The sequence below is a fragment of the Crocodylus siamensis genome, chromosome 5 (genome assembly GCF_052110815.1).
Source record: "Crocodylus siamensis isolate JL-2025a chromosome 5, ASM5211081v1, whole genome shotgun sequence".
NCBI classification, from domain to species: domain Eukaryota; kingdom Metazoa; phylum Chordata; order Crocodylia; family Crocodylidae; genus Crocodylus; species Crocodylus siamensis.
The window spans coordinates 111,858,691-112,435,406 of NC_143399.1; the positions used below are offsets into that span (position 1 = coordinate 111,858,691).

Sequence of the window (576,716 nt, forward strand, 5' to 3'; positions counted from 1 at the left end):
AAGGCACATGATGTAGCCTCTCCTCTCAAAGGGGTTCCAGCACATCTCTTCCTAAAGGAGGTTTCCAAGAAATGCACTTAAATCACAAGTCTGAGGGGGGTTTTTTTACCCGCCTCCCCTTCCCCCTCCCCTTTACAGTACTTTCTGAACCAAAATCTGGATTTGGAGAGTCACTCCCCTGCTCCTGCAGTGCCACAGTTGTTCATTATTCATAGTCCGGGGCGTGTCCTAAGCAGGGGTCCTATATAGGCGAGACCTTCAGCCGCATGAGAGAACAGATGGGAGCCAAGAGTTACCGAGAGTAGAAGCAAATAGCAGGCAACAAAGAGAATAAAAAAGAGGGGAACTCGCTTTCTTCATTTATTATTATTTTTTTCTCTCTCTCCCTCTCCTCTTGTCCCCCAACCCTCTCTTCTCCTTTCTCCCCTCAGTCATTTTTGGATCCACTCTTTTCTTCTTAATATATTTTTTTTCTTCTTTGCTGAGGACTTCTTCCTTTTGAAATCTTGATTTTTTTTTAATCTTTTTTTTTTCATTCTCGTGTGGCAAAAAAAAAAAGCAACCAACCCCTGCGATCTCTATGCTAAATAGTGACAAGCCAAGGGAGTTGGAGGATCCTGAGGGAGGAAGATAAAAGGTTTTTTTGCTTGTTGTTTTTTGTTTTTAATTTTTTGGTGGCCGGCGGAGCTTCCGAAAGCCTTCATCTTCTGGGGAGGGGGAGCTGCGGCCCTCCCCGCTCGGCTCTCGCGTGCGTGTCCTGCGCCCTCGTGGTGCGTGGCTGTGCCTCAGCCCCGCTCTCCCGGGCTTTCCCCACCCCCTGCGTGCCCGCGGTTGTGCCGCGCCGGGGGGCGCGCGTGTGCGTGCGTGTGTGTGTGTGCGCGCAGCTCCGCGCCTCGCCTCGCTCCGGCCCCCCGTGCCGGTTGCCATGGTGCCGCGGCTCGACGTGCAGGGGGCAGTGGCGACGCTGGCGCTGCTGAGCCGGCTGGCGCTGGCGCTGGCGGGGCCGGTGGTGCGGTGCGAGCCGTGCGACGCGCGGGCGCTGGAGCAGTGCAAGCCGCTGGCGCCCGAGTGTGCGGAGCGGGTGCGGGAGCCGGGCTGCGGCTGCTGCCTGACGTGCGCGCTGCGGCCGGGCCAGGCGTGCGGCGTGTACAGCGAGCGCTGCGGCGCCGGCCTCAGCTGCCAGCCGCGCCGCGACGAGCCGCGGCCCCTGCAGGCGCTGCTGGAGGGCCGGGGGCTCTGCACCAACGCCACGGCGGCCGCCCGCCTCAGGACCTTCCTGCTGCCCGCGCCCCACGCCGCAGGTAAGCCGGGGGGCCGGACGGTGTGTCCCGGGCGGAGGTGGGGGGGTAGTGGGATCTCCTCCCTTAAGACCCCCTCAGCAAGTTGGGGAAAAGGCACGCCAGGGTCCTGGGGGAGGTGGGATCGCCTTGATTCGACCAGCACCGGCTCAGAGAGCTGGAAACAAGGCGGGCAAGGTTCTGTGGGGACATGGGATCCCCTTTGTTAGACCCACTCCACTAACCGGACAAAAAGGCACAGCAGGGTCTTTGGGGAGATGTGATCTCTTTTATTAGACCCACTCTGCTAGCCAGAAAAAAGGCACAGCAGGGTCTCTGGGGGGATGTGATTTCTTGTATTAGACCCACTCAGATAGCTGGAAGAAAGGCACGCCAGGCTCTTTGAGAAGATGTGATTTCTTGTATTAGACCCACTCAACTAGTTGGAAAAAAGTCGCACCAGGTTCTCTGGGAAGATGTGATCTCTGTTGTTAGACCCACTCAACTAGTTGGAAAAAAGGCACACCAGGTTCTTTGGGTAGATGTGATCTCTTGAATTTTACAACTTGATCATTTGGATCTGGACACCAAGATAGCTGGAAAGATTCTTCTTCTTTGCCAGCTTCCAGGTGTTTGTACCCAAAAACTGGCGAAGAAGAATTTTTCTAGCTATTCAAGTTGCTCTGATAGAAGGCATCACATCTACCCTAAGAACCTTGTCTGCTTTTTTTTTTTTCCAGCTATTTGAGTTAGTGTTGGTTTAATAAAAGAGATCACATCTACCCAATAAACCTGGGGGGGGGGTTGGTTGTAACTGTGTTGGTCTAAGGAAATAGGCAGGCAAGGTTTTTTGGGTAGAAGTGATCTCTTTTATTAGACCAACACCAACTCAAATACTTGGGAAAAAAAGGCAGGCAAGGTTTTTTGGGTAGATGGGATCTCTTTTATTAGACCAACTAAATAGTTGGGGGAAAGTTCTTTGCATGCTTTTGGTCACAAGCACCCTTCTTTGGGCAGTGAGAGACTGTTGCTGTTAGGGAGATCACATTTAGCCAAAGAAGATTGTCTGCCTTTTTTCCAGCTTTTTGAGTCAGTCTAATAAAAGAGATCACATCTACCCAAAGAACTTTGAGCCTACTCTTAACAGCAGCAGTCTCCCAATGCTTGAAGAAGGGTGGTTGTGCCCAAAAGCTTGCAAATAACTCTTTCCCCCAAAGAACCACAAAGGGACTTCAAGGGGCCATCTAGGCCAACCCCAAAGCATCCCCAGCTAGATCATCCCAGCCAGGGCTTGGACTAGTCTTAAAAAGCTCCAAAGATGGAGATTCCACCACCCCTCTGGGCGACCAGATCCAGTGTTTTGCTTCCCATGGCATGTAGGAGAAAATTAATAAATAACTGAATTAGAGGGGAGAGGGCTAATAATGGGGCAGCTGGCTTGGAAAGTCAGTGAGGTTGCCTTGGGTGTCCAGATCCAAGTGATCAAGTTGTAAAATTCCTAGAAAGAGGCGAAGGAAGGAACAGCCCCCAGTAGATACTGCGGATCTAGGATAATGGGAAATGTAAAAGCAGGGCATAAAAGAGGGGGTCATTGGTGCATCCTCCAACAAGAGATGGGGTCATTGGTATCCCCTGCCAAGAGAGGGATCAGCAGTTAGAACAAAGCATTTGGAGGCCAGAAGCTTGAGCAGAAACAAATACCATCTGCCCCTTTGTTGCACACACAGGAGGGGCAGAAGGCATCTCTGCCATCCCCCTTGTGTGGCTGGTGAGGGGCAGTGTTAACAGCATGCTGCTGTGAGCAGGCCCCTGTGGAATGTCCACAGCCAGGGAAATTTGAGAGGCACCTCCAGAGCGCGTGCTTCGCTCTGCCCAGATGGCACTGGCCAAATCGGTGTGGAGCGTGGAACAAATGCTTCCCAGGAAAGCCTGGGAAAAGGTTTTGGACGGCTGTTCTTTTGGAAGCAGCCTGGCCTTTTTCTGCTAGAATGTGTGCAGTCTTTCTTTTTTTTTTTTTTGGCTGGCCTCTCTTTCCCTGTGTGAGAGGAAGTGGCAGCCAGGGTGCCCTTTGCTGGCTGCTACAAAAGCACAAGATGCCTTCCTATAATTATTTCCGCACTGCTCCCAAGCTGTGACAGTTTGAATAAGGAAGCGCTCAAAAACTGCAGAGTCAAGTTAAAAACCTCAGTGAAACACATGGCCGCCTCCACCCTGGAACTCCATACTGTTAACCCTGCCTTAACATAACTCCAAAATGAGGGGAGTCTGCCTCCAACGGTGTGGGACTTGGCACAGTGTAATGATTGGTTGTAATTATTTTTATTTTCTAACTAACCAAGATGGGGAGGGCTGATGGAATTTCAACTGTTGAGTCCAAGTTGAAGTCAATTTCAACCTTAGCCTAAAGAGTTAAAATGTTAAAGCTGTATTTGTGTGCTCCATACTCAGCCCAAACTCCTGTTGAAGTCAGTGGGAATGCTGCCCATGTAAAATGCGCAAAGAAAGTCTCCTACTGTTCACATTCAAGGAATAAAGGCTGAGTGCTCATATTCAGGGAGTGAGAAATGAGTCGCATGAAGTGCCTGTCTCTTTAAGACTCTCCTAAAGTTTCAATCCTAAATCCAAATTTCAAGTCCAGACCCTAGCATCCAGAAAGCTCTTTAAGAATAGGATCAAATCTTTTCCCATGTGTAGAATTAGCTACAACACCATGTAAAATCCTTTGTGTTGTGTTTAAATTACAGGGAGTGCTAAAAGCTTTTATAGAGCTGCATATTTTACATTGTCATATTCAGGCCAAATTTACAAGGCCACTAATTTGCTCAAGCTAGATCTTTTTGGCTTTTAAACAGTTCATAACTTTTTGAGACCTTTCTACTACTTTTAAAAAAGAAAAATCTAGCTCTCCAATTGTAATGACTGTTTCATACTGGTTTTAGATGAATATATTACATGGCAACAGCTGTGCAGAACAAAGTGATGCAATGCAGCATGCCTTTACATTATAAAAACATGCAAGTAGTAACTGTGAATTTCAGTTGTCAGTATATATATACTGATTGCTATGACAGCTTATTAGAACTATGAAATGGCCTTTGTGATGTACTGGTTACGTAATGTACCTTTAAAAAATCTGTACATGCAGGGTAAATTCTAAAAACTTGCAAAGACTACAAAACGTATCAGACAGCCGTTTTACATTTAGGCAAGTCAGATCTGTTATGTTCCATTATGTTGTCTTTTACAAACTTCACTGAGAGAAAAATGAGAAAAAAACTGTTAAAAAAAACAAAACACAAAAATATGAAATACTGCTGAGATTCTGAATTGAACCCACACAGATCAGGAAATTCAGAATTCAGATCTAAGCTTCCTTAATCCGTTTGTACTGGGAGCTAGATTTTCCTGGTCAGTTGTGACCTTTGCTGGCAGTGGCTAGGCTAAAACCACTGGCAGGCACCAAGATTGTTACCTCTGATCTGACTTCCTGTGCCTATGTATTACAGGGACCGTAGTGCCATATGTGCTGAAATGCTTAATCTCAGTGGGTGTGTTAGGATGGGCTTTCTGTCTTTACAGTGAATTTGTTGGTTTTTGGGTTTTAGTCAACCCTCCAGCGCTATTTTAATACAGATTTTGTGGTTTAATTTTAGTATGTCATTGAATCAAGGAAGTTAAAAGTAATTTATGCTTTGCATATCAGTTATTGTGCACTCCAAGAGCAGTTTCCTTTCTTTCCATTTTTCTTAAGTTTACATAGCCATCTGCCAAAGTGCTACAGTGCAAAAGTTAATGTGAATTAGCTGATAGGGAGATGAGACTTTGAAAAAATATCATAGAGAAAATGCAGTTCCATGAGAAGAGTCCTGTAAGAGGTGGAAATTTGGTATAGACATATTCTTTAGACTTTACAAAAACATTGTACGTCTACAGTGTTTGGGGGCACTTTCTTCTCCATCTACTTTCCATATAAGTACTGAGGAAATAAAGAATTTTTAAACTCAAGCACATAGAAAAGCAAATAAATGTTTGTCCTTTGCCACCATAGCAGAATTGATGAAAGTGCTGTGTTCAGAATCGTGAAATAAATTTCATATCCAATCAGAAAACTTTTTTCAGTTAAGAGGGGAAAAAACTTGCTGAACTTTTCAGTTTCTGTGGCATGTGGGATACAGTTAAGAAATAACAGCTGAAAATAAAAAAGGGTAATAATGCCAATTAAAGCCAAAGTAGTGGTATTAAATTTATAAATACTGTTTTGTTAATTAGCTGACTAAGGAAGACAAGCTGAATATCATACAAGGTACTAGAAACCATAAGACCATGATAGGAATACATTTTCTTTAATAAATGTTAACTGGATCAGCTATAGGACAGAATTATTTTTTTGAATTTTTTGTATGTCTCACACCCTTCAAGTTGCTAACAGATTTTTGAATCCATTCCAGACTCTGGAAATGATTGAGTCATGGTGTACATCTGCCCCCTTCTGGTGGGAAAAATTCAAAATAAGGGAAGTTATTGGAAGTATATTTAATTTAGATATCTAATTTTAAAATGATTTGAAATCATATTCAGAATATGAAATTGTTTTCCAAAGAATTAACGAGACGGCAAAAATGTACAAATAATAGCAACCGTCAGTTAAAGTTTAAAATAATCAGTAGGTAGTAATAAAGACATTTCTGCACAGGTTGCACCAAATTATTTGTGAATATTTCATAGAATCATAAAAAAGTAGGCCTAAAAGGGGCCTCTGAGGTCTTCTAGTCCAAACCCTGCCTGAGACTGGATCATCCCTATCTTATGTGTATTTTAAAGAGAAAAAAACACCCTTTTTAATAATCTCTTGAGTTTCAAATTCTCAGCTGAATTTTTTTTTAATTTTTATCATTGTTGAATTTATTTTATTTGAAGGAAATTCCAGTGATTCAGAAGAAGACCAGAACGCCAGTAGCATAGAGAATCAAGCTATTCCCAACTCTCACAGAGTGTCAGATTCCAAATCTCATCAACACCACACCAAAATAGATGTCATCAGGAAAGAACAAGCCAAAAATACTCAGCGCTATAAAGTGGAATATGATTCACAAAGTACAGATACATTGAATTTCTCTTCCGAATCCAAACAAGAGACTGAATATGTAAGTATTTTTATAACCCAAAAAGATACCTGCATTGCATTACACCCCCTTCACCCCCCTCCCCCCCCCCTTTTTCATGGTACATTTGATGAGATGAATAGAAACCCTTATGATGGTGATTGTTGTAGCTTTTTAAGGAGTTCTGGCTCTTTGGCCAGTAAGTAGAACTATTGGAGTTGCAGATACAGAAAGCCAGTAGAGCATATAGGTTAGATTTTGAGAGTAGAGGGGGAGAGGTTTTTAATATGACTTTCAATAATGATTCTTGGAAAGTAAGGGTTGGATCATACTCCACCTGTTAAATGCCTGAGTGATTTTTATTCCATATCACTGCAGTTCCTGGAAATTCATTAATGCTTCTATTTTTGTAACATGCTATCATCTTATCTTTAGAACTTAGTCATGAAAAAGAAGTGAGGAAGAAGAAGATCTTACTCACCTTTAGCCTTAACAGTTTTCAGGTGGTTGAGTAGGGTGAGATAGGAATACACTTAGATGCCTAATTAAATAGTATCTGGCCATACAAGTCTTTCTTTTACCTGTCATGGGAACAAATTGCACTCAGTATGAACAGATGCAGTATAGTCCATTGATTATTTTTTATTACACACAGGCGAAAAAGGAAGTGTCATGCAAAAAAGCAAAAAGACTTTGCACTCAGTGCAATAACTTAAGTATGTGCTGTGTGGAAAATTATGGAAAGCATGGGACTGGGTCTTAGCTTTTGATGGATTTTTCTAGTGCACACAAAACAGTATCTAGATTTGTGGTGATTTCTCTGAGGCAGTGTAAATGCAGATAATGGCTGAGGAAGACACAACTTGCTACCCTTTCTTAATCCCTCTATACACTATTGGCTAGACTTGCAGGGGAACCTGGAGAGAAGGGATTTGAGCAGGGCATACTCTTAGACAACCTGGTTATGATCATGTCAGTGGCAACAGGCATACAAACTATTACTTGGCATACTTTGGCACTTCATCACAATATCCACGACTGATCTACACATAGCTTTCCATCTACAGAAAGAAGGATATAAACCTGGACAAGGTAGAGAGTTGTAAGTGGAGATAAGAAAAATCTGCAAGAGAGTTTGAATATGCAGAAAAATCAGTCTCTGAAGTCAAAGGAGCCAGATATTCCAATTAAAGCATGTTGCTTTCTTGGTTTTGGAATGTGCTAGTTAAAAAAAAAAGTTGGGGAATTGGGAGGGGAGGGTGGAGAGAGAAAGATCAATGTACAAAAAAAATAATAGACTCTTGATCCATGACTAATCCTCCTAGGACCTGTATAGATAATAACAGAAACATTTTTATAAGGACTACTCAACTGCGTATCTCTCTTCTTGCTTTCACACATAAGGATTTTTTAAGTGCCTTAGAAGCCCGTCTAATCATTGTCTAATGATGCCGATAGACAACTAATGTTGGGGTTTTCACAATGACTTAAGCACCTATACCCACTGATTTCAGTTCCCATTGAGTTTAGTATGGCCAGGATTTTTACATGTGTAATCCTTTCTAATATGAGAGGACTTATGGACTTAAGCAAGCTGCTTGCATGAGTAAAGATTGCACAGCCTTATTCTCACTGAGTAATGTTGGACCTTTAGTAAACAAATGTCTTTATAACTATGCATATGTTTACTCTTGATCTTTCTAACTCTTCAAGCCTATTAACAACTCTAAGTTTTTTGCTGTTTTTGTAAACCTAACAAAGAAACAAATCTTTGAAAGTGTAGGATTTGCAGTCAGTTTGTCTGAAGAGGCTTGTTTGTTTAAGGAATTGCCAATAAGAGCAATTTAAAGAACATGTTCAGAGTTGGGGAGATTGATACTGAGAACAAATATATGAAAACTGTAAAGAGGGTATTTGCCAAACAAAGTATTCAATTTTAAACTTATGCAAAACTGTTGAGACTATATGTATAGAGAACCTCATATGAAAGACACCTTATGTGTGCAAAGTATTAATGTTACTAAAAAATATGAGTATCATTGACTTGAACTAATTGAGAGTTGCACCAATGAGTCTTTGTGTTGATACAGCTACTTAAACATTTAAAACTATGTGTTCATGCAAGAATTCTTTCAGGTCCACATTTTAAAATTGAGCTGGTAGAATAAGTCGATAATATGCACATGCAGATGTGCAGTTTAAGCAAGAGTTGTAGGCAGTAATTCCTTAATGCTAATCCCATTGCTGATGTTAACTGCCTCTTTGCCCTCTGGTAAATCACTTATACTTTCTGCTCCAGTTCTCTCAGGTATAAAACTGAACTAATTATGCTTGCTGCCCTACCTCAAAGAGACTGTACTGAGGAGTAATTAATTAGTCTATGAGACAGGGTTTTTAAAAGTGGTTTTCTAAGTGCTTTTCATTGCTAAAAGTTGTCCAACATTTATCCTCGCAACGCTGTCACCTTTGTTTTATACATATATTAATGGAGTTGTTTGGTTGGGGAGTTTAATATTTACACATTTACTAATAATAAGATGATAAGAGACAAAGTTTGAGCAAGGGAATTTCTAAAAGTGTTCATTGTGACAGGGTCCCTGCCGTAGAGAAATGGAAGACACATTAAACCACCTTAAGATCCTGAATGTCTTGAGTCCAAGAGGATTCCATATTCCAAACTGTGACAAGAAGGGATTCTACAAGAAAAAGCAAGTAAGTAATATTCCATTTTCATGTGTATTTCAGCTCTGCTACATCTTTATCTATTAATACTAAGTTATTTTAAAAATTGGTAATAATGTTAATGTACATTAGAGAACATTGTGTTGAAATACTAATTTATGCCCAATTTTAGCACTTGGTTGTCTAGCACTGAACCATGTCAGGTGTGGATGGTGTTTTTATTTGCTGTCGTTCATGACAACAGATGACAACAGAATCTGAGAAACCTCATACCTAATTACATGTGGGTTGTCTACAGCCCTGGGTACTAGTGCCCTTCAGTTTAAAAAAAGCAAATCCTCTGTCATAACCCACAGAGCTAAATGTTGCAGTAACCATCTGACTGTAATAGATCAATGCTTTGAATTGTAAATAGCTGTTTGAAATTTCCTAGAAGAACTGGGTTAGGTCATATTACAAAAAGCAACTTGAGAAGCTATATATCTGTCCTTTATATGCTACAGAGATCACTTCCAAAATCCAGGTCATGTTATCACAAAAGTGATATGCTCAGTATTTACTCTGCAGTAATGCCAGTTCTCAAATGGATTTGGTTTTCCATTTCCATTTGCGTACAAGGTTGTGACCTTTCTTCACAAATGTATACCACATTCCAGCGATCCACATCTTTGTTTCCTCCAGATTAAACTGAAATGCTCTGCTTAGCGCTGCCCTTAAAGTGCACTCAGAAACTTTGGCAAGTACAGTATACATCAGGCCCCCTGCTTTGTTCTATTCTATGTACATAGAACATAATTCCAAGATTTAGATGATTGCATTGGCTCGGAGTGTGTTTCCTGGTGCAATTCAAGGTGAACCTTTTAGTCTACAGAGCCAGATAGCAGGCAGGGTCTTCAGGTTTTCTAAAAGGTAGACAGCATACTTAGCCTACTTAATTTGTCAATCTACTTGCCCCTCTTATTTGTGATTACACCAGAGCATCTCTCCCATAACATGCCTGTTATAATTAAAGCAGTAATAAGTTCCCATTCAGTGGGTGCATCTACACGTGCGTCCAACTGCACAGTTGTTACTGCACAGTTGTCATTTAGCAAATACAAAATGACTGTGCAATTATTGTCTTTACTGCAGAGTCCCAGCAATGCATGGCTTGTTTCTGACCCTATTGCACAGTAGCAACAAGCTGCTGCACTGTAGCTCGTTGCTACTGTGTAGTAGTGTTAGCATCACAGTTCATGTCCACCGATGCTGCATTGCTGTAGCAACGAGTTACATTGCCATACCTCATAGCTACAGCAACATAGCGTCTCGTGTAGACACACCCAGCATGTCTTAGCTCTTTTGTAATTTGGTTTTGTCTGCTGGGAGTAAAGAGGGTGAAGTGACCAGCTGCCCAAACTTGGGAACCAGTGGTCTGTGGATTTTGCTTTAAGACTGGAGCTCTCTAACGGATGGATCCTGAGTTTCATAAGCAGTATTTCCTTTTAGGTTGCATCCCAACACCTGGGTTAAGCAACTCCTGTGGATTGGCTGATGGGTGTTTACAATGGGGGCCTTTGGTTCCAGAATTCACTTCTACCATTTGCCTGACTGCATATTTTGTTTGATATTAAGACCGTGCTGCAAAGTTTATGCATTCACTTCACTTTTTCTGAGCTGGTGATTATTTTCCCAAGCAGGACAAATTTCTTTTATGGGTTGGAGTTCTGACTTAAGTTGAAACCAGTGTTTGTCCCAGGATATTTTACCTTGCTGTAAATTAGCTAGTGGTAATATGCAGATCTCTACCTGTATTTATACAAAAATGCTGATAATATCAGTGTGAGTTCCTTCATGGACTGAGCCCAGCACAGACCTTCTCGAGTAGGAACCAAGACTTTGTGTCTGTTCTTACACAAGTATTTCGTTTTCTTGAATATTTTAATAGAATATTAATAGCATTTCATAGAATTTTAATAGGATAGATATGAATTCCAAGTGGCATGTTCTTTCAGACCTACCATAGTTCTTGTGCTACTATAATTCATAAGGAAGACTGTAGATCAAGATTTAGCTCTAAACTTTAAGGTATGTTTTTGAGCTGCAATAATACTGCCACTGGGCATCTCTCCACTCAGGAAAATGATTTTAAAATAAATACACCTTTGTACTTGTCTAGTCTTCATTCATAGTGATTTATTTCATAGGTGAAGGTCTCAGGCAGGGGCAGCTGCTTCCTTCTTGAGTGTAAACTGTAGTGAATGTTCCACAAGAGGACTTCAAACTGTATCGTCTGGATTTAGGACGGGGTTCTTGTGCTACGCAACAACCCAACAGGTTGGCAGGGGATTGAGAGGTGCTTTCAGATATGCTCAAGTCTTGTGCCAAGGACTTATAATTTAATGGGAATTTTAAAAAGCACAGAACCTTGTAGGAATGGTTAGCAACCTGTATATTGGTGCATTTATTGAGGAAAGGTAAAGCCAGCATAAGCAAGTTTCCTACCTTAAATAAAGACCTAGTGATACCATCTAAATGGATCTATTATCAGATCTTGATACAGTTTCACTCCCAGACAGGTATTGAGGATGCAGTTTACTAGTCAAAAAATATAAAATATGAATTAATGTATCTTTCTAAAATGAATTGCTGGAATGGGGAAAAAAATCCATCAGTTTGAGTAATTAATAACTGCATGTACTTGCTGTTGTATGAATTGACTTAGCGTTTTACAGCTTAGAAACGCAGGAATCCTTGGGGTTGAAGTAGGCTTCTAATCTGCTATATATTTTGCATATTTTGTATATGAATAACAAAGCATTATTGTATTTATTTCCTGTTTTTTATTTGGATCTGTTGGTGATTTTTTAATAATTTGTTAACAGTATTTAACCAATCAATTGCCTGGACTTTATTTGACTGATCAAATATCTAAACCTAGGATGAACACAAAGGTCTGCCCATACAGAGCACTTGGCAAGATTATGGCTTTTGTGCCTACTTTTACTATCATAATAATACTCATCTTGCAGGTTATTATGATTATGAAGTGAATACATGATCTGAGACCCTAAGAAAATAAGGGTGCTCAGAAGTGCAAATTAAGTTTTGTAGACAGATATAATCCAATTAGTATAATGTATGTCTGTACTGTGTCAGGCAATACAGTGTAAACCAGCACAAAAAAAGTACTAAAAAAAGACACAGTGACACTATTAATAGGTAAAAGATCAGTTGAGAATGAATTTGATGAAGTAATACCATGATCATCTCCAGCAGTTATAGGATGTCTTTCATTTTAATACCACATTTTTCTTGAATACAAGATGACCCTGAATATAAGATAATCCTTGCCAATAATTAGGTTCCAGGTATAGAATCTAATTATTAGAGGTTTGCCTTGAATTTGTCCCCCTCCCACTGCTACGGCAGGGAAAATAAAGATATGGGCAACAGGTGGTCACCTTGTCTTCTGTCCCCCACCAACTTCTTTCTCCTGCACCCCCTCCCCACTAACTGTCAGACCTCGCTGTCCTTGAGCACATGGAAGTGAAGAATAGGTATAAAGACACTGAGTTTGAAATAAACAAGCCTGTTTATTTAATAAACAATTTGCCCTGCCACATGCCCCTAGTTACTGGGCAGACCCGGCACTAAAGTTAGTGACAGGTTGTATATACACATATGTTAACGCTCTTTAACTAAGCACGCCTACATTTGATACCTGCATTTTCAGCAGGGTGGATTTACTTTAAATCAAATTAATATAAATTATGATTTAAATCACTGGTCAGGAAGCCTCAATTTAATCATTGCTTTCTGCAAAAACTGTATTTTTGTCGTTTGATGTAACCTCACTCAAAACCTCACTCAAAATAATATACTATTGAGTTGCATTGTACATCTTGTGGGAGAGTTAGTCTGGTTCATCCTGCTTTCTTCAGAGCAGCTGCTGCAAAGTGGTAGTTAAGGAAGTCTTTTGCAATTTCAACAACGTTCTGTTCAAAATGTTTCTCTTTTGTTTCTATTGCCCCTCCATCCTTGCATTTATCTCAAGACTTCTTATTGCCCAGATCTACTCCACTCTATTCATTTAACTTATTGAAATTTTGCACTTTTAGAGAGAGGTAAGGACTTGACTCTGTGTACTCAGACTTGCAGAGAGACAATAGGGCTGATGAGTAGGTAATCAGGTCTGTTATCTCTTATCTCCATATACTGCTCTTAACACGGTTGTTATCTCTGGAGACACAAATCCACACTTTGATAAATGAAACTAAGCATCACAGAGATGCTTAATGTGATCTTATAGAGTGAGCATGGAGTCCCATTGGGTGGAGTGGTTTTCTTTAATCTTTACTAATATGTAGAGGAGCCTCTGGGAACCCCATAAAATTGGGTCCATAATATAATCCATGGTCTGTTGTGAGTTATTTATACAACTTTTCTAAAAAGGTTACGTGAACATATTGCCTCAAACAATGTATAATTAGAAATTATAATCCCTATTCCATGATGGTATCTTTGAGCATTAACATATCCTACAATTAAATTTAAAAAAACTGATTTAAATAAAAAAGAAATCCTTTTTTTTTCAATGTTTTTATTACCTTTACTAGGGAGAATCACTGGCTGCATTTGTACTTCAGTTTCTCCTATAATGTTGGAATCTTGAAAATCATATTTGTTAATGACATTATTTGGAAGATAAAGAGTTTTAAGGTGCTGAATAGTAAATGTTAGTATTAGTTTTGTTAGGGTTTAATTCAGAATTTATTAAAGCTAATGCTGGATTAAAAAATTCCTATTGATTTCATTTAGCTTTGGATAAACTTTGTTGAAGGGTGAATTCTATACTGGTTCCATTCTTAAAGATATGACTATAGAAAACTATCTGAATAGTTAGCTACAGATAATCAGTGAATCAGGAAAATTACTAAGGTAACTTCAGTGAAGACTCAATTTTTCAGTTGTGCTTTTTCCCTTAAAAAATCCCACCCATTTATTTATTTCAACCTGATCCTGCAGTCGGCTCAAAGAAGTACCATTTAAATTATCATTGCATGAACTACATAACTAAGAACTTGAGGCCCTGAAGAAAAAACATTGTATTATTACACATGTAATTATGTTACATGTCATTATATGTAATCTTCCTATCCAAAGCTGTAACAAAAATGGTACCTGTGTAGGTAGGTCCTCTGTGAACTTTCTGAACAGGGATAAATTTCACTGTCTGTGAATAAAAGACACCAGCGAAGAGTGTTCATCTGACCACTCATCTACGTTGGAAAATTAATTTCCTTGTCCCTTCTCAGGGTAAGGAATGAGGACATAGGCTATTTTCCCTTGTGCTGGAAGGTGTAGGGGAGCAAGGATTTTCACAACACATAGTACCATTATTCTCACTTAAGCATAGCTGTACTTAGTTGTAATCTAGGAAGAACCTGGTAAATTTGTGTCATGGCCTCTTTAAAATTGTGGCTGGTCTTCATTTAGCTCTGATGAACCTGTTTCTGCATCAAATGTTTGGTGAAACCCCCATCATGCGACATAGGTTGACTAAGGAATGCTTGATATGACATTCTGTGACTATGGGGGTAAAGTGCTCCATGTTTGAATAGATGGAAACCTCAACGGTTATAGTCCTTCCTTTTAGCTGGATTAAGTATAGAGACAGTTGGTGGAGCCCTGTTGGGGATGAGTGTTGTTAGCAGGAAGCAAGCAACAGCTACATTAACTGTACTCTGTGAGGAGGACTTGCTGTCTTGATCTGGCCTGGGGGCAGAATGAAGCAGGCACCCCTGTCCTGACTATTTTGGGGTGCTGAGAAGATTATGGTCACTGTGCATGATGCAATAAACACTACACTATCATTTCTTTTACTAAATAGAGGCAGTTGATAGTTAGCCATGATAGGGCCTTCTTACACCTTACACTGAGCCATACAATTGTTGATCAGTGTTAGTGCTAAATTGAGTTTTGATCTGTCAAAATTCAGGCCGGCAGAGACCTGAAGGACTGAATGGTAAGAATTCTCCTCCCATTCCAGGCTTCCCCCTGCCCCCCATTACTTGTGGCTGTCCATGCTGTATATGCCAAGGGAGCAGGCAGGGAAGGAGCCACTCTAGGCTACACCTTAGTGTAAATACCCCACCCACACCCCCTCCACTGCTGGCCCAGATTGGCCCACTGCTGCTTAGTGTAACACGAGCTGGGTAACATAGATCTGAGATAATCCTGTCCTGGAGAACTGTAAATTTGAGCTACATAACAAGTGCTTAAAACTAGGTTAAGGTAGCACCTTGGGGTGCCTACACACATGCTCCAACACATTCTGGTTAGAATGCATCAGAATGCATCAAAGCGATTAATCGAGCGTTCTAATCAGAATGCTCCAGTGTGCTGCAGTGTCTCATGTATTTACTGTCCTGTGTTTCAGAATGGCAGCCGGGGTGCCTTAACTAAAGCTCATCAAACGAACTAAAGTGCCCCCACTGCCATTTTGAAATGGGGGACCCTGAATACACAAGATGCTGCAGGGGTTTTAATTAAAGTGGCTCCCAAGAACTGTTCTAATTAAAATGCCCTCCCCTCCCCTCTTCTCCCCGCCCCCCCCCCCGAGCATGTATGTAGGCACCCTTAAAGACTACCTAGTTCAGAAAAGCATAAACTTTTGTAGGTGACAGTGTATTTGTCAGATTCTGTGATGATGGAAAAATTTCCCAGGGAAAGCTTTCCTTTCTCTTATGACCAGTTTGTAACAAGTTCTACTAGGCAGCATATTTCTCTAGACATTGTTTATATTATGGATCAATGTTTAGTCAACTTTGTTATTAGAAAAATTTACAGGTAAAGTTTCAATGTCAAACTTTACCTGTAAAGTTTTAATATACCTAACTATTATAGAGGATTATGTATCTGCTAATAAATTTCAGGGACAGTACTGACATTCCTTGGGCAAACAGTTCCAAGTTGAGGTGTTGTTCCTGGAAGTACAGTCTCTGTCAAACATGTCTTCCCTTTGTGTTCTAGAAGGAACCTGAGTTTCTTTGACAAAGAAAGGGTCGAAATAGAACCTTACTATTGTTCCACTGGTCCACTGAAGTTGGAATTAGTCAATAGTAGACAACCCTGCTGTATAATTTCTCTTGGAGGGATTAGTTTTACTGTGTGATAATTAGATCCCTAATAGTTGGCTGGTAGCAGAAGTAAAATTTCATTACAATTGTTAATACTACTAATAAGAATTCATTTACTTCTGACCAGTTTTGATACGGCCAGGTTATAGAACTGAAGCTATCAAAGGAATTAGAATGAATTGGAATCCCTGCTGTACCAGAGGGAAACATGAGCTAACCTGATATTGTATTTTATTTCAGTGCCGCCCTTCCAAAGGCCGAAAGAGGGGTTACTGCTGGTGCGTGGATAAGTATGGACAGCCACTCCCTGGATATGATGGTAAAGGAAAAGGAGATGTCCACTGCTATAACTTGGAAAGCAAATGAGTGTCAGAAGCCATCTCCTATGGAATCTGTGTGTACCAGTTTGACCCATCAGAGACCTTGGAGGGACTGGAGAAAAAGCGTGGACTGCATTGGACTTGGAGTTATGAGTTCTGCCTCCTACTGATATTGTGGGATTCATTGACTCGAGGGACTCCGCAGCTGCACCCTGTCACTGACACTCTTCCAGCTTTCTATAGAACATATAGGGAGCTCTGAATTCCCAAGTAAATCTGCACTATTGATCCCCAGATAGAAAAAGAAAAGGCACTTCAGAATGGATTCAGGGAGTCTCCACTGACTTTTTAAAGAATGGCCTGTGACCAATTTGATCCCGAAAGATACTGTTTTATTTTAAAGAATTTATAGATTGTAAGCCTGTAAAAACATTAAAAACCCAAGGATTTAAAGTTTAAGCTTTTTTTATACAGGTCTGACGGGAAACTTATCTTCACGGGTAAAATGTTTTATAAAAATCTCAAAGAACTTTTTAGAGAAGCGTGTTTCTAAAATAAAGACGTGGCTATTTTTTCTGTAAAATATATTATGGATATTCTGTTAGTCTGTATTTAATATAATTGTTTTTTTTAATAAACTTTATTTAAATGTAACATGAATACCAAATGTTACACAATAATTTTGGTGTATTCTACTGAACCTATGCAAGTTTAAAACAAAAAAAACCAACAAAAAAACAAGGGGATTATAAATAGAATCACATTTATATAAAAATTTACCTAATCTGGATGATTCAAAATTGTTTTGCTGAGTGAAGAATATGTTTCCTAAAGAGGCTAAGTTTCCCAGTGTTTTAATCTGTCTCTTTCTTTATTGATATATCTAGGCACACATCACTGTAATATTTAGGTGCAAGGTAGAAAATTAATACTTCCATTGAAACTGACCATAACAGAGTCCTCTGTACTCTCTAACACACTGCAGCTGCTGTAACACAGCTTCTTTTTCTTCCATCCCCCTTTAAAATTGTTAATACTAGCTTCATTTTTTGTCCACAAATATTTTTCCTTCTAATTATGAAACTATTTAAAACGTTTTTTAAAGCTTGTATCCATTTTATGTTGCCTTGCTGCAGTCAGTAAACTGAAGACCATATTCTACCTTCCTTCTGCCTGAGAAACTCCCATTAAAGTCAGTGCCAAAAATATGTGGGCATGAGGATGTGGAACTGAACTGTGAGACGTTGGGGACACGATTTTGCCATCACATGGTTGCAGCTTACTGACTTCAGTGGGCATTGCCTGCATCTGAGGGCTCAGTGGGAAGCATCCAATCCTGAAAATCTTTTTTCTCTTTTAATTTTAATTCTAGAGATGGTTCATTTTCAATCAGAGAGTCTTTCAGTTAAGGAGACATTTGGAGCTAGCTTGGGTCAGACTGCCCATTGCAATTCATGAGAGAGTCTGTGTAAAAAATCAGTGGGAGCATATGCCCCGTGGAGTTTAACATACTTTATGTCAGTGAGTGGTGCAACCTTAAACAATTTCAACCTCATTTCTTATTGGGTAAGTAGTTAAGAATTAAATGATGTCTGTAATCGCTGGCTTTGTGCTAGTGAAACAGCCTTGCACAGACCCTGTGTACTTTTTAAATTATTAATCTGGCCAAACAGAGCTTACTTTAACTTAAATCCTACCCTTCAAAAGATTAGGAAAAATGTTTGTGAGGTAATTTGTGTTCCAAAATATGTCGAATTTTGAATATTTGAGTTTCAGAAAGTTGTGTAAACTGAAGGAAATACTGCAATTGTTGCTTCTATAAAGTTTTACTGACAAATCACTAAAATGGCACTGGTTTTAGTTTTAACTAAGTCACTCTCAAATAGTGTCACATGAACAAGAAATTTGATCTATCAGTATGTGGGGACATAACCATAGCCATGGTGCTAAAGGCCAAATGAATGAGAGATGAGTCAGGCTTCATGATGTGGGGGGAACCCCTCATTCCTGAACTACTGAAAATGTGAGCTAGTATCTGCACAAAAAAGGTGGATGGATGTCTTCCATGCACATTCTACCTATATGCAAGAAATGTTAAGAGCCTGTGGCAGCATTTCTGGCTTGTTTTAAATCCTTGGAAGTTTATTTTTTCCTCCTTGACAGCTATGAGAACTATATATAGATAAATCCCATGGTTGACGAAGGTTTTGAATAACAAAATATCCTTTACTGTATATACTGGACCACTTTTTAAAAGAAAATTCTTTGACAACTTGACCAAAGCAAGCAGACCGGGAGTTCTATGAATTATTTAAAAATATGATTAATTAATTGACAAACTCTTGTGCTTGTGCATTGTTAATGAATCTAGTCTTCTGTTTGTAACACACAAAAAACCATAAAAGCAGCAAAATGATTCTTACATTTATGCAAGTCAGCTTCAATATTTTTTCCTGAGACTTGATTTTTTTAAAAGAAATCAAAACAAAAAATGTTTCCAAAAATAGCAAGTAAAATATTTCTCCTGTATTTTTAAACTTCACCCATGTTCAGAAGTTGTCTGCTGTATATTTTCAATGGATATGGTATAGTTACTCTAATATCAAACACTGCACTTGGTGTATACAACTTCCCCAGCAGGCAGCTGACTGGTATGAAATACAAACTAACCTCATTGCTATCATAAAAACAGTTATTAAGATGAAGATGAGCTATTTTTTTCATGTTACTATTTCTATTAAGACAAGGGTTCAATTCAACAAACAAGTTATATGGGTATTCAGTGTTTTTCTCATGGAAATGGTTGAAAGAAGTCAGACTGTATAATGAGTACCCAATTTAAACACAAAATATTTGTGGGTTATATTTGAGCAGGAGAATGTGGGAAAAATCAGGTAAATGTGCAAATGTATAGGTCATTCAGTATCAGTGCAGGGAAGGATCTTTCACAGGTAACCCAGATGAAAATATAACATTCGGAGAAGCTTCATTAACGCTATTTTTTCCCCACCAGTTTAGGTAATTTTATAGAGAAAGATAAAGTTTAATGTGCATCTGAATGTACAAAATATAAATGTTATTTTTAAAGATTAAAGAGACAATATATAGAAGGTATTGATGAGGTAAGTGTTTATTTTAACCAGAGTAATACATAGCTGCCTAGTAAGACCCCATAAATAACCAGAATGCAAGTTAAAGCTGCCTGCAGGCAGCTCTATTATCTTTCAAGCTATTTAAGAAAGTTTCCTTTTTTTAATAAACATGCTCTGCTATAGTTTTTTGAGCTTAGAATATCCTTTTCCACCTTTTTGGCACACATACCCTTCAGGGCATAATGTTAGCTATTTGTACGCTGGGGGACGGAGGCTTCAATGAATACCAAAACCACAGAATTAATTAGTTTTTAGTACAGTCTGAACTTTTTATGACTAAATTCCATAGAAGCATTAACACAGCATAATTCTTTACTGAACTGAGCCCTAAATTTAAGTAATGGTTTTACAAATCTGTAGGGAAATCATGTTTTGGTATCTCTAGTCACTCTTTAAAACTGGGTAACTATGGATAGCTCCACAGAGATTTTATGTATTAGCCACACAATTTATATTTAAAGTATGAAAAGTGCTGAGCAACTTTGCTGGATGCTAGAGTTTAATATTTAAAATGATATGTTTATATGGTTAACTATTTTGTAAGTGGGCCAGCTGTGCCTTTTAAAATTACAGATGTCTTTTAATTTCTATCAGCAGGATGTTTGCTTCCTATAAAAAAATGACCTTTATTTCTCTTTTTTTAATGAATTCTAAAGACTAAGGATAATCGAATATTCCAAAGGTGTGCTTTTTGTGGTCAGTGTCTGTAATAAGTCTGTTTTCAATTGTGTGAAGTTTATTATGTGTAGGGATATTAGGAGAGAAATGTTTCTGTATGTCCACTGGGGCTATGCATCTTCTTTCAACTGGAAGCCATTTAGTCTGTCAGCATGTGGTGTTTTACTGCCTATAGCTCCCCAGCATTGGATTTTTGCACTAAACAGTGGGTTGGTTGAGAGAGTATCAGCCTGTTTTGTACTAAAAACAAAAACAAAAAAATTTCTAGGGGCAGGACTAAGAAACAGAACTGTGTTGTTTGTTGGGAAAAGAATTTCATTTAAACCACTGCCTGCATTTTGTGCTGTGTAACTACTTCTAGTTGGAATTTTTAAAAGCCAGAGCCACACACTGCTATCCTGGGAAAAATTCCAGAGTAAGATTAAAAATATATATTAATAATACTGTTCAAACTGTGTTTTTACCCTATTCTTCACTAAGGGGTGAATGACTTATGGGCCACGTGGGTGTGGGCTGAAGCAATATAGGGCCCAATGAGTAGCAAAAAAAAAATAACAATAATGCTGCAGATCACAGCTTTATTTTTCCAAATATCCCCTTCTGCTATACTGCTTATGTAGCTCTCCCTTTACCCCAGGGACTTCAGAGCTGATCTGTGTTACTGCTAAGGTTGTTGCCCCAGCTGTATATTCGTCAGTAGGGCTGGAAGTTGTGGTTCCAAACAAAAGTAATGAGTGACTGAGCAGATTCCCACTTTGCGATCCACTTAGTAGACAAGGGTGCATCTACTGAGCACAGTTTCTCTCCAGCTTGACACATAACTTAGGAGTTTTGGCATTGCAAGAGGATGGGGGAGGGAGCAGTGATTGAGAGTCAAGGAAGCATGCGTTGCCAACAACCTGTAGCGTTGCAGAGATAGGTCTGCAATATGGAGGCTGGTGGCCCCAGGATTAAACATGTCTTATTACATAGACTAGTCAGGTCATAGTAAAACAGGAAAAACAAGAAAGACACTGACCTCTCAAATATCCTTTGTCTCCGTGGAGCTTCACCAGGACAGACAGTTGGTTTAAACCAATAAGACCTTTGCACAGCTGCAGTACCTGCAACCAAATGAAATAGCAGGCATCAGGGAAAGCAATACTACACTTTATGAAGGGTAGAGAGCCTTTGCTTATCTTATAAAGCAGGGTGTGGTTCTGCTAAACTGAGGTTTTTCAGGAGGAGGCTCATTCCCATGCTGCCAAGTGCAATGAGGAAGTCAGCATTTTCAGGAGAGCAAGTTGTTCTCTTTCCAGACCTCTGATGCCCCATGTTGTGGGGTGTTGCTGTATAGGTTATGGTGGCATTTACCAAACCTATTGCCATTTTTTTGTAAGCCAGTAGAAAGTCAAACACCTGAGAACAGAAACAAACTTCCATTGTCATGTATCCCCTCTTCCTTCTTTCTCATTCTAAAGATGTTGTAAATTATATTTGAAAATATAAGGCTTGTTTTACCCTAGGAACTTTCCTCATTGTAAAGATGGCAGCATAAAACTAATCATACATCAAAAACTTTGGTGTAAGTACAACTATGCAAATACAGTGCCTATGACAGGTCAGTTCATGTATTTCAAGAAAAAGATGTATGGCTTCTGGTAGGAAAAACTCCTGCTGTCCTATACTATATCTCCACTAGGGGGTTCTCCTGGCATAGTTATGTCCTGGCTCAGCCTCTAGTGTAGGCAAATCTGAAGTTATGAAAATACTATGACTTCAGTTAGCCACAACGGATTAAAAAGAATGTAAACCTTAGCTCTATACGTCATGTGTATGTCACCCCATTAGTGAGGTTTTCTCATGTTAGATATCAAATACAATGTAAAATTACTTAAAGAAACATGCAGTGTTGATCACTAAGAAATCAAAAAATACCAAAGTTAACGTCACCTGTTCTTTAATACTGCTCCCTTATGGTGAAATATGAATGGTGAAACCATCTTTAATGACCTCATCATATAATGCAGTGATCTGTTTCTCCCTGACCAGGTACCTTGCAAGTGAGTCTGCTTTCAGAGTAGCTGCCTGAAGGGAAATAGGAACAAAGTGCTTTGTTGGGGAAGAGGTAGTGTCTTCTGGGAGAAAGAGACAAGCAGGGAAGTAGGACTCTGGCTGCATTAAAGTTTGTTAAATCTCTTTTTTTTTATTTGTTTGGTTTTTTTTAACAGCAGTGTGCAGTGAATGAGGCAACTATGAAACTGGTTATCATCCTTACTGGGTGTATCAACACAAGACACTTTGCTGTAAAATAGACTTATTTACTGCGCAGTAAAGCATCACTGTCTATACGTGTGTGTCATATAGTGAACAGTAAATTAGTCTACTGTGCAGTTAGTTAGTACAGTATAACCTCATAAATCTGGCATGCTTGGGACCAAGCACCTGCCAGAAATTTGAAAATTCTGGATTTTTTATTTTTGAAGCCGGCAGAGCAGCGGTGTGGGGTGGTGGATGGCGGGGGCAGCTGCCGCATGCAAGCTTCCCCTTCCCCCCCTCCTTCCCCTCCCCTACTGCTCAAGGACACAGCCACCACTAGTTCTCAATGTGTCAGATTTTCAAGAATTCTGGATTTTTAATACCTGAATTTATGAAGTTATACTGTACTTGTAAATACAGGTACTAGATTAATTGTGCAGTAGTGCTCATGTAGAGGCTGACTGGGAGCAAACTTGATCCCAGTTTGCCACACTAGCAGGAGGTAACAAGATGGGGAGTTCTCTGTCCCCAGTCCTGGAGCTGCTTAGCTTCTAACTCCGCCAAGTCCTAACACCCTGCCCCCCTAGGACTGGGGAGCTCTGCTTTCCTGCTCAGTCAGGCTGGCCGCGACCTGTCCCACTCCTGGGGCCAATGAATGGGACAATGTGGGCCAATGAGCGCCGCTGCCAATGAGCTCTTGGCTGGGCAGGGAAGCCCCTTTGGGCACAGGGCTAGGGACAGCTGTGTCTCCCAATGTGCATGGGCGTGAGACAGCTCTGCTGGCTGCAGCTGCAGCTGCAGCTGTCTCCCAGCCCTATACGCATCAGGCTCCTGGTGGCAGCCAGCAGAGCTCTCCTGGCCCTGTGCCCATTTGGACCAGCCCTAGTACCCCCTGCCAGTCTCTGAGCTAGCACCATGGGGAAGCCTGGATCTCACCCTGGCTACTGCAGGGGAGCTGAGCAGGGCAGGAAGAGCCTTGTACCAAGGTGCTCTGGTTGGAAGCAGTTTTCTTCCCAAAAGGCTGCGCATGTAGACACATGCCCAGGGAAGGCTTACTGTGCAGTATTTTACTGCACAGTAAGCCTATTACCACATTAATAGCAAATGTAGACGCACCCACTATTGGGTAAAAAGACCCCTCTTTCTAGCTGCCATCTCTTCTAGCCCCAGAGAGTGCGAATAGGTTCTCAGTGGGTGAGTTTTCATATGCATTACTGCACTTTTCCTAATTCACATTAAATTTAGTACCGCCAATATGAAGTACTGAATAAATTCTCATTAGGCTGCCTAATATGCAATAGCGAAAGTGCACACTTTTTTAGTGTTGCTTAATGTGCAGTAGCTGATTTTACTGCACATTAGTGTATTTGCATGTTTTTAATGTGACGCTTTAATGTGCAGTTGAATAGGCTACTGTGCATTAAAGCACATGTGTAGACATGCCCAGTTACTGTGGTGTAAAGCCAGATACATCTAAATAGATTCTGTCCCAAAATAAGTCACAGATGCAGAAAACTTCAGGAATCACCTTGTATCCTTGCCTGATACATTTTTGTCATATAAATAAAAGGTTGGTTAGTCATTCTCCATGCAATCAGCCTTGGTAAATTATATAGGCAACCAAGAGACTTAAGACAAGGGGACCCAATTTCGTAGGTGCTAGTATGCTGTGTTGGTGCTATACTCTTGTTTGCTGCCATTCGACACTACTAATTTTGGGAGACACCAACTCTAAGAGTGGAGATAATAGTGGATTAGAGGTCCTCAAGCAATGAAAGCAGTTCTTAGGGCACAGAGAACAACTTTACCATTCACATCAGAAATGGGGCATTGCCAGAAAAGCGTAGAAGCTCTTGCATTCATGGGTATCTCTAGATGTCTTAGGGAGGAGCCCTCCACTATTTTTCTATGCTATTTTGTTGAGGTTCTTGTAACACACCCAGAGCTGTGGCATTTGACTGCCTTCCAAGGATGCAGTAAGCAACGTGAACAGCACCTGTCACGTGTGTTTCCTTCACTGTTTTGCTCCCTGGGGGAAAAAAATCCTATGTGGGTTTTTGTTTGTTTGTTTGCTTGCTTGGTTTTGATATGTTTGGAGCTTTTATTAGTGAGAGGTGAGGTCAAAGGAGTGTGCCTTGCTTTTGGAAAGGAAAATGCTGAGGTTTGAGGTGGTGCTTAGAACTTCAGCCCTGTACTTAGCCTATGACTCTGGTGGAAGTTGCTCCCTGCAAAAATGAACATTGCCTATGCAGTGAATACTTCCTGAGAAGTGATGGTGTTAATGCCATTGATTTGCGTGACCTTCATTTTGCTGCCTCTCACAACTCTGTTATGCTTAGTGACTACATAAGTGATGGGAAAAGCTAAGATGTTACCAGTGATGATGTTGTCCAGTGATGGAAACTGGACTGTTTTGGAGTTGAGACAAGCAGGGAGGCATTCAACTCTGTCACAGGCCCTTTGAGGCAATGGCAGGAGGCGGCATGGCTGAATTAAACTGGAAAGCCTACAAGGGGTAGGAAAACCTTCAGATGCAATAAACTTCTTGGATATCAGAAACAGCAGCATAGGGTCACATTTGTAAAGAAATTAAGGCACTTACCACTTACTGATTTCAATAGGAAGTACATACCTAACTCCTTTTAAAGATGTGACACTCAGCTCTCGTGGACATTTTAAAGATATAGTAAAAAAATATATATTTTAAAAGCTTTGATTCACTCTTCCTAGCAAACTGATAGAAAATAATGCATTTTGAGAAAAATATGTGAGAAGTCACACCAGAAATGTTATGTAGCTCACTGCCTTTAAGGATGCTTCTTTCACAGTGATGCTTATGTAGCACTTTTCATCTGTAGATTTCATAGCACTTTATAAGGAGCTTTCTTCTTGGCATTTGCCTTCTCACTAAATCAAATTTCCTCTGACTGGCTCTTCTCCTGATCCCATACATATTTCTTCTAGGCCAGCAGCACTAAAACTTTTGGGCCTGTGGGTCAGATGAGGGCTGCAAAGCTGGTCTGCAGGCCAGATTGGACCTCAAATGCTAGTATCAGGTCCCAGCATCCTCCATCACCTCTGCCCACCAGAATCAGGCTCCAGGGCTCTGCACTGCCTTTGCCCTGTCCCACATGCTGAGATCAGGCCAGATGACATGGTGGTGACACCACTGCTCTAGGCTTCCAGTGGACCATTTCAAGAGGAAGGCTGGGGAGGGGTGCATATAATGGCTGTGATAACCTGGTAGTTGGTGCTCTTTGCTAGGAAGTAGGATATGCAGGCTCAAATCATCGTTCATGAGAGGAGCTTAGAATATGGGTCTCCTGCTCCATGATCAAATGCCCAAACCACTGGGCTGAAGAATGGGAGGATTTTCCCTTCCTCCATCAAGTAGTTACATGCAGTTTTCTCCAGCCATACTTTAGAACAGCATTTCTCAACCCATGGGTCATGACCCAAAAGTGGGTTGCAAGAATGTATGAAAGGGTTCTGAACAGACTTTAAAAATGGCTCAACAAACTTTAAAAATGGAACAAAAAACTTTAGAAATGTTTTTTCCTTTAAAAAAGAAAAACATGGAAAACTGTGGCTTTGCAAGGGGCTGCTTGGGGCACCTTCTGCCCCACATGCCCACCTGCTGCCACACACACTGGGGGTCTGGGACCTGAGGGTGGGGAGGTGGGTAGTGGGTCAGGAGTGACGAGCACTGGGTCAGGACTGGCCATTGACTTTTACAAATGGGTCCTGGTACAAAAAAGGTTGAGAATCACTTTTTTAGAAGACTTGGATGTAATGATCCTATCTACCACAAAGCCTAATAAGAAGTTGTGCTATTCAAAAGGCAAGTGGAGCCAAAGACAGCTCTGTTCTGAAAGTGGCTCTTCTGCATATAAAGATGAAGTAGGATTTGGCTACTAGGGTTGGCAAGGTTCTGATGCATGTGACTAGGGCCAAAGAGGCGTTCTGCTTCATCTTTGTGGCTGTGTACATTCAAAGCAGAATAAGTACACAGCTCATGTGCCCTGGTGGTGCATCCTGTAGCCCAGGGAGGGGTTGGGGGCTTGCCCTGGCAGGATAAGAACGCTGTGTTCCTAGCTTTGCTCCCAAGGTGGTTCATGAGGTTTATCCAGTAGCACTTTCCTTAACGCCAAATGCATCATCTGTACTGACATATAGCTGGACACATGCCATTGTATACAATGGCACCATTCCAGGTTGCATTTTAGTTACAGGGGCAGGAGGTGGCCTACTGGAATTTCAGCAGTGCAAGCAGGAGAAGACTCTGGCCCATAGTGTATAGAGACACCTACATCCTAGTAGACCATGAAGCCTTACTGAGCCCACTCCACTCTCCTGGGTAAGCTGGGTAGATGGTAAGAGGTATCACAGAAGAAGTAAGATTCTAGGAATATTTGATAGAGTGCCCAAAAGCCTCCCCCCTGGCTCACCAAGAGCATTTGTGAATGCCTGATTACCAAAAAGGAGGCGTACACCCGGTGGAAGGGAGGGGCTATCACCAAAGAGAAGTATGCTTCCACCACTCAGGTTTGTAGAGGGGCTGTTAGAAAAGCTAAGGCAGATAACAAGCTAGGGCTAGCGTCAAAGAGCAAAGATAATAAAAAGTCCTTTTTTAAATATATTGGGAGAATGAAGAAGGCACCGGGTAATGTGAGGCCCCTGTAGGATATGCTGGGCAATCTGGTGGTTGCACCAGAGGAGAAAGCAGATCTCTTTAACAAATTCTTCGCCTCCATTTTCTTGTGCAGAGACCGGGACTTTCTGACCAAGATTTCAGACGGACTTGGGAGAAACACTGCCAGGCCTAAGGTTGGGTACGACCAGATTAGCGAGCTTCTGGAGAGGCTAGACGTGTTCAAATCAGCAGGTCCAGATGCTTTCCACCACAGGGCGTTGAGGGAATTGGCAGGGGTTAATGTGGGGCCCCTGGCATGGCTTTACGAGCACTCGTGGTGCTCGGGCCAGGTGCCAGATGACTGGAAGAAAGCCAACATGATCCCCCATCTTTAAAAAAGAGAAGAGGGAGGACCCAGGCAACTATAGGCCCATTAGTCTTACTTCAATCCTGGGGAAACTCTTTGAGAAGATTATCAAGGAGTACATCTGTGATGAGCAAGCAGCAAGGATGATACTCAAAGGCAACAAGCACGGTTTCATTAGGGGCAGGTCCTGTCAGACCAACCTTATTGCCTTCTAGGATCAGGTCATAAAAGCATTGGATGCAGGTGTTGTGGTAAGTGTAGTCTTCCTGGACTTCAGCAAGGCCTTTGACAATGTCTCCCACCCCATCCTCATTAAAAAACTAGGTGACTGTGGCATTCATATCTACACAGTCAGATGGATTGCAAGTTGGCTGAAGGGTTGTACTCAGAGGGTAGAGGTGGATTGGTCTTTTTCAACCTGGAGGGAAGTGGGCAGCGGAGTCCCCCAGGACTCGGTCCTTGGGCCCGCACTGTTCAATTTCTTTACTAGTGACTTGAATGACGGGGTGAAAAGCAGCCTTTTTAAATTTGCTGATGATACCAAGATTTGGGGTGAGGTGAGCACGCTAGTAGGGAAGGACACATTACAGCAGGACCTGGACAGGTTACAGGGGTGGGCTAACAAAAACAGGATGGGTTTCAATACTAACAAGTACAGGGTGCTGCACTTGGGCAGTAGGAACCAGCAGCACACTTATAAGCTGGGAAACTCCCTTCTTGAGAGCATGGTGGCAGAAGAGATCTTGGAGTCATTATTGACTCAAAGATGAACATGGGCTGACAATGCGAGGGCATGGTCAGTAGGGCTAACTGTACCTTGTCCTGCATCCACAGATGCACCACAAGCAGGGCCAAGTAGGTGATCCTCCCCCTCTATGCGGCACTGGTCAGGCCGCAGCTGGAGTACTGTGTCTAGCTCTGGGCGCTGCACTTCAAGAGAGATGTGGACAGCATGGAGAGGGGCCAGAGGAGGGCCACCCACATGATCCGGGGTCAGCAGGGCAGACCCTACAAAGAGAGGCTACGCGACCTGAACCTGTTCAGCCTTCACAAGAGAAGGCTGAGGGGAGATCTGGTGGCCATCTATAAACTCACTAGGGGGGACTTTAATGTGAAATGCACAAACAATATTGGAAGCAAAAGTTTGCTGGCCTCCTACACCAGAGCAGCATCTACTGTTCTTTGCTTGCTTTAAGGATTTAAGACACTGTCTGTTATGGCCTTAGGACTGTTTCTGTCAAGGTGTACCTGCCACAGGCAGGTGCTTTCTGACTTAGTGTTTAGGTTGCTACCCTGTGATGTGGGAGCTCATAATTTAAACACCTTAGAGAAGGGGTTGGCTAATTATGGCCTGTGGACCCAATCTGGCCCACAAAAAGATTAGAACCAGACTTTAATCCAGTCTGTATTTTACCAGCAGTTTACTGAATCCCTGTTTTCGTCTAGCTATGGGATAGGGCCTGCCTGTCTAATCCCCTGGTTACATCCTGCAGAGGCTGAGATCCTGGCTCTGGCTCCAGCTTTGCTCAGGCTCTGTGCATGGGGCTGCTCTCTCCACCTATGCTGCATTTTCTGAATTAGCCATTCGGAAAGATGTGGGGAGAGACAATTTAGAGGAGGCTGGGGGTGGGGGGAGGAGGGGCAGGCAAGGGATCAGCCCCTCTACACAAAGCTGATCTTAGGAATACGTCTCAGGAACAACAGTCTCAGCAGGGGGTGGGTGGCGGAGGTGGTGGGTGCAGTCTGGAAGTTACCAGCATACTACGAAGTGGCAACCAACCCTCCAACTCAATATAAGGAAGGGTTGGCTGCCACTCCGCAGCGTGTCAGTCACTTCTGGACTTCTGGTCCAGCAGCCAACCCTCCTGCAGACCGGCAGCCATCCCTTCGTAGCCAGGAACCAGGCCACAGCCTGGGGGTTGGGAAACTCTGGATTAAATGACCTTGTGAGGTTCCTTCCAGCTCCATTTTCCTATGATCCTATATTAGGTGACTTAAATCCCTAAAAACTGTATGATACTTCCTTCTGCATCTTTACCGTGAAACAGAATTCATTTCCCGCGGTACTCACTAAACCTTAATGAAAACACCATAACAGACTTTGGAATCCAGCAAATACTCCCAGTTAGCAACGCTTGGTTCTAGGCAATTGCAAGATCAAATGGGCAAAATATTGTATCTTAAGTCAGTATCAGTTTTGTAGTTCCCAGAAGCCTCCTCCCTTTCGCATGCTAAACCCAAGGCTTAGGCCAAGAAAACACAATTCTTTTTAAACTGAACTCCCTTCCCAGTGTACCCTAAGACAAGATATGCTTTCTTTGTTAGCATGTAGGTTAGCTCAGCCAGTCCCTATTCCCCTTTTCTTCTCCATTTCCTCAGCTCCCTTTACATTTTTTGTAGTGTTTAGAGTAGACTGAAGAGAGAGAAAGAGAAACTCCTGCTGCGTAGGTCAGGTAGTAGTGAATTTCTTGGGGAAAGCACTTCCTATTCATGCCAAGGCATACTTTTAGTACTCCCTTACTCCCTTATTCCCTGATATTCTAGGCATGAAGCATAGGTCTGTATCTCAGGTAGGTCTTTATACTGTCTTTTAGATACATATTGCTGCTCTAGAGTTTTTCTATGGATCCAGCTTGCCTATCCAGGAAGCTGTTTAATAATTTCCCTTATGGGCTACCACTTTGCCCAAGGCAAAAGCTTCCAGAATACAAAGAAGTAATAGAAAAAGAAAAGAGATGTGAAGGAAGGGGTGGGGGGGGGGGGGCGGTTGACGAAAACTCAGGAGAAAGCGATAAGGCAATAGTACTGTATAAAAAGATAGGGTTGTACTGAATACTGGAATTTTCCCAAATTATTTGTACAGTGAAGCAGATGCCGAAATATTCTTAGTTGCCAAGTTGCTTTTGTTATCAGGGTTGTGACCAAGATGGGGAGAAAAGAGCAAAAGACCCATTCTCTATTTTGATGCCTTCATGGGAATTCCTCTTAAGAACTTCCTGTGTTTCAGTTACCTGCTCCCTACTGGATGATTTTTCTTGCCTTTCCTACTCTCTGCTGAGCCTTGCTGCTCTCATCCCATTCCAGCAATTAAGGGTAAGAACCTGTGCACTCACTTTGCAAACTGATTGCTTCCTCCCTTCAAGTATACTGCCCAGTACCCATTTTACTCATCCTCTGAGAACAAAATGGCCCTATTCCTGCTCCCCTGGAAGGGTTAAACTTTGAGTACAATGTATGTTTGAAAGCAAGAGGCCAACAATGTCTATTGGAAATTATTTAATAGCTCATTTTAAATAACATGACAATGCCAACATGTGAAAAATTTACACCTGTTACAGTTTGTACAGTTTCGCCTGTTATGTTACAATGTATCCAGTGCATGTATGAGGAAAATATAAACTAATATTCTCCTGTTAGTTTTTCCCTATATGATCCTGATTTAGAATTTCTTTTTTAAGAAAAAAGAGTGACATTGAAACAGAGGTGCAAAAGTAACATGATATACAAATGAAACAGGTTTTAAATAAATTCCTAACCATATTCTCTCCCAGAAGCTTTTAAAATTCTGCTTTACATCTGCAAACTATAAATACACAATACAAAATGCAAATTTTACAAGCCACTTCTTCCTAATAGTTAGTGTTAAGCCAAGTGAAATTGAACAAGCAGCACTCTTCCAAAATAGAAAAATGCATGTCTTTAAGAACAATAATATTAAGTATTTACATATAAAGTTATGAAGTGTTTGAGGATGTGGATATATAAATTAATAACACACTGACAAAAATAAAGTTACTGTGAAATAAATAATTCAGCAGCATTTCATACTAAGGAATCTGCAGCGTACAAAGGCAGGTCATTATAATATTATTCATATACATGTCTACAGTGTATAGGACCCCTGCAGTCACATAGATCCATATATAACTTTAAACATCTTTGTAGTCTCATTGACTTGTGTGGCACTACCACTAGTGGGACTACTGATGTGCTTAAAGTGAGATATACATGCGCACTTCACTGAATCAGTCTAAAAGGCTGCAGGATCCTGCAAAAGACTTATATGAGTGAATGCAATGCTGGCATGTGCTTGGTCTTATTCTTGTGAACTGAGATACTGCTGACATTCAGGGTCACCCTTCAACTCAGGAGAGCCAGGAATTCTTTTCCCATTCCTTGGATAAACACACCAGCATCCAGCAGAATCGCCATCCAAAGAAGTTTCACACTACAAGAAAGGTCAGGAAAAGAGATTATGAAATTGACTCTGAGAAACTGTGCACACACATAAACTGTATATAGTACAGGTGCTTGGAAAGCATTAGCAAATATGAGCCATAAGAAAGCTGCAGTGATTTTTTTTTTTTGTACAACACAGTATTCTTTCCCATCTCATGACTCCAGTTGAGCCCCATTTAGCACAGTATTGTGACCTAGTAGGTGTTTAGAGCCTGTTCCAAAATTGTGCTCACCTATTTCCCAAAAGAAAGAAATATCTTTCTGAGGAGCGAGCATGAAAGGAAGCAGAATATGCAGGCAGAGATGAGAACCTGGAGTGGATGGGAACCTGGGCCCAATCCCCCAGCATCTAATGTAAATAAGGAGTTTTTAAAGTTGATTTCTGTTGGTACCCAACTAGATCTTATGGAAACAGTTTCTTCAAGAGTTGCACTGTGTTGGTACACAGACCAAGAGTGAGATTTAATAGCGTGGCTTGTTTGGGTAGAGGGAGGGGGCAGGGACAAGTGGGATCTCGAATACAAATGCATTAGGCTGGTTAATTAGTGATTTTGGACCTGGATTGGTAATTTCCTGAATAACTATTTTGGTAAGGTAATTCTTACACAGTGTATTTAGTTCTATTTTTCTTTTTAATAAGTGTGCTATTAATCATCTCATCTCAGGATAACTCCCAGCCCCACTGAAGCTGATTGGAGTTTTGCTGCTGACTTCATCTAGACCTTAATTTTAACCAGAATATATAGATGTTTTATCCTTCTGTAGCCATTCTCACACATCCACCATGCTTTGTAGCCTTATGCACTGACATGACATCATCTAAAGCAGTAGTTCTCAATGGGGATGCCACAGTATCTTTCTCTGCAGTCAGCATGGTGGATATGGTAAATGAATATTGGCTGGTAGCATGGAGATAGTGCTAATCTAGAAACATTCTTTGGGGAGACAATGTTCTACAACTAATCTGTGGATAAAAAGAGGTCTTCAGCTTCTGTTTCCATTAATCTAAGTATTTTATAGTTGAAGAGAAAAAGGTGGTTTGTTCCCAAGAAACCATTCATATTTTCACAGCCAATTCATCTGGCTCTGAAAACTCTTTGAGCATTGACAGGTGACTTGTTATATTGGAAAGCTGGCTGAGACTGACCACTAGCACAGCATGTGAGTAGAGAGTGAACATAAATATACCTGTTTGCTGTGATAAAATCCATTCTTGGTGCAGTTAGGCAAATAGAATTTGTATATCTCGCCTCCAGTTTTCTGCTGAGCTTTAGCTAATTTGTACAGTGCTCTGTAGAGTTCTTTCTGGCAAGGTCCCTGTAAGAATATTTACATAAATAATGTAAATGATGAACTTCAAAGAATCTATAAAAACCAACATAGTCAATTAAGAGAAGAAACTACATTGATAAAATTAGTAGATGGTTGAATTATGTGCAGTTTCCATTTCTTTCAGCTGGAGCCCAAACGACATACAAAATGCCAAGGCATGCGTTAGCCCTTTGTCTTTTGTTCTTAGAGTTATTTTCTGTCCTTAAAAGCATAGGGATTTATTTTCATAATTCTCTCACACTAGGATGTATCCCCTATTAAACAAGAATAGTAATATGGCAGCTAACCATATCACTGACTGGTATGCATCACGGCAGCCATATTGACTACATTAAGGTCCAGCTTCACATTTATATGTCAGTCAGGTCCCTGTGTTGTTCTGTGTGTATAGAATTGGTATTTTGCAAAACAATTTTCTAAATGCTTGTTTTGTGTCCACTGTATTCAGCTGGCCCCTGGCAAATCCAGTGAAATGAATCATTCTTTCGGATATGCACACAAAAGGTAATAGTATTTTTAATTTAAAATTAAGGTTGCTTAAAACTATTTTCTGGTATTTATTTTTAGAAATAAGTATAACTGAATCATTACATATGTCAAAAATTCTTAAAATGTACTGGACAACAGTGTAATAGCAATGGATCATTTTTTGTCAGGGATAACATTCTATTAAAACCCACAAAGTATAAAAATGAGGGTTACATGCTTTCTGTAACTCTTGTTATTAGAGAAGCAAGGCTGGAAGGGACCTTCAGAGGTCCCCTACATAAGACTATCATCAAACCTGACATAACACAGTCCTAACACCCTAACCAGGTACAGGTAAAGCAGGGGAACCATGGCAGCCAACATCCTGCTTCTATGAAATGGTGTTAATACATGCTTAAGAGATCCTGGGTAGAGGGCCATGCCACCCCCTGCAAAGGAAGGTAACCCCCTCCCCGCCCCCAAACAGGGTTTGTACCACTCCGATCTTGAAAATTTCTTACTGATCCCAAATATGGTGATCATATTCCTTACTGACCCCAAGTGAAAAGGCCAGACCCTCCAACCAGGAACCTCCAACTTTGGTCCCTGCAGAAGCATTGGCACTGTCTCATAATATTGTAGGTACTATGCCTGCTCCTAATCAGCTCTATATTGTACAATTGCTCCTGATGACTTATCCTAACTTCTGTTCTTTGGTGCCCCCAAGTGGTAATTTAAATTACTTACACACACGTACACATGCACCTTTTATTTAAAAAAAAACCCAAAACTCTGGATATAAACGTGATGATAGAATCTGATATGCATCATGGATGAAATTCAGCCCTGTGTAAAGGAATCTATGTGAGCCTTAAGTAATACACAGATGTCTTCCGGTCATTATCCATGAAGCTTCTGATCAGGACTTTTCTAAAAAAGTGGGGCTGTTATCCAGTGACACAAAATGAGGTAGAGTGAGTGCAGCATCTAGTTTCATGTAACAATTTCATTCTGAATTGTAAATCGATTGCAACTTGAAAGTCTTACAAGCAGACCTACCTGTTCCTTCCATTTCTTTAATTCAGTGATTCTCTTGGCTTTCATGTTTTCATAAGCACTGATGGCATTCCAAGGAATAGACTTGTCCTGCCCAATAGGAAACATCAGTTGATAGTTAAGCAGCTGATCTTGTGTCATTTCAGTCCCTTCGAGGGGTATATCTTCAGGTTCCATAGAATCTAAAAAAGAAGAACAATATCCTGTGATATAGTCTCTCCCTTCCTTAGGCATGTCCTGCATTAGTTTGATCAAACCAAAAAAAAAAAAAAAAAAGTTAAACTCCTGGGTGTGTAAATCCTGTGAGCCTAGTCTAATCAATCTCATGGGAGTTTCCTTGTGCATCACAGCAAATGAAAACCCTGTGATTTCTCAGCAGGACACATGTATTAGCTGCTCCCTGATCAGCTAATTACTCTATTACCATTTTGAAGTCAGAGCACAAACAAAAAGCCCCAACTAACTTAGTAAATAGTGTGAATTGGGGGATAAACTGGAAGACTGAAAACAAAACTATAACTGATTTGGAGCCTTCCTCAGCCAGTGCTGATGCATTTTGTTTTTTTTCTTGGAAAGAGTTGTTCTAAACATGGTCCCCTGACATATTTTAATTTGTTCCAGAGCCTGGCTAACACATGTCAATGGGTAATAATTCACACAAATAGGCAATAGAGTCAGCCAACCCAGGCAGCTTGTTGAAGAACAAACAAACAAGGGGCAGAACAAGCCCTCAGGTATGTAAAGCAAATGCCTAACTTTATATGTGTACAAGTTGAAATGAAATCAATAGATGATGTTAATAAATCCATAGGATTTTCATGTGGTTAAAGTTAGGCACATATTTAAAAGCCTTGTTGGATCAGGGCCTAAAATGATTTCCAAACAAGTTGAAAAAAATAGCAATAAGCATAATATTTAGGATAAACTGATGTGGTGGGAGGGATGCATATAAGCTTATGGACTTTTCTCCTGATAAACTCAAAAGGCTATATTTCAGTTGCCAAAGTTGCTGAAATTCACAGCAGTATTCAGACACGTTTTCACTAATAGCACTCAAGCCACTGTTGAGTAGTTCTGTCCTTAATGAAAAAAAAATTATAGATATTAACATTGAGCTCCACTATTGTGATGGTCAAGTTAAGTTCTTCAGGGATTTATGGCTCAGTCAATTTAATTTCCATGAAAGGAAATCTTGGCAAAGAAGTTGTCAGAAGAAAAAATGCGGAAGTCAGCTATAGAGCTTAGCAGATGTTAATGGTTTAGTGAGCTTACCTCTGCCCTCATCAAATACCTATCCATTGTTAATACACTAGTGCAAATACCCATTAGTCCATTTAGGCCAGTGGGTATCATTTATTGCCTTCAGTTAGCTTCCAGTCAGGGCCAGACCTTCAACACATTGGGACTACTTTATATACTCTCTATTTACTATGAACATTTAACAGCAAACCAAACAAAAGGACAATAGATTCCTCTCAGGCCAAGGAGCATGGAGGGAATTCTGGCTCTTTCACTCCATGTGCTTGGATTTCTTTCTTGTTTTGCCTCCCACCCTTGGTCTTTTGGAGCATTATAATGCGATGTGGATCAACAAAGGTGGACCAGAACAAGGAGAAATTTCCCAAGTCTCATGTTTTAACCCTTCCAAATTTGCCATACAATCTTACTCTTAAATTTCATACACAAGTCAGCCCTACCCCCTTTAGCATAATCACTAAGAGCTGGAATTTAGTTCTATATAAACCTGGCACCAGAAGTATAAAGCTTTCTGCTGACAAGAGCATACACTAGGGATATAGAGCATGTATATATACCTGTAGCCTCTGCCATCCGTATCCCTTCTGCATCACTGGTTGGCAGGCATGTTCCTTGCCCTTGGATGAGGGCATAGAGTGGTCTGGGTTCACCCGGAGGTACATGGCAGCTGAGCCCTCGGCCACAGCGTGCTGTGTACACTCCACAGTGCTCACCCATCTGGAGAGCGCAGGTCTGGCAGCAGCCACAACCTGGCTGGCGAGCCGTCTCTGGGCAGCTGGCAGGCACTGGCAGGCAAACAGCAAGCTTCTCTTCAGTGCAAGGGGCACAATGCATGGGTTGGAGGTTGACTCCAGAAGTGAGGTAAGTGCTGAGGAGCAGCAGAAGACATGGCAGCCAGCACCAGCAGATTGGAGACCTCACACTGGTCATTTTGGGGATGTGTGAAGACCACAAAGATGAAGCGCTCAGTCTGCAAAGACGCAGGAGGCAGTTTACAAACATCCAGCTAGCAGTGGGATCTCAGCCTTGGCCATTTATACACTGCTTGCTGGCCTATTAATCGTTAACCCTAAGTTAACTATTATCTGAACGGGAGGGTTGGAGGAGCATCTTTTCATTGGTAGTTCCTGTCCCTCGCCTTTCTCCCCCTCCCCTTTCACTCCCCCTTTATTTATTTTTTTCTTTCAAGATGCAAGAAAGAATGCCTTTATTTTTCCTGCTCTTTCCCAGACTGATAAAGACAGCTTTAAAAACTGGGGCAAGGGAGATCAGAGGGGAAATGGATACGACTCTCCTTTTGTTTGTCCCCTTTCCTTGCCATTCAATGAAAATTGAAATGTCAAAAAGAGAAGGGGGGACTCCCACCGAAAGAGGAGCAGCTGACTTAATATTTCCACAGCAACAAATACAACAAAGCCTTGTTTAATTTTCATCATGTGGTACCAGGTTATGAGGACACTGACATACCAAACGAGAGGCCCCCAAGGGTAATAAAGCTATCAAGATCCCATAACTATTGAACACATGCGTAGGAGCTCATGTCATTAACCTGTTGGGAAGGATTGTTTGGTCAAGGCTTGAGTTGATTTCTCATGGATGTGCTCAGTCTCTGCTGCTCTTTCTTTGATGCAAGTTAAAGAGCTGAGCCCTCTTGCTTGCTGTGGTGAGAAAACAATGCTTGTCAGGCAGAGTGGGAAGAAATACGTTGTCCTGAGTCTCTCTCAGGAATGTCACCTCTCCATCTCATTTCAGCGCTCATCTGAAAGCATTTATTTCTTTCTTTTTGTTTGCTGGGATTGTCACTAAGATAAAGGCAAAACAAATCAACCTTTACGGTACAGCATAGATAAATTTATCCTGGCATTTGCAGTATGTATGTCCTAAGCCTGAAATAGCAAATTCCACAGTAAAGAAGCCAACAGCTGCAGCGTGGTAAATGTTTTTGTTTTTAAATGGAATTCCTCTTTCTCTCTGCTATTGTAAACATTTTAGGATACCACAAAGGAGGATTGTAAAATGCACTGCACTCTGTATGACTTCGTATTTTGTTGATTGCTTTTTGTCTTTGTGATGCCCATGTTGTGTTGCAGTAATTAATGCACTCTTAATTGTGGTGATAAGGAGATAAATTACCTTATCAGTTATATTTGGTGATCTACCTTTTTGAAAGTGACTATTTTAGATGCCCAACTTAAGGCATTTTAATGAAGCCTGATTTTCAGAACGGAGTTGGCACCCACCCTCTGAAAAATCAGGCCCCTTTGTGGCGTCTCCAGTCGTATGACTGAAGGGACCAGAATTACTGGTTGTTTATGGAAACTGGAGCCAGAGTATCTTAATTGCCTTTAATATTGTTCTTCTAATGTAAATTTGGTCCAAAGTTGTGACACAGAGTTCCACTGGGAAAGTACAGCATGGCAGTCTTTTCCAGGGCTAATGATTGCTTTTTGCCATTGAGTTTGTAAAGTCTACTGTAAGCCACACAAAGAAAGAGGTCTAGCTCTTTCTATTCAGTAAACAGGGTGAGGCTTCACAACATGAAATCGGGAAGGTTTTGTACAAACACCAAATGAACTATATAAGAAAGCATGCACACATGTAATAGTTCTCTTAAACAAGACCAGTTTCTGGAAATGATAAAAATCCAGGGATCACCTATATTAGTGGTTTAATAGGTATGAAACTGAGCTTCACTTAGTCTGTCATCATCAGCTATCTCCTGCAAGTCATAACAAGACTATAGCAATTCATTAGTGATCTCAGTTGCTATCTAAAATTACTTGAAGAAAAAAAGGCGACATGGAGAAAAAGAAACTTTCAATGCCCTGTGCAGAAGCCTCTTTTGAAATGTTTTTGTTTGTCTGGCAAAATTAAGTGAATGCTTAAAAGAAGACAATTACAAAGCACGCATTAAGTTTCAAGTTGGAGTATTGCTAACCAGTAGATCTCAGTTTTGATTCGGATCTTAATTCCTCCAAAAATTCCATAGTCTTCAGATCTGTAGATTTTGTATGGTTTGGTTTGGTTCATTGTAAGGACATCTGATTCATAGTTTCATAATTTCTAGGATCTGAACAGGGACCTGAACAGATCATCAAGTCTGACCCCCTGCCCTGGGCAGGAATGAGTGCTGGGATCATAATACCCCAGCCATATATCAATCCAACCTCCTCTTGAAGACCCCTAAGGTAGGGGAGAGCACCACCTCCCTTGGGAGCCCATTCCAGAGCCTGGCAGCCCTAACCGTAAAGTAACGTCTCCTGATATCAAGCCTGAACCTGCTCTCAATCAATTTGTGGCCATTATTCCTTGTTATCCCAGGTGGTGCCTGGAGAACACAGCCTCACCTATTTTCCTCTGGTCCCCCCTGGCGAGTTTATAGATGGCCACCAGATCCCCTCTCAGGCTTCTCTTGTGGAGGCTGAATAGATTCAGTCCCTTTAGTCTATCTTTGTAGGGCCTGGCCTCAGAGCAGAGATTCTCAGGGATTTGAAGGTGTTTATATCTGAGATTTATTCAGTTTAGCACTAGTTCTGAACAAATACAACTGTTACTTATATAATACTTTAAGGTTTACTCTGTAAACCTTAAATAGGCCTGATTCTTCACTGCTTTCCAGCTTCTGTGGTCATTTAGACTTGTACTAGGTGAGTGAAAAGCTTTACTAAATCAGACATTGCATTGACTAAAGTGATAGCACAAGGCAAAAGACATTGGGAAATCAAGACCTATGCATTTATTACTATTTATATACATAACACACCTAGTTCAAAACAGAACAGGAAGACACCTTCAAACAATTAAGTGAAGCTCTTATATGTGACCTAAGGAAGCTTTAATTAATGAAGTGAAGTTTATGTGTGTTCTGTGTGATTGTCCTGTAATACTAGAACTCCCATGCCATCCCCAACCCTGACACTTGTGTTTAAAGAACACAACCAGTGATGATAAAAGTCATGAGATTGAAAATGGCCAATCATGTAAGGTTGTGTTTACTGAAGACTTTTGATGGTAATTGTTAGGTGTTCTGATCAGTGTCATCTTATCGGAGCCACTCATCCTAAAACAGTACTTGAATCAGACTCTTTGGGTACTTTGAATATAAGCAGTCATTCTCCAGTCCCTGTTATCTGCAGGCCTCATTAGGTATGTTAAAATAAGATTTTTTAAAAAAAAGATATAATAAAAGAGATGATATCACATACATTTCACATGAGCCTATTCAAAGTACATGGGAGTAAGCCAGTTATCAGCGGGGTGTCAATACGAGATACTAGAGGCACAGTAGGCTAATTCTACTGTACACTAGTGTGTCACGGCAAAAGTCTACTGTACTTTATCATCACCTAAAAGATGTGTGCTGTTGCTACTGTGCAGTAGTGCTGATTATGGCTCACTAAACTTAATGCCCTGTAATTACAGTGCATTAATGAATGTGCAGATGTGCCCAGTTTGCATCCTTTTAATTTATTCAACAGTAATTCAGATGTCCTGAAAAAAACAACCCATAATTCTAATTCTTCTGTATGTATGATATTAAGTCTTATGGCTGAACTGACTTATCCTACCTGGTGGTTGAAAAGAGAAAATAAGAAACACTTTTAGCCTTCTTTTGAAAAAAATGTTCCTGAATAGGTTATGCTTTTATTAAATGTAGTCATTACTTAGAATGATTTACAGAATAATTTCTATGGATAATGTGTGGTTTGCAAAGTATACATAAGCAGATTTTCCAAGCCCCTGCAATTATAACAATATTGGCTACTTTTAACTGAACATATAGGTCACTTGGTATTGTTTCTCTACTAAGATTGGATAAATGAAACACATAGGTTATAATGGCAAATATTCAGATTTTCAAGTTCAAAACTGGCTTGCCACAAATATTTTCTAGTCTTTGCTTAAAATGTGTTATTTCTATTTACATTCTAGGAAATAAATTTCTTTGCTTGCATATTTACAGTGACTGGGTAATATTTTTCAGAAGCACCTCAATGATTTAACAACACAACTCTCACAGGACCAGAGAGAGAGCTGTAGGTTTGCTCTCTCAGAGTAAGTGTATAGCCAAATGGTTATGCCAGTCATCTGGGATGTAGGACAGCTGGATTCCAATCTCTCATATGGATCTGGTAAAGTAGGGATAACAGTGAAAACAGTTTTTTCACTTTCTAGTTGCTTCCCCTAAACCCAAGATTATTGGGCAAATAGGAACCACCTTCTCCAATCTATACTTCCCTTTAATGCCTCATTACCATCATCTTTGATGATGTCATTACCATCATCTTTGATGATGATCAGTCTTGATTAGATATATTTAACATAAGAATTAACTAGGATCTGTAGACAGGAAGGGCCAGTTTAAAAATCTTGTTACGGTTTAGGCATGAACCAAGACTTCAAGATTTTTGACGGCATCAGGATTAAGTCTTTATCTCCATGGAAGAATAAATGGCCCAGAAAGGCTTTGGCAATAGAGGATGTTAAACCACACAAAGGCACTCATAAGATGGAGCAAAAGTGCCTTTGTAGGGAGTTCTTGTGGATTGTTTTCATTGTCCCGACTTCAAATTCACACCCTAATTAATTTAGATATAACTTGCCCATTTAGACAAGCTATGATAGCAGCGGCTCTCAACATTTAGACTTGTGGCACCACTCCACAAAATTTTATGAATCGTTGTTATACTGTCTGAGCTTCCCTACTTTATCAGATAAACTTAATGCAGGTAGGAGCATCCCTTGCTGCCGCATCCACTTTCCTGTCTGGTCCCATATGGGTCTCCTGCATTTACATCAATGTCCTGCATTTACCAATGTCACTTGAACCCAGTGTAGAATTATCCCAGGAAAAATCAAGGGTGAAACTACACTAGTGTAAATGTCATGTGTCCACAGTTTGTTTTAGGTTAACTACATGTAGAAGGTACACAGGCTGTTGCTAAGTTATCTCACCACTTAGGAGCAAAGCACAGCAATATCAGCCTCCTGCATGCAGCTACCCTCAGAGGTCTGTTCCAGGTCCAAGTATAATTTATATCTCTGTACAGTTGCACCAATGTAAGTCTGCCATTTGTCCAGTCCTTGGATTACCATGTCATTAACATTCTTTTTCTTTCTTGTAATTTAGAGGACACAACATTTGGAACAGGGACTGTCTCATATTTATGCTACAGAAAAAGGAGGAGCCAATCTTGGTTAAGACCTGTAAGTAATACCAGAGAGAATACAGTGGTTCTCAACCTTTTTAGACTCAGCGCACTTAGCTTTTCTGAATTGAGCCCAATTGAGAACCACTGCGTACGGTTGCAGCTTCCTAACTATATCAGAGAAGCTTAATGCAGGCAGGAGCACACACTCCTGCTACAGCCATATCCTGGTCCTGTCCCACATGTGCTTCCAGGAAATAGAAGTGTAGGATAGTTCTACCTGGTGGTGGTGGCAGCTTGGAGATATATCCATAAAACAGTAGTTCTCAACCAAGTGTGTCTCCAGGCTGTTACCACCAACTCTTGATGGTATTGACACCACATAGAACTGATAAAATGTATGCAGGCATGAGCACCTGCTTCTAGCACAGCCACTTTCCCAGTCTGGCTCCATACCTGTCTTGTGGAAACAGAGGTGTGTGGGAATTTCACCTGGCCATGGCACCCTTGAAAAGGTCTTGCAGCACCCTGGTTGAGACCCAATGCTTTAGATGATTTTATCTTTAGTTCCTCCATTAGCTTTAGTTCAGATGCTTTAGTTTAGATTAGCTTTAGTTTAGATGCTGTAGTTCCTCCCTTAGCAGGAACTAAGGTACTTTAGATACTTACTGCCCAAGGCTGCTGCTTAACAGAGGTTTGGAGCATCTTGGTGACGTTTAAATATTACCCTCACCTAACTGGCAATTATGCACTTATGTGATGCAATGTCCTGTTTGGAACAGTAGACCAACTAGATACTCTAGAGCAGTGGTTTCCAACCTTTTTTTGCTGCGACCCACTGCTGGGAGCAGAGTTTGGCAGCGGCCCAGGGGCGGGGGAGCTCCTGGCACATAGCACAACTTGTCCTTTGTGTGCGGTGCAACCGGCATTGCCCCTGCGACCTTCAGTTGGGTCGTGACCCGAGGTTGGGAACTACTGCAAAAATCACTTCACTGAGGATTTTCCATTAGAAGTTTCTTCTCAATACCTTCAGTTAGTACTTAATGCATGCTGCCTTGAAAAAATGAGATAATTACTCCCATTATATATCTCTGCCTTCTCAAATGAAATCATGTATGTTCTCATTCACCATATAAGGCTTGGATTTTTAAAGGAGGTTAAGGGAGTTGCTTGCTCAGCTTTGATTGCAGTTCAGTGGAATTTGAGCTCTTGGCTTCCTTTGAAAGTCCCAGCTGCTCTTCACCTGAAGGATAGCTTTTGTGAGCAAGTTTTATGGCCTAATTATTTCCTCTGAGCAGTTTTAAATGGGCTGCCTTGCAGTTTCACTAACTTATATTTCTCCTGTTCTTATTTTAGTACAAATCTGTTACTGGAGCACCCCGGATTTACCTTCTCTGACTAGATTATTATTTGATCTGCTTCTACAATGATTTTTTTCCTCCTCTTCATCACTTTCTATTCAAACTAAACAGTCACCAGTATTCTCAGTCTCATTTTTGTTGAGAAACTGACCCATGTCTTTGATGAAGTGTCCATATCTCTGGACACTTTCTAGTTCAGCCCTGTTATTTTTTTGAGACAGCAGGCATTTTTAAAGGATGGAAAAACACGCATTGTTTCTCTTACTCACTATGCTTGTTTTTTTATGGATCCTGTTCTTAGGCAACTTAATCTGATCAACCAGTAGGCAGCTACCTCAGAGATGACGATTCCAGTAGGTAACAAAGCACAGCTACAGAAGCAAGCCACATTTACATGCAGTGGTGCAACACCCAGGTCTGCAGAGGTTAATCCAACCTGTTATTGTATCAAAACTTACACAGAAGATAAGGCTAAATGTCACAGAAATATTTGTCTGACCTACCGTATAAGTAATCTGTGCGATCAAGCACAGAAATCACATAGAGTTACTGGATAAAAAAAAAAAATCGATATAATTAATGTGTAATGAAAGAAAGCAAAAGGCTAAGATTAGATTGCTGAGGTACTTTGCTAAAGATTAAAGTGGAGTGCCTCTCTTTACAAACAGCTATTTGACTGTGGTCAATAAAGTTTCACTCTCCCTGTGAGTGGTCCAAATAAACCATGTCATGGTTTACTGTCCCTTTACTGGAAAACACCAGGATTTCACTGACCTGAAGTCAGGGATTTCAGGTCAGATTTGTAGATAACTAGGGCTTGAAGGCTGCAGCTAGACACCAAGGAGGTTTATCAAATGCCCCTAAAGGCTTTTCTATATTGCCCCTGGGCCAAACTTGGGCATGCCTACTGGTGCATATGCCAAATCTTGAAAACAAGGCAATGTGACTGCTTTAGAGTAGCACTCTAAAGCCAGTCTTGGGGGTCCTCATGTGGGCATCTATTCCGGTTGCTGCTGGCAGCACCCATTCTCCCCACACAGCTCTCATGTACCAATCTGGGAACTCATTCGTGAAGCCACTCTGGGCTCGCCAAAGTACTCCCAAGGCCACTCCCGAGCATGCTAGAGACTAAAATCTCCAAAAGTGGCTGTAGAGGGCCACCTCATAGAACAGCATTTCTGGGGTTGCTCAGGAGTGGGTGCATGGAGCTACTTGGCAGCTGGCACCATCAGTTGCCAGCTGAGAAGTGGTGCAGGTATATTTGCATGGGGGTTTATTGGCATATGTTGAGAGATGCTCTAAAGCAACTGCAGAACCCCATTTCCTGGATCTGGAATGAGCAAGAGGGGAATAGGCACACCATACTTCTCTAGTGTTGCTCCTTGTCTCAGCATGGAAGTGTGTAAACACAGCCTAAAAGCCTCTCTTTCAGTGTGCATTAGACTCATATAGGCAGCTGCAAAAGCACCTACCTCTGTCTTTATTCACTTAAACACTGTCACTGGGTCCCCAGGTGATCTGTCAAAGATTGGCTTTGGCCAGCCAGCATGAGTTTGTCACCTTTACAAAAACTTTTGTTTTTAACCTAACTGGTCTTAAAGTAACTACGAATCATATTAGTGCACCATGGAAATGTCAAATTGTTGTATTTGGAGAAACAGGATGATTGGGTTTACCTACTTTTTACCATTCCTTCTTTTCTACATCTCTCCCCTGTAGCAGCTCTTCTCTATACTAAACTGTCCCAGATTCCTGTTACATAGGAGATGATCTGTGTTCATGTTCTTGCTCCAGCTCAGGCAGAATGAAGATGTGAAAAAAGATCTCCTACCTCCAGGTGAGAATTTTAATTTCTGCATTAGTGGGTTTATTGTTGGGGGGAGGGAGGGGGAGAGGGGAAGGAAGGGTGAGATAGTCACCAAATTTCCAGAACCCACATTCCAGCTCTCTTTTGTGTGGGGCATAATTTATAATCTTGTTTTAATAACTCCCACTGAATCAGGTCCCACATCTGGTCTGAGAAACCTGTTAGTTTTGAGGGATGAGTAAGTGGTGTTGGAATGCAGATAGGTTTGCTTCTGCACAGAGGTGGAAACTAAGGTATATAGTTGACATTACCAAGAAACGTAGTTGTTTAAATTTCAGGGAATTTAGTATCCTACAGGGTTACGTAGGAATTGAGAGCAACCTCTTGAAGATCTCAGTTCGCTTGTTTTGTTTTGCTTTTTTAAGCTTTTGATCATGTTTGCCAGTTTGACCTTGTAACTTGAGTCCCTTTTTAGAAAGGCAACTTCTGATACCAAATTATGGGGCAAAGTTAACACACAAGATGGTAGGGAACAGATCCAGGTGGATCTGGACATGTCTGAAAAATGGGCAGAATGAAATAGGATGCAGTTCAACAAAGACAAGTGCAAAGTGGTGCACTTGGGCAAAAAGAACCACCACCAACACACTTACAGGCTGGGAGATGACCTTCTCAGTAGAATAGCAGTGGAAAGGGATCTTGGAGTCATAGCTGACTCCAAAATGAACATGAGTTGTCAATGTGATGAAGTGATCAACACGGCTAACTGCACTTTATCATGTATTAGCAGATGCATGACAAACAGGTCCAGGGAGGTGATGTTTCTCTTCTATGCAACATTGGTCAGACCACAGTTGGAGTACTGCATCCAGTTTTGGGCACCAAACTTCAAGAAAGATGCAAAGAATCTTGAGGGGTTCAGAGGAGGGCCGCTCGTATGGTCAGAGGCCTGCAGGCAAGGCCCTACAAGGAGAGACTAAGGGATCTAGATCTCTTCAGTCTTTGCAAGAGAAGGCAGAGAAGTGATCTTAGGCTGCCTATAAATTCATCAGGGGAGGGCAGCAGAGAATCAGGGATGCTCCGTTTACTAGGGCACCCCCTGAAGTAACTAGGAACAATGGCTACAAATTGATGGAGAGCAGATTTAGGTTGGACATTAGAAAGAACTTTTTCACAGTAATGGTTGCCAGTATCTGGAATGGGCTTCCAAGGGAGGTGGTGCTCTTCCCTACCTTGGGGGTCTTCAAGAGGAGACTGAATAAGCACCTAGCTGGGAACATCTGACCCCAACACTCTTTCCTGCCTTGGGCAGGGGGTCAGACTCAATGACCCACTGGGGTCCCTTCTGACCCTAATATCTATGAATCTAAGAATCCAGGGCAAACTTTTCAAGTTTCACAATGTTGATGACATTTCAAAATTAAGAATAAAGAATGAAAAAAAATCTTAGTAAAGTAGATGATTTATAATACTTATTGGGAATTTGTCCAAGTGTGTATCTGTTAGTCTTCCTAGCTGAATATAATGGTCTGCAGTTCAGCACCACTAAAATTAGAAGTAACATACTACATTATTGGTAGTTTGGCACATATATTTCTCTATTGGATATGAAATCGGTATTTACTTTTAGAATGAATAAATTAGTGGTATTTAAGGTTTATTTCGAACCTATGTATGTATGGATGGATGGATGGATGAGCATATATATATGTGAAAAAGGGGGCTTTCATCAAATGGATAAGTTATACTAAATATTGCAAACTTACCTTAGCGTAAGGTTGTTTTAAAATATGTTTTTAACCTGACTGCCCCTTTAAAGTGATCCTTCTATAATTGTGGTGTAGATTTGCAACAAATTCCCAGCAGGAGCGTTCCCTTTGTTGCACTCCTGAAGTAAAAGTGAGTTTTGCCATTCCCTTCATTGGAAACTGGCTTAAATGTCACATGCCCAAACTAAAGGCTATCCGTGACATTTGTTTTGAAGTAGCCCCCTTCTATATATTCTGTGTGTTGTTTTGCGCTTCTCCATCCACCCTACTGCTTAGTCACCATCAGCAGGTAGATTGTGTAACAAATGTACTGAAAAACAATACTTGGGTCAAGGTCACCGTTTAACTTCTAAAGAAAAATACTGTGATCAAGGGGTCCCTTCGAGGGAAGGTTGTTCTGAACTTAGAAAACATATCCTGTGTCACGTTCAACATGCAGCACAATAGCATGACGCAAGAACCTGCTAAAACTCTTGTAATTGAATTGAAAGGACCTATTTAAAGTACGATTCAAGGATATGTGAGGCCAACACTCTCTTTCTCAGAGGTATTAAGGGAAACAGCCCCCATCTCATTCTTACGGAGACTTCTGAAAATCTGATGCCAACATTTTAATCCTGGGCACCTAAAGTTAGGCTCTTGAATACATAAATAAGTATCCAAATTAAGAAAGAGGTCAGCTTGTGAAAGATTCTGGGCTCTGGCAACTCCCTTTGCCTTCAGTAGGATTTGTGGGTGCTTAGCCATTCTTATGGGGGAAAAAACTTTTCACATACCGGCATGTTATTATAAGGCAAATAACCAAAACCTGAACTTTTTAAAAAACAGTATGCAAAGCTGGGCACAGACCAAAATAGCAATTCACCTTTCCTGCCACTAGATGATAGCAATTAAAACACTGAACTGATGCACTCCTAGTTCTTCACACAAGACTACTTTTTATCTGCATGGTGAGGAGGAGAAAACTCTGTTGCTAAAGAGGCAGCTATTTAACTGAAATATAAATGAAATCCTGTAACTAAAAGAAATGTGGAGTTATTTTTCATTGTGGAATATGCTCAGATTTATGGATATTAAGTAACAAATTAGTCCTTTTGGAGAAGTTTACCTTTATTTTAACTGTTCATTGAAATCACAACAAGAAACCGAAAAATTCCTCTTCTTAGTATTTCGGACAGGGTCAGTTATTGAATATACATTTGCAGAGTGCATCAGGGCTTTGTTGCTAGGTGGTACTGCCAAATAAAATATAAACAACAATAATATTGCTATGGTGGGCTTTGGCCACTCAGCTTCTCCAAACTTTCCTGAAATTCAGTTTATGTTGATCAGACTTTTGAGTGCAAGATGAACAAGGAATGATAATTAAGTCTGACTGCTTCTGCCTTAATGCACTGGCGACAGAATTGCTACAATCTTACTTGTTTCCATTTATCTCTTAACAATCTTATTTCAAATAATTAGAATATTTAAGGGGGAAAAAAGGCCATAGGTAAATCAAGTATCTGATCTTACCCTGAGCAGTAAATGAAAATGGTTTTTCAAGATCTTGAAACTAGTATGTAAATAAAATAGTTCTTTACTCAAGAGGGGGAAGGACAACATGATTCAAATTTAGCTTTCAATTACACTTGTGCATTCTGCTTTCCCCACTAAGGAAATTCCAGTAAACTTCAATTAGTCTCTATATGTTTCTGAAATTTGTTCGGGGAGGACAAGTGAGTCTGGGAGTGGAGACAGGGAATATGGGAAGGTACCCCTGGAAGCCAAGGTGGGAAGAGAGAAAGATAGTAGATGTGCAGTTTAGGCTGGGGAAGGAGAGACTGGGACTAGCTGGACAAGCTGGGTAAGCCTCATTGGTGAGCTTGGAAGTGCAAAACCAGAGTTTCCAGGAAAAGAAGTATGAATCTAAGATAAGATGCCTGAGGAATGGAAAAGTGTGATTAGCAAGGTATAATAGAAGCGGGACAAGAGATAGGACCAAGTCCTGTAGACAAATAATTATGACTATTAAAAGACTATATCATAATGCATATGCATAAGAAGTCGTAACAAAGCTGCACAGGCCTTGCCAATATGCACGCTGCTTAAGAAAAGGAGGTTTCCAACAACATAGCAGCTCTGTGACCCTAATTCCCAAATTACAGTGCCTTGCTGCTCACACCAAAGGAAATGATAGGACATCTGTTACCATGCCTATTGAGCCTGTGAGCCTGGAGTAGCTCTGATTCTCCATCAGGCCACATGCTCCTCACTGCAAAAGGAATCTTAAGTGGCCAGATAAACAGCTAGAGCAACATGTACAAATACACATACACACACCGGAAAGTTAATCAAATGAATATGCCTTGAATCATGATTGGAAGGTCATCATATTTTAGCTCTGTCAGACTGCCTGCAGGAGTGTATTTGAAGGGTCAGGGTGTTCCTTGGAGAGGAATTTGGTGTGGGCACTGCAGAGTTTTACCTCTGGGATGGACAGCAAAAGCATCCTAATTAGTCCCTGAAGACATGGGTAGGATATCAGATCACATTTCCATAGGTACAAGGGGGCTACAAGTTTTCTGGTTAGTGAATCTAACATGGTCCTGTAGTTAAAGGCTTTTGCCTATGACTCAGGGCATATATGCAAAGCACTGGCAGCCTGCCTCAGCTGAGATTGCCTTGGACACACATCGCCTATTAGGCCTGTGCAAAGTGGCTAGTATTTGCTTCAGATTCAGATTTGGCCGATTCAGGGGACAGTGATCTGAGTTGGTGATTTGAGTCATTGTCCCGAATCCATTCGGTCGAATCTGATTCGGAGATTTGGCTGCTGCCGAATCTCTGAATCACACAGGCCCATCCCCTGCTCACCCCCCCAGCCCTGGCAATGGCTGCCTCACCTGCTTCAGCTCCTGGCACTTTGAAAAAAAAAAGCCCCAACTCACCAGATGCTGCCAGGTGGGGGGGTGGGCAATCCCCACTGCTCCCCACATGGGGGGGGGGGCTCTTCCATGAGCCCCACAAAGCCCCAAGACCACTGTAGGAGCTAGTGAGTTGGGGGGGGGCTTTTTTTTTTTCTTAAAGGGCTGGTGCAGTCATAGAGGGGCTGGAGAAGCAGGGTGGGGGTCAGGGAGCTTGTGCAGAGCCCCCCCCATATATCATGCAGCAGTGGGGGGCAGCAGAGATTACCCCCCACACTGAGCAGCACCTGGTGAGTGGGGGCTTTTTTTTAAAGCACTGGGAGGGTGGGGTGGGTGACACAGCCATGGTGGGGAGGACTGGGGGGGAGGCAGGGATGGGGCCTGGCAGGGGTCCCTCCATGGTCTCCTCCTCCCTCTCCAGCCCCCCCACTTATCAGCTCCAAGTCCAGGTCCAGCTCCCTGCTGCAGCAGGCGGGGACTGCCCAGATCATTGAAGCTCTCTGAATCTTTTCTAAATCAATTCAGACCTTTTTATTGGTCCCCTTATTTGATTTCGATTTGGAGATTCAGTCACCAAATTGGGCCAAATCTCCTCTGAATCGAATCAGCACCTGAAGCTTTGCACAGCCTACTGCCTATATGCTTCAAACACAGAAACATGCTTGTGAAAGTGTTCCAGGGTGCTCCCTAGTGGCTGCCCTCAAGCTGCCGAAGAGCACTTTGGAGCATCTGCAGGAGCATATTTCTGGCTTTTGGAACGTGTGCACAGCGTAGAAACACAGCTTCCACAGTACAGACATACCTGTACAAGACTTGGGGGTTAAATCCTACCTCTATTACAGACTTTGCATGCATGAGCCTCTGGTTTTTCATTTTACATCTGATAACACTGCCCACCTTCCCCTATCTTGTGTGTTTTTAATATCATTCCTTTGAGTTAGGAGCTCTTACATTATGGCTAGTTATAGACATTGCATATAAACTAGTACATGGGATTGGAAACAAGTCTGAAGATGTAACAGAACAGAAGTTCAACACATATTGATCAGTTTTAAAATGATGAAACCTGGTCTAAAATAGACCTCAACAAATGTAGTATTAGAATTAATCGGTTTAGGTTGGAGCAGTATATCAAACTGCTGTCCCAGATCCTTCAGCAAATCACTTTAGTTCACTGTCTTCTGGCATTCCTGGCACCCCTTACAGAGTGATTTGCCAGCCTTGGCTTGTGCTTATCTGCTCAAGAAGAGCCCTGAGCTGGCCTTGCCCCACCCAGGCCCTGGGCTGTCACAGATGGGAGCCAGAAAAACCTGTCTCCTGCTGGCGTGGAGTGGAGTGGAACTTCCCTACTGCACGGACCCAGCCCTGAGTCAGCCACCCGGGGAAGACTTGTGTGGCAGGAGGCTCTGCCCCCTCCTCTCCCCCCCGCCACAGTTTCCAGCATGACGGACAGCTATATGTCCCCAGATCGCAAGCTAGGGGACCCATGCAGTGGGGGGCTCCATTCTTCCCCCCGCCTCAGCCACTATAGATAGCCAAAAGCTGGCAAGTGGTACAGCTGGAGAGAGGGGCCTCACTGGCTAATCAGAGGTAGTGGGCTGCTTGGCTGGGCTCAGAGCTTTCTGTCAGCCTGCTGGGAGTTGTGTGAAAGCACTCCTAGTTTGCTAGCCTCTGCAGGGATGTCCAGATAAGCATAGACATGCTTCCAGGTATTCCCTGCACTGCTACTTTGCAGTGTGGGGGGCTTTCTTGACCCCAGGATCTCCTGGGGTCAAAAAAAAACCATGCAAAAAAAAGTAGGGCATTGCACATGGCAATAGCATATGCTGCCCCAAACTGCAGCCTAGCTGGTGGAGGTACACTCCAGCTGCCGCCCAAGCTCCCTGCTGCAGGAACACCATGGCTGCAGCTTCTGGAGGGCCCCAGTACACCTAGTAAGGCTGCTGAGACCAGCACAATTTTTGGCCCTACCCTCCACTACCTCACCCAGGATAACCTGCTATGTCCATGTGGAATGGGCATTCCCCAGCAAAAGGGGAATGCCAAACACTGCTGTTTGTCCCCAGAGAAGTGCATGAAGGTCATGGGGATGCATCCAGCCAGTGCAGGCCACCTCCATGCTCCCTGCAGGCAGATGAGTTCTATTTGCTCCCAAAATTATCCAGGGCATTTAGAAAAAGCTGTGAACGTGCAAATCCACCTCAGGCTTTTTGAACCTCTATACCTAGCCTATGTGTCTGCCCATCAGGTAGCATAGTACGGCTACCATTTCAAATGGAGCCATTAGCCACTACCTTAATGTCTAATACTAAAGTATTTTAGATATGATAGCAAAGTGAGATTCCATCTTATGTATTAGTTATGGACTCATTATTAACAGGAAGCTGCTGAGATTGAAGCAGGCATTTTTAATAACTCTGCCTCCAAAGAATTTCTTTCCCTTGAATACAGTAGTTTAGTTCCAGAGAGAGTGAGAGAGGGAAAACATGGGCACGCTCGTAACTGCTTGGTGCAAATGGCAGCACAGTTAGATGCATTCATTCCACGGGGGTTGTGCAGTCACAAAATATCAAAGGGTAGAGTATGTTCATTTAGAGTCAGCTATTCAAAACAAGCTGTAATTAATTAGTAATCTCCAGGGGCTGTCCTCCCTTTTTTGTGCCTCGTGTTATTTCCTCATATCCCAAGAACAGCAAAAACATTCCAGATTGCATCAGCTATGATTACTCTATAGATGAAGAGATTCTTCTTTGACTAACAAGGATTATACTAGAAGCAGCCTAATAGACTATGCATGCTTTTTATGTTAGACTGACAGTTCTAGAAGGATTGAAGAAGTGACACTGACACAGTAAGGGGGGCGGGGGGGGCAGGAGGGAGCAATATGTCAGACTAGATGGCAGTATCTCCATTTATGAAAGATGTTTTGGTATTTGAAAATACCAAGCACACTGTTTCAATGCCATTCTTCCCTCCCCCCTCACACAATTACAATAGGCATGGCAACCATATGTATTTTAATACAACCATTTTTTTTCCAGTTGTACAGCATGTGACACTATTCACGCCACAGTGTATGAGATCAAACTTCTTCAATTGTCAGGTTATGTTTAGTTGCTTCTTCAATGTTTTTAAGTTGACGTAACTCCCAGGCGTTGCGTATTTCTTTCTGTTTTAAAGAGAAAATTGTTGTTATAAAAAGAGAATTCATTCTGAGGCTATCCACCACACACACAGCGTGGGATCATGCACAACAGAATTTATAAAAAAAGTCACAATTAACAAGCCAAACATGCTCAGCTTTTACTCAATGGTATGACTACACTAATGACACCAGAGTTACTAGCAGAGGAGTAACTGGACACACAGGCTAAGTACAGACAGTCCAAAAGCCCGAGGCTGAATCAGTTCAATCTTCACAAGTTAATCTAAAGTGCATAGACTGAACTGATAAGCAAGTGAACAGACATTCACTTTTGATTCTGAAAATGCATCCACAGGTTTGCAGAGGCCCAGGCCAGAAGTCGGGAGGCACTAGAGAACACCCCCATGCTCAGCTGGAGAAGACAGCTTGGGCCAAAACTAGCCTGCTCACTCCAAGAAGTGGGGCTGGTAGGGAAGGTGCAAAGCAATTTGGTATGCTGTAAATTAACTTCAATATGGAGGGAGATCTGGGAAAGAAATTCAACACACTGATTTAACCTGAATCAGTTAAGTCTGATACTACATCCATCCAGATTTATTTTAAATCTGTTGTGACCATTTTGAAAGGGGTTTGTATGCACTGAACTTGTGTGTTATAGATTTGAATTGTTTTAAATCACTTATACCAGTTTGAGAGTAATTTCTGTCCTTAGCCTGAAGCACCTTAGGCAGCAGCAGTGCATAAGCAGTGAGAATGGTCACACTGCTGGTAGCATGCTGACTTGGCTGCCATTTCTGAACCCCCGACACCCATGGTTGATGTGAAAAGATAGATGAAATCCCAGACATGGGGGACGTAATATAGAGAATGCCTGTCGTAGCTTCAGAAAAGTTCTCAGCCTTTTATTTGGCTACCATTTTGGCTTTTTATTAATACCTCTTGCAGCAATGAAAAGGTTATTTGTTAACTCAACTAATGCTTTTTTCCACCTCCAACTTCTACATTCTACGTCAGGGGGTCAGACTTGATGATCTGATCAGGTCCCTTCCAACCCTAGAAACTATGAAACTATGAATTTTACTCCCCATTAAAGAAGCTCTTTATTTTACTCCCCTTTAAGCAATTTCTTAATGAGCTTCGTTAATATGTGCCCTGTATCATGTGTTCATAACAACTAATGGGGATTTTTTTTAATTAAAGAGGTAAGTGCTTTTAACAGGAGAACATGGGTTCTGTTTAATGTGCTTCCCCCCCAACCCCGTAAAGCCAATCATTAATTTCATCCAGCACATAATTATTGGCCTATAGGTTATTCTGAGATGAGAAAAGGAATTGCATATTTTTTGCTGCAACTTACGTTATTAATCAAGGGACATCACATGTTTGTCTGTAGTTCTCTCTCAAAGCAGGTATGATGCTTAAGTATCATATAAGACAGTTACACCTCACGGAAGCAGACAGTACCACCTGACTATAAAGTACCACCTTACCATACCAGAGACAAGTGCCACGTATAACGGGAAGTAGCCATCACATTAAAAATCAAATGTATGAATCTGAGGCCCTTGGCAGTTCTGGGTGTGATGGAATCAATCCCTGATCCCAACAATTGTGCCTCCTGCCATGTTACATATGCATGACAGGAGGCACAATTGTGGGATCGGGTATCGGGTCCCACTGGCACCATATTGCTGGAACAATATCATGATTCTGGGTTTCCTTCTGCACCACCAAGTAGCAAAACAGTCAGCTATTGGCATTTTCACCCTTGGAAGCCCTTGACTCTGATGCAGTCCTGAGACTGGGAACCCCAGTTGGCTGACTGCCACTCCCAGCATTGGAGGCACATGGAAACCCTTGATTCCGATGCACCCCTGGGCTAGCAGCAGTCACCTGCTTGGCCTGACCATGTAACTTGGACCATCTATTTGAGGTACGATGGGAAACGGTCATAGTGTTATATATTTTGAACAATGAGTTGTGGCTTATTCCCTGTTTTATCATGCCATTAATAGCATGAATGTGTGTTTGGGTTACTAAAGACATGGCTAATTGGTTAATCATGTTTTAAGTGTAATATATGCCAGGGGCCTGTAAGTTGCTGTTTGCTTGGGTTTGTATAGTTCATGGTCATTTTTTGTGAATGGAGGTAGCAGGAAAATCTGCAGCAAAATCTTGGATAATTTAAAGCACCTTATGAATAGAGTTAAGAATTTCCTGAACTGCTAGGAACCTTTGGAAATCCATTTCCAAAGATCATATAAATGTAGAAGAAAAATTAAAAAGATACTATTACCACAAGTTCTCTTTCAAATTTCTTTTTTCTTCTTCTTCTTCGTGTTGGATCTTTTATTCCTGGTATTCCAGTAACCAGCTCTGTATGTGAACGTTTTGAAGTTACCCTCACTTTCTTTTTGGGCGGTTCAGCAGGGACTTCAGCTTCTTCCTTTACGGAAGTGGGAAGGATCGCCTCATAACTTGGCCCTTCATTTGATTCTTCTGAAGCCAATACTGTTGAAAGCCTTCTTCTAGGAAATATAATCCGAGAGCTGTGGCTCATCTCTTCCTTTGATTCCTCTGAGTCCAATACTGTGGAGAGCCTTCTTGGAAATATAACTTGAGAGATGCGTGTTTCAAGGTGCATTCGCTGTTCTTGGAATGGTTTTGCCATTGGAGACCCATAGATTTTCTTGCTTGTGTCCTGTTCTTTGAAAGATTCATTTGTTAGATCCAGAGATAACATACTTTGGGAGAACACCGAGTCCACTGGAGTACTATGTTTCACTGCTGTTTTGTTCATAGATCTTCTGACATTTAAAAAAGAATCTTCTTCCTCGGACATTTTCAAATTATGTTGTATGTCTTTAATCCAAAAGAAGAAATAGTTAGTCTTTCAAAAACAAATTCAGGCTTTTACTATATGCACAATTCTGATGGTACACTATTTAAGCAATGAGAAACCCCATTTCTCATGCTTATTCTCAGCCAGTGCAGTTTAAGATTCCAAAGCATTTTAAAAATTAAGTGTCAATAGTTTATGGTTGTACTTTGACAACTTTTATGTTATGAAAGGTTTCTCTTCCATGTAAATTAATTGTATAGGAGGTAACTGAAAAAAATGCAAGCAAAAGGATTAAGCATGAGAAGATGGCATACTTTATAAAGAAAGATATCAGTAGGCACTTTTCTGCCTTCACTCACACACACGCTCTACATGTGCGAGTTCCAGATAAATAAATAAATAAATAAATAAAATTCTTGGTGTAAGTTATCTTCATGATATCTGCAGTTTTCTTTGAAAGTATGGAGGCTAGCATAGTCTTATTCCTCTGAATTGACTATGGAAACTTATAAATCTTTTTGGGTCACAGTATTTGACAGTTCATAATTGCTGTATTTCAAAATCATTAGCATAGTGTAACCCAATTATAAAGCCTCCTTATGCAAGAGTCAAAGCGCACAAAAATTAGTAATATGAGAAATTTCCACTCCAGTCTATTGTAGGTGAGATCCTGAAGTTGCCAGATTTTTGGCAACCAAGCTCCCATCAATTTTAGCGCAACAAAACTGGACTACAGGCATAGCCAAACTATAGAAAAGTTTATCAAGAGATGGTATCAAGCTTTAAATAAATCTTACACTTATCTGACAGAATCTGACTTGAAAATACTGCAGAAGCACCAGAAGAAGAAGTACAAGGAAAGCAGTTATTTTCCTTACTTCTGCTGTTGGACTCTGATTGTACAAAAGGAGTTTGCTGTTGCCAAAACCATTTTCAAATTCAGGGCTTTAATAGGGCACAAAGTCTAGAAGACAACAAGAGGAACTTTGATTTCTTAAGAGAAGAAAAAAAACTGTTTAAATTTTAGGAAGAACTGCATCTTAAAGTTGAATGTCAGCAGGGTATAAACATCATTCTTCAGTGGTCTTATAAACATTTAGTAGTGCTCAATTTAGCAGCTTTTATTGTATTAAATACTGAACAGAAAAGGCATGAAGCAAATGTATGAACCACAAACAGAGTAGAGTTAACTACCTTAAATACCATAATCAGCCCTTCCACTGAGGTCATGGGATCTAATTCCCCACAGTTTCCAAGAGGTTGTTTGCACCTGTGCAAAAAATTATACCTGAGGTAAGCAGTTTTTAACCCATTTTGCATCTTTAGAAGACTCCAAATGAGAGAGAGGCAGGATCATCAACACTTTAAGGCACTTCAGTTATTCTAATATCTTATCTAATCAGTTTATATTTGAAATATACTTTGTGCATTGCACTACCCCAGAATCCAGTTTAGTCACTGTTTTTTTCCTCCATTTTGGACTGTAACTATGGTCAGAGATTTCCCCTGCTGCCATCTTTTAAGTAGATCCTAACCTTTTAAGATGTAGATTTCTAAAAAATATTCTTTTCATAGAAACTCACCATTACTGAACACACATTCTTTTAAGCTACAGGCACAGATGTTCTTAGCAGAAAACACAGTCACAATCATAAGTTAACACTTAACTTTGTAATAGGGAATTAGTTCTGCTTCTACAGTTAGATTTCTGGTTCTTTCCAGTGAAAGTGTTTGCATGTGGAATTTTTTTGCTATTGTAAGGGTTTAAAAAAAATCCAGGTTACTTTGTTTAGTAGGGTACTCCAAAACCGTACTGGAATAAGCCAAACCATACTGGAATTAGACTCTACTGAGAATGGTTTTGTAATTCTTTATGGCTTCTTGTGAAACAATCTTACCAGACCTCCTGGAGCTACCTGGTATTAACAGACTTCTTTATCACTACTTCCCTGATTCCCAGTTAGCTTGGCTTTCAGTGCCACCAAAGCTCTTATAACCCAGGTAATTTCCCAGGATTCTCTTTTGTAATGAGGTGAAGTAATTCATCCTCTAGTTCCTCCTAAACATATGTTTTACCATCCTTATAAAAGCTTTGATGTGGACTCAATTGCAAATTAAATAAAACAGGAAAACTAAAGTGATGCTCATCACAGGGAATGTAAGTTTGGCTCTGTGCAGTTTGTAGGTTAGTCTAGCTACATTTGTTGGGATAACCACCACTTTTGTCTCTCTGGCCTTTTGCACATCCATTCAAAAAAGCCCTGTATGGTACATAAGCTTCATGCTATGCTGAGGATCTAGCCCCAAGAATTTTACTGCTTTGCAAAAAAACAGAATTTTGTTCTCATGCTTGCCTTGATTTTTTTCTTAGCCTTTTGTTCTACCTCGCCCTTATAATAGGGATGCGGGTGGGGTAAAAAAGAAACAGCTGGCAGGCACTTTGCCATGAAAGTATCTTTAATTAATGCAGCTGGTCATAATATTACCCTGTTTACAATGAAAATGGCATGGTTGCTTGTGGAAACCCCTTGAAACAACTGCTCAAAAATATCAGTGTGGAGGTGAGAAAGGCACGAAGCTGTAATGATATCTTTTTTTTCATGTTGCACCCAAGTTCCTTTTCAAACTGAGTTCAAAACTGTATCACACAACACTGCTGAATTGCCTCACCGGTGAGGGTGGTAAGCAACTGATGTACAATACACTGCACAAGTGGGTGGGGGAAGAAGGGAAAGACATTTACAGAGACATTGCAGTACGGTCCTCCTTTAAAAAATTGTCATGTAATCTTCATGAATGACCCAGCAGGGCCTTATCCAAATAATCCATGCATAATAATAAAGGTGCATAGAACATATTTTCTCCATCACAGAAAAATGAAGAGCTGAGATGACTTTGCTGGGACTTGAACTTGCTGTTCTAAGGGAGTTGATGTATTTCAAACCTGATCTTAGGCTATTAAATTACCCACTCTAGCTGTATTAATAATTACACTTTAAATAGGGCACTAGAAACTACCAACTCAATATTTAGGACTAACAATCCATCAGTAAATGGGGCAAGATGCTTGGTTTAAGTTATATGCCCCAAAGGAACTGAAAGAGAGCTTGAGAAATTGAGGCACTTTACAATCACATGGATTGCACAAGTAAACATCCTGAAAATAAATAGTCTGTCTAGGATAAGCTATTTATTTCATATACTCCCAGTGGAGGTCCCTACAAGAACATTCAGAGAACTAAACAAAAACTATTTTGAGATGTTTGTGGCTGGGCAAAAGTCCCAGAGTAAAATCCTCAGTCTGTTATACACAGAGGAGGGTAGACCAGCCCTTGCCTCATTTTGAATATTAGTAGCTAGCCTTTCAAACTAGGAGTACTGTGGCTTGATAAAAGAATCAACTAGGTCAGTGGTACTGTACTTGCAGAGCTGCTTCCTTATATAGCGCAGAGCAGAAAGCAATGTCCTGACATAGTGCTGCAATGTTTGCATTGCTTTGCTCTGGCAACAGGACACAAATTCATAGCCTATTTCAGCCAGGCAAGGATGCAGACATCATTGCACAATGCTAATCAGTTGAGGCTGTGCTATTGCTCAGATCTGAGCAATTTTGAGTTTGCTCCATTCCTTCATCTGTCTTTAACTGCCTATTAAAACTTCTTATTCCTTTTAAGGCCTTGTGTCTAAAAGCAATGACTTTGCTCCCCTCCATATCATCCTGCTGTGTTGTTGCTGCTGCCTGGGCATCTGTCATGTACTTCCCCATCCCTCCAACCATAGTTCTCTGCATTTTTCTACATTGCCTCCCAGAGAACGACCTCATAGAGTGACCCCAAAGAATAGGAGAGGCAAGGAATTCTTAGAGTATTATCTTCTATTGGAACAACTGTGTAGTTGGGATAGAGTTAGAAAAGCTTTAGGAAACAAGATATTGTTCCTCAGGTCCTGCATTTGAAGGCTTGTCTGACTATCCCAACAACATAGGTGGTCCAATAAAAGATATCACCCTGAGAAAACCTTGGCTCTTGCATACTTTCTGGACCATGATGGCTCCAACATCACTTGTCCATCCCATAGAATGTCTCATTTATCCCCTCTCTGGATTCCAGTTCCTTCTCTAGGGCCCATCTCTTTTGCAATGCCTCCCAAGAACTGAATGAAGAATTGTCATTTCCCACAATATTTCCAGTTCACTTCTGTGCTATTTTGCAAGCAAATCTTACTGTTAATCTCCACTGTTTTTTTCTAGAGCAATTTGGCCGTGTGTGATGGAGACACTGAGATCCTTTAAGAAAAGAAATGCTGAAAGGGATGGTTTGGTAAACATCGATTAAGTGGACATGGCTGCTTCTGTATAAGGGAGAGTAGAGTGTGCATCTTCCTTTCCCCTTTCTGAGCTGGTTTCCCCACTGTAGTTGCTCCCAGTCTCTCCTTTTTCTTTCCAATGATAATGGAAAAGACAAGTTACAATAAAGGTGGAATTGCAGAAGAAAGCATTTCCATTTCTCAACCTACTATTCCATGGCCTCTCCCCTTTGTTTCTTATCCTGCATATGTAGACCAATGTATGTTCTTTTAAATTTCCATTATACTTTATTCCTCAACTCTTCTCAAAGGTACTTTCTCACACCCATTGACATGAAATCTTAAATCTCTTGCTCCTTTCTTTTTCTTCTTTCTGTTCCTTTGTTAGCTATTTTTATCCTCTTTTTTACCTTTTCTTTTCTCTTTATTTTTCTTCTTTCCTCATTTCTCCCCGCCCCCCCATAGAGTCCCTGTTGCACTGGTCTTTTCTATGTCTTTATCTAAATGCCCACCCTGAAAGAGTAGGTTCATCTTTGACCTGCAGATCCCTGCCCCAACCTGGACTCCACTTCATACAAGTGATAATGTCTCATCACTCAGGGAAGTGATGGGCAGGATCCCTTGGGAGGCCAGTCTGAGGGGAAAGGAGTCTAGGAGAGCTGGTTGTATTTTAAAGAAACCGTACTGAAGGCACAGGAATGAACAATCCCAGTGCACAGGGAAACTAACAAATATGGCAAAAGATCAGTTTGGTTTAGTAGGGAATTCTTCAGTGAGCTAAAACACAAAAAGAAGTGGAAACTTGGACAAACAACTAGGAATGAGTATAAGAGTATTGCTTTGGCATACAGGAATGAAATCAGGAAGGCCAAAGTGCAATTGGAGTTGCAGCGAGCAAGGGATGTGAAGGGTAACAAGAAGGGTTTCTATAAATATGTCAGCAAGAAGATGATCAGGGAAAGTGTGGGTGCTTTACTAAATGGGGGAGGTAACCTAGTGACAAACGATGCAGAAAATACTGAAGTACTCAATGCCTTTTTCATGTCAGTCTTCACAGGCAAGGTCAGCTCCCAGACTGCTGCACCTAGCAGCACAGCTTGAGGAGGAGGTGAGCAGCCAATAGTGGCAAAAGATCAGGTTAGGAAGTATTTAGAAAAGCTGGATGTGTGCAAGTCCATGGGGCTGGATGTGATATACCTGAGGGTGCTAAGGGAGTCGGCTGATGTGATTGCAGAACCACTGGCTATCATCTTAAAAATCTCATGGCAATCAGGAGAGGTCCTGAATGATTGGAAAAGGGAAAATAGTTAAGAAAGGGAAGAAGGAGGATGAAGAGAACTACAGACCGGTCAGCCTCATGTCAGTCCCTGGAAAAATCATGGAGCAGATCCTCAAGGAATCCATTCCAACCACTTGGAGGACAAGAAGGTGCTTAGGAAGAGTCAGCATGGATTCACCAAGGACAAGCATGACTTGGACCAACTTGATTGCTTTCTATGATGAGATGTTTGGCTCTGTGGATTCAGGAAGACCAGTGGACATGATATATTCTGATTTTAGCAAGGCCTTTGATATGGTCTGCCACAACATTCTCTCAAGCAAACTAAGGAAGTAGAGTTTGGATAAATGGACTGTAAAGATGATAGAAAACTGGCTGGATCATCAGACTCAGAGGGTGGTAGTCAATGGCTCGATGTCTAGTTGGCAGTTGGTGTCAAGTGGAGTGCCCCAGGGGTCAGTCCAGGGATCAGTTTTGTTCAATTTCTTCATCAACGACCTGGAAGATGGAATACAGTGCACCCTCAGCAAGTTTGCAGAGGACACAAAGCTACAGGGAATAGTAGGTACATCGGAGGGCAGGGCTAGGATTCAGAGAGACCAAAACAAATTGGATGATTGGACCAAAAGAAATCTCATGGGATTCAATAAGGACAAGTGCAAAGTTCTGCACTTAGGATGGAACAATCCCAAGCACCAGTACAGTCTGGGGGCTGACTGGATGAGCATCAGCTCTACAGAAAAGGACATGGGGTTTACAGTGAACAATAAGATGAATAGGAGCCAACAGGGTGCCCTTGTTATGAAGAAGGCCAGTGGCATAGTGGGCTGCATTTGTAGCAGCACTGTCAGCAGATTGAATGAAGGTGATTATTTCCTTTTATTCGGTACTGGTGAGGCCACAGCTGGAGTACTATGTCCAGTTTTGGGACCCCCACTACAGAAAGGCTGTGGACAAATTGGAGAGAATCCAGTGGAGGGCAATGGAAATGGTGACAGATAACAGAACGAGGAGAAATGGTCTCAAGTTGCAGCAAGGGAAGTTTAGGTTCCATATTAGGAACAACTTTCTCACTAGGAGGATAGTAAAGCACTGGAGCAGGTTACCCAGAAAGGTGGTGGAATCTCCATTTTTGGGGCTTTTTAAGACCAGGCTAGATGAAGTCTTGTCTGGGATGATATAGCCTGTTTGTGCAGAAGATTGTACTAGATGACTGCCTAAGGTCCCTGCCAATTCTAACTTTCTAAGATTTCTATGATTCTAACTACTAAGTCTTTAATACTGGTACAAAAAAGAAGAAAAAAAGATGTTTGTTTTATTTCTCTTCAAATTTCAAACCTTTCATTTTAGTTCAAATGCATGTGTTAACTCTGTTATGGGAGTTTGTGATAACTGAATTGCCTCACCAGGAGAGAGCAAAATTGGAATAATTTGGCAGCATACCAAGAAATGATCTGTGTTGTTACAGTGAAGACTTTCTCTGAATCTGTCCATCTATCTGTATCTTGAGCTCCCACTCCTTGTTGCAGTCTCCATTTCTACTTGTTAGTGCTTCACTTCCCCATTGGGACTGCTGATAAAGCTGCCAACAAGTGCATTTCTCTTTTAGTGGAGGGTAATTTCCAGGAGGGAGAGGCCAAAGCCAAAACACCAGTTGCTCTAATGGGGGAGGTAGTGCTGAGATAGACCACAGGTTTCATTCTAGACTTTATTTTGTGATGTGAAATTCAAATTTCTCTAATCTCCTAATAGAAATTATGGGTTCAGTGCAGAAATGACTGGGTGAGATATGTTAGTTTGAATTCTATAGACATCTGGCCTTTAGCCTAATCAAACTATAGTCTTCCGTGTTGCTCATGCTACCATTCCACTAGGCTTTAGAAGAAAAATGAAATAAGAAAAAGGAATAAGGAATTAAAATTACAGGTTAAAGTCAGAATGATTTATAGATTTACAAATCTATTTAATCTCTACCGAGAAAGTTTCTATGCTTTTAATAAAAAGGGATATGCCAGCTGAAGGACAATCTCCCTCCATTGTTAAAAATTATTAGCAATATCACTATGAAATTTTTACCATGACTAAAGTTTTCTAAAGAACATTTTAAAATGTGTAAGTGACTGAGGAGACAAAGTCTTTTTTTCCAGTTAGTTAAAACATATAAGTCAAATTCAAGGTGCTGGTTTTGGCACAAGGCTCTAAATGGTCTGGACCCTGCATACCTAAAGGGACTGGCTTTCCCCTTATGCCCCTGTCATCCCTAAGGTCCTCTTGCAAGTACCATCAATGCACCAAATCAACTTTTCAAAAGCATGTAGACATCATTCTCAGAGGGCTCTCCTCAGGTCTAGAATTATTCACCTGTTGAGGCCCTCCAGCGCCTGAGCTTGAATGGCTTCTGGAGAGTTGCGAGACCTTCTTCTATGGGCAGGTGTTTAGCAGGCAAGACTAGGCTGCAATATTGCTTGGTCTATTTTGAATTTTTACTTGGTTCTTAAGTTTTATTCTCTTGATGGTTCTCCTGTTTTATAAATGAGTCTGTTCTCTTGGAAAAGGCATCCTATAAATTAAATACATTAAAAATAAACAACCACATAGAATTTAGATGTCTTACTTTGGGGTGCATTCTCCTCTCCATGATGGATTCACAATCTTCAAAGCTCTAGTAAAGTAAAAAGGCCTTTATTCCAACTATATCTGGAAGGAGGTTTTGCCTAATAGCTCAATTGAACGTGCTCAGGATGTGAAAGACTCAGGTTGTTCAATCTCTGCTCTACCTTAGGGAATTTGAACTCCCAGAAGAATGTTGTAACTACAAAGCAATGGAGTAATCATGTGTGTGACTTTCATTCTCTCCTTTGCTGCCTTTTTAACCTGAATGGTAGGAGATGGTGATGAAGAAGGAGAGACTACAGGCCTTATACTTAATATAAAAGAGTGAATATAATGTCTAGAGATGAGGACATTAAACCCAGCTGTCCCACTTCCTGCCTAAATGCTTCAGCTACTGAACAGATAAATCATATATGGAGCTATACTGCCTCTTTTTCCTGCCTGTGTATGTTTTGTGTAGAGCCCAGACTATTACAAATGCCCTGAGATTGCCTGTAGCAAGTTCTTTTCTTCAGAAGGAGAAACATCTAGTTTTTATATACAGAGGGCACATCTACACATTCAATTAAATCACAGCAAAAAACTCTGGTACATATCGTACCAGAGCTTATTGCTCCTAGGTGTACTATTTGAACGTGCGTGCAGGACCACAGCACATTGAGCTGGGTAAGAGCAGCCCCAGCTGGGAGTCAGCCAGCCAGCCTGGGGTTGCTTCACCCAGGCTCCCTGTGCTGCAGAGGGGATGGCTGGGGCACAAAGGTGCCCCCCTCCAGTGGGGGACTAGCCAGCAGGCAGCTCCCAAACTGAAGCACCCTCATGTCCCAGCCCCCATACTGGAGCACCCTCATGCCCCAGCCAGACCAGTCAGCTTCTACATGTACGTTGCTGTGCACAAAAAAACTCTGCAGCAAGATATATTACTTGTATTTACAAGTACTGACCTGTTGCGGAGTTTCTTGGTTTCCTGTGGCCTACTAGGGCCGCAACTGTAACCACCAAGATGTTTATTGTGGAGCTAATTAGGCAAGTCTGCAGTAAATATCTTGTGTAGACACACCCAGATGGGACTTAGGTATAAGACTGGCACTGAGCGTCTCATCAACTGTCAAGACTGTCACTTCCAGGCAAGCATCTTGCCTCCTACAGCCCTACAGGAACTGAGTTGTTTAAATACTTTATGTGCCTGTGGGGTTAGGCAGAATCTGAGCAGGGGTTTGAACTAAATTAGTAGTTCCCTTGTTTAAGTCCCCTTGTGGATCTAGCCTGTAGCTAAATAGGACTCAAATAAGTGATAGCTGCACCCAGTCTAGATGTAGACAACTTACTTTAAGCTGTCTACATCTAGACTAGGAATGGACACATGCAACAGTTTGCTGCATCCAGGAGTGGCATGTACATGTGTTCATCAATTCTGGGAGTCATGTGGGGAAACTGAAGCAAGTAACACAAGGTAGGGGAAGGGGTGGGTGTGATTAGGGGGTAGTGGGTCTGCAAGGGGGTTGGTGGATCTGGGTGTGGGGGAGGGAGTTGGCAGAATTGGGACAGGAGATTTGGTGGGTCTGCAGAGGGGCATTTGCCCAGTCAGGGAATGGGGACCTAAAAATAGCAGTCGGGGTCAGGAGGATGGGATTAGCACAGGCCTGGACTGGATGGAGCAGTTGGGGTTTCCCAGATCTGGGGCTGTACTTTGAAAACATACCGGCATTCATAAGATCACATTAACTTGATTTCAATTTAAGTTAGTGCACTTCCTCAGGTAATCTAACTTAGATTGGATGTGCCTTTTTTACCCCATTTAACCGCTCCAAATACCTGCATGGATGGGCATTTAGATCAAGCTAACCCTGGTTAGATTGACCTAAAAGTAATGGCTGTACATACCGTTAGCTGCCTAAAAATGCAGACAGGTTCCTAATGGGATTTTTCAGAAGGGTGTAGACAATCATTTCCCTTTGATTCAAATAGAAATGAGGTGCCCAGGCAACTTTTGACCATCCTTGTAGGCAGAGGCATAACTCTTAATTTTGGTGCCAGGGACAACACTTCTTGAGGGAAGGAGGACGAGCGATCCTTTGCCATCTCTGGAGCATCTTGGGCCCCAAGGCCATTAAAGTCGAGGTGGAGAAGGCTCACATCACCCAGCTGTAGGTGTGGTGTGCCAGAACCGAGCTGGAGCAGCCTTATGCCACCTAGTCCTAGAAATTGTGCTAGGGCAGTTCTGCAATGCCAGGTTATAGAAGGGTCATTCTCTGTCTCAGGGATTCAAAGATCCCCACTGTCCCTGCTATGTCCCCATACCTGTACCCAGTTCCAACATCTGTGCAATGCAGAACAGTTCCTACACTGTGTCTTGATGTTTGAGCTTTATGGCTGGGTGGTGCAGGGCTGCTCCAGTTGAGCTTCCACAGCCAGGCAGCACCGGGCTGCTTTTGCTGTGTCCTGGCACTCACCTCCTACAGCTGGGAAACACAGATCTGTTCCAGCTTGGCTGCTATGGCCAGGGGGCATACTGCTTCAGATGAGAGAAAAGCTCTGGAGCTTTTCATAAGATCATGTTAACTTGATTTCAATCTAAGTTAGTGCACTTCCTCAGTTGATCTAAATTAGATTGGATGTGCCATTCTAGAGGGGGACATCATTCTGATGCCTTCTTGAAGTTGGCTCCTAGGGCTAGTGTCCGGCTTCTCCCCCACTTCCTCTGCCCCTCAGTTACACTACTGCCAGACATCTATCTGTATCATTAACATGCTTAGATACCTGTGGAAAATCTGAATCTTTGGTTCTTCAGAAAAATTCAGTCACAGCAGAATGTTTCAGGATGATGTTACTAATAATTAGCCACAGTATTTTTGACAGCGGTAGTGGGGGGTGGTATTCTTTCTGCTTCTGCGAGCATATCCCCTGTTCTCAACAGCTCTGCAACTTTCAGGGTGGAAATGAAATAGATAGATTTATGAATGCTTAGTAAACCCAAAAAGAAGGTTTTTCTGTAGCTACCTAAGCATAATTTCAGGGCAAAAACATCAAAGGCCTGAGCGGGCGTTGAGTACTGAACTTACGGCAGAACCCTTGAAATGGTCTTTTTTTCAGTGCTTTTAACTTTTGGCATCCTAATATTAAAGCTTTGACCTTGATCCTTCTTCCCCCCCAGCATCCCTAAATAGTCAGGAAGGTGACATCACCATCTTGCTAGCAAAACCTTTGCAGCCTTACCAAGGTACAGTGCTAATGTAAACAGAGCTGTAAAGTGGGATTATTCCTTTCACAAGCAATATTGGGAACAGCAGTTTAATACCCACCCATCTATAACAGGGGCCAATCTTCTCTTCAAGCGGTAATCACCTGTGGGAGAGGAGAATTGGGTTCAAAGTATTTCAATGCTAGGATCCACTGAAAAAAAGTTTAAAGGCCCTCAACATCATCACTATTTCTGATTCATTAACTCAGGTTAATAATGCATAAATTGCCATTTTTAGTATGTTCCAAGGAATGCCACTCAAAGAAAACTATCTATTTTATCCAGATGGTTGACTGATTAATATTTGACTTTAAAGAAGTCTAATTACCTCAATGGTAATAAACCGGGTACATTTTAATAGTGGTGGAGGTCATTAACCTTCATAAAATCAATATGCTGCCTGCCACTGTAGTGACGTCAAATGAATCCTTTGCATAAAAATCCAGCTCACTAGTACATTGCATGCTTATCCATTTCTGTCAAAGCAGAATGCCCCGGTGTGTTCTATCCTTATGTTATTTATTCACTACCTGGTCTCTTCTACTGTTTCTGTATGGCTCTACACCATAGAAGTCAATTTGAGTTAATATTCAACTGGAATCCTTCCTCGGTAACTTGCGTATTTTCTGATGTGACTGCTCCCTTTTACTTATCCTGGCAGTGTTGTTCAGGAGGACAGAATATTATTGCCAAAGTTCAGTAAACATACAGAGTAACTATAGAGTTTGGGGAAAAACAGTCAGTGATGCTTTCATGACCTTTGGCAATGGTATGAGCACAACTTGACCAAAGCCAAACAAATGTCTAAACTTCAAATCTCTGAGAGACTAGTAAGTGATGGATGTTCATTTTATTACAGCTAATAATAAACAAATATGTTTGTGCAGCACAGTAGAGTGGTCAGACAAGGCAAGATTCTGTGGTCTGTGCTATGCAGGAGGTCAGACTAAATAATTGTGATGGGTCCTCCTTGCTCTATTAAAATGACCCAGATCCTCAGCAGGTTTAAAATGCTGCAGGTCTAATGAAGTCACAGGTGTTATACTGACCTACAGACACGAGGACTTTGGTCTCTTAGTCCTAACAATGTGTAATATGACATATCAGTTGCTAGCAGTGTGTGCCCTCTTTTTATTGTGGTACATCCTCTGTCATCTTCAGATTATGTATAGCAAATATAAAGTAGACACCTGCATTATTCAGTCAACATTCACTCTTAAGGGTGTAGCTAAATATAATTTTAGGTCAAATACTAGCTTCAGAGTCCATAATGAGCTAATGAAGTGTTAATGCAAGCTCATGGTCTGATTGCCCTTGGGCCAGTCTATAGCAAATCTATGCATATGTGCACTGCAGCTAACAGCAGGAACAATCTGCACAGAACTGGATGTGTAGAATCAGGTCAGGATTCTTACACACCAAACAGCATGGGCTTCAGTTACTATTCCCCATCCTGAACTGTACCATCCATAGCTCAATGGACTTGATAGGGTGCCAGAATCACAGCGAGCAGATTCCAACACGTGTCTCTCTTTCCAGCTGTAGCTTTTTGTGTATGAACTGCTCAAACTGGAATAAGACCCATAAGCAGTCTTCCATTTCATTATGCTACAGAACATCATGTTCCACCACCAGCAGTAGTGAACTATGTGACCTACAGACTGAGGAAATGGCTGCAGAGCTCTGGATGAAACTGGAATATTTTGACATAGGCATAACCCCAATGACAGCCAACCAGTAATGTCTGGCCAACACACAGAATGTTCTCTCCATTTATTTAGTTATAAGCTTTATTTCATGACAACAATAAGACCTGGAGAATGCATTTCTATAGTGTTATTCCAGTCCTGGGTGGTTTGGCCTTCCCATAGTAGGACATCACCTGAGGTTATGAACCAACTGCAAGAAACTAGACACTACCACTACTGTCTAATTACTTAAGCAATATAAAATTTTAAAGTGTGTGATTATTCTACTAAAATGCTTCCACTGTTCAGTGAGGCATGAGAGGAAACAAGCTGCTTCCAAGTTTCAGGGTACTTGAGCAGAGTCATTAATCAAGAACATGGGCTAAAAGCATCTCAGTGAAGTTGTAAAAACAAAAGAAAGAAAACCCAATACTTTAAGCAGGTACATATTTTACTATAAAAGAAAAAGAATATCAAAACAATGTGAAAATAGTTCCAATTGTGAAATACAATGAGCTCAGTTGTCAACCTGTATAAATTATCATAGGTCCAATGACTTCAGTGAAACTACTTTGACTGATATCAACTTAGGACAAGCTCCAGTTTTCGAAGAAAAGAAAAATAATTAAAAATAGTTATTAAGCCTAATATTGCTCCTCTTAAGAGTAGCTTAATACTACTCCTCTTTCTTACATTAAAACCAGTTGGAGACAACTGGTTCAGAAAGCCATAAGCTTTTGTGGGCTGCATCCTAATTTGTCAGATGCTACAATTGGACTCTCTACAACTTCACTCATTGCATCCGAAGAAGTAGGCTCTTGCCTATGAAAGCTTATGCCTTTCTGAATCAGTTAGTCTTTAAGGCACAGCCCTACCTTGCCTTCTACCTGACTTCAGATTAACACACATTGCATTCACTATCATTGCAACAACTGTTCAATGCAAGTTGTGTTCCCTAACTTATAAGCTAGAAGGTACAGAACTATAGTCCAGCATTTTGAACAAAACAATCTAACACTTGTGTCCTGCCAGTTTTCCAGCACAAAGAATCTACTTCCAGGCTACTTAAGAAACATGGGGACAGAGAAATGGAAGGGACCTCCTGGATCAATGAGTCCAGTCCCTGCTAACTGCATGCTCCACATCCATGGGCAGATCTAGGATTTTGTAAAGGAGGGTGCAGAAGCAGCAACTTGCACTGTACTGTTGGCTGCAACTCCTTTCCCAGTTCCCCTTACCTCCACTGAGGTGGGCAGACCACACCACACTGTGGGAGCAGCAGGTAGGGACTTTTTTTTATAAGATAAGAACCTTCTTTTCCCCTCTGTGTTCAGCCCCATGGCCCCTCCCCTGTCCTCCCCTCAGCTACATGCCTCTTCCTCTGCCCATCACTGCTACTGTCCCCACTGTCCCAAGTACATGGTGAGCTCCAGAACCACTCTTCTTCTGCCCTAGCCAGGCTGCATTGGAAGCCATGCACTGCCAGGAACAGTAGCAGTGGTGGAGGAGATCCCCTCCCTGAGCAGGTAGGGAACACTCAGAGGGATTTGGCAGAGAGGAAGAATCTACCTGCCTGCTGCTACTGAGCTTGGCTGAACCGAGCTTTCAACACAGCCTAGCTAGAGGGAGGCAGGAGCGACTTGGGAACTCCCCCCACCTATACGGCAGCTGGAGACAGTAGGGACAGTGGCAGTGGTAGGGGCCAATGGAAGGTGAGATGAAGAGATGTGCCACTGAGCAGAGGGGAAGGGTGGGTTCAAAGACTTTAAAAAGACCCTGGTTGCTGCTCCTGTGGCGTGGTCTGAAGTGGCGGTGTAACCACATGGCTACATCCCTTCTGGATTTGCCCAGACCACATCATGTAATCGCTTTGATAAGCTGATTAAACTCCATTTTAAAAATATTTTGCCCCCGTTTTGGATATTGGGGGCTGTTCCAGAATTTCATACCTCTGATGGAGTTGTACTTTCCAGCTTAAATTTTCACACGGCTAGTTTATACACATATATTTTGGTGCCAATATCAGGACTTAACTTAAAATGTTCTTTTCCTTCCTAGTGCTTACGCCAATGTATTTATAGAGTAGGTATATTCCCGTTCAGTCTTTTCTTTTTTTGGCTAGGCTGAACAAGCCCAAGTCATAGGCTGAACAGGTCCACATATAACAGAAGCTTTCCATTCCACTGATCACTCTTGGTAATCCTTCTTTGTAGCTGTTCCAGTTTGCATCCTGGACATGGGTGATTGTAACTACATAGTAGTCTGTATAAGGTCTCATCAGGGACTTGTAAAATGGCACTGAGACTTTATTGTCTCTATATGATGTTCCCTCCACCAAACCCTAGGATCATGTTTACTCTTTTCATGGCCACTTCATCCTGGCTGTTCGCAGTCATCATGTGACAGACTAATAAATCCAGGTCTTTCTCTTTCTGCATCATGTCAGATAAACTCCCATCTTACATTCTCCAATCTACTCCAATCTACATTTTGTTAGTAATTTCTAAATGCATGGCCTTGCACTTGGTATTACTTAATTTCATCCTATGTCTATTACTCTAGTGCTCAAGATTACCAAGTTCTTCCTTCTAATCCTTTGTATTGGTAATGCTTCACAAATCTGTGCCATCAATTGATTGCATTAATACACGCATGCTTTTTGTTTGGTAATCTTCTCTGAAAATGCTAAACAGAAGACCTAATTGTGCCCAAAAAACCACAACCTCCTCTATATTCTTTTCCTGTTCACGAACACAAAATCTACTTGACTAAGGCAGCTTGCCTACTACCATAAGAAGAAAAGAGGGGAAAGACATTCTTTGCTGCCTGTGACTTGGATTGTTGTTCCAGCTGTTATGCATTTCTTTAACTGCAGAGCAAATATATTTCTGCTAAGCATGAACTAAGAATATGGACTTCAGTTGTTACTGAGGTGGTTTTTGTGCAACAACCTATTTTTTTAGGTTCCACTCTTGAGGTTCTCAGTCTGGTGAGTAGCTTTCTAGATTTTTCTGACTGGACTACTTGTATGAATAAGGGCTGCAGTGTCTGGTTACAAAATCCTAAAAATACAACAATAAAAACAAGGCTTTGCAAGATATTATACAGCACTCCTCCTGTTTCTTAGTCTCTGGTTAGATTTCTAAGATTGGGGAACTGGGAAATTAGTTACCTGTATTTTACCATGCTCCCAAAGGGTTTATTCAGATCTTGGAGCAGAGACTACATTCTTGCAAAGCTCTGTACTCACATCAGTACTACTTTTTTTGGGTCTGACCATCTACTGAACCCCATAACTGCTTGCATTGTAGACCTCTGAGAATTATTTGTATGTCAGAGGGCAGAAACTAGACCTCAGTTTGAATGAATGCGTTATGAATTTTCCTCTCAGCAGTGTAAATACCTTAGGCTTATCATCTCACTTTCTTCAAAGCTTCTCTTTAGGGAGCTATCAAAATCCCACTGAAGTGATGGAAACACTGAAATTGACTAGTTCATAACAACAATGATGATGATACGCTATTATTTTACTTTTCTGACACCATCGAATACTTTTTTGTATTGGTATTATAGCACCGAGCCTCATGTATACACTGAGACCTGATTTAACTGTCACTATCAGTATCTGATGTGGACACATTTATTTCACAATAAGAGTGCCTCATTTGAATATCACTTGATCTCTAGCAAATTGACAAACACAATCACTGCATAATAATAGATACAATTATTTAGGAACGTCCACATAGTCACACCAGCACAGAATTCCTATCTGATCTGTTAAACTAGTTCTAGTTAAACAGTGCTACTTTTTTCTGTAGACCAGTTCTCAGTTTTCATGTAGCATTCATTAAATTAATGAATGGTTGAATTAACTGAAACCTGGTGGGACCCTACTTATGATTGGGCAGTAGGCATTGAGGGTTACAGGTTGTACAGATGGGATAGAGTGGGGAAAAAAGGGAGGGGTGTTGCTCTCTATATTAAGGAACAATATACATCCTCTATACTCAAGATGGAATCAGAGGAGGGCCAAACTAAGGTGCTGTGGGTCAGGATACAAGAGGGTTGGAGGGAAAGGGACTTGGTAGTGGGGGTCTACTATAGACCGCCACACCAGGAGGATGAGCTAGACCTGGAATTCTCCAGACAGCTCTCAGAGGCCATATGGTCAAGAGATATGGTTGTCATGGGTGGCCTAAATGACCCTGACATCTGCTGGGAGGAGCAGTCATCCAAATCTAACAGCTCACGTAGGTTCTTAACCTGCATACAGGACCTCCACCTAACACAGGAGGTATACGATCCTACTAGGGAAATGCCTTCCTGGATTTGGTGTTAGCTACAGGGGATGACCTGGTGGGGAATCTGCAGGTACAAGGTAACCTGGGGGATAGTGACCATTGATTGATTGAATTCACTATCTGGCAAAGGGTGGGTAAACTAACCAGCAGGGCTGAAGTGCTAGACTTCAGAAAGGCTAACTTCAATGTGCTCAGGAGATTAGGTCATTAAAACTCAAGAGCATGGGCAAAATGGGGGTCTAGGAAGGGTTGTAGTTGCTCAAGGGAGCGATCCTATGGGCACAGAAGGAGACAATCCCATTGCACATAAAAGGGGACAAAGAGGCCAAGAAGCCCTCTTGGCTGAACAGGAAAGTCAAGGAAAGCCTAAGGGCAAAGAAAGAGGTATACAGGCTATGGAAACAGGGGGTAGCTACCAAGGAGGAGAATACCGCCCAGCTTGCACTTGGAGGGAATCAGTTAAGAAGACGAAAGCAGGATTAGAATTTGAGCTGGCAACAAAAATTAAGGAAAACAAAAAGTCCTCCTTCAGGTATATAGGGAGCAAAAGAAAGACACAGGATAGTATAGGAATCTCCCAGTTGGATCATAGACAGACACAGGAAGGATACCAGTCCACCAAATGTTAGCGAAGACTAAGTGAAGGGGCACTTGGAGAGGTTGGATGTGTTCAAGTCAGTGGGCCTGGATGAACTTCATCTAAGGGTGCTGAAGGAATTGGCCAGTGTCATAGTAGAGCTGCAGGTACTCATAGTGCTTCGGTCAGGTCCCAGAGGACTGGAAAAGGGCTAATCTCTTATTTTCCCTATTTTCAAGAAGGGGAGGAGGGATGAACCAGGAAACTATAGGTCAGTTAGCCTCATCTCTATTCTTGGGAAAATTGTGGAAAAAAACATTAAGGATCGTATTTGTAGGAGCCCAGCAGGGGAAATAATGCTGGAAGGAAATCAGCACAGGTTCACTGTAGGTAGATCCTGCCTGGCTAACCTTGTTTCTTTTATGACCAGGTCACAAAATGCTTAGAGGCAGAAGCTGAGGTAGATGTCATCTACCTAGACTTTAAGAAGGCCTTTGATATGGTATGGACAGATAAGGTTCTTTGGGTGAATCTAATATCTTTTTTTCGACCAACTCCTTTGATACCCCTTTGATATGGTATCACATTTTGTTCTCATAAATAAACCAATGGGCTGTGATGTAGATGATTACATGGTCAGGTGGGTGGCAAATTGGCTTAGGGGTTGCACCCAGAGAGGATGGGTAGATATTGACCTGGAAAGATGCAGGCAGTGCAGTCCTGCAAAGCTCGGACCTTGGACTGGTGCTATTCAATGTTTTCATCAGTGACTTGGACAAAGGCATAGAGAGCACTCTGTCCAAGTTCACAAATGAGACCAAATTATGGGGCAAAGTTAACACACAAGATGGTAGGGAATGGATCCAGGTGAATCTGGACATGTTGGAAAAAATGGGCAGAATGAAATAGCATGCAGTTCAACAAAGACAAGTGCAAAATGCTGCACCTGGGCAAAAAGAACCACCAACACATTTACAGGCTGAAGGATGACCTTCTCAGCAGCACAGCAGCAGAAAGGGATCTTGGAGTCATAGTTGACTCCAAGATGAAAATGAGTCGTCAATGTGACAGTGATCAACAAGGTTAACTGCATTTTATCATGCATTAGCAGATGCACGCCGAACAGGTCCAGGGATGTGATGCTTCCCTTCTATGCAGCACTGGTCAAGCCACAGTTGGAGTACTGTGTCCAGTTTTGGGCACTGCACTTGAAGAGGAATATGGAGAATATTGAGAAGGTTCAGAGGAGGGACACTCGTATGGTCAGAGGCCTGCAGGCAAGGCCCTGCGAGGAGAAACTGAGGGATCTAGATCTTTTCAGCCTTTGCAAGAGAAGCAGGGAATAGGAGATACTCTATTTACTAAGGTACCCCTTGGAGTAACTAGGAACAATGGCCACAGATTGATGGAGAGCAGATTTAGTTGGACATTAGAAAGAACTTCTTCACAGTAAAGATTGCCGGAATCTGGAATAAGCTTCCAAGGGTGGTGGTGCTCTCCTCCACCCTGGGGGTCTTCAAAGGGAGACTGGACAAGCATCTAACTGGGGTCATCTGGCCCCAGCCCTCTTTCCTGCCCAGGGCAGGGGGGTCAGACTTGAGGACCTACTGAGGTCCCTTCTGACCCTAACATCTATGAATCTATGAAAATAAAAACTTCCCATTGGGTGTGTTATATACATCTACTGCTGGCTAGGGAAAAGGAGGTAGCCTGCAGTCTAGTTGCTCCTGCACTTCTCTGTGGCCATATTTTACCAGTATTTGCACTTCTTTGCTTCTCTCTGCTTTTGCAGAGGGTATGGGTGCATACAGTCTAGTCAATGCAAAACTCACAATAGAAGTAGGACTCAGCCCATAGGGCTTTGTAGTCTAAGGCAGAGGTGTGGTCAATGTATCTGGCCCCATGGGCCAGATTAGTTGTACAGGTCTGATCCCCAGCCTGGATCAGGCCCATGGATCCCCACGCGCTTCCCCTGTCATCCCCTCTGCATGCCAGATCCAGCACATGTGACATCTGCTCTGGGGCTGTGCTACAAATAGCATCATCTCTGCCCAGGTGGCACAGTTATGGACTGGCCTAGGTGGGCACCACATACAGTGCAGATGCTGAACTGGCCAGAGTGGGTGCTGCACGCAAGTGGATCTTGCATGCGGTGCACCTGCCAGGCCCTCTGTCCAGGGCTGGTCTGGCACATGTTGCATGCGGTCAATTCGAGACCCAGGGGCAGTACTGGGGCCTGGATGACAGTGTTCATGGGCCAGATCTGGCCCTCAAGCATATCTTGACACCCTTGGTATAAGGCAATTGTGAATGTAAAATTGTAAGATTTCTAGAGTTCTTAGACTGTGAAAAGCAACCTTCTAGAACAATGTAGTGTGATGGAATTAATATCACTCAGGAAAACAACTGTTTATTCAAGCAAATTTTTCCTTTATTTTTTAATTAGGTTCCAGAAATTGTAGTAGTGCAAACACTCAGTATAAAAGTTGCAATAAGAAATTTACATTCACATTTAACATTTCAGTCCATTCACTTTGTAACATAAAAAATAGGACAAATATTCAATTGCTCTTCTCAATTTAACAATCCTGAAAAAGACTGGAAGATACTCTACAATATTCTATTTACATAAAAATAGACCCGTATTATTTATGCAAATCTATCATTAGAAGTTACCCATTGTTAAGTTATTGTATTTGTACTGTATGTATTTATATATAGTGTATGTGTGCGTGTGTGTAGATATATAAAATATTTCCTTTAAGCATCAGTGGGCTACAGTAGATTGAAAAAATGACATCTTCACCCACTAGTGTGTTCCTTAAAGCTATGAATATTGATATTGTTTACCTACATAGATGGTCCATAACAACACAGTAGGCCTCATCCTGTTCCCTTTGAAGTCAATGGTTAACTTTTTCTCCCCCACTTTGACATTAGTGGGAGAGGAACTGGTCCCATAATATAAAACCTGATCCAAAGCTGATTGGAGTCAATGCTTTCATCAACTTCAATGGGTTTTAGATCAGGCTTATGAAGATCTTCTATAAGGTCTTTATACCAACACAACTGAGGGAAATGTTAGTTTGCTTTGTACTGTATATGGTGATAAAGAACATATTTTAAATAACTTGTATTATGTAAACAAGTTGGGAAGAATATACAATTAATTGCAAGCTTCTTGTAGTGCAGGTTAAACAGCAGATAGAATTATTTCTACTGAATGCTTTTGTAAATTACTGAATGAATACCATGACTGCTTACCTAAATCTCCTCTTTAATAATGCATGCAGTGCTTGTAAGCCACATTGAAGCATGTGTTATCATATATATTTGAATATATAAAGCAGAATTACTTTATACTAGGCTCTTTCTCCTCTTAGAATTTCTCTTCTTATTGATAAGCTTAAATGTCTTTGGGACACCCTTAAGCATTTCATGGAGCTTCAATGGATAATAACGTCAACTATCATCTCATGAGAGGAAGATTTTGATTGTAGAAATAGACACATTCCATTTTCTGCTTTCTACCTGATTGGTACTGGACCTTTCATTAGTAGAAAGCAAAAACACAGGAGGCAGAGAGCAGACAGCGTACATTCTTTCTACCCTTCTCAAATTAGACCATCAAACCCTTTAGAATGTCTTACAGGCCATCCAGACCACTCATGAAAAATGGGGTCCTAGAAAACAAAACAAAATCTCTTGGGGGCAAGACAAGGAGTAACTAACATTAATGTGCCAGCTGTACACTGGTACAGTGATAAAATCCTGACCCCTAGGAAATCATCAGAACTTCAGTTGGACTTGAATTTCACCCCTTTTGCAGTTTCTCTGCAGCATAATTTATCCTTTAAACATGTCTAGAATATTTAAAACAATTTGGGAAGCATACAGCGGATTTATGCTTAAAATATTAAAATTTGTGCACTGCATCCCACAGAATATAACTATAGTTTATACTGCATACCTTATTTTCAATATTATGTTTAATTTAGATTGCATTTTTGCTTCACACCTCACCTTCAAAATCAGAGGCTCCATTCAAAATCCTGACCCAACTGAAGCCAGCAACAAAACTTCCAGTAGACTTGGTTGGGCCAGTATTTAAACTGGGGGCTTTAATTAAGTCACTGGAATTGAAATCAGTGTTAATGTTCTTTTTATATAAAAGGAAATTCCAAAATGACAATCTGTGCAAGCTAAACTACAGGCAAAAGTGAAATTCAACAAAGGTGCCTAGCAACAACATGTATCTAACTAATAGGAAATGTATTTGAGAGTCCCACAAATGTCTCTCTTCATAAAGGAACAATCTTTCCCTAAAGACTGGACCATAAGAGAAATCTTACCGTCCTTACTCATGTAAATATTCTCAATAACTTTAACAGGACTATTTGTGTGCATAAGTGAGGAGAATTTGGCTTTTTTCAGTCATTCAACAAATAGACTTGATTTTAAGAAACTGGAATGAATACGGCATGTAACGAAAATCAGTAATAATTTAAACTGAAAAGTTTAAAGGGCATCTTCACAGACTGTAGAATCAGGCAGAAGACCTGCAAGTCTACAGTACTTAAAAACGTGTTTTAAATACTATTCTATTATTTCAATTTAAATAATATACAATCTTTCTGAAAAATACAAATATGTACATTGTTGTAAATGCTTAATAATGAGACCCAATTCTAGTAAGAAGCAAAATTATTCTTCCTAATAGACATGTGGTGCAAAAGCAGCATTACTATATATTGGTTTGCTTAACAGCCCCAAATGCTGCTTCCAAAAGGAGTACACATGGGTACGCCTTCCATGTGTATGGGCACAGAATCTAATGGTGGATCAAAGGTGTAAATGCATCAACAGATATCTCCTGATTGCAGCACAGATTATCCTCCTACAAATATTGGCCCCAAATACTGGATTTTAGAAAGGCATGCCTATATGTTTAATGGGACAGTGACTTATTTTCAAAATTACATGTGATATTTCAGGTCACAATTACCTGAATTCCAGGTTCAATTTGGTCATTTGCACATCAATACCTTACGAAAAATACCTATTTGAAAGCATTCATTAACCTTTACGATCTAATGCAGGGATGGGCCATTATTTGGGCCCAAAGGTCACTTAGGAAATTTTGGTGAGCTGTTGTGGGCTGGGTTAACCTGACATTCTTCTATGACCGGTGCCAGGTCAATACCCCTCACCTCCAACAGCTCATCAAAACTAAGTGACTCTGCTCTGTGCTCAGCTGGGTGGATGGGATCAGGTTGCAGGCAGGTGGGGAAGGGCATCCAAGAGGGGGATGGGCTGGTGGGGCTGAGGCTGCAGTTTGGATTGTGGGGCCACGACAGTGCAGGGACAAGGCCCAAGGAGCTTCCCACACACCCCTGAGATCGTTACGAGTTCCAGTGGTGGGGCTGTACAGGGAGCGGATCACAGCTCTGCCCCAGCCCTCAGCTCTGCGCTGGCACTGCCCTGTGATCCTGGCCCTACCCACCTGTCCTCGTTCTGGACGTCATTCCTCACCCACTGGCACCCCTATTCAATCCACCTGGCTGCATGTCCTGCCCACGTGGGTCCCACTGCTGGCAGTGGGTGTGGGGCAGTTGGGTCGAGGTGCCCAGGCAGCGGGTTGGGGCTAGTGGCAGTGGCAGCCAGAAGGAGCTGCCACTGCTAGGAAGGGAGTCTGGCCATTGTTGCTGCCCCAGCCCTGCTGCATACCAGGGGATGGCATAACCAGCTACACATGCCACAGCCTGTGCAGCTGGGCCAGGTGGGACCAAAAGACCTGCTGCAAACTGAACAAAATCCCTTGGTGGACCAGATCTGGCCCACAAGCCATATTTTGCCCACTCCTGATTTAATGCAATCCTGTAATGATCCCAGTTAGCTAAATCACCTTAACTGTGACCCCATATGAAGGAAGGTTAAAGCTGGAAAGGTTCTGCTAAATTTCATTAAAAATTTAATCCCTATTATGGGTTTCTGTGTTGTTTCAAAACTTTATAGAAAGGTATTCTCCATTGAAATCTGTTTTTAATTTCTAAGGAAGTGTACTGGTTTTACCCCTCCCAGAGTTTTATAAGTCTTTCCCATTTGGACGGCTACACGTATGCTTGCCTGGCTGCACTGATGCACAGGAGATAACTCAACATTAACATGTTTAAACTACTACAATATCATCTTAGGAAGCATTTCCTCACAATTGACCTAACTACAGGAAGAGTGGGACAAGCTGCCTAAGAAACTTGTAGAATTTTATTCAGTGGAGGTTCACAAAAAACATTGGACTAGCATCTATCTGGGACATTTTAGAAATAACCAGTCCAGCATCCATTCAGGGAGATTGGACTAAATGACCTGCGAGACCCCGTTGGACTCTACAATTTTTTCATTTACATATGATTAATTCAAATTTGTATGCAGAAATGCCAGTGTGCACAGATGCAAATTAGGCAGTTGGTTTAGAATCACACTTATTTTTCCAAATCAAGCCTTATATAAATCAACTTTGCTATAAAAGTAAGAGCAAGAATACCATTGGGAGAAGGATTTTTATTGTGGCTATTTTGTTAAACACAAAGAATTTCTTTGTGATAACGCACACAGTTCACCTTAAATTGAACTACATTTAAATCCGAACATGTTGATGCATCACTTGATTCCACTTCAAAGTGATAGGAAGAAACCCCCCAAGCCACCCAAATTGTAAAGAGCCCATTAAAAGAGCTTAAAATGCCTTCAGTTTGTTAACTCCAATCTCTAGTTTTTTTGTTAACTGCTCCTAGCTTTGACACATCTACGATACAAGCAGCATGCCAGGCACTTAAGCAATAAGACACAATAGTGTGCAGCATTGCTGTAGTTAATGCACACCTTGGCATTGGCCTAGTCTACGATGACAGTTTTTAGCAGTTCTAACACCTACTGCCTAGCTATACTGGTGCTAGCAAGAGATAGGAGTTCAGTGTAGTCTGAGAACAGACATTTTACTTATGTGTTTTCTCAACCTGTTCTGCACAGCAAGGCCAGATTTTCAAAAGTTGCTCAGTTACCCTTTTTAGGCACCGAACTCAGTAACCAGATTTTAGGAACAGTTTAGCATGCTGGAAACTCTGTCCCCCTGTTTGGACTTCCTAAATGGGAGCTGTATACCATTTAAAAGATTGACCCACAAATCTAGTATTATTGCAGCTGTGCTGGTGCTGGACAAAGCTGGGGAGGAAAGTGACAAAAATGCTCCATACAGATGCCACCCTGGAGCCTGCTTCTCCATTCTCTCCTACTACTTTTATGCCAGTATGACTTGGCTTCATTGGAGCCATGGTGGGCTAAATCTGGAGTAACAGATCAGAGAAGCAGTCCCCTAAAGCATATGGTAAGGCACAAGAAAAGCCAAGAGCCTCCAGCCAGCATGTTGGCTCTGCACATGAGCCAGTGCTAATCTATCATCTAAAATGCTTTACTGTTATAAAACAGGCATTGAAAGAAGAAAATAGAGCATTCCAAAGTATTTTTTAAAAAATTCCTAAGACAATTCCAAAAAAGTCCGTTGAGAGATGTTATACATTACCATGAACTGTAAACAAGTTTAAAATTTAAGACCTGATTCAACCAAGCACTGGAATAATAACTTAACTTTAAGCACATGCTTTACTCCTATTGATGTGAAGTGTACGCTTGAGTAGGTTGCTGGCTTAGGTCGTTAGAACCTGACCCGGTGCCACTGAACCCACCGGGAGTATTGTCATTGGTTTCTAAAGGAGCAGGATCCAGCCTTACTGCTCTTCCCTCTGCTCATTACTGACTGCAGATTTTCATACCTTTCTCTAGTTTGGGCCACACTTGCTACGTGCTTTTGACTGTCCTGCTGTCTTGCTTCAAAGCACCCATTTGCTGTTCAACATTTCAAAAGGGAAATGCTGGCCAATAGGCAGATCCTGCATACATGTGCTCTTATTTCTTGGTTTTGTTTTTGAAAACAAAACAAAGCAAACAGAAACTAGGACCATGATGGGAGAATGTATGTCAGAAATAGTCCGAAAGCTGGGCAAGGAAGGGAACAAAAAAGGAGAGGAACCAGTGAGGAAAGAAACAGAAGAATGTCAGGCTGAAGGGTGGAGAGGTTGAGGCATAGTTCAAGTTGTCATCATAATAATTACATGACATTTGCAATTAAGCACCCACTGAATTTGAGATGAATATCATATTTCCATGATTAACTATCAAATTATGAGAAGCCAATATTACACTATAAAGATTTGAGATCAAAGGTACTTGAAGTATGAAGTAAGGATCAATGTCTTCATTTATGATGACAAGGTTACTTACAGAAAGAGTCATGTTAATTAATCATGCAGTCATGTGACCAGTTCAGTCAAATAATTTTAAAGTACTATTATTATACTAAATATAAATCTACAAAATATAAAAAGTCCATGTTAACCACAGAACAAGTCCTACACATGACATAGAGCACACATGCACTTTTCTCCAAAGCCACCAACCTCAGTGCTGTGCTGTGGTTAGTGATCTCACATTATATTATTGATTTATTATATAGCAGTTGTTTAAATAGTTCATCAAATACTACCTAGCTACAAGACAAGATAGTACAGCTTCAAAAATGATGCATGCTTGCTATTTTTGTTGTTAAATATAAAACCAGTATCTTTAGGATTCCATGTTTTCACAGGAGATTATGGAGAAATTATTCAAAGGCCGTTTTTCCTATGTAAGAGACCAAATTAAATTCCTCTGAAGCATACGCTCCAATCAACTGGAGAATTAAATTCTGCTCTATTCTACCAGTGTACTGATATCAGAATCTACCTTTGGTTTTGGTACACTGTAAATCAATGGGGGCTTTGTCATTAACTTCAATGGGAGCAGGACTGGTACTTTATAGAGGAGATTCAAGAGGGGGAAAAAAGAAAAAACGAAGAGCCAAGTTTATTTTTTATAACAATTCTATTCAGTACTTTGTGTGGAACTATAGTTCATTCTGGAACAACATGAGTCAAAATAAGGCCATAGAATTATTATTTTTTTATATATAGAGAGATGATATTTGAATTGTGTACTTTTCAGATACAATAACTTATTACCACATAAAAATACAATCTGGGTAACATCAATGGACCAAATTTGCCTCCTATACCTTCAGCAGTGTTGCACCTGCATACAGCAATGATGAATCAGACACCTGGTCTTTCTCCCTGATGCCTCTCATAATTCAAACGTGTCATCACACGGTACCCATTGAATGCCAGATGTTATACTGTTATAACCTAGTATATCCATTCACTTTTTATATTACAGTATGTGGAGTTTATTGCTTCTAAGGACCAAAAGGTACCGTATAAAGATAGCATAGATGTTGATAGCACATTTCATATATCGTATTATGGGCCTAGAAACACTGAGGTTGGCAGACCATGATAAGTAGATTATAGATTTGCTTCTTCTTTTGCTTTTTTATATTTTGCTTTTGCTTTGCTGAACGCACATGCAACTAGTGGATTAAACTGTGTGTCAAAAGTGATATGTCAAAAACGTTTAGGAAAACTTACTGTTTTGTTTTACTGAAGTCAGGCATGAGTGGCATGCAGTAGATTGCAAGGAAAAGCGAAAGGACATCCATTTCCAAAGGGTTTATAATCTTCATGCACATGTAAAACTTCTGTTACAAAAATCATTGACATTTGTTAAAAGTGTGCCTTTTTGCATTTTTATACAAGTGTACATGCAATAACCTGTCATAGCTAAAACTATTTACAAAATTTCATACAATACATATTTTAAAGTGAATAATACATGAAAGGCCAATGTTTTTAACACTGTACAAGATTAAAAATAAATAAGGCATTATAATACAGTTTTATCACAAATTAAAAAATGTTGCTTTTCACTGCAATACAAAACTCTAACTTGAAAGAACATTATGGCTAAATAGTCCTCCTGTTTAGACAGGAAATATACAGAATTTGGACTTGCTGATGACTGAATTAATGTTTTGTTTCAGCTACAAAGCAGATAATTAAATGAATGAAAATGATTCATTTTGAGTACTTGTTAATATACTCATATCAAGAGCACAGAAATGGCACAGGGCATATATTGTTTTCTGACAACAATGTTTCCCAAGTATTTTCTTTGCATTGTAACTACATTACAGGGGAAAATGGGGAAGACATTCAGGCCTGTAATCTTTTCTCAGTTACTGTGTTGTACAGAGAGAGCAACTTTAGCAATGGTATTGGAAATTAACACCAGTATTTAATTGGAAATTAAAACCAAAAGTAGAATCTGGAACCCATAGCCCCTCAAGCTCTTGTTGATTTCAATGGGGGCCATAAAGAACACATGCTTGCACCTAATGAGATGAAACTTTAGGCTCTCTCAAAAATCTCACTTGGAGAAAGCAGAGCTAACTAATATGCATGTGTTTCAGGTGACAGCGATGTAACGTCAATGCTCACAGATGAAAATATCTACAAAGAACCAATTCACTTTACCTGCTGGGTAAAATTGCTTTCTAATCAATGCAAGTGTAAAATGTTTGGAAATATCTAGCCAGTAGTTCAACTGAATGCCAGTTCATAATTTCAATGTTAGAATAAAAAATTGTTTAAAGATAAAGGTAGCATAGGAATATCTTGAATTAGGTCCCAAGAGAGAAGAAAGTCTGAAGACTTCTGATACTTATCTGCTTATATAAAGAATGAAAGACTTCAATTATTACTATTATCTTAAGAGAAAACGTGCAAACTGATGTGAAATATTGTGCTTGCTACCCACAGACATGAAAGCCATCTTGCCAAAAGTGGGACCTCTTTAGTGAAGGGCTCATTCTGGTTCAACTGCTTCAAGCTGACAGCTACACAAGAATAAAATTAAAACACAGGAGAGAATTCTGCCCACCATGTTCCTAGCTGAGCTTCCTTAGTAGGAGGAGATACAGACATACAAAGGGCAGAATCGACCCCCCTAGAAGTGGGGCTACAGCAAGATCACCCAGTGAAAAACCTCAGCGCTTTAATTGAAAACTAGTAAATGCATCAAATATATATTACTGCATGAGTAATAATGGACCTGACCCAAAGTCCATTAAAATCATTGTGAATCTTTGAAATTACTTCTAGTGGCTTTGGATTAAGCCAAACATTATCCACAGATGGCTGCCACAAAGAAATATAAAGAACAGTTTCTCAAGCTTGGCAAGTCTGCATTTGTTGATGTAACACAATTAGTACTGTAATTTTCCCTGGATAGTGGTTGCTAAAGTTTTACGGAAATAAAGGCGGGGAGAGGCAGAATATGCAAAGTAAAAAAAAAATGTACCTGGAGAAGGGTAAATAGGGAAATAATTGTTAATAAGAAGGAAGAGCAGAGAGGCAAAAACACAGTTTTCTTATACTGATAGTATGGTGAGTGGAACAGTACAGCCTGTTGTAACTGATGCAAAACATTTTCTACTGTAATCTCACTGTCACATGCTCATAGCTTTTAAACTGTTTGCTTTAGAGCTGAAATCTTCCATGTTTCTCCACTGTGCATTCTTAAACTATGCAGCTGTGGGGAAAGGACACACTTCCTCATTATATAACAAACAAACAGAAACCAGAACAGAAAAAGCACGCTGTGTTCTATGAATATGGCAAACACAACTGAATACTTGAAGCTTACATGGAAAGTGTCCTTGCTGAGGTCACATGCCTTTGATTATGGAGGAAAGCAGTAGCAATATATAACTGAAAGCTTTTAATCACGCTCACTGAGAGGTGGCTAAAATGTTGGTAAGAACATGCCCAGTAACATAACTTGGGGTGTGAGCAGGAATCCACCAGCTTTGGGTACCAGTTTAGAGAGGGCACCAGAATGGCAGCCCTCAGCCTGCACCATTGCAACTGCTGAGGCAATGACAACTGGAGCAGCCCCTGTTCAGAGAAGTAAGCACTCACTCTCCTATTCCCCCCCATGGTGCCAAAATGTCAAATGCCGTCCCTACAATTCCTACAATTTAAAAGAGCCTAAGAAATACTATATTTAAATTGTTCCTTGGTGCTCATTCTATGATTGCAGTTCTGAAGTGTTACTACTATTCTAAAACAGCATCAATGCAAAGATATAGTGTTTTACTTTGATATCAGTGAAATTATGCCTGGGCTTAGTTTAACTCATAACTTTTGAACGGCCTAAATTTTTAACTGATGGAATTGCACATAGATGATATTTTCCATTTTGCTTAAAAGTTTAGCTTAATATATGATGGTAACACATGATATAAAACGTACAGAATAAGTAGTGTAGCCACATTATCATGGCTTTTGGAGCTCCTCCCCTCCCTTCTCCAATATAAAAATTGGGAAATGCGAAGGTGTATTTTAAGAATATAATTGCAAAATTGCATGAAGTTAGTTTACTGCTATGTAGTTATATTACAACGTATTCTCTCTAGTTTTCATGACCTAGCTCTTTAGATGGGCACCCTCACCACAGCATTTGAGCACTGCACAAATATTACTGAACTTTTCCTAACACCACCCTTGTGAAACAGAGGACCGTTATTACAAACAGAGAAACACAGCAATTAAGTGCTTTGTGGAAGATTGCACAGGAAGTCCATGGCATAGCCAAGAACTAAATCACATTTCTTAAGTCCAACTCAGTGTCTTAATTACACAACTAATTTCCAATCTCCATAATAAAAAATGTAGCTGACACACTGACTATTGCTACAAAAATTAGTCAAGTGAAGTCAAGTGCATCACAAATTAGTGATGCACAATGGGCCCTTGTTTCAGCTACAAGGATTGGCTCCCATTCAATTAAATGTTCAGATTCTACTGTGATGAGGGTGGTATGAGAGGATAGATAAGTTGACTTTACTATCATAAAAGTCTGTAGTGGGAGAGTGATGGCACTGAAAACCCAATACTGTTCCCACTACCAGAACCCCTCAGTGGCTTCAGTGGGACAATAACTGAGTATAATGTCTGCATTACATAGCAGAAAAGGTGCAGATCTGTTCTTTAGCAAATTAAAAAACCCCTCCAAAAACCGTTAACACTTCCCCTAAGTTTTTGTCTCCATTCCAGAAAGCTTCATTGAGTGTTTAACTTTTGCTTCTCCCCGATGGTGTTGTGACAGCAATCCATGTACCATGTGTGGCTTGGGACCCTCACTAGTGTGATCTGTGGCTGCCTCATTTTTAATACAGAAGTGGATTTCACATGAGCTTGACTAAAACTGAAATATTGCACACTGAGGCAATCTCTGGGGGCTTTATCTCTATATTAAAACTAAGAGCAACTAAGGTGGGCTTTCTTTTCTGTAAATTAAAATCAACTCTTAAACTCCTTGTAAGTTATAAGAATGTTCCTCATCTCAGCAAAGTCTCATAATGTTTGCTTTCCAGAATCAGGTCTTGAAAAAAAAAATGTTGTTTTTCTCTAATCGTACAGTTAGGAAGAGTGAGGTTGGTGTAGGTATCAGAAAATAGTGGCATGCAATTAGAAGGGGAAAAAAGTATGTTGGCAAACATACAAATATAACAATACTAACAACAACATATTTGCAACTGATACAGGCCAGCCCTTTAAGAAATTCAAAAAGGCAGACCCAAATCCCTTGCACTGAGCAACACAATTTATGCTTTTAGTGAAAAAAATGGTAAGAACAGTGTTCCACTGTTCCTGTCTTCAATAAAATTGGCAGTGTGCATAAAGCAGGAAAGACTGTTTCTGTATTGCATAAGCATATTGCTGTGCTCACAGGATGGCACCTCTGGCTCACATAGGATCAAAGGTTCCATGCAGTATTTTAGTTACTTTTTTTTGTCTTTTAACAGAAAGAACACTTGTTAGTATCCTGTTATACTCCTAAGCTCTGATTTCTTCATACCATTGCACTGGAATTTTAAAACAACCCATTCAAAGCTACTGGAATATGCAAATAAACATTAAAAAATGCATCAGTTTTGCAGTCGGCTTAGTCCAGCTTTCAGTTACCAATTGTCTTACTGGTTCTTATCAACTTATTTCAAGCACTGCGAGTAAAGTTTCCATAATTCTTGCTATAGCCCCAGATAATTTTCAACTACCCAACTTCGTGTTCCTATAAGCAGCTTTACTACCTCACACCCAATAGCGCTAGCTATAATACTAGAGAAACCTTTTTGTTATGCCATTGCAGGTGGATGTGTAAATAAATACATATTTTATATATCTATCTATCTGTGGGGGTGTGTGTGTGTGTGTATATATATTTTATATATATATTATATATATATATATATAGTTGGTATATGTGCATATATAAATATATATGTATATATATGCACACACATACAGTGCCACTTTTACTTTTCGTAGTTATAGCATTCACCTTTAAAAATGCCAAGAAAATATTCCTTATATCCAGAAAATCAATATTTGACTTAACCTAACAGAGTTGCTAGCCCTTATTTGTTCCATTCCAAGAGTTCATTTATGCAGTTCCCAAGTTCTCTTTGGTTGGGTTGTAGTGATCCTTGGTTTATGCCATGGCCAACGACATTTGACTTCCCGGTGAAAATTCAGGCAACCGTTACTCATCGGAGTTTACTGCAGATGGCACAACCAAATTTCCTTGCTCTATGCCTCTTTCACAGCTGGCACAGAAGGAAGGTAATGTAGTGTTTGATTTGTGTGGGTGGCTGGCGCCTGAAGTGTTCCAACCCCAGGTTTTACAGTAAAGCTAGTCGCTGAAGACACCGAGGGACAACTGGTGCCAAGTTTGGTTTGAATGTTTGCTTTCCCATAGTGGTAGGTTTTCCGTTCTAAGTTTAATGACCGTGTTTGGGAATTGTCTCCATTGGCCTTTCCTTCAAGGAAATAGGTCAACATTTCACCTTTTCCTTTTACACTGACTTTTCCCCGGCATGCAAACTCATAACTACACCTCTTTAATATCCGCTGAACTTCCTCCGTCACCTGTTTAAAGAGAAACAGTGTTAGTTTTTGATGCTTTTATTCATTAGGTAGTCATAATATTACTATTGTTAAACAAAAAAAATATTTCTGACACTTTTACTACTTGTGATGAAAGATGCTTTAGGGAATGAATAACTTGTTTTCAGTTTCACTTGGAACTTATTTGGGGAATAATAATAATTAGTGATTTGGGGAATAATAATAATTAGTGATAGGCTTCAAGTAAGTATCAGATCTTGAGTCAAATAACTCCAATAGTTCCTGGGTGGTAATATTTGGAATAGAAATTTTTGTCTGTGGACACCAAATACAAAGCGTGGATAAAAGCTTCCAAAACTTCACTTGAGTCGCAAGAGCATTTTTGGAACAACAGTTTTCCAGACCAATGTCTTGCAGAATAATAACAACATATTTATAGTTTCCTTAGTCCAGAAAGATTGTACACAGCTATACAAGCAAAAGAAGATGTGACAGGATGCCAACTGTTGCAAATTCATACCCTGTACTTTCCTACTTAAGCAAAACTGTAATGAAGCCCAAAATAAAGAACTGTTTTTGGCAGCAGACTTGGACCCAAATCCATCCAACTGAATACACTACAGTAAGAACGTGAATGTGAAATCTGTCATTGTACTTGGACAAATGATCATTTGAGGATTTTGTCTCTTCACAGTAGTGCACCAGATAAAAGAAGAATCAGTACAAACCAGGCATCTGAATCATCTTGAGAACAGTATTATCTTCATGAAATCCTTAGAAGTAGCTTCTAAGCAGCCTTAGAAATGCAACCATAGGACTGCTAATAATTAGGAGAAATTTCAAGCTTAAACAAATGTTATTGGTATGTACTCACCTGAATTTTACCTTGTACTCCAGTACTATCCATTCTACTGGCAACATTTACAGTATTCCCCCAAATATCATACTGTGGTCTCCTGGCCCCAATGACTCCTGCCACTACAGGACCAACATTAATACCTAAAAAATAGAGGAAAATTTTTTTATTTTTCTGTTATTGCTTCAAAGGCTACACCTCATATGTATGATAAACAGTAACCCACTGGTTGCTGTAACTACCAAAACATTTTCCCCCAGACATAACACATAGCATTATCATCATCATCTTGCATTTGAACCCAAGACAAGATTTCTTAAAAGCTTTAAAAATGAAACCACATCTGTCCTGCCACACCTGAAATTCAGCATCAGTTTATAAAAAAAAAGGAAAGAAAAAAAAACCAGTTAAACCTATGGATTTCAATATTTTTGGTGAAATAAACCACCTCTGAGGTGAACTTAGTACAAGAGAGCAAAGTAACACTACTACAGTTCAGAGCAAGAGGTTAATGATCCTGATTGCTTCTTATGGACTCTTATTATTCTTATTAAGCTGTAGCCCTCCTCAGTGCGTGTTCATAAGACAGACACAGTCCCCAGGCTAGGAAACATCAGGAGCCCCTGGGATAACAGGCAACAGGTCAAATTAAAAATCTGGATACCAGCTTATGTAAATATTCTACAAGCAGAACACAAGCTCCATTAGAAGTGCTGGGGGTAGAGGACAGCATGCAGAACTGGCACCTACATTTCCCCTTTGGAAAAACAGTGACAGCTCCCACAGCTTTGGCTGGTTTTGTTAGGCTGGTGTGGAAGGAAGGAGAGGCTTTGCCTTCCTGAGGGTGTTCTACACAGCAGCTGGTGCTGACTCTCTCAGGCACTGTGCAAAGACCAGGGCTGTGGCTTCCCACAGTGAAGTTGGACAGATTAGGCGAGAGAATTCTTGTGCATGTCTAGCTTCAATGAGGTTCCAAGGACATTTTGCAGAAAAGCACTACACCAGGAAAGAAGGGGAAAAAAATCCAGCTGCAAAGAAGGGGGGTGAGGGTAGGGGTGGCCTAGACTGTAACATCTCCTTCTATCACAATTGATGACTCTCCTCTCCATTGCTAGAATCCTTTCATATGCTCCCACCCAGATTAAAAACTCACAACCATTGAGTTAGGACACAAAAGGAGTGAGGATGGGGGAAGCTAGTCATGTTAGAAGATTTTACAGAGATGAGAACAACAAGGGAGGTACCAGTGGGGAAGATCTGGAAGATGGTACCTGTAGCAAGAAGGGAAATGGCTCTTGGGGGGTGAGGATCACATCGCTATTCTTCACATGGAGAACTGCATGCAAGTGTGTTTGTGTGGTGTAAGAAAGGACTGAAGGAGGGGTAGGGGACTTGATTTGTTGGAGGAAGCAGCAGCTGCACAAACCAGGTGGAAAGATTAGCTAAAAGCAAGAATACATATCTTAACAACATAATAAATATTTTTAGACGTCTTTACAAACTATCTGTACGCTAGAGCTACATGGAAAGCTGTTATCCTGTCCTAGGAACGCTTTTGAGATTTCACATTTTTTTTCTCATCTGAAATGGGATGAAATTAATTTAAATATTCATTGAGTAGGATTTTGAACCCAGTGCTCTCAGAGTCTCAGGTGAATGCCCCAACTACCAAGCCAGAGTCAGTCCTTCTATTAATTTCACACAACTGAACAGCTCTAAGAGGAGAGCTCCCCGCCTCAGTATAGCCAGTAGACTACTTAGCAGAGTACTCATCTGAGGTGGGGAAGTACTGGTTTAAATTACTGGTCGATCTCCAGAAACTGACTTTTGGTCTTCCCCACCTCAATTTACTGTTTTAATCACTGAATTCTGTATTAACTGGATCATGCATTGCGTACATGTGTATGCTCATTCATGCTCTCTCTCTTGACCAGAAATTTCACCCTGAGCCAGAGAAATGTTTTACAACGAATACTTTGTTGAAACCGATAGGTCCCCACAAAACAGTTTTGGATCCGGATAAACCAGGACTTTCTCCTGAAATACTATTCTCACGGGAGATCCCTATCCAGCTTTAATAATGCACCTACAATTATGTTCAAAAATGCAAGAACGCACACAAGTGAAGAACAGCCAGCTCTGGTATAAAATGCACAGCAAGGTGAGCAGACACAGCTTGGCAGGAAATAAAGACTAACATCATAAGCAATTGAACCTGCAGGATTTTAGGTAAACATTGTGTAAGAAACCAAATGGAACTGGACAAGAGGACAGATGTCCTTAGTGATTAATACCTTCATTTTATTTTCTCCCACATTATATGTGAAACAGCTACTAAAATTAATTGCAGCAGTTCCAATGTGTCAATGGTAAAAAGGGTCTTCACTGAGACCCTTCATGCTCCCAGTTTTACTGAAGAGCAGAGAAGGGGAAATTCTTTACTTTTATGCCTATGTATTATCATGGAGAAAGTCAGCAAACAGCAGTGCTTTGCTTGTAAGCTAACTGTAGAAACAGACTTACCGACTCGTAGGACAAACTCGTTGTAAGACTGATAGTTGATTTCATCAAGAACATCAAACATCTCTATTGCAAAATCTGCCAGTGTACTCAGGTGGGAATAAATAGATTTTTTAGCCTAGATGCAAAAATAATGTTTTATATTAGATTTACATAGTACTCAGACGCTGATGAAACACTGCCATGAAAAACAAACAAAAAACCCAGAAGGCTTTGAACAGAATATAAATGCTTTTGCTAAATATGAAATTGAACTTTTAGCTGTGTTTGGAAGACAGGCACTGTCTTCTCAAGATCTGAACTTGTTTCTTTTTTGAAACCAAAAACCTTGTGGAAAAGTGTTTTGCCAACTAAAGGGCTATAGCTGTGTGGAAAGGATTATGATCCATCCCACTGCAAAACTGGATCTTCACATGAAAGATATCTGCAGTTACTGCACTCCTCTCTCCTCTGGTTTTTGGGTCTTTTCCAGCTTTATGGTTCTGAGGTCTGCTTATGTTCCCTCTAACAAAATTTCTGTTGAGTTTACTGGAGCCAGTTTGGCTTTATCCATTGCACAAAGGAGCTTCAACAGCTGGCAGGGAAGACTTGTGCTAGGTGAGCAGGGAGTTCACTCACTGTCCTCATGAGACATGATAGCACATGAGAAACATATTTTGGGGGCTGTCCAGAGAGTCCCATGAAGAATCTCTGTCAGACTGCCAGCCCTTTAACTGATTTTACTGTTGACCAAAGAATTTTGCAGAAATCAGGAAAAACTAAGTTTTTTTGTTGTTGTTTTTTTTAAATAAAGTTGACAAGGAGCATGAAGGTTACCCTTGGGCCATTTCCCATTTTAAGGAAGAGCTGCAGGCCAGGGCTAAGCATCTGTCAGACTGTTCCACAGCTGCATCCCTCTTGCTCTCATCCCTCTCCCTGTTCTCCTCCTCAGTGTTAGGTTGGTCCTTTTTCCTAACCCTCAACAAGAAAAGAAGGAGCTAGAAATACAGAAATAAGGAAACTGGCTGTCTACCAAGCTTCCAAGACCAGAGAAAGAGCAATGAAGGTCCCCTTGTTGGAGTCTTCTCTTTTATTAAGTTGTTTGCCTTTCACCTGTTTTTTCTCAGTTTCTGATATATGGTGTCATCATGTCAATTCTCTAGAACCATTTTCAGGATAAATGGCAACTACAGAATTTGTGCAGATTAGTGAGTACCTATTGTTGGTTTTCCAAATTCTCTTTGCACTGTATTAGCAATCTTCTAGCTTGCAAGAATAGATCCTAGCCCAGATGAATGAAAATCTGAGCAGTCACCCAATCCAGACGCCCAATTATGACACCAGGAATCTTTAACAAGTCTTTAACACACACACACACGTGCACACACACACACACACAGAGCAAAAGCTGTGTTATCTGGCATCCAGGGGGGATGTGGAATGCCTGTTAATCAAAACTGCTGGTTATCTGAGAGGCATCTATTCAGGTTGCTGCCCCTCCTGCTGTGTCCGGTACATCAGTGTGCTGGGAAGGGGGCCCCGCCCAGGCTGCTTTGCCCAGGGCCATGGGACGCGGAGAAATCAAAAGTGCCAACGTGGGACTTCCAGTTTCACTTTTGCCGTGTCAGTGAGCATGCTGGTTAATACAGCATCTGAGTTAGGAAAGTGCTGGATAGCACAGCTTTTACTGTACACGCATATCTATACACATACACACACACATACACGCACACACACAAGTCTGGACTTGTAGACTGCAAACCAGGAAAGCCAAGGCTGTGATGGAACTCCAGCTATCTACAAATATCAAGAAAAATTAAAAGTCCTTTTTTAGATATGTGGGGAGCTGGAGGAAGAGCAAGGGCAACATTGGACCGCTGCTAAATCAGATGGGACAACTGACAACTGATGCCCAGGAAAAATCAAACTTGCTAAATGGGTACTTTGCGTCAGTTTTCCATCAGTCCCATGGGACAGCCCTGCCCACTATGGGTCAGGGAGACCCAGGTGAGAGAGATTCCTTGCCCTCCATTGAAGCTGACCTCATGAAGGAACACCTTGACAGGCTGGATACCTTCAAGTCAGCCGGCCCTGATGGGCTACACCTAAGGGTACTCAGGGAGCTGGTGAGCATCATAGCTCAGCCCCTGGCAAGGATCTTTGAGAGCTCTTGGCACTCTGGTGAAGTGCCTGATGATTGGAAGAGAGCCAATGCCATGCCTATCTTCAAGAAAGGGAGGAAAGTAGATCTGGCAAACTACAGGCCCATCAGCCTGACCTCTATCTTGGGGAAAGTCTTGGAAAAGATTATCAAGGAGGCCATCCTTAACAGACTAGCTGAAGGCAATATCCTAAGGAATACCCAGCATGGGTTTGTTGCAGGTAGGTCTTGCTTGACCAATCTCATTTCCTTTTATGACCAGGCAACTTATCAGCTGGACAAAGGGGAAGAGATCGACGTCATATACCTCGACTTTAAAAAAGCCTTCTATCTGGTATCCCACGATCACCTCTTGGTTAAACTGGCTAACTGTGGCCTTGACATCACCATGATTCACTGGCTGGGGAACTGCCTCTGCGGTAGACCCAGAGGGTGGTGGTTGACAGAAGCCAATCGTCTTGGTGCGCTGTGACCAGTGGGGTCCCACAAGGCTCTGTCCTAGGGCCTATACTGCTTAACATCTACATCAATGATGTGGACATTGGTGTCAGAAGCGGACTGGCCAAGTTTGCTGACAGCACCGAACTATGGAGTAAAGTATCCACACCTAAGGACAGGAGGGTGATCCAGGTGGATCTGGACAGATTCATGAAATGGGCGGACGAGAACCTGATGGTGTTCAACACCGAAAAATGCAAGGTTCTCCACCTTGGGAGGAAAAACCTGCGCCATGCTTATAGGCTCGGTAGTGCTACGCTGGTTAGCACTACAGATGAAAGGTACTTGGGGATCATGGTTGACCACAAGATGAACATGAGCTTTCAGCGTGATGCCACGGCTAGTAAAGCAAACAAAATGCTGGTTTGCATCTATAGATGCTTCTCAAGCAAATCCCGGGACGTCATTCGCCCACTGTAGTTGGCCTTGGTGAGGCCGCAGCTGGAGTACTGTGTCCAGTTTTGGGCTCCACAATTTGAAAAGGATGTGGAGAAGTTTGAGAGGGTGCAGAGGAGAGCCACATGCATGATCAGAGGTCAGGAAAACAGACCTTATGGTGAGAGGCTGAGAGCAATGGGGCTATTCAGCCTGGAAAAGTGCAGGCTCAAGGGTGATCTGGTGGCCACCTATAAGTTTATCAGGGGTGTTCATCAGGATCCAGGGGAATGACTGTTCACCAGAGCCCCCCAAGGGATGACAAGATCGAATGGTCACAAACTCCACTGTGACCAGTTCAGGCTGGACATAAGGAAGAACTTCTTTACTGTCCGAGCCCCCAAGATTTGGAATAGACCGCCACCTGAGGCGGTTCAAGTGCCCAATTTGAATGCCTTCAAAACCCATTTGGATGCTTATCTTGCTGGGATCCTATGATCCCTGCTGACTTCCTGCCCCTGGGGTGGGGGGCTGGACTCAATGATCCTCCAGGGTCCCTTCCAGCCCAAATGTCTATGAAATCTATGAAATACACACACACACACACACACACACACACACACACAAAATCAATCTTGATCTCTGTGGGTCTGGGAGACAAAATGTTGCCCAAGTTTTGTGAATGACAAGCAATTATTCTGAAGATTAATTGTGTAGAAGGAGAAATGATCACAGGAGTGACTGTCACAGGACATCTCTTCAAAACCAGTGTAACATTTTTCCTACAATCAACTGCTACAACAAAGCCAGAGGTTCAAAATAATAGCAGGCAAATAAATAGGATGTAGGTAGCTAACTACCAGGTTTAGAGGTGTTTAAATAGTCTCATTTGAGGTGACCATGTCCACAATTTTTTACCCACAATCAATTTCAGGCACAAACAAAATGTCTAGCTGAACCAGATTTTCTGTTGTAACTATGATCTGGTTGGATAGCAGAAATGGAAAGAAGTATTATGTTCCTTTGATTCTCTCTTTGGTTCTGCTGTGGAATCAGCATAAGTGACAGCTACCTAGAGACTACACTAATTAACATCAGCTAATAATAATCCTCAAAAAACTGTAGGTTAACAGGACTGCCATATTCCTTCCACATCTCCAGTATTAGATGATGGAAATAAGAAGAGGAGTCATATAGAGTGCTGGACACCCAAAATCTCTGCCTTCTGAGGCTCAATAGCAGGATACATCCATCAGGGAAGGTTCAGGTAGTTACTATTCCCTTTTTAGAAAGGGACTAGAGAATAACTGAACTTCTAGCTGCCCAAAATGTTAGTCTTTAAGGTCTCTTGCTTCCCAGGCAGCTTGCTAAGACTCTTTACAAAATGGAACATTAATTAAAATCTTCCAGTAAGGAAACAATCAAAACAAGTCCCATAGTTTCAAAGAATGCCAAGGCCTTGCAAGGGAATTTATACAATATTTTTTAACATTTTGCTAATATAACACTGTAATGAATATTTTCAGTACCAGGCTAATTCAGATGACCCCTCAGTTAGCAAACATAAAATGCATGAGATAAACGCATTCACTTTTGGAACGTATGTTGCTAGAGTTACCCAATAACATACTTGTTTTCGGGATTCTAGTTCAAAGAGCATTTATACCAGACATACCAGTATGCCTCAACTTGTTTGCCCGAGATCACACTGATATAAAATTGAAGTGATCCTTTTTATTTTGCCCGTCTCAGGACCCAAAGTAGAGTCAACCATTTTAACAGAAGCACACCTTTTAAAAAGATATTCTGATGCACGGATTTTGCACTGATACTATTTTAACAAAAAATGTACAGATTGGGAAAGGCAAAAAGGCATGAATGACAGAAACTTACAATCACAGAGAACTGATTACATGGGATATATTCCAAATTGATCCTATTATTTGTTTTAGATGTAGCCTTGGGTTTTATATTTTTTATTTATTTACTTAACAAGGTTAATTGTCTCTAAAAAGTTCATGGGCCACATACTGGCCCTTTTTGCTTGCGCTGTACCCCTGCCACCTCCCTCCACCCCCACCCCCTACCCCCACCTCCCTTTGTAGTGTTATTTTGCAAATAAATTTTAGCTGACTCAGTTCGTGGGAGGATATTTACCAGCTGTGGGCAAAAATGAATGCACCATGCTTTCTGATTTATAAGCTGTACTCTAGCCCCATGCTCCCATGGTGCAATTTATTGTGATACTTTTCCTAGAGGATCCCCTTATCATAGGAGGTGATATAGAACACTTGGGGAGGCAAAGTCCCTGTCCTTCACATGCTTACAAAGCACTTTTAAACAAGACTCAAAAAACAGGAAAAGTGAAGGGAAGGAGGACTAGAGTATCAGCAATATATTTATGTGTTTATACAAGCTACCAATATACATGAAGGGATGATCAGAACTATGTCCGTAACCTGGTGACTCTGAAATCATTTTCACTTCATTTCCTATTTAAATGCAGTGATGTCTGGAAGGCCACGGTACAGTTAGGGCACAAGACTGGTAAGTTTTCATGGAAGCAGAATTGCGAAACAAAGCATTGTGCTTGTGCTTACTCCATGCCTGTGTGCTTTTTGCTTCTTTTGTTTTTTTTATTTTATTTTATTTACACTGACATTCTGATTTGGTAACATTTCCCACTTTATTTTTACTGGTGGAAATAAGTATACTACACACAGCAGTAAAGTATCAAATCCTAGGTCATTGCCTGGTGGGTAACTCCCAGACTATTATGCTAAACATACTTTAGTGCGCTGAGTTATGGTTTGGTGTTTAGATTTAAAAGAAAGGCAAATGGTTACAAAGAAATCAAATGATTGCTACATGCCTCTTTAATTTTGCACCATTTTAGATATTCCATTGGCGATTGAATTAGGATCGTTTGCACACAGAGTATAGCCCTTCAGTACTCATGAAAAACAACTCACCTTAGTTCCTGTAGTTGGTACAAGTCCTACAGCTGCCATATAAGTACTGCCAATTGTCTTGATCTTTTCTATGTCCTTATAACATTCTTTGTCCATAAGCTTTGTTTAAAACACAAAACTGTTAAACATTACATAATATTTTAGACAAGAAACCAGTTATCAGATAACATGTGCACACTACAGTTGATTGAACCGACTCATTCTTTATAAACCAGGATTCCTACAGTTCAAATCAGTGGCAATATTACCAGTGAGTTCCACAGGAGCAGCATCGGCCCCTAAATGATTGTTCAGTAGTTTTTGCAGGCATAAAGCTGCAGATTGGAACCTTGGAAAGTCCCAATAGGCATCTAATTTTCATTGAAAACATAAGTCACTTTATCAGCACATTCAAACTAAGCTGAATTTCCACAGTCATCTGTTGGAAGAAGCATGGTAGATCAGAGGAAAGAGTTTTGACCTTACCTCATCAAAATCAGCAATAATTTCATTTAAGAGGCGTAAACACTCTACTCCCATGTTATTGCCATCCAGCTCGATGTAGAAATCATTGAAATTTGGAATGGAAGCAAACATCACTCCCACTTGTGAATATGACTGATAATAAAGATCCTGCAATTTTTGAATGATATAATTTTTTAAAATTAGAGATTAGCATAAATAGATGGTATTCTTATGATCTCAATTTCAGTGCTGTATAACATGAAATCAGTCATCAAACAAAACAAGTCATCAAATAATTTTTTAAGCTACTAAAATCAATTTAAATCAAATCAACTGACATTACTATTTATTTCCAGTAGAATTACATTTTGCAGTGCTTAATAGACATTTAGTAGAAAATTAGAAAACCTAAATAATGTTAGAGCTCAAGCTTCCTATTATTAAAGAGAAATTCTATTATGTTTTGTCAGACTCTGTCCTTTAAGTAATGGATGGAACATGTTTTTACCCTTACGAGATGAACACTGCTTCATTCCTTTCTCTACCAGCAAGGAAGAAAGGAGCCCTAAATGCAGTAGAAAAATTGTCTTTTGACACTATGGTGTGAAATTATTATGGTGGGGCAGAGTCCAAATTCAAGGAAAGTGTAGGCAATACTTGAGAGATGGAAGTTTGAAACATGTGAAGAAAGAAAAAGGAAACACTGTGCAAGTTCGTTGCCCATTCTGTCCTCTAAAGGGGCACTGATGAAGCAATCATCTGAGGAAAGGAGGTGTTACTTAAGAAAGCTTATGCATTTGATTTAGTTAGTCTATATGGTGCAAACCTATCTAGCCTTCTGATTTCCCTAGATGTGTAACTGCAATCTTTGGCTGGTACAGTTTGGAGGCTATTTACACAGTCTAGGAGAATTCTGCCAGGTTTATTCTCCTGGTAGAAAAACTTACACAGGGACAGACATTTAAATGAGGAGGCCCTGAAAACTGGAGAGCTTGCAGTGCTGACACTGTGTAGCCAGGGTGGGAGACCCTGTGCATACTTCTCAGCTTGCTTTGCAGGCTCCCTTATGCTGCCTAAAAATAGATGGCAGCAGTGCATAGGGTAGCCCTAATTGACTGAGCAAGACTGCCCACTGTCAGCCTGTGTTTCCTTGAAGCACCATCATGTGAGGACAAGGAAGTGGGATTGTTTTGCTCCTAGCTGGAACAGCAAAGAATAGCAAGCAACACAGAGTCTCCGGGGATGCAGGAGTGGGGCAGATGCTGGAGGACTATGGCTTCTTCCAGGAAGTTTCTTCCAATAAGTTTGCTCTCCTAGGAGAAATTCTCTTGGGAGTGATTTAACCCTGGTGGTTCCCACAGTATTTCTCTTTTGAAGTAGCTATTTTTACTCTAGAAGAAAAAGCCTGGGAGAGAAGAGACTCTCCTAGGAGAAACTGGGTGCATCTACATGAGGCACTTACTGCGGTTGCCTAATTAGCACAGCAGTAAAGTATCACCATCTACACAAGCAGTGATAGTAGGCTGGAGTAAACTAATTAACTCTACCATAGGATAGTACTGCCCAACACAAGTACTATTCTATGGTGGAGTTATTTACTCTACTGCAGTGCATACACAGATGGTGACCAGGGCTGGCTTGGGCATGAGGGTGCTAAAATGCTGGGCTAGCTCTTCACTGTAGCACTCTCATGCCCCAGCCAGATCCTACACAGCACACTGAACCAGGCAGGAGCAGCTCCTGGCTGGCAGGCTGACCCCCTTGGACCTTCTGCCAGCCAGTACTGCACTGTGCCAGCTCAATATCTTGTGGCCCTGGAGAACCAGAGAAGGTAACTGGAAGTGCATGACCTATGTACTGTAATGGAAGTTTCAACATAGTGGTACCATTTTTTTAGTAGAAGTAGTTATCATGACTTATACCAGGCAGGGTCACAGAGAAATAATGCATATAATTATGTGTTTGTTTTTACCCTGGGGCTTACCATATTCCTTGGGTTAGACATAAGAAAATGTTGTGCAACATGTGCTGGCAACAGATTGAAGAGGATTCTTTTATTATCCAGCTTGACTCTTTCCATATCATCCCTCTCTTCTTCTGCCTAAGAGAGTTGAAAGAAAGAAAAGGCTTTTAAAAGCAATATTACAGAGAAGAGTAAGGCTGGAAGGAACTTCAAGAGATTATTCAGTAACTGGCCAGTAAGCTGGTTTCCCACATGCTGCTGGGGATGGGAGGAGCCTGGCCAGGTCTGCACCGGCCAGCAGACTGGTATAACGTGACAAGCCTATGGCTGGGGAGGGGTCAGGCTCCCTTGATCTGAGACCTGATGTAGGCTATGGCACAGAGACTCACTCTAGAACAACGTGCTAATAAACTTGTGTCTGTACCTGCCAGGAACCCAAGTAGCAGGTAGTTGATACCTGGTAAGCTCATGTGAGTAAAGACTGCTTATTGCTTTCTGTGTGGCCTTCAAAATGCTTTTATCCTATTAAAATATGCCATACTTTGTGAGAGTCATTGCCTATGTATGAGAAAGCAGAATTATAGCCACTGAACTAAATTCATTTTGATTTATTTGGTTGGCACTTTGGGCTGAGATTTTCAAAGCTGAGTCAAAAGGCCAACTTCCATTAAAATGAATGGGATTTAGAGGGCTTCAAATCTTTTACGACAACTTTGTAACATGCCTATCTACCCCTTTTTGCAAATCTCAGCCACAGTTTGGAAGCTCAGCCAAAGAACATAAGAACATAAAAAGTGCCATACTTGGTCAGTATCCTATCCCGAATAGTGGCAGAGGTGGATGCTATAGAGAGAGAGTTTTGAACTGGTTAGACCCATTTCATTGTCACTTCCTGCAACTTCACTGGTGTCAAAGGTCACATGACATCACTTCCTGCTGTGATACCACTTGCTGTGAGGTCTTTGAATATGGCTTGCCAGCCCACTGGGTGATAAAAAGTTCATGATCTAGCCCCATATTCAAAAAGGCTGGACACCCTTGATTTAGTTCAACCAGGAATCAAATGTACAACTTTGGTGTTATTACCACCAGGCTCTAAACAACTGAGCTAAACAGCCACTCATTTTATAATGAACCAAAAATTAAATTAATTAAAGTAGAGACAATTAAAGGAATGAAAGTAGGAAATGATGTGGTTCCAACAAGCTTGCTACATACAAAGCAAAATTCTAAAGTCCTTATTCAGATCAATTATGCTTTGTTGCAAAGGCTGTTAAAGTCTACCATTGACTTCAATTGACTTCTTCTTATGCTCTGACCTAGACATGTAAAGTCAGAGTAGCTCTACTAAAGGCAAGTAGGTCCAATGAAAGTTTGCCTGACAAGGACTGAATCAATACAGCAAGCAAGGGTAAGGTGAGTACTTAGTCCACAAATTCTTAAACACCTTTTTTAAAATTCAACGCATGAGGAAGGAAGTTTCTAAAGCAGCGGTTCCCAACCTCAGGTCACGGGGGCAATTCTAATGGTGCTGTGCACAAAGGCTAAGCTGTGCCATGTGCCAAGAGCTCCCCCGCCCCTGAGCTACCGTCGCCACACTCTGCTCCCAGCAGTGGGTTGTGACACAAAAAGGCTGGGAACCACTGTCCTAAAGGTATGTCTATATTTCTGTCTGGTACAGATACTGGAGATACCATTTAAATGATCTGGTAATGAGCTGGCCATGGCAACATGGAGTCAGCAAAGACTAATTAATTCTGTTGTAAAGTTCCAAACTACCAGAATCCAAGTTGGTTCAGGCCCTCTTTGCAGTTATTTCTTTGACACACCTAAGACACATCTGAATCTTGAAGGATTTCTATATTGATACATTACATCTTTTAAATGACTTTAAGCATCTCCATGTTTGCCATATACACAAATGAAATTGCCTAAATGGATTGGGTTGTACACACAGAAAAAAAGACTGTAGAGGGAAAGCAGGGAACTATAGGCCACTGACTCTAACTTCTGTTCCTGGAAAACTGGAAGAGATGATGACGATAATAATAATGATAATAATTCAGCACATGGATAAACATGATTTGCTGGGGAAATCATGCCTCACCAACCTACTAGAGGTCTTTAAGAGTGTCAATAAGCAGGTAGATCAGGGTGTTCCAGTTGACACAGTATATTTGGACTTGCAAAAAACCTTGACAAGGGCCTTCATCAGACACTCTTAACTAAAGCAGGTGGATTACAGGGAATTTCCACTCATGGATTAAAAATTGGCTTAAAGATAGAAAGTGAAGAATGAATATAAATGATGAGTTTTCAGGATGGAAAGAAGCAAACAGCAGGGTCCCTACAAGGATTTGTGCTGGGACCTGTGCTATTTAATGTATTCATAAATGATCTGTTACCCTTCATGTCCCTTGCTAGCTGAAACTCCAATTGCACTTTGGCCTTCCTAGCTTCATCCCTGCAAGCCTAAGCAATGCTTTTATACTCCTTCCTATTTATTTGTCCAAAATTGCAACTTCTTATAAGCTTGCTTTTTGTGACTTAGTTTACTGAAGATTTCCAGGCTATGCCAAGCTGGTCTTCTGACATACTTCCTAGTCTTCCTGTGCATCAGGATGGTATGATCCTGAAAGGATCCTGAAAGAGGAGATCCCTGACAACAATTCACAACACATGATTCTCATTACAAAAAGGGAGTGCTGCTGCAGCTGGAGGAATCTGCTCTGCTCTGCTCTGATTGGTTGGAGCAGCTCTGGAGCAGCTCAAAAGGGATGCTGGAGATGAAAGAGATCAGATGCCAGGAAAGCATGCCTGAGGAGGTTGAGAAGCATTTAAACTGCCCACATTTTCTAATCCTAGTCACTGACCGACTACAGGAGATTCCAGGTAGTAAATCCAGGAGGTATTGCTAAGGAGCTCCAATGTTAAGGCTTAACAGCGGGAGCTAGAACTGACACAGACTCTTTATGGAGGCCCATGGTGGTGGTGCTTTAGGGGTGGAGGAGCCCCCAGTCCTGACCACATAAGGGGACTTGCTGGTCAGCAAGTCAGTACAATGCCAGTTGACTAAGTGTTGGCTCAGCTGACTGAGTGCTTTAGATGGCTGGGGCACAGGGTGCTTCACTGTGGGCTAGCAAGCAGGCAGCCCCCACACTGAAGCACCCACGTGCCCCAGTCAGCTGCTTTGCAGCACAGAGAGCACCACTGGAACAGCCCTGGGCTTGCAGGCTTACCCCTGGTGCTCCCTGCCAACCCAGGCTGCTCTGATGGGGCTCTCTGTGCTGCAAATGAATAAACCCTGAAGCAATATGCTCCAGAGTTTGTTTGCTCCCAGGAACATGTTCAAACAGCATGCCCAGGAGCAAAAAATTCTGGAGCAATCAGCTCTGGAGTTTATTCATGTGCATTAATAGCATGCGTAGATGTGCCCAGCATGAAATTAAATTGTGGAACTCATTGACATCAGATGTTACGGAAGCTAACAGTTTAACCAGATTCAAAAAAGGGATTGGACAAATCTTGGAGAAAAGCAGCATCAGTAGCAATTGAGCATGAGCGTTAAGGATACAGCCTCTGAATCAGAACTTTCAAGACCATAAATGCTTGATGCTGCAAGTGAGAGAGGAATAGTGGAAAAAACTGCAGTCATACCCTGTTCAATCTCCCTTTCAGCATTCACTGTCTGCCACTGCGTGACACAGGCTGGTGGGCAAAATGGACATGGTATGACCCAGTAAATGGCAGTTTTTATGTTCTTATGATAAATTCAGTTACTGTCACAAGCCATAATGCCCAAAGGGCATGCATTAATGGTTGTACAGGCAACAAAGTGCATGTACTAGAAGAGCCTGATACCGAAAAATGTAGGTTAACCTAAATTAGGTTGCTTAAAATTAGGCTTTTAAAGCTGTATTTAGGTATCCAAATATACACAGATCTGACTTCAGCTGCAGAAAGACACAAAAGCCTGTGGCAGATCACTTCAACCTCCCTGGACACTCCATTGCTAACTTCAAGATTACCATTTTCAGGGGCGGTGGGGAAATTAGAAAACAGTTTGAATGGGAAATTGCAGACAAGAAATCATCCACAAACTAGACTGTGTTAAGTCTAGCAGGGACTATGGATTGTTAAATTTAAGTAGGGACTATGGATTTTTATCTCATTAACTGGATTAGCTTTTGTGCTGCCCAACCTTTGTTTCCAGATGTTTTTCCTGCTTGTTTACTTTTCTCTCCTAGTACTGCCTTCCTCTCTCCCTTCCACCCTCCATTTTCTTTTGCATTGTAACGTCTTTCTCCTTATACTCTGTTTTCTATATGTCCTTTCACAGCATCTGATGAAGAGAACTTGGGTTAATGAAAGCATATGTTCTCTATATATATCTTAATTAGTTAGTCTATAAAGGTGCATAACTATCCTGCCTTCTGATTCATTTTCAGAAGTCAGTGGGAGTTGTGGGTTCTCAGCTGATTTTGAAAATCAGGACAACTTTATTTCAGGTGCTTAAACACAGGTGTACAGATCTATCCTCAGGCCTCTACTTCTTGGGGACCTTGGCCTTAAGTCTTTTGTCAGTTCTTTCCCACATATCTTCTCAAAAGAGGCATCAGTTTTTTCCTGCTCCCAGGTCTCTTTATGAATCAGAAAATTGGATAAAATTAAGCCTATGAAAATCTCAGCAAGTAGAATTTATTCTTTAACCCCAATTATTTTTCACTAAATGCAACATGATTGTTTATTTATTTAACTAACTCAGTAAAAAATGAGAGTTAGGGAAGTATAAATTGACATACCCCAAATTAAGATCTACTATTATATCTCACATTGGAGTCTAATCTATATATTTCCACTGTCTTTTTACTCCTGCATTATGTAGTTAATTTGCTCTTCTGATGAAGAGCTAAGGATGTTGTTTGCCATCTATGTATAAGAAATATCAGCAAGCTATTGCCCATACACATTATTAAAACAAGAGGAAAAGGTTATATGAAAACTCTTCCCTTTGAGGACGAAATAAAAAGACTTAGGAAAGAAAAAGTTTTTCGGTGAGGGGTGGAGGAGGAAGAGTTGAGTTAAGACAATCTCTTACAGCTCTATGGAAGTCATTAAGGTAGAATTTTTTTTGTTAAAATTATAGGGCGTGTATACATGAGATGCTAACTGCATATTAGCCTAACAACACTGCACAGTAGTATGCTTGTCAAAAACTGTGCCAATATGTTATTGCACAGTAGTATTAGGCTACTGCACAGTTAGCATCGCTAAAAACCCATGCACTGGCACTAGTGCACACTGATTTAGTACTTGGTTATCCAAGTACTAAAAACTTATTGCGCAGTAACTATGGCACATTAATGAATGTGTAGATGCACCCATAGAAGACTTATCCTTGACTTTCTTTAAAGGCAAGGTAAAATAATACAGCCAGACCTGAAAATGACTCCTTAAAGATGACTTCTTTGGGAGTCTTCACCCTTTCTGAAAATGAGCTTTCAGTTCTTTATCTAATTTGTATGAGATGAATCTATTATAATTTGTTCAGCAGAGGAAAAATCCTCAGAGGAGCCAAGCCCTCCAGTAAATAATGGAATTTTTATTCTAACAAAAGTTTCTATTTTCCAGTTGTGAGATTGTCCTAATACTTCTTGCTGCTTAATCTTCATTCACGGGTTTCTCAAAGTACCTCAGAGACACAAATTGTATTTCTGTTTATCACTATCTACAACCATTTTAACTGGTGCAGGCTGACAATCCACAACCTAGTGGGGATCTGAACATTTATAATAGTAAAAAGAGAACTTTTTTCCCAGTCCCACCAGATCTCCATTATCCCTATGAGATAGTAGTCATTCTTGTTTAGCAGGAGGACCAGTTCCTCCTGTTTATTTCCCAAGCTCCTGGCATTGGTGTACAGGCACATAAATGTCTCATTAGAGGCTCTAGTTTTCCCTACACATTGTTCTGGGGCTGGGGTAGGGGTGGGTTCCCTTGAGTGCCTTAGCCTGCTGGATTTGCAAAAGTTTCCCAGTGGACTTGCTGTGGCAGTAGTCCCCTCATCCCCTGGCAGGCTTAATTTAAAACCTGGTCAAGCAGGTCAGCCATTCTGGCTGAGAAGAGCCTCCTCCCTAGTCCAGTGAGGTGGAGGCTACCTATTCCCAGCAGACCACTGCCTCTCTCATCAAAGAGTGGACTATGATCGTGGAAGTCGAAGCCTTCACGATGACACCAGCACTGCAGTCTTTGGTTGCTTACCTTGATCCTCCTCTCCCTCCTCAGCCTGTAACCTGTAACTGGGAGGATTGAAGAAAATACCACCTGCACTCCCAACCCCTTAACCCCCACTCCCAAAGCCCTGTAGCCTCTCTTGACCCAGCTGGGATTGCTCCGAGCCATGTCATTTGTGCTCACATGGACAAGGAGCATAGGGTAGTGGTTGGTGGGCTGGATGAACTTTGGGATCCTCTTGGCTATGTCCCAGATATGGGTTCCTGGGAGGCAGCAGACCTCTCAGGCTAAGAGTTTTGGGCAGCAGATTGTGCCCCCAGTTCCCCTCAGGAGGGAGTCTCCCACAACAACCACTCTACATGTGGCCTTAGGGAGAGCAGGGATAGTAGCTGTGAGTGAGCCTCTGTTGTCTGCAGGAGGTGGCAGCTCTGCAGGCTTTACTGGGGCTGCCAGAGGTTCATACCCATTGCAAAACTCCAGAGGGGAGGGGACACTGGTGCAGTGGGCCTTGGGCCCATTGACTACCTTGGTCCAACCCTCTGGATGGACAGTATGGGAGATCCTTGAATCCTCCCTTGTCCTGAAAGATGACCAGAGAAATCCAGGGCAGACTAAGGGCCAAAAGAGGAGCACATAAAAAGTGGAAACAGGGAGAGATCACCAAAGAGGAATATACCTCTTCTGCTCGTGCTTGTAGGGAGGCAGTTAGACAGGCCAAAGCTACCATGGAGCTGAGGATGGCAACCCAAGTAAAAGACAATAAGAAATTGTTTTTTAGATATATAGGGAGTAAAAGGAAGGCCCAGGGAGGAATAGGACCTCTGCTAAATGGGCAGAAACAATTGGTGATGGACAGAGGGGACAAGGCTGAACTCCTCAATGAGTTCTTCGCCTCAGTGTTCCTAAGCGAGAGGCATGACAAGTCTCTCACTGGGAGTGTAGGGAGGCAGCAGCAAGGCACCAGACTTCCATGCATGGACCCTGAGGTGGTGCAGGGTCACTTGGAAGAACTGGATGCCTTTAAGTCGGCAGGCCCGGATGAGCTCCATCCGAGGGTACTGAAGGCACTGGCCGACATCATTGCAGAGCCACTGGCGGGAATATTTGAACGCTCGTGGCGCACAGGTCAAGTCCTGGAGGACTGGAAAAGGGCCAATGTGGTTCCCATTTTCAAGAAGGGGAGGAAGGAGGACCCGGGCAACTATAGGCCAGTTAGTCTCACCTCCATCCTTGGCAAAGTCTTTGAAAAAATTATCAAGGCTCACATTTGTGAGAGCCCGGCAGGGCAAGTTATGCTGAGGGGAAACCAGCATGGGTTCGTGGCAGACAGATCGTGCCTGACCAATCTAGTCTCTTTTTATGACCAGGTTACAAAACGCCTCGACGCAGGAGGAGGGGTGGATGTCGTATACTTGGACTTCAGGAAGGCCTTTGATACGGTATCCCACCCCATACTGGTGAACAAGTTAAGGGGCTGTGACTTGGATGACTGCACAGTCCGGTGGGTAGAGAATTGGCTGGAGGGTCGCACCCAGAGAGTTGTGGTGGATGGGTCGGTTTCAACCTGGAGGGGTGTGGGCAGTGAGGTCCCGCAGGGCTCGGTCCTTGGACCGATACTCTTTAATGTCTTCATCAGCGACTTGGATGAGGGAGTGAAATGTACTCTGTCCAAGTTTGCAGATGACACTAAGCTATGGGGCGAAGTGGACACGCCAGAGGACAGGGAGCAGCTGCAAGCAGACCTGGACAGGTTAGACAAGTGGGCAGAAAACAACAGAATGCAGTTCAACAAGGAGAAATGCAAAGTGCTGCATCTAGGGAGGAAAAATGTCCAGCACACCTACAGCCTAGGAAATGACCTGCTGGGTGGCACGGAAGTGGAAAGGGATCTTGGAGTCCTAGTGGACTCCAAGATGAACATGAGTCGGCAGTGTGACGAAACCATCAGAAAAGCCAATGGCACTTTATCGTGCATCAGCAGATGCATGACAAATAGGTTCAAGGAGGTGATACTTCCCCTCTATCGGGCGCTGGTCAGACCGCAGCTGGAGTACTGCGTGCAATTCTGGGCGCCGCACTTCACGAAGGATGCGGATAATCTGGAGAGGGTCCAGAGAAGGGCCACTCGTATGGTTAAGGGCCTGCAGGCCAAGCCCTACGAGGAGAGACTAGAGAAACTGGACCTTTTCAGCCTCCGCAAGAGAAGGTTGAGAGGCGACCTGGTGGCTGCCTATAAGTTCATCGGGGGGCACAAAAGGGAATTGGTGAGTATTTATTCACCAAGGCCCCCCCGGGGGTTACAAGAAATAATGGCCACAAGCTAGAAGAGAGCAGATTTAGATTGGATATTAGGAGGAACTTCTTCACAGTTCAAGTGGCCAAGGTCTGGAACGGGCTCCCAAGGGAGGTGGTGCTCTCCCCTACCCTGGGGGTCTTCAAGCGAAGGCTAGATGTGTATCTAGCTGGGGTAATGTAGGCCCAGCACTCTTTCCTGCTTATGCAGGGGGTCGGACTCGATGATCTGTTGAGGTCCCTTCCGACCCTAGCATCTATGAATCTATGACTTTGGTCTACCCTCAGCCTCCAGGGGATGAAGGGCCTGGCAGTAGGAGTCTAGCTTCTGCTCACCATCCCTGTTGGCATGCAGTCTCTGGACTGTGGCCTGGAGCTCCTCTATCTGGCACCTCAGAGAGTCACAAGGGAGGTGGCCATGCTCCCGGTCGCATGTGCTGCGAGGCAGAGGCTCCGTCTGTGCGGAGCCCAGAACCATGGGTTCCATCTGGGTGGATACCTCAGAAGTGCCAGAGGGGGAGGCCTCAGACTCTGAGGGGACCCTTGGGGTGTGGCGTGTGGCCATGTGCATTGTACCACTGGTAGTCCAGCTACTTCTGTGACTACCTACCCTGTGGCCCACTGGCAGGGCCTCGGGCCCTCCTGCTTGAACTCCCATGTTAACTCACATGTTGGGCCCAGAAGTGTGCCTGTTTGCGTATCCTGTTCATGAGGCTCCCGTTGTGTGGCTCCCTGGGGGCCAGGCCAAGTAGCAGCTGACTGGGTTGGGGTCCCCCCCTCCTCTGCCACAGGCTCCATCTACCTCCAGCTGAGCTGGGGGGGTCCAGGTTGGGGTCCTGCTGGGGGGGGTTCTGGGGGTCCCTGGGCTCAATAGGGACACGATGAGCTTTCGCCTGTGCGTCTCTTGCTGGAGCCAGGGACAAACATCTTATGTGACAAACAAGGTGGAGTAGGGAATTTGAAGATTAGTAGGACAGCCAATCTACAATACAGATGACCCACACCATTCGTGGGGGATAAATTCTGGAGATCCCTGCGAATGGTGAAATCTGCAAATATGGCACTGCATTCATGAACGCAGTGCCCCCAGCAGCTGGGGGGCAGGGTACGGCTGTGCTGGTGACGGCGGGAGCCTGGTGCTGGTGGTGGGAGCCAGGTGGGAGCAAGTGCGAATCTGCTGAGATGCTCCTGTAAGTGTATTTAAGATGTGGGTTTGACATTCGTGAATATTTGAAACCGCAAATGCTGAACCCGCAAACAGCAAGCGTTTCCGGTATTTAGTTCTCTATTTCTGAGCTAGAAGTACATAATCAGTATTCCTCCAGCATTGTTGCATCCAGTCCTAAGCCAAGCCTCCCATTTCTGTCTGAAATAATTAAGAAAGCAGTACTTACCAAGCTCTAGCACTATGTATCATTAACTAATATCTCTGGTACCTCACCATCAGGGTTCAGACCAGGGCATAGAACTTAGAGAGCAAAGTACAGAGCCATCTCTATTAACACTAAAACATGATCTCCCTGGCTAAGGACAGACATTCAAAAAGTTGGAGCCTAAATTGATTCAACCTTTGCAGGTTAGCCTAACTGCCTAGGCTGAACTGTTCTGCAACAGGACAAACATTCTTTCTGAACTGAGGCAATGCAGGCACGTGCCTGCAGTTGCTCAGGCCAGGAGCTGGGGAGCACTGCAGCCGGGTCTGCCTAGCCTGGCTGCAGCTGCTGCTCAATCTGCACTCGGGGCAGTGTCCGGCAGAATAAGCGTCCTCCTTCTGGGAGGGGGCTGGTCCCAAGCACAGACCGAGAGGCATTTGTGGTTGGGCTGGACAGACCTGGCTGTGGTGCCCCAGGGGCAAAGCGGTAAATAACCCTGCTCCCTACCCTCCTCCCTAGGGCCCTGCTGGTGGTGTCTGACTGTGCCCCCACCTGACTGCTGGAGAGGCAAGTGACTGTGACTGAGGCAGCAGCCCCTGTCACAGTTTCCACACGTGTGAGCCACTTTCTGGTGGGGGGTTGCACTGTGGGGCTGGCAGAGCTGCTGCAGAGTGAGGCAGCACTGTGGGGGGCTTGGAGTGGACCCCAGTGCTGCTGCACACAGCCCACAACAGATTTGCCCGCCCTGTAGCACAGCCCCCTGCCAGGAAGGGGATCACGCTCCATGACATAATGCCAGGGACTGCTGCTCCCATCAAGGACCCTGCCCCCTTTTGCTGCAGCAGGGCAGGGGCCCGGCCAGACACTGGCTGGCAGGGCCCCTTGTGGGGGGAGGAGGGCCCCCCTCCCTTCGGCATCCAGCAGAGGGAACAGCAGGGGGCATATTCCCATGTAGGGAGCGAGTGTGGCAGTGATAGCAGGCTGCCAGTGGGGATAGAAGGGAGACTAACCCTCCTCCCTGGCCCCCTCTGCCTTGGGGGCCATGGTGCCCCACTGCTGCCACAGTGAGAGGAGAGCACCCGGCAGATTTGGCTCAGGTCCTTGATGGTGGGACAGAGATGGGGGAATTAAACCCCTCTCTGGCCAGACCCCCACCCCTGCCTGTCTCTGCTCCAGCTGGGGAGCAGAGGGACAGGGCCAACCCTGGTGGGCTGTAGCAGAGAGTCCAGCCCAGAGAGCATGCTGGGATGCTGGGGGAGTCTGGTTTAAGTTAAACCAGGAAGGGGTCTGGGACAGACATTGCATAAACTGGTTTGAGCCAAAACAGTCAAGTTACATTCAGCCAGGTTTATCTCAAACTAGTTTCCGCTATTTTGAAACTGGTTTAGGTGCACTGAATGTCTATTCTGTTACAGCTTTAAACCAGTTCCTGATCATCAGTTTAGGTGTAATATCTGTCCCTAAGCCCCATGGCCACAGACACAAAGGGCCAGACCCTGTCCTAGGAAATTACTGAGAGAATGTGATCCCATTCTAGCCTGTTCATGTCTCTGAGAAACCATTAGTGTGTTTACTTTTGTAACACACCTTCATTATAGCCTGAAGTCCAAATCATTAAAAAGAAATCTGCATTTTGTATTAGCCTTGTATTGCATTATCAGGTTTGTTTTTAGGCTAGAGACCTTTATGTAGCCTTTGGACACAGTGGAACAAAAGGTACTGCTACAGTGCTTATGGGGGATGGAATAGCTCTATAACACTTTCAAATGCATCTCCTGAACAGAATTCAGAGTGCTGATGGGTAATTGCTTCTCTTTCTGAAGGCCCTTAGCAGCAGAGTCACTCAGAAATCTGTACTATCTTCATTTCCCTTCAACAGTTATCACGAGACTACTGGAAGAGATGCTGAGACTCCAGGCTCAGCTGCCAACAGTATGCCAGTGACACTTAGCTATGTATCTTATTTCTAGCTGATGAAATCACTACCACCATTAAAATGTAAGAATGCCTGCAGGAGATGAGAAACAGATGGTTCAAGCTAAAACAAGACAAGACTGAATGGAGGCTGATCAAAAAGGAGAATACCACCCTTCTACCTTCTATTAAAGATATGCAAACCCCATTTGTCAAGTGGTGTGAAACTTTAGGCTATTCCTTGCTAAACTAGATGACCTGGCAGCATCCATTTTTTTCAAAAGCATCTTTCACCTTCAACTTGCCAAGATATTTTACTCCTTCCTCATGGGTGAGCATCTGGCCTTAGTATGCCATGAATTTGTCACTTCCAGGCTGGATTACTTCAATTAGCTTTGGTGCTGAAGCTGAGTGTGAAGACGACATAAAATCTACTAGTATATAGACTGAATACAGGCATGCAGGCCTTCTCTATTGCACAGGCTGCCAGAACTATGTCTGGCTTGTGCCCAAATCCCTGCACTGGCTTCTAGTCAACTTCCAATGCCAACTTAAGGCCTTGGTTTTAGTTTTTAAAATGACTAGGCAACTCTGAAAAAACTCTCAAAATATGAAAGCCACATTGTGTCCCCAACTGAGTCAGGGACTAGGGCAGCAAGCAAGCTAAATTTCCTCCAGATGTCTTGGCTACTGAATGGGCTTGGCCACCAAAGGCCTAAACCAGCCTCAGCTGCTTGCATGTGTGTAGCTGTCTGCTTATATAAGCAGCTGCTTTTTCAGTCCCTAGATGGCTCCTTGAAAGGACAGATGCCAGTCTGTCTCTTCTTGAGTTTTTGACTCCTGGCTTTCTGGGTCCAGCTTGTTAGCTTCTTGGCTTCATCCTTGCTCCTGGTTCCTTCCCATTGGTTCCTGGTTCTAGTCCCTTGAGTTTTTTGCTTCCAAACTGCCTTGCCAGCTCCTTGACCCCTGTGCTAAAGTCTGGACCTCAAGAGCTGGTTCATGTTCTTAGTTTGACAACCCAGTCCTATACAGTTATAGTTTCCTATTTTGGACCCCTAGGCTAGTGACACTGGGCTGGATCCCTATCTTCTGTTCCAGTCCCATACCTCCTCCTCTCCATCTCATGATTCTACTAAGAATGACCTGCTTATATGTCAGCCTCTTACAAATCAGCCTTGAAATCCACCTGCTCCTGATCCCCTGACTCTAATTGGGCCCCTCGGTTCACAACCTTGTCTGTCCTTGATACCATGGCTACTGACCTCTAGGTTCAAGTGCTGACCACCTAAGTCCCAGTTGGACTGTTCACACACTGTCTCTAAAAGCCTACTAAACCTTGAATCTTACCTTGAATACACACGCACCTTGAATACACACACACACACCTTCCCCAAGCAGAATTCTAGCATAAAAAGGTTGGTGTGCCAGAGACTCAATAAAGTCCATTAGGGTCATCATTAGTGATTTTACATGGAAGGTGCCAAATACTACTGTTATGGGTAGCAGTGCAAAACGTAAAAATAGACAGGCAGATAAGATGGACAGAGCTAGGAAAACTCTGATTATGTACCTCTATCCACTCTTGGCAGGCCCAACCAGAGGGTAGTTTAACCAGAAGGTAGTGTTTCAGGTCAGACAGTCTCTCTTTTGAGTCATGCACTCTCATGGTTTCATTATGATCAGTAGGAAAAAAGCCTTGACAGGCCTTGCTGCTACTGATTCTAGCATTGAACCAAGAAATCTGAGGATCCCCCCTTCTTTAGATTGCTAAGGCAGATCTCACATACATCTGCTTGGAAGTCAGAAGTGAAGAGAGGGAAAATCCCTATGCCTCCTTGCATCTTCCTCTCCAGACCACAGGGACCATGGAATAAAACTCTCTCAGGTCCCAAAATGTATTGACGCTCAGCTTTATTAACAGTATCATCATTCTTCCACCTGAACAGTAGTCAAGCCAAGAGCATGCTGAATATCAATCAGAGTAGGCAACCACATCTTTTCCTACAACCATACCACAACTTACTTTGGAGTCACAGTAGACCATTCATTCCCTTACCAATCAGAAGGTCAGCAGCAAAGTCTCTGTACAGGTAGTTTTCTTAAGATGTTTAGCCAACTTGACATGGGGTGCCAACTCCAAAGTGCTCAGAAGGACTGCACTTTTAATGGCACCCCAGCAGAATATTGTGCTCCTGTATAGTCCAGAAGTTGTCAGACTAAAAAGCTCAACACTGTACTTAGCAGCACACTGAGACTCATAACAAGCTGCACAACCTACACAAACAGATGTACTCCCCCCATACTCTCAGGCATTAGCCCAAGAGATATAAGATGACAGACCTAACATCATTACCATCAAAAGAGGCAAGAGATGATGAAAACCACCTGCTCCATCAACTGTTAACTGAACACCCAAACAGTTGGAGGCATAGGAGGCTCAAAAGTCACAAACCATTTGCACATGAACCCCACAAGCTCCTGGAAGAGGTTGGGGATACTGAACCAAACTTATGGGCAGGCAGCAACCTAGTGAGCCAACCACTGGGAAAGGTCAGATTTATTCCTACAGCATTTTATACCAACTCCAAACGAGTCCCCCATTGTGTACAGCATTGATAGAAAAGTACGAGTCAAGCAGAACAAACTGAGATCTGGATAGGAATGCTTCAAAACAATCCTTCATATGATGAAAGTCATGGACAGCATCCTCTGTGAATGAGGGGACCCACAAACAGCACAGAACTTAAACAAAAGTTGCAATATGCACAAATGCTCAGACGTGATGGATGGAATCTGCACATTGAGTGATAATACCAGGCAGTGGCTCACAGATTTGGAAGTTGATATCTGATGCCATGTGAAAGAGAGAGAGATCTTAAAAACCAGGGAAGGAAAGACTTCCTTCATTTTTCCTCAAAAGTTCTTCCAGTGCTTTCCTCCTCAGGTGGCTGAGGCTTTGTAGGCTATCCTGTGGGCCTCTTATTGGCTTCTTATTCTTTTAATAATGCAAGTTAAGCCTGGCTATAGGAGCCTTTCTTGTGCCTCCAGAAGAAGATAGCAAAGACTCCTGGTTCTAGCAGTCTGAGGAACTCAGAATCTGGCAGGGATATCATCTTTTTACTGCTCTGCTTGGGCTCATAAGAGAAGAAATTTTAGGGCTACAGAAAGTGGCAGACATTCATAATGAATAAGACTTATACTCAGGGATCAATATTTTCTATATATCTGAGTATTAGCCAAATATTTGCCTCTATTTCTACTGACTGGGTCAGCAGGGTGTTTGTACAACAAAAATATTACCTCCCAGAACAAAGCAATTATTGCAAACATGTATGAGAAGGAAAAATCAGGAAAGAGTGCAACAAGAAAGCTAAATTTTGAAACTACATATGCAGTTTGGCAATCATAACAGTTATAGTATTTTGAAAACTTAAACTGTAAAACTGGGAGATTTTTTTCATGGTGTTCTCTTGAAAATAATAATAATAATAATAAATCTGATGGTATAGTTTCTGATAATAGTATCATACCTGAATACATAGAGTGTTGTATTACACAATTTTGTTATAGTCAAAATTACAACAAGCTCAAATATACAGGAGTTCTGAAACATTTATGAGCTACTATGTGTTTTATTAAAAACACAAAAGATACATTGTGATAAAGTAAAAAACTAAAAGTTATCACATAACATTTATCTGTCCGATGATATAGCTAAGTACATTGAACGACCCTGGTTCCTTCAGGAATAAATTCACATCATCTGAAGGGGGCGCTAAAACCACAAGAAAGAGACCATATCAACCAGCAATTTATGTCAACAGGGACTGCATAGGATTAGATTTTTAGCATTAGGTGTATACAGACTTTGAACTTCTGGCTTGAAGACTGTAAAATAATAATTCAGGCTTAGAAAAATGCTTGAAAGATGTTTAGGTATTTTCTTAAAAATGCAGCTAACGAGATGTACAGCAAAATTATTTGTATTTTCTCCACAGAAACATATGTAATCAATATTCACAGACAAACAGTTCACAATGAATAATATATTTGGAATGTTTACTCCCCCACCTTGATGGGTTTTTTTAATAATATATTTTTATAATTTGTTGTATGAACAACAATAACATTGTTCAACTATTCATGTTTTAGCTATTCACATGTATGATTAATAATGTAAAAGCTATTTTTTTAAATAAATTATTTAGGTTTTCAGTTTCCTCTACATTTTTTTTGCAGAAAATAAAGTCTTTTTTTAACCAGATCCATGCAACTTATATGCTCATTCAAAAACACGAAAAATAAATACCTGTGAATATATTAACGCTTTGAACAATATGACTTGCCTTCACATATGTAATCTGGAATACAGGCATACAACTTGTGTGCAACTATTTCTGTTCTCTAGTACTTAGGGTCGTAAGGGACCTAAATAGATCATCAGGTCCGACCCCCTGCCTCAGGCAGGAATGAGTGCTGAGGTCATAACACCCCAGCCAAATGTCTGTCCAGCCTCCTTTTGAAGACCCCCAAGGTAGGAGAGAGCACCACCTCACTTGGAAGTCCATTCCAGAGCCTGGCAGCCCTAACTGTAAAGTAATGTCTCCTGAACCTGCTCTCTAACAATTTGTGGCCGTTATTGCTAGTAACCCCCGGTGGTGCCCAGGGGAACACAGCCTCACCTATTTTCCACTGGTCCCCCCTGGTGAGTTTGTAAATGGCCACCGGATCCCCTCTCAGCCTTCTCTTGTGGAGGCAGAACAGATTCAGGCCCTTTAGTCTCTCTTCGTAGGGCCTGACCCACTGCCCCTTGACCATATGAGTGGCCTTCCTCTGGACCCTCTCAATGCTAGCCACATCCCCCTTGAAGTGCGGCGCCCAGAACTGGACGCAGTACTTAAACTGTGGCCTGACCAATGCTGCATAGAGAGGGAGGATCACGTCCCTGGACCTGCTTGTGACGCATCTGCAGATGCACAACTAGGTGCAGTTAGCCTTAATGACCACTTCCTCACATTGGCAGCTGATGTTCATCCTGGAGTCAAAAATGACTCCAAGATCCCTTTCTGCCACCATGTTGACAAGGGTGTTCCCCAGCCTATAGATGTGTTGCTGGTTCTTTCTCCCTAGATGCAGCACCTTGCACTTGTTTGTGCTGAATTCCATCCTATTCTCATGCACCCAGCTCTGTAACCTGTCTAGATCTAGCTGGATTCTGTCCCTCTGCTCGTGTGCCCACCTCACCCCACATCTTGGTGTTGTCAGCAAATTTGGACAGCATGCTTTCCACACCCACCACCACTTTCTGGGTGCGACTGTCTAGCCAATTTGCCACGCATCTGACTGTGTAGGCATCAATGCTGCAGTCACCTAGTTTTTTAAAGAGAATGTGGTAGAAAACAGTGTCAAAGGCCTTCTTAAAGTCCAGGAAGATAATATCCACCTTGATGCCCTCATCCAGGGACTTTGTGATGTGATCATAAAAGGAAAGCAGGTTAGTCAGGCAGGATCTGCCCTCAGTAAACCCATGCCAGTTGCCCCTAAGCATTACCTCCCCTGCTGGGCCCTTGCAGATGTGGTCCTTGATAATTTTCTCAAAGGTCTACCCAAGGACCAAGGTAAGACTGACTGGCCTATAATTGTTGGGGTTCTCCTTTCTCTCCTTCTTGTAAATGGGGACCACATTGACCCTTTGACAATCCTCTAGTACCTGGCCAGAGCCCCACGAGCGTTCATACAGCCGTGCCAGGGCCCCGCTATGGCCCCCCCGCAATTCCCTCAGCACCCTCGGGTGAAGAGCATCTGGACCTACTGATTTAAACACATTCAGCCCCTCCAAAAGTTCCCTGACTACATATAGTTATATAACTTTACGTTTTATAAAATATTTTCTACTGCTAATAAACCATATTTTATTTCTTGATTTCCTTAATTTTGGCTCAAGATCCAAAACTGACCATCCTTTCTTTTAATCCAGCCTATCTTGATGTCATAATTACAACTAAAACATCCATTGTGAGACTAGGACTTGGGAATAATTATAATACTGGGGTCTTAGCACATGTTGTAAACTGTCTTTCCAGCTCTAACAATTAGCTATATTAATGGGGAGTTTTGAAAAAGAATCTTACTTTGTGAAAGCTTCCTTAATAGGGCATATTAAAATATCATTTAACAATATTCTTCTTCATCCCAGCTGCTTCATTTATGCTCTTTTGAATAAAACTGACTCAAGTAACTTATTTACATTTGTGGTAGCAGAAGTTTTAAAATAAGTACTTGTTAAGCAGTGCTTGCCACACATGGGCTAAGCTGAAGATTTCTTTCGTGTCACAGAATTTGTATCCCGGCTCCTTGTGCAAACACAGATTTTGCAGCTGGCATTTGCTGGGCAGAGAGGCACTCTGGTTGTGTCTCCCTTCCTCTAGTATCATACTCTGGACTAGAGTAAGAGACAGACAGAAGTCATTACTGTGACTCTGCTCCCAATCCTCCTACTCAGTTTTCAGGATCTGACTCTGCTGACAGTAATACCTAAGACTTTTATTTGGATTATCTATGTATAAGATTTTACAAAATAAATAGATGTTCACAGCTCCCTTTTAAATTCAGAGTGACTAAAGGAAACAGAAATGATAATGAAGTGGGGATATAACAATGATGTAATACTCATTGCCTTTGCTGTAAACCAAAGTACAATTAGAATTATAGAAATTAGGGTTGGAAGGGACCTCAGGAGGTCATATAGTCCAATCCTCTGCTCAAAGCAGGACCATTCCAAACTACATCATCCCACCCAAGGCTTTGTCTACCTGGGTCTTAAAGCTCCAAGGAACTCCAAACTTCCACAACCACCATGGGTAATCTGTTCCAGTACTTTACTATCTACATGAGATACTTTACTGCAAAGTAGTGTAGTTTATTGCACAGTAAGCATGCATGTCTACACATACACACGCTTACTGCACAGTAAACTTTGCTATGTGCGAGTAAATTTGCTAGCTGCTTATGCAAGTGCAAATTTACTCATGAGTACTTATTGCACAGTAGCATTTATGTAGGTGCTACTAGGGAGCAGATTTGCTCCCGGTCAGCCCTGCCAGGACGCTCAGACCCAGGGTCGGGAACCTCTCCTGCCCCAAGACTGGGCTGCCTCTGTGGCAGTCCCAGCCACAGCCCCTTTAAAACCCTTCAGGCATTTTGAGCCCTCAGGCACAACAGCAGAGAACTTGGTGGGGACTCTTGGCCTCTGTTATCCCTGCACAGGCCACAGGCTACCTGTGCTAGCCTGCCTGCACCCCAGCACCACTGCCTGGCAATGTAGTGCTATGCAGCTACCAGGCCTGCATCATTCAGCCCTGCAGGCTGCTGCAGGCTCCTGCCAGGCCTGCCAGCCCCTGGTTCCAGCTGCAGCTAGCTCCTTGCTGCTGGTGACAGTGCCAGTTGCCTGAAGCCAACCACCAGCAGCATGCCTGGAGCCTGCAGGGGCTGTAGGGCATTGCCTTACCACTCAGCCCCTCATCCTGTGCCGTGCCCCTGTGGTGGGCACTGCAGGTAAGCTGCCCAGGTTTGGCAGCATAGGGACAGCCTGCAGAGCTGGCACAGGTGCCCTGATCACATCATCACCAACACCTTTTGCCACTGCCCGGGGCCCCAACTGGTCGCAGAAGACTGGTGATCTCATGGCACTGTGGGGTGAGGTAGAGGTGCAGTGCCAGTTTGTGCAGGGTGGGTGCTCCAGCACCCCTGTCTCTGAGGGGCTGTCAGGATGGATGCAGCATTGTGGGCAAAATGGGTCAGTGTGGCAGTGCCACATAAAGGTCATAGCCTTGTGGATACAGTGGGTCACCATCACCAACCACAATCGTCAGTTGATGCATGCCCCTTTATGCAGCAGCTGACTGAGATCCTTGCCCCCCAGAACACAGGCCACAGCCGTGCTGTGTACAGCAGCATGGGTGGCCTGCCTCAGCCCTTGCTCTGGCCTGGCACCTGCGGTGACATGTCACTGAGGGAGGGCGTCTCAGGGCACCAGCAGTCTGTCCTGCCAAGTTCCCCATCCCCAGCTTCCACCAGCAGCTCAGGGAGCCTGGGTCAGTGCCTGCCAGCAGTGCTAGCTCATCCCTGGGTCAGGGCCCCTTGCCAGGTGTCCGAATGCTACATCCCTTGCCCGAGGACACCACTAGGAACTGTATGCTATTGCTGCCAGCTGGGACCAATAGAAGCTGCTGGGCACACCAGCCTTGCCAACATGGTAAACCCTGCACCACTCTGTTCCCAGCCCCAGCACTTTCTCACTGCCCTCCTTCTCTGCCCAGCTGCCCAAGCTTCCCTGACCCCCAGGTTCTCCTCCACAGCACGCAGGGAGGTGGGAGACAACCTTTTGCACTGAGCAGCCCATGCCCTCATAGCTAGGCAGGCATGGGCCTCTAACACACCGAGGAACACATCAATGCCAGTTGCAATGTCCTCCTCAGCTGCAGGGGGCGGGTGGGCATGGCCAGCTTCCATGAACAACATGTGCCCCCAGCAGCTTGAGGGGCATGGTGGCAGCGATAGCATGGTGGTGGGAGCTTAGCGGCGGTAAGTGGGGAGCTCCTGCAGGTGGTGTCAGTGCCAGGGGGGAGGGGTGGCGAGTGGCAACCAGAGGTTGGCAACTGCCTGCAGATGCTGCCAGCGGTGTCAATGGCAGGGCAGGCGCCTTTTTGTAGGGGGTGCACCACCACGCTCAAGGGGTGCATGTGCGCTTGTGTGTACTCCCTACGTGTTGCCAGTGCCAGCTTCAGCAAGGGAATGGGCCACTGCGTGTTGGTGTCCTACTACTCCAGGTATGGACAGAGCTGCTCCAGGAGGTCCCAGAAGATGGCCTGCTCATCCCGCCACTGTTCATTATTCCAGGTGTGCTTGACAACATGCAGCCACCAGTCCTGGCTGGCCTGGAAGGAATGAAGGGCCTGGAGGATAAGGGCAGCCCCAGCAGTAGCATCCTGGTATGTTTCATCAGCATCCTTGTCAGGGTCCAGCCAGCAGGATGGGATCCAGGCAGCAGGTGTATAGTGGCAGCAGCCCTGACACGGTGAGGTAGGGCCAGGCAGGTGGTTGCTGCACGTGATGGAGCTGACAGGGCCCAGATGGCTGTGGGCCAGCCGCCGACATGATGGGTCAGCTGGGTCAGTGCAGCAGCCAGCAGGAGTCTGGGGCACTGGGCATTGGGGCCAGGGCAGGTTGTGGAGCAGCCATGGCACAGGAAGGCAGAGGCTGCGACATGAGAGCTGCCGTGTGCTGCCCCCATGCTAAAGACGCGGCTCCTGGTCAAAAAATGCAGCTGGCCAGGGAGCAAGGAGTGGGGTTGTCTTTTAAAGAAGGTGTCTGGCCATAGGCAGCTGCGATCAGAGCTTTGAGCTCCCCCATGTGGTGACAGCAACCCATTGCAGGGCTTCAGGAAGCAGGAGCAGCAAATCTGCTTCCACATTCCTGCACATGTAGACACCTGCCCAGGAGTGTTTACTTGCAAGTATTATACTCACAAGTAAACTGGTCACATGTAGACACACCCTCCTTGTGAGAAAGTTTTTCCTAATATCTAACCTAAAAGTCTCTTGCTGCAACTTGAGACCGTTGCTCCTTGTTCTGTCATCTACCACCGCTGAGAACAGTACATTTCCATCCTCCTTGTAATAACCCTCCAGGTAGTTGAAGGCTTTTATTAAGTTGTCCCTCAAGACATGTCCAGATGAGAGTGAATGTTTGTTTCCCTGGGGATGAGCAGCAGTAGGACACCTTGTGACACTCTTACTTGTCTCTGGGGAACTCCCATGCCATGTGAGCTCTCGTGCGCAGCAGGTTACCCCAGGTGGGGTAGTGGAAGCAGAGGCCAGTGATTGTTCTGGTCCCAGCAGCCTTACCGGGAGTCCTGGAAGCTTCCTGGAGCTGCAGCCACAGGAAGAAGACTGGCTAGCAGCCACAGTCTCTCTCCAGCTGGTCAGGCTGCAGTTTTGGGTGGTGTGTGCTGGGGCAGGTGCATGTGCACCCCCTCAGCATGGCGGTGCACCCACTACAAAAAGCTGCCACTGACACTGATGGCAATACCTGTGGGTGGTCGCTGCTCGCCACCTCACTGCCGACACTTCCGGCAGCGTCTGTGGGTGGTCAGTGATCCCCGCTGGCCACCGCCAACGCTGCTGACAGCAGCTGCGGGTGGTCGCCAACCGTTAGTCGGTGCTCACCCCCACTCCCCCTCCACTCCGATAGTGCTGGCGGAGTCTGCAGGAGCTCCCAAGGTTACTGCCACCGGGTTCCTGTCACCGCCATGACCCTCAGCCGCCGAGGGCACAAGTCATTCATGGTAAATGCTGCTACCATGTGTGCCACAGTGCTTTCTTCAGTGTGGGGTTTTTTGACCCCAGGATCTCCCGGGCCAGCCTACCCCGCCCACTGCAAGGTAGCAGTGCAGGGAACGGCTGCATGTGTGGTGTGGGGTGCTGCAGATGGGTCTGTGATGCCACATGTCCGTGTTTGTCTGGTCTGGACGTGACCCAGAGTCTTCTCTTCTCCAGACTAAAAAAGCCTAGTTCCCTCAGCCTGTTCTCAAAAGTCACGTGGCCCAGCCCCCTCACCAAATTGGACTCTCTCTAATTTGTCCACATCCTTTCTATAGAGGGGGGTCCAAAACTGGACAAAATACTCCAGATGTGGCCTCAGCATTACCAAATAGAGGGGAATAATCACTTGCTTTGATCTGCTGGCAATGCTCCTTCTAATGCAGCCCAGTTTGCTGTTAGCCTTCTTGGCAACAAGGGCACATTGTTGCTTTGTACTCAATTCACTGACCACTTTAACCCTCAGGTCCTTTTCTGTAGAGCTGCTGCTTAGCCAGTTTGTCCCCAGCCTGTAATGGTGCATAGAATTGTTCCAACCTAAGCACAGGACTTTGCACCTGTCCTTATTGAACTTCATAACATTTCTTTTGGTCCAATATTCCAGTTTGTTGAGGTCTCTCTGAATCCTAGCCCTAAACCTCCGGTGAATCTACTACTCCACCCAGCTTGGTGTTATCTGCAGCCTTGCTAAGGATGCACTCACCCCATCTTCTAAGTCATTGATGAATTTGCAAGTTGTATCATCTTTCATTTGGCTTAGCACCTTTGAGGATTAGACTTCGCTCACAAGGATGAAACCTCTCACTTCTTGTATATACTTTAATATATACACTCATAAAAGTAAAGCCCTTTAAGGACTTCACTTCAAGGCTACTTAAGCAAATTATTGGTAACTGGACTTTCTACAGAATGCTAGACCATATTTGGTGAACTAGATTATACATTCAGTCCTCAGTCAGCCTAGAGTGGTCTTTCCAAGATTGCTGCTTCACTTCACAACTGGAATATCTATTAGCTATTATTGTACAGAACTCTGGGGCTAGTGGGTTTGTATAGATGTGAATCACAGCTCCTCCCAGAAATGCCTCATTTATCTGAAGCCAACTGTCAACAACCAATTCTAGTTATGTAGGATGTTTTTTTCTCTATGGGATAAAGAGCTCTGGGAGCACTATAACAAGTAGAGATTGTTTTATGCTGTTTTATGCTGGAATATTTTTTTCCTGTGCTTCATACACATAAGTGAATACCACATAACAAATGCCAAGAATTAAATGGTAATTCATTGCTTACTAAATTAACCTGGATGCCATACAGGGCAACATTACAAGGAAATAGGTTTAAACAAAGCATGAAGGAAGCTGATATACTTGTGCTACCAACTATTTGCATATCAGGTGGGGAAGCTTTGAGACAAAACTTACAAAGCCAAATTCATATCTGGTTCAGTTCCAGCCTAGGCAACAGAGTAACAGCAGGAATGAATTTGGCCTTTGTACAATCCAATTGCCATTGCATTGAATGGGATGTAAGCCAGCATAGAATGTGGCCTCCAGGTCTTCTAGGAACACCGAATCTGCTATACTGGATCCAACTCAACATCTGTCTTATTTGGTATTCTGGCTCAGGCAGTGGTCAGTGCCAAATGTTTCAAAAAAGGACTTAGGAACCCTGCTGCAAGTAGATACAACATAATCTACTCAGCCTGACCCCCATATTGCGTCTTATTCTGAGTTCTACAGTCTAATTGCATTTTGCATGAAAACTCTATCCTTTTATCAGTTTTAAATTTGCCACACTAATTTATTTGAATGTTCACAGCTTGTTGTTGTGTTACAAGGCAAAGTAAAGAGAAACCTTTGGGATAGTTTCTTCATGCCAGCTCTATAGCACTGTTTAGTCAACCAAATTCTTTAATGTGGAATTCCCAATATAAATAAAAACCCTTTACTTTCAGGTACTAGTACACAGCAGTAACACATGCAATTTAGTTCCCTTGTATAGTTTTATAAAATAGAGAAAGAGAAAAACAAAATCCTTTCATTGGTATGCTACCAAATTTATGAAAGAACCACATTCTGGTTCATCAATGAATTGTTGTAATCTTTCTTCTTAAAATATCAATGGACGGCATACAAAATATTTGGACCACATTGGTATTGGGGTGGGGTGTGTGTGTGTGTGTGTGTGTGTGTGTGTGTGTGTTTTGAAAGAAAAACAATGAGTGCCTTGCCTGCACAGCCCAGAGGTAGTCCAGTCTTAACTTCAAATCCACCTGCCTGGAATGAAGAGCCAAAGCACAGGAGAACAGTAGAATGGCTAATATAGGTTCATAGCCACGCATATAAAAGGAACCACCCCTTTAAAAAGAATGAAAGGACACAATTAGTACAGATATTTTTAAAGTGAAAACTTGATCTCATTTCTTGAATGACTAGTGAAATACTATGCATCTCCTGAAACACTCTTCCAGGGCCTGGTTTTCGAAACCGTCCTATGAAGAACAAGACACTTTAGGTTGGACACCCCAAAATCACTTGCCCTTTTTGAAAATGGATACTGCCATATACAAGGACTGTCAGTGAAACAGGAACCTACTGCAATAATATGATTACTATATTACGCCCCAAGACAAAAAATGCCCAATCACCCAATTTCTTGAATGTCTTATCTGACAAGGTATTTATGAATAATATGAACACTATTCTGCTAAGTTTACAAGTTCAGTATTATTATTTCCCCAGAGATGCTAACTTAATTCCACTTAACACAACAGTGGAATGCTATAAGGACAACAGTAATAAAATGGGAGTAGACACAGTTTTGAATTATATAGCCTTTTCCTTAATTTTGCAGGTCACTTACCCAACTGCTTTTCTGTACCCACTGAGTTCCAAAATAACTATGTACAAAACTGTAACAAAAAGCAGGAGAATCATTTTTGGCAAGGAAGAGACGCGTAGAAATATTGCCAGAGTAAGAGTCCCCACGACGCAGGAAAGGAAAGCATAATGGGCTGTGTCACATGGAAGTTCTTTCATTGTTTCATTCATTCCACCAGGAGAAATGATGACTATGGAACTGCTGGAATTAGTATTCCATAACCAAGGCATGCAGCCAATCTGGGGAAAAACAGAGAGGAGGAGGGGAAACCATTTAAAATGAAAACTTGATAAAAATACAGCCTGTTTATAGCCCCCTTCGCTCAATCAGGTATGGACTAAAGGTCCCCAGATGTCTATTCCTCCCCCTTAACAAGGCTGTCTTTTTCCGTGGACATTTCCACCCTTGTTTCAGATAGAAGTCACGCCCTTTGTCCACTAGATGGCAGTGAGGCAAGAAGATTAAAATGTGAACCTAAACAGCTTTTTTTTCCACTCAAAAAAAAAGGGCCCAAGACAGCATCTACTTACCAAGAATTAAAAGCATTTTAATAAACAGTTACATGGCCTTTTGCTAGAAATGTTTTCATGCTCTCAGTGAAAGAAATCTGTTGATTATACATATTATTTAAACTCTACTGACTGAGTATATCCAGACTTGTAAAACAAAATGATACTGGCAGTGCTGTAGAACAGAACTGGATGAAAAACTGCTCTCCTTCACTTGGGGAGCTAAGCTTGATTTGTGTCAGTAGCCATATTTGTTTCAAATACGATAGATACGGAACTCAGGATCCCTATCTTTGGTTATTTGTGAAACTCCATCTCCCTCTTCTTTCTAGGCTACATTCCCTTTGTCAGGAGGAAGCAGAATCAAATTCTTCCAAAGCCAATGTCAGTGATGCATGAAATTCCACCAACCTGGAAAGTGAGGAATCCCAAGTAAAAGGCTTTGTTCCAATACATCAGGTGAGTTTTATTACACATGAGTTTCTACCCTCCACCAATGGAGAGGATAGGAGTTAATTTTAGCTGGGAGAGAAGGGTGATATGGGATTAGAATACTAATGTTAATAGGTACCTCTACATAAATCCCAACTGTACTATTGCTTTTATTTTGAAGTGTATTATTAGACTTTTTCTAAATTCATACCATGCCATGAAATATATAAATGACAATCTGAAAGGTGATTAAGCAATATATTTTATAGGCAGTTTGTCATTTAAGAATATGAAACATAACAGAGAAAGCATTAGGTGTTAATACATAATAGCTGCCACTGTGAAATGAGGTCAGAGAGTGAAAAAAAAAAATTAAGATGATATTTTTCTCAAGGTCCTTTAAAATGCCAATTGCATTGTAGAAGGGCTAGCATCTCAAAACTAAAGAACATTTGGGAGTTTTGTAACTTATATACTATTCATCCAGCAAAACACCATCTGCTCTATAACTTACATGAGTGAAACCTCCATGCTTAAAACTCTCTGATTATGGAAAGCTCTAGAGGAGTTTTTCAGATATTAATAGATTCCACTGGTAAAACATGTCAGCCAAACATTTAAAGATTTACAAGTTAATCTCAGCTACACTAAAATATAAAACTGTGACTGAAAGACATGGTAGAGCAAAATGCAATAAGGCAAGGGGAGGAATGGGATAGGGGAGATGGGGAAGAATTCTAGTCCTTATTTAGCTACCACTTTGCTATGTGGCCTTAGTCATAATTGTTTCTCTATCAGATTTTCACCATCTGTAAAACAGGGAATATAGCACTTGCTAATATCTTGTAATTACTTACAGCTAGAGACCTAGACAGCCATAACAGTCCCCTCCTTGATCTGTGATAAAAGAGTCTTGGAGAGAGTTTAGGGCTGTAAATCCCACATGGAGTGAGATGTTTCTCTTCAGTTCAGAGTAAGGTCTGGACAGAATAGCACCATTTCTGCTCAGTGTTTTTTTTTTTGGAATATCTTTCCTCAGGTGCATAATGCCCTCCATGCTTTGTATAAGGAGCCTCAGTTCCTTAAACTGGTACTGGATGTTGTGAATTACACAAGGCAATGCGGTACCAAAATCACAGTCAGCACAATAATCAGTACTGTGACATTTAGGTTCCTATCATGGCTCTAACTCGTGGTATTTCCATATCTTTATTTTAAAGATTTACGGTATTATAAAATAGCTACTTACAAATAAATGAAAATAGCTGTTCTTATAAAGGGATGGAATTAAAATCACTTCTACTGCAGACAAAAACTGTGTAGCCAAATTAGAGGATGTACTGGAAGTGGTTTTAAAGGCAATCAAAATACCCAACATTTCCATAGACATTTAAGTACCTCTTTTGGGGTTATCTATGTGTGCAGTTGAACCTTGTTAGCCATGAAACAGTAATTCTCAACCAGGGATGCCCTGAGATCCTTTCAAAGGGATGAGGTGTTGTTGTGTGTGCAATCATGATTCACAAGATAAACACAGAGATTTCAAACAGGAATCCACAGTGTCAAAAGCACTCTGACTTTCTGTGGTCTGTCTGAATTTTTTGCAACAGAAACATTTCTATATAAATTTTTCCCTAGGCCAAAAAAACAAGTGAAAACTAAGAGCTGGGGGGAGGTCTTGAGGGGGGTCCTTGAGTCTAACCAAAAATATCTCAAATCTAACCAGGGGTGCTTTGAGTCTAAAAAGGCTGAAAACCATTGTCATCAAGATCTTCAAAGTATCTGACACCTGACATTACCAAAATGTCACGCCAAGGGCCAGACTGTATTCCACCTATTAGGTAGACTTGGGCACCTAAGTTAAATTCCAGTCCACCCTGCTCAAGTCCTGAAAACAGTTACTATAAAAGGTGGGTGGGTCCTCTTCCTTCTGGCTGCTATTTTGTGACTCAGTCTTTAGAGTCAGATAATAGAATGTTACAACAGTAGATGCATTAATGGATTTACAGAGACTTGAACAAGGTGGATGAAAATTGTATTTAGGTGCTTAAGTCCACTTGGAAGCTTAATAGGTGAAATAGAAGCTGGCCCCAAGTAATGAATACTCCTGTAAGGTAGATAGATATTTTTCAGAGATTCATTTCAGAGATTATGAAATGGAGAGAAAAAAAATCAAGTGATTTTCCTAAAATCCTAGCTCTTTACTGTGTCTCCCTTTAACTTGGCTTTTTTAGTTGCACAAAGATACATCTTTACACACCACATTTAACTGAAACCATTAGCCACCTTGTATTACATTTTTTAAAAAGCTTGATCAAAACCCAGTTAAGTCAATTAAAAGAATTTCATAAGCTTCAATGGAAATTGGATGAGGCCTACTATCATTTGCTTGATGAAGACAAAACGTGTGTGCGCGCGCGCGCACGTGTGTGTTTAAGTCCAAGTTTTCAAACAGGTTCCTATATCAATGTTCCTAAATCCCTCCTCAAGCTTCCAGTAAAAGTGGCCTGATTTTCAAAATTGCTGAGCTCATGAAATGTCTATTTTATCAGTAGTTTCCATTATATCACAGTAGCTATACCAATTCATATGGCTTGATATGAACATTTCTATGGCTTCCAATCTATAGAATTAACTTTATAACTTACTAGTAGTTTTACCACTGATATCTGAACACCTTAGACTCATAGCAATAAAAGTTTAAAGCTACACACAGTGCTATACAATGTCTATGCATATATTTACATTTTTAATCTGTGAGTGTGGATAAGAGTGAATGTTAATAGGTTAAGCTGGGGGCCTAAGTGCAATGTAGAATAGATTGCTCTTAAACATAATGCTTGAGCTACGTAATACTGGATTGATAGACTCACCACACATCCTTGCGCCACAGAGTAAATTAAGATCACAATGAAAATACACAAAATGGTACGAATTTGTATTGTCAGGCACCCTGGAAAACACTGAAATGGGGGGGGAAGAGATATTAAATTGGATATTCTAAATCTACAAAATATAAAGAAGAGATCTGTTATTATTTGCAAGGGCATCATATAAAATAAATAATAAATATGATAAATATGCCTGTTTTGTCAGTTACAAAATAAGCATAACATTATAATTGTGAGCACAAAATAAGCACAGAAATATTTTTTCAACAAAAGTGAAAAGTAATTTGTAAATCATTTCCCACTACAGTTAAAACTGTAATTTCATTTTATTTTACGATATTTGCTTACAATAATGACACCAAGCTAATCTGTAGCATTCTACATTTTTCACATGGAAAAAGAAAATATAACTCCCTGGTCTGTGAAAAGGATGGAAAGTCAAGAGGACAAACTGAGCATGAAGTGCTATATTTGCTGCCCTCTTATGGATTTCATCCTGCATCACTTGAGACAATAGGATTTTTCCATTTATTTCTTTTAATAGAAGCAGGATCAAATCCTATGGAACAAAGAAGTTACAGTGGGATACACTATTTTTTCTTTAGAAGATGTAAATTCATCTGGGCTGCTTTTGGGCTGGGGCAGTGGTGGTGAAGGAAAACCCATGCTGGTCAGAGATACTGTGTAAAATTCCAGTAAGCATAGTATCTACTAGGCCTGTGCAATTAGGCAGCTGTTTGATCCGGCTTCGGATCTGTCCACTTCGGATGCCAGGGATCCAATCCAGAGCTCTGGACCTGGTTCCCACTTTGATCCGGCCAAAGCAGCTCTGAAGCTTCGGAGCCACCTCGGAGATCTGGCTATAGGGTATAATGGGGGATCAATGAAATACCTATAACTGTGGTGTTTTTTGTCTGATTTGGATGAACCTTGCAGGGGTGGTAGCCTCTGCTGAGAGCATGAAGCCTGCCATGTTTCAAGAAGATCAGTGAAGGGGTTTGGGGGAGACTGCACCTCAAGCTGCTGACAGGCAAAACTCATGACATAGATGACCCTGTGTGTGTTAAGGCGCAGCAGGCTGAAAACTGCATGAACCCTTTCACTGATCTTCTTGAAACTTGGCAGGCTTTGTGGCCTCACCAGGGGCTACCATCCCTGCAGTTTTTACCCCACTGTGTTGTAACACATAAATGTGACATGAGTTTTCCTTTCAAGAATCTGGGGTGCAGTTCCTCCCAAACCCCTGCACTGATGTTCTTGAAACTTGGCAGGCTTCATGCTCTCATCAAAGGCTACCACCCCTGCAAATTTCAAAGTTATTGATATTTCATTGATTCCCTATGGCTGGATCTCCGAAGCGGCTCCGAAGCTTTTCTGAAGCTCTTCAGAAACTCCAAACCGCTTCAGAAAGCCTAAAGAAGCCAACGCTTCAATCTGGACATGCTGCTTCAGACACCAAGCATCCGAAGCTGGTCTGGATCTGAAGCACAGTCTGAAGCTGTGCACAGCTCTAGTACGTACTTAACTACCAGAGAAAGAAAAAACATAATTTACATGTCACTTATGGAAGGGTCTTCTGTGGGCATGTGTCAACAGAGAACAATGCTCCCCCTTTTGTGTGCAAAGACGTGGCCCCACTAGATTTACTGGAAGGATGCGAGACCCATAATTTATGCCAATTTTGGATGAACTATACTTAGCTGTGTTGCAAAACATAAGAACCCCACTTCAGTGGATGATCAACCACATTGCTCAATAGATCAAACTAGAACTGTGTGAGTATAATATGATCTACAAATGTATTGTAACTTGCCATGGGAAAAGATAAAATGTACATAAATGGAACATGGAAACTGTTAATACAACATCAATAATAAATTGTTATAAACGTGATTAAAACAGACTGAGCTACCGTGCTCTAGCAAATTTAATGGAATTATACCAGAAATCAATCTACCAATTTTGATAAAGTATGTTGTGACACCCATTGTGTCACATTCATCAGTTTAGTAGAACAGTGATAAGCTGTGGAACAAAGCTTTCTCATAACACAAGCTGTTATCAGGACACAGTTTATTCCAGCACCGTGAAATCCAAATGGTGCAAATTTGTATGTGGGGCCAGTTCTGTACCAATGCTAGGAAGCTCCATGAGGGAAACATGTCCTGTTGGCTAATTCTTGTTTCACTAGTACCAAATGCCAGAAAGTGTAATGCCGTCTTTATATGAGTGCTCTAGGGCTCATCGTGTGCTGCCCTCCAACACATTTGTTGGAGCATCCTCAGTGTCATCACTCCATAATCCCATCATATGAAAGGAGATACAATGTCATTGTATGTAGTAGAGGATGCAGTTTTCAATGGAAGAAATTAAAGGATAATTTCCTTATCACTTACAAAACCACTAATAGCAACAGTGAAATGCAGAAAACTGTTAAGCACAAGGGTTACGTTGCACAATTAAAAGATGAGCAAAAGGCAAAATACAGGCCTTTTACCACATTACATAAGCTTGTAATGTTATGGCATACACATGGTACAAAGAATAGCACATTAAACTACGTTTAACCAGAAAGAAAACAAGCATAAGACAGACACATGGACAAGTTAAAGGTAGTTTCCTGAATTTCACAATATGAATATCGCAACCACCATGTTTTGTTAGCATAGCTTTTGGCATATCATTGCCTTTGTTTGCCTCTGGCTTTTGAGTACTATTAGGTGGTTGTTAACTAATGAGTCATCATCAGATCTCTTAAATGTCAAGTAAATAACTTCTACTGTTATTTTACAGAAAACAGAGGCACAGAAAAAAGAGTGACTTGTTCCATGTTATACAGGAAATGAGTGCCAGAGCCTGGGTTAGAGTACAGGAGTTCTGGCTCACAGCCCCATATAAGACAAAGCTGCTACTCAACTCCAACTGTTATAATACTTAATTTTCTCTCTCTACTAGGCCTCAATCCTATAAAATGCTGAAAGCCTCTAGAGCAGGGGTTGTCAAGATGGGTACTTGACAATGCCCTAGGGGTATGCGCGAGTGGGCCACGATGGAGTGCCACCACGCACCATCCCACGCAGGTGTCGCCTGGTGGGCCAGATGCAGAGGCTGGGGGAAGCTTGCACACGGTGACTCCCACTGCGTCCTGTTCAGCTAGGTCCTCCTTCCCCCCGCTCTGTGTCTGGCCAGTGGGGGTACACTGCTCTGCATCTGGTGGCTGGGGGTACACTGATCCAAAAAGGTTGAAAACTCCTGCTCTAGAGGAACCTAGAGTATGGTCAAGTCCTACTGATCTTCATAACAAAAGGACAACCTTTAAATTTGCCTCAAAACATGTTTATAAAGAAGAGAGATTTCCAACAAACAGCATGAGCATTTGAGAAGCAGATATAGAACAACAGATGATGAGCTGCTGCGCCTCTCTGAAACAAGAGACTAACAAAATCACTCCCAAATAATTGTCTAAGTTCATAAATAAAGATTTCCTCTTCACTAGCTACTCTGTTAATTAAACTGTTTGTTTCCACAAAAACAATTACTCTCCCTTAGCCAAAGGGCATTTTTCTTAATTAAAAGGATTGTGTACTAATCACCAGTGCTGATTAATTGTGTAGGTATATGGTCTTCATCTTTATCTGAAAAACTACATTTACACTAACCCAGCAAAGTACTTCTTTTGCCAGAAAATGAGTGTCTGTAAATCCTTATCCTGACTTGGAAGAAAGAATGTTCTCCTACAACTGCAGAATGTCCTTCTACTGTTTTACTGTTTTGAAAATGTGATCTTGGGTAATTAATTAGAAGTAGCAGTTCTGACAAAGTCAGAGGATCCATGTATTAAGATGTTGTCCATGGATGTCAATAGGAGCTTTTAGGGGGTGGTAGAAAAAAAGAAAATTGTATATAGCATAACCATATAAGATCCTGATAACATTACAAATTAAGAGGTTGCGGAACTTAAAAAAAACAACACAAAAAAAATGTCCCCAAAACCCAGGAGCGTGGGAACAATTCAACTGTTTCTGACAGAAATCCAGGTCTTGATGGTAAGGATTCAGAGAATGACAATGCATAGGGCTGGTGCAATAGGAATCCTTTTGCCCTAATATCAAGATTTACCCAGACATTTTGCACGCCGATGAGTGAAGGAAAGGCTCCCTTATAGCAAGTCAGCTTCGGTGTTCACATATGTTGCTTGGTGTACCCCTGGGTTGCGTTGATACATATTAGGCACATCAGGAAAAAACCAAAGATTTCAGAACTAGATTTCTAATGCTCTGGCACTACACAGTGTTTACTGGTGTCACAGCATTCCTAATAACTAATGGAAAGTACAGAAACTGAAAGAAGAACAATCATAAAATCTCAAATCACTCACTTGTACTCGTGTGACATGAAGGTACATAATACAAGCCACTAGGAAGCATATGCAGAACACCAGGAGGACAAGGACTATGGTACTCCTAGAAGGAAAAAACAAGAAGAAATGAAGGAATGAAATTCCAGAGTACAACAGTATTTGTGTTTTGTACTGGCTTGGCAGATAAAAAGTGTTTTTACCACCTAGACAGAGGGAGATCTCACCACTCTCTCTTGATCCATCTCCTTATGGTATTGCCTAAAACCCACTGTAGAAACTCATTATTCTCAGGAGGAACAATTCGATATTTTCTCTCAGATACAGTACATTTTAACAGATATACAATAATCAGTTTCTTCACCCTGAGGTATAGTGATGGCTGTGGCAGCAGTGGTGGCTATTTTTGTGCCCCCCCAAAATTCGTACCAAGAGCTGGTGCCCTGCTCATCCATCCCTGCATTTTAAGATCCTAGTAGGGGAATCGAACTATATCCACAGCGTGCCTCGGGAATGCATATTACTTTTTAATTACAGGTTAATACAGGATAGCCTAAACCACGCCATCTAAAATAAAAAAAAATAACAATTACTTAGTCTTTGAGGCTTGGCTATTCCATAACAGTTTCCAGATACATTCCAAGTCTTTGTGAGTAAAAAGCAGTAATAAAGATCAGAGATCTGTCTATGTAGTTACTTAAAAAAAATCCTGGACTACATCCTGGCCCCTATTTCTGCTGCTCCAATGACACAACTAGAAGGCCTTCAGACCTTATTTCTGAAGAGCCCCTAGGAAATTGAGGAAAACCTGTTACAAGCCCTCTCACAGTCTTCCAAAGCAGAGTGCAAGGTTGAGGGAAAGAAGACATTGGTTGGGCTTTCCTGCATGATGGTGATCCTTGGTTACTGTAACAGCCTCCTGGGGATGTTGGCAGCCAGGGACAAGTTAGAGGGAGCAAAACAGAAGCTTAATATAACCTTTGGGCCCTTTTTCTGTAGTCTCACAACTATGACTCATCCAGACCAAAATATGAGCCACTCCACATATGCCCTTTACTATTATGGCTGAATAACATCTGCTGTTGAAGGATTTTAAAACCAAACAGTAGAAGGAAAAGAATAACTACTGGGTGTGGTATTTTTCCAGATCACTATATAATCCTGATAAATGTTTCTGATTTCAAATTCATACAAACATCTACAAAAATGCAAGGATACTTTTGAATGGGTGATAATTTGGATGCCACCCACCCACCCACACATCTCTAGGTGCTACCACAAATAGGGCATATCTACACATGCATTAATGCACAGCAGTTACTCCACATTTAGTGCACATGAATGGGCACTACTGCACAGTAGTGCTGGCGCACACATTTTAGGTGATACTACTGCATAGTAGACTAATCCTACTGCACACTAGCATGGCTTTTGCCTGCCAGGCTAGTAGAATTAGTCTACTGTGCTTGAAGTGTCTCATGTATATGTGCCCATAAATACTAAATAAATAATAAGCAGTAGTAGCACCAGCTGGCAGGCTCTGCTATGCTTTTGAAGCACTGACTTTTATTGTGGGTACAATAATGTATTGTGTGTACAAACTCTCATCACAAAACAATGCAGGGGACAGAGGGCATGTCATAAGCATTATAATCTGTGAGGGGACTTAGTATATTCTCCTTTCCATCATTGGTCAGCTTGAGCAGACAGGGCCATAGTGTTTCATTTGTTCATTTTCTTTGGGGGTGCAAGCACCACTTGTCACAAAGCCTGAAAATGGCAGACCTTTTAATAAGCACCAAAGCCCCCTTCCACCTTGTGTGCTCATGTAACAATGGGCCAATATCAGGACTTAACAGTATCTTGCTATATTAGTTTCTGAACTTTCCTCTGGGAACACTTCTCTCTTGTAATAGACATCAAGAACTTTCTTTCCTGCTCCCACTGTAACAACATAATACTCTTTGTGACTTGCTTTGTCCCTGCAGGCCAGAATCCCTTTCATTATTACTTACTGCTTTTGACAATTTAAATAGCATTTCCAAGTTAAAAGTTTCATGCATAGGGGAGATGTGGGCTCTTTTTGCAATAATTTGCTTTTGCAAGGTTGTAGCACACTTGATGCTGTGATTATGTCAAAATTATACAAAGATATTGGCCAGGATACTACTAAGAAGTAAGGTTGTCCAATAAAGCCACCCCAGGGTGCTGCAGGAAGCAATTCTAGCATTCTGTAGGCAGCACTTTTCTAAATGTATCAGTAATGAACAGCAGTGTAACTAGGATGGGGCAAGTGCAGGATCAGCCCCATGTGCTGACTATACGGAGGTGCCAAAATCCTCTCTGGAAACTTTTACCATAGTAGGGGCAGCCCTGTGCTATAGGAGCCAGGCAGTACAACTCCGTACTCAGCAGTGCATCTGGAGTGCAGGGGCAAGTGGAATGGTGCTCCTCTCCTCCCCAAAGAGTTTTTCTCCCAGTAGGTTCAGCCTATATTTTGGGACGGAAACAGGAGAGCCTGAGGGTGCAGCTCTGCCTGTACAACAGGGCTACAGACATCAGACCATTTCTCTCTGCTGCTGCTGCTCAGGTTTTCTGCACCTGAAGGCAGCTGTTACTTCTGCTGTCGCTGTCTTCCATCTGCAGAGAGCCTGGGCAGGTAATATTTCCCCTTCTCCCACCCTGCATCCCTCTACCCTTGGTGCTGAATGAGCTTACTACTATGCCTCTGGTAATGAACAAAAAGGTATTCCATGGCGCTGCTCCCTCGGTAGTTTGTCTCTGTCAGACCAGAAGTTAAACTGAAGTTTTCACCAGTTGGTTATTAAAGAAGCACCCCATCTTTTGAAGAATCAGTTTCAAACTACCATATTATATTGCCTACTCCAATTCATTCTGAAGCTTCGATAGCATCTGCTTTATTTTGTCACTTCCTATCCTAAATTGCTACGTTCTGCTGCTGGGCTTTACTTTGCAGGTAGAAGTAGCAATTTCTGTGTATACTTTATCCAGAGATCTTTGGGAAGGGGGAAAGGGCTTTAGTTGATTGATCTTTAGAAACTGCTTTAAAATCCTCAGCTGAAAGCCGATACAAACTTGAAACTATGAAATAATGATAGTACGAAACTTTTATTTAAAAACAACTTTCAAATAAATATTATTCTGACTGAAAAATTGAAAGCAGCTGAAGGAGCTGAAGTTAGTATGGTATTTGCAAAGGCATTCACCTGTGGCCTAACTGGCCACACAAGTCCTAGTGACGTGATGAGAACAAGGTTAAGCTAACAGGAAGTCCCTCGCTATAAAGGACATAAGCCAGGATATTTTTTATTCACTTGAAAAATGTCTTCACCCAACATTATCTGTAATAACTCCTTAGGAAGTTGAAACAGAAGTCTGATTAGTTACCAAAGAAATAAATAATTATTCATATACATATGCTTGTGAGAGTCAGTGGCGATTGCTGAATTATGTGAATCAGCCAATAAACAAATAAAAATACAAACAACAAAAGAAACACAAAAATAAACTGTGATCAATTAATCACCTGCAACTCATAATACATCCACACTACAGTAAATAGCTGACTGCAGGTTACATAGACACACCTGAGTTAGATTTAGCTAGACAGCTTGTAGCTGAGGCAGCACAGATTTCAGCACAGACTAAAACACTGCCCAAGAAGCTGGGTAAATATTCAGGGTTAGCTTGTGCTAAGCATGGTACTATTACAGTTATATTGCTAGAAGAACCAAAGGTAGCTAGCTTAAAGCTATCTTGAGCATGTCTTCATTCATAGACAAAGGTATGGCTATAGCTGCATAGACCATACCCTAACTGATTTAATGAGTGTTCACATTGATTTCCTTCAAACATATCTTCTACACTTGTGGGGTTTAACCTTTTTGGCAGGTGTACTAGCCCTGAATGCCACTTTGATCTCTTTCCCTTACTCATTCTGCTGCTCTGCTTTCTGCTTCCTGACCTGTGCTGCCTAATAGGGCCATGTGAAGCTTCAGTCCCTGATTCGATTCAGCAGAGAGTTGGCCCAATTCAGTGGCTGAATCTCTGAATCTGAATCAAATCGATCAGAGGACCCTTTAATCTCTCCAAATTGAATCAGAACCCTCCAAATCAATTCAGAGAGATTCGAAAAGATTTGGCAATTCGGACATAGACACAGATTTAAATGTTTTTTTCTACATACCTCTAGGTAGCAGGTGGCTTGTGAGTGCTGCGATGCTGGGGCTCATGGAGTGTCCCACAGAAGCGCGGGGGAGTCCCCAGTGTGCTTGACAGGAGATCCGGAAGTGGACCACAAGCATTTTTGGCCCACTTCTGGGTACGTCGGGGGGGGCCCTCCGCACCCGCCCGGCTCAGCAACTGGTGTCTCCTGGGTCTGGGTACTTCTGGTCCACTTCTGGGTTTGCCACCGAGCATGCGGAGGACCTGCCCACACTCCTGTAGGACACTCCATCCACTCCAGCAATGCAGTGTTCACAAGCCGCGCTGGTATCTCAAGGTATGTAGAAGAAACATTTAAAGCTGTGTCTATGTTCAAATTGCTGATTCTTTGAACGACTATCTCTGATTCGGGTTGAATCCGAATCCGAGTCCAATAGGGACCGCTTCACACAGCCCTACTCCCTACACGAGCTGCTTTCTGCCCTATCGGTCACTGTGCTGCCTGTCCCTTCTCCAGTCTGTCATATGCCATAAAGAAGCCGCCTAAGCTACTTGTGGTGCTTGTACAGTAGTTTGGCTACCCCTGCTCTACACATTTATTACCGGGGGAGGGGAGGTGTTAATCATTGTACTTACGCTACTGATAAAGAAAAGAAAGAGAAGAATAGATACTTGTTTTCGAAGAGCCAGATGTACACAGACACATTGGAGAGACAAGGTTGATCATCAGATTTAGGATGTACCAATCTTGACCATATACTTTAGAAAGGACATGTCAAATATCTTGTTTGGGTTTTCACTTTCTGTGCTGCGTTATAGGTAAAGTGTGTTTCAGTTTTTACTCTAGAGTATATTTGGCTATGCTCTGAATGCAAATGGCAAAAGATACTTACTGTGGTATTATTAGAAGGTAGACAAGGCCAAATAAGGCAGCTAGAATTAGAGAGAGACCTACAGCACTGGTGAAGTATTCATCCTGAAGCTGGTGGTACTGCAAAAGAGAGGAGATGAATGAGGACAGTGAACTGGAATATATAATTCTTTCTTACTTTGAACACAGAACAGCATCTCATATCATTCACAATCTTTTACCTTTCAAACTGGAATTATTTAGGATTGGTCTTTGCCCAGGAGTGAATTGATATTTGAAGGCTTGAGGAAAAAAAAAGGTTTAGTCATTTTGAGTCAGAATGGGGAAAAAATAAATACATTGTTCCCATGACAAAGAAAAATCCTTCCTACCATTTTCAACCGGTTCTGCAGCTGTAGCAGCTGAGGTAAGACTGTTAAAATATACCACGCAAATAGTTTTTATTGAGAGATGTAGGTGAATGGTCCTGGAATGATTGGTTTGGATTTAAACAAGTAACAAGCCTTAAAAAACAATGTGCTCCCCTGATGAAGAATAAAGAATATTAAATGCCATACTCCAACCTCAGTAACACTGGACTTATTTTGCTCAATCAAATGAAACACTTTAGCTTTGCACCAGATTAACTGAGGCTAGAATGTGGAAACTTGGAAAGCAGGCCATGTGCACCACTGTAAGACAGGCAGAGCCTATGCCAAGGACTTCATGCACACACAGTCCCTGACAGCTTGGTAAATTGTAAGACGACTTGGGAAGGTGTATAACCAACAACTCTACTACAGTGCACCTCGCAGGATGATCTCAGATGTCTTTTAGTGCACGGAACAAAACTTTCTCATGGCCTTTATCCAAAGAGTTTCAGATTATGGAGTTTGTGCACCAGTGACCTTTTTCACTCCATATAACTCTCTTCTGCTCCCTTAAATAGAAGAAGGAGGCATAGAACTGGAAATTAATTCAATCTGACATATACAGTACCTTGCCTTTAGTCAGTGGTGACAACATATTCTTGACAACAAAATGCCTTACGTGCAAAAAAAAGAAAAAGTAATCGAGAGCTACTGCTAAATTTGTTTATATCACGTGTCTTCTACTTTTCCTTACTTTAAAAAAATACCCAGATGAGTTGGGGATAAATACTTTAGAGTTAAGGTTCTATTCTTCAGTGAAATTAATAGAGTTACTCTTAGGTTACAGCCATGTGCATGAGGTAAGACTAGAATGTGGTGGAGAGTATTAGGCCTATAACTCTAATTTTTGTAGAGTGAGATTATCCTGTATCAAAGCCATAAACTGAAGAAAGCTTTGGTACGTGGCTCTCCCCACACCTGGTGGCTGTCTACCATCCTGAATGGTTGGTAGAATAAAGAGTAGGACACAAAGGGAGTAGGGCACTAGGTAGAAACTTGACAGTTTGGGACAACCCAGAGCCAAGGCTTCCAGCTTCACAGAAATGCTGAAGAAAAAAATAAAATGTAGCCTTTCTAGAGTGGCATCATAGGGAGTCTGTATGAGTGATTGTGCATCCCATAAATGGGATTCCCAGGACTTCAGGATGGGCCCTTTAGACTATTACACAATATAAGTAGTTTAATTGCTACTGTCCCAATGGAATGACAAGGAAGAAACTCTACAAAGGATACCTCACTGAGATTTCCTTCTAACAAACTTCTTCTCTTCCCCTGTCCCTGAAGAGTGTCTTCCACAAGAAGGGGGAGGTAAAATCCAGTTGTTGTTTCACACACAGCCCCCATAATATTATTTCAAAATAGTGAGAAAAATGTGGACCTTCTTAAGAAGGTACAACTCCACTGACCCATTGTCTCTAAAGAGTGAAGTTAGTAGAAGGATCACTTACTTTATGCTCACGTTCAATTTGTTTGTACTTCAGGGTAATAAAATTCAAGTCAGCCATCTCAGACTCAGTTTGCCGGGCCTCTATCAAACGGCTGATGTATCTGTTTACTCGAGTTCCTGGAGTGTTGTATACAACATTTGTAGAAAAGGAGGAACGATTCCTGAGTTTTTCAGAGGCTGTCCTTAATGCTCTTCTCTGTGGCAGAAATGGAAACAAGAGGATGGTCGGTTGCTCTTCACAGCACAGATGTTATTAAAATTGGAAATGCCTCTTATTAGACATGGAGTGAAAAAAGTACTGGCAGACTCAAGACCATGCTCCTCAGCTTGGGAGTCCAGCCTCTGTGCCAAGGCTCCTTGCTGTATTTCTACTACTAAAGTCAGAAATCAGGAGCCAGGAAAAAAAAAAAAAAAGACAACGCATAGCTCTTATACCAACATGTTCGTAAGCTAACTGAAGTCTAAGTTTAAATTTCTCAGATGAGATTCTGACTTCAGTAATATTAGTGGCAATGCTCCTGTTGACTTCAACGGGTCCTGAACATCACTTCTGATCCTAGAGAATTGTCATTATTTATTGTCCTCCCCAAAAATTCGCTCTGCCACTGTGAACTGCAAACTCCCTTGCAGTTTGCAAGGATGTATATCTGTACATCTTGTGCAATGACAGCATGTGACTTTGAATATTTTTATGCCACAAATTTAGTCACAGATAGAAAGTTTTAAAAGCTATTTTTTAAAATTACTTTTCCTATATTACCATTTTTCTTTTGTTACTCACTCCACGTATATATGCCTGTATCCTGCCCCCAATCGAGACACTGACAGGTAGAGATGTAGAGAAACAACACCAAAGGCACTTAGGGCTAGATCCAACAATAGACTACATTACCCAAGGGAAGGCTAAATAAAGCAGAAGGGGGGCAGTATCCTGGATGTCCCAGTTTTCCTTATGGTCACCTACTGTTAGGAGCCTAGAGCTCTGTTACTGCAGAAGTCAAGATGCCCTACCTGGGAAGCCTGGCAGCTAGTTCACACCTAATTACAACTGTCCCACTGAGGCATTTCTAACACTGACAGAAGTTGCACCCTCACCAAATGTGTTATTTTATAGTGAAGCCAGAGGATGATGAGGAGAGAAAGGCACCCACCTTTCTATAACAGCCTTCTGGTTACATGATTTGCCCAAGAAGTGGGAAACTTGGGTTCAGTTCCCTCTTCCACTCAGAGAGTGAACTGGCCAAACCTACATCTCCCACCATGATGGAGAGTATGTTGGGTGGCGTATTGTCCACCATTTTCCAGTGAAACTGCTCCACTCAGCTACAAAGAATTCAGGTTGTATATAGCCAGAAAGCACAAAAGCAAGTGAGAGAAAACATGCTTCTAGTCTAGTAGTAATGACACTCCCTCCGGGGAGGAGATCATGGGCTCTAGTTTCTATTCTCAAGGCTGATTCTGCATTTTACATTAAATGATCATTAGTGTAGGTGACTGGAACCAAGCACTTCCACCTGTGTGGAGGACATCCTACCCAGAGGTTGGGTCTTGTGGTCTTGCTCTGACCCTGTGATTCTTGAATTCTTTGCTGTAAGGTGGCACAGCTTCATTTTGTCCCCTCCTCCCACTAGCCTATGTTACAGCCTAGCTATTAGGGCACTCTCCTGGTAGTTGCTAGATGTGGGTTGAAACCCTTCAGGCTGAAAAGAGAATTACATCCAAGTCCCCCACTTCCATAATCTAATCACTAGAATGTCATATAAAAGTTTGGCAGTACCATGGCCAATCCTTTTTGAAAGCATGGAGTTGGGTGGCCATTCTCAGGACAGCATTCTAGGTTGTGGATTCTAACTGAGCAAAGGCACATCTGCAGCCTTGACAGAGAAGCCTAAGACCTGGAGAGATCCAGGAGTTCAGACATGCCCTGAGCTTAATGTTTGCTACTGACCAACCTTATGGGGCTCTTCAATCAGCATACAGCTTATTTGGATTCTATTCTGAAGGTCCTAACTCTTCCCATGCATACTGTATTGTAAACTGAGATACCTAGCCGAGATTTATGGATTCTACTCCGACACTGAGGTATCAGAAAGTTAGGAGCCATAGTGCCCAACTTCTGGACATCCAAGTCTTCTGTTAGATCTAGCTCTTTGTGCCCATTGCCGTTGATTATGCTCAGTAAAATCTCATACATATAGTTATAGCATTACCTTTTACCTAGGATTTCAGTCTAGTTTATACCTGTACAGACAAGCTTAGGCTGTTTTGACATAAGCAGAAGAATATTGCTATTACCAAACAAGCACAAGTTTCAGGAATGCTATCTAATGCATTCAGAAATAACAAAGCTTCTCAAAACAAAAAATTGTCTACCACCTACAATACAACTGGAAGCATCTTCCTGGTCACTATCAGCAACTTAATAAAAAGATACAAGGTGCAATCAATGTTTGCACTGTTCAGAGTAATTAATTCTGATAAACCCATTTAAAACCCCCCCCACCAACATCGCTATCAGCTATATTAAGATTCTCTCTCAAAGTCACAGTTCAGAGGATAAAGGTGATCAAAAAGATGCTGAGCATGGATATATTAATTCAGTATTAAGAGATGTTTACATCTGTACTGGACATATGAAGCAAGTGTAATTGAATTTCTAAAAAAACAAAAATGTAGGTTAGCAGTTGGTTAAATAACACATACAAACATACTTCCCTGTACAGAGGATTTGGGTAACCAAACCAGACCAGTGGCTTATGATGTGGTCCCTGATAAATACAGGAAGAGACTCCACAGCACAGGGTAAAATACCTTTCCAATTCTTCTTTCAGTGTTTTCTGGCTGTCGTGTACAAAATATATATAACAACTGCATGCATCAATGTTTCTATTTCTGTCTTGCTTTATGCAGATGATGTGCTAGTAATGTCAGAATCCCAGGTAGCTCTCCAAAAGTTATTAGATGCCTTTCAGTAGTACTGTGTTTCAAGTAGCTTGGGAACCAACACTGTTAAATACAAATTACTGTTTTGTGGGACTTTTTTAAATAAAAAAAATCTGATCTGGAATAAACACACCAAAAGCATAAGCATTTGTCCTTTTATCCTTTTACAATAACACCAGTAAAAGGATACTGGCATCACTAAAGGTGTATAGATCTAAGGGAGAGTCCATTTCATTGTATGGAGCACAACTATGGAGTGCTGACCCCATGGTTCAGTAAAAAAAAGAAATAAAACTTTAATTATTTTTGAAGGCAGCTTTTATCTGTACCATATTCTGTGACAAAGTGGCTCACGTAATCTGAAACAGGGCCATTTAATGCGAGTACTTGAGCTCAATTAAGAACTATAAATTATTGGATAAAATGTAGAGCCTGTATCCCTCTCAGATATTACAAAAAGTACATTTAAAAGCCTCTCCTCTTCCAAATAAACCCTTATTTGGATGATTAAATAACATTTTTATTCTCCTCCAGATGCACGGCCTGAGAAATGTCATTGACCCAATATTGCCTCTATGCTTAAAACAAGTTATAATTTAAGAATTAAAGATGTCACTGTGCAGACGCATGTGCAGGCAGCAAGATTTACTTGAACTTACCATTTCTTAGATGAGTAAAGCACTCTTTTGGCTTAGAAACCTATCTGTGTGAATTACGAAACAACAAACAATGAGAAGCCATTACCAGACTGCAATTCACTCAAGATATACAGCCGTTACAAACAGGTGGTGTTAGATTAGATATACAGAGTGAATATGTTTTTGTAAGAAGAATGAGCTAGACTAGTTTAATCATTATTTGTGGGCTTGCTCATTCTTTGAAAAAATAAGAGGTAAACGGATCTCTTCAGGGGTGGAAAATGGTAAATGTTGGGCTAATGAGGAAAAACAACAGCTCCTCCCTAACACCTTACAGCCTAGGCTATGCTTCCTAGGTGTACTTGCATTACTTGCACAAAAAATAAAGGCTGAAATCAAATCCCCCTGCTCTGTTCTATTTTCTGCCTTTGTATATTGTTTCATTTTTGTATTTTTGTATCGGTGTATACAGTATATCTGTATATCTATTTTAATTTTGTTTCAACTGGTAGGATGTGTAAACTTACTGTATGCTTTTAACAATAAACAAATTGTATCATTTTATTATCACTGCTATTGTATGGTTTTAGCAAAAGCTATGCATAAACTATTACTACTATATAAAATATGGTCTTGGTATTACATAACTGAGATAACTAAACATCCTATCCAAAACTTCTCAGGTAAGTTATTTCTATTATTTTTGCCAATTTTGCTCATCATGACAAATGCCCTTATTAAAACTGAAATAAAAAAAAACCCAACACATTGCCTTCTCTGCATCATTCGTTACAAGATTGCCCTCTTGATTCAACAGAGTACCAACATTTTTCGTAGACCTTTTACTTCTACCATAGTTGTGGAACAGTTTTTTGTTATCTGATATATCCTTTTAGCTGCATCTCCATTTGCACCTGGGCTTTCTTGATAGTCTCACTGCATGGCCATGTGACAATTATAATCATCCCAAGTTATACTGACAAATTTCCATTTTTGAAAGATTTCTTTTTGAGTTTCAGTTAATTGAAGAGGTCTCTGTTTACCCAGACCAGTCTCTTGCTGCAATTCTTATGGTGTCATTACATCAGGATATCCTGCTCTTTTACCTTAGAGACCATATTAAGGGTGCAACTAGCTGTCTTGGACTCCTTTTCCTCTCAGACTTGCCTCCCATGGGATCCTGCCCACCAGCTCCCTGAATTTGTTAAAGTCTGCTTTTCTGAAGTCCAATGCCTTTATTCTGTTGCTCTCCTTCCTTCTGTATGTTGGAATTTTGAACTCTTTCATTTTACAGTCACTGTCACTCAAGCTGCAGTTGCCTTTTTCTTTCCTATTCTTTGACCAACTCCTTCCTATTTGTGAGCAGTGAATCAAGAAGATCTTTTGAACTAGCCAGTTTCTCCACCATTTATACCAAAATACACCATCTATACTCTGACATGCTCCAAAAACTTGCTGGACTGCCTGTTTACTGTTGTGTTATCCTCCTAACAGATGTCACAGTGCTTAAACATCCTATCAGCACATGGTTTGAACAGCTGTTTGAAAAATTCCTCATACACTTTTTCCTCTTGGTTTGGTAGTCTATAGGAGAGGCACATCATGACATCTGCTTTAGTGTTCTCCCTTCTTCCCTTGACATAGTACTGTCTTGCCACTTGCCTGCATGGTGTGTTCTTGACCCCACTGTCCATCTTTGCTATGTTAACACCCATTGTATAGAAATGATATTTTAGCAAAGATGGGAAAGCTTTGAAGTAGTTCCCATAGTGCAGACAATATTATTATTATTCTGATTATAGATTTTTAGTAATAGTGCCACACACACTGCAGTAACAGCATGTTTCCTTGTTTTGTGTCTGACGAAAAAGAGAAATTTATTGCACAGGCAGTTAAAGACTTTGGAAAATCTTATACTGTAAATCTTGTACGTCTTATTCATGAATTACCTTGTCATCATCCTCACATGTCATGACATTGGAGAAAGGGATTTCTGCTTTGAACATTTTACGACAATGCATGAGTTGTACAAGCAGGTAGCAGACTGTTTTGAATTTCATTCTTTTGGCTGGTTTTATGTCCGAGAGAATCAGTCCTGGAAATATCTGTCAGGCAAATAAAAAAAAAAAAAATAGTTATACAAGATGCATGCACATGTTTCCATTTACATATAAGCATATGTACCTATGTAAATTAGCATCATGCAATGCGAACATGGAAACCTGATGAGATAATATTTTGATTGGTAAACAGTGCATTTATTATACATCTCATTTCCCTAAAGGACAGAATGTTTCTCTTTTTGTACAGGACATACAGAATATACTCAGCAAGCTGTAGGTAAGCACACCGTAATTAACAATATGAAGAATTATTGATATATAAATTCATACTATACAAAATACCACATTCGTGACCAATATCAAAGGGGCCTTATTTGTATTTTTTTTTTATTTTACAATTATTTTTTTCCTGATAAATAAATTAAAAAGTAACTAGGAAATATAAATGATTTTTAGGTTGTTTTTTTCTTTTATAGTATTTCTCTCTTGTTTGTACCATTATTAAATTGTTTTGGCCACAGGAGGCCATTGTTTGTGAAAATGGATGAAAACAAATTCTGCTTTTAAAGAAACGTGCACTTAAAAACGTGCTGAGGAGGGAAATTATAGACCACATTGATTGTACCTTACATCTTGCTTTCTCAAAACTGGGAACATAGAGCCATACAGAGGGATTTTGGGATAAGTCTGTCTTAGTCTACTCTTTTCAGCAGAGTTCCCCATTCAGGAAACCACCTGCTAAGCTTTTAAATCTATGTTTCATTCCCACTGGCTTCAGCAGAGCCTGATCTCCTGTACAAGTGCTTTTGCAGATCAGAATGAAAGCAACAGCACCTTGATGTATCCTCCCTGATGCACCTTGATGTCACTATCAAACCCTCACTATGTTGGATTCATGCTTTTGGTATTTGTACAGGGAGTAGAGTAGGCCCCAATGACTACCACGATGGTAGGTATTTTGTAAAATTAGTTTGCACCTAGTTTGGGCACAAAAATGGAGAGACAGAACAGAGCACCTACATGTCACCTTACAGCAACATAGTGACACACTATATCACTGTACAGTGTGCTATGGCAACGTAGAGATCATGTGGGTCTACACCTAATTGGCAGCTACGTTACTGTAGTGGTGTGCTCGCCTGTTTTAGCATGCTGTTATGGCGACGTAATGGCAACATATAACTGCACCACGAGCACGGTGCAGTATGGGCAGTTAGTAAGCTGTGCTTTAGTACATATAAAAGGAAGTACTAAAGCATGGTGCCGTAGCTATGTCACTGTACGGTGATGTGTAGTTGTGCCCAGTATGCTCTGTCATGTTCATAAACCTAAAAGAACATGTTCATTCTAAATAAAGACCAGATTTTATCTTAGGACCTCATTACATGTTACACAAGCATGTTTTATAGTAAGCATTAATATGGTTTTGAAAGGTTTCTTAGCAGTTGTGCATTAATGCTTATTATGGTCTCAAACCAGCTCTTTTAGGATCCCAAGGATGAGATAAAAAAATCAGCTGATATTTGCTCTCAGTCCTGGCATCTCCCCGTAGGCTTGGTGCAGAACCAGCATGGCATGGGAGCAGGTCACAATCCCAGTATCATACATGTGCAAGGCTCTGGAAGCAACATTTGGATAGCACAGGAGTGGCCAGTGGCCCCTGCACAGCACTAGAGCCTTGTACCAGCTGCCATGTGGTACGGAGGCTGTGTGCTCCCTCTGCACTGCACTGGAGCCTTGAACCAGCAGGGCTCTGGGGGGAGGGTGGGGAGCAGGGAGCCTGACAGGCTCACCCTCACCATCACAGTGGCTGGGTTACCTCTATGGAGCAGTCTGATATTATCTCAACACATTAGGTAATAAGATGTGGAAATACTTTTTGCTAGGAAAGATCTAACTTCACTATGCTGTCATGGCACTTACATGCTTCACTGCTTGAACAGTTGAAGACCAGTGTTAGAAGTGTAGTTAGCACATGCTAAGTAAATGTGTAACAAGGCCCTCAGTGAATCATCTTGAGCTAGTTAAGCATGCCACTGAAAAGGGCAGGAGGACTTGGTTTGCAAACGGTTTTTGAGACAAGAGGAGGAGAAGTGGCATTTTTGTGGCTCTATTGAATGCCCACAACTGGATGTCACTCAGGATTCTGGGGGAAACAATCCCTAGTTCAAAGTCATTTCTCCTATGGCACCTCTCTACCTACACCAGCCATGACAAATATTAGAAAACCTACATTAATCAAAGGAATTCAATAAAGTTAATCAGGGAAGTATGCTGCCAATATTCCAGTGTACTACAGAAGTGTGTTTGTTTAAGAAACAGTACTGAAACGCCACCTTTGTTGATAGAAGTCCAACTGACAAGAGAAAATTTGATTCAGATTTTCATTATTCTGGAATAATGATAGTCAACATTGAGGATCTGATGTCCAATCTGCAGGATACAACAATGCCAACTACTTCATTAAATTAAAACTTTATGAGCATCATAGTAGGGAGGAAGTAAATCAGATTCATTTGCTTAAAAATTATTAAGCAAAGGTGGCTGCATCCACCTGAATGTGAAGAAACCAGGACAATTTTTTCTCAGTTATACTCAGAATGGGAAGTCAGTCAGGGCAGAATTTGGCTTGATTTTAAATTTAAAATACATATAGATTAGGGAGAGAAATGCAGTGTATTTTATGAAGCAATTCTTAGGTTTTCCTGATATGCTATATGTATATTGTTCAGCTGATGGCATGTTTCAGTGTGGCTATCAAAAGGCAGAACTCATTAAGTCACGTCCTTATATATTTGCAGACAGACAATTTTTATTAACATATTACAAGACCTGTTAAAAGGGTGAAAAATCGCAGTAGTTAGACTTACTGTAATGCATACCTGAAGGCTGAATGTAGCTACTGATTCTATCTGCATTATACTGTACATTTTATGGCAGTGGGGCTAATTGATTATGCATTTCACTCTTTATATAATGATTTGGTGATGTGTAAAAACAGTGAGGAATAATCTCTGTTAAATGGGTTCCTACACAAATTCTCTCAGTGGAGAAACTTCTGGCAAGTGACTCACAGCTGGAAAGTAATACTCCACCTAGAGGACATTCTGTAACACTAAACAGTGACATTCTCTGCACTAAATATCTTTCATACAGCATTTAGTGGTTCAAACCAAATAAGGCTTTTTTTTCATATGTCAGAACAGCCCTGATATCAGAATATGGCAAATGGGATCTACCTTCAGGCCAATGCTCTTCAAGACCCATAGCAAGAACATAGCCTTTGGGTATGTACTTGTAACGTTACTTAGGAATTTTCTAAGCACAGCACTAAATCTTGTGGGGAAAAAAGCCAATGCATTTAATTGCCTGCTTCTCTCTGAACACAGTAAATATTTACAGGCCTTCTTTATTTCTAGCTAATGAACTGCAAGATTCTTGCCCTCTTCTGCATTTTCTAAACACAAAAGTAAAAATGGGACACAGAAGGCACAAGGTGAAATGTCTCCATGTCTCTCTGCAGAGATTACATTGCAGGTAAACTTCAAAACTATTAGCTCCCCCTTTTTTCCCCTCTGAAAAATGAGTCAGGTGGCTCTACCCTGGGAGTCAGATCCAGCACGTCCATAATATTACACATTTTCAGCTTTATAGCCATGTGATGGGTGGCTCAGATTAGGGTCAGATTAGGTGTTCCAAGTACAGTACAGGGAGCTCCTCAGACTACTCACAGAGGGGATGCACTAATGCAGCTACAAAGTGCTGGAGTGTGCAAATACAACTTCCTGCTAGTTGAGCCCAGGGGATGCACCTGGAAGAGGCAAGAACAGGGCCATGTTCCCCTGCCCACTGGGAACTCCCTAGAGCAAGGGGCAGCAACCTTTTGCCAGCCTGAACCACAGATTGAGAACTGTGGGTTGTAAGACCCTGCCGTTGCAATCCTTGCAAGCAATCAGCTGCCTGAACCTAGCCTCCCTGCAGATACCTAGTCTCTCTGCAGTAAGGATAAGCCCAAATGTGGTGCAGAGGCAGGCTCTCACCTGCAAAGGGGATAGGGAGCACAGTACAACTCTGTACCATTGATGCCTCATGTTGAACATATCCTCCATGGGCCAGATCAGACCACTTCATGGGCTGGATCCAACTCACAGGCCTTAGGTTGCCAACTCCTCCTCTACAGCAGCTGTTCTCAACTTTTTTATATTGAAGATACTCCTCCAAAAATGCCAGCTCTAAGCTTTCACTCCTTTTTTGACTAAGTAAACATTTTAGAACAATCCTTTTGTTACAAAGAACTTAGAAAGATCACAGTAGGCCAGAATGTTTTGTCACTGTGCATCCCTTTTTGAAATCTCTGAGTTTATCTGGCGAAGTGTAGGTGCTTGCACATCTAATAGGGCTAATATTATGTGTCATCCTTAAATGATGTCATGGTACCCAGGGTGCCGTAGCACCCTACTTCAGAATCACTGCCTTAGAGAGCAGCCTGGACTTCAGAGTACCAAGTCTTGTGATCACCCAGCTGCTTGGATGCATTAAAAGTTAAGGAGGAATAAGATATTGCTCAGGTACCATCCCTCCTCCCTTTCACTAGCATTGCTCTTCCTCAAGAAAGCCCTTCTCCATGGAGACATTATATATAACTTCCTGACTACACCTTCAAAGGAGCAGATAGAGCAGATTGTGCTTATTTAATAGGCAATGTGAATTTTTTTGTTCCTGACCATTACTGAGCAGAGTATGAAAATGCTCTGGTAGTTAAGGGCTGAACCTGCAAAGGGCATACTTGCATTCAGAGCAGATTCCTATTTGCTCAGCACATTCAGAGCAGAGATTTGGACTCCAAATTAAAGACTTGAACATGGCCTCCTACATCCTATACTAGTAATGTTGCTCTGCATACAGACAGATGTAACAAGTGTATCAGTATCAAAGCATACTAATATAAGCAGCTGCAGTACAACTGCTGCCTCTGCATGATTCTGTAGCAGTACAAGGGCAGGAAAGCTTTGACTCTGCCTTCTTCTGGGTCAAAGATGGGCAATTTAGCTCACCCATATTGCCACAGGATGATGCAGATGTAACATTTGAAGCATAACAGCTGATGCACATTCCTAAGCAGCAGCTCTCCATCCGCTTCTAAAGTTGTTTAAATGTACATTTGTCCACACCCTGCCTCTCTCTGGCATCATCACCCTAGAAAGCCTTTTCACAAAACATTGCGGCATTCCCCCCCACCCCACAAAAAAACTAAAAAAAACCCAAAAAACAAAGAAGAGAATAAATTCTGACAAAAATATTCCTAAACGGCCTCCTGCTACAGCGCAGAACACATGGTATTTTTAAGGAGAGTAGTATTTTGTGCTTATAATACACTTAAGAAAAATTAGGTCATCCCTGACTGCTTTTCATCTGAACTGCTTAAGGCCAGTATTACAAGATGGCTAGACTGCAACATTCTCATTACAGCTCTTTCTGTCCATGCATTTTATTTTCGCACTTCCCTTTTGACCCTGGGGATTATCCTTTATTTTGATCACTGTTCATTTGCTTCGTCATTTTAGGAAGGGTTGTGTGTTTGTTGTAACATAGCCAGCAAATCAGGATAAGAACAGGGATTTTCTATCAGACCTCTCTGAAAGCAGCCAGCCTGTCTACAGCTTTGCAAGTGCCTTGAAGCATGTAGAAAAAAAACAAACAAGTAATCAGTGATTAAAATTCTAGGAAAACACCCCACTGTTTGCATCTCTTGTAATACTCTGGTAAAGGATTCACTGGTGCTTATCTGAGCTTCTCAGAAACAGCATCAGACTGTGGCTGACTGTGGTTACTTTGCAATAGTAGGCTATGGTGCTGAAATAAAATCACAAAAAAGAAGATGCTGTTGATATTTAGAGTACATTCCCAGAGCCACTGAAAGCTATACTCTATCTGAGCTTTTGCCTTCAGTTACCAAGGGCTATGTCTCTTGATATTAGTGTCTCTTTTGTTATTACTTGCAAGGTATTGAGCTTTCCCAAGTACTTTTTGCATCTGATGGGTAAGCAAATTTTATTCAGGTTTTTCTTTTCACAGCTACATTAAGCAGGTGTTTCCCACTCCACCTCTCTGGAATGCCATAGTATATATCCTTGCTCATCATTTTTCTGCTGGCATACTGAAGTCCATTTAAAATAGTTACCGTAAAAGAATATAATGGTCATAACAAAGAATTCTCCATGTCTAAACCAGAAGGATGAAACTCAACCAGACCTGTAGGGGCAGATGAGGAGCACTGAGCTGGCTAGTGGGCTGGGCTGGGTTTCTAAACCAGCCTTGCATGTTGCACCTGGGCTGCACTGTATGTGGTGTGCAGGGCTGGTCTGTAGTCCAGGTCTGGCCTGTGGACCAGATGCAACTTGGCTTTACATGTGGCACTCAGGCATGGTCCAAAATGGGCACCACTTGTAGTGTGTGACCCAGACCAGACTCATGTGCCACATACACCAGACCAGCTTCCAGCACCACATGCAGCAGTGTGAGGCTGGGGCTAGTCTCAGACACACAGGCAGCACCATGAGCAGGATAATAGGGCTCCATGGGCCATATTTTTGACACCCTGGCCATGTCCACATGAGAGTGGACATTTTTTTCTCTGGGAACAAGAAGCAGCTGCACACCTTGTGCTGTTGCTACTTGGTCCCAGTGAACTCCTGTGCCATGTGCCCTCTGGTTAAAAATAAATTATATACCTAAGTATGGATTTAAATGCCTAAATTTAGCATTTGAGTTCTAACATTTGAGATCAATGTGCGTGGGTTTTTTTTTTCTTACAGAGAAAAGGAGCTCAAAAATTCTGAACAGCAGGAGGAGTGCTGGGGGGAAGAGGGGCAAAAAAAAGAAAAGAAAACAAAACAAACAATCACACACTGGCATTCAATGGAAGAAAATTTCCTACAAATAAAGATGGTGATCTAAGGTTACTTAAATATATGGATAGAAATTATAATAATAAAATATATGGATAGATGTAGTGCTAAGCAGAATCTTTTTCTTCTTTTTCTGAGTTTAACCCCCTCTCCTTCTCAGTACTCTTCCCTTTCCTTTCTCATTTATTTCTGATGACAAGGAGTTTTTCAGTTCATGAAGCTTATATTTGCTATCTAGTTGGGAGGGAATATAGATCTATTTCCTCACCATGGTAAAGTCTCTTTGATCAGCCTGATAAAAACAAAAACCTGTTGCCAAAATCTCTATTCGTCTATATACAGCAGACATCCTGCACTCGATTAATAGACATCTTTTGAAAGCTTTGGCAGTACATGATGAAAAACATCTGGGGAGTGTATGCTACTGACAACCAGATGCACTTGATAAGTCTGCAAACAGCTGACAAAGATTCACTGATAAAAGCTGCATTTTAAAAACATGCAGCAGTTGTATATGCCACCTATTCTATGACAATGGCAATCGCTCTTTGATATTTGATGGTTGCATTCCATCTCTAGAGGCCCCTTTACAAGGATATAGATATGGTTCACTGACCAAAGACATAAGGGATAGGAAGTAGGGTTATGGAACCACAGGTGTGCTCTATAAATGGTTTGGGATGAGAATGGGAGATAGGAACAGAAGTGTGGAGATGTGAGAGGCAAAAAGATCCTATTTTAAAGAGAGAAAACGTGAGTTCTCAGGGGGGGGGGTTCCACTCTACAAGCTTGTTCTCTTGCAATTCAGCCTTCTCAAATGACTTCTAGTATCTGTTGTAGTGGTTTCCACATTGTAATGAGGATCAGCAGAATGCTTGAAGGCAGGGGTGTCAAACTCACTTGGTTCCACAAGCTGGATGAATGGCACAGGGCTGGTCCCTAATTCCCATCCCCCTGCGTGCTCAAACCAGCATCCACCTTGGCCAGTCTGGGATTGTGCTATATGTAACTACCCTGGGGCTTAGTTGGCTAACATTGTATTGCCTGTAACCTAGTTGTGTTCCCCTCCTCACCCCCATCCCTCTATTGTTAGTCTGTCGCTCGGGTGCTCTGTATTTCCATATCAGCTTTGTCATCTTTTTTCTGGATTCCCAATCCTAAACATCTACTAATAAAAGTCAACCTGTTCTGGGCCAGTTCAGGAGGCATACTGCACATGGCACGTACTTCAGTTGGTCTGGGAACCATGTTGCACACAAGTGCCTGGTCCAGACTGACCAGGGTAGGCACTGTGTGCAGTGTGAGTCCTAGAGTGGGCACCACATGCAGCATAATCCTAGACTGGCTCAGGCGGGCACCTCATGCAGTGTCTTCCCAGAATGGCTGGGATGGGTGCTGTTGTGGGCCCTGCACACACAGTGCTGTGAAAATCGACTCTGAGACCCAGGGGCAGCACTAGAGGCCATATTTTTGACATCCCTGCTTTAAGGGGATACATCTGACATATCTGTGCACAAGTGACTAAGGAACATGATTTCAGAAGACCACTGCAGACAGAGAATGGAAGAAGTTTTGTATTCATCAGACAATCACTACCTGTCCCTATGAGGAAATTACATATGATGGTCAACTTTGCTTGTATAATTTTACCTTCTGTACTCAATTTCAAGATGAGGTTTTATCCCCATTCAACACTGGAGGAGGGAGGGGAGCCTTATCTTAGAATTAAGTATCAGACAGACTAGAACAGAACCACATTGTATCTGAATGCGAGTACAGCTCATCTCCCTGTAGGGACCTTTGCCTCATGGCTTTATAGCCCACAGGAGCCTCCATAACTCCCTTCTTCCCCTCTCTACCCAGCCACATGCTACTGCTGTGTGTCCTAACCCTCACTTGCATAACAGCTGCTCAGCTTGCAGGTAGGCAGGACTGTGTGGCCCCAAGCAAGACAGGGAGGGGGTGCTGCAGCCAGCACATAGCTGCAGGGCTGGAAGGCAGAGTAGAGAAGATGGGTAGGGTGCGTGCTATGATGATGAGGGGAGTGGGGCTGTCTGAGGTAAGTTTGGGGGCAGGCTGGGGCAAAGGCATCATGGTATGGGGTGCGGTCTGGGATGATCATTCTTTCAGGCTCTCCTGTGCTGCCAGGGAATGCCTCAGCCTTTATTACTATTAGCAGCAGGAATAGGAATGGCTAGGAAGACTTCCTAAGGCACTGGGCACCACTGCCCTTTTGCAGCGAGTCGTGCCTCACTGCCTTCTAGGGAGTTTTTCCCCTGCATTTAGGTAGGGCCTCTTCTTTGCAAACCCTCCTGCACATGTTTAATGAGCCAAAGTGCATATTCATTTCTTTGGAAGATCTGGTTAAAAAACACCTAACTTTCTTTTTCCTCTGTCCTGCATGCTTCTGCAAAGCTTATCAAAACAGGGTCCTTGTTCTGATGGGGTTTACTATAATATCTAATATAGATTAGTTTTCCATGTGTGGGATTTAATCATTAGGGGCAGTCTTAAAATCAATGTCACCTTGGATTTAGGAAAATATGGTATATAGCTATGCATATCAAGCTTACCCTGACATTTTCCATTCAAAATTAGATAAAGGATGCATATTTTATAATGCATAATGATAAATAGGCAATAGATACATAATCATAAATATGTAATGGAATAATCACTGATTATTCACAAATGCAAAATAAATTAGAACCTTCATGGAGTTCAAGTACTCTGTGCTTGCACCCAAATCTCAAGTTTCATAACTCCTTCAATACATGGAAAAGAAAATCTGACAGCCAGCATACAAAATTATATATGAAATATTTTGAGTGCATCATAAATTCTGCAATGTATAATGTGAATTTCATTATGCACAAAGAGCTAGAACCTGATCCTATAAATGCTATCTGCAAAAGAACTCCAGTAATTCTAAGTTCCACCAAGCACATAGGTCACAAAGTGTCCCACACCGCTCCCCTCCCCCAAAGTAGAATAACAATTTCCTAACAAAAGCACGATACATTGTATAACATTAGAAATACCAAATTTGCATATGCCATCCAAAATGATTAACCTCATTCGGGCATTAGCATTGTGACATGCATAATTAAGGGATTTCTCTATCTTTTTCTAGAATTTTATCCATGTCTAATTCACATTGTGTATGCCTTGCAGTGCACACATATGGCATAACATGTTTGAATTTTACGTTTGTTCAATTATACTAAAATCAAGACTTGACCAAGTCACAACATCTTAAAGCACAGTATTGCTGTGATGAAACAGAACCCCCTAATGTGGACTTAGTTGACCTGATTCTAGTTTTACTTTTTAAAGCCTGAACAGGACTTTCCTTGTAATTTGTCCTGCTAGAAACTGGGAGTTATTGTCAGGCTGTAGACTAGAACCACTGATGGCGCCCTGGAAGCCCAGAGAAGAAGAAAACAACTTGTCAAAGGAGGGGAGAATGGGATAGGCTGAAGCAGCTTCTGCTGAAGTCAATGGGAACTTTTGGCAAAGATATCCCTCCCTCTGGCCTAGCAGAATATTTAAATATCAAGACAATCTCTGCATGCTAAAGAAGAATAAAAAGAATACCAAATGCTGATAGACATAATTTTACTTTTTGTTATTTGATCTATGCTATAATACATGAGGTTTACTCTATGCCTGTTCTGTGCTACATAAAAGGTGCTGCTACACATGCAGTTAAACATGACTAAATGTAATGCACATTAAGATAATTCACATTAACCAATTTTTGACAGGTGTCTACATGGGCAGGGACTTGGGACTAAAATCAGTTCTAAGTCCCTGGACTTGGCACTAAAGCTAGGACTAAGCCCCTGTAGCCCTGCCATGTGCCCCTGTGACCACAGGGGGGACCTGCAGCCTCCGGCCACATGGCTGCCAGCACTTGGCAGTCATGTTGAAGCCAGAGCCAGCTGCCATTCCTGGCAGCCACCTGGGACACTGGCAGCCACCTGTTTTAAACTGGGAAGTTTAAAAGAGCCCCTTTCCTGCCCAGGAGCCACATGCCCAGTGCACAGGCAGCATATGACAGCTCCCTCATTGTCCACCCTGCCTCCGTGTGCCACGGCTGCTCGAGCCCCTGGCCCCTGCCCCTGCCAGCTACACCCAGCACCCTGCTGCTCCAGCCCAGTCCCTGCCCACAATGACCAGTGCCCTGTGCTCCAGCTGGCCAAGGAGCCAGCTGGCTCCTTCCTCCACCCCCCACCCCCAAGCCCTAGGACAGTGGCATACCTGCCAGTGAGGGCCAAGGCACTGGCTGTAGGAGGCCCTACCTGACCCCCTCCTCCTACGCTCCCCACTCCATCCCACCTGAAACTACTGCCCACACACCCCCTACTCCCTTCCCACTCCCAGCACCACTCTCAGGACACAGGCAGGTGAAACAAAAAAAAACTTTATTACCCACACAACACCCACCCTCTCCCTCCCCCCTCAAAAAACAGAACCCCCTCCCCCTCAACAATAAAAAACCCACTTACAAGTGAGAAACTATGTACAAGGAGAAAATTATTTATAAGATTTTGGGTCTTCAAGCCCACAGCGGGAGGCCGGGGGGGTGGGGATAGCTAAAGGGCAGGGTGTTCCCTGGGGCTGGGCTCAGGCCAGCTCCCTAGTGGCAGGGCAGACCTGGCACTAAAGTTAGTGTTGGGTCACATCTATACATGGATTAATGTGCATTAATAAATTGCGCCTAAATTTGATACCTGAATTCGCAGGTATCAAATTTAGGCCTGATTAGCCTAGGTTAATGTGCATTAAGGGCATGCACATATAGATGCATTCCCATAATGTGCATTAACTTAGGCTAATGGGCATTAATGCATCTCATGTAGATGCACCCAAAGCTGCAGAAAAGACACACAAAGACAAAAATTATTATTCAGTTGCTGGAGGATCTGGGGCTCAATAACCCATCCCAACACATGGAGGAAGCCCTTTGTTGTTGTAAACTGGCCTAGCTCCTGTGAAGTCATTGAAGCTACACTGGTTTATGCAAACTGATAATCTCACACTCTGCATCAAAAACGCTGGTCTAATGTTGTTTTGAAGAATCAGAATTGTATAAAATGTGTTTACTTTCCAACCACACACACAGTGACAGTTCTGCAACTGTAGGAAGTTTAAAAATCACATCTGCTTATGCAAGATGAAACAACAACCTGTGACAGTGATGTGACAGCTGTCATGACTACTCCTGCAACTGCTGGCATGTAATTTAGAATGAATCCCAGTTTACCAAATTTCTACCTATTAGATTGCAAGTCAAAAAAATTAACAGATCACCCTTTAAGCTCTCAAATACAACTGTAGTGTAGAGTAACTATGCCACATGTGTTCCATGTAGATAATTGCTTTGGTTATCTTTGACATCTAAGGCAGTTTTTACATTCCAACCTTGTAATGCTTCACCTTCTAAAAGATGATCCTGATTTTTGCTCTGATAGGGAAATAAAATTCGACATGTGCATATTTTCAGTGAATCCCTCCTCAAAAACAAGCAGCTGAAGGTATGGTTTGATTGGATTACCTTCCTAGATTACAGTAAATGGAATTTAGTTCTCTTTAAAGAAAACAAATCAAAAGACAGCTTTATAAACGTTCTCCTTCATTAGAGTTAAGTTGATAGCAGAGAGCCAGAAGTCCAACTAGGATTCATCTTCTCCTGCCAGTTATCTTTCCTACTGAATGAGAGAGATAAGGAACTAGGATAGATTCCAAGCCCTTTCACCTGGGACTTCCTGATTAGCTATAGTCCTACTGAGCAACCTCAGCAAGCCAGCTATTATGAGTAGGCTTTTGGGGGCAGTCTTAAGGAGGATTTGCTAAGATTTCCTCGCATAACTCCACATGCACATGGCGAGACAAGTAGGAGATGCATTGTATCTTTCACAAAAAAGAGGAAGTTTCATACACACAGTATTCTCCTCCTATGAGTAACATCAGTCACACTTTATATTATGTATTTTACAGTTTCTGAAGCAGGTCAACAACTTTTTGCCATCAAGGGCCAGAGCTTGCAACCCAGCCACTACCGTGTGCCACAAGTCTCCTTCTACTCTAAGCAGCCAGCTGCCTGCCTCACTACAGATTCCTGGCCCCTCTGCCGCTCCAGTAAGCTCAGATGTGGAGGTAGCAGCACAATGCAGGGGAAGGGAGTGCTGCCGAAGGGATAGGCAGCGTGTTACAGCTCTGTGCCACTCTGATCCACTGGACCAGATTGGATTTGTGTGAGCTGGATTAGATCTCTTTGAAAGCCAGATATGGCCTGCGGGCTGTAGGTTGGCATTTCCTACTATAAATAGTAGTAGCTGATTCACATTACAAAAAAATAATTTCATCATCAGAGAGAAGCCATGCATACTGTAGGACTTTGGTGACCAGCCACATACCACAGACAAAACTAGCAGACATACCAAAGAATTTGTAAAAAAACCCTTAGTAGACAGATGTTATAGGTGGCATGAAGAAACCTACTGTCCTGGTAGATACACTACAGTTGAGTAACCAAGTATTTAAATATCCATGAGGAATTTATTAATCCTTTATAACTGTTTATAAATATTCCCTTGCTATTTAAAAATTGTAAGTTTTGTAATCTAGTTTCATAGATTTCATTTTATTTTTTTCTACTAGCAGTCATCATCTTCTCATACTTCCCTTAATTATTTCTCATTCTCAGAATGTACTGACTGAAATAGGATATGTAAACTAGGTAAAGAAGCAATGGCATATACCATTAAATGCATAATGTTGAGACTTCCTGGGATAACTTTTTCTATCTGCCCTGAAAAGGCATGTACTACTGACCACCCTTTGGTTACCTGGTAAAGCATATGGAACTGCAAAAGCAGCTTGTTAGATCATTTTCTTAGCATTTGTAATTAAGTAGGCTTCTGAAAGCTAAGCGTTTAGAGGCATAAAGATAGCTTATATAATGGATAGATATAAGCCTAGAACTACAATTATTTAGTTATCACTAGGGTAAAAACCAGACTTTGCAGGTGTTATACTTTGAAGGAGCAATTCTTCCGGAAGCAAATCTATGAGGCCTATGGTATAACAGAACACACAGTTGCCCTTGGGGGGTGCAACTTTTATACTGCATTTTGCCATTTTTAAACCATCCTATGTGTGCCAAACTTCTGTTCTGTTATGGGCATAGACTGCTTTTGTGTGCCAAGCAACTGTTCTGCTCCAGGTATAGACCAGTTTTCAATGATTTATATCAGTAAAAATGTAACATCTGTACCTGACCTAGAGGGCTAGGCTGGGTCTAGTACCTCAACTATGCATCTGGGCAAGGGACACAAGTTACAAATTAATCAGTATAAGTGACCAGAAACTGGTGTAAATGTGTAACAGAACAGAAGTTCTGTGCCACTCCAGCTGGCAGGAGGAACTTTAGCCTGGTGGCTTTTGCCTAATGAATGGAGCTCCAGCTCCAGCTCTTGGCCACCTTCCATTTGCTCTGCCTGCCCCCAGGGCTGCTCATTGCACTGGGCAGGCAGAACAAGTGGAAGGCAGCCAGAGATGGAGCTCCATGTGCTGGACAGAAGCCACCGGGCTGAAGCTCCTCCTCTGCCCCCCTCCTTCCCACTGGTACAACAGGGGCAGGAGTGGGAGGGGGAGTAGCTGCTGGAGCAGGGGGAAGATGCCTTGGCCCAGCAGGGCTGTTCTGCTTCCTTCACTTCCAGCTGCAGCTCCTGCTGCACCGCCCAGTGCCGCTCCAGGCAGGTGGAAGCTTCAGCCCGGTGGCTTCAGCCTAGCGAATGGAACTCTGTTTCCAGCTCTGGTTGCCTTCCATCTACTCTGTTTACCCAGAGGGATGAGCAGCCCCTGTGGGCAGAGTGGATAGAAGGCATCCAGGAGCTGTAACCAGAGCACCATATGTTGGGCAGAAGCCACAGGGATGAAGCTTCCTGACCACCCACCCAGGGGGGCATGGCAGGGGCAGGGATGACAGCAGCATTGGCCAGAGCAGCAGCAGCTAGAGGTGCTGGGGGCAGAACAGCCACCACAGCTGCAGCCTTCGCATGCTGCACAGGACACAGGGTGTGATGGCTGGTTGCCAGGCTCGGGGCATGTTGGTGCTTCTGAGCTGTCCCAGACAGCCTGCTGCCTGGCCAGACTGTGCCCATACTGCCGGGCCAGGCTGTCACATAGCCTCAGCCAACTGGGAAGGGCTCTGCCCTCATGGCCCAGCCTAGGCTGACCCAGCCAGGCCCTTCCCAGCTCGCTGTGGCTCCATGACAGCCACATGTAGCCTGGGCATGGGAAGCTGGGAGCAATCTGGCTGTGCAGCCCCTGTGGCCCTAGCACACTGGGAAGGGCCCAGCCCTCCCTGGCTGGCCCCTCTGCATCTGCCTTCAGCAGCACCCACAGACTGCCTCGGCTTAGCCCCACAGCACCAGTCACAGCCCAAGCCCAAGGGCCATGATGGCCGGCACTCGTCAGGCCTCCAGCTGCCTGAGCAGGAGCAGGAGCAGGGACAAAAGCTGGGCAGACTGCAGCTGGGGTCCTGTGCCCACCACAGTCTGGGGAGTTTAATCCCCTCCTTTCCCTCTTCATTTTAGGTGCTGCCCCAGCTGATGTCTGACCTCAGGGACAAGCCTGGCAAAGGCTGCTTCACCCCTCGCCCTCCAGGCACATCCCAGCTGGGGACCTTACTTCTCCCCAATCATACTTAGCAGCCTGCCGGGGTCTGGCCATGCCCCCAGGTCAGCTTCCCTCTAGCCTTGAGACTTCTGAGGAAAGGAATGGAGGGTTATTCTAGTGCCCCCTGCCTTCTAGCCCAAGCCACTGCAGTCACATGCCTCCATTTCTGGAATCAAAAGTGAATGTTTATTCACTTGCAACTTTGTTCAGTCTTTGCAGGTTATTTTGATTAGATTAACCTGCAAAGGTTGAATCAATTTAGGCTCTGGCTTTTGAAAGTCTGTCCCTAGCCCTGGAAGTCAGTGGAATACACAAGTCAGCTGTACAAATGAAGCAATTATACACTGCCTAACTCAGGTGATGGAGACCAGTAGAACAGAGGATATACAATGGTGTAACAGTGAAAGTTAGTCTCACAATAAAATTTATTTTAAAAACAACATTAACACTTCAAGAGTGTTAATGAGTAAGACAGGAAGATTGCTAAGTGTCATTATTGGAGGCTGTGAATTAACTGGGGAACAGACCTTTTCAGGGAGCTCCACTGTTATTAGTCTCCACCTTGGCTAACAAGATCCCTTTGACTCCAGTGACTTTTTACCAGACTAGGTTTTGAATGAAGTGGGGGTATCTCTACCTCCAAAGAAACAAATAAATTTTAAAATCATCCAAACTGTGCTTATATCCCTTGCAAATTGAACAGATACTTTGTCATTGCCCAGTACCTCTCAAATACCTCAAAAAGTATCCAGTATTTTCAGAAGAGGAGCTGAAATCCTGTCTCCTGCTGAAATCCTATGAAGTTTTTATAATGACAGAAAAGCTTTTCTCATGACATGTGCAGGCCTATTTTAAAGGTACAAGGGATTTAGTTTTTTGACATGAGCACTGAGATTTCTAGATATCTATTCAAAGCAAACCTGATCCATCTTATTTTCCATTGCCAATAGTTTTGTCATGGCAGAGCCCAATTTTGTATCAATGTATAATATCATTAAATTAATGTAATTCTGAGTTGGGATTTTGGTTGGGGATTATATTTAATTTGCACTCTTTTAAAAGGAATCCATCTGCTTTAGCTTGTGAATTATGAAAGGCAGCCAGAATTTTCATTTGACTTAAATGGGAACTGTCAGCGTTCAGTGCCTTTGAAAATCAGATGAATTATTTAGGTGGGTTTCTTAATTTAATGTTAGGCAGTCAAATGTAAGAGTTCTGGCTGTAATGCTTGTTGATTACAAATAAACAAAACCATACAGCATAAATCTCATCTTTCACTGTAATAAATCAAAAAAGAAAAATGAAAATTGACTCAGTGGCCACAGATAATCTCCTTTCTACTTCCTATCATCCACAAGTTAATAATCACAGCATACCTCTGGAGTTTGCTGTTAATGGGCTTCAAATGAAAGATTAAAACATTGTGAATATTTTATAATCTGTTTTCATTTAAAGTGTAACTGGTGCATGAATGAGCTTTCCCATGTTGTTATTTTCATTCTTGGTTAACAAGATCATTGTGACAATAGATCATTCCATCAGACCAGATTTTGAAGAAAGTAGGGTATATATCTTCTTCTAAATAAAAATTAATAAAAATGAAAAAAAAAAATCAAAACTGTGCCCATTTACCTTTCAAATTGAACAGATTCTCAGCCATCTGTTGCTGATAACATTGATTTTCATTCCTTTTGGCATCATACCTGCTAAAGTCAGTTCATATTAATATCAGAGATGATGTATAAAGAATAAAAATGCGGCCATGTTTCAGTTAGCGAGGCTCAGGAGGAAAGAATACAATATTAAGGAAGTGGACATATGAAACCAATTAAAGGTATTAATTTTTTCCAATGTGACAAAGTTTTTTGTGTTCTTGTTTTTAGAGATTTACCAGTTGATACAAGGGGTAAGGCACACACTGTATGTGTTTGTTGAATGTAAGGATAAGATCATGAACACTTTTGTTAATGTACTGGTCCACTGGTCAGCATGCAAGCGTACAATGACCATGGAAAGGTCTGATATGCTGTGATGAACTGCAAAGTGACATGTTGATTGATCTGCAAGTCCACTGGAGAAGTGAGTCGATACCTGTAAAATTCATGAAGTGTTTTCCTGCCAGTTTCCTAGACACTCCATTGATGCATACCAGAGAGCTGTTGTTGTTAGTCATGTAGCACAGAAACATCTGCCACTTCCATAAATCAATCAGTGACACAATAATGGGGAAGCTGCCATTTGCTTTTTGCAGCTGGTGACAAACTAATCAGTACATTCTCATTATTCAGTATGCTCCTTTCAGATATAAAGAAATATGTACTCACTTATTATTCGCTATTCATCCTTGCAAATAAAATGCACATTAGTCTTGCTTAGTTTAATAGGTGAATTTATTTAAAAGGCTTTGTTATTTTTTCACTCTTTTTTTCTAGTGAATCTGGACCTTGTTCTTCCATTTTCATTCTTTCCTAAAACCTTAGGGTCATATCTATTCAATTCTTGGATGACTAAGGGTGATCCCTTTCCATCCTGTTCATGTACCTGGAAAATCATAACACAAAAAGTAGCTGGGTCTCCTCCTCCTCACTGCCTCTTGAAATTTAGTCTCAGGGTCAAAATAAAAGCTGTACTTGAGCATATCCAAGCCACCTGTACCCAAAGGCATTCAGAAAAACAACAGGGAATATATTTTGAGGCATCCCCCAGGGCTACTCTCAAGACATTTATTTCTGGGATATTTGAGACTGGCCACTCGGAATGACCCTGAAAAGGCCCCAACAGTGGACTTCTTGGTTTGAAGCATGTGCACAATGATAGGTTAGAGATGGAGATTAAGAACAATCTGGCCAGGAATTGCAGCTGTGTTATAAACATCTCCTTAAAGACTTAGGGCTGCCTGTAGGGACTTAGATGCCTAAGTGATACTTAGTAAAGGTGTGTGAACTGAGCCCTATTCAATTCGGATTTGGAGCTGAAGATTCGATTCGGATCTGGATCTGAAGATTCGATGCTGATTTCGGAGAATCAGTGATTCAGATGTAGACACAGCTTTAAATATTTTTTCTACATATCTAGAGGTACCAGCACAGCTTGTGCATGCTGCAATGTTAGGGCAGATGGAGCATCTCACAGGAGTGCAGGGGGGCCCTCCACGTGCTCAGAGGCAAACCTGGAAGTGGACCAGAACTACTTCTGACCCTTCCAGGTCTGCTGGGGAGCGCATGGGGGCCTGTCCATGTCCCTCTAGCTTGGCGATCAGCCATGGGGGGACCCCAGGTGTGCCCCCCCGACCCAGGAGGCACCAGTAGCCAAACTGGGGGAGTACAGGCAGGGGAGGGGCCCTCCATACACTCCCTGGTGGACCCAGAAGTGGACCGAAAGTGCTTCTGTTCCACTTCCAGGTCTGCTGCTAGGCACGCTGGGGAGCCCCCCATGCTTCTTTGGGACACTCCATGCGCCCCGGCATCACAGCATTTACAAGTCCCTGGTACCTAGAGGTATGTAGACAATACATTTAAATCTGTGTCTGTGTCCAAATCGCTGAATCTTTCCGAATGGAGGGTACTGATTCGATTCGGAGAGTTTAAAGGGTCCTCTGATTCAATTCGGACTTGGAGATTTGGCCACTGAATCGGGCCAAATCTCCACTGAGTCAAATCAGGGACCAAAGCTTCACACAGCCTTATTACTTGGCTAACTTAATACTTCTAAGCTACTCATCCCCTCCTTTTCCCAGGCTGTCATAATGAAACACTTATACATATATTCACTTATAGAGCAGGAATGGACAACATACAGCCCACAGGCCACATCTGGCCTGCTAATTGACTGTATCCAGCCTGCAGATGCTCCCTCAGTGCTCCACATAGGGCTAAGCCCCACCCAAGGCAGCTCACACTGTGCTCCTGCCAACTGCGCTACCCCAGCCCTGATCCCGACCCTGGCCCCAGCCAGTGCGCACAACTTCCTATTAAGGCTGCTCCTGCCACTGCTGCAATTGTCCAAGTAGTGCTCAGCTCCCTCTGGCTTCAACAGCTCCTCCTCCTGTCCCTGCTGTGCTGTTCTGGGTAGCAGGTAGTGCAGGGAAGTAGCAGCAGGTGGTGGGGAAGCTGCAGCTGGGCAGCTCCTGCCCCAGCACATGGGGGTCCATCTCCTTCTCCCAGCTGCTTTCCACCCACCTGCCATGATATGCAGCCACTTGTGGGTGACCAAGTGGGTGGCCGGCAGCCCCACTATGAAGCTGTACATGCTGGGCAGGGCTCGGGCCATCAGCAGGCATGGCATAGGAGCTCAACATGGGTTGTCCTGGGTGGCAGCAGGCAGGGCTCAGACCCATTGCGGGTAGCGCAGGGGCAGCTGTGGACTGGATGGGGGGCAATGGACTGCACCTGCACTGCACCCCTCAGGCAAGCTCTGCTGCATGTGCCTGCCTCCCTTCCCGACCTCGTGCTGGCTCCAGGGACCTACCATGTGAGCAGTTCTGCACACTCACGCACACACTCCTCACCTGCCTAATACACATACCCGCCCCTCCCACTGCCCATGCCTTCCCCGCTCCCACCCCCACACAATATACAAGAGTAAGAATTTATTTTGAACTATTATGCAATTGCCTCTATATATACTACTAAAAAAAACATAAATTAGGACAAAAATATTTTTTGAAATAAAATGTTATAGTAGATTTTCTATTTTAATATATAATTTTTTTTGTCTATAATTTTATAGAATGATATATTCTGTAAGATTGTGTGCGAAGCCCTTGACAACTCACTCAGCGGCCTGCCGCCTGAAATAATTGCCCATCCCTGTTATAGAACCTAACTCCGCTGCTGAGGGAGCCATGATAAAACTAGCACTGCCTGTTAGAGCAGAATCTATTCTTTTGGCTGTTAACAAGCATGAATTGCATCTTACACCACAGGAAAAGAAAAAACCGCCTTGGTTGACCAGATTTACCAACAACCCTTTTAGGAGAGCCTTTAACATATGGAAATACTACATAAATATGTGTGATTTATCATTTTGGCTCAAACCGGTGCTACATTTAGTCCAATAGGATCTCTTCAGCATTGTTTTATATCCATACATTCTCTAAAGCCACTTGCAGACATTCAGTTAAAGGTGTGATAAGATCTGATCCATGATCCCAACAATAATTCCTCCCACCATACCGTACATGCACGGTCAGAGGTGTGCTGGTGGAATTGGGGATCAGATCCTAATTGCACCGTATTGCTAGGGTAGGGGGATCCCAGGAGATCATGACAGCAAGCCAGGCAGCTGACTGGTGCTCCCTGCCTCAGGGGCAAAGAGAGTCAAGGGCTCTTGTGTACCCCCAAGGTTGTGAGTCCCCACCAGCTATATCTTAAACTGAATGTGCAATGGCAACCAGCCACAAAGTTATTATACAAAATATGTGTAGTAATCTTGTGTCTTACTTCCTGTTTTATAACACCATGAATTGCATGAACATGAGGCTGGGCTACTACTTAAGACATGATTAAATAGTTATCATGTCTTAAGTGTAATGTCTGTTAGGGGTCTACACGAGCGCACACAAAAAACCCACTCCTATGGTAGTCATCCTGGGATAGTCATGTGGGATTAAAGCTGTACTTTGGGAAGCTAGAAGAACAGTTCTATATTCAAAAGCAACCTTTTGGATCAAGTCAAGTCTCCTGCTACTGAAGGAAAAATGTAAGGACGGGAATTTAGGATTCCCCATCACTAGGCCACAGGGTCATTTTTGCCATAGATAACTTGCTCTGAGGAAAAGTTTCCTCTGTAGCTCCACTAGCTGGAGGGTGACTAACAAAATGGGGAATAGGGGTTTATGTCTCAGATGTGTGTATGTGCATAGGTGTATTTACTCCTCTGGCTCCATTAAATCTCTGAACAGATCTTGTTAGGATAGACTTTCAGGTAACTTGTGTACACTAGGTACCGTGAGCTATCTGACATGGGTAAAAAGTATCAAAGTTCCTTTTGAAGTATAAACAGGTTATAGAATGGTGGCCATAAGACAAGCAGAAAATGTGATGTTGAAAAAGCTAGTACAAACCGTATATACACAAATTTTGATTAGCAAATTGCAAGCCTTCTGGTGAGGTCACATGGTTTTCGTAACAGACCAAGATGTTGCCTAAATAAAAGGAGGTTGCTTTTAGTGGAACTTCTGGTTTTAGTTGGCTAGTTCTTGAAAACTGAGGTTGCCATCCCTTTCAGTCTCTTTTTCACTAGTATTTGACAACTTGTTTTAGAGGGTGTGAGAAGGGGCTGAAAGAAAAGGCAGTATATTATATAATATATTTATATTATAAATTATAAATTATATTACATTATATATTATATTATAATAAGCAAACTTGGATATCATACTTGTCACCAGGCCCATCCCCTGGAATTTATTATCCAACCATTCAGCCTCTGTTTTCCTTATCTGGAAAGACCTGGCCAGGAGAAGAACCAAGCTTATCTCAATGTCTCCATCAGGGTCACTTAAATCCTAATCAATATCTGAGATGTGAAATTAAATGTCTTTGGCGCATTAATTTCCTTCTCCACCTCCATAACTTTGTTTTTGCTTTTTACCAAAGAGAAAACAAAAACAAAACAAAAAAGAATTGAAACAACAGTATTGCTCTCCTAAGCACTGAATTGTTCCTCATCTCTCTGCACATCTTAACTGGCCTGGCAGGTGTAAAGGTATTTGGGAAGTAGAGCAAAGATAGGAAATATTATTATGGGGCTTAGGAGTAGAGCTGAGATTAGAAGAGGACATGGAGGTCATTGTGGGACTGCAGCCGAGGTAGAGGAATGAGCAAGGGCAGCCAGGATAAGTCTCTTTTTAGCATCTCAGTGCAATAGCATGGGAGCATGTGCACGTTAGATAGACACTACAATATCTGCTCAGCTTCCCTTGTAAGATTTATTCTATACTTGCATGAATGACTAACAAACCCTGATCTCTGATGCATTCATAGATACATTATAAAGTAGGATGGTTAACTCCTGTATTTTTCCCTGACCTAGATAGCTAAGTCTGTGCTGCAGAGATCACATGGCAACTTTTTACAGGATATGTTAGTTTAGTCACCGCTGAGTTGATTTCACTTTTCTGCTGCAGGCAAAGCATGACTGTAAATACTATTTTTTCTGCTTCTGTTCACTTGGGACTCCTTCAGTTCTGGTAAATGGGCCACTAGTAGGATAAGGTATTGCAGAAAGGGTTAGGAGAGCAAGAATAAGAATATAAACATGTCCAAATGTGGAGATGGATGTGGAGGTAAGAGAAGAGTTAAAGAGACTACAAAGATGGAAGTCTTAATGTTCAGAAATGCCCATGTAAGAGAAAGTGACAGTACAGTAAGCAGAAGCATCTATAACACATCCTTGTTTAGATAGCATGATTGCAGGGTTGGAATTCACCTCCTCCTTTTTTGCCTGCTTCTACTTAAAACACAGATGGCCAGGCTCTCAAGGAAATGTTCAGACAAAATTATGTTTTCTCCATTCAGAATAAAATGACCTATTTAACAGTAGGTTTGAAGAGCTGTTAATAGTTACAGAATATAGCTACTGCCTCTGTTTTAGACCCATTCACAATACGGTTAAGTTATGAAATTACACCATGGAACAAGCTACAGTTTGTGAATCCTACCTTCCTCCGATGGGATGGCACAATAAAAAATGTTTCAATATTATGCTTCTTCAAGAAACTATTCCTTTCATGGCCATACCCTGGTTCTACCTCGTAGTCACCATTTAGGCACTCTAAGGTGGTCTTTGTTATGTGAACTTTCCTAGAGAGAAAGACAGGACATTTTTTAATGTGATGATACATCATGAGCTAAGAGCTATTCAAATTGGGTGAAATCCACCCCTGTGCAGAAAGCGAACACGGGTGAGAGTTGCATGTACAAAAAGTAGATGACTATTGTAGAAAAGATACATTTTCTTAGCCAATAAGAAAGAAGAGCTATTTTAGCGACTACATATGCTAAAAGTAAGTAGGTACTATAAACAGATTAAAATTACTAGAGTATTTGACAACTTGCAGCTGTTGATTTTAGAAATGGGAAGGCCTGTGCAGTATCTTATATTTATTCTAATACCATAAGAATTTATTAAAGCACCTGCTGGAGATACTGCTGCATTGTTTGACATATACTATCCGACTCTTGGGTCATTTCTGAGGATTTATTTTTTTCAGTGGTTTTATTTTTTGTTGTCAAGAAGAATGGGACTCTAAAATGTATTCTCAATTCTGACCCTCCTTTTCTCTTGCCGATCACTCTGCTTGTACTGCAACTGCCCTTATGCTTTCTTCAGATGTCACCTGTATCTATGTTACCCTCATATACATTATGTCTTCCTAGAAGACGTTTAAAAGACCATGATTATGTCTTTCTTTTGAATATCTTTTTTTTTCAAATTCCTATGACTGTGAGCCTAAAGCCAACCAATCTAAAACCACCAAAACCATCTATTTTTCAAAAAAGTGTAAATCTTGACCACAAAATAGTTAGCAGGTTTAAACTTGTCTCTGGTTAGCAGAACTGAATTGGGTGAAAAAGCCAACCAATAACCCTTCAATACAGTGGATCCCATTCTAAAAATTTGATATGCATAAATATATGTATCCATGCATATGTGGCTAACCAATATTGAGGACTGACCAATGTGTACTTAAAATTCCAGGACCTGAATATACCCACACACAGTTAAATTACTAACTCTGTATGCGTACATCCCAATACATAACTTGCACTTGTACCTTTATATTTGTACTATATTAATATTTTTATACATAAGGCATGTGTAATTGTTTGCCTGGCACTGGCATGACTTATACTGAAATCTGGCTTTGATTGATAATACTAAACTATTACCACCTTATAGATTTGGAAGCACAGAGACAAATCTTCCCTTCTAATCCACTGTGGCAACTCCATTTAATGGAAACAAGACTTTAATTCTTGCTAGAGTTCCTGGCTGAAATTCTCTCATCACCACCTTTTGTATCTATCAGTTTTTAGTGGAAAGTGTATCCAATGAGCACTTACGTTTTAATAGAAAGTTGTTCACATTTATTTCTTCCAGACATTACTAACAGAAATACCCATGTTATTCAATCCTAATATTACTCAGCAGAGGTTTTAACTGCAGGTAATATAGATTATCATAGTTCTTACCTGAAACCACCCTGCATTTAACAATTCCAAGTGTAATTAGACTTGCAACATGCTTCAGCTATAGACAAATAATTTCTGCTATCATAGAGAACTATAGCTCTTGTTATGAGACTTACCCAGGCAATCCTCCAGCTTCCATTACATTGGCTAGAGTCACATCATTAGACCAGACATCGTATTGCCATTTGCGGAGACCCAGGACCCCACAAAGCACCCTGCCTGTGTGTAATCCAACTCTCATATTGAGATCCACTTCCGTGGCTTCTGCCACAGACCTGCAATAGATAATATCAGACTATTATTCTGTCAAAAAGGGTGTTGCTTGCTATTATCTTTTGTTTTCCAAAATCTAATAATTGCAGTTAATATACACATTCAAAACTGCAGAAAGATGCTTTTTAAAATCCAAGACAGGTGCCTTGCTAGGATAACAATCCTACCTTCCTATCTTTTAGAACCTTCTAAAACTTGATTAAGTGACTAAATAAAAAAGTTACTTGGTCATGCCCTACCCTTGCTGAATCAAAATCTCAGAAGTCTTTTATTTTTGCACTAAATTTGGTTTGAGTTCTAGGTTTAAATGAACCCAGACCCTCAAAGCAAATTTAATTAAGTAAATTATGTTTCTCCTAGTTTTATGCATAGGAAGGTACAATGGAAGGAGACGTTACATATGATTTCCACATAAAACCACAATTTTTCCCAAGTTCATCTGAGATAGGGTTGTAGTTCATCCAGTAGGTCTGCCTCTATACACTTTTTTATGCATCTGGCCCAAATTTAAAGTTTTGCAAAATATACTGGGCAGTTTTTTTAGCTGCTGTGTTTTCAGAATTTGCTAACAGAGTCCCAGTGAATCTCTAATATTTGATCAAGATGCACTCTACCTGCAATGCAAATGATAAAAAGAGAGTCTGTGAAATAACAGTATTTGCTGATTTATCTCCTCTCTCACATATTTATTCATTTTTCTCTATCATACATTTTCCTGTTTCCTAACATCTACCTACCTTAGGCAGCTACGAGAGCTGACAGCGAATTGATTGCTAGAATCAAAAGAAAAATGTTGAAACTAGTTTATTAAGTTTAAATATTGATCTTTCATGTGACCAAGCAAACACATTTTACTGTAACATTAAAAGAGATTGCTTTCCCCTCAGTATTAAAATGGACAGTATGATTTAGAGTCCCTTCTTCTGTTAGAAATGGTTTATTCTACTTTGACCCTTCTTTATCTTAGATTTTCATTATAGGCCAAATTTTACCCAAACCCATCCTACACTTCACCTACATAAAGACCATGAGGCTTATGTGGGAAAACTATTTATTTATGGGGTATTGTAGAGTAGAGGGTTGTGGATGGTCTTTTGGATAAAATACCAAACTGTGAAATCGTAGCATATTAATTCAATTTCCTGGTTCTATTACAGACTTTGTATGAAATCTTAATCAAGTCATTTTAGGTATAGTTTCCAAAAAGGGACTTAGATGTTGTGACACTTGACCTAACTTTGACCTGTCATCTGCCCAAATTGGAGTCAGGCAAACTGCAGCATATGCTCAGGTCCTCTTAAAGGCACTTGGGCCTACTGCAGATGTGCCTGCTGCTCATGCTGGTCTTGCCAGGCTGCAGCCTGTGCCCTCCATGGGTGAAGAAATCTGGGGGGGCACATGCTCCCCCCATCACCCTCTGACACATCATTTATGCCCTCCCCCTCACCCCATAGACTTACCTGCAGGGAGCTGCAGGATCTGCTCTTCAACATGCTGCCTGGCTGTCACATGCGTGTGTACGTGTGTATCTGCACGTGCCACCCCCTGCCTGTTATCGCCTTCCTCCCACTCCCTCCAGCCCCAAGCAGCCATTTGCAGGATGGAACTCAGCAAGCCTGCAAGGGGAAACCTGTTGTTTCCAGCATTTGTCCCCTTTAAAAGAAGAAATCTCTGTTTTTCCGCAGTAAACAGAAAACCTGGATCCCTGATAATAACTGTATCATCACTACCCAAGGATACTGATGTCACCTGTTATAATGAAACAATTATATCTTCAGGGATCAGCAGTAATACAAATGCAGCAAAACTGCTGCAAACTTTAACTCTATTTTACTTATGGTTAAAGGTACTGTTATTTGGATAGGCTGTATTGCTACAGGATCATTGAGCTGTACCATACGTACCATACCAATTAATGTGCACACCTGAGCAGAAGCCCCTTTTCCGTTTTGAGAGCTACATTATGTTTGTCCATACTCTAAGCTAACCAACAGGATGTACCACAGAGAGCAACATGTCTGAAAACCCGTCCCTTTCGTGAATGCAGACACATCGCTTGACCTCTGGGTTATGTGCCAATGAAATACTGAGATTCACAAGTGAAACTACTTTCTTGAATTAGATGGGAAAGTCCTTTTGGGCAGGGAAGACTGGCCAATTCTTTCTTTTAAGAGGCAGTTATATAATAAATTAAAGATACCCAAGACCACATCCAATGCACCCATCAGGTTGAAGAGATTCAAACCCATCTCACCCGCTTGTTGGAAGAGTACCCTTGTCACTAGGTATTGGCTAGCTTGGAGCATTCTCCATGTTTGCAGCTTAAGATTCATCACTACAGTAAGAAATGAAAGATCTATAGAGCCAGGGAGAGAATATGACTCTATAAGCCCAGCAATTATGACATGCAACTTAGGCAGAAGAAATCCCGGGTCATGGCTCTATTATTGTTTCATGTTATTCAGTGATTGGTTAGGGTGTAGGGAATCATCCGACCAGTAATCATGCTTTCTTTCTAGCCTCACACATTTCTCTCTGAAGGGCAGCATAGCTATGCTGCAAGAATGGAGAGGACCTCCACCTCAGCCAGCCTATAACATTGTCATGGGGCAAATGGCTAAAGTGGGTTTAATCCCTGTAACAGGGGGCCTTCTCAGGGCCAATATAACCGTGGCCCGCCCACCTGTTTCTGGGCTAACTGCCCGCCTTCTTGTTAATTAGTTAAAGATGAAATTAAGCGGGAGGCTGCCCATCTTCTGCCCCAATGCCAGGGGGTGCAATCTGAGGCTCCATTTGTCCCTTACACTGTAGCCCAAGCTTCACAGATGGCATCTCGATGTTATCGTTATCACCGGCCCCCACACTGGGCCCCAGAATACTTATAATTGAACCCTGCATGGATTCCTTTCCTCAGGCGGGCTATTCCACCTTCATACTGGGCAGCATAGCTTCCTGAACAGCTTCCCCTTATGGATGTGGTCCCCCCAGGACCTTCGGCTCACTAGCCCTGGCCCACCTCTAGGCCAGCCAGAACCCCAGGCCTGCAGCTCATGGGCATTCCTCGCAGGGAGCCCCTGGCCCTTCGACCCTTCCAGTCCTGACCCCAGCATGGACCCCAGTCAGGGGAAGTTCAGACAGGTGTGAGTCTATGGCCTCACTCTTTTGCTATGGGGTCCACCTTCCAGACCCTCCAACAAGGGGTAACCCACCCGGTTGTGGGGGCTAGGGGTTAAGGCACCCCGACCCGCCTTTCACCAGGGTGGTAACTGGCCTGGCATTTCCTGGGGGCTTCCACACCACTGAGAGCCCCGCCAGGCCACCCACTCCTGGCAGGGTGCAGTTTTAGGTCATGTCCAGAACCAGGAGCTTCCTGACAAGCCCCTACAGCTCCTCCCTTACTTTCAGATGATACCAGCAGCTCTGCAGCCAGGCGGTGTTGTGGCCTGGCCCCCAGCAGCAAAATTGCCCTATTTATATGGCCAGCCCCAGATTCAAAATGGCTGCCCTCATCAGGCCCCTGACAACTGCCAGCTCCAGGCCCTTAATGTGGCAGGCACAAACAGTGCCCTTCCACAATTTCCTTAAGCTGAGGAAGGCATAAAATCTTGGACCTAAACTCTGTGTGCCTTAGCTTTCCATCTGTACACACTGAGACATTACTTTGTCTGTCTCATCTTTTGTTTGGGCCTGTGGATGCAACTGCAGTTCAGATGATAATGACTTATCATTAATTGGCTATGAAGGAGATGATGCTCACTTTTCTACTAAGGTTAATTCTATCCGTGGTTTTATCTTTTTTGTGCAATGGTGTAAGGTCTTTAAAAAAAATCAAAAACAAAAAAAACCCCTCTCCCTGCCTCAACAATGACAAATATTTTTCCACCTCCCATAGAATAGATTCCCATAGAATCATAGAATAGGAGGACTGGAAAGGACCTGTAAGACCAAATCCAGTCTCCTGCCATGGGGAGGAGGTAATTGGATTCAAATGAACTCCATGAGGTGCTTGTCCAGCCTCCTCTTGAACACTGCCAGGGATGGTGACTGCACCACCTCTTCTGGGAGTGTGTTCCAGATTCTAGTTACTTTTATGGAAAAGAAGGTTTTCTTTATGTCCAGCCTAAATTTTTCCTCAGCTAGCTTGTGCCCATTGGACTTCAGCCTCCTGAGGGATGCCTTCCTGAAGAGTTGCTCCCCTACATCTTGGTGTTTGCCCCTGACATACTTGTAGGTGGTCATCAAGTCATCTCTCAGACGCTTCTCAGTCTTCTCTGACTCAGACTGAACAGGCCTAGGTCCCAGAGTCTCTCTTCACAGGTCCTATCCCTGAGGCCCCTGCTCATACGGCTGTCCCTTCTCTGCACTCTTATTCCCATCCTTCTTGAAGTGTGGTGTCCAGAACTGGGACACAGTACTCCAGCTGTGACCTCACCAATGCTGAATAGAGTGACCAATGCTGAACAGAGTGGGAGGAGCACATCTCTGGATCTATTGGCAACACATCAGCTGATGCACATTGAGTTCTATTTGCCCAGTTGGCAACTTCATCACACTGATGACTCATATTCATCCTTTGGCCGACTGTCACTCCCAGGTCCCTTTTAGATGCAGTGCAAGCCAGTGAGCCACCCCACATCATATAGTTATGGTGAAGGTTCTTTCTACCCAGATGAAGGACCTGGCATTTCTCCCTGTTGAACCTCATCTGATTGCGTTCTTCCAATAAGACCTGCCTGTCAAGGTCATCCTGTATACTTGCCCTGCCCTCAGATATGCCCACATTTCCCCACAGTTCGGGGTCATCCGCAAACTCAATCGTTGCACTTCCCACTCTGTCATCCAAAGCATTAATAAAGATGTTAAAAAGTATGGGCCCAAACACTGATCCCAGGGGAATACCACTGGAGACGGCCCTCCAGGATGAAGCCACCCCATCAATTACAACTCACTAGGATTGGCCGCTGAGCCAGTTGCCAACCCATCTCACCATAGCCTTGTCTAGGCCAGTACCCTCCAGCTTAAGTGAGAGAATCTCATGGGAGACAATATCAAAGTCCTTGCTGAAATCTAGGTAGACGATGTTCACTTCATGCACCATGTCGAGCTGGATAGTTACCTGCTCATAAAAGGACAACAGATTTGTTAGGCATTACCTCTCCTCAACAAAACTATGCTGGTTGTTTCTCAATACCCCACCAGTTACGAGCTTGTGGTTGATGGTTTCCTTGATGATTTTTTCAGGTTTTCCCCAGGATCAGACTGACAGGCCTATAATTTGCAGAGTCATCCCTCTTCCTTTTTTTAAAGATGGGTACCACATTAGCCTTCTTTCAGTCATTCAGGTCCTCTCCTGAGTTCTAAGATTCTTTGAACAGCCTCACCAGAGGCAGTGTTGTGGGTTTGGCCAGTTCTTTCAGGACCCTCAGATGCAGGTCATGTGGCCCAGCTGACTTGAAAACATCCAAATGCTCTAAGAGTACCTTTACCTGTTTGGGGCTGATTTTATGTGGATTACTGTCATCACTGTATTTTCTGAGTCCCTGGATAGGTGACAAATTCATGCCTGGTTTGAAGAATACTGATGTGAAGTAAGAACTAAGGAGCCCAGCCTTTTTACAAGGATCAACTGTGGGCTCTCCCTCTGTGTTCAGTAAGGGACTCACAGCAGAGTTTGATTTCTTCTTGCTCCCTATGTACCTATAGAAGGACATTTTGTTGTCTTTTATTGCAGTTGCCAGCTTTATCTCCTTGTCTCATACTTGCAGGCCTGGGTCACATGAGTGTACTCTGCTCTGGATGCTGAGCTGTTTTTCCATTGCCTGTATGCTTCTTTTTTCTTTTTGATAAGTTCCCTGATGTCTCTATTGAGCCAGGCAGGTCTCCTGGCTCTTTTCCCTCCTTTGACTGCATGGGGATGGCCTCTTTTTGAGCAGTCAGAATTGCTTCCTTAAAAGAAGTGCCACCATTCTTGAACTCCCAAGTCATCCAGTCACTGGTTGTGAAGGGCCTTTCCAACTAGACTCCTGAGTTAACCAAAGTCTGCCTTTCTGAAATCGAGGACTTCTGTTCTGCTGGTAGAATTCCCAGCTTTACGGTGGATGGTAGATCTGATCAACTCATGATCACTGTCGCCCAGAGTACCTCCAATCTTCAGGTCACTTACCATGTCTTCCTTTTTGGTCAGCACCAAGTCCAGAGTGGCTTTACCTCTAGCCAGCCCCTCCAAAGCCTGTAACTAGAACAGGTCATCTAAAGTTGCCAAGAATTTGTTTTTGACCTGCTAGAGCTGGCTGAATGGTCTTCCCAACAGATGTCAGGGTACCTGAAGTCACCCATGACAATCAAGTCCTTAGTGCTGGCTGCATCAGTCAGTTCCCTGTAAAATGCCTGGTCGTTCTCCTCTTCTTGCTAGGGAGGCCTATAGTAGACTTCCACCATCAGGTCCCCTTCTCCCAAGCCCCCTTGTATCTTGACCCAGAGGGTCTCAAAGGACTCCCCTGTGCAATCAAACGTGACTTGTAGGGAGGGGTACTGCTTTTTCACATAGAGGGACACCCCTCCACCCTTCTTCCCAACCCAGTCCTTCACATAGAGCCTGTAGCCCTCAATATCCACTGCCCAATCATATGTATTGCTCCACTAAGTCTCCGTCAACCCAATGATATAAAATTCCTCATCTGCCAGAAGGAGTGCCAGTTCATTCTGTGTATTGCCCATGCTTCTGGCATTCCCATAAAGACAGCTGAGTTCACCTCTAGTCATCCCAGGTTTTCTGTCCCTCTGCAAGCGTCTCAGGGCATTGGTGATCATCTGGATGTCCCCTATATGAGTACCCTCCACTGGGTTATCTTGGCCAGAGGATTAATGCCCACTAGTGGAATATACCCCCCCGCTTGTCTAGTTTAAAGCCCTCCTCAGAAAGTTTGTGATTCTCATGGAAAAGAGCGCCTTCTTTTTGCCCTGAGGTGGATACCATCTCTTGCATGCAGACCAGTGCTGTTGAACTGCATATCAAGGTCATGTTCCTTTTTATTCTGTAATGTAATAAGCTTGGCCTTTAGCCATTAATTTCACTATTTAGCTAACAAATCCATTTCACTTATTTGATTAAAACTTACTGAGGTAAACATTAACATGTGTCTCAAATTGTTTAACTCCATTTTTGAGATGATGTTTATTTAACACCTCAGTAGTTATTTTCATATTACAATTTGCTCACTGCTCTCAAGGTTTCAGATTCAACTTCAGTGAAAAGACTAGTCAGTATCCTTCCCTAGTACCATGTTTTACAACATTTTCTATTTGATTCCACTACTGAATATACTACAGTTTCTCCAAACTATACTTTCTTCCTTTGCAGGCAAACATAACTGCATCCAGCAGGGGATGGGAGGGAAGAAGAGAGAAAAGAAGTGGGAAAGAAAAAAAAAGAAGGAGACAAGAGAAAAGGAGAAAGGAAAAGGACAAAAAAGGGAAAGGGAAGAGAACGAGAGCAGGGTGGCGGCTTGGTCACACAAGTTCATAGGTGACTTATAAGTCCGATCTGTGTTTTGAACAATCTGCTGTAGCAGGGGCAGGAGAGCAATGAGGACTGGATACAGGAAGTTTTCATGTTCCTGGCCACATGTTTCTTCATTGCTTCTGCCATGCTTTGATGTTCAAAGGCCAGTTCTCTGTTCTGGATGTAGGACCTCCAGAATGGACGATCATGAGCGATTTTCTCCCACAACTCTGGGTTGATACTGAAACTCTTTAGGGGACAACTTTTGCGTGTTCTTATACCATTTCTTTGGTGCACCATAAAAGCATACTCTATTTGACAGTTCTCCATAGAAGACTCTCTTTAGCAGGCGAGTGTCAGGCATTCTCGAGAGGTAGCCAGACCATCTCAGCTGTGCCATTTTCAGGAGGGTGTGAACACTGGGAAGAGTTGATCTTCCGAGCACCATGGTGTGTGGAATCCTGTCCTGCCACTTGATCTTTAGTATCATTTGCAGGCAGCACAAGTTGAAGCGGTTTAGTTTCTTGGCATGACGCTGGTAAATTGTCCAGGTTTCACAGGCATAAAGGAAGGTCAGACAGATGATGGCTTTGTAAACCTTCATTGTCAACATTCTGATGTCTCTGTGGTCTCAGACTGACTCATGGAGTCTGCCAAAGACCACACTCACTTTCACTAAGCTTGCATTGACTTCATCATCAACGTGGACAGCGCAGGACAGCGTGCTACCTAGATAGGCAAACTTGTCAACCATCGGCAGCTGTTGGCTTTTAACTGAGATGTGTAGTTCCAGCTGAAATGTCACTTCAGTCTTCTTCATGTTAATTGTGAGTCTGAAGTTGTCACAGGATGATGAGAGTAGATCCATGGACCGTTGCATATCATCCTGTGAGCCTGCGCATACTACATTTTCTCACAAACTACATACCCCATATAAGACATGTATCTTGTTTTTGCAAGGAAGAATATGCAGTGGAGGGGGAGACTTCTTCCAGAGTCATGGATGACTCTGACACAGGATAAGTCCTGCTAGAAATAAAAGAGTGACAAGGAACCATGGTATCCCTGCATCAGGCAGCAGAATCTTCCTGGTATGTCAAGAGAGCAACAAAGCTGGGCTTCAGATACTTGCAGAGACAGAGAGACAGTAGCGAGGCTTAGTTCTTACTACTTATTGCTACCATAATTATGCATAAGGAATTGCATGAGGTAATTTCAGAGGTATTAGCTGTCCTCTCTGAGGATTTGTGGAGGTCAAGTAAGGTAGTGGATTATTAGAAAATGGTAAATACAGCGTTCATCTATCAGAAAGGGAATAAGGAGGATCTAGGGAAGTGCAGACCTGTTAGTCTGACATCAGTACTTGGAAAGATCATGGAGCAATTTCTCAAGGAAATTACTGTGAAGCATCTGGAGGAGAACAAGGTCAGGAGCAGCCAACATTGATTCACCAAGAGTAGCTATGCCTGACCAAGCATATTTCCTTCTATGATAAGGTGATATAGGCTCTGTGGATGAGGGGAGAGCTGTTGATGAGACTTTAGCAAGGCTTTTGACAGTCTTCCACAACATTCTTATTGATGAGAGAAGAAAATATAGACTAGAGCAAAGCACTGTAACATGTATTCATAACTGGTTGGATCATCATGCTCAATGAGTTGTTGTCAATAGTTCAAAGTCTAGTTGGGAGAAGACATCAAGTAGGTTTTCTCAGGTTTTGCTCTACATCCAGATTGAATAATGATCTGAACTGAAGACATGCTTAACAAATTAGCAGATGATGCCAAGTAGAGACACTCTCAAGAACAGAGCTAGGATCCAGAATGACCTAGATGGACTCAAAAATGATTTTAAAAAATCAGATGTGATTCAACAAGGACAAGTACAAAGCCCTGCGCTTGGGACAGAATAATTTGGTGCGCAAATACAAACTAAGGAATGACTGGTTAGGCTGCAGGGGAGGATCAGGGGGTTACAGTGGGCCATAAGCTGAATATGAGGCAAAAAGCCAACAGTAGACTTGACTGTGTCACTTGCAAATCAATGGAAGTAATTTTTCTGCTCTGTCCAGTACTGCTGAGGCCTTACCTGGAGTTCTATGTCAAGTTTTGGGCCCCGTATTTGAAGAAGGATGTGGACAGACTGGAGATAGTCCTTTGCACAGAGACAAAAATGAATAGGGGCCTAGGAGATGAGACCTATGAGGAAAAGCTGAAAGAACTGAGGTTACTTCATGTGGAGAAGAGAAGACTGAGGAAAGGATTTGATATTGTGAATGTAATATGTTGTAATAGGAGGTGGAACACAGGAGTTAGTCTGCAGAAATGTGATGTCTGTTAATTTGGACTGCAACTCCCAGCAACCCCCAATGGCTGGGGGGCAAAAGAAAAATGAAGAGGAAGCTTGAGGCTAGAGTAAGGGGAAGAGACAGCAGCATGCACATAGAAGCTAGTCAGCCCTATGCAAAGGAGTGCACAGTGGAGCTGGAGATCTCACTCTCTCGGTTAGCCAGGACCGTGGACTGAAGGAGCTGGATTCAGACACGGGGGCAGCTTCAGCCTGCTGTTTCAGCACTCTAGGGACTAAAGGCTTGTTTGGGGATACCTCCACAAGTGTGGAGGGGAAACGTGTTGACTATTAGGCCTGTGCTAAGTGGCAAATATTCAATTTGGATTTGGCTGATTTGGAGGGACAGTGACTCAATTCGGTGGTTCAAGTCACTGTCCTGATTTGATATGACCAAATTGGATGTGAAGATTCAGCGCCAATTCAGAGATTTGGCCATAGACTAAACAGGGAGCCCGGATGTCTCCAGCTGGTAAGTCTGTTGTGGTGGGCACAGGAGGGAGGGAAGGGGCGTTGGAGGGGCGTAGATCAAAGCCCCCACAGCAAGGGAGGGATTGGGGCTGGGGCTGGGACAAGCTGCCCAGCTGGGGCAGGGGGCTGCGAGACTTGGGGAGTGGGGTTCCTGCCACTGTGTGCTGCCGGTCCTGGAGGACGTGGAACCAGGCATGTGTCCCCAGATCTGCACAGAGCCAGCTGGGCTAGGCTGCACTCTGGGGAAGCTAGCCCCAGCCCTCCACCACTGGGCTGTGCTCCATGGGGTGGATGAAGTCAGGGCCGTACTCCAGGTGTCTAGCCCCAGCCTGCAAACCTGGCACTGCCTGCCCCATAGAGTGCAGTGGAGCAGGGTTTAGTGGGTGGGGTGGGGAGGCTGCAGCCACCCTAAAATTTCCCATAGATCCCTACTTCCGGCCCCATGCCCTGCCCCTGATCACCCAGCAAGGGTGAAGCCACAGCTCCCAAAGTTCTGCGCCTCCCCTGCTGGGCAACTTGTCCCATCTCCAGCCCCAATCCCACCCTCGCTGTGGGGGCATGGCTTTACCCCCCATGCCCCTTCCCTCCCCCCTCTGTCCACCACAACACACTTACCAGCTCAAGGCAGCTGTGTCCAGCATTGTCAAGGACTGCTAATTGTTCAGTCAATGGCTGAATCCTTGAATTGGTGCCAAATCTTTTCTGAATCAATTCAGAGGTTTCCAATTCAATTCAGACCTTTTAATGGGTCTCCTAATTTGATTCAGATATTTGGCTGCTGAATCGGGCCGAATCTCCTCTGAATCGAATCAGCTAGTGAACCTTCGCACAGCTCTACTGACTATGTTACCACAGTGTTGATGTTTCTTTACTTTTTAGCTCCTCTTCCCTTTGGTCTGTTGGCTTGTGACCTATCCCCCGTGATTTTCTACATAAAATGGGAACTTCCCCTTGCTTCTTGTGCCAGGATCTAGTGCTGCAAGTCTGGCCTTGTAGACTGAATGTTAGCAGGAACTTTCAATGAGGGTGGTCAAGAATTGGAATAGGATACCTAAAAAAATTGTGGAATCTTCATCTTTGGAAGCTTTCAACAGCAGGTTAGATAGACATTTGGCTGGGATGGTTTAGTCATAGATGACCCTGCCTTGATCAGGAGCTGACTAGATGACCTTGTGAAGTCTCTTTAATTACTTTCCTAGATCCTATTGTAAATAATTATTTATATAAAGTTCCTCCATATAATAAATTATATCCAGGACATTGCGGAGAGGATCCCTAAGCTCCTCTAGCCCACAGACCACTATCCCATGCTCCTTATTCATGTAGGCACCAATGACACGGCTCAGAGTGCTCCCAGCCAGATCATGAGGTGCTACAGGGATTTGGGAGCGGGGTTAAAGGGGCTGGGGGCACAGGTGGTGTTCTCGTCGATCCTCCCAGTTTTGGAGTATGGACTGAAGAGGGAGAGGAGGATCCATGCAGTTAACCAAAGACTGTGGTGCTGGTGTCATAGGGAAGGCTTTGGCTTCCATGACCACAGCCCGCTCTTTGGTGAGAGAGGCAGCCAGCTGCTGGGAAGAGATGGCTGCCTCCTCTCTCCGCTGGGGAGGAGGCTCTTCTCAGCCAGACTGGCTGACCTGCTCCACCGGGCTTTAAACTAAGCCGGCTGGGTGACATGAGGACTACCGCCACTGCTGGCCTGCTGAGCAACCCTTGCAAAGCCAGCAGGTCAAGGCACTTAAGGGAGCCCACCCCTGCCCCAGCCCTGGTACAATCTGTGGACAAGGCAAGAGCCTCCAAGGAGACACTTGCCTGCCTGTACACAAATGACAGAAGATTGGAGAAAAAGCAGGAGGAGCTCATCCTCCTGCTTAATGCAAATAATTATGATGTCATAGGGATAACGGAGACCTGCTGGGACTCCACCCATGACAGGACCACAGGTATAGATGGCTATACCATGTACAGGAGGGATCATGTAGATAAAAGGGGCGGGGGTGTAGTTCTCTATATTAAGAAAGCTACGCATCCCTGCAAGCTGATGTTGGCAACCAGGGTGGATGACTGGAGACCCCCTGGGTTAAAATCCATAGGGAACACAGCACAGGGGACACAATGGTGGGAGTCTACTACAGACCTCTCACCCAAAGTCAAGAGCTTGACCAGGAGTTTGCCCACAAACTGGCTGAGACCGCATGCTCCAGGACCATGGTTGTCATGAGTGACTACAATTACCCGGACATCTCAACCTCGTACTGGCTACTGGGTAATCTAATCAGCAACCTAGTGATTGATGGGAAGCTGGGTGACAGCAACCATGAGATGATCACCTTCACCATCCACCATAATGCTAGCAAGTCAGTCAGCAATGTAAAATCCCTGACTTCAGGAAAGCCAACTTTGACAAGCCCAGAAGGCTTGTCAGTCAGGCCCTAAGTGACCACGACCCCAGGGAAAGGGGAGTTCAAGAAGAGTGGTTGCTCCTCAATGGAGTGATTCTCAAAGCACAAGCTAATTCTATTCCATCTCAGAGGAAAGGCAGCAAGAGGGCACAGCAGCCCCTCTGGCTCTCTAGGGATCTAGCAGACCTCCTGAGGCTAAAAAGAAAGGCCTAAAAAGGATGCAGGATGGGATTCACCTCCAAGGAGGAATCTTCTGCACTGGTCCAGTCCTGCACGGAGCAAACCAGGAAAGCCAAGGCTGCAACTGAACTCCAACTAGCTTTGAGCATCAAGGACAATAAAAAGTCCTTTTTCAGATATGTGGGGAACTGGAGGAAAAGCAAGGGCAACATCGGATCCCTGCTGGACCAGATGGGGCAACTGACAACTGACACCCAGGAAAAAGCCAACCTTTTAAATGGGTACTTTGCATCAGCCTTTCATCTGTCCCATGGGACGCCCATGCCCGCTACAGGACAGGAGACCTGGGTGAGGGAGATCCCCTGCCCTCCATTAATGCTGACCTTGTGAAGGAACACCTTGAGAAGCTGGATACCTTCAAGTCAGCCGGCTCTGACCATCTACACTCCAGGGTACTCAAGGAGCTGATGAGCATCATTGCCCAGCCTCTGGCACGGATCTTGGAAAACTCCTGGTGCTTTGGTGTAGTGACCAAAGACTGAAAGAAGGCCAATGTGGTGCCTATCTTCAAGAAAGGGAGGAAAGTGGATCCGGCTAACTATAGGCCAATCAGCCTGACTTCTATCCTGGGGATGATCTTAGAAAAGTTTATGAAAGAGGCCGACCTTCATGTACTGGCGGACGCCAACATCCTAAGGGATAGCCAGCATGGGTTTGTTGCGGGTAGGTCTTGCTTGACTAATCTCATTTCCTTCTATGACCAGGTGACCTATCACCTGCACAAGGGAGAAGAGATTAATGTCATATATCTTGACTTCAAAAAAGCCTTCGATCCCATATCCCATGATCACCTCTTGGTGAAACTGGCTAATTGTGGCCGTGGGTCCACCACGATCCACTGGCTGGGAAATTGGCTCCGTGGTCAGACCCAGTGGGTAGTAATTTATAGAAGTCAATCATCATAGTGTCCTGTGACCAGTGGGGTCCCTCAAGGCTCTGTCCATGGATCCATATTGTTCAATATCTTCATTAATGATGTGGACATTGGAGTCAAGCAGACAGGCCAAGTTCGCCGATGACACCAAACTTTGGGGCAAAACATCCACAGCAGAAGACAGGAGGGTGATCCAGGCTGACCTGGAAAGGCTCAGCAAATGGGCGGACAAGACCCTGATGGTGTTTAACACTGAAAAATGCAAGGTTCTTCACCTTGGGAATGAAAAACCTGCAGCATCCTTCTAGGCTCAGCAGTGCTATGCTGGCTAGCACTATGGAAGAGACTTGGGGGTCATCATTGACCACAAGATGAACATGAGCCTGCTCGCTTTACTATCCGGTATCCCATGATCACCTCGTGCAATACTGCGGACAGTAAAGCGAGCAAAATGCTGGCTTGCATCCATAGATGCTTCTCAAGCAAATCCTGGGACGTCATTCTCCCCATGTACTTGGCCTTGGTGAGGCCGCAGCTGGAGTACTGCATCCAGTTTTGGGCTCCACAATTCAAACAGGATGTGGAGAAGATTGAGAGAGTCCAGAGAAGAGCCACACGCATGGTCAGAGGTCAGGAAAACAGACCTTATGACAACTGGCTGAGAACCATAGGGCTTTTTAGCCTGGAAAAGTGCAGGCTCAGGGGTGATCTGATGGCCACCGATAAGTTTATCAAGGGTGACCACCAGTATCTGGGGGAACGTTTGTTCACCAGAGTGCCCCAAGGGATGACAAGGTCGAGCGGTCATAAACTACTGCAAGACCATTTCAGGCTGGAGATAAGGAAGAATTTCTTTACTGTCCGAGCCCCCAAGGCCTGGAACAGCCTGCCATCGGAGCTGGTTCAAGCACCTACACTGAACACTGTCAAGAGTAAATTGGATGCTTATCTTGCTGGGATCCTATTACGTCAGCTGACTTCCTGCCCTTCAGGCAGAGGCTGGACTTGATGATCTTCTGAGGTCCCTTCCAGCCCTAATGTCTATGAAATCTATGAAACTGCTGTTTCTATACTAGAAGACTCATCAGGATAGTGCAGACCGCATGCAGCAGCTCACTTTCTCCGAGCCAGCTCAGTTCCTGCCTCAAGCCCAAATTACCCTGTTCAGATAACAGCAGCTGGGAAAGGGTTAATACTGCACCATCCCACTTCTGCTTGCTGAGCCAGACAGTGACAGCCATTTTTTCAGCCACTAGAACACAGCATCTCCCTGCTTCTGTTTCAGAGAAGGAAAATCTCCTGCTTAAGACACACTAGTTTTGGAGGACTGATTCTGTTCAGGAGCACATTTCACATGTGCTATATGAATAAATATGGTAGCTGGGAAAGGTATACAGAAAGTTAATATTCAGAAACATATGCCTATTTCTGTGTGATCATGTAGATACGCAGACCCACTTCTCTACCTACGCCAAGTAAAACTACATACAACTTTATCTAACTGAGGCTCAGAGAACAAAGGCTGTGAATATGAGATTTTCCTCTCAACATTCTATGAACAAATGGACAGGAGGTAGTCACAGTGGGGAAGAGTAGGATACCTGGAAAAGCCATGGAGCAAGACGTTGGTGTTCTAGCCAGCTGAGTTTGCCAGTTATGAAAATAATGGCTGGTAGCTTGAAAAAGTGTTAAGCAATTTCTAATCCTTCTGTGCAAGATAAGAACACAAACCAAATCCAATGCTTTCCCTGTAGTGGCTTAGCTATTCACTGCCCTATTCGTGGGGCTGAAAACGTAGCCTGCAGGGATTTATATATATATATTAAAATTGGAAGCTGTTGAATTCTAAATTAATGGCACTTGTCTATGGATGCTGCATTAAAATAGGTTATTCTCCTTCTATAAAGAATTAAGTTACCCCATTCTGTGATGAATTACGTGTATGCTTAACTCCGTGCATTGCAAGCATTTCCCTTGAGGTCAACAGACTACTCACAGGTGCATTTGCATGTGCCATTAAGGTGCAGCAATAAACTCTGGTGCAGTTTGCACCTGAGTCAGCTGCTCCAAGGCACAGCATCTACGCATGTGTCGAGGACTGCAGAAATTTAAGCTGGAGTGAAGCAGTCCTGGGTTGGCAACAGGCTTGGGGGTCAGTTCTGGGCTTCAGGTGGTGGTATCAGGTAGCAGGGGGGATGTCTGGAGCATAAGGGTGCAAAAGCACAGCCCTTGCCAGTCTATGCAGCAGCAGCAGCAGCAGCACGGCTGATTGGTCATGCAGGTGACAGTTTCCTTTGTACTCCATGCCCAGGAAAGAATCCAGGCTGAGCCAGAGCTGAGGTCCACCTAACAGTAAGGTGGGGAGGCAGGGAGGAGAACAGAAGCATCAGAGTACAACTGGGGAGGTGGGGGCAGGAGGCTGACCCTAGCCCAAACTCAGGCTCAGAGCCAGACTCAGAGCCACAGCAGCCATCTGCTCCTGCAACTCCACCTTGCACAAGAATCTAAAATGAGCCCCTTCACTCGCTCCCCTGCTGGTAGGGGAAAATCCCCATCTTAGATTCAAGTAAATATGGTACATTCATTTAAATATTTAATGATTAGGGTTTTAGTAGTCTAAAAGAATACACATATTAACAAAAGTATAATTAGGTACCTCCAAATAGGCTTATATAATTTATTTTGTATTCATTAAAAGGAAGTCCTTATCTATTAATACTTTAGAAAGAATTATATTATTTCCCTTTTTCCAGTTGCTCTAAGAAGAACAACCTCCAATATCTTCCACAGAAATCTACTTTTAAAACTGGTAACATCATAGGACAAAGCAAGTACTGGGGGTCTGAAAATACAGAATAAATAATAAACTACTGATTACTACATTAAGAAAACTAAGCTTTGCAATGGAGCCAGAAGATATTTGCATATTAAATAAAATCTCTAAGACTGGTCAATTAATAACTTAAGAACAGCTCTACATTCTTCCTAGCAACTCCAAAAGGTTTCAGTGGTGTTTATTATTAAATTCAAGTAGAAAAAATGTTCATGAATATTTGTTCAGATTTTTTTTTAATTATTTGCTTTGACTGTATGTCTCTGATTTGTACTTATTTCACATGAACATATATACAAACTGGAAAAGAGCCAGTTTCATCCAAAGAATCTGAACAAGTATTTCCATTCCATATTATGATTTTTATCCAGGTAAAACCATCCAGATACTAAAGAATTGCCACACTCTTCTCATTAGAACTGAGAGGCCAAGAATTATTTGCCATAAATATTCAGTGAATAATATTTAATGATAAATAAGTTCATGCAAAATCTCCAGCTGTTCATAGACAACCTGAGAACAGACAAAAAAAAAAAGTTGAAGTTCACCAAATGAAATTATGCACTACTAATTATTCACTCCACAGCTCAATCATTATGCAGGCTGCTGCTTTCCACATGATAACACACAAAAACTGGATCCAGTAAAAGAAATTGCAATTCACTTTCATGAACATGGGGTACTTCAACTTTATGTAAGTCATCATGGCCTCTGCTACCCCTTTACTGTTAAACAGTCCTTGGCTACAAATATTTCATTTCCTTATACTGTACCAAATGATCAAACTCATTTTAAAGCTTTTGATTAACAGCTGTCAGATGTTTTAGCCAAATTCAGCTTGTGCTGAATCTGAAATGACAAAAGAGAAGTAAGAACGCTCCCTCAGGATGCAAACACAGTCATTCACCATACCTGGTCTATATTCACATGGCTTACTTTAAGCCAGCGTTTCTCATCCTATGAGTCACGACCCAAAAATGGGTCACAAGAAAATATGAATGGGTTCTGAACAAACTTTAAAAAATGGATCAACAAACTTTAAAAATGGGTTCTCCTTTAAAGGAGAAAAATGCAGGAAACTGTGGGTTTCCCTTTGCAGGCTGGCAGAGTTCTGGCCTGCAAGGGGCTGCTTGGGGGACGTGGGAGGAGGGTGATCAGGGAGGAGGTGCCACTTGCATGTGCATCCACACACATACATGTAGCAGCCAGGCAATGTAGAGAGCAGCTCCCCACAGGTAAGTCTATGGGGCAGAGGTGAGGGCATAGATGGCATTGTCAGGGGGGTGAAGGGGCAATATTGCCTGCCACCCCACTTCTTCTCGAGGGTACAGCCATGGCTGGGCCATGGTGGCAGGGTAGAGCTGTGGCCTGGCATGTGAGTGGCTGGCAGTGGGGGAAGATGAGGGCAGCACAGCCTGCCCTTTGTCCATTACTTCTTGCGCTGCTGGCAGCATGGCTGGCATGGGAGCCCTGGCAGCAGCAGCAGCAATGAGTCTTACCACCCTGCCCTGCCCTCCTGTGCTGAGTTCCACCCACTGGGCCACAGAGGCAGCTCTTACACCCATGCTAGTCCAGCCAGGCTGCAGCCCCATGTCCACTGTGAGTGCACAAATCTGGGGGGACATGTGCCCCCCACACATCCACCACCTGCCCCATACACTGTGGGGGGGAGGCTTGGGACTGGCGGCAAGGGGTAGTGGGTCAGGAGTGAGGGGCACCAGCAGGGGTACAAGGCTGTGGGTTGGGAGTGACAGGCACTGGCAGGGCCCAAAGGCTGGTTTTCTACTTAAACTATTTATTGGGTCAGGACTGGCCACTGATGGTCATAAACGGGTCCTGGTACAAAAAAGGTTGACAACTACTCCTTTAAGCTACAGAAATATAGACTGAGAATGGCGTGTGCAGTCATTTGCTGCCCCTGGGAGTCGCGTGGGAAAACTGATGCAACTCGGGAGTCAGGTGTGAGGTAGGTGGGACTAGTAGGGGCTAGCAGTTCCACAGGATGGGAGCTGGTGGGTCTGTGGAGGGTTGCCCAGTTGAAAGTCTAAAATATCCCAGTGAGGGGTGGGAAGGGGGCTGGGAACAGCTCAGCCCCAGAGCTGGCGAAAGCAGCTGGGCTTGCTGAGCACTGAAACTGTGCTGCAAACATGTACAGGCTTTCATGAGATGTTAACCCAACCTTGGTCTAAATTAGTACATCTACTCAGGTGAACTTAGATTGGGTCCACAGTCTTTTGGTGATTAAAGCCTTCTGCATGGTGTATGGCTGGGCATTTAGATTGACCCTGGTTAGTTCAATCTAAATGCAATGTCAGTACATACCATAAGTTATTTAGGAAATCCAAAATTTTCATTTTCTAAGTCTAAAAATACCAGAAAAATTAATTTCTATTAAGTCAGAGACAAGCTATTCAGCACTGTGCATGCATATAAAGTCTTCCAAATACCAGTAGATGCTAATGTCCCTTAATTATATGAAAACTTTTCTATCCCTTGAAGTTGCATATTTATAACCATAAAAATAATTATCAGTTGGTTCTTGGATGCTAATCTAAATGGTCCTTACTCATTTCCAGATTACCTGGAAAAATATTAATTAATTTGCTAACCTCTCTTGCAGATGCCATTCTGGGAGGATATTTATTTTGTTGATCTGAGTGTCCCCAGTACAGAGAACATAACATTAATAGTGAAACTTCTATAATTATACACCAGTTTTTCACTGGTAAACAAGAGCAATGGGAACCAGGTGACAAAAAGGAAATATAAATGGAAAAAGAGGAAGAAAAAGAACCCCTCTACAATCTCTCTCATATTGTTTCAGGGTCATAATTTGTGCTGCGTGAAATTTGGCAGCAATTTCATTCTGGAGGTGTTTTGGCCCGTTTCGGTGCCCAACACACTGAATCTGAAACAAAATGGAAGGCTCTGAAACATCTCCGGAGCCTCCCGGGGGAGCAGGCCCCTGGATCTGCGTGCCGGATGACGGCAGGCTGCAGCAAGTGACACAAATTTTGCTTTGAACAGTTTGAAGTGCTCCTATTTCCTTGAAGCTTGGCAGGTGTCATGCCCTCAGAAGGGGCTACCATTCCTGCAGTTTTCAGCTGAATCAGCCAAAAGATGACAAAGTTATAGGTATTTTAGGGATTCCCCATTATAGTCTAGGGCTGAATCTCTGAAACAGCATCAAAATTCCAAAACAGTTTCAGACGAATCAAATCAGGGCAGTGATCCGAAACACTGAATTGAATCACTGTCCCTCCGAAATGGCCGAATTGGAATCGGAACAGAGGCCTTTTCCACAGCCCTACTGATAATGTGAGGGTAGTTCAAAAAAACCCAGGTACAGATATTACACTTACCAGTATAAGTGATCAGAAACTGGTCTACTATACTCAGAACAGAAGTTTGGCACACATAGACGGGCTTAAAAGTGTTGGAACCTAGTTTAAGATTTGCCCTCCTCACTAAAGGGTGAAAGTGCGTTTTGTTTGCTACCAATCTAAACTACACCGCTTCCCGGAAACCACATAACTTAGATTGATTCAACTTTGGACTTTTTGAATGTCTGTACCTAGCCAAAGTGTTACTTTTGCTGATTAAATGGATTCACAGAGGTACACAGCAGTATAAGAACATAAGAACTGCTATTTATTGGGTTGGACGACAGGCCCATCTTGCCAAGTAACCTGTGTCACACTGTGGCAGAGAGTGGATGCAGAAAGAAAGAGTGAACTGGGTATGACTAGGGTTTTTTCCAGTGTTCCTCCCTCATTTGCAGCCTCCAGCATTTAAGGTGTAGGAACTTGGATTCAAAGACTGTATCCTTAATGCCCATGCAAGCTTAACAAGCTTAAAAAGAGTGTGACCCAAAAAGGTTGAGAACTGCTTGCTATACTATAAGCTGTTTTTTTAAAGGCAAACCTTAGTTGCATCCATTTACAGAACCACAGGATTTAAAAAAATAGAAGCCTAATCTGAGACACCTAAATACATATTTAGGCAACTAAATAAATTGCCTGATTTTCGCAAGTGCTGAGTGCTCAGCAGTTCCCACTAGGTGCATTTACAGGTCTGCTTTCCTGAGGAGCCGACTAATTCACTCAGCAGTAAAGTGTCACAGTCTACACATGTGCTGTTATTAGGACACAGTAATTTAATTAACTGCCACAGGATAGTACTGATGGGGATAGTACTATCCTACAGCGGAATAATTATGTGTGATAACACGTGTAGACTGTGATAGGGGCTGACTAGGGCATGAGGGGGCTAAAGTGCAGGGACTGCCTGCTGCTTAGCCTCACACTTTAGCAAGCTCATACTCCAGTCAGTGCCTCTACCACCCACCGCTGCCACCCAGAGCCCAGGGCTGACAACTCAGACTCCCTGCTAGCTCAGGGATGCTCCACCTGGGCACAAAGTGCTGCAGTCCTGGGTACACATGCAGATACTACACCCAGAAGCAGCTGACTCTGGCACAAACTGCACCAGAATTTATTTCTGTGCCTTAATTGTATGTGTAGATGCACCTACTGAGGTCAATTGTACTCTGATCCACAGCATTTACAAGACTATTGACAATTTATAATTCATTTCTAAAGTCTGGCTGGAATACAGGCTGAAAGATTATCACTCTTGCAAACAAAATACAAAAGCAGGTATGAACCATCCCATGGTCAGGAACTCAGAGGCTGAACTTTATTCTCTTTAACTAAAAATATTCCTCTGCTGAATTAGAGTTGTTGTAAATATTACCCACTAGCCCTTCTCCAGTTCTCTCATATTGAGAGCATATTGGTTCAGAAACACGTGAGGTTATGCCAGGGGTGAAAATAGTGGGAGGCTGGAATTCACTATGTTACAGCTGTTTTGCTTCCTTGAGCACATAAGCTATGATTGGCAGACAAATGTAAAATCAGCTTCTCATTTACCCAAAGGTAAAGCCAGCCTCCTTGTGACCCAGGGTATAAAGACTGTAAAGGTAGCAAGATGGCTTAATGCCACCCCAATATACACATTCATCTCCTCCATTCCTACCTGAGATTCTGGGAGGACGAACCTTTACCTTTCACTGCAAGTCCATTAGCACTCACAGCTTCAACAGACTGGGAGAGCACTGGGAGTCTGCCCCAGCAACATCTAGAGTTAACTGCTGAAAGCATTGCCAATTTTTCAGGTGATAGCATATTCCTTTCCAAATTGGTACTGCACTGACCTCAAGTATGATGTCAGGGAGTACTGTAATATGAAAGGTGCCATCTATCTGAAGGGATGTATACTTAAAGGTAATGATTAAAGATACCCAAACACTTTCCACAGGTTTATGGATTTTCATTCCAGTGTTCTGGCAAAATTCCAAGTCTGATATGTATCTTCTACTTACCCAATGTCTGTCTTCATTTTCCATTGGAGATATTATGGCCTGTGGCGCTAAGCGCTTTTAAAAAACTCACACTTTTCATCCCCTGAGAGACTGTATTTGTGTACTGGGTGAAGGGTTTCTTTAGATGTAACTTGTATATTATTCTGTGAGGAGAGATGCGTGTCATTATTTGCTGTTAAATCACCCCCCTAAACCAAGCTGAGGCTCCAACTTATAGCCAACTTTACCTAGGCAAGGAGGAAAACCAGTAGCAACACTTGACAACATGGCAGTTGTCATAATAAATGCAACCTTTTGGACATTTTAAGGTGATGTTAAATATTATGGGGGACTGGAATAATATAGGAAATTCATAATATAGGAAATGATTTAAATATGATGAAAAAGATTTAAATACTGGAGATGGATAATCACGGCTTACATGTGCCAATTAAATGCTAACAAGTCAGTTTAATGAGTATGACAATGAAGAGTTAAGGTGAAGTTCACCTCATGCAGAGAGCCAACACCAGATCTATACAACACTCATTTCCAATTTACTTTCACTATCAACTGGGCCGTAACTTGCACCTAGTCCTGACTCTATACATAGGAATAGGGATGGATTTAGCTCCTTTTTTAGAGGTTCAGCAGGCAAAACAAGGAGAAGCATACAGCAATCTAGGAATTTTAAAGTCACAGAAGAGATGCATCACACGCAGTACCCGTGGTTTGATATTGACAGCGTGTTTGGAGAGATTACTCCAAGGAAAACAGAGGAAATTGGAAGGATGACAGGAAGATTTCTGAGACAAATTTCTTTTTGACAAATGTCTTTGAGACTCCCTAAATCTGATGGTCTGATAGCTTTAGTCTTATGGTTAGAAGCAGCACACCATCAAACGGCACTGAAATGCAGGGCCATATTTAGAGTCATTTAAAGAAAGAACATCCTCACAGAAGTTTTAAAAGATGAGCGCATATTTTTACTTAGCTCATTTTCATTTATTACACCCAAGCAATTGAAAAAGATTGAGGGCCCACTTTTCTAGGCACTAAAACACTATAGCAAATGGTCTCTGTCCCAAAGAGTTTTCAATCTAAGAGCCTGATTCAAGTGCTAGTTCATGTACTCACAATTCAGACATGTGAATAGCTCACTGGAATCAGCAGAACTACTTGTATGCATATCTGTTTGCTGCATCAAAAACTAAAAGCATGTCTTTATCATGAGCCTGGAGAGCATGTCTTTCAAGCAGCCACAGTCACCACCTCCCCCACACACTCTCAAGATGTCTGTCTCAGGCATGCTTGAAAGCCACAGCAAAGGATGATCCCAGAATCCACATGCTCCAGGGTGGAGGGGGAGGTGCTTTAATTAGAATAGCTCTGAGGAACTGCTCTAATTAAAATGTCCTCAGCCAACACACGTCTGGGAGTGGGATGGGTAGGCGGGGTGGGGCTAGGGCCTGGATCACAGGCCAATGACAGTGTGGGGCTGGGGCCTGAGACAGGGCTGCGATCTGCTCCCTGCACATCCCTGCCAGCAGAAATGGTGCCTGTCGCAGGGATGTGTGAGGAGGGGATCGTGGCTCTGCCCTAGGTCCTGACCCCATGCTGTCATTGCCCCACAATCCCATCTTTGTGGTGTCAGCACCCTGCAATACCAGACCTGCACTGTCACCACCCCACGATCCCAGCCCTATGCTGTCACCACCCCGAGATCCTGGCCCTAGTCCCGCAATCCAGGCCCTGATCCCAGCTCCACTGTCCTGTCCTGCTCTCATATGTTGCTCTCTGCCCACCCACAGCCCCATCCCATCTACCCTGCCAAGTGTGCCCTCCCTATGGGGGTTCTCTATGGAGACCCACCGTGCCCACAGGTTGTGAGGAGGACAGGTTAAGAGTTCCTGGGCTGTGGGGCTGAGTCCGACTTCAGTGGTGTATAGGCCATGGACCAGATAGGATCAATTTTCTTCCCCACCACACCGGACCAGGTCAGCACCAACCACATCCCACACCACCTCACAAGAACTCATCCAAACTCCTTATCTGGCCTTTCAAGCTCAAATAATTGCTTACCCTTGATTGAGGGACAAACATTTTCTAAACTTGGTCTTCTCCCAGAGGTGAAGACTTTTTAAAGCTCCAGTAAATTCTGTTCAACTTCTACTGAGTTGTCTTTGCATCAAGACAATTGGTTGAGCGATGTGTTCTAATCAAAATCTCTGCTGACTGTAATCCAGCTATTTATGAACAAACGATACTCACACTGAAGCCAAAGGAAATCTAGAATGGACTTCAAAGGCCACACAACCTGGGATCCCCGTCACTGTTTTCTGACATGATCAGAATGAATACATTAGTTTTCAGAGAGGGGACATGCACACCCACCAAGACGTCTAGAATCTGCTACTCACAAAAGTAGCTCCACTGAAAATCACTGGGATTGCATATATTTGTAAAGATGTAGTATCAGCTTCTACCATTTAAACACTCCTACATCTGATACTATTAATACTTCTCCATCAACCTTGACTTTTCCTCCATTTCTCCTCTCCCATCATCTCTAATGCATGCACTGCACACACTTTTCTAATTTATAAACCACGTCAGAAAGAAAATTCTGAAATTACCAGTTAATTATCTTCTACCATGAATTCTAACTGAATGTGCCCAGATAATATACAGCAGCCCATCTGCTTCATTCCTTCTGTTATAATTTAAACTTTTACTGAAATGTACATTATCATGATAGTAGACAATAAAAGAGAACATTTCATTTCTAATATTAGCAAAACTGAGATTTCCAAAACGAAGGCATGCCAAGTAGTGATCTCAATACAGAATGGATTCTAGATTCCTCCTCCAAGGAAACCTAATGAAGCTATGCTAACTGGAATCTATTTTTATATGTTTGTATACATGTTTACATACATGTATACAGTGTATACATACAGTGACATTTTTACTGTATACTGTATACATATAGTGGCATTTTTTGTTAAATGTTTGTATACAAAGGCATACAAGTGTATGCTGATTGGCCTGTGATAGTCAAGTGATCTGCAGGCTTCGAAAGGCAAACTGTTACTTCCCTGGGTGAAAACCTACACCTCAAGAAAAAAAAAATGATGAAAAGTTCTAAAACTCCAATTTTTTTTTTTTTTTATAAAGATCTTATGTCTAAAAACTCTTTTATAAGTATAAATTACATGATGATATTGTTAAGGTTTTTTTGGCTCACCATTTCAGCTCATTTTGTTTATAGATGGCAAGGTTACTAGTAAGCTAGTAGACCACTCTGCGAGGGCCACTAACACCTTCATTCTGCACCATACCATTGTGCATTTTTTCTAAGATCTTGTCTATGAAAGCAGGCCTGCAACATCCTGTGAGCTTGCCTGTTCTTTGCTTCCACTGACTAAATCAGAAATTTTGTATGCTTGATGTAGTAGGTTTGGAGTGTTGATATAGCTTGGAATCTGGGTTAAGCACATATAGGCTAGGGACAGACATTAAAAAAGCCTGAGCCTGAATTGATTCAGTCTTTGAATATTAGTCTAACCTGGCTAGGATTAATCACTTTGTAACTGCACAGACATCCCAGAAATACCAGCACATGCCTGCAGTGGCTCAAGCTAGAAGCTGGGAGGCACTAGAGCAGCCCTCCCTTTCCTTGCACAGAACTGAGTTGAGGGGGTGCAGCCAGGCTCTAGCAGGACACTGATTAGCCCAGTAAGGAGTTGATGACAGTGTTTCTCACCCCTAACTCAGTGTTTATCATCCCATTAAAAAAGCAACAAAGGGACATTACCAGCTACCAGCTGATTCTGCCTGCTGATTCAGCAGGGACCATAACCAACATGTGATCTGCTAGCTAACGCACAGACACCTCTCTGCAAGGCAGAGGGGAGGGGGGAATTCCTGCTTAGCAGGGAGTGGTGAGGCATGGGGAGCAGCCCACAGTCTTGTGGGAGCTGCAGCCAGGGGGCAGAGGGGAGGCACCAGCCCTGCTGTGGAGCAGAGAGCCTTGCCTAGCCCAGAGAGCATACCAGGATGCTTGGGGAGTCTGATTTAGCTTACACCAGCAAGGGGTCTGGAATAGACATTGCATAAACTGGTTTGACCCAAATCAGTTAAGTCTGAAAGTACATTCAACCAGGTTTATCTCAAACTGCTTTCAGCCATTTTCAAACTGGTTTGTGTGCACTGAATATCTGTTCTGTTACAGGTTTAAACCAGTTTCTGATCACTTAAATTGGTTTGTGTGTAATGTCTGTCCGTACCCATGAAGTGAAAGTAGTTTGGCTCAGGATGATTTAATCCTCCCACAAGACCCAGGTCCAGGGAATTTACAAGAATCAGACTTTGGGGTGATATCACTAAGTATGTACAATAAGCAGCATTATCTGGTCTCCACTGCCTTAATCAGATGCACTGAACTCAGAAATACAATGAACATAACTGAACTACCTTTAAAGAGCATTCAATAGAATACATCCCAAATTTGAAGGATGGCAGCCAGACTTCATTTTGGGTTTGGAGTACAAGCCATTTCCCCAAAGGGAAGGTGAGATGCTCTCATTTCAAGACTTAAAAGTCTGTGAGATATCAGTCCTTACACTTGCTATAGACCAAGAGCTGCTAATACAGACTAAAAATATTTTATTTCCCCTCCAGAAACCAAGTTCCTAGTATAACATCCATGTACTTCTCATATAGCAAAACCAAAATATCTAGCCCAAATGCATCAGGATACACTGCTCATAAAAAAAATCAATTGGTGTGGGCACATGACCACATGAACAACCAAGAGATATACTATAAAAATATTATACACGCAGTAGTAAAAAGCAGTAGTAAAAAGACTTAAGATTCTTTCCCCCTCCCTCTCCCCCCCCAGCGTCAGCATGTAAAATACATTTCTACATCCTGCTTAGAAATTAATAGCTCATTCAAAATTCTCTCACATTCACATTTTGCCTTTTGGTAAAATAACAATCATTGGAGAGCTCTCAAGCATAACAATACTTTTCTGAAAGGCAATATGAATTTCACATTATATTTCTGAAAGGCAAAATAAATTAAAAGTTTAAAAACAGACAAGAAAGAGAATTCAGTGAACAATTGATTTGGGAATATATACATACATCACAATCAGCTTTGACTGTATAGACAGGTGTGGGTGAACAGAACAGCTTTAACATTCTACAAATGGGAACCAGATTCCCTGCTTCTGGGTTCAATCTACATTACTACAGCAAATGGTAATGGGAGTACTTCATGATTCCCCTTTAGTGTGGTTGTTCACATACTAACTCTCTCACACACACAAACATACTTTTTTCATTAGACTGAATAAATGAAGTGGAAAAATTTGTGCCTACAATGCCCCAATGTAAAAATATATACAATATAAGTGAAATACTCCATGCTACCATAAATCATGAACACTACAAAGATGTTACAAGGATATTCAATCTTGAATGCAACATATGAGATACTTACGTGATGGTGTCAATCATATCCAGTCCCATTTCAACACAGCAGTGAGCATGGTCGGTTTTGGGCTGGGTCAGTCCGGATACACAGTAGTAACAGTCCCCCAGGATTTTTATTCTTCTGCAATGGTTTTCCTTTGATAAAATAGATAGGAAGAGAGATATTTTAAGATTTACAACACAAATTATATATTTCTACATGGAAAATTGTGTTTCACTGCACTAAATTATCTAAAATACGTGAATCATGGAAACCTGAACTTCCATCTTCTGTACATAGAAGAAGGGATCACTTCAGCATTTCTTGGTTGGGCATCAACCAAACCAATTTATAATTCCAGATTGCAGGTTAATATTCCATGATAATACAATTAACATGACAGATCCCCAGAACAAAATTCCAGATCTAACCAGCCCCAATCATCAATTAAAATGGACCTATACTTTTCAGACTGACAGCATTCTTGTACCAGTACAAATCCAAAGACTGGAACAAAGCAACCTTTAAATGTTATGGAAAGCTTGGATTAAGAAGTATTTGGTCTTCAAATAGATTTCTAGTTTACAAATTTAATATGTATATGATAGATGCACAGTTCACATTACCATGCTCATTCCTAGTTTAAATGTGAATACATAACAGAATGTCAAACTAGAAGATGAAGTCATTTTTAGCTGCATTGCTATGGAATTTGTCTCATATTTACTCAGACTGGCAAATTTCTTCAGCAACAGTAATATGGCCAGATCTATCTTCTAAGGAAATAAATGGAGATAGTGACAGCTTCATTAATTGCAGCAGCACCTCTACCACTTCCCAGCTGGGGCATTGCTCAGCTATGATGAATCATTCCAGGAACCAAGACACTCCTATGATCCCTTTCATTGGCCATGGTAGATGTTATATAGTGATCCAATACCCGTCATTCAGCTAGGCCTATACACACAGGCCCATACTGAAATTATTACCCAAAGTTATAATTATCCCATTCAAATGGCAAACAAATTTGAAAAACGTATTAAGGAGGCCATCATTTGCAGGCTAGAAATGAATGGAGTGCTAAGAACCAATTAGCATGGCTTTGTTAAGGGTAGATCATGCTTGAAAAACCTTTTGCCCTTCTATGACCAGGTAACTAGCCATCTGGATGAGGGACACCTGGTGGACATGATCTATTTAGACTTCAGTAAAGCCTTTGATTCGGTGTCTCACAGGATTCTCTCAAACAAACTTGAAGGTGCTGGACTTGACCAGTGAGATGGGTGGACAATTGGCTTAGAGGCCACTCCCAGCGTGTGGTAATTGATGGGCTGGCCTCCTCCTAGAAGGCTGTGTCCAGTGGTGTCCCCTGGGGATGTGTGCTTGGACCCATGTTCTTTAATACATCCATCAATGATCTGGATGAGGGAGTGAAAAGCTCAATTATTAAGTTTGAGGATGACCCCAAGCTGTGGGGCAATGCAGGCACACTGGAGGAAAGGGCCAGGATCCAGGAAGACCTCAACAAGCTGGATTCTTGACTGAAGCAGAATCAGATGAGATTTAACATGGATAAGTACAAAGTCCTTCACCTGGGTAGGAAGAACCGTCACCACAACTACACGATGGGTGATGGCTCACAGGCTGGCACAGCATCCGAGTGAGACCTGGCAGTTACAATCAACCGGAAGATAAATATGAGCCAGCAGTGTGATGAGATCTCTAGAAAAGCAAACAGAGCTCTGGCATGCATTAGCCGATGTGTGTCCAGTAGATCCAGGGAGGTCATTTTCTTTTTCTATTTGGCATTTGTGAGGCCTCAGCTGGAATACTGTGTCCAGTTCTGGGCATTGCACTTATAGAGGGACATGGATAGGCTTGAGAGAGTACAAAGAAGGGCCACCCACATGGTCAAAGGCATGGAGAATAAGCCCTACCAGGAGAGACTCAGGGAATTGGACCTGTTCAGGGTGAGCAGGACAAGGCTGAGAGGTGACCTGATGGCTGCCTACAAGTACCTCAGGGGAGAACACAAAGATCTGGGGGAGCAACTTTTCAGGAGGGCACCTCAAGGGAGGACAAGGACAAATAGATATAAGCTTACAGAGGGCAAATTCAGGCTAGACATAAGGAAGAACTTTTTCTCTGTAAAGTTCTCTAGAATCTGGAACATACTCCCACCAGAGGTGGTGCAGTCAGCATCATTAGAGGTATTCAAGAAGAGGCTGGATAGGCACCGTGCTGAGCTTGTCTAAACCCAACAACTTCCTGCTGACAGCAAGAGATCAGACTTGATGATCTTATGGGCCCCTTCCAGTTCTACAATTCTATGATGATATGTGTAGTCTGTAGCCAGTAGCTGCCTGTTTGACCTAACCTGCAGTCATCCTAAAGACAGACTTTTTAGAAATGTGGAATATAGACACTACAACAGTTAAATGACCAACATTCTCCCCTCATTATGAAATGGTTTGTTTAAAATACTTTTCTTTTTAAAAAGCCAAAGGTAGGGGGGAGGAGGGGGGAACATATGTGATAAGTGTACTGCATAGATCCAATTTTGATAAGGAAAGGCACTAAATCGTTACCTCCATCATGGTGGCAGAATCCAACCAACCTGGATATTTTCAAATACAATTAACAAAGTGTAAAAATAGAGAGTTTGGTATATGACCACTTTTAGTACATCAGCTATAACTCAGGACGGAAAAATAAAATACTAGTTTTTTCAGTTTGATTTATTGGTTTTTGGCTTTTGAAATTTAGCCATGTCTCTTCTATTCATTTTGGTGGAAGACATCTAGCTAAATCACCACCATTATTTGAAAATCTCCACTATGTTCTTTACCTGCTGTTTCCCTCATTTTATTTATAACCAGGGATCCTAGTTTTTTCTGATAAAAAATAACAAATTCTCTGACAAAAAAAATCACAAATTCTCTGACAACCCCCCCAAATCCATTATTAAAATTAAAAGCCCCCTGCAGCCATCCCTACCCCTGCTGGTGCCCCTCACCCTCCTCCAATGTCTCCCACAGCCCTGATGGTGCCCCTCACTGCCCCCAAAGCCACCCCCCAGCCATGCTGGTGCCCCTCACTCACCCCTAATGCCTCTGCCCCCCCTGCTGGTGCCCCTCACCCCCAAAGCCCCCCATCCCTGCTGGTGCCCTTCACTTCTCTCCAATGCTTCCCCCACAATGCCTCGCCCTGCTGATGCCCCTCACTCACACCCAAGGTACCCCTAGCCCTGGTGATGCCCCTCACTTGCACCCACAACACCCCCCCACCCTACTCATGCCTCTTGCCTCCCACCCACAACCTTCTTCCCCAGCCCTACCAGAGGGGGTCTCCAGCTACCAGGGATATGGAGCCAGGGACCCAAGTCTGCAGCTCCATGCCCCAAACAGCAAGTGATTATAGCAGAAACCGCACAAGCAGCTCTCCCACTGCTTCTGCAAGCTCAGGCAGGGCTGGGGCCAGCTCCTGGCTCCCCACCAGCCATGACCCACAACTCCCCAGCCCTGCCAGAGGGGACCACAGCCCCCTGCAAGCCCCAGATACTGCACAAGCTCCAGAAGCGAAGTGAGATTGAGTTGAGCTGAGCCGTAACCGACTGAGCACCTCAGGCCCCACCCTTCTTCCTCCCCCTTTCCCTCCCCCTCTCCCTCTGGGCAGGGCTGGGGGTTTCCTAGAGGTCTTACAAGCTGGAGCTCAACCAGCCTGCAGAGCTCTTTGCAAAAGCAGGGAATCTGCAGGTTTCTCTGCTAAAAGGAGAAATCCACATTTTCTCTGAAAAGAGGGGAAATCCATGGTTTTCTCTGTTTTTCCATAGGAAACAGAAAACCCAGATCCCTGTTTATAACAAATGATTGCTATATAGTGATCTCTAGCAAAATGTTTGATTATCCCTGCTTACCCTGTGGAATTGATTTCTAGGGCTGACTACCAGTGAGTATTCACAAAAATGAACTTTTAAATTGATAGGCAAATTAACAAAACCAACTTTTTCCCTTTCTTCATTTTCACTGAGATGCCCAGAAAACATGAGTTTACAAAACTCCAATCATGGCCGTTATAAATTCAAGACACAGTTGAATTTATGTCAGCAGCTTCTGTTTAAAAAGTTGATAATTTGGGGTTCATACATATAATGGAAAGAGCTGGGACCTCTTAGCATTTATAGTGCATTAAGTTAGCCAGTTCAGATGCCCACCCATGGGGTTTTATGGAGATAATGCCAAAATGAGCTGCAAAGAGTTCCTTCTGGGCAAGAGAACACTTAATTTGTATCAGGTGTTACTCTTCAGATGTAGATAGCAGACTCTTTGAAGCTGCTAAGTAACTTGCTTTACATTTTCCACTGAGTGCCTTATAAATCATTTCCTCCATCCATTTTGTGGAATAAAGTAAGATGTTGCAATTCCAAAAGGATTCTTTTCTGCTCCCTCCCTCTGCTGCCCCACCATCTCTTGCAAAAATAGTCTTGTTTCATGCTCAAAGTTTATTAAAAAAAACAACCCCCCCCCACAAAAGGAACAGAATTCACAGGCCATGTAACAAGACAGAAGCAAAGTAGTACCAAAGTTTAAGGAACTCTTAGACCTCAATTCAGCAAAGCACTAAAGCATGTGATTAGGATTCTCTTGAATAGAGATACTTTACTGGATCAGTGGTTACGACTATAACTGAGGGCTTGAATAGATAATAAGCTTATACCAGTACCATGCAGCCTTTGAACAGAGTAAAGAAAAAAAAGGGCAGACAGACAAAGGTACCTACAAGGGTTACCTTTAGATCAAACCCTTCAAGATTAGGTTTATCTAAATCAAGGGCAGGCAATTATTTTGATGGGAAGGCCACTTAATGAGTTTTGGTGGGCTGTTGAGGACCACAAAGATAGCCCTGTGCCCTGACAGGTGCCTCACTTCATAGTCACTGGCTAGGGGCCAGAAGTCCTGCCCTTAATCCCTGACCTTTGCCACTAAACGTCCTTCCCCTTGCCCCCAGAAGTACTCCTTTGTAATGGAGGGGTTGCCTTTTTGGAACTGGAAGAAAAACCGTAGACTAAAAGAATCAAACATCTACTATACCTTATTTTAATTTTATTTTTAAAGTATTTTTGTTTTGATTTGTGTGTTTGCATAGTGTATATAGAGACAGTTGTATAATAGCTCAAAATACAGTCTTACTCTTGTATATTGTGTGTATGTGGGGGTGTAAGTGGCTATCTGGGGGGGGTGGTTGGGGTATGGGTGTGGATGGGAATTCAGGGCTGTGTATAAGTATGGTCGGTCGGGTGTATGGATATGTGTTGGGGAGTGTGAGGTGTGTGGCTGGGGTGGGGGTATGTCTTAAATCATCTAAAAATTGACACACCTGATCTAAGTTACTTCACCTTAGGATCTGAAATTTAGATCAACCTGCATTAACCTTTCTAAAATAGGTCAACCCAGTCTAGTGAACACATGTGCTCACACCACAACCCTGGTGCTAGGAAAGCCCAGCCACTCACCCCAACTCTGGGGCTGTATTGTTCTTAACTACCTCTTCCTGAAACAGGAGCTCCCTGCCCTCCTTGAACCTACCAGCTTCTCCTTGCTCCTCACTTCCCCCCACCATGTTACTTACCCCAGGTTGCCCCTGCTGCTCTCAGTGGTAGCAAATGTCTTCACATGCTGCTCCTGGTTTAGGTTTAGATGGCTATATGACAGTCTTTGCTGTATGCACCCATTTCACTTTATATAAGCTCATTTGTAACCTTATTTGCAAACTCTTCAAACTTTTACTGTTTATCCTTCTGGAGCCATAATCCACAGGTAGAATTGTTTTTACTTATCCATAAATTAGTTACACTTTATCTTGCCATTTGCAGAGAGAATTGCATCCAATAGCTACTCCAACGGCAAGGAGTAGGTGTGGGGCTAGGCCCAGATGGAGGGTTCGGGACACCTGTGTCCACCCCAATGATCTGTTAAGGAGGTGGCAGACCAGGATGAACATCTGTACCAGGCAGACTGAGGCCCCAAGTTCAAGGCCACAGCCTGACAGAAGTAGGATACCTATCAATCCCATTTGCCCACAGAAACTGCTGTCTTTTCTGTAACATGTTATCTCTTAAGTGGCACTCAGATATAGGAGTGGATACATAGATATGAACATCTGATCCAAAGGTTATTGGTGTAAAACTGGACCAAGCACTGAAAAAGGGATTGTAAGAAAAGTCTGGAAGGGATGTTACAAAGTCATCTAGCCCAGTCCGTGGTCAAAGCAGGTTCATCCCTAACTAAACCATCACAGACAACTATCTGTTCTTGAAAATGTCCAAAGATGGAAATTCCACAATTTCTCTTTGCAGCCTGTCTAGTGCTTGACCACCCTTATAGTCAATTTCCAACCTAAATCCCCTCTGCTGCAGCTTACAGCTATGGCTCTCAGTTCTGTCCCCAACAACCACAGAGGAAAAAGCCCTTTTCCTCCCAGTCTGTAAACTGCCATTCAGGTATTGTTATCAAATCCCTCTTTGGTTTTCTCTCTCCAGATTAAATAACACTAGTTGTTTCAGGCTTTCCTCATAAGACTTGCTTCCAAGGGCTCTAATGATTTGTGTTGCCCTGTGTTAGACTCTTTCTAATCCATTCATGTCCTTAAAGTGTGGGGCTAAAAACTGGAGACAGTACTGCAAATAAGGCCTCATTAATGCTAAACAGAGTGAAAGAATCACTTCCATTCACTTTCAAGTAACGCTCCTGCTAATACAACCCAGTATGTTGTCAGCTTTTTTAGCAACAAGATCTTACTTTTATCTTATACTCAGATTATAGTCCACTTTAACCCCAAGGTCCCTCTCTGCAGTACTTCAGCTCAGCCAATAATTTTCTGGTCTGTTCTGTATATGCAATTATTCCATCCCAAGTGCAGGACTTGGTACTTGTCCATGTTGAATCTCATCTGATTGACTGCAAATCATTTTTTCAGTCTATCCAGGTCTTACCCTGCCCTCTAGCTTATCTAGAATTTGACCCAACTAGGTGTCATCTGCAAATCTGCTGCATGTGCACTCAAACCTATCACCCAAATCATTAATAAAGATGCTTAACAAAACCAAACCCATCATGTTTGGAAGGAGGAACAAGACATATGTGTCTTAATGATTTTTTCCCCCCAGCAACACATGTTCTAAGGCCTATGTTATCTCAAGTTCCTTTTGTTATATGCAGGCCTCTCTCTGTAACTTTGTTAATGTGTCAGAAAAATAGAGGATAAAACCATAACTGGATGACAAAGAGTTTCAGAAAGTTTTACATTCTTAATGAGAATACAGTAGAAAACCTAACATTCATATAATGATAGAAAATTAGGGTTGTAAGGGACCTCAGGACGTCATCTGATGCAACCCCTTGCTCAAAGCAGGACCATCCCCAAGCAGATCATCCCACCCAGGGCTATGTCTAGCCAGGTCCTAAAAACCTCTAAGGTTCCACAACCTCTCTGGATAGGCTGTTCCAGTGATTCACTACCCTCCTCCTGAGACAGTTTTTTCCTAACAACCTAAACTTCCCTTCCTGCAACTTGAGAACATTGCTTCTTGTTCTGTCATCTGCCACCACTGAGAACACTCTAGCTCCATCAAGTTCCCCCTCAGTCTTCTCTTCCTCACACTAAATAAGCACAGTTCTGTCCTCCTGTCCTCAGAAGTTGCATGCCAAAGCCCCCTAACCATTTTTGCTTCCCTCCACTGGACTCTCCAATTTGTCCACAAAATTTGCTGATGAGAAATGCAAAACTAAACACATCGGTAGGAGGTCTCTGAAAAATTCATACATCTCCTTAAATTTTTAACCAATTGCCACCACTCAGGAAAAAAAAGCCAGTGCAATGAAAGAGATACACATTGAATGGAGCAAGGAATGTGGAAAATGTAGCAGAAATACCTAAGGTGACAAAAACAACAAGAAAAATTACAAGAAAAGTAAAAAGTGACTTTATTTTGTCTATAATAATGGCTCTTAACCTGTTTAGACTCAAGACATTCCTGAACATGTGCCTGGAGTGACATGTTGAGCCAGGTTGGAGCAGCCCCAGCTGGCAGGGAATCTGGGGGGTCAGCCGGCTGGCCTGGAGCTGCTCCAGCCTGGCTCAGTGTGCTGCAGAGGGGCTGGTTGGGGTAGGAGGGTGTTCCAGGAGGCAACCCCTACACTGAAGCTTCCTTGTGTCCCAGCCAGCCCCATCAGTATCTACATGTGCACGTTACATAACTGTGCAGTAAATAACTCTACAGAAGGATAGTACTTGTGTTTATAAGTACTATTCTACAGTGGTGTTTATTGGTTTACTTCAGCTTAATAGGGCTGTATGTAAAGATGCAGAGACTCTTCTGTGGAGTTAATTAGGCAGACCCACAGTAAACATTTCATGTACACGTGCCCATTATAAGAGGATTTCACTGCATCATGCTCATCACTGTGTACACATTTCTGCCAAATTGAATTTTGAGCTTTAGGGTTTAAAAAAAAGGGGGCTCTGGAAACCATTAGTGGAACTTAATGTCTTCATGAGTAGCTTTACAAAGTTATGCTTGCTTTCTTCCATTCCATAGTTGCATCCCTATAGAAAACTTAAGAATTAGCTGAATGTACTAGCCCACAGAGTTCAATTTAGCTGGATAATGGAGATATGATCATAGTGATAACAGTAAATATGGCCTTAGAAGGGAAGAAATAACTTTTCCTAAACATGGGAGAAATATTAAAAAAGGAAAAACAAATTTGACTCTAATATACAAAGTTCCACAGTAAGAGAACTGAATGGGTTAGACAGGAGAAAATTGTCTCCAGTCAAGTGTATGCGAGTTTGTAATTCAGTGATGTGACTGTAAAGATGAAATTATGTCACTGTACCATCTTTTTGCAGTATGGGAATTATACCATGACTGAAAGTATATTACGATCACAATAAACAAAAGACATTTGGCTTCAAAATGTTTGTTAATTAGGTATAGAATCTCATCCTTCATGTGTGGACAATCCTGCCCATCATGATATTCTATTCCAGCAAGTCGAAATGTAAATTAACTATAATGAAAGCTCTAATGAGTTGCTATCTCTGAGGTTAACAATCTATTTAAGTCACATATGTTGCAGCCCTATTATGATACCCTGCGGAAATAGCAATTTACCATGGTTTACCTGTGTAAAATCAAAAACCAAAAAAACCCAATTAAAACAACTTACTGCTATTACAACTACAATATTTACTTGTCTTCTGTCACTCATGCACCTCGAATGGCAATTCACTGGTGATGTTCCATGGTCCCCATATAAAAAAAATTCACAAAATATCAAGAAGGGTAGGGGTATGGGCCGGAACTCAAATCTGAGAGATCAAGAAATACAGAGCGTTTTTTAATAAGTTTTTCTCTTCACAGAAACAGCTGACTGAGCTGTACTGAAGCTTTCAGAAAATGTCATATTTAAGGAAAACTGCAGTGAGACAAAGGTCTTTGGGGAAAAGGTTGACTGGAAAGAGTATGTATCTTTTACATAATAAGCATCACAGAAATATTGTGAAATGAGAAAATATCAATGGGGTGCTATAGTTTCATAGTTTCTAGGGTCGGAAGGGACGTGAGCAGATCATTTAGTCCAACCTCCTGCCATGGCAGGAAAGAGTACTGGGTCAAACGACCCCAGCAAGATGTTCATCTAACCTCCTTTTAAACACCCCCAGGGTAGAAGCCAGCACCACTTCTCTTGGAAGCTGGTTCCAGACCCTAGCCGCCCTGACCGTGAAGTAGCGCCTCCTGATATCTAACCTAAACCTACCCTCTGCCAGCTTGCGACAGTTATTCCTGGTCACTCCTGGCAGTGCTCGGGGGAACAGTGACTTCCCCAATGCCTGCTGATCCCTCCTGACTAGTTTATAACAGGCCACAAGATCCCCCTTCAGCCTTCTCTTTTGGAGGCTGAACAGGTTCAGGTCCCGTAGCCTCTCCTCATAGGGCCTGCCCTGTTGTCCCCTGATCATGCGAGTGGCCCTCCTCAGGACCCTCTCCATGCTGTCCACATCTGTCTTGAAGTGTGGCGCCCAGAACTGGACGCAGTACTCCAACTGCGGCCTGACCAGTGCCGCATAGAGGGGGAGGATCACCTTCTTGGACCTGCTTGAGATGCATCTGTGGATGCATGACAAGGTACGGTTGGCCTTCTTAACTGCCTCCCCACACTGCCGGCCCATGTTCATCTTGGAGTCAATGATGACCCCAAGATCCTTTTCCGCCTCCGTGCTGACAAGAGGGGAGTTCCCCAGCCTGTAGGTATGGTGCCGGTTGTTCCTCCCGAGGTGCATCACCTTGCACTTGTCTGTGTTGAATCCCATCCTATTCTCACCTGCTCACCCTTGTAACCTGTCCAAGTCTGATTGTAGCCTGTTGCACTCTTCCAGTGTGCCCATGTCCCCCCACATCTTAGTGTCATCTGCAAATTTGAACAGGGTGTGTTTTACCCCTTCATCCAAATCACTGATGAAGATGTTGAACAGTGTGGGCCCAAGGACTGAGCCCTGGGGGACCCCGCTGCCCACGTCCTTCCAGGTTGAGAAGCACCCATCCACTACCACCCTCTGGGTGCGGCCCTCCAGCCAGCTGGTGACCCATTTGACTGTGTGGGTGTCTACACCACAGCCTGCCAGTTTCTTAATGAGAACGGGGTGAGAGACAGTGTCAAAAGCCTTCTGGAAGTCCAGGAAGACTATGTCCACTGCTACCCCTGCATCTAATGATCTGGTGATCTGATCGTAAAAGGCCACCAGGTTGGTCTGACAGGACCTGCCACTGATGAACCCGTGTTGGTTGCCCCTAAGCATTCAGTTCCCTGCTGTCCCCTCCTGGATGTGTGCCAGCATAATTTTCTTGAACAGCTTGCCTAGGATCGAGGTAAGACTAACCGGCCTATAGTTTCCCGGGTCCTCCCTCCTGCTTTTTTTGAAGATGGGGACCACATTGGCCCTCTTTCAGCCCTCCGGTACCTCACCAGAGCACCACGAGTGCTCGTAAAGTTGTGCCAGGGGACTTGCAATGACCTGGGCCAGTTCCTTTAGAACTCTAGGGTAGAGATCATCCGGACCAGCTGACTTGAATATGTTCAACCCCTCCAGAAGCTCCCTAACTAAATCCTTGCTAACCCATGGCCCAGGTGTGCCTCCCCCAGGGCCCCAGAGGGGCCCAGCAGGGAGGTGGCTGTTCTGGTCCCTACTTAGGAAGACGGAGGCAAAGAAATCATTAAACATGTTAGCTTTGCCATCTGGTGTGACAACCAAGTTTCCCAACGTGTCCTGCAAGGACCCCACATTACCCGGGACCTTCTTTTTACCCCCTATGTATTTAAAAAAGGACTTCTTATTGTCCTTAATCTGGGAAGCTAGTCCCAGTTCCATCTCTGCCTTGGCCTTCCTAACTACCCCCCTACATCCCCGAGCAACTGCAGAATAGTCCTCCCTGGGGATGACCCCTTCTTTCCATTGGGTGTAAGCCTCCTTTTTAGCAAGGAGACATTCCCGGATGCTTTTGGTTAGCCATGGAGGCTTGTGTGCTCTCCTGCTTCCTTTGATCCTCGTTGTGATTACCTTCCTTTGTGCTTGGAGGATCATCTCCTTAAGGAGCGACCACTCTCCTTGGACACCTGGCTCCCCTCCCCTCCAGGACCTCAGCGCTTCTCCAACTATCCTCCTTAGCTCATTGAAGTTTTCCCTCCTAAAATCTAGGGCCGCTGCCTTACTGCATGCCTTTGCCACCTTGCACTGGATGGTGAATTCCAGCAGGCGATGATCGCTGTCGCCCAGGTGGTCGAGCACCTGCAGCCCCCTCACCAGGTCATCACCCATGGCCAGCACTAGGTCCAACAAGTTGTCTCCCCTGGTGGGACTGTGCACCTCCTGGGTTAGATGGAGGTCCTGCACTCTGGCCAAGAACCGACGTGAGCATTCATACCTGGCTGACTGTTCTTCCCAGCAGAAGTCTGGGAAGTTCAGGTCCCCCATGACTACCACATCCTTAGCCTTCACTACCTCTGTGAGCTGACCCAAGAATTCCTGGTCAAGCTCTTCTCCCTGGTTGGGAGGTCTGTAGTAGACCCCCACCGTTAAGTCTCTTTCCCCTCGAATGCCTTTTACTCTAACTCAAAGCACTTCAGAGTGCCCCTCCCCTGACTCCTTGCTAATTGACGAGGATATGTATTCTTCCTTAATATAGAGTGCCACGCCCCCACCTCTCTTTCCTATCCTGTCCCTCCTGTACAGGCTATAGCCCTTGACATTCACCGCCCAATCATGCGTTGCGTCCCACCACGTTTCCATAATCCCCACTATGTCCGGGCTGGTGTCAGCCAGCAGGAGGGTGAGTTCCTCCTATTATACCTGCCTATACACTTTAAAGGATAGATTAATTCAAAGAAATCATGCTGTATTGAAAATCTTCTGTCCAATGCCGGAGACAAAAGATTCACAGCTGAAATGAAAAGAATCACAGCTGAAACTTTAAGAGATCTATTTGAACCTTAATGACCTTCACCTGCAGTTGAGAAAACCTAGTTCTGCTTCTGAGTTTAGGTAGTGAGCTGACTGGTGCCACAACTAGCCTAGAACAGTCCAGTAATTAGAGAACTTCCCCCAAAAGTAGAAGATCCACATTCAAGGCCCTCCATCTCTCCTGCCTTTTCAAGACAGATCTGCAAATCACCATGCTAGACTAGGCTAACTGGGGACACAATCCAGCCCTGTGGTTGCAGCTGTCACTAGACAGCCAAAAGTGAAGAGTTATGGGACAAGCTCTGTATTCCAGTGGTTACAGCACTCCCCTGTAAAAAAAAACTACTATAGAGTACATTTATAGAGGAATTACTCAACAGTAATTGGACTGCATCTACAAGCTTAGTGTCACTTAAGCATTTATGAGACAAAGCTGGATCTGGCCTATAAATCGTAAGTTGTTAGAATACTATTAACATTTTTGGACAAATTCTACTGCTTGTATCTAAGTGAGGAAAATGACTGCAACACGTGCAAGACAGTGCAGAGCAATTATGTCCTATAAATTTTCACCTTACCTCAACAAGCTCTAAACTCCCTACCTGGTCAGTGCTAAGTCCCACCCTATGTGAATGTTCTTCGTGTTCACTAGTACCACAAAGTAACATTCCCCACTTAACATTCAACACTTAGGGCTTGTTGAAACGGGGAATTTAGCCCACAGTATGCAGAGGTGTGAATTTGTAGTAGTAGTATAACTGAGGAAAAGTAACTGCAGTGGAAGTCATGGGCACTGCTTTTGGGGACGTGTGTGCCAAAAGGGCAGCTGTCTCACAGGTGGCTGGCCACACTGACATCACTGGCATTATGGCAGCTAGCACAGCAGAGCCACCACTTCTGATTTGCAGCATACTAGCTACTCCATATCAGCCCCTTGTGTGCACAGTTCTGAAGTAATAGCCTCAGTGGGTTGAAAAAGGAGTAGCTCCCAAGCACAAAAGCACTCGATGTACATTGAGTAGAATTAAATTCACATTTTAAATTACTGGATACTAACTTTCTTGGGTAAATGAACCCTTACTATGAACTAAAAATCTGCACATGGGAAGTCACTGCAAAATCACTAACATACCCTAAATTTAAAGCTTAGTGCACTCATTATGCACTAACCTGCCCATATAGAGAAGCCTACAAATAGGCTAAGGTAACTAAAATTATAATAATAGGAACTTTAATTACTGGCATATAAATTAGTCACATTGGTCACATTTACAGAAGCAATTTAAAATAGTTGTTTTTTTGGAACAGGTAGTTCTAAAGCATGTAAGAGGAGAGGCTGTTCTTGAATCATTTTTTTTCATGGTACTTAAGACCGCATTAAGGAGCAACTATTATTGAATCTCTTTGTACGATCAACCAGAATATACATGTATCATCTCTGAGGGAAGAAATGTAGCTCTGTGATGCTTAATTTCAGAAAGTGGAAATTCTTAAAAGTGAGGAAGCTAATTGGGGAAAAAGCTCTACACTCAAAAATCAAGAAAGACTGCTTTATCATGGATTTTTTTGACAAAGTACTAGTGTTTGCATAAATCTAAAGGGAAAGGAAAAGGTGAGTAGTAAATTGGTTCAAGAGATTATGTAAACTAAACAGACTGGAGAAATCCAATTGTAGTGAAGGCATTAAAAAGGAAGATAAATTGAAACAAACGAGTAATAAGGAAGAAATTAGGTCCTGGACTCAGGTTAAAAAGAAAAATACCTAAGCCTACAAACATAAACAAGACATTCTACAAGTATACCACATGTGGGAAACCTGTGGGAAAATGGACAAGAAAAGGGAACAATTAAAGAATACTAAGAGATTGCTGATAAGCTACACAATTTCTTTGCATCAGATTTCTTCATATACAATGTTGGGAAGATACCTATCCCAAACCTACATTTTTATTTGGTAATAATACTGCACTGTTAACAAAAGATTACAAAAGAAGAGATGCTAGTAATGAATATATCAAACATTAACACATCACCCAATCCAGATGTCATATGTCCCACAAGACTGCCATTAAAGAAATCAAAAGTATGCCCTCCACTAAAATACAACATTCAATTATACTCAGCCCACTGGAAAAAGAATTCAACAGAAATGAAAGTGTTAAAAGATTAAGAACACAGGAAAACTTTTGAAGAGAGACTGACTAGTTTTTACTTTAAGGGACTAAGAACAGACATAAAAAAAATCTATAATATGAAGAAGGCAGAGCAGAAACTTCTATTTACTGTCTCAAAAAAACAAACAGATAAGCAAGTGATGGGGGTAAAATTGAAACCTTGTGCAAATTTACATATATCTATAAGGTATTAACTGTACAATTTGACTTCAGAACTCACTGCTACAATTGCTGAGGCCAAGAACCCAGAAACATTTTTTAAATAATCAATATAAATGGATATAAAAATGCTCAAATTACAATTGTTAAAAATGTACTTAGGAAGAGACATAAACCCTAATGCTTCAAAGTATAAACTAGTCTCTAAAAATTGGAGGATAGGAACAAATATCCTTGGGTGCATACACTCGTTTGCCACACCCAGTCTATGATCAAGGGGCTCACTTTAAGCCACATAAATGTAGACTGGTAGTGGCATGTACAGGCACTCGGGAGGAGGGAAGGGCAAGTGGGTTCAAGGGAGCTAGCAGGTCCATGAGGGATGGGAGGTTGCTGGAACTGAGTGTGGTTTTGGGGGGCGGGGTGATGTCCATCTGGGGTTGTGGGGAGTGCAGGGGGCAAGAATAGCATGTTCCTGGGCTGCACTCCAAATGTGCAAAGGCATTCACTAGATCAGATTAACCCATTCGTAACTTAACTGGTTCACTTCAGGTCAACTGATGTAGATCAGACCTGCCATTTTTTGCCCAATTTAACTTCCCTAAATGCTTGTATAATTAGACATTTATACTGACCTAACATAGTTAACAAGTTATCATCCTAAGCCAGACATTACACTTTTACCAGGATAAGTAGAAACTGGTCTATACTCATAACAGAAGAGACGTTCAGCACACATAGACTTCCTTAAAATGGCAGGTGACTAGGATTTTTTTTTTACATTACTGTTATAATACAAGGCAGTTACTTTACCAAGGGCTGTTATAATTGCCATTTTCAGTTGACGTTCCTTCTTAAGAACTAACAACATACAGAATGCATGTTCATAAATCGTGCTTTGGTAGCCATGGGGAACATAAACACTACCATTAAACTGTTTTAGATTTTCCTTGTATTTTCTTCCCTCCTCATCTTGACATTTGATGCATACCATTGTTTTCAACCATGACAGACTGAGGATTTCAGATAATCAGATGCAAAACTCCTCCAGTAGTCTTGCTTATCAGCATCTCTGTGAAAAATCATGGATCACTGCCTGTTTCATCTGACTGCAACAGACATGATTACAAGACTCCTTTTACTGCAGGAAAAATAAAAAAGGCATTTGTTCTCACTGAGACCCTGCTAAAGTACAGTGCATATTGGTGCATTTCTGAAAGGAAAGAGGAAAAATATTTCTTTTCACGCTTAGAACAACATCTTCTACAAAAGATTAGATTTTAGAAACCATTTAAATTAAATGGTTTCTAAAATCTAAATCTTAAAAAAGTTTATCAAATGGTTCATTGCTCTTATGTAGTGAATGAAATTCACATATGAAATGAAGGTGGGGATATAAGTTTTTAGGCCCTGACTACAAATTACCTAAGTGTATGTGGGTTTTTGGTTGTAGCCATGTTGATCTAAGGACATAGGCAGACAAGGTTCTTTGGGTAGATGTGATATCTTGTACTAGAGCAACCAGAGTCCAGTAGCGTTTTCTGTACTCTCCCAGGTAGAGCAGAAGCCAATATACAAACATCTTTCATAGACGAGCCTACAAACTTCAGTTCATAAATCTACTGGATGCAAAAAATCATGGACTAAATACAGACATTGGATTTATGACATATTATAACCTGCCTAACTGCAGATAGGTTACCTGGGGGTATCAGATTTTTACCAGCTACATTCTATCACCAGCTGTTTCCCATCCATTGTCTCCCATTCCCTCTGATCTTCACTGCCACATATTTACATTTTCACAGACCTTCATTTTGCATACTGGCTTCTGTTCTACCCAGGAGAGTACATAAAACACCACCAGACTCTCCCTATATCTGAAGGGTGTTTGTTCCTGAAAGCTTGCAAAGAACAATTTTTCCAGCTATTTAGTTGGTCTAATAAAAGATAACACATCTACCCAAAGAACCTTGTCTGCCTAAACATATGTGTACACTTAAGCCCACATTAGCCCCATTGGTTTCAGTTATGCAGCTGCTTAACTACCTTACTAAAAGCAGATTTATTTGTTTTATATATTATTTTCTAATCTCTTTATATGTTGATATAATATTTTGGCTGTCTAATCTATATATATCTATATACAAAATAGAGACTAAAAAGCTCTAGAGACCTTCCTAGGAAAGGTAAGATGGGTCACTCATTAGGGCACTAGCCTGCGACTCAAGAGAATCAGCCCAATGCTTTGCTCTAGCACAGACTTCCTTTGTGACTCCGGACATCTAATTCTCAGTAACCTAAGAATGTGGCCTTTAATTTCATTATGTCTCAGTTTTCCACCTGTTAGAAGGATAACACTACTTTCCCATGTCACAGGAAGAGAATGTGAGAAATTCATATTTTACAGAAAGGGAAGATATATAATAACTTAAATAGTCTCTTTATAAATGAAAAGTAATATTGAATTCCACTGAATTTTTGGATTTTGCATATCTGGTTTTTATTTTAACTCTGTTCTTAGTTCCCTAAAAAGAAACATATAGCAGTTAACATGAGCGGAAAGGCTGGTGAAGAGGCAGGCCATAGAAACCAAGTCAAAGACTTCCATTGACTATAATGACCCTGGTCCATAGGGAAGAGAGTTCTTTTAGTGGTGAAAAATGATCAAATGTAAAGCTGCATAGGGAGCTTGCAAGAGAGAAAGACCTTCGCTTGAGGTGGGATTAGACTCCAGATAATTAAAAAGTGCATCAATAGAAGTTGTAGATGCTTCAATATTATGGAAATGAAGCCCAGAAATGGCTGCTGCCTGCTATACAGAGAACAGTTGAAAGGAGAACAATTCATTGGTGTTGCTGCAGCAATCTGAGCTATATGTAGCTGTCCACCCCAGGCCTGAACACCAGGAAGTGAAGTATTGAGGGACAGGAGAGAAAGTTCAATCAGCACCTTCACAACTCCTGGACTGAAAGTAGAAAGCTCATTTGCTGTGTCAATCTGAAGGCAAACATAAGGCAGGGGAGGGTGGCACCTAAAAAACTAAATTATTCAACTCCCTCTTCCCCTTTCCCTTGGTCTTCAAACAACTTCCCAACCCTGCATCCAAATGCAAAAACTGTCAATACACCTCAACCATCATTACTACCAACTTACCACAACAGAAACATCAAAATCCAGAGATCCTAAATATAACTATCACAAAATGAGATATCTCATGCAGTACACCAAATCCGCTCATGGAAACTTGGTTGCTGAAATTAGATAACCACTACACTTCAGAATAAATTCTCACAGAAAAATGATAAAGTGTAGAAACGCTCAAATCACCAGTGGGAGAACACTTTTCACACAACAATCACTCCATCTCTGCTTCTCAGTCCTTGTCCTCAAGAGAAACCTATGTAATACTTTGAGAAGGTGGGTCTGGGAACAAAAATGTTTAAATTAACTGGATGTTAAAATCCCTGGATTTAACATAGATAATGGTTTTATGACTCTTTACAGATTACCAGTCCCCTCCGCAATACTTATTCAGAAATAACTACAGGATACTTTGCAGTCTTATTCCTTCTACATAATTAGGTTTATCTAGAGCTCAGCTGTTTTAACTACTTCTACTAACTTTTCCTTGCTCTACAGATTTACTGCCTACTTTTCTTAAGTGACCATTTTTATGTATTTAATGGGGTTAAACAAAAGTAATTGTTCTACCTGGTATTTTAAACTGACTATATTGTGGGTCCACTAAAAGATATTGCCAAATAGATCCCACTTTTTGCATGGTAAAACCTGATATTTTACAATTTGGTCCTTGTCACTGTGAGGGAGAGAAGGAGCCGGCAGGCTCTGGGGCTCCACGCCCAAGCGGAAGCTCGCTAGGTACGTGCACACAGGCCCAAGACGCGGGGCAGGAACTCACCTTTTCCAGGTGTGTGGGAAAGGGTGGGGCCGGTACTCCCAGGACCAACATAAAAGAGAGGCAGGGGCCGGCAAGACGGACGGACATGGAACTGGAAGAAGGTGGCGGCGGAGTGGAAGCTGGCCGGAGCATGTTGTGGTGGCTGCGAGCAGCTCTCAGACGCGGTAGGAGCCTTTGGAGAAGGGGTAAGCCCCAGCGGGGCTTTTAAGCCCAGGCAGCTGGCCCAGCAGGGCCTCTGACTGTTGTTTTGAACCGCCGGGAGTGGCTGGGACTCTGCAGGAGCCGAGTACCTTATAAACTCTAATATAAGGGCACTCCTTGACTGTGGGCACCGTAGCTCCGGTAATAGGGGCGGAGCGGCCACATGGAGCCTTAATTAGAACTGGGGAGTCAGACAAATCCTCCTGAAGAGCTCAGCAAGAGCTGGAGAGGGGGTTTAGATCCCACGACATACAGGGGAATATCGGCGGCCGTCTGCAGAAGGCTGAAGCAGTCGCCCGATCCAGGGAACCCCTGGCCTTAGTATTTTGCGTTGACCCTTACATTTTCTTTTATGAACTACTGGGTGATCCACGGACATGTGGCTGGGCCAGATTGGCGGCCACCACCTGGTGGAACGGGCAAGGGTGTAGTGGTGGCGGAGCCCTCATCAACGCGGTACCTGCGGGACGCCGAGGACTCTCATATTTGGATGACATGCACTGGACCATCCGAACCAACTCAATTAACTTCAAAGTCATGGCAGGCAAGGCAAGCGCGTGTAAAACGCCCAACCCCAGGTGAGCCGATACTTGGCGACCAGTAAGCGGCCCCGACGCAGGGAGGCGGTCAAGGCCATACCCCGACAGTCACCTATGATGACTTCTATGCATCCCATGTCTCTCTCATCCTCCTAGGCAACAGAGAAAAAGTCCTCAACCCCACAAATATCACATGTAGCAGAAGACTTCTTCCAGCCTGTGAAACATTGCCATCTGTCTTCTCAGCAAGCAGCTAAGCCAGGGAACCAGGGGTGAAAATACCCACAGACCTCAGTAATAGTGAGGACTTAGGGATTTGCTCTGAGAGAATGGGATAGCATCCATGTAAAAGAGATGCAAAATTGCATGCTCTCAGTTGCTGTGTGATAGTCAAAAGAGAAGATGCTTGGTTACTGAATTGTTTGTGTAAAAGTGTTTCACTCATATTATTGAACATAATTGGGAACCGGAAATGAGAACTTATTTGGGCATCCTCATCCATCTATCCATCCCATCTCACATTGACTGCAAGTTCTCATCTGTTATGGTGATGTTGTATTCTAAGAAGAAAAGATCTTACAGAGAACAAACATGCCAGTCTTTATATTCTGTAACACATCTAGCATAATGTAAATGCTATTAGTAAATTTAAAATATTTCTAGTTATGTGGCAGCTACTATATCTACAGTTGTCTCTCTGATGGTCAACCACAGTTTCTGAGACACAGGCAGTTGTTTGTGAAGAACCGAAGTATGGCTCCCAATGCATATCAGCAGTAGATTGTATTTTATATTTTGCATTCAATATTCACATTTTCCACAGTATTATTTGTTCGTATTCATGGTAAAAATATTAGTATTTATCTTAATAGTTTTCTCCCCTATATATAAACAGGTTCAGTAAAGGGAACTGAGAACAAATATTTTTAAAAATATCCATTGTAGCTTCTTCCTTGACCGTTTAAACAGATTGCTTTATCTCAAGAATATGAAAGAGACCAGAAGAACAGAAACCTAAATACTCATGATTTACAGACCTTGTAGTAGAAATTGGACTAGGAGTTAGTCTATTTCAGGTCTTTAACATATGAACTTCATGCAAATCATCATTATACAAAAAGCGATTTAAATTAAATTAAAAAAAAAGAACGGCATGCTTACTGTGGCTAATTCATCAAACTTGCCAAAGAGTTCATTCAGAAGCTTCACCAGCTCTTGAGCAGTGCACTGCGATGCCAAACTAGTGAACCCCACTATGTCTGCAAACAAAATGCTGTAAAGAGAAGGAAGAAAACATGGAGACATTATTGCAGAACATACCTTCATATTGTAATATTCTAATTATCTTCTTCCATTTAGTAAATACAATTTAAGTAGGAATTCAGAAAAATCCTGCACTGCTATTTAGAAGACAAATTTCAAAGATTTATTATTTTATCTTGTGGTTGAAAGTACAGGCATACCTCGGAGATATTGTGGGTTCAGTTCCAGACCACCGCAATAAAGCGAATATCGCAATAAAGCGAGTCACACAAATTTTTTGGTTTCCCAGTGCATATAAAAGTTATGTTTACACTATACTGTAGTCTATTAAGTGTGCAATAACATTATGTCTAAAAAAAAAATGTACATAACTTAATTAAAAAATACTTTATTGCTAAAAAATGCTAACCATCATCTGAGCCTTTAGGGAGTCATAATCTTTTTGCTGGTGGAGGGTCTTGCCTCGATGTTGATAGCTGCTGATTGATCAGGGTGGTGGTTGCTGAAGGTTGGGGTGGCTGTGGCAACTTCTTAAAATAAGACAACAATGAAGTTTGCCGCATCGATTGACTCTTCCTTTCATGAAAGATTTCTCTGTAGCATGCGATGCTGTTTGATAGCATTTTACCCACAGTAGAACTTCTTTCAAAATTGGAGTCAATCCTCTCAAACTCTGCCGCTAATTGGCCTAATTTCAATATTGTTGTGTCTCAGGGAATAGGGAGGCCCGAGGAGAGGGAGAGAGACGGGACAACGGCCAGTTGTTGGAGCAGTCAGAACACACACAACATTTATCGATTAAGTTCGCCGTCTTATATGGGCGCGGTTTGTGGCACCCCAAAACAATTACAATAGTAACATCAAAGATCACAGATCACCATAACAAATATAATAATAATGAAAAAGTTTGAAATATTGCGAGAATTACCAAAATGTGACACAGAGACACGAAGTGAGCAAATGCTGTTGGAAAAATGGCACCAATGGAAAAATGGCACCCATAGACTCGCTTGACGCAGGGTTGCCACAAACCTTCAATTTGTAAAAAATGCAATATCTGCAAAGCGCAATAAAGCGAAGCGCAATAAAATGAGGTATGCTTGTAGAGAAATTAGGAACCAGGAGGATCTATAGGATTTTTGAACCTACAGGAGGTTTCCTGAGATATCAAGTTATTTCTTTACAGCTATTTTATTTGTTTTTGACCTCATGATGCCACATGAGCTTCTTCTTGTCTTACATTTATTAATTCTCTGGGTACTTTAGGAGATGGGGTACACTTCCTCATTTTACAGACAGGAAACTTAGTCATCATAGGTGGCGGAAGCAGGGGCTAAAGGGGCTTAGCCCTCACCAAATACAGAGCAGTGATAAGGCCACAAGGCAGCCTGGCTACAGGCTTCCAGCAGCTGCAGCAGGGGTGAGGAGGGTGTGGGAGTGGGGCCGGAGCTGGGGTTGCACAGCCAAGACAGGGCAAGGTGTAGGATGAAGTCACAAGTGGTTTGTCTGGGGGGCACCCAGTACAGGGAGGGGATGGCAGCTCCCACCACTGCGCATACCCTAGCAGGGCATGGGGGTGTGTGTGCCCCTGGAGCTGCGCAGGGGGAGGCAGGGGCCAGGGCTATGCTGAGCTCTTCCCAGCAAGGCGGGGGCTGAGCCAGATTGCACCTGGGGTGGGCTGTGGTGGTGCCGGGAGTGGGCTATGGGGGGGTGGAGGGACTGCAGCCATCCCCAAATTCACCATAGCCCACCCAATCTCCCCTCCCAGCACCACTGCTGCCCACCCTGAGCACAGTGTGGCCCAACACCCCCATTGGGAGCAGCCGTATGGTATGTGGTACTACAGATATGTCTGCAGCACCACATACCACACATTCTGCTGTTCTTCACACTGCAAGAGAGAAAGGTGGGGATAACCACAGGTCAAAAAAACCCCTGTTTAATAAAAAAAAACCAGCGGTGCATGCGGTGGGCAAGACACACCACTTAAAACTGAAGCCTGACCAGCAGGAGCCACACTTTGGATGCTGGCCAGATTCCAAGTGTCAGGATGGCTCCTGCTGTAGCCTCAGGAGGCCCTCAGGACCACAGGTGAGGCTGCTGGGCCCATCCCAGTGCTGGTCCCATTCTCCCCTCTCCCACCTGGGGTAAACTCCTATGCGACAAAGGGCACGTGACACAGGCATTCCCTGGGGACAACTAACCTAGCCTAATGTATAACCTGACCACCTAAAGGTGGGCCACTGCTAGTTGTCCCCATGGAACCAAACGTCCACACTCACGTAGATGTGGCATCTGGGTTTAACTTGTGAATAATGTTTGCACACCTAGCAGTGCTAACATTGTTTGGCACACCATGGCACCATGGTTGAGAATCAGTGGCTTAACCATTTGACCCTTCTTCCTCTCTAAGCTTACCAAACTTTTGTACCTTGTCTGTATTGCTATTCATATATAGGAAAATAGGCATAAGGAAAGAATGCAAAGGCCAAATTGAATAAAGGTTGCAAAACAGATAGAAGAACAAAGATATTGGATTGAGACTTGGAATTGGCATTTACTTTTATTTTTGTAGATACATAGGATGGTACCCTGGAAGTATAATATAGACTAATAATTTTAGAGCCCAAGACAGGTAAACACCTATGTCCAACTAATTTCCAATGGGTCTTACATGCAAAATGGCCTTTTCTAGATTAATCATTCTTCTATTTCTTGTGGTATGAATCCCTACATTTTTTGTGGGGGCAGATAAAACACCATAATTTTATACATCTATGAGACTCAGCCTGCTAAGCAACATATGAATATTTATTTAGGCTTAAAAGATAGTCATCTAAACATGTACCCTAAATTGCTTTAATTTAAATACATTTGGAGTGCTTCAGTTTATGATAACCCACTACAGATACCTTTTCTCCTAAAACCTTTTGATAGACCTCGATCTCCCAGTAAACAGCTGGTTTTCTTCTGCCAATTATTAGTCTGCTATCCCTGGGAATTTCTCTCCCTCCTCTTCTAACTGTTTTGTACACTATGCTGTGCTGGCTTTCACTCCTCAGACCTGACAAAGAGGGTCTTGCCTTCAAAAGCTTATCTGACTCTATTCCAACTATGCAGTTGGTCCAATAAAAGATATCACCCTAAAAAAATCCATGACTCTAACATCTTCTCCTAAAAGAACTCTTCAGTCTTAAATAAGAAGAGATGCTAGAAGTACAAACCTAACTAGTCTCTCGCATTTTTGCCCAACTGAAGTCATTTCAGTGTGATCCCTAACACAAAACTACTCACATAAGAGGAAATACAACAGAATCAACCTCTGGGGTTTGCACAAACTATTTTGATTTCCTTCAAGCTATGATCCTTCCTCCCCTGAAACACCTGTTCATTCCCCCAACCTAGCCTAATGGCTAGTACAAGAGTGCCAACATACGCTCTCCAGATTTACACACACAAGCATTCATTCTTCTTTCTTTTAATTGATGTACAACAACCTTGTCATCTGACAGACCAGATCTTTTTTTGAGCTAATTGTTCAGTCAATATAGAGTTCATCTTACTGAATTCCTTGAAGGTTTTGAGATATGCTCTAAGATGTTGCTAGATTGACCCCAATCCATTTGGTTGGCCTAACTCCATATTTGAATCCAGGTTGCCAAAAAGCTAAAAAGCAAAGGGGTGGGGGGGACCAAACACAAAGCTGGAGACAAATGTACCACCCTTTCATTATAATTATAGACTTTAATTATATTCAATTTAATATAACTTGTATTTTCCTTTGGTGTATTGTTGCTTCTATAAAATATCCTCCAATTTCTCTCTGTCCTGTTAGAAGCTATAGATACTAAAATACTTAAAAGTGATCATGAGAAATTGACCTACAGTTTATAAAGGCAAGTATATCAAGAGCTTGTAGTTATTTAATCATGGGCTGTAGTAAGTGGTCTTCATTCATTTTAAAAGGAATACTTAATTGGCTTATACGTTAATCCTCATGCTTCACCATTTGGCTCGCATGATGCAGATTTTGTTTGGCCTGCTGCTACTTAATAAAAATAAAGTAACTGAAAACATTTTAGACATACATATATGATGATGCAAAATCTATAATTAGCACTATAGTAGCCTCTTCCAAACTGCATTTTAGGTAACAGTTAGTGATATATAAAAAACATCAGTATTACTGTTGATTTAATGGAAACCCTTAAAAGTAAAGCTGGACGAGACCTATATTTGCCCTTTTCCAATTGTCTGGGACTTCTCCCAATCACCATGAGCTTCAAAGATAATGGGCAGTGGCTCTGCATCACATTGGCCAACTTCCTCAGCACCATCAGGTATAGCAAATCTGGCCCAAGGACTTTTACACATCCAGCTTTTCTAAATAGGTCCTGACCTGTTCTTTTGCCACTGACAACTGCTCATCTCCTTAAACTGTGCTAAAACCTCAACTCCTATAAGTCTGTGCACTATACTAAAGTTTACTTATATGATTGGGTTATTACATTGCAGGGTTCTTGTCTCATACTATGGACATATTGGACCATGCATACTGAACAAGACCAGATGCATTCTGAATTAGATGCTTTTGGAATAAGTTCTATTTTAGTTGCTAGTTCAAAGTCATAGCAACAAGCAGATTTATTCTGACTTTTCACCATAGCACATGAGATTAAACTCAAGTCTTCAGTGCAAATAGAGAGATGACAGTGAATTGGGCAGAGAAAGGCATTCCAGATCCAAGGTGTTTATTGTATTGTATGCCTGCTCTTTCCATAGTCTGTTGTTTCACAGACCCACGTAATTTCATCCAATGACACTAGGAACCAGTGTAATATTAAAATATTGTGTTATCATTATATAAAATAAACCATTAAGAATATTACATTGAAAGAGAAACTGTAAAACTGTACTACAGAAACTACAAAATGGCCCTCCAGATAACTGGAGATTTATGAGCGTGGAAGAGGCTCCCAAAGTAGAGATTACCTAGAGGTTTCTTAAATTGCCTTCTTAATAAAACAGAGAATTAAAAACAAATACAGGATTTTTCAAGCACTTCGTATATAAAAGTATTTATAACAATAATAAAAATCACAGACAAAATTTAACTGTTTAAATTTAATCCTGGACACAATCTTGTTATTGTGTTATTTTGACTTGGCCCAGGATTACCTGTTTGGGGTCATAAGAGAATCCTATGGTAGGTCCAGGTATGGAAGCAGATCTCCCATGTCTTTATTTGGTATCTTAACATGCAAGCAGTTAGATTCTATGCAGATGCATTAAACCTGATGACTAAATGTGATATCTTTTATTAAAGAAACTAAATAGTTGGAAAAATCGTTCTTTTCATGTTTTTGGGCACAAGAAGGAAGTTTGTGTCCAAAAGCTTGCAAAGAACAATTTCCCCAGCTATTTAGTTGGTTTAATAAAAGATATCACCTCTACCCAAAGAACCATGCTTACCTATGTCCTTAGATCAACATAGCTACAACCAACAACCCTTAAACTTAATGGAGAATTCAGACAGCATAGAAGCTGCATATAGTGGATGTGCTCAACTCTATACAGCAGCCACTCCATGCCACTGGCTACTGTTAAGAGCAGTTCCTGAAGGAATTACAGTACATATTGGTAGCCACATTCCGTTGGCAGAATCTAGGCAGTCCTAAAATGGTTTTAAAAAATCTACCTTTGGCTCCAACCATCCTGAGGTGAATCTTCAAGGCTCTCTCCCTCAGGAGAACCTTCTTCCATACATATACATATACATATATTTTTTTTACTTTATTTTATTTTATTTTATTTTAATTTTTCATACTTATTCCTCAAGATGTGATAACATCCTGAAGTCTGGAAGAAGGCCAATGTGGTGCCTATCTTCAAGAAAGGGAGGAAAGTGGATCCGGCTAACTATAGGCCAATCAGCCTGACTTCTATCCCGGGGAAGATTTTAGAAAAGTTTGTTAAAGAGGCCATTCTTAATGTACTGGCTGATGCCAACATCCTAAGGGATAGCCAGCATGGGTTTTCTGCGGGTAGGTCTTGCTTGACCAATCCCATTTCCTTCTACGACCAGGTGACCTATCACCTGGACAAGGGAAAAGAGATTGAGATGTCATATATCTTAACTTCAAAAAAGCCTTCAATCCAGTATCCCATGATCACCTCTTGGCAAAACTGGCCAATTGTGGCTGGAGTACTGCGTCCAGTTTTGGGCTCCACGATTCAAAAAGGATAAGGAGAAGCTTGAGAGAGTCCAGAGAAGAGCCACACACATGATCAGAGGTCAGGAATACAGACCTTACGACGACAAGCTGAGAGCCATGGGGCTCTTTAGCCTGGAAAAGTGCAGGCTCAGGGGTCATCTGATGGCCACCGATAAGTTTATTGGGGTGACCACCAGTATCTGGGGGAACGTTTGTTCACCAGAGCGCACCAAGGAATGACGAGGTTGAACGGTCATAAACTACTGCAAGACGATTTCAGGCTGGAGATAAGGAAGAATTTCTTTACTGTTTGAGCCCCCAAGGTCTGGAACAGTCTGCCATTGGAGATGGTTCAAGCACCTACATTGAACACCTTCAAGAGCAAATTGGATGCTTATCTTGCTGGGATTCTATGACCCCAGCTGACTTCCTGCCCTTTGGGCAGGGGGCTGGACTCAATGACCTTCCAAGGTCCCTTCCAGCCCTAATGTCTATGAAATCTATGAAATCCAACATGCGGACATCACTATAACTTTTCCATTTCATTTATTTTATCAATGAATTATTGTCTCAGGTAACCATATGACACTTGCACCTGTTCCTGTTGTTACAACGAGTAGTCGCATTAAAAATAAAGCCTAAGCAAGCAACCAAAAAAATGCCCTGCTGTTTTATTGTGGACAGACAACAATTGTTTTGACTCCAGGGTTAAAAACCCAACATTAAACACCAAAGAAACATAAAAATGTAGTAAGAGAAAAACAGTTACACAAAAAAGTTAAGATTTTGGCAGCACAGTATTGATTCCCATTAGATTATGAAAAGTCTATTTGACCATTTCCCTGGAAAAATTCCAAAGACCATTGTTTTCAGTTTTTAATCATTATTTTTCCTGTGCATCGGGCCATACTGTGGAAATAATGAAACTTAGGGTTGGAAAGAAAAATTTTTGTTGTCATTCACATTATGTATTAACATGCAATTGTTCATACACACACAGGCTTAGCATAATATAATCTTTTTATGTGATTATTTTGCTTTTAAATTTAATGGCAATTTAGGTTAATTGATTTCTCTTTAAATGTGAAAAGTAAATTGAAACCAGAAGCTTTTCTGCTGTTCGTGTCTTTATAGTAACTGCTTATGAGAGAGGTAAAAAGGATCTCTGCATTTTTTAAATCTACAAAGTAATGCAAACGAAACGTATTATAACATAACCAAACTTCATGACTGTACGAAATCAAGCAACAAGACATAACACTGTTGCTGCAGAAGTAGAGGACTAATAATAAAATTACTTGCAACTTGAATTAGAGCCCATTTAATCAGAATAATGAATTCAGAAAAATAGAGCTAAAAATGCATAATCTCAAAAAAAAATTGGAAGGAGGAGGATGAAAGGGAAAGATGAGACACCCCTAAAAGGAACTTAACTTCAGATTACTTCAGAATATTAGCATCCATTATTTATTAAACTCTAAGATTGAGACGGTACTATAGAAACAAAGGCCTGATTCTGTTCTCACTTACATTTATACTAATTTGAAGTAGTATGTGGTAGCAGACAGAGGATATTAAACCACGCTGATATATGCATGCGTGTGAGAGTACACACACACCCACCCACCAGTAGGTGGAGTATTCCACATTGAGTTTGTCTCCTGTTGGTGCCTGCCATTATCCATGAAGAACATTTAGTTAAGCCTTTTGTGTCATTACAGTGAGGATGACTGCCCTGAAAAATACTAAACTGGGAACAAGGACAAGATTAGGGTTGCCAGCCCCCCAGGACTGTGCTGTATTTTGATATAAATATCCAGAAGACTGCTGAGAGTCACCCAGGAGAGAAATTATAGGGTATTTATTAAAATAAATATTAAATTTTGAATCTGATTTATACAGTAGTCCAGTGAGTTTTTAAAATGTAATAGTAATGTGTGTGGTGGGCCCATAGGGTGTACTTCTGGTTTGAGCCACCCGCCTCACTGCGTCCAACCACATTCCAGGCTCTGAGTGCCTCCCTGGGGGAGCACACCCACAAGCCTGGGGGTAACACCACCACCACCCAGGTTCTGGACTGATCTTGGCCCTGTGCTCCCTGGGAAACACAGGCCTAGTAGCCATGGAGGGTTACTTGGCAAGAACTTGGTGTGCTTCCCTCAGTGTGAAGTACAAATACTGGTCTACCTTAGTCAGCCGAACCAAGGGGACCCCAAGGCATAATCTAGATCCTCTCCCAATAAGTCTCCCATGCCAGGTACAGAGGAGAACTTTATTGGTTACAAGGAGTGGTTTGGAATAGGGTACAGGGTAGAGAAATAGCAGATAAATCCCTTAAAGCAAACAGTGGCATGGTAGCCTTTGATTACACATCTGTGTTACTGCAAGTTATATATCTAGTTAGATCTCAAGTATCTTACTCACAAGTATAATCCAGAGGCAGGTGGAGATTTTCTCTGGAGGCAAGCAGTTCATTGACCATGAATTTTAAGAAAGAGAGTGAGTTTCAGATGGTCCAGCTTCTCTGAGAGTTCTCATTATCACTGCTGCCCCTCCTCCTGGGCAGTCTTAAACTTATATAGACTTTATGACCTCATTTACCTGACTCAATGAAGGCCAGCAGTTGTTGGCTGCCAGCCAACCAATTTGAAATGCATCACTGGTCTCCAGGTAGACTGGCAGGGTCTCTAGCCCCCTCCCGGTCATGATGACATTGCCTAGGACAACAGAGGGTTTAAGCCCCCACCCAAGTGTATGACGTCAGTCACTAAGGCAGGGGGAGCACGTTTCCCCCTCCCTCAGGAATGTATCCAGCCCAGGTTACAACTCAGGGTTACCTGAAGCTGATGGGGCCAGCAGTGTCTGCCCTCTGCAAACCAAATTGTCAGAATGGTCATCAGCTTGATAGCAGAGTTTGGGGAGAGACATTCTGCCACAATGTGCATTTGACTTCCTGATGTAAAGTCTATGCACCGTAATCCGTAAGCGATATATGCAAACACATGGGCACGTTCATGTTCATGAATGATAACAGGGAAGGCTGGTGGTATCAAGAGATGTTCTCTCAAGCAGTATCACCACCTCCTGTTTAAGAAATAGTAAGCCTTAAGCTTGAGTAATCTTTTGTACAGTAAGTTTCATGGATCCTCCCTATACTAAATGGTCACTAATTGGTCACTAGTTTAGTTTTACTAAACTAAAAAGAGTTTTTCTTATTATTTATGTTTGATTTTTTTTAATCACTAAAGAGCCCTAATTCAATCCCCAGTGAAAGCTTAAGTGGCCTTAAGCTTTCTTTATTTTACAAGTCAGAAGGGGCATATTTATTGTGTTCCAGCTAATTGGATGACTATTAACATTTTAGATACCACTAGGCAACACTGTACAAAATCCACTCAAGCTGGTAGCTCATTCTAAACCTTCTGGTCAGATACTGCTTCCAGATGTCATCCAGACCAATTCAGATCTGGCAGTTCATTTTAGCAGAGTACACTGAAAACTAGTACAAAATTGAGTTCAGCTCTTTAAAACAACTAAGATAAAAAAAGAGCTTGCTGCTCTTTTGGTTTTACTAGGCAAGAACTTGCTGATGGCATGCAAAAGGAAGAGAATATCTTTGCCACAGTAACAGCACAGAAAGTTCCTGTAATCTATTTTAGGGAGTCTTCCTCAGCTCTCTAATCTCCTTTTCTTATAGTTTAATTATTAGTAGAAGATCTGTAAGCTATGATGAGTTACAAGGACGAGTGGCATGGTAATACTTCAGCACCAATCTGAAGAAAAGCAAACACCAAGCTTTTAAGAGACAAAAACTTATCATTAGGCTTCTAAATTTCTTGATAGGCACCTAAACAGGCCTGGTGTTTGAAGTGCTGAACACTTATTTAAAGGATGGAATTTTCAAAAGCATCTAAGCGGCTTTGTAGCCTAAATCCCATTGGCTTTTCAATGGGACTACATTATTTAGGGCTTTTGAAAAACCCACCTGAAATGCCTAATTATACCTCACCTATTTTTTGAAACAACTTGAATTTTGCAAAAGTCTAAGATCAATGTAAATTAAGTATGACAACCTTAACCATTGAAAAATTATAAGCCAAGATCTAAAATATCATTTAATAGGTTTAAACTGCATTTGCCTTGTGCATTCTGAGCACTGTGTGAAATATTTTCCTTAAGTCAGAACCAACGTTTTCCTGTAAATCACAGGAGCCCAGGAGCCGAGCCATTAAGAAAACCAAACAATACCATGGACTCACAGATTCACCCAAGTTTAGGGCTTGAAGGGACCTCATGAGATCATCAGATCCAGCCCCCCTGCTCTGAGCAGGAAACACTGATGGGGTCAAATAACCCTAGCAAGGTGTGCATCCAGTCTCCTTTTGAAGATCTCCAGGGTAGGTGCCTGCACCACCCCTGCTGGGACTCTATTCCAGAGTCTGGTCACATGAACTGTGAAGAAGTCTTCCTTGCATCCAGTTGGAAACCTCCTTTTAGGAGTTTATGACTATTGCTCCTGGTTTTCCCACACAAACAAACACGGTATAGAAATATTGTAAATATTAACATACAGGGACAGAGAAGAGGACGAAAGCTATTTGACAGCAGTATCTGAAAGCTAAATTTTTGCCCAAGTATACCTAAGCCCTGGTTAGTCGCAATAAAAAGACACTTTCATTATAGGATGGCCTGACTGGTCCACAAAGCCAGTCACACACTTTTTTCAGAATGAGGACAGAACCATTCACTCTTTATGAAACTAGTTGGATACTGATGGAATTTTAGACTCATCCTCTTGTTCTTAGAGAACGAGACTTTTCAAGGAGCCTTCTACAAGATGCTTGGAGAGGAAAAAGGAATGGTTTAATTCTGTATTCCAGAATGTCAGAGGAGTATCCCTGCAGCAGGCTGAAAGGGAGATGGTTGATCCTCATGAAAATAATGACAAACACCTAGTCTCATGTGCCTTGTATGGGAAGTTCCTGCTATTTTGTCCCAAATACCAGTGTGACAGAAGGAGAAATTCTGGATTGATTGGAGCAGGAAGCACTGCTCAAAGTCATGGGCAGTTGGAGAGCGCCCCATTGATCCAAGGTACAGTCAGGGATACACTGTGCCTCCTGCTTGAGGCCATGAGGAAAGGGTTGTTAAAGGAACACTATACAACTAGGGATGGACCACTGTAATTCAGGCTTCAGAGGATTTTAGGGAAAAGCCTGAAACTTAGCATTGCGCCTGAAGCCCCGAAAAACTGCAATTTGGCTGGAAATGGCTTGAAACTGTGGGAAGGGAGGGAGGGAGGGGAAAAAAGTTAAAAACAAAACTTTCCTGAATCCGGGAAAAGAAAAGCAGCACAGCCCTGAAAACACCACGGAAACCGCATTTTCAGAGAAGCCTACTATAGGCAGGGCTGAGCCAATTGGGTTGTTCAATTCCCCGCTTTGGCAGGGAGTTTAAAAGCCGGAGTGGAGCATGTAAGCTGGAACAGCTAGGGGCTGTGGCATGCCAGGTGCTCGCTCCCACAGCTGGGTGTGGGGTGCAGGGTGCCCCCACCAAAGGGTCTTGCTGCCACCCAGCATGGCTGTCCTGAGCCCCACTTTGCTTTGCTGTTGCACAGGAGTAGAGGAGAATATCCCTCTCCCTTCTCTGCATGGTAGGGCAAAGCAGGGATCGTGAGACCCATGCCAGGCTGAAGGAAAGCCCCTGACATGGTCCAGATGTGGGGGCAAGCACACAGCATGGGTCTCCCAAGCCCTGCTCTGCCCCACTGCACAGAAGGGGAGGGGGAAATCCCTCTCCTCTTCTGTGTGGCAGTAGAGCAAAGCAGGGCTTAAGAGATCCTGTGCTGGGCTGGGGGAAACCCCTGCCCAATACCCAGCTGTGGAGGCTGGCACCTGGCAGGGGGGAACTCTCCCTCTTCTTCCCTCCAGCCTCACTCCAATCACTCCATGTCCAACCAACTAAGCAAAGCCTTGGCTGGGATGATATAGTAGTGGCTGGCCCAGCTTTGAGCAGGATGTTGGACTAGATGACCCCTTAAGGCCCATCCCAACCCTAATAAGCTTTACTTAAAAGTCGTTGTTTAATAAGTGGTGATCTTTACTTCCTTAAAACAGCAGAAGAACAGCCTGTATGCTGCTGTTCAATGGTAATCAGCCCCAAGACAGGGTCCCTCAGTCAGTCAGAGGTGTGGGAGAACTCAACCTGAATAATGCCTCAAATTAGCTAGGGTGAGCTTGCAGGGAGCCCACTTTTTCACCCACCACAGCCTAAATTACAGTGGTCCCTATCTTGACATTACCTTTCCAAACTGATTATTCAAAAATTGCATACCTCTAGAGGAAACAGAGTATGGCAGAGTACATCTGCTACAATGCACATGGGAGCCTGGTATAGACAATGGATGCTCCTGCCTCCCCACCAGCATTAAAAACAGAGATAAGCCAATGGGAGTGACCTCAGAGCAGTGCATGACATTTTATTGCTTCACACCTGGATAGATCAGTGCAGTAGGGGCAGTCGGTTACTCAGCAACTAGGAAATGGTCCACACAATGTTTAGTCTTAATTAACTCATTGCAAAGGGATATTCCCGCTCTAAGACGGATGCTTACCATAGTGCATCCTGAGGCACAGTCACTGAAAGGGAGTTTTGGGGTAGATACAAGGCACATTAACATGAACAACTGCAAGTGGTGTTATGTAACAACCTTGTACAGACTTGGCCTGAGAGCAACAGGATCTAGAGAGTAGAAGAAAAATGCCAAAAAAACCCCCCCAAAAAAATGGAAAGAACAGATTTCAGGTAAAAAAAACTAATTTCAATGGCAGTGCACACAAAACAGCTTATTATTCATGATGAGCAAAGGTGACAGAATTAGGCTATAGTAATAATCTGTAAGGCTGAAAGCTCAAGTAATGGGGATAGATGTACATTTTCATAGGGCAATAAATGACTGGACTGTATTAACCTTTACTTCCTTCCCATTATCCAAATAAATTACTGCATAAAAACCAATGCTTCCTGTTTATAGACAATACAAGTGGACAGTTACTAAACATGCGATATAAACAGCCTTGTTCACCAAGAGGGAACTGAGATGATTAGTTCATAAAAATGTTGTGTTCCTCTTAACATTTCTATTCTTAACCATTTATTGATTCAGAATTATCACCCAGTCTTCACAGACATTGTGTCCACTCAACTAGCTGACTACCACCTAACCCATCCAGCCTGATCCAGGGTGTGGGGACATGTTATCTGGCTCCCAGATCGCCCCAGAGGCATAGCAGGGCAGCTTTGCAACCAGGGCAACCAAGATGCCCAGGGCAGCACCAGCTACCATTGTGCCATTGGCAGGGGTACAGTCAGTAGTGGTGACCACACTAGTGGCTACTTTTACACACCCCACAGCAGAAGCAGTTCCTGAGGCTCTTACTGGGGCTCCCCACGTCTGGAAATTTGATGGCGGGAGAGCAGAGGCAGCATTCGTTACTGCAGCTCCCAGAACCATAACAATTAACTGCAACAATTCCACCACAACCAAATTTCCAGACTCGTGAGGAGTCCCATAATGGCACTGCACTGCAAGCCACATCTGGCCTGCTAGCTGTAGGTTGTGTACCACTGAGCTGGCTCATTTGCTACTAATACTTATAAACAACATGTTTCTATTGTGCTACCTCTTTTTCAAGCTCTAAGATCTAACTGTTATTACAAATCATTATATTTGTGTTAAACATGATCTGTTTTATATTATTTCATAAGCTTTCCCAATCCTACCTAACATTGTCATGCCTTTGAATGTAAATCTTGTGGAAAATCCTTTCAGGTGGTTTCAGGAAATCTTCCTTCATTTCCATGGCAACGTTCCTGGGCAAAAGACTCATCAGGAGACGCTCCTAAAAGAAAACGCAAACATAAGTTTTGGGTTATATTCCCTCTTCGCCCCTCAATGTAATTTATGTCCCTAGAATTTGTGCCCCATGAAGAACGTGAGCCATCCTCTTGATATATCTCTATAGTCTAAACTGGTTTCTCATCAAATGCCTTTCCACAACAGTAAAGACTCTGCAGTAAGTACAGAGCTAGCTTCAAGAGAAGATAATTGTCCATAATTATCATTAACATCACAATGCTAATAACAACTTACTTCATCCCCAGTGCCATTTATCTGTGAAGGAATTTCCAGGATCATTTCCTATCTTTTTGTATTTACTTACTCTAGAATTTAATCAAAGTGTTATAATGCTGGGTCTACTGAAGCAGTCTATTAAACAGTAAGATCTGTGATCCAGAGAGTCTGTATTACCTGAACCGTAATAAAAGGTGCATTATGTTCATACCATAAGCTAATCTGAATGGTTATTTCTAGCAAACACAACAGAATAAGCACCTGGTTAAATACTATAGCCAAGTCAAGTCAAAAGTTTGTCTTTGCTTACAACAAAATTGATTAGCGTGGTTAAGGTAGGTCTATTTCTATAGCCAACTGCATGCAAGGGAGTGGCATGACTAGCACTACAGCTAGCTACCTTGGCCCCCACCCCTGCCTGAATGACCAGATACCCATTGACAGCTAGGTTAACTGGGGGGGGGGGGGGCTTTGGCATGAGTCTAGAGCAGGGGGTGAATTCATGCCTCCAGAACCATAGCAAGATGTCTCAAAACCAAGTATCTCTCATCACGTCCAGTGCTTCTAGTAGTCCATTTCAGGGCTGTCATTAAAACGTCTTCAAAATGAGGAATGGTAGCAGCTGCAAAACTGAGTAGTCCCTGTCATTTTCAAGGCTTCCAACAACATCACTTTGACAGCTGCTTCCCCTTCACTATTACTGGTGCCAATTATTACACAGTTGAATGGAATACCATAAATGACAACATAAACAGCTCAGATGAATGATATTGTGTGCTTAAGTTGTTCGTGAGCTTAACTGATGTGGAGATACCCAATATGTTATTAAGTAAAATACGCAAAAAATTGGAACCACCACCATGTTATGCAGTTAAGCAAGTTATGAACTTATTCAACAGATGAATACATTTGTCCCCTGACAGAAAAGTTCTAAAAAATGTTAAGAAATAAACTACCTGCATATGGCAGCAGCCAGCAACTTTTAACAAGCCATGGACTGGAACAACATGGCTCTGCTTTGACCCACACCAGATAGTTTTGATGGCACATTAGCAGTGGGGGGTTTTCCAGGGTCTGGCAGCTAGGAGGTACAGCTGTGCCACTGCTGCTTTTCCCTCAGCTCTCTGCTTCTCAGCTGCAGTATGGGGGCAGCTTCCAACCAGTATGGAGCTATGCTGGGGCCGGGCAGCTGAGTCCTTGCTGGGTCCTTGCTGCTACCACTTCAGTCCTCCCGAAACTCAGCTCTCAACTATAGTGCAGTTCCTAACTATCTAAAGCTGGGCCTGTGTCCTAACGAGGGAGCCAGAAAATGGGGGAAGCAGCAGCAGTGGCACAGGACCATCTTCCAGTTTCATGGCCCAGGCACAGATTTAGGCACAGGTAAGGCCCTACAGCTATGCAGGTTGGATGCAGCAGCTCATTCTCTGTGCATGGTCAACCACTAGCACACAGCTGGTTTTAACCACTAGTCCCTGTGCTACTTAAGGAATACATGGATATCACTGTTAGGCTAGGGTCAGACATTACACATAAATCAGTTTAAGTTATCAGAAACTGGTTTAAACCTGTAACAGAACAGACATTCCATGCACATAAACCAGTGTGAAAATGGCTGAAACCGGTTTGAGATAAACCTGGTTGAATGTACTATCAGACTTAACTGATTTGGGTCAAACTGGTTTATGCAATGTCTGTCCCAGATCCCTTCCTGGTTTACCTTAAACCAGAGTTCCCCAGCATCCCATATACTTTGAAGCCCTGAGTTGGGCTCTCTGCTCCAGAGAGCTGAGCTGGCCCCTTCCTTCTGCTCCCTGGCTAGAACTTCAGCAGAGATGGCAAGGACAGCAGCATCAGCCTGGCTTGCCCCTGTCCTCCCCACTCCCTGCTCAAGCAGCAATTCCCCCCTCCCCTCTCCCATATCACAAACTGTGGCCAGGTTTATGGTATGCTAGCTAATGCTGAGAGGTGTCTCTGTAAGGCAGACAGGATCAAGCCAGACAGGCTTTCTGGACCTAATCAACAAGTCAGGTAGTAATGTCCCTCCATTTCTTCCTTGGAAAAAGCTTTTTATGAAGAGCTTGAACTAATGAGAAAGGCTTTTGTTTTCTTGATGGGCTCTTCCCTGCTGTGTAACTAAATGCAAATACTGTGCAACTAATTTTCTGCTGGCTCCCTCCCTGGTCAGGAGCATCAAGGGGGGAGGTGAGGAAACCCCTCCCTAATCAGAACATCCTTCTGGAGCCTGGCCATGCACCACCTCAGCTCAGCACTATGGAAGGGAAGGGAAGGCTGCTGTATTCCCTGCCCCCCCCCCCCAGCTTCTAGCCTGAGCCACTGCACGCAGGTGGCTACATCTCTTCAGTCCAGAGGGGATATCTGTACAGCTGCAAACTGGTTCAGACTAGCCAGATTAAACTAACCTGCAAATATTGAACTAATTCAGGCTCAGGCTTTTTGAATGTTTGTCCCTAGCCTTACTGTTCACACCCTAAAGATAAACAGGGGTATATACCAAAACAGCACTGCAGGGTAAAGGGAAAGCAGGCAGAACCATATAACAGCTTTGAAACTTAAGAAGTGCTACTTTACTAGGTCTAGTAAAAAAGGATATTAAATGGTGAGTTCTACATGTATGCACATGAATGGTTCATATTTGAGACAGATCTCAAACTGTAACTAATCCACTTACAGCTTTTCTACAAATACATCCATACACATGTATGTACACACATGCTTTTGATATTTTACATATTTATATAATACTATATGGACAGTGTGTGTTTGCATGCGTGGCTTCTAATATTTAGATTTATTTTAATAATTGAGTCACTAGCAAACCAAACTACTGGGTACCGAGTAAAAAATGCAAAATCTTTTCACAAACAAAAAAACTTGTTCCCTAGCACTAACTGAAAAAATAAAACCCTATTATATTCTTAATATTTAAGATAGACACTGGTGACATTTCAGACCAAGAAGAAAGGTAGCAGAATGTTTGTAGAGCAGAATTATAGGAAGGAGAGGGGGGAGCAGGAAGAGGGGTGCACACCCAGATATGGGAAGGGGGAAACTGCTAGACAGGATCCTAGAATAGGAAGCAGAAACCAAAGAAGAAACACATGAAGGTGCCTTAAAAGTGTGAGAAAAGTGCATTTTTTGGGGGGGGGGGGCGAAATGTTAGCTCTTTCAAGAAATTAAATCTTTCAAGTCACCGAAGTAAAGCATGTTTAAAGACACCAAGATTTGGAACCATATGAACAAACAGCTTACGCTGCATCGAAACGGGCAAGTTTTGGAAACCATACTATCTACATCTGTAAAAATGAGCCACAGCATTGTGCTGTATCTTCATTCCTTCACACTGCTCCCACCCCCAGATGCTGCCCATGGGAAAACTAAAGAGAGAAAAAGGAATGAAATCATCATGGCTACATAGAGCTTTGAACAAAGACAGCATTTCAAGCAGCATTCATGGTGACATTCATGCTTGAGTGGTTGCTGCCACTGATGAGGATAGATGATGATGACAAACAAATTGAACGAGTGTGATAAACAGGGAGCACTAATAAAATTAGTAACAATTTTGATCAGGAAAAATGCCACACATGTTGCAAGCCTCCATTTTAGTGATATATGAACTTGTTTGATAACCTTACCTAGCACGCTATTTGGAATCCAAACAAGGGGAACTCACCTATCAGCGAGAACCAGGTGGTCTGCTTTATATTTACCTTTTCTTTCTGATGTTACAGACAGTTCAATATACAAACAGCAGGTCATTCCACAAAAGACAAAATGCTGAACTTGCCAATTTTAACTGTTCTAGAGTTTTACCCAAAGTATTTTTACCTCACTGTAAACCTATGCCTGTGTGACATTTCAGTGAAGATTCATGGACTTTCAAGAGCAGTGGCATGCTGAAAAAATTGGTCCCAGCATACCTGTAAGAGGATCCTGCCTTTCTAAAGGCAGCCATGGCACCCTTGAGTATCTGTGCTAATCCCATCTCCAACTCTGGCATCCCAGTGTTGTATTTTCCTGCCATGCCTAACCATTATTAAAATCTTGGGAGGCTGCATTGGGGTGAGCTGCTCTACCCTGCTCATCATGAGGCTTTTTTGGTTTAGCCCAATTGCTGCCTTGAACAAAGCATCACTACCCTCAGCAACTTAGTCTTCTTTACCTCTTACGGCACTGGGCCCCTGGCTCTGATTTCACAAGACTGAGCCCTCAGCGCCACCCTTATTGCTCTGGACCCTAGCACTGCAGCTGCAAACTGTGGAGCCTCTAATGAGTACCCAACTGTTGACTTCCTTCTCTCTTTCAGCTACTCACAAGCCTCATGATTATAATGCAAAAGAAAAACATTTATGAAACAAACTTTCTTCGTAATGCTCCCCACAGAACTCCTTCTCTTCTGGGAATCTGGGCTAGACTGAAGCACTAGCCCTGGAGTCAGTTTTATGCAGCTACTTTCTCCATTTTTTTCCAGTCATATGACCTGAGTCTCCTTTAATCAACTTAACCCACAGCCTAGCATTCTGCTGCCTGCACCTGCAGCCCTTTACTGCTAGCCTCCCTGAACTTGCTCTGCTGGCTCTCTCTCAAGCAAGCAACAGGGGTTCTGCTACCTGCCATCCCTTTGCAACATTCAAATAAAAAGGATTAGGGGCCCCCTGTTACAATACCATTAGTGGGCACCATATTTATGGTCTAGGAGTGATTTTGCATTGCTTGCACGGAATCTCAAAACGAACCCAATATTTCCTCTATTCACACTGCTCTTGCTACTTTTATATTTTAGGCCATTTACAAAGGTTTATTTCCAGTGGTGGAAAATTTCCACCTCTAGAAGTGATTCCAGTAGAGGGAGCAGTACAGATGTTCAGTCTGTCAACTCTTCTTCCCTCCTATCCCCGAACCACTCTTCGTGTCATCACAAGACCACAGTGATCTTGGTCTAAAGAATGCATGAGCTGCCCTATTCCTGGCCTGCTTCACACTAGAGACTCTAGAATGACAAGCAGGTGGGGAGTGATACTGCTCCATCTGCTTGGATCCCAGGCACCAGGAGACAAGTGGACTATGCCCCACAGCTACGTTCCCAACAGCTTCACACACTGGGGACTCCAGTGTGAGGAGTGGAGGAAGGGGGTTTGCCTTGCTGCCCCAGGGAGAACTTCTCCAGCTCCAGTCCTGTCTCAAGGGCTGGGATAGAAGTTACGCATAAACCAGTTTAAGTCATCAGAAACTAGTTTAAATCTGTAACAAAACAGAAGTTCAGTGCACAGTTTCAAAATGCCTGAAACTGGTTTAAGATAAACCTGGCTGAATATAATATCAGACATAACTGATTTGGGTAAAATTGCTTTAAGAAACTTCTGTCCCAGAAGCCTTCCTGGTTCAAGTTAAATCAGAGTTCCCCAGCATCCCAGAATGCTTTCCAGCCCTGGGCTGAGTTATAGTGACTACTCCAGCAGAGAAGCATTGGGGGGAAGGTAGGGACTGCCCCCCCTTAGGCAAACCCCAACTGGGCTTTGGGGTCAGGAGGGGGGGGGTTAAACCCCACTTTCCCTGGGGTACAGAGCTACCCTGCCCTGCTAAACTTACTGAAACTTGATGCTGGCTGCAATTGTGGATTACAAATCCCAGAAGCACTTGGAAGCAGGTAGGAGACATGATGACCAACCCTGTGAAGTCCTACTGCTGTGATTCTGGACTGCAAATTCTAGAGACCTCAGGGACAGCAGGATGAGGAAGCAAACACAGAGCTCATGCTGGCTAAGTGCCAGAGAGCTATGCTTTAGCACCCCCCCCCGGGTTATGGTTTGAACCACTGCAGGCATGTGGCTGCATTTCCTGAATCAAAAGTGAATGTGTCCAGTTGTTTCTCAGTTTAATCTTTGCACTTTAAACTAATCTGAAAAGACTGAATCAATTCAGCCTCAGGCTTTTTGACTCTCTGTACTTAGTCAAAGACTTTAAATTGATGCATTTACCACCAATTTAAATCCCATGGGGCTAGGAACCAGGCCAGGGAAAGCCTCTGCAAGTCCACTACTACACAACACCAGCTTTCATGCTGCCATCCAGCTGGGTGGCAGGGTGGATATTTAAAAGCCAGTAGGGGTGAAGAGCAGACATAAGGAGGCTGTCTCTAAGCCTGCTTCCCATTCTCGCTGGCTTTTAAATTGCTACCTCCATCACTCATCTGGGTAGTGTGGTCAAGAAGGAGAAGTTGATGCAGCCAGGAACCAAGTTCAGGGAGACCTTCCTTGAACCCACTTCCTCCCTGCACTGGCACCCAATTCCATTTTCCAATTGGGTGGTATGGCAGAAAGGGGAAGTTAGCAAAGTCATGAACTAGATTTTGGGAAAGTCTCCTCAGCCTGATTCCTAGTCCTTGGGTGTTGCAATCCCACCCACATTGTCTAGTGGCATTTAAAGCCTATGGGCCAGGAACCACACCAGGGATTTCTTCCATGGCCCCTGGTGCTTAGCAGTCCCCACACCCACTCCCCAACTGGGTGGCAGGGGAGCAAGGGAAAGCCAGAAGTAGTGAGAAAAGCCTCCTGCCTCTTCCAGAAACCATGGACTGCCCAGTTTGGGAAAGACTTTGCAGAATACTCATGCTGCTTCTTCCCTTTCCAGACCTCTCAAAAATGGTGAAAAGCCCCCAACCCAGTCCTCATTCTGGGAACTTAAGTATGAGAAGTGAGCAGTCAGCTTGTAGCACTGGGAGCCAACTAGATGGAACAGCAGGGCAACTGCTAGAAGCAGATTCATTCCTACCTGCTTCTCACTCATGGTGTGTAAAGAATCTAGCAGCTACTATGAGAGAGGCCGGTGAAGCTGGAAGTCTATGGGAGTGACTGGAGAAGTAGCCCCTCATATCTTCCCCCCAACCAAGGGGACCCTGGTCCTGAAAAGGCACGGGACCTTTCTGTCACAGCTGCTCTCCTCCTGGTCCCTGGTAGGAGTAAAGCTAGGGAAAGTGTATAAAAGTTTGTACTTGTGGAACCAAATTTTAACTTGTTCCAGTAGGCTTATTTAGTCTCTCAGAACCGCAATTTTTGAACATTTGTACACTTTTTGTTTCCTCTTCGAGAGTAATGATTCTCCCAGTTGAAACTAAACATGTACTCATGTAAGAGAAGTAATTAAGGCCAATTTCAGCTTGATCTGAATGGTCAAATGGAGATCTTCCTGCCAAATCTGCCTTAATGAGGATTTCTGCTAATGGCACTTAATTATACCAATAATACTCAAATCAGGAAAAAGGATCAGAGTTCTTTTTCTACTATTTGCCTAGGTGCCACACTGCTATGTAGAAAAACGTTTTTTCTAAATAATGTCAGTAGATCTAACTCAGAGTATATACATAAAAGAGAGTAGGAATTGGTTATTTTCATCTTCTCTTCGATGATCAATAACCGACAGCATTATGCACACAGCACATAAAGGAAGTATTCACAATTACCAAACTACTGTATTGTAACTGTTTTGTCAGCATTGAAAATGTCCCAGACAGTTCCTAAAAACACAGTTTCCTGCCTTAGTGCATAAAACAAGCAAACAAAAATGAAACAAAATGCAATTATATGATTTTTTTTTACCTTACAACCATATGCCAAATGCTTTTCACAGATTATAAAATACAGAAATTTAATAGAATCATGAACCAAAACCAGACAATATATCCAGAAGATGCAACTTTAGACAAGACAATTAGTCACTGGTTACTCCTTCCTACACTGATACATGTGACCTGGCTTTAGCCTGCATAAGTACAGCAATGTTCAAACAATTCAAAAATTGTCATTTGCTTTTGTATATTACTTGCACATAACAGCAAATAAAAGACAGAATCTCAACTTCTGCCATTTTCATGTCTTTAGTAAGATATTATACATTTTTATTCTGATTGCACTAAACATGCATTTTTCCAGTTATGGATATCTTACAATGGTACATCCCCATTGCCTGCAAACAAAGAATTTTACCCAATATATTTTTTTCAGGATCCATTAAATAGGGTCATTATGTTATAAAAAAATTAAATATCTTCAGAAATTGGAATTGCAACTTAGATTCTACTTTTTGAGAATTTATAACATGTACTGTCCAATGAATGTTTTGTGTTTTCCTGACTTTAAAAAAATATAAGATGTGTGGCAGAGACTATACTGTATTCAATTAGTATTACCTAGGAATATTACTGTTTATTACCTCATCATGAATTACAGAATATTTTTCCCATAATATCAAAATTTAAAAAAATATAATTTATCTGACCCTCCCCCTTGCCCCACAATACACAGCACATGCTACCTACCAAAATACTGAAGTAAAGATTAAATCAGGTAAAGTGTTCCACTGCATTCAAAAATAATGTTTGCAATTTGTGTTAAATGCGCTTTCCATGACTATACAAGCCTTTATGAAAAAGAACAATAAAACTATTTATTCAATTAAAAAGGTGATTTCCTTAATTCTCTGATATTAGACTTTTAGAGATTGAACACAATATTTTGTAGTGTCTGCCACCATCTCTCATAACCAACCAATGCACTACCACTCTTAACTCAGTGTTGTGCTAAATGTTAATATTTTCTTATTTCAAATTTAATCCAAATATTTGTCACTGTCAACAATTCTCTTTGATATATTCATATTGATTAGGAAAGAAATTTGTATACGACTCTTTTATAGGCTACTCTGTTAAGTAAGGCTAGGTACAGACGCATGTGTTAAGCACACAGAAAACACTTGAAAGGCATAACAGAACACATGCTCATGGCACCTAAAGTGCTTTAAAAATAGTGGATCCAACTCTAAGTTAACCTTTGATGAATGTAGTACTAAATTAAAGCACTTTAGGTTACAGCACTTTTTTGAACATCTGTACCACATCCACTGCGTTTCAGTGTAGGTTGCACTGTGCTGCCATCCCAGGAGCCCCTCACTGGGCTTCTTAGTCTCAGCTGGTGCTCATCAGCTCTAGGTGAGCATCAGCCCAGTCCTGTCTCCAGGCTGTCACAAAGAGCAGACAGAAAAGGTGACAGGAGAGGACACAGATCTGCTCCCCTAAACTTCCAGGGACAAGCCGGGTCTGTACAGCAGCAAGGCTCTGTTCCCACACTTCCCCCGCCCACTCCCAGCCCCAGTTCTGGGCACAGTGAAAAGCTGGCCAAGCAGCCCCATACTGCAGCTGAAGAGGCTGGGGTTGGGGTGAGTGAGGAAAGGGAACCCCCTTGCTGTGTGGGCCTGGCTTGGCCTGACTCCCTGAGACCCCAGTCAGTAAACTGTGAGAGGGGGGCCCTTGTAACAGAGGCATACCCATAGATTCATATATTGCAAGGCCAGAAGGGACCTCGGAAGATCGTCAGGTCCACCCCCTGCACCAAGCAGGAAAACTAACTGACAAGTTAAGTGACCTCAGGAAGGTGACTGTCTAGTCTCCTCTTGAAGATTTCCAGGGTAGGTGACTGCACCACCTCCAGAGGGAGTTTATTCCACAGTCTGGACACCCTGATTGTGAAGAAGTTTTTCTTAATGTTGAGCCTGACTCAATCTTTCAGGAGTTTGTGGCCATTACTCCTGGTTTTCCCCTCAGGTGCCCTGGTGAACAGTTGCTCACTAAGCCCTTGACATACTCATCTAGTGTAGTGGTAAGCTGCTACCAGGTCCCCCCTCAGCCTTCTTTTCCTCAGGCTGAAGAACCCCAGATCCCTCAGCCTTTCCTTGTATGGCTTGCCTTTTAAGACTCTGATCATATGGGTGGCTCTTCTTTGGACTCTCTCAAGCTTGTCCATGCCCTTGTTAAAGTGTGGTGCCTAGAACTGGACACAGTACTCCAGTTGCAGTTTCACCACTGCTGAGTAGAGTGGAAGAATCACCTTCTTGGCTTTGGTAGAGATGCATTGATTGATGCATGCCAGAGTATTATTTGCCCTACTGGCTACAGCATCACACTGCCACCTCATATTCATACTGTGGTCTATTATTACCCCCAGGTCCCTTTCATTTGTGGTGCTAGTCAGTTTGGTGCTGCCAGGCCTGTAGGCTTAGGGTTGCTCTGCCTGAGGTGGTGCACTTTACATTTCTCAACACTGAACCTCATCAGGTTCTGATCTGCCCAACTCGCCAGCCTATCTAGCTATCTAGGTCTACCTGTAACTGTAGCCTATCTTCAAGCATAACCACACTTCTCCCATGACTTGGTGTCATCCGCAAACTTGCCCAGTGAGCTCTTTACCCTCACATCCAAATCGTTAATAAAGATGCTGAAAAGTATTGGACTAAACAGTGACCCCTGCAGGACACTCATTTCTTGCCAGGATGACACAGATCTGTTCACTACGACTCTCTGGATCCTATCCTGCAGCCAGTTTCTCATGTACCTGACTGCCTCAGAGTTAAGCCCATAATCCTCCAATTTTCTTGTGAGGACATTGGGGAATACTATATCAAAGGCCTTTTGGAAGTCTAGGTATGCAACATCAAGATGCTCTCTCGTGTCCACGTGGCAAGTTACCTGGTCATAGAAGGAGATGAGTTTGGTAAAGCAAGATCTGCCTGCTATGAAGCCATGCTGGCTGTTATCCAGAATCTTACCTTCTGCAAGCTTATTGCAGATAGACTCCTTGATGAACATTTCTAGGATTTTCACTAGGATGGAAGTTACCCGGATCCTCCCTCCTGTCCTTCTTGTGGATGGGCACAATATTGGTACTCTTCCAGTCCTCAGAGACTTCTCCAGAACACACCGGGTGTGGAAGAGTTTTGCAAGGGTTTCTGTAATGACTTTGGCCAGCTCCTTCAGCACTCTCCGATGAAGATCATCTGGTCCTGCTGACTTCTATACATCTAATTTTATTAACTACTCATACACCAATTCTATGGCAATAGTAGGAAGGCGATTATTCCTACTGTGCTCATCCTCTACTTTACCAGCATGGTTTTCCCCTCAGTCTGGTGAATGAGTGGCTGGCTGACCTGCTCCACCGGGCTTTAAACTAAGCCCGCTGGGGGACAGGGCGACTACCGCCAATGCTGGCCCGCTGAGCAACCCTGGCAAAGCCATCAGGCCAAGGCAATTAATGGAGGCCACCCCTGCCCCAGCCCTGGTACAATCTGTGGGCAAGGCAAGAGCCCCCAAGGGGACACTTGCCTGCCTGTACACAAATGCTAGGAGCTTGGGGTATAAGCAGGAGAAGCTTGTCCTCCTGCTTAATGCAAATAATTATGATGTCATAAAGATACTGGAGACCTGCTGGGACTCCACCCATGACTGGACCATGGCTATAGATGGCTATACCTTGTACAGGAGTGATAGTGTAGATAAAAGGGGTGGGGGTGTAGCTCTCTATGTTAAGGAAAGCTACGCGTCCCTGCAAGCTGATGTTGGCAACCAGGGTGGACGACTAAAGACCCTCTGGGTTATATCCATGGGGAACACAGCACAGGGGACACAACGGTGGAAGTCTACTACACACCTCCCACCCAAAGTCAAGAGCTTGACCAGGAGTTTGCCCGGGGACAGGCTGAGGCTGCATGTTCCAGGACCATGGTTGTCATGGGTGACTTCAAATACCCAGACATCTCATGGGGGGGATCACTCAGCAAAATACGAGTGGTCGCAAAGCTTCCTCTCTTGCATGGATGACCTCTACCTGACTCAAGAGGTCTATGGGGCAACGAGAGGTAAAGCACTGCTCAACCTGGTACTGGATACTGTGGATGACCTAATCAGTGACCTAGTGATTGATGGGAAGCTGCGTGACAGCGGCCATTAGCTGATCACCTTCACCATCCACCGTAAAGCTGGAAAGTCATTCAGCAACACAGAAGTCCTTGACTTCAGGAAAGCCAACTTTGACAAGCTCAGGAGGCTGGTCACTGAGGCCCTAAGGAACCATGACCCCAACGAAAGGGAAGTTCAATAAGAGTGGTTGCTCCTCAAGGAAGCAATCCTCAATGCACAAGCTAAGTCTATTCCATCTCGGAGGAAAGGCAGCAAGAGGGCACAGCAGCCCCCCTGGCTCTCTAGGGATCTAGCAAACCTCCTGAGTCTAAAAAGAAAGGCCTACAAAGGATGGAGGATGGAATTCACCTCCAAGGAGGATTATTCTGCACTGGTCCAGTCCTGCAGGGAGCAAACCAGGAAAGCCAACGCTGCAACTGAACTCCAACTAGCTTTGAGCATCAAGGACAATAAAAAGTCCTTTTTCAGATATGTGGGGAACTGGAGGAAAAGCAAGGGCAACATCAGAACCCTGCTGAACCAAACGGGGCAACTGGCAACTCACGCCCAGGAAAAAGCCAATCTATTAAATGGGTACTTTGTGTCAGTCTTTCATCAGTCCCATGAGATGTCCATGCCCACCACGGGACAGGGTGGTCCGGGTGAGGGAGATCTCCTGTCCTCCATTAATGCTGACCTCATGAAAGAACACCTTGAAAGCTGGATATTTTCAAGTCAGCCGGCCCTGACAATCTACACCCCAGAATACTCAAGGAGCTGGTGAGCATCATAGCCCAGCCTCTGGCATGGATCTTGGAAAACTCCTGGTGCTCTGGTGTAGTGCCTGAAGACTGGAAGAAGGCCAATGTGGTGCCTATCTACAAGAAAGAGATGAAAGTGGATCCAGCTAACTATAGGCCCATCAGCCTGACTTCTATCCCAGGGAAGACCTTAGAAATGTTTATTAAAGAGGCCGACCTTCATGTACTGGCTGACGCCAACATCCTGAGGGATAGCCAGCACGGGTTTGTTGTGGGTAGGTCTTGCTTGACTAATCTCATTTCCTTCTATGACCAGGTGACCTATCACCTGTACAAGGGAAAAGAGATTGATGTCATATATCTTGACTTCAAAAAAGCCTTTGATCCCATATCCCATGATCACCTCTTGGTGAAACTGGCAAATTGTGGCTTTGGGTCCACCACAATCCGCTGGCTGGGAAATTGGCTCCGTGTTCGGACCTAGAGGGTGGTGATTGACAGAAGTCAATTGTCATGGTGCCCTGTGACCAGTGGGGTCCCCCAAGACTCTGTCCTTGGACCCATGTTGTTCAACATCTTCATTAATGACGTGGACATTGGAGTTGGAAGCGGACTGGCCAAGTTTGGGGCAAAGCATCCACACCAACCAGAGGACAGGTGGGTAATCCAGGCTGACCTGGACAGGCTCAGCAAATGGGTGGATGAGCAACTGATGGTGTTTAAAACCGAAAAATGCAAGGTTCGCCACCTTGGGAAGAAAACCCTGCAGCATCCTTCTAGTCTTGGCAGTGCTACACTGGCTAGCACTATGGAAGAAAGAGACTTGGGGGTCATCATTGACCACAAGATGAACATGAACCTGCAATGTGATGCTGCGGTTAGTACAGCAACCAAAACGCTGGCTTGCATCCATAGATACTTCTCAAGCAAATCTTGCAACATCATTTTCCCCTTGTACTTGGCCTTAGTGAGGCCACAGCTGGAGTACTGTGTCCAGTTTTGGGCTCCACCATTCAAAAAGGATGTGGAGAACCTTGAGAGAGTCCAGAGGAGAGCCACGTGCATGATCAGAGGTCAGGAAAACAGACCTTATGACGACAGGCTGAGAGTCATGGGGATCTTTATCCTGGAAAAGCGCAGGCTCAGGGGTGATCTGATGGCCGCCTATAAGTTTATCAAGGGTGACCACCAGTATCTGGGGGAACATTAGTTCATCAGAGTGTCCCAAGGGATGACAAGGTTGAACAGTCATAAACTACTGCAAGACCATTTCAGGCTGGACATAAGAAAGAATTCCTTTAGTGTGCGAGCCCCCAAGGTCTGGAACAGCCTACCATTGGAGATGGTTCAAGCACCTACATTGAACAGCTTCAAGAGTAAATTGGATGCTTATCTTGCTGGGATTCTATGACCCCAGCTGACTTCCTGCCCTTCGGGCGGGGGGCTGGACTCGACGATCTTCCGAGGTCCCTTCCAGCCCTAATGTCTATGAAATCTATGAAGACCGAAGCAAAGTAGTCATTCAGGAGTTCAGTTTTCACCTGGGTGCTCGTAACCAGTTCTCCTGAGTTGTTGAGCAATGGCCCCACAGTCCCATTTGTTTTCCTCCTGTTCCCTATGCACCTAAAGAAGGACTTCTTGTTGCCCTTGATTCCTGTTGCTAATCTAAGTTCTGTTGCCACTTTAGCCTGCCTTATTTGTTCCCTGCAAATATAGGCCATTGTGGAATAGTCCTCCTTGGGGCCCACCCCAAACTTGCATTGTTTATAAGCCTCTGTCTTCTTTCTTAAGAGGGCTCTGATTTCCCTATTTAGCCACAAAGGCTTTCCAAACCTTGTTACATTTTCTCCACATGGGAATGGACCTTGTTTGTACTTCAGGGATCATGTCCTTAAGGAACAGCTATTCTTCGTGCACACCTTTTGCCTTCAGGCCCTGTTCCCACAGCACTTACCCTATTAGTGACCTAAGGGTATTGAAATTTGCATTTTTGAAGTCCAAGACTTCAATCCTGCTATCCAATTTGTCTGCATTATGTCAGACAGTGAACATGATGGTTTCATAGTCACTGTCACCCAGACTTCTCTCTATATTTAAGTTGGTCACCAGATAATCTCCTTTGGCCAGGACCAAGTCTAGCAGTATGTCACCTCTGGTTGGCCCATGCACCTCCTGAGTCAGGAAGAGCTCCTCAACACAGGTCATGAAGGACAGCAGCCATTCCAACTTGGCCGAGTGTTTCTCCCAGGACATGTCTGGATAATTAAATCCAAGTCACATGTACGTGCAGCCTCAGTCAATTCTCAGGTGAACTACAGATTGAGTTCCCCCCCCCCATTTGGTGTAGAGGTCTGTAGTATACACTTACAGTTAGGTATCCCCACCCCCCCAAACAACTTGACCCAGAAGGTTTCACACTGTCCATTTTTGGAGCTGATGTTGGCATCCAAGGAGGTGTACTGCTGTTTTGCATAGAAAGCAATGCCTCCACCTTTCTTCCACACTCAGTCCCTGGGCATAGCCCTCTATAGCTACACTCAAGTTGAGTAAGGTGTCCCACCAGGTCTCTGTAATCCCTACTAGATCATAATGCACACTGGAGAGTAGAAGGGCTAGTTCCTCTTGCTAGTACCCTTCCACCCCACCCTAGTCTTTTGCCAGATGCAGCCAGGAGCTGCAGTCTGGGCTGCCTGCCTGGATTTTCACCATGCTGGGAACTGGGGCTGAAGAGGGTGGGGAAGGGAGCCCCTTCTGCTGTGAATGGTACCCCCTCAGCTTAATGGCTGGGTTCTCAGGAGAGGGCTGGGCTGGACCCATGAAGCCGGGGGCTGCCTTCCCCCTGGCCCCAGTTCCTGGAATGGCAAAAATCCAGGCAGGCAGTGCCATGCTGCAGCTCCCAGCTGTAGCTGTCAAGAGGCTGAGGCAGGGGAGGGGGAGGGAAGGGCATCCCCCTGCCATGCAAACCCAGTCTGCCCGCCTTCCCCACAAGACCCTAGTTAGCAAGCTGTGGTTGGGCCTTTGCATGGGTTGGGAGGGAATTCTATTCCCCCCTTCTCTGCCCCTAGTTGCTGCTGATAGTTGCCAGCTGGCAAGGGGGCAGAGCTGATTCTGGCAGCCTTAGGGTGGTCAATTGGTCCGGTTTTGTATTGGACCATTCTGTTTTTAAACCCTTTGTCCCCTGTCCATTTCTATGTGAGGAACGGACAGCACAAAGTCCTATTTTTCAGTTCATTGGTGGAAATACACATAAACCACTTGTTCCCATGATTCTGTCTTCTGTGCCTAGTGGTAGGGTGGTACACAGCCAAGAGAAGCAGAGTTCTGAGCCAACCTGGGAGGGGCCTTTTTTTTTTTTTTTTTGATGGGCCTGCCCCTTGCTTTTGATTGGTCAAGGGGATCAGTGGTCCCATTTCTCACTATTGATTGCCTGAGGAGGCTGGTGGTTCTCCCCTCTGCCTCACCAAAGGGATGTCCTGTATTCTGGGGATGCATTAATGGCCATCCTATGCAACCTCCTCAGAGGTATGCAGGAGCACCACCTGCTGGCCTTGGGTAGGGCAGGCAGGCACCGAGTCCTGCACAAAAAACAGCAAATGCTGTTTGGTTTATTCCCACTCTAATTTATAGTAAGTTAAGCAAAGTGCAATAAAGTGCTTCTGCCAGGGGCTTTTTGAACATACGTACTTAGCCTAAGACTCTAGACAAGACATTAACTTCCCAAAGCCAAGGGCCCTCCAACTCTTTAATCCCAGGATACCTTAGTCCCAACATCCCACTCTAATACCATTGCTGTACGTCTATGTATACGTACAGTGTACATGTCTATGTATATGTAATATGTATAGTGTATAGTAGAATCTATTTGAATTGGTTACAGTGAAGCACAACTCGGAAGTGAATGTGCAATGAAAGTGAAGTGAAAAATCTAGACTTGGTGCAAGAGCATTACAAGAACTTTCATCTTTTTATCTATATCCTTGATTTCCTATTAAAGAAGGAATCCTAACCTAAGAGCCTTTCTAAAGTAGCTGTCTTAAAAATATAGTTCTCACAACTGGGTAAAGACAACTGTGAAGAAGCAAGAATATTTTACCAGAGCTACTCCTTTAACAGCAAAGGAAAAGTCCTTTTATAGCAAATCTCTACATATTTTAATTTAGAAACAAATTAATAGATTTAAGGTTAGAAAGGCCTGTTATGATAATATGATCTGACTAGTCACTAATCAGAAGCTTTCAAAACTTTGCCACAGCTACAATGCTTTGAATAGTTATTTCTTAGATTTCTAAAATAAAAGGAAAGAAGGAAAATAAAAACAAAGATACCTATGTATTATTCCCTTAACAGTCACTTCACATAATTTATTATCATTTCTTTATACTTTTCAGATGTCAGACAAAGATCCTACAATGCATTTTTGTTATTTTACATGAAAATAGTGTTGTAAAAATGGGTTCTCTCTTGTATGCTTAACAAAATAATGAGAAGAAAACTCTATTAGAATTATGTTGCTTTATTTTCAAAAAGGCCACTAGATGGCAGTGTTTAAAAATACTCTGTTTTCTGAAAAGTTATGTCATTTGTCAGTATTTTATTTCTTACAAACATAATTACTGAAAACCACTAGTGACATTGAACTTCACTACACAGTTTTTGAATATCTGCACTAATGGCTCACTACAATTATCATGTGAGTTGTTCTAGTATATCTGGAATAAAATGCAATACAAGTTAACTAAGGGTAACCTGCTATCTTCTTTTGACACCTGACTTTTTTTACCAAAAGAACTATGGTGGAGCTCATCTATATGGATTTTAGTAAAGCACCTGATGTGGTGCCTTACGGAAATTTATTAGTGAAGATGGAGACTAGAACGAGAATTGCATGGCAGATAAAATTTATACAGCTGAAAGGAATTATTAGGCTGGAAAGATATCACTAGTGGTTTTCTTTAAAGGCTGGCCTTCAGCCTAATCTTGCTTAATATTTTTATTAATAACCTTGAGACAAAAAGTAGGATGGCTCACCACATTTCCCAATTATGCAGAGTATAAAAGTGTCATCTGTGAAGATTAGAAAGAACTGGATGACACTGGTGACTAGGACATGGGATGAAATTTTGTTGTACAAAGTGCAAAATAATGCACTTAAGAATTAATCATGAGAATGTCTGTTATAAGCTTGAAAATAACCTGTTGGAAAACACTGAACAACAGAAGAACATGGGTTTATTAGTCAATCACAGGCTGACTATGAGCTGCCAGTCTGATGAGGTCATGTAAAAGGCAGATGTCCGGCTAGAATGTATTAGAGAAGGTTTTTACAACAGAGACAGAGAAGTATTAATGTCATTGTGTAAGGTCATAATAAGATCTCATCTGAAATACTATATATAATCTGGTCACCGATGTTAAAGTAAGGGAATTCAAGCTGTAACATGTGCAGGGAAAGGGTTATCAGTGGAAGGGAAAAGCCTCCCATGTGATAAAAGACTGAAAGAGCTTGCCTTGTTTAGCCTAGGAAAACAGTCTAGGATTGAAGTGTATGTATTTGTTGCCTATGCATACATCAGGGGGAGTAACTTAAAAGAGGATAAACAGCAGGGAAAGAGAAGAACTATTTAAGATAAAGAATAATATTGGTACAAGAACAAATAGATATAAACTGTTTATGAGCAAATGTAGGTTTAAAGGATTACTAATCAAAAGTTCTGGAACACACCTCTACTAGAATTAGTGGGACCTAAAATCTAATTAATTTTAAGATGGAAAAGACTATATTCAGTGGCTGCTTGCAATATCAAGGGACTGGACTAGACCAGACACAGTGCCTCAGAGAGGTCCCTTCCAGTCCTACATTCCTATAATAGGATGCAGATTTATTAAATCCTATTACATAAGGGTTTATTTGTTACTGGAAACTAATGGACACAAATGACAACATGGGTTTTATGGGTCTCAATGAATTCAAGTCACAAGGTTGTGATGAACTTCAACCCACGGTATTGAAGAAACTGGCAGAGGAGATCTTGGAGTCCTTGACAATAATGTTTATGAAGTCATGTGAAGCAAATGAGGCACAAGAAGACTGGAAAATGGCTAATACAGTATGCTTGTAAAATAGACAAAAAGGAAGTCCCAGAAAACTACAGACTAGACAGCCTCACCTTAATATCTGTAAGTTACTAGAGCATAATAGAAGTAAGTCCATCTGCAAGCACTTCAAGGAGTAAAGGCTGATCATAAGCAACATGGATTTACTCAGGACAAATCATGCCAAATAAACTTGATACCCTTCTTCAACAAGATAATTAGTTGGGTGGATGAAGGGAATGCTGTGAATATAGGGTATCTGGACTTCAGCAAGGCTTCTGACTAAGCCCCACATAACCTTTTCTATAAACAAAGGAGAAATGCGGGCTAGACAGAACTACCATAAGGTGCACAGACAACTGTCTCAGTAGCCACAACAAAGAGTAATTATAAATGAATCCATGTCAGAGCAGCATGAGGTTTTCAGTGGAGTCCCACAGAGGCGTGTTCTGGGCCCAGTGCTGTTCATCATGTTTATTAAACTATTTGGATGCTGGAATTGAGAGCTTCTTGAGCAAAGTTGCCAAAGACACCCCACTAGAAAGGACTGTGAACCTGGAGGACAAGAAAGCAATTCAAAAGGATCTTGACAGATCCTGGAAAACAGAAACAGGAAAGCTGGGTCAGAGCTAACATAATAAAGTTCAGTTCAGACAACACGCTGCATTTGAAAAATAACCAAAAATACAAATACAAAATGAGAGACACCTTGTTAGATCGCAGCAATATGGAGGAAGATCTGGGGGTCTTTGTTGATCATAGACTCAACAATAGTCTGCAGGGTGACGCAGCTGCAAAAAAGACAAATGCAGTTTTGGAATGCACCAATAGAAGCATTAACTGCAAGACACAGGCAGTGATAGTAACTTTACTCAGTATTGGTTTGGTCTCATCAGTTTTGAGGTCTACATTTTAAAATGATGTGGAGAACTTAGAGAGGGTCCAGAGGGAGACGATAAAAATAATAAATGACTTAGAAGGCAAGTTATTTTAAGGAGTGATTAAAGAAAATAGACACATGTAGCTTATGGAAAATGTGCTTAAGAAGTGGCATGATAGCAGTCTTCAGATATCGAAAGGGATGCCATAAAAAAGAAGGAAAACACCCTTCCTCCCTTGCTGCAGACAGGAGAACACAGACCCATGGCTTGAAGTTGCAGCAAAGTAAGTGGCTAGCTTGAAAAATGTCTTGGCTAGAGACAGACATTCAAAAAGCCAGAGCCTGAATTGCAGGTTAGTCTAACCTGGCTAGGCTAAGTCAGTTTGTAACTGCAAGGTCATCCCAGACATGCAGGCACATGCCTGCAGTGGCTCAGGCTAGAAACTAGGGGGTGCTAGAGCAGCCCCTCCTTCCCTTCTGCAGTGCTGAGAGGGGGTGGAGTGTGACCAGCAGGATGCTTCCATTAGGGAGGGGTTCCCCCACTCCTGACCAGCCCAGCAGGGAATTGATTACAGTGTTTATCATCCCTAACTCAGTGTTTATCACACCATTAAGAAAACAACAGAGGAACATTACCAGCTACCTGTTGATTCTGTCTTTGTCCCCTCTGCCACAGTCTGGACTGTGGCCAGCATGTGGTCTGCTAGCTAATGTTGTGTGTCTGTGTAAGGCAGAGAGGACAGTGGAATCCCTGCTTAGAGGAAAGGTGGGGGTGGGGGAGGGAGCAGAAGCCAGGCAGATGCCTGCAGTGTCTGCTGAGCTATAGTTAGGGAGCAGAGGGGAAAGACCAGCCCTGCTGTGGAACAGAGCCCTGCTTGGCCCACAAAGCATGTGGCAGGAAACTGGGGGACTCTGATTTATCTTAAACCAGGAAGGGGTCTGGGACAGACATTGCATAAACCAGATCAGGTAAATCTGATACTACACTCAACCAGGTTTATCTCAAACCAGTTTCAAACATTTTCAAACTGGTTTATGTGCACTGAACTTCTGTACTGTTACAGGTTTACACCAGTTTCTGATCACTTAAACTGGTTTACGTGTAATGTCTGTCCCTAGCCCGTCACTGTTACATCAGTGAGGCAGATGAATAGACTGACTTGGGAAGCCGTGGAATCTCCATCACTGGAAGTGTTCAAGAAGAGGCTGGATTAGCATGTCAGGAATGATCAAAGAGCAACTATGCCTATGCTATGCTATAGACATTTCCCATGCTTCTAGACTTTGCCTCTGATACATTGAATCTGGTGGGAGGCAAATGTACAGGTGCCTTAGAACACAATAAAGATTTTAAAATGCTTGCATTTTACACAAAAATCACAATCACATAAGACAGACCAACAGGTACATAAGAGCAAGCCAGCAATATAACTCCTAACCTCCATACCTGTGTAGTACATGAAGAACTGAGAATAACTGCTCTTGTTGTCACTGTAGTTGATGGCAAAATTCAGTGTCAGGCCCTTTGTGTCTGTGCAAATTTGCTAGTGTATGTTACACACTAAAGCACTGCATGCTTGTGGCCCTGTAAAATCTGAACCTCACTTGGTAATTGCTATATGCCATTGTCACTACAAAGTTAACAATAATGCTGTCAGTGAGTTTCTCTCTGCCTCTTTTGTTGCTGCTGCTAAAAGGATGGTATCATAAAGTAGCATTTTCATTGACAATGCTCATTTTCAGAATGAATGGTAAAGCATATGGCACTTCAGAAGTGCAGCAGAGAGTAGCTAAGTATCCTCTTAGCTTCCTCTAGTGAGAAAGATCTTTTAAGCACCATCTAGGATAATCACTGTGCCTTTCTGAGTCTGACTGCCAAGAATTATCATACATAGAAGGTATTTCAAGGTGTGGGGAAACTCAGTTCATCTCCAAAAGGACAACTACATACATATTTGAAGGGAGAAAAAAAGAAATAACTTTGTCAGTTATGCCTGAATATATGTGGGGGAAAATGCACATACACCTTGAACTATTATTTTAATACTGGGAGATCAGATTATCACACTGCAGGAGATTTTCTATTAAGTCAAAGAACAATAGTATGGTAGATCATATTATTATTGATCTAGGTTTCAGAGACAAACACACAGGCTAGGGACAGAAGTTGCATATAAACTGGTATAAGTCATCAGAAACAGGTTCAAATTTGTAACACATCAGAAGTTCTGTGCACATAAACCACTTTTAGAGGCTGAAACCAGTTTAAGATGAACCTGGGTGGATGTAGTATCAGACGTAACTGATTTGGGTTAAATCAATTTATTGAACTTCTGTCTGAGATCCCTCCAGATTCAAGTTAACTCACAGTCCCCCAGCATCCCAGGATGCTTCACATGTCCTCCACAAACCCTCCATAGCAGTGTGGATGGGGTAGCCTTGGCCCAAGCTGTCACTCCAGCCTAGCATGGACATGCTAAAACACCAAGGCTCACTCAGTAGTAATTTATGCTTACAATGATATAATTTGGGATTTTCAATCCAATGAGGCTCACACACAAAGAGGAAGTGGACCACAAAAAGATCAGCATAAATTAAAGATGCAACAGGCATGCATTTCTTCTGGAAGATTTAGAATAAATTTGAACAAAGTGATATACAAAAACTCACCCCTCTGGAATGGTAAAAATAGTTTTAACCATGGCATTCAAAATGTGGTCTATTGCACAAAATAGGTTACAATACTGCTCATGTGTAAAATGTACTATACAACATTTTATGAGAAACATAAGGGGCTGCAGGCTTAGGGGAAAATCCAGTTATCTAGCAGAGTTAAACATACGGTGGGCAGCCCATAGGTTAGGAATGGGCGTTTATTTTGGCTGGAGGGCCACATAATAAGTTTTGGTGAGCTGTGGAAGACTGCAAGGGTATGATTCTTGTCAAACTATTAAGCTTTGCCCCTTTACAGGTGCCCTGGCCCCTGGCCACCATCTTGGGACTGGAAGTCCCACTCCTAATCCTTGATCTTTGCCAATGGAAGTCCCTCCCCTTGCCCTGGAAGTACTTCTTTTGGTAGGGGAAGTTGCAGTCTTGGAACTGGAAATCCTGCCTTGTCACAGTCCATAACATAGAAGATCCACCCACCAGACACCAAATCCTGCTCCCTCACCACTACATTGGCTGCCCTGTTGGCCACTGTGTTGGTCTCAGAACCCCCTCTCCCCCTCACATGGTCTATGACATCAGAAGGTGCACCACATGGCCTGCATCTGAGGCCCCAGAAGTTCTGCCCCTTAGACCACAAGGCACAGGCACAACCTCTCAGGTAGTGAGGGGTTGTGACCCCTCTAACAACCTGCCCCGTTGCTCTCAACTACTCAGTAGGGGTTTCAAGGGCATTGGGCCTCCCCAAGAACAGTACTGAATCAAATCAAAGAGAGTTCCACACGCACAAAATTTTCCAAAAGATAACACTTCAACAAATTATAGATAAAAAATCCAAATACTAGGGGAAGGGGGAATTACCATTTGGAATTATCCAAGCCATTTTTTCCATCCCTTTCCTCTGTGATGCTGCTGTTGCAGGGTCTGCCTTGCTAAAAAAAGATCCAGGCCTCTCCCAGTCCTTTGTACTAGAGCTTGGGAAGGGAAGGGGAGTATTGCAAGGCAGTTGGGAAGGAAAGAGGGAGTAGCGCCAAGACAGGGAGTGAGGTGCAGGGGGAAGCAGCTGCCCCTCCCTGTTGGGTGGGGAGGGAAGGTAGGACGGGTTGGGGGAAGCAGCTGCCCCTCGCTCCCAGATATGGAGTTTGTGCCCCTCAGGCTTGCTGCGTGCATGTATGCATCTCTATGATCAAGGAGGTGTATGTGTCTGTCTGCCTGATTGAAATGGGGCAGCTGCTGAGGTATGCATGTGCATGTGTGTGCAGGGGTGCACCTGGGAGTTGGGCTTATACTTCCCTCCTCACTCTCAGGGGCAGGGGCTATACCAGGGCTGGAATCCCAGGGGACTTGCCTCCTGCCTGCAAGCACATGCACACACGTTTCCCTCCTTCTTCTTTCTTTTTGCTGCTATGCAGAGCATCAACATTTCTCCTCCTCCTCCTAAACCCTGCCAGCTATGGCAGCGGGATGGGTGTGGGGTGACAGTGTATCAGGGCAGGTAGGGGGCAGGAACAGGAGGCTCCTTCCAGGCAGGTTGGTGATGGCAGCAGGGAGCAGGCAGCTGCTGGGGCAGCATGGTGCTGGGGCAGCTGTGTGAGTTTACATGTGGCAGCAGTGGAGAGGCAGCATGGGAAGCAGGAGCCCCCCTGCAGCCATGAGAGTCAGTGCTGTGGCATTGCTGACCCTGAAGAAGCCATGGGGTGGGGGCCATGAAGGGAGGCAGTGCAGCAGTGGCAGTGACAGCAATGCCTTGGCAAAGATCCTCATGGCTGGGGGGGCTTCACACCGTCTCTCCACTTCTGCCATGTGTAAACTCAAGCCATGGGGTGATGGGGAGGGGAAAGCACCAGAGCCTGGCATACACCAGCACCTGCAGCAGGGGCTGGGCCAGAGGGAGAGGAGGGTGGGGGTGTTTAGGGACTGGGTCCCTGCACTGCCCCACAAGCACTCACCCTGCTATATACCTCAGGCCCCACCACACTCCATTGCGGGCTGTAGTCCCAGGAACTGGAACCAGAGCTATTGCTACTACAGCCAGCACCTCCTACAGGAGGGAGGGAGGAGAGCAGAGGACACTGCAGGCCAGACAGAATCACTCGGTGGGTCAAATATGGCCCACGGGCCGTATTTTGCCCACCCCTGCCACAGGTACTATCAAGTACCAAATGCTGGCCTATTTTAGAAGTAAGCAAAACATCACTGTCAGAACATATCTGGTTTGTTCAAATAAGCCCATGGCATAGAGCGTGCTGAGGAATGCTGCGATAACAAGACATAAACCATCATGGAAAGTACATATGCAGGGTTGCCAACTGTCCAGGAATTCACAGGCATTCCATAAATAACCAGGATACCAACTACTGTTGGGAAAATCCATTTAAAAAAAGAAAAGAAAAGGAAAGGAAAAAAAAAAACAAAACAAAACCTTGAGCCATCTGTAAAAACATGAAGCAACCAGAGGTGATTGAAGCTTCATGGTGGAAAAGAAACTGGACACAATGTTGAAGCACAGACATAGCACACCAGCAATATGGAATCCTTGCTGCAGTCAAGTAGGGTTGCCAACACAAGAATTTTTTTTAAGTGATAATCAGCAACATTTTTACTGACAATATAACCTTTTTTTACTATAGTTTGAAAGGACCTTGTGTGGGGTCCACAAGAAGGTCTGTTTACAGTATATAAAACACAGGTCAGTTATAAAAGTTTGGTTGTCATTAAAAAGTTTGCAGATCATCAGTAAAAAAAACCCCTTATCTTGGGTTGGCAACCCTGAACATATGGGAATAGATCAACTGATTTAAATTGGTACAGATCTACTGGAGTTTGTGGAACTGCTAAAATGATGAAATTTAAAGGATGGATGAAATAGAAAAATATGTTAATTTTGCACTAAAGTCTCTGTTTACCTTTAAAATACATGTAGAGGCAAGAACAAGAAGATAATATTTAATTTGCAAGCATAACAGATAGCCTGCCTTATAAGAGTATTCAGGATAGTCAGATGTCTACTGCTACTGTAAGAACAACAGTAAAATCCACTTACTCATGAGGATATACCTTTCTCTATAGCAGTTTGGAAGATGTTCCCCAAGAGGCATCTTACTGAAATACACTACAAATGCTTCACTGGCATGAAACTGTCTCCTTGTATTTCCATTCTACAAGGTACCTATTTCCCCTAAAGGTGTGTGGGTATGTGTACAACATTACATTACAAAATAGTGCTTTAGACTTAGAAGCTAAGCTTGACAAAATATCATTTCAAATTCTCTCTTCTCATTTAATTCTAATATCAATATCAAAATCAAATATTCTGACTTTTTAGAGTTGTGATGTATGATCATGTGCTCTAACCTATTATACAAGCTGCTATCTACAGAAAGCTATATTATTTAATGACAGATTTGGAGAGCTGTTCTTTCTTACCCCTGCCTCCTCCCTTCTGTCTCCTGGAAAACACTGATGTCAGAAAGGAAAACAAACAAATGAAGATACTGAAACATTATACAGTTCTTTGCACTGAGGATTTCCTGAAGGAAAAGGAAAGGGAAGGAACAAATCCGGATTTATCTCCGAATCCTTATTACCAGTAGACGTGTCAAAAGATATTAGAATGCTACAATAAATAAAAAAAGCTTTGACATATCTTTAGCGTATCTTTTATCCTTAATGTATCTTTTATACCTGAAATGAATTTAAAAAAAAACTTCACTATGATAATTAAAAGCATATTTAGTTTATTTGATTGTTTCAACATGCCTATGAATAAAATATATCAGAATAAGGAACAGCTTCTCTAATATACTATACCAATTAATATCTACAGTCAGCACCATGTAACAGGGAAGAAGTTAATAGCAACATTAGCTAAACTGAGACTTCTCAATAAGAACCAGAGTTCGCATACAGTATTTTATATGTGTTAAGACCTGTTTGCTTGGCATAGCTTGTGGCAAACAGGAATGGCTGAAAGCTTCCTTTCCTTCCCTCCCACCCCCTCTTTTTTTTAAAGCAGCAGTTTGAAGTAAACTGAAGATGTCATTGCTTGATGCAAGCCTTGATAAGCAGGTCCTTTTATTAAACTATGGGTTTTCTGTACTTTTCCATTTAATGCAGTGATGTTACATCACTTGTAATTTAGGAAGATTCATATAGTATAGATGCAATGTAATTTGAGTTCATATGGTTTGTGTTATGTAACGTTATAAATTCTATGGGATCTCTTCTGTGTTGTTTCCAGTCCCTTGACATTTACGTGAGAACTCCAGCTCCTACTACAGTACTTGGACATTCACTAGGCATTTCTCTGCCTACTAGTAGACCTGTGGTGACCAAATACTACCATATAATGAAGCTGCTTATTAATTCAGGTACCTCTATTCTTCATTGCAAGTTGCAGAAGGGAACAGTAAAGGGTATAGTATTAGCATAATTAAGCATGGTGAAGTAGGGCACCAGCTCTGGGAACTGAACTACAGGAGACACCAGAATGGACTCCTTCCAGGGAACCCATGCTTGGGCCTGTATACAGAGAGACTGCACAACAGCAGCAGCAGGGGGTCAGGTAAGATTATCCAGCACTTTGAATTCCCTCCAACCATAACTGATCTCCAGTGCTTGGCACCTCCCCATGTCTCTGCCCAGGGTAAAAAAATCACTAGTTATGTCTCTGAAGCAAGGTAGCCAAACATGCACAGAAAGGGGCTGCCAGGTCAAGCCTCATTTAAGCACGCGCCCAACAGTACTACGAGTTACTTGTGGCAGTCAAGTTTAAGCACGTGTCTAAGTAAGTGATGGCAGAAGCAGGGCCTAATAGAAAGATTATGAAGTAGAAATCTGTGTGGAAATTGCCATTATGTGAGCTAGCAAGAGCCCCTCCTTAACACGAGGGAAGAATGAAGCCAGTAGTCAGCCTCTATGGACTATAAAGTTGAGCATTCAGATGAATGTGATGGAGAGTTCACATTTTGATTGCCACGATTTTTTTGGCTAGACATTTTCCACTGCCAAGCCTGGGTGAGCAGGGTCTGCAGCATGTCATTTTGCAATGCAAAGGCTTTTCTCAAAATAGAAAATCACAAAACTCAAGAGATTTTTCAGAAACTGCAGGTTGCAGCAAACATTTTAGTGAGAACCTGAAATTGAGAAATCCATTGGGAAATCCATTACTGCTCCTTTTATGCCACAGAGAAGTATTGTCTTTTTAGATATTCATAGTTTTTAGGGCCAGAAGGGGCCATTCCTTAATTTAGCCCCTAACTAATGGTTGCCATTGAGTATATCTTTTAGGACAAGACTTTAAAAGTTTTAGTATGAAAATTTCAATACTATAAATTCTGATCCTGAAAGGCAATGGATTTTCTGAAAGAGAAGGAAATTATAATTGCAAATCAAAAAGTGCTGGGATACTCAATGATCCATTATAAACCATGCTGCTGGGACTGTGACAAGTAAGTCCTCTTTGGGGTGTGTGAATAATTGATTTTTCAGTTTAGCCACTGAACCAGGCCGAAAAAAATATCTGCTTGTATCAAAGTTAATATTGTTTCATACAGAAATGAAGCCTAAATCATTCATTCAATATTTATTATTATGTAAAATAAAAATGTTTTTACTTGACCTGAAACATTGCATCTTGGGAACTTGTGAGGAAGGGGAGGGGACGGGAAAGGTATTTTGACAGCACCACCAAAGAAGGTGGGGGAAGTATGCTTTTACCAAAAACTCAGCAGGTACCACTCTAAACTAGGATCTGGAAGCTCCACTGCAACTCCTTCCTCTATACAAGAGATTTGAAACAAGCCACCCATCTTCTTAGCAGAGCACCCCAAGTAGTGTGCTATAGAGTAGGGAATTCTAAGCTGGGGTGTCCTGAACATTTTCTTACTACTTTTCTATTTTTAAAAACAAATATTAATTAGAGCAGGAACCAGAATCCAGGTATCTAGGAACCCTTAAATACCTAACTCATTCTCACATACTTGTGGCTGATTCAGTGACTAAAGACATTTTATACAAAGTACAACAGCTTCACCCAGAGGGACTGAGGAATTCAATGTCAGAATACCCTTGAGTTTAGTAGTAAGAGACACTTGCCTGAAGAATGTGAAAAATTCTCCCACCTTTGAAGGCAATACAATAACAGCTAGGCTACAGTTTACTCTGAGTTATGTATTCCTCATCCCCTCATGTTTGTGCCACTGCATTTTGTATGAAAAAAACTTCAAAACTCACTGAGCAAGAAAATGGACAAAAGGTACAGCAGGGTTGCACCTTACAGGCTAACTGGTTTAGAGAGATATGAGCTTTCATGGATGACAACCTACTTTATCAGATGCTAATGAAAACTCTCTCACAGAGAGAATATGGTAAGGCCTCTCTAGCCTGATGGCTAGGAGACTTCCCTTGCAGGTGGTTTGGGCTCCAGCCATTGTGTTTCGCTGAATGTGTAATTCAACGTTCTCTAAAAGATCCTATAGAATGGCCATGGAGAGCTGTGGGTACAAATCCTTTTAGACATAAAGGGAAATGGAACCAATATCACTCCACATCCTAAACAATACTGAGTTACTGAATAAAAGAGGGATTTGACCCTCCCACATCTCAAACTATTTACCAATATACACTTGAATACAAGATTAGGTTTTTTTTCTCCCAATCAACATAGGGAAAAAGCCCCTTGTCTTATATTTGCACACAAGGAAACCTCATTAACATATTATCTATCATTAAACTGTTGCCAAAAGCAGCATTTGCACAGTAGTGGAAACCAATTATGAAATAGATTAAATGCAGCCAACACTTAGCATGACTATAAAATACATGGCCTATACTAGGCAAACATAGGAAATAAAAAAAAAAAAAATAGCATCTTGCACCAAATCAACCAAATCAGTTCCGAATTCTGTCAGCAGAACAGAGTTCAATCATTCAAGTCTGTGTGACGCTACCACAGGAAAGTATCATGCCTCCCAGACTGAAGCTTCAAATAGTCCCAAAATCTACAGCAGGCACCCTATGTACAAGCCCCGAGTTCAGAGACCTTGGAGTTCAGATGCCCCCTAGTCTCGCTTGCCCCTAGCCAAAGGCCCAAAGGAGCAAGGTAGAGGGAAAGACTGAGAGCAATCCATCACTATAAATTGTGTAGCTGAGATCCTTGTATTGGAGGCATTATAGATTCTCACAGGGATCAGCTTGCCCATAGTGCAAGAGGCAGGCCTTTATCCTACAACGGGCATGTCTATGTAAGATGCTATATCACCATAGCAGCAAGCCACAGCAATGTAGCTCATCACTACGGCAATGTAGCGTCAGTGGGTATGAACCATGACACCGATGCTACTGTACAGCAGCAATAAGTTTGTTACTACTACACAGTAGGGTTGGAAATGACTCATGCACCACTGGGACTCTTCAGTAACAGTGGTTCCTGTGCAGCCACTTAGTACTAAAGCAAGTACTAAATGACTGTGAAGTAACAATTATGCAGTCGGGCACATGTGTAGACATGCTCACCGAGTCATTCAAGGTTCAGAAAGTGCATTTCCCCTGCCAAGTATGTAAAACCACCTGGGCCAGTCATAAGTATAGATTAATGCAGCCCATCTAAATAAGGTATATCCTAGTACCCATTGTGTGCAGTCCCCCTCAGCACTGAGTCTTTTTCAAGTCATGCTGAGCCACTTCACTAACTACAGTTTCTCCTTGCTCTCACAGTTGAGCTGCACCTTTCTCCTATTTCCAATTATCCCTGTTTCTTCACCAGCCTTAAATGTCTGGCAAACGTCACCAAACAGGGCCCCAAACAGTTCATCCATAACCCGCTACCCCTCTCTCAGCCTATCAGATATAATTAGTGTGGCCCTACCCTCCATGAAGTGCATCCAGACCAGGTCACCCTGCAACTCATCAGCAAATAATTTTTTGGAGGATCACAGGACTTAAAAGAACACATCGTTCCAGTCATAAGTAGGGACCTAACTACCACATGGGGGTGGTATCTGGAGTTAACACTTAGTAGCTGTGGAGTCACCATAGTTTGAAACACTGTTGATCTTGCTAGGGCCCAACCCAATGCAAGTGATGAGCTTTTCAGCTTTGAACTAATATGCATAATTTGTACCATATATAAGCAAATCCCAGGACGTCATTCTCCCATTGTACTTGGCCTTGGTGAGGCCACAGCTGGAGTACTGGATCCAGTTTCAGGCTCTGCAATTCAAAAAAGATGTGGAAAAGCTCAGGAAAGCAGACTGTTCTGGGGACAAACAGAGGGGAAGACCCCAAAGACCCAGGGGGGAGCTCCAGGGTCAGAAACCCGCTGAAAGAAATGAAAATAACAGCAAATAAAATAAAAACTGCTTACTGGCAGCAGGATCCACAGAGGAGCTAAAGGTGGAACCCGTGTGGTGCGTCAGCCGCGTCTTTATAAAGTTACCGCTGGTGGATGACGTCAGCCGCAGAAGCCAGCTGGCGGGGATAAAAGGGGCCACCAGCAAGGAAGAAGGGGAATCGATGCTGGCAGGAGCATCAGCAGGAGCGGTCGCTCCAGAAGCCCTGCAGGGGCAACGGAGCCAGAAGCTGATTCCCCCGGCAGGAAAGAATGTGGCAAAGCACATGGCAAGCCAGAAACTGCTGGCTGCTGTGGAGAAAGAATAGAGCCGAGGGCGGCTTCTCTGGACTGGGAACCCACCAGAGAAGAGAGCCAAGAGATGCAGATAGACGCCAACGTCCATCATGATGGCTGAGGAGCTACACACACTGGTGTAATCTACAGCATTAAACCAGGTGGGACCGTTGAGGGCACCGGGGAGGCTGAAGAGGTAGGCCAGGCGGGAGACGGGAGGCAAGGGCAGTGGGAGAGGCTGCGAACGACAGCCCTCACTGGTGTGGCATGGTTAAGGCAAGGGATGGGTGGACAGATGCCCGTGGGAGGATCGCCGGTGGCCATAAGAAGTCCCAGGTGGGATGACTAGAGAGCAGAATGGTGGCGGAGCCTACAGTAGATACTGACCGCTGACCAAGTCTGAAATAGACCTGAGGGTCTCTACATGTCGTTAGCGGCCAAGCCAAGGAAGGGGCCTGGGAGAGAGGACATAGGGGTCCCTCAGATTGCATCTGTAGTTTTGTTTTGGTTTAGATTTTGTGTTTCCCACTTTTGGAGGGGTTGTAGGGCAAAGCAGGCATTCTAAGTATTATTAAGTCTCTGGAAGAGTTGCTAGCTTTTGGGGAAAGCGGCAGGGTCGTAGACCAGACAATTGACCACAGGCGGCCCACGACGTAGGTAGGGCAGACCACATCAGCCACAAAAAGGGAGTCAGGGGCTCAACTGGCCAGAAGTACAACTGTGACCCATCAAGGCTGAGTATAAGGGTGAGGTATAGGGGAGATGGAGCCTTGCAGAAGATCACCCGATAGCTGTCTCAGTCGAGAGAACCCCGGTAGTCAGACACCAACCACTGAAACAAGATCCAAAGTCGTGGCAGACAAGATTGGGGAAAGACTACTCCAGGAAGAGACACCCACTTGATGTAACAGCGAGGATGGATGGACGGACACCACCAAACATTTGGGCCCAAGCGACACATGACTAGATGTTCGGGGCCAGACGGGCACACAGACCTTATGACGAGAGGCTGAGATCTATGAGACTCTTCAGCCTGGAAAAGCTCAGGCTCAGGGGCGATCTGGTGGCCAACTATAAGTTTACCAGGGGTATTCACCAAGATCTGGGAGAACATTTGTTCACCAGAGCACCCCAAGAGATGACAAGGTCAAATGGCCACAAACTCCTCCAAGACCGTTTCAGGCTGGACATAAGGAAGAATTTCTTTACTCTCCAAGCCCCCAAGGTCTGGAATAGACTGCTACCAAAGGTGGTTCAAGCACCTACTCTGAATGCCTTCAAGAGGCATTTGGATGTTTATCATGCTGGGACCCCTGCTGACTTCCTGCTCCTGGGGCAGGGGGCTGGACTCAAAGATCTTCTGAGGTCCCTTCCAACCCTTATATCTACAAAATCAGTGAAATCTAGAAATAGGTAAAAAAAGTTCTGCTTAAAATTGCATTTATGGAGTACTTGTGCTAAAAGTTTCAGCAGTTTCAAAAAAGGCTTCAATGCATCAATTCTAGATAAACTGAGTCTGTGGCTATCTGTAGTATTTTGCATATAGGTATGTTTATTTCAAGGTCCATGTTTTCACATTCGTCCCTCACTTCCATGTGTTCATGGAGAACAGGGTCTGACAGTAAGGAGAAGGGGCAGAGAGCAAGAGAGTTACTGGACTCCCCAGATTTATTTTCCCTGCTATAACAGTAGGAGGGAGACAAATTCAAAGGCAAACCTCAAAGACTTAGATTCTATAATTGGCTAGAGGGTCACACCCAGAGAGTGGTGGTGGATGGGTCCTTTTTGACCTAAAGAGATGTGGGCAGCGGGGTCCCCCAGGGCTCGGTCCTTGGGCCCGCACTGCTCGATATCTTCATTGGCGATTTGGACAAGGGGGTGAAAAGCACCTTGTTCAAGTTTGCAGATGGCACTAAGATGTGGGGAGAAGTGAGCACCTAGAAGAGAGGAACAGGCTACATACAACTAGATCTGGACAGGTTACAGAGGTGGGTGGATGAGAATAGGATGGGTTTCAATACTGACAAATGCAAGATATTACACCTGGGGAGGAAGAACTAGCAGCATACCTACAGGCTGGGGAACTCCCTTCTTGTAGCACAGAGGCAGAAAAAGATCTTGCAGCCACTATTGATTCCAAGATGAACATGGGCTGCAAATGTGGGGATGCAGTCAGGAAGGCTAACCACACCTTGTCATGCATCCATAGATGCATCACGAGCAGGTCCAAGGAGGTGATCCTCTGCCTCTGTGCGACATTGGTCAGGCCACAGTTGGAGTACTGCATCCAGTTCTGGGCACCGCACTTCAGAAGGGATGTGGAAAACATGGAAAGGGGGTCCAAAAGAGGACCACTCACATGGGGGCAGCAGGGCAGGCCCTAGGAGGAGAGACTACAGGACCTGAACCTGTTCAGCCTCCACAAAAGAAGGCTGAGAGGGGATCTGGTGGCCACCTATAAACTTGCCAAGGGGGACCAGCAGGCAATGGGAGAGCTCCTGTTCCCCCAGGCACTACTGGAACAATGGCCATAAGTTGACTGAGAGTAGATTCAGGCTAGATATCAGGAGGCACTACTTCATGGTCAGGGTGGCTATGAGCTGGAATCAACTTCCAAGGGAAGTAGTGCTCTCCCTTACTTCAAAAGGAGGCTAGAAAGCCACCTAGCCAAGGTCATTTGACTACAGCACCCTTTCTTGCCCATGGCAGGGGGTCAGACTTGATGATCTCCTTAGGTCCCTTCCAACCCTACCAACTATGAAACTATAAAACTATACCTGGAAACTTGCAACAGATTTCTAGATTGTCCATTTATAGAAGCTATGTATTGATAAGGCATCCTATATTCATGTATATATGGTAATGAACTCAACTTTATGAAAACTATTTGTTAAAAGATTTTTTGGTGCATTTAGTATTCATGAAAATGTTGCATCATTTATACCTACTACTTTCTCACCTTCCTCCCTTCCTAAGAAAGAAATTAAAGTAGTAAGCAACTCACTAGCATGATAGCACAGTTCTACCCTACTTACAAATGTTTGTGTCTGTGTACATGCCCACTTAAGCAGTGACAAAGTCATCAATGATTTTAAAACTGGGTGATGAAGGCTTGCAGAAAGGCAATCATTTTCACCCTTTCATAGTGAAACAATAGACTTTTCACAGGCCATTTATACTACAGGAAATGAGTCATTTCAGTGATGGAAAGGATACAATTTCATCCAGACTAAGTCTCAAGAATATGCAGAAAAATATCATTGTTGCCAAGCAAATACCCAATGGATGAACACCATACATACCATCAAGCACACTACTGGGGATTAGACTATCTGTACAACCTGCCAAAAAGAGGGACTACCCCAGAGGAAGACCAATGAAAATTACTCAATTTAATTCCCTTTCTGGGTCCTCATTTGTTCCAGGAGGGAAGTAGTCTAGATTTAGTATCAGATTACTTCCCTCTCTGTACTAACCAAGGTTAATCCCTCTGTCTCCTCTCAGTTTATGGACTATAGTCACCCCTTGAAGGCTGCTCTCCCTGCTCTGTTGTGACCTCCAAAGAAGGTCACAATAGAGGAACTTGAAATTGCAGAGAGGGAACACTTTGCATTCTCTTATAGGTAAGTGACAATCATACACATAACCTACTTTTTCTCCTGCTTTTTCACTAAAAGGTAGAAGATATGGGGAGTGGGGGAAGGAGGACCAGGGGGGAAAACAATGCAGGTACATATTCAGGGAGGGAAAACCTTTGATTTTGCTGGCAGCAGGAACTTGACTCACAATATTTATGTTAAGCTCCTTGCTCTAGGAAGGATAGCATTGCTGCTGAGATTTATGACCAACACAACCAATGTCCTTGCCTCAAGAGGTTGGTTCTCTGATGTGATGAGTCTTGTTCAGCCCAGGGAGTTGGCAGGGAGGGATCCAAGGGCAGCGCACTTGCACCCACCATTAATTGCTGCTCCACCCAAAGTTTAGAACCAACTGCCTGGCAGTGCCAGCAGCATTTCTCCTCAGCCAGCACTGAAGGAGTCAGTTGACTTATTTGGTTCATTATAATCTTCATTTCAAAGGTGCTAACAACCTTTTCTTCTTTGTAATGGTCTTAATGGTCCACCAACCAGGCTATCCTTTGTTCTGCAATAATGCTGTCTGTTAGCTGCTCTTGCTAATGAGCAACCTTGCAAATGTTTTTAACTCATCCAATGAAGTTGCATTTGTTTGTGCTTCAATTGTAAACTGTATAATACAGCCCTCAGCCCCCAGCATATTAGTACAGCTTCTAGTTTATTTTTAACTTGAGAAAAAACAGGTGTTGTCCTATATATGATGATGCACCTCCCCATCTGCACCCCACTTTTCAAAATCCAAGAAATGCCTATAGATCTTGAATTCAGTGGTTGCTCTTGAACCTTAGTCTGCCTTTCAGCTGCATAATGAACATATGCTGGCATAATGAATGTATGCTGCCATGCCAATGAGATTGTGTATCTGTCTTCACCATGAATGGTAAAAATCATTGTGAACTTTAAATATTTTTTAAATTTACTCATCTCCAAATGCACATGTGCAAGCTCATAATACAGTGCATGACGACTTTCTGAAATGCTGCATACAAACAAAATATCTCAGTTTGCACCATTAAAATAGATTCATCAAAATTATCATGTGTATATGCTACCACAAATGTATCCTTTAGAAGAAAAAAAAAATAGGACACAGCAGGAAATGTCACTGGCAGATGCAGCTGTAGTCTCAATCTTACAAAGTCAACACTTGCTAAGAAAGGTTTCATGCTCAGAAGTCAAGAAGGGTCCATTTTTGCTCCGCCCTACCCCCAGTTGATTAATTGACATATTTTTACTTTTTAATTATAAACATAAGGGAAACATTTTAGTATGCTTGTTTACAATTCTTAATGTAAAAAGTTTACAGTATGTGTATCAGGGCATTTGACTAAGACACAAAATTTTATTTTAAAACAAAAATTGGTACTTTAAAAATTGCAAATATTAAATGTTAAAAGTGAATTTATAGTCCTGGACTGACTGGACATGTCAAAATAGTTGAGTAATGTCCTTTGATCCTCTTAAATATTACCTCACCTCCAAAATTTTCAACAGTTCTTATGATCTCATTGGGACTAACTCATGTGTCAACCAGAACTCTGTGTTATCAAATGGAAACTTAAATTATATTAGACCACAGTGACCTGACCAGAATACAGTAGCTTGTAATCAGGTCTTGTTGCCCACCTCTTCCCTGGTTTTTGCAGTGCTCCAATTTATTTTAAGAGCAAGAATGATTGTTTAAGGATACTCTATGTTGCTAACCAAAGCATTTCACCATTGCAAACAATATAGATTTTGTGCTGCATCCTGTTAACTGAATCATAATACCTTTTGCAAATATGATATTACTGAGAAGAAGTGAATCTACTATATGTAGTTTCAGACCAATTTATAAAAATACTTTCATGGTTTCTAGGTAGACTATGCACGGTAAATGTTTTCTCTCGCATTTGCTTTTTAGCTTCCCTATAAATAAGAATAGGTTGTATCAAGTTAGAAACTAGAGATGGGCAGAATTCATGGAAGTTAGTTTTGAGAACTTATGTGAGGACAAATAGATTAACTCTCATTGAATTTCAGTAAAACTTAACCAACTAATTCCAATTTATGCCTTTGAAATTGTTCCCTTGTCAGTTGGTTTTTATCTTCAAAAGCACATCACAGAACAGAATATTTATCCAAGTTCCATTTTTTTTTTAATCCAACCGTCCAAAGTTTGCTGTTGTTTCCTGTTGGGGGGCGGGGAGGAGGAGGAGATGGGAGAGGGAAAGGAAAGATAAACCCTCCTTTATTATATGATATACTTTACATGTCAGAAACATATCTAGTCAGCTACACCAGTTCAGCATGGTAAGTACCTTCACAAATTTCAACCACAGGAATAAGGCCATTTCCTGAAATAGGAAAACTCCAGAGTTTTGAGCTACCCATGCACCTACATATTTGGCAGGGTCAGGGCCTATATTCTGTCATGGCATGTTCTTAACTGGTGGACAAAACCTTCAGGTGGCATATGTTGCTGTAATTTAATAGAGCTAGCTGAGGGCGTGACCCTGCACTTTGCATTTTTGTTGCAGATAAGTAAAATGCAGAAAGGGAAGGTGTTAGTATGGTGGGGAAGAGTAAGGGTAGGGAGATTCTCTGATTTGCACTGAAAAAGCATACTCTTCTAACTACAATGATATCAAAGAAAGAGGAGATAAAGTGTGTGAGTATTTACAACTGACCTGTTTTTCATTTTCATCCTCCAGCCTCAGCCGGTCCTCTATGCAGTTTCTGGCCTGAAGGAATGCTTTCCTCTGAGCCCTTTCTGTTAAAATCCTCACAAAAACCCCATACAGGTTCACGCTGACAAAAAGGATAGCATTGGCCACAAGCTGTAAGGGGAGATGAGAGAGAGAGAGAGAGAGGAGAGATATTATAATATACATTTTTTTATTTCATGTGATCACTCTCTGAATGAAAGCCATTCTGTTTAAAATCCTGCTCCATTAGTAACAGTACTGATGAGAAATGTCCCTATATTGCAACCATGCAGAAGCAGCAATGGCAGCTATTATTCATGTACTATGGCATATAATTTTAATTTTGCAAAAGTAATCTCTCTTGTGGTGACTTGTGGCTTCCTACTTATGTTCATCACCAGGGCCCTCATTTACCTGTTGGTAGATCTGTCTGTGTACCAATATGACTCTCAGTATTGGTTTCAATTGTGGCACTCAGATAATAGTGTTTCTTTACAATACCCAAACAAAAGAGGGAATTACTATCTGTATTGTGCAATAGTAGGGAATGAAGGTATAGAGATAGGAAGCAACTTGTTTGAGGTCACTTAGGAAATATATGACTGCGCATCCACTCAAAAAGTGATCATACCATGCATTTTGAAAGCGTAACCTAGAGATTATTATGTAATATGTGCCAAATACAAAAAGGTGCTATCCAGTCCCATGGTCCTGAATGGTATTTTAGCACATTGCAAGGGAAACTCAGCAGGATCAGAACCTGTGGGACCATTTATGGCAGGGGGAAGCACATTACTTGAGGCATATGCAAATTTTGCATTGCTAGCTGCACTCAGGTGCGGGGCAGGGGGGAGATGCACCTTTGTTAGGCCAAAACAAGGACCTATTGTGTATCATACAAAACTAAACTGATCTTTTGGCTTACAACTTTTATTGAATCTGTCAATAAATTTAAATTAAGCTAAATTAAAATACATACACCACTCTCAAAATCCTGCACATAAGGTGCTGTCCTACAGGGCTAGGGACAGAAATTATACATAAACTGGTTTAAGTGATCAGAAACTGGTTTAAACTTGTAACATAACAGACATTCAGTGCACATAAACCAGTTTCAGAATGGCTGAAACTGGTTTAAGATAAGCCAGAGACCCCTAGCATCCCAGTGTGCTCTTTGGGTTGGGGTCTCTGCTCCAGCCCAGCCAGGCTGGTCTGCTCCCGCCCCTCTGCTCCCCAGTCGGTACAGGGACAGGCAGGGGCGATGGTCTGGCCAGGGAGGGGTTTAATTCCCTCCTCCCTCTGCCACCAGCAGGGACCCCAACTGGATCTGCCAGTTGCTTCCCTCGCCTGCTGCAGCACTGGCCACCATGGCCACTGAGGCAGAGCGGGCAGGGGGGCAGAGCTTGCAGCGGGGCTGCTCTGCGGTAGGACTGCCTCTCTCAGCAGCCTGGCTGCAGCAGCTCCTTTGCTGCTGCCACTGGCCCCAGCCCCACAGTACAGGCAGGGACCAGAGTGTGCAGCTCTGACCCTGCACAGTGGCAGTGCTGAGGGGGGCTCTGGCTCCCTCTGGGTCCCGGTGCTGCCACATGCAGCCTTCTGCAGCTCTGCCCACTGTGCAGTTGGGCCCCCCCACCAGGAAGGGGCTTGTGCTGCTGGACGTTATGACAGGCTGCTGCCGCCACCAAGGGCCCTGCCCCCTCCCACTTCAGTGGCCCACCGGGGGCACAGCCAACCCATAGGGCCTCTTGTGGGGGGGGAGGGTAGGGGGGGGTTATTCCCCTTCCCTCCATCCTTCCACAAGGGGGACAGCAGGGGCTTACTCCACTGCAGGGAGTCAGTCTCCCCCCTACCCCAGCTTCCAGTTGGGGTAGAAGGGAAACTAACCCCTCTCCCTTCCCCCTCTGCCTCAAGGTCCATGGTGCCCAGTACTGCAGCATGAAGGGGGAGCAACCAGCAAATCTGCCTTGGGTCCTTGCCGGTGAGACAGCGGGAAGGGAATTAAACCCCTCTGTGGCCAGTTCAGACCAAACTGTCCGCGCTGTCTTCCCCACAGCTTCCCTGCACCCAAGGGTGCATTCTAGTGACCTCAGCTCCTGCCCTGAGCAACTGCAGGACTGTTCTGGACTGGTCTGTTCTGTTTCAAACCGGTTCAGTCTCTGCAGTTTAGACTAACCTGCAAAGGCTGAATCAATTCAAGCTCTGGCTTTTTGAATGTCTGTCCCTAGCCTAGTAGTGTAACTAGAAGCAAGCAAAAGGGGTGCCCACCCCACACGCTGACCTAGATTATATAACCCCTTGGCCTCACTTTTCACATCTATAACTGGGGAATAATTGTATTTGCTTATGTAGCCACTTTCAGAGATTATAATAGGGAGAAACTGTTGCTTGTAAAGCATTCAGGAGATGAAAAGCGTTACATGAGTATTATCATTTCAAGATACGCAGACTAAATAGAAACAGCTACCATTCTTGCATCCATTTATCTTGTTTTGTAAAAAAAAAAAAAATCCTCAAAGTCTATTATGCTCCAGTGTAAGTAAAAGCCTCTAAAAAAGAGATGTTACAATATTAACTCCAATAGAACCTCATTTTTAGAGGTGAATTATTACTTAATGCCTGTATTTTATCAAAAATTGCACATTCTAATTGTTTGGACTATAGCAGTAAAGCTGTTTTGCATTACTCCACCAGTATAAAAACAGAATGGGTTGGAAGCAGCTGTGTTTGTCAGAAGTGGATAAAGACCATAAAATGAACAAACAAGGCAAACTGCATGACTGCTTATACTCAGAAGTAGCCCTAATAATATGACTGAGTTTTTACTTAATACTTTTCTTATGCTGTTAATACCAGTGTCATGGGAGCTGAATAAGAGTTTTAGACTGAATAAAATACACATATACCCTTTAAAATTCCTGGTCTTCTATTGGAAGCTGTATAAGAACATATTTTAACAATCCACTAGCTGCTCTGGCACTGACATTATGATTTCACTCAAACAATGGCAATCACCTGGACCTCGAGCAACCAGTAGGTGGGTTCCTGCAATCATGTAGCCACTTTCAAACACAGCAGGGTAAGTCATTTTCCGACAAAGTTTGAACAGTTTAAGATAAAACAGAGGCTTAGCTGTCAGTGTTGGCCTGCAGGGAATCAGGAAAAGTGATAAAGCAAGTAAAAGATTCATGGATTTCAGAATGTGAGAAAAGAAAGTAGGGCAGATCATCTCCTGAGGGAAGATCCTATCCCCACCCTCCACTTCTACTTAATTATTTTTTTCTCCCTATAGCAAACTCAAATTTCTCTCACCATAGGTCACTCAAATGCATGCCATTTTACTGTGCAACATGCATATGCCACTCAGGAAAGGGTTTAGGAGGTCTTTGAAAATAAAGTTCCTTTTAAATTAACCACCTATCTAAAAATCCAAAATTGGACAATCTTAGTTTAAGTCCTTATTTAGACTCTGAAAATTTGCCATTTACCAAACTACAGAGTAGTGGTCTCTTCTAAGCAATTACCATCTCCTACCTGCTTAGGCAGCAGCCCTTTTTACTTAATGCGACACAAATTGACACAAAGCTTTTTCTTTTGTGTATTTCTTTAACAAATAGCTGAAGTCATTTATAACTGGTGGCCCTTGAGTTCAAGCACCAGAGAAAGTAAATTCTCTTGTGGAAAACATTTTCCATTTTTAATTGCTGTTACAAAGCACTGGTACATCACCTCTCCTTGCAACAAAGCAGGCTGCTAGTGATTGGGTTCCAACTTTCTGAGGCCACCGCTTTAGGTTTCCATGCATCTCACTAAGCACTAAATATCACCCATAGTTCTAAGCTCCCTGGTACAGATTGAATCTGCAATCACTCCGTGGAAAAGGGACACTGCAGCCCAGCTACCTCAGGCCCCGTTCCTGCATTCCAGGATTCCCAGTCATCTCTTCCAGGATAAGTGCTAGAGCAAGCAAAAAGGCTCACAGATTTGTTAGTAAGGTCCAATAAACAACCACACTCTACTTGAGCTAGCAGTAGAAATAGTATAGAGACCTACACACATTTCTCTGCTCTTGAGAGTTCTTTTGATTTGGACCAAAATCTTCCCAAGAAGTCCAAAATTCTCTTCCTCCTTCTGCACTACTGCCCTTTTTTTGTTTTTTGTTTTGGAAGAACTTGGTTGTAGTATCCCCCCATTTCATAATCAGTTCTCTTCTGTATTCTCTATACCAGGGGTAGGCAATATTTTTTGGCCAGAGTGCCAAAAAACACCACAATGCCTACCTTGGAAGGTACCGGGGTGCCGGCATGGCAGAAAAACAAAATGAGGACAAGGGGTACATGGCAGGATGCCCTTCTTGTGCCACGTGCCCCCCAGCCCTGCTGTCGTGTGCCCCCCAGCCCTGCTGCCCCTGCCCCCCACCCAAAGCCACTGCCCCTCACCCTGCTGCCTTGGGCCCCCCCCACGCAAAGCCCCTGCCCTCCCAGCCCTGCTGCCCTTTGCCCCCCCCCAAAGCCCTTTGCCCCCCCCCCCAAAGCCCTTTGCCCCCAGCCCAGGCTCTGTGGCTGCCAGCAGCTACCCTGGCTCTGGGTAGCTGCTGGAGGCCGGGCTGCTCCCAACAGGGCTTGCAGCATCCCAGCTGCCTGCTGGGAGCACTCTGGGCAGCAGCTCCCCAGAGCCAGGCTCCAGCATCAGCTCCACACTAGCGTGTGCACCCACACCTCAGAGTGGGTGGTGGGGGAGCACGGGGCTGGTGCCAGAGCTGCAGAGCCCGGCACAGCTGTTTGCAGCCTGCCTGCTGCTTGTTGCAGCTGCCCAGAGCCTGGTCTGGCTACAAACAGCTGCACCGGGCTCAGGAAGCCTGCTATCACCTCTGTGCCGGGAGTGGGGGAGAGACTGGGGCTGCGCTCCTCAGGCCCCTCCCCCACCACCCACTCTGAGGTGCAGGTGCACATGGTGGTGCGGAGCTGATGCACAGCTCTTTGGAGCCTTCCACCTGCAGCCGGCCCCAGCTCTGTGGAGCTGCTGCCAGCTGGGAGCCTGGGCTGCTCCCAGCAGGCAGCTAGGATGCTGCAAGCTCTGGTGGGAGGAGCCTGGGCTCCATTGCTGGCAACAGCTCCCCAGAACTGGGACTGGCTGTGGCGTGCCAAGCAAAATGGCTTCATGTGCCATGCTTGGCACACGTGCAGGGGGTTGCCGACCCCCTGCTCTATACCATGGGTCACAAACAAATACCTTATTTATAACCTCCAGTCCCTTTTGTCATGTGATTCCTTTTCAGCCTCAAAGTAACCAGCACACCCACCTGAGATCTAGTTATCACCCCTTGGAATTCAGACTTGAGTAACTTTGCCGTAGGCAGTAGCCCCCTCTTAGCCTCCAGGGTTAGGGACAGACATGACACATAAACCACTTTAAGTGATCAAAAACTGGTTTAAACCTGTAACAAATCATAAGTACAGTGCACAAAAACCAGCTTCAAAATGGCTGAAACTGGTTTAAGATAAACCTGGTTGAATGTAGTATCAGACTTAACTGACCTGGGTCAAATTGGTTTATGCAAGTCTGTCCCAGACGCCTTCCTTGTTTAAGTTAAACCAGAGTCCCCCAGCATCCCAGATACTTTGCAGCTCTGGGCTGTGCTCTCTGCTTCAGAGCAGGCCTGGCCCTCCTCCTCTGCTCCCTAGCCAGACCTCCAGCAGAGATTGCATGACTTCCCCCGGCTTCCCCTCCCCCCTTGCCACTGGCTGCTTAAACAGGGGTTCTCCCTCCCTCCCATCTCCCACAACACCAACCTGAGCCCCATGGACCCTAGCCAGCATGTGGCATGCTAGCTAATGATGAGACGTACGTGTGTGTGCGCATGCGCGCGCTTAGGGCTCTTTGGAGGTAATCAACAAGTCAGCTGGTGATGTCCCTTTGTTCCTTCCTTGGAAAAAAGCTGTTTAAGAAGATCTTGAAGTAATGAGAGAGGCTTTTGTTTTCTTGATGGGCTTCTAAATGCTGTCTTATCATCTCCCTGCTGGCTCCCTCATTGCAAATAGTATAAAGAAGCAGGAGGGAGATTGAAAAACTCTGTATCATCAACAGATCCAAGCACTGCACACCCCTCTTTGCCTCAGAGTGCTAGCCAGGGGCTGGCAACAGTCCCACCCTTTGAGTAGCTAATCAGGGAATTCTGCTGGGGCCCAGCCGTTGCCCCCACTCAGCACTATGGAGGAGAACAAAGGGTGCTCTAGCACCCTCTGGCTTCCAGCCTGATCCATTGCAGGCATGTACCTGCACTTCCTCAGTCCAGAGGAAATGTCTGTAAGCTTGCAAATCGATTCAATCTAGGCAGGTTCGACTAACCTGCAAAGATTGAATCAATTCAGCGCAGGCTTTTTGAATGTCTGTCTCTAAGTAAACAGAAGATCTTAAAGCTTCAATGCATCTCCATTAGCCCTGATCACAATATGTTTTATTTCAATTCAATACAGAGGTAAAAGGATAACAGTGAAGGTAGGGAAGCCTAACCTTTCCAATGGTGTTTACTCAGACATAGAGATAAGTCATAAATTGTACAGATTCCCCAAATCATTACAACTGCAAGTGTGTTTGCAACTTTGACCATCTGCCCCTCAGCCTGGAATACACCCTGGTACAGGTCACAAACCAGGGAAGGGAACATTTCCTTCAGTTGGTTCATATAAAGCATTACAATTCTATGTAACAAAAATATAGTTTCTTTATTTCACAATGCCTAAATGATTTCCGGATTACTCAGAGGTTCCTATAGAGAATAGCAGTAATAGAGCACAGCTGCGATAGACTAAAAGTACATGAAAGAACCCAAGTGCTAGCGAACAAATTTTAATGGAAGCCTCCAAGAAAACACTGATTTTCAACCTGAATGAGAAAGCTGAGTTCATGACATTGTACAGGGATTAAGAATTGATTTCAGTGGCAGTTGCAGAGGGTTGGCCCATTTGGGATCAAGCCTTTACTGATAACAATTATCTGATTCATTCCCACAATGGCATGCTCTGTCATGTTTTACCTTCTGGGAGGTAGAAATTCAGTGGAGTGGAACAGTCGGGAGACATGACCAGTACTCCTAGTTGTAGATCAAGATCTGTAGAAACAGCAATGGCCAGAACTTGTCGATCCTTATACACATGTTCCATAACAAATAGAACATAAGACTAGAACTCAAAATCTGTGTTCTAGTCCCATTTTTCCCATGGTCTGGATGTTAAATTATGTGCCAGTAATTTAACCTTTCTGTGCCACAGTTACCTTTTCTTTAAAACTGGAACGTTAATGCTTGGGCATTTTTGCCAAGTCCTTTGAGATTTGTGGATGAAGTAAATCATTGTAAAGAATGCATTTTTATTGTAATGTGTGCCTCTGTGAAATAGCAGCAGATGACTATAGAAAGCACCTGCAATAAATGTCTTCCTAGAAGGAATCTTAATGCTTATTCTAGAGTGCCCCTACAGTTTAACTTCTGCTGAAGACTGAGAGGCAAATCTGCTTTGTGTGTATGAGAGAGAAAATTAGAGAGACTGTAAATGATGGGAAAGCAAATGAACAAGATTTTATCACAGTTTTAAATTAAAGCTCCATATTATTTTCTTTTTCCCCCTTTGTAGGAAGTGTTACCACTAAAGCAGCTGTTCGTTTATAGCACACGGCAGCACAGAGGAGAACATCAGATGAGATCAATTCTAATATTTTCAGATACACAATTGCCTCTTAATCTTGACAGTGCTTTGTAAAGTCTAGTAGTCCACCTAATCAACTCACTTTGCAACCTTTGAAAATACTTAATTACAGCATCTGGTACCTCCTTGTGCTAAATGTGCCACCACAGAAGGAAAGAGCTATTTCCCAAACAGCATTTTTGGATTCTAGCAAAGCAGTGCCAGCAAAACAGGAGAGCCGCAGATTAAACATTATTCTCTTGTTGCATAGAAAGTCATCCCTTATTCTTTGCTATTTTCTTCCAGTTGCATTATGCCACATAATAAGCAGATTTTGTTTTCCTATGCTATCATTCTTTCTAGTACCATCTAGCACATACTTTCTTTCATTCTGCAGTGTGGCTTGACTAGAGGTTAATGATCACAGATATTTTAGATTACTTATAGGTAATCATGTGCAAGCAAGACCTTTCTTGGTGTCAGTTTCCCTACTTTCAAGATAGCAATGATGCATATGAATATACTTAAGAACATGGAAAGACAACTTCTTTCTATCAATTCAGAAGAAAATATTCTTCAGAATGACTGTCAGAGGTATACAGTGAAATCAGTGAGTATATATGGAATGGGAGTTGGTATCACTAATCAACGAAAATCCAGTATTGTTAAGATGCTCCATTCCTGCACAAGAGTCACCTGGGTTTTACCAGGCCTAAAAAACTAATCAGGTCCACATTTTTAAGTGTATGTATGGAAAGTTTGTCATTTGCTTGCTTAAGGACTTGTGTGTGCCCATATCCACATACTCTCTGCATTCTTGCTTTTTCAACCAAGAAACACAGACAGGGTTTTAAAAATGTAGGCCATTAAAAATGAAAATGGTTCTAAGAAGATAAAAGAAATACTCCAACAACAAGGAGTCGTAAATTCATGAAATCCTAAATCATATGGTGAAAAACAAGAGTTGTTGTCAACCAGGGATACGTGTACTCCCGGAGTTACTTGGAAAGGGGCCAGGAGGTACATGTGAGCAGGCGGGGATGGAGGACCGGCACCCACCAACCCTCACCGCTGCCTCCCAGGAGCAGGGCCGGAGGGCTGGGGAGTGAGGGCAGTGGCTCCCCTCTGCAGGCCACACAGGCCTCAGCCAGACATGGGGGGGGGGGGGGGGTTTGCATGTGGCTACCACCACTGCCATCCACCACCTTGCGCCACCCACGCTGTTCCACATCCGGCTGCAGCCACCAGCCACTTCGCAACCTTTAAGAAGGTTGAAAACCCCTGCAATAGAGGATTTACTTCAGAAGATTGTCACAAACCCATCTACAGGGTACTTTCAAAGCCCCAAGTGTTTTTCTACTGTCCTAGAGACAAGCAAATGGGCTAGAGGTGATAACTTTTATTAGACCGACAATTTCTTTCTTTGCAAGCTTTTGGGTCAGGCTGAGGAGAATTCAAAGACTAAAAGTTCTCTCAGGAAGAAAAGAAACTTCGTTTTGCACAGGGGAGGTAAAAGGTGGAAGTTTTTTCCCCTGGGATCCTCAGGGTCCTTTTGTGAGAGAGTTGCTCTACGATATGCACATTAGGCATCCCTGTGTAGGAACCTATCCAACTCTCATTGACAGCTCTGAATTCAGTTAAAAAACAACAGTGGTTTGAACCCACATATGCCACTTAACTAAGCAAGTCCCCCAACCACCAAGTTATAAAATGGAGAAAGTAAGAGAACTCTCTGTCCTTCCCCTGTTTAAGTTGTGCCAGGTGGTCACCAAAAGAGAAGAGTTACAGGGCTAGAGAGAAAACAAGCTAAAAGAAGCATGCTTGCATGGTCCATTGACCACAACACTTTCCCAGAAGGGGGAGCCCTGGTTTCTAGTATCTGCTGCCAAGTCATTCCTGTTTTTCAACCAATGGCTATCTAAAGCAAAATACAAAAATAGCTGTGAACAATGCTTGGGAATGTGACTGCAGCCCAAGGATGAAAGCAGTCCCTTGGGGTTTGCAAGGATTCCTGAGTCCCAGTCCCTGCTCCCAGGACTCTTTGCATTTTATATTAGGCAGTCACTTTTATACACCTAAAGCCACGGCAACAGTGACTGGAACATAGGTCTGCCTTTTCTCTCCTTTCCATGCACTCCGAAGTCAGACTGCGTCATTTATTTTAGGGACGTATGGTGCTTACTCAGCACTATTTAAAGTGCTGCTAAGAAGAGCACCCTGCTTCTGCTTCACTTGGAAATGATGCAATTAAATCACTTCAGGTGTGCTTCTGGCTGGCTGCCACTCTGGAGCTTTCTGAGCCTGACGTGACTGAGAAGTAGCTAAGATTCCTTTAATCATTAAATTATTTTTGTTTAATGGAAAAAGGAAATTTAATTTAAAGAAGAAACACCAGTTAATTGTGAATTTTCAATCATCCAGCACAAAAAAAGACAATACCAGGTGATCTGAAGAGTTAACTTAATACTAATATCTAAATTACTACTCATATATACTACTGTGCATATCTACAACATTGAGAATGTTTTGCAAGTAGCTCTCAGGCTGATAATTTTTTCAGACATAGGATTCAGACTGTTTCAAAAAGCAAAGGAATTAATAGAAAAATGATATATGCAGGTAAGAAAGCTAACCATGCCACAGTCTCTCTTATGAATTCTGGTCCAGCTTTGGTTGAAATGTCCAAGTATAGAACTAGGCTATCGTGTCCTACCGACGTAAACTCCTTTTCTTTCCATTTCAAGCCAATTCCTACACATTCCCATATTCATTAGTTCACATTCACTAAATTTTGAATCCATTTTAGCTGAATGGATTGTTTTTCTCATTTCATCTCCCTACTCACTCAGCCACAATGAAGTTAAATATAAGCCATATTTCCATGCACATAATTAGGTTCTAGCTAAGTACAAGTGCACTTTTTCTTTAGAAGAAGGAAAAAGAAATCAAGAGATAAAGAGAAGGATGGGCAAAGCTGGTTCCACTTACTTCCCCAACAAACTGCTAGGGTTTTTGCAATATGTTATGGTCCATTACTCACTATTGCTTCTCAGGGAATTTACAAGAATAACCAGAAAAAAGTAAACCCTCCAGTACTTCTGTCCTATTTTTTCAGCATGTTCACATGTGGCTTTTATCTTACAATGAAATTATTTCTTCCTATTGTGAATAAATGTTGATTACAACAGGGAAGCATTATTTAATTTTAACCACAGAAATAAAATGTTTTGCAGGTGCTGAAATTAAAGCCAGTGTAACTCTTTAAATCTGTGTGTCATTCTTTTAATTATTCATTACAATTCAGGAAGCAGAAGCAATAAATCCCATTTTTCCATTTTACAACCAAGAGAAAAGTGTAAACTTTCCCTTTCCTCACATATATTAACACACTCCAGGCTAAGTGCAGTGGAGTTTTTATAGTTAGAAAACAACTCACAGCATTGCAGTCTAATACTTATTTGCATGTATTAAATGCATCACCCACTCCAAGACTTGTCCTACTGCAAAAAGCGTCTTTAAACAACTCAAGAATGCTTAAATATAGTATGTTCAGTAAATGTGTTGTCTTAACTGTTTATGTAACCACGGGTATGTCTGTAGTTACTGGGCAAATAGACTTTTGAAACACTTGCTGCAATTTTCTACACCCCACAGAATTCACACATCCAGGATCATTTTTTCATTCAACTGACCATTTTAAAAGTGCTCTCCAGCCATGTATGCATGTTAAGTCATGGCTATACAGTGCTTTCATGGGTCCAACTGCAGGAAAAATGTTACTTGTCTATGCACCCCAATTTCACTAGGACTCCATACTGCCATAGGTGGGCCAGCATTTTTATCCATACCTGAAGTTCTTAAAATGGGGAAATACAGGGCTAAACTTCAATTCAGAAGTGCTCTAAGCAAGGGGCAATACATTATGGTATAGCCTTTGGAGTAAGCCAGCAAAAAGACTTTGGTGGAAAGTTGTCTCTCAGAAACAATGTCCCTGCTACTCCACAAAGGAAACCAACAGCACTGTCTTTACTTCATGCAGAATATACTGCCTGATCCATTGGTGCAACTCCTCTATTTCTTCATGCTGCTACACCAGCTGCACCATTATTTGATGCACTTGGATTATGGCATTATCTATCAAGCATGCTATATGATCCAGATCTTACGTGACCATTGTAGTTCATCAAAACTGAAAAGCATGAGGTATCTTCAAAGTCCCAAAAAGCCTATAGTCATCTTGTCATCACGATTCAGATCCAGCTACACTAGCTGATAATAAAAAAACAATACCCAGCTCATATTAAGCAATTTGTAAGAGATAAGCATCATTATCCTCATTATACAAGATAGGAAAACTGAGACAATGTATTGAGGGACTTGACTAAGGTCACTCAACAAGATAATGGTATAAAAGTCTGCCAAGTCCAAGTTTGATTTACTATCCAACAATAAAATAATTGCAAAGGAAGTAAATATCAATATATGCTCCAAGGAAAGCAATTTCATCATTGCTACTTTTATCTTATAGTGATGTTTGTATGGTCTCCATGCATTCAGAATAATTGGATAAGGTACTTAATTGGTGTTATCCAGTTGCTACTTTCCATCTCGACTGTTACATGATTTTCAGTGGGCCATATCAGCCCTGGCACCCTGGCTCTTGGGGTGTGCATGCCATTGGACAAGGTTTACGAGGTACTAGCTGGGCTCAAAATTGAATTCTATAGGTTTTTGTTAAGCTTCTAGCCCAGGGACAGAAATCACATATATAAGTGTTTGGAAACCAGTTCAAATCTGTAACGCAACAGAATGCACATAAACAGCTTTCAAAAAGGCTGAAACCACTTTAAGACCAACCTGGATGGAAGTAGCATCAGACTTAACTGAATTAGGGTAAGTCAGTCTACTCAACTTCTGTCCCAGATCCCACAGTGAATCCAGTTAAGCCATAGTCCTTCAGCATACCTGCACGCTTTGCAGCCCCAGCTGTCAGCTCCTGCCAAGCTGGGTGACCTGCACCTCCCGCTCCACCCCCGCTGTCACAGAGCTGAGGCAACAACAGCAGGGCCTGCTGACAGCATGGTGGGGGCCAGGCAAGGGGGTGAGGAACTGACCCCCACCCCCCAGCAAGAGTCTAACCAGTGGTTGGGAGGGAAACCCCCAGGCATGGGCTTTCCCTTCCCCTTCCAGCCCAGCTCCACCAACTTGTAGCGAGAGGTCCCTGCCCCTTCACCAGTCCTTGGCATGTCAAGGACAAGAAGGAATGGACATACTTTGGCTTCTGCTGATGCTGGGAGGGCTTAAGCACGGGTCCATCCCCTTCCTTGTCTTGCCCCCTGTGGCTGACAGGTTGGGGGCTAGTGCATGGGTGGGACCCTGATGTTCCCAGCAACCGCAGGAGGACTTAGAGGAGACAGGGGAGGGAAAGCCTGTGCTTGGGGGTTTTCACCCCTCAAACTAACCCCTGCTGGGTGGGGGGCCCAGGCTAGAGCAGGAGTCCATTACCCTGAGCCTGACAGCCTGGAGGCTGGCAGGGGGGCAGGTCCCTCATGTTTTCAACTTGCGGGAGCTGAGAGGTATTTGTGACTGCCCACCTCCTTCTGAAAATAACCAGTTCAAACATTTGTCTGTCTTGGCCAAAGAAAAACTGAGCATCAGCTCAGTTCAGTATCATTTCAATCCATGCAGTTTAGAGAAACTGGTGTAGATTGAATCAATTCCACCTCAGGCCTTTCACTGTCTGTACTTAGACCTATAGTGGCACATGTCTTCGTGAAATCTAGTTGTGGAGCTATCCTTTAGTATCTTATTCTGGTGTATATGCATTTTATCCATGTGAAATACATTGGTCCACATATGCACATCTGTTTGAATATATACATCTACCTATTTATATATTAATATCAGTTAGCCATTTCCTCATATTTAAGAGACATTCATTTGGCCACATATAAGGATTTCTTACTAAGCTTTTCCCAAAAGAAACTGAATCTCTTTACGAGGCCACAGAAATATCATAATAAAAGCTGTAGTCCATCACAATTACATTTAGCAGGTGAATTATCTAAGCAGATTTTAAGGGTGGCTCTTGTCTTCTCTGCTAACTCAAGCCCTTCCCCAAAGTCATTCTACAACATATGTCTAGATTTTAGCCCAGAGTCCCTCCTCAGTACAAAAATCTGTTTGGGGGGCTCATGAAAAAAAAGGGTGCAAGAGGGACTTAATTACCCAAGGGCAGATTCAGTAGCCACTTCTGATTTGGCAGGACAAAGGAACAAACCAAAAAATCCAAGAGGGTTACAAAAGAAATGCTTTATTAGGAAATTAGGAAGGGATGAGAAGAGTTGTTACTACTTCCTGCCTTAGTGAAATCAACAGTATGATAGCCCAAACATGCACATAAATGGTTCTGGCTAATTCAGTAGAACTATGCAAGTCAGTCAAGTTTAACAGGTGTGTAAGAAGTCTGTTTGGGATCTGGACTTAAATATGTAACTGCTGCATATTCATTGCCTGTACCAGATTTCAAGTTTCAAAACACAACTTTGTTACGGAGATCAAAAAGTTTGATTTTTTTAAATATACTTACTATGAATAAATGAAGCCAAATGGATTTTGACAGTTGCAGAGACCTACACTGAAAAATCTCAGGTCAAAATCTGCAGCATAAAAAGCACAAAAGTTTTATATGAAAGCAAGCAGCTACAATAAAATATTGTGATTACTCAATTCCAAGATAAGGTATATTTCCTCATAAAATCTGGGAAAAAATAATCCTTATCTCAGAATCAAGTATCTAGGGTTCTTCACTGTTCCCTGACTTTGTGCTGATTAACCTGCTGCTCTCTGGCTCCATGCTGGGTCCTGCATTGACCCCTGGTTCTGTGCCAGGTGGTTCTCAACCTCCAGCCCATGAGCCATATGTGGAGCCAAATCATCTGGTCTGTGGGACTCTCCATAGGTCAGAAAATATAACAGTGGGGGAGCAGTGGAAATACCACTGCCAGGCCCCACTCCCTCCCCGCCCACTGGTACAGGGTCATGTGCCCCACCTTCGCCCCCCACCATGGGACTAGGACATGCTCTGTTCTGACCCTGCAAGGCTGGGTCAAGGCCAGCCTACATCCTATTCCTCCCCCATGAGCGAGGCTGGCTGGGCCATGCCCCGTTCCACCCCTTAGGGCCAGCCTGCACACACTTTCCCTCTTGCAAGGCCAAGTCAGGGTCTGGCCATGCCTCCTCCCCCCACTAAATTTCAGAAAGCATTTAAATAAACAAAATAAGTCTAAATAAACAAAACAGTAAAAAGACAGAAGTAAAATCCAGAGAGATTAGGGCCAAATCCCAAAAAAGGCCTTAGGTGCATAAATTCCCTTTATGGCCAAAATTACAATCCCAGTCTGCCACTTCCTCCTCCTACTAAATTTCTGTCTGCCTGTAGAGATGCCTATACCCTGCTGGTACCTTAATTATTTATCTTAAAATTCCCCTGGAAACATTCCACTTCTGCTTAAGCCCTTAGTGCCTCAATCTTGATAGTGCTGAGCAACCTGGCACCCCAACAGGGATCAGAAACCAGGCATGCCTCTGTATCTACCCAGAGGAGTTTGATCTGGAATGAATCATCAAGGTATACTATGAGAATCAGACTTTGCTCCAACTACAATGGAAGAAGTTTTCAGTTAAAAGCTGACAGCAGAGGGAGAAGGCATGGATGGAAAAGTACTATGCAATAGCAAAGTGGTCACAGTATTAGCTCATGATATAGGAGACCCAGATTAGGAATAGACATTACACATAAAACAGCTTATCAGAAACTGGTTTAAACCTGCAACAGAACAGATGTTCAGTACACATAAACCAGTTTGAGATAAATCTGGTTGAACTTAACTGATTTGGGTCAAACTGCTTTATGCAAAGTCTGTCCCAGATGCCTTCCTGGTTTAACTTAAACCAGAGTCCCCCAGCATCCCAAATGCATTGTAGCCTGGGGTGGAGCTCTCTGTTCCAGAGCAGAACTGTGCCTGCCTGTGAACACCCTGGCTGGAGCTTCGGAGAAGACTGCAGACACAGCAGTGTCTGCGTGGTTTCCCTTTGCCCCCACCCCCTCCTTGCTCAAGCAGGGATTCCCCCACTTCCCACAGCAATTACCATAGCCAGCATGTGGTGTGCTAGCTAATGCTGTGAGGTCTCTGTAAGGCAGACAGGACAAAGGCAGTCAGGGCTTTTTGGAGCTAATCAACAGGTCAGCTGGTAATGTCCCTCCATTTCCTCCCTGGAAAAAGTTGTTTAAGAACTTGAACTTGAACTAATGACAGAGGCTTTTGTTTTCTTGATGGGGTGCTAAAGGCTCTCTAATCAGAGCATTCTGCTACAGCCTGCCCATGTCCACCCTCAACTCAGCACTGTGGAAGGGAAAGAATGCCTGCTCTGGCATACTCCAGCTTCTAGCCTGAAGCACTGCAGGTATGTGCCCGCATTTCTTTGATCCAGAGGGAATGTCTGTACAGTTGTAAACCAGTTCAGCCTAGCCAGGTTAGACTAACCTTCAAAGAGTGAATCAATTCAGACTCAAGCTTTTTGAATGTCTGTCCCTAGCCCCAATGTCAATTCCTCCTGTGCCTTAGAATGCCTAAACCAAATGAAGCTACAGGCATCACTGTAGCTGGGCAATCTCCACCTCTCCTGTTGGAGCAACAGCAGTAGCTTAACTGAGTAGTGGGGGGAAGCGAGCAACAGCCACAGGAAGTAAGTAAGAAAGGATGGCTTTGTAGGCGCTGACAGATGTGCAGCTCCCTGCTGTAACTCACAGTGCTTTACAGAAATTGCCATGAGTTACAGCAAACCCCTCACTGCAACAGACATTTTCTGTTGGGTCAGAGAGGTGGGAGATCAAGCTCCACTTTGGAGCTGATCCAGAAGCTACATGCCAGCAGCCTCTGTCCCATAGCCCTTTACTCCACTCTAGTGCTGTCTGCATGAGTGGTGAGGGGAGAAGTGGGGGGAGCTCTGGGATTGGGTTTTCCAACTTTGCACTGGAATGGGAACAGGTGGATTAGAGCCCCTCCACCTTGGGGCTCTAATCCACCTCCTCCCCAGCACACTTTAGGCAAACCCTTCTTCCCTGTCCCATCCTGCAGACAGCACCGAGGGCAGGGCTGGAATGAGCTGATGCAGCCCAGCCCTGATCAGACACATGTTAATGAAGGTGCTCCACTTAGGAACTACTTCAGCTGAATCCTCATTAAATTAGGGTTAATTTTTTGTGTGATTGGTCACTTGTAAAGTGCTCTGTAGCTGTGCATTTCTGTCAGAACTCAGCTGTAGAGTGCTCTTAGGAGGCCAATTGCATGATTAATGTCATTTCTGTCAGCGCCCTGTGTCTTAGTAGTCAGGTCATTCATGGGAGGGAAAGAGAATGTACGTCCCCACTTAGTCCTCTTTAGCCACCATACCACACTCTTTTCTGACTAGCAGATTATGTGCAAGTTATTCCTTGTTAATAAACTTCTGTCATGTAGAGTTTCTTGAAATACACCACCTGGCTTCATATTTATTTTAAGCTGCCTTAAAAAAAAATCTTAAGTAAATGCCAAAAAATATATGGAGGCCTTCTAACAATTCACCTGCAAATTAAATTCAGTGACTAAGACGTGAGGCCTTGTTTTTCAGCCACTGCAAAAAACACCTGGTCCTTTTCCAGATGAATGAAAGCAGTCAGAGGGAAAGACAAACGGAGAAAAAGCCACACACTATCAGTCTACTTCCCTGCATATTGCTAAGTGACAGCAAAACTGCATTAGGACTAAATTGGTCTCAGTCAGTTTGTTTCTCCCCAAAAAGGACTTTTTCTTAGACCTAACAAATATTCTGTTGTATCTCCCTCTCACTTTTTTTCCTTATGCAGATATCTAAAGCAGTCAGTGAACGATGTCACAGTTGGTCAAATGTCCTCGGAAGATGAAAGTGTTTGCCTTGAGGAAACTATGTTCTATTACATTGAGCCCTTTTACTTTTCTCCTGTTGTGCTTTATAATTTGCAAGAGCTGTCTCACAGATAATAAGATTTTTGCTTTGCAGGGTCATTTAAGCTATGGCATCTTCTGTCAGCATTGGCACTTGAGAGTCTTAGTACAAAGTTGTTGAGCAGTAATTTAAGTGGGGGAAATAGAGGAGGATGGTTTTAAGTAATTTCCTTTTCTTTTTCTGCTTCCAAAATTGTTTTTTTTCAAAAGGGAATGCATTTATACAGGATATTAGGACATGGGTGACTACATAAATATGTAAAGAAGAGGGGTTTTCTTTTTGGTGGGGAGGTAGGAGGGAGGCAGTCATACTTGAGTCCTAAAATTGTATTTTGACTTGGTAAAGCTAGGAGTAAACCAAAATGAAATATTTATGTTTAAGGATTAATTCATCAGACTAATCAAAGGAATCCAAAAGAGCATAACTTTAACTTTAAACCCTAAGAGCACCTATACGCATGACAGACCTCTGCTCTGACACATACGAATTAGCACACCTGGGAGCAGACTGGATTAACTGAGTCTACTGCAAGTCTGCTGAAGTGTGCTAATTAGAACTCTCCAGCAGCCTCTGTGTCACAAGTATTCAGCATCCCCATGTTTCAAAATGGCTGTGGGGGTACTTTAAAGCTTGTTGAGTGAACATTAGTTAAAGTGCCCACACTGCTATTTTGAAGCATGGGATTCTAAATGCACACAATGCTGTGGGTGCTTTAATTAAAATGCCTCCCCCTCCACCCCAGAGCACGTGTATAGATGCTCTAACTGCTGAAATCTTATTTCACCTTAATGCACCTAAGTGGTACTTTGTAGCTGCATAACTTCAAGCTTTGGATTCTATATCCACCTGTGGATTAGGTGCAGTAGTATTGCCCAGGTATGTACAAATCTGCCAAAAGTAAGATGGAGGAGATCCCTCCCACTTTTTAGCCTGTTAAGCTAGTGGCTAAAATATGTGCCCAGACAGCAAAAAAGTGGGCTCTAGTCCCCTCCAACCTCCCCCACACACACAGATTTGAACTTGCATTTCTTGCTTTCCAGAAATATGCTCTAACCAGTTATTGCCCAGAACCATCTACAATGTGCCTCTTGAAATGGCCCTACTAGGCGGTATGGAGGAGAAGATAAATAGACACAGAAGATAACCAAGCTAGAATTACTGGGCTTACTTCACTGTTTTTTCTGCTACTTAGCTAAAGCTGTGCCTGCATGAGCTGCCTAAGGGACAGCACTTTATGTTCAAAACCTTATCTAAATCTCTCCATACAGCTAGTTCAAAAATGTATTGCCCATGAAAATCCTAAACTCTCCCGCTGCTATTTATTTATTTAATCCAATGAATGTTCAATTTGAAGTGCAGAATGGCTATAGGAGACAGGGCAGCACCCTCCCTTTAAGTTTGTTCTTCTTTTCCTGGCCAACTTCTTTGAGAGGAAAGGCCTGCAGGCATTGCCTAGTCTCTTGCCTATTATGACAGCACTTGGCTAGGAAGTGGACGATTCAGGTTCAAACCCCTTCTTTGTGAGAGGGTCAGACATTTCCTGTTCCTGGACAAGTGTCCTAAATTTCTAGCTCACTAATTGGGTGAAAAGGCAGGAAAATCATGCCATACTCCTAATAAATATAGTATTTCTGTGACTAAAGATTTGGGACTTACCCAATATTATGTGCATGCCTGGGTAATTTTATTCTTCCTAGGTGTCCAGGCAGCCACATTGCAGCCTACTCAGTGTGCTCAGAAATGAAGCAAACAGTGAGAAGAAGGTTAGAGAACGGTCTCAGTAGTACATAGCCCACAGTTTGGTGGTTAGAATATTTCACAAGGAAACTGGAGAGAGAGGTTCAAACCCCTTCTAGCTGGGCAGTGCCCTAACCACGAAACTAGTCAGCTAAAAGATAGTAAGATTAGTCATGCTTTCTCTGAAATTAATGATTGTGAGTTACAGCTATTATACACATCAAGGCAATTCTATTCCACCTAGGTGCCTTTATACCCAGAGTGTAGCCTACAGAGTATGCTGAGAAGGGAAGGACAGTGCTAACATAACTACAGGGAATCTAAACTGCAGGCAAGGACCAAAATTATAGTAACATGAGTATGTAAGTGCCACTTAGGCATGTAAAGGGGAAATAGGATTTATCTCTAGAGTCATCCCTCGTGTAATGCTACTGACTTCAAAGGAGTGTTAAATTGTTTTGTTAAGTTGGCTATAACCAGTGCTGGGGGAGGTGGGGGGGCCAACAGAGTGACCTCTCCTGGCACTGAAGCGAAAGGGCACTCCCCAGCTGGGCCAGGCCACAGGATGGAGTCATGAGTGGCTCATTTGGGAGGGTGCAGGGATGGGGGGAGGGAGGCTCCTGCCGCTGCGTGCACTTGCAGACAAGCATGGAGGGACGTGTGCCCCACAGATTTGTACACAGGGCAAAAGCGGGCTGCTGCTGCAGGCTTTGCCCTGGGCACCAAACTTCATTGCTATGGCACTGGCTATAACATATTATCCCAGTAAGGATGGTCAGGCTATTAAGTAATGGACTTAATCTGCAGTTAGTGTGTTAGACATACATGGGTAAATTCAGAGCCTGCTTCATGAATACTGGTTACTGAATCAGGAATTTAGAGACCAGAATTCCATTTCATACTATTGTACTTTATAACCTGCTTTAACATTTATAACTTTATAACATTTAACATTAATTTAAATGAACATTTAAAGAAATATTTCATTCCTTGGACTGTGCAGTTAATCATTTATTTTTGTAATCTTCCAATATGATGTAATCCTAATATGAATTAATCTTATATTGAAATATACATAAATAATATATGGGTATAGATAATGTAAAACAACACACAGAGGAAAACAAAAAAAAGTATTGCAGATTTCTGGCATTTGAAAACCAAGGGTTGGGCTGCAAAAATTTATGAAACTATAGCAAAACCCCAATTTTTCTTTTTTTAAAATTTAAACATACACTCCCTCCCCTTCCCCTAACCATTTCTGACTGTCTGTCTGCCCTCTCTATCCCTTATAAGTGATTACAAGTAGTACTAGGTAAACTAAGTTATTGTATGCTATTATTGTAATAAGCACCTTTTTATATTGTAAATAGTGTTTTGTTATGTTTGCATTGATTTTTACTGTTTTATATTGTATTATATTTTAATTCCTATCATTTTTGCATGGATTTTTAATGTTTCATATTAATACTGTATGGTTTATGCCATATGTGGCTGTAAAGTAATGTCAAGTAATGTTAAGTTTCCATTTTGTATGTCAAGCCTCTGCCTTGTGTCCCCTGCCCTATACAATGTTGCAGCTATGACTCATACTTACCCCTCCTATGTAAATTGGTTCCTGAATGAATGGGGATGAATGAGGGTGCTCAAGAGACAATGGCAGTAGGTCTAAAAATAACTCCCTCTGAATGACCAAACCACCAACTCAACAACCCAGCCATCACCCTGCATTGACCCTCCCTGGCTCAAGACTTGAAAGACAAAGACTGCTGCAGAAACCAGCCAACCCACCATTACAGACACCTAAAACTGTATGTCCTAGCCTACATTTCACATGCTCAGTGCACCAGGGCTGACCTGTGCCTGGGCATGCCCCTGCCACTAGGGTCATAGGAGGTCTGCCCCTATAAAAAGGGCTAGTGAAGACAGACCCAACACGATGCCCTCTCCATCTAGACCATCACTACGCCACACCACCTATCCACCCAGTGGGCCTGCCAGCAACTCCCTCTGGATAACACCTTGCTGGAGAAGACCCTGACTGGCCATCAAACATCAGCTCACAGCCCAGGATAGGTAGCTATCACCCACCTTCCTTCCCCAAGCAAAGGACCTGGACTCTGCCCTTACACACCTTAACTTCAATCCTTCCACCAAGCCTTTTTCTTTCCTGCTATACCAGTGTGTGTGTGTGTGTGTGTGTGTGTGTGTGTGTGTGTGTGTGTGTGCGCGCGCGCGCGCGCGCGCGCGCATGTGTAGGAACCAATAACTTCATGAGGCTGTGTAATGTGTTGTCTGTTTAATAAAACTGTTATTTTGGAACCCAAGTTGTGTTTTGTCTCTGACCTCCCAGCCCTACTCCAATCTCCCAGCTTTCTGCCTATGTTTCCTGGCTGTCTCCTCTTTGCCACTGGGCTTTTTCCCCTCACTACCACACTGGTACCAGGTGACCCTGAGTAACCCTAGGGCCACTCAACCTTAAGTACCCCAAGCACACACATACACACAACACCACCCAACTTAGGAACTCACCTGTGTGTATGTGCTTGAAATGGTGATAGGTATGTGTGTGCTTAGACTGGTAATTTTGGATGTGCATGTGCACCTAGTGCATGTGTATGCACCTAATTTATTTGTGTGTGTGTGTGTGTGTGTGTGTGTGTGTGTGTGTGTGTATGTATAAGTGCAATTGTGTCACACCCTCCCATCTAATGGCACAATTTTGAGATCCTAAGAGTTGGCCTGGCCCTACAGGACAACAAAACGAGCGTTAAAATCTTCAGTTAAAAAAAAACAAAAAAACCAAACCACAGATTGGGGTTTGTTTATTAGTTTTTTGTCTTGGACCATGGAGGGTCACATACACAAAATTTGATCTGCAAGCACAAAGGCTACAACTCTTTTTTTTTTTAATCAAAAGCTGATATTCTCACAAAAAAAACAAAAACAAAAACAAAGGCCTTGTAGAACTGGGATTTTAAATAAAACACCAAATATTGTGAGATGCCTCAAACCCATGTAGCTGCCAACACTGAAAGCTGGATCAGGTTGAGGTGTATGTGGGCAGAGTCAGGCAAGGCCATCAGTCTGTACAGTTTAGCTTCTCCCCATTCATTTTATCCCTGGACAAGGTATCAGATATATTCGTCCTGGATACTACAGCTAAGATTCAAGTAATATAAACAGTTTGACTGCATTGCCTAAATATACAGGTGTGAATACAGAAAAGGTAATATTCATCATTTTATAGCTGAAACAATAAGACCCCGTTATACTTAATTTTAACTGTGGTTGAAAGTAATACTGATGAATACAATGAAACCAGCCCAGTCACAACTTGAAACCTTTATTAAGACACACAATAAAAATACTTACTTGTATCAATAAAGACAATGCTTTCGTAGTCTCAGATTCAGAGAAGAAACAGGCCTGCTGGCCTTGCTTTTTTGTTCCCTTGGAGACTTGAATTGGTTTGCTGGGCTTCAGAAAAGTCCAAATTCAGAAGTCCACATGTAGAAGTCCAAATTTCCCTCTAGCCTATGCCCAATATTTATAGATGGCTGATTTTAATACTCTAATGAATGATCCCTGATTGGTTTTACTTACATTTCTTTGTTTCCCTGAAACTTTTGGAACTAGATTGAACTAGATATCTGGTGGGCCTGGAAGGTGTCAATTAGTTGGGAATTATATCCCTGCAAAAGAAAAAGGAGCAAAAGGAAGGCTTCCTTATCTTCTTTCCCTTCCCGTTATATAATGCTGTTAATATTGGTCTGTTACCCTCCATCTTAGTTTATGGTCTGACAAGGCTGTTTTGTTTTCACATAATATCAAAAATACATCTGTTATAGCAAAATAACATTCAATATATTTAGCTACATCAATTGCTATTTCTAATTATTTTAAGATGAAACTACAGTTCTTTCTTATAGTATTTCCTTTTAGGCCTTGTGTTCTGTTTCCTTGTCTCTGATTAAACATATGAATGGTTTCCGTTTGCTTTGCTGACCAAGCTAGTTGCTACATCTGCAAAGGTTCATGCTACAGTCATTCAGACACAAGGTTTTCAGGCTGTCTGCTTTCACTACATTTCTGCAGCTTTGACTTAGGCCTCTGACCAAATTTGGCAACAACATAAATTTGGCTTATGTTACACAGTCCGATGTATGGTCTACACCCCGCTAAATGATCATAGTCCCTCTACCCAGCAATAGGTGTCTGTTGTTTCCCATTTTGAACTTCTGGTCAATTCTGCTGGGCCTGAACAGTCTAAACAAGGAGAACTTAGGCTGCAAAGAAATGTTCATGTCACCTAAGACATTATAAGGAATTTCAAAAACTAGGTTTGCATGCAGTCCCTACTTCTTATGTCCCACAAGAGAAAAATTAAATTAAAACCCACAGTATGTGCCTTGCCTGGGATTTCAAAGCCAGAACAGGTTAAATGTCAGTCAATTCCCAAAATTCAACTTGTTATGAAGTAAGGAAAAGGAAATCAAATGTTCTGCTTTCATTTGTGATTGCCACCTAGATCAGAGAACATTCCTTGCACTCTTGTGTTAAGTGCTACACATGAAGCACTGGTTGTGGCTACTGCCCAGATACTGGATTTGAGAGTCCTCCCCATAAACCTTAATAAAAACGAAATCCTAGTGACAGAAACAGAAACATTCCCAAAAGACTACAAGATTAGGTTGTTGCTTTCCTCCACTTCCCATTTGCCCCCAACCGCCATTTATCTTCATTATCTTTTTTCCTTTTTTATTTTTTTTGTGAGGGGAGGAGGTGAACCTATTACTATCCTTTTAAAGGAATCCACTAATTTTAGGCATCTCAAATCTTAGATCTCAATTACAAAGACTGGTCTCAAATCATATTAACTGCAAATCCACTTAATTGGGTAATTATGAGGTTTTAGAATAAAGCGACATCGTATTGTTCATTAATAAGAATGGAATTCACCATGTATATTTGGGTGACCTTAATTGTTCTAAAAATAAGCCAAGGTCATCGTTACCTATGATCATCACCAAACAAACATATGACAGCTTTGCTACTATGTGAAAGATTAAGAAACCGCCACTAAATGATTTGTCAACCCTCTTTATTCCTGTGTCTGGTAAATAATTTAAAACACTAACTAAATAAATAGCTCTTGAACCACTCAAGCATCATAACAACTATAGCTCTTAAAATTATGTCCTATGCCCATAAAATGAGTGGATTGCAGCAATGATATAGAAAGCATTGAATTAAGGCTTCATAATAACTGTGTGGATTTTTAGGATTTAACATGTCTAGACCATAAATACAAGTAACAACATATAATGTCATAGTAGGCTGCATCATCAGCTCATCTCTCTTCCCTTTCTGTTACTTCCCTTCCTCCCTTCCCTTTTACTCTGCCTGAAGAATAATAATGTAGATTTTAAATGGATAAAGAAATAGTAGAATCTCAGGCATATTCAATTTATATTTCCCCTATACAGTGTTATAAATTGCAGGTTACATTAATATAAGTCAGTTTTCACAGTTAGTGTTAAGATAATTTTCCTCATAATTTTTTTTTTTACTTTTTGCCCTCCCATACAAAGAAATCCATTAACAGCGTTTTTTTAAATGCTACTTGTGTCACTGAAATCTTTACTTTTTCTATTGAAACATCTTATTATTCTAGAGGAGTATTCCACAATTTGGGATTCCACACAAGGGTTTGGGGATTGATTTACATAAATAGGCTCAGTAGTCCCAGTTTCATTGCCTGCCTTAAGCACTGTGGGTCTGATACAAAAGTCCAATGACATCTGTTTCAAAGACTGTCATAGACTTCAAAGGGCTCTGCACCACACACTGTCTCCTGCAGTATTTACAGGACAAGCTCCTTGTAGAAATTCAAGTGGATGCCATTACAAAAATTCAGCTGGGGTTAAAGTCTGGCCTTTGGCCAAGATCCTCACTAAAGAGTTAACATACCAGAATCCAAGACTACTCTAAATTTAAGACGAACTCCCAGTTATTAGATTCTATCCATGGAAACTTGATACATTTTTAAATTTTCTATGTATCAAAACTATTTTTGGAGAATTATCATAAATTCATCTCCTCTACCACTGCAGCAGGGCAAGCAGTAGGCAGGGGGGCAGGTGTTAAGGGGGTAGGTGGAAGGGGGAGGCAATGAAGGAGGACACTAGGGGAAAAAGCAATGAAGAAGGCATTGTGGAGAAGGCATGGGGGAAGGCAGTGGTGGGGGTGGGCAGCCCACTATCCTCGCCCCCATCATTTTCCCCCTCTGCTTTATGCCTCCACACCTACATGTCCCAACACTTGCCTGTCCCTCCAGGGTGCCCCAGTTGGCACCTTTAACTCTGGCAGGACTCTGTTCATTTTCCAGCCCAGGGCAGGGAACACTTAGTTGCTTTGGCCCGAGCCTGGCCGGCAGCTCCAGCTGGATCTTGGAGCTGAAGCCAGGGCCAGAGCAGCTGTTGCTGCTACCGCTGCTACTGGGTCAAGCTGGGGACAGAGCAACTACATGTTCTCTGCCCTAGGCAAAGCGAGGAAAGATTTCTGCTGGTAACTGGTGAGGGGGCAGGGAATGTAATTATGGGGGGGGACTGGTAATGTGGTGGGCAACAGTTACAGCTTTGAACTTGACCTTGGGTCAGATTCTGACTCTCAGTACTTGCCCCCCACCCAACACTGTAATCCAAGATGAGGGTTTCTCCCAGTGTTAAATGGGAGCAGATCTCATCTTGGATTTGAGTAAATATGGTACAAGATAGGCTCACTACAGCAGAATTTGATCAAATGACTTCACATGTTAAATCACTCTCTTCCCTAGTGAGGACAAAGCCTTAGAAGTACAAACAAAAACAGAATTAGTCTGCTGTATGTGTTGGGTTTTTTTAGCTTTTTCAGGTAAAATCATTTACAAACAAGACTTTCTTGCACTTGTAAGATAGCTATCATCTGAAAAGACCAAAGAACTTTATAGGTTCTGTGCTATACATTTTATGATGCGTAAAAGGGAACAAACAAAGAGGCTCATCCAAGACAAAATACCAGCCAGTGATCAATGGGAAACAGAAGTATAGCCCCAGGGTCATCCACTCTAACCTCTTCACCATACTGTCTCTCAGATGTAACCAATTACTGAAACAGACTCCTGACACATTTCACTGAGAACCACTCTCCCACTTGTAAATGTTCTGTCTATTGTTACTCTTCTTTTTATACATTAAGGCAGATTTGTGTTTTTTTCTATCAATTATGTGCATCATTCTTACAATATTATTTTCAAACTCTTGGTACTCCATAAAACTACAAAAATAGCTCAAAAAACAAAATGTACATTAAAATGAAAACTTTGAACATTTCTCTGAACCGAAGCCTATGCATATATAACCGAAGCATATATAACATTGGACCAACTATCCATTTTGCTATCTATAGAAAAAACAGTTCCTCTATTGTAGTCCCTGAAAAAGCAGACCCTTGTTCACATGAAAAAAAAATTATAAAGACAAAAATTAAATACTTATTTAAATAGGAGTTGCCTGCTTTAACTTTTAGTTTATCTTTTGCATTGCAGTATTGGACACCAGTCCCAGATCAGAGTTGACTGTCCTAGAGCTGGGTACATTGCAAGCGTAACAAAAATCTGGACCTGACTGGAGCCTTCTTTTGCATATAGAAACCACTTATACTTAATATTCTGTGAGCTGTTATCTGTAATTTGCTGTTTACTTCTTTATGCTCTTCTAATATTTTATTTTCCTTGATCTACTAATTGTTACATAAGCTTTCCTAATTTGTTTTTTAATTTTCAAATGTTTATCTTTTATGCTCATGTTGGTTTCTGTTGCCTTGAGCAACACTGATTTTACTGAAATTAATTTTGCTTATAGCTTCTTCAGCCCTACCTAAAATACTTACCACTTGTTGCTATAATGATTTCCCACATAGCTAAATTCCAACCAATTTTCTTTACTTTACTTCACATTTTTTCAAATACTACTTGCCTAATATTGAATATGTCTGTGTTGCAGCTCTGTACACATAATCACATAACTATTATAAATAGGGACCTACCTAAATCATGGTGAGACAAAGGGCTTTTTGTGGCCCACCTGCAGTGTGCAAAGCTGGTTTTGTGGGCATTTTGCAGTGGTCATGTCGGTACTGATTGGTGGAGAGGCCCTGTCCTTCAGTGCTAATTGGCCGGGGGGAGGGACAAGGGGGCAGCTGCCATCGTGATTGCTGGCTGCCCTTTGTGCTGCCCCGCTCCTCAGCACTAATTGGCAGAGAGGTCCCAGCAGGGGGAGAATGGATGAGGGGGTAGCTGCCATCTTGTCTGTTGCTCTTTGTGCCACCCCACCAGCCAGTGTCTTCCCCTCCCAGCACCAAAAAGCCATTGGCTCTCGCTGGGGAGCCAGAATTATATTTTTATTAAGGTTTTGTTGTCGTTGTTGATTTTGTGGATTTCACAGGCAATCCTGGATTTATCCATTTTGTGGAAACTGGAGAAACTACAAATTAAATAGCTTCCTAATTATAAACACCAAGCACCAGATTCCTATTGCTCTATTAAACTTATAACTAGACAAGAGTTGGATGCGTTAAGCCCTATATGTTATGCTACGAGTAGTTTTCCAGTTTGCAAATTATGTTTCACTTATTCAAATTATTGTGTGCACAACAGGCTCTGACTTTTCTATGTATTTGCTGTGCCCTGTAGGGAAGCAGTCTTGCCTATTTTTATCTTCAGCATTTTATATTTAAACATTTTATTATAATTCTTTTCTTACGTATGCTACTCTCAGAAACATGGGTTTTATTCCTACTTTTACAGACCTTGCATTTGCTTATCTACAGATCAAACATGGCTTCAGTAAATATGTGGATAGGTAAAAATCAAATAGTGGCCACAAAAAAATTCTTAACTAGACTGACTATCACAGGATTCACTTAAGGGAACACTAATATGTTTTGATCTATCTGTACAATCACAGCAGAGTCTGTTAAATGTCAAGTAACATCCAATAGCCTTTACTCTTGGACATTCCTTTAGTCCAGGGTTGTCAAAGACATGGCCCACAAAGCTCCATCATCCAGCCCCTGCTGCTGCCCTTGGGTATCAAAGTTGACCCACATGAGGCATGTGCCAGACCAGCTCCCTGCACAGAGCTGCATGCTCTGGATAATCTGTGACCTCTGTTGCACATGGTGCCAAGCCCAGTGGGCCCACAACTGAACCACATGTGGTGCTTGCTTCAGCTGGTCCAGGACCCATGCTGCACACTGGCTGGTATAGGGTAGGGGCTGTGTGCAGCACAAGTCCCAGACCAGCCAGAGTGAGTACCACATCCTGGACAGGCCCCACGCAGATTCGCATGCAGTGAAATCCCAGACCAGCCCCCACATGGGCCTCATGTGCACTTAATCCATCTTGTTGTGGGGACAGTGGGCATGGAATTTGTGGGCCCAATCTGGCCCACAGAACTGACCCCACACCCTTCATCTGGCCTTTAGACTGGGCCCACATCACTCACCTGACTTATGGGGTCAGATGAGCTTAAGACCCTCAATTTACATTTTTATGCTAAGACATCATCCACTCTGACCCCAGCTACATTTTCTTTAAAACTTTGAAATGGTTTTAAACCATACAAGATGGTTTAAATTCAACACTCAGTTCTAATTATGCCATTTCAGTTGCTATATATCTTCAGTAAAGTCAGAGCAAGAGCAGAATTTTGTCCTGCTAGTTTAATCTTATAGTCACTATTCTAAATTTTGGTTACATACTTTATTGTTTATATTTAATATTAAAATATCATTTCTCAGTCTTATTTTGCCTTTGTATCCTACTTCCACGTTGTTTCCTGTTGCATTTACTAGTTATGTTTATTAATATATAACCTTTGTACCCTTCCCAAATTCCAGCGTTAAAAAGGGCCAAGATACCAAACAATCTAATGACAAGCCAGTTTTGCAATACAGACCACATACTGGTTTTCAGACACTTTAATATTATGCAGTATATGCAGTATAGTAAATATGTGGAATAATTTAATTCATATGCAGAACTGCCTCAGCTGAGCACTAAGGTAAATATTGTAGCTTAATTTTTGTAGTTTACTTAATCTTACAGATATTAATAAACATTTTCAACTTCGTGAAGTAAAGATGGTTATTTATAAGAAATATAACATCCTTTCCTTTAAAACGTAATATCACAGTCAGTGATGGCTAACAGGGCTTTTTCTGCCATGACAAACTGCATAATTAGCTTGAACTAAAGTGATTACATTTACATTCTTCCTAAATTACCAGTTTCACTTAATTGTAAAAATCTTCTGTTGACTAGTTGCTCTTTTTCAGCATCTGAAAAGTGGTTGTATTTCAGTGGCATAGGAGACACAGAAATTCCTTTAATTCCATAAAGTCTCATGTTACTTTTAAAAGAGCTACATACATAAAATTTAACTTCTATACATCATTACAGATTTAACTGAAACAGTGACGATCCAGTAAACTGGATCATTGTCAGCTGATACCACATTCGTTACGATTATTATTTCAGAATACTGGCATTTTTATGAGTTGGAAAATATACAATACCAAACAGCAGTTTGCTGCATGAAGTCATGATTAGTACCAAAAATGGGACATGAAAATGGATGGAACAGTGGTCTGACCTGGTAAGACAATCCCTTGGAAAAAATACTCTACATGAAATTTTCTAATATTATGGATCTGAAAGCTCCACAGTCAAGTTTATTCTCACTCAGTGTTTGTATTTCCTAAGAAAAAAAAATTCTACTTCTTCAATTTCTACTATCCAAACACAACCCTACTTTGCTAACTCCAAAGAAACTGTATCCCCAAGAGTATTCTGAATGTGAGTAAAATTTTCACTTAAGTCTTGTTCCCAAAAGTGACTTTGACACTGAGAAACCTAAGCCTATTATCTTCCAATGAGACTCAGGGCATGTGTCTTGGCTCCCCATCTAACCCTCGGTTCCCTATCAACAAATAAGGCTCACCAGTCACTCATGCTGGGCATAGAAAACACTAGTAATTAGACAGATTAGGTGATTCAGGAGTGACTCCAGATGATGTAATGATATTTGACTGCTCTGTGGGATTGGGGTGTTCTCTTAAGGGAGTTGTAACACATTACACTTAGCACATTAACCATACTTAAACACTAGCATTGAAGCAGGATAATGTGCTTAAGTGCCCTAGTATCTTAGTAAAGTTACACCTTTTGAGGGAGGAGTATCTCCTAATTGTACCAAATAATACATGTTGCCTTCACATGGGCCTGCTGTACAGAGATAGTATGATCAGTTCCAGTCTCAGGGCTGGGACTCATAATCCACAGATTGTGGATCTCAGCCCCAGCACTGCACTGAAGTTTTGAGTTGGCTCTGGTGTAGCCCAGGACTGAGACCAAGTCAGCTAATTTTTGGTCTCAGCCCCAGGACTACATTACAATCTCAAATGGTCTCTGCTGTGGTCCAAGGACTGAGACTGAAAACCTGCAGATTTTTCAGTCTCAGCCTTGGGATCACACTGGAGCCAGTTCAAGGTTGATGTGATACTATGATGATGTATATTTCTCAAACTTCCCAAGTCATATGTATGCTTACTCTGATCTAAATATAGCATGTGCTAAGTGTCCTATCTAACAAGAATCTCAGAACCACTCAAAGTTACCACATGACTAATGCACTCAGCTGGAAGAGTGAGCAGAGCAGAGCTTGCAAGTCCATAAGCCTGGAGTTAAGATGTAGACAAAAAGATATACCCCTCGGGGCTCCTAAATAGCTTTTGAAAAGTTTGCCTCTAGTTTAGAAACATTTTTTGAACTTTTTTTTTTTCAATGTTTGAGCCACAAGGGATTGAAAACTCTGGAATATTAAGAACCATGTCATAGACCACAATGTAGAAGTTCATTCCAGGTGACAGAGTGCAGTCAGAAGAGCAGCTCCCCACTGTAACTGAGAAAGCTTTGCAGGAAGTGTTCTGAGATACAAAGATCCCCTGGACCAAACAGAATTTCACTGTTGGTTTTAGGAGGGAGGGGAATCTAGCTGTTGGCTGCTTGCCTGCAGCCAGTTTCCACTAGCAATGCTTCTCCCTCCCAGCCCACAGTTTTCAGAATGGGAGTAGGGAAAGGGAGCAGAGGGAGCTCATTCTAGTGGTTCTCCAGCTGGTGCTAGAGGGTGGGGTGGGTGAATTAGAGCCCCCCCCACCTCAGGAGGGTTCCAAAACACCTGTCCCACCTTCCAGCAAGGGCTGAAAAACCCCCAGACCGAACTCCCTCCACTCCCTTTCCCCACTGCCGTTCTGATAACAGCAGCAGACTGGGAGGCAGTGCAGACAAAAGTTACTGAAGATGCTTTGATTTGAAACATTTTTATCTGACCCCTCATGCAGTGAGGGTTCAGATTTTTGTGGGGGTCACAAGGCCTGTGCTCCATGGGACTACCCACGGCCACCCTGGGAGGGAACCAATCCCGACTCTCCTGTAACATCTTTAGTCTCATGAAAAAAGAGGAGGGTTCAGTAATGCCATTAAGGGTTTCTGCAAGGTTACTCACAGAGATGGGTTGAGGACTTGGGGCTCCATCTCCCCTGTGCCCTATTCACACACCAACCACGGTATTGCCAAGAATGAAATCATCACCCAATTGAGTTCAATGGGCTAATTCAAGGGTGCTGATACCGGGAACATGCTAATATAATCATCACCGGTATTCTATGAGGCTTCAGAATGCTATATCACTGCTATCACAACACCCTTGTCCGGGGTATCAAGAGAAATTTTCAAGACAAAAAACCCCCAAAATAAACAATGATATACCTCCAAGTTAGAGGCATGCAATCCCTTATTTCTGAGATCATTGACAGGTAAGTCTCTAGGTAACCTTAAATACCCTGGGTCAAAATCCTCCTCTTGGTCCAGGTTGCCCCAATTTACCTGGGCCTCCCTCCAACGTGCCCCAAGACAGTGTCCAGAGAATAAAATAGGTTTGATGGGGCTGTCAAACTCAACCACAGCTCAAGTAAAAAAAAAATCCCTGTGGCATGAGGAAAACTAAATGAAAAACTGCTTGCTTCAGTCCTTCAGCCAGGCTGAAACTCTCAGACTCCTGCATTCAGTTTTCAGGTTCTCCTTCATGGAGAACAAATAACCTGATTACCCTTACCCAGGTCTGTCTTGTTCGTGGGGTCAAGTATGGCTGAGTAACTCTGGTCCCTCTTTTGTCTCCAGTCCCCAGAAACTGACCTGAACACTGTCAGGCCTTCTGAATCCTGGGCTCCACCTCCTGGCATCTCTCTCCCTCTGAACAGGTCTACCTCCTCTCTTATGCTGACAAACATTGTGGCTTACCTCTGTCAGACGTAAAGCATCCCTGGAGCTGTAAGGAGCAGGAAGTGATAAATCAGCATGGCAACACTTTACGCTCCTATACCTGCCACTCTGTCTCTGCAGGTAAGTCTATCTCGAAACTGGTCTTTAATGCTCTCCAACCAGCTGGTCCACAACTTTCAGCAGTGTTCTCGGCAGGGCTTCCCAGAGAGGTTCACCAGTCTCTCCAGATCTCACCATTACACTGGGATTGGACCTTGTTAAAGCACTTTGCAGCAATGCACTTCTGTTTGGTCATGACTGTAGAGCACTGTCAGGGGCCAGATCAGGTGAAAACTGTTACTTATGTCTGTGCCCTGAATGTTGTGAAGCAAGATAAAACATCAGACCCTGATATTTTAGAAAATATTGTCAGTGCCTATCTGCACAGGGAGGCATGATATGAATCTAAATAAGTTGACCTTAGAGGTAAATTACTTTGGTTTGTGAAATTAATAATTGCAGATATAAATGACACCGGACTTTTATTATCAAAGCTAATTAATGGCCGAACTAGAACAACACAGCAATGGAAAACTGATCTTTTATCCAGAGCTGATGTTAAACAGGAAGAAAAGTTCTGAAGAACTGAGGACAGTTCAACCTTCATCTTCAACTAAGGCCTCCACAAATTAGAAGATATCCACTTGTGAAGTGCTTCTAAAAAGTCCAGGATACTTAATGAAATACAAGGAAATACTGATGAAAGTTGCTAGCAGGTGCACATTTTTAAGATGTCAAGACTTTGTAGCAGCTTACTAATGATCACAGCAAAATGGAAAGCATATGGAGTCTTTGCTTTATTTTTAGTCTAAAGAAAAAAAACCCCTCTAAAAACCTCAAAATACCATGGCCACACTGAGGCTAAAACCCATATTTCAGTATCAGTTTTTGACAGTATGGTACTTACATTATTTCCTTGGTCAAATATGGAATAGATCGGGGTGGGAAAAATATGGCCTGGGGGCCAGATGTGGCCCGTCAGGCCATTCTATCTGGCCCATGGGGCCCCTTACAAATTTAGAAAATTAATATTTATCTGCTCTGGGTTGCCTGTCATGTGGCCCTCAATGGATTGCCAAAACTCAGTAAGTGGCCCTCTGCCCAAAATAACTGCCTGCCCCTGGAATAGACCCTGACCACTCCTACCTGTAAAACCAAAAATTTTTCTTTAGAAAGCAAAAACTAAATGTGAAGACTTAATATTATAGTGCCCTGCAAAAGGTAGATGATTCAGAGAAGGAGTATGGAGAAGACATGTCAATAGAGTTTTCTACACTATCTTAGCACCTGTCCTTGCCCACCCAGAGTTAGCGAGGCTTGATTACCACCTTCAATGGAAGTAGACATTGGTACTTGTCATGCCCATAGTAGAAAGAAAATCCTCCGTATAAAATGGTAATTGTCTAGGGCAGGGGTTTTCACCCTTTTTAAACAAGTGTATCCCTTTTGCCTTGAAGTACCCTTTTATATTTTTTTCTTGTTTTTAAGCGGTGGGGCAGAGGGAAGATCAAGGCCCCCACAGTGAGGGAGGGAGTGGGGCTGGGGCACATGCTGGCACTGCACAGCCGGGCCAGAGTGTGGGTTGGAGCTATGAGAGTGGCTCGTCTAGCAGGTGTGTGGGGGGTGGCTCCCAACGCTGCATGCACCTTAGTGGAGGCTCAGGGGATATGTGCCCAGACCTTTGCATAGGGCGGAGGCTTGCTGCAGGCTGGATTCTTCACCCTATTGCCTCAAGAGCCACACAACGCCATATCCCTGCTGCCACTGAGCAGGCCGGGGACAGACACAGACACACCCAGACGCAGACACAGAGGCAGACAAAGACACGCCCCCCCCCAGCAGATAAGTATGTGGAGGGCAAGGGGTGGGGCAGGGGACAGGTAAAGGAAAGGCCTGGGCGGGGGGCAGGTCAAGACCCCCACAGTGCAGGAGGGAATGGGCCAGGGGAAGGGGAGAATGGGGTTCAGGCCAGGCTGTGGGACAATGGGTGCCTGGTGGCACATCCAAGGGTACAGGGAGAAGCTCTGACCACTTCGTACACTGTGGGGGAGCCAAGGGAGGGCATGTGCCCTCCTGATCTGTGTGCAGGGTGAGTATGGGCTGGGCACTGCTCTACCTCTATGCCTCACCGCTGCTGCTTTGAGAGCAGTGCAATGCCATGCATGTCTGACCACTGGGTGGCTTACAGACAAGCTGCTGCCCATCCAATGATGGGACACACAGTCCCATCATGCTGCGCTTGAAGCAAGCAGCAGCAGTGAGGCACAGAGGGTATGAATAGCGGGAGCAGCAGGGGGAATGTGCGCTTCTGTGCCCACTCCCAGGAGCAGGGCTGGGTGCGGGGGGAGGGACGAGGGCAGCGGTGCCCCTTTGCAGGCTGCATAGGTGTTGGCCGGATGTGGGTGGTGAGAGGGGAGTTGCACAGGGCAGCCACTGCCACCACCCACTGCCCCATATCACCACCGCTGTCCAACACCCCACCCTGCTTTCCCACGGCCGGTTGCACTTGTGGCTCCGCAGGCCACTGATGGGAGGCACATGATTGGCTAGGCACGGGGCCATCAGCAGCCTACAAAGCTGCACATGCAACCGGCCATGGGAAAGCAGTATGGGGCAGTGACAGTGGCCGGTGTGTCTGAACCCCCTGCCGACATCTGGCCGAGCAGTACTTGTGTGACATCTCTGCCCTCACCCTGCCCTGTCCCTGCTCCTGGGAGTGGGCACAGAAACACACTTAACCCCCCTGCAATTGAGACCCTTGTGGCTCTGCAGGAAGGGGGTGGCCACGGCACCTCCTTGCCATTGGCTATTGGCTGAGGTCAGCAGCCCGCAGCCAGTCAGGAGAGCAAGCTGAGGTGGAGGGGTGGGGCAGCACTGAGATGTGCTGTGTGGGGCTGGTGATGCCAGGCATGCCCCTCACTGTCCCCTGGGTCTGGTGTCTGGTTGCATGCCACCCCCGCCCCCCACTTGATGGCCGGGGGTACATGGCTCCAGGTCTGACCGCCTAAAGGTATAATGATCCAAAAAGGTTGAAAATCCCTGCCCGAGGGCAGGGGTATGCATATCCCCAGTTGACAACCCCTGGTCTAGGGAAAGTAAAACATTTCAGTTGTTTGTTCAATATAAAAGTATTTTCACTGAAATCATCTTGTGATAGAGGGGTTATGCCAAGTTGATTTTGTGCTTTGGCTGGTAAATTCAAAGATGATTATTTTTCCTATTAACAAAAGGATGAGAGAACTAAGGAAACTGCTTTAGACATGGAGTCCCATGTGAGAAATAAGAGAAACAGGAAAAGCTAAGAAGAAATAGACGTATTGGTTTCAGTCTTCAAAGCCTACAGATAGGTAGACAAACAAGAAAAGAGGCAGAATGCTTTCAGGTTCTGAAGACAGAATGGAAAGCAGGAGATAGGAAAACTGTCTGCTAGCTAGATCCAGTCAAGCAACCAAATACAACACATGCAAATCAACTGTTCAATACAGAGGCAGGCATCTAGAGGTTACCTAGACCCTGTGCCAGTTATCAAATGTGCTGAGACTATCAGCAAACCATCTGACCAGAAAACAGAGCAAGACACGTGTAGACCACGGAATGATTTAGAGGAATTATAGATTGCAATGATCAACCTTTAGTACTTGTAAAAAATCATCATGATTCTTCACACAAGGCTGAAGCTCAAAAAATCAATCTTTTCAGCAGTCAATGAAAGTTATTAGTAGGCATGTTATATTTTCATAGCTTTTGTCATTTTGATCAGACTCCAAGGAACAGAATATCTACATGTCTTGCTAAGGTGTGCTATCCAGTTTTCATTTAAATATAAATTTAATTTCCTCCACAAAAATATCTGGCATAAAGGAAACTGGTTTTGAATCCCGTTTCTTAACACTAGAGTAAAATTAAATCAGTCAAAAAGGTTAAAACATAGTTTATGCACTGTTCATGTCCCACTTAAGACCACTATTAAAGTTTTAAGTGGGATCTGAGAGGTGAAGGGGTGAGGCTGTGCCAGCTGTTTGTAGAGAGGAACATTACACCCTCGGAGTTATAACACAGAAGTGACAGACTGGCAAGGATAGTAAGAGGAAATAAAGGATAGTCAGAAAATAATGTAATCTCTTTTGATTTTTCTGCTGACATACTTTATATAGGCAAGTTACTATAAAACCTGCTGTATGTTAGCTGCAATCCAGTAACAAATAAATATTTAGTTTTCCTAGAGCACATGAAGAAATTGCATCTTTTCTCACATGATTATTATGGCTCTGAACTGCTGAAAGACAACCTTAGACACAATGCATCAGTGTCATTATTTACATCTCTATTCTAACATACTGCACTTCCAAGATGGGCTGAGAGAATTTCTACACCCTCACCTCCAGGGGAAATCATTATCAGACCTATGGTTACAATTCTTTGGGTCTGAGTATCCAAAGAAGGGAGCATTCATCATGGGGCATTCTTCTGGAACAAGTCCTGATCGCTGCTTCCGCTAATTAAAAAATAATGGTTTGAATTCTTCAGATCAAAGAGAATCTAAGAGAATCTTAGCATTGGTTTACATTATGAAATTACTATGCGAGGCAGCAAGGCCTAAACTTGCAGGGACTAATTAAAGGCTGTGTAGCACTGCTGATTAGCCTGCCCATGGCACTGTATGAATATGACTACGCTGCTTTTGGTTCAGGAGGTGGTATATGAAGAACTGTGCGGTATGTCTGAGAGGATCACTTCCTGGCATAGTAGGGAAGAAATGAGGGATACACATACAGACAGTTAGGAGAAGAGGATCAAAAATTGCTGCAAGGAATAACCAACCAGGATGTATCCCATAAAGAAGGAAACCCACTTGCAGAATACAAGTGTGGTCAGTTCTGGTTTGTAATCTGTGTTATTAAATTATATATTTACCTACAGACTCAGATGAAATATGCAAGGAGGCTGTTGTTGTCTTCAAAAACTTCTGCTTCAGGTACCTGAACAACCTAGAGCAAACTTGGGTATTTTCGCACTAAGTTGCCCTGTGTATTTGTAAAAATAGCTTTAGGAAGAATCACATGAAGAACAAAAAGTCCAAAATAAAGAATTTAACTGCCTTTTGCCATACACCAGGGCATTCCAAGTACCACTCTCAGCCTTAATTGTATTCAGTGTTGCATTCTTAAACAGATCTAACAGTAGTTTCATTATATATTTTCTTCAGCTTGTGATGTAGAAACAAGTAGGCAGAGCAGTGTAGAAACCCGTATGCCCAATGGCATACCCTAGAACAGTCAGAGGTGGTATAGACATGTCCAGAATGACAGAGATGCATCGAGCCTTGTAACCGGGTCAGTGACCCAAAATAGCACAGTAGAAAATCCCTAACAGATCAAATCCTAGGGCTATATCCTTGGGCTTGGTTGTCTCCTTTCAAGCTGCTGGTTCAAGTTGGTCTAAATATGTTTTTACCACATTTAAAATTTGCATGTGAATAAATCAGTAAGCTATCAGAATATAAAGAGAGCCAAATATATCTGTCCCAATGATAGCAAGAATTATTAAAGTAAAACTCTAGAGTATTTTTTTTTAAATTACAGCTCCATGAATGTAGGTCATAAAACAGTGACTATACTTGACAGATCAGATGATTGGAATCCTTGAGCCCCAGATAAAGCAGTCTAAATTTAAACTCACTTCTAAAATGGTACACTGCAACAAGAAATATGCTCCTAATACCTGCTTAGAAAAAACAAAAAAGTCATTACCATAAATATCATTATATATTTGAAACACAAAATGGTAAATCAAGCACACTATGGCCCACTCCCTCCCATTGCAACTGAAGCCACTTTATTATGTTCCCCTAGCTCTAATGTGCCTTCCCCATACTTCACCTGAGCTTTTACATAGCAACCTTGCAAGTAAGAAAAAAATGCTAATACTCTGTTGTCACTCCCTAATTGGTTCTTGATATTGCTTGTTTTCTGATTATTTTGCTTCCCTCCCTTCCATGCAGCAGTATGGCAGTGTATAAATCTTTGAAAAAAATCACCTTTTTAGGGCCTCCTCACACACACACATACAGCCCACCACCACCACCATATGTGTGTGTGCGCTCGCACACGCATGCATACACACCACAAAAACCCAAAGTATTTATTATAATGGTTCAATATCATATGAAAATATTCAATCACAAAGTACTGTATTCACTCAGATATAATATGACCCTGATTAAAAGATGACTCCCCAATAATTAGAGTCTATATACAGATAATAAATAAATTTGTTTTAATTTTCCAGGTATAGAATCTAATTATTTGAGGTTTGCCTTGTTTTTCTCCCCCACCACCCAATGCTACAGCAGGGAAAAGCAAATTTGAAAACACTGACCTTGAAATAAACATAGCTATAGTAATTTGCATATAGTACCCATAGATTTAGTTCATCTAGAATTGATACATGTTTTTTGAAAATGCTGTCAAGTTTTAGCACAAGTACTCCAAAAAACACAATTAAGCAGCACTTTTTATCTACTTATATATAATACAAACTTTTTTTGAAAAATAAAAGAATATATATTATATATACACCTCTAGCAACCTGTCTTCTGACCGCTGTGGTTCACTTGACAGTCCAAAACACACCTTTACAGTTGCATCATTCTCATTCCCATTACAAAGTCATACCACACATCCACATTACTATCAACTTTAACTGTCACAATTATGCTGACACCACCCCGGACATCGTGGGGATTACAGAAACATGGTAGGACTCAACGCATGATTGGGCGATGAATGTCAAGGGCTATAGGCTGTACAGGAGGGACAGGATAGGAAAGAGAGGTGGCGGTGTGGCTCTCTATATTAAGGAGGAATACACATCCTTGTCAATTAGTAAGGAGTCAGGGGATGGGCACTCTGAAGTGCTTTGGGTTAGGGTACAAGGCAGTCGAGGGGAAAGAGACTTAATGGTGGGGGTCTACTACAGACCTCCCGACCAGGGAGAGGAGCTTGACCAGGAATTCTTGGGTCAGCTCACAGAGGTAGTGAAGGCTAAGGATGTGGTAGTCATGGGGGACCTAAACTTCCCGGACATCTGCTGGGAAGAGCAGTCAGCCAGGTCAGATCATTCAGGTAGGTTCTTAGAGTGCAGGACCTCCATCTAACCCAGGAGGAGGTGCACAGCCCCACCAGGGGAGACGCCTTGTTGGACCTAGTGCTGGCCACGGGTGATGACTTGGTGAGGGGGCTGCGGGTGCTCGACCACCTGCGCGACAGCGATCATCGCCTGCTGGAATTCACCATCCAGCGCAAGGTGGCAAAGGCAAACAGTAAGGCAGTGGCCCTAGATTTTAAGAGGGCAAACTTCAACAAGCTAAAGAGGATAGTTGGAGAAGCGCTGAGATCCCAGAGGGGACGGGAGCCAAGTGTCCAAGGTGAGTGGTTGCTCCTTAAGGAGACGATCCTCCAAGCCCAAAGGAAGGTAATCCCGATGAAGATCAAAGGAAGCAGGAGAGCACACAAGCCTCCATGGCTAACCAAAAGCATCTGGGAATGTCTCCTTGCTAAAAAGGAAGCTTACACCCAATGGAAAGAAGGGGTCATCCCCAGGGAGGACTATTCTGCAGTTGCTCAGGGATGTAGGGGGGTAGTTAGGAAGGCCAAGGCAGAGATGGAACTGGGACTAGCTTCCCAGGTTAAGGACAATAAGAAGTCCTTTTTTAAATACATAGGGGGTAAAAAGAAGGTCCCGGGTAATGTGGGACCCTTGCAGGACGCGTTGGGAAACTTGGTCGTCACACCAGATGACAAAGCTGACATGTTTAACGATTTCTTTGCCTCTGTCTTCCTAAGTAGGACAGCCACCTCCCTGCTGGGCCCCCCTCGGGCCCTGGGGGAGGCACACCTCGGCCAAGGGTTAGCAAGGATTTAGTTAGGGAGGTTCTCGAGGGGCTGGACATTTTCAAGTCAGCCGGTCCGGATGATCTTCAACCTAGAGTTCTAAAGGAACTGGCCCAGGTCATTGCAAGTCCCCTGGCACAACTTTATGAGCACTTGTGGTGCTCTGGAGAGGTACCGGAGGACTGGAAGAGGGCCAATGTGGTTCCTATCTTCAAAAAAGGGAGGAGGGATGACCCGGGAAACTATAGGCCAGTTAGTCTTACCTCAATCCTAGGCAAGCTGTTCGAGAAAATTATTCTGACACATATCCAGGAGGGGCCAGCAGGGGACTGCATGCTTAGGGGCAACCAGCACAGGTTCATCAGTGGCAGGTCCTGTCAGACCAACCTGGTGGCCTTTTACGATCAGATCACCAGATCATTAGATGCAGGGGTAGCAGTGGACATAGTCTTCCTGGACTTCCAGAAGGCTTTTGACACTGTCTCTCACCCCATTCTCATTAAGAAACTGGGGGACTGTGGCGTAGACACCCACACAGTCAAATGGGTCACCAACTGGCTGGAGAGCCGCAGCCAGAGGGTGGTAGTGGATGGGTCCTTCTCAACCTGGAAGGACATGGGCAGTGGGGTTCTGCAGGGCTCAGTCCTTGGGCCTGCACTGTTCAACATCTTCATCAGTGATTTGGATGAGGGGGTAAAAAGCACCCTGTTCAAATTTGCTGATGACACTAAGATGTGGGGGGACGTGGGCACACTAGAAGGAAGCAATAGGCTACGATCGGACCTAGACAGGTTACAAGGGTGGGCGGATGAGATTAAGATGGGATTCAACACAGACAAGTGCAAAGTGATGCACCTGGGGAAGAACAACTGGCACCATACCTACAGGTTAGGGAACTCCCCTCTTGTCAGCACGGAGGCAGAAAAGGATCTTGGGGTCACCATTGACTCCAAGATGAACATGGGTCGGCAGTGTGGGGAGGCAGTCAGGAAGGCCAACCCCACCTTGTCATACATCCACAGATGCATTTCAGGCAGGTCAAAAGAGGTGATCCTCCCCCTCTATGCGGCACTGGTCAGGCCGCAGTTGGAGTACTGCATCCAGTTCTGGGCGCCACACTTCAAGAGGGATGTCGACAGCATCGAAAGGGTCCAGAGGAGGGTCACTCGCATGATCAGGGGACAGCAGGGCAGGCCCTATGAGGAGAGGCTGTGGGACCTGAACCTGTTCAGCCTCCAAAAGAGAAGGCTGAGGGGGGATCTTGTGGCCTGTTATAAACTAGTCAGCGGGGATCAGCAGGCATTGGGGGAGTCACTGTTCCCCCGAGCACCGCCAGGAGTGACCAGGAATAGCGGTCACAAGCTGGCAGAGGGTAGGTTTAGGTTAGACATTAGGAGGCGCTATTTCAGAGTCAGGGCGGCTGGGGCCTGGAACCAACTTCCAAGGGATGTGGTGCAGGCTCCTACCCTGGGGGTTTTTAAGAGGAGGTTAGATGAACACCTTGCTGGGGTTGTTTGACCCCAGTACTCTTTCCTGCCATGGCAGGGGGTCGGACTAGATGATCTGTTCAGGTCCCTTCTGACCCTAGAAACTATGAAACTATACAAAGGACCACCTGAGACCACTCCTCCCTTTCCCTTGCTCATTTCCCAGTCTTTTTATTCATCATTATATTCATCGTCATCACCATGGCCACTATGCAAAATATTAGTCCAAAATGAAAAGGCTCAGGATCTGCTATGTAGCTCATTGGGCTGGGCCCCAGCAGAGACAACAGCTTTTCAAGCCATGGTGATGTCACAGTTTAACATTGCTCAATACATGTGTTTACTCCAGATCCCCTCCCACTAAAGTTCCTTTTGCTAATTAGTCCCCCACTCATGGCTGGAACTCAGTATTCATGTCATGAGTCCTGGAATCCTCCAAAAATTTATGAACAGATAAAGCACAGCGTAACCTCGTCTGGCTTCACCTCATGAAGGGTGGGGCCACACTAATCACATGCACCAGGCTGAGAAATGTGTGACAGAGGTTCTCTGTGAGTTGTTTGGGGCCTGGTTTGGTGATGTTTGCCAGACATTTAAGGCCAATGAAGAAACAGGAATTTTTGGAAATGGGAAAGAAAGGTGCTACTCAGGTGTGGGAATGAAAAGGAGGTTGAAAAGTATGCAATGTTGTGGCTCACCATGACCTGAAAAGATTCATCACTAGGGTATACTTTATTCAGCTGGGTTGTACTGGCCTATCATCAGATGGAAGAGATGAAGAAATCAATGATGACAATAGCAACAGCAATGACTGAAAGGACCAAGGAAAAAATAGACAGGGGTAGGGGAGGAGAGAATGATGACGGGGGCTGGAGTGAGCATAGTGTATGGGGAAAGGTTGCATGTCCTTTTGATAGGGATGGGGTAATGATGATAGACATATGACCACACAGAAACATGGGAGTGCCGGTGTGTGGTACAGATATTGTGATGGGAATACATAGGATGTAATGGCAATGATATACTTTGGACTGTCTGTCTGTCAGGACAGAGAGAGAGAGAGAGAGAGAGAGAGAGAGGTCAGAAGACCTGGCCTTCCTTGCCAGTGATGCCAAGCAGCTGCAGAGGATGCTGGACATCAGCTCCAAGGTAGCCAAGTGAAGAGGCTCCACTTCAATGCTGTCAAGTGTGCCTCCCTGCATGCTGACTGCAGAAAGAAGAGTGCCATACTGGATTCCAGCCTCACGATCCAGGACGAGCAGATGAGGTGCCTGAGAGATGAAGAGGACTACGTCCACCTGGGAACATCCACCAGACACTGGGTGAAGTAGACGCCGGAAGAAACCATTCACAGGATTGTGCAGGATACTCACAAGCTGTATTAGTCTCTGGTGGCCCCTTGGCAAAAGACAGCTGCAGTGAACCAACTTCTCATCCCACAAATCATGTTCATTCTGAGAAGCTCAGTGATCCCTAAGACCCCCCTCAAGAAGGTAAACACCAAGGTCCAGCACTTGCTCAAGAAATGGATGAACCTGCCATTGTGAGCCAGCAACAAGCTACCAGCAGAGAGGTGCCAACATGCCTTGCATGGGAGACCTCTGCAATACTGTGGTGATCATCCACATTGCCCACCTCCTGACCTGCCCAGATAAGATGGTAAGCAGCATCACTGACAGCTCCCTGAAGGACCTCCTGCAAGAGGATCGGGAAACAGCCCACTGGGCATGATCTGGCCACCTTCCCAAGCAGCTCATTCAAAGGAGAAACCAAGACACCAGGGACTTTGCCTCACTGTGGAACCAAGCCTTCAACACCACACGGCATCTCAGGAAGTGCATTGGCTGCATCTGGATTTGGAATGAGGAGCAGCAGAAGCTGAGAGTCTTGCTGCTCCTGGCCCCCAATGCCAACCGCATCACCATGACTCCTTGTATGAGGACCCTCTTGGAACAGTTCCTAAAGGACACCATCCAAGCCAAGTACACTGACAGCCTGAGGGCAAAACCTGACTAGGGCAAGGTCTTCAAACTCACCTCAAAATGGGACGCCAGCAACTACTTCATGCCCAGTGAGAGCTTCACATGGTTCATGAACTCACGTTTTATCCACCACACCTGCTTCAACTGCCTTCTGCTCAATGGTGCCATCTGGTATTGGAACCACAACAAGCAGTGGCAATGCTGTGGCTACAAGGCAGAGATTCTCCCACATGTTCTGTGCACCTGCAAGTTCCATGCCACAGTGTGGCAGCTGCACCACAATGCTGTCCAGGACCAACTGGCCAAGGCCAACCCAGCCTCAGCAGCATCTATCAACCACACTGTCTCAGTCTGTGAGAGCAAGCTGCACCTGGATAACATTGTGACCAAGGACAGCCAGCATGTCATGATGGTAGATGTCACCATCCCTCTCAAGAACTGACAGCAAGCTTTCATCAAGGCCTATGAAAGGAAATGGGAGAAGTACCAGCCACTGGCAGATGTCCTGAGAGATGGGGATATAACGTGACAGTCAATGAGCTGACTGTCGGGGTACATGGGGCACAGGAACCCAGCAATGAGAGCATCCTGTGCACATGCTCCATACCCTGCTGTTACACCAAGCTGATGTAGTGCCTCATGGTGTCTGGCACCATCCACTGGTCCAGGGACATCTACATGGAGCACATCATGGGACAGCACCAATACATGGACTCTACCAGACTGCCAACTGGAAGCAATGCAGAAGGGACCACTTGAACACCCTCCGCTGCTACACCTAAATGATGCTAAGGACTTTAAGTCCTGAACTCTTCCCTACCCCAACACCTGTATCCTGCATGTCACTATTCGTAATTGTATGTTTGTAACAAACCATTTCACTACTCAAATGAGGTCCTGTTGTGCGGGGTCTCCCTTATATTCTTTGCTGTATAAGCACCAAGTCCCTTCCCCCTCTAACACCATCTTTCACTGAGGAAGAGCTGTAACAGCAATTGATTAGCATAATTGACTAATTAGCCAATTAGCTTGTCAACAGCAGCAGGGGAAGTTTAGGTTAGATATTAGGAAAAACTGTCTCACTAGGAGAGTAATAAAGCACTGGAACAGCTATCCAGTGCAGTTGTGGTATTTCCTTGGAGGTTTTTAAGACCTGGGTAGACAAAGCATTGGCTGAGATAATACAGTTCAGGATGGTCCTGCTTTGAGCAGAAGGTTGGATTAGGTAGCCTTCTGAGATCCTTTCCAACCATGATTTTCTAGGATTCTATGAAAGTAACATACAAAGAGTGAAGGTGATGATAAATAACATTAGCCCTTTGACTTTTTTGGAGGGGTGAAGAAATAGTGGTTATTGAAGTAATAAGCTAAAGGGAAACAAAAGAGAGGGGAGGGAATATAACAGGGAATGATCTGAAAAGAAAAGTGTAAAAGGAACAGGTGTGGAATGAAGCTGGAGTGAAAAGACTGATTTGGGATGGAGGAGGCTGAAGCAAACACCGAATTAGTGCAGGTGGGGGGGAAGTCCAACTAAACCTATAAAAACTTTTTGGAAAAGACCCAGGCATCACTGCTTCTGCAACTGCTCCTAGCAGTTGAAATTGCTAGCTGGCTCATCTCTTCAGTCTACTTCTTCTCCTCTCCACTGCCAGGCAAATAGGGTTTCAAACTACATGGGGAGGAGTCTTGGTGTGAAAGATTTCCTACCTCAGTCCCCACACTTTGAATTAACACATCACCCGTTGCAATTGATATCATCCAGGATGGAGCACAGAGGGGTACACCATAAATAAACCATATTTTTGCAGGATGGCAGGTTAGATTATGGAGTACTTAAGGTTTTTGTTAGGTCTGGAGTGAACATTTATTGACACCTATATACTGACATGCTGAGATTTGTGAGAGTGGTTTGTATAACCAGCCGCCATTATAAAAAACAAAACAAAACAAAGAACATATTTTTAGGACTGCCTTTTGTGCAGTGATGTTGCTTTAACTGCTCCTGTAACACACTTCCCCACCCCACCCCATAACAACTAATATTGATTATGCAGATGAGGTAGCTTCACTGGCACTTGTTTAACACTGGATTTCATGCGTCTTCGCTTTCAGAGTTAGCTGCTAACTGTTTAATGTGAGATGCATATTGACTAGAATTTGATGTTACTTTGCAGAGTACAATGCTCTGTTTCCTACAGGTTGAATTCAGATGCAACGCAAATGTCTGAGTTAAGCGCACTGAGAGTTAATTGTATACCACAGTACAAAAGGGGGCACCAGATAAAAGTACAGGAATAACCTATGTCAGTAGCCAGCAGTTTAATATCAAGAAAAATAAGTGCAAGACTTTTACCCAGGAGAACTTCAGAGAACAAGCTGCAAGCAGTGGAAATGGAAGGGTGAGGACCCTAGAGGAAAGCACTAAGTTACAGATAGATGGCAGTCACCAAGGTTAACAGAAATTCTCTGATAAACCTTATACATCCTGTTCTCGACCTAATAACCAACATCCTGCTGAAGATAACAGTACTGCACAGGGTAAATACTCATCCACAAAACACATCATATCCTGCCATGTTAAGAGACAAATACAAATGCACTGGGACCTCCCTTAGCTATAGTCCAAAGCAAATACCTGAAGTATGGCTCATTGAAGCTGTCTTCTAAGAGGCAAAATAATGGGACACCCTGGTTTGCCTCTAACCTCTCTCCTTGGAAAATTTCCTCTGTAAACCTCTGTGTCAGATTTCCCTAGAACCAGTGCCATAACAACTAAGATGAGGTGACTGGCATAGCAGCCCCAAACACTGATTTACAGGGAGAGGAAATACCTACAGCTACAGCTGCATGTCTGTGCCAGGGGCACTGGTAGGATGACGTTGCTCCTGTGTGTTGCTGTTGCCCTAGGTATCCAGCTGCTCTGTTACACCTATGCCCAGCACATTATGGTGCATTCAACCCAGCCCTCCACTATACAGATAACTACACTCACGTTTGAGTGATTATTCATCATAGCAACGTAGAGGATTATCCTTTCCCTGGAAGAGGTGTCTGGATGGGATCAGCACACCCACCAAAGCATGAATACAGCACAACTTGGATAAGGAGTATTCCACTGAAGCTCTTACAATGAAAAACGATTAGGTGACTCAAGGTTATAGTGCAACTGTAAAATGTTAGAGAAGAAGTGTAAGGAACAAAAGATCATGGGAACTGGCAATAATTCAGAAAAGTGATACGTTTCAAGGAGAACTAGGGAAATCAGAAACACAGATAACAAATATGGTAGCTTCTTTTCATTCTCAAAATACAATGCCAAGCAGAGATGGCCAAGCTAACTGTGAGGAAGCCATTTTGTATCCAAACAGAGACCATGATTCATGATTCTGCATGAGGAAAATAAATTGTTTTCTGTGAATCTATGCCTGGGGGAGGGGAGGGGGGCTTTTCTGTGTCCCCCTAATATTATCTTTCCACGGCAATTGCTGCAATTGCCATAGTGACTGTGAATATAAAGATAGGTAATCCAGGTATTCACCAATGTGTAGGGCAGTGGCCCAAGAGACAGAAAATTAAGACCATCTGTAGGCTATGCTGTCTTTCATAGTTTAAAAACAGAAGCACAGGACTTTAACCTGTTTACTTTCTGAAGAAGTAACATTCCTGTACCTACTGCCCAACTCCAGGTTCCACTGACTAAAGGTTTAGGCTTCCTAGCATGAAAACATAGCATACAGTTCTCACATGCACTGTCTTCAATGATTGTTAAGTGTCAAGACACCCCTAGCCTTGATTCCACGCAAATCATGCTCATCAGCATGTTTAAAAACAAAATTCTTTGCCATATGGTCACAAATGCACAATACCTGAAAAAAATCCCTCCTGGTAAGACAGAAATCATTTATCTGCTCAACTATCTGTTCATACTGGTCTTTCCTACATGTGCTTCTATGAGTCTATCCTTTTTCATGAGTGTGTGATCATGGGCAAGGAAGTATTAATATTTTGTAGCCTGATTCAGTAAATTCTTGCTATCAGGTGCAGTACTTCATGGGCTTATTCACAGTAGTAAGGAGTGCAAGACAAATTCTCAGTAGCTGCATATTGAAATCAATAGTGGTAAGCATATTTTGGATCAGGCCATGCTGATTTATGGGATTTATAATAAACCCACATATCAGCTATTTTGTTTGGTTGGGTTTATGTAATTAATGAGATACCCAAGAACATAATCTAACATTACTGTTTTACTTCTAATGCCTAGGGAAATTAATGCAATGGAGCTAAATGTTTTCATCTAGTGGGCCATCCAGCTGCACAGAGTGGGGCAGGGTCTCAGCCTAGTCTCAATCCAGCCATGTGCAGGAACAAGGCTTGGCCTAGACCCAAACCAGCTCTGCCATGGGGAAGGGAGGGAGCATGATCCAGCCCACTGAAGAAGCCCCATGGGAGGATGGGGGCATGGCCCAGCCCCAACTTGGCCAGCCAGGAGGAAAAGGGGTGTGACCCAGGCCTGCAGAGGGGGGTCAGGGGAGAAGGAGGTTTGCCCCAGCCCTGAACCAGCCATGCAGAAGGAAGAGGCGCCGTGGGAGGAAAGGGGTGTATTTCAGCAGCTACCTGGCAGGGCAGAAGGAAGGGGTCGTGGCCTGAACTTACAGAGTAGGAGGAAGGGGTATGGGCCAGCCCCAAACCAGCTGTGCAGGAGGAGGAGGCATGATTTGGCCCTACCCCAGCTGCAAAGAGGGAAGGGGGCATGACCCAGTCCCAATCTGGCTGTGCGGGGGGAGGGGATTCACCGTGGGTGCTGCCTGGGTCCAATTCACCATGCAGGGCTTGGGATTTTAGCAGCAGAGAGAGGTGGCAGTATTAACTCCCATTGCTCCCCAATGCCAAATTTAGCAACCTGTGAAATTCTGCAGGCTGGATTCCAAGGTTCAGTGGGCTGTATTTGGCCTGCAGGTTGGAGGTTGACCAGCCCTGAATTAATGTAATGCTATGATAATCATTGACTTTACAATGTTGAAGGACTAATTGATACCTTTTTTAATGCACTATGTGGCATTTGAAATAGCTTATTATTATAGTTCAATAATTTACAAATCCAATCATAAATAGGTTGCATTTTTTTTTCAAAATAGCTATCATATTTTCATGCATGCTTAGAAAATGAACAAACTAAGCCCTGCAAAGAAATTCCTGTAACAAAGAGAAAACTGAGTGGGGAACTATATAAACTATCCAGAGTGAAATAAAAGATGAAAAGGTTGGACTTAGCAGCACCTGATCTTGTTAGGCACACTGCCTTCCCAAAGATCTCCATCTAGGAACTATTTGTGAAGTTAAAAACCTAAACTAAGTCATCCCCTCAGGCTGCTTCTTTTTAAAGAAAAAGTATGCCTCCGCATTACAATTAGCATGGTGTTTAGGACATGTGGGAGACTTTGTGGTCAGATTAGGGCAGGGTAGGTGCTAAAAACCAGATCTTTTGCAACCCAGGTGAGTGCTCTAACCAACAGGTTGCATAGGGACATGGCATTCTGTTTCCACCAGTTGTCCTTGGTGCTCAGTGGGCTACATCACATCTCACTATGGTGCCTGACAGATCTGAGCCCACTGCTAAGCACGTGTACAGGACTACATTTCACTGACATTCTCCTCTGCTTAGTTTGTGAATCTAATTGACTTAAGATAGCCTACAAAATGGCTCAGTGGTTGTAGGATGGCATCGCTACTTTCCTAAATGTCACTTTTAGGTGCTTGAGTATCTAAGTCTCATGCGTCTAAGCCTCTCTAAAAGTACAAAATAGGCTCATGACATCAAGTGATGGCTATGTCACTCTTAAAAATGAGACTTGGCAATCTGTCATTAAGCCTTACAATGCTGAGCACAAGAGTACCTAAATAGTACCAATGTGCCCTCGTATCTTGATTTTGGTAGCAGCAGTGAAAGGCCCCCAACAACTCAGCAGAGTGCCCTAAGGTACCAAAATAAATATAGAAATAAACAAATAAACAAAACACCAGCTAAACTTTTGTTAAAGGACCAAATACCAAGAAACTGAGCACCAGCAATCTCAATGTAGCAAGAGGGTCAAATCTGGAAGTCCTTACTCCTCTTACTTTCTTAAGCAAAACCCCTACTGACATCAGGCTATGAATAAATTTCTCTAAACCCCAACTAGTCTAATCCATATATGTTTTCCTTTAACTTTTTTAAGAAGCTTGCACTAACACTTTTCTGGATATTCTAGATGAAGACAAAGTTAGCACTTGTACCTGGAGGAAGAAAGGTTAAACATAAATCCTGAGAAGAATGTGGAGTTTCTGTTCTGTACCATTTTATGAACTTCTTCTATAAAAAAAACCCACACAAAACCAGAAGGCACTCAAGCCCCTTTTCTGTACCATCTGACTTCATTGGGCCGGAATTAGATTCCTAGCAGATAATTTCAAATTCTGATCTCATTTGCAGCAGTGTAAGTTTGGAGTAACTCCATGAAATACACTGAATTATTTCAGACTTATACAGGTATCACCAAGATCCCAATATAGTTCATTGATTCATACCCTGTCCTTAGATGTGCATGAAGGAGTTTTCTCTTGAAATCAATAGAAGCTGTGTAAGTGCATTTGAGGGTACAATATGGCTCATTTATTCCAAAATTATGAGCCTTTGTTGGGAAGGGTGGCATATAATATTGAACAAATAAATAGATGATGGCAACTGTGCCTAAAAACTCTTCAAATAAATCAGAAAACTAAAAAAATGTTACCACAGTATTTACAGCATTCACTAGATTTCCCAGACTCGTCATATAGTAAATATCATGACATGGTTATCTATGGTAAAATTTAAAAGTTTCTAAACAGAACTGTTGAATCTTTGAACTACACATGAGTTCACATATAGTAATAATATACCTTTTGAAATCAGTGGAAAGTGATTAGATGCTCAGAAAGGAGCACAGTATAAGAGCCAGAATACATTTCATTGTTCTCCTGAATCAGGGCCCCCCAAAAAGTCAAAAGATGAGTTTGTAAATTCACTGACTTCACGAGGACTACAAACAGCAATTGGAACAAGATTTGACTCTAATTCGTTAAGAGCTGCCAACATTGGACTGGTACTAATGACTATAAAGACAAAATACTTACAAGGACATTAATCTAGTTAGGTATTGTAAGCAGGTTACCTAGCCTGCTGGCTTCTACAGGTAGGCTTTGCTCACTGAGGAACTGCTCAGCCATTCCTCCCAAATACAACAATCTTTAAGCTAGTGGTTCTCAACCTTTTTAAACTTCGGATCCCTCCTCAGGCTCAAGGCACCCCTCAGAAAATGCCAGCTCTTAGTTTTCACTCCTTTTTTGACTACAAACAAACAGTAGAGCAATCTGTCTGTTGCAAAGAACTCAGGACACAATAGGTGAGAAAAGTTTAACACTATGAATTCTTATTTGAAATCTCTGGATTTGTCTCATGAATCAAGTTTGCACACCTAACAGTGCTAATATTGTGTAGCACTCCATGGCACCCCGGAAATGATCTCAAGACATGCCAAGGTGCCATGGCATCCTGGTTGAGAAACACTAAGCAAATGAATAAAAACACCCCATGGGCACTAGAAGAGGAGCCTTTTGGCTCTGTCCCCTAGTAAAGCCCCTTTTTGTAGCAAGCAGTTATGCACACAGCTTTCTTCCTGCTTACTCTTCTGGGAGCTTTTTAAAGCTCCTAGCAGGATACTCCCTGCTTATCCAAATGCTCTGTAACTGCGCTCCCTCAACAGGACCGACTGTTCCCTCTTACAGAAAGGGGCAAGACTACCCTTTTACTGGCATATACATTAGACTTATAAAAAAATTATCAATTTGATACTGTGACAGGACATTCTTTCCTCATTCTAAACATAGAACCCTTTATACTCCTTTTTATCAAAGGTAAATGATGCTGTTTATTTTCATAATTCTGCTAAAATAGGAAATAATAGAAATAGACATATACTTTTACATATATTAATAATAACACATTGAATATGGGATTTAAAATGATCATCCAACAAATAAGAATTACAAACAATACAACATTCTGAGGCAGCTGTCAGATTGCTTATTGGGCTCAATGAAGATGATATTATGGCAGCACAAGGGAAAACCTGTCAGGTTTCTTCTGGCATAATAGTCATATTTATAGTCTAAACCTCAGTTACAAATACAGTTATTCAATATATTTTACTAACTCATTTTCAAATAATCCTGATCTGAATGAGTGTGATAGACACATTTTTTCACTGGGGGATATTATTCTCAAGATGAATGTACTTAAATGTAAAATAATTTTCCAGTAGACAGGCAAATGCTTCTAGTTGAGAACACATTGTTTGTGAAAGAGCAGACGCTTTAGTTGCCCTGGAAACTATATTTGTAAAGGGCCACTGTTTATATTGTCCCAGAGGCTTTTAACATTTTCATCAAAGCTTTGGAAGAAGAGAACTGTCAGTGAGTATTTATTGATAAAAGAAGAAAACTTAATTCCAGGGAGACAGAGTGGCTCTTTTTCTCCTAGTTTAGAATAAATCATCTTCCAAACACAGAAATCAAAAAAATAAAGTTGTGCATTTGTGAAAGGTTTACAGAAAGTCAAAAACATATGTATGCTGTTAACACTTATTGGTTTAGGTTACACAAGAAACATTCTTAGATTAATGTAAGGCGGGGGGGAAGAATACGAGTAGTACCATAGTTATAAGTAGTGTCAACCTTTCCGTTTGTTATTGTTAAACTATTAGGCTAAAGTCGTGACCAGAAATTAGTCAGGTCAGGGATCCAGAATATTAGCTACTATACAGTTTCTGAGAAAATGACAGCCCTGCTGGAGTTTATAATCCAGAAACTCTGGCAATAAGTAGCTTGAAACTTAACAAGGAACCTTTTATACCACAGTGTTTGTTTAAATAATTATTTTTATTAAAACTTTGCAAACACCCAGGTTTGTATTATTTCTATGTTTCTAAGTACAAAGGAAGAGGAATCCATTTGTCTCCATTACTTTCCTATACTTCAAATGCTGAAAAATGACTTTGGGATGAATCCCAAAGCCCTAGTAAATCAAAACCTCCATTGAATTGAATGGGAGTCTTGCTTGTTTTAGGACTCAATGGGCGCATCTACATATAGTGATTTAAGGTGATTTAGCCATTTTTAAGGCACATTAAGGGCATGAGTGTACACACGTGCACCCTTAATGTGCCTTAAAAATGATAATTTTAGGATAATCATGTCTAAATTTAATACCTGCTTAAAGTAAATATTAAATTTAGGCATGATTAGTTAAGGCACCTTAACCCATGTGTAGATGCCATAAAGTGCCCTAATGCTATATGACTGAGTGGACCAGAGCTGAACCTGTGAGATCCCATGCCGCTGCCGGGCACTGCCAAGACAAAAAAGTGGTGGGTGCTGTTCTGCAAGCATAGACACTGCAGCTGGAGCAGCAGTTACAGCAGCAGCTGTCCCTGTTGGTGTGCATTAAGTCAATGAGGAGGTATGAGAACTCCTGTCAAAGCACAGGGGAAAGGCCCCTCCTCTGCAGAAGAAGGGGGCAGCACAGCATGGGCAGGGCCTTTGCTAGTGGCTCCCCCATGTCTCTCCCTTAGAGCAGAGTTGCTGCCCAAACAATACAGCTCTGCAGGGGCGGGACACCTCGCTGCCCACCCGGGATTCAGGTGCCCTTAAAAGCCCATGCTGGGGCTCACACACAGGACAGCAGGTGAACTGGGATTGCATCTGCCCCCAGTGCCTGATATGACTTTCGCTGATCACCCACCTCCATCCTGGGCAAATGCCTGGCCGCCATGCCAGACACTGTGGGTGGTGTCAACTCCTGGGGGCTCTGCACAGCTCAGCCCAGGGAGGCTGGGTGCAATGCAGCCAGGGGCTCACCCTTGGATCAGATGAGCCAAGGAGAGAGCTGAATCCAACAGGACTGCATTGCTGCATTGCACCCAGCCTGCCCAAACTGAGCGGCGCAAGGCCCCCAGGAGCTGACGCCACTGCTTCCACCTACAGCCTCCAGCACGGAGGCCAGGTGCTTGCCTGGGATGGAAATGGGTGGAGCAGGGAAAGTTGTGCCAGGAGCTGGGGGCAGATGCAGTTCCAGCCCTCTTACTGTCCTGAGTGGGAGCCCCAGCCCAGGCTTCTCAAGGTGCCTGAATCCCAGATGGGCAGCAAGGGGTCCCACCCCTGCAGGGCTGCATTGCCTGGCCAGCAACTCCACCATGAGAGGTGTGGGGGAGCCACTAGCAAAGACCCTGCCCATGCTGTGCTGCCTTCTTCCCCTGCAGGGCATCAAGGGGGAGGCCTTCCCCTGTGCTTTGACAGGAACCCTTGCACCTCCTGCCCTCTCTGCTGACTTACTGCACACCGACAAGGACCTCTGTTGCCAGAACCACTGCTCTAGCTGCAGCATCTGTGCTTGCAGAACAGCACATGCCATTTCTGTCTTGGTGGCACCCGGCAGCAGCACGGGGCTTTGTGGGCTGAGTTCCGGCCTGCTGTCATCTGATGCTGGAGAGGCAGGAGCATGGGGAGAGGGTTAGAGCTGGGGCAGAACCAATCATGTTCAGGGGTACTGGAGGCCCCCACCCCCTTGGCTGGCCCTGGGCTGCACCACCTGACTATGCTGCCATGGGTTTCTGGGGGCTGTCCAGGGTGCTAACCAGAGCAGGCTGCCCAGCAAGCCGCATTAAGGCACCCTAAGGTGTCCATGTGTAGATGCAAGCCTAAATCGCCTTAATGCATATTAGGTTAAGGCACATTAAGTTTAGGAGTATGTAAATTAATGTGTAGACACACCCAGTGAAGACTTCAGGATTTGGCCCTTATATTAAAATGTTCCAGGGATTCTTCTCAACTGGATTTCACTCATATCCATTCTTTTACAAATATGAGGAGTAGTAATCAAAAATAGTTCAGGTGATGGCAAACGAAGAATGTATGGTGCAATACATCAGAGCTGTAGCTAGGCATTTTGAGGACTGGAATAGGTCATGTGCAGAGTACATAACATTCCTTCTGTTTGATTTGGCATCCCTGTGAAAGAGCCCCTGATTCCAGTGCACCAATGGAACTACCTTTGCTACAGCATTGTAACACATGTATGTAATACTACAAATTGTGACTTTCCAGTTCGTGTCCCTTTGCCAGATTTTGTTTCCTCATCCATCTCCACAAAGAGCTAACTTGAAATCTGTAGCTGCACGGGGTACACAAACAGTTACATGTTGAGATATTTAACCAAAGAGCTTGACTTTTTCTTTCCCCGTTTTTTCACATTTCCCATGGATTTTATGGAGAGGTTCATACACAGCAGTAAGAAAGTTCCATACAATCAAAGAGCAAGATGCTACAAAAGTTGGCTGACAATTTATTCCATTCTTCCATGATACTCTAAAGCCAAAGGAAACATTTTAACCACAATAGAACAATTTCAGTCTAACTGTGCTTTTTTCACATGCTCAATTCTGTTGTCGGCGTCTGGTGAACAAAGGTCAGAAGGTCAGGCAAGACGGACAAAAATGTCCTTTCTTGTCTTAAATCTGGTATCCATGGGGATGCATGAAGAGAAAGTTGGGGACAGGAGAAGAGAGCCTTTGGGATGGAAAGAGCATAACAATAAAAGGAATACGAGAGACTGAATAGAGAGAACAAGAAGGCTCTGCCTATTTACTTTGTGAAGGAAAGGATAAGAAAAAAAATATAGAAAAATTCAGGCCCTACTTTCTCCTTACTTGGACACCAGAATAACTCCCTTTACTTATACCTGCTTTGTCCTGGTATGAACAGGAGCAGACATCAGCCCAGTGCTTATAAATAAAAAATAAACTAGCATAAGAGAAATTAAAATAGAGTGGAAAAGAAGAAAAATGGAACAACAAAAGAAAGAAAATAGCACTTCTGTACATAAATTATTTAGTATAATTAAACGATATTACTATATATGTTCATGATATGATGAGTCATTTTATGTGAACTGATAAAATACTATCACATCATGAACTATTATCCTGTACACTTTTTGGTCAACCACAGCTAAAAGCTAGCATTCTTTCAGCCTCAGGAAACTTGACAAGGTTCACCTCTAAGCCTTTAATAACGACATTTTAAATAACTAAAGACAATGAATAAATAACTATCAAGCAATGAAAGCTAAAACAGTGCTTCCCCTGTTCTTCCTTACCTGAGTAAGCAATGCTATTCCTATCTCATTGTGCTTTACCTGTAACCACCATAATCCTGTTTCCAGCTACCATATATACTCAGATTCAAGATGAGGGTTTTTCCTCCTAATCATCACATCTGGGTTTGAGTACTGAAGCAGCCTGAGGTGAGTCATGTGGTTGAGGTAGGGAAAAGATGGAACGGCATAGGAATGTGGGGAGACTACGTGGTTCAGGGACACAGGAAAGGCGGCACAATGTATGGGGAAACCATGGAGGAGACCATGCAATATGCAGCCCAGGGGGAGTATGGAGGAGACTGCACAGCAGTAGGGAACTGTTCCTGCTCCAACATAACCAGGGACTGGAGATGCAACTGCCTCCACCACTGCCATTGTTGCCTGGCTGTGCCTGGGGTCGGAGCCACCATGTGCTCTATGCCCCAGGCCAAAGCCAGAGCTCTGCATTAGGTAAACAGTGGCAGAGGGGGGCCAGAGGCGGGGGGGAGGGATAAGTTGCCAGGGGGGACAGGTGGCAAGGAGGCAGGCACCAGAGGGAACAGGCAGGGGGTAGCGAGGGAAGCATTCACTGGGGGCAAGCAAGTGGCAGGAAGACAAGGGGCAGGGGGTAAGCCATCTGTCCCTTCCATAGCTGCTTTCTCCACCTCAGAGGGGAAGGCAAATTTAATACAAGAGTCCAATAATTAGATTCAATCTATGCACAATTATAACAAATTTATATGTGTAGAATCTCATTATTGGGGATCTTCTTATATTTGAAGTCCTGTTGGTAAACAGTATTTTGCTAATAATAACACATTTTGTAGACAAAAATTATTTGCTAGAGCAACAAGTAAGCTGCCTTGTAATGACTATTAGTCCTCCTTTTTAAAAAAGCATTTAAGAAACATATTTTTATTCTAGGTTTACTCAACACCTGGCATCATAAATAGAGCTCCTGATGCTAACACAATAAAAGTTAACTCAATAAATGAGAATAGGGGCAGGGGGTCAGACACATTCTAGCAAAAGTCAAGTGATCTGTCCCAGCATCACCTATGAATGGTTGATGTGTTTAAATAATAGAATATTGCTTATAGTAAGTGTATATTAGCTCACCAAAGGTAAAACACATAGAAAAATGTGCTATTATCAGGTAAAGATAAACCAGCATACGTATACTTATTCTTTCTGTGTTCATTCTTTGTTGGTTTTGCTTTGGTTAAACTAGAACAAACTTTCAGTCAAGGTTTATATATTGTTAATAATCAAGCTACTGAGGCAAATATATTTTTTAAAAGTCTAAATGGCTCATAAACATGCTCCATTTCACTGTAACATGAAACTCCTCACTCTTTTGTGAACATCCTGCCCCAAGTCATCATGCTGACCAACTGAGGAAAACATTCAACTCAAAGTAATTGAAAAGAAGAGAACGTGACAGTACAGGCTAGCCCAGACTAAGGGAAATATCTTCAGCTATTCCTTCAGGCTTTGTGATGTCCAAGATGAACTCTTTAGATTATGATATGCCAGTACATAAAACAGGGCACTGAACTACCAGATGAGAGATTTGGGTTCTATTCTGTTCACTGACATTGTGAGCTTGGACAAATCCTTTCACTGCTCTATGGGTTTAGACAAGCGTTTCTGAACCTATGGGTCACAAGAATGGATTAAAAGAGAAAAATGTGGGAAACCGTGGCTTCTCCCTTGCGGACTGGCAGAGTTCCAGCCTGCAAGGGGCTGCTTGGGGACCCCCATGCCCCAGACACTGGGGGCTGGGTACAGGGAGTGGGTGGCAGTGGGTGAGGAGTGAGAGACACTGAGTCAAGACTGACAATTAATGTTTACAAATGGGTCTTGGTACAAAAAAGGTTGAGAACCACTGGTTTAGAGACACATAACACCTGTATAATCAGCCTTTATAGCAGTATAAACAAGGAGAGAACAAATGACATGCAGCCCTACACTATATTACTTGAAACCAGTGTAGAATTATCCCAAGAAAAATCAGGAATGAAAGTACACTGGTGTAAATGGCAAGTCCCTACAGTTTATGCTAGGACAGTAGTGTGTAAAAAGCATGCAGGTAACCTGTTACCTCACCACCCAGGGGCAAAGTGAAGTAACAGCATTCTCCCGCATGCAGTTATCCTGGGACATCTATTACAGGTCCCAATGTAATATACATCTCTGTAGTTACACCAATGTAAATCTGATGCCTGTCCAGGCTTTCTGGCACTGTTTTCATTTTTATTATATTATTATAATATTATAATATTATATATTAATATTTATTATATTATATTATTATTCATTTTTATTATAATTTAGAGGGCACCATTTTTGGGACATATATCATCTCTTATTTATCTATTTGCGTAACAAACAATGGAAGAGGAAACCAATGTTAGCTGAGACATGTAAGTATTGTCATAACTTAAACATTAAATAAAACCATAGTGGAATCTCAGTTTAGTACTTGTGATATTCCATTCTAGAGCAACTCCTGCCTCTGCATGGGGTTCACACTGTCTCAGTTAGGCCAATCACCTAAGCAGTGCTTGCCACCCTGGTCTACCTTTTATCTAGTAGGGCAGTGACTACTGGTTTCAGGGTACTTAACTAGTGGGTTTGTTTTCTTCCCTGTCTGTGTCTGTCTTGAAGTACTGAGTCACTAAATTATTAATTTTCAATGGAGGTATTCTTTATCCCTTCCATGAATTTGCCACAAAATGGTTTCATGTGAATGTACCTTGACTGTACTAAGCAAGCTCTCTTTCTGTTGAAGAAAAATAACTACAAAATAGTTTAAGATTACTTCTGGCTTTCACTACGACAAGCTGAGACTACTCCAGCAATGCAGAGTAAAGCTGGATCTCTGCTTATTAGAAGGTTCCTATAGGGGATCCTATATGGAAATTAAGGGGTTTGTAATGTCTCTTTTACAACTAAGGTGTTCACAGAACTCAGTAATGCATTACTGTTGCAATATTCTTGATGGGGAAATTAACTGTTATGAATGTGGATTAGATTTTTCCACCCGAAGAAATAGCATGTTGTGGAATCGTAGCATGGTTAACATGCAAAGCCCATTGACTTGGGGCCTAATATTAAAAATACAGGACCTAAAATTACTACAACGTTCCCTGTACATGCTCCAGAGCCAATATCTTCAAATGATGCACTGATTTAAGGATACTGGGCTACATTTGACAAGTTGTGTGCATACTAAAAGATGGAGATGGGCACCAGTAAAATTATCAAAAGCACTTAAGTTTTTTTCACCCTAATTTGTTCAGCCTTTTGGTGCAAAATTAATATTGAAACTCTGCATCTGATGTACAGTCTACAACTGGTTGAAAGATATATTGAAAAAGTTCAGCAGTTCACTTATTCTTTTTACCTGTCTCTTGGATTCTATATTCAGATACCTTTGGAGACAAGTAGATAACAAATACAACTACTTAAAGATGATGTAAACAGAGAATGGTGCTTTTCAAAAGACTTGAAATTGGCTTAACTCTATTCCTACTGAAGTTAATGGGAGTTTTGCCACTGACTTAGTGACTGATTTTGAAAACCATACTTGAAATGTTTAGCCTCTTCAGTTTTAATAGCTTATTTTAACCTGCAACAGAAACTGGCTGAGTGCCCCCTCTTGGCCATGCACCAAATGGCTGTCAGGAGACACAGCTGATAGATTCCCCAAATATTTTAAGATATCTAGCTGCTTGCAAAAATTAAAAACAAAAAAACACAAAAAACCCACAAAAACACACCCCAAAAAACAAACGAAGACAACGTGTTTTACCAGAAGCAGGAGTGTGTTACTTTGACCAAGCTCTGCAGCATCTGTATAAATCAGGCACTTCAGCAGGGCTTTTTGGCACTTCTAGCTAAAGCTGATTCAATCAACTATTAAATAAGTGTCAAAAAAGCCCCACTAAAGGGCTCAGTCTATACAGTTGTTGGGCGTGCTAGGTCCAATTAAGATACTGCCTCTTCTGGGCATGAACTGGCTCGGTGCGGGAATGCACAAAGTTTAAAGCACCGCCTTTTTTTTCCTTTTAACATCTGCAAGCAGCCTTAAAGTCTAAGTGAAGTCTAGGCATAGCTCTTCAGTGTTGGTGTCTCTCAACTCACATGCAGGATACCCTCCTGAGATCAGGATCTCTGCTTGTCTCCAGGGTCCAGCCCCAAGTCAAATTCCAGTTGAAGTATAAACTGAACACTTATCTAGACAGTTTCCAATCACCCCATCATTTTACTCAATGACAAACAACAGCAAATTTCAGATTCTTGCGGGGAAGGAATTCCTCCACAGATTGCCCCTACTTTACTTCACCCTTTCCTTGGAAATTGAGGTTCAACCTGCATAAAGAGATGTTTTCTCCCTGCCTCATCAAGCGCCTTATTCAAGCAGATGTTCCTTAGCTTGAGTTGCTGAAGATAAATGGGAGGAGCACAAATAACTTACTTTGCCAGGTGACTTTCCAGTTAGTTTCCATCAGATGATAAGACACCCCTGCCAGATGACATAGTTGCCAATGCAAACTCCCTGTTTCCAGAACAGACTGATTCTTCTTAGCAAGGGTCCAAACCAAAAAGGGTCTTAGATACCTGAAACAGGACTTAGGAGAATTGTAATTGTCAAATTCCAAAAGTATGATATAACCCTCCGGGTCAGTAGCTGTCTTGACCCCGTATGTGCCAGCTCATTAGATGCTCCCCTTTTCAAATGTGAAGTTCAACAAAAGCCTTCAGTTATGTCTTCTGCTGACTCTCAGCTGTACTGGCCTGACCAATGAGATGCCTACTGCCTAACCCCATTATGATGCAGAAGTTTGTTTGGGAGGAGAGAGTCCTGGGTTCCATTACCTGTTCCCAAATGTATACATTTTACTTTAAACAGACATTGGATAAAGTGACCTAATCACCGAGGTGTTCTGGATTCCACTCCAGAAATGAAGCATGTAAAAGTTAGCCACGTAAAGTTAGGCATTGTGGTGTTTAATTTGTAGGTTCTGCAGTCTTTTAATGATCTAGCCTGAGGAAGAAGTTGTGTTTCAGTGGTTCAATGACCCTTTTGTCAGCCCTGTGCTAATAATCCTTATCTGGGCCATAACGGAGGTGAAAAGACACAAAAAAAGGTAGAATGGAGTCTGTAGCTTGCTAGAGGTACAGTTATTCATTTTATGCAGAATTTGCAGGTTGCACATATAGAGGCCAGATAGAGACGTGACACTTTTCTCTATATAAGTGATCATAAACTGGTCTATACCTATAACAGAAGTTTGGTGCACAAAACTAGTTCATATCCATAACAGAAAACAAGTTCACTGTACACAGACTGGTTTAAAAATGGCAGACCTCAGTCTGAGCTTCACACCCGCCCACTAAAGATCTAAACTACACGACTTACAGAAAACCATGCAACTTAGATTGATTCCACCCAGGGCTTTTTGAATGTCTGTACTTAGCCACAGATTACACAAATCATCATATAACCACTATAGCAACATATTGCAGGTATCAAGGAACAGAACGTACATATTCTTTGTAATGATACATGCATAAAAAAACCTAACATAAAAATGAAAGTTGAAAGGAGAGTTTTTTATGATGCAGTGGTTGACTATGTCAGAATTGTATCAGAATGGGGCAACAGGTTAGTCTGCTAGTGCTCCAGTTTACTCCAAATGTGAAAATATCATCTGTATTAGTGTCTGTATCAAATTACTCATGTTAGGAAATGTTGATATTAAGAAAGTGAAATGGGACATCCTTTGCACACAGAAGGACTGGGACTGGAACAGCTTGTGTTTTTTGCTGATCTGAACTAAAATGCATTAGCAGAACTGTACATAGAGAGGTTTGCTTATTGCCTTTCAGCACTAAGTCTGGCACTGTCAGTGCTATTTGTCCATCAGTTTAGTAAGGTCTAAATACATCCATAAATCTGATGGCAGAATCAAGCCTTTAGCATTTACTAATTATAATCAGATGATAGTCATACCTTTTTATGTATATAATACCTGACGAGAGGTTTTTAAAAATAATTTCCAATTATATTACCTCTTTAGGAGGGTATGGGTTGGAGGCATTACAGTAGGCATTTGGTGTAATATCAGCATAATTCTGTTATATAGTAGATGCTATAACTAAATGGGTTAGGCTTCAATTAAGTTGCAGCTGGAGAAGACCCTTCAGGGGAGATGTTTTTTCCACAAACATGTGCTTACTGTTAAAATGCTCACAAAAAAAACAAGGTAATGTTTCCCATAAATACTTCTCTAACACATGTACCTGTGATGCATGGATGCATCAGGTGCACTCTGTAGTTACAGAGGTTCTTAACTCTGTCTTTGACACAGGCTTGAGAGCACAGGTTATTTAAGAACTGCTTTGCAAAGCTTTCCATTAAATTAATAGCAGGTCTTGTAATTTTTTAAATACAAGCAGAAGGTAATCGTTATATTTGAGGCCTCACTTTCCTATTTATGATGCCTTATATTCTGCACCAAACCTAAAACATATGGATTACTTCAAACAGTAGTTGGGGAAATTTTAAGGTTCACATGCTGAAAGTTAACATAAATAGAGGCTCTGCTCCATTTCCTGTGATGCCTTCTTTTGTGGGGGGAACCCATTTAACTGTACAGAGTCCAGAAACAGCAAAACCACACCACTGGCTACATACATGGGCTTACACTTCCAGCTGATCCCTGAGGCCTATGTTGATTCTCGGTTTCCCAACAGAAGATAGGATAAAAAATTCTGTGACGGGAAATCTCTTTAGTTATTTTCTAGATAAGTATTTCTAAATATGATAAATCATCTAGCCTTCAGTATTCATTTGAGCCTGACCTGAAGTCAATATGACTTTTGCCTGAATTATTATTACCTGTTTTAGTCCAATATATTAAAAAAAATAAAATCTCTGTATCTCATTACTCCTCTCTTGAATCATCTAATTGATTAAACTGGAACAGGATGATCTTTTTAAGTTTGTACTAGGAATGCCTACAGAAAGGGGACTTTATAACATGTCAAAGCCCTCAGTATTATGGGTACTTTCAATTTGGAGCTTGTAATTTTACAAAAACAAATAAATAAACGTCTCAGAAACAGAAGTCTTCAGTAACAGTGCCTCCAAGCCCATAGTTGCAGCCCTGGAGGCAGAATTCCCTTATCTCATCTCTTCCTTCTTAGAAACAGATAGAGACTCTGTGCCAATTCTATAAAGACAGATTTACTATTTCTTTTACTTGGATTGTTCATATTGGCAAAGCAGATATTCTTCCCAAATCAACTGCAGATGTTTCTTTAAACCACACATCACTTTAGCTCCAGGGATTAGCACTCGCGTGCTCATGTAAGCAAATATCCAAACCCCAGGCAAAAAGAGTCAACGTACTATTTGACTTCATCTTGGCACAAAAGATATTTTAAAACAAATTAGACAGTGGATTCTATATATGGGTAACAGTCCAGAGATCCACCATTCAGTTACTCTATGCTCAAAATAAATCTTAAATGAGATGTAAAGACTGTGTAGGCTTTATGTGGACAATCTGTGTAAGAGTGATTTTCAATAAATGGCAAAAACCTCAACTCATTATGCTCCAGAACCAAGCCTGATTCATCAGCAGATGAGCACTGTTGAGGCAAAGAAAGGTTTAAAGCTGCCTGAAAGCCCACAAGTCCAACCCCATGGACTTTCAGAATGACAGCATTGCACCACTGAGCCAAGGTCCAAAGCCCAGTTCTTGGTGCTTGGGCCTGAAAGTCCTACCTCTAGACATGGAGTTCATCACAACTATCTCTACAGCTTCTTCCAAAGCCACCCCACTACCAAGGAACAGACTTTGTCTTCTTTTTCATCCATTCTCTCATGTGGAGCAGATCTGTAACAGTTGCTGCACCTAATGACTATGGTAGATTTGTGGAGGAATTAAAAAGTGGATGGGAAGCCAAGTGAAGCATCATTTATTTGGTGAGGTCCTCAGTACACTGCTGTAAGCATGTGTATGAAAAACTGAACTCAAGGTAGAGAGCTGCATAATCCTTCTACTCACATCAGCAGCTCCACTAATTGTAATGGAAAAGCCTGTGAAAAATTGTTCTGTGCCTATTTCTTAGGAACAGAAAAGGGGAGGGTCTTCTATTTCTCTTATTCCTCAGTAAACCATCATTGTATGGCCCCTACTACACTTTCTGGAGTTCATGTTATTCATGAAATAATTGCATGGATGTTATCCACAAGCCACTTATTCAGAGGTTGCCCCTTACAGAAGGGTCAGTCACATAAGGATCAACTAGGATTTATTTAACAAGAACAACGTTGACCTAATAAAGAAGCTATGACAAACAGTTTTGCTAGTGAGTCCTCGTTCATTTTAATTTTAGCCAGTAGGGATTTAGTTTTATTGGCATACTGACAAGTTAAGTTTTCTCTTTTATCTAGAGCAGGACTCTGCAACTTCCAGGTGGCCAGGACCTGCATGCCCTGCAGACTGCACAAGGGAAGTCACAGGCTCCCAAGCCCCCTTCCACTGCTATACTGCATCTGCTGTGCCACACTCACCCTCACCTCCCTATGCTGCCTGCCACATTGTCATGCTACCCTGGGGCTAGAGGAAGCAGCATCCAGAGAAGGGAGGGGGAGTCCAGACCCCCCCAGCTGCTCTTGCAGATGGAGCAGTAGCTGAGCAGGAGACCAGGGACCACAACCTAACTCCTTGTAAACTTCATGCAGCCCACAGGCCACCAGTTGAACAACCCTGTTCTAGAGGATAACTGTGTATTCCCATGAAAGATGTACTAGAATCTCTCCTATCAACAGCATGTTCCCTGGATTATGATCAACAGAAAAATTATAAACAGTTTTACAGCATAACTCTCAGTTTTCCAGAGTAACAATTCCAGTTTCACTGAAGATTTTATGTCAGTATATAGGCACATAATGAAGTACAATTTATACCAAAAATCTCCTGTTTAGAGTGATACCTAAAGAAGAAAGTAGGTAAACAAAACATAATGGACTAAGCATTAACTGCTTAGGTAAAACAGCTTATTTGGAATAGCAGATCAGGCAGATTACCCAGGTTGCATGCTATCAAACCAGTGTAGCCCAAGATGATGCAAGGACTGCACAATGAAAGGCACAAACGGGAATGGAACTTTCCAAAATGACAGCTGTACATCATTGTAGTACAGCATTCTTCATTTTTTAAATAGTCTCATATAAAGGAACTAACTCAGTTTAGCAGCTACTTCAGATGCAAAATTTATTATTATTTTTCTCTTTTAGGTTTGTTTCTTTTCCAGACCTCAAATATGTTACCCACTCCTATCTTCCTTCCCCCTCTTCTGCCCCCCCTCCCCCCACACACCCCCATCCAGCTCCTGGATGTCATTTACCTTCAGTAACAAACTTTCAGGAGAAAAGGAAATCCTTCACTATGAACCAGGTGTTATTATTGCCAGTTAATCCTGTAAAACATTAGAAGCTGTAGACCTATTCTTAGCTCTAAGCAGGGAATTACATAAGTACTGCTCAAGCACAGTACTTTTTTTTCCTGGCCTGTCAATATTCAAGTAATCAGCATATTTTAAGCAAGGTGCTATTATGAATGTGCCTATTAACAGTACTTTATTTCCTAATTCTGTGTGGGTAGATAATTACTTCAGTCTTCTTACAAAGATCTATAAGTGGAAGCATGGAAATCTAAAAACATTTCCCTGCTATTATAATATATGAATGAACAAGCCAACTACTCTGCACAAGAAAGACAGACTAGTAAATTGGTTATATCTTTTTTGTGCCAACTGTTGCAAAGAATGATTAATCATAATCCTTATGTTTATCTTAGAAGCTACATAACCATTTGTTAGCAAGTCCAGTAACGTTCTACTTTCCACCAAAAATCAACATCTACATGGTGGGACCATCCTGGAATATATTACTACAGCATTTTCTACAGTACTCAGACTTTAAAGTACATAAGATACATTTCTTCTGTCCTCTGGAATGTTTTGCAATTCTCTCGTTTCAGAAACTACATGCAGCAAAATAAAAGTATTTCTTTTTTGTATTGTCTTATAGCTACAAGGGATTGAGATTTCTGTTAACTCTTTCAGATACACCTGTCCCAATAAGCTCTTTCTTCTTGCACCATAACTTACTATATCATACTATACAAAAAAGTTTGTTGATACAGTTTACATGGAAATGATGTACAGAACAAACATGCACTGCATTATATGACATTTCCAGTGTATATTTATTTATTTAACTTCAGTGAGTGAAGAATTTGACCCAGTTACATTGGCATAAATCTAAAGTAATTCTTTGAAGTCTATAGCTCTTCCACATATAGAAGAGATGAAGGGACAGGAAAAGAAGCATACTGTTTCATCAAAATTCCTCAAAAATGTACACTGGCAAATCATTAAAGAATTGGACCTTATTCTTTCTTAGAAAAAGTGCCTAACACTGAAGTAACAGACAACACAAGCTACAATCCCTTTTTGGATCATTGGCATTGTTTCATCTCAAAGGATTGGTGGATATCGCAGCCTATGATGTAGACAATTTGCAGTGTATCATGTGACTGATTAGTCCAGTCTGAGATTTGCACAATCTGTGGCAGTTGTTGCAAGAGTATGTGTCATGGTTGGGTGCTTTAGGAGCTGCTTGCTTCCTACAGACTCTTTTCTCTTCAGGCTGATGGAGCCAGTTCCTGTCATGAACTTCAATGGCCAGTGGAGATGATGGTGCCACTTTTCCAATTGCTTGCCTAAGTTTCCCATTGGTCAGGATCAATTCCAAATGCCTCCATATCTCTCTTGCATGTGTTTTTGCAGCAAATGGAAGAGTTGCTTAGGGGCCCCTTCAAACCTCCCAATCCAAAGGATATAGTCCCAAATACCAGAAAGCCTAAATCACTTGTAATTGGGACCCAAGTATTCTTGTCTCCTTTCCAAAGTCAACACAGTATCTACTCTTCTGGAGTTATACTTCTTGACTGCTTCCTAATGGCAACAGTCCAGGGGGAATAAACAGTGACAGCTTTAAATTTTGCTGGGATTTTCCTTTCTTCTTTATGAAATGTGATGAATTTGACAGGTATTAGGATGGCATCTTCCAATCTGGCTGCTCACCTTCTAGACCCACAAAAAACCAAGTCCACACAAGAGCTGTTCTTGCAGAGAAGAAACCATGAGTTAAAGGATAGTAAAGGAAGCTGCTGATAAGGTTCAGATCCTTCCTTCTCAGTGTGCCATCCATGCATAGCTTTGATCTGTACTATTCTGGTCTCACTACACTTACAGTAGATGTGAAGACCTGGCACTCTGAATGTATGAGAGTCTTCTGGTAATAGAAGATTGCCATTCTTTCAGTTTAGCTACATGTTTACTGAGACAAAAGTAGCAGCAGAGAAAATAATTCACTTAATCTGACAACAGAAACAATATGGCTACATACGAAATGTTTTATCACCATCACCACCAGCTTGGAAGGAGCACGTCTCATCATGCAAAGTTGTGCTGAAACGTCTAAAGGCTTTATCTGAAATGCATCAAGAGATACAAAAACCCACAATATGTAGCTGATGTGCTGCTTTTGCTATATAAAGTAGTTCAAACACACTACATCAGTCAGGGAAAAAGAAAACATAAAATAAAACAGTGCACTTGTTGCATGTTTTTGTTCGCCAGCACTTCTCTTATGTAACCTCATTGATTTCAGCACAGATGCATACCATGTTGCAAAATCAACACATTATCTGTTGTTTCTTCAATAGGTCTTTACAAAGAACATAGAGATTTGAATTTGGAAATAAAGACTTTGGAAGCAAAAGTTATAGTGCAAGCCATGCAGCTGCCAGAAACTGGCCAAAATTTTAAACAGCATATGTCTACGCCGTCCTGGGGAGAAGGTTCTCAAAACATGTCCACTGGGAAAGAAGAAATAAACAGAATGCACTTGGGAATACTCTCCACCCAGAAATAAAGAAAAATTAATACTTTTTTTTTTTTTTATTGTGGAAACATCTGACATCTTGGTCATGACGTGGAACCCACTTTACCAGGACCTGCATGATCACACATGTAAATTTGGTCTCTCAAAGACAAAGTCAGCAGGGAAGTCCTCAGGAAGAAACAAGAAAGAGGAGGGGGGAGGGAGAAAGAAAGAAGAAACTGGTAATTCACCAAAATCCATTTATAATTTATCATCATATTTGAGCAAGAATAAATAAAGGATACATTGAAATGTCCAGATTTATTTGATTAGCGGGCGCCAGAGACTTGCTAGTTCATGCTCTTCAAGCTTTTGAAATACAAGATCATCTCCTAAGGAAATTTAAAGTACGTTTACAGGAGCATATTATATATAGACATGCAGATACACATATATACATATATGTGTGTGTATAATTTCAAGAATGCAACTTTTTCAATTATCTAACTGATTGACTACACTTTTTTGCCGGTATTTAGGCAAAGTGAATCTCAAAGAAGAACTACATAAAGAAAGAACCTTCCGCCAATATTTGTTGTTACCATATTTCACTGACTACACATTTTCAATAGGAAATATTAAAAAGTAGCCTAAATAAGCCACATTTCAGGAAATCTTACTAAATTTTCCTTCATAAAAAAGAATGCAGTATTTTCTGATCTATACAGCACACCAGTATAAGAGCTCCTCTCCCACCCCTTGCCCTCCCCCCCACACCCCTGCAAATTTGGAGGGGAAAAAAAGTCTTTAACATACAGTGATTGGTTTTTGGTCCACTTTCACTACAACAATTGCAATTATTTTTCATTATGTAACTTCAGTGCATAAAGCACACCTTTCAGCTTTGTTTTTTAGGGAAATGAACTGTCTTTATATACTAGAAAACAATAATATAACCAATTATGTCATTACCATCAGAATTAACCAGCCCATGTGGTAGATTAACAAAGAAGTGAATTCTTGACAAAAATGAAACTGAAAAATAAAAAAAACAAAAAACAAAAAAACCCTGCAAAAGAAAAAGCCCTATATTACTTGAAAGAGAACAAGTAACATGTAAAAAAAAAAAAAAAACCCCTGATATCAAGACGGGGGAAAATGTTAAAAGACCCAGGATTAAGTAAGATTTAACTGATGGAAATAGTTTGTGCAAGCAAATGATATGAAATATTGTACCTTATATATATAAAAGGAATATATATATATATATATATGCACACACACATATATGCATGTGTGTATATAAGTGTGTGTGAATGTGTGTGCGAGTGTGGCAAAGAGAGAGAGAGAAAAAGAGAGCGAGAGAGACTGAAAACATCTTCCCTTTATACTGAAAACTTCTTCCGTTAAATTAGGTTATTGTGTGATCACCTCCAGTTTGAAAAGAACTATAAAATATAATACACACACCTGCTGTATATATTGCTCATTTCCAAGTGATAACACCCTGTTAGAAACTACACATAGCGTTTTGAATGGTCCATCCATCTGTGCTCTGCTTGAAACACCAACCCCACCTAGCAGGACTACATTCCAAAGCATCAGAGATAGGGAACAGTATTACTATTGGAGCCAAAAGCCTCCATTCTAAAAAAGGCAAAGCATTTGTTTATAGCCCTGGCAGAGCTCAAGAGAACCAACATTACAATGCAACAACAGGGAAGCTAATGTAGACATTTTTAGTCCCCAAACTGTATTAATATGCTATTTTGTGCTCTCTGGAGTCTATACAGTTGGACTCATTGCACTAAAGATGTTACCTTTGGGTGAAGTTATATGTTACACTTAGACCATATTAAATTTGTGGAAGGTTACGTTATGTTCAAGTTAGAACATGCTGTGAGCATTTACACATTAAGGGTTAATACCATTTCTTGCCTGCACAGCTCTGAGTTGCCACTAGAGGGCTGGCAAGTAGGAGCAGGGCTAGGAGCTTTATCCCTGCATTGGGCGGTGGGGTAGGGCTGGGATGGGACCAATGCAATCTGGGATGCTGAAGAACTGCAAATTGCTTATTTTATCTCCATGGAACAAAATTAAGTTACCCTAACACAAGCTAAGTAGCATGGCTCACAGTTAACCCTCTCCTGAGGTGGTGAACTTTGAGATGCTCAGAGGGCATTTAGCACAGGTTACCAAGCTTTAACACGTGGACACTTAGATTTTAAGTGCCCTTAGTATGGTCTAAGCATAAAATGTAACTCCACCCTTACACAGCAAAGCAACTTGGGTGCAGTGGAGGACAACCACACCTCTTCGGTCTTTTTGCCACCGGGGTGATTCAAGCTCTAAATTACCCACGTCTTTAGAGTGGATTAGGAAATAGAATACTGATCCATAACCCCCAGGGACAACTCAGTGGCTGCATCTACACAAAATGCTGACTGTGCAGGTGTTACTGTGCCGTCATTTAGTACTTGTGTAAACAATGATGCCACAGTAACCCACGTTACTGCACAACTGCACCAATGAACAGCTTTTTCAGGACACTGACTGTGCACTAGCCTAAGACTACTGCACAGTAGCATCGCATCGCAGTTGCTGCCACTTGACGCTACTGCACAGCGTTCTCAAGCTACCGCACTGTCAGAGTCTCATGTGGATGAGGCCAGTGTAAATAATAGTTCACTAGTCTGAATTACTTGATTAATCACATTTCAGGCACAAATTGATAAGCAAACACTTGTATAAGGCTGTTAAAAACAATTTAAACTTTTTAGAAAATTGACTTTGTGAATATGTTTGACTATATCTAAAGGAACAGTCTGAACTCATCTGACAAATTATGCATTGCTACCAGTAATTATTGGTTCAGTTTTTATGCGATTCTTGTCAAATTTTACAGATGTCCAGCAATTCTCAAACAGCTGAGAAACTGACCAATCCTACCACTGTATTCTGTTACAAACACTAGCAGCCGCAAGTTACTAAAGATGCCAGCCTACTGTCTGCGGGCTCAGGAAGTTACCAATTTATATTCAGTTCATTTACATAAAATTATGTTCAAAACTGTAAACAAATTTTAAATACCAGGCAACTTTATACTCGGCAGAAATTATTATCACACTGAAAAAGCATACTCCAGCAAATCAACTTTTCAAACAATGCTGTAACTTAAGACTTAAATTCTATATCAAATTGGTGGAAAAATCAGTGCCTTCCACCCACACAAAAGGTAGCCTGTAAATGAAAGATGAACATCAGCATGTAAATAGTCACAATTAATTCAATAGGATTATTAATGTGCAGAAACATTTGCAACACAGCATTTCCCCTGGGTGATACTTTATTACTTTTATTTATGGCGTACTACATTTTCATATACGTGGGACGTGAAAAAACTTGCTCAATGCCAAGCTGTGGTTGGATATTGGAATGGAGCTCGGGGGTTCTTAGCTCGCCATCTTTTTTAGTAGCCTGCTAGACCACACCTCTATTCCCAAGACAGGAAGCAGGGAAATTAACAGGCCTGGCAATGATATATTCAATTCACTACCTTTTAAACACTAACAGAAAAAAATATTATCTATACAGTGTAAGTGTACATAACTCTGTGGGATATTACAGATTATTTTCTGAGTGACCTGGAAACTGGTAAACCAGCTTAATCAAATAGCAAAGGTTAAATTTATTTAGACAGTGACTAGGTTATCACATTCCTTCATGCTGCTTTTTTTAGTTGACCAGTTTCCCTCTACCCAACCACTTCCCAGGCTGCTTTTCTATTTGGTTACCTATTTCAGTCAATAAAAAGTCTCATCTTCAATTATATTTCTATATAACTAAATTGAATAATGTGGAACAAATATATTGCTTTATCTAAAAGGAGACACACAAGATATTTCTGTAGTCATCTAAGATGCATACTTCTACCCTCTTCTTTTATCTGTGATGCAGTTATTTGGTTTGCAAAAATAATCCTGAATTAGCTGGGTGCTAATGCATGCCCACTCCTTTACAAATATTCACCTACTGTACTTGCAGACACACATGAGACTGAAACGTAATATAATTACAGATTTCTTACTTCTTCATACATGATATGAGACCCCCACATATTTAAAGTAAATTAAGTAACCTATTCAACAGCAAATTAAATCACCAAGATGTACACATGCCACAAATGAGTAATTTATTACAACCACCCTTGCTCTCCTCACCTCATCTGCACCTAATATCTGTAACCACCACTTGTTGCATCACAACAAAAATGGAGGTAAACTCCTTGGAGCTAGGAATTTATCTTGATAACTGTGCCGTACAGTAACTAGCACACATTTGGATACGGTGTTGGATAAATAAAATCAGTGCAAAAGTAATGAAAACATGAAAACTTCCTTCATAGGTTCTGCCTTTTCCAGATATTTCCTGATGGTTATGCTAAATAAAGCACTTTGGCATTAATATTCTGTAGTCACCATATAATAGTTTATTTCATGACTTCCATTAAAGCTACATGAGAATTATATGACCAAAATGCTATGGGTTGCATACACTATTAAGCTTTCAGGACCATGAGAGTTCTGTCACTGATTTCAGTGAGATCAGAATGTTTTTATCCTAAAAATTCTTATGCTTAAGTAAAATTGAACTTTTATATTTTATTTTACTTCAGTTACTCAGTTCACTGAAGGAGGAGATTGGATTAATCCATTTAGCTATAAAACAAATACAGAATGGACAGCTGCAGTACCATTTTCTCTACACTAGTCAATGGGCATGCCTTATTCCTGACCTGGAGGAAACACCTCTACTGGTTAAAAAGGCTACGTGAAATAAAGCAGTGCTCTCCATGGACTCACCACATTGTTGATCATAATGCAAAGCAGGAAACTAAGTGTGAACTAAACATGATCTAAGCTACCTTAAGGCTTAGGTTCATGAAAAACTTTCCACGAAAAACTGACATATAGACTTTAGTATATTAAACAGTTTATACACTTGAATAATTTAAATCAATTTAATCAATTATATGAAGACAAATTTATGGATACAAAAGAGCCCACTGCGGGGTTGTGAGAGGCTTTGCACTTACTCCAATGGGAGCGAGATCAGAAGCTGATAAAGAACTCTGTCAGACTATCTATTTGGAGTAGAAAGGCAGACAAAAGAATTCAATAGCAGCCTCCAACATTGAGTGCCTCATTTTCAGGGAGTCCAACCTGAGACACTGTGAGATGGATTTTGCTGACAGCTAATAGCTCCTGCCAGTCCCACTAAAAGTTACAAGTGCTGGGCACTTTTAGGCTAGGGACAGAAATTACTACGGCTGACAAACTATTTAAAAAAATGAACTGCAATTAATTGCAAGATTAGAAAAAAAATTGTCATCATTAATCACAATTTTGATCACACAGTTAAGCAATAGTCAGCACACCCCCACCCCACATCTCAAAGCCCATGTACCCTGCAGCTCCTCCCTACCACCACAAACAGCACACAGCCCTGGCCCTAATCCTGGCCTGCCCTATGCCAGCTCTGGGCTTGTGTCGGCCGGAGCAGACCAGCTGGAACCATGCGAACATCCCCAATCCCAGCCCACCCTGCGCCTGCTCTAGACTCACATGCCCATGCTGAGCAGCAGCGGCTATGGCTGGGCAGAAGCTGATGCTCAGTACAGAAGAATGGTGACCTCTTCACTCACCAATGCTGGGCCCTTCTTGCTGCAGTCGCCGGGAGCACACATCCAGGTTCCCCTACAGCTCCTCTGCTCTGCCACCACTGTCCCACTGGGCAGCCCAGAGGTGGTAGCGATGGCAGCAGAGAGGAGCCGCAGGGCAGTCCAGGGGTGGGCTCTGGGCAGCTCCAACAAGGAGGGCCTGGCAATGGTAAGGGGAAAGAGCCACTTTTCCCTGCACTGAGCAGTAGCTTCTGCCTGGCTGCCATTGCTGTTGCCACTGCTCCGTGTGGGCTGGTGGTCCAGAGCAGGTGCGGGGTGGGCCAGGGTTGGGGTTTTGCATGCAGGCTTTGGCTGGTCCAGAACTGGCCTGCCCTGCAAGGCTGAGTGGGTCATATTTTGCCCACTCCTGGTCAAAACAGGAGTGCACAATTAGCACGTTACAAAAATTAATATGTTCATTTGTTTTGCCTTAATTGTGTACATTAACTGAGATTAACTAGCAGCCCTAGAAATTACACATAAACCAGTATAAGTGATTGGAAACTGGTTCAAATCTGTAGCAAAACAGAAGTTCAGTGCACATAAATAACTTTCAAAATGGCTGAAAGCGATTTAAGATAAATCTGGATGGATGTAGCATCAGATTAAACTGATTTAGGTTAAAATGGTTTATTGAACTTCTGTCCCAGATCCTCTCCAGGTTCAAGTTAATTCACAGTCCCCCCAGCATCCCAGGATGCTTTGCACCTCCCCTGCAAACTGGTGAGCTAGCCTTGGCCCAAGCTGTCTGCTCCAGCCAAGCAGGGAAGCACATGCTCTAGCACCCCCAACCTTCTGGCCTGGGCCACTGCAGGCATGTGGCTGAATATCCAGAATTAAATGGAATGCCTGTTCACTTGCTTATCTGTTCAATTTACGCAGCTCAAACTAACATGCAAAGTTTGAATCAATTCAGCCTCAGGCTTGATGATGGTCTGTACTTAGGCCTAAGGTTCAGGGCCAGTGCAAGCTGGCCCCAGAAAGCTGAGTCACCCAGAAGTAAGAAATCACTTCTATAAAAGACTGGCCAGGCTGATTCATGGCTTTGTATTTCTGGTTATAGCAAAACTCTTTTTATTGACATAAATGCACTGTTTTGCAAGGGCTGGTACAGCCTTTCATTATCTTGTAACCCCGTACAGGGTAGCCCACTCTACATGTCTGGAAGGTGGACTTCAGGCTGGGCCTATACAGACCAGTACAAAAGGAAGCACTGGAACTGGCTAGATAAAATCCCTTGGCTAACAATTGGCCCTAGCCTGAGAGACAACTGCTATTCCAGCCCAAACAGCCTAAGAGTTGGCCCTGCAAAAAGAGTTGTGTAGACCCCAGGATGCCCATCTAAAATGCAATTGCTCTGGCTTTATGCAGGTTTCAGAACATCAGCCACAGCGAAGTTATTTTGTGAAAAGAATAACCTTGCCATAGGAGACTATGTCATGTTACTGTTCAAATCACAAGGCATTTTGCTGGCAAATATGAGGCAAAGCAGTGCATTTCCATGCAATTCAAGTTCCCCAAACACATTTCTGCCAACTGTTATCAAGAAAGCAGAAGCTCCACAAGACTCTATATATGATTTAAATTATCTGAGAGTGAAAAATGTGAGTCTGCTTGGTTTTTAATGGATTTTTAAGCAAGTTTAAAATAGCTCTTGTATAGCTGAGGTGAGATCAATGTGAGGATGTGAGGACAAAAGGTTAGGGGATTTCCCCTCATTAAACTATATATCATTCAAGCCCGGGGTTAATATATTTTCTAAGCGGGTGTTATTGAGCAAGTCAGATTCTTTGTGTCATTCTGGTAAAACAGCAGGTGCCACACTAAGCTATAGCCTGGCAGCAACAAAAAGCTGCTTCCATTTCATGGACTCCCCTTTGCAAAACATCAAGCCTTCATTCCTGGTACAAGGATCTATCTGTAACACTACTCCAGGTAAAGTATTTTAGTGCTCTTTTACCAGCTTTTTGGATACTTTCAAAGAAGGTTCTTTCAATGCTCCCCACATTTTCATTAACTCTCTCTCACTCCCTCATGGAAGCTCTAAACCATGCGCTTAAAAATAGACTATCAGATTATCTGGGTAAATCATAGAGCTCGGCTTATCTCTCTCTTCCCCTTCAAAATATACAATTTATTTTGCCCACCAGCTCAGCAGCATGAAGCCAAGAATAATCCTGTATGACCCAGCAACCTCACTTCCTTAGCTATTTATGTCTCTGTGTGTATCCATTATAGTCAGTGTGCGTGTGTGTGTGTGTGCACACGCGTGCATGAGACAGAGAGAGAGAGAGAGAGAGAGAGAGAGTGTGTGTGTGTGTGTGTGTGTGTGTGTGTGTGTGTGTAAGTAAGAGAGAGAGAGAGAGAGTGTAGGAGTCTGTGTTTGCACTTAGGAAAAGGTACACGAATGCATTCCTGCATAGGACTGAGTTTATGCCAGTGTCTGGGGGCGTAAGTCTGTGTCACAACACAGCTTGATATGACCGTGGGCAATAACATCAGAAATCAAAGGAAGTAAAATACCAAATACTTCATTTATTCCTTTATTAAATTACCAGTATTACTAATGCTAATCTAATATCCCCAAGACCCATCACTATTTCCTCTAAAAGCAAATGTGACCAATTCAGTATGAGACAGAAAAAAATAAATGCTCAGTTCCTCTTTTCCAGTGGTTCAGATGCAGAATATAATGGAACCTAAGCAGACTCCTGGCCTGGTAACTTCAAATATGCAAATCTCCCTACTTCCCTCCCCCAGTCCCAGTACAGCCCATCAGGCCTTGGGAGCTGGAGAAAGCCCTGCAGGGCTATAAATAGACAGTACAGGAGGGAAGGGAGGGAGAACGAGAGTGTAGCAACACCTTCCCAAAGATGCTTGCTGCGGAGGAAGGCTTTACCGGATTCATTTGGGTGGAAAGGGCTGCTGAGAAGTTCAGTAATGTACTAACTATTATATGGAGAGGAGAGGATGAAGGATGAAGCTGCTGGCATTAGGACACTGAGCTGTGAATTCCATGCACACTGGGAAAAAGGAGGGAGGTGCAAGGGTTTCCCTTCTGGGTTTCCCACCCTGTCCTAGGGACTTTCTTCAGCTGCCTGGAGCGATGCAAGCGGGTGGCTGTGAGCCTTTGGAGCATGCAGAGAGAGGATCTGGATATTACTGACAACCCAGCTCATTATCTACTCCAAGACAGCATGAACTCCGATGGGTCTGCTTCACATTTATTGCCTTTCTCCCTCCAGCAGGAAGTGTCCCTGCCTTTGCTACCTTAAGAAAAACTCTGTTACTGTACTGCTTTTTTAAAAAATTCAACAACAACAAAATCAGAAACATTTCACCCTGCAGACACTGCCTCCTGTCCCACTGCTACCCTGCAGACTTTTGACAGGGGTGATCAATGGACAAGAAAACTCCATGTCTGTGTCCCAGAAGGCACAGCCCTAGCTAAAATTTCTTTACAATAGTCACTCTGCCCTGGGGATGCAGTTAAGGTACCAAGCAGAGGTGTGACCCATACACCAGTGCACCCTGCAATACACACACACTCTCAATAAAACACATACAGTTTTCACACTTATCCCCCTACCCACATGTGCCCCTATGCTCTCCACACTCCACTCATTTCCATATGCCTCCTCACCCCAGCTCCCTGTCCACATGCTCACCTACCCACACACACACATACATACATAGTCTACACACCTCACATACCCCTACCCACACCTCCCCTATGCTTTCCACACACCACCCATCCCCAGATGTGTCCTCACCCCAACTCCTAATCTACACACCACCCCACACACAATTTATACACCCAGTACAAGCACACACAATATTCCCTACATCCCCACAACACATACCCCTATGCTCTCCAGACCCTGGTCATCCCCAGATACTACCTCACCTTCACTTCCTGTCCACATGCCCACCTACCCAAACACACACACAACCTACACTCCCAATACAAGCATACACACTCTCCCTCTTACCCCCTACCCATACATGCCTCTATGCTCTTTAAACCCCACCCATCCCCAGATACCTCCTCACCCCCATTCCCCATCCACATGCCCACCTCCCTCTTCCACACACAACCTACACACCATAAACAACCACACATACTTTCCCCACTGACCCCATCCCCACATGTGCCCCCAATGCTCTCCATATCCCCCTCACCCCTGGATACCTTACCCCAACTCCCTGCCCACACGCCCATCTATCCCTCCACACCCCTGTCTACGCACACAAAATCCACACCGCACACCCTTGCCCCACTGACCTCTCCCCACACATGCCCCAATCCTCTCCACACCCCATCCATGTCTGGATGCCTCCTTACACCAACTCCTTGTCTGCGCATCCATCTACCCCCCCACACCTCACCATACACCCATGCAAAATCCACCCCACCCACCCTTTCTCCTATTACCCCTTACCCATACATGCCCTTACGCTCTCCACACCCCACCCACCCCCAGATGCCTCCTCACCCCAACTCCTTCTCCACACACCCATCTCCCCCCCAAAACACCTCCATCCACCCACACAAAGTGCACACCACTCACCCTTTTCCCACACATGCCCTTACGCTCCCCACCCCCTGCCAGATTCCTCCTTGGCCCAACTCCCTGCCTGCCAGGCAGCCGGGTGCCCAGGCCAGGGGGGGCACTCACCGTCTTCCAGAGCCGCTGCCGCTTGGCACTGACCGAGGTGGCGGTGACGATGAGGTGGGAGACGGAGACCACGAGCCCGAAGAGCATGGCCAGCAGGGTCCGCACGGGCAGCAGCGCGTAGGACACAAAGGTGACCAGCATGAGCTGCCACATGCCCTGCTCGGGGGCGCTGGGGGGCTCCGTCCCGTAGGCGCCCAGGGAGAAGGGGCAGCAGAGGAAGGAGAAGGTGAAGCTGAAGAGCAAGGTGAGCTTGACGATCTGCTGCAGCTGCGTGACCTGCAGGTACTTGACATTGGTGACGATGAAGAGGGAGAGGAAGATGATGCAGTGCACGGGCTGGGAGCCCTTGGAGATGCTCAGGCTGGGGCCGGACAGCAGCTCCAGCAGGGCCAGGCTGGCCGTCAGCACGATGAGCACGGCCAGCGCCTTCAGCGTCGCGGTCTGCTCCAGCTTCAGGTTGTAGCTCTGAAACAGCGCCTCCAGCTCCTTGCACTCGAACTCGTCCTCGCAGGCCACCGCCTCCCGCAGCGCCGCGGGCTGCGGCCCGGCCGCCCCGGCCGGCGGCGGGGAGCGGCAGCGGCAGCGGCAGCAGCAGCCCCCGCCGCCGGCGCCGCGGCAGCCGCGCTTCCTCCTCTTGCTCTTGACTTTCGGGACCGCTCTTTCCTCCATGCCAGGGCCATTCATAAACCCCGGGCCAGGCGGGCTCCTCCTGGCGGCCCCCGCGCTGCCCCCGCGCTCATGGACGGGCACCGCCAGCCGGGAGCCGCCGCGGTGGGCGGCCGGCGCAGCCTCGCCTCGCCTCGCCAGGCGCGATCAACAGGCAGCTCCGGCTCCGCGGCGCCCGGGCGCAGCAGCCGGAGCCGGGGGCATGCCGCTCGCGGAGCGGGCCGGGCAGGTGGGGGGGAGGAGGAGGAGGAGGAGGAGAAAGGCGAGGGTGATCCCCCTGCCTACGTCCGAGAGCATTGCACTGGGGCGCGGGAATGACCTGCGCCTGCGCGCTGGCCCGCTCGGGAAGCCGGGCACATCTCGCCCGGCCCCCCAGGGAGCGGGCTGCCCCGGAGGCAGCCCCGGGTTGAGGCCCCTGCCGTCGCGCCCCGCCTCGGCGGCCTCTCCTCGCCCCCCGCAGGGTCCGGGGCTAAAGCCTTTCCGACCCTCGTACGGGACGGGAACGAGCCCGCCTTCCGTTTGACAGCGGGGAAAGCCAGCCAAGCACCACCGCTGTGTGGGACCCGCTTATGCAGAGACCACCACCTGCCATCATAGGAAGGCTGGGCTGGAAGGCACCGCAGAAGGGCATCTCCAAGCGGGGTGGTCCCCGACTCAGCTGCTTGGAAATCCGTTTGGCCCTGAGCGAGCCATCTCATTGCTCTTGAAAAGGTCCCAGGAATGGCGATTCCTTCATAGATTCACAGACGTGAGGGCTGGAAGGGACCTTGGAAGATCATCGAGTCCAGCCCTTGCCCCAGGGGCAGGAAGTCAACTGGGGTCAAAGGCTCCCAGCAAGATAAACGTCCAAATGTCTCTTAAAAGAGTCCAGAGTAGGTGCTTGCACCACATTTGGAGGGAGTCTATTTCAGGCCTTGGGGGCTCGGAGAGTAAAGAAGTTTTATGTCTAGTCTGAAACGGTCTCGGAGGAGTTTGTGACTATTGGACCTTGTCATCCCTTGGGGCGCTCTGGTGAACAGGCGTTCCCTCAGCTCCTGATGCACACCCTTCAGGAGAAGAGAGTGCCTGAATTCCGCATTGAGTGTCCAGCCTGAGTCAGGGGGACACTTGCCCCTCCAGTGGCTAGTCAATGACTGGGAAGGGGGGTCTCCTGCAGCCAATCGCACTGACTGCGTGGCTGATCATGCTGAGTGGGGGTGGCATTCTGGGTGCGCTGCTGGCACTTCTGGGTCAGCATAATTGACCCTGCACCCCCAGTTGGCATGATCGGCCATGGGGATCACTTCTGGCACGGCCACCCCAAGGGCAGCCCTCTTGGGGAGGCACCAGTGCTCTCAACTGCCCCCCCGCCATTGCCTAAGTGGGGAACACTGCTGCCAGAGGGTGCACGTGCACCCCCTACACATTGCCACTGTGTCTAGGGCCAAATCTTTACCCTTCTATTAATCTCTCCCCAACCCCATTTCCATGGCAGCCTCAGAGAAGATTGCATTTCATTTCACGGCTGCTTGCTTACTTGCTTTTTTTGTTGTTGATTTTTTTGTTACATGAAACACCTAGCCATGAAGACTGACAGGTTGAATGGATACAGATGAGACAGATACATGTAAGACTTGTAGAATCTAGTTTTGGCTTCTAAAAAATTGACTAGGGGATAACTAAAGAGGAACGAGCAATTCCAGCATATCATCTAAAAAGGCAAAATGCATGGCTGTCGGCACTTCTATCTCCCAGAATAAATCCGTCGCTGCCTAGAAAGTTATTCCTGCAATGGGACTTATTTACCATCCCACACAGAGCAGACTTAGTGCTGAGTCCCACTCAGGACTCACAGTCCTCATAACTCAAGGAACAAAGCTGTGGTTTTCTATGGCTTTTTAATTTTTTCCCACTTTTAGTACAGGCACAATGTTATTGCATCATATTCACAGAATCATAGAAAATTAGAGTTGGAAGAGACCTCAGGAGGTCAATTGTATCACCTGACAATCTAGTACTGACTTCTGTAAGCACTGCATATAAGTCTGAAGGTAGGAGCCTGATCCAAATCTCAAAAATCTAGGGAAAAACTCCCTTTTCCTACACTGGGTTTTGGAACAACCCTTGTAAGGAACATAACCGGGCAAGCATGTTAATGAATAAACACCCTGCTGCACATGCAAATTAATGCTCGATAGCAACCAGCTATCAAGTTAATATACATTTTCAAGGTCTAACTTGATAGCTGGTTGGAGCTTTTTAGCATGCAATGTCTACTTGGCACTTGTAGCTGGTCTCAAGGTAATTCATAATTAACCAGTTAATTGCAGATACCTGCAGTATGTAGTGAGGGCTCAAGAAATCATTATCAGCTGTGCCCATAAGTAGGTTTTTCTTGTTGTTTGGTAAAAGATACTACAGGTACTTTCTAAAGCCCAAAGAAACTCCTGACATCATGGGTAAATTTAAGTCCTGCTAGCCTGATTCTAGTCTCGCTTGGGCATGTCTACACAAGATGTTTACTGCAGAGCTGATCAATTAGCTTTGCAGTAAACATCTCAGCATCTATACATGAGCCCCTGTTAGGGTGCAAGAAATAAAAAAAAATCCGTAACAGGGTAGTACTTCTAAATAAAAGTATTTATAAATACAAGTACTACCCTGCTGCAGAGTTTTTGCTTGCACAGCAGATGCTGACTCAGCTGACTGGAGCATGAGCAGGGACAATGTGTAGGGCATGCACGTGGGTACACATGCACACCCTGGGTGTGGCAGTGCTCGTCTACAAAAAGGCACTGCCGACAGTGTCAGCGACACCTACAGGTGGTCACCACTCGCCACCCCAATGCCAACACCACCAGCAGCGTCTGTGTGTGGTCCATGATTCCTGCTGGTTGGCACTTGCCACCCTGCTGCCAGCGGCATTGCCGGCATCTGCAGGAGCTCCCTGCTCACCGCATCCATGCTCCCACCAGTCCTGGTGCTGTGCCCCACCAGCCACCAGGGGCACATGCCATTCGTGGGTACAAGGGTGCTCAGTTCAGGGGCTGCCTGCCAATTAGCCCCACACAAGCATCCTCATGCCCCAGCCAGCCCTTCTGCAGCACATTGAGCTGGAGCAGCAGGAGGCTGGCAGGCCTGATCCTCAGACCTCCTGCCAGATGGGGCTGTACCTACCAGGCTCCATGTGCTACACATGAATAAACTCTGGAGCTGATTGCTCCAGCATCAATTACTTCTGGGCACATGTTTATATGGCTCACCCAGGAGCAAAAAATTCCGGAGCAATAAACTTCGGAGTTTATTAATGTGCACTAATTGCACAGTAGGCACCTTTTGATTGTGAGCATTGACTTCAGTGGACCTTAAGACCAACCTTAGGACTGAGAGTTTTCCTTGCTTCCTTGATTTCAGGTGTATATATATATATTTTGCAGAATTGTGTATACATTTTTTCACGATATAAAGGTCTTTTAAAATGTCTCTGATGATTTTTATAAGCATTCTTGTAGTATGAAAGGCATTTAACTAATCCTGTGCCTCATGGATTTTACTTGTAACCATTTGGGACCAGGAAGGATTTTTTTTTTCCCCTTCACAAATACTACTGCTTGTGGTTCTGGGGTGGTTTTTTGCTTCCTCTGTGGCACTGGGAAGTTAGTGATAGCTAAGGCTGTCTGAGTTGCTGAGGCTCCAGAGGTTTCTGGATACAGGGTCTTGTTTTTTTTCACTCAAGTTCCCTCTGATCACCAAATATGGGGTTGGGGGATGTTTATCCTCAGGTCAAACTGGCATACATCATAATAGTTCTGGGAGTAAGTGGGAAGGGAAGTGTTTCTTCTTCTGCAGTGAAGGGCTTGGTCCTTTTCCTAAGATTCTCTAAACATATATTGGCCAGCTACTGTCATTTTCATGACAGGGCATTGGCAGTACCCTCATAACTCCTGGTTTTTACCTGTGACATATTTTAGAGAATGTTTTGGATTTTGTTCCTTGTATTTGTAGGCGAGTGTCTGCAATGGCTATTTTGTGAATTCTTCTGGTTAACAAATTCCTGCGAATGCAGAAGACCAGACTTGATGGTCAAAGAGGCACCTTCAGTTTTACATTCCGAAGTCGAGTAGAAAGCAAAGAAGAGATCCACATATGTATAATGTACAGTGTTCTATATTTGAAATCAATATAATTGTCTAAATATGCCAAGAGTACAAGTCATTTTGGCAAGCAATGAACTATTAAAAAGCAGAACATCAAGGCCTTGGTAGAGTGCACAAACAAAATAGGATATTTGCAACCATGAACAATTATTGTACAGTCTACATTTGCAAAAATAGCTGCACTCTTCAAAGGTTAAAGAAACTTAACTTTTTATAAGTATATTGTCATTTGTCTCATAGGAAATAAATGTATTTGGAAATAAAATATTTTAATTGCAACGTGCATTCTTCATAAACAGTATAGTAACTCTAGTACTGTAAGTTAGAAAGCAGAAATTGAAAACCTTCAAACAACAGGGTAGCTTCAAATAACTTTGTATAAGGAATCTGAAGGTTTGGTTCCATTTATGTTTTCTGTCAGTTGTATTGGGTGCTATACAAAGGATTAAGTATTTCACAAAAATAACAGAGTCTACATGGTCCTGGCACGAGTACCCCCAGCCTTATACATGCCTAACTTTTATTTTGACACATGTGGTGATTAATTTGTACCAGCCTCTAGATCAAATAGTGACTGGAAGTTACTATAACATGGTCATGTTTCTGTAACATTTTTCAATCTGGAATGCACTGTGGATATCTAATATAAGGCACCATTATTTTTGCATGCAAGGGATTTACCTTCATGCTGCTCTCATGAATGCAAAATGCTGTTATTTCACTTTAAAGATGAGGAACCCAAGACAGAGTTGGAGTTAACAAAGGAGGTCTCTGGCAGAACAGAGACCCAAGCCAATCTCTTAAGATACAGGCTAGTAGCCTAAACACTGAACTGTCCTCTCTCATGCACAAAGGAGGGTATGCAACTGGCATTCCTTACACTGCCTTACAATAGGAGAAGGGATTTCTTCCCCTCATTGTGTGGAAGAATCTGTGTAAGCTCCTTCCCTGAACAAAAAGCAACAGCATCTTTAACCTGTCATATCCAAAAGACAAGACATTAATATTTTTCTAAGGTCTCACCACTAAACTCAATACTCAGTACCACACATGGATCTTAAATAGCTGCACTCTTCAAAGATTAAAGAAATGTAACTCTTTATAAATATATTGTAATATATTTTGAAGATATATCAATGGTCCTTCAAATGAAGAGCACTTAACTGACTGCTGAAATTTGTATTTGAGGGAATCAAACTGTTTCAGTTATTTGGTTAATTGGTTATCAAAGTATTTCAGTTATAAAACTGCCTTTTTCTTATTTTGTGCAGCACCTTGCAAAATGGGGACTGGAGCTGTAACTTGGATTCCTGAGAATTACAGAAATACAAGCAAATAATACTTAGACTGCTATAAACAACCACCTACAGAGAAGGAGCGTGTTGGATCAAATTGCTGAAGAAAGGATAGGATTTTAAATTAAAAAGGGTGGGAGAAGGAGGAAGCTTGCAATGTCTCCATTATAACTGGGAAGGACTCCTTAAGCCTGGTTTTTAATGTTGATGTTGATGCATAGATGTCTGGAATTGTTCAGTCAACCACAGATTCTACAGACGCACCTGTGCATACATTCACATTTTCTGAGGTCCAGGTTGAGACAATCCAGGGAAAGGACTGTCATTCTAAAAGTAATAATTTCATTTCCACTTGCATATGGAAAGCGGAAGGAGAGGGATATTGTGCAAGCCTTTGCATGATACAGCATTTCTCCATCCTCCATTCTATCATACCACCTCAGTTCATATAGATGGCTTAGGCTCTGACAGAGAAGAATCAGTCTAGGATTCACCTACTCCTTGCAGCTCCTCTTCCCCTAAGGAAGGCAGAAGTAGAATTCCAGTGGTGCCTGCTTATTCTAACTCGCACAAGAAAGCAATCTGGGCAGGCCAAATAGAAGTGAATGAGTCTCTGATTCCTTTTCTCTCTTGTATGACACTAAATGGCAAATAACAATCTTCTCTGAGTATCTAGGTACCCAATTTGCACAATATGAGCCAGCAAACCCAGATGTAATGGATGTATCTAAAAATCTGGCACATAATCTTAAAAAATAATCATCCATCGCCCTACTAGAATACATTTGACTTCAAGAATGAGACATCAACATTTGGATGGAGGCCAAAACCATAACAGAATGTTTGAAATCATGACCAATCATTAAATGGTCTACATTTGACAAAATAGCTGCCCTCATCAAAGATTAAATTGATAGAACTATTAATAAATATATAACAATTTGCCTTGTGTGGGAAAAAATGGGTTAGAATTTCTCCTAGCTGCAAAGAGCATTTTTTTAAATGGTACTGTACAACTAGTACTATAAGCTATTACAGAGCAGATTTTAAAAATATCTTTACTAAGACATGGAATAGTATAAATCAAGCCTGCTTTATACACGGTTTTTTATGAGGAATCTGAAGAGCTGATTTTATTTCTTCTCCCATCATAATTGCACTTGACACAGGGTTACATCCTATGATCACTCAAACTTCAGCTGATGCAGAAGGCAGCTGCCTGTTTGATGCTTAATGCACTGCAAACAATGCTCTGCAGTCTGCACTGGCTTCCAGTTCATTTCTGAGTAGCATAAATTGGTGCTGCCTTTTAATTTTATTTATTTATTTATTTTCATATAATGGCCTAAGTGGTTTGGGCCCTGGATAGGATCTACTTCTTCCTGAGCAATGTCCTGTCATTTGTGATCAGAGTCTATGTCTGGAGCAAATGCAATTTTGACAGGAAAGAGTAGTTGGCACCCAGATTTATTTACTTTGTGCTGCAAAACTGATCTTGTTTTCTCAGATTTTTCTTAGGAAGGCAAGTTGACAGGGCTGAGAGTCCAGCCTGAGCTAGGAGATCTATATACCCACTGTAAACTGAAGCTTTTCTTTCAGGCATATACAGATATTTAGAAATTGAAATCACTGCTGAAAAAAGCAAGCAGTAAATTAGTCTGTGTTTCAGGACTCAGAATACTAGAATCCTTTACATATTTTTTTCTGGATAACTATTTTTAATAAACTTGCACATATATCCTATTTATTTTCTTAACTCTTATGACCATCCTTTATAATTCCCCCAAGCATGTCAAAATTCTAAGCAAAATTCAGATGCTATTCAACCTATTAGGCATCTAAAGTGGTATTTTGGCATCTCAGTACAATCCTATTCTACGCTGCTTGAATTCCTGAAAAACCATTAATACATCTACTTACACAACTTCAACTTAGCCTTAAGACTAAGTAACAAAAAATGGAAAGGACCCACCCACCTATTAATGCTTTTTTCGGGGACACAAGCAAGATGTAATAGGAATGCACTTAGCGTAACAGTTATCTGTTTGCCCCTCAGTAACTGTTATTTGGGTGTTTTGGGGGTTTTTAAAAGTAAAATAAGGGATTTTCCTCTTTTAAAGGGACATTCTTTACAAAACAGATCTTTTCAGTATAAATTAAGGGTAAATATGAAGTAAAAACCTGTTGGAAATCCAATGAAAAATTCAAGGTCAAGGAAAAAGAAACAATTGAGGAGTGTGAGCTGGATGTTGAAGAAATATAAATCTATTTACAAAATATGATTTCCACTTTACTGATCAAAGTTTGGCATCAATAGAATTTTTGCCTGGGTATGGCCTCAGTTAGAACTGCAAAGAGCTTTATCTTGTATCTCTAATTAGTCTGGTCCATTGAAACAGGATGTCATGAACTGGCACCCTAAGCCAGCCTCTTCTCCTGACCCCCTCTGAAATCAAGCATATCTTTGCATAAAGCTGTGGAAATTGTCTGCTGATTCATTATGGCAGGTGCAGCTTGTTAACCCAAACAGGATATCAGAGGGATGAGTGGGACTTTCTGATAAGAGGAACACAAAAACAAGGAGGTCCTGCAGGAAACTCTATGAACAGCTAAACCTAAAGATAAAGATTTAGCTGAGCATGATCTGCTTCCCCCCCCCCCGACATCGGTTCTGATTTCTAAATATCCAGGAAAGTAGTACGTTTGTTTTTGCACAACACCTGTAGATTTTGTTTTCAGTGGAGTGGGAACTCATTTGCTCACATCGATATTTAAAGAAACAAAAACTAATTAGATTCTAGTAAGGGTGTTACAATATTATTGTGATGAAGCTCACAGGGATCCATATGAACCATTCTTCCATTCGTCATTCATTCCACAGGAATCTCACCAACAGTACCAACTTTTCAGGTAGAGAGAGCAGATACCAGCAGAAACATTTGGAATCAAATACTTCCATTTTGGTTTGAATTTACCTCTTAAATTGATTTGCCCATTTAAAAATTACAGATACCTAATGGCTGCTAAGTAGAAAAAACACCAGATGCTTGGTGCTGTTTTCATGAAGAATCCCCTTAATCAATTATTTGATTTGACTGACTTATTCGCCTCCCCCATTTCTTCCTTCATTCCTGTCACAGCTCTTGGTACTCTGCCCCTCCTGAGGCTGTTTTTTCCTGTCCCCCTATCAAGTGACTAGCCTGGGCTTCTGCTTGTGTCTGTGGATTATGTTCCATTACTTTTCATGATCTCCAGTAGGTCCAATATGTTTGGCACTTATGAGATCTGTGGATGGAAAGCAGCAACACAGAAACAGCTTCTTTAAAATTAAATAAAGATTTTATCTGGCAAGAGGTATGCAGCCCTCAGAAAAATGGATTCAGGACATGGACGGGGCTACACACATGATGTCTTACGTACTCTTGATATTCCCCTCAAGCCAATAGGTAGTTATGACACAGTTTTGGTCTGGAAGAGAGCAGGTAGCACCAGGTTAAGAGTGCTCACTCCAGATCACCGATTCTCCTTCAGAATGTCTGTCCCAGCCGTCAGCAGTAGGAAACCCCTGTTTCTCCTGCTCTTTCTGCACAGCAGATTGTTCAAGAGAGATTTTGATCCCACAATTTTCAGCCTTGGCAAGACTGTCTATGACTAGGACTGAGCCTAAGAAAGTTTGAGGATGTTCTGAGATTGATTCTTATCTCTAGTACTCTTGAGCAGTTTCTGATTGGTTTCTTTAACAACACTTTTTGATGCAACTCCACAGCAAGTGGTCCACAAGAAAAAACAAACATCTACACAGACACACATAATATTCACACAAAAATTGTCCATTTTTCATGGCTTTTTCAGCTGCCTTCAATAAAAAAGAACAGCCTGATGACTGACTCTGCTTGAGATAAGATTTCCAAAGCTACCTAGGTGATCTGATGTCCATTTCTAAATATGTGGGCAATCAACTCACCATGACATCATTAAAATCTCAATGTTAATATTATATATAAGTTATGACCAATACAAAAATGTTTTTATACTCCTTCTTTTCAACTTTATCCTGCAATTCATAATTGAAGACTTTAGCAAAATATGAAATCATAAGAAACTAATAATATTTTATGGTATTTTGTAGGCCTGATCCTATGCCATGAAAGCAAAAAGGTTTACTATGGTGTTCAGGTGGATCAGACTCTAGATGCTCTATCTGTACCCTAAGCAGCAAACTTCTCTTACAGGGGATATAGTATCTGAATCTTTCTGTTTTGTTTCTGTGTTACTATTTTTCCAAGAAGAGTGTCTGACGCTAAATTTGGAACTAGAGTTGATCTTGTTGGCTGCAGTTGCCTGATCTGAAGCATTTTATTTGCAGGTTGAAGCATGGAGTACGATTGCTTGACCTAATAATTTGAAAATTGATTCAAACGACAAGGAATTTCTGAAAAAGGCCATGAGATAAGTAAAAATGAAGACTGAAGGATACCTTATTTTCTGGATATATTCCTGGTATCATTTCTTATCCATTCTGTTACACAGAACCTTTTTAGGAAGCAATCAGCATATCAAGAAGAACTACTATACCCCTATTTTGACTGCCTGGAATTTGTGTAGCATGCTTATTTCTAAATCTGATTCTTCTCAAATTATTATTTCTGTGTATTACTAGTAAAAAGAAAGCTTTGTAAGTGAGTTACTGACTCATTTGAGAATAATGTAAATTATTGTTTCAGTTATTTAAATTTTCTTCTCACATATATATTTTCCTTTTCTCATGGCTTCTTTCTTGGTATTTTTCTGGGCATGATCTGCTGCATAATATTACCTTTGGTCATAGCATGTTCTTTATCAATTCTGCCAAATAATCAACCAGCTCAAATACCAGACCTGGGACTCCATCCTCAACTCCTGAGTCAGGTGAAATCCCTTACTGATTTTCATCGGGGAGTGTTGCTTGGCAAGGATTAGAAGAGTAGGTCCCTAGTGGGTGCATGTTTTCATTGGGGAGTTTCCTGTCAAAGTATGAAAAGTACACTCTCTCTATGAACCTCAGAAGGGGGGAAAGAAGCAACATTTAACCAAACAAAAAAAATCTTATAGTTCAACCTCCACAGAGAAAAAAAAGTGTCTGTCTTTTATTGCAATATTATGGTGTTTCTTATTAAAAGTTGCGAAGTCAATAATAATTTTGAACAGACAGCAGAACACAACCAGTCAGGAGATCCCATGCTAATTACTACTGACATTCAGTCACCTATCATTCTGATCCTTTGTAGCTCAAACAAAACTGAGGTATTAGCATACAGTGGTGAGACTTTTAAAGAAAAACTCCTAATGCTGCTTTTCAAACAGAAAAATAAGTTTGAGATGGAAGATACTAGACAGAATACCCAGACCTTGAGTGTATCCGATAATAAACTGATACTGTGTTTGATCTTTGCCAATGGCTGAAAATCTGTCTTATATATAAACTGGGTAATGAGATTCATCATGTAATTCTTGCAACTGGTAGCAACTAATTAGGTCAAATTAGCTGCACATATGTTACTGGTTCTATTTTGAGTTTAAATCCTCATGACGGAGCTACCCTCTCACTTGACGCTGAAACGCTGCTTTGCTTATATTATAGGGAAAAAAAAGCCTATTTTATGCTGTGTTGCATTTGCTGTTGCCATCATCAGTTCATTGCCCTATATTAAGACAGCCTTCCATTGGATTTTAATGCTATGTTTATTCTCTTGTCTTTTTTGTTCCCCCTTGCGCCCTAAACAATTTGCATAAAACCACTTAATGCTATTTAGCTAATGTCCCCATTGTTACTATAAATAAACGAACTGGAAGTGCAGCTTAGTGAGGCAACTTAATTCTTGTCTCATTCTTCTTTCCTTCTTACACTCTGTCTGTGCTTGTGTGCATGTCAGAATAAAGCAAATACATGTTGTTATCCTTAAAAGGAGCAGAGAAAGCACAAGTCTTTTTAGCTAAGCACACACAAACACTGCCCCTAAAACACCAATTGTCCTGTATGATGTCCAGTACATGTGATTCAGTAAATCAGCTTTCATTTTGAATTCAGGAGAGGAAAATATCTTAATCCTTTCTTACAAGAAAACAGATAAACTGGCATCTTGAAAAAAAATAGACCTGTTTATTAAGGTAAGGAATACCTTATCTTACTAAAATTGAATCTGGTACGTGTCCTTAAAGCCATACAGAGTATACACAATGGCAATTCTCAAAATATTTAGATTTTATCTTCCTGTTTGACTGTCACGACTATGTGGATTAATACTGTCCAAGTCAGTATCAAGTCAAAGGTGACAATATGCTCATTTCTTTCAATGCCAAAATATGAATTAAGCATCTAACTTTTGCAACTTTGTAAAATGAATCACAATACATATTTTGAAAGAGAGGAGGTAAAGATTTTAAATGCTGATGATGGACACCACTGGTTATTCCTCATCTGTAACAAGTATGGAAAATATGCCAATATAATAGAGCTCCCCAAGACTGGTAGACCTTTACAACACAGAGATACATAAATTGCAATTAATACTTTTAACTGTATGGAATATCTACAAGCTCTAATGCATCTCTTGTAAACTGGGTCTTTTCACTTAGTCTGAAATATATGTCACTTTTCTAAACAAGGTTAAGTGCTGCTTTTATTTTTCTAATCCTGATTAGTAGGACAGTGCTAGTAGCCCTGGCTGTTTAAGTATTCCAATTAAGTGGGAGAAAGGTCAAACATAAGATTGCTTCAAAGACATCTGATGACACCAAAGGGTGATTACTTTTCCTAAAGGATTCTGATCCATTTTTCCAGAAATACAATATCAAGAAGTTAAACAGAGTCAAGAGAAGGCAGGAATATTAAAACTAAAAATAACCCCCTTCCTCTCTCCCCTTGCCCCCCAAAAACCAAAACAGTAAACATAATCAAATATTTCAACAAGGATCTCTGCTGGAAGTTTGGAGAGCTCCAAGCCTGATCTCTGCTGGAGGGTTGGAGATAATTTTCTTATTCGGTTCTGGAATTTTGTTAAGTGTATATTGGATCCATCTGCTCTTTTCACTTTGAATGAAATTGTTGTTGATATCAAAAGGGAATCTTCCATTCAGCTTTAATCATTTATACTGCTCTAAGCAACCTAAAATCAGCTCTAAAGTGCAATTGCTGTGACTTTGCAAAACTGCCACAAAGAAATTAGATGACTCAGGCTGGGAACAGGCTCTGGTCCATATCCAACTGTAGTCAGTGGCATTCAAAAACAGTTCGTATCTGGTGGATGTTTGGCACCTTAAGAGAAATGAGTTTAGTGGGTTTAGTCCAGCAGACAGTTGTCTGTATCACTAAACCCTTCACATCAGGCAATGCTCTCAGGATGCCAGAGCTATAATCAGCATGGGATAAACCATAATAAGAATGGAGAATTAACTAACCCTTCCTTTTAGGTCAGGCTTGAGGACATGATGGGGGGAAGCATAAATGATGTTAGTGGCTATTAAAGCTGAGGGAGGGCAGGCAGGGAGGGGAAACAGAACTCTATTTTCCATCAAGGCTTCCTCTGCTCTGTCCACAATTACTTAAGCACGTCTGTTGCATTCACTTTGTCTACTATGTAGAAAGAGGACTTCATTTTCCAGAGTCCTGACCCTTCTTGCCTCACAGTGTATGAGCAATTTATACCAATTTTAATCATTGTTTTTCCGTTTTAATAATGAAAAGTTACTCATATAGGGACTAATTCAAAGCTCTCTGAAGTCAACAGGAACTTTTCCATTTGATTTTATTGGGCTTATAGACTTTTGCATGCCTGGCCCCTGGAGCTGTGTTAAAGTGTTTAAGCTCCCTACACAGTGCATTGGGAGCATTAGAAACCTTCTTAAAGGATCCAGAACAACCCAGCTGGCTGAGTTTGGAGCTTAATATCAGCTTGCTCATATTTGCCAAATGTGCTTGCCAAATACCAAGGGCAAAGTTAAGTCTCAAATCCAGTCCTCAGAGACAGTACCTGTATCTGTGTATCCTCAGGCCTGGAACCTCCTCTGAAGGTAGAAACCTACACATCCTAGCTTGTCCTCCTGCTCAGTGCAAAGAATTATGATGTCATTGGGATAACGGAGACCTGGTGGGACTCCACCCATGACTGGACCACGGGTATCAAGGGCTATATCCTGTACAGGAGGGATCGTGTTGACAAAAGGGGCGGGGGTGTAGCTCTATGTGAAGGAAAGCTACATGTCCCTGCAAGCTGATGTTGGCGACCAGCATGGACAGCTAGAGACCCTCTGGGTAAAAATTCGTGGGAAAAATGCCACAGGGGACACAACAGTGAGAGTCTACTACAGACCTCCCACTCAAAGTCCTGAGCTTGACAAGGAGTTCGCCCAGGAACTGACTGAGGCCACTTGCTCCAGGACCTTGGTTGTCATGAGTGACTTCAATTACCCGGACATCTCGTGGGAAGATCACTCAGCAAAATCCGAGCGGTCACAAAGCTTTCTCTTGTGAGTGGATGACCTCTACCTGACTCAAGAAGTCTATGGGCCAATGAGAGGCAAAGCACTGCTCAACCTGGTACTGGCTACGGGGGATGACCTAATCAGCGACCTAGTGATCGATGGGAAGCTGGGTGACAGCAACCACGAGCTGATCACCTTCACCATCCGCAGTAAAGCTGGCAAGTCAGTCAGCAACACAGAAGTCCTTGACTTCAGAAAAGCCGACTTTAACAAGCTCAAAAGGCTTGTCGGTCAGGCCCTCAGGGACCATGACCCCAGGGAGATGGGAGTTCAAGAAGAGTGGTTGCTTCTCAAGGAATCGATCCTCAATGCACAAGCTAAATCTATTCCAGCAAGGAGGAAAGGCAGCAAGAAGGCACAGCAGCCCTCCTGGCCCTCTAGGGACCTAGCAGACCTCCTGTGGCTAAAAAGAAAAGTCTACAAAGGATGGAGGACAGGATTCACCTCCAAGGAGGATTATTCTGCACTGGTCTGGTCCTGCAGGGAGCAAACCAGGAAAGCCAAGGCTGCAGCTGAACTCCAACTAGCTTCAAGCATCAAGGACAACAAAAAGTCCTTTTTCAGATATGTGGGGAGCCAAAGGAAAAGCAAGGGCAATGTTGGACCGCTGCTAAACCAGATGGGGCAACTGACATCTGACGCCCAGGAAAAAGCCAACCTATTAAATAGGTACTTTGCGTCAGTCTTTCATCAGTCCCATGAGATGCCCATGCCTGCTATGGGACAGGGAGATCCTGGTGATGGGGATCCCCTACCCTCCATAAATGCTGACCTCGTGAAGGAACACCTTGAGAAGCTGGATACCTTCAAGTCAGCCGGCCCTGACAATCTCCACCCCAGGGTACTCAAGGAGCTGGCAAGCTTCATAGCCCAGCTCCTGGCATGGATCTTTGAAAACTCCTGGCGCTCTGGTGTAGTGCTCGAAGACTGGAAGAAGGCCAATGTGGTGCCGATCTTCAGGAAAGGGAGGAGAGTGGATCTGGCTCATGGACAGGCCCATTATCCTGACTTCTATCTTGGGGAAGATCTTAGAAAAGTTTATTAAGGAGGCCATTCTTGAGGGACTGGCCCAGGCTAACATTCTAAGGGATAGCCAGGACGGGTTTGTTGCAGGTAGGTCTTGTTTGACCAATCTCATTTCCTTCTATGACCAGGTGACCTATCACCTGGACAAGGGAGAAGAGATTGATGTCATATATCTTGACTTCAAAAAAGCCTTTGATCTGGTATCCCATGATTACCTCTTGGCCAGACTGGCCAGTTGTGGCCTTGGCTCCACCACGATCCGCTGGCTGGGAAATTGGCTCTGTGGTTGGACCCAGAGGGTTGTAATTGATGGCAGTCACTCATCGTGGTGCCCTGTAACCAGTGGGATCCCTCAAGGCTCTGTCCTGGGACCCATACTGTTCAACATCTTCAAGCTCAGCAAATGGGCGGATGAGAACCTGATGGTGTTTAACACCGAAAAATGCAAGGTTCTCCACCTTGGGAGGGAAAACCTGCAGCTTCATTATAGGCTGAGCAGTGCTACATTGGATAGCACTACAGAAGAAAGAGACTTGGGGGTCATCATTAACCACAAGATAAACATGAGCCTGCAATGCGATGCTGCGGCTAGTAAAGCGACCAAAACGCTGGCTTGCATCCATAGATGCTTCTCAAGCAAATCCCGGAACATCATTCTCCCCTTGTACTCGGCCTTGGTGAGGCCACAGCTGGAGTACTGCGTCCAGTTTTGGGCTCCACAATTCAAAAAGGATGTGGAGAAGCTTGAGAGAGTCCAGAGGAGAGCCACGCGCATGATCAGAGGTCAGGAAAACAGATCTTACGATGATAGGCTGAGAGCCATAGGACTCTTTAGCCTGGAAAAGCATAGGCTCAGGGGTGATCTAGTGGCCACCTATAAGTTTATCAGGGGTGACCACCAGTACCTGGGGGAACGTTTGTTCACCAGAGCCCCCCAAGGGATGACTAGGTCGAACGGTCACAAATTCCTGCAAGACCATTTCAGGCTGGACATAAGGAAGAATTTCTTTACTGTCTGAGCCCCCAAGGTCTGGAACAGTCTGCCAGCAGAGGTGGTTCAAGCACCTACATTGAACATCTTCAAGAGTAAATTGGATGCTTATCTTGCTGGGATCCTATGACCCCAGCTGACTTCCTGCCCTTTGGGTCGGCGGCTGGACTCGAGGATCTCCCGAGGTCCCTTCCAGCCCTAATGTCTATGAAATCTATGAAATCTATAGAATGGGGAACTCACCTACAAGAAAGGAGATTTGGACTCTGGTCCCTGATCAAAAGATTGTTTATGCATTTTTTTCAATGACTGCAACCACATTTTGTTGAAAGCCTGACCTTGTCAATGTCTGTTAGGTATATTCTCAAAACACCTATGGAATCAAGCTGTTCAAGTATATAAATTCCATTTAGGTTTCATTTTAGGCACTTACAACCCTTTACTGAATCCAGTCTATAATGCATAGGCTTGTGAGCATGCCCACACACGAGGGAAAATGGAGTCTCTTCACTTTGTCCAAATGTTTTTATAAAAATTAAAGTATTGTATTTGTCTCTGGATAAAAATTTTAAAATATACTTGTTAAAAAATTGTATTTCTAATAATCTAATGTATAGACTTTATACCCTATGCATGAAATAATCCCTGTGTGCCCTATTTCATGACTTCTATGACCCTTTTTATGAGTAATACTATTTTTCTCCCATTACTCTGTTCAACAGTTCACATAAATAAACTGTACAGTACATCTAAAAGAAAGGAAAGGTTGACCTCAGGAGACACAAGTCAGCTGACAGATCTGCACTATACAGCATTTGTTTTGGTACATTTACAAAACATGGGACAAAAAAGGATACTTTTGTATGACTAGTGTGAAGCACTTCATGAACCCTATATGCACTACCTTTCCTTTCATCTTGTCTCCTAGCCCTGAACTATTCAGAGGGTATGACACATAACTCTAAAATATGAGTATTCTTTGAAATGGTTCAGCGTGGTTTTTCAAATGGATTGTCAAAGCATGTTTATTATCAAGGGATATTTTTAATATAAGCAGTATTATGCTTACATTTATGATAATAGGTAAAAGCTATGATAGCTGTCATAATACCCAACAATTCAGCTTGTATCATTTTTTGTCAACATTTAAAAAGAGACACGTCTATAGTTTATATTAGGGGTATTCCAACGATGCCAGTAATTGTGTATTCTGAACCTAGGTTGACTAACTCACTTGGACTTAAAAAGCAACAAAGACAAGGCACATTATGCTTTAATTTAGTAGGTAAGTCAAATTCAAGACAATAAAATAAGCTTCAGTTCTGAAGTCAGACTGCTAACTTAAGTTAAAAGCTCAAATGCCATAGTTTCATAGTTTCATAGTTTGTAGGGTGGAAGGGACCTGAGCAGATCATCTAGTCCGACCCCCTGCCATGGCAGGAAAGAATACTGGGGTCAAATGACCCCAGCAAGATGTTCATCTAACCTCCTCTTAAACAGCCCCAGGGTAGGAGTCTGCACCACTTCTCTTGGAAGTTGGTTCCAGATCCTAGCTGCTCTGACTGTGAAGTAGCGCCTCCTGATATCTAGCCTAAATCTACCCTCTGCCAGCTTGTGACCGTTATTCATGCTCTTCACTGAAGTCTTAACTCAATTTGTGCAACTGAGGTTAGCCAACTCAAGTTAGGAATACAATTACAAGAGAGAAAATAATGATTGCAGCATGGAGTCAGGGTGGAAGGCAGTAGTACTGTGGACCCAGATGAACAGACATCACTGAAATAGTGCTTGAGTGCCTTATCATGGAAGATCCCTAACTAGGGGCAGTCTACCATACATATAGGAGTACCAGGGCACAGAAAACATAAAAAGCCACTGTCTTCTGGGATTCATTAATAAGCACAAGAGACACTAAGAAGCCTTCCTTTTTTGGATCCTGCTTCTCCTTGTCTCTTGTTTTGTTCCCCTTCCAAGTACATTGAATAGATCACTTTTTTCCTGAGGCTACTTTGCAAGAGGTGAGTTAAGGTTGATACTTTAGAGATAATCCCTTCATAACAGTTTGTGTGTGCATGTGTGTGTAAGTTTTATTAATAAAATAGCAAAATCTCCAGTTTAGGAGAGGACCGCATAAACACCATTGAAATGCAAAGAAATAATAAGTAGAACAAGCCAGTCTTCCCATACTCCTCTTGAAATTGTTCTCTCCTGTATGAAATAAGCTGTTAGCAGCTTTTGCTAAAAGAATAACCTTATGTATATTTGATGTCATTGCTAAATGGTATTATACTTGTTATTTGCAAATCATTGAAGCTTGCATCTGTTTCTTCTACCTAAGGTTTGGCCTAAAGGTTTATTTTAATGGCCCATTAACCTCCCACCTGGCTATTTTTGTTTCTTGCTCTAATGTCTATTTACATATTTCATTTAGAGATATGAGGCCCTTTCCATGATGTACTTTGAGAGATAGTGGCTGGTATTTCAATTGATTATGCATATCTGGCTGTTTATTTTAAAAAGATAAACTATTTCAGGGTATTATGTCTCCACTTCCCTGTATTTCTTCTTGTAGATGAGGGAGACTATTGTCTGCTATGACTGACTATACTATCAGTGACAAACAATGAATTTTTGGCTTTTTTTCCTCTCACCATTTAATCCTATTTTTAATCTGTGTGATTTTATTATTGTTATTATATTATTTGAATAGATGTTTGCTCATTTTGACTCACTCTGCTGGCAATATGACTACATGTGAAAGTACCTGTTAGTTCACATTGGGCGCATCTACACATGACGCTACGTTGCCATAGCAACATGCTATGGCGATGCACCATTGACGGTCACAAACCATGATGCTACATGATGCAAACCACCATAGCAACACGTTCCCTCATTATAGGGATGCAGCAACTAAAAATAATCATGCGCAGTACACACTGTGCAGTACTGTTACTATGCTGACATTTAGGCGCCATAGGGACACATGTAGACATGCCCAGCTTGGACATTTAGGTATCAAAAGTACGAGCTGGTAGAGTAGTCACATTACAGCTCACTGCAGGATGGTTCCATCACAGACTAGTTCCATGTTAATTGTTCAGTTTCCATAAAACAATATTAAAAACATGTTTTTATTCTATTTGTAAAAAAAAACTACCAGTGAACACAAATAAATTTATATCTTCTTTTATACAGCACTGACACTGTGCTTGGTACTTAAGACCTAAGGCAGAACTCTGTACTGAAGTCTAAATATCCAAACAAGAGATATACCAGAGTGATGTAATTTCACCTTTGCCCACTTAGTCCACTTCATTTCAATATATTAACACAGCTTAATCCCAGTCCTCATCCTGTTAGCCTTTTTTAGGGCCATGTTGCATGTTAATCTTAGTGTGTTTTGGATGCTCTTAACATAGGAGATTCTGTGCATGAAGCAGTAAAACATATGATAAATATGTTCATATTGTAGCAAAGTTATGATATTTTGCATGAAAAGTATCTCCAGATTGTATTATGCACCTTCATTATTTCAAGTTTCCAAAAATGTCCTTTACACCCATCAGAAAGATGTTGTAAATAAACATAAAAATATTTGTTCAGCTATCATTGAACTGCTGCACACAGATAATACTAATAAGAGCAAATTTGTCATCCTCACCTAGCTGTGACATCAGCTAGGGACCTCTTTGCTATACCAGTTCTCCAGGTGGGATAAGGAAAACCACACGTCAGGAGATAGGATCTGGATCTTTCATTTGTTGAGGTTCCTTCAGGATCAAGATGAAAGCTGGGTGCCTGCAGCCCTGGAGGGCTCTGGGCCTTAGAGCAACAATACCAGACCTGAGAAGTTATTAAAGGTGGCATTACTTTCTTTAACAACATCTCTTGTTTTGGTAACAGAAGTTCTGTTAAGGTAGAAGTAGAAGAATAATTGATGTGTAATGATAAAAGATACCACCATGCTGTAAACAGAAATATTCAAAAAAGAAAACCAACTGAATTAGAGTACGGTTCCTGGAAAAAAAAAACAGCAAACAGTTATTTCATGAAGTATTCCACTAGATGCAAAGAAAGAGCACTACTGATTTTTAGTCTGAAAACTAATTACTTGGATCTCCCACTAGGTTTTAATTTGGAAACAGAAAGAGTTCACCCCGCCTACACAAACAAAACACTTTGTATGCGTCAGAGAACCTATACCCAGTAAGTTGTTAAGATATAAATGTGAAGGAGACTGTTCTGGACAAAAAAAATAGAGTTGCTATTGCAAAAATTCAAGACTGGTTACATACACAGCAGTAGTAGTACTGTCTGTGGAGGTTCCATGGGTTACAGAATATCTGTTCTTTTCAAACTTCATCGTCATAGTAAAATATACCATCCCATGGAGGTATGTTATTATGAGTAACTTTATATACACTGAACTGCATAACTGCATAACACTGCCTATATAAATATCTTTCACTCTTGTTGGCAGTAGTGAACTGCAGTTCTTTCCAAAACGTTACCCCATCATTTTGCTTTAGACCAGGGGTTCCCAAACTGTAGTATGTGTACCCCTGGGGGTATGCAAGAAATCTGGGGGTACACAAGAAATTGTGTAATGGCAGATGGAATTCTCCTTATAATACTAACTGACATTTCAGGGGTTAAAATATAAAAGATATTCTGATAGGGGTATGCAGGCAGCTGGTAAATATGGAAGGGGGTACACAATAAGAAAAAGTTTGGGATTCTCTGCTTTAGACCAAAACATTCCCAAAGTTTCAGGTATTCCAGAATGGTATACAAACAAAACCACAGGTTTTAATGACTTAGACCAGCAAGGACCAACCTGTTTGGCAGTCATGCCACAAATTAAGTCGTGTGCCCTTCCTGAGTGCCACTATGATCACTTGAACCTCATAATATGTTCCCCCACCTCTCACTCCACCATCTCTAAAGCCTATTATGACCTGAAGTTTCCAATTTCTAAAATGGCTCAGGAAAAAGATGGGAATATCCCAAAGCATATAATACATTTCACATTCAAAACTCTCTCCTTCAGTCTCTGCAAGTTAAGTTTTGTCTCAACTTTCAAGACCTGGTTGCTACAATCAAGTGTTGTTTGGTCAAAAGGGTTAAATAACTGATTTAGCTTCCTTCTCCCTCTCTTCCTCCTTGAGATATGCACAGTGGAGTGGGATGATTCTTCTAATGAAATAGCTATTACTAACCAAACATTTCACAAATGTGAATAAGGGCGTTACTCCTTTAAAAACTGTGAAGTCCAAAAAAGTGATAATAGGAAACACTGTAACTGCAAAGATATTAAATATAGAAAACACCTTTAAATGCGTCAACCATATCCAAAAATGTTTTGCTACATTTGCTAAAACAAATAAACAAACTAAATGTGATAAGACAATTAGTCTTCAGATTAGGACAGAACTACATACAATAAAAGGCAACTGTTTTTTAGAAAGTGTTTCTTTTCAGGAACAAGCATACACATAATAAACTGAGACTAGTTACAGAACATGGATTATGTAAAATTGAGGGATTTTTTTTTTTACTGAATTCAATGGGAACTGGATACAGTTCTATTTGAAAAAAATAATTCTCTTTATAGAATTTGTACTAGAAAATAATAACCTGTAGGGGGAAAAAAAAGATAAAAATCAGTTTGTATTATGGTTGGTAAAACAGTACTCCAGAGACTAATGACAGTAGGCAATGTCTGCAAATCTTGTCACAGACAGTGAAGAGCCAGAACATAAAAAGATATGTAAGCAATTGGGTAGAGTATGCTTAGGTCATACATGCTTTAAAACACCTTTAATAAATATCAAAATATCATTTTCTGTGACACAAGTAACTTCCTAAATATCTCCCTGCTGTTTAAAAGAAATGCTCAGCTAGAATCCTAGTCTATTAAGTAATTTGGTGTAGTATTGCAGCTCCTGAGTCTTGCTGCTAGGTCCTTGCTTTCACATTCTGGCTTTTCCTTTCCTTCTTTTGTTTTTAAAGCTTGTTATAGAAGAAAAGCATTATTGAAAACAATGGTAGGGGGACTGATTAAATAGGTTCAAACCTCTTTCCCCATACACACTCTGTTTTTAATCTTATAGCACAAAAAATAGACATAATTTCAGAGTGAATTATTATTCATGTAATGAAGGGAAGCAGCAGAGAGATGAGAGAGAAAATCTGTCACTCTTAAATTAGTTAAAGGACCTAGAAAAGTTAGTACACACACACACAAAAAAATCACAAATGGGTAAACTGAAATATGGACTGACTTGCACAAGGTCACACAGGAAAAGACTGGGAGGCCAGAGAACAGGATCCAAGTCTTCTAACTTCTAATCCAGGTCTCCAGCTATTGGGTATACTGCATATGGCTAAATTTTTCAAGATATAAAAGCTAGTGACTGAAATAACTGCAAACTCACTGTTGCAAGGATGGGATGGGTATGCATGTCATTGTTCATTTATTAGCACAATGGAGTTGTGCCCCATTACTGGAGTTTCTTTACAAAATTGCAAAACAAGTAGTAACGCATTATTACAAACTAGCTGAAACCCACAAAACATTTGCAATTAAATTTTTATTGCAAAAGTATCTCTTTAAATACAGGATTTTTAGTTATCCTTTGACTGAATATTTTAACAAAATCAACACTTCTCAGCCTTGAAAAGGTTACATAAAGCTGTCCATGTGTAAACACAGGCTTAGGAATATAAACACGTATTTCGTCAAAAGTCTGACCTTGTGACTTGTTTGTAGTCATAGAATAAGAGGGCCCTTGTAGATGTCACTAGGGGCTGATGTACAGTGAAGAAATTGCCCCCTTTAGTGGTTTAATTGCCCTTTTTAATGATTTAATTGTGTAACAGTGTACATGTTTGGCAGCATATTATAGTTACATTTTGTAACAGTGTACACATTCAGGGACATATTTTGATTGAAATTACTTTTTTGTATAGTAAACTAAAACACATCCCATGTATTTTAGTTTGCTATGTAGCAAACTACAGTGATACACATGTACCGGGGCCCTATCCAGAGAATGTGGCAGGGACAGTTCATCAGGCGTTGGAAGCCCGGGCATGCTTGGGGACGCTTGGGCTTTGCAGGCTTCCGGTGCCCCATGTACCATCCCTGACATCTTCTCCAGCTGCTAGCACACCCAGCCACTCTCCTGGGATAGCCAGCTCATTCTTGGGTGGTCCCAGGTGGCAGGAAGGCAGTGGGGATGATGCACGGGGCACCTGAAGTCTGCCAAGGCTGAGCTTCCCCGAGCATGCCACTGTTAGATCTGGCAGGTGTTGCCTGCAAGCTGGGGCTGCACCCATGCAGCTAGCACCCCACCTGGGTAGCTCCAGAGGGCACCACCTATACAGGGGGAATCACTGGCACCCCACAGCTCAGGGGCTGTGTCACTTGGATGTAAGTCATACAGGCAGGCTCTGCCAAGGAAAAAAAAAAGCAGCAAGGAGCCTGAACTTTTCCTTTTTTTTAATGTTTCCTCTCAGAGCCTGCCTGTGTCTCCTATGGCCAGGGAGCAAGCTCGTGGTGAGTTGTGCAGCCACAACTGTGGAGGGAAGCACTATGGTCCCCCGCAGCTCAGGGGCTGCACAACCCACCAGCAGCTCACTCCCCAGCAGCGGGAGATGCAGGCAGACTTCAAGAGAAAAAAAAAATTAAAAAAAGATCAGGCCCCTTGCTACTGTTTCCCCTCTCCCCCCATCTTTGGAGCCTGTCCGAGCAAGCTGCCTCTGGGTCATGCAGCCCTTGAGGTGCAGGGGGTCGGTGCTTCCCTTCACAGTGGCAGTGCCCCCCTGGAGCTGCCTGGGCAGGGTGCCAGTGGGTGGGTGCTGCCTGGGGGCCTCTGTCACTGTGAAAGGAAGCACCAGAGTAAAATGTCATGCCAGCAGCTCACTCAGGCACTGGAGAGGTGGGCAGGCTCAGGGGCAGGGGTATGGGGGGGGGGACAGGGGGAAAGAACTGGGCCCCTCACTTCTCCCCACCCTCCTTTTTTGGCAGAGCCTGCCTGCTGCATGGCAGGGGTCCCCAGTGCTTCATTCTAGCTCTGACTTGCCTGCATATCTGTTTGAAATGCCTCAGGATCTATAATAATAATACAGCTATTCTGTCAGTCCAGAGCACTCAGATTGGTTGTGTTGGCAGTCAATTACAATGCTTACTGAAGCAACCAATCATAGTGCTACAAACAGAAAGAATAAGCCTATTATTATTATAAATCCTTCCAAAATGTACCTTCTGTCTACTACTGTTTGACCCTCTATGCAGTCAAAGAACAACAGCCTTAATCTCTTAGTCCTGATACATCAACCTTTTGGGGGAGAATAAATAGAAAACTAAATAGAATACAATTTCAGTTTTGGTTGTCACCCTTCAACTTCAGGAGAGTTCAAAATTACTTTACTAGCAAGAAGCTGCATATTAAGTTGTGTTTCCAATTCAGTGTCACTTTCCTGATGCTCAAAAATCCTCCACAGGCTTGCTGTTCCCTGTTGTTCTTAATTATTATGCACACATATCTTTGCCAGAAGCAGTGATTTAGAAACTCTGTTCATAGCCAGTACAACACATGCAGAGATATACACAGAAATGATCACACAGAGATCTGTCACAGGCAAGTAGGGTAGTATGTGAAGCAACTTGTGCTGCTTTTGTTGCATGTATAGATATGATTATTTTGAGCTATTTATGAAAGTTGTGTCATGAAAGGAAAGAACAGAACACATTAAACTTTTGTGTACCGCTCTTTGCCTCTGATATAAAGAACAGCTGTTTAAAAAGCAGTCCTCAAAATCTGAAGCAGTTTGTCTAACAAGCATGCATTTTAAAACTTCCTTTTCTTAATCTACTCACAATTATATGAAGAATGTCAATAGAGATATATCAGTGTCTAGCATTATGGTATATCTCTGGAACTTCACACAGAAGGACAACATCTCTCCAGAATAGCAGCCTTCTTTGGCACTAATCTCATTATGTTATTATTACATCTATAATTGGATGTATCATACAATTAAGAGCTGACATATTGCGTGGATTATTCTGTGTGAATTTCCCAAGGTAGGAGAGACTGACAGCTTCTATAATCACATCCTGTTGACAGAGACAGAAAAGAGATCATCACATATTCTTTCAAAAGGGATCTCGTCTTTCTTTTGCAACATTTTGTAAAGCCACAATCTCTTAAGAAATACACCCACGGCCCAAACCCTTACTTTGCAGTAGTTGTTTTACTGACTTTGTCTTCACTATTTCTGGATACCATGAGAGGGAGAATGAAGGAGCTCTCTCCCCTTTGAAGCTTAGTCTGTTTATATCCTAGAAACCCAGGGTTAACCCTTGGTACACTGAAATTTATGAGAGTTTGATTATTTGCTTTAGTGAAACCAAGATTTCATTCTTAGACTTGGATTCTCTCATTTGGGCTCTATCTTGTGATGCAACTGATGTCAAAGGTCTGCCTAGACTTAGCAACCTGGGCAAGCTTAATTAAGGCATGCCAGTCCCTGTAATAAACAGGAACTAGTGTGAAATGTGCCTTGTTTCACATCTGGCCACTTTCGACTCTCCAGCCTGAATGATCAGGTGTCTATGTATATTTTGGAGTTTGGGCCAGTTCTCCTGGAGCTCCATACTGTACCTGAAACTGTTTGACAAAGAAGTAAAATTTCATCCAATTAAACTTGCTGTTAACAATATGCTGAGAGACAGCTCTTGCAAGCATAACTAAATGCAACTTCCTGGGCTCCAACTCATATGGCTAGTCTGACAACAAGATGGTACAGCCAAGGACTGTTGGTTTATCTATTTACATCAGCTGGCATGCATCCAGGTTAAAAATCTGGCACTCCCTGTCTCTCCCTCTCAAATTCCTAAAGCCTAATTGATTCAAAACAAAGTAAAAACAAATTCCAAATTTTATAATTTGCATCATTTTAGTCACAGAGCTAGTAGGAAATTAGCAAAGTGAATCACAGAGATTGAAGTCTACAGTGTCTGGAAAGGGCAGGTATTTGTAGTCCCATTTTTTAAATTTAGTTTTATTAATGCAAATATTAACCTTTTTTTACTTAGAAGGTGCTCATCCTGTTCCTCCTATCCAGCCAATCTCAATGGAGAACAGAAATGAGAAGAATCATACCTTGGTTTTGTTGTGGGGTCTAACTGAAGTCTGAAGCAATAAAAGGCAACAACTCTGAGCTAGGGTTCAATTAACCCCTGCAGACAGAGCTACAGGTATTTACCACAACCCTAATGAGAAAGAGCTTTACCACTTTATCTAATAATGCACAGATGATTGGGAAAGCCCTCTACAGTGTAATTTATCTCAATTTATAAAAGAAAATCTAGAAATATTGAAGACACTGAAAATGTGACTTACAAGCAATGATATGCTAAAATCTGTAACATTGTTCCACCTGATATTAATGGGAACCCATGTTTTTTTCATAGATTCTTTGATGCTAGGGTTGGAAGGGACCTCAACAGGTCATTGAGTCCAACCCCCTGCCTAGGCAGGAAAGAGGGCTGGGGTCAGATGACCCCAGCCAAATGCCTATCCAGCCTTCTCTTAAAGACCCCCAAGGTAGGGGAGAGCACCACCTCCCATGGAAGCCCATTCCAAGATGTGGCCACCTTTACTGCGAAAAAGGTTTTTCCTGATGTCTAGCTAAATCTGCTCTCTGTCAGTTTTTGACCATTGCTTTTCGTTACCCAAAGAGGCGCACTGGTGAACAGAGCATCTCCGGTTCCTTGCTGCGCCCTTCTAATGAATTTGTAGGTGGCCACAAGATCACCCCTCAGCCTTCTCTTGCGGAGGCTGAAGAGGTCCAGGTCCCTTAGTCTCTCCCCATAGGGCTTGGCCTGTAAACCCTTAACCATGCGAGTGACCCTCCTCTGGACCCTCTCGAGGTTATCCACATCTTTCTTAAAGTATGGCACATAGAAATTGAGGCAGTACTCCAATTGTGGTCTGACCAATGCCTCACAGGTGGGAAGTATCACCTCCTTGGATCTATATGTCATGTATCTGCTGATGCATGATAAAGTGTGGTTAGCTTTGCTGATGATTTTGGCACACTGACAACTCATGTTCATCTTGGAGTCCACTATGACTCCGAGATCCATTTCCACTTTTGTGCTGCTTAGAGGGTCATTATTAGCCAGTAGATGTGCTGGATATTTTTATGCCTTAGGTGCAGCACTCTGCATTTGTCCTTGTTGTACAGCATCCTATTGTGTTCTGCCCACTTTTCCAACCTGTCCAGGTCTGCCTGCAATCGTTCTCTATGATCCAGAGTGAGCACTTCACTCCACAATTTAGTATCATCCACAAACTTGGACAGAGTACACGTCACACCCACATCCAAGTCACTGATGAAGACACTGAAGAGTACAGGTCCAAGGACTGAGCCCTGCAAGACCCCACGACCCACAGCCCTCCAGGTCAATACTGACCCATCTACTACTACTCTCTGAGTGCGACCTCCAAGCCAATTTGCCACCTACCATACCATGTAAGCATCCAAGTCACAGCCTCTTAATTTATTTATGAGAATGGGTTGAGATATGGTATCAAAGGCCTTCCTAAAGTCTAAGAAAATGACATCCACCTCTACTCTTGCTTCTAGGCATTTTGTGACTTGCTCATAAAATGAAACCAGATTAGTCAGGCATTATATGCCTGCTACGAATCCAGGCTGTTTTCCCTGAAGCGTTATTTTTCCCACTGGACTTGCACAAATATGATCTTTAATAATCTTTTCAAAGACTTTTTCAAGGATGAAGGTGAGTTGAGACTGACTCGCCTATAATTACTCAGATCCTCCTTCCTCCCCTTCTTGAAAATAGGGTCCACATTGTTTTCAGTTTGATAGTACTTGAAAGGTATTTTATTTAGTGGTCCTGAAGAGAGGGGGTTGTGTGGAGGTATTTAGGTTGCACTACTTTGGGAAGTGGTGTGGTTGGTATTTAAGTGTACTGATGTACCAATCATTTGTTGAGGGTAGGGTTTTAATTTAGTCTGTCATCAGCTTTCTGGCAACTGTGTATGAGAGTGCTTTACCCTATGTTAAATGGAAGACAACCCAAAGTAGTTTAGTCCTATATGAAAGAGAAGTAAGTTACTGAAGTTTAGCTTTCATTCTACTGTGAGTTAAAAGTGTCCACATGGGCAGTTTCACCCATCAGCTGCTTGGCCACATCATCTTTTAGTGAAAATATTGGAAGTTTGCAGATTTGTTTGGGAGTTTTTTTCTGTACCCAACTCTGTCACAGATTGAATGATCTTGCCTAAGTCACCTACAATACAGATGTTTATCTACTTAACTGAGGTGTTGCACATCTTAGGATAAGAATGTGATCGAGAAAACCACGCAGGAGCATGATGTACAAGCCCTTCTGGCGTCCCAGAAACTGCAGAAGGAGCCTGCAAACTGTACCACCTATACCATAGGAACAGCTTGCTTCAGAGTGAACAAACCATGCTCCTCAAAGATTTGTAAGCTGGGAAATATGTGGAGTTTCCAGTTTTCAGAGTAATAGAGCTGGTGGAGTTTCTGAGCGTTAGGATCCAGATTTCTGCCAAGAAATCTGATGAGATTATAAACTTTTCAAGCTAGGTATTGCAAGTGATTAAATCTACGTACTACCCAGCTCTCTGGGTAGTCTGTGGATTTTATGAACTTTAATGACTAGTTTAAAACCTTTATAAATGCTTCAGATTTTTTGGTAGAATTATTCTCAGGATGTAAAAATGAAAACTTCAGAGGTTTAAGACTACTCTCTCTCCAAGGTATAGAAGGAACCAACTGAAAAAGGACTTGGCAGATCAGTTTATTAAAACATTTGTATACATGCCATATACTTTTATTACCTTCTAAACTCAAGTTGAGCAGACAAGGCACTGATGAAAATTATTTTTCCAAAACAGTAAGAATACACAAAGTTTCAAGCAGAAAGGTTCTCTTTTCCTTAGGTAATGGGAAAGAACAAGTGAAAAACCCATTTTTCACTCCCATTCTAACAGTTACAATGCTAATTATGCATATATTATTGTTACACACCGTGCACGGGAAAACAAGATGACACATGTAAAAAGTTGTTGCTGCTCTAAACCACACACATCTGTAGGCACTTAACTTGTCTTGCCTTATAAATGACAACTAATTCAGTGGTTTCCAATAATTTTCCTGTTTTCCTTAATGCTGCCATAGACATCTTAGTTGTCCACCTCTCCTTGTTTGCAGTGGCTGATATAACTTCTGTTAGCTGCTTCTCTGATTCTTTTGTCCTAGTGCCTTCAGCCCATTAGTTGCTCATCCTTGCAATCCAGGAACCAGCAATTTGTTAGGATTCTTTTGACTATTATGAATAGTTATTTTGCAAAAGGAAAATAATGCCTCATTTGACAGTTTTAAATTTTTCTTTGGGCACAATGTTACAAGTGTGCTTTATTTGCAAGGACAGAAACATTCTATGTCTTGTTGACTAACAAAACAGATGCCATTAGCCCACCCACAGATTGCCATCAGTCATCAAACTCTGCAAAGGAGATGGCACTGTAAGATCTCTCCCTTGGGATTTTTCCTACATGACATAGATACAGAAGAATTTTTTGCACCAGAGTGCAACTACTTTGTGTTCCCTGCTGAGCACCACATGAATACTTGCAGTATCAAGGCCTTTTAAGTTTTTCATCCTTCACTTGCATATTTGATCAAAATAGTGTCTCTCACAAATGCCATAACATTATAGATAGATTTCTACTGCACTTAAAAATCCGCAAGTACACATTTGGGTATAAACAATGACAGTATAACAGGGACAAATTTGGCTCTGTCTCTGTAGCAGGTAAGGGATAACTGTAAACTTTTTAAACTAAGCACAAACAGAGTTAAAAGGAATTGAGAGGTAAACCCATATAACATATTTTGATGGAAAGCTCAGAATAGTTGTAAGAAGTATCCAGAATTCAGATTTTTTTTTTTTACATTTTATTTTAAGGAGAGAAGTCATAAAGTTTTTTCCACAATAGTCATAAACATTAAGCTTTGTCCAAGCCTGAGATTCTGAGAAGGTTTTATTCATAGTGGGCATACTTGGAGGTAGTTTACATATTTACTCTCCATGCTTGTGATTTGATTCTCATCTTTGCAGCAGGACGTGCTGAAAACTGCATAATCTAAGGTAAAGCGAGCATCTTCTTCTAAAAGGAGCAAGGAAATACAGCCTAGTAAGTGAAAAGAAAAAGGAAAGAGTGCTGCAGTTTGGTTGTAGCATTTGTATTGAAGTCATCAAGTTATGTTTTATGTCACGTCACATTACCTCTTCCTGGGAAGAAGCATCTGGGGAGGTAAAGTAATAACGGGAAAGTTATGATATATTACCACCATATCATACCACCATTCTAAAGCAATCTATCCTGAAGAAACAAGTCTAGAGTACAGATATGGAGGGAAGTGTATACTCTCACATAAAATTCTTTGCCCACCAGCCACCTGAAATGCCCATCTAATTCTAGAATATTAGGCAGCAAGTATGGCAGGGGGTGCACCATATAGACTAAATCAGAGATGCATAAGCGTTTAGAAAGCTTATGGCAGATGCCAAGAAAACATCTGATGAAGTTAGCCATTGCTTTCAAAACTTAGGCATCTCTGAATTATTCAGTCTAGGGGTGTCCAACTCATCGGGCCCTGGAAACTGATGAGGAGTGCTGACTGGTCTGCAGACTGGATTAAGCCCATATACTGGCCCTACAGGCTGGACCCAGTGCACACAGCATGCAGGGCTGCTCCACAGAGGGTGTGTGCTGTATGGGGAACCTGCATCAGCCCAACCCAGCCCTGTGCACTGGTCCCAGCATATTGGACCAGAACCTGATCTAGCATACAGGGCCAAATCAGTGAAGGGCCATATGTAGCACATGCCCTGAATTGGCCCCGCTTGCTGCTAGACTGGCCCCATGTGTTGCATGCAGTATGCTGGTCAGTTTAAGACCCAAAGGCAGTACTGTAGGTCAGACGATAGGGCTTCATGGGCTGCATCTGGCCCATGAGCCATATCATTGACACCCTAAAGTTAATCTATAAGGTGCAACTCTACCCTGCCTTCTGTCTGGCTTCAGAGTAACACAGCTAGCTACCTCACTCTGAAGTATTAGTTTGGGTTGTATATGGCCTCACCGAAATGGGGAGATATAGGACCTATATTTGGGACACATGTAAGAAATCGTTATAGAACAAGTTAGTTTAAACAGTAGGAGCCTCCACCCAAAACTAACCTGGATACATGACATGTGTAGCCAGAGGAGTCCACTGGTATGTCTAGGAAAGATAAGTAGAAAGCCCAAAGAATAAGAAAGGAAATGTAGCAGGGAAGCACCAGAAACAGTCAGAGAAGCACTGGAAGCATGGCTGAAAGATAAAAGCTGAGAAAGAGCAATTTTGTGCCACATGCTAGCTAGCTAGGGATTTGGAGCTGAGAGAAAAAAACAAACAAACCCAATTTCTTCATGATCTTTGATTCTTGCTGAGTACATGACAGCAGGATTTCATATATTTTTAGAGATTAAAAATGATTGCATCTGAGAAGATACCTGGCTCCATCATTACTTTATCCTCTTAACTGAAATGTTCGCATTTTGGCTAACAATTCAGGTGAAAGAAAAATAACGCAAATGTAAGAAATCAAACTCCATTTCTAAGGAGAAAAACTGTGAGCTGGTGTTTTTGCCGAATCAATATGGAACAAACAATAGCAGTGTCTGCAGAGATCAAAGAGGCCAAAAGAAATTTAAAAGACCTTGAGGCTTAACAACAGGCATTAAAGAAGCATCTGGATGGTTCTTAAAAAGGGCCAAAAAATAAGATCTCTCTTGGAGAAAGACAAGTTGCATGCTTATAATTCAGTGTTGTGCAGTCATGTCCAAGTACTAGGGGCCACATTAATGCAGCACAACATCTGGGGTACTTAGGTTTGCTAAGGAGTTGGTACTTTGGTCTAATGAGAGCATCTTTTTATCATAAACTTCTTTCAGTACAAAAGTGAGCTCAGGTTTCTATTTCTACCTGCACCATGTAAATATACCTGTACTGTCCAAACAGATTAGGACTTGCTTGCCACACTCCTAGTCTGAAGACATAACATTAAGGTAACCAGTTACCTGTCTGCCCTGGATCCAAAAGCTTTCTATATAACAAGGAAAGCTAAGAGGGCTATGGCAAATTTGGAGCTCACCAAGAGAAATGAGTTACTGCAAAAATTTAAAGAACTGAAGGAAAAAAAAAATCAGCTTCAGGACAAAAATAGAAGGGATGTGCAATTGGAATTGGGCCAAAAGACTTGGTTAAAACTAGACCTTTACAATACAGCCCTAATGCTGCTTTTAGCCCAGAGAGGCCTGGAAGGGAGAAGCTGGGTAGGTATAGCTCAATCATGTAGAAACCATGCATAAAAATCCAGTTCACTGTTGCAGTCAAAAGAATGGCCAAGGTAAAAGGAGAGAAAGAACCAGAGATTTCTAACAGTAAACATGAATAGCACATCTCATAAAACATTATATTCCTTACAGCCCCAAAAAGAGACTATTGATTTCTAGTGCAAGGATTAGATATGCAGCTTGGAGCCACCCATCAAGTTAAACTGGCCAGGACATGGCTGAGAGACAGGAAAAAAAGAACAAAGATGGAAAACTAATCATTTCCTCTGAATTGATAGAAGATCTGCACAACTTGCCTGGCTTATAAATATGCCAGTGGGCATGTCTACATGAGGTTTTTACTGCGGAGTTGACTAATTATCTCCATAGTAAATGTTGTGTCTGCAAGTGTGGGGGTATTAGGCAGGAGTAAACTAAATAACTCCACAGTATGATAGTAATTGTAAAAATACTATCCTGCTGCAGAGTTTTTTGTACTCCGCAGCACCTCATATACAGGTGCTGGAGGGAATGGCTGGAGCACAAGGGTGCTTCAGTGTGGGTGTTGCCTGTCAGGTAGCCCTGCACTCAAGCACCCTTGTGCCCTAGCCAGCTCCTCTGCTGCACACTGAGCTGTGGGGAGCAGCCCCAAGCTGGCAGGCTAACCCACCCTGGGCCCCCTGCCCGCCAGGGCTCCTCTGACCTGGCTCAGTGTGTTGCAGTCCTGGGCACAAGTGCAACAGCACAACCAGGGGCAATAAACTCCAGTGCAATAAGTATCAGAGCTTACTGCTTCACATTAATTACATGTATAGACATGCTCAGTGAGGACCTTCAAGGATAAATTAGCAAAAGAACTATTTATTTATAGATAATCAGTTGGACTTGGATATTCACATCAAGATTAGCAAAAGGAGGCCAAGGATTCCAAGAACATGTGATATTCCAATGTGATATTAGCCGTGGGACTTGCACCTTTCCTTTAAGCCTTTGAGCAAGGAAGTAGGAAGCCAACTTTAATGATGCAGCTCTGTGTCTGTGTTCAATCTGTATGACGGGAAAAAAATGAATTCTAGTCAAGTTCATGCTTTTGCAAACAATTGGAAAAGTGGTAAGTTTGATTTGTAAAACAAGGGGCATTGACAATAAAAAAAATTTGAGGAAAGCAGTTCTATGAAACACCAATATAGAGAAGAAAAAAGCGGGGGGGGAAGAAAGTGTTAAAAATGCAAGACTATTCAGAACAGAACATCATAAATGTCTAGTGAAACTGCATCAAACTTTGGGAAATACAGGACACATAGTTAAGGGGACAAGGTTTAGCGATACAAAGTGCAGCAACTGTTTTTGTTTAGGCAATCAAACAGTAGTGGGAATTTGGCTAGTGAACATGTAATACAAACTTGTGAATTTCACAGAAATGTTTGATGTTGGCTCAGCAGCTAGTTTCAGTCAGATATGGACCAGGTGAAAGTCTCTCTGGCAGGGTCAGTGCTCAGCTGGTGTAAGGGGATGCTGTCCTTGGACCTGTATTGTCCACGATCTTCATTAATGATGTGGACACTGGAGTCAGAAGCAGACTGGCCAAGTTCACCGATGACACCAAACTTTGGGGCAAAGCATCGACACCAGATGAAAGGCGGGTGATCCAGGCTGACCTGGACGGGCTCAGCAAATGGATGGATGAGAACATGACGGTGTTTAACACCGAAAAATGCATGGTTCTCCACCTTAGGAGGAAAAACCTGCAGCATCCTTAAAGGCTTGGCAGTGCTACACTGGCTAGCACTATGGAAGAAAGACTTGGGGGTCATTATTGACCACAAGATGAACATAAGCCTGCAATGTGATGCTGCCGCTAGTAAAGCGACCAAAATGCTTGCTTGCATCTATAGACGCTTCTCAAGCAAATCTCGGGACATCTTTCTCCCCTTGTACTCGGCATCGGTGAGGGAGCAGCTGGAGTACTGCGTCCAGTTTTGGGCTCCACAATTCAAACAGGATGCAGAGAAGCTTGAGAGAGTCCAGAGGAGAGCCATGTGCATGATCAGAGGTCAGGAAAACAGATCTTACGATGACAGGCTGAGAGCCATGGGGCTCTTTAGCCTGGAAAAGCTCAGGCTCAGGGGTGATCTGATGGCCACCTATAAGTTTATCAGGGGTGACCACCAGGATCTGGGGGAACGTTTGTTCACCAGAGCGACCCAAGGGATGACGAGGTTGAACGGTCATAAACTACTGCAAGACTGTTTAAGGCTGGACATAAGGAAGAATTTCTTTACTGTCCAAGCCCCCAAGGTCTGGAGCAGCCTGCCATCGGAGGTGGTTCAAGCACCTACACTGAACACCTTCAAGAGCAAATTGGATGCTTATCTTGCTGGGTTCCTATGACCCCAGCTGACTTCCTGCCCTTCAGGCTAGGGGCTGGATTCAATGAACTTCTGAGGTCCCTTCCAGCCCTGATGTCTATGAAATCTATGAAAAGGGGTTCTGTCCCAGAACTCTTCACTCATCCTCAGGACCAGGTTTTACTGGAAAAAAATCGGAGCAACCCTCAGGTGCTGTAACTCATCTGTAGTTATGGCTGGCACAGATGAGTTCATATAATCCAGGAGCAAAAAAAAATAAAATCCACTTCCTAATATACCACTACTCAACCTGTACTAAATTGATCTTCTCTTCAGGGGATCATTAAGTCCTGAGCATTTTTATTTAAAAACTTTCGTTAAAATTTGTCAAGTTCATTGCAAGTGAGATGCAACAAAAGCATGGTGTAAATTTGTCAAGTTCATTGCAATTAACCACAGCACAATTCGAGTACACACTGCTTATACCTGTAAAACATGCAGATTCACACAGACAAGGGGATGAAATGGAAGAAATGAGAGACAGGAATTCCTATATTACCACATAGGATTAAAATATGATATTTCTCTGTGAATAAAATGTAGTCATTGCATGTAAAATTTACATGTTAACAGTCCCTTATTATTGAACACCAACTATTATTCTTATAAAGCAGTAGCCCAAAAGAACAGCATTTCTTGCATGTAGAGCATCTTTCCAGTGACCCTCACATACACACTGTATTCCAGTACTTCTGTCTGGTGCAGTGGGCATATTCATTAAATGACTCACATCAAGGGATCCCACGGGATCCTTGCCAACATTGCTGTATTAGTCTGTGCTTTTTCCCCTCAAGGAAAACAAATACATTTTACCATGCTGGTCACATGTGGATTTTAATGCTGAGCAATATTGTCCACTACTAATTATATCAAGGAAAAATGGGCATGTAATCACCATGTTTACTTCCACCTGGGAGTTTTACAAAGACAGTGGGTCAGATGTCAATAACGCTACAGTCCTTTGCTTTGCTCTGCTCTAACAGAAACAAAGTAGCATAGCTCCATGGTATTAATAAAAGAAAATATTCCCGTGGTGTCATAGGAGAATACCAGCTCTATGCCATCCAATATTTTGGCTTCAATATGGCTGGGCAGACTAAGCATAACTTCTGTATACTCACATACCAGGAGACCTCATGTCTGATGAACTGAATCCAAGGGTGCAGTCACATGTAAATTAGAGAAGTCCTACAGCAGTGGCTCTTAACCTTTCTGGACACCCTTCACTGCACCCCTCCATAACTTACGCGAATTAAGTGGCACCCAATTAAAAAAAAAAATGTATATATTACAGTGCTTACCTCCTTGCAGAGGGTTTGGGCAATGGGGGTGGGGGATCATCCAGGTCAGGACAATCCCAAGTCTGCACTTACTTGCTTATCTCCCTCCTCACACCTCTGGGGAAAGCCAAGAGGGCTATGGCCAATTTAGATCTCACCAAGAGAAGTGAGTTACTGCAAAAATGTAAACAACTGAAAACAAAAAAATCAGCTTCAGGACAAAAATAGAAGGGTCACAGACTACAGTGCAATTGCGATTGGGCCAAAAGACTTCATTAAAACTAGACCTTTACAATACAGCCCTAATGCAGAGAGGCCCGGAGGGGAAAAGTTGGGTTAGTATAGCTCAATCATGTAGAAACCATGCATAAAAATCTAGTTCACTGTTGCAGATCCTTCAGAGGTTCTGATGGCACCACAGGATGCCCTGGTTGAGCATCCTACAAATTTAACTTATGCTGAAGACTGAACCAGTTTGCCACCAACCCTGAATAAAGGAGCCACCAGAAATGGCATATAATAATCGTTGTTACCTCTTCCTTAGAAACTCCCCAGAGCTGTGCTGAACACAGCCCAGCCACCTTTGTCAGTCATTTTTTGGGACAAGTTATTATATAATTCTCATTTTATAAATGTTGACCAGTTTCAACCCCAAGGATAAGGTGAGAGAAACAGACAAAGTCACATTCCCATCAACTTCCTACCTTGCAGTTTAAATTCTGGAAAGTCCTTGCGATTGTATCAGGACAAATGCTGACACCTAAGGTTGTAATTCTGGATTAGCTGTGATATTACCAGCCACCCTGTGGAAAAAAAATAAGTGTTGAACTTGATCCCCTGCCTCCCAGAGCCTGCCCGAGCTGCACAGGGGCTCAGTGCTTCCTTCTGGGGCTGTGGCAGGGCTGGTGCTTCCCTTTGCGGTAATGGCGGTGCCCCCGAGACTGCCTGAGCTGGGTGCCTGTGGGCAGGTGCCACCTGGGGAGCATTGCTGCCAAAGAGGGAAGCACTGCCCACCTCCACACCGCAGGTCAGGGACCGCTCAGCCCACCAGCAGCTCACCTCCCCCTCCATCCCCCACCACCAGAGAGACAGGTAAGGATTGGGCCCGCCCCTTGTGTATATACCACGGGGGTTTACTTCTCCCTAAATTGAAGCAGTGTTTTTAAAAACCCACTGTTTCAATTTAGGGAGAATTAAACCAAAACAACTTCCCCCACCCCAGCAAGTACAAGCAGCCTAGGTCATCAGCTTTGTTAATTTTACCTTGTTATATGGCTATGGGTCCAATCCCATCATTACTTGATTACAGGGTCACACTTCAGTGGAAATACTCACCTGCATGTGTCCCTACTGGGCTGAATTCTGTGAAATCAGTGTATCATCCTGATAGGACCTTCAGTGGTCTAAAATCCACTTAATCACAGTAGCATTTTCAACTTCAATTAGCTTTTTCTCAGTTCATATGCAATGTACTGCACAGGTCTCAGAGCCCTGGCACTGAAAAGCTAGATGTTTGCACACACAGATCTAGGAGCAACACTATCACTCTGATTCCAATTATTACCTTGTCCCCACAACAAGCCCTCTGAAGTCACCCTTTCCTTGGCTGTGGCAGGCATCCTTTGCAAAGTTTTTGTTGGTGGTGGTTGCATAGTCAATACAGGTGTAACCCTGTGTGTGCCTATAGTGGGTCACACGGACTGCTGTGAATTTGCATACCCTTCTTAGGGATATAGGGTCAAAACGTTCTGAGACATTTGGGTGACAATTGCAGGAAAAATTAAAAGGATTGTGACAGGAGCGGTAGAGCCAAGGAAAGAAAGTGTCAGGGCTTTGACGTCATGGCTGAATAAAGAGAGCTTACAGACTGGAGTCAGCCTACAAAGGCAAAGGCATTCTCACTGGTGGTTAAGCTTCAGCGGTCATTTACTAGTGAGGATCTCCCCAGCAAACCTTGGAGCTGAAATCCTAGAGGGGACACACTCAGCATCCACCCTCAGCAGCAGAGACTCCTACAATGCTCCCCAATGCAGTAAGGAGTGACTGTGATCCTGTAAAATATCAAAGACCTCCACTGACATCCCTAGAGGCTGCAGAGCAGCTCTCTCTGGGCTGCTGCAGCAGCAACTCCATATGGCAGCTATTACAACCTGCATGAGGTGATGACCCTCATGAGGCAGTGGAAAACCCAGTGATACATCTTAGCAGTGACTCCAACAGCACTGAGAGACAAAAAAACAAAAAAAATTCTCACAGTAAAATAAAATCTTTCCCAGAGACCCTGGGAGAAATTCCACTCCCCCCGTCTGAACTGGGGAACTCCCATGGAGGGGAATTTGGACTTAAAACTTTGACCAAAACAGAATATTTGATATTCTAAAGTGTTTAATATATGGTTGTCTAATATTCTGAAGAGCTATTTAATAGTTTGGCTATTTTATAGTTGTTGTTTAACATTGTTTAATTTTCTCTCTTCTATTTAAGTAACTTTTATATACAGTTTAGTATCCAAACCACTTTGAATGGGGGTCTTTTAGAACATCCAAAGGTATGAGCCAAACGCCTCCGTCCCCATTAGTATCTGGCCCTTGTTCCACCACCAGGGTGAAGAAGAACGGTTACACAGATATTCATTCACACACTATTTTTGTATATTTCTCTACAGAAATGGTAACCCCACAATACCACTTATACCCAGTTTGGCATATATTGTATACAACATACATTTGAAGGTCTTATCTGCCATGTATACAAATATGTGTCAGCATACAAAAACTATGCACAAATGATATGGTTATCTTCAGAAACATCCTTTGACTCAAAGGCAAAGGAAGTCATTTAGGTAAGGGAGAAGGACAGATTTGATTTAAAGATCCCAAGAGACAGAATTTACCATTTCCCTTAGTCCAGCGGTTCTGAACTGGGGGTACATGTACCCCAGGGGGTATGTGAAGCCTCATCAGGGGGTAGGTGAGATATATTTCATACATTGTGTAACACAGTTTGAAGGGTCTAAAAAAAGTCTCAACAATTTGAAAATGCCAGGGTTTTACTGCCGTAAAACGCTCATGCGTGTGGAAATCAGACATAAAAATTAATTTCCCATTGAAGGGGGTATGTGAAGTCTCACTCTGAGATTAAGGGGTACATCAACTGAAAAAGGTTCAGAACTGCTGCCTTAATCACCCTAACTGCTAGAAATGTGCGCCTTATTTCCATTTTTAATTTATCAATCCAGCTCCCAGCCATTGATCCTTAATATGCATTTCTCTACTAAAAATCAAAGAGCCTTGCATTTTCTACCCATGGAGGTGTTTTAACAAATGGCAAAAATCACCACTTTTTTCTTTGATCTACTAAACATACTGTGCTCTTAAAAAAATATCTATCTATCTATCTCTATCTATACATCACTCGCTATAGACATTTTTTTCCTGCTTTTGCAATACTTTGCTTCGAATTGCAGACAGACTTACCAGCCTGTGGTGACACTTACCTTGCTTGTCCCTTTAGATTCCAACAGCTTAATGCCAGCAGGCCACAGACCTCTTCAGCCAGTTCTTTTAGACCTCCTGGGTGCAAATCATTTTGCCTCTCAGATTTTCAAGGTTAATCCATGGTAGGTGTTTTTGAGTTCCTTCCTTCTTTATTAATTGATAGCAAAGTACTTATTCTCATGGGATGAAAACACACAATCCTTTTGCTTCCAAACACAGAACAGAAATATTAATTGAGCACCTCTGCCTTTACTGCATCATTTACAAATTTACCATTTCCATCTATAAACAGGCATGTTCCATTATTAGAATCTCTTTGCCTCCTAATATGTATTAAAAAATATTTTTGTTACTTCTGCTAACCTTGGATTTTTCCATGACATCCTTGGGCTCCCTTATGTTCTCAGATTAAATCTTCTCCCCCACCTAACAACTTCTGCCTGTAGGGACAGCCACCTAGGGGCCACACTACACCTGCATTTCTATGCCAGCTCTGCCCACTCTAGTCTTATTATCTTGCCTGTCCCCTCTTGATCTTAATGTCAGTATATTTGGGAGGCTGCCTTTAGAGAACTGGAGTTCAGCTGTTGGTGCCTTGTTCCAATCTACCCATCATTAGGCTGCTGGTTGCCCCCATCCTTATGTCTCAACTAGATCAGGGCTTTCTCCCTATCTGCCCTTCAGGGCACCTATCCCTCTAGGTTCTTTTCCAGGTACTAGCTCTGTCTCAGTGGTCTGAGACACAGCCTGGGGTGTCCATGTTGGACTCACCACTCAAGCACACATCTCTGGCCTCTGCTACTTTCTCTAGATCAGGTCCCTGGCCCCACCTCCCTGGACTAAGGTAACACAAGAACAAAACACATAACTTATCTCCCTGTATACTCCTCCTCACAGCACTCATGCTGTTTTGAGGACTTGGGCCCTAGGCTCAGACTTATGTTATCTTTTCCCTACTTCTAGTCACTTGATGTAGCTTGCTGATTCTACTGCCTGCAATCTGTAGACTGGGTCCTGCAGCACATTTAGTTGTGCTACTTATACCTGCTGCCCTTTGCAACTAGTTTTCTTGAAAGTTGCACTTGCTCTGCTAGTATAACAAGGGTTCTTTAGCCCTTTGCTAGTAGCCTTTCTGCTATAATGTTCTTACTTCCTCCAAGTAACAGGAGGAAGAGGTCCCCTGTTACACCTAGGTAGTCCTGTTCTTAGGTTGGATTCCTACTTCAGTCCATATCCTATCTCCTTTCTAGCAAACCATTGCCATTTCCCTTTTATATACTCCAGGTCATGAACCACCTGCCTCAGCTTATCAGCAAAATCAATTTAACATTCAGTACAGGAAGTGTTAACAGGGTTTGGTGTTTCAGGCAAGCACTGCCAGTCTATTACTAAGTCACCAGTCATATTAGTCAAGGTTTCAAAAGTAGAGGCTGAGTTCAGGGAGCACAGACTGCTAACACAAGGCTAAAGTGAAATGGATTTGAGTTTCAATCACTTGCGCAGCAACATCATTATAATCTATGCATCCATTAAAAAACATACCTGCTGTATTTTCTTTTGCTTAAAGTATATGCTGCCACCATAAGAAAAAGAGAACAGCCTGTTCCTGGAGGCAGCTGGTAGGGTGTTGTTTTTTTGGTTCTGATTTACCAAAGAAGTGCTAGCCCAGTTTACTTGCACAATACCCATTCCTTCCTTCTGCCCCCCCTCATCCCTGTCCTGCCCTCTTTGCCTGCTTTTTGGCTCAGTTTCAGATGCATGGGACATCTCTGCATATTCAGAAGGAAAAAAATGGCGAGTTGTTTCCTACAGCAACTTCCCAGTATATAAATTATTTTATAAAAAGGTTTCAGTGATACAGGTTACATAATCTGGCTGTACAGAAAAAAGATCAGAGATCTATTCATGCCACTCAAGCTCATTTACTAGGTAATCTTGAAAAAGGCCTTGAGGCCAAAACATCAATTGCATTTTCTTCTTGCTGGAGGTTATCCCATTAGTTTGCAGCTACGATGAGTTAAGTAAGCTTTAGATTTGATGGCAAGTGAGCAGTGTACACAAATCACTCACTGATCTCTGATTTTTATTATGTTGAAGGCCTTATCCATTTTTTTAAAAGAAGAGTTCTGTTTCTGCCCCCACAGGACTTGCAAAAAGCACAGCGATTAGAGCTGAAGCAGACACGTTTGCTCACTTCACTGGTTTCATTTACCAGCACAGGCATGTTCCCCTTTATGACTTTTTCTGTAGAGCCTTCTACAATCTGAATGAAAAGAGGATGAAGATCCTGCTATTTGCTTACCTGTACTACCGTATCCCAGGTGTTAGAAAACTAGTTTTAAAATACACCAATTTCTGTGAATATGGTCAAGCCACACACCTAGAAAAGGCATACCTTTGTAAGAAATATTTCATAATAGTGTTGCAGGATGTAGCATGATGGCAAGAGCACTGGGCTAGGAAGCAGATGATTCAAACCCCACTGATGAAGGTGAGGGGCCTGGAAAATTGATCTCCCACTTCATGGCCAAGTGCTCATTGGGCTAAACAATAGGAGGGTTTCTCTGTTCTCTGTCTGACCCACTAGTCATGAATTTTTGCACAAGTACAAATTTTAGGACTTATACATATCCAGTGCCATGTATTTGCCCACTATACATGCATGGTAGGCATGTGCTTGTATGTGAAACAGGATCAAAAGCAGTATGTGCTATCTGAGTGCACATAAAGTGAAATAAAAGCTTGCTCAATCTATGTACTGAATGTTGTCTTGCTTAATGGATAGCTGAAGGGGAATACCAAGGGCATTTTACTAGGGGATAAAGTATAATCTATTCCATTAGTTAGTGTTTTGCACCAGATATATTAAAGTTTTGAGAATGACAAAGATTTTTATATCAGTGGCATAATACCCAAAATAACTAGTTGTTCTAAAAAAGCAGTTTCATCTAGAAACTTAATTTTACAGTTCCATATTTCAGCTATCATTTGATTATGAATCTGATTTGACTGCTTCCCTTCTCAATATTCTTAAAATTTTCAAATTTTCACTTATGCTTCAAATTTAGTGTGCATGATCTTTTGAAAGATGAATATCTGAATCATTTTTATGATCAATTAGACAAGTCATTTCTGAAATATGGGAATCAAAAGCAATTGTAATGCTTTCACAATTTCACAGACAAGGTCAGGACCCAGACTACTGCAACTGGCAGCCCAGTTTGGGGAGAAGGTGAGCAGCCAACAATGGTGAAAGAACAGGTTTAAGGACTTTTTAGAAAAGCTGGGCATGTACAAGTCAATGGGGCCAGATGTGATGCACCCAAGGGTGTTGAGAGAGTTGGCAGATGTGATTGCAGAACCATTATCTTTGAAAACTCATGGTGGTTGGGAGAGGTCCTGGGCAATTGGAAAAGGGAACATAGTGCCCATCTTCAAGAAAGGGGAAAAGGAGGGTTCAGGGAACTACAGACCAGTCAGCCTCATCTCAGTCCCTAGAAAAAGCATGGAGCAGATCCTCAAGGAATCCATTTCTAAGCACTTGGAGGGAAAGAAGGTGATTAGCAGGGATGCTAGTTTGCTGTTCTCAGTGGAAAATGGAAAAATCCACATTTTTCCACAATCTGCTGAAAGTGTGGTGGCATCCTGCACCAAGCAACACCATATTTGCTCTCTTTTATTTTTTCAATCAGGTAGCTGGAAGTGGGGGGGGGGAGGTGGTGACAGGAGAGGAGGAGGGTGCTGCTGATTGGGTAAGTGGCAAAAACCATGGTCAAAATAAAAGAGAGCAAAAATGGCACTGCTCACTGCAGGATGCCACTGCACTTTCAGTAAGTTGTGGAAAAATGAATATTTTTTGTGTTTTTTAAGGAAATTTGTAGCTTTTTTCCCCACAGAAAACAAGGATCCCTGGTGATTAGAAACAGTTAGCCTGAATTTACCATAGGCAAGTCATACCTGACCTACCTGATTACCTTCTATGATGAGATGACTGACTCTGTGGATGCAGGGAGAGCAGTGGATGTGTTATACCTTGACTTTAGCAAGGTGCTAGATACAGTCCCCCCACAACATTGTTGTAAGCAAGCTAAGGGAGTATGGATTGAATGAATTAACTTGTAAGGTGGCTAGAAAACTGGCTGGATCACTGGGCTCAAAGGGTCATAATCAATGGCTCGATGTTTAGCTGGCAACTGGTATCAAGTGGAGTCCTCCTGGGGTCAGTCCTGGGGCCAGTTTTATTTAATATCTTCATCAACAATCTGGAAGATGGGATGGAGTGCACTCTCAGTGAGTCTGAAGATGACACCAAGCTAGGGGTGTTGTACATACACTGGAAAGTAGGGCTAGGATTCAGAGAGACCTAGATAAATTGGAGGATTGGGCCAAAAGAAATCTTATGAGATTCTATAAGGACAAATGCAAAGTCCTTCACTTAGGACAGAACAATCCCATGCACCGCTACAGCCTGGGGACTGTCTGCCTAAACAGGAGCTCTGCAGGAAAAGGACCTGAGGGTTAGAGTGGAGAATAAGCTGCATATGAGCCAAGTGTGCCCTTGTTGTGAAGAAGCTAACAGCATACTGGAGCATTGTCAGTATTGTAGGAGCATTGCCAAGGCAGGGGATTATTCCCCTCTATTTAGCACTGGTGAGGAAGTATTCGCCACATCTGGAGTATTGTGTCCAGTTTAGCACCCCCCTCCCCCCCCCCATAAAGGATGTGGACAAAATTGGAGAGAGTCCAGCAGAGGGCAGTGAAAATGGTTAGGGTGCTGGGTCACATGACTTATGAGGAGCAGCTGAGGGAACTGGGTTTATTTAGTCTGGGGAAGAAAAATCTGATAAGGAATTTAATATCAGCCATCAGCTACCTGAAGGGTGGCTCCAAAGAGGAAGGAGCTGGACTGGTTTCAGTGGTGGCAGATGACAGAACAAGGAGCAATGGTCTCAAGTTGCACCAAGGGAAGTTTATGTCAGATATTAGGTAAAACTTTCTCACTAGAAGGGTGGAGAAGCACAGGAATAAGTTACCCAGAGAAGCTGCAAAATCTCCATTCTTGGAGATTTTTAAGATCAGACTAGGCAATGCTTTGGCTGGAATAATATAATTTTTATAATTTATAATTGTTGGGGATGGTCCTACTTTGAGCAGGGAGTTGGACTAGATGAACTCCTGAGGTCCCTTCCAACCCTAATTTTCTGTGATTCTATGATTTGAAAATGTGTGTTTTTTCATACTTTTGCTCAAGAATAGTTTGACTTAGAAACATCAAATGTTGTGTATGCAAAATGATACACTTTTCCTTTAGGTTCACTTTTTGTGGATATCTGGTAAGCAGGGACTAACTTACACTTCAGAACATTGGAAAAGATTTGACAGATTTTTTCGAAGACATGGTGAACGTGTGTGTGAAATTTACAAGATGCCATCACTGTGTCACTGTATCCTGTTCACCAGATAAATCCTTTTTTATGGACCATCTAAGTCCTATTTTATGGACCCGGTGTTTATGGCACACTGAGCTTCATAAAGGCAAAACAGTTGTATTAAAAGGCCTTTTGTAATACTATATATATTTTTAAAGATACCGTCACTGATACTTGACTATAGTATGGAGCAATGGACTATAGTACTGGAGACCTTTATGCCCCTGCTTCAGCAACTACAATGGAGGCATAATTACTATGGTCTCAGTTCAATATGTTTCCAAAATTACATTTCTTGTTTTCCTCCTCTAGGTTTTTATTATCTAGGTGCCTCCAAAGAGCAAAAAGCATTCAGTGCGAGCAGTGAGTAAAGGATACAGGATGAACATTATTATGCTGTGCACACTCTTTAAACGTCAGCTGGCAAGCCATGACATTTGGGAACCCAAGAGTAAGCAATGCTTTGTCCTGAGACATCTAGGAAGTGAGCTGTCCAAGATCCCTTCCTGAAGGCATTGAAGTTTCCTCTTTCCTCTGTTTTCTTTGTGTCAAGTTCTTTTGGTTTTGCTATTTATGTAATGGATGAGGCTTAGCTCTTAGGTCCGCATTCATCAATATTTGACCTACATGTTATCTCTTTGTGAGTAGTTGGACAGGGTTATTGGCTGTTCTGCATTCATCAGTACCCTGTACCTACATGCAGTTGCTAACCCATTTTCTCTTCTTTACTGTCACATGTACACTCACCTAGAGACTTTTCTAGTAGCAAGTGTTCTAGTAAGCTCACAGAAGTAATCCTTTCTTAAAGACACACAGCTAATACCTTCATAAATCATAGTGTAATGAATCCCCCTTTTTTGATAAATTCCTTTTTAAGAACACTTCCCCTCACCATTTACTTTATTATGAATTTTGAAATGTTTCTTTATTAGAATATTTTTGATCAGCTCTACATGTTAATTGTTAGCTAGTACAGTACAGCAAGGACCTCAATTTTAAGGCATTCTTGAAAGGGATACCCCACAACAAAATCTGGATCTTTTGAGGGGGAAACAGAAAATTGCTACCTCCTGCCTCCTCAGTTTTGTTTCTGTCTTCTTATAAAGGATTCATGGGAATCTTGTCTGCCAGAACTAACTTTGTTCAGCTAACGACATCTGACAAGGTCACAATGCAAATACACAATGCAAATACATTGGGTATTGGGCTTTCTTGCTTAGAACTCATGTGATGATAATAATAGCGTACTGTTTAATATTTGTATTAGTTATTATAATAGTATTAGAATATTTTTGATAGTATTTATGGAGCAATCATGAATGGGACTGTACAGTGATAGGCACTGTATAAACATAGAATGGTAGGCAGTCTGGTCCAAAAATAGGTAGGTTAGGGGAAAGAGTCCATGTGTGCTGGTGCTGGTAGAGGTGGGGTATATACACATATACAGATATCAGGACTGGATGATCACCATATTTCCCAAATGTTTTGATCAATATTTATACAATGTGGAAAAATGTACCCAATATTAAACAAGAACACAATGTTAAAGAAGCTTCACACAGAGTGTTTTTTTATGTTTGAAGTGCTTTATGAGCAAATGATCAGTGTCTTTAATGTCATTGAATTTGACTCAAATGTCCTATATGCAAAGGCTCAGGAATAAACTGAATAACTAGAAGTTGAATCAAATGCTTCCAATGGGGAAAAAAAGTTTTATAAATTATTTTGAAACAGAAAAGTTGAAATGCTCAGCTCAGTGTTCTGATAAAATACAGTGCCTCATATTCCTGTACCCAGGTACTGGGTAGGCTGAAATTACAGCTGTAGCCTACAGGCAGAAAGATTTCCAGATGGAAGAGGAAATTATTCCTACTGAATCTGGGACTGTACTGAAATCTGTATTTGTCCCAAACCTTATACAGAAATATTATCTACCGTATAATTGCTGTGTCTTGCTTTGTTCCCATTCTGCTGATTGACGGAGGTAATTTGACAGATACCAGGGGGAGCGGGGGAATCTCTCTCACATGTGCACACACACACAAAGCACTGTCTAGATCATGCACTGTCACGCTTTGGAATTGGTGGGGATTTTTTTGCCACTGGTCTAAGTATTTTTATATTCTTATCAGTGTTAGGGATAGAATGACTTTTGAGCATTGCTTCAAGCAACAGTTACTATATAAACCAGGTCCAGGACAATGATTACTTCTGAAGCATAGTACTCCCTTTTTCTTCTAAGAAGGCACTTTACAAGACACAACATAATCTGTTTCTCTCTTGTACAGCCCCTTACTACCTGATACTCAGCAAATGAATAACCTTAACTCTGACCCACTTCCCAAGCATTTCCTCACAGTTTGGGGATATACAGCCCCCACTTTTATACCTCTAACCTGAGCCATGAGCTAGGCAGTCCTAAAACAACCATTCTGTTAGAGGTTAGACTTTAATTCCATCATTGTGGCCAGGAAAGTAATGTAAAAAAGATAGTCATAAGGTCAAGCTATATCATAGAATCATAGAATTGTAGAACTGGAAGGGACTCGTAGGATCATCAAGTCCTTCCCCCTTGCTGTGGGCAGGAAGTTATTGGGCTTAGACAAGCTCAGCAAGATGCCTGTCCAGCCTCTTCCTGAACACCTCCAATGATGGTGACTGCACCACCTCTGGTGGGAGTGTGTTCCAGATTCTAGAAACCCTTACGGAGAAAAAGTTCTACCTTATGTCTAGCCCAAGTTTGGCAAAATCTGCCTTCTTGAAGTCCAGGACTTTTTTGTGCTGTCTGGTTTCCCAGTCTTATGGTAGATGCTGAACCTGATCAGGTCGTGATCACTGTCCCTTAGAGTACCACCAATCCTTAGGCTGCTTATGATGTCATCACTTTTGGCCAGCACTAGATCCCTAGCAGCCTTACCCCAGCAAGCCCTTCCATAAACCTGCATCAAAAACAGGTTGTCTGTTGTTGGCTGACCTGCCAGAGGCGGCCAAATGATCCTCCCAACAGATGTCAGGGCAGTTAAAGTCACCCATGACAATTGTGTCTCTTATCATAACTTACAGCCTGATTTTTTTGGCCTTATATGTACTGAGCAAAATTTTAGTTTGACAGTAATCCCATTTTATTATATTCTCCCCATATATAGTAAAGAACAAGATGGCTCAGCACACTGGAATGGGTAACAGGGGGTACGTCTACATATTCATTAATGCACATTAACACGTAGTTACCAAGCATGTAGTTTAGTACTTGCGTAATGAAGTACTAACTAAAGGTGCAATAACTACATTTACTGCATAGTAGTGCCAGCACACAGGGGGTTTTTTCAGTGATGCTTACTGCACAGTAGCATCATTTTGTAGTGTTATTAGGCCACTGAGCAATAAGCATCTCCTGTAGATGCTCCCAGGGAATAACAGTATGTTAGTCTGAGGTCAAGTAGAAGGCAGGGTAGATTTGCACCATATAGACTAAACAAAGTATCTATCTATCTATCTAGCTATCTATCTACAGTAAAAACTGTGTTATCTGGCATCCATTAAGAGTGCCAGTTAATCAAATATGCTGGTTATCGGAGAGGTATCTTTGGCTGTTTGGGCTACCACCCGTCCCACTGCACCTGGTGCACCAGGGCTTTCACTCCCTGGTGTCAGCATGCCAGGGGACAGGCAGGAGGGCCCCACACAGGCTGCTTTGCCCTGGGCCATGGTCCCAAGTCAGCAAAGTGGGACTTGGTGAAATTGAAGGTACCACGGTGGGACTTCCAGTTTCGCTTTTGCCGTGTCTATCGGCATGCCGGTTAATAGAGCATTCCAGATGGTAAAGTGCCGGATGACACAGCTTTTACTATATCTAGCTAGCACAAGTTTGCGTGGGCTGAAGTACAGCATCTGATGAAGTGAGCTTTCAGCCTACAAAAGCTTGTGCTAGATGTATCTGTATAGCACATCTACTTTAATTAGTCTAAAAGGTTAGTCATTGAAGACCTGCACCAGGCTACTAGCAATGGCTGGCAATGGATATCAAATCTAAAACTGTCACTGTAGCCTTATCCCTTAGCACTGTTGTTTCTAAGTTTGTTGTTTGTAACATATAGCTTGTTCTGTCATTAGGTTGTTGTATTCCATAAGAATAAATAAGTAAATAAGTCTAAAAGATGCAAATCTACCCTGCCTTCTATGTGGGTAACAGTGCCAATGCAAAATATACTGTGTGAATAAAGTAAAAATGTAACTTAGTTACCAACAGCATAATCAATAACAATAGGCTCGACCTTAGATACCCATAAGCACATTTAAATATTTCACCCTATTGGAATCCTGGAAGATATTTGTAGAGTAATATATTGTGGAATGTAGGTAAGAACCCCAATTATATTTATGCAATCTTTTACACCAGAGTTAAATGAGTGTGAATAAAACTAAGCCCAAGTAGTGAAGCTGATCCTAAAATACAAGATCCTAAAATACATAAGTGGGGATCTAAGAATGAAGTGAGAATGTCATTAGTTGGCACACTACAGACACAGGAGGGTTTTTTGGTGTTTTTTTTAAAGGCATTAATACAAATGAATGTTAACACAATGGTAACAAGATGCTGTTCTGAAACAAGCTCCCAGGCTTTTTAAAGATACCAGATCACAATATTGACTTTATTGCCTCAGGAGGAACAATTTAAAAATGTTTAATATGATAAAATGGAAATTCACTCACATGACTGCAAGTTGGCGACAGTGTCCTTTTTCTCTTCCTTCCTCCCCCGGATCATTTGCTATTAAATACCAGCAGGTGTCTGGAAATCTTCCCCTAGATATCATATAAGCCTTGTTGACAGAAATCTTTGGCAGATGGTGCATAAACGGAATGGAGGATGATCTAAAATTTTGGGGATAACAACCAGTTAAAAGCAAGCAAGATAGGGACAATTCAGTCTGCTGTTTAGTTTCCATTGATGCACGCACAGTTCCTACCAAGGGTGTTAGGTACATTCTGTAGACAGGGAAATAGAAACACTTAATATAGAAAAGAATATAAATTCATATGGATGGAACAGTAAGAGAGTTAGAGGTAGATGCTCTTTACTTACAAGAACTGAAAAATAAAGAAGCCATCTATGTATGTTACTGTGTAATAACTCTTTGGCAGACCAGTCCTACAAGGCACTGGTTCACAGGGCTCCCACTGGCTTAATAAAGCTATCAACATTAGCACAACTCTTTTAATAGAACCATTTTTAATACAATTTAAAAAGATATATATTCTTGACATGACAGCTGCAATAGGTGAATACCAGAAACAGGCCTCAGGACAGTGCTTTTGTTTGACCAAGTTCCATGTTCACACCCCAATGCCAGCTCATGAATGAACTTTCATGGGGACATTTTATGAAGAAGGTTTAGAGACTGAGCCCCTGCCATCACAGAATTGCCCCAGGACTAATGCAATGACAGAACCATGATGTTCAAAGAACAGTTCATTTGCAGGAAGAGCTTGCCAAAAGTAGGCTTCTCTCAGCCGAGAAGGAATACATATGTGCTCTCCTTCAAATTACAGCTCCCATTTATTAACTCTATTGGCTTTTAGCTTTTATGCTTCTCCTGCTCTCTAGTCTTCAGAGGCTTCCAATCCTCAGCAGCAAAGATCCCGTTCCTCACCAAAAGTTTTCAACTATGTTTAGTTTAAGCAGCTGAAAACTCTACTTCACACATAAACTCTAGGTCTGTTTGCCTAATTCATATCCAAATACTGGCCTGACATTTCTGTGAGAGGCCTATAAAGACTCTTGTTTCCACAAAGATATCCAAACAAAATGGAGTCTGGACCCCAAAATAAGTGCTTCTGGGCCACCGATTCTTTTTTTCTAATCACCCCTATGGGAGATTTCCTACTAAGGAAATCCTGGTATCTAAAAAAATACCACTTTTTTACCACTCCATTCCTTAAACTGCGTGAATTTAAAGAGTTCCAATTCATCCAGTGAAGACATTCATATTAGGGGGGGAAGGGGAAGGAGTTAGAGTGGCAGGTAAGAGGAAAGATAGATGACTGGGTCATGTCTAGATGAACACACAGGTGTGCATTATAGTGCCTCAGAGGCTTTTGAGGAGGTGTACATGAAAAGGTTCTCAATGCTGCAAATATGCAGCTCAGGACCAAAATTAGGTAACAGGAAATCCTGGTATCTAAAAAAATGTAACAAAAAAAGTGGGGCAGCACATATGACTGCAGCATCTGCTGCTCGAAACTGGAGCGTGACTGGCCAGAGCCATGCTCTGGCTTCCAGCCAGGCCCTGCATACCCAGACTGCCACCACTGCAGCCCAGGGAGGCCCCTAGGATCCCATGTAAGGCTGCTGGGCCCAGCGTCCCCTACCCTACCTGGGGCAATTTGCTGTATGCTAGAGCACACATGCAGGAGCGTTCCCCAGGGACAAGTAGCAGCAGAACAATTATGTGCCACTGCTATTTGTCTCTGGGGAAATGCACATGCTCACTCATCTGGACATGCCCATTGAGTTGGAGGTTGAGTGAAAAGGAAAAGATTTATGGAAAATAACAGCAGTTTTGATTGGGCTTGGAGAAAGGTAATATGCAAAGGGGTTTCTGTTGCCACTATCCCAACCTGGCTCCCAATTTATCTTTTCCCTGGCACCTTTTTTCAGAGTTACACATGATAAGCAACATTTTTCTATTTGACTGTGCATTAACAGTTCTTATTTTGATGGAAAAGATCGCCACAAAGCATCAAGGTGACATCCATGATCGGGCTACTGGCACCAACTGGACCTTGTTATTGTTAGGAGGAAAGACCTACCTACAGTGCAGAAGACCTGCATGTTCCATAGTGCTGACTGTGACTGAACATTAGCAAAGTAAAGATGATAGTGAAGAAACTGCATAAAGCAAAACCAAGGAGCAAGTCCAAAATCAATACACCTAGCACCAAGAACCAGAGAAAGTGCCAAGAGTTTTTGAAATGCAAAACTCTAGAACCCTTGGTTTAGAGATGATACCTTTTATTACACCAACTAAGAAATACCAACTCTACAAGTCATGCCAGAGCTAGACATGGAGCCCACCATAGAAGAGTTAAGCAAGTTAATACCTCTTCTGCTCGTGCTTGTAGGGAGGCAGTTAGACAGGCCAAAGCTACCATGGAGCTGAGGATGGCAACCCAAGTAAAAGACAATAAGAAATTGTTTTTTAGATATACAGGGAGTAAAAGGAAGGCCCAGGGAGGAATAGGACCTCTGCTAAATGGGCAGAAACAATTGGTGATGGACAAAGGGGACAAGGCTGAACTCCTCAACGAGTTCTTCACCTCAGTGTTCCTAAGCGAGAGGCATGACAAGTCTCTCACTGGGAGTGTAGGGAGGCAGCAGCAAGGCACCAGACTTCCATGCGTGGACCCTGAGGTGGTGCAGGGTCACTTGGAAGAACTGGATGCCTTTAAGTCGGCAGGCCCGGATGAGCTCCATCCGAGGGTACTGAAGGCACTGGCCGACATCATTGCAGAGCCACTGGAGGGAATATTTGAACGCTCGTGGCGCACGGGTCAAGTCCCGGAGGACTGGAAAAGGGCCAATGTGGTTCCCATTTTCAAGAAGGGGAGGAAGGAGGACCCGGGTAACTATAGGCCAGTCAGTCTCACCTCCATCCTTGGCAAAATCTTTGAGAAAATCATCAAGGCTCACATTTGTGAGAGCCCGGCAGGACAAATTATGCTGAGGGGAAACCAGCACGGGTTCGTGGCAGGTAGATCGTGCCTGACCAATCTAGTCTCTTTTTATGACCAGGTCACAAAACGCCTCAACGCAGGAGGAGGGGTGGATGTCGTATACTTGGACTTCAGGAAGGCCTTTGATACGGTATCCCACCCCATACTGGTGAACAAGTTAAGGGGCTGTGACTTGGATTACTGCACAGTCCGGTGGGTGGAGAATTGGCTGGAGGGTCGCACCCAGAGAGTTGTGGTGGATGGGTCGGTTTCGACCTGGAAGAGTGTGGGCAGTGGGGTCCCGCAGGGCTCGGTGCTTGGACCAATACTCTTTAATGTCTTCATCAGCGACTTGGACGAGGGGGTGAAATGTACTCTGTCCAAGTTTGCAGATGACACTAAGCTATGGGGCGAAGTGGACACGCCGAAGGGCAGGGAACAGCTGCAAGCAGACCTGGACAGGTTAGACAAGTGGGCAGAAAACAACAGAATGCAGTTCAACAAGGAGAAATGCAAAGTGCTGCATCTAGGGAGGAAAAATGTCCAGCACACCTACAGCCTAGGAAATGACCTGCTGGGTGGCACGGAAGTGGAAAGGGATCTTGGAGTCCTAGTGGACTCCAAGATGAACATGAGTCGGCAGTGTGACGAAACCATCAGAAAAGCCAATGGCACTTTATCGTGCATCAGCAGATGCATGACAAATAGGTCCAAGGAGGTGATACTTCCCCTCTATCGGGCGCTGGTCAGACCGCAGCTGGAGTACTGCATGCAATTCTGGGCGCCGCACTTCAAGAAGGATGCGGATAACCTGGAGAGGGTCCAGAGAAGGGCCACTCGTATGGTTAAGGGCCTGCAGGCCAAGCCCTACGAGGAGAGATTAGAGAAACTGGACCTTTTCAGCCTCCGCAAGAGAAGGTTGAGAGGCCACCTGGTGGCTGCCTATAAGTTCGTCAGGGGGGCACAGAAGGGAATTGGTGAGTATTTATTCACAAAGGCGCCCCCAGGGGTTACAAGAAATAATGGCCACAAGCTAGAAGAGAGCAGATTTAGATTGGATATTAGGAGGAACTTCTTCACAGTTCAAGTGGCCAAGGTCTGGAACGGGCTCCCAAGGGAGGTGGTGCTCTCCCCTACCCTGGGGGTATTCAAGAGAAGGTTGGATGTGTATCTAGCTGGGGTAATGTAGGCCCAGCACTCTTTCCTGCTTATGCAGGGGGTCGGACTCGATGATCTATTGAGGTCCCTTCCGACCCTAGCATCTATGAATCTATGAATCTATAAGGCCATTAACTCATTATCAAGTGGAGAGGCTTCTGGAAAAGATGGCATCCCAGTGGAAATTTTCAAGTGCAGGAAAGAAAGCCTACTACCAAATCTTCATCAGCTGCTACTCAAATGCTGGGAAGAGGGTGAGGTACAACAAGACATGTGAGAGACAAACATCATCACTTTGTGTATAAAAATAAAGGAGATAAGGGTGACTGCAACAACGACAGAGGTATCTTGCTACTAAGCATAGCAGGGAAAGTTTTCACAAGGGCTATCTCGGTATGCCTACAACAGCTGATGAGCCATGTCTACCCTGAATCTCAGTGTGGATTCAGGGCTGGAAGATCAACCATAGACATGATATTTTCCCTGCATCAGCTTCAAGAAAAGTGCAGAGAGCAAAACTGACCATTGTACATTGCCTTCATGGATCTGACCAAAGCATTTGACACCATCAGCAGAGCAGGCATATTTGCAGTCCTAGAAATAACAGGATGCCCACCAATCCTGTTAAGTCTTATACGTTCCTTCTACAACAACATGAAAGCAAATGTTTGGTTTGATAGGTCCTCTCTGGACAGTTTCAAGATAAAAAGCAGAGTGAAGCAAGGATGTGTTCTTGCCCCCACGCTCTTTGGAAACTTTTTGGTACTGCTGAACTACACATTTAAGGATATGGAAGGTGGAGTGTACCTTCATGCAAGACTGGATGGGAAACTCTTCAACCTGTCATGACTGAAAGCAAAGACTAAAGTTAGAAAAGTGATTATTAGGGAGCTTCTGTTTGCTGATGATGCTTGCCTTATAGCCCATAATGAAGACCTACTACAAGAATTCATGGATTGCCTTTCAAGAGCTTGTCAAGCATTTGTTCTCACTATCAGCATAAAGAAAACAATTGTACTAGGACAGAGACTTCCACAAGATCTATCAATCACTCTTAATGAGAATGAGCTAGAAGTCCAAAAGTTCAGCTACCTAGGCTCTACAATGACCATCAGCCTCTCACTGGATGAAGAACTTAATGTTTGTATCGGAAAGGCTGCTACCACCACCAGCAGACTAACTAAAAGAGCATGGAACACTTCAAAACTTACCACCAAGACCAAAATGCTAGTGTACAAAGCTTGCATACTTAGCACTTTCATGTATGGTGGGGAAACATGGACAACTTATGCACATCAAGAGAAAAGGTTAAACAGCTTTCACCTGTACTGTTTACACTACATGCTCAATATCTAATGGCAAGATAAAGTTACCAACGCAGAGGTTCTTCAAAGGGCAAATTTACAAAGTGTGACAGCCCTATTCAGACAGAGATGGCTGCGCTGACTAGGCCATCTCAGCAGATTGGAAGATAGATGTATACTAAAAGACATGCTGTACAGGGAATTATCACAGGGAACAAGAACAACAGGGTGCCTCACGCTACACCATAAAGACACATGCAAGCAAGATATGAAGGCATCTAGAATTGATCCTGGCCAATGGGAAATCTTGGCAAGTCATCAGGACAAGTGGCATCATCTCCACCACCGGGACATTAAAGTCCATGACAAGAACTGGCTCCAACAGCTTGAAGAGAAAAGAGTCCATAGAAAGCAAGTAGCTCCTGAACCACCCAACATGACACATACATTTGCAACCATTGCCACAGATCATGCAAATTTTGATTGGACTATCCAATCACATGAAACACTGCAAACCACCTACATCATAGGATGCAATATTCACTGTCTCTTCATAGGTACGGTAGTTTTCATTGAAGAAAATTAATTCAAGAATGTTGGACTTTTGCTAACAGCAGGACAAAAACTAACAAAGAGGCTTTTATAAATATCAAAATGACATATTTTGTATGCAACCACTTGATAACATTAATTCCCAGTTATATTACTGTGAGCTGGCCAGCAGCTCATTGCCTAAAGGATTTTCATGATCACTGGGCCTGCAAGGGTATTGTTTCAATTTCAGAAGATTTCTATGGGGCCAGTTTTGCCACCCTTATTCAGGTTAAACAGTAGTTTCCTCCACAGAACCCTATTCATGGAAAAAAGTTACTACTTGTTCTGCCATATGATTGGCAAAACTTGACCCAATATATTGAGTATCATGTAAAATTTATTAAAATTTCTGGTAGAGATGAGGGGCAAAATAAGTTTAGCCAAAAAACAGCTGATGTATCAGAGGCAGCAGTTGCTAAAGCATCTTTAATTCAGTGATTACACTATAGAACATTAAAAATGCACATACTGCATGGTTACTTTTAAAAAAAACAGGAAAATGGATAGTATTATTTGTATCAGTTCACAGTTCAGAAGGTAGTGAATTGCTTCTGTGGTAACTGCATATTAACTGCTATTTTGGTCAATTAATCTCCTTATCACCATTTGCTTTAGTACATTGTCAATAAGAATACTGTCTAAAACAGGTTCCTTTTTCCATAACGTTTTAAAAATTTCATCTTCTTCTTTCTATTCACAGATCACACAACCTGTGTGTGAATGTTAATGAATTCAGTCCCACAAAATCCCCTGTGAGATATGTAAATGTTATTACCAATTTGCAAAAGGGAAATGGATCACATAAAGGTCACACAATTTGCCCAGGGCTACTTAACAGGTCTGTAGCAGAGCCAAGAGTCACACACAGATCTCACATTCCCAGTGCTATACCAAATAATATTTCTTTAGAGAAGCCTATAGAGGCCCAGTCATGCTCCTCACCCCCTAACCCCATATTCCAGGTGTGAAAGATATTCCATATAGGAATCTCCCTTCTTCCATGTGGAAGGGGAAGAGAGAGGGGTTTGATGCCACCATGCTAACTAATTTCCCTAACATTATAAAGGATGTTCATGATCTCTAGAGACTGCTTGGATGGAGTTAGGGGAGGAATAATAAGTCATTTTTCTCTATCCCCACAAAAGATACTTGGTGGTGGGGAAGGGGGAAGACATTTATACAGACCAAGGAAACTGCCACAGATCCACTACTCCAAATCCAAGATTCTCAGGGGTCACAATAGCCTATTGGCAAAGTGTTTGGCAAAGTGGGTGTTTGGCAGTCAGCCTACATGGGTAGTAGTGGCTTTTAGATGGGTATATTAATCCCACTCTCTCTCACAGGATAATACAAAAGAACTTTTAAAGTATCCTGAAAGCAGATGGTTGGGTGACAGGTGCAGGGCAATCAGAGCCAACAGAGTATGTTAGACTCCAGCATATATTTTTCCCTTTAATTTTGCATCTTTCCTGTTATTGGTTTGTAGTCTCATTTTCTTTGGATCTGACAACTAGCTATTGTTCCTGCCTATTCATGTCTCTAGCATTGCAGTAAGCTAAAAATCATCTGTAAGATTAGTTAAATAGGAGAAATAGTTAATGTGTCAGATCCAAAAACCACTGGACTAAAAAAGCAATCATGCAAACTAATTATTTCACTCCTTTTCCCATTTTTTCCAATCTCTGGTTAGGTTGCCTGCAAAGAATTACTGGATTTAGAACCATGCTAATGTTCCTTTTAAGATAAAAAACTAAGGCCTAGATGCAAAAAGATATTTAGGCACCTAACTCCCATTGAATTCAGATTCTGTTGTGGATCTGGACTCAGCTGCATTAGCCTAGCTTAAATGTATGATTATAAATTACAAGTGAGTCACTCAAGGGAGACCTGCATAGTCAAGCATACATTACAGCTCTTGATAATTAAAATAATCAAGGAAATTTGAGCGTTACCATCAAAGGATCTATTTCTAAACACCGACACTAGGAACAGTCATTCAGAAAGCCAAAGCCTGAATTGAGTCAGTCTTTGCAGATTAGTCTAGCCTGCATCGATTTAACCAATTTGCAAGTGAATAGACATTCACTTCTGACTCCAGAAATGCAGGCATGTGCCTGCAGTGGCTCAGGCCAGAAGCTGGGGGCTACAAAATGGTAGCCCTAGACTTTAGGAAGGCCAACTTCAACAAGTTGAAGAGACTAGTGGGAGAGGAACTGGGGTCCTTGAGGGCAGGGGAACTCAGTGTCCAGGACGAGTGGTCGTTCCTTAAGGAAACAATACTCAGGGCCCAAGGGGTGGCCATCCCAACAAGAAGCAAGGGGGGCAAGAGTGCCCAAAAGCCCCCCTGGCTCACCAAGGGTGTCCGGGAATGCCTGATAGCCAAAAAGGAGGCGTACACCCGGTGGAAGGGGGGTGCTATCTCTAAAGAAGAGTAAATCTCCTCTGTTCGGGCCTGTAGGGGAGCTGTCAGGAAAGCTAAGGCGGACATAGAGTTAGGACTAGCGTCCAAGATCAAGGATAATAAAAAGTCCTTTTTCAAATATATAGGGATGATGAAGAAGGCACCAGGTAATGTGGGGCCTCTGCAAAATACACTGGGCAATCTGGTGGTTGCAGCAGAGGAGAAAGCGGACCTCTTTAACCAATTCTTCACCTCCATTTTCTTGTGCAGGAACCGGGACTTCCCCACTATAGTGCAAGACAGACTTGAGAGGAACGCCTCCAGACCTCAGGTTGGGGAGGACTGGGATAGAGAGCTTCTGGAGGGGCTGGATGTGTTCAAGTCAGTGGGTCCAGATGCTCTCCACCCCAGGGTGTTGAGGGAGCTAGCTGGGGTTATTGCAGGGCCCTTGGCATGGCTTTACGAGCGCTTGTGGTGCTCAGGCCAGGTGCCAGATGATTGGAAGATAGCTAACGTGGTCCCCATCTTCAAAAAAGGGAAGAGAGAGGACCCGGGCAACTATAGGCCCACTACAGTCCCGTCAGTCTTACCTCAATCCTAGGGAAACTCTTTGAGAAGATCCTCAAGGAGCACATTTGTGATGGGCCGGCTTCAGGGATGATGCTCAAGGGCAACCAGCACCGTTTCATTAGGGGCAGGTCATGTCAGACCAACCTGATTGCCTTTTACAATCAGGTCACAAAAGCATTGGATGCAGGTGTCGCCGTGGATGTAGTCTTTCTAGACTTCAGCAAGGCCTTTGACACGATCTCCCACCCCCTCCTCATTAGAAAACTAGACGACTATGGCATTGATGCCTACACAGTCAGATAGATTGCAGATTGGCTCAAGGGTTGTACTCAGAGGGTGGTGGTGGACGGGTCATATTCGACCTGGGGGGAAGTGGGCAGCGGAGCGCCCCAGGGCTCGGTGCTTGGGCCTGCGGTGTTCAATTTCTTCATCAGCGATTTGGACGACGGGGTGAAAAGCAACCTGTTTAAATTCACTGATGATACCAAAATTTGGGGTGAGATGAGCACGCTAGCAGGGAGGGAAAGATTGCAGCTAGATCTGGATAGTTTACAGGAGTGGGCTAACATAAACAGGATGCGTTTCAATACTGACAAGTGCAGGGTGCTGCACTTAGGCAGTAGAAAACAGCAGCACGCTTATAGAATGGGAAACTCCCTTGAGAGCACAGAGGCAGAAAGGGATCTTGGAGTCCTTATTGACTCCAAGATGAACATGGGCCGACAATGCAAGGTCACAGCTGGCAGGGCTAACCGGACCTTGTCGTGCATCCACAGGTGCATCTCAAGTAGAGCCAAGGAGGTGATCCTCCCCCTCTATGTGATGCTGGTCAGGCCATAGCTGGAGTACTGTGTCCAGTTCTGTGTGCCCCATTTCAGGAGGGATGTGGTCAGCATTGAAAGGGTCCAGAGGAGGGCCACCCACATGATCTGGGGACAACAGGGCAGACCCTACAATGAAAGACTGCGGGACTTGAACCTGTTCAGCCTTCACAAGAGAAGGCTGAGGGGAGACCTGGTGACTGTCTATAAACTCACTAGGGGGGACCAGAAGGGTTTGGGGGAGACACTGTTTCCCCTAGTGCCCCCTGGCATAACAAGGAATAATGGACACAAATTATTGGAGAGTAGGTTTAGATTAGACATCCGTAAGAACTACTTCACAGTTAGAGCGGCTAGGAGCTGGAATCAACTTCCAAGGGAAGTGGTGCTGGCTCCTACCCTGGGGGTCTTTAAGAAGAGGCTTGATGCCTACCTTGCTGGACTCATTTGAGTCCAGTTGTTCTCCTGCCCAGGCGGAGGGTCAGACTTGAAGATCTACAAGGTCCCTTCTGACCCTACTTCTATGATTCTATGACTCTAGAGCGAGCCCTTGGTGAGAGGCAAACTAAGCTGAGGCGGGGCATGGCCAGGCCTAAGAGCTGCTCTAGTTAAGACATCCCCCCACAACCTCAGAGCATGTATATAGGCACCCTCATTGACTTGGGGGATGGAATTGAGTGTACACTTAGAAAGTATTTTGCTGCCACTCAGCTAAGCGATAGAGCAGACAGTCTAGAGGACCAAATTCAGATTCAAAATGACATGAAGTAAACCGGATTAAATTTAGTAAGGACAAGTGCAAAATACTGCATTCAGATGCAAAAATCAAATACATAAATATAAAGTGAAGCATAATCAGCCTTGCTGTAGTAATGCCCAAAAGGACCTGTGGGTTATAGCAGATCACAAGCTAAATATGAGTAAGTATAGCAATATTGCAAAAAAAAATTGAATAGCATGCTGAGATGCATTAACAGGAATGTCACATGAAAGGCATGGGAAGTGATTTTTCTACTCTCTTCTAATTTTGCATTGCTGAGGCATCACCTGGAACTGTGTGCCTAGCTCTGAGCAATGCATTTTGAGAAAGACATGGAAAAACTGAAAAGACAGCAGAGGAGAGTAACAAAAATTATTAGAACTTTAGAAAATAAGTTATATGACAAAAGATTAGAAGAACTGGGATTATTGTGATTGAAGAGGAGACTGAGGTAGAATTTAATTACAATCTTTAATGTCAAAAAGGACTGTTATTAAGAGGATAGCAATCAACTGTTGTGTGTGTCTATGAGAGACAAAGCAATTAGTAATGGCTTAAAATAGTAAACATGACTGAGGTTGGATATCAGGAAGGACTTTTTATCTATGAGAGTGGTTAACCAGTGGAGCAGATTATCTACAAGGAGTGTGGTCACTCAGTCATTGGGAATTTTTAAGTGCAGGTTGGACAAACATTTTTCTGGGATGTCCACTGAAGCCCTAGTTTTCTGTGATGAAGATTTATAAGAGTGAGCTGCCAGTCATGTGGAATCTTTGGGCTTTGTTACACATTAATTTTAGGCAGCCACTGGAGCTCTTAACCTCTGGATTGCCCACACATTAACAGGGCACTCCAGGGAAGGTTAATCTCTGATCTGGTACCCACTTTCTGTCCCATTAAAGTGCGGCCAGTCTCCAGAAGCCACCCAAATTGCAGTCCTCCAGCACTCAATGTTGTAGTGTCTCCTCGTCTTCTGTGTAGATGAACGTTATTTTAAAATTTTTTTAAATTTTCTCCTTCAGTGGCTGACTTCCTTCATTTCACCACCATTACTCTATCCTCATTTCCTTTCCACCTGCAGTTTCATTACCCTCCCCCATCCCATTAACTCTTTGCCTCTCAACTTCATGTTCCTGTCCCTGCAACACACCTTCACATACCCCTTCCCTAGACCAGGGATAGAAGCCTGTCCTGGCTCACCAGATTTCTAGTGGCAACTCACAGCTACATTGCGCTTGTGCATGCGATGGGGTTTTAGTCCTTAGGGTTGCATTCTATGCCCCTTAAATTGAAACAGTGTGTTTTTAATTGAAATGGTGGGTAGTGTTTTTCCATTACTGTATATATGTCATTGTCCTGGTGGCCACAGGTACCTGCTGAAGGCGGAAATGACAAGAGGCCTGATAATTTTTTTTTCAGTGGAGCCTGTCTGCCTCTCCCATGGTCAGGGGCCCATTAATTTGTGCTATTAATCTTTCAGCTCACTCCCCAGCCATGGAAGAAGTGGAGAGGCTCTGCAGGATAAAGGATTGGGCCCCTCACCACTTCTGGCCCCTCACCACTTCTGGCTTCAGCAGGCTCCTGTGAACAGGCTGGCTTGCCCCTGGGGCAGTGCAGGGAGGTGGCAGGGGGGCAGCTGGGTGCAGAGACATCTGGAGAAGGTAGGTGGCTGGGACAGTGCATGGGGTACTGGAAGCCCAGGTAGGCTCAGGGAAGCTACCTGCCTGCCCAGGGAGCCCTGATCATTGTGTACTGACTCATCTCCTTCTCCAGCTACTAGCACACCCAGCCACCCTCCTGGCACCTACTTGTGCTGCCCAAGGGGCAAGCCAGCCCATTCCTGGGTGGCCCCAGGCATCCTGCTGGCTGCAGGAGCCTGCTGAAGGCAGAAGTGGAAAGGGGAATCCTTTCTTTCCATGGAGCCTGCATGCTTTTCCCACAGCTGGAGGGTGAGATGACTAATGGCTGCAATGTTCGAAGTTACAACATTGCAAACTAAACTACATTGGGATGTAATGTGTCACTCCATTAAGCCACACAAAGGGAAATTTTTGTCATGTGTTGATCATGACATTGTCATATGTACAAGTGCTCCTAGCTCCTAGCCCTGCCACTGGTCATCAGCTCTCTAGGGGTAAATCGCAGCTGTGTAGGCAGTCAGAGAAGTTTTTTTAGCCTTAAGGTGTTACTGCTCCAAAATTGAGCTAGCAGTACCACTGATCAACATTTGAGCAGCTCAAAGTGCAACATGTAACAAGGCCCTTAAAGTACATTTCCAGAGAGCTGGCTCCTTAACCTAATATCCCATTTTTATTCGACCAGTTAAGTTCTAAGAAAATTCTCGTACAATTTTGAGTTGTCTTCTGACTCTTTGCCTGAGATTACTAAAAGAAAGAGTGCGCCCTATCTTTATGAACATGTGCCATAAAGTAATCTGGGAAAGGCTCCAGCACATAGAAGTGAAGGCACATGCTTCTTCTCAAAGGTGACATGTGCATCAGAAGGTTTTCATATGCCAGCAAAGAAATGTAGCTCCGTTCATCTCCACAATGGCCTGTAGGCTATGGTGTACGGCTATCAGGATAATGGGAAGGGTGCTTCATGCCATACTTCTATATGGTATCCTACCTCAGATTCACAGTGCCTCCTAGTGGGTCTCTCCAAGCTACTGCAGTGCCACTGAGCCCAACACAGAGCTGCACCTTAAAAGCACAACTGAAATTTGAGTTACATTCACGAACTTAGCACTTGGAGTCTTTATGGAAAAAAAGATAAATCATGTATTCACTACCGTATCTGAACTGTTCCTCAACTACTTTATATGTTATTCTCACCTTATCTGTGACTAGCTTCCTTTTTCAAAAGTTTTCAACCACCTATAGCTACCTGAAGGAACTGGGTACTCAAATATCTTTAAAAGCAATGATATCTTTTATTAGATAGTTGGAAAAAATGTTAAGCAAGCTTTTAGGTTTAAAAACCTTCCGTTAGGCTGTGGAAGTTTCTGCAGTTGGTGTGTGCTCTTCCTGGATGGAATGAATAGTAAAGCCAGAGGCTGGGCTGGTATGCATACAAGATTGGCAGTCAGTGAAGATGTAAATTGAGGAGTCCCAACTTAAACTATTTAAGTTGGTCTAATAAAAGGCATCAGATTCACCCAAAGAACCTTGTCTGCCTATGTCCTTAGACCAACATGGATATAACCTACACCCCTTTAAAAGTAATGGGAAGTTGAGAATACCCAGGGAGGAAAGAACCATACCCCATGCTCAAAACTTTTCTTTAAAAATGGTCTAAAGCTAAGGTTAACACAGCAACACCAAATACATTCTCCTCAATTCTTAGACTCCTTATGGAGTTATACTTCTGATCTATTTCTCTTTCAGTACCACCAAGAGAGAATATTAAATTTAAAATAATACTTCTTGAATTAGCTTTGTAATTTATGGATCCCAAAGAACAAAAAATAATTTAAGCAGGGAGGCAATGGCCTTGCTTCACGCTGTGAAATATTAGCAGTTACATGTGTTTTAATCTGCTTTCTAAAAGATAACTTAAAGCTTTGATAAAATGTAACTCTTTCCTATAAGGCAACAGCCATATTGCCTCATGTCAAACCCAGTGCTTTACTGGGTAAAAAGGGAGGGAGATTCCCATCTTCTATGGGGCACCTTCCCACAAAGAAACATTTTAAGTATTCTAACTCTAGTGCTCAAGCAGAGCGCTTAGAAACAGCTCTGAATCACTGCTTGCAAGTAAACCACTGCCTAGAAGAAGAAAGTGGCTGGTGAGAGAGCATATGTCACGTGACGTTTTTCATCTACCCTTCGCATCTAGTGTGTATATGTTCTCTGCCATCTTAACCAATACACAGAGAGAAGATTGAACAAAGTATTTCCACATCTCAAAAACCTCCCCAGTGGTCTGCATTTTACTAGCTAGAGACATATGCTGCTCCTTTTAGAACAGCAATAAGATGCACCTCACCTTAATCAGCAACAATGTGTGCTTTAGGTGAGGGAAATTCATGGATTAGAGCAGCAATAGCATAGATGCATGGTTCTCCGACTAGGCTGTGTAGCCTGAACCTCCTTGCTTCCCACCATCAGTCTAATTCAGTTCAGGCAAGCAGTAAGGGCAAGGTTTATCCTCAAATGAAAAATGAACTAAAAAGCAAATCAGTTTTCTTTTCCCTTTATTTTACAATACAAAAAGGAGAGGGTTTCTCTATTAGCAAAACCAGGAATCTGTCACTGAAATAGCTTGAAGAACCAGCTTGAAAAAGCAGATGTGATTTACACATTAGCAAAACTCAAGCCATAACTAGAAAAACATGCAATCAATGATTTTATTATTGTTTTACCTGAATACCAAAAGTTTTGGGGGCAGATACAGACAGAAACAAACACAACATAAATTTATCATCAAAGAATAAGTACAAGGAAGGCATCAGAGACTACAAACAGCAATTTAGATGAATTGTGAAGTGCATGTATCTACTTATTTAAAACTTGGTCAGGTGTTTCTAAACTGAATAGACCCACAAGGTTGCAGTTGATACATATCACACCAGCAGTAATCTAGTTTCTGACAGAGAACAAGGTATGAATCAAGATTTGGTAATAAATAAATAAATAAATCTACAGTAAAAACAGATAGCCCAACTAAAAGATGAAAATGGCCTTGGAAATGTCAAGGGGCTGTTGACCTAAAGAGGCTTTCAAGGAATATGTACTTAAAGTTCTGCTGACAAGCTTTGCAGCATACACCTGTTTTTGGTAGTTTATTGGTATGGTTAATTATTGTCATTGTAAGCCATTTGTGCTTTAATTCTGAAGTTGTCTGGCTTCAGCTTCTACTCATTAGCTCCTGTTGTGCTTCTAAGCCAAAAAAAGCCCTTTGGGCGCATCTACACATCACCCTATGGCAGCATAGTGATGCATTCTGGTTCTGCATGGCATGCTACAGCGATGTAGCTATCATGTGTGTCTACACATGATGGCCAGCTACATTGCCATAGTGGCACAGTCTCTGGGTCTAGTGCATTGGTAGAGCAACATAGTGGTGAAAATTAACTGTGTGCCCTGTGCATGGCTCAGTGACTACCCGTACTGCACTGTGCTTTTGTACTCCTAAAAGGAAGTACAAAAGCACCATGCTGTAGCAACATCACCATACAGTGACACAGACATGCTCTTTGATAACCTGTATTTTCTACTCCTTGGACTATTTATACACTAATCAAGTCACCACTCTCTCTTTTTTAAAAATAAATTAAACAAATCAAGCTCCTTAAAAAAAGTCTGCTACTGTAAGACATTTTTTTCATCCCCTGAATCATATGAATCTCTTTTCTGCTTCCTTTCCATCTTTTCAACATCCTTTTAACACTGTTAATGCTGGAATTATACAGATTATTCCAGTTTTGGTCTCATCACATGCAATAGTAAAAATTATTTCCTTACTTCCCTGTTCGTACTTCCAGTGATTCCTTTAACCCCTTTTAACACAGGTTTGCATAAGAAGTTCAGGTTGTATAGAAGATCCACACTCATAGTGTTGTTTATTACCTCAATAATATGACCTCAATCACATGTAAGTGCTATTTATGTGGACTGTCCTGTTTAAAATCAGAGGAACCAGTCATACAGGGAAGTAGTATTCACTATGATTAAGTGTTGTACAATCAGGCCTCATATTTTGTGTTTTTTGATTTATTTTGTTTTCTATTGTTGTTTTAATAAAAAGCTCACTGCCTGACTGGCCCATAAACATCTGCCTTTTTTAAATTTTCAGCCTATCTGAAGTATCTGAGAATGTATCTTCAGCTATGACATTATATTGGTTGCATTGCATAGCTTATGGTGTACAAGCCACTATAAAATGCATTACATTAGAAGCAGGCACTTAGTCCCTGTGCAATCTTCTGCTCTTATGCAAGTTTTATATAGGTGTAATTCAGCTGAATTCCTGATTTATACAGATGTAAGTTACAGAATGTGACTTGAAAGTGTAGGAGTTAATGACATAGTGTCCAAAATAGTCTGGTCCCCAAAACATTATCCATAAATAGTTGAGGAAGTTTATCTTTAAACACTCCCTTTATGCATAATAGACATACACAAGACCTAAAAATGCTTTCAAACAACTGCAGAGACAGTTTTAATAAGTACTTCTAACCACTAATTGCTAGAACAAGTTGTGACAGAAAACATGAATCCTGAAAACATGAACATTCAAAGGAAATGGGCACCTGAATAAAAAACTCAAACTATTTATACACTCTAAACACTCTAATTTCCTATAGATTTATAGAGGAAAGTGCATCTATCCCTTGGTCTAAGATGCAAAGCTACCCAAATACATAGTTGGCAAAATGCCACATCAGGTAGGTATTTTTATTACAATTTGACCTGAACTGCCAAGTTTGCATCTAGCATGGGTATCTTCTTCATTTTAAAGGTTTCTGAATCCACGGCTTTTGTTTCATTTCATCTCTAGTTGTTATCAGCTGGACAACAAACACATTCTGTCTCTATCAAATGAATTCAATATCTTCAACAAGATGCAATTGATAATGGTGAAGTCCCTAGCCCCAGCAAAAGCAGCAAGAATTTTGCCATTGACTTTAATGGAAGTAGGATTCAACCTAGTGAGTGGAGTCTGAGTACTTGTACTAAAACGTAAACAGTACATATGGCTAAAACTAGATTATTGTGTCACTCCTGACAACTTAGAAAGCAGGTTGGGGTTCTCAACTTTGCTTTAAACATGAAGTAGCAGGGGGAGTCTGATTACACCATAACCCTACACAGGAGTAGCTATATTTGTCAACAACAGTTCTATTCCACCATCTGGGGTGCATAAATGTTGTAGGATTGGATCCTAAATATCTTGACAGTGGAAATAACTAGTGATTTTCTGAGGCACTTGTACATATGATTGGGTTTTAGTCCTTAGGGCATTTTATGCCTCCTAAATTGAAACAGTGAGTTTTTAATTGAAACAGTGTTTTATTTTTCTGTCACTGTATATATGTTATTGTCCTGGTGGCTGCAGGTGCTCACTGAAGGCAGAAGTGGCAAGGGGCCTGATTCTTCACCTCCCCCTCACCCCCGCCCCAGCTTGCCTCTCCTGCAGCTGGGGTCCATTAATCTGTCAGCTTGCTCCCCAGCTGTGGGAGAGGCAGGCAGGCTCTACAGAAAAAATGGATGAAGCCCCTCACCATTTTTATCTAACAGCAGGCTCCTGCAGCTGGCAGGATGCCTGTGGCCACCCAGGAATGGACTGGCTTGCCCCTGCAGCAGCATAGGGAGATGGCAAATTCCCAGCATGGATAAGCTGTGGGGATTGTTCTTACTTCAGGGGTGCATATTTCCCCTCCATCTACCACCACTGTTTTTGCTCTCTGAATCATGCCTTACCTACTCTAGGAATTGCATGCTCTCTGCCCCAACAGATTTTAGCCAGGGCACCAACTCTGCTTGTTATACCTCTGGTTTCTAGAAACAGATTATGGAGTAACACCAGGGAAGGAAAAGATATTTAAGTTCCATGTTAGCAAAAGAACAAATGTATATGAACTGACCTTTAAATACATTAGGTTGGAAATTAGAAAAAGGGTTCTAATGGTTTAATGAGGTTCTGAAGCAATCTTCCAGTAAGTTGTGGTTGGGGAAAAAACCTAACTAGATGTAGATAGTGCTTGTTAGATTTTTTTTAACCAGATTTTGACTGCTATTGACTGTTGTTGTCTCAGTAGCAAGAGATGGGACTTATTGGCCCAGAATGGCTTAATTGTCTTCTATTCCCTTAGCAAGCAAGTAATCAGGTACCTTGTAAAGTGCATCAAGTTGAACACCAACGACTACTGAGTCACTTTGTAAATTCAAGTACACTAGATATCTAGTATGTTCTTAGCTAACCTATTGTTTGGTTTAAAACAAAGGAGACTATACTTGAAAGAGCATCTCATTGAAATGCCGAAGTCTTCTGAAACTGTAAAAGGCTGGGGATAAATAACCAATAAGCTGTATTTGGATTCAAGCTTCTGAGATTTGTAGTCTCTCATGTTCTTTCCCAACATTTGAGACAGCAGTTTGTTGCCTACAGAAACTCATGCCTCTGAACCAGTTGGACACTGAAGGTGTCTTTACACATGCTCCAGTGTGTGTGTGTGTGGGGGGGAGGGGCACTTTAGAGCAGCTCCAAGATCTGATCTAATTAAAGTGCCCACAGCGTCATGTGCATTCAGTGTCCTACCCTAGAAAATAGCAGTGGAGGCACTTTTTACTACAGCTCATTCAGTGAGTTTTAAAGTGCCCTTGCTGCCATTTTGAACTGCAGGGATGCTGAATACAAATAATGCAGAGGCTTTTATAGCATGATAATTAGCATGCATCAGAGCAAACATCCAGCATGTGTATAGGTGCCCTAGGGTGACATCTTGCTCTACCTTCTGCCTTAGACTATCATAGACAGTTTCAAAACATTCCCTTTCTTTATCAAGACAGAGAAAAGCCCTGAACTCTTCCTGTCAAGAGGACTGCCTGAAAAATATATTTATCACTGAAGATAAAAATCCACATTTTCTCTAAAAACTCAGTTTCTGCTTCCTCAAGAGGAAAAGATTCTATTCTGTCATCACAGAGCTGCTGCTAGGCTCCTCAGGACAATCAATCCTTCTGCAACCACAGCAGGAGGGATCATTACAGCAAGTGGTCTCAGTAGGAGAGGAAGAGAACTACTAGGGTTACCTACTCAGAGAGGCAGAAGCTAGAGAATATCTCTAGGTGTCTGATGTACTAAGTTATCAATTGGCCTGGCTCAACAGACAGCACTGGAAGAGTTAGGCCTTTTATCACTTGAACATAACAAAGAAACTAGGAAAATTGGAAAGCCTTCCCCTTCCCTCCTTGTCTTCTAATGGATTAATAGTTAAGATTACTAGATTATAACCCAAATCATGGTCCTGCAGCCTCAGGCTGACATGGAACGTTATGACCAGGGATCCTGGTTTTTTCTGATTTAAAAAAAAAAATCCCCACTTTTCAGATTTTAAAAAGTAACCCCAAATCCACATTTTTCCATGATTAAAATGAAACACCATTAATATAGAGCTATATATAGTGATATTTCATTTTAATTACGGAAAAATGTGGATTTTGGGTTACTTTTTTTAAATCCAAAAATTGGGGATTTTTTAAAATCAGAAAACCAGGATCTTTGTTATTCCCTTGTGTGACAAGGTATTTAGCAGAATTCTCAGCTCACAGGAATCTGACAGTGCTGTACTGTGAGCATTTCTGCTATGGGTTTGAACTTGCAATCCTTTAATGCCATGTGCTACCCCAGTCTCCAGCCTTATGACTATACATACCTTTTCTGACATCAATATGGCTCTGTATACCTGTACAGATCCAATGGCAGAGTTAGAGCACAAGTTAGAAAGGCATAAAATACAGCATTATAGGGCATAAAAAGTTACTCACTACCTAGAAGTAGTCCTTTTTGTTTGGTACCCTGAAACATAAGTGATTCCCATAGCAAGCATATCACTGAACTTTAGTTACTTATCACTGAAGCTAGACTGTTCTTGGTGGTGGCAGATGACAGAATGAGCAGTGGTCTCAAGTTGCAGCAAGGGAAATTTAGATTAGATATTAGGAAAAACTTTCAGCAGGAGAATAGTAGAGCACTGGAATAGTTTACCCAGATGGATTGTGGAATCTCCATCCTGGGAGGTTTTCAAAATCCACTTAGACTCTCCTGAGATCCTTTCGAATCCTAATTTTCTATGATAATTATGCTCACACACTTGTAGAAACAACATAGATGTTTTCACATTATCTTGAACAGTGCTATTATGTACAAATCACAGTGTAATGCAATTTATCTTAATAATTCTCTTTTGAAAAACTCTTGCTATTTTAAAAAAATCTTTATAACTAAAATGTTAAACACAATATTTAATATTTTTAAAAGTGTTTATGCTGGAAGCATTTATAAGATGCTCTTTCCTCACACATTTTAGGGTGTTATATCTTCTCAGCATAACTGCATGGTTTTCTCGCCATGAGAAAGTGTGAATGATACTTTCCATGAGTGCTTTCAAGCATTCTTAAATACAGAGACATCCTCTGGATATATAAACTGGCGTCATCTGGATTCAAAAGTTCTGTGCTACTCTCCTAGGCCATTTTCTCTCAAACAAAGTCAACCAGGTGGGATTTATGTCACATATGTAATAGTACTACAAATCTGTTTTGCATGAATAAAATAGAGTAGGGCCTTTGCTTCTTGCTCTTACTCCCTTTAGCTTATAACCCATAAACTGGCCTGGACAAAGCAGGTAGTACAGGGAGTCCTCAGACTTATGACTCAACTGGTTCCTGAAAACCACATCTTAAGTCAAAACATTGCAACTCGGAACCAATTTTCCCATAAGGAACAATGTTATAAATGGGGGATTCATTCCTTAACCAAGGCCCAATACCCTATTTTCACTAAAAATACCCCAGAATCTTATACTCAATCAATTATAGATGAGTCATATAGATACATAAATATATTATATTGTAAATAACAATCATACTGTGTTGGAAGGACTTCTTTGAGGTGACTTTGCTGGACTTTTTGAAAGGCTCTTGGTTGGACTTTTTGAAGGGTTCTTGGCTGGAGTTCTCAGGAGTCTTGGGTGCAGGCTTTTCTGGAGGCTTGCCTGCTTACTTAAAGAAAGTGTCCAAGGAAGTTTGGACTGATGTTCTCCAGGGAGATGAGTGACTCAATGAACTTGTTTCCCGGCATCGCGTTGCATCAGATCAAGCATTGTAAAGTCGAAACTGACATCATAAAGTTGAAACAGGGTGTCAGTTGAAACTGACATCATAAAGTTGAAACAGGGTGTCAGTTTATAAACATTGTAAGTGTGACATGATGTAACTCGAAACGTTGACAGTCGAGGACTGCCTGTATTCGCTTTGGATTCAGATTTGGCTGATTTGGGGGGACAGTGATTTGATTTGGTGATTCAAATCACTGTCCTGAATCAACTCAGCTGAATCTGATTTGGAGATTCGGCCACTGCCAAATTTCTGAATCGGCCACATCCCCCCGCCCCCCCCCCCACCGGCTGTCCCAGACCTATCAATGACTGCCTCATTTGGTCCCAGCTCCTGGCTCTTAAAAAAAAAACAAAAAAACCCACTCACTGGCTGCTTTCAGGCAGGGGGGCAATCCTCACTGCCCCATGCTGCATGGGGGGCTCTACCATGAGGCCTCTGCAGAAGCTGGTGAGTGGTGGCTTTTTTTTTCTCTTTTGTTTTAAAGAGCTGGGAGCTGGGGCCAGGCAGGGCAGCCATGGAGGGGGAGGGGCTGGGACAGCAGGCAGGGGTTGGGGGGTGCTCAAGGTGGCTGGGAGAGCAGCCAGGGGATGGAGCCAGGCAGGGGTCCCCCCCATGGTTCCCTCCCCAATCCTCCAGCCCCATCTCCTCTGTCCCCTGCTTACTAGTATGGAGTCCAGGTCCAGCTCCCTGCAGCGGCAACGGAGGACTTCCTGAATCTCCGAAGCTCTCCAAATCTTTTCTGAATTGATTTGGAGAGCTTTGAACTGATTTGGACCTTTTAACTTGTCTCCTGATTCGGTGGTCTCCTGGTACAATCTGTGGGCAAGGCAAGAGCACCCGAGGGGACACCTGCCTGTCTATACACAAAATGCCAGGAGCTTGGGGAATAAGCAGGAGGAGCTTATCCTCCTGCTTAATGCAAATAATAATGATGTCATAGTTATAACAGAGACCTGGTGGGACTCCATGCATGATTGGGCCATGGGTATAGATGGCTATACCCTGGACAGGAGGGATTGTGATGATAAAAGGAGTGGGGGTGTAGCTCTCTGTGTTAAGGAAAGCTACGCATCCTTGCAAACTGATATTGGTGACCAGGGTGGAGGACTGGAGACCCTCTGGGTTAAAATCCATGGGGAACATGGCACAGGGGACACAACAGTGGGAGTCTACTATAGACCTCCTACCCAAAGTCCTGAGCTTAACTAGGAGTTCACCCGGGAACTGGCTGAGGCTGCATGCTCCAGGACCATGGTTGTCATGGGTGACTTCAATTTCTCGGACAGCTCATGGGAGGATCACTCAGCAAAATCCAAGCTGTTGCAAAGCTTCCTCTCATGCATGGATGACCTCTACCTGACTCAAGAAGCCTATGGACCAACGAGAGGTAAAGCGCTGCTTGACCTGGTACTGGCTACTGGGGTTGACATAAATCGGCGACTTAGTGATCGATGGGAAACCGGGTGATAGTCACCACGAGCTGATCACATTTACCATCCACTTTAAAGCTGGCAAGTCAGTCAGCAACATGGAAGTCCTTGACTTCAGGAAAGCTGACTTTGACAGGCTCAGGAGGCTTGTCAGTGAGACCCTAAGGGACCACCACCCTAGGGAGAGGGGAGTTCAAGAAGAGTGGTTGCTCCTCAAGGGAGCGATCCTCAATGCACAAGCTAAGTCTATTCCATCTCGGAGGAAAGGCAGCAAGAGGGCACAGCAAACCCCCTGGCTCTCCAGGGATCTAGCAGACCTCCTGAGTCTAAAAAGAAAGGCCTACAAAGGATGGAGGATGGGATTCACCTCCAAGGAGGATTATTCTGTACTGGTCCGGTCCTGCAGGGAGCGAACCAGGAAAGCCAAGGCTGCAACGGAACTCCAACTAGCTTTGAGCATCAAGGATAATAGAAATTCCTTTTTCAGGTATGTGGGGATGCAGAGGAAAAGCAAGAGCAACACTGGACCTCTGCTGAACCAGATGGGGCAACTGCCAACTGACGCCCAGGAAAAAGCCAACCTATTAAATAGGTACTTTGCGTCGGTCTTTCATCAGTCCAATGGGACACCCATGCCCGCTACGGGACAGGGAGGTCCAGGTGAGGGAGATCCCCTGTCCTACATTAATGCTGACCGCGTGAAGGAACACCTTGAGAAGCTGGATACCTTCAAGTTACCCGGCCCTGACCATCTACACCCCAGGGTACTCAAGGAGCTGGCGAGCATCATAGCCCAGCCTCTGGCACAGATCTTGGAAAACTCCTGGCGCTCTGGTGTAGTGCCTGAAGACTGGAAGAAGGCCAATGTGGTGCCTATCTTCAAGAAAGGGAGGAAAGTGGATCCAGCTAACTATACGCCAATCAGCCTGACTTCTATCCCGGGGAAGATCTTGGAAAAGTTTACTAAAGTGGCCATCCTTAATGGACTGGCCAACGCCAACATCCTAAGGGATAGCTAGCACGGGTTTGTTGTGGGTAGGTCTTGCTTGACCAGTCTCATTTCCTTCTATGACGAGGTGACCTATCACCTGGACAAGGGAGAAGAGATTGATGTCATATATCTTGACTTCAAAAAAGCCTTCGATCCCATATCCCATGATCACCTCTTGGCGAAACTGGCGTATTGTGGCCTTGGGTCCACCACAATCCCCTGGCTGGGAAACTGGCTTCGTGTTCAGACCCAGAGGATAGTAATTGATAGCAGTCATTCATCATAGTGTCCTTTGACCATGGGGTCCCCCAAGGCTCTGTCCTTGGACCCATACTGTTCAACATCTTCGTTAATGATGTGGACACTGGAGTCAGGAGCGGACTGGCCAAGTTCGCTGATGACACCAAACTTTGTGGAAAAGCATCCACACCAGAAGACAGGCAGGTGATCCAGGCTGACCTGGATAGGCTCAGTAAATGGGTGGTCGAGAACCTGATGGTGTTTAACACTGAAAAATTCAAGGTTCTTCACCTTGGAAAGAAAAACCTGCAGCATCCTTATAGGCTCAGCAGTGCTACGCTGGCTAGCACTATAGAAGAAAGAGACTTGGGGGTCATCATTGACCACAAGATGAACATAAGCCTGCAATGTGATGCTGCGGCTAGTAAAGTTACCAAAATACTTGCTTGCATCCATAAATGCTTCTCAAGCAAATCCCAGGACATCATTCTCCCCTTGTACTCAGCCTTGTTGAGGCCGCAGCTGGAGTACTGTGTCCAGTTTTGGGCCCCACAATTCAAAATAGGATGAGGAGAAGCTTGAGAGAGTCCAGAGAAGAGCTACGTGCACGATCAGGAAAACAGACCTTATGATGACAGGCTGAGAGCCATGGGACTCTTCAGCCTGGAAAAGAGCAGGCTCAGGGGTGATCTGATGGCCACCAATAAGTTTATCAGGGGTGACCACCAGTACCTGGGGGAACGTTAGTTCACCAGAGTGCCCCAAGGGAAGACAAGGTCAAACGGTCATAAACTACTACAAGACCATTTCAGGCTGGACATAAGGAAGAATTTGTTTACTGTCTGAGCCCCCAAGGTCCGGAACAGCCTGCCATTGGTGGTTCAGGAGCAAATTGGATGCTTATCTTGCTGGGATCCCATGACCCTAGTGTTACGAATTACGCTCTTAAAGCCATGTGCAGTTCGTTGTAGGGTGGGGCAATGATCATGCAGAACAAGTATCCAAAGTCAGATACAGAATCTTTATTCACTTCAGTGAGGTGCCTCCAAGGAGGGACCCCACCTACCAGATATAATACTATTTTATACTTTGTTATTATGCCAGCATTAGTTCATGATTAGATCGTGCTCATAAAAATACCCAATCATCTATTAACTAAATCACTATTCTATCCAATCAAGCGGCACTGTGAGCGTGAACACCGAAGTTTAACTTTTGTGACCACATGCCCCATATATTTTTGCCAAGATGTATCTTATCTTATAAAAACAATCCTTGTACCACCTTCAAGGTTCCTCTGTTGATGAGACTCCTCTGTTGACCAGATCCAGCTAGTTTCATATCTTATCAGTAACCCTTACACAGTACCCCTCTTCCCTCCCAGCCGTCTCATAAGTGCTGTGTCTGCTTTTATGAAATGGAGGTGAAAGGACAAAGAAATGGCCTCACTTTTAGCACTACAAGGCCTTGCTTTAGCCCTACAAGATTCATATACAACACCAGCTGACTTCCTGCCCTTTGGGCGGGGGGCTGGACTCGATGATCTTCCAAGGTCCCTTCCAGCCCTAATGTCTATGAAATCTATGAAATTCAGAGTTGGAGATTCAGCAACCAAATTGGGCTGAATTTCCTTCCAATTGAATCAGCACCCAAAGTTTCGCATAGCTCTACCAAAAAGAACAGCCTGCTACAGGATTGGAGCACTAGATAGCAATATCATACTTTAGAAAAGGTATTTGTACGATTGCATAGTGTCAGCTCTGATATAGCTGAGGTTGAAAACTCCTCTCTGCTAAAAGTCAACTTTGTATGTTTTAAAAATCGACACACTTAATTGAATTACTTTGACATTTTATATGCTTCACAGAATGGAAGAGTAAGATTAGCTTTTCAAATCTGAGGGCATGAGTGTAAGGTGCTCCCAAGATAGAACCTCCTGAAAAAAAGATTTGCTTAAGGTCGATTTATTTCAACAATCTTTTAATACTCACATTAGATGCTCAAAAAGTTAATCTTGAACTCCTTTCTGAATATCTGTTTATGGATTGCTTCCTGCTTCCTAAAAATAATAGTAGTGCCAAACACTAAATTGAGTGGCAGTTAAGCCATTGAGACCAGTCTGGACAAATAGGTTATACTTAGCTTCCATGAACAGGAGTCAAATGCTTTCTAATCTGACAGTTTCCAGGTGATTTCTGTGTTTCAAGGGGGCATAAAATATGCACTGAACTGACTTACAGTGAGTCAGTGCCAGTCACAACCCATTTGATGACCCAACCTCTTGCATCATGATTCTGGGCTCCCTTTGCACAAGGCTGTCACAGGGGCACTCTGGTGCCCTGTTCCTATGATGAGAGAACAGGTGTTGGTTGTCGTGGCAACCGCAGTGGGTCAGCTGACCAGAAGGGGGCCGGGCCTGGCCTTTATAAACAGCCCAGGCTGAAGCCTGGCCAGCAGTTCCCTTCTGGCAGCCTGAGGAGCCAAAGCCCTGCAGCAGAGTCGAGCATAGCAGCCCAAGCACCTAAGAGGCTGCACCATGGTACGGGGAGGGAGAGAACCCTAATGGGGAGATTTTGCAGGAAAGCGGGGTGGGCTTAGATTGTATGTTATAGCCAGGAGACTTATTGTTGCATTACAGCCGATTGGCTTATGGTTCTGTTTAGTTATGGTTATACCGGAGGACCGGGTGAGGCTGTAGGGGTGAAGGAGGCCTCATTAGGAGCTCCCCAGTAAAGTGGGGTGCTGCCAGCGCTGGAGAGGGCGCTGCACTTTGGGGGGTGTCCTGACCCTGACCCAGAGAGAGAGTATCAGGAAAGCTCAGTAGGGCTCCACAGTGGTGGAGGCCCCGGTGCCAGCCGGGCACCGTAGTTTAGGGGTGCAATACCCCAACCCTGAGAGAGGGTGCTGAATCACCTACTTTGCATGGTAGGGGGTGTTAGGGAGATCACGGCTGCTCCTAGGTCCCCATGCCATGACAAAGGCAAGTGAAAACTGGGTGCTTAACAATCAGTTGATTGTCAGCTGGGTTTGAAGACCATATTGGGGTCTGGAACTAGCCACAGTGTGGTCCTAGTCAGGCCTAGAATCAGGGACCATACTGTGGCTAGTTGGCCACCATGTTGGACAGCCTAGCCAGTGCTGCTTGGCACAGGGTATAAAAAGTCCCTTGGTTGGGGGAAGCCTTTGCTTTCCACACCAGGAGTTTCTGCTCCCCCATGCCAGGCTGCTTGGTGCAGGAGAAGCCAAAGCCCCTCTCCTCCAGTGTTTATTTGTGGTAAGTTTGCCAAAAAGTTGGCCCTCAGTGAACTGTCAGAGAAGCTGAAGGAGTTATAACATGTTACAACGTGAATTATTACTGCATTTTTATCCCTTGCCACCTTGCCTCCTTCAACAAGCTAAGGAGGATCGTTAGGGAAGCACTGAGGACCCAGAGGGGAAGGGAGCCAGATGTCCAAGGTGAGTGGTTGCTCCTTAAGGAGACGATCCTCCATGCCCAAAGGGCGGTAATCCCAACAAGGGTCAAAGGGAGCAGGAGGGCACATAAACCCCCATGGCTCACTAGGAGCATCCGGGAATGTCTCCTTGCTAAAAGGGAGGCATACACCCAATGGAGGGATGGGGTCATCACCAAGAAGGACTATGTTACAGTCGCCCGAGGATGTAGGGGGGCAGTCAGGAAGGCCAAGGCAGAGATGGAGATAGGACTAGCTTCCCGGATTAAGGACAATAAGAAGTCCTTCTTCAAATACATAGGGGGTAAAAAGAGGGTCCCGGGTAATGTGGGGCCCCTGCAGGACACGATGGGCAACTTAGTCGTCATGCCAGAGGACAAAGCTAACATATTTAATGATTTCTTTGCCTCTGTCTTCCTAAGTAGGGACCAGTTCAGCCACCTCCCTGCTGGGCCCCCCTCGGGCCCCGGGAGAGACACGCCTGGGCCAGGGGTTAGCGAGGAGTTAGTTAGGGTACTTCTGGAGAGGCTGGACGTGTTCAAGTCCGCTGGTCCGGACGATCTTCACCCTAGGGTTCTACAGGAACTGGCCGAGGTCATTGCGGGACCCCTGGCACGGCTCTATGAGTACTCGTGGTGCTCTGGTGAGGTGCCGGAGGACTGGAAGAGGGCCAATGTGGTCCCTATCTTCAAAAAGGGAAAAAAAGAGGACCCGGGAAATTACAGGCCAGTTAGTCTTACCTCAATCCCGGGTAAGCTCTTTGAAAAAATTATCCTGGCACACATCCAGGAGGGCCTTGCGGGGGAATGCATGCTTAGGGGCAACCAACATGGGTTCATCAGTGGCAGGTCTTGTCAGACCAACCTGGTGGCCTTTTACGATCAGGTCACCAAATCATTAGACGCAGGGGTTGCTGTGGATGTAGTCTTTTTGGACTTCTGGAAGGCTTTCGACACTGTCTGTCACCCTGTCCTCATCAAAAAGCTGGGAGACTGTGGTGTCGATGCCCACACAGTCAAATGGGTCGCTAACTGGTTGGAGGGCCGCACCCAGAGGGTGGTAGTGGATGGGTTCTTCTCGACCTGGAAGGACGTGGGCAGTGGGGTTCCGCAGGGCTCGGTCCTCGGGCCTGCACTGTTCAACATCTTCATCAGTGACTTGGATGAGGGGGTAGAAAGCACCCTGTTCAAGTTTGCTGATGACACTAAGATGTGGGGGGATGTGGGTGCACTAGAAGGGTACAATAGGCTCCAAGCTGACCTTGACAGGTTGCAACGGTGGGCGGATGAGAATAGGATGGGGTTTAACACTGATAAGTGCAAGGTGTTGCACATGGGGAGGAAGAACCGGCACCACACTTACAGGTTGGGGAACTCCCCTCTTGCCAGCACGGAGACGGAAAAGGATCTTGGAGTCGTCATTGACTCCACAATGAACATGGGCCAGCAGTGTGGGAAGGCAGTCAAGAAGGCCAACCGTACCCTGTCATGCATCCACAGATGCATCTCGAGCAGGTCCAGGGAGGTGATCCTCCCCCTCTATGCGGCACTGGTCAGGCCGCAGCTGGAGTACTGCGTCCAGTTCTGGGCACCACACTTCAAGAGGGACGTGGACGATATGGAAAGAGTCCAGAGGAGGGCCACTCGTATGATCAGGGGTCAGCAGGGAAGGCCTTATGAGGAGAGGCTATGGGACCTGAACCTGTTTAGCCTCCACAAGAGAAGGTTAAGGGGGGACCTTGTGGCCTGCTACAAACTGGTCAGGGGGGATCAGCAGGTATCGGGAGAGTCCCTGTTTCCCCGTGTGCTGCCAGAAGTGACCAGGAATAACGGTCACAAGCTGGCAGAGGGTAGGTTTAGATTAGATATTAGGAGGCGCTACTTCAAAGTCAGGGCGGCTAGGGCCTGGAACCGGCTTCCAGGGGAAGTGGTGCAGGCTCCTAGCCTGGGGATTTTTAAAAGGAAGTTAGATGAGCACCTTGCCGGGGTCATCTGACCCCGGTGCTCTTTCCTGCCAAGGCAGGGGGTCGGACTAGATGATCTACCTAGGTCCCTTCCGACTCTAGCTACTATGAAACTATGAGAGAAACAACAGTATTCTTGCGTGTGAATTGGGCAGCTGCATATAATAATGAATTTGGTCATGCCTGCCTCCCCAACCCCCACCCTCCAGTCTACCATGCACAGAACATTTGTGGCACAGGTTGGCTACCCCAAATAACTAATGAACAAGTTTAACTTTTTTCAAAATAATAAAGTGAAAAAACAAACAAGGATTGTAGGATTGAGTAGAAGACAAGGGTAGAAAGAGATGTCACTCTTTGTTGCCTTTTTGCTGCCATAAAAAAAATTGACAGTGTACAAAGGTCAAGCAAGCAGACATCCATACCCACTGTCACATCACAAACTATGGCTGTGATGAAGGCGATATCAAATTCAGCTGCTATTTAGTGGCATTTACTTTATGACAGGAAAGCACTGGCTGCCTGGAGCTGCCTATGATTTACAGCCACTCCTGGTGGGGGTGTGCCTCAGTAAGCAGGGAAACATCAAATATCTCAGGGGCATGTCTCAGTAAGTGGGGAAAGCCACGTGAGTGCTCCCAGGGTTTAAGTGGTCCAGTCTTGCATGGGAATGTCTAGGGGGTGCAGAACCAGGCCCCTCTATCCCTCAGAGAACGTGTCACCTGTTGTCCTGCAATATCAATGGGCAAGACAGTGGGTCATGTGTGTTTTGCCTAATGAAGCTGATCAGCTGTGTAGGGACACATCTAGGCATGCATTCCAGCATAGCCCATCTGCTTCATTCAGCAACATCTATTTCAACCCTAAGTCTGCCTGAAAGGCTCTAAAGTTATCTGGGTAGGGCTTATAAAAAGAACTTATCCTGAAAAGCACGTAAACTTAAATTTTCCATACACTTCTCTCTTGTGAAAGAATAGAGAGGACACCCCTAATATAAAATTCCCCTAAAAAAAAAAAAAAAAGCCTCAAGTACTTATGTCCAACTATAGCCTGTTGGATCAGGAGGTAATGAAAATTACAGTTTTAATGTAAATAACTTTGTTTGTACTCCAGATTTTAATTTTCAACATCTAAAAATTATGCTAAGAGGGGCACCTCTTATCCTATGCATCTGATCTGATGCAGCATAATCTGGAACACCAAGCTTTGAGTAGAATATTGTTCACTCTTAGTCATTTACATTGAACAAACAATTTAAATGTTAATATGAAAGCAGAAATTGGGGGCTTTTATACATAGACAAAAATATAACATGCATTACCCCTTTTACAACATTGGCCAGCTTATTTCAGAAGAGCTTCCTCTGCCTGGATTACTGCTAATGCCCCACAGTTTTGTTACCAATTTCAATTGGAATGATATTCATTATGGAAGTGCTTTATTTTCTCAGTTTCAACAGGCATGAAATCTTCAGTGAAAAAGCTCCTTCAGTTCTATTTCTACTTCCATTTCCTGAAGCATCTTCACCAGCATCCTGGGTCACAAAACCTGTCTTTAGTCTTAACATTTTCACCATTCAGGGATTAACTCATCTCTTTCTATATCAGTCTCTTCACTTATTTTGTCCTTTTGACTCTTTCATGATTGTTGCTTCGTTAACATTAGTGAGAGACCTTTTTGTATTATAGAAAAATATACGTCAGAAATAAAAGGCCAGCTGGTCAGCTGATGGGGTGTCATCATAGAATCATAGAAGTAGGGTCAGAAGGGACCTTGTAGATCTTCAAGTCTGACCCTCTGCCTGGGCAGGAGAAAAACTGGGCTCAAATAACTCTAGCCAGGTAGGCATCAAGCCTCTTTTTAGAGACCCCCAGGGTAGGAGCCAGCACCACTTCCCTAGGAAGTTGGTTCCAGATCCTAGCTGCTCTAACTGTGAAGAACTTCTTGTGGATGTCTAAACAAAACCTACTCTCCAACAACTTGTGGCCATTATTTCTTGTTATGCTAGGGGGTGCTAGGGGAAACAAGGTCACTCTCAAACCCTTCTGGCCCCCCCCAGTGAGTTTATAGACTGTCACCAGGTCCCCCCTCAACCTTCTCTTGTGAAGGCTGAACAGGTTCAGGTCCCGCAGTCTCTCATTGTAGAGTCTGCCCTGTTGTCCCTGGAGCATGTGGGTGGCCCTCCTCTGGACACTCTCAATGTTGTCCACATCTCTCCTGAAGTTGGGCACACAGAACTGGATACAGTACTCCAGCTGTGGCCTGAAAAGTGTTGTGTAGAGGGGGAGGATCACCTCCTTGGCCCTATTTGAGATGTGCCTGTGGATGCATGACAAGATCCAGTTAGCCCTGTCAATTGTGACCTTGCATTGTTGGCCCATGTTCATCTTGGAGTCCGTAATGACTCCAAGATCCCTTTCTGCCTCCATGCTCTCAAGAAGGGAGTTTCCCCATCTTATAAGTGTGCCGCTGGTTACTACTGCCTAACTGCAGCACCCTGCTCTTGTCAGTATTGAAACACATCCTGTTTATGTTAGCCCACCCCTATAACCTATCCAGGTCTTGCTGCAGTCTTTCCCTCCCTACTAGCATGCTCACTTCACCCCAAATTTTGGTATTATCAGCAAAATTTAACAGGTTGCTTTTCACCCCATCGTCCAAACCACTGATAAAGAAATTGAACAGCATGGGCCCAAGGACCGAGCCCTGGGTGACCCTGCTGCTCACTTCTCCCCAGTGGGAATATGACCCATCCACCACCACCCTCTGACTACCACCCTTCAGCCAACCTGCAATCCATCTGAATGTGTAGGCATCAATGCCATAGTCGCCTAGTTTTTTAATCAGGATGGGGTGGGAGACCATGTCAAAGGTCTTGCTGAAGTCTAGAAAGACCACGTCCACGGAGACACCTGCGTCTAATGCTTTTGTGACCTGATCATAAAAGGCAATCAGGTTGGTCTGACATGACCTGCCCCTAATGAAACCATGCTGCTTGCCCTTCAGCATCATCCCTGAAGCCGGCCCATCACAGATGTGCTCCTTGATGATCTTCTCAAAGAACTTCCCTAGGATTGAGGTAAGACTGATGGGCCTATAGTTGCCCGGGTCCTCTCTCTTTCCTTTTTTAAAGATTGGGACAATGTTGGCCATCTTCCAATCATCTGGCACCTGGCCCGAGCACCACGGGTGCTCATAAAGCCATGCCAAGGGCCCTGCAATAACCCCTGCTAGCTCCCTCAACAGCCTGGGGTGAAGAGCATCTGGACCCGCTGATTTGAACATGTCCAGCCCCTCCAGAAGCTCTAACCTGATCCTCCCCAACCTGAGATCTGGAGGCATTCCCCTCATCCGTCTTGCATCAAGGTGGGGAAGTCCCGGTCCCTGCTTAAGAAAATGGAGGTGAGGAATTGGTTAAAGGGGTCTGCTTTCTCCTCTGGCACAACCACCAGATTGCCCATCATATCATGCAGGGGCCTCACGTTTCCCGGTGCTTTCTCCATCCTCCCTATGTATTTGAAAAAAAACTTTTATTATCTTTGATCTTGGATGCTAGTCCTAGCTCTATGTCTGCCTTAGCTTTCCTGACAGCCCCCCCTACAGGCCTGAACAGAGGAGGTATACTCCTCTTTAGAGATAGCACCCCCCTTCCACCGGGTGGGGAAAAAAAAAAAAAAATCAAGATATGGCAGGTGATGGAAGGGAAATCTGTTTCTAGCAGAAAAGTAAATGTGTAACCCATCTATAACTTTTTGCAATGCAGACAGCCTGTCATAATTTTAATATCTTTGGTCTGCAAAATGACCTTCACTTCTATCTGTTCCTTTGCTTTCCTGACACTCCAGTGATGTCATGCAGACAGCTCTCCATGCTTTGTGACCCAACATTTAACTTAACCATCTTTGTGGCAAGTGCCCTGATCCTGTTGTTTCAGAAGCCATAACCAGTACAGATAAAGCACTACAAAAAGGAGGAGGAAGAAAAAAAAAATCTTTATTTCTATTTGACAGCATAAGACTTCATCTACATTATGGTTATTTGGACCAGAAAGGCATCCATTTAACCCCAATCATAGTACAAATAACATTCAAGCAACATGTAAAACTATATTTTCAGAGATTCCAAGTATTGGCAGTGCTAACTGACTTCAACTGGAGTTGCAGGTGCTAAGGCTAAAAAAATAGACATGTGGGAAGTCATGCTTTTCAGTTGCTATCAGAATTAAATTGTTTATCTGACACATGGAAAATTGACCAACAACTTTTTTGTTGAATATTAAAGGTTCAAATTTTAATCATCAGTTGTACATATTTAAAGAATCTATTTTGCATTTCTATTGACCCCTACCTTTGAGGAGCTCTCCATGCCTTACCAACTTTGCATGAATTAACCCCTACAAAGCAATGCAGTAAAATGCCTAATTAGGCAAAAAAAAATATTTGGGCACACATAATTTGGTCCTCAAATCCATTTTTCTATTTTTAGCAAATAGAGAGAAAATCGGGCATTTATCCAAAGCTAGAAAGCCAAAAGCAGTTCTTCAGTCTAACCCAAAGACAATGACCAAGAAATAGCATTCTCTGCCCCAGTACAGATAAGCCATTAGTAGACTTTTCTTCCAAAAGGTTTGAGGAAATAAGTCGTCTTTGGGATATGAGGAAAAGGCCAAGAAATCTGGGTTATTTCAGAACAGGGGAAGGGAATAGATTTTAAGTTCAAGAGCTCCTCATGGAAGTTATTCTATTGAGCATCTTCTCTTCCATACAAAAGGAGCACAGTTTAAATAGCTCTGTAAAGTCACAACTGTAGCCATAGCATGAGCTCTTGAACAGGCATATCCAAAGCCTACTATGCATGGCAAAAAAAAAAAAAAAAAAAATCACACGCTTTGAACACCTACACATTAACAGGCAGCTGGTGCACTCCGGGAATATCCCACTTGGATATACCACTTAATAGGCTGCTACATTCTTCTCCAACTCCATTTTCTGAGTGGATTAAATTGGAATGGTCTAGTTTCAAAGTGAAGAGAGAAATGATCAAGATAAGAGTTTCCTTGGAACAGATGTGGTTATGAAGATGGAAGAAAGTGTTACTGGATGCTGTTGGTATGATCATTTAGCAACATCCATTGTCTAGTAGTATTCCTAGCACTCTAGTGACAAATGGCAAAAAGACCTTCTCAGTAACCACTAGGAAAATACAATCTTGCCTCTGTTTCTTTTGGTTCTGGCCCCTTATGTACCAGAACATCTAGATTTAGATTGCTGTCTGCCACTGAACCTTATTTGAACAAACAATGACCAAATTCCAGTTAAATTAGAAATCCACAGCCTTCACCGGGCATGAAAAAGGTAGGCCATTTTGACTTGGGTCCCCAAATTTAAATATTTCAGTTTTGAGTAAACCGTGTAGAATTTCATAATGGCCCTTGTACAAACTTAAAAGTAGAACCCACAACTTTTGGCTGAAATCTGAACTTTGTTTATAGCAGTTTGTTTCTCCATGCATCTTTAAAAAAAAGATTAAACATATTGTCATTTCATATATTATAACAATTTTACACTATGACAGACATTTTATAGTTGTAACATCACCACATCTCTTGAGATCCAGAGATTTAGTGTACTGACTCTTTACCTCTCCTGCAACAGAGAGTGGTTCATTCTTTTCCAGAGAGAAAGACTTATAGCTTCTGCTGGACTATAACTCATGGAGTTCCAAGACCCTTGGGATCAAGAAGGATTACTCATATAGAGGATAATTTTGCCTTTATTATTAGCATGTGGCTATTGGTAAACCACTGTTACAATTTAACTGCAAATTTATTGATTTAGGCTAACTTTGCAAGCGTTTCATTGTCAAGTAGGCACTCCCAAGACAAATTGGAAATAAAGAATAATATAATGAAATCGGAGACACCGATAAAGACTTTTTTGGCCAGTACTGATGGCCAATTATTAACAAGCCAGAATGGCTGATACTGAACCAATTGCCAATGTGCAGCCTGGCAGCAGTGTCTGGCTCATAAGTCTGTGGGGGAGAAGGGGTGTGTGTGTGGGGGGGACAGATAAAGGCCCTCCATGGTCAGGGAGGGAATAGAGCAGGGGCTGGGGTAGGCACTGCCCAGTTGGGGTGGGCTGAGCTGCAGGATGGAGGTGGGTGGCTTGTCTTGGGAATGTGGGAGGGAGGTGGGAAGGGGAGTTGTTCCCACCACTGTGCACACCTCTGGGGGAGGCATGTGCCCCCTGGATTTGTGTGAGGAGCAAGGGTGGGGACTCCTGCTGGGGGTGGGGGCTGTGCCACCCTCTTCCCATAAGAGGGGCTGAGCTGGTGCTGCGCTCAAGACAGGCATAGGTAGGTAGGGTGGGCAATGGTGGCTCTGTTAAGGGAGCTATGGGTGGGGAGGAAGCATGGTAAATTTCTGGGGTGGCTGTAGCCCCCCCTGAGCACACCACCACCTACCCCTCCCCTGCCCACCCTGAATGCAGCCCCAGCCCAGTCCCATTGCCAGGAAAAAAAGTTAGTGTAGCCCCCAGCCTGCAGCAGGCAGCCTGTCCCTGCCCCATGCACAAATCCAGGTGGCACATGCCCCCCCATGCCTGCCCTGGAGGTGTGAGCAGTGGCAGGAGCCACCCCTCCTTCTCACACCCCCTGGATGAGCTGCCCATGGCTCCATCCCTCATCCAGCCCTAGATGGGCAGTGCATGCCCCTGCTCCCACCTCACTCCCTCCCTCACTGTGGGAGACTTGATCTGCTCCCCCACACCCCTTCCTCTGAACAGAGTTCCTGGCCAGGTGCTGCTCTACAAAGCTGCCGGGTTGCATTCCTGGCCACGTGCATGCGCACAACATTTAAATCGGTAACATAATCCACCACATTGGCCATAAAAGCCAATTACTGATAAAGTCAATGTCAATTTTCCTTTCATCAGTGATGATAATATATGGACTGATAACAGTGCACCTCTATAATTAAACTGTGAAGCTGTGTTACAATAGCTGTAAAGGTAAAATCCTCTCAATGAACTGTACCAGGAATGCAGAAAGGGAGTTGAAACTTAATGGACTTTGTCAGAGAATCTCTATGGTCATAAATAATATGGCTTGATACAGCACAGGTAAGGAACTTTAAAGTTACTGAATGTTGCTGTAAGAATACAACTTCAAAGCTGTAAAGACATTCCCACCAATAGATATGGGGTTACTTTACAGAAGTAGAAAGTAGAAGAAAGAGGATATGCGGGGAGGTGAAAGGGACCAAAACACCTGGTTTAGTGCCCAGGTGGTGTGGATCAGTGTAGTCCCATGACCTCTGATGGAAATAAATGTTTTGCACCAGCTAAAGTTACCTGTAATTAAGAACCATTGTTCAAAAATATTTTCAAGTATTCACTGAAATTCCAACGTAGATAAATCTGTGAAATAACATGCTTCTGTTTCCTTCCGTTCGGTTTAAGCACCTGGACATACAACATGCTAACACTGGTATAATTCACATTGGTTGTGAAAGTAAGCGACACTGGTGTCAGGAGTGGACTGACAGCCAGTCCTTTCAGGGTAGCTGCTACAGTAGGTACTAGTTCTTGAGAAAGTCCTCAAGGCCAACTTGAAAAAAAAAAATGCAACATCAACATCAGCACATGGGAGCCTATCACCCAGGACTACCCCAAAATAGAGAAAGTTTGCTGCAAGGATCTCAGTACTTTGAAACCTTACAATGACAACAGGAGACAGAAAAGCTGAAGCAGTAGAAACAGCAAGTTGTGGACTGAATCAAGAATCCAGAGCCATCTCTCCCACAGAGAAACATGTGCCCGAGTAGCAACAGTCTGTTCACCCTGGATCAGCCTCAGCAGCAATTTTTGGACCCACAGATAAGACAACCATGGAAGACAATCATCATCCACTGCAAGGGATTTTTCAAAGAAGAAGGTACTGGCATAAGTTCTCATCCATAGGTGGTAGGGGATGTGTTATCCTTTCTGTCCTGAACAATTGGGTATCTCAGGGCAGAAATGGATATAAAAAGGCATAATTTCCAGCAGTGCAGTTTTCCTGTTGATTCTGTTAAAGGTAACTCTATAACAGATTTTAGTAATTTACACTGAACTAGAGCTATATAGTTTGTGGGTCTGCTCCTTTTCTACACCAGTACGAGTGCTGGTTACATCCATGTAAACTTGTCACGTGTTTATCCTAAAGCCCCTATAAAAACTATTTAAATAATTGTATTCGTTTTAAAAGAACTAGACAAAGATAGTATCCTGCCATTTCAAACCAAATGCCTAAAAAGATGATGCTTACTTCAATGTGACAAACCTTACATCAAACTTAGTCATGTCTTGTACAGATTACATGCATGTACAATTATTACAAGTCCTCAGCCAAGTTGTGCTGCTGCTTTCCTCAGTCCCCATAAACTAAATTGTTTAATTGCTTATTGTTTGGGCTTTAGCAAAACACTTAAAATAGCCTTGAAAATTTTACATCTCCATTTTTCAGAGATTAGCAACCCTTCTTGATGAGAGAGAGCAAATATTGTTACATTTTTCTTCATCAGCCATTCAACACAAAGGGCAGGCAAACAGATTTTGTACCTGGACTGATGGAATTTCATAGCTATTTTAAGAGGCTGATCTAAGTCAGTGCATACCATCTACTTCCTTCTGAACCACATGCACCTCTGACCCCAAAATGGCACACTTCGCAACTGCATAATGTTCTGGGGGGGGGGGTGTTTTCCAGTAGAACACACCTCTAAGGTCAGGAAGTTCTTTTGTAAGAGTCCAACTGAATCTTGCAAGAGCTCTGCTCAAAATCCTAAATGTCAAACTGTCTGCTCAAATAAAATACCTTTTGCTGGTTCACCTTGAAAGTTTTGCTACAGTTCACTAGATTCCAATGAACAAGGAGACTAGTTTCAAGGAGTTTGTCACAACTTCAGGCTGAAAGTTTCATAATGATCCTGGTCAGTTTCACACATTTAAACTCTTAAGCGCCATTGGGCTCATGTAGGACATGCAATGGTGTTTCTACTGAAGACCATGGCACATACATGACAGTCTTCAGTTGAGTTCAGTGAAAATATAATCCAGTCAATGAAGCAAGGGGAAGCGAAGGAAGTGAAGCAGCTCAGAAACTTTGGGCTCCTTTTAGTTCACAAAAAATACTTCCCATCCCTTACCTCCTTGACTGTAGATGCTTTATCTATACATACTCAGTTTTAACCAGAACACTTTTAGTCAGAACACTAAAGAGTTTCAGACAGTTTGCTTTAACCTTTATGGAAATATTGATCTTAGGGAATTTACCTCTATTTTATCAATCAGTTAAAAATCTGTAGAAGTGACAGTGCCTACTTTCTCTACTTATTCATCATAAATATGTTTTATGATGGTGATGTTTAAAGACATTAAGAAATTTAGATGCATAATATGGCTGAACCTAAGAAAAACTGGTAGGAGGCAGCACTACGCAATGTGGATTCAGAGCTCAGATTGTGAAAGATGGGGGAGAAGAGGTAGAGGTAGAAGTACATATGTAACAATAAGGAAGCAACCCTAAAGAACACAACTAGCAATCTGTTTCATAGTTTCTAGGGTCGGAAGGGACCTGAGCAGATCATCTAGTCCGACACCCTGCCATGGCAGAAAAGAGTGCTGGGGTCAAACGACCCCAGCAAGATGTGCATCCAACCTCCTCTTAAACACCCCCAGGGTAGGAGCCTGCACCACTTCTCTTGGAAGTTGGTTCCAGACCCTAGCCGCCCTGACCGTGAAGTAGCGCCTCCTGATATCTAACCTAAACCTACCCTCTGCCAGCTTGTGACCGTTATTCTTGGTCACTCCTGGTGGTGCACGGGGGAACAGTGACTCCCCCAATGCCTGCTGATCCTCCCTGACTAGTTTATAAGAGGCCACAAGATCTCCCCTCAGCCTTCTCTTTTGGAGGCTGAACAGGTTCAGGTCCTTTAGCCTCTCCTCGTAGGGCCTGCCCTGCTGCCCCCTGATTATATGAGTGGCCCTCCTCTGGACCCTCTCCATGCTGTCGACATCTCTCTTGAAGTGTGGCGCCCAGAACTGGACGCAGTATTCCAGCTGCGGCCTGACCAGTGCCACATAGAGGGGGAGGATCACCTCCTTGGACCTGCTCGAGATGCATCTGTGGATGCATGACAAGGTGTGGTTGGCCTTCCTAACTGCCTCTCCACATTACCGGCCCGTGTTCATCTTGGAGTCAATGATGACCCCCAGATCTTTTTCCGCCTCCGTGCTGACAAGAGGGAGTTCCCTAACCTGTAGGTTTTAATTAGCTGGTGTGCACATTTTAGTGATGTACATGAAGGACAAATATCAGTGCAGTATCACACATAATCAATAGGTTTAATATTGTTAATAGAAATGGTGTTTGGATCTAGGAAGTTTGTTGGGATCATCCTAGTGATTATTTAGGAGCAGATTTCCCTACAGATAGGGCTTAAAATTTCCTCAGTTCATATCTGATGGTGTCCAGATCCTGTCTTTGAATTCAGGTGTAACAGACATTTAAGGGTTGCTTACCCGATTAGAGGGTGTCCCTGAACAAGGCTTGTCGCTTGGAGACATTGTACCAGGGCAAAGGAAGTTTGTCCCAGTGAGGACCCTGTACTGAGGGCCAAATGAAGCAGTCTTGGAAGAAGGAAAAGAAAATGGAAAAGCCTCAGCCATGGGTTTTAAATCAGAGAGGGGCAGTTAGGGAGAGCTAGCAAATATCCAGCCTCAGGATTGGCTAGGAGGGTTTCTTTAAAAGTGAGGAGTTTTCTCCACCCAGAGAGAGGGAAAGGGGAAGAGAAGGGGTGTGCTGTGGGCCCAACCAGTGCCTCACCCCTGGGAGCCGTGGTGAGCTGCTGATGGGTCAGAGGTGTGCTCACAGCCCCAGGACTGGAGCTGGGGCTTTGGAGAGAGTGGCTGATCCCCTGAGGCAGCTGCCTGAGGAGCACGAGTTTGCTTGTGGGAAGCAAGCCCCCCCAGTTACTCTGTGTGTGTAATTCAAGTCAAGGGTGTGCAGCTGTAGGAACCAGGCCCAGTGCATCCCCATTGGTCAGACAAGGTAAGACTCGAGGAACTAGCCCCAGTTTTTGGTGTGTGCGTGTACCCTACAGGGAGGGCACAGGCTATGGGAGCTCAACACAGTGTGCCCATATGTTCACCTGTGACAGAAATGTATCTGCTTTAGCCTGCAGCCCAAGCAATGCAGCCCACTTCTCATGGGGCTGGACCTTGCACTGACCTTCAGGCTTATTCCCCTTTGGCCCTACTCAGCGTGCCCCTAGGACTGTCCTTCAGGCCTACTCACACTTCAGCCCTACTCTGTGCAGGGTCTTCCAACGCTCTACTTACTACTAGGGCTGTGTAAAGCTTCAGGTGGCGATTCAATTCAGAGGAGATTCAGCCTAATTCGGTGGCCAAATCTCCAAATCCAAATCGAATCAGGGGACCAATTTAAAGGTCCAAATAGATTCAAAGCTCTCCAAATCCTTGGAAAAGATTTGGAGAGCTTTGATGATTCGGGTGGTTCCTGGTGGCTGCAGCACCCCAACCCCTGCCCACTCCCCCTGTCCCTCCCATGCCTGCTTCCACCTCCTCTAGCTCCTACTACTTTAAAAAAAAAAAGCCCCAGTGCTCACCGGGTGCTGCCAGGTGGTGGGGGGTGGTGATCCCTGCTGCCCCCCATTGCCCCATGCTGCATGGGGAAGCTCTGCCATGAGCCCCCCAATCTCTTCTCCCTTAGCCCCCCCACAGTTACTCCGCCCAGGTCAGCTCCAGCTCTTTAAGAAAAAAAGCCAAGAAAACCCCCAGGACTCCCCACTCCTGGTGCAGCCTCAGGGCTTCAGGGGCTTGTGCACTGCTCCCCTGTGGTGTGAGGCAGCAGGGATCTCCCTCCACTGGCAGGAGCAGTGAGTATCAGGATTTTTTCATTTTTTCCTTTTTTTAAAGAGTTGGAGCTGGCCTGTGCAGGGCACCTGTGGGGGCACTGGGGGAGGGTTGTGGGGCTGATGCACATGCATGAAGCGGGGGCAGCAGGGATTGCTCTCCATCCAGTGACCTGGGGCTTGTGTTTTTAAAAAAGTGCCAGGAGCTGGGGCAGCCATTGTCAGGCCTGGCTGATTTGGCGATTCAGCTGAATCGAACTGGGACAGTGATTTGCATCACTGAATCAAATCACTGTCCCCTCAATTGGCCCAATCCAAAGCAAATACTAGCTGCTTTGCACAGGTCTACTCTTTACCCCCTCTGGGGTCTCTGGGATTTCACATCTGTGCTGGGCTCAGGTGGTACTCTGCTTGCCATGCCTGGCCCCACAACAGCCTCCAACTCTCCAAATTACCCACCACATGGCACTACCTGCCTTTCACCAGGGAGGTAACCGGCCTGGCATTTCCTGAGGGCTCCCACACCACTGGGAGCCCCACCAGGCCACCCTTTCCCAGCAGAATGCAGTTTTAGGTCCTACCCAGGACCAAGAGCCTCCTGCAAGAGTTCCATGCTGCTCAGCCAAGTAATGTTTCTACCTCAGCTGGCAACCACAAACTGCAGCCTTTATACACCTAGAATTCCTAAAATGGCTGTCCTCATCCAGCACCTGGTAACTGCCTGCCTCTACCCTTAGAGTGGCAGGCACCTAAAGGTGCCCTGCCACAGTATCCAATAGTTCATATTGTAAACAGAAGCAATTTATTTATTAGTGCTTTAACATCCAGTTATTGTTAATGCTTCTCCTTTAACCTAGATCACACCTGAGAGGTTATCAGTTTGTGAACCCCATAGGCAGCCAAGTGACTATCTCTGTACCACCAGTGCTCCTTTTGTATGATGTATATAGAGTTATCTTGGTAGCAATTTGTAATTTGTATCTGCTTTACTTATAACTTATACTTTATATACTGAAATTGTATTTAATTAAATATTAGCAATAGAACTATTATATTTTGATATAATTATTATATCAGTGGTTGCCAAGGGTTTGTAAGGATAAAAAGGGGCCCCTCCCTGCTGGGAAGCCTTGTTTCGGCTCCTAGGGCAGCCAAGCAAGGCTTACAGTACTGGGTACCAATACTTGGACATGGCACGCGAGTAGCGCTGTGTGCCAGGGTTACATAGGACTACTTTTCTTTCTTAAGTTTTCTAAGCTATTTTTTCACAGCTGGACTGAAATGCACAACTGAAGGGAAAGTAGTCAAGCAATTAGTAGCTTTGGTACAGTTCAAGTGATTGACTTTTAAAAACATATTTTATCATTTGTACCGTTTTAAGCCCTTTGTTTACATTTGTAGATACTAATACCTCACAATTTTATAGAATAAAGAATTGCTAATATTGTTTTCAGAATAAAGGGAGGCTAATGGCACAAATGATTACATGTTATATAGTTAAGGTTTCCCATGTCAAAAATCTATTATCCACATAGGAGTACAAGAGCTGTGTTGGTGATATACAAGCTAGCCATAAAGTGGTCAGGTGCTCAGATAACAGTGATGGGCAACCTTAAAAAACCAATCTCAATACATGCACATGTTGTGGATTCAGGGAGGGAGGAAAAAAAAAAAAAAAAAAGGACCACCTTCCCTCTTGGTCTGACCAGCATAAGGTCTGGCCAGACTCATATTTCCTGTGCATGAAAAGGACAAGCTACTTGTGAGATGCACAAAATGTCCCCAGGAGAGCTAGGGGGAGCAGGAGGTACATGGAATGTATGGCTTAGACCCAACCACTTGCCTCTATTCTAACCAATGGGAAGGGAAGGCAGAGTATCTTGCAGTCTTTAGGCAAGACTAGACAATTCCATTTCTCCTGGAAAATGGAGGCACTTTAATGTTCCCTCCAGCTTCACTGCCTTCCCTATTAAAGCAGCCAAAAGTGCAGCCATTTTATTAGTGAAAAAAGCCTATTTTTCTTGATGAAGACCCATGCCACCTCTCACCCACACAAGATATATTCATACACATGAGCAAGGTCTGACATCAACAGGGACATGACAAGGAGTGTTGGTCCTTACCTGCTATGGAGAAAATTTAGGCTGACAGTCAGTGATCCTAAAACTTGTTGTTTAAATGATTTGTTAAAACAGATAAAAAGCTGCCAAGAAAGGTTGTGGAATACATTTGATGGGCATCCAGAAAAAGCTAGATTTGCTATGCAATTACTAGGGATGGTTCTACAATGCAGGAGTGACTCATTAAAATGCTTCTTCTAAATAATTAATGTAACATATCTACCCTTTATTACTTTGGGACATTGTGCTGTTATATTCCCACACAAAAGTTTAATTGCAATCTGTCTGAATCAGACCAAATGAACCCTTTTTTCTAGGTACAGCATACATGGGGGAAAATGGAGTCTCAATTACTCTTGAAGGGTTTACTGCACAAGCAATCCTACTGAGATTTTGGGCATACAGTAAGTATGAAACACACTCAGTGTCTCCTTTTAGCAGTTCTATTTCTAGATTTCTTAAACATGGCACAGTTTCATACTTCAGCCCAGTGACCCAATCATTTCTAAGCTGTGGCACCAAAAGTTGTAAAAAAAATGAAGTAGCATCTGAACCACAAAATAAAGAACTAAACATGCGGATACATTTTGATGCTAGATTATATGAATTCAGAAAGATTAACCAGTGAAATGTCAATGCCTATTGGAACGGGGGGGGGGGGTCTTCTCAGGGCCGCTTTCCCTGCAGCCCACCCACCTGTTTCTGGGCTAACTGCCCACCTTCTCATCCACCACGCCTTGTTGGTAATGAGTTCATTGATGCAATTAAGTGGGAAGCTGCCCATTTCCTGCCCTGATGCCAGGGGGCACTATCTGCAGCTCCATTCCTCCCCTACACCACAGCCAAAGCCTTGCATATGGCATCTTGATGTTATCATTATCACCGTCCCCCACACTGGGCCCCAGAATCCTTATAATTGAACTCCATCTGAATTCGTCTCCTCAGGCAATCTATACCACCTTCATACCAGGCAGTATAGCTCCCTGAACTGCTTCCCCTTTGGGTGTGGTCCCCCTGGGAACTTTGGCCACTAGCCCTGGTCCACTATGAAACTATGAAACCTCCAGGCCAGCTGGAACCCCAGGCCTGCAGCTCTGGGCACTCCTCACAGGGGGCCCCTAGCCCTTTGACTCTTCCAGTCCTGGCCCCAGCATTGACCAGTCAGGGGAAGTTCAGACAGGTGTGAGTCTATGGCCTCACTCTTTCTCCATGGGGTCTACCTTCCAGACCCTCTAAGCAAGGGGTAACCCACCTGGTTATGGGGGCTAGGGGTTAAGGCACTCCAACCTGCCTTTCACTGGGGTGGTAACTAGCCTGGCATTTCCTGGGGGCTCCCACACTACTGAGAGCCCCACCAGGCCACCCACTCCTGGCAGGGTGCAGTTTTAGGTCATGCCCAGGACCAGGAGCCTCCTTACATCCCCTACAGGTCCACCCTTACCTTCAGATAGCACCAGCAGCCCTCCAACCAGGCAATGTTGTTGTCTGGCCTCTAGCAAGCAGAACTGCCCTGTTTATATGGTCCACCTCAGATGCAAAATGGCTGCCCTCATCAGGCATCTGGCAGCTGCCAGCTCCAGGCCCTTGAAGTGGCAGACACAAACATAATGCTACAAAATGTTAGCATAGCATAGATTAGGTTATAATCACCCATGTGTGATATGTAGAAAAATATATTCAGCTATCTTCAGATGAATCTTGGTAAAAAGCATGACAAGAGTGAATTGGATTTTCATACCATTGCATGTGATGTTACTACTTAACATTTTACATATGTCCAGTGAATCCTCACTACTGTCACTTTATAATTTAAAGAAAATAAAGAGGGGTAATATTATTTTACCAATACTAGAAGCATGGTATATTGTAAAAAAAAAAGACACACAAGAAAAGATTTCTCAACAAAGAGAAATTTTAATGTCTTAGCTCAGTTAATTTCAACTTGTAATACTAGGGAACACTTCATCTGTTCTTTTGCCTCCATTTGTGTATGATGTTTTCTTTACCAATTAGTGATGCTCTGGGGAGAAATTTCTGTAATGGACAGATAAATCCCTTAGATTTCCATCATAAGCAAAGATATATAACAAAGCATTATGAGGAAAACTGAAGTCCAAAGCTCACATTATGCTGGATAATAACCTGTTGCCACATACTTTGAACTATCTGGCAATTCCAGGGCATGTGTCCAAGAAAATCATTCAATTCACTATCATGCCAGCATGTACAATGATTGCCATAAAAAAAGCCTAAACAGTAACTATCAACATCTATTGGATACCAATGTTGGAGGTACTGGAACTAATCCAGCTCTGGTAGATACTTTATACTGATTTAAATACATTTTTAGTGTATTTAGGTTCAGAAATATATTTTATTAAATGGTTTTTTCAGTCCCATATATTTGCCATTTCCCAAAAGCCTGTTAACCTGATGTCTTCTTGTTGCCTAATGGCACTGGATGCAGGTGGAATGGGCAGAGAGATGGCAGCAAAGTCTGCACTTAGATTATATGATATAGGCTACTATTTTCAGTTTATGGAATTTCAACCAAGGGCCTTCTTACACATTAATTTTAGGCAGCTCCTGGAGCTATTAAAAGCTTAAACTAATTCTAAGCACACTTTAGGTGGGTACAGTTTATGTTAAACTATGGCAGGTTTATCTCAGATCTGAGTTACCCAGCTCATGTCCCATTAATATACGGAGATGAGCAACTCAAGTTGCAGTCCTCCAGCATCCTAGGATTCAGTGTCCCCTCCCCAGCCCTCTCACTGTGGACAAACTCTCCACCCCCTGAACTCCACTGCCCAGGCAGTTCTGGCACCAAACCAACTCCCCCCTTCCCCCAGGGTTGTGACTTCCCACTTCCAGGGGTACAATCCTGTACCTGAAGACAGCCTGAAGAGAACAAGCCAGGTAGCCAGATAACAGGGCATGAATGGGTCTGGGAGTGGGGTCTATAAGGGGGGGGGAAAGGTAGAGGAGCCACCCTGGGAAGCATGACTAGCACCCCAGTCCCAACTTATTAAAACACAAGACCTTCTTTAATAAACTTCCTCTTTCTTTTCAACCCCTTTTTTTTACTTCTCTTTATCTTTCAGTGGCAGATTTACTTCATTTGATCACACTTTCCCTTACCCCCATTTTCTTTCTACCTCGCATTTAATTATCCACCCCCCTCCTATTAATTCTCCACCTCCCAGTTTCATGTTCATGTTTACACCTTACCCACCTAGAGCAGAGATAGAAGTCTCTCCTGGCTCACTAGCCCTATGGTATCACCTCACAGCTATAGCTCCTAGTCAGGCCCCTGTTCACCAGCTCTCTAGTGGCAAGTCACACCTGTGTGGGTAAGGGACAGTCAGAGACGATTTTTAGCCTTAAGGGAGATGTACAGACAATCAAAAAGCCCAATGCTGAATCAATTCAATCTTTGCAGGTTAGTCTGTGTAGATTGAACTGATAAGCAAGTGAACAGACATTCACTTTTGATTCCAGCAATACAGCCACATGCCTGCAGTGGCTCAGGCCAGAAGGGGTGGGGGAAAGGGGAGGCTTCCAGATCATGCTTCCCAGCTTGGGGCAGGGCTAGCACACCCAATCTGAAAGGTTGGGCTTGCAGGAGAGGTGCAAAGCATCCAGGGATGCTGGGGGACTGTGTGTTAACTTTAATCTGGAGGGGATCTGGGATAGAAGTTCAATAAACTGATTTAACCTAAATCAGTAAAGTCTGATTTATCCAGGTTTATCTTAAACAAGTTTTGGCTATTTTGAAAGTGGTTTATGTGCACTGAACTTCTGTTGTGTTACAGATTTGAATTGGTTTCTGATCACTTAAGGCATTTTTACATGTGCTCCTAGATGTGGTGCTGGGCGCTTTAATTAGTGAGCCACACTAATTAAAAGTACCTTTGCATCACATGTATCAGCAAAGCCATGTGCCCCCACACTGAAAAATGTCACCAGGGAGCTTTTATTTATTTAGCTCATCAGATGTGTTTTATTTCAAGGCACACCACTGCCATTTTGTCAGAGTGGAAACACCCGGTGATGCTGATACACATGACTGCCAGAGCGCATCAATTTCTGTGCACCAGCAGGCTCAATTAATCGAGTCTAGTCTAACATGCTGCATTTCCAGTGCATTGCAGTAGGCTCCCCACTATACTTGCAAGAAAAAAAGGGAAAAAGAAATAAATGGACAAGCTCAGTTCAGCATATCTCCTTTTATAGCAACTGAAAAATCTTGTGTCACACAATTACACAAAGTTGCAATGTATCAAAGATAAATTATACTGTGTAAGGAAAGATGCAGCTTATTCAGAACACCACATCCAAAATGTGCTTCTTGCAGAAAACAGATCTGATGCCAAATCTAACTGATTGATACTTAATAATAACCAATATAAAATGCTCAGCAAATACTAATGACAAATTACACTCATTTTTCTACTACAACTTGGTATTGGAATTGAAAACTGAAAGCTCAAAGACATTTCTAAAACAAGTTTTAATATTTCAACTTGGGAACGTACAAGCTTAAAATAAAATCTAAATCTTTGCACTATCAGGGAGTATGCTGCAGAGGTAATCAGAGCAGGTGTTTTCAGTATACTTAGGGAACCTTTTCTGTGGGTAACACTGCTGAGCCAAGCTCCTCCTACAGGCTTTGCAATTGCAGATAAATTTGTCAGGCTGACTGCATTCTGTTTCTACTAGTGTACGGGGTCAGTCAAGAAGGGTGTATGGAGTTTTAGCAGAAAAAAAGATAGCTCCTTCTCCAAAAATTTTGAATTTACTTGACAGCCTCTCATAATCTTTTCCATGCAGCTACACATGTATGTACTACTGTATACAAGCAAATTTGCTTTACAGGTAGCTGAATGTACCATATTTACTCACATACCATATGTAACCTTTCCTCAAAAATTAGATGTCCTAAACTGGGAGGTGAGAGGGGATGTCTTAAGTGTAGAATCTGATTTTTTCTGCCCTGAATAGAAACATAGAGATCCTGTAAGATGGCTGCTGCTCTTCCCTCCAGCTGCATGGAGGGAGGGGGCAAGTCTAACGGGGCAGATCTGGGGCAGAGATGGGGTACAATTATGCAGTTATACTCTGCTTTTCAGAATCTTAGATCTACTCATAGAGTCCAGTTTTGAACAACAGCTAATTTCAGTTTTTGGCTGAGTAGCCAAGACCTGCTGACAATTCAGCTGTGAAATGGTTAAAACTAGCTTTTGCCTTAGTAGCAAAGAGAGGATGAGTGAGCTGAAGAATTGGACTCTGTCCCTTCTCTATGCAGTCAATTGCAGACCAAACAGTTCTTTGGAAAATGTCTTTCTTCATTCAGCCTTCCCCCAAATATGGTGTGCATTTTTTTGGGAGTGTATGGTATGAGAGAAATTATAGTATTTTTTTTTCTTTGGATCTTGTTTTGCTACCTCCAATCTCCAGGTTCATCTGTACACCATGGTTGACTTTTGCCCATTGAATAGCAACATTCGCCTCAAAATAGGATGAACTAAATAGCTAAGGCTTCAAACGTACTGCATTTCTTCACTGTCTTAGACCTGACAAGGCTATACCTATCTGAAGTGCTTCTGCTGTCCAGAGTTTCTGATTTTGCCTAACAAGTTGTTGCACAAACAACTAGTATTACTATGCTGACTTGGCCACAGCTTTCAAGCAAGTCTGCTTCTCAATGATTTTGTCAACAAAAGCCATGCTTTTTAAAATATTCTGTCAGTAAAAGAACCAGAGGGTCAGCATCAAGATCCTCAGAGTAGAAGATAGCTAGAGCCACTTTTCCATTAAGCAAGTTGCAAATAGAGTCTTGACAATCTCAAACAGCTGGGCACCAGCCAGGCCTCACTTGCTTTTATAATAAGTCAGCATGCAGAACATGAAAGAAGAGCATTTTAACTGACTGCTTCCTGTCCTTGCAGTGACAGTATATTGATATTGCCCTTGTCCCCCAGATGTATCTGTGGCAAGTTAGGGTGTTTTTGATGTTTTGGGCATTGTGCCTGGTCGTCCCATGAGAGGGATATTCATGCGGTTGGTTGGAATAAGTTAGGCCTGTAGTGCTCACAGTTTTGGATGAATGGCACCAAGATTGGGCTCCAGACCTCTGCCTGGCTCAGATTGGGCTCTATGGGCCCCACACCACCTCTGCTCAACTGGAATCTGGCTTTAGAGGGCCTGTGCCACCTTTGCCTGATGGGGGCCCTGTGCCACTTCTGCTCGGTCCCTGTGGACCAGGATCAGGCCCCACACTGCCCTGCATGCCCAATCTATTGTTCAGGGTCTTGGGTCACAGTGCTACCCCCCAAATCCATGGGGAGCTCCACAGGCCAGATGAAATGATGCCAGGGGGCCTATCCTGGCCTGCAAGCTGGGGGTCAAGTACCCCTGATCTAGGTTTAGACTGGGATGATGCTGCCTTGAGTAAGAAGTTGGACTAGATGACCTCCTGAGGTCCCTTCCAACCCTATTTTTACATGATTCCATGAAAGAAAAACTGACCAACCTCTAGTTATCTGTGGCTAATTTTACCACGGAGGTGCTCTCGATGCAGAACATGCAAAGCTTCCTAAAGCTGTAACCATTACAGTCATGAAAACCCTTTTATGTCAGATCCGTTCTCAGAATGCCATGAGCATGATATCTTTGGCCATCTGCCATTTTTCAACCATGCCCAGAAATGCCTACTAAACAGTGTTTCCATGTGATGCTTTTGACAACACACACAAAACAGCATAAAAGCAGAAGCCTGGTGAATTCAACCTGCTGTCTGACTTCTTCTGAATTTTAGGTGTCCATTTGCGTGGCCTACCAAAGTTTGCCTCAAATGGCAGTATATAAGCATCCAACATCTATTCTTTTTGGAAATGCTATCCATGTTTAAAAGATTTGGAATTGCTAGCAGTAGGTTCAGATACAAAACAACCAAATAAGGAAGTTGAAGAAGAGAAGGACACTACATGTTCTTTTAAGGTCTTTAAAATGCATCTACCCAGCAAATTACTATTATTATTATTATTTTACCCTTGAAAACACTGTGAAAAAATAGCTATAGAGAGATGGAAAGTAGGAGAAAGATAAGGTTTGAAGAGCATACCTTATCTAATCATACCTTACCTCCTGGAGGGCATATCTCCAAACCTTCGAAATCTTTGAAAAGGTTTGGAATTTTGTAAATGCTAATATTACTAAATTTTCTTTTAGAAATAATGACAAAGGCAAGGATTTCTTAGGATGCTATCTTTTAATGGATCAGCCATACACAGTGATTTTTATTTTTGCCAGGGGGCAGCTAAGGTGATGGATATGTGGAAAGGTTTATGCATTTCAGGTGACAGCCCTCTTCCTGAGGGGTCCAGGGCCCTCAGGCCCCCACATACTTGGCTCCCCTGGGACCAGCTGTGTAGCTGGGATAAAGTTAGACAAGTTTTTGAATGTAAGACACTCTTCCTCAGGTCTCCATAGGCAATTCCACAAGGTGTCCATTCTGCAAGATCATCTGAGATACCTCAGGCTTTTTACTTATACCTTTATAGCTTTCATTAATTACCTGTGGTCAATAGTATAAAGCACAGACAACTAATTGTTAGAATGCTTAGTATAGTAGCAAAACAAGCAACAAGACTTGGATTCCTTACAACTGTCATTGCTCATCTGCTACAGTACTAGCTTATGCTACCGCCAACCTAAAAATAGTCCCTGTGCATTCCCCCAACACAAGATGTAATTTATCTGCTTTCAGATTGATGTCAACTTGGAGTCCAAAGACAATCATTTTAAATTCAGCATCACATATACAAGGTAGCATTTCACATTCTGCAATATAAATCTTGAACAATTTTTACCCTGCCATAGCTTTCATAGATAACTTGCTGCTTTTGCTGTACACAGGACATAAACTGGGTGGAATATGTGTGTGTATGCATTTTCTTCATTAGTTCATCTTAATTTACCAGGGACAACAGTGATTGGTGCTAGGAAATAGAATCAGGCACACATCAGTTGATTTTAGTCTTGGAAAATATGTAATGGGTATCTTATTGGGTTTTTTAATTAAGCTGAAAGAGTTAAAGTCCAAAGCTCAAATGTTATGGTCAGACGCACACACTTCCTGTGTGCATCTGTGTGCATGGATACAGAGGACAAAAGAAACTGGCTGTAATATTTTATTTAATCCAAAATATTTCTTCATAAATATTGATTTTCTCTTTGAGATAACAGAAGAAATGAAACCTGTGATTTGGTATTGACCTTAAATGAAGATGAACACATTATAAGCTATATGTCGTTTTTCATATAAAAATAATTTAATCTAAACAAATTTATATTAAATTCTACTTTAGTAGCTTTTAGAAGCAAATATAAATATGTGTGCATGAATCAAAGTCAAATTAACAATATTAAATTGACCAGCATATTCAGATGGGTATTCAGTCTCTTATGTGCATCTTTGAAGAGCGATGAAGCAAACTTAGTGGTAAGAAATACAGAATATTTAAGGTCCTCCCCCACAATGTGACCATTAGCCCTCACTTGCTGAGAGTTTACTGCATGAATAAATGCAGAATAAAAATAAACTCAACCCAAATGAGTACAAGAAACACAAGAAAATGTAGCAAATTCCTATGTCTACAGATGCCACTGTGACTGTAGGGAGTTGGGGCAGTTAAAGAATTGTTAGACTTAAAAGGAAGTGTTTCTTTCATGCAGTATTTTATTATACTTAAAAAAGAAAGACAGAAAAACACTACAGTGTCCTCTACAGAGAGAAATATCAGCTGTGATTTTTTTTTTATAAAATTCAAACAGGAAGCCAATTTTTTTTCCTTGATCTCCTTGATCCATACACACAACTCCTTTTGATGCTGTTAAATGACTAGTTATAATTTAAGACAGACGCCAATTACAGGGAGCACCACTGAAATGTAAATATTATTTTATTTTAATGGAAAGAATGAGCTCTTTGATCTATAAATGTAACCATGGGAAATATACTTTTCATAGCTTCATTCCTGTTCCAAGGAACTTCACTGGTGAAGGTCAAGAGTGTGGAGCAAAAGCGACAAATAACTTGTCAATGGCTACTAAACTGTACTAAAGAGGAAGTACCTTGGGGGCTAGAAGGTCTGATGGTAGTCCTCAACTGTAAAGAGAGAACATAGGAATGTAGACCCTGGTTCATCTCCTAGTTTTCTCTCAGATCTACTGCGTGACCTTGAATAAATCACTTTCTTTTACCTTCTTTCTCAGTTCTCATTCTGTAAAACAGGGCAATACTTCCCTAGCACATTGTGGCACTGAAAAGATAAAAATCCACAAATAATTGTGAGATGCTTAGGTTCAATAATGCTGAGTCTTAGATACACAGTGAGAAATCATTATGAGGCATAGTTCCAAAAACTAAGTTAATTAAGAAGCCAGTAGCAATCACTTTAGCCCAAGGGACACAAGAAGGGAATAGAAGTTAAATGCTCATGAGTGAATTAGAGACCCCCCAAATGGGAACTGCAACTGCTGAAGAACCTCTAATATGTTTAAGATGTGTTAAGTTCACATTAAAACATGAGAGAAAGAAAATACTTTGGAGCTCAAACTCTCTAATGGAAAGTGTTAATTTTCTCATTTAAATTTTTACTATTCTCTGTAGTAGTTAAATAGGAGAGGCAAGGGCTGTTTGCCATTAATATCGGGTTCTTTGAAATGTGTCCCCTCCTACATGCCAATATACAAGTAGGGTATTTTAGGAGGTATTCTGAGCTGTGTGTTCTGGCAGAGATGTATAAAATATGTACTAAAATATGACAGTAAGGGTGACTGCTTACAAATAACTAAAACCCCTCTTGAAAAGTGAGTGGTTGAAATAGTACTGGCCAGCTATAAACTTCAATATAGCCAAGCAGACTCACAACTTCAAAGAGCAGCTGTTGCACTGGACGCCATTAGGGAGAGAAAAGCACTGCTGCAAGTTTAATAAAACATCCTGGAAAAGCTATGGGACCTTCCAATATGGTTGTTTTATGTGTGATATATGACTAGTTTCATTCAATGACAAGCTCTATAATGCCTGAACACTTTCCTGGTTCTACTTATGTCCTTTCCAACTTACCATTGTTCAGGAAGAAGGGGTAGAGCTAGATGAAGAGGCTGGGTCAAAGCCAGGCTTCAGCTTTAATTAACTCATCAGCCTCTACTCAGAATTTAAAAAGATGAAAAAAAGAATAGTACATTAATTAGAGTTACAAGGAAATACTGAGAGGCAAGGATATCTGGTGGGTGATATCTTTTACTGAACCAACTGCATGGTTGGGATAAAGTTATATAAGCATCAGAATACAAGGCATTCTTCATGAGGTCTGAAGAGAGAAGCATGGACAGCGATGATTAAGAACAGGAGCTGTGAAGTTGGAGAGAAGAAATTCCCAGAGGCATCACACAAACAATTAGAAGAAGAAAAGAGACTCGATTCCTGGGAGATTGAGACATTTCAAAAGGGAGGAAGTTCATTCTAATCTGTAGTGGTGGGGAATCATTTCAGGAATCAGGCAGAACAGATTGCAGTGTGCCATAATGTCAATATTAGTGTTCAGTCCTTTGTTCTTAGTGTCTAGTCAGCTTATGAATTCTTGTTCTCAAACTCAGCCTTTAAAGGTGTTTAGTAGATTTCTCTTGAGCATGAGGACATCAAAGGGAATGGCTGTTCTGTGAAAAATGTGCTTCTTCTGAAGTTTGTGGGCACCTATACATGTGTCTGATGCCTGCTCCGATGCAATCTGATTAGAACATGTCTAAACAGTTTTGATTAATCAAGTCTGCTGGACTGTGCTAATTAGCACTTTCCAGCAGCCTCAGCATCATGTGTATTCAGTGTCCTCAAGCTTCAAAATGGTGGTGGGGATGCCATTTAGTTAAAGCGCCCCTGCTGCCATTTTTAAGTGCAGGATGCTGAATACACGAGATACTGCAGGCACTTTAATTAGAGTGCCTCCTGAGAGCTGCTTTAATTAAAGCGCCCCCTGCCCCTCCCGAAGCATGTGTAAAGATGCCCTGTGTGTCTCTGTCCTTTATATTTTTTCTGAGAGAGCTCATTCTCATGCATCGTTTCTGTTTAGTTTCACCTGCGTAATTGCCAAATGTGGATCAGCTCAAATAATTACATTTTAGGAAAGACATTCAGGATACATGGATTCTGACCGGTTCATTGCGGGGGTGTTGGCTGTAGTAGAACTGAAGACGTGTTGATAGGTTAAGCATCTATTGGTAGGACAAAGCTGTGTCGCTTTTGATGTCTATTGAGCAGCAGTGAATTTGCTTCTGATGATGAGTTGGGCAAGATGCAAGGATTGTTTGAAAGTCAGGAGCTGGGGGGGCTGGGAGCATTTCTCCCAAGGTCTAATCTTTGTTGGATATAGGCTGTAATAGGCTTGTTTGATGATTCTTCCAATCCATTCCAGTGCAGGGTTATAGGTGACCACTGGGAGCGTGTGGTTGGGGTGGGGAGGGGTCTTTTTGTACTGTAGCAGGGCATTTTGGTGGCTCTTTCAAAATTATATTGTCTGTTTCTCTACTGGAGCGTTCTTGTTGTATAAAGGCAGATTTCAGACTTGCCAGCTGGGCAGCATGTGTATTTTCCTCAGAGCAGATGTGGTGGTTCCAGACAGTCAGGGTATTCTTCTGTTTATATCACGGAAACAAATAGATGCTTACCCTTACTATATGCTACCTAGTGATCTGAGTATTTTTTGCTATTGTCACTGTTGTTTTAACAAGTACGACCACATTGTTGCAATCCTTTCCGGACACCTGTCACTGTGCCAGTGATTTAACAGTGTAACAGTACAAGGTCAGGCTTTTCATCTTCTGATAAGAGAATTCACAGCAATGTTGAAGGCCCTTCTGCTATATTTCATTTGGGAAGGGAAACATTACATCCAATCATTCACTTGGGCTGAAAGCAAATTTAATTGGACCCTTTAAATAGAATATTCAAACTGCACTCAAAGGATGTCTTTACACCCAACTGTGCTCAGGAGTCTTGCAGTGAATCACAACACACTTAAGTGCAGTGTAGCCATGTTAGTGCAACACTAGACATATGCTAATAGGCTTCTGTCTTGAAAATATGCAGTGGTATGTACCTAATGCCATGCTGGATACATTTAGGGATGCCATGCCCATAGAGCATGTATTTTGTGCTGTACTGCCCATATGCAGACTCCTGATGGACTGGACAGGCTCAGGATGTCAGTAGTTTCTATGCATCCCCTCCCTTTCTTCATGTTGCTCTTTCTTTTTAAGGCTATTGGAACCAGTAGAGGGTAGTAAGTTAATATCTCTTGACCCACCAAGGCCAAGGGGACTTGTGCGACTTCCTCTCAAGGGAGCTTGAAAGTAAAGATTGCATTGAGGAATACAAACTAAGAATCTGGGTAGTGATTGAACAGGAACAGCAGCCTCAAAGACATCTCCGGCTTTAAAGGCAGCAAAGTGTTAATTACCATTAAAAAAAATCACAGCAGAAGATAAAATAAGTTTTAGGAACTTTTTTGGAGACTCTAACATATTGACACTGTCTCATTTCCCCATTTAGCCATTTCCAGACCTAAGAACTTCTAGGAAGGGCTTATTTTGAAAGACTTGCTTGCATATTATATGCTTCTATATTAACTTTCAAGGGTTTTTAAGAGACCCTTGGCATTATTCATAATGGAAATCATTTTAGCTTGTAGCAATAGTGTTATAATTAGAACTACTTCAGCTACTTACCTATTTACAAAACACATACCTATGACCTAGCAAAGATCACCAAAAGTGTAATGTCCTCTTTTTTTAGAATTTGATATGCTTGAAAGAAATAGAAACAGTTTCTATAAAAGTTCCCTTCCTTGCCTTGCTAAAATGCTGATAGAAACAATATGAATCTTTTGAAAACATTTCTTACCTCTAAGCAGAAACCTGGAATACAACGCTAAAATGTGGACCAGTGATTAGGTGCTAACTTTGGACTTGGAAGACCTACATTCATTTCACTGCTCTGCCCTCAATTTCCTGGGCTGCCTGAGGCAAGAATCAACAGAAGTTGCCTAACAATGTTGTGGATGTAACCTTTAGTCCTTCTGCTTCTATTCCCCATCTGTAAAATGGAGACAACAGTACTCTCCTTACTTGCAAGTGCTTTGTGATGCTAAATACATTAAAAAAATTATTCACTCAGGTAATACGTAATTGGAGCCATAAGTACTGTAGAAAGCCTAGTGGTATTTTTAGCTGAGAAACTACTTCAGGAATCAACCATGTGAAATCATTATTTGGGGCAGTGCGGGGAGGGGGGAGTGTTCAGGTAAACACAGGAGTTGAATGGACATATCCAAAAATATGGCCTTTAGACCATTCTCTCTTGGGCATGTCTATAAAGACCTTTTATTTTGCACTTTTTGAAAGACCTTATTGTTACACTGTGTAAAGTTAAGAAAATGCTTAAGTATTTGCAGTCCTTACCACAAGAGTAATTAGCAATAGTTTAATTATTAAATTTTCAGAGGAGTAAATGAATACCAGAGACCTCCTCCTATTCCTTACAGTTGCCTATCAAGATTACTTCTATTAAAGTACTTTAAGTATGCATATGCCATAACGGGGAGAAATCAAGTAAGAGTTGACAATGCAAAGACCTGAATGTCTATAACCAGATGGCTCTGTGTGATTAATGGGTGGTTTTCTTTCTTTTTTTAACTCCAGTTAAGATGCTGGTGGTGAGGGAGGTTTTTCTAACCAGGAAAGCTAATATAAAGGCAACATGAAAGATGGAGTAGGGATATGATAGGCATCTTACCTTTGCAATATGGTAATACACTTTCTATCTCAGTGCTCCAGAATCTACCCTTTACTGGTAGTGAAGTTTACCTGTCTGTCCAAACAAAATTGCTTCCTACTATTCAAGTGCACTGAAGAGACACTATCTTTACATACATCCTCTTTGTTGAGTGACAACCCCATATCAAAATCCCCTCTGTAAAGTAGACAAACACATCACCCTCACTAAGCTTCAGTTTCCTTCCTACACTCTTTTTTAGTTGAGGTATTTCCCCAACAGAAAGTAATATTATGGAAGGGAGTGGGCAAGCATTCTCTTGTCAAACTTATACCATGTGCTGTTATCTCACAAGCTCCAAATAGTTCTTTTTTTCCTTTTCTACAGTGCCTGTCTTTATTTATGCCTTCTTCTCAAGCTCTTCCCAGCCATCCAAGCAACCTCTCCCAGGTCCCTTCTCTGGCTCTGTCTTCAAAGGGAAGCATATCCAAGCCACCAGGTCACTGCTGTTTCTTTTAGCATTATAGCAGCTGTTCCCTCTTCCATTTTGTCTTTGCCCTTTCTCAACTTTTAGTTAAATCTCCTTTTCTGAACTTTTCAGTTTTTGGAGCCATGAATTGCTTTCTTTTCTCATCAGACTTTGTTTTCTTCACCAATCAGGTCCTAATTCCAGTCTAAAATCATTGGACCAGATGGGAACTGTAGGTCCCAGAGGAAATATATTTAAAGGGCCAGAACTTCAGGCTGACCAGGCTTGCTTTTAAAATGGACAATACACAGGAGGAAAGATAGAAATAAAAACCCAAGGGAGAAGCTTTGATGAATTTTCTGGAGGAGGTAAGTATATATGAAGAAGGAAGGTCAGTAAGATTTGAGGGAAAAGTGGTATAGGATCAGACGGATGGCTATTGAAGACTTTACGGACTGAGAATGAAGCTAAAAATAAAGTTACCTGAGACTTCACTCACTTGCAGTTATAAAGATGTAGTTAGCCATGTTAGTCTGAAGTCACGCAGAAGGCAGGTCAGGGTGCCAGCTGAGATATAAATATGTCCAGAAAGGCATAAGCTTTCCTAGGCAACAATCTACTTTGTTGGGTGCTATTTCCAGGTGATGTGCATCAGACAGCAGAATTAAGCAAATGTTTTCTCCAATCTTCCACAAATCCCAAAGAATAAATGCTGAGACTGGCATACTATCATGCACTTGTGAGACACTGGGAGCATCTACATGTGCACGAGACTGAGCAGTTTAATAATGCTTAAGCAACTATTAAATGACTGCGCAGTAACCGCATTTCTGACACGACTGCCCATTAGCAATGAACTATTGTGCAGTAGTTCATACTGTTGATGTAGTGAGAAACAAAACCAAACAATGTATGAGAGAAAATCAAATGTGGGTGCCTTTGGAGACCTTGATTCAATTGGGAAGATTTTATTTTTTTAAAAACTGCTTTTTAACTTGTATTAAAATGAACAAACTGGCTCTATTACATTAAATGGATTTTACTTTATTACACAGTTCTAAGGGAACAATCACTTAGTATTTTTGTGATACTAAATATTGTTAATAGTGGGCACTGATAATTGCCCTTTTGATGTATTATGTCTTTCTTCTAAGGCTTCCAAAACTGTTTATATATACTAATAAATTAATGTTCAACATCTGTGAGAGGTAATTAACTTTCTAACAATTTATTGTGTTATGTATGCATATGCTAAAGTTTATATAAACATGATATGAAATGAGAATATTTAATCAGAGGATAAAATTTAATAGTTTTCACTTCTAGGATCTGTATTCCAGAACACTTTAAAAGAAAGGTATCATTTCCCTCATTTTAAATACAGGAAAACAGATGCAGGAAGAGACAAAGTGTCTTTACCAAAGTAATTTGAGTGGTTTGTGGTAAGCCTTTGGAGACAACCAATTCTTAGTTCAGTCCTGTGGCAAGGGTTTCTTGGTTGTGAAAGGTGATGGTTTTATTGCAGGATTTGTATATTGTGAGGAAGGGCTCCCTGACATTGGCAGCTCTCTGACTCCAACAGCAAAGATGGCTGATTGCCCCCCAGTGTTCTCCCTTCTAATCTCCCTGCCAAGACACTGATGACAGCAGCAGACCCCCTGACTATGGTGGCAGACCCTAGCAGAGCCCCAGGCAACAGCAGAGCACTGGATGATGCTGGAGAACCCCCAAATGGCCATTGCAGACCACTTCCCTGGCAGCAATAATGGAGACCCTGTATGGTGATGGCATCCCCTTGAACAATGATGGCACCCTTACCCCAACAACAGGCCCCCAACCATTGTCAATGACAGATACACCAGAGGCAGCAGGAGAACAAAGCAACTCACTGACTGCTGGAAGTAGGAATCCCCAAACAACAGCAGCACTTGAGAGTGAGAAGCCTTTCCCAATGCCCAAGACACTGGCGGAGAACCAAGATGATGGGACAGGATTGGACCCTAAACTCCTTCCAGAGAAGCTGGTCTACCCTAGCTGTTTGCTCCTCCAGGAGTAGAAAACACACAACGATCTCCAGAAATGCCTGGTGTTCCTCTGCACCCTCTGCAATGCATGCCTCACAGCACTGAAGCAACCAAAGTCCCACCAGAAGATATGCCAGAGCCAGACCATGACTAAGGAGCCTACTGTAGTGAGGCCAGCTGCCCCTGCCATAACCATGTGCAAAGAACTGTATCACGATAAAGGAGCCTGCCACAATAAGACCAGTCACTCGAGCCACAACTGTGGGTTGGACATCAAACGAGCCTGCTGCAACAAGCCAACCACTCTACCCACAACCCAATGCAGACTTCCATCCTGTATGCCTCCTGTATGTCTCCTTGGTGTGTGCCTCACCAGGACATGACAAGCCATGGCAGTGCCATGTCCAGGAATACCCCTGGGACCCTTGAGGCTCCTGCCACTGCTGACCCACCTCTCCAAGATGCCACTGAGCAGGATGAAAAGCCCATGCCACCACACCTGGCCTGACAGAAGACAGAAGAACTCATCCAAGGCCATTAATTCCTTGGAGACTCTAACATATCACCTCAGTGAACAAGCTGTCAAAGATCTACCAGCTGCTGTTTGGCTCAGGCAACCTTGATGGCAGCAGCTCAAAACTAAGCCAGTTACCTCTGCCTAGCACTGGAGGGCAGAGCAACCTAGAAAAAGGCCCAGGTGACAGTAGTATGACCCAGTAGCAGCTTCTAGGTTCCAGAAGCCCCAAGGAAATGCAGGTGATCCAGGAGGAACCTGTAGCATTTTCCCAGATTCTCTGACAGAGGCTCCATGCTTACTTCTGTCACATCTTTAACCCTAAGGTAAAACCATCACCTGACACCTGATAACTCAGTGGAGGGGCTTGAAGTTCACTTCATGCTAAGATAGGTGGAGACTATGCTGAGCAGGACAAGAGAAACTGCACCAGGAAAAGACAGCATCAGGTAGATGCCTGTTGAAAAAGTGGGACCCAGGCGTGCTGTCACTGCTCTGTAACTGGTACAAGAAGTTTTGCTGCACTTGCAGGTCCTGGAAGAAAGACATGACCACAATGATCCACAAGAAAAGTGAACCTGACAACCCAAGCAACTGGAGACCCATTACCCTTTGCTCCACCGTATGCAAGCTCTATGCCAGCTGCATTGCAGCCTGGATCATGAACTGGGCAGTGAAGTGGGGGAGGTGGGTGTGGGGGAGAGGGCACATCAGCCTAACCTGGAATGGTTTGCTGTCCAAAGGCTGCGATGAACATAACTTTGTCCAGCAGATGGCCCTGGATGACGCCCAGAGAGCAAGACATCAGTGTGCAGTGGTGTGGATGGACTTCTCCAGTGCCTTGGATTGCATACCCCATCGGTATGTCTTCAACAACCTCTAGGAGCTTGGGATGCCCATGAAACACTCCAACTTGTCTGGGAGCTCTATAATGGCTGCACCAGCACAATAAGGTCCCTGGTGGGTAAAACTGAGGATATTCCCATCTAGACTGGAGAAAAGCAAGGCTGCCAATTCAGCCCAATCATCTTCAACCTGACCATGGAGCCTCTCCTTTGAGTGGTGTCTGAGGGCCGAGGAAGGTTCAGCCCCTATGACTCTAAGCTGAATATCCTGGCCTACACCAATAACCTGGTCCTCCTTACCATCAAGTCAACTCCAGAGGATGCTGGACATCAGCTCTAAGGTAGCCAGGGGTATGGGGCCTCACTTCAATGCCTCCAAATGCGCCTCCCTACACATTGAGTGCAGGAAGAGAAACACTGTCCTGACCTCTACCCTCAAGATCCAGGGCAAGCCCATGAAGTACATGAAGGAGAGCAAGAGCTAACTCAGCCTGGGTACACTCTCCAGACACAGGGTGAGTCAGACACTGGAAGAGACCATCCATGGAATTGTGCAGGACACCCATATGCTGGATGCCACCTTGATGGCCTCCAGGCAGAAGATCAATGCTCTTAATGCCTACTTCATCTACTGCATCTCATTCATCCTGAGAGGCTCAGCAGTCCCCAAGATGCCCCTCAACCAAGCAGACAATGTAATTAAGTGGTGCCTCAAAACATAGATGAACCTGCAATGAGATCTTGCTTATCTCCTACAGGATATAACATCTTTCACATAGGTGGCCTCTGTAATGCAATGGTGGTTACTTGTGTCTTCTACCTCCAGGCCTACTTAAGTGACTTTCTAGGCAGTATCACTGCTGCCACCTGAAGGAGACTGCCAGGAAGGGGATCAGCAGGTCTCCATCCAACAAAGACCTGGCCACATTCCTGAGCAGATCATGCAAGGGTGAATTTGGATGAGAGAGTGGGGAATCTGCCTTGCTGTGAAGCTGAGATTGCAATGCCATGCAGTGGCCCGGGAAGCACATCAGCTGCCACTGGATATGATGCAAGGAGCAGCAGGAGATGGGAGTATCACTGCTCCCACTCATGACTGCAAACTGCATTGCCACCACCAACCACATCAGGACCTGCCTGGTGAGGTTCTTGAAGAATGCCATGAGGGTCAAGTGCATCAATGACCTGAAGGTAAAACCTGACCAGGACAAAATTTTTGAGGTCACCTCAAAGTGGGATGCTAGCAATCACTTTATGCCTTACAGGAACTTTACGCACCTTGCAAACTGGAGTTTCAGCCATTTGGCCCCTCTCAGAATCATCCATTACGGAAGCCATGAAAAAAAGTGCTGGAGGTATAGCTACCAGAAGCTAGCAGCTCCGCCACAATGCTGTCCAGGACCAGCTGGTGGAAGCCATCTCAGATATAGTTGGGACAGAATCGGTGAACCATGCTGTCCCAGGCTGCAACTAGCTACATCCAGACATCACTGTAACAAATGAAGGCAACAAACAGGTCTTAATTACTGATGTGACCAAACATCCCTTTTCAAGAACCTGTGGCAGGCTTTTACTGAAGTCCAAGAATGAAAGCTGAACAACTACAAGCCACTGGACAATACCCTAAGGACCACGGGGTAAGACATGACAATGCAGGTGCTGATTGTTCAGGCACTTGGAGCATGGGACGCCAGCAACAAGAGCATCCTGTACGCCTGCAGAGTATCCTGCCACTACGCCAAGTTGATGAGGTGCCTCATGGTTTCTTATACTATCCAATGGCCCACTGACATCTACATCGAACACATCATGGCTCATTGCCAATATGAGGACAGCTGCCCAAGACCGCTAGCCAGAAGTGAGACCAAAAGGATGGAATGAACCCCCCATACACTTGCCACAAATTGACAGAGACTCTTTATGCCCTGGACTACTATCCACCCCAACATTTATGATATCTTTTATTGGATCATCTGTATAGATGATAGAAGATATCACCAAGTTATCACAAAAAAAACATTGCTTCTCATGTATTTTCTGGATCATCACTGCTACAATAAGACTCCAATGTGCTGGACATTTGATCATGATGCCTTTTACTACTACCCGAACTGGAAAGTAATAATATTTTTTTTAGATTAATAAAGCAAACTTTTGGCCTAAAAACCCACCTATCTGAAATACAAAAACTACAAACAGTGAGAGGCCATTACTAGACTGCAATTCATTCAAATGAGATATGCAGTCATTATGGGCAGGGAGTGCTGGATCCCATATACAGACAGGATATAATCTTGTGGGAAGAATGGTCTTGCTCATTCTTTGAAGAAATATGAAGAAAATAGATATTTCCATTAACTGAAAATTTTAAATACCAATAAGGAAAAATCACTTTGCCTCCTTTCTAATAACTTAGCACCTGTTCTTTACTCCCTGGGTGTATTTGCATTACTCTCACAAAGAATAAGGATCAAACTCAAATAAAATTTCTGTTTTTACTCTTTTATGTTGGTATATTGTTTCATTTTATCTTCTTTTTGTATAATCATATATTATGTTTGCTTTAATTTTGTTTAAATCGGTAGAATGTATAATCTTATTATATGCTCCCATCAATAACCATGTATTATATACTTTTATTACATTATCTAAATTTATTGTCAGTTAGCAAAAGCTGTTGTTTTAGCAAAAGCCATAAATAAACTGCCACTAATACTACCTGAATTCTGAGGGAGTTGAACTATCTCAACAAAAGCACCTTTAAAACCTTAAGGATTTATGGGTCAGTACATACTGGCAACCAGTTTGAATTCACTGTAGGTAGTGGCTTTTGCAGATGCACACACTTTGTGAAATCCTATGGAGGCTTTATTTTTGCATTCCTAGATTATAGTTTGCTGTCTAGAAGAAAGCAATTTCTTCTGAAAGTACCTGTTTGCTTTTTAGTATTAGAAAAACATATTATGAACAGAAACAAATTATTCTTTGCAGTAGCTCCCCGAATAGGTACTGTGTGTTATCATGGTATGATTTCTAATATATAATTGAATAATGGCCAGAAATTAATAATTTGATTGCAAGAGTCACGATTAATTCCACGTCACCTGGAGGTGAATTATAACTTTGTCAACATTAACCTAAGAAGCAGGGCATAAAGCAATGGAAGTATTTGACTGTTTAAAGCAAGGCAGAGATTACTGAACTATTATGTGATAATCCTTCCATCTTTCATGTAAAAAAACTTATTTTAAATAATATTTGCATTGTGGACTGCAACATGATTTCTGGTCTGTCTTCATCAAAATAACAGATGAGTCATATGGTATTTATGAATATCTGTAACTCTAATGTAGAATTAGAATGCTAACCTAATAATTTATTTTAAATTATGTGACACCTTTAGAGTCAGCTTGTTCAAATGAATTTAATGAGAGAAGGCACCTTACTAACTGGCAGAAAGTAAAATAAGAGCAAAGGGGAGGTGTGTTCAGTGGTAGATTTTACTTACACTGCAGAAATTATAATATATCAGCACTTTAAAATTGCAAACATGGGCAACACCTGGTTCCTGAGCAAACAAAGCACAACATGGGACTTTCCCTTGATGTCTTATTTTTGATGAACTCACTGAGCTAATGCAGAAAGCTTGAATTACAAAAGCACTAGCCTGAATAGGTTGGTTTATTCCTGCTTCAATTACCTTTTCCCAGTGAAGGCTGCCTGCTTTATCAATAGCTCTGTCAACATTTTAACCTGCCCAAGAGTCTTTCAGGTTGTTGAATGCAAACACACCAGCTACATTTAAAGATCTAAAAATATTAATTCAAGTAGAGACAGGGACCTGGATATAAACAAATGCCATTCCTCTTCTCTTACCTTAACCCACGTTCAGGGAAAGAGGAGATAATGCTGGAACTGAGATCCAGAGACACTGTTATATGGATACGGTGGTCGGGTTGTACAGACATAAGGCAAAAACCTGACGTTCTGCGAGTACCCTCAAAGTTCTCTGCAGCCTCTTTTTAGGTAAATGGGAGACACCTCTATAGCAACCATTGTAGAAACAGAACACAGGCAGCCCTCAGATTTACAACGCAATTGGTTCCTGAAAATCACGTCTTAAGTTGAAACATTGTAACTTGGAACCAATTTTCCCATAGGACCAACATTATAAATGGGGGATTGGTTCCTTTACCTGCATCCATCTGGTAAGTCTGTTGTGGTAAAAGGGGAGGAGGAGGGAAAGGGGTACCGGGGGCGGATCGAGGTCCCCCATGGTGAGGGAGGGGCTTGGGCAAGTTGCTTCTCTGGTGGCTCCTGTCGCTTACCTGCGAGGGCATGGGGTGGGGCTTGTGCCCTCAGATCTGTGCAGAGCAGGGCAGGGTGGGTGGGGCTGCGGCTGCACTGGGCTGTGCTGGGAGTGGGGGCTATGTCTTCTGGCCACTCACCCAGCTGGGGCAGGATGGGTACAGAACAGGGCCACTGCGCTGCCTCTGGACAAGCAGTGTGCAGCAGTGGGAGCCACCCCTGCCCACCCCAACAAGCTGCAGCTCTGTCCCACACCTGCCCTGCCCCAGCTGTGTGAGCATCAGAGGGGTATGGGGGGGGCATGTGCCTTTGGATCATGGCAGGCAGTGGAGCTGCGCAGGGCAGGCAGTGGAGTGGAGCGCATGGGGAGGCGGTAACTCCCCCATAGACCCTACCACCCACCCAGAGCACAGCCCAGCTCTGCCCCAGCCCTATGTGTCCTGCTCTGATCTGGGAGCACAGGCGCCCCCATGCCCTGTCACTGCTTGCCCAGTTGGGGCACGGTGGGTGCAGGATGGAGCCGTAGCTCGTCTGGCGGGGGGGCAGCTCCTGCCACTGTGTGCCACTTGTCTAGAGGCAGCACAGCGGCCCCATTCCACTCCCACCCCACCCTAGCTGTGCAAATGACAGGAGGGTATAGCCCCCACTCCCAATGCAACCCAGTGCAGTCCTGGCCCAGCCCGCCCTGTCCCGTGCCGGTATAGGGCATATGCCCCACCACATGCCCTCCTGGATGAGTGATGGGAGCCACTGGATGGCCACCAGAAAGCAACTTGACCAAGCCCCAGCCCCAGCCCCAGCCCCACCCCTCCCTAACTGCAGGGGGCCTTGATCTGCCCCCACACACCCTTTCCTTCACCCTCCCCTTCCACCACGCCAGAATTACCAGCTGGATGCAGCTGTATCCAGTGTTGTAAAGTCAAAACCCACATCTGAAGGTTGAAACAAGGTGTCAGTGTATAAATTGCTTAAGTGTTGTTCGTCGTAACTCAAAACAACGCAAGTCGAGGACTGCCTGTACAAATATTCCATCTAGCAAATGTGATGACTGGGGCAAAATGGAGTAATGATAAAGACATTGCTCCCTGTCGAGCCTTACTGGGAACAAGTGTAGCCTGGCTTAGTATTTTGGATGCTAAGCATCTCCCCCTGTCTACAGAGTTGGTAAAAAACTTGGACTCTGAGCTACTAAAGGAGATCTCTTCTCGGACACAAAGGGGGATAGAGCAATTGAGCTCCCCACAAATCATTTTTATTGGAAGAGTTCATATTGAAGCCCTCTGCCTTCATCCTCCCAAAACTTCAGGCTGCCCCAGGAGTTAATCTGGCCCCCCACAACACAACCTCCACGTTGAACAAAGTTGGAATGCTCTATCTTGAGGAAGCCCAGTATAGGTAGGGAGCTCATGAGCACACAAATTTGGGGCTGGACTGTTCTCAGTGGTGACAGATGACACAACAAGGAGCAAAGGTCTCAAGTTGCAGCAAGGGAAGTTTAGGTTAAATATTAGGAAGAATTTTCTCACTAGGAGGATAGTAAAACACTGGAACAGTTCACCCAGAGAGGTGGTGGAATATCCATTCTTGGGGGTTTTCAAGGCCCAGCTAGACAAAGCTGTGGCTGAAATGAGCTAGTTGGGGATGGTCCTGCTTTAAGCAGGGGGTTGGACTAGAGCTCCAGGAGTCCCTTATATCCTAATTTTCTATGATTTTATGATTCTAGTGACTCAGTCTGGTCCTGATGGAATTGTCGGCATCCGCTTCCTCCTTTTCTCCCACCCTATGTTTATTTGCACTTCCCTGCCTGCCCTCTGATCTGGTCAAATGAGGGGCAAGCTATCCTGTACATAAAATTGAAGAAAGATTTGGTGCATACAATTTTAACCAAAAAGCAAATTCTAAAGATCCTGGAGCTTTGCATATTATCTGCTGTTAGCAAGTACTTGACTTCCACTTATCTGAAGGAAAATTAAACACTTCATTTTCACCTTTCATTATCTTAGGTGAGTCAATGTAACAGGAGTAAAAGGGATTAAAAAAATCTCCATTGATTTGCTTATAATTTGCCTTATCAGGGTTGCATTTTCTGACTGGGAGAATGAGTTTTACAGAACTTTATTCACCACTATTATTACTCATAGACTCAAACCTACTCTCACAGATGCCAATAGGAACTTTTGCCAGTGGCTTCAAGGGGGACAAATTAAGATCCAATATTGGTAGTAAAGAACTAATTAAAAATGCTCGTTTAAGAGTCCTACCTACGTTTGGCACAAAAAAAGTTATATTGACCGGCTTTCAATATAAAGTGTTAATTATCTTCCATCTGTTAGGGTGGTTTTTTTTAGATTTTCTAAGAACACGACTCTGAAAGCATGATTTTTACACATCCTTCCTATATAGCAGATACATTCTTTCTCAGTTGTTTCCTGACATTTCCAGGGATTGATGTATTGTCCAAAAAAAATTTAAACATCAGTAGGCGCACATACACATTCTTACAGTGGTCAGATAAGCAATTTGGTTAATGCTAATTTGGATCAATAAAACTCAATAATAAGAACACATGGGGAAAAAATATCCTCCTACAAAAACACATCACAAGAGTTACGCAATCAAAAAGTACACACATGCATATTCACCCCACACACATTTATTTGCATAATTCAAAATTGATATATTGACATTTCCACCATCCAACATACTTTAGGCTATTTTCAAGCTATGTGGAGGCATCTGCATGTCCACAATGTGAACTGAAATTATACAGAGCAGGGATGCAGTGTACTGAAAATTAAATTCTACACTGAAAACCATTTCAGATTAGCTGTTTTGTGTAAAAGTTATCAATCTATCTAGGTGAATAGAACAATCATCAGAGAAAAGCATCTTTACAAGAAAAATAAGCAGATGGTTCATTGGCACATGATTCAACTGTCTCTTCCCATCTTCTGCTAGCTGGGGGGAAGGAGGTGGAAGAAGATTTCATTCTGTAGGAAATATAGGGCACAGATGGGTCTTGCATTTGGAAATGTAATTGGATTTAAAATCTCCCCCTGACTCGGATCTCTTAGGAGAAAGTTAGGTAAAATATGACCCTGCACCTGGTCATAGGTGGGGAGGATTTTGCCCACCTATGATGAGGGTGCACTGGAGGAATGCTTTTCTCCCAAGGTCACTTGTCCATCTGTTAGAGTGGAGCTTTAAAGCTGGCATTAAAAGGGGCCATGATCAACCTGGTGTATACCATAAAGAAATACCATGAGGTGTTTTACAAATCTGCTTGGTAGGCTAAGGGAAGAAACATTTGATTACCAGTAATCAGGAACGAATTAATCAATTATGATTAATCAATTATGATACATTTTATTTGACCAACTAAGAAATTGCAAAACAATCATGTTAATAATTAATTTTTTTTGCAATTTCATAGTTGGCCTAATAAAAGTTATCATCTCTGAAATAAGAGTTTTAGAGTTTTGCACTTCTTTTTGTCTTAGATCAACACAGTTACCAAATACATCCCTGTAATCAATTACATACTCTGAAATATAATTGAAGACTTTTGTTAGGCATTTATTAAAAAGAAAAAGAAAAAGAAAATGAAAATGGTTGGATGGTGTGGGTCAGTGGGCATCTACCTGCTATAAAAGAAAAACCCCAGAAAAAAACAAAAAACAGTTTTGCCATGACTGAAGCGGGAAACCAGAACAAAAATACGGAAATGGGCTATGCTGTATTCATTGGACAAACATACATCAGGAAAAGTCACTATTCATGCAAATTTTCTATCTCAAAGATTTTTGTCTTGTTTTCAGTTTTGGTTTGATATGATTTTCAGTTTTTCAGATTTGAAAATACATATATGTGAGGCAATAAACATTTCAGTAGAAAAACTGTGACAAATACTTCATGATAAATAATTCACCTTGTGGATACAACCACTGTTTAACTTTTATTTTTTAACATATCAGTTATATGATACTCCTAAATGAATAGGGAAAGAGAAAGGAAAATTCCAGCATGTGTGTTGCTGCTGAGAACTTACAAGTCGCATGCCTTCATTTTATTTTGAGGACCATCTCATTAAATATTGGCACCCATATATGCAAAGCCATTGAACTCCACTTGTCCTGCAGCACAGAAAACTCGTGACAGTCCGAAGACTTTTGAACAAGCTGAGATGGTCACATTTGGAGGTCTGGAGCAAGGAATCATTTTACTGAACTGCAATTTGCAGAGCATGACATAGTGGATAGAACCTGGAAAAAAAAAGCAGAAGGAACATGGTTAATATTGTGTTAAAGGTGTACTCTAAACAGCTCAGAACAGTAGGCTAGGTTGATGGATTTTGTGGAATCAGAGCTTGATCTAAATGCTGGGGACAGAAGTTACACATAAACTGGCTTAAATGATCAGAAGTTACACAGAACTGGTTTAAACCTGTAACAGACCAGAAGCTCGGTGTACCTAAACCAGTTTCAAAACAGCTGAAACTGGTTTACAAGAAACCTGGTTGAATGTAGTATCAGGCTGAACTGATTTAGGTTAAACCGGTTTATGAAATTTCTGTTCCAGACCCCTTCCTGTTTCAAGTTAAATCACAGTCCCCAGCATCCCAAGATGCCTGGAACAGCCCCGGGCTAGGCTGTGCTGTGCTGTGCTGTCTACTTCAGAGAGCAGGGTTGGCCCTGCCCCTCTGCTCCCTAGCTGGAGCAGTGTATGGGGCCCGGGGCAAATGAGCCTGTGCAAGGCCTGGATGTGGCAGTGGGGGGGTGGTGAGTGGCCAGACACGAAGCCAGCCTGGCTCTGCAGGGCCTCCGAAAACATGAGGCCTGGAGCAGTCGCCTGATTCACCCTGCCCCTTAAGGACAGCCCTGTCTGGCAGAGACTGAGACAAGCAGTTGATAAGGGGACATGATTTCCCTCAGCTCCCCCAGGCCAAGGGGGAAGGGGGAAGAGGCTGGGGAACTGGGGTGGAGGGAGTGGTCCCCTGACACCTGTGAGCATTGGGCCAAGCACTGCAGGACCAGAATGAAAGGTGGGAGGTGTTGGCAAAAACCTGGCACAATCATCACATGTATGTGCTGGAGACGGAGCTAAGGGAACAGAAGAGGATCCCAGACTGTGATCAAACAAGCCTTAGTTCAAGTGTCCCTACCGCTATTTTGAAGTGTGCAGAGACTGTGCTGCCTGTCTCTACACAGTGAGCATTATTATATTTCTTATTCAGACAGGCTGCACTAACCTATCCTTGTGGTAGGTTCCCAGCAATATGTTTGCCCAATATGGGCAATGTGTTTTAGTCATGCTCATTGTTGGCTGCATTTAATCACCTTCATAGCTGGTTTCCATTTCTGTGCACATGCTGTTTTTGGCAGCACTTTTATGATAAACAATGTATTTAAGAGGTTTCCTTGCATGTGAATGTAAGATCAGGGGTTTGTTCCCCCCATGCTGACTGGGGAGAGAATACCTCACCTTGTATTCAAATAAATACGGTACTAGCGAAGAAAGCAGCAGAATGGGTATAAAACAGGTTTCAACATCAAAACCTACCACTTTTGAGGAGTTTCCACTTTTATTATAAACTACAGGGAAAGAAAATCTGCACTAGAAGAAAATTTGAGACAGTCTTGATATAAATCCCTATGCAAAGCCAACACTTACATTTCACATGGTACTATGCATGAGTGTGAGGTGATGCCTTTAAAGAATGTGGGGGGTGCAGAATAGTAACTAAAACAAGAGCAGAAATTCTTCTTTGACCTAATGAATGGCTAAGACAGCAGATATTTTTGAAGAAAATATGTTTGGCCTTAATGTGCACATAGAAAACAGCTTTTAATTTATCACACCAAATGGAGATACAGCAAGTATTGCTTAAGAGCCAGATGGTTTGAGTTTTTAATTGGCATATTCAGTTGTTATTCTTGTAGATTAGATGGCTCTCATCTTCACATAATGAATTGCTGTGCCACAGGTTTTGCACTAAGTCACTGGGAACAGATAATTCTTTGGCGGGTTGAGAGGGTACAGTTGCTATAGGTGCTATATATATTATGTATGTTGTTTGTTTTTATCACTGGTTTCATCAGATGGTTCACCTGGCCTACTGGGATTCAGTTTCAAAGAAGAAGAATGTTCCAAAGTCTTTTGAAGTCTTGGGACCCTGAAAAATACCAGTCTTCTGAGTGTGAGAAGAAAGGAAAGTTTTGCACCCTGTGCCTATTGTACATTCATCTAGGCCACAATGGGCTGCACTTCAAATACGCAGTGTGCCTCTTGATAGAAGACCTGTTACTTGTCAATGTTATTAATACTTCTACCAATTCTAATAGATACTGGAGCAGTGAGACTGTTAATGCCATACCAGAAAGTCACTCTACCAGGTTGCATGTTCACTCTTCTTTTGTGTTAGTATATATTTCTTGTCTTTATCACAGACTCTCTATCAGCAGCAACCATTCCTGGCTGCAAGTAAGTGCTCTTTTGTGAATCCTCTTTTAAAAACAGAAAATTAAGTAACTGTTACATCGCTCAGGATAAAGTTAGCCCATCAGGTAGTAATAACATTCCTCAGCTGCACTGGAGGGTATATTGCAAATAAACATTGTAATGAGGACAGCCTAAATACATGACGGCAATTGCACGCTAAGGCAGGCCACAATTTTCATTTCTAAAACTAGCACAGAAAAAGGGATCTGGTAGCTTTTGTTATATTTGTAGCAAGCTTGCACCATACTAGAAACTGGCAGGTTAAGCTGTGACACCTTTCTTCTTTGAGTTTAATGACAGCGGCAATTTTGTTCTTATCTGAGTCATGATGTAGGGATGGTAGGGAGAGTAAAAATGCTAGAAGTTATGAGCCAAGCAGGAGGAGGATGTTTGATGATGTCACATCTGCCTGTTGTACCTTGTAATATCACAAAGAATAAACTATAGTAGAAACCACCCCACCTCAACACACATACTCTTATACATGGGGCACTGTTTATTTCCCCTTCCTTGTTCCCAAGTTCTTGTCTTAAAGCTCTGGGTGTTTTCCAGGAAAGCGGTGAGGACAATCCTTGACTTATATCATTGTGGTTCTACTACAATAAAAGAACTTGGCTGTACACAAACATTCAATTCTAGCACTGGAAAATTGTCACTGCTAGAAATTATTCCAGGATGGGGAGCAGTACAGACATTCAGCCTACAACTGCCCCCTCTTCCCTGCTCTTTGTTCCTTCCCAAGACTAGAGTGATCCTGGGAGCTGAGTAGACTGAGCCCTGCGGCACAGCATGTGATAGCTCCACATGCCTGGGACTCTGATGTAAGTAGGGGGCTTTGCCCCACTACCCCAGGAAGAGCCTCCCTGAGCTCAATTCCCAGTCCTACAGGCTTTCAAATTGCTGTTGCTACCCACCAAGTGAGGAGGGGTGGAGACAGGGAGAGGGAGGGGGATCAGTCTTGGCTCACAGTACCCAGCAGCTGAGCAGAGGGAAAAGATGGGAAAGCCCCTGCTTGCTTCACACCAAGAATTCTGATCTTCAGGACAGAAGCAAGCAGCTGTCCCAGCACCTTCTTCAGACTGGAGTGACCCTGGTCTCTGGAAGGCATCCCCATGCCTTTCCCCTGGCTCCATTCCTCCTGGTCCTGAGGAGTAGTTAAGACATGAGTTAAGCCAGGGGAATGGCAATTCTCCTGCTAGAAACCAAATGTCTCTGCAGTATATGGCCCTTGTCTAGATACTCTAAAACACAAGACAGAATAACGTACCAAAGCCTGAACCAGTTCTCTCAGCTGGATTCCCATTGACCTCACTTATCACCCAAAGAAATTCTTGTCTCTCACAACTCTTAAATTAATCATTTGTTTTCTGAAATATTTTCTTAGCGGATAAGAAGGTAAAACACACATTTAACTCAGTGGGAGTTATCTTTTATTGGATGAACTACATGGTTGGGATAGAGAGGTTTTCAACTACAAGACATTCTTCTTCATAGTCTCTTAAAGAAGTTTGAGCATTTACGTTGTTTTCAAAGACTGACTGAATGCCATGGTGCCTTTTGTACTTTTTACAGTCCTACTTCAAGTGGAGCACTTTCATTCTGTTGATGTTGGCTGGACTACAGATACAAAGCTCTTACTGATAGTTGACTTAGTAATGAACTATCTAGATCTTTAGTCTCTCTTTCCTCCTACCAACAAGGCCAGAGTGACATAGGTGCAGATGGTGGCAGAGCAGGGCTGAGCCAAGATACAGTAGCACTCCAGATTTCCCACAGCCCACATTTTCCTTGGCATACAAAAACAGTAGCAGCCTTTGCAGCATGTTCCCTTTTGAGAAAGGAAAAGTACTTCTTAGCAAATGTTAAAGAAGATATTAGTTTTGCTCGCAGGTGCAAGCAGTTTATCAAAAGACCAGCACATACCAGCACTTTGCATTGGTTTCCTTCTCATAACCAGAAGAGAAATAATTGGTCCAGGAGATAAAGATTTGAGGTGCATCAGGAAGCTGGGTTCTGATCTATAGTTCCTGGGGATACTGCTCTCCCTTGACATGTCTTAAAGTTAGTGGTGAGTGGTCAATCGCACTTGATTGCCCAAGAGTCAGAAACAGCCAATCCACCCAACAATGCTCCTTTCCCGTCTCCTATGGATGAGCTTTCCTAGTAGCATGCCTATTTTACCCATAACAGGGCTGCCTGACTGGTGGCCTGCAGTTAACATGAGGCATGCAGGCCCTAGTGGCTCCATCATCCACTGCTGCATGATGGGAAGGTCAAGGGGTCTATACATTGGCTACATAGCACGTACAGCGGTGGGGTGGGGAACTGCATCCTAGCTCAGCCTGCATGGTGAAGATAGGAGGGAAAAGGGGGTGCCACATACCACCACCATAGCTTACATGGTGGCATGTGGCTGGTGAGAGTGGGGTGCAGCATGTCACAGCAGCCATCACTACCACCACTGCTACAGCCTTCACAGTGATGTGATTCTGGGGGTGTCAGATGGAGAGGGACTCTCCTTCAGTGTCAGCCTCCACAGTAAAATTACCCAACAGACTGTAAGTGAAGCAGAAGTTATATGTAAAGCTATAAATACGTAAAAACTTAGCATCACAGTACCTGGAACGTAATCATTCATGTGACTGTGAAACCAAAAAACCGCTAAGATGGACTACAATAGTTGTCTCCTGGTATTTGGGGGATAAGAAAATAATTTCTGATGAAAAATAAATGGTTAGGATGTACTAGAGCTAGAATATAGCATTATGAAATTGTGCAAGGGGGTAACTGGTACTGGGCCTCAGGAAGAATTTCCAAACTCTGACATCTATTAAACTAGGGAATGGTAGAAACTTTATCTGAGGAACCCCTTGGACAGTCAGCAAGTTTCCACGCTTGGTTCTTGTTATAGAGACTCAAAGATGTAGATGATGTGATGGCACCTGGCCTTTGAACAGGGTGTAGAGTTTGTGCTCCCCCTCTCCAAGAGTCCATGGTAGGTACAAGGAGAAGCTAACCTTACGGTGTTATGCCTTTATGATTTTTTGTCCTCTTATGTCTTTGACTGGACTGTATGCACAGTGAACGTGAGTTTGTCTTTCAAAAGACTAGCTTGACTAACTAGCTAATGCACACATTATAAAAGTAAAGGGAAAAATCAAACTCTAAAGAACAAAAGTCAAATGTATATATGGCTTTTATGCTTTTAGCTCTGAATACTTTGCCCATTTTGTTAAAACAGACATAAAAGTGCACTAGAATGTATAAATAGTTATTCTCTTATAAATGCAAACAGTGAGATGTCTTATACCCCCTAGAGTCATCTATTGTCAAAAAACAAGGCACTGACCTACATACTATCAGAATAAAAGCTTGACAATGTTTAGCTGTTGTCCTTATTCATTCTTCTTCTGTAGTTAGAGTGATCTTAAATTTACACCTAATTTCAATCTTTGTCTTCCCATGGAAATCACAGTCTGTTCTATTAGACCTTTAGAACTGACATTGAATTCTGGCTAAACAAACCTTTGGGTTGTTTTTTTAAAATTGTTATCATATTTTGTAAATAACGTTATGTTTTTGGTTTTGAGTTTTTGGGAGGGTAGATGTATTTGTAGACAGGCCATTTAGAAAAAATGAAAACCATAACAATTTTGTTAATAACTAAAAACCAGCTTAGTGAGATTTTGTATATATACTTTCAATGTGGAGAAGGAGGTAGGAATCTTTATTGAGTGTTATGTTTTGCTTCATTGTCCCTAGCATCAGTCAGTCATATGCTCATAGACAAAGTGAATAGGAACAACTAGGGCATTTTGCCAAGTGAAGTTGACCCATGTGTATGGAATTATGATTAGCTTCATTTAATGAAATTAACAATACTGAGATGGCTAGGATACATTTAGTATATATTAATGAAACATTTGCTTAGCTGAAACCTCTTCCCACACTTCTCAAATGTTCTAGGATCCTTCTCACTATCTTCTTCACCCCTTTTACTTACATGTGCACCAATATTCTAGATGGCATTTCAAGAGAATGCATCTTTTCAGTGAAATACTGCACTTCAGTTACTAATTTCTAAGTACATGAATGTAGCACGTTAGGGCTTCAGAAATTCATATGTTTTTCTAAATCATCTAAACCTCTTAGATCTGAAAAAGAGGTCCAAAATCTCAGAAAATCTAACTGTGTACTTACACTAAGGTTGAATCTATTATAGGGAGGAAGTCCAGAGTGGCCTTATAAAATCAGTCAGGAGTAGTCTGGATTGAGGTCCTGTGTACCTGAACCTCCCACTGAGAAAAACTGGTTTGGATACATTTCCAACTGCTAGGCATTGAGAAAGTAAGGACAACTAAACTTCAATATAGCATTAGGGCTGCCAGGATCCTGGAGGTTTTGCAATCTGGCTTCAACCTCAAAGCTGCTTCCAACATTAACCTACAGTTATTGCCAATCATTTGAATGACATCTGTTAAGCAGATTTGGCAGTATTATGATGGCTACAATCAATCCTTTTTGACAAACCCAGAGAATGGTGATGGCCAACTGCTCTTAATCCAAGGACCACGGGGAAACTTGAATTGGAATCTGAATTACGTTTTTCCACGTATTTTAAATTCTAGGGAAATCTGTTCCAAACTAACATTTGTCACAGTGAAAAAGTTTGGCGATTTCAGCTATTTTTAAACTCTTGCAAACTATCTTCATCAGAACTATTACAGAATCAACCGTCTTTCTTGTCAGCACAGGTATAGTGGAGCCTAAAAACAGGATTCTACAATTGTGTGTAGAGAAGCCCATCCTTATGACAGCTGAACATGCACTACTTCAGGAGTCAAAAGCCAAAAACTACGTTTACACTAAAAATGTTTATCTCAAGTTAAATGTCAAGGAGCTTGACAAGTTTGAAAAGCTCCTTTGGATACTTGGTTCAATAATGTTCCAGGATACAAATCTCTGCTGTGTGCTTGTTTCCTGTAACAAATGTTTGAGGAGTATTCAGGCAATCCTTTACAAAATATTAAGTACCCTGAGTTACTCCAAGACACAAATGTTTGTTGCGTACTTGTATCCTAGAAAAGACCTTTGAAAAGTATTCAGGCATTCCCTTACAAAAATGTTGCATATCATGAGCTACTCATCAATCTGTTATCTTAATATTACAGAAAAATTTGGCACCTAGGGAAACCTAAGAGAACTGTAGTTATTAATTGTCAGGCTATTTTATAATGAGGTGCATTTTTATTTTTTTTTGGAGGCAGAGTAGGGTGTTCATTTTTTTAAAGTGAGAAACAGACCACTGTTGTTAGGTGTTCGCAGTTCTAACAAGTTAGTCTTAAGTGTTTGCTGTCTAAATACCTTTTAATATCTAGTATTAATATCTAATATTAATATTTTGGAGCTAGAGCCACAGAGACTTATGGCTTGCAATACTGGACATCCACTTCCAGGTGAGTGCCCCAGTCTTTGGGCTATAGAGTCAGGCTCCATCTTGCTCTTTCTCTCTGGCACACTGAATATTTATCCCTCCACTCCCCCTGTTGCTGTCTTTTTTTGCAAAATAGCATATCTAAAACAAGCAAATGTATCCAAAAGCCAGATGGAAATGGAACTCCCCAAGGATGTGAGAAATGTGGGTTCGAATTGCCTTGGGATGAGGAGTGCATAGAATACCTAATATGCTTTTTAAATCCAAATGGCCATGGGGTACTGTGTTTTCTGCACTCCTATTGATGTGGATTATGCAGCTGTGAACAGTCCTACAAAAATGCCCAATTTGAAGATCCTGATTGAAGTTTGGCATGAGATAGGCACTGAGTCCCCTAGTCTTGTCAAGACAGTGGCATTTTTATGTGTGAATAGCAACAGAATGGGCTCCTAGAGAAGTTTATTTGTGAAAATACATGCAAGAGATTAAGTAGAGGTTTTGTGAATCTTATTTTAGATTAAACTACCTACGGGCATGTATACACATGCTCTTGGAGGCAGGGGAAAAAGGTGCTTTAATTAGAGAGGCTCCGAGAGCCACTCTAACTAAATTGCCTGGAGTGTCATGTGTCATGTGAGTGGAAATTTCCAAGGCTCACCCAGTCCTCTGGGTGACCTGCGGAGCTGTCAATCATTGTTGACCTACTTTCCCCACAGACGCATGCTCAGACTGTGTCAGCTCCTGACTGGGAGCATGCTCAGTCAGAACCTGACATGAGGTAATCGGACTAGAAATTTCTCTGCGGAGAGCACGTTGATTGGCTACCAAATTGATATAAAAGTTCTGTGAGCCCCTCCCTGGGGGTGGTGTGTGGGGGAAGATCGCGTGGACTGGAGACAGAGGCTGCTGCTGCAGGGACTGTCTCTGAGTCAGGCTTCAAGGCCTATTGATCTCCTTCTTTGACTCCGTGGCTTAGTTCTTCGTATTACTCATTGTATTGTGGTTTTTGACTACGTTCATCTGGCTCCTGACTTATCTTTCGAACTGATTAACGGCTTACGATTTTGGATCACCCTCTGGACTTTGTTTAACCCGGTTCCGGATCATCTACCTCGGCTTTCTTCACCAACTACGACTCTGCTCATCCCTCCAACTGACGTCTCCGCTGCATCACCTCCTGGCTACCGACCTCGGCTTCTCGTATTTGACCACCCATTTTGTCCATTGCTGTGGACTGGCGTCACGCGGTTCATCATCAACGTGTTACAGTTTGTCTCATTGTTTGTGATCCCCATTTATGAGCTGTTGACCAGCCCTGGGACTAGGTCTTTGGACTGAACCTCGTGGGCCAACAGACCCCTTTGTTGTTAATTGTTTGTTTGTGTTCCAAACTGTAACTGAAGACCTTTCTGCCTACGCCTGAAGCGTAAGTCAAATAAACTCACCTGTTCTTTATCAATCTGCTCCGAGTCCCTAACTCCAGACTCTACGCCACTAATCCCACCTGTCCATATCTAATTGCCACCCCGGCCCACCGTGACCTTGGGGCCCGATCCATTCGGTTTTCCCCGACACAATGCAACATAAAAAATATCTTCTAAATGAAAAAGGCATTAAAGAGACTTTAGTTCATTTTTATTCTGTTAAATTAACTTTAATTACACATTCTTGTATACATCAGGAAGTACTCCCAAATTTTAATTTTCAGCTAGTATTATGCTTTAAAAGCAAAACAAGCTTTAAGTATGCCTTTTCTTTTTAGAATATAAATATTTAAGCACTTAAAAAAAATGTAGTGGCTAATAATTCTGATTCCAGCTATTGTGCATTTATGTATGCTTTGACACATTGGTATCAAAAGAAATGAGCTCATTCATTTCCTTTGTTATACCAACGCAGTATACTATAAAAATAAAAAAAGTTTTACAACCTGTAATCGTGAATGCTAGTTTGAGTGTAGTTTCTGTTGCCCACCTGTGGCCTCGCGGGTGCCTTCTAGCTTCTCCTGCGGCTCTCGCAGCCCACACTGGGGCCTGTCTCCCTGCGGCTCTTGCAGCCCGCACTGGGGCCTGTCTCCCCACGGCTCTCGCAGCCCGCGCTGGGGCCTTGCCTTGCGATTCCCCTCAATCAAGGCTCAGGTGGCCGTAGCTGTGCCTGGCCCCCAGACCCCTTTCCTAGGTCTCATGCCCACTGGGCTCCTCACAATCGAGGCTCAGACCATCAGGCTTCTCTGCTCTGCTTCCTCCAGCAGAGCTCCACCTTCCTCACTGCCAGAGGGGAAGTGACCTTCTGGCCTCAGCCTGGCTGTTTATATAGGCCAGGCCCTGCCCCCTTCTGGTGAGCTGACCAAACTGGTTGTCTTGGCAACCCACACCTGTACTGCCCTGGTGACTGGCAGCTGAGTCCATATTACTGTTTGTCAGTAGCAGGCACCTTAGTGCCCTGCTACAGTAACCCTATCTAAAGGTTTGCACCTTGTATAAAAACACCTCTAATATAGGCCCCGAAAAGGCCACTGAACTCCATTAAAAAATTCTCATTTATTTCCATGGCCTCTGTATTAAGTCTGAATATGTTTCTGATTCTTTAATATGCAATGTGATCATATTAATTCTAGATTCAATATCACCATGAAATTACTAAGTATTTGAAAGGTTATTGTCAAGTACATGGGATTCAGTGGAAGAAATCTGCCTGGAGCAGCAAGCAGCAATGTTCCTAAAAACAATTATTCTCTTGCTCCTACGTATTTTGCCCCTTTGTTACTATTATCATTTTCATAGGTCAGTGTTATAGACAGTGGAAGGATTAGATGCCCCTGGCTCTTTCATCCCTGACCCTCATGATTCTGCAATGCAGCTTTCCCAACTGATCTAATCCTATACAGGTTTCTTTTTATTAGTTTCTTGTACTGTGACAATGCTTAGGAACTCTTTTTCACAGGTAGTGTACAAAGGTTTTTCAATTATTTGGAAAAAGAAAACTGAAAGAGGGTTCTAAATGTTAAAGAACAGATACCCAGTTTTGATACCATATCCTTATAGGAATGAACTGCATTTTTACAGAACTTCCAACTGAAACAGTGATGTGTCCACAGCAAGTTTTGAGGGGTCTTTGAGATTAAGATTTCTCAACAGATAAAGCTTTTGATGCTGTTGTTGGCTTAAGTTCTGGTGTATTGGTCTCAAACACGAAAAATAAAATTGTAGTGGACTTAAGTTACTGTCTCTGGATATTTGATCAGTCTCTGGCCATTAAGGATATATTCAGAGAATGAGGGTATCCATTTTTTTTGAAAAGCCTAAATATCTTGCATAGGATCCTGTTTGAAACCCTGGAAAGGTTTAGCCAAAATCCTTTCATAAAGCAGTACTGTTCTATTCTGAGCTCTGTAAGTGACCTAGGATATGACTTCATGTAAATCTCTTTATCTGTGTTGTTCATTTGGTTTGTCCTTTTAGATTGTAAATTTTGTAAACCAGGCACAGTGTGTTCATACAAGTAGCACCATGACTAGTAGCCCCAACTGAGATGTAGGACCCAAGACACTCTGTAGTACAAATAATAAATTAATTAATTCCTAATTCAATTAATTGATGCAATTAATTACATTAAATTAATTTAATTACACTCCTTCTTTAACATTCATATAAGGCTAGTTTGCAGGCAAACTGCCTTCAAGGAAGCTGGAAAAGCATGAACAGATAATAAAAATGGGATCACTTGGTACCATAAAAGCAAAAAAAAAGCAAAAAAAAAGGAAACAAAGCACCAAAAAGTGTTAACAAGTCACTAGAAAGACATACATGTGTATTATCTCTGGTTAACTGTATTGCTTCTGAATAATGTATTCAGAATAGTGTATTCTGAATAGTGTATTGCTGCACTGAATAGTGCAATGAATAGTTCACTTCCAATTATTAAAACCTTCATATATGTTAACAAGTAAAATTATGCTTATTTGCATTAGTTTCATTTTGTATACGCAAACACTTATATTAGCCTTAGCTCATGTGTCTGAAACAAGGTCTGGAATAAAATACTAGAAATATTGGAAAGAATGAGTCTTATTTTACTTTGTGTTATTATTTGTTGAAATCCCTCTGCCTTCTGGGAGATATCAGTAAACTGGGTACATTTTCAAAAAAAAAAGAAACAAAATGGATTTCAGTGTACATGCTGGTTGTAAAGAAGATCGTCCATCATTATCAGAAAAAAAGAAAAATCTTCCCCACTTTAAAAGGATGAGCCCTGGCTTGGATGGACACAGTAACCTATAAGAAAGACGGTAACCTGTAAGACAGTGTCCTTCATGCTAATAGGAATCCATTTCTGGAGATACAGGAATCATTCTTAATCCATGTAAACTTGAAGATTGAACAAAGAAAGATTAAAAAAATGAAACGTTAGTCACCATGAAAGAAACTGTTTTTTCTCATCTTCTCTTTTTCCTGTCATTGATTCCTCTTTTATCCTTCCTTTGCTACCATGCAATATATATTCTTTCATTTCACTTTTCTTTAATAAACATACACCAAACTCATGAACTTGTAATTGCATGAGTATTATGGTTGCAAAGACTATTAAATCTCATAATTATGTCCCTATGTACACATACGTTATGATAGCCTTTAGATATATCCTTCCCCCACCATCATAGGACCCCTGCTTGTTCACTGCATGGGATGGATCATGCTAACTTAAAGAACATTCATTTTTTTAGTATCTCCTCATTGTTCAATGTAGGCTACATGCCTTTATTTACTGTGTACAGTTACTTTATTTACTGTGTACTGTAGTCAAACCCTGCAGGGAAAGGTGAAGGCCATATTAACAAAAAGACAGAAGTACCTTACACTTGTACGGAATGTACATGCCTAAGTACAGTTGATCTTAAATCCTCCTAATCAGCTGTTGCTTACCTTATAAGCATCACCTAGTTATACCTGAAAGTTTCCGAGGTGTCTAAACTTCTACTTCTTCATTTGCCTAGAATTGCCTCAGTCTTGGTAACACTGAGCAGCTCAGCACCGGCTCAGGCCTAAATCCAAGCAGGGTCCAGAATGAAGCATTATTCCACCTATCTCCCCCAAGAAGTTCAGGAAAAGGTTCCACAAAAAACTGGGGTAGCCAATGCTTTTTCTCAGAATCATCTATATGGGGTTTTCAACCTTTTTTAGTCTCAGTACCCCTGGTGGCTGGACACTGAGCCGGGGGAGGGGGGGGGAGGGAGGTAGCTGTTGCTTCCCAGGAGCAGGGCCAGGGAGGGGCGAAGAAGCTCACCAGGCTGGGGTGAGGGCAGCAGCACACCTCTGTGGGCTGGGGAAGCTCACTGGGCTGGTGTGTGGCAGTGGTGGCTGCCATGTGCAAGATTTCCCTCTACCTCCCACAGAGGGATGCTGCTGCCCTTGCTTTGCCCCGGCCCTGCTCCTGGGAGGTGGCGGCACTCCATCCCTGCCTGCCCATGCATGCCCCCTAAGACTGGTCCAAGTACCCCCAGGGGTACACGTACGCCCAGTTGACAACCCTGGATCTATACTTTAGTGGTGAGAGCACTTTGCAGGAAGCTGGGATATACAGGTTTAGGACACTTTAAGGAACAGGAATTAATCTGACCATCTTACATCTGGTCATGTGCAATTTCCCACAATTTCCCCCTCCTGAGGTCCCTTCCGTCCTACATTACAGTGATTTCTATGATAAATGTTGGAGACACCACTGTCTCCTCTTCAACTCATGTTTTAATGAAAAGAAGTGCTCAAGTCTTATTTCTTTTCTTCTCTCTCTCTCTTTAAAGAAGTTTCAGATGCTTACGTATGGAGAAGATCCTGAGTGGAGGAACACACACCTCTTTGTAGCTGGGAGTCTGTGACTGTACGTCAGTGACCTCTTTTGGCATCTCTGCTTCTCAGCTTCCCTGCCTGACTCACTTGCCATGCCTTAGCAATCTGGTCATCCAGAGAGAGGGCCTTGCTTGCAGGGACACAGCATTTCTCACAGCTGCGACACCACTGGGTCTCTCTTAAAAGGCTTTTCCTTCTTTTTTCTTTCTTCTTTATACTGGCAACAAGAAGGGGGCCTGATGTAAGGCCAAATTTAAGACACACTTCTGTCATCCATTACTGTATGTAGAAAAATGAGAGGTATGTGTGCACAACACTTTAAAGCAGGTTAGATGCTTTTGCAACACTTTTACGGTGTTGGTGTTTGCATGCTTGGGCACGGTATTTGTGCAGTAATTCCAGCCACTGTAGGAATATGCCTTAAATGACTAGGGGCACCTTAAATGATTTGGGGTGCAGCAAACTAACACTCCTTCAAGGAATTTTAGTTTGCTGCCTCTACAACCACAGAGCTCTGCTGTAGGGAGCCCTGCAGGCAGCCTGGCAGCAGCCTGGGAAAGCAGGCTCTGCCCAAGAAAAGCAGTGAGCCTGATCTTTTTATTTTCTGCCCTCCCCCGAATCCGCCTGCCTGCCTGAGCTGCATGGGGGCCTGATGCCAGTGCCCCCTGGGACTGCCTGAGCTGGGTGCCTGAGGGTGGGTGCTGCCTGGGGTGGGGCACTGCTGCCACAGAGGGAAGCACCAATGCCCCCCTCCAGCCCAGGGACTCCTCTGCCCACTGGTAGCTCACCCTCCCCTCCATGCCGGAGAGGCAGGTAAGTCAGTGGGGTGTGTACACAATACAGGGGTTTAATCAGCCCTGAATCGAAGCAGTGTTTTTTAAAACCCACTTAAAACTTAGGGCCCCTGTTTCATCTACATCCCCTCCATATTTCCTGTTGGTTAGCTCTCAGCATCTCCACTCTCAGCACAATGACTGTAGGTGGCACTCTGTTCTGCACATATGCCACTGTGGCTCCCAATATGAGGTAGGTGACTATCCATAAGCGTAGCACAAGGAACATAAACATCTCACAGAAGACTTTAAATGCCACTCCAGATGCCACTCCAGAGCCTGGGTGTTTACAAGCTAGGACCTAGAAGTGAAGTAATTGGGAATTTTCTCATTGTTTCTCTGGATGCACCTACATATGCATTTTACTGTGTAGTAGACTAATTAACTCCACAGTAAAGCATCACAATCTACACATGTGCCGGTATTATGGTACAATAACTAAATAACTCTGCTGTAAGATAGCACTGGTGTGGACAGTACTATCTTACAGTGGAGCTAAGTGCGATCAAATGCACATGTAATGGTGATTGCTAGGTACAAATTCCACCTGGTCAGCCCAACCAGCCAGGGATCAGACTCCTGGTTCCTACCAGCCCCTCTGCTACTCAACACTAGCACCCAGAGCCTAGGGCTGACCCTCACTGTCCCTTGCCAGCCTGGGGCTATTCCACCCCAGTTCAAATTGCTGCTGTCCCGGACACACATGTAGATGCTGCACCCAAGAGCAGTGTACTCAGGTGTAAACGGCTCTAGAGTTTATTGCATCACATTAATTGCATGACACAATTAGATGCAGCCCCTGTATGTCATACATCACTGTAATACAACTGCATCACAAAGTAATTTTTCTTCACAAAATTCCCATGAAACCAGGGATAATAAGTCACAGATATTAAGGCCCCAAGTATAGACTAATTTTTTGTGCCCTCCAAAACTGTCATGTTGCATGTCCTGGATGAGGTGCTAAGGTTTGGAATTTTTTAGAGTAGCCCAGCATTGTGTACTGTTTTATATGTTCAAAGTACAACTCCCATTTTAGTTACATCTGAGAGCACTCAGTAGTTCTTCATATCAATCATGAGGTCTCATGCTTCAAAATAATAAGAAACACAAGGTCAATGAGCTCTTTGAAAAATCTGGTTTAAGCCACTTGACTAGCATCACACAGGAACCCTCTGGCAAGGCAAATATAGAATGCAGTTGTCCAAAGCAGTATCCAATACTTTCATCTTAAGTCCCATTTTGTACTGTCACTTATGTAAATTATTTTGTTGATACACAATGTAAAACACTTGCCACAAAACCCATTAGATGGAGCTCAAAATAGTCACAGGGTGCAGGGCCTGTTGAGTGAGAAGGTGACATTTGTATCTAGTCAATTTTCAGAGTACAACAGCACTTTAATTTCAGAAATTTAAAGTTCATAAAGATATATAGACATCAACTAAATTTGCATGTGCATACTGAAATACATTATTGGATGTTAAGACGCAGAGTAATAACACACACTTAGATGGTGGAAGCATAATTCAGATGTTACAGTTTATAATCTAGGACCCTCTGTTCAGTGTATTTCCACCGTGATTACCTTTTCATAATTGATTGATTGTTCTTAAGATGCATAAAATATGAGCTGGGGCAGTATTTGCAGCTGCAGTGTACGTGACCATAGTTCTAATGAAAGTTACCAGACACCATACAGAGTAAATATGCACTGAGAGCTTGTAATAGCTTATTTACCCAGCAAAATGAAAACTATCCTTATTCTACTAACTTAGAAAGCAAAAAAAAAAAAAAAGAAAGAAAGAAAGAAAGCAAAAAATTTCAAAATAGTTCACCAATGCCGTTTTTCAGATAGACTCTTTGTATTCTGCTCCACTCTACAGACCTACAGTTACCTATTTAGGAGCCAGACTAGAAATGAGAAAATTTCCAAGAAGAAAATGTAGTGTAGAGATCCAGGGTCATAACACCAGTTATTGCTCCTTTCTAACTGACAGTCACCTCAGGATAAGTCCAATTTATATTTGAATGTTGCTTACTCTTCAGTCTATATATATGTAGGAGTGGGAGAAATTGTTGATATAAAATAAGAATACCACTTGACGTGTCCAGCCTTTACCCCAAACTAGGACCAAAGGCAAATTGAAAAGGTCAAAAAATTGGAGCAAATCCAACTAGTGTTTCCTGCTCTTCCTCAAAACCACGCATCATTTTTCATTGCATGTTTTCCTCATGTGAAGATACAGCTCATCACTTCAAAAAAGGGAGAAATCATAACCTATTGAAGCCAACAGAAACTTGCATTGATTTTAGTGAGCCTGAATATTTAATATTTCTATATTGGTTTGGCAGGGACGGGTGAGAACAGAATTGTTTTGATTCCTCTAAAATAATACAAAATTTTCTGCAAAGTAGGAGGAAAGAGAACGGTTCCTCCATAGAAAAGAGCATTATTACATTATTAACATTTTTACTAACCACTATCATTGATCAGGAGTTCCAGCAGAATCCCATTAGAGGTTGCTTTGTAGCATTTAAGATTGGAAGCTTAAAGTACCCAAGCCCTGGTACTAGTACTTCTAATCAGATTTGCACCCTATATCTGCTGAATAGATTCAGTCAGTTCAGATAGACGTAAACTCTATGGTACTAGGTATCACTAGACAATGTGTATGAGGGAGTATGTTTGTAGGTCAGGAAGTTATTGACCAAGTTCTCTGTCAAATGGCAATTGGATGTGATGTAATCAGTTACTTGGGTCAAGGCTCAATACCTCTAGTACTTGTGAAGAAATGTAGGCATTATATAGCTCTGAGAGAACTCTCTCTGAACCACTGATTTCTTCCTAACTATTTTTGATTAATACAAATTCTTCAGGATCTAGAAAATGAAAAGGATTTAAAGCAGCTAGATTTATATTGATATAAATTACACCTTTCTATATAAATGACAGATAATTCATTGAGCTACCATGGTTTGAAAAGGCACCATCAAAAGAAAGGTTGGCATATAGGCAAACCGAAAGCATCACATTCTTTTCACATATAAAACAGGGCCAAGTTTAACATTCTGATGACTCTCCATTAGCAATTGGCAAAAAAATTTCCACTGCATAAAGTGTGACAAATGGACTTCATTCAACTAATGTCAAGTTTTAAGTTATGTCATATTGTCATAGTACATGATCTCTAACAAATGTATTTACTTATTTTCTACCATGTATTTTATTTATTGATAATTCAAATAAATATTTTCTCCAACAATGGACACTAAGAAAAAGATTCCATTATAAAGGAGGGCATAATTCTCACAATAGCAAAAGATGGAGAGACAAATAGTGACCAATGCATTTCACTTCTACCCATACATTTCCATTTACACATTCCAATTAATGACAATTTCTAAATTGTTTATTTCACTCACTGCTCTCAGTATTTTCATTAGGATATTGTGCCTAAATTCATGAAAACAACTGTAACCCCTCCTTTCCCAATCTCACAATTATTTAGTATTTAAAGTAATACAGCAACTCTGCTAGGTGACCATTTGTTTGAGCGATAGATTTCCCTTGAGCATCTACATTTTATAGATGATACACTATATTTAAATTATACTGCGTGTTAAGGATTATTGTGAGGTTTTCTGTACACTGGAAATGAAGCACGTCTTCCTATGTAAATATTCTGGTTTGGGGTTTAATGTTAAATTTAAAAGACCCCTCTGAAAATTACCAAACATTTACCAGGACAAACTTTAAGAAGACAACATAAAAAGGGATAACAGGCTAAAGACTAGTACTTGAGAAGGATATTTACCAAGTATTGCTACCAAACAGTAATCTACTGTATTTTTTCCTCAGCTGGCCTTATGACATTCGCTTGTCAGTAAATTCCACATTATATGAAAAAGAAAATGAGATGAGAGACTTCTATTAGACAGAAATTCAGTTTGTCAGTGTTCTTTACAGCTGAGTGAACTATCTACAGTGAACAACTTATCTGATAAATTTCATCCCTTTTTCCACTCACAGGTTGTTCCTAAATAAAGTGATTTTCTTCTTATGCGTAATAGAAATTGTACTTCAGTGTGCCTCAACACATTTAAAGCTAATGCTTGTTGCACATCTGCATTACCTGAGCAGAGTAACTTGAGCATATGGGATTATTTCCTTTTCCTTGGCTAGATAAGTAAATCGAGTGGGTGTGATAATGTCCTCAGTGTTTCATGTCCCCAGGGAGCGAGTTGGAAAAGTCTGTGGAAGAACCTGCAGGGTAGAATAAAGGATTTTTTGGGGGATAATCTAAAAAGAGACAAAGGGAGGAAGGAAGAAGAATAAGGAAAGAAATACAGACCCCTCAGAACAGCCCTAATTAGAATAGAATAAATTGAATAGCCCTGTTTATGAAGAAAATTAGACAATTGGCACAGCTGAATTTTCTCGGGATAACAAGTTATTTCTATGGAGGTGCCTTGATGCTGCAATGATGGGCACAGTTATAAGGAAATAGATGCTGTTGGTTGTAGTCAGATTTAGATTCATACAAAGTAACTACATATGTCATGGGCATGTGTTGTCCCTCTGGCAGAGGTAGGTGCCAAGTCTGGCCTATTTTGTTGCCTGTCCCAAAGCACTCAGTGCAGGGGAGAGGAGGGTATGATTGCAGGTGTCTATGCCTCTTGCTCAGCAATTTACTGCTATAACATTGGCCCGGGCTTTGAGGAACATTGTTTTTATTCACACTGTTAACAAGCACGATACAGTCCCTATTTACTAGTATATCATATTTCTATACACTGTTTTCATTGAATTTAGTAGTCTCACATTTTCTGGTAAGTTTTATGAACGTAGAGAAAGATGATGGGAGAAATCAGTTTGCTTAAATGTAACTCACTTGAACACCATAGGCTTGAATGTTTGACCCAGAATGAAGTGATATTGGGTTTTTGCTCTATTTGGAGACACTAACAAAGAAGCCTATGAAAAACTGCAAGGTGAAAAAGGGTGAGGCAGAAGTAAAAGTAGGGATAGCAAGTTTTATGTTTTTTAAGTGCCTGGAATAAATTGAATATAGAGCTGGACTAATTACAGTCCCAAGAAAGGAAGCCTCAGGAATAATTATTGTTTTGAAATGTAGCAAAATATTTAGGAAAGCCTACAAACCTGTATTATGCTTTTGAACTTATTAAGTTTATTTTGTAACTCTAATTTAGCCTGGTTGAGTCATTATTAGGAAGCCTACCCTGCTCATATGGCCTGTTAATACTGACAAGACGACCTGCTTTAATACTATTTCCTCTCATCTAAGTCCTCAGTCCTGCAAACAATCCCATGCACTGAGGTTTTTTCTAAGGGTACAGACAAGTAGAGCATCTGAAACAGTTCAAGGTGCAATGGGGTTGGAAACCTATTTTTAAAAGGAGCATTTCAGCTACAGATAGATTGGTCGGTCCTGTGGCTCTGCTTGCCCTCCTGCCAATGAAGGGAAACTAGTGAGGACTGTCAATAAGCATGTCCTGCACCCTGTTTGCCACAGTTCAGGGTCTTGTGGGTGCTAAAGTTTCTGGCACTCGGAGTGCTATAGGCACTATGGTTCCTGGCATTCAGGGTGCCAGTTTCCCCATTCCCTGTCTGCTCCTGGCTTGCCACAGTCTTCCAGCACCCTGGCTCTCAGTACCTGCAACAACCAATATTAGGAGCCAGCAGAGCACCTGCAGCATCCAGAGTGATGGGCAACCCAGAGCGTCAGGAGGCTAGGGAGTGGCAGCAGTGGTCATGGTGTGGGGAGACTGTTGGGGTGAGAGTCCTGCATTGTATACTGGCCGTACACACTCGTTCCAAAATGAAGCAAATAGTATCTGCCTCTACAGGAATGCTTTTGTTGTACTTCAGAGCATTTTATTGGACATGTACCTCTACAGGATCACCTTTTGAAATGTTTGAAACATGTCAACTGGTACATGTGTCCACAGCCTAATTTACCAAATAGCACTACTCACATTCAGAAGGTTACACACATGCCTGAGAACTGGTGCCCAAGTTTTCTCTTCCAATTTAGACTTCCAGAGATGCTCAGCCTTGTCTTTCAAAGATTTATTCTAATCTAGTGTATCATATCCATTTTATTCTATACTCCCTATCTCTGTATCCCTAGCAAATATATTTGCAAAAGTATTTGGCTATATTTTAAATGCCTAATTTGCAATAGAACTATTGTTTTAACCAAAGGATATAAGAAAGTGCTGAGACTATTTTGGTTGATGGCATTATCAAGCCTGGTTTTTTAAGATAGCAAGAACATTTATCAAAAAAAGATTTTCTGTGTCACATCTCTGTCAAAGTTGAGGATTACATTTGCTTAAATAGTCTGTGACCTTGTTGAGATTACATAACCTCCTTTTCTTTGAAAAATCTGTTCAATTTAAGTTCTGTCAATTTAAATACTTTACTTTATTGCTTTTTAACATTTATCCTCAATTATCATTCCATATTTAATCATTAAGCTTTTTAATGTAAAAGTTTAAAGACAACTCTACTATCTAAAAATGTTTATTCTTTGAACATGCTGCCACTTAATGCAATTAATGAAGCATGAATGGCTGATTAATTCTTTTGCCATCAATGAAATACCCTCCTCTCCAAAAAGCCAGGATTGCTATATAATATGTAATAACGCAATATGAAGTGTATTTGATACTTCAAATGGCATTCCAATGATTGGGTAGCTATTATTATCAATAATCAGGTTCAGTTTGTGGAAAAGGTGCTTAAGAGACACATTAGCAATGTTCAAATTCCTGAAGGGCTGCCATAAACAAGAGGGAAAACACCTTTTCTCTCTTGCTGCAGAGAGTAGGACATAGACCAATGGATTGAAGTTGCAACAAAGTAGTTTTAGATCGGATATCAGGGAAAAAAATCTTCACTGTTAGAACAGTGAGACAGAAGAACAGACCGACTAGAGAAGCCATGGAATATCCATCATTGGAGACATGCAGAAAGAGGTCAGACAGGCATTGGTTAGGGATGATCTAAACATAGCTTACATATGCTTATGTTCTACTCTGGGTATCTCCCATGCTTCTGGGCTTTGCTGGTTACTGCATGCGGCCAGAGGGTATTTTTTCCTTTCCTCCTGTTACACGTGTCAAGTTGTTTTTAAGCCTTCCTCAGGAGTTATTGGGTGCTGGCTGCAGATAAGTCTGGGGAGGTTTTGATTGGGGTGAGCCAGTGTACCATCTGGGACTTAAAACTGGAGGTTCCTTATTAAAGGGTCTTTCCCCTTTACTCAGGGTAAGACCAATGGCCATATTCGTCATCAGGCAGGAATTTTACCCCATGGCCAGACTGGTATGGGCAGTGCATTTTGCATTTCTCTGTAGGGTGTGCCCTCTTTTTTGGATCTTTCTACAGCATTTTAGCAACCTTTGCAGCAGCAAACCTTTGGCCAATGTGATCCCCCTGCTTTACTTGTGGGAGATTAGGCTGTGATTGTCTTATGTTGGCTCAGGGCTGACTGCACTTTTGCTAAAAGGTTAGACAATGAATTTGCATATGGTTTGGGTAGGGATGATCCTGCCTCAGGCAAGGAGTTGGACTAGATGACCTCTGGAGATTCCTTCTAGCCCTACTTCTCTGTGCTACTATGATAATGCCTTGAATTTCTGGAAAGCACTTAATATTAAATTAACACTGCCATAAGTATGTTTTGATGAAGCTGGACTGTATGAATGAGACAACTAATACCAGTTGAGAGTCTGCTCCAGTATAAGAGGATGCTTAAAAAGTGTGAGTGTTTTAAAATGTAGGCTGCTGCAACAGCATATAAATCATGAGTCATTTTTCTTCAAAGACATTTTAAGGTGGTGCCTAGATTCTGAATACTGAGTATCTAGTTTCAGATAGTTAACCAGATGATTCAACGACAAGTCAGATGCATTCAATAACCCCTTTCTCAATTCACCTAAAAGAGCTAAATAAAAGTTATTCTCTCCTTCCCCCACTTTCTGCTGTGTGTTGACTCCTGTGAAAACAAATCCCTTACCTCACATTTCTGCCTGGTCTGTCAGTCCAAGGATTACAGATCTCAGGGGAGAAATATTTTTTTTTTTTGATATCTGGAAAGCACCTAACATTATTGCCAGTGCTATATGCATATTTTGTGGGAGCTGAACTCTCTGAATGGGCCAACTCAGGTACCAGAAAGAGTATAGCTGTATTAGCCCACCAGGGCTAACACTATTTTTCAATTAAGAGCTATCTTGTATATCTCTGCACAGCACTGCCAAAAATCCAGACCTCTTTATTTCAGTGTTCTTCTGCTATCAACACCAATTCACCATGAACTTTATCTGAAAAACAACAGAAAACTCAGACTATACAACTAGACTATTTGTTTGTGACACATTCACATGAAAATATAATAAAAAACATTCACAGTTAAATGAGAACAGTGTACATTTTTGCAATAGACCAATGTGAGTAATGCACTGACTTTTATGTTCTATCCTCTAATGAGTATTTGAGGCTAAAAATGTAAATAAATTATGGACTTATTATCTACCAAGCAGACACTAATCAATTAATCATTGTTTTTGGATGGGCTAAGTGCTACAAAGAAATTGGTTTTATGAGATATTTATCACTTGCCAATCAAAAAATACCCCATAGGATTAGAATTAATTGTCACATTATTTGTAAAGAAATAGCTAATGCAGTTCCATCCTAGGGAATAAAATTAAATTAACATTTAGTGAGGCTTTAGTAAAGGCTTAGTTCATTTTAAACCTGAACACTTTCTGGAATTCCAAGGTTGGTAGGCAGACAAAGCAAGACTTTGCTTCTTTGCTACATAAAATACAGTAAAAAAGCATACTAAATCTAATTCATCTCTGGTGCGACTATTTTGAAGAAACTGATATTATACAAGGGATGTTTGATTTACTGTTAGAGAGGTAGTGTAAGAGTGACATTGTAACTGTGACAGTCCAGGAAATGATGCAAGGATTTCTTAGGGTGATATTTTTATTGGACCAACTATGTAGCTGAGATAGAGTTAGACAAGCCTGTGAACGCAAGACATTCATTGTATGGAATGACAGACTGCTGTGTTAGATCACAGCATTGACCCATTAAGTATCCTGTAGTGACATTGCTCCACGCTAGGTGCTTCTGAAGAAGGTTTAAGCCAACCTACAGTAGCAATTAAGAACATCCTTTTCTCTGTGAAATTTCTTCATAATTCCTAATGCAGGCTGGTTTAAGTCCTGAAACATTAGAATTTATCATTCTTTTTTATCTATTTATTCAGCAAGTATATTTATTGCTTCAAAGATGTGAAACACACAGTACTTGCTGTGTTCAGTACTGTGTTCACTCACTGTGCTCAGAATTTGATATAGAACAATGTATGGCCCTTGAGCTTAGACAGTTTTTGATACAAGTGTATGACCATGGCCATTATTCAGTTAATCTCTGAGAAGAATATACAATATACATCAGAGGCAAGAAAAGTCAGTTAGGTTTCTACAACAGTTGCTGGGAAGCTGGCTGAAAGTATTTCCATTTGATATTTTCTGGCCAGTTCCTTCTCTGGCCAGCCTTCTGGATAGCCAGCATACAGATTCAATATATGTGAAAGTATCTGAAAGCACATTTCTTTTGCCAGGAGTCTGAAATGACCTTTTAATGAAAGGCTGAAATGATTTTCAAACACAATTATGTTGTTAATTAAACTTCTATTTTCTCTTCTGTGTATTTTTATAATCACTAGCTCCACACTTTTCGTGTGCTTAGTTTTTGGTATAGTCTCTTGCTTGTGCATTATGACCGTTACCTTTAAAAGCAACTCTGAGATATCACCTGCAGCATTAGGTTTATTAGATTATTTTTGAAACAGTAGTCACGTGGTTTCAGCAGCTTCACTTTGATCTCCTCATCTGATCCCCGTAGATTAGATTTATTTTGGTTTCATTGATACAATGGAAGGTAATGAAGAGGTAAGAGTGATGTTATCTTTGTTTCCCAGTGAATGTTCTGGTAGTCTTGAACTGGTTGCCAAAATTCACTGTATGACTGGTCAAATTATTCCCTGAAAAGAACTTTCCCTATCAGATGAAGCCCTTTTTACCTGGACAAGAGAAGATCATAGCTATGATGATATTTCAACCAATGCTGTCATAAACTGGTTTCATTCTGTGGATTGCTCATGAAGGGTGTGTACAGAAGTGTTCCCTGCACGCTGTAGTTTAGGTATCTAGGTATACCTATAAATTAGGTATACCTGGATACGTGAGACAGGGAAGATATCAAATTTTAGCCGATTTTTTAAAATGAAATCTTCATATATTCCTATGCAGGAAGCAACCGTGACCACCTGAAACCTGAGATTCTGCTCCTGACTTTGTTTCAGGGTAATTTGCATCATCACATATCCTCACAGGAGATGAGAGGCTTCATACCAGCTATGAACTGACTGCCCAGAGGAGTTTTCCATCTATTGACTCCTCTGTGAAATCCTATGAAATATGAACTTTCATTTCTCCCCAGGAGAACTTCTACAATCTTTTCTGCAATGCCTGATGAAGGGTGTTTGTGCCCGAAAGCTTGTAATTAAAGACTTTTGTTTTAAAAAATCTTGTTGGCCTAATAACAGCTATCTCCCCTATGAGTCCTGATTCCACTGTAGTTTAGAGCACTTTTATAGCACTATAAAGTTACAGTGCTCTTAAACATGACAGAACTACTGTATTTGGGTGGGGGGGTGTAGTTCTGAGCCTACCTGTGCTTTCCAGGTTGTGAGGCAGGGGACGCTTTCCAGCCTCCTGGAGCTGCAAGAGATTGTGTTGAGCACCAGACCAGTGGAGAAGGCAGAGCTTGAATGAGAGACTGTCACTCAGCCTTTCATCCTATCCCCGCCTTCCCCCCACCCCCTTGTGGTGGGAGCAGGCACTGCTTCTGCCACAGGCCAGGCAGCAGCTGTCACCCAGGTTGACAGCCTGGCTCCAAATGTCTGGTCCCCAGACATGCAGGGTCTCAGGGTGTGTGTTTGGCCCTTTCACCTGCAGAATGTCCTTTTCATGCCTCCCTCATCCCTCTTCGCTAAGAAGGGGCTCTGCATCTACCACAAGGCCAGGCAGCAGCTCACAAAACCCATGGGATACTGGTGGAAACTCCAGAAATGTGACCACCCAGCGTACAGAAGTTATTTAAAGCACTGTAGGTTGCTAAAGTGCTGTAAAATACAGCACTTCACATTTAATAACTCATTTAACAAGAGTTAATTTAAAACACTGTACCGATTTTTAAAGTGCTGTAAAGCTGTGCACTTCTGTTAAGTCACAACAATAAAGTTCTTCAAATGGTGAAAAAAGCAACTTTGGTACACACCCAAACTGTTTATAACAGGTTTTTAGCAGGACAGGCAAAATTCTGTTTTTATTGATGTCAATGGCATAATAGGCCTTCAGTATAGACAGAATTTCCCTAAATTTACTATTTAAGAAGCATAATGGGCTATCTGAAGGGTTTATACCCATTGCCATTATTTTAAATTGCCCCCAATCTAAAGTACTTCCTCATACATTCAACAGCAATAGTTAAGCCACTAGTGGATTTCTGATGTACCCCCTTTTTGGGTTCCAGGATAGGATTTTAGTTTTTGCTCTTTTAAGTCCATGTGATATAAGGGTGAAGTTACCCATTACATTTAGACTATACTAAACCCATAGCATGTTAAGCAGTGTTAAAGTTTGCATGTACTATGAGCAGTCTCATGCTAAGGATTAATACCATTTCTAGCTGGTAGACAGCTCTGACTTGCCACTAGATGGCTGTGAGCAGGCCCATGATTAAAAGGGTACCTGGACTCTATTGCTTTGTGTGGGGAATGGGTACAGGGACTGGAAGTGGTGCAACCTGGGACTCTGAAGGACTGCAAATTACTCATTTTATCTCTGTGAAGCAGACTGAAGTTACCCTAACATGAGGTAGGTAGCATGGCCCAGAGTTAACCCTTGCCTGAAGTAGAGTAACTTTGAGATTCTCAGAGGGCATTTAGCACAAGTTAATGAGCTGTAATATGCAGATGATCATGTTTTAAGTGCCCTCAGTATGGTCCAAGTGTAACATCCAACATCACCCTTAATCACTTGATACTTGTTTCCTCTCTTTAGTAGACAATAAGTGGCCAGGGAGCGAGAAGATGTTTGTAATGAAATATCAGAGGTCACAAGAAGCCTGAAGTATCATGAAGAGCTCCACAGGGCTTCTTTCTTTGCCCACAGACAAGAAAACTATATCCCTGTTATACAGGATGATTAAAAACAACTACATTACATAATAATCCTACATTCTACATACAGCAGAATATCATGGAGAATCATAGAGGAGCAGGACTGAAAGGGACCTCCAGAGACCATCCAGTCCAACCGCCTGCCTGAGGTAGGGTCATCGTTATCCAAACTACCCTATACAATCTATAATATAAACTCTACCCTGACACAACACAGATATAACACCCTAACCTGGCAGAGGTAAAGCAGGGAACTACAGCAACCAATGTCCTGCTTCTATAAAAGGTTATCAATACATGTTCAAGAGCTCCCAGGTAGAGGGCCACGCATCCCACTACAGAAGGCGGCAAAAACCCAACAGTCTGTACCAATGTAGCCATGGGTTAAAAATCCTTCCTGACCCCAAATATAGTAATCGGTCTCACCCTGAGTGGAGGGGCAAGATCCTATAGCCAGGAACCTTCTGCTTTGATTCCAGCAGAAGAATTGGCACACCCCAATCAGAATCCCTAGTCCTGGCTACAGCAAACACCTAATATTTCTGAGGGAGATTTAAAAACACTCTGATATGTAGCAGGAAGGGTGGGGCAACTAGTGAAGCCCAGAAGCATGGGAAATACCCACAGTAGAACATGGGCATAGATCATCCCTGACCAATGCCTGCCCAACCTCTTCCTGACACCTCCAGTAATGGAGAGTCCACAACTTCCCTAGGCAGTCTATTGCACTGCCTCACAATTCTTACAATGAAGAATTTTTTCCTGATATCCAATTTAAACTTTGCTGCAACTTCAAGCCATTAGTCTACATCCTACTCTCTGCAGCAAGACAGGAAAGGTGCTTTCCCTCTACTTTATAGCAGCTCTTCAAGTATTGAAGACTGCTATCATGACTGCTTTTTCCACAAGCTGAACGTGTCTCGCTCCTTCAGCCTCTCCTCATGTGACTTGCCTTCTAAACTCTTTATCATCTTGGTCACCCACCTCTGGACCTTCTCTAACTTCTCTATGTCCTTTTTAAAATTCAGAGCCCAGAACTTCAAAACATACTCCAAGATGAAGCTTAACCAGTACCATTAAAAAAAAGCACTATCACTTCTCATGTCTTGTATCCAATAGATGCATCCCAAAACTGCATTCACCGTCGTGCAGCGGTATCACGCTACAGATGCATATCGAGTCTACACTACCAAGACCCCACAGTTCCTTTTCCATAGTGCTGCCATCCAGCCTGGTGTCACCCATTTTATATTTGTGTTTTGGAGAAGGAATAGAGTGGAGCAGCTGCAAGTTTCCCAGAATAATTTCTAGCGGTGAAAATTTCTGATAAATTTCCTACAGAAAAAATAAATGTCTGTTCAAAGCCATAGCAAGCAGAGCTGATACTTGTCCTTTATGCAGCAGAGAGAGGAATGCTTTCTTTTCAGTTATACTGCAACTAGAAGCCCTATGGAAAAGAAAACTTCACACTGTAGTCTGTTGACCACTGCTCATTTGCCAGTGATCCATAGTGAGCAGCCTGGTCACGCTACATCCTTTTTTATTTCCAGCCACTAAATTGCATTGGAAACAGTGTTGTTACACCTTACACTTAGGCCACACTAAATCTTTAGAATGCTATATGGCATTAAAGTTAGAACATGCTCTTAACAGTTGCATATTAATGACTGATATCATATCTGACCTGGACAACTCCAACTTGCCAACAGAGGAGTGTGGCTAAGAACCAGGGTGTCTGGCCTCTATCTTTGCTCACAGTTGGAAGGTGGAAAGTGAGGAGAGGGGTTGTGGTAGCAGAAGCAGGGATCTGTGGGGAAGAGCAGCATACAGGCTGTCCTTTCCTTCTGCAGGTCTCCCCCCCACATTCCTGTCCTGGGGTGGAGGGTAGGGGGAGAGGGCTGTACTGTGGGGACCCTCCACTGACCTGATTCCAGCCCTGCAGCCTCCCACCCCCAGCCCTGCCCAGAGAGAGCTGCACTTTTAGTCCAGAGCTGGTTACTTGAGGTTAACTGCAATTTTCCCATGCTGCCTGGCCCCATTTCATCTAAGCCCTGCTCTTCCCAGGACAGCTGGGCTTGATGAAGGCTGTGGCTTCCTTTCTCATCTCTCCATTCTTGTCTTGGGGTTGAGGGGTGGAAGAGGGCTGTGTCAAGGAAAGGCTGCAAGCCAGAGGGTTTACTGTTGCAGGGGTGTGGAGTCACAGGGAGTGGGGTAGCATGTTACCCCATGGCTCTAAGCTCCCACCATGGTGAGGAGGCTGCCTGTTAGTAGGTGAGCTGCCAGGGTTTGGTGCAGCAGGAGCATGGAGCCATGTGGAAGCAAGCTTTCCCCTTTCCTGAGATTCAATCCTGCCATGCTAAGGCAGATCCATGCTGGTTGTAAAGCAACCAGGATTTAGCACAGCATAATCATAGAGCTGCAGGGAAAATTGTGAAGCATGCTTCTCCCTGGCTCCATGCTTTTACTGGGCTAAACCCTGGTGGCTCCATGCTAGTAGGGGAAGCTGGAGAGCAGTCAGTGGGGTTTAACCAAGTAGGAGCATGGAGCCTAATGGATGCATAGAGCATGTTTCCCTTTGGCTCCATACTCTAGCCATGCTACATCCCAGTGGCTCTGTACTCCAGCTTCCCCTTCAACATAGAACTGCTGGGATTCACTGTGGTTCAGCTACTCCCTCTGGCTCCATTCTCTTGCTGTGCTGAACCCCAGAGGATTTGTGCTTCATCTTCTAGCCTCTCCACAGCATAGCCTTATCCCACCTGCTAGCCCAGTATGGAATGACAGGGGAGCTACAGAAGAAAGGCACAGCCTCATGAATCTGTCTGTTCAGGTGATAGCCAGCAGGGATAGAGGGAAAACAGGCCAGGGTGCATGGGAAGATTTCAATTAACCTTGAGTAACCATGGAAAATTGAACTTTTCTGCAGCTTTTGCCCAGCTCTGTGTTAAAAATGCAGCCCTCTTCAGGGAAAGTGGGGAGGGGTCTGGAATTGTGTAAGCAGGGGTTGATGGAGAGATCCCAGCAGGACAGTTCTCTCTCTCCTCACCAGGAAAGGAAGACAGGATGGCCTGTGGAAGGAAACCAATGCCTCCATGCCTCTCCATCTCCCAACTCTATGCTCCTGCTGCCACAATCTCCCACTCAGCACTGGTGGAGTCCAGCTTCCACCCAGGAGTACCACTCCTTGGGCAGTAAAGCTTATAGGGGTGAGGTATGGAGTCAGAGCAGGGAGGTTGAGAGCGCTGCATCCTGCAATGCTGGAGGACCCAAATTGCTTGCCTTACCTGTGTGGGAACAGACTGCTATTCCTCTGATATGAGCTGCATAGCATGACACTGAGTTAACCTGAAGTGGCATACATTTGAGATGCTTAGATAGCACTTAGCTCTGGTTTTCTGTTCTTAATGCACAAACACTCACATTTTAAGTGCTATTAGCACATCATCATGGTAATGTGTAAAAAAAAGGCAGGTGTCACGTGTTCAACTTAACATAGAGTAAGTGCAGTTAAAATGTAAGCAGATGCACATTCAAACAGTTTAGCACATGTTAAGTGCCCTCGTGGCATTGAAAAGTTGTTCGCTTTCAGGGAAGGCTTATCTTCTGATATGTACCAACTTTAATACATCACAACAGTCCAATGATTTCCAACTGCTGCACGTGACATGGCCTAAAAACACATTTAAAACCTGATTTTTAAAAGGCACTGAACACCCATGATGCTTATTGAGTGCATTAGGAGCTATTCATGCTCAGCACTTCTGACAATTCAAGCTCATCTTTCCCACACAATTTTTGTGGCTGCCATGGGGATATAACCTTTTGTAGAAGCAAAATGGTCTAAACATTATGAACAAAAGGAGAGGCAATCCACATCATAATCTCTGAACTAAAATGTAATTCATGCTGTGAAAACAGTTTGCAAATCCCTGTTGTGGTGAGGAAGGTGACACTATTACTTTCTGTTAGTTTTACACCAGCCCCATTAGAAGGAGGTTTCTATACCTCATATCTTTGGAAAAAATCAATTAATAATACTCCGTAGAAATATAACTACAATACTGATTTCTTTAAATAGATAGACTGCTGGTCTATTGTTATATACACTGGTCAGAAGTTAATTTCTTTGCTGTAATCATTTTGATGTTTGTTATAGTTCATTTTCAATCTTGTATGAAATATTGGAAATAAAATCTCTTTATTTTCTTTTACATTTTCTTTTTCATGAGTTGTGTACTTTTAAATAACTGGATCAGACCTAAACACCAGTTCCTTTTATGCTGAATATCTCTGAACAGTTAAATGTTTGTAATATTCAGACCTTCTTAATCCATACTTAATCCATCAATATGCATAATTACACAGCAAAAGCAATTGACGTTAGCTGCTTGATCTGGTATTTACAGGACGCCCACCTGCTATTTATCTAGTCCTCTCTTTCTAACACATATAGTTGGAACTTAAGATTTTGTTTAGCTTGCATCCCAAATACAGGATCAGACATTCATAAATGTTTTAAGTCTGGTTTCTAACAAGTTCTTAGCAAGACACATTAGCTGTACCAGTTCTAACTCCTTCTGCAGACATGATTTATAAGGGAGCACCATGAATTATAGCAGCACTGCCTACTGTGTATATATATGCAGATTAGGCTACAAATATATACATTGCACTTTACTGGGGGGCTCACATACACTCAGTGCAGCATGTGTGGAGTCATGCAGATAGAAGTCCTGAGGTTAGGGTATAAAGGTAGGTCTGTATTGTGGAAGATAGCTGGTAATACCATGCCTCAGGACTTTGCAGAAGTTAGATGTAGGAAGGAATATTGTTTCCTCGTGGATGCTACTCGCTTCTGGTGTAGAAGAATCACCTCCCTGAGACACTAGCCACAGTGTCCTTTTGTAGGTCTCAGATCATAAGAAAATAGGAAGTCCCATACTGTGTCAAACAAATGGCCTGTCTAACCCAGCATTTTGTCTCTGATACTGGCAAGACAAGAGTGGATGCTTTAAAGGGAGAGATATGAACAGGGTATGTCTAGATTTAATAGATTTCATAGACATTAGGTCTGGAAGGGACCTTGGAAGATCATTGAGTCCAGCCCTGTGTCCCAGGGCCAGGAAGTCAGCAGGGGTCATAGGATCCCAGCAAGATAAACATCCAAATTTCTCTTGAAGGTGTTCAAAATAGGTGCTTGAACCACTTCCAGTGGCAGTCTATTCCAGACCTTGGGGGTTCGGAAAGTAAAGAAGTTCTTCCTTATATCCAGCCTGAAACGGCCCTCAAGGAGTTTGTGACTGTTTGACCTTGTCATCCTCTGGGATGCTCTGGTGAACAAACGTTCCCCCAGATCCTGGTGAGCACCCCTGATAAACTTGTAAGTGGCCACCAGATCACCCCTGAGCCTGCACTTTTCCAGGCTGAAGAGTCCCATGGCTCTCAGCCTCTCATCATAAGGTCTATTTTCCTGACCTCTGATCATGCACGTGGCTATCCTCTGCACTCTCTCAGGTTTTCCATATCACTATTCCAGCTATGGCCTCACCAAGGCTGAGTACAATGGGAGAATGATGTCCTGGGATTTGCTTGAGAAGCATCTATGGGTGCAAGCCAGTGTTTTTCTTGCTTTACTACCCACAGCATCACATTGCAGGCTCATGTTCATCTTGTGGTCAATCATGACTCCCGTGTCCTTTTCGCCCGTAGTGCTAGCCAGTATAGCACTGCCAAGCCTATAAGCATGCTGTGGGTTTTTCTTCCCAAGGTGGAGAACCTTGCATTTTTCAGTGTTAAACACCATCAGGTTCTCACCCGCCCATTTCCTGAGCTTGTCGAGTTCAGCTTGGATCACCCTCCTGTCCTTGGGTGTGAATGCTTTACCCCAAAGTTTGGTGTCATTGGCGAACTTGGCCAGTCTGCTTCTGATACCGATGTCAACATCATTTATGAAGACATTGAAAAGTGTTGGCCCAAGGACACAGCCTTGAGGGACCCCACTGGCTACAGCGCACCACAACAATTGACTTCTGTCAACCACCACCCTCTGGGTCCAAATGATCATGGTGGAGCCAAGGCCACAGTTGGCCAGTTTTGCTATGAGATTATCATGGGATAGCATATTGAAGGCTTTTTTAAAGTCAAGATATATGACACCAATCTCCTCTCCCTTGTCCAGGTGATAAGTCACCTGGTCATAAAAGGAAATAAGATTGGTCAAGCAAGCCCTACCTTCAACAAACCCGTGCTGGCTATCCCTCAGGATGCTGCCACCTTTTATAATCTTTGAAAATCTTTTCTAAGACCTTCCCCAAAATAGAGGTTAGGTTGATGGGCCTGTAATTTGCTGGATCCACTTTCCTCCCTTTCTTGAAGATAGGCACCACATTGGCCTTCTTCCAATCTTCAGGCATTTCACCAGAGCACCAAGAGTTCTCGAAGATCCGTGCCAGGGCTATGATGCTTGCCAGCTCCTTGAGTACCCTTGGGTGTAAACTGTCAGGGCCAGCTGACTTGATGGTGTCCAGCCTCTCAAGGTGTTCCTTTGCAAGGTCAGCATTGATGGAGGATAAGGAATCACTCTCACCCAGGTGTTCCTGTCCTGTAATGGACATGGGTGCCCCTTGGGACTGGTGAGAAACTGATGCAAAGTACCCATTTAGCAAGTTGCCTTTTTCCTGGGCATCAGTTGTCAGTTGCCCCATCTGGTTTAGCAGGGGTCCAGTGTTGCCCTTGCTTTTCCTCCGGCTCCCCACATATCTAAAAAAGAACTTTTTATTGTCCTTGATACTTGTAGCTAGTTGGAGTTCAGTCACAGCCTTGGCTTTCTTGGTTTGCTCCCCCCAGGTCCAGATCAGTGCAGAGTATTCCTCCTTAAAGATGGATCCAGTCCTCCATCCTTTGTAGAGCTTTCTTTTTAGACACAGGGGGTCTGCTAGTTCACTGCAGAGTCAAGGGGGGTGCTATGCCCTTTTGCTGCCTTTTTTCTGAGATGGGATAGATTTTACTTCTGCATCCAGGATCACTCTCTTGAGAAGCAACCACTCGTCCTGAATTCCCCTCTCCTTTGGGTCGTGGTCCCTTAGGGCCTCACCAACAAGCCTCCTGAGCTTGTCAAAGTCAGCTTTCCTGAAGTCAAGGACTTCTGTATTGCTGACTGACTTGCCAGCTTTATGACAGATGGTGAAGTTGATCAGCTCGTGGTCACTGTCACCCAGCTTCCCTTTGATAGTTAGGTCACTGATTAGGTCTGCAGCCAGTACCAGGTCAAGCAGTGCTTTATGTCTTGTTGGCCCTTTGACTTCTTGCATCGGGTAGAGCTCATCCATGCATGAGAGAAAACTTTGTGACCATTCTGATTTGGCTGAGTGCTCCTCCCACTGTAGCAAAACCCCCAATTTTTCTCTCTCTCTTTTTTTTCATTGCATTCACTCCCCTTCCCCAATCATTTCTGACTTTTTCTCTCCCTCTCTATTCCCTATAGGTAGTATAAGTAAGCTAAGATGTAGAATAATCTTTAAACATTTTTATTTTGGTAGCAAGTGTTTGGTTTTGTATCCACTGTTTTATATTGTATTATTATTAGGTTTGTATTAATTTTTACTGCTGTATATTGTATTATTATCATTTTTGTATTGATTTTTGTTTCATATGGTTTAGGCCTGTGTTTGAAAGTGAACCAAAGTCATGTCAAGTTGCCATTTTATATGTCAAGTCTCCATCTTGTGTCCTCTGCCCGGGCATCCCTGGTGTGTCGCAACTGTATAAGTCACGTACCCCTCCCATGTAAATTGGTTCCCTGATGAATGAGTGTGATTGGAAATGATTGAAATACAATGGTAGCAGGCATCTATTGAATGGCCTGTAATGACTAGGCCATCACCTCGCATTGATTCATCCAGGAACCACGGACCTCACCCAGAAACAGAAACAAGACCAGCATTTGAAAAGCAAAAGACCCCACAGAACCAGCAACTCTTACCATTACAGACACCCGAAACTGCACATCCTTGCATGGAGCACACATGCTCAGTATGCTAGGGGCTGGCCCTTGCCTGGGCATACCTCCTGTCACTAGGATCACACAAGGGGCAGTGAAGACAGACCCAGGGGGATGCCCTCTCCATCTGAACCAGCCCCATGCCACACCACATATCCACCCGGAGGCCCTGCAGGCGACCCTGCTTTGGACAACACTTACTGGACAAGGACCCCTTTTCAGCCTGGATAGATAGATATTACCTGCATACTTCCTCCTACAATTTGGACTGTCTCTCTCTTTCTATCTCCTTCTCTCCTCCTGGACTTCAGTGGACTTCAGCTCCTGCACCAAGCCTCTTTAAACCCTGCTGCCATTGTGTACGTGAGTGCATGTGTGTGTGTGTGCACACGCGCACATAAGGGATCCAATGAGACATTGTATCACCATCTCCCCTGTTCAATAAAATCACTGTCATTTGTAACCTGGAGTTGGATCATGTTTTACTAAATCCCAGTCCCTTCCTTATGTTAAATTCCAGCCTCACTCTCTCTCTCTCTCAGCTTTACTCCCCACCCTCTCTGCTAGTTTCCCCATCTCCTCCCAATTCCATCTCCCATCTTCTGCCACCTCTCAGCCTTCCCTGCTCCTACTGCTTTTTCCCTGTGACTCTCTGCTGCCCTGCCACCTGCTTCTTTTCCTGTGATTTTCTGCTGTCCATCTCTCTGCTCCTCCCAATTCCATCTCCCATCTTCTGCCACCTCTCAGCCTTCCCTGCTCCTACTGCTTTTTCCCTGTGACTCTCTGCTGCCCTACCACCTGCTTCTTTTCCTGTGATTTTCTGCTGTCCATCTCTCTGTTTTCAGGCTCCACTCCCCAGCAGCTTCCCAGCTCCTATTAGCTGTCCTGCAGTTCTCTCCATCTTCCAGCACCTACTGCCACTCTCTGCAACTTCTCTAGCTGCCCCGGAGCCATCCTCTGGCTCCCCACATCCAAAGACCCTCTTTAACACCCACACTTTCTCTTATTCCCATCTTTCCCTCTCTCTACCTACCTTTTCAGCTCCCCTGTAGCTCTGCCGGCATGCTTCCCTGTTTTGCAGGCTTTGGGCATTCCCTTTTAATCAATTAAGATCAATTAACCTAAAGTTACCCCCCAGCCTCAGTTCTTCAGCCCAGGCCCCTGTAGTCTACATGTTCTAATCCCGATCCTGGTAACTTTTAACTCCCTACACTTCTACTTTCTTACCTTAACCTTTCCCCAGGTATCCCAAGTACACCAAGCACATACATACATACATATCACAATACCCAACTTAGGAATTCACTTGTGTGTGTATATATAGGTGGGTGGTATGTGTCTAAATTAGTGACTACACATATATATACATATATAAATATTGTGTGTGTGTTATATGAATTAGTAATCCGCATATGTGTATTGAATGTGCAGGTGTTGGTAACTGGTAAATGATTCTGTATAAATTTGGTGTGTGTAGCATGTATGGGCTTAAATTGGTAATAGGTATGCATGTGCCTGAGCTGGTAGTGTGAGTGTGTATGCCTAGTAGGGGTGTATGCACCTAGTGAGTGTATGTGTGCTTAACTGATTTTTATGTGTGCATGTGCAATTGTACACAACACCCTCCTGTCTAACAGTGCAATATTGAGATCCTGAGCATTGGCCTGACCCTCAGGGCAACACCAGAAGATGTCAGGGTAGTTGAAGTCTCCCATGACAACCATGAACATGCAGCTTCAGTCAATTCCCTGGTGAATTCCTGGCCAAGCTCTTGATCCTGGGTAGTAGGTCTGTAATAGACTCCTATCATTGTGTCCCCTGTGCTGTGTTCCCCATAGATTTTAACCCAGAGGGTCTCCAATTGTCCACCCTGGGCACCAATGTCAGCTTGCAGGGATACGTAGCTTTCCCTGACATAAAGAGCTACACCCCTGCCTCTTTTGTCCACTTGATCTCTCCTGTACAGGGTATAGCTGTCTATACCTTTGGTCCAATCATGAGTGGAGTCCCTCCAGGTCTCTGTTATCCCTATGATGTCATAATTATGTGTGTTTAGCAGGAGGACAAGTTCCTCTTGTTTATTCCCCAAGCTCCTAGCATTTGTGTACAGGCAGGCAAGTGTCATTTAGGGGTCCTTGCCTTGCCCACAGCTCATTCCAGGGATGGGGCAGGGGTGGGCTCCCTTAAGTGCCTTAACCTGCTGGCTTTGCAAGGGTCACTCGGCAGGCCAGCAATTGCAGTAGTTCCCCCATCCCCTGATTGACTTAGTTTAAAGCCCAGTGGAGCAGGTCAGCCAGTCTGACTCAGAAGAGCCTCCTCCCCAGCAGAGAGAGGTGGAGGCCATCCCTTCCCAGCAGCTCACTGCCTTTTTCACCAAAGAGCGGACTGTGGTCATGGAAGCCAAAGTTTTCTAGAATGATATATCCACTGTTCACTATGCTCTGTGGCATCTACTATCAGTAGTTTAGAGATGCCAGAGAATACATCCGTGACTAGCTTCTAATGGATCTATCATTCATGAATGTGTCTACTTCCTTTTTTAACTTGGCTATACCATCTGCCTCTACAACATCCTGTGGCAATGAGTTCCACAAATTAACTCATTATATTGTTACTGGAGCTCCCTCAATATGACGATGACAGACTTTCAGTAATACAGAACTCATCACTAAGTCTGGAGATGATTTAAAGAGGCTAATCCAATATCCAAATGTTCGAATGCAGACATGGAAAATGGTTCTGGGGTGTGGGGAAGACGTGGAGGACTAGATTCTAGTTATGTCATGTCACAGCTCTTTTCCTTTGTCTCTTTCATCTATCTGCTTTCATAGTGAAGCAAGTTTCTTCAAAATGACTGATGACCTTGTTGTACATCACAACACCATTGGGAATGATTCAGTGCTTGAGTCGTTTAGACATCGCATTGCTACTGACTGGCCCTTCACGGTGTCTTCTTTGCCCACCTCTAAAATACAGACCACCAGTGAACTAGGTATATAGGAACTGTTTGGGGAGTCAATTGTCACCCATCCTTACAACTTGTCCTGTCCAATGGATCTGGTGCTGTATAATAATGGTTTTAATGGCGGTGGTGTTTGTTTGAGTCAGAACATTGGCATTCATTCTTCTCTGCTTTCAATTAATATGAAGGATTTTCTGAATACATCACTGATGACAACATTCCAAGGTTTTCAAGTGTTTCTGATATATCTGCAAAGTTTCACAACCATTCAACAGGGTAGGGATGACAACAGCCTGGTAAATGAAAAGTTTGGTTTGGGACCTGGGATCACAAAGACACAATTTTGGAAATGTCCAAAGGCAGTACTGGAAAACATTCTCTGGTATTGAATATTGTCATCTATTTTTACTTTTTGGAAAAGGTGGCCTTCTAGGTAGGAGAAATGCTCAACATTCCTCAAGGATGGTACTCTAATTATAGTATGTGGAGGAACAGCTGTTTGGTTAGCAGTAGGCAGGTAAAGTTTCTCGGGTTTTGTGAAGTTAGAAAATCCAACAATTTCAGGGTTATGTTTCTGAACTAGGTACCTATATTCCTCCCAAGGCTGCCTTTATAGACACATGTGCATTTGTTGCCGGTTCAAAAGGACAGCAGCTAATATGTTTTAATTGATAAGGGTGGACAAACCAGAAATGATACAAATGTAGCAAAACTTCTCCAACTTTAACATTGCTTCATTAAAGAATACGCTAATGCAGCTGAGCACTCTGCCACTTATCTATCCAATTGTCTACAGAGCATAGCCCTGCAATAGCCAGTATTTCAAGCCCCTAAAAACTAGTGATCTCTGAAATTTTCTATCTTGAAAGATAGAAAGGTGGATCAGGTATGATCAGCAAGATCAGGTATCTCATGGCTAGTCAGAGGGCCCCCCAGGAAATTCAGGGGAAGGCATTCCCCAGTCCTGCTTATATTGACATTTTCAAAATGACAGCCCTTCAGACTGAGCTTGCTCAGTCCCCTCACAACCTCCTCGGCTAATTTTCAGTTGGGGATACTTCCACCCCTCACAGGGTACCACTGAGTAGTTAGATGACTTCAACCTATGGCTGCTCTGCTGCCTCACCCCTTCCACACACACTTGTACCGGTGACAGAGAGAATAGTAAAGGACCTTCTCTCCTCAAGAGATTGTCGGGGAAAACCGAAGGATCGGGCCCCAAGGTCACGGTGGGCCGGGGTGGCAATTAGATAAGGACAGGTGGGATTAGCGGCGTAGAGTCTGGAGTTAGGGACTCGGAGCAGATTGAGAAAGAACAGGTGAATTTATTTGACTTACGCTTCAGGCGTAGGCAGAAAGGTCTTCAGTTACAGTTTGGAACACAAACAAGCAATTAACAACAAAGGGGTCTGTTGGCCCACGAGGTTCAGTCCGAAGACCTAGTCCCAGGGCTGGTCAACAGCTCATAAATGCGGATCACAAACAACAAAATGAACTGTAACACGTTGATGATGAACCGCGTGACGCCAGTCCACAGCAATGGACAAATCGGGTGGTCGAATGAGAAAGCTGAGGTCAGGAGCCAGAAGATGAAGCAGCGGAGATGTCAGTTGGAGGGATGAGCAGAGTCGTAGTTGGTGAGGAAAGCCGAGGTCGATGATCCAGAACCGGGTTAAACAAAGTCCAGAGGGTGATCCGAAATTGTAAGCCGTTAATCAGTTCAAAAGGTAAGTCAGGAGCCAGATGAGTACACAAAGCAAGTATCAACGGAGCCGAAGGAGGAGATCAATAGGCCCTGAAGCCTGACTCAGAGAACAGTCCCTGCAGCAGCAGCCTCTGTCTCTAGTCCACGTGATCTCCACCCCGAGGGAGGGGCTCACAGAACTTTTATATCAATTTAGTAGCCAATCAACGTGCTCTCTGCAGAGAAATTTCTAGTCCGATTACCTCATGTCAGGTTCTGACTGAGCATGCTCCCAGTCAGGAGCTGACACAATCTGAGCATGCGTCTGTGGGGAAAGTAGGTCAACAATGATTGACAGCTCCGCAGGTCACCCAGGGGGCAAGGACTGGGTGAGCCTTGGAAATTTCCACTCACAGCTTCAAACCGCGCATGTCAGTTTAACCTCTTCTGTACTGGCAGCACATACTCAAAAATTTCCATGACAGAGATGTGGATATGGTAAAAGCCCCAAAGAAGTCAACTGGACTATGAACCTATGTGGGGAGGGGGTGCTCAGTAAACCTTTGGAAGTAGTCAATAACCAATTCTACCCAAACAATTAATAACCAGTTTGATAACCAATTGATAACCAAGTCTACCCAAAAAATGAATTCAGAAAAAAAGGGGTTTTAAAAAAAATGTAGTCAGCTAGATCTGTCTTGAGATCTGTCTTGAGAGCACTGTACTTCAAAAAGTAAATCTTTTACTTCTCATGTAAGTTCATGGATGGTACTACAGTACACTGACATTAGTAACAAGAGAGAAAAGCAGTCAAACCAAATGTTTATATATATATGGTTTTAAATGATGAGATTTTAAAAATACTACATTGGAAAGTTATTTTATATTTTATATTACATTTGAGATATTTACCCTTTTTTAAACTTTAAGATCCAAGTTTTTAAGTCGTTGTCACAGTCTGAAGAGTTATAAATGTAATTTTTATTTTGGATGAAAATAGAGATCCTCATAAAATTTGGCTCCAGAAGTTTTAAGAGAAAGCGTCAAATATCAAGATAGCCAACTATACAAAATGGAACAATCCGGTGAATTGTCACAATTCATTATGCTCCAAAATAATGGAAGAAAAATAAATGCATGCCAAGGTTCTATATGCTTATAAGCTCAAGACCTATGGAATGGTACCTCATGCCCAAAAGCTTGTTTAAGATCTCTTCCAGCTATAGAGTTGATAAAAGATACTACCCACAAAAAAATCCTTCTTTTGCATATTTTCTGAACCATCACAGCCACAACATCACTCCAACAGTAATACAAAATATTATCTTGCAAGTATTTCTTATTTATAGCAACATGGTAAAGCTGTTTTTAATGCATTTTCAAAACAAGCATTTTAAAATATCCATAAACATTGTAAGTGTCAGTAAAAACATTGACATAATTTGAGGGCAAACATTCATAGTATTGTCTGTCACTTGACAAGAGAACTACCAAGATCATTAGTGTAATGATCTCCTGTTGATTTTCTTATGGACTGATCAATACTAGATTACCTTCTACTTTATTTTGTCCTTTTCTATATCAGTATCCCTTTGTTTTGCCAATTTCTTTCTGAGGTGTCTTAAGAAGCAGTATCCTCATCTTAAAAGTATTGGAAACAAGTATAAATAGTTCAAAAACTCAATTTTCAGCAGATTTATCCATCTGTGAAAAGGTCTCCCATGCCAGTTATTAGGACACCCAAAAGAAAACTTAACATGTCTTTTATCAGTTCCCCGCCCCTCGTCCACTTGATATTTCATCAGGTCAGTAGAGAACTACAGTAATAATCTGATCAAAGCTAGAGGAACAGGAAGAAAAGTCTAATGCATAACTACTGAAACTCTACAGAAAAGGCGGAATTCAGGCTTAAATCAAGTTAAACAGAATATTCACAAAAACCTATATTTATCTGTTGAGAAAAGCCCAATTTAAAAACAAAGGAAAATAAACGCAATTAGGCTGAGCTCTACAATTTGAGTTCTCCCACTTCACTTTTTAATTTTTTTTTAATATAATGCAAAGAATGACTTAAAGAGTTCAACTGTACAAGAACCTGAATTTATTCAACTTTCCTGGGTGGCAAAAGGAGCTCATAATATCGATCAGATCGATAAGATCCTAGGATGCTCATAATATCGATCAGAATCATATAGGATTAAAACTGTTTATGGGACTAGATTGATTGCAAGTTTTCTTAATGTTCGCACCATTGATTAAATGGGAACAATGTACACAGTCAAGGGGGTCAAACATAGGGCCCATGGGCTGGATCCAGCCAGTGGAAGCAAATGATCCGGCATGTGGTCTTGGACTGACTCCATGCATGGCATGCAGTGTGTGAAACTGGTTTGGTATGCAGGCTGGACCTGGTGTCATGAGTGTTGCACACTGCTTAGGGGGGTGGCACAGAGATTGTATTGCATGAGGCACTCTTTAAACTGGCCCTGCACAATGGCTCTTGGACTGGTCCATATTGGGCCATCCTGGTGTCAGCTCGTAGGCCTGATCTGGCAAGGTGCCACATGCAGCATTCACCCTGTACTATCCCCTGGGCCATCTGCAGTGCTCATTGTGCTGGGTTAAAGCTACATGCCATGTGTAGTACAAGCCCCAGGCCACGGCCAGTACTCATTGCATGCAGGGCAGGGATCTGGCATGAGGATCCCTGTGTTCCAACCAGGCTTGCAGATGAGTCTAGCAACCTTATTTGGTTCACAGGGCCAGATGAGTTAAACCCCCATGTACTAAGCCAGTGGTTGTCAACCAGGGGTACACGTACCCCTAAGGGTACTTAAAAGAGTTGTAGGAGGTATGCAGGGCAGTGTGTCCATGTGCACAGCTGCAGGGCAGCATGTGGGTGGCCAGGAGCACAGCTCAGCCATGTGGACAGCAGCCAGGTCCCACTGGTAAGTTTGTTGTGGGGGAAGGGAGTGGGGCTGGGGAAGGAGCTACCCTGCCAAGGTGGGGTGCAGAACTGATTGCATGGGGGCAGGGTGGCTCTTGCCACTACGTGCACCCTGGGAGAGCACAGGGGGTGTGTGCATCCAGATCTGTGCATGGTGCAGGGTGTTAGGGTCAGGGACAAGCCAGGCTCTTTCTGGTGGGGGTTGGGCCAGGCTGTGCTCAGGGCAGGTAGTGGTGGCTCTGGGATGGGGGTTTGGGGGGTTATGGTGAATTTTGGGTTGGCTGTAGCCCCCCACCCCATAGCCCTGTTCCCATATGCCCCCGTGGTGAGGGAGGAAGTGGGGCTGGGTCAGGGGCTGGGGCTGAAGCAGGGGCAGGGGCAGGTGCTGCCCACCCATGGTGGAACATGGGACAGAGCTGTGAACAGCTCATTTGGGGAGTGTGGGGAGTTAGCGACTCCTGCTGCTGCACACACCCTGGCATGGCAGGGTGTGTGCCCCCAAATCTGCATGTGGGGTGCGCTGGGTTGTGGGCTGCTGTGGGCTGGAGCTGGAGCAGTGCTGGTCTGTTCCCAGTGGGGGTATTGGGCTGGGCAGCACTTGGAGGGTGGATGGGGGGCTACGGTGAATTTTCAGGTGGTTGCAGCCCCTTCTGTGGCCCCCTTCCAGCACTGCTGCTGCTGCCCACCCCAAGCCCAGGCTAGCCCAGCCCCCTGGCACAGCCATGGCCCCAGTCCACCCTCACCCCACCTGTAGAGCCAGGGGCATGCACCCCCCATGCTTTCCCGGGGTGTGTGCAGTGGTGGGAGCTGCCACCCCCCACACGTTCTGGACGAGCCACTTATGGCTGCATCCCATGATCCAGCTCCTGCTGGGAGCACTTACCTCTGATCCAGCCTCAGTCCCAGCCTGACTCCCTCCCTCACCACAGAGGCCTCCGGGAGCAGGGTATGGGGGAGCTTCAGCCACTCCAGATTTCACTGTAACCTCCCCAACTCCCCCTCCCAGTGCTGCCTCTGCCTGCCCTGAGCATAGCCCAGTCCAGATCCCTGCCAAGAAGAGCCCAGCACCCCAGCCCATGGCAGCAGCCTTCCCATGCCCCTTGCACAGATCTGGGGGCACATGCTCCCCATGCCCTGCAGGTGCACACACAGCAGTGGGAGCCACCCCCCCCCCCAGACCCTACAGATGTGTTGGTTATGGATCCATCCAGTGCCGCACCCTGGCTGAGCAGTGCCTGCCCCTGCCCCACTCCCTCCCACACCACGGGCCCTCAATTTTCCCCTCCATGTCCTGTGAGCAGGAAAAAAAATATGAAGGGGTACATGAACTGAAACTTTGAGACAGAAGGGGTACACTTGTTAAAAAAAGTTGAAAACCCCTGTACTAAGCTAATAAACTTTGTTAGAGCATTAAGGCTTATTCTTAGTCTGTGTGCAAAGATTCAGCTAATCTGAGAGAAATCTCCCATGTTTGTTCTTCCAGCAAGAAAGACTTTCTTGGAGATACTGGAACAGACATTTGAATGCTGAACCTGTGAGGAGCAGAAAGCTTGCTGTACTGATACTCTTCAACCAGAGGGAGCACATGCACACTTCTCCATCTGTGCTGCAGACTTCCTAAGTCTTCCTGGAGACAGAGTGGCAACAGTGCATACGGCAGCCTTGATTAGCTGACCCAGACTTCTCTGACTCAGTCTGTGTTTCCCTGCAGCACAATTTTGAGATTGTGAAGAGAGCATGTTAAGCTACCTGCTCAGAAGCAAATGACAAACTGTCTCGTTTGGAGGCTGGAAGGTTGGAACAAAGCACCCTGGGATGCTGAAAGACAGTTACGGGGCTTCTCTTAAAAGAGAATATGTATCAATATTTACTCTTCCAGGAGAAACTCTCCTGGGAGTGATTTAACCCTGGTTGTTCCCAGGTCATTTTTCTCCTGGAACAGTCATTTTTACTCTAAAAAAAAATCATGAACACCTGTACACTCATAGTTTCTCTTGAGAAAGCATAAAATCTCCCAGGAGAAATTGAATATCTGCATGTGGCCTAAGTTAGTGTTAGACTTATTATACATGTGTCTGTCCACATAGTTTCCTTTCTTGAGGAAGCAAAGCAATGTTTAGTAATGACTTGAGTCATTTAAATCTTGATCATTTAAATCTTTAAATCATGAAAAACAACACTAAGTAGAAAAAAAATGCAAAGAGTGTTATGGATGTCAAAGTAGTTGTTGAGAAAGACTCCCTTATCTATAGGATTCAATCATATATGGAACAATCTTTCCCAAGCAACTCATTAAAATGTATTTCTTTGTTTGTCTACAATTTTCAAAAATACATATGTGGCAAAGAGAAAGGGCGAATAAGATTAACCTTTAACATTTTGTTCTCTGCATAGTTAGTGAAGCTGAGGATAAGGGTCAGAATGCTAGCTTTATAGTTTAGTACAGAAAATATTACATTTAAAATAGCTGAATAATTCATATGAAATATTTATTTAAAATATGTTATAAAATATACTATTCCCAATAAATATAATATTTAGGAATCAGAAATGTCTCTGTAATATCTAATTTCTCCCCAAGTACAGGAAAAAGTTGTTCTGCCCATAATATACATATGTAACTACCATGCCTGTTCACAGAAGACTAAGTTTGTAAATTGTCAGTAGATTGTTTTTTATGATGATTTTTGTGTTTATTTTTAGTACTAGTGGATTAAAAGCCAATTCTCTGTGATAAGATAGCAGGGCATCCCTTGAAACAGTGAAACTAAACATAAAGGAAGAAGTTTTTTATCTTACTTTTTTAAATGGGTGCTATGGATGTAAGTGCCCATTAGCCCACATTTGGGAGTACTGACCCCACAGCAGAGATGAGAAGGAAAAGTTGGCAAAGAAGGCCCACCATAATTATACTTTATTACTGAAGGCAGCATCTCAACATAAAGTATAACACATCTGCAATTAGATATGACACCTAATAAACTTCAACAAACCTTTCAAACCCTTTTAGAAACTACTATATATATAAAAGGTGTAAATTTTGAATGAATTTCCTAGTCATGGTGGGTAGACCCCTGCAGAACCAAGGCTCTTCCTATCAAATGAAGGAGGAACCACATTGATAGGAACTGGGATGACAAGCCTGGAGACTGTGCTGCTTTTCCTGTTTCACATCAGGAAAAGTGTAGTGTGTAGTTTTGCAATACCCCCTATGCATGTCTACACTATTATAGTGTGCTACATCATTAAAGGACTATGTTAGAAAACACGGCAACAGAGCATGGCCTGCTTTGTACGTGCTACAATCTAAAAAGAAAAAGAAGTAATCACACCTCTATAAACTTGGCTGAAGGAGCTTATTTGTACATGCCTGGCAATCCATTCAGGCAGCTTCATAACACTGGTTGCAAGGCATAATGTGCAGTGGCAGTGCATGCTTCACTGGACTGCTCTCTAGCACAGTTCATGAATGGGGTAGCCATGCCCTATGCCATTGTTTATTTGGAATGACTGCCTTTAGGGCAGAAGGGAGCTCAGTCTCCATGTTTTGCCATCTCTCTGCCTTTCTGCTGAGGCCTCCACTTGTGCCTGTTAATGTATGTTGTAACAAAAGTTTGTTTCTTGCCCGCCCCCACCCTTCCACCCCAGTGCAGCTTCTTGTCTTTTCCTTCCAGAATCATAAGAGGTTTGGGCACCAGAAACTCCATGAAGTACAGTTAATTTATGTGCTAGAAGAATTTATGTAGCAATATATCATAATTGAATTGGTCCCTCCATAATAGTTTGAATTAAAGCTGAGACAATCCCCAGCGAACAGCTCACTGCAGTGTGAGGCTGAGTATCTTGCCTTTATACTTCATTGCTTTGACTGTACTGCCAGAAAGCTATTTTTAGATAGGTGCTGCAGTTACACAGTTGTTGCTTATGCCTTGTCTAAAGGAAGTAAGGTTGCCCTACTGAGACTTTGCCCTTTGCTCAAGGGTAAACTGAAATCCATTAAACTTAAACACCTACAGTAAACTATACATTAGTGGCAGCAATGGAAATATTATGTCGTTATTTATAATAAGATATCCATTTGGGAAAATGAAATAGATAAGCATATCTGCAAATTACTGCCATTTCGTTCTCCTTGAAGTTCTTGTCTTTTGTACTCAAGCCTGAACGTTTAGTTTACTGGCAATAAGATAAAAAAAGCAAATATATCAGCATAGAACAGACTGTTTAATTCAATATCATAATACATATTTTATAAAAAGTAACACAAATATGGGGGCAAATTGTTTGATGTGCCAAGATAAATCCAGAATAATATGGCTGCTATTAGGTGGGCCGGGAGGGGAGTTATTCTGGATTTAGATGCTCAAATGTTATGATGAAGGGAACTGGATAAGTACTGTGACAAATAAATGCTGGGTGATAAATGAATGCAAAACTGGCTTGTCAGTCATGGTTACTCCTGCTTAACTTTGAGTTTCTAAATTAATATTAAATGTCAGCTACATTTAACTAATAATATTACCTTTAACATGACAGTTTCATAAATTGTAATTGCCTCAAAGATACAAAATCATAAATTAACAGGAAGCAAAGGTTTTATCAGCAAATGGAAGAAATTTTAGACACTTTTCATAGCCGGATGTATATTATTCATGTGAAATAATTTGAGTTAGAGGGTAAGCACAGTATCCAGAAACAAGCTGCAGGGATGTAGAATTAATTTCTACATGGATCCTGCTGCTTTTCCCATGATTCTTTGGAGAGATCCTGTAACAATCATATAAATACTATTTTAATGAGATTTATACACACCTGAGTGAACAAGATGGACTATTATTTCAAGTGAACCTTAATTACCCTACTTTATCAATTTATGGAAAAGGCCAGTAACAGATGAGCCAAAATAAAACCAACTGATCTTGCCAAATGCAAAGAGCTTCACGATGGAGTAGGTATATTAAGAGCCTGGTAGGAAATTTACCATTGTGACCTTAGCTGAAAGGGGTAAATAAATTACCTATGTAAAACCCTTAGCTATAAGAATTCTGAAATAAGGCACTTTACAAAAAGACCTGTTCAGAGAAATCACATAAAAAACTTGAGAGGTGACAGCTATGGATTTAATCCTTGGCCATGGATTAGATAGTTGCCCACTAAGTTAAAAATAACAACTTTTTGTGACTATTGATAACAACTTTTTGTGACATTTGATTATGAAGCAAAAGACTGAAGTAGAGCAGAGACCTGGAAGAAAAAATTCTCAATCAATGTCTGCAAATATAGTTACTCAGGCAGATAGGTATCCCCCTTTCTGCAGTTTATTATTGATATTTCTTAATCTGGTTTAGTGACCTCAGTTCATTAATTCATTATATTTACAAGCATTTGCAACCAGTGATACCAAAAGAGACATATGGTGGCCAGTACTGGGATGTTTGGTTCTGCAATAGGAAGACAGATTAATGGAAGGATATATCATTTGATGTGTTTTACGAACTGTCTTTTACAGACATTCAATATTAGTAGGGCTCTATATTTTGTTGGCCTGGTACTTTCTGGTTCAGCTGACTTTATCACATGGACAAGAGCATAAGAATGCAATTGTCAGTGTGCATATTTACTTAAGTAACTATAGGCACAAACCACTTAGACCATAACAATTATTCACATACACAATTAAGACACTGATAAATAGTATACAATGGATAGGGTTTTGGTTTTTTTTTGCCTAGTTATTCAAGAAAGAGAATAAAAGGCAACATATTCACACTGGAAAGGACACCTATGTTACAAACAGTAAGATTCCATTATACTTCCAGACCTATGGTTTGCATTGGTAAGGTTAAAAGACAGAGTTGCCATTTAACAAATTTATATCTGTACCAGCAGACTGAAGTATGCTTAATTTAGAGAAATGCTTAGGATGTGATCCATTTGAGGTTCAAGGCAAAAGCCTCACACTTCCACAGCAACTGGAAGACATTGAGCCTACAAAAGTTTGAGACAGTGAACTGTGACAGACAGGTGAAGAGGGACTTAGGGGACAGCAAGCATTTAAGAGAAACAAAGAGAAAACATGCCAAGAGGCAGGAAAAACAATGAAATAAAATGTCATCTCCTGTCCTGTTACAATTCATCTTGAATCCAAATACTTTACTGTATACAAGTAAAAAAAAAATGAACCTAAACAAAAGTTGTTCATTTTGTAGAAGCCAAACTAGATGTACACCTTAGAGACTAATTAAATCCAAGATTTATAGGCTTTTGTAAGCAGCATCTTACTCCATCAGATACTAATTTTGATGTATTAATAATATTTTGATAATATTTGTTAATATGTTACTAGGGAGAAGCAAACTCCATTCTCTACTTTTTGATTTAGATAGGGCCCCACAATATTAAATACTGCTCAGTATTTCCCTTGATGTAAGGATCCATCCATGTGAGCCTGATCCTCCTCTTCACCGCCACCCCTTTAAAAATGTTATAGATGTGCTCAAGTTCTCCTAAGCAGACAGTATAACAAAAAGTAAGGATGATCACAGAAGCTTTGAAAAAAACTCTCACCCTGAAGGGTAGCCTGATTTTCAAGCTAGACACAAAGTATATATTTGAAAAAATGTAATGAAAAGATGTAAATCTGTAAGGGTGTCTATCTGTGCCCCTCCCAACCCTATTTTTAATCCCTTTGATCTTCAGTCATCATCAGAAATAGAAGTACTGGAAATCTCATGAGGAGACCTCTCTAAGGGAAGTTTCAAGCCCCCTTTTGTAGTTTTGAAAGGTTTAGCTAAATATCTGAACTTTAATTTGTCACTACTAGTAAAATGCCTTTTGTAAGCCCTCTACTTGAAGACTAGCTATTACTGAACATTGTTTCGAAAGACAAGTTGGCTGTTATATTTTTCTGAAGAGCACTTTGTGCCTGAAAGCTTATCAAGCATCCCTATGAACTGCACAGTTGGTCTAATAAAACATATCACAAAAAAAACCCCCCCAGCTCAGCAACAACCACCTTAGTTCGAGTACATTTTCCAAACCATCACAGCTACTCTCCAACACTACTGTTGTTTCCAATGCCATTTATTACTTAAAACTTCCCATTCGCCTCCCTTTACATGTGAGCCTATCAGCTAGTAACAGAACAGACATGGTTGGCAAGAAAAAAATTATTAGCACCCAGAGAGGCTACATAACCCTTAGCCTCTGCCTGTGACAAAGTACAATTCAAAGAAACTTGGTGTATTAAAACCAGGCCTACTCTCTGGTGATCAGAAGTATTATTCCAGCAGCACTACTTGATACAAGGTGCACACAGAAAATAACTAAATACATAAGAAACAAAAACATCTTCACTTGCTTAAAAAAAAATATCAGCACCACAAATAAACCAAGAGTTAATCATCAAAACAAAATTGATGCCAGTACTAGTATTAAACGAGGTTTTTAATAGAAGAGTTATTTTGTGTGACCATTTTGGAGACTAATGGTGCAGCACTAACATATTAATTTCATAGCTTCATAGTACTGCAAAATAGATACATTGGTGTGTGAGGGGTTTCAGCAGACAGAATGGGAGTCAGGGTTTCTGAGATAGTTTCCTGATTTTGTTATTGGCTTACTGTGTGACTTCAAGCAAGTCTATTTAGCCAGTTTCAACGATGCCCACCTTGAACATTCCTCATGCCTCATTTTTCCTATTTTTAATCAAGCTAATATGTCTGCTCAGCCATATTCCAGCAAATACTTGAGGAACAAGTATTCCAGCAAGGACACTCGATGCCCAAAATCTTGTCCAACAGCTTTTCCAACCAGACAGTAGGTCCAATAAAAAAACAAAAACATTTTGCCTCTTATGCAAATATTTACTGATTTGAATAATCTGGCACATCATGGTATCCCATATGTATGTGATTTGGGGACCAGGGCCCTGGTTCAGGCAGACCACACTGCGGCTTCTGTCTAAAGAGTATTCACATATTTACCACTGGAAAAATATAAGGCATCACCATCCAATAGTCTTCTGAAAATGTATTTGTATTGCAAAAAATCTCCAAAACCCTAAATAAAATGCTGTACCTACAAAATGACATTGCTCTTATTAAAGAAACTAAATCACAGGTTTCAGCACAGCTAATAAGCATCATCCTACGCTCATAACTTTTTAAGTCAGAGTCAAACGTATGGCTCATGGGCCAAATCTAATCCGCAGAGCCTCCACCCACCCTGCTGGAAGACTAGTAGGACAGGGAATTTAGGGATGTCATTAGCAAGGGAAGGTGGTGGCAGGTAGGTGGCAGGGGAGAGCTCACTGCAGAATCTATGGCCCCATTAGACATAGCTGTTGTACCAAAAGAGCTCCTCTTGCCCTGCAACTGCTTGGCCTACAGCCACTTGTCTTGCTGCTTATATCACATTTACTGTGGTAAGCAGCTACTTGGCCCATGGCCATGTATGCCACCACCTCCACCACCAACCCTACCACAGCTCCCACTTGCCTGCAGATCTGGCCAATGATGTACCCTGCAGTCTGAACCCAGTCCAAGGCATTGGGTGATTTTGACCATCCTGCTTTGGGTTAACACCTTTTCCCAGTCCTGTACTTAGAGGAATTATGAGCAGCCCTGAAGATTATTTAATTCATGGGTAATAGTAACATTCATTGGGTATAGGAGTTCCATCCTGGATAACTAAATACCATGTATCTATTTGATATAATAGTTAACCAGAATGTAACTGAGCTGGTGTTTTGGCCAGGAGTCTGGCTGTAGAATATACCTTCTTGCTTTGCAAAGTCTCTGTGCTATACTTAGAAGAAATAAAACAGCAAATCAAGCCTCTAATTAATAGCGAACTGGAACTGGAACTTCAAGAAAAAAATTAAAATATTTACCTCGCTAATTAAAAAAAAAAGAATCACATTCTTTGCAAGTGTTAAAACATCACTTTGCCTTTTATAGAAATACGTACCAGCTGTCACAGGTAGCAAAATCCCTGTGCTACCCGAGGGTTGGAAAGTACCCATATGCTTTTGTTACCTGTAATAATAATTGGTATTTTGGCAGCACTTGCAAACAGTTGTTGTTTTGTTTCTTTGTTAATGAAGTTTTATATTGGAAAGTCCCTTTGTATGCAGCTCTAGAAGAGATTAAACAGGAAAAAAATATCCATCCTTGTGGCATCTGATGAGAATCACTCTAGACTTCATTGTTGTGCTTTGTTCAGACGGTTGTGAGATTAAATTGTATTTCTACCTTTTTTTCCCCTAACTTGAGTCCTTATTATAGGAGTGGATCACGTGGGGTGGAGGGTTTTTTCCTCCCTCATTATAATCTTTGTCATAAAAATAAAGTGTATAATTAAGGAAATCATGAAATTGTCCAAAAATAATTATTGCTGGTTCCTCTGAATATGTAATAGCATATCTACAACACATGGTGCTGGGATAAATATTTGGCTGTCTGTGCTTCAAATAACCGCTGCCAAATTTGGACCTGAGCTTCATTTACTAGTCAGGGAAGCACACATATAATCAGAAATTCAAAGCATCGAGCACTGAACTGGGAGCCAGGAGATTTGAGGTATATACCTGGCTCTGCTATTGACCTGCTGCATAAGCATAGGCAAGTCGCTTCTGTTCTGTGTGCACCAGTATCCTCATCAATGGAGCTGGTTATACTCACTTTTCAGAAGAGGGGAATGTCGGCATGCTTTAACATCCATTTAAGCCAAGAATTTGAGAATAAGAACTGGGCAGAGTGGTCTGGTCTAGTAGACAGAGAATCAGTCAGGGAGTCAGGAGCTCAGTAGGTTGCACTCTCAGCTCTGCCTCACTCAACCCTGTTAAGTGACATAAAGCAAGTCACTTGACCTCCCTGTGTCTCATTTTCTGTAGATTTACAATGAGGATAATAATATCTACTTGCTTTTTAAAGGTTTGGGGCCTGTTTATGGGAAGAACTATACAAGAGCTTGCTGTTATTGTTAATAAAATGGATGAGTACTGGATTAGATCCCATGCATTGAATTAGATCCCATGCATTTGGTCTCATATGAACTAAATCTTTGGTTGCTAAAATTATTAGTCCAAGCATAAAGCACTACTGGGAATTTCAAATATTCAAACATTCCATTAAGCAGCCTCCCCGCAAAGATTATAAGATTGGCTTAAATATAAGATTAAAAAAAAAATGGGTGTTGTTTTTTCTTACAGGGGTATAGGTTTAAGGACATAGGCAGACAAGGTTTTCTGGGTAAATCTGATATCTTTTAGTTGGTCTTATAAAAGATATCACATTTACCCAAAGAACCTTGTCTGCCTATGTTCTTTTTCTTTGCAGTTTTTACTTATTAAAGCCTTAGGATACACTTAGACCAAATTTTCAGGTTTTTCTTGAAAGATATTTCTGTCTTTTTCTTTAAAAAAACAGTTGGGAGATTCTCACAAAAAGATATAACTTTTGGAGCTGGATTTTTAAGAAAACACAAAATATCACAAGACTCATGATAAAATCGCAAGTTGTCAATCCTGACAAAACAGCATAGTGATAGGCATCTTAATAGTACTGTACACCCACAAATATATATATATCTATGCATATCACAAGTTCAAGACTGTAATCTTGGGACTTTTCATGACTTTCCTGAGAGTTGAACAAGGACAGATTGGAGTTTTTCTAAACAACAACACAGAAACGTTGAAAAATCTATCTGGAAGAACCTCAAGAAATCATCTAATCCTATTCCTTGCTCAAAGAAGGATCTCCTTCCCTGCACTTAAAACCCTCTATTAATAATGATTCTACCACTCCAAGGAACTCACTTCAGTGTTTAGCTACTCACATTTCTTTTCTAATGTTTAACCTAAATCTTCCATTTCTTATTTAATTTAGAATAATGAAGGTTCTAAATAATGGACATTTTCCATTCATGGAAAGAAACAAAAAAGTGCCCTCAAGTCATAAAAATGTCCTGTACTCTACTTTTTATATCACCAATGAGTTTTGATAAGGATATATTGGCATCTTCTCCTGTATGAAACCTCAGTGATGTAGGCAATTGAGCATATAAAACTAAAACTATTTTTTCCTTTTCTTCCAGGACAGGCTCTTTGCTTTTTTCACCTTCCATTCATTTTCTACAGTACAGAGCATACTGTAATGGAAAATCATAATTTTTGGGAAAACGATGTTCTATGAACCAGCTCTCTCATAAGTAGAAGGAGTTATGCCACCATTCATTCTTTGGTTAACTGAATATTCACGTGGAGATAGAAAAAACTTCTCTTTAAACTTTTCCTTCGGCAAACATGCAACAAAATCTATCTTAAGAGGAAGTAAAACAACCTTATTACTATTTACTATGCAAATGTGCTAAGCCCAGAAGACTCCTTAACAGAGCTGGGATATATTGCAGATACCTACCCAAAAATGTTTTGCGACATAACTTTAAAATAATAGGTTTTGGCTACAGTCTCTTGGGTTCACTTTCTGTGAATATTCATAACAGCTACTTTCTTTGGGAGAAATATTTACACAATAAACATTCTTAAAAAATATGATGTTATTCTAAAGTCATAATTGGGCGGGCATACTCCCCGCAGGTGTAAACCGCTGTACCAATTTATACTGGCAGAGGATGTCACACCCAATTTATACTGGCCCATGCCATTGTCATACCCAAAGGGGCTGATCCAGATATGGCCCTTCAGCTTTGGGTGCTAAATACTAAAGCACTGGGACTGTGTTGGACCCATATCTTTAAAGATACTTAAGTAACTTACTTCTTTATTGGGTCCTTATGACAAGGTATTTAGCAGAATTTTCAGATTTGGTGGAATCTGGCAGGCTGCTTCTGCTGTGGCCATAAACTTGTGACCTCAGGGCTGTTGGCCATGTGTCTTAGTGCCTGCACTACCCTAGCTCCCTTAGGTAACTGAAGGAGCACATCTTGAAGCTAATCAAAAATGTTCTGGCAAAACCGACATTCACAGGAAAATGATGTTTCATTCAAAATGTTGGGTTTCTGAACTTTTGCCAGGCACAAGGCAGGGTTCCAGCAGAACTGTGCCTAGATGCAGATTGGCTGGAACCATGGCCGGAGATCCAGAATTTCCACGAACCTTAGCTTTGGGGCTGTGAACCTTACCAGGGCTTACCTGCCAGCTGCATAATAAGCCTGTTAATTTCATGAGAATCCAGCCAGAATCCAACCAGCTTCTAGGTCACAGGAAATTAAAAAAGGACCAAAACAATAATAACAACAGAAATTTCCCCATGAACCAGAAACCCTAGTTTTCAGACAGGTAAAACAGGTACTTCTGACATCCTCACTAGGCAATTCAGTGCCATGAAATCAATAGGGATTTGATACATCAATACAGTTGAAAGTATCACAAAGTGTGCATCTGTGTCTTCAAGTATTTTTGCAGATCTGGAATTCACAGTCTGATAAAAATCCCACTGAAGGCAGTGGGAAACTTTCCATTGACTTCAGTGATCTTTACATCATGCCCTTAAACAATGTTTCCTACTTTCCATATCTGTAAAATGAGGATAATAATAACTTCCAAGTTCACAGCCATGTTGAAAAGACTAATTAACACTTGAAAACCTTGGCTAAAATATGCTGTAAAATATAATACAATTATGGTCAGTTTGAAGTGCTAGGGGTTTTCACAAGTTTGCATATCAATAGAGTTTCTTTCTAGTAAAATTCATTCAGGCATTTCAATTTCTTTTTTGTTGCTTATAATAATATACATTTCAATTTCTTTTTCTTGGTGGTTAAGCAGTAGGCAGCTATGATGAATATTTGCATGGGATGCCAAGGGTATCATTTCTTCAGGAATGGTAATGACAATAACATAAAGTAATATTTTCCTTTGTTCCTTTCATATGATATTGGGTGCTTTCATGAAACACCTCTGAATTTGTAAAATAAATGCACGTACAAAATCTGCACATATGCAGACAAATAGGACAATGTACACACTATTCAAATGCTAAATTTTCCTATCTTCACAGACACAAATGGGTATAACAGCAATATTCTGGAGTGCAGATTTATAAACCACCTTTGAAAAAAGGGTCACCATTTTTTAAAAAAGGACCTCCAAAGCAGTGCCTGTAAAAGCAGCTCCCTAGAATTTGCACATGAAAAATAAAATTGTACATACACATTATTTTATTAACGCAGTAAATGAGGACCTTATACATTGAAACAAGTGTATCTACAGTTGTTCTGAATATATTTAGGAAGGATCAGTGAGAATTCACCACTTTGTTCACCTATGCCATGTGTAAGAACTGAAATAGGTCAAATATAGTGCATATCTTAAATCTTCTCTGTAGAGTGGAAAAGAGAGAGTAGCACAACTTTGATTTTCCTTTTGCGTATTCCCCTGCATTTGTGTATATCCCTGCATAATCCATTTGTGTATTCACCCCACATGCCAGGCACCCACATAAAGAAAGGGCCACATTCTCACCTGGTATAATGAACCATTGATTTTAAAAGAACAGTCATTTGCAGGAGCTGGACATCAGGCTTAAAATATTTTTGCAGAATTATTTTGATTATATCCATGCCTTGGTGGTTTCTTCTGTGCATTTGAATTATTTCAGTTATTACCCGTACTGAAAGCATAAAGAGAAAGTAATAGTAGATAAAAACTTCTGTTGACATGATCATGTTAATGTTGAAAGCTCCACCTTATTTTACCTTAATTATATTTCTTTTTGTACCAGCAGTATTAAAACCCACAAAACACCACTTCTGTAAGCAATTACAATCAGCATCTTGCTACGTTCATCACATTTATTATTTGTATTATTCTGCTGTGCATTAGTATGTTTATCCTCATTAATTTTTTTCTGTGCCAGCTAGACCACTGAGGCAATTCTATTCTCATTACCACAGTATGATTTTTATTACTAAAAATTACAGCATACACATTATTATATATATATATTTTTTTTTTAAGGAAGGCAATTTCTCCTTCGTGAATTCATTTATAATGAGGCACAATAAATTAAGAGAAAGAAAACTCTTGATTTACAAGTTTAGTTCAGCATTAATAGCAAGACTTGTATAGGCATGTTGTTGAAAAAATACAAACAAATTATTATCCTCTTTTCATATATTAACCTCTCTGTAAGACAATGCACATTTATTTTAAATGTTCAGGCCATTTATGTATACACATCAGCTTTAAAACCAGCTGCACATTTAAACACATTTTAATAAATAACCGAGGGAATTGAATTAAGTATAAGAAATGACCACACATACACCAGTCACGTTTTTTTCCCCTAGTGCATCTAGACACTACGCTACCTGATATATTATGCTTAGTACCTATAAGTCTTAAAGAGGGATAGACTATCTAGTCCTCTCGCCATTTGCCTATAACCTGTCAGACAAAAAAAAAAGGAGAGGAGATAAGGGAGGCAATTTATATCTAATACGTATTTTTTAAAATTACATGGAATTGCAGGAATGTTGTTTCTGAATAGAGTCATCATCTGAGACTCATGACACAGTCACATTTCAAACTGTGAAGAGAAATCATTTCCCAGGCTTGCTACTGAGGCGAGCTCTACCACTGGAGCCCAGGAGTGGACAATGTCCCCCTGCTCCAAGATCACAATGTGGGAAAGGGGGCTGGGAGATCCTTATCTCCCAGTACCAGCTCTGCAGTCATAGGGCTGGCATTTGGACAGCCTTATCTCCCAGTGCCATGGGGCTTGGGCTGGGAAGCCTGTTCCCCACCCAGCTCTGTGACTGCAGAGCTGAGCATGGCCCAGGCTCTCCAGCCCCCATCCCATGATTGTGGAGCCAAGGCTGAGAACTGCCCAGGTCCCACCCCCATTGTCCAATTGGGTGATCAAGGCAGAGGGATTTGAAAGAGCTGCTGGGGTGGGGTAGGTCACAGCTGCTAGCCATAGATAGGGTTAATAGCTCCATCTAGGACACAGTGGGCATATCTACACATGCATATGACCCAGGATCAATTTACTTGTGAGTAAACTACTTGTGAGTAAATGCTCCTGTGCAGGCCTCTACACATGCAGATCCCAGCCCCCTTCCCCAATCCACCAGTGGGGCAGCGAGCAACAAGCTAGCTGCTCATTGCCCCATCCACAGACCCTCCCCTTCAGTTCTTTCTAAGTCTTCTGCCCCTGATTGGGGAACCAGGGACAGGAGCTCTCTGCTGCTGGGGCAGGTGGACATTGTCTCAGCCCTGGCACCAGGCAGCCTCCCAGGGACAGGGTGCAATGTCCCATCCCTGATGAGGAGACAGCTGTCTCCTGGCCTGGTGCTCCCTTCATGGACATTTGGGGCCGTAGAGCTCCCCCTGGTGGCAGCGGGACCCATTGCAGGGCCCTAGGAAGCAGAAGCATTTTCCTGCCATTAACAGCAAATCTGATCCTGCTTTCCTGCACGTGTAGATACTTGCCCAGGAGCATTTACTCGCAAGTAGTTTACATGTGTAGATGTGCCCACTGTGTCCTAGATGGATTTGCTAGCCATACCTATTAAGATACTCCAGCATGTCCCTTCATAAATTCCATAGACTTCATAGACATTTCGAGCTGGAAGGGACCTCATGAGACCAGAGTCCAGCCCCACATCCATAGGCAGGAAGTCTTCTAGGATCAAATAATCTTAGCAAGATAAACATGCAAATGTCTTTTGAATGAATCCAGAGTAGGTGCTTGGACCACTTCTGGGGGGAGTCTATTTCAAACCCTGGACACTTAGACTGTAAAGAAGTTTTCCCTTATGTCCAGTCTAAACAGGCCTTCCAGAAGTTTGTGGCTGTTAGACCTTGTTATTCCTTGCAGGGCTCTGGTTAACAACTGTTCTTTCAGGTCATGATATACCCACCTTAAATACTTACAGGCTGCCACCAAGTCACCCCTGAGCCTTCTCTTCAGAAGAGCCCCATGTCCCTCAGACTTTCCTTGTAACGCTTGCTCTCTTGGCCTTTGATCCTATGGGGGCTCTCCTTTGGACTCTCTCAAGCTTATCCACATCCCTCCTGAAGTCCAGGGGCCCAAAACTGGGTGCAGAACTCCAGCTGTGGCCTCACTAAGGCCAAGTAGAGCAGGAGGATGATGTTTCTGGTTTCGCTTGAGATGCATCAGTGCAGTGCAGTGCAGTGGTTTTGCTTGGCATGCATCAGCATGCCAGTTCTTGGTTTGCTTTGCTGGCCACGGCATCACACTATTGGCTCACATTCATCTGGTGGTTAGTCAAGACCCCCAAGTTTCTTTTGGTTGTGGTACTAGCAAGTGAAGCATTGCCAAGACTATAAGTATGATGCTGGTTTTTCCTCCCAAGGTGGAGCACCCTGCACTTCTCAATGTTGAATGCCATCAAGTTTTGCTCTGTATCCAGGTTGACCTGTATCCCCAGCATGTCTTCCAGTGTGACCACCTTCCCCTATAGTTAGTGTTGTCTGTGAACTTTGCTAGTCTGCATCTGATGAACAAATCCAGATCATTAATGAAGATGTTGAAGAGTACTGGCCTAACTACTGAGCCTTGAGGGACTCCACTGGTCACCTTGCGCCACGTTGATTTGCTCCTGTCAACTAGTATTGTTTGGGTCAGACCCCAGAGCCAGTTCCCCAACCATCAAACTGTGAGATGGTTGAGGCCACAGTTCCCCAGCCTAACCATGAGGACATCATGGGAGACCAAGTCAAAGGCTTTCTGGAAATCCAGATATATGACATCAACCTCCTCTCCCTTGTCCAGGCAATGTGTCACCTGGTCATAGAAGGAGACAAGGTTGGTCAGGCAAGATCTTCCAGCAACAAAGCCATGTTGGCTGGCATTCAGAAGGTTACCTTCCATTAACCTGTTGCTTAATGATTTTCTCCAAGATCTTTCCAGGGATGGACGTCAGATTGATTGGCCTATAAGTCCCTGGATCTTCCCTCCTTCTCTTTTTGAAGACTGGGACCATGATGGCTCTTCTCTCATCTTCCGGTACCTCAACCAAGCACCATGAATTCTCAAATATCTTTGCCATAGGGCGTGTTATGAAGTCCACCAGCCCCTTCAAGACTCTTGGGTGCATTCAGTCTGGGCTTGCGAATGTATTGATGTTTAGCCTCTCAAGGTATTCCCTCACTTGATCTGTGTCAATTGTGAGCCTGTCTCCAACTTCCTGGCTATTTTACATCATGTCTTATGGTGTCACCCCCTTGGAGGGGTGGAAAACTGATGCAAAGTAATCATTTAGGAGTTTGGCTTTTCCTTGTGTGTCAGACATTAGCTGCCCCATTTGATCTTGCAGAGATCCAACTTTGCTTTGGATCTTTTTCTGGCTTCCCACATATCTGAAGAAGAACTTTTATTTTATCCTTGACTCTGGTGGCTATCCTGAGTTTGGCTTCTACCTTGGCTTTTCTGGACTTCTCTCTCCAGGTGCGGGCTAGTGCTGAGTAGTCCTCCTTGGTGATAATTCCTGCTTTCCATCTGGTGTAGGCTTCTCTTTTTAGTTTTAGGAGGTCCAAAAGTTTCCTGTTTAGCCAACGGGGCTTCCCTGCCTGCTGACTGCATTTCCTGTGGGATGGCATGGACTTCCCTTGTGCTTTGAGGATTGTGTTTTTAAGGAATAACCATTCCTCCTAGACTCCCCTTTCTGAGTGGCCATGGTCTCTTAATGCCCGAATGACCAGTCTCCTGAGTTTGTGAAAGTCAGCTTTCCCAAAGTTGAGGATTTCTGTTTTACTGAGAGATTTGGCCACTCTGTGTTGGACAGAGAAAGTGATCAGTTCATGGTTGCTGTCACCCAGCTTCCCCTTGATTCTCAGATCACTCACCAAATTATCCCCTTTGGCCAGAACCAGATCCAACAGTGCCTCTCCCCTAATAAGCCCATAGACCTCTTGAGTTAGGTAGAGGTCATCAATGCAAGCAAGAAAGCTGCACAACCAGTCAGATTTGGCCATGTGCTCTTCTCATAAAATGTCAGGGAAGTTGAAGTCCCTCAGGATGACCATGCATCGGGAGCGTGAGGCCTCAGCCAGTTCCCTGTCAAATTTACGATCCAGTTTTTCTTCTTGGTTGGGGGACCTATAATAGACTCTTACCATTATATCCCCTTCCCCATATTCTCTCTGTATTTTAACCTAGAGGGTCTCAAGATGCCCTCTTTGGTTAGTGAACTTAGTTTGATGGGAAGTGTACTGCTCCCTGATGTAAACTTTCACTCTTCTTCCCAATGTGATCTCTCCTGTACATGGTATAGCCTTCTATACCTACAGACCAGTCATAGCTGGAGTTCCACCAGGTCTCCATTATCCCTCTGAGATCATAATTTTTATTGCACAAGAGAAGGGCCAGTTCCTCTTGCTTGTTTCCCAAGTTCCTGGCATTTGTGTACAGGCAGTTCAGTCTGCCATGGGAAGCCCTAGGCTTCCTTGTGTAACGGGACATGACCTTTTCTTGGGCTGTCATCAGAGTGGCTTCCCTTAGGTTACCTAAGCTGTTACTACTGTGGTTGGCATGACCTGGGCTAGAGCTGTTAATTCCCTTGACAGAATCCTGCTTCATTTTTTTTTTAAATTGCCAAACCTTAAGAAAAAAAATATATTTTTTTTAATTCATATTTTATCCAAAAAAAAAAAAAAAGAGATTCATGTTAGTTTTTTGGATGACTAGAATTTAACTAGACTATCAGAGCACATTCACATGATGAAAGGATAAAAAAGAATGTGTTTTTTAAACAGTAGAAATATTGTGCACATTTATATTCAGAGTAGTGAAAGGAAAACCTCAAAATTTTGAGTACAGTATATATATTTTTTCTTTTGGATTTAGCACCTGGCCCATTTTTTTGAAGTCAATGGAGTGTCCCCATGGAGTATGGATCTGACCCTTCTACAGTGTGTTTACTTGGAGAACTTGAAGACATTCTTAGTACCTTTAAAAATACAAGCCACTTATTATGTGCATATATATAGTCTATGAGACTAATTTTAGTCACCCGGGTTTGAAAATGTTTGAAAAAGTAGGATGCAAAGGTTGGTACTGACGTATAACACCCAACTTTGGAGGAACAAAGTAGACATTCTGGATGTGGTAGTTTGGTTCAAGCCTTTACAAAAAGGGGCCATTTACTAAATGCAGATGTGGACATTGATTTTTTTGGCTTGTGATAGGTCTCAGCATGCAACAAAACTGGAAAATCAAGATCACAAAAAACAGATAGCAGACACACAAAATGTGGCCACTAACTTAACAGTTTAAATTACATGCAATCAGTCGGTTATGATGGAGCAGAAAGGAAAATGATGGAGTAACATACTAATCTGAAAATGATAGAGTAACATACTAATATGTCTGTTGTTGCACATCACGAGAGAAATGCTTGGATAGGATAGGCTCCACCTTTCCCCTAAAGGTAAGCATGTGTTCTCTTCTAGCTTGGCGGATCTCCTCTGCTGGGCTTTCAGCTAGGCTCATCAGGGGAAGGGGAATATGAGGGCAGAGGAAGCCTTGGACCATTAAATCAAGTAGCACCCACAAGTACAGCCCAGCCTAGACTGACGAGCAGAACATATACCCAGGTAAGTAACAGGGGCCAGGGCAATGCTGAGATTAGGGGGCCAGTGCACAATCCTCAGGAGGCCTCAAATGCCTCTACACAAATGCTCATAGTATGGGAAACAAGCAGGAGGAACTTGCCCGCCTGCTAGCTGACACCAACCCAGACATAGTGGGGCTCACAGAAACATGGTGGGAACCAATGCATGGCTGGGTGGTGAATATCAAGGGCTATAGGCTGTACAGGAGGAACAGGGCAGGAAGGAAAGGCGGGGGTGTGGTGCTCTACATTAAGGAGGAATACACAATCTCATCAAGTAGCACAGACGCAGAGGAGGGGCACACTGAAGTGCTCTGGGTTAGAAAACAAGGCTGATGAGGGGAAAGAAACTTAATGGTGGGGGTCTACTACAGACCACCCAACAAAGGGGAAGACCTAGACCAGGAATTCTTAAGTCAGCTGAAGGAGGTAGTTAAGTCAAAGGATGTGGTCATTATGGGTTACCTGAACTTTCCAGACATTTGCTGGGAAGAGCAGTCAGCCAGGTCTGACTTCTCACATAGGTTCCTAGCCGAAATGCAGGACCTCCATCTAACCCAGGAGGTGCACAGCCCCAGCAGGAGAGACACCTTATTGGACCTTGTGCTGGCCACAGGTGATGACCTGGTGAGAGGGCTATGGGTGCTCGACCACCTGGGCGACAACAATCATTGCCTGCTGGAATTCACCATCCAGCTCAAGGTGGTAAAGGCTTGCAGCAAGGCAGAAGCTCTAGATTTCAGGAGGGACTTCAATGAGCTAAAAAGAATAGTCAGGGAGGCACTGAGGTCCCGGAGGGGAGGGGAGTCAGATGTCCAAGAAGAGTGGTCGCTCCTTAAGAAAAAAGTCCTCCAAGCCCAAAGGGAGGTAATCCCAACATGGATCAAGGGGAGCAGGACTGCACAAAAGCCCCCATGGCTCACCAACAGCATCTGAGAATGTCTCCTAGCTAAAAGGGAGGCATACAACCAATGGAAGGGAGGGGCCATCACCAGGAAGAACTATACTACGGTCACTTGGGGATGCAGGGGGGCAGTCAGGAAGGCCAAGGCAGAGATGGAACTGGGACTAGCTACTTGGACCAAGGACAACAAGAAGTCCTTATTTAAAGACATAGGGAGCAAAAAGAAGGTACCGGGTAATGTGGAGCCCCTGCAAGATATGCTAGGAAATCTGGTCATCACACCAGATGACAAAGCTAACTTATTTAATAACTTCTTTGCCTCCATTTTTCTGAGCAGGGAATGAATCAGCCCCCCCACTGGGCCCCCCTCAGGCCCCAGGAGAGGTGTACCTAGGCTAAGGATCAGTGAGGATCTAGTCAGGGAACTTCTGGAAGGACTGGACGTATTTAAATCAGCTGGTCCTGATGATCTCCACCCCAGAGTGCTGAGGGAATTAGCTGAGGTCACTGCAGGACCCCTGGCATGGCTTTATGAGCACTCATGGTGCTCTGTTGTGGTGCCAGAGGACTGGAAGAGGGCCAATGTGGTTCCCAGCTTCAAAAAAGGGAAGAAGGAGGACCCGGGGAACTATAGGCCAGTTACTCTTACCACGATCCTGGGTAAGCTTTTTGAGAGAATTATCCTGGTGCACGTCCACAAGGGGCCAGCAGGGAAGATTATGCTTAGGGGCAACCAACACAGGTTCATTAGAGGCAGGTCCTGTCAGACCAACCTGGTGGCCTTCTATGACCAGGTCACCAAATCCTTAGATGCAGGGGTAGCAGTGGACATAGTCTTCCTGGACTTTTGGAAGGCCTTCAACACTATCTCTCACCCTGTTCTCATTAAGAAACTGGGGGACTGTGGTGTCGACACCTACAGAGTCACAAACTGGCTGGAGGGCCACACCCAGAGAGTGGTGGTGGATGGGTCATTTTTGACCTGGAGGGATGTGGGCAGTGGGGTTCCGCAGGGCTCGGTCCTCGGGCCCGCACTGTTCAACATCTTCATCAGCGACTTGGACCAGGGGGTAAATAGCACCCTGTTCAAATTTGCTGATGACACTAAGATGTGGGGGAATTTAGGCATGCTAGAAGGAAAGAATAGGCTACAATCAGACCTAGACAGGTTACAGGGGTGGGCGGATGAGACTAGGATGGGATTCAACACTGACAAGTGCAAGGTGATGCACCTGGAGAGAAAGAACAGGCTGGGGAACTCCCTTCTCATCGGTGCAGAGGCAGAAAAGGATCTTGGAGTTATCATTAACGCCAAAATGAACATGGGCCGGCAGTGTGGAGATGCAGTCAGGAAGGCCAACTGCACCTTGTCATGTATCCATGGATGCATCTCAGGCATGTCCAAGGAGGTGATACTCCCCCTCTATGCAACACTGGTCAGGCCACAGCTAGAGTACTGCATCCTGTTCTGGGTACCGCACTTCAGGAGGGATGTGGACAACATGGAGAGGGTCCAGAGGAGGGCCACCCGCATGACCAAGCAGCAGCAGGGCAGGCCCTATGAGGAGAGGCTATGGGACCTGAACCTGTTCAGCCTCCACAAGAGAAGGCTGAGGGGGGATCTAGTGGCCTGTTACAAACTAGTCAGAGGGGATCAGCAGGCACTGGGGGAGTCCCTGTTCCCCCGAGCACTACCAGGAGTGACTAGAAATAATGGTCACAAGCTGGCAGAGGGAAGATTCAGATTAGACATTAGGAGGCGCTACTTCACTGTCAGGGCGGCTAGGATTTGGAACCAGCTTCCAAAGTGGTGTTATCTTGGGGGTCTTTAAGACATGACTAGACAATCATCTTGCTGGGGTCTTTTGACCCCAGTACTCTTTCCTTCCATGACAGGGGGTTGGACTTGATGATCTGCTCAGGTCTCTTCTGACCCTACTAACAATGAAACTATGAAACTGAATAAAATGAACCAACATAGAGAAAGAATAGCAGAGATAACAAATAACCTCTTAAGCCAGTTATGTTATATTTAATGTCCATAAGAATACTTATTTAATTATGCAGACAGACATATTGGGCGGATTTAGTCCTCACTTTTAATAGTTTTAACACTGAGGAAAGTGTGGACTTCTCCTAGCTGAAGAAGTATAATTCCTTAGAACACAATACGTTAGGTGATGTGCTGTTAACAAGAGAAACTATGAACTTGTGGAGACTGTCACTTTTTCAGCTAACACATGTTGGAATGCAGTAGCATAACAACGTGTGACCAGGGTCGGAGGCACAAAAATAGTAGCAACTGCCTGCCAGCCCAGATGCTGTCACCACTGCCACCAGCCAGAGTCACTGACATTTTTCCATGCACCTCTACCACTCAGGACACTCAAGCATCCAGTTCTACCTCTGAGAATGGGGTTATGGAGCCACCAGTTTATTTTCCTCCCTGCCCGTTTTGGGATAAATGGGAATTTGCCTCACAGACTATTAAGGAAGAGAAGTCTTTAATCTTAAATTCAGCTAGCCATAGTTAAGAGAAGGAATGCCCTTCTGTTAGACCATGCATATTCGCATAAGGTTATCCATAAGGACACATGGGAGCTTGGTCTCTTAGAGAAAGATCTGAGATTGAAATTATTTTATTATGTTATGGTTTATGAAAGTATACTCAAAATCCCAGCTATGTTTTATTTTCAACCTATGCATATTACTCAATTGTTGTAATCTGTTATGACATTGCAGGACCAGATTCTAGAAGTGTAGTTGACAAATGGACTACAATTTGGAAAGTTTAATTATGCAAGCAGTGGCATCTGTTGGTTTAATTTATAGCTGTAATATCATTTGAATGCAACACATTCTGAATGCATATTATTATTGATTTACTGTAAACCAGCTACTTAAACTAATTTCACACTTGCCATGGAAGCCTGCTTGAGATGTCTTATCCTGAACTAATATGACAGGAGAGAAAAAAGATATAATGTCATGCTAATGAGTAGGTCAATACTGTATATTACAATAGATATATGTGAGTATGTAAAGTGATTACAAAGTGTAACATATGGTTTAAAACTGAATCCCACTCCTTTCCTGTAGGAAGATGACTTTAAGAAAAGCTGCAAAACAACAAGCTCTGGCATAATCAAGAGGCTGAGATGGACAATCAGCCCTGAAACTGCACCAGAGTCTTGAACTGGCGCTGGTCCTGGGGCACCAGCAGAATCCAGTGGCAGCAGCCACAGCACCTTCTCCTAGTCTCAGCTCTCCATGCTTCCTTCCTCCCACCACCAGCAGAGACATAGCTAGCCAGAGCTCTCTATGAAGCATGTAGGCTGGGATATACTTACTAAGATCTAAATAAAACACATGCTAAGTGTTTCATGTGCCAAGGTCCTAACACCCAGCATTAACACTGTTGTCTGCACCATCTACCACACCACTTCTGCCCCTTCTCCTCCCTTCCTTTGTCACTCCCCTGTCATCCTCCTATTCCCTGGAAGTCCCTGTTGGCCCCTTCTGTTTCTCACAGATTAGAGATTATGTTTTATGTCTCTGGCAATCCCTCACAGTCAAGGATGATTGTCTTCTATGATGGTCTTATATGTGGGCCTGAAAATAGTGATGAGGCTGATCTGGGATCAACAAACTGTTGAAATTCAGGCACATTGTTTATAGGTGGGGTAGGTGGCTCTGGATTCTTGATTTGATTGGCAACATGCTTAGCTGCTCCTACTTTGCCATCTCCTGTTGTCATTGTAAGGTTTCAAAGTACTGAGACCCTTGCAGCAGACTCTTCCTCTTTACACATGCTCCAAGGGGGAGGGTGGCATTTTAATTACAGTAGCTCCAAGAACCTCTCTAGTTAAAGTGCCACCACATCTCCTGTATCATAGTTTCATAGTCTCTAGGGTTGGAAGGGACCTGAGTAGATCATCTAGTCTGACCCCCTGTCATGGCAGGAAACAGTACTGGGGTCAAACGACCCCAGCAAGGTGTTCATCTAACCTCCTCTTAAAAACCCCCAGGGTAGGAGCCTGCACCACTTCTCTTGGAGGTTGGTTCCAGATCCTAGCTGCCCTGACCATGAAGTAGCACCTCCTGATATCTAGCCTAAATCTACCCTCTTCTGGCTTTTGACTGTTATTCCTGGTCACTCCTGGCAGTGCTCGGGGGAACAGTGACTCCCCCAGTGCCTGCTGATCCCCCCTGACTAGTTTATAACAGGCCACTAGATTCCCCCTCAGCCTTCTCTTTTGGAGGCTGAACAGGTTCAGGTCCCGTAGCCTCTCCTCATAGGGCCTGCCCTGCTGTACCCTGATCATGTGAGTGGCCCTCCTCTGGACCCTCTCCATGCTGTCCACATCCCTCTTGAAGTGCGGTGCCCAGAACTGGACGCAGTACTCCAACTGTGACCTGACCAGTGCTGCATAGAGGGGGAGGATCACCTCTTTGGACCTGCTTGAGATGCATCTATGGATGCATGACAAAGTACGGTTGGCCTTCTTGACTGCCTCCCCACACTGCCGGCCCATGTTCATCTTGGAGTCAATGATGACTCCAAGATCCTTTTCTTCCTCTGTGCTGACAAGAGGGGAGTTCCCCAACCTCTAGGTATGGTGCTGGTTGTTCCTCCCCAGGTGCATCACTTTACACTTGTCTGTGTTGAATCCCATCCTATTCTCATCCGCCCACCCTTGTAACCTGTCTAGGTCCGATTGTAGCCTGTTGCTTCCTTCTAGTGTGCCCACATCCCCCCACATCTTAGTGTCATCAGCAAATTTGAACATGGTGCTTTTTACCCCCTCATCCAATACGCTGATGAAGATGTTGAACAGTGCAGGCCCGAGCACTGAGACCTGCAGAACCCCACTGCCCACGTCCTTCCAGGTTGAGAAGGACCCATCCACTACCACCTCTGGGTGCAGCCCTCCAGCCAGCTGGCAACCCATTTGACTGTGTGGGTGTCGACACCACAGTCCCCCAGTTTCTTAATGAGAATGGGGTGAGAGACGGTGTCGAAAGCCTTCCGGAAGTCCAGGAAGACTATGTCCACTGCTACCCCTGCATCTAATGATTTGGTGATCTGATCATAAAAGGCCACCAGGTTGGTCTGACAGGACCTGCCACTGATGAACCCGTGTTGGTTGCCCCTAAGCACGCAGTCCCCTGCTGGCCCCTCGTGGATGTGTGCTAGAATAATTTTCTCAAACAGCTTGCCTAGGATTGAGGTAAGACTAATTGGCCTATAGTTTCCCAGGTCCTCCTTCTTCCCCTTTTTGAAGCTGGGAACCACATTGGCCCACTTCTAGTCCTCCGGCACCACACCAGAGCACCACATGTGCTCGTAAAACCGTGCCAGGGGTCCTGCAATGACCTCGGCCAATTCCTTTAGAACTCTAGGGTGGAGATCGTGTGGACCGGCTGACTTGAATACGTCCAGTCCCTCCAGAAGTTCCCTAACTAGTTCCTCACTAACCCTTGGCCCAGGTGTGCCTCCCCCATGGCCTGAGGGGGGCCCAGCAGGGAGGTGGCTGTTCTGGTCCCTACTTAGGAAGACGGAGGCAAAGAATTTGTTAAACATGTTAGCTTTGTCATCTGGTGTGATGACCAAATTTCCCAACGCGTCCTGCAGGGGCCCCACATTACCCGGAACCTTCTTTTTACCCCCTATGTATTTAAAGAAGGACTCTTATTGTCCTTAATCTGGGAAGCTAGTCCCAGTTCCATCTCTGCCTTGGCCTTCCTGACTGTCCCCCTACATCCCTGAGTGACTTAAAGTGACCAGCATCCCTGCACTTAAAAAATAGCATTGCTTCTGCTGCAGTCATCATTTGGGAGCCATTCTGAATGACATAACATAACTGAGTGGATAAATTGGTCATCAGTCCAGCAATCATCAGCTCCTAGGGTAGCTTGGGTAATGTGGACATCTTTGCAATTCCAGGCATGAGCAATGATGTAGTGAATCAGATGCCAATGTTTAGATCACAAGTGTTGCCGTGATGTCTTGTGCCTTTTTTTTATGGGAGAGCAGGGTGTTGATGATGGTTAGTCCATGTTGCTCACATTTGGTCAAGAAGAGGATGTCCTCCTTCCTTATTGATGGTTCTGTTCCAGTGGTCCAAGTCTCTTCTGAATTTGGCATTGAAGTCACCAGGAAGAATATGTCTGTCTCTCTCTGGAATGTGAGAAAGGACTTGATCAAGGTTGGTGTAGAATTCCTCCTTGGTTTTATTGGTGGTGTCAAGAGTCACATCATTGTGCTGATGACAATGCAGTATTGACTTCTGCCAGTATAAGATGGATAGTCCTGAGGTGCTTGTTAACTCCAATAGGGAACCCATTGAGTTGATTTATGAGTTCATTCTTAATGGCAAAACCAACTCTGTGAAGCTGGTGTTCTTCTTCTTGTTTACCCTTCCAGAAGAAGGTATAGCTGCCTCCAGCTGTTCTTTGAGTTGCCCATCTTCTGCTTGCCAAGTCTATCTTAGTGAAGCAACATTGATTTTGTGTTGCCTGAGTTCTGGAGCCATGATTGCAGTATAGCGCTCTAAGCATTCACTATTAGGATTGTCAATGACAGTCCTAGTGTTCCAAGTCGCAAAATTGATTGCATATTTTCATTGATTTTGACTGCAGTAAAGGTGCTTATCCAGTCAGGAAAAAGGTAGATAGGCTATGTTTAGGGCACCTTTTCTAGCTCCCTTCCCATGTGGGGTGAGCAAAGTGGATTCTGAAGAGGGCTACTCAGTCACAATTACAGCTGCTGAATCACACTCCTGCCTCATCCAAATGCTGGATTACCATCTTGTAACTGCCATCTTTGTGCCAGTTCATGACTAGGCGCTTCCAGACCTCACAGTCCTGCTCCCGTCATCACCAGCTGGTCAGCATAGGGCTTGAAAGATGTTTAGAAAAAGCCATTTTCATAGAAGACACTTGTGCATGATTTCTTTTATTGTGGAGGAACTGCTGCACATCAGCTTCCACATGGTTCTTCACAAAACAGGACTTGAATCCAGTGGAATGGAGGCCAAGACAACTGGAGAACTTGTTCTGCTGCAGCCTTTCTCCACCTTCTCATCCACTGAGATTCTAACACCTTCTTCCTCCTGCTGCACCACTGAGGACTTGTAAACCCATGGTTGGAGGCTGGGAAGGCTTAATACAGTGATGCCCTGTACTTGCCATGTCACAGCACCATCAAGTAGTACTGCTGCTTGGTTCATGACTGCTTATTTGTCAGAGTTGCCCCTCCTTATTTTGCAACTGACTGTCCCTGAATGTCATTCCTCTATCTACCACCTGTGAATGTACTGGGTAGCAATATAGCCTTACCTCCAGAGGAAGTTATGTGGTGCTTTGCCAAAGGGTATGTGCCCAAAATTCCAGTAACGCTTATAATGCTTCTAATTGGTCAACATATGGGGAGTAATGGCATTGCTGCACATCAACACTGGTGTCAGTGGAGATGCTTCATTTGTAGCCAGTATGAGCAACAATATATTTTGCAGGTAAATGAGTACACAGCCAAAAAAAATTGAAAACTGATGCTCTAATTTGGCATGCTGGGTCAGATTTTCTCGTCTGGATACTCTGTGCTCAGCATAGGATTAGAGGAGGAACTGGGGAAAGAAAACAATGGTTTTATACCCAAGCCAGCTCTCTGATTCCCAGTATAAATTGCACCTGGCTGCTCACAGTCCAAAGGGTGTTTTAAAAAACCAAAGAAATGCTGCAACGAACAGGAACTTTGCTTATGTCCTTCCCCCCAACCTCCCCCAAAATGCTCCATGCACAAGCTATTGGGAGTTGACGGCAGTACTCTACATAACAATCTTCCCATGCCTTGTGGAACTTTATATAGGGCTGCTTTTTGCTGCCAGAATAATGCAAAGCAGCTGTAGTTGGGAACAGAACCATAATACCATAAGGAAAAGACTCTTATTGCTCCTGGGAGATGGTTTGACATGTCTTTCTCTCAGGCTTCTGTGCAGTCCTATATTTTCCTCTTGAACTCCTAGAAAACATACAGTAAGCATATGATGAGAAATAAATTCATTCATTTTATATCTTTCCTTCCCAGGGTAACTTCATTTTTCAGTACTGCTAGACTTTTCCATTGTTTTTTCACTAAGACCCCTAGCACGAAAAGAAAGAAGATGAAGAACCTGCTCTCCCTCGTTAGCTAGATTATCCCACCTGTTTTTCACATCTAAGCATAGAACCACCACGGGCTTTGTTCACATACTTCTCTAGCCTACTTTCATTATCTAGGGAAGGATAACATATTCACTTAGGGTAAGAGAGGAGGCAAGGGTCTTGATGATCAGAAAGAAGAGAATGACCCCTTTTTCAGTAATTTCAATGCTGTCTGCTGGCAAGCTATACTCCTAGCTGTTACATTTCATTTTCAATACTAGATTTGATACCTGTTCAACATATATTAAGTAGCATGAATAGTGGTGCAGTAACATCTGATCATGTTTGACATGTTATACTATTTTCCTTCATTTAAAATGTGTAAACCTGTAAGTCTGCTTTCCCCTTAATTCTTCAGCAAAAACTCAAATTGAGAAGAAACCTGTTTATTTTCTGAATGCAATTAGCAAAAAGGTTGCATGCCAGTTTTTGTTAGACACATATTGAGATAATATGAATCGTATTTTTCCTCTTCTTCAGAAAACTGCCTTATGCATTGACTATGGGCTGTCTGCAGCAAGTTTGAATGTCATCTGAAAAAAATTACCATTTATTTCCATGAAACGAGTGTCTAGCCAGATCTTCAGCCTTCATTATTGTCAGAAACACAACTTTGTGAACTCAGCCTTGCATTTTGTGCTTTCTAATGGAACTTCTATGTTTTCCAAAGATCTAATGGGATTGTGGAGGACATTACATTACAAAAAATGCAGATGCGTTTGAGAGACCTGACACACGTTTGGAATTGAAAGCTCTTACAGAGCTAAAATAGGAAATCTCATGAGATTTGTCATGGTTGAGCTTTAATCTAAAGCTTTTAATGTAGATCAGCTCAGAAGTAGAAAGAAAATACAAGTTCATTATGATTGCTTTTGTGAGTTACCATTCATTTCAACTTACAGAAAACAGTAAAAAACATCAAAAGAATACAAGTTATCAAAAACAGACATAAGCCTCATACTAATTTTCATGGTCCCTGTGCACCAGCAATGCAAGGTCCAGCTTTCCAATTGCTCCAACCTTCAGTTCTGGCAGCTTCATAGCTTTTCATCTCAATAGCCTTGGATCCTCATAGATATTGAGCAGCTATCCCAAATGTAAAAAAGGAGTCATTTGAAGGAGACAGGGCAACACAAATTCTTAAGCTATGACCAAAAGTGTGCTCATTTGAAATCTCAGAAAGTTAATCACTGTAGAATCCAATGTATACCCTCCCCCCTCTCCTCCCACATAGCCTATATTTATCTAGTCTTTCACCTTAAAAAAAAAAAAATCAAAGAATTTATAAACTACCAGCACATAGGAATTACTGTACCTCTCACTGCTGGATTTTAAAAAAAGGGGGTGTTCTCTAACATAGTGAAAACCTTACATAAATTTAGAAAAGGGAGTCAAGAATTTTGTAGTCAGTGGGAATTGGAAAGGAGATTCAAAGAAGTGGAATATAATTACCAAATTGTATGACATAGATTAAAACCCATAGTGTTAAGATATCCCTAAAAGTACTTTGCCCTTGATTCTGATAGTTCCACATGCTGAAAAGTCCTCATTTTCAGAATGATTTGAGAATTTTTTGTGGAATCATATTCAGCTTGCATACATGGTTTTAATGAAATCCAAATGTTGTACAAAGTCATGTCAATTTCATTCATTTCAATTTATTTAATTTCTGCCAATATCAAAATATTTCATTTTAATATTTTGAGAAGAAAATGTTTTGGTTTTCTGGTTTGAAATGACTGTTATGATTTTCAAATGTTTTATTATAATTTTGTATTATGTAGTATAGGATATGATGAAAACATTTTAAAAGGTCATATTGACATAAAACCTGAAAAGGAGATTTTAAAAATCCTTTGTGGAAAATTTGAAATCTATGTTTTATTCCCATCTGGAATTAAACATGATTTCAAGACCTCAATTGCTTTGTTACATTGAATTTACATCTTTACTAGTCCTTCGCCTAACCTCTGCCTATCACTTCATTTCCATGCCACCTTGCAGTCCTTCACAATGCTACCTGCATATGTACTCTCTCACTTCTACCAAACACTTCTTAGTAACCCTACAAAGTCACTTTTCATAGTCAGCTTCTCATCTCTGTTCCCATTCTACTTTCTCTAACCTAATATAGTATGCAACCTTTTCTCCTTGGCTTGCTCCAGACTGGTTATTCCCTTCTGGCTCTTTCCTATAGGATTTCCCTTTTCTATTCTACTTTTCATGCTCCCCTGCTCCCACTTTTTAAAATCTTGCCTCACTTACCAATTGCCTTCTGTCCTCAGCTGATTGTCTAGCCCCCTTCTTTACCTTTCCATCCAACATCCACTTCAGCTTACCGGTTATTTGGGTAACATTATATGGAAGTCCATTGTGCCCTGCATTATTATGAACAAAAAGTTGACTGATTAAAGAGACTAAGACATAGGGTGAAAACCAAGGTCCCCCATAGTCTATGACATGTTGTCATTAATTTTAATAACCCTGGGATTTTATTCATTGTTTTTATTATACATGCGCAAAATATAGAACACCTAATTTTCCCCTGAATTCAGTGGACCCTATTCCCATTCCCATCTAAGTCAATGGGAAAAGCATGTTTTGATCCATCACCTCCAGCCACGATGGGTACATCCAGATGAGCATGCATGTGCAATTTATGGCACTACAGACCACTCTGTGGTGTTGCAAACCACACATATTGCATACAGAGGCATTCACTGTGCTGCTAATTTACAGTGCGGTGGTGGGGGGTGGGAGTTGACACTGGGAGATCCCAGTGTCAAAAAAATGTGGGGAGGCGCACATGGCGGCAGTATGTACCAATCAAAACTGGAGCCTGGCTGCCGGCCAAGATCCATGGACCCGGATCACTGCTGCTGGAGCCCTGGGAGGCCCCTAGGACCCCAGGTAAGGCTACTGGGGCCAGCCCAGGTGCTGGTCCCAGCTTCCCTTTCCCCACCCAGAGCATTTTTCCCTGCGCTAACCCCACATGCAGGGGCTAGTGCCACTGCTTTTTTCCCCGCAGCTACTGCACACCCCCGCTCATGGGGATGCAGCCAATAGTTTAGTACTAGCTCAGAGGCAAATATTCCATATAGCAAAACATATAGTGAATTATGCACCATTTCATATTTATTTTCAGGTTTCTTGTTCAAGTGATGACCACTCTCTATCCTGCTTACCTTGGGAGATCTGACTAGATAACTATTAAGTGATATTTTTCTTGCTAAAGTGGCAACAAGGTCAAGATGTATATGTCCACTTTGGGATTATGCTCTTGCATCCTTCTTTGCTAAACTGATGGATGTACAATTTGCCTTCAGCAAGCAGTTAAACACATGGCCTGCTGGCCCCTGCAGATGCCTCTCCCACTGCTGCATGACAGAAGAGGGTCCAGAGGGATGGAAAGCCATGTGCAGCTGGCACAGCCTATGCAGCAGGGTGCAGGGGGCTGCACAGTGAGGAGAGTGGGACTGTGTGCCACTGCCCCAGTGCACACAGTTGGAGTGGGGCTGGAGGGAGCTATCCCGCAGCATATAGACATGTGGTGTGCAGCCCCCGGCTATGCCTAAGTTGGACAGAACCTGACTTAACAAAATCACTCTGTTGCTGTACAGCTCTGCCAGAAGTACCTTGACCTCTTGCTTATGTAAGTATCTTTATCAACTTCCAATGCTCTTTACAATTCAAAAACTTTTGTCTTTTTTTTCCCCCTTTTATTTGTTCCTTTCTTCTAATAGGGGTGGTCTCATTTACCTGTATGCTAGTTTTTTATTGAAGGAAAAAACAAATCCTTTGTGTTTTTCTCTCCATGATGTTTTTACACAGAAAAAATCCTGATCTCCTCGAGATCACTCCTTAGCTTCTGCTTCAAATCCCACATCATGAACCCCACTATATTTTGAGGTATTCTTAGGCTGTCACACAGTTTTTCTTGAGTTGGTTTTACAAATATAGAATGTTGAAAAGCCAATATTATGTGGTAATAATTTATGTTGCTTTTATCACTGTAAGGATATTTTATACTGTCTTTATTTATCTTTATGATTTAAAGCAGCAGTTCTCAATCTGTGGTATGGGTACCACCAGTGGTAAACAGACAATCTGTCAGTGGTATATGTTGATAGATTTATTATAGTTACTTTATATGAGAAACATTTCCTGGTGGTACTTAAGGTTGTGTGGTTTTAAATTGATGATGCACAATCTGTCAAAGTTTGGGAACCACTGATTTTGGGATATAGGATAGTCAAAGAAACTGAGGGACCCATACCTAGGGAAAAGGGTGGAGGTGCTGGGGGAAGGAAAGAAAAACTGTTAAGTATATCTTGCATTGTGTTACTAAGGCCAGAACAACTATCACTCCCAAACACAAGCAGGAGGAACTATTGTTGGGATGGGCATTGTGTTTTTGTAATGGGAAAAATCATCCCCACAACAGCAAAGGCATTTTAGATAAATGAGCAATTAGCTGGAGAAACTGCAGATACCCCAGGAAGGAAAGATGTTTCTAGGGGATTCTTAGACTCATCAATAATTGGGACAATACTGGGGACAGAGGATAAATGAGGTATTTACATGCTCTCTATGGTCATGATCTTTGGGGGAGTCCAATCTCCAGCGGTCATCAGAATCAGCAAGAAAGCCAGTCTCTGGAAATACTGGCAAGACTCTCACAGTGGGGCTACGTTATAGCCAGATGAGAGGGTAAGAAACTTCACTTGTCTTTCTTGCTCTGTCTTCAAACTTATGGTCAGTTTTTTTCATCTACATCCTTTCTCTTACACGATTCATCCTTTAGATGTTTTGTCTCCTTACTGATTGTCTACAGTAAAATCTCAGGGTGAATGTTGCTGCAGGATAGCTAATCTATAGAAAGAGGGACTTAAATTATTTTACAACCAAAGGGGAAAACTAACTGGAGCCCACAGAGTTTCCCTTCCTGCAGCTGTAGGGTCTGGCAAAAGGACAGTAGAGCCAAGGCCTGTAGGGCTAAAGTGTTAAAACCTTGGTCTGTTCTTTGAGACAAGCAATGGGCTAGCAGAAAAACTTGGAGATCTAAGGTACCCCACAGCCAGGTTTGTGATATCCCTCTTCAAGACTCCAGTAGAATTTCAAAAAGCGATTTAAGTTTGTAGAAGCCCAACTTTAATGGAAAGCCAACCTTGTTAGAAAATATTTAGGGAAAAAAGGGAGAAGCTTTTTTGGAACAGAAACAATGTGTATACCAGTACCATAATGATATCAGAATAAATACAATAATATCCTCTGTTACCCTGATATGTTCTTCATTGTTAATTAGAAATTATCAGAGGATTGTTATCCTTTGTGGGGAAAAATGTACACAGGATTCTTTGTGTGTGTTATAAACTAGGAAGGGAACTAACTTTTCAAGTCTGTAGTACTCTGAAAACACAGCACACTCAAATGCAAAAGCAGAGAAAAATTGTTTTCAATGCTTCATATATTAGTCTAGAGGAAAGCCATTCCTGGAAAGATGTACTTTTTGAACTTGCACAGTGTGAATGATTGGCTCAGAATGTGAGCCATGCTTGTGTTTAGGTTTTAGCATGTCAAAAATATCTGCTCCCAGCTCTTTTCCAATATATATGTATGGTTGACCATATATATATATGGTTGACACTCAGTTGCAGTCTTCATTGCAAACACTATTTATTCTTATATGCTCTACAGCAAATCATCGCTAAGCTCAAGCTTCACAAATTCTGTAAACGCCTTTGTCTGGAGAAACTGAAGCACTTTCACATACCTCCTTACACTTTTTGTCTATAAATATTTTCTCATCTACCTGTTACTCATTTCACAACCTAGATCTGTCTAAAAATACTCATGAAGTTGAGATATTACCATAAATGCTATGCAGCATAAGAGTTAGCTCACACTTTATAGGTTCAGATCCATTAACAAAATTTTTGGATGCTGTAAATCAGTACGGCTCCTTTGACATCAGTGCATCTGGGTTAATTTGCAGCAAATCAGGGCTGGGCCCAGTGTTTTAAAAAAGAAAAAAAGAGTACAATAATATGTCTGATCAAAATGTGTGAACTCATGAAAAGAGTCTGATAGATTTTTTTCTTACTTATTAATGAAACACAGAATTCTAGTTATCATTGAAACACAAAAGATTTGGAGTTTGAATCCAGTTCTAATAATCCAACTCTTTTAGATTTGAAAAAAAAATACAAGTGGAAATGTTCTAAGAACTTTCCACTCCTTCATACTTCCAGTCAAGCAGAACACATTGTAAGCATAGCCCCTCTGGTGGGATTTGGTTCAGAGATGAAAAAGTATTCAAAACTGTAGGGGGAAAATAATCCAAGTATTTTAGACCTTTCCAATTTTTTGGGATATTAGGACTGTTGCTTCCAAACTAGTTTAACCAATCCCTTCCCCCTTTACTTTATGTATTGTTTCCTGGTGTCTGCATTTCCAGAGGCCTAAGGTACGTGCTATATTGGGAAAGAGAATAGTATGGTTAATGTCTCATGTATCAAGTTGAAAAAAACAAACCAATTAATGATGTTAATGTTTTTAACTGGGACATAAGACAATCATTTGAAAAAGCCAGCTAAACCTTTGTGAAGCACCTTGTTAAAGGTGCAGACACAAGTGCAGCTCCTGGGTCTAACTCATGGCACCTCATAGAAAGCACCCTGAGCAGACCAAACCTCTTGACCCAACAAATACTAGCTGTTGGGTTGGGAGGATGGGTGATTAAGCTCTAATTTGGAGTCAACCCAGGGAGAGACGCTATGTGTCTCTGAAGCCTCTTCCCCTAGCTCCACCTCCACTCTCCCAGTTCCTGTTCTGTCTCAGGGTGGGAGGGGAAGTAGGCAGAACACCCTAGAAACTTCTTTCTTTCCTGGGGTATCTGCAATTTCTCCAACTAATTGCTCATTTATCTAAGATGCCTTTGCTGTTGTGGGGATGATTTTTCCCATTACAAAAAAGGCAATGCCCATCCCAACAATAGTTCCTCCTGCTTGTGTTTGGGAGTGGTAGTTGTTCTGGCCTTAGTAACACAATGCAAGATATACTTAACAGTTTTTCTGTGACAATTTTCACCTGATCTGGCCTCTGAAAACAGTCTACAGCCATGACCAAACACAAATACATGGCTGCAGAGTGCTTTAAAAGGGCCCAGTCCCATGAAAATATGAAGGTTCAGATGAAGGCATAGTGCCTTCATAAACTTCTGTCTGTGTGTGTTCAGAGCAGGGCTTAACTAACTGCTCCTGGTGCTGTTTTCAGAATGGTGGGGAAGGAAGTGGAGGGAGATCATTCTGGGGGTTGCCCAGCCAGTGCTGGAGCATGGGGCAGGTGGATTGAAGCTCTGCCTGAAGTGGAGGGCTCCAGTTCACCGCCCCCCACCATTCCAGTGTGGCTGGGGAAACCCCAGAGTGATTCTACAACAATATGGTGCTTAACATAATGGGAGCTGATTATAGTTGGAGTTTCTAGATGCTACAATATAAATAATGAATTTAAAGGAAGTAGATATCAAAATCCCTGTTACAGTGATTTTCTAATTGAAATAATTCTCTTTAGAAGGGACTTCTCACAACACAAAATATTGACTAGGGTAAGAAGTTTTCTTGGTGAATTATAAGTAATTGAATCATTGTTTTAATGCCTTTTCACAATAGCACTTTCTTTAGGTGACAGTTTCCTGTATTATTGTCATTAAATAACTGTCAATCTATGTCATCCTTTGAGCTACAATTCATAATCACAAAAATGTATGAAAATGGTGATTTCAATTAAATGCTTCATTGAGGCTTGGAATACTCTTCTTATTGCTGGTGTACTTCTGAGTACAGGGACATGAAAAACAAAGCACATCTGGAGGGAGACTAGTGATTCAAGACATCTGCATGGGTGTTCTGGGTGGTGGACTTAAAGAATGTAGTCTTAAGGAGTGGCAGAATCGATAGGAAATGTGTCGTGGCTACAGTACTATTGTGCCTCTAACAATTCCTACCATCTTTTAGTGCATCCCTTCCAGGTTTCAAGCCTCAGTGCTTTCATCTTTCCATGCTGGATTTTCCTACTCTTACACTAGGTGCTGGGCTTACATTAATAGATCTGATGAGGTGTAATTATTGCCTTCACAGCTGCGATAAACAGTAAATGTTTAGTGTAAGGTTACTGGGAGCATTAAATCATCAAGTCTGGACCCTTAGGACATTTTTACACGTGCTCCAACACACTCTAATTAGAAAGTGTCAGAGCAACTTGATTAATGGAATCTGCTGGAGCATTTAATCAGAATGCTCCAGAGTGCTGTACCATCTTGTGTATTTAGCAACTTCACATTTCAAAATGGTGGCAGGAGTGAGCTTTAGTTAAAGCACCCCAGCACCATTTTGAAACATGGGAATGCTGAATAAATCAGATACTGCAGGCATTTTAATTAGAGTGGCTTTTAGGACTTGCTCTAATTAAAACACTCCATCTCCCACCCTGGAGTACATGTATAAGTGCCCTTAGGTTTCACCTGGGGTTAGCACCAATAACTTTAGTTTCTATAAGAGGGAACAAAGAAATGGAGAATCTACCACTTCTTTTGATAGTTCATTCTAAGGCAAAACATTTTTACACTGACTAGATATTGGTATTTATTACTGACAAAAATTATTTCCTATTTGAATTTTCTTACTTCGGTTTCCAGCTACTGCTTCTTGCCATGCCTTTCTTTATTGGATTAGAGGGCCTTTTAGTAACCCTGTATTTTATTTTCCATGAAAATATTTGCTCACCCTGGTCAATTTGCTTTTCAGTCATCTTTGTGATAACCTGAACATGTTAAACTCTAATAATTGTACAGTAAGGTAAGTCCTTTCATTGTCATGTGTGCAATTTCTCTGCACTCTCTCCAACATTTTTAAAAGTGTGGAAACCAGAATTATGTGCATTATTAATACATCAGCCTTACCAATGTCACAGAGATGGTAAAACTACCTCATGACTTCTACTCATCACTCGTTATTTGTTCTGCTAAAGACTGCTTTATCTGCAGGGTGCTGCACTTGGGCAGTAGGAACCAGCAGCATACCTACAGGCTGGGGAACTACCTTCTTGAAAGCACGGTGGCAGAAAGAGATCTTGGAGTCACTATTGACTCCAAGATAAACATGGGCCAACAATGCGAGAACACAGTCAGTAAGGCTAACCGTACCTTGTCCTGCATCCACAGATGCATCACAAGTAGAGCCAAGGAGGTGATCCTCCCCCTCTATACGACACTGTTCTGGGTGCCACACTTCAGGAGGGATGTGGACACCTTTGAGAGGGTCCAAAGGAGGCCACTCACATGATCCAGGGACAACAGGGTCATTTACTACTCCACTCATCTTTCTATTACATGCAAATAAATCATCAAATTACTGATCAACAGGGATTTGTGTTTTCTTTTTCTCACAGAAAAACAGAGAAAACCATGGATTTCCCAATTTTATCAGAGAAAAAATGGATTTTACCTTTTAGCAGAGAAACCCATGGATTTCCCACTTTTGCAAAGAGGCTGGAAGATTTCCAGCCTGCAAGAGCCAATTGCAAAAAAGGTGGGAAACCCCCAACCATGCCCAGAGGAGGAGGAGGGAGAGGGGGAAATGGCAGGGCCTGAGGCTCTTAGTCACCTAAGACTTGGCTCAGGCTCATTTTCTTTCCTGGAACCTGTGAGGTAAGTGGGGCTTGCAGGGGGTTTGGGGGTTGTGGGTAAAGGCTGTGGGGCACTGGCAGAGCTGGGGGGTCAATTGCCTGGGGGGTGGAAAGTTGGCTGCAGGAAACTGGCTGGGGGCTGGGGGAGCGGTGAGGTAGGTGTTAGGGAAAGACATGCAGTGCTCACCTGGCTGGCAGCTTATGGACTGCCAGCAGAGCATTATCAGCTTGAGTGGGCTCCATGCCTCCATGTGCTGCTTCCCTAAAGGGCCAATAGCACACCACTCTGGGTCCATGTGCCACCAGCCAGGTGGGCATTCCTAAAGACAGTTGGCTGGGAGTTGAGGGAGGTGTTGGGGAAAGCCCCACATTGAGTGCCCACCCAGTCAGCAGCATGTGGACCAACAGCAGCGTAGTAGTGGCCCATCAGAGAAGACACACATGGAGACACAGAGCTCACTTGGGCCGATACTGGCTAGCAGCACATGGACCTAGAGCAGCATGGTATCAGCCTGAGTGGGCCCTGCATCTTCATGTGCAGCTTCCCTAAAGGGTCAATACCACACTGCTTCAGGTTCATGGGCTATTGGCCAGGCAGGCACACCATGTGGTGCTTTCCCTAACACCTCCCCACCCCCTCAGCCCCCAGTCAGATTCCCGCAGGAGTGCTGGCTGGCAGTGTGTGGACCCAGAGCAGTGCACTATTGGCCCTTCAGGGAACCACACACAGTGCACACCTGCCCTGCCCCCATCCCTGCACAGATCTTGGGGGCACAGGTCCCCTCTGCCCCCTGGGAGTGTGCATTGCCACCAGGAGCCAGCCCTGCCCCCCACCCAAGCCTGCAGCAGGCAAGCAGCAGCAGGACAGCTGGCTCCATGTCCTTCTGCTGCAGCTGCTGCCTTTTGTTGGGGGTGGGGGACTGAGGACCTGGGTACCTGGCCCCACAGCCCTTGGAGCTGGGGGCCCACTCTGGCAGGGCTGGGGGGCAGGGGCTGTGGGTGGGGGCAAGAGGCACAAGCAGAGCTGGGGTCCTGTGGGGGGGGGTGGTGTAAGGGGCATGACCAGGGCTGGGAGTGGTGTGGGGCACCTTTAATTTTAAATCATGGATTTTGGGGTTAATCAGAGAATTTGTGATCTTTTAATCAGGGAAAACCAGGATCCCAGCTGATCAACTGAAGAGCAGAAGGCCTAGTCCTTTTCCCCAGGGAATCTAACTACAAAAATCACATTCAGTGATCAAACAACTATCTTCTGAAATATGTTAGTCAGATCTTAATCTTTGCGACACATGCTTTACTGATGATGGATAGTACTGATTTTTAATCAGAATGCCATGGACTACTAGTCTGGGGAAGAAGCAGGAGGAACTCGCCCTCCTCCTAGCTGTCACCAGCCCTGACATAGTAGGGATCACAGAAACATGGTGGGACTCATCGCATGACTGGGCGGTGAGTGTCAAGGGCTATAGGCTATACAGGAGGGACAGGATAGGAAGGAAAGGTGGAGGAGTAGCACTCTACATCAAGGAGGAATATACTTCCTCGTTAATTAGCAAGGGGGTAGAGGGGGGGCACTCTGAGGTGCTCTGGGTTAGAGTAAAAGGCAGTCCAGGGAGAAGAGCTCGACCAGGAATTCTTAGGTCAGCTCACAGAGGCAGTGAGGGCTAAGGATGTGGTCATCATGGGGGACCTGAACTTCCCAGACATCTGCTGGGAGGAGCAGTCAGCCAAGTCTGATCGCTCACATCGGTTCTTAGCCAGAGTGCAGGACTTCCATCTAACCCAGGAGGTGCACAGTCCCACCAGGGGAGACGCCTTGTTGGACCTGGTGCTGGCCACGGGTGATGACCTGGTGAGGGGGCTGCGGGTGATGGGCCACCTGGGAGACAGTGATCATCGCTTGCTGGAATTCACCATCCAGCGTAAGGTGGCAAAGGGCTGCAGCAAGGCAACAGCCCTAGACTTTAGGAGGGCTGACTTCAACAAGCTAAGGAGGATCGTTGGGGAAGCGCTGAGGACCCAGAGGGGAAGGGAATCAGATGTCGAAGGTGAGTGGTTGCTCCTTAAGGAGACGATCCTCCATGCCCAAAGAGAGGTAATCCCAACAAGGGTCAAAGGGAGCAGGAGGGCACATAAACCCCCATGGCTCACTAAGAGCATCCGGGAATGTCTCCTTGCTAAAAGGGAGGCATATACCCAATGGAGAGATGGGGTCATCACCAAGAAGGACTATGTTACAGTCGCCCCAGGATGTAGGGGGGCAGTCAGGAGGGCCAAGGCAGAGATGGAGATAGGACTAGCTTCCCGGATTAAGGACAATAAGAAGTCCTTCTTCAAATACATAGGGGGTAAAAAGAGGGTCCCAGGTAATGTGGGGCCCCTGCAGGACACGATGGGCAACTTAGTCATCACGCCAGATGACAAAGCTAACATATTTAATGATTTCTTTGCCTCTGTCTTCCTAAGTAGGGACCAGTTCAGCCACCTCCCTGCTGGGCCCCCCTCGGGCCCCGGGAGAGACACGCCTGGGCCAGGGGTTAGCGAGGAGTTAGTTAGGGTACTTCTGGAGAGGCTGGACGTGTTCAAGTCCGCTGGTCCGGACGATCTTCACCCTAGGGTTCTACAGGAAGTGGCCGAGGTCATTGCAGGACCCCTGGCGCGGGTCTATGAGCACTCGTGGTGCTCTGGCGAGGTGCCGGAGGACTGGAAGAGGGCCAATGTGGTCCCTATCTTCAAAAAGGGAAAAAAAGAGGACCCGGGAAATTACAGGCCAGTTAGTCTTACCTCAATCCCGGGTAAGCTCTTTGAAAAAATTATCCTGGCACACATCCAGGAGGGCCTTGCGGGGGAATGCATGCTCAGGGGCAACCAACATGGGTTCATCAGTGGCAGGTCTTGTCAGACCAACCTGGTGGCCTTTTACGATCAGGTCACCAAATCATTAGACGCAGGGGTTGCTGTGGATGTAGTCTTTCTGGACTTCTGGAAGACTTTCGACACTGTCTCTCACCCTGTCCTCATCAAAAAGCGGGGAGACTGTGGTGTCGATGCCCACACGGTCAAATGGGTCGCCAACTGGTTGGAGGGCCGCACCCAGAGGGTGGTAGTGGATGGGTTCTTCTCGACCTGGAAGGACGTGGGCAGTGGGGTTCCGCAGGGCTCGGTCCTCGGGCCCGCACTGTTCAACATCTTCATCAGTGACTTGGATGACGGGGTAGAAAGCACCCTGTTCAAGTTTGCTGATGACACTAAGATGTGGGGGGATGTGGGTGCACTAGAAGGGTGCAATAGGCTACAAGCTGACCTTGACAGGTTGCAACGGTGGGCGGATGAGAATAGGATGGGGTTTAACACTGATAAGTGCAAGGTGTTGCACATGGGGAGGAAGAACCGGCACCACACTTACAGGTTGGGGAACTCCCCTCTTGCCAGCACGGAGACGGAAAAGGATCTTGGAGTCGTCATTGACTCCACGATGAACATGGGCCAGCAGTGTGGGAAGGCAGTCAAGAAGGCCAATCGTACCCTGTCATGCATCCACAGATGCATCTCGAGCAGGTCCAGGGAGGTGATCCTCCCCCTCTATGCGGCACTGGTCAGGCCGCAGCTGGAGTACTGCGTCCAGTTCTGGGCGCCACACTTCAAGAGGGACGTGGACGATATGGAAAGAGTTCAGAGGAGGGCCACTCGTATGATCAAGGGTCAGCAGGGCAGGCCTTATGAGGAGAGGCTACGGGACCTGAACCTGTTTAGCCTCCACAAGAGAAGGTTAAGGGGGGACCTTGTGGCCTGCTATAAACTGGTCAGGGGGGATCAGCAGGTATTGGGGGAGTCCCTGTTCCCCCGTGCGCTGCCAGGAGTGACCAGGAATAACGGTCACAAGCTGGCGGAGGGTAAGTTTAGATTAGATATTAGGAGGCGCTACTTCACAGTCAGGGCGGCTAGGGCCTGGAAACAGCTTCCAGGGGAAGTGGTGCAGGTTCCTAGCCTGGGGATTTTTAAAAGGAAGTTAGATGAGCACCTTGCCGGGGTCATCTGACCCCGGTGCTCTTTCCTGCCAAGGCAGGGGGTCGGACTAGATGATCTACCTAGGTCCCTTCCGACTCTAGCTACTATGAAACTATGACAAAAGATGAAGTATAATATGGTTACTCTTAGCATTCAAACACCATCTCCTAAAAAAATGACAAGTTTGCTGGACAAGACCTGTTTCCCAGAAAATGCATGACCATTCTTGCCTATTTTCCCACCCATTAAGTCTTTATTAGTTGCGACTACTATCAGCTTGCCTATTGCTTTAGTTGGTCAACAAGCCTAAATTTGACCAGACAGCATTCTGAAGTTTATTTATTTTTTTAAAAAAACTTAACAGCAAGATAAGAGAAAGAGGATTATAGAACAATAAGTACTCTGAACATATCTCTTACCTAAAGCTCTACAATCCCATGGCCTAAGAAGGGCTAGCTTTTGTCAAACCCTCCAGAAGGACCTGTATTTATCACCTATTCCATGCAAACAACTGCTAACTTCTGGACAGAGACTCTACGTGTTTTAAAACTTTATGGTCCATGTGATTGGTGCATTCGTATCAGCATCAAGAGAAGTCATGTAACTAGCCATAAAATAAATAAATAAATTGTATCCTTCCACCCTCTCCAGAAATGTGATGGTGCTTCTCTGAACATCTAATACTAATCTAAAATCCTGGTTCTGTTTCACAGAATGACAATCTGCTTACCAGCTTCTTCAATAGGGTAAGGATTTCCTCCTGAATAATTTGAGATTTGCCTATCAACTGGCTGGTGATACCCTGGTTTTTTTCCAGTTTAACCCAGAGTCAATTACAATTGGAATTGATAGCCCACCAAATCAATGTTGTCTTCACTGCAACATTGTATTAAGCAAAGACAGCATGAGTTACTCAAGGTATAATTCAAAGTTTGCAACTGTTTCAACAAATGGACTGCAATTAGTGTGCATTACAAAAGGCTATTAGGCTAAATTGCAATTTCACATCCCCTATAAACTGGAGGTTTCCTGATTTAACATCTTCCGTTAAATGTAATGGTAACAAAGGCAACATTAACTGTAGTCAGGTATGCAGAGCAAATATTTGAATGGGGTGCAATGCTATTTTCTTTCAATAATTGGTGACAATGAAAACAAAAATTAAGAGAGCTGTTCTGTGCATTGGTGTTCTTTTTATAGGTTCTATGTTGATTGTATTGTGGTAACTCCTAAAAATGAATACTAAACTGGCTTGGAAATGTAATTACTTGGAAACTTTGGTTTAAATAAAAAGATACTATATTCCATGCTGGTTTCACAAGACTATTATCTTCAGGTTATAAAGCCAGAATGTTTTAGCTACTCTGCAGTTCCTGAGTTATCCCCAGGCAAAGAAAAGAGGGTTTACTAAGGAGGATTTAATACTGGGCAGACATAGTATTGATCTCAACATACTGGAGTCTCAAAACAATTTTTCAATTACAGAAAATAAATCCTAACAGAACCCCAAACAAATTTCTATTGCTATAGAGAAGTAGAAAAGAACATGATGAAGATTCAGATGCTATTTCCTAAATTTGTATATTTTTTCTTTAGCCTTATCGATTTTCTTACAAAGAAAAATTAGTAGTTTAGGGATTATGGAATTTAAGTCTTGTTTTGAAAAATAAATGGGGAGGGACATGTGTTAGATTTTAAAAATAAACTTTGCCAGGGATTAGTTAATATATATTTGTTGATTACAAGAGATCTTATTTCATTATAACTGGAGAAAATAAATCAATCCAACTGATGTACATTATATCTTCCTCCAGCATATCACTAGCTAGAAAGACTGTCTACATTATAAAATTCTTCTGGCAGACCTATAGCAGTGATGGTGGGGCTATGGTGTGCAAAAGACATAGTGGTGTAACTCTGGCATGGATTCAGCTGTGTTGACAAAACTTCTGTTGAACCTCTGGTGCAAAAGTTACTTTTAGCACTACTGTTATAATGAAGCAACAGGTCTACAGTCCAGACATAACCATACAATACAGTTTTGGGGGGGGAGAGGGCAAGGTTGGTTTTGTTTTGTTTTTTTAATGTGCTAAGATTAAGACCCTTCCTCTTCAATGGTTCTTAAAAAAGTTATGAGAGTACTGTTCTCCTCAGAGCTGTCCCTTGGAGGACTGAATCGAGGTGACTGCCCCAGGCTCTGTACTCTGGGGGACTCCCATGGACAGTGCTGAGGGCACCACCACTCTGCACAGCCACCATGTGCTGCTGGCTTCATGCTCCAGCTGCCCGCCACCCCACTCTCACTCTGGCTGCTTGCCACCCCCCTCCTCCCTGCACAGGCCCCACATAGGCTGATATGCCCCGGCTTCCACACACCCCTAGGGTCAGCCCTCGTTTTGCTTGAGCCCACCACTCTAGAATTTTAATTTTCAAAACTTATGTAGATAATTGGGTATATTGTCTGCCTTACTGGTCTATGTTGCTTCTTCAGCTGATCACAGGTATGATTAAGGGCCCCTCTAGACATTCAGGTAAACGAGAGATAGGAACTGAAGCCAGATCCACACAATTGCTCCCAGCCATGCCATCCATGCATGGCAGAAGACACAATTGTGGGATCCAGCATTAGATCTTATCATGCCTTATTGCTGGTACAGACGGAGGCCAGGATCACCATCCTGGTCTCCCACTGCACCAGCAAATAGAAAAGCTCCTGCAGCTGTGAGTCCCATAGCTGGCAGGTCATGCATTCATGACAATACCCCACTACTGCAGTTTGATGAACAACATGAAATACATGTTTCTGGGACTAGCTATCATTAGGTGTCACCACCATCTCTCAGGTCTCAAGAAGATGGGAGGCTGAAGCAGGCTGGACTTATTAACTAGCTCTTTAATTATAAAGGACAACTCTCAAGAAAGGCAGATTGGAAATCCCATTAGTTTAAATTATTGCCAGCAAAAGAAAATAAAATGCTATGGAACAGAAGCAGCCTACAGACTGGTGGTTTTCAACTTTTTTTACTCAGATCACCTCTCAGTAAATGCCAGCTCTTAGCTTTCACTTATGTTTTGTTTATGGAAAAACAATAGTGCAATTCTTGTTGCAAGAAAAAGCACAACAGGTCAGAGTATCCTTGATACTACAGATTCCTATTTAAAATCTCTAGGTCTATTTTGTGAATACCATGTATGTGTTTGCATACCTAACAGTGCTAATATTGCAGAGAACCTCATAGGCACACTTAAAAGGATCTCATAGCACCTCAGAGTGCCACAGAACCCGGGTTGAGAATCACTGTTATAGTACTAAGAACAGGAAAGAAGAAAATTAAGTTTCCAACAAAGTGTCTTTTTAACAGTGCTCCCCCCCCCCCCGAGGAGGAGCTATTATTTTCCAGAAACTGAGCATGGGCACTTCTTCATACTACCTGATATGACTCATCTTTCTTGCTGACAGTTTTTATGACATCTTCTTCCTTTGGAACCAATTCTCAATGGATTTCTCTATCAAAACCAAGTTACTACTCAAGGGGGGAGTGTAGCACAATTGGATCCCCTGACAATGTGAGACAATTAATTGTTAGGATTCAAAAGGAGAAGGCAGCTGTATGCTAAAGTAAAAAACCTGAGAATAAGTATTTCACTATAGCAGCCCACCGAGAGGCAGACTTTGGAAGGGCACAGAACAGGAAAACGGTAGTCTCATGCAGTGTTTAATTATTTGAGAAAAGACAATATGACCAAGGGCATGCAAAATCAGAATAAAACTCAAAGAAACCCATGAGTTTATTATTCCCTCATCCTGAAATATATACAAAACCTTTCCCATTCATTATGACCATAGGCACTTCATTAGTGTTGTGACATCATTTCATTATCAATTGAACAGAAATATTTTAAGAGAAAACAGGAAGATTCACTGGGGATGGGGTGGGGGAGAAGAGGGAGTGGTAAACAAATGCTGGGCTTTTTCCCTGTTAGTTGGCAAGTACTGTGGCTTATCTCCTTTACCAGTGGCTAGTTTCACTAATAACATTAGGTTGCTAGTTATAACATGTTATTTCTGTACTTGATATATACATAGCATTTTGGTTACAAGAGATAATAAATCTAGGAAAAGGGAAAAGAAATCAAGTCTCATAGATAAAAGCAATGACAAATAATTGCAAAGTGACTGTTCACATACATTACTAGCATTTCAAACAGTTCGACCCCCATATCTCAGTATATACATACAACACACCTCTAAAGAAAGTATTTCATAATAGTCCCTCTCTCCCCAGTTTTCCATTATGGAAAGATATCAACAAGGTAGGGTGTCCACCTTTTCAAAAGAGAAAGGTGGGACACATGCCCACCTCCATCTCTCGCACTCCGCTGCTGCTGCTGGCAGTGGCGCAGCCAGACCAGGGCCCAGCAGAGTGGGGGGGGTGGATGCGGGTTGCTCACTGTGCGCTCAGGGTTCCCTGTCCTGCTTCCTGTCCCTCAAGAACCCCATGCTGACTGCACTCCCCCTATATGCCTGGCAGCAGCAGGGGGCACAACTCCATGCTGCCATTGCACTCTCTGCTGTTGGGCAGGCAGGCGGCAACTGATTATGGCAGTGCAGCCCCAAGGGCGGGTAGCAGGTCGGGAAGCCCCAAGCCCACAGTGGGCAGCCCAAATCTACCTAACCCCAGGCAGAAATATGGATAAGCCACCCATGGCTCCATCCCACTTCACACCCTGGCCCCATGCACCACCCTGGCTGGGCAGCATCCCCCACTCCCTCTTTCACCATAGGGGCCTTGATCTACCCCCCTCCTCTTACCTTCCAAAACTCCTCGTCCCCATAGACATACCTGGCTGCCTGGCTGTGTTCCCAGCCATGTGCATGTGTTTGGGTGCACACATGCACACGGCACCCCCTGCGTCCCACTCCTGGCAGCCTCTGCAGGTTGGAACACTGCCAGCCTGCAAGGGGAACCCCACCACTTCCCATGGATCCCTGCATGACACTATGAATCCAGGACAAATCCTGTCTGGGAGACATGCAACCCAGGACAGGGACTTGAGGTTCCAGTTCCAGGACTGTCCCACCCAATTAGGGACAGAAGATCACCCTACAAGGTAAAAGAAAAATTCTTTCTGCACCTTAGTGTATTCCAGCTCAGTGAGAATATTCAAATAAGGTGCAGGAAGGCAGAGGCCAACTCTTCTGTTTGTCAAGCAGCAAGAGAATGAGAATGACCTAATTTCTGTCAGTTTCTGTCAGATTCATTGATACCGGTGGGAATTGAAAAACAGCTATGAAACTGTCAAAGCTGTAGGGGTTGGTACTTGTCTGTGGAAGAGTTCCACCTACTCTGGGCCAGGGGATTTCACAAGCCCTGGCAGAAATACCTTTGCAAAAGTTCTTTCCCTGTTTCATGGGCGGTGAGGACTTATCTTGGAGTTTCTGAAAAAAAGTTGTAATTGATGTGGGTGAAACATGTCTTCTTTTGTTTATTTCTAGGTATTTCAGAAGACAGTTGAAGATCTGAAACTGTAATAATAATGCAAGGGTATTGGTCCCTGGAATTAAAGAGCAGTCAGGAAAGAACTTTGCTACTGAAGAAAATTCCTATATGCTATGTGTTGAAAAGGATTGGATGTCAGTTTATCTTAGAACAATACAATCATTGCTACTGTAGCAGGAAGCCCCTTTTCCTGCCTGCCCCCCAGTATAACAAGGAGCCTCCCCTTCCACCATATATTCCCCTCTTTGGATATGTCTCTTCCCTTCTATCTTTTCTTCCTTCCTCCTTTCTTCTTTCCCTCTCTCACTATAAGATACAGAATTATCTGGGTATTTTTCTTTCTGGTATAAGGAATCAGGTTTGATGAAATTACATAAGTGTTCTTATATGTATAATATAGTATTTTACATTTTGTATGTGTGATTTTATATTCTACCTTATTGTATTTTGATATTTGTATCTATTTGTATGCCATAGAATTTATATTTTATACTCCTGTATTTTATATTTTATACGCTTTACCCTGTAACAATGCTAGCAAGGGCAGGAATCAAAACTGTATCAGGCCAGCCCCTGAATTACTGAGTGGATCAGTAACTGAATGCCTTAGGTTTAAGATGTTCCTCACACACACTTTGAAGATCAGATAATGTGTGGCTCTTATGCTATTTACTTCTAATTTCATGGGTAAGGAGAGCGCTTGGAATGGGAAGGATTCTTTGATTCTTTAGTTAAGGCACTAAACTGGAGACCTGGGTTTAATTCTAAGATGACCAATTAACTAGTGATCTTTGGGAAATCGCATAGGGCACATCGACATGTTCGTGAATGCGCCGTAGTTATGGCACATTAAGTTTAGTACCTGCATTACCAGGAGCTAAATCAATGCATAGTAGCCAGTGCTACTGTACAGTAGCCCTGGCATATACCTTTTAAATTATGCTAATGCGCAGTAAACTAATACTACTAAGTATTAGCGTATAAATAAGGCTTTTACTGTGTCATGCTAATGCACAGTAGATTAATTCTATGTCTCACGTAGATGTGCCCAATGGGGAAAAAGGTATACTTGCCTGCCTCATGGAAGCAGGAGAGAAAACCAAGGACATATCTGCAAACACTGTTGCTGCCACTGAACTTCTGTTGGTGATGGCAGCAGAAGCTGGCTTTAGATCACAGCCCTGTGGAATGGACTTGACCACTCTCTCAATTAGTCACTACTGTCACTGAGAGCTTGTGCTCCTTCCTTCTAATCTATCTTGACTCTTAGGCTTAAAAGGTGGCCCTATCACAAGAAACATAACTGATCACAATCTGTTTATCTGTTAAAAAATGAGTAAACAATCCCAACATCTTATTTGGATTAAACCAGCACTCTTATTTGCCTTTCACTGTAGTTGACTGTACGATACATTTGACTGGGACTGTTGTTCACATTATCTCAAACTCCAGGGCCTTTTCCCTCTACTGGTGAGAGGCGTAAATCTCAATTAATACTTATAATTTATTGATCATTCATTGATTTTTTTAAATGTTTTTTCATAATTTTTTGAGGTTTATGTAGCCCATGGAGATATAATGGTTAAAATGTATTGGGTTCTCTCTAAATCCAACAAATTGTATTAAAAATGTCCATTCACTACAACTTACTCTTGGGGTGAGAAGGGTGTGGTAGGATCTAACAGGTAGCAAATAGATATACCTTTATCTATTTAGGGAAAAAACAACACCACCACCCCACTAATCCCTTAAAACAATCTCTAGCTCTACAAATTTCTTATCCTGTTTCCCTATGGGTTTATTACTTGTTTGCTTCTCTCAACACATTCACTCCCTCTTGTCTCTCTCCTCACTCCCCCATCTTTTGTATTCAAATCACACTGTCCATTCAACAGTCTGCTCTAAGAGAATCCTTTCATAGCATCTGATGAAGTGAGCTTGGACTCAGGAAGGCATACACATCAGGTTTAGACTACCATACCTTCTCTCTATGAATTATATACCTCAGGTATAAACTAAGACCAAACGGAAAAAGACAAACAGCAAAAGTGTGGAAGAATTAACTCTGGACACAAGGAAATACATATTGTATCAATCCCACAGCCCTCATATCAGAGACAAACTAGGCAAAGAGCACAATATTTTGTGTCCTGCCAATGATTGGGTAGCATAGTGTAGTTATGGTTGAGTTTTTATTCCTGATGTCCAAAACCAATATATCCAAAATCCATTAATTCTGAGATTCCTTCAGAATTTATGGAGCAGCAGTAACCTTTTGTAGCACATACCTGCCAACGTGTCTCTGCCTCCCCACCCTTCCCAACACAGACACTTATCCTCACATTTTTCTCCATGTGTTTTCTCTTGAAGACAGTATGCATCTTCAAACTGCAGAACACACTGACTATGACATCCTAATTTTAAAAAAGACAAACGCTTCTGAATTAGGAAAAAACTTTGACTGCAGAAGCCACATTTTGTGAATTGTATTTTTTTTCTGTAGAGGAGATCAGTGGGCATATGAGATGGGGAGGTGAGGATGTAGAAAAGAGGGGGGTTGAATGAGGGATTGTGTTAAGGCCCCCCTTCTACATTTTACAAATATCACACACTTAACTGGTTAATTGGGCAATTATCTTGAGACCAGCTACACTTGCAAATTGCCTATCATGCCATAAAAAGCTCCAACCAGCAGGAGGGCAGGCAGAAAGGGGTGAAAGGCTCATGATAGCAGTTGGGAATTGGCAGCTGTGGGAAAGCCAGTTAATGGATAGCTTAACAGTTGGAACAAAGATCCTGGGTTAGAAAGTCAAACAGACATGGGGATGCAACCCCTCTAGGCCCCAGGATCTCAGCTGCTGTGATCCTCCAGGCTCTGGGGTGTGTGAAACCCCTGGGCTCACACAGGGCTGCACCTCATGTGCACTCTGGGTCCTAACTGCATGACTTGGGCTCCCACATGCATTCTGGGTCCTAGGGGGCCCTCAGACATGGGTGGGCCTCAAAGGAAACCCCCAGCCATGGCTGTCTGCTTCTTGCTGATTCAGGGGGAACCCAGGATTGGAACTAGCATTGTAAGTGCTAGTTCACTGGCAATGAAGTGCTATTGGACTTAATGTGTGATCCCAGAATCGTGCCTTCAACCATGCATATGTAGGGGGGATTGTGTCTAGGACACCTTCTACACATTACAGAGTGGGCCCTAGACAAGCAAATGGTCAAAAAGAAGCCAAGATATGAAGGGAGAGAGACAAACCAATTAGGTACAACTGGGGGAAAATAAATAAATAAAGGGATGGCTTTCCAATCCATCAATCTTAAAAAAAAATTACAATTAAAAACGTTTCTATCCTTGGCCTTCAGACAGATTCTGGCATGTACTTATCCAGCTCACTTCATCAGTGGTCACATATTTCCATGGTACAATCATAATTAGATATGGTTTCTTTGTTATTTCTTAGTAAGCCTTTCAAAAGAGATGATTGTCTTGTAACCATCTAAGTAAAGAAGGAAGACCACTCCAACCTCACGCATATTGTACACCTCACTCCTGGCCCTTTTCCCTATTCACATCCTCCAGCACCTATTTTATTGGACTTCATAACACTCCCTCCCCATCCCTACACACATAGGCACAAATCCTATGTAGACATCAAACACCCCACTAGTTTTATGGCTATAGTAACTTATCCTCATGTTACCAGAAGATGGGTTGAGGAGGCAGTAGGGTGAAACAATGTTAAATTCTGGCATTTTAGGGGTATAGGTATTTAAGAGACAGTATGTGAGCAAGAGTATATTTAGAAACGACAGACAGAGAAATGAAAGACTCATCTCTGTAGCCATTCTAACTTGTCCTGTAAGCCCACTGACTGACTCAGGATAGAGGAAGTCTACTTGAGACTTAGATTGTTGATTTCTCTTGGCAGATATTAAGATACACAGGTGTCAATATGAAACTCTGAGATAAAGATTTAAAAAAATGCTTAGACTATCAGCTGAAAATTCTGCTTGATATAAAACCAGAATCAGATCTAGAAAACTGAATATTTGTGTCACCTTTCCTGTTCCTCTGAGTACTCAGAAGCTCTGCTCTAACTTGTAGTGACAAATAATGCCATCTAAAGGACAGAAGAAATATCTTCCACACCCTACCACCTCTTGGAAGATGCCCTGATCCAGCCCTAATGAGGATTTTGCTGTGACAAGCAATCTTTAGCAGCTATGGGAACTCAGGTTTAGGATTCTTTTCAGCAGCAGGTGGTGAAGGAGTTATCATAGCTCAAAGATCTGCTTCAGTTTTATCAAGGGAGATTCAAGCTAAATACATACATTTTTGTACTTAAAAGAAAATTTCTAGCATTAGGGAATGAAGTTGTCCCATGGAGCTGGTGCAAGTTAGATGCGCTATATCTATTTTTTAAAATAAATATTTCCTGTCATCCCCTCCCTACTACTATAATCTTTCTTTCAGTGTTCAGATTCACTCTACCTACTCTTTATTTACAACCTCTTTCCCTAGTACCTGCTTGTCTGTTTGACTTTCTAACCCAGGATCTTTGTTCCAACTGTTAAGCTATCCATTAACTGGCTTTTCCATAGCTGCCAATTCCCAACTGCTATCATGAGCCTTTCACCCCCTTCTGCCTGCCCTCCTGCTCTGTTTTTGATCCTCTGAAGTTCATCTCCTTTTCCTACCTACTGGGTTTCATAGATTTCATAGACATCAGGGCTGGAAGGGACCTTGGGAGATCATCGAGTCCAGCCCCCTGCCCAAAGGGCAGGAAGTCAGCTGGGGTCATAGGATCCCAGCAAGATAAGCATCCAATTTACTCCTGAAGATGTTCAATGTAGGTGCTTGAACCACCTCCACTGGCAGACTGTTCCAGACCTTGGGGGCTCGGACAGTAAAGAAATTCTTCCTTATGTCCAGCCTGAAACGGTCTTGCAGGAGTTTGTGACCGTTCCACCTCGTCATCCCTTGGGGCGCTCTGGTGAACAAACGTTCCCCCAGATGCTGGTGGTCACCCCGATAAACTTATAGGTGGCCACTGGATCACCCCTGAGCCTACGCTTTTCCACGCTAAAGAGTCCCATGTCTCTCAGCCTATCATCGTAAGATCTGTTTTCCTGACCTCTGATCATGCGCGTGGCTCTCTGGACTCTCTCAAGCTTCTCCACATCCTTTTTGAATTGTGGAGCCCAAAACTGGACGCACTACTCCAGCTGCGACCTCACCAAGGCCGAGTACAAGGGGAGAATGACGTCCTGGGATTTGCATGAAGCATCTATCTATACTGTTGTATATTAGCATAGACTAGACTGGGCCTCTCCACCTCCCAGAATCTTTAGCAATCCAGTCCTTTGTAGTGGAGTGTAATGGGCTAATAAGGTCATTATATTACTGCACGATACATTCACTCATGCTATTCAGTAAAGCTGCTCTTTGGAAAGGCTTTTCTAATATATTGGTGTCTTGACTATCTCCTTCCTCTCCATTCATTCTCTTTTCTTGCATTCTTCTTTCCATTTCTGCCCTTCTACACCTTGCATTCCTTACCCCCTTACAGCATCCTCCATATTAACTAACCCTTCATTCTCTAGACTCTGCTCTCCTTCCCTCTTCTCATTATGGACCCATTAATCCAGAAATGTGCTTTAGCATTTCTTTCTAAAGTCCCTTCTTTTCAGCTTGTTCTTGGGAAGCAGAAATCCAACAATTAATCTACATTTTCACTGTAATACTGCTTGCTACATGAACTAACAGTAGTCAAGAGCTCTGATTTAAAGGGCTTTGTAAAAACACAACAAACAAACAAAAGTAATTTATTATTTACCTCCCCATTTTCCCGCTATCTTGCACTCTACTTACAAACTTGTATTTCTGTGCCACAAGGGCATATTCCTTGCCTTATATTCAACTTGAACCTTGCTGGAGTCTACCTTCTCTCTGCTTTTCCACCCCCACCCACAACCTAGGGTTCTTGGACTAGATTACTCTGAAGGTGTTTTCCAATTTTGTGATTCCACATTCTCTCATGATACATTTCCCCTCTGCTTTCTCATTTTCTACTTTCCCCAGTGTAACCACATCCCAACATTTCTTTGACTCCAAACCTCTCTCTCCAGGGCTTTGTTATTCTTGCTTTTATCATCTAATTTTTTTACATAAAACTCAATGTGTTATCTCCAGCATCTGGAGAAAAGAGGACCATCATTTTTTAAAAAATCCATGTTAAGTAAGGCAGCTTAAACCCTACTGGCAAGCACCTCCCGCTACTAATGCCAGTCCCACAAGAGAACACTGTTTCATCACTCCTAGACCCCACCATCTCCCGTAAACAGCTACTTATGCAGACTGAACTCAAGTCAGGCTTCACCTTTCTCCAGGCTGCATTTCAGAAGCCTCACTGTCCCACACACAGTCTTTGTTCCTCTATGGAGACTGAAATCAGTCTGTTCTCTTCTCCTCTATTGCCAGTAATTAGGCCATTAATCTCAAATATCATGCCTCCAGGTCCTCCTGAAATGGAAGGCATAAGCACTAGTCCTTCTGGATTCTGAAGAATTCCAAAGAAACTTGCCCAATCAAAATCATCTTGGCTTTTTTGCAAATGGAAGACAGTAGTAATACACCTGTAGTGCACATCCAGATGAGCGTGCACATTCAGGGACACACATTTCCCACAAAACAAACAACAGCAGCCCAACTATGTGCCACTGCTTTTTGAGCCAGAGCATGCCCCTGCACATTCACTTTGGTGCATGGCAAATCGACTCGGATGGGGTAGGGGACGCTGGGCCCAGTACCTGTGTTGGCTCCAGCAGCCTTACCTGGGGTCCTGGGGACCTTTCAGGGCAGCAGCAGAGCTTAGCTAGCCGCTCAGATCCTGGCCAGCACCCAGAGTGTGGCTCTGGCTGGCCAGGCTGTTTCTGGTGGTGCACACTGCTGCCACAGGCACCACACTGCTTTTTTTAAAAACAACAGCCACACCTCACCTCTTGCTGATGCCCACATATGTCACTTTTCATAGTAAATGCACACTTTTAAACAGGCCGCTGCCAGATGAAATCTTTGCCACATTTATGCTAAATATATTTTCCCCCTCCTGCTCTGACATTTTATTGTTTCATTTTATATTCTTTAAAGCAGAGGCAAAAGTGTCGAAGTGCTGTTCATGAAAACTAATCACAAGTACGCCACAGTCAGAAGATCTCTGTACATACATCATAAAGCTAACATGACCTGCAACATGGCATGATGAGTTACTGCATGACATCACTGTTAACTACCGCCCTCTTAGCTTCCACATACACACTGCTTTTCTTCTCACTTCATGTGTCTTATATTTGGATTTTTAGTTGTTTGGGCTCAGAAGTGATGTCCTGCTATGCCTGTCCAGTGCTTATTCAGCTCCTGGACAATCAAGTACCAGGTTCCTGCTATACCCATTAAGACAAACCAACAAATTAAAATGAATTCCAAGGGGGCAGGGACTTAGTCTGCATCAGTTGTTCCACAGTTACTGCAATACAGTAGAATGGACAAAAAGAAAGCATGGAACAACTGATGCCTTGTAAACCCTTAATCCCTTTGAACATAGGGCAGGAGTTAACGGCTATTATTTCAGATTAGCACAACATATAACCCCCTTTATAAATTAATCAAGCTCAATCATAAGATGGATCAGGGTTTTTGTCTCCACTGTTCTTTTTGGAAGACTTCACTTTGGCGGCTGGAAGCTTCTTCTAATTTCCAATGTAAAAACTTATCCAAGATCAGTTTATGCATATTCATTCTTGTGCCAATTGTCTTTTAGCTTCAAAAGCTTGATGATCTCCTTGATGCATAACCTCTTCACATACTTGTAGAGAGCAATCGTCTCTTTTCAGCCTTCATAGTGATAAGCTAAGCAAGCCAAACTCTTTAGTCTCCTTTCTGGCTGCCTGTTCCCTTGATCTGCCTAAGTACCCCTTCTCTGCACATGGTCTGGCTTGAATTCATCTTTCAGTTATATATAGCTAAGCCCTGCCATTATTCCAGTAGAATTTATTTCACCTTTGTTTTGAAGCATCTTTGCCCCAAACCAATTCTATTAAAACTCTAACCCCACATTTTTTAATGCTGTAATAAGGTATATCATTGCCCTCCACAATTACCTTTGCTTCTAAATTTTCCAAAGAATACATGTTTCAAAGCTGGTATCCCATTAAGATACTATCTTACATCCTGCACCAATTCTAGTTGTTCCATTTTGTTGCCCAGGTTCCATAAGTTAGCATACATTTCAGTTGTTTCTTACTAACCATATCCAGTTTTCCAGAAAGATTAAATAAAGTCTGTTAACTGAATGCAATGTCTTACCTGATAATTGCTCTTGATAATATTAGTGTTCTGTCCTTCCTGGTTTTCTGATATTGCTTGATTTATTGATGTCTTCTCATTTACCCAATTTTTCGTCTTCTGTGTATTAAAACAAAGCACACAGGTCAACTGTCTTTCCCAACTTTCTTCCACCAATTCTTAGTCTAAGACTCTGATCAGTCATTTCTCCACTTCAGAAGTCTTAGGAGTAGGACGAGGTCAATCACAGCCCCCAGTCTCTCGTCTTAAATGCCAAGGATTGAGAGTATAGTGAAAAAAGTAAACAAACTTTCGGTGTTGTGGATTTAGTAGAGTCAACTTGGCATAAGCCCCAGACTTGTTATCTGTGAGATCTGTAACATGTCAACTGCATTATATGCTGGTAAAAGGGAGAGAAATTCCTTCACAGACCTCAGTTAACCTTCCTGTTACAAATGCTATACTCACTGTAAAATATATATGTTCTCAATTTTTGGGCTGCCATTATATCCTACTGCCTACTAGTCTTCGGAACCAGTAATGTCAGTAAATCCTTTCAGTGTCCTTCTGCATCTCCTAATGGTCACAGTACCAGGAGAGAGTTTGAGGCGCTGTTTCTATCGTACTAAACATCACTGATAAAATGCAGAGAAAAATAAATAGGCTCAGGATTTATGGGGGCACAGGTAGGAGCATCCTATTCAGAGGAGGGAGAGGTTGGAAAATAATTCTTTCAGAAAGGAAAGAAGGAAAGCAAGTTGTGATCTTTTGGGTGAAGCATTATAGAAGGTTCAGCATGATGGAAGGCTGAAGTGGAGTGATCATTACAGAGACCTTATTCTGAAAAACTGCTCTGGATTGAATATTTGCCTTTTCTAATATTATCTTGCAGAGTGTCCTGGGGGCTATAACTCACACTCAAAAGCCACTTCTCCTTCTTGGATATGGCTGTTCGGTTGCATCTTCCTCAATATTTACACTTTACCTCCAAAATTCAATAAAGAAAAAAAAAAGACAAAAAAAGGCACAGTCCTTTTTACATAAGGAAATGTGTGTGTGTGGCGGGGGAAATAGAACAATTAAGGAACATAATTGTTGAAGCAAAATTTTAAGTATAGGTGCTGCCAATGCATGAACTCAGTTTGATTGAGAGTGGAAAATTCCATGCAGGGCCTGAGTTACCCCTTCTATGACCTCAGGAGCTGTCAATCAGCCCTGACCCACTTTCAGCTCTGAGCAGACTCAGTTGCTATGCAGATCTTAGTGCAGAGCATGCCCAGTGTACGACTGGAATGAGGTAATACCTCTAGAAATTTCTCTTAGCCAAGCAGCCTGATTGGCTATAGGGCTGCTATAAAAGGTCTGAGCGCCCCTCCCTCTGGGGGGAAAAGATCGCGTCACTGCAGACAGAAGCTGGTGTTTCTAGGGACTGTCTGGCAGTCAGGCTCTTGGGCCTACTGGTCTCCTTCCCCAGATTAGCGCTCTGTGCTGGTTAGAGCGATTGTGGTTTTGATCTCCTGGTTCCTGATTCAATTTGACCGATTGCTGACTACGATTTTGGGCCATCCCACTACAACTCCACCTCAACATTCTGGCATCCTGACCTCGGCATTACTCTACGACTACTCGATCGTCCACCAATATTGGACTGGCGTCACGTCTCGTTTTCATCATTCACCGCGTTACAGCTAGTTTGTTGTTCGTATTATCCACTCAATGAGCTGTTGACCAGCCCTGGGACTAGGTCTTTGGCTGAACCTCGTGGGCCAACAGACCCCTTTGTTGTTCTTGTTGTTGTTGTTGTAAACTGTAACTGAAGACATCGTTCTCCTACGCACCTAAGCGTAAGTCAAATAAATTCACAACTTGTTTAAGAAACCGCTACGCTTCCCGTGCCTCAGTTCTCCATAGCCAATAGAACCCGGCCTGTTACCGTGTCTAATTGCCACCCTGGCCCACCGTGACTCTGGGGTTTGGTTCCCCACCCCGGGACAATAATAAAACTGTAAGAACAAGGGGTCCTTTTTTCATGCCATTTTTTCAAAAGCCACACTAATAGCTATCTAAAAAGTGTGGTATAATGGCTGGCTAATTTTAAATCAGGATACTTCCATGCATGCCTCTTGTTCATACATAAAAATGCTGGACAAGTCTAGTATTAATACAAAGATAGGATACAGAAATCAACCAGAGAGATAGTAAGTACATGCAAAGTCAAAAATTAGAATCCTAGCCTTATCTCTGCTTTTCCACATATGCTCCGTGTTCAAACCATTATATATTGCATATCAATTAATATAGTATATAAAACAGCAGGAGTTTCTAAGGAACACTGGGGCCTTTCCTCTCCTGTGGAGCCTAAAACAGACTACAGAAGTAAATGGAATCTCCTCAATATCATGCCTCAGTCTTGTTTGGCAAGCTGATCTCTCAGTTTGTTCAGTTTTCAATATTATTTTGGAGTATTCACATTAAGATCCAGGAAGGAGAAAATTGACTTATTTTGAAATTCCAGGGTGAAGAAACATCCTACTTTCTTGCAAGAAACTTTGAAAATGAGAGCATCTTAGCAGGGTTAGGGTTAGGTTAAAACAGCTCTCCATGCTGATTGCACATTTCCTTCTACCTGCAGTCAAACAGCGCTGTTTTAACCTAAGCAATTTGGTTTTAAACTGTTTAGAACCTGTCTAATTAAACGTTCTCCTCTCCTGCTGTGCTATTCATCCACAGTTGCACTCTTCAGAGGCTCTTGAGCTCTGCCCTACTTTATCATAACAGGGAGAGAGCCGCTGGTAGTGTGTGTGTCCCCAGGGGAAAAAAAAAATATTTGCATTCAGAAAGCTCTTTCCATACCAAGGACTGAAATAGCCTACGATCATAGGATAGTAAGGCTAGAAGGGACTGTCAATGTCATCCCTGTTCAAGGAAGGATCACCCTTGAATAACCATTCTGGACAAGCATCTTTCTAACCTGCTCTTGAAAATGTCCAAGGATGGAGATTCCACAATTTCTCTAGGAAGTCTGTTCCAGTACTTGAGTAAGGACTCCAGTACTCTGCCCTCATAGTAAGGAAATTGCTTCTAATCACCCACCTAAAATTTCCCCTACTGAAGCTTGAGGCCATTACTTCTAATCCTGTCCCCTACAGTCATAGAGAAAAGTCTATCTTCATCCTGTCTATAGTAACCCTTCAGGTATTTGAAAACTTATTCCTCCCTCCCCCTCGTCCCCCTCCCCTCCCTCCCGAGTCTTCTTTTTTCCTGGCTAAATAGCCCTCTTCCTTTTGGCCTATCCCTCAGGCCCCCCACTGCATTATGCTGGATGGGGTAACTGTATTCATCTCATGCCAAGTAAGAATACACTGTAAGGTAGGTAAGAAAGAAGTGGAACAAACAGTTTTGAACAATTTATGTTTTCCATCTCCTAATATTACAATTTTAGATGTTTGTTAAAATCCTCAGAAAATTGGCTGGGCAATCTTTGGCATAGCATATAAAACACAATGGAGTTACAGACTGTAGTGGATTGCTATCTGTGGATTTGATTTGGGTATGCATAGCAATACATTCCTTTAAAATTCTGACCACAAGAAATGCTAAAATAAAATACACACTGAATTCAGGAAAGAGGTGAAAAAGGATGGAATAGAGCTATACTATTGCTCAGTGTTCAAAAGCCAGCATTCTGAAGACTTTGAAGACTTCATAACATGATTTTTAAAATAAATAAATAGCCTCTACCTTCTCCTCTACCCAACAACTCAAGATGCCACATGACCTGGATATAACTGGCAATCTCCTATCACTAGCCAGCTTCCAGATAAATTCCAGCACTCACTAAATTAGAGCGTCAAAGCTTCAGTATCATACAAAAGAAACAATAGCAGTGCTAGGGCCTTGCCACATGGGACACATAATATATGTTAAATCTGTGCAGTACTGAAAGTTAGAAAGTGTTCTGAGCCGTTGCACAGTAATGTTTACTATAATCTTTAACATGCATATTCAGTCCTAGTCCCCACACCCATGACAGTCTTCAACTGGCTCCAGTGCAGTGCAGACTGACAATCAGGTGATCATCAAGTCCCAACTGCGGGACCCTCTGGGGCTGCAGGCTCTCAGCTTTCAACTGAATTTTTTTTCCTGTCAAAAACCCAACAGATTGAAGATCCAGGATTTTTTTTCTTGACATTATCCTACCTGCAGGCTTGGTACATCAGCTAGGTCCCTGGATGATGACAGAACTAGTTGTGGGCTTAAAAATCACTTGTGTTATCTCCATGGAATGGTCCAACAATAGTTGAGCATGTGTCACTTAATATGATCTAGAGATACTTCTGATGCAAAATGTGTGACTTTGCTACAATATTAGCATACTTAGCATGTGTTTTACTGCTTGAACATGTGCATCTTTCTCATTTAACACATGCTATGTGTAATATGTGTCATGGCCCTTAATCTTCCTGAGCCACCCACATAGACTCTGGCTCTCTTTCACTAGTGCTATCTGAATATTTCATCTGAAAGATGCTAGTTTCCAGTTGAAAAAGTTGATTTTTTTAATCTCATACCAGTAATCCCTTTATAAACAATGCCTCCCCATAACGTTCTCCTGATTGTCCATACTGCTCCTGCCTCATTTGCATATTCCCTTCTCCCTCCCTCCCTCCTCCCCCTATTACCACTATTTCTTTCTTGTATATTCTCTCCCTTCCTCTGTCATTCTACTTCAACTTCCTTCTACCTCCCCCCAGCTTTACTTCCCATCATACAAGAAAAGATCCCCTTTAAAATGATATTTAATTGATAAAAATATATTGGACATAACTTAATAATTTCTCTTTAGGTCTTTACTGTGCATGGAATTTTATAAGGAATGCATCCCATGGAACCTTGGTTTTCCTTTCCCTTACCTACATCCTTTTCATTTGTGTTTACTATTTGCGTATGTTTTTCTTACACATGCACCATACATTGCAATCTACTCAGGGATTTTTTAAAGAGTAATAAATGCTTATTTTTAGCATATTTTTTGGCATATTGAAAGCAACAAAATTTAGAAGTTAGAAATTATCTTAAGAAGCTATCACATTCCAAGAATTAATTCAAACAGGGCTGTACCATTTCATTGTAGCTGCCAAAACCATTGGTTACTTTTTGGGTGCATCTACATGTCTTCCTATGTTGCTGTAGCAACATGCTACATCACCATAGCACATCTCTACAGCAACATAGGGTGATGTAGGTCTACATGTGACCAGCAGCTACTTTGCTGTAGCAGCACACTCCCCCTTTTTAGCATGCCACTATTGTGAAGTAGTGGCGAAAACTAGCCATGTGCCACATGCGCAGAACATATGCACGTGTATGGTTACTGTATATGGTTACTGTGCTTTAGTATTTCCAGAAGGTGCAGTAACAATGTTGCCATAGGATGACATGTATACACGCCCTTTATTAACAAGATTAGACCACCACAAAGTCTATTTTCATTATTGTTAGTGGACCTTTAGAGGAGGAAACAAAACTCACAGCAACTCAAACAAGATGCAAAAAAATGAACAAGAAGCTAGGCACTGAGGGCCCAAGAGTATATTGATACACACCTATCAATTTCCATTCTAGGGTCATAGGGCCAGGCATGCTCATTATTGTGGCTTTAAAATATGTGTGAACATAAGTCTCAAGAAGAGAATGTTATCTGTTCTCCAGATGGTATCACGACTATTTCTTTTCCCAGCAAGAGAATCAGTATAGAAGGAAAGTGTGAAGCTACAGCATACATAATATATATCTTTATATGACAAGGGCTGAACTGTAGATGACCAAATTTCCCCCTCTTATACTCTCTAGGAAAAAAAAAGGATATCTTGAAAAGAGAAAAAGTTCTTGTAGTGGCTGAATTTACCCTCCTTATTTCCAACCATGTTTATTAATTTCATTTTTATCATCAGTTAACATCTGAAACACTCTGTTTCACAGTTAGATAACTCTGCTTTCTTTCTCTGTTAAATGGTGGCTACATATTGTAGGATAAAAAGGCAAGTATTGGTCCCAGCTCATGTTCTTTTAGCTGGTTAGCAGGTGCGGAAAATATCCAGTCAGAAACTCATATAATTTAGAGAGAACACTTCAAAGTCTTGGGAGGCTTTAAATGTTTTACAAAACCTGAGATCTGTAGAATTTGCCTCCAGCCAACATCTACTCCAAGTGAAATTGGCCTAAAAACCCCCCCTGCAATAAATAGATACCTCGTGAGGTATTATAGCCAACATCTCTTCACCTTTGTGCTTGGAATAAAGGCAGTAAGGAAACTTTGAAAATCTTTCATAAAAATGAAATAGAAGAATTGCCTTCTGATTTTTTTTGGAAGGCAAGCTCCTTTCTTCAGCACCTTACAAAAAGATCTATTTTTAAGCACAATGCAAGACCAAAATGTCCCCATCAGCAACAAATGCTAAACTACTGTACCTCAATCTAATTCATGTGCATTCCCAAAGAATGTCTTTTCACTTTGCTAATTCCGATTGCTAGGTTGTATACTACCTACAGTGTCTCATGTACTGCCATTGTTTCTGACTAAATATTGCATAGGCACATACAGCCACATACAGCTTTGTGTGCAAAATTATACCTTCTAATATTCATTGGCAGCACAACGGAAAACAGAGCTTTAAGGATTGTACAAGGGATACATATGAAGTGTGGACAGGATATATACATCCTGGTTATGGGCCAGTTAAGAACCTTCTGAGATGCTGAGTTCAAAAACCTTTTTGATCACTGCTGGTTCTTTTTTTGAGAGTGGTATTTTTAGTGCAGGGTCCTTTTAAGTTTGAATGAGATGGATGTAGACTTTTATAGGAATACTTTGCACTTAGGCACTCACCATGTAAACGTTTCAAAGCACTTCACTAACAATGAGTTTATTCACCCAATATCCCTGTGAAGAAAAGGCTTTTTCTTATTTATTTTTATCAGCAGCATCATCATCTCTCCCTGACCAATGGGGTATCTGAGGCTTAGAGAAGTTTATAGTCATTTGCTCCCAAGTTAGATAGAGGGAACATGGCAAGGCTGGAAACAAAACAGAAGCAACCCCTGACATCAACAAGATGGTCTTCTGAGAAAATAGGTCTCTTTTTTAAGCACAAGAGCTTTTCTCCTAAGGGGGGAAAAGCAAACACACTAATAAGGTATTATGGGTTTCCTGCTATCTTTGAGTTTGTGTAGTCATTTAGCTCTGTTCATAGAAGGTACAAAATGCTACCATTTTGACCTGAAATAGTTTTATAAACCTTAGATCCCTACTGTTTGACTCCCCAAATGTTCTGTTTTATGTCCTACCACAATGCTCTATGAACCTCAGACCAATTTAAAACAGGTCTATAAAGGGGATGAGAGAGAATTAGATGAACTGAATGACAAGTAGTCAGACAAAAGAAAGAAGATACTCATTGTGTGATGACTTTGAAGAATATCTTTAAGGTAGTTTGTCTCTTTGGTAACTTTTGGGTAGCAAAAGTTCTGATTTTAACAAATTTATATTTAGAGTAATGAGCATCATGGAGTTCCTCCCCCAGTCCCCACCCCAAATGGCAATATCTCTACACTACTGGAAGCACAGACATCCTTCAGTAATATTTTTATGACCCTTTAGATGTGATAATAGCAATTATCCAACCAATTCAAATAAAGTAATACCAACTCCAATCTTTGGTCCAAATACAAACTGACTTCAAACTATACATTATCTGAGTTTTGAAAAAAATCAAGTACTTTAACGTTGTCCAACAAAGATGATGGGGGCCTAGAACTTCTGCTTATACATGCTTAGAAACTAAGCTTTAAGACTCTTTTTCTCTTTTAAAAATCTTCATCGTTAATATAATTTTTGAATAAGAAAACCCTGAAAGTCACAAAAAAATG

General features: G+C 42.7%; 4 protein-coding genes across 4 annotated transcripts; 1 reads left to right on the forward strand and 3 right to left on the reverse strand.

Annotated features, from left to right (window-relative positions):
• Positions 1-271: 271 nt before the first annotated feature.
• IGFBP3 (insulin like growth factor binding protein 3) lies at positions 272-20,773 on the forward strand. The gene is made up of 4 exons (XM_090049957.1): positions 272-1,301; positions 6,195-6,421; positions 8,972-9,091; positions 16,423-20,773. Exons 1-4 carry the CDS (start codon positions 926-928, stop codon positions 16,546-16,548), a joined length of 849 nt encoding a protein of 282 aa, XP_089906083.1. The 5' UTR covers positions 272-925; the 3' UTR covers positions 16,549-20,773.
• A 10,056-nt stretch (positions 20,774-30,829) lies between these two features.
• On the reverse strand, positions 30,830-36,947 carry IGFBP1 (insulin like growth factor binding protein 1). The gene is made up of 4 exons (XM_090049958.1): positions 36,480-36,947; positions 34,669-34,847; positions 32,998-33,126; positions 30,830-31,798 (listed from the first exon to the last, which is right to left on the reverse strand). Exons 1-4 carry the CDS (start codon positions 36,922-36,924, stop codon positions 31,667-31,669), a joined length of 885 nt encoding a protein of 294 aa, XP_089906084.1. The 5' UTR covers positions 36,925-36,947; the 3' UTR covers positions 30,830-31,666.
• A 16,005-nt stretch (positions 36,948-52,952) lies between these two features.
• CCDC201 (coiled-coil domain containing 201) lies at positions 52,953-55,910 on the reverse strand. Its single transcript, XM_090049562.1, has 2 exons — positions 55,356-55,910; positions 52,953-53,083 (listed from the first exon to the last, which is right to left on the reverse strand). The coding sequence occupies exons 1-2, from the start codon at positions 55,899-55,901 to the stop codon at positions 52,997-52,999; spliced, it is 633 nt and encodes a 210-aa protein (XP_089905688.1). The 5' UTR covers positions 55,902-55,910; the 3' UTR covers positions 52,953-52,996.
• Positions 55,911-76,356: 20,446 nt separating this feature from the next.
• Positions 76,357-351,023, reverse strand: ADCY1 (adenylate cyclase 1). Its single transcript, XM_090049959.1, has 20 exons — positions 350,064-351,023; positions 271,237-271,386; positions 233,808-233,926; positions 219,709-219,820; positions 199,061-199,188; positions 171,364-171,522; positions 169,714-169,855; positions 146,341-146,496; positions 140,812-141,006; positions 138,976-139,073; positions 133,919-134,003; positions 129,523-129,612; positions 125,691-125,947; positions 125,059-125,185; positions 100,655-100,771; positions 98,692-98,838; positions 98,227-98,325; positions 92,245-92,359; positions 89,740-89,864; positions 76,357-88,886 (listed from the first exon to the last, which is right to left on the reverse strand). Exons 1-20 carry the CDS (start codon positions 350,745-350,747, stop codon positions 88,548-88,550), a joined length of 3,444 nt encoding a protein of 1,147 aa, XP_089906085.1. The 5' UTR covers positions 350,748-351,023; the 3' UTR covers positions 76,357-88,547.
• Between the last annotated feature and the right edge of the window lie 225,693 nt (positions 351,024-576,716).

What these genes read in the sequence shown, in the direction of transcription:
- IGFBP3 (XM_090049957.1), top strand. Translation starts at nt 926, where the DNA reads ATGGTGCCGCGGCTCGACGTGCAGGGGGCAGTGGCGACGCTGGCGCTG. An exon ending in GCCCGCGCCCCACGCCGCAG is followed by an intron (nt 1,302 to 6,194) that starts GTAAGCCGGGGG and finishes TTTTATTTGAAG; the next exon opens with GAAATTCCAGTGATTCAGAA. An exon ending in CCAAACAAGAGACTGAATAT is followed by an intron (nt 6,422 to 8,971) that starts GTAAGTATTTTT and finishes TCATTGTGACAG; the next exon opens with GGTCCCTGCCGTAGAGAAAT.
- ADCY1 (XM_090049959.1), bottom strand. Translation starts at nt 350,747, where the DNA reads ATGAATGGCCCTGGCATGGAGGAAAGAGCGGTCCCGAAAGTCAAGAGC. An exon ending in AGTTTGATGAATTAGCCACA is followed by an intron (nt 199,189 to 219,708) that starts GTAAGCATGCCG and finishes ATTTTATCAAAG; the next exon opens with GAAAACCATTGCAGAAGAAT. An exon ending in GGGTACAGAAAAGCAGTTGG is followed by an intron (nt 125,186 to 125,690) that starts GTAAGTGACCTG and finishes TTCTTTTTAAAG; the next exon opens with GGGTGGTTCCTTTTATATGC.
- CCDC201 (XM_090049562.1), bottom strand. Translation starts at nt 55,901, where the DNA reads ATGTCCGAGGAAGAAGATTCTTTTTTAAATGTCAGAAGATCTATGAAC. An exon ending in AATTTGAAAGAGAACTTGTG is followed by an intron (nt 53,084 to 55,355) that starts GTAATAGTATCT and finishes TCTTTAAAACAG; the next exon opens with AAAGAAATACGCAACGCCTG.
- IGFBP1 (XM_090049958.1), bottom strand. Translation starts at nt 36,924, where the DNA reads ATGTTTGTAAACTGCCTCCTGCGTCTTTGCAGACTGAGCGCTTCATCT. An exon ending in TAAAGAAATGGAAGGAACAG is followed by an intron (nt 33,127 to 34,668) that starts GTAGGTCTGCTT and finishes ATATTCTTACAG; the next exon opens with GGACCTTGCCAGAAAGAACT. An exon ending in GATTTTATCACAGCAAACAG is followed by an intron (nt 31,799 to 32,997) that starts GTATATTTATGT and finishes CCTTTCTTGTAG; the next exon opens with TGTGAAACTTCTTTGGATGG.